Source organism: Pelodiscus sinensis, chromosome 1, assembly GCF_049634645.1.
Source record: "Pelodiscus sinensis isolate JC-2024 chromosome 1, ASM4963464v1, whole genome shotgun sequence".
In the NCBI taxonomy this organism is placed as follows: domain Eukaryota; kingdom Metazoa; phylum Chordata; order Testudines; family Trionychidae; genus Pelodiscus; species Pelodiscus sinensis.
In genome coordinates, this window is record NC_134711.1 from 268,812,864 (window position 1) to 269,389,188 (window position 576,325).

The following is a 576,325-nucleotide window of genomic DNA, read 5'->3' on the forward strand; positions in this document are numbered from 1 at the left end:
TCTTAAAGCCCTGTCAGCAGTGGTGGATTCCACATTGACAAAGAAGCATTCAATGAAATAGCAATTTTCATAGGCTAAGGCTTTATTGCAGAGCTTACAGCTGCACAGATGCTATACCGCTGTTAATGCAGACGTGCTAAGCTGATGGAAGAGAGCTCTCCTCTCCACAATTATTCCAGCCCCTGTGAGTGGCAGTAGCTTTGTCAGCAGGAGACGGTACCATTGACATAGAGCTGTCCACACCAGCGCTTATGTAGGTGTAATTTATGTCACTTGGCATGTGTGTGACTTATTCACTCCCTTGAGCAAAAGAACTTAGATTGACTCCAGCTATAATGTGTACATAGCCATAGTAACAGCAATTTTTAGAGTAATAAATTCATAATGTCAACAGAATTAATAAATAGTGAAGACAAAGATAAGTATGCACAACTCCCCTTGTCTTCAGTGAGAGTTGTATTAAATTAAATGAGTTCTATTTGGATGCCAAGGAATACCACTATAGTTCCTTCGTTTCACCCTGTTACTTTACGCTACTTTGCCACTGACACACATTTTTTTGGTCAACTGACAAGAGTACCACTTAAATCATAATTCTGTCATTTATGAACTGGACCAAATGTCTGGTTCTTGAGATTGCTTGTCAATGGAGTGGTGTCGGCCTCAAAGTCCTTTTGGTTAACTTTAGGCCTGACTCTGCTCACAAGGAAGTCAGTGGGAGTTGTGTCATTTACTTCAATGGGAGCATACTCAGAAGTTACTCATATTTACCTCGATGAGCCTTGGACTTTGCTGTACCTCCCCCCCACTTCCTATTCAATCTCATCAACCTATCATGGTTCTTGAACAACTGGAAGAGACTGATTTTTAACATGTTCCCAATGAATGGTTTGTTGGCACACCTGAAAATATTACCATTTATTTCTTTCCTAATAGATTATGGTGTTTTAATTGTGGAAATGTAATAAACAAATCTGGATTTTAGAAAAAGAAATGTCAGCAAAATGTGTGGGATAGAAGAGGGCTAACAATTATAATCCAGGTCCTTCAAATGCAATTGTTTCCTTTCAAAGTAGCACAGCTGTTCAGCAATCAAGAACTATCTGTATTCCATATGCTAATGCCAGATGTCTATGCTACTTATGTGTAAGTCAGCAATGTGAAAGTTTTCAGAATAGTCAGACCATATCTGGGGGAGGACAGTGTCCAGGGAACTGAAGTGGGAAGTGGTTCCAGCACTGCTCTGGACCAAACTGGTAATAAATCCTTTCTTTAGAGATTAGGAAAAGACTTGCATTTTGTGAAGAACTAACTCCTCTCATAACCAAGAAAGCCACAAAGACCAAAACCCTGTTCTAAAACAACCTTTTTAGTTTAAGCTGCCATTGTCCTCTGCTTAACCCTTCTGCTCTAGCACTTGGTGAAGATTCAAGTTGTAAGTGTTGAATCAAACCTGGTTGCTAAAGTAGGAGCATAGAAATATATAGATGGCCTCCCAAACAGAAGTTTGAAAAAGGCTCTTCTATCCCCCCCAGCACACAATTTGCTTCCTTTCATCCCCACATTTCATACTGTTTCTTCTCACTCGGGGTAGATCTACACTACAGAGTTTTGTCGGAAAAACAGCCATTTTTCTAACAAATCCTGAGTTACAGCCACACTACAATCACGTTCTTCCAAAAGTAAATCGAAAAAACGGAGGGGTTTTTCCAGCATTGGTAATCCTCTTTCTACGAGAAAGAAGCCTTTTTCCGAAAGAGCTCTTTCGCAAAAAGGCGTGTGGACAGGAAAGAGGGAGTTTTTTCAAAAGAAGAGAAAAGAGGAAAAAGCACAGGTGCCCTGGTGGCCACTCTGCCAATAGTAATCACAGCTTAAATGTGAGATAGCATCCATTCAGTGTGGATGCTATCTTTCGAAAAAGCAGATCACTTTTTCGATGAGCTTTTGTGTGTGGACGCTCTCTTTCTGAAGAAGTTTTTTCAGAAGATCTCTTCCGAAAAACGGTTCTTCCGAAAGAAGCCTGCAGGCTAGACATAGCCTCACTCCTCCCCATTATCAATCCCATCCACACGAAATGCTCACCAAATGCATCTCCCTCTTGAGAACCTTCTTCTGCCCTGTAGGCCCACATCTGCCTTGTACCACTGCCAACTTAGCATTGGCACTATTAATTTCCACCCATGAGCATCCACAGGAAGTTAAGGTGTCTGGAAGGTGTTTCTCTCTTGACTGCCTTTGAGAAGCAGAAAAGTTCTCCCTTTCCAGTCTCCTAGTAGGGACTCTCTGCCCCTTCTCCACAGACTGCATGAGAAAGGAAGACAGTTGATTGGGTCTGCTTCTGTAGAAGGTCACCAGCAGAGTCTCTGTCTCCTGGAGCATGGAAGCCACACCAAGGTTAGGAGGAGCAGAGGAGCTAGCTGGAGGTTTTTAACTCCACATCTCTCCATGGGGAAGGAGTTGCTCTCGGAGCTGCAGTGAGAGTGTTATGTTCTAAGTTCCTTTCCTTTGATCTGTGCTACTTTCAGCAGTGGTTAAAACTGTCGACAAAGGGCAACACAATCAGAAGCATTAGATCAAAGATACTCTCATTGTCCTGCGCACTCAGCTGGGGAGTGGAATGGCTTACTAGCATGCTGGAATAACACACCAGGCATGGGCAGGATTTCTATCCCCGTATAAAAGGTAATCAGTTTTTTCATGTCCCCAAGAGTTGATTTTCTGGAAAGCTCAAACAGCTGAAGTCACAATTCATCGTAAGAAATGGGAAGATTTCCAGTATGGCACTGCTGCCAGTGAAAGAGCTCAGAGACATGGCAGTTGGCCTTGTGAAAGGAAATTTTGTGCAAGAGGCAAAAGGACTTTTGGAAACAAGAGGAGAGAGTGGAAAATAGGTTGTGGGACTCCTGGAAAAAACTCAGAAACTTTTTATTGAATGGAATTCTGAGGGATCCATCACCCATCATATCTCCTCACAACAGACACACAGATGTGCAGTAGGAAAGCAACTGCTCTGTGAAGTCATCTTGCTCGCTGAATCTTTTTCACTTTTACACATCTGGTTCAGATAGTACTACCAATGTGAAAAATCACAAGGTTCTTCTAATAAGGCAATGGAATATGAATGAAGTAAAAGTGAGGGAAAGAAAGTTGAGCACTGAATCATGGGTTACCTATAGCTAGACCTAGCCTTATACTTCTACAAGCAAAACCATAGATACTCCTGCCTTCACCAGACTGGAAAAATCATAAACCAAGAGCATTGTGTGATCATATTTTCTGGGTTATACATCATTGCTGGTTAAGGAATACAAATCTTTCTCTAGTGCTAATATGAGTCTATTGGGATATAATGATATCCCTTTTATTCCTTGTAAAGCTAAAGATGATTGTTGGAGGACACACTTAGGGTGTGTCTAGACTACCTAGTTTTGTCGACAAAAGTGGACTTTTGTCGACAAAACTATACCAGCGTCTTCACTACCGCTGAGTTCTGTCGACATAACGTCGACAGAACTCAGCAGTTTTGTCGATGCTGGTATACCTCATTTTACGAGGCATAACACCTTCTGTCGACAGAACTCTGTCGACAGAAGGTGTTATTGCCTGTAACATTGCGTCCAGACTACGGAGTTCTGTCGACAAAGCAGCTTGCTTTGTCGACAGAACTCAATGTGTCTGGACGCTCTTTGTCGATGGAAGTTTTGTCAACAGTATCTGTCGACAAAACTTCCGTCGACAAAACGCGGTAGTCTAGATGTACCCTTAGTTTGTAGAGTACTGTGGTAGATGAATCTCAGAAGAGAAAGATGGATTCTATTTCTGAGAACCATGGGCAGTTCTAAACTTGGGTTTGAAAATGTTTTATAATATTGCTAGGCTCAACTTCTAGAGATATGCCGGTGCCTAATTCCCTACTAAGGTATTTGGAATAAGGTGGTGAGGCACTTTGGAAAATCCCACAAGCACTTTAAGCAACTAAACATCTTTAACAATCTGGCCTTAAGAATGAAAATCACTATTGAAAATGTGATCTAGGAACATAAGTTATTTAGGCACTTTCAAAGGTTTTATCCTAAGTAAATTTTATTTTTACATATTGGTTTTCTTTCTGCCATGATCCTATATTTAACATTTAGGAAGCAATAATGAAATCATTTCTTAATTCAGTGTACTCTTTCAAATACAACATGCTTTAATTATGGGCCAACCTGATAATTACAATAACTCACTGTCATTACCTGCACACACCAATGCTTCTTGCTATAACAGAAATGTACATCTAATTTAAGATATTCCCTATAAAGTGTCTGGTCTGAGTGGGCACTTGATCTAAACTCCTGAAGTTTATTTTGAAGATTTGTGTCTGGATTAGAATGAATCACACATGACAGATTTAATCATTTAATATACCATTGGAAAGCACTCAGATATTATGGTGATAAACATACTAGAGGAATCTTTATAAAATAATTCAGCTTTCAGCCCAAACCTACCAGTGATATTAAATAAATACTTTTGTTCCCTGTACTTATTAAAATTCTGTTTTAAAGTATTTAAAAATCAAATGAACAAGAAAGTTGAGGAGGGCAGTTAGGGAAAACTTATCAGTGATCCAAAAGAGTTGTAAGATATGTTGAGACAGCAAAACTCATCTCTCCCAGCTCTTCTCAGGAAGAGCATAAAAACCACCTCCCATTCTGCAGTTCATCAAATAGCAGCTAATCATTTCTAGTGCACCATTTCTTTGTTCCAAGGCTTTTTGGCAGTTTTATAAGAGAGCTAAATAAATTCCTGGTGTAACCCACTATAGTCAGGGAACTTGTACTAGGAATAAATCTGCCTATATATTTTCTAAAGTATTATTAATTAAGAACAACAAATTACTGTATTTTAAAATTATTTGCATTCAAACAAATAAGTGTTTCATCATGTTTTGGTTTTCTAAACCCTTAAATATCTACTTCACAATACCTATTATACAGATCATAGGAATATAAATCACAGTCCTCAGACCACATATGAAGAAAATTTACTGTCAATTAGAGAATAAAAAGGTTCAAGGGTTAGGGACTTGGGCAATGTTCTCTTTTCAACAGTGAGATTTTCATAATGAGAAATATATCTCACCGTATTCAAAAGAAACTTCTGTCTCACCGTAGACAGGATAGCCATGCTTGCTTTTGCTTCCTCCTGAACCTACTTGTATGTAAGGCAAGTAGTTTACCTGCTGCACTAATCTCTAGTAGCTACGTCCAGACTTTACCAGGCAATTCTAACTTATCTTTGTCAAATAATAAGCACTTTGGTTATGGCATTACTTTCCCTGCAGGTGTCAAAAGATGCAAAATTCTAATTTATGAAGCAGGATGACAGAATCCCATTTGTACCATACTTCTTGATGCCAAAAGGCAATCTTATTACAAATATCATAAGCTTCTCACAGCGTTTGCTGTATTATTTTCTGGGTGGTCTGAAAAGTTGATTCAGAGAATAATGCCATAACAGCAACTTGCAGTTCCTAAGGCCAAATATCCAGATGTGTCAATAATCAGTGCAAATTGGAAACAGATGTAGGTCCTTGCTGAACAATAAAATGTAATGAAAATACTTCCTTTGCTCTTTTGTGCTTTCACACACACACATGCACAAGAATTTATGTCTTCCATATTTTTAATTGATCAATTTTTGTGGCACCCCGATCTTCCACAATCTTGGAAGGCAAGGGGGGGAGGGGATGGCCATTCTACAGTGAACCAGGAAAGACTAATACATCTATAGAAATTGTTTAACATCTGGTGAGGTTGGTTCTACCTGATTATTGTCCTTTATCAAATAATTTCCATAAATAGGACAAGGTGAACATTGTGAAAGTCTATTTTCACCTTGTCCTGTTAATGGAAGACTACTCGTTACCAGTCTCAAAGGGAAGAACCGCAGGTAGCAAACTCAGATGATAAGCACCGTTGATATTCTGAGGGTTATAGCCCTCAGTCCAGTTTAGGAACAGGAGAACTGCGGAAGTTCACCCCCCCAGAAAACATAAAGATACTACACTCAGGGAACCAGAGGTTCAGCTAGCTGGAACTGCAACATTAAGTTCTTCACCCACCCATAAAGACGAGCTGTTATTCTACAATCTCACCTTGCTCCCTGACCAGGAGTGCCGACAGCCTCTGTGGGCCTTTGGGCAAAGTGGGGGAATGGCTCTGCAGGGGTGGAAGAAGACAGCACTCTGCACCACTCAGAGCATCCACCAACCCTCCCCACCAGCCCTCAGTGCCACACGAAGCTCGGCAATCCCTCACCACTAGCCCTCAGAGCCACACAGAGTACACGGTGTGGTGCTCCAAAAGCGATGTAAGGGGCCTAGGACTCCGGTTGCCACCACTGGCACAGGTGCAGTAGTGGCAGCCAGAAGACCCAGTCCCCTTTTAATTGGTGGACCCAGGGGCAAATGAACTCTCTGCCCTCCCCCACCCATCAGTGGACCTGTCCCTGACCCTGTTCTCTACCCCACCAATTCACCCACTACCTCATTCCCCACTGACTAAATTGCGCCCTGCGCTCAGCCCTTCCTACGCTGTCCTCTCTGATGTCACCTCAGAATTTCCCTATGCCCCTCTCAGTCCCAATGCCACTCCCCTTCCCCCACACCCTCCCGCTCAGAAACACCCACATGTGCATACAAGCCAAGCACTCAACCCCGCTCCCCCCCGTCAGAAAATCCATCTGACAGCTGCCACTTGCTGCTAAGCCTAAAGAGGCAGGGTCAACAGTAGCAGTGAAGAGATGTGATTATTTCAAATTGGCCACACAAAAACCTGCATTTTCTCATTTTTCTGCTTTCTGCTGCTGTAACCGACAGTTCATGTACTTCAGGAAGCATGTGAAAAAGCCCCTATATTTTGCCTCACAGGGGCCAGCCTCTATTAGCTTTTCAAAAGCCCATATTCTTTCTCTGTGTCTCCTCTCTCTCTTTCGGATGTCTGAAGTCCCTCATTTGCAGCCAGGTATTTTACATCTTCCAGGACCTGAAACAACTACAGCCAACCTAGAGCTTCCTTGTTGTAGCAAGTGGTGTGATACCATGCACAACATCAGCCATACTACTTAGTGTCTATGAAGTGGCTGGCAGCTGTAGCATCACTGGTGAAGATTAGGCCCAAAAGGGTTTAAAGTAAAAGGATCATATTGGAACAAGGACCAGACAGGAAGTAGCTGTGTGGAGCAGGAAAAAAGGAAGGTCACAGAAGCTGGGAAAAGGTTCCATGTGGAGGAAAGACCAATTATCACATAACAAGACTGAATGAGCAGGGGATACTTGCCTGCCTACTGTCCTGACCCACAGGCTCACAAGGGAAGGCTGAGATACAAAGTGAGGGAGCTTTGAAGTTACAGGTATTTATTGTTTTGTATGATCCAGATTTTATATGATTCTCTGGTGCTTTACAGGATTAAATATAAAAGAGCTTAATGGTGTCACACTGGGTGAAGTGTGTGAGTTCTGATTGCTTTACAACTGCTGCATGCCCTGAGAATGTGAAGCTGTAAACCAGAAGCTTCACATTTCTTGTATGGATTTCTAGGACTGAAGGATTAACGCTGCACCCAGGACTAGGTGGCTAGACAGTAAGTTCCAGTACTTGGAGGAAGATGCCAGATAGAATGTCTGAGCCCTAAGAGTAAGTGTAGGGACCTTCAACATTGGGGCAATGGCTTCCAATCAGGCTCCAAGGAACTCAGAGCTCAGAAGCCTGGATTTCTATTGGGAGGCTGGTAAGAATTGCTCACTAGGATCTGTGATAGAATGGTGGCTTGATTTGATACACTATGAAACTTTTAAAATACTTTTGCAAGGATCACACTTTTGCTCTTAATTAAAACCAGGAGCTGCTAGTTTGTCTTATGTAATGATAGCATGAATTACAAACAAGAAAGATCAGCTGCTGGCCTTGTGTGCAGTCAGGTTTGTCTGCTACTGATCAGAAGATATCTGAGCAATTCAGCATGCTGCACTTACATGCCATAAACTAGGCTGGAGCAACTGCTCCCAACTAAGGGCCAGAGAAGGTTCCCCCACTGGCATTCCAAGTGCAGAAGATGGGAGCCTGCAAAGAGCTCAAAATAAAAACAAAACAAAACTTTGCCTCTACTCTGTATAGGCACTAGTTACAAAAACCTTCCCCCAAAATCACAATACACAAATTTTGGGAGATCGCTGCCACCATCAAGTGATTTTGATCCCTAAAGAACAGGGGTGAACACTTGAACACACTCCCCTGGGGTACCTCACGCTCTTTTGCCCCCAAAAGAGCTTGAAAAAAGAAAAGAGAAAAACAAGATGCAGTCTCTGATAGTTGACCTCTCATTCTGAGGCATGCAGATACACACAGAGGGTATGTCTACATTGCAGTCCTCCTTCAAGAAAGGAATGCAAATGCAGACAAATGAAATTGCAAATGAAGAGTGGATTTGAATTTCCCACGCTTCGTTTGCATAATCGCAGCCCACTGCTTTTCCGAAATACCATATTTTGAGAAAAAAAACATGGTCCACATGGGGTTATTTTGAAAAGAAACCCTTCCTTCAAAATAACCCTTAAAACTCATTTTTTAAGGAGTAAGGGTTATTTCGAAGGAAGGGTTTATTTTCGAAATTACCCCTTTTTTTCCCTCAAAATACAGTATTTCGGAAAAAGCGAATGGCCGCGATTATGCAAATGAAGGGTGGGAAATTCAAATTCGCGCTTCATTTGCAATTTCTTTTGTCTGCATTTGCATTCCTGTCTCGAAGGAGGAATGCAATGTAGACATACCCAGACAGACCTTTCAGGACACAAGAATCAAATCATCACCTTAAAAAAAGTGATTTTTTTATTACAAAATGAAAGATAAACTTAACAAAGCATATTTGGTTCCTGGACGTTGCAGAACAACTGAGGAAAACAAATTAAAACATGGAGAAAAGTCTCTGGGCACAGTTTTCGATGGTAAATGGGGAGGGGAAACATAGCAGTTCAAACCAAAATAAACCACAAAATAAAGAAAAATTATCCTGAACATGACTAAATTCACTTTTCCCCTTCCTTACTTCCAATTTTCTCTTTTTTGTTCAGTCCACTCCCACGTCCCAAATTCCTTGGAGACATGGTAGTCTTACCTGGGTTTAAATCATTCTGTGTCTCTCAACTCCTGTTTTTTCTCTCTCACACAAAGAAAGCAGGCAAGAAATCTATACTCCAAAACCAAAAATGTTGGTTTCTGGAGGAGGGGTAGCCCCCTCCCATTGCTGCTTAACTACCCAGCACCTGGTGACTAACGGGTTAAACTCAGGTAGCTAGCAAAGGTGTTGGCCAGGATTTGCCTCATAGAAGCTCTAGTGGGTGGCCAGGAATGGGCTTCTCAGGGTGTGTCACACTTGCTTGTGGTTGTTCTTAGCCAGTCTTTGGAATTCTCTATTTTCAGACTACATAAAGGATAATGCCACTCTAGAGACATATGTTCAAGAAGGCTACAACCTAGCCTCTGAAATGTTGCGTGCAGCTTTCCCCAGCCCGGTTCAGGTAGGTATCTGAGTATCAGATTAGAAAGTGATGTGAAATATCACAAAGCCCAATACTTGCACATGACAAACAGCAAATGCAGGGCATTAGCCCACAACATCAAAATATTGTTACAATAACTTCCATATGTTGTAATAACAAACAATAAAGGGAAGCTGATTTCACATGATATAGACAAATGCTTAGTATGTCTGGGTATGTCTACACTACCCCCCTAGTTCGAACTAGGGGGGGTAATGTAGTCATACGGAGTTGCAAATGAAGCCCGGGATTTGAATTCAAATCCCGGGCTTCATTTGCAACTCCGTATGACTACATTACCCCCCCTAGTTCGAACTAGGGGGGTAGTGTAGACATACCCTCTAACTGTATTCTCTTATTTAGATTGTCTGCTGAGTACATTTAAAATGGAGACAGACTTCAATTGAAGGACCAAGCCCAACCTTTTTTCTCTCCCAGACTTTGAGAAAGTTACAGAACAGATCCAGGGGAAAATTGTATCTTGGGCCCCAATCAGAGCACCGTATCAGAACATAATACATTGGCTTAGTGAATGTGGTCATGTCTCCTTCCCGTAGTTGACTCTAGCAGTAATAATAGCTTGTAACTTACTCACAGTTAAAGGAGTTCTCCCGTGGTTTGACTGGACGTTTTTTGGTGTGGAAGCCCCCAAGTTCTGTTCATGCTGATGGCCATGATACCTGAGTGTACCACAATTGTAATAGGGTGTTTATACCCACACAGCTTGTGAAAGGGTAACATGGCCTGGGAGATCAATTAACCAGTCTGGGTGTGTCTGGAGGATGAGGCTGTCCTACTTAGAAACAAAGCCCAGCTGGGAGAAGAAGACAGTTTGCATGCATAGAGAGCTGAGTAAGTTCAGTGTGGGAAGAGACCCAGAGGTGAGAAGGTGGAAAATGCCATCTTTCTAGGAAACAGTCCGAAAAGAATACTAAGGAGGAGAAGGAGGAAATAAAGGGCCAGTCTGGCTGCTTCAGGAATTAGTGAAAAGCCTGACTCAGACAGGGTCCCTGAGGAGCTGAAGTCTGCCAGAAATCTTGAGTAAGAGGAGGAGTTTGGCAGCCCCTAGCTCAAACCAGGGAGGAAAAGAAGCAAGAGCACTAACCACAGAGGCATGCCTGCTGAGCCCATTGCTTTGTATACATTTTTCTTGTGCATAGTCCAAGAAGAGATGAACTCCATCAAGTGGCCTGGTTGGATGGCCTGAGGATTCCTGGGTCCAGAGTAGGCCAAAGGACATTATGGGGGAAACTGAGGCACACCTACCACATCTGACCACAAAGGGACATTTAGGGACTGCAACTTTGCCATGTAATCATTCATTACAAAAACATCCTTGATTTAGGGAAAGTTCAAATCTGGATATCAGTCTTGGATCCAACTTCAGTGACTTATGCCATCTCTAAATTAAATTTAATGTGAGCTGTAGAAATGTTTTTCAGTGGTAGAAAAAATGAAACAACTTGTTTAGCAACAGGGTTGTTTTTGTTCTTAAAGGAGAGCCATGAAAATATTTTTAAACAAATTTTAAATAAATGAAGATTAGATGCTCCTCTTAAGTAAGCACATACTCAATAGAAGTTTGAAGAACAGTCTACAGCAGTAATAGAGATGTAGCTGTGTTAGTCTAGTCTAGCTGAAACAAAAAACAGGACTATATAGCACTTTAAAGACTAACAAGATGGTTTATTAGGTGATGAGCTTTCGTGGGCCAGACCCACTTCCTCAGATGAAATTGTGGAAGAAAATAGGCATGACCATATATACCAAAGGGCTACAATCAAAAAAAGTGAACACATATAAAAAGGATACATCAAATTTCAGAAATTTTATTTGTCCTTTTTATATGTGTTCACTTTTTTTTATTGTAGCCCTTTGGTATATATGGTCATGCCTATTTTCTTCCACGAATTGATCTGAGGAAGTGGGTCTGGCCCACGAAAGCTCATCACCTAATAAACCATCTTGTTAGTCTTTAAAGTGCTACATAGTCCTGTTTTTTGTTTCAGTCTACAGCAGTGTTTCCCAATTGGTGCGCCACAGAACCCCAGGGTTCCGTGAAGGGAAAGTAAAGGTTCTGCGAGAACATGGCACTCCCCCGGCCCCTCTTAAAGAGGCAGTTGATTTTGCGATTTTTTTTTTTTTTGGCTTGACAAATTTTACCCTGGCAACCCTAGGGGTTCCTTGAAATTCTTTTAAGCTGAAAAGGGTTCCGAGGCCAAATAAAATTGGGAAACACTGGTCTACAGTAATCATTATATCAGATGGTCTGTTGATGTATTTAAGTTACATTTAGCTGTAGCAGGACGATCACCTACTTTATCCTGCAATGTAGTGAGGATATAAACATCTGCCCTTCACAAGTATACTTAACAACTGAATGCTAATGACCCATTAGCTGCCTGGCAGAGAATGTTGACAGATTTGTGTTATCAACTCTTCTCTACTCTGATGACAGCAAAAGGGCTAGCTAGGGTTTTTCACAACAGGTATCATGCAATATTGAGAAAGCATTGTGGTCTTCTTGAGTGCACTGAATTAAGTGCAAAGGAAGTTACAGCTGCCATAAGCAGGAAACATGACCAGGAGATAAAACTCTGACAATTCTGATCTGCTTCTTAGAAAACCTTTCTGCCTGAAAACCTTTTTCAGGTATTATGAAAATTTCCCTTCCCAAATCAGGACAAAAATAAAAAATCTTCATCAACTGAAAATATAAAAAAAAAGTTGGGGGTCAATTAAAATATTTTCATTTAATAATTTTAAAACGTCCTTTCAACTATACCTTTTTTAAAAATTAGATGCTTTAATTACCTGATTTTTCCAAACAAAACTTGCTTTAAACCAGAAAGCCACAATATTTCAGGTGAACAATTTTAAGTTTTTTTCAAGAAATTTTTGAGTTGAGAAATTTGAGGAGCCCAACCCTTTCCCACAAAAAGTTTTAGTTTTACAGAATCATCATTTTCAGTGAGAAATCAGTCAATTAAACTCCTGACCAGCTCTAATCCAAAGCCCACTGTAGTCACTTTCCCCTGATTCCAGTTGACTTTGGATCTGACCCACAGGGAAGATATACCTAAACACAAAAAAAATGAGTCCAGTGATCTAAATTCCATGTTCAAAAATACATATGCAATTCCCTTTGATTTCAAAGGCACATACAAATAAAGGCAAAGTTTGGTCCTTAGACTGTTTTCACCAAGAAGTGGACTAATAGTTCCTGCAATTAAATTAGGGAAACAGCTAATATACCACTTTTAATTTATTTCCATATCTGCACTAAGTATTGTCTATGTTATGATATAAAAAGAAAGAGCAGCTATATGCAGGTAATCTTTTATGACTGATACACAAAACAGAACTCCATAAGGAATTACACACATATTCACAATCAATTTCTGTACAAAAAATCATAACTACACAGAAACTGTTTCAAGCAAAGATATGTTGGCATACATTCCAACCAATTGAACCAGTACAAATATTACATTGATTTTAACCTGTTCTGAAATTATAGGCCTTTTTCTGTGTTAAGAGGGCTCAATCCTTAGCTGTGTCAAGTTTACTCTAAACCATCCTTTTCACCTTCCCAATCTTGCACTGTCTCGGAGATGAAACAGCATCTGGAAAAACTGAGAGCAACCTTGGGACTGCTCTTAGGGTATGTCTACACTACAAACTTAATTCGAACTAACACGTTAGTTCGAATTAACTTTGATAGGCGCTACACTAGCGCTCTGCTAGTTTGAACTTAATTCGAACTAGCGGATCACTTAATTGAACTAGGTAAACCTCATTCTACGAGGACTAACGCCTAGTTCGAATTAGCTAGTTCAAATTAAGGGCTGTGTAGCCATTTAATTCGAACTAGTGGGAGGCTAACCCTTCCCAGCTTGCCCTGGTGGCCACTCTGGCCAACACCAGGGAAACTTGTCTGCCCCCCTCCCGGCCCCAGAGCCCTTAAAGGGGCACGGGCTGGCTACACAGTTTGTGCCAGTTGCAAGGCTGCCAGCACCCAGCCAGGAGACCCTGCACCTGGCACACCATGAGCCAGCCACCCGATGCCGCCCAGCCCTCCCCCTCTTCCCGGGACCAGCCTGGCGGCTCCCAGGAGCCTGCCCGGGGCCGCAAGAGGCGGGCACCTGCTTGGTCTAGTGCAGAGATCGTGGACCTCATTGAGGTTTGGGGGGAAGCCTTCAATGTCCACGAACTCCGCATTAGCCACAGGAACGCGGCTGTCTACAGCTGCATGGCTGACAGCCTGGCCACCAGAGGCCACCAGCAGACGCGGGAGCAGGTCCGCTGCAAAATAAAGGACCTGCGGCAGTCCTACTCCCGGGCCTGCCTGCCAGGGGCCGACCCGGAGGCCTGCTCCCACTTTCACGCCCTGGACCACATCCTGGGGGCTCACACCATCCATGACCCCTGGGGGTTATCGACCCTGGGGCAGAGGGACCGGTCCTGGACACCGAGGAGGAGGAGCCGGAGGATGCCGCAAGCCAGGAGCCTGCCGGGAGCCTGCCCAGGACCCAGGACCCCCGAGGAACCCCACAGACAACATCTCTTGTGTCGTCCGAGGCCAGGGAGGCCTCCACCTGTGAGTACCATCATGTTCCCCTTATGTGTACGGGGGGGGGTGAGGAGAGGGAGCCCAGGGGCCGTGCGCCTGGGCCTTGCCCACCATGGAGCAGCACCTGGGTGTCATGCAGGGGCCCTGGCATTGCAGAGGGGGGCTGGGTTTCACCCACCTGGGCCCCAGGGAGAATTGACCACTGCTCTTGTTTCACCACAGCCGCAGTACCTGGGACTGCAGGGCACACCACCCCACCTGCAACAGCCTCCCGTGCCCGGGCCAGCAGGCGTGCCAGAATCCAGGAGGACTACCAGCAGAGGCACCTCTGGTTCATGGAGCAGCTGCTCTGCAACCAGGAGCACAGGGTCCAGGAGGACCTTCGGCTGTGCCAGTGGAGTGTGGATTTGCTGGAGGAGGAGGGCGGTGGCCTCAGAGGCCACCTCCAGACCCTGGTGGACCGGTTCCTGCCTCCTCCTGCTCCAGCTCCTGTGGCTGCCCCAGCTCTCACTCCTCCTCCCACCCCTGCTGCCCCTGCTGCCCCTGCTCCCTCTCCCGCTTCCTCCGCACCCTCCGTCCCTCCTGCCCCAACCTCCACACCCACTCCACTCCGAGGCCCCCGCACCCTCAGTGTTGCGAGACAGGAGAGCCAGCCGGACCCCTAAGCCTGAGCTTTCCCTTCCCTTCCTCCCCTTCCAGCTCCTTCCTCCCAGGTTTCCCCCTCCCCTCTCCCACCTTCACTCCTCACTCCCCCCACCCCAGTTATGTAAAATAAAGAAAGGGTGTTTTTGCCAAAACAGGTGTCTTTATTTGACATTAGGAAGGAAGGTTAGGGAGGGGAAAGGGAAAGGGGGGAGGGTGGAAGAAGGCCTCAGTGGGGCATGCAGGGAGAGTTCAGTCCTCCTCCTCCACCTGGAAGCTCTCCCGCAGGGCTTCCCGGATCCGGACGGCCCCCCGCTGGGCTTCCCAGATGACGGCGGTGCGGGGCTGAGTGTACTGGCCAGCCATGAGGTCAGCCTCAGCCATCCAGGCTGGCAGGAAAGCCTCTCCCTTCCTCTCACACAAATTGTGCAGCACACAACATGCTGCCACCACGGGAGGGATGTTGTTCTCAGTGAGTTCGAGGCGGGTGAGGAGGCACCTAAATCGGGCTTTCAGTCACCCAAAGGCCCCCTCAATGATGATGCGGGCCCTGGTCAGCCTCGCATTGAAGGCCTGGCTCGAGGGGTTGAGGTGCCCATGTAGGGCTTCATGAGCCAGGGCTGTAGGGGATAGGCTGCATCCCCCACCAGGCAGACGGGCATGTCCACAGTCCCCGACCCTGATGTGGTGGTCGGGGAAGAAGGTCCCAGCCTGCAGCCTCTGGCACATGGAGGAGTTCCAGTACACCCTGGCGTAGTGTGCCTTGCCGGACCAGGCCACATTAATGTCCGTGAACTGTCCCCGGTGGTCACACACGGCCTGCACGAGCACGGAGAAGTACCCCTTGCGGTTCACGTACTGGGAGGCCTGGTGTTCCGGGACACAGATGGGGATGTGCATCCCGTCAATGGCCCCGCCCCCCGCAGTTGGGGAGGCCGAGGGCGCCGAACCCCCGGATAACGGCGTCCGGGTAGGCGAGGCGGACCACCCTGCGGAGCAGCACCTGGTTGATGGCCTTGACCACCTGCGGAGAGACACAGCACAGTGCGAATCAGTGGGGCGCCCGGGTGGCTGGGAGTGCTCGTGCCCTGGCAGTGCCCTGTGCCCCACTCCCGGGAGAAACCCCCCGGGCGGCATGTAGTATGGCCAGGAGAGACCGGCCCCTCCGGTGCGGGGCACTTTTGCCTCTTCCCCCTCCATCCCTCCGTTTTCCCTGGGGCGGCCCATCCCCTCCTTGCAGCTCCCCTCGCCCCCGGCCCAGTGGCCAGCGAGTGCCGTACCTGCATGAGCACCACTCCGACGGTGGATCTCCCCACGCCGAACTGGTTCCCAACGTATCGGTAGCTGTCTGGCTTGGAGAGCTTCCAGAGGGCGATGGCCACCCGCTTCTGGAGGGGGATGGCGGGCCTCATGCGAGTGTCCCTTCTGCACAGAGCAGGGGCGAGCCACTCGCAGAGCTCCAGGAAGGTGTCCCTCTTCATCCTGAAGTTCTGGGTGCACTGTTGGTCTCCCCAGCGCTCCAGGATGATGCAGTCCCACCAGTTGCTGCTGGTGTCCAGACGCCAGATGTGGCGGGGCAAGCTGGCGCCCGGGCGCCGCCACAGCTGTGCCATGGCTCCTAGGGTGGCCAGGCAGAGAGGCAGGGGGCTGATGTGCACCAGGTGGAACCAGGCAGCCTCCAGCCTTTGCTGGCAGGCTTGCAGCAGCAAGTCCATAAACTGCACCCGAAGGGAAGCACCGATGGGCGCAGAGAAAAATGCTTTGCTGTCCCTCAGCGAGGTTGGCAAGCAAGCGGAAAAGCTGAGAACCATCTGTCCAGGGGGGTCCCTTTAAACACGAGCCTCAGATAGCCTCAGACAGCAGCCACAGAAAGCAACTACTGACCTGATGCCCTGCCAGAACCGGTTTCAGCCGCCCTTAAATGCCCCCCTGCGTCCAATCAGTGTGGATGCGCTAGTTCAAATTAGCAAAACGCTAATTCAAACTAGTTTTTAGTTCTAGATGCGCTAGTTTGAATTAGCTTAGTTCGAATTAATTAATTCGAACTAAGTTAGTTCGAATTAGCACTTTAGTGTAGACATACCCCCAGATACTCCAGCTGCAGTCTGACCTGCATTAGCTGGAGATTCCATAGAGTGACATGTGCTTTACCCTGCCCTTGATATACCCCGTAGGCAAAGGTAGTAAGGGAAGCTCCCCTCAGGAGGAAGGGCCAGATCAGAGCCGTAGGTGGGGCCGTGCCCTCCCTGCAGGCAGACTGTTCAACTTCCCAGCAGCTGGTAGGACTTGAACTAATTCCCCTGCTGAAGGGGGACATGTCCTATGGGCTGTTCTGCTCCCCCCAAGCTTCGCTGGCAGCTGGTCAGGCCCGGCTAACACAGCTTGGCTGTGTCTACACTGGCCACTTATTCCGGAAAATCAGCCGCTTTTCCAGAATAATTTGCCAGCAGTCTACACTGGCCCCTTCAATTTCCGGAAAAACACTGACGATCTACTGTAAAATCATCAGTGCTTTTCCGGAAATACTATGCTGCTCCCGTTTGGGCAAAAGTCTTTTTCCGGAAAACTGTTCCGGAAAAGGGCCAGTGTAGACAGCACAGTAGTGTTTTCCGCAAAAAAGCCCCGATCGCGAAAATGACAATTGTGGCTTTTTTGCGGAAAAGTGCTTCTAGATTGGCCACGACGCTTTTCCAGAAAAAGTGCTTTTTCCGGAAAAGCGTCCTGCCAATCTAGATGTGCTTTTCCAAAAATGCTTTTAATGGAAAACTTTTCCGTTAAATGCATTTCCGGAAAATCATGCCAGTGTAGACGTAGCCCTTGTGTGTGCAGGCAGCTCGGGGCTGGGGAATTCACCGTGACATCCTGTGAAGTGCATGGCCTCAGTTAGTGGCCCAGCCCTGTGCACAGCGCAGGGCCCAGGACAACCACCTTGCTCGCCTTGCCCTAAGGCTGGGCCTGCCCTGCCCCTTCTGTCTGAGGCCCTGCCTCTTCGGGAAGCAGAGCCAGATCCCCACAAATAGCTTGCCTAGGAGTCCAGCAAGTCTGTTGGCCCCTCTGCTTCAGGGAACTAGCCATTCTAAAGGCTACTGTGGCTTAGACTCAAGTCCCATGTATGGAGCAGCACAAAGCTGTGTTCCTTCAAGAGCAGTCCAGGAAGTAGCCTGTGACTCAGTCACATTCTGCTTCCCAATTTTCTCCCAGCTGTTATGAGACAGACCCAGCAGGAGCCCTGTATTCCTGATGCAGTTTGTGTCCACTGCCTTTACCCTACCCCCATGTGTGGGAGCAGCAGCAGTTGCTCTGCCCAGGCAGCTTCCTGCTCTACTCTGCAATGCAGGGTGAGTACCTTAGAGCCCTTTGCTCTCCTGTGGAGGAATATTAAATGGAGCCTATTTTGGTTCTAAATAAGCATTCAACATCTGATGACATTTTTTTAGCTGTTTAATATTATAGGCCCTAGGAAGACAAGCACAGTGCACAGAATTGCACTGAACTTTTAAAATAAGCTCACTGACACCTGTGATATTCTGTCATGGGGCTATTGCCTGCAGCCACAGCTTCGGTCACTACCTTTACATATATGGATTATTCTGAAGTTATGTAGGCACAGGTTCCTCATTACAGGTCCTGAAGTCATATTGCAAATGTAAGGCTATAAAAAGTTCTCATTTACAAGGTTACAGAAAGTACCTGTATGTTACACATGTGTGCAAGGATTCAAAGACACTGAAAGGGCATTGTGCAGGCAGCTTTGCAAGGGTATCAGGCAGCATTGTTTTGTACAACATATGCATATTATCCAAGGTATACAGCCTACAGATTCCTGACTAGGCTTACACATCAAGTACAGTTCAGCTGTGCCGGCTCCCGTACAGGCTGCCTCCACTCCCCAGTGATAATAGTCAGGGACAGTGATAATGCTCCTGATGGAGACAGTTCCTAGCCCCTACATGAGGGCACAAGGGAAGGTGAGATGCTTGTGCTCCCACCCCTCTAATACCCTCACAGGGTTGGACATAATCTGGCATAATCAAGACTTCGCTTAACAGGCCTTTGAGGTGGGAGGCTGAGTCATGCCATCCATGAAATCCTCATTTTTCACAGTTATGAAAATGTGTCCCCATGCCAGTATGTCCATTGTCTATTCACTGTTTTGGCATGGCAGTGTAGGGGGTGGATGCCAATCACATAACAGTCTGCAAGATGCTGACAAACAGTAGGTGAGGGTGGTTAGCCGTCTCATGGAAAGGGGGAGATGTTTTCTAGCAGTGTGGTTGGGAGTCCTTTTAAGAATTGTGTCCTTTTGAATCTTGACTTACATGTCAGAGTTACATAGGAGAACAATACACAATGACCATATTTTAGTATGTCCAGCAACACTGTTCCCGCTTCAGATAGAATGAGATGGGTTGCTGAAAGAAAGAAAGAAAGAAAGAAAGAAAGAAAGAAAGAAAGAAAGAAAGAAAGAAAGAAAGAAAGAAAGAAAGAAAGAAAGAAAGAAAGAAAGAAAGAAAGAAAGAAAGAAAGAAAGAAAGAAAGTTCAAAGCTTTCTTTCTTTCCTTCTAAGAGAATGATTCATGCATCTGGAATGATATAAAATGTATATTTATGCCAGAATCTCATTATTCAGCCACTGTTTTTGCATGCCAGTTTAATGCAAATGCCAGTTAACCACAGAACTAGGAAGATGCAAAGAGGGTTGTCCCTCGTCTGTTTGCTCTCATGCTAAAGAGTAAAATCCCAACTCCAGTGAAGTCAGTGTAAATCTTGAAACTGATTTCAGTGGAGCTAGGATTCCACCCATATCCTCTTGCAACTGCACTCAGAACATATTGACAGAGCCTGTTAAAAATTAAATTCATTTTTATACAGACAATATGTTGATATATATCTCAGATAGTGCTAATCTCTTCCTAAATTCAAGACAGAAAACCATATAGACCAAAACTGAGTTATTACACCCCCACCCCCTCCTACCCGCCGAAGAAACTACTGTCAAATATATCTTTCCCTCTTTTACTTATGATAACTAGACAGAGATGCAGTCAGAGAAGAAGGCACACTCTAACAGTTGGAGGAAGTTACCCTTATCCTACTTTCACTATACGTCACTTATTAGGAGTTCTTTTCCTGCAACCCCAATAACTAGAAACTCATTTTTAGTTTAAATAAAAGCTGCCATTCTCATCTCTTCACATGGCTCCAGAAGATGAGGCTTGAGAACAAAACACCAAATCTCACCATATTTGCAATAAAATCATGAGCTCTGGCAATAGTGAGTTATCTACAGAGAAGGGGAACTCATCTCCGAACTTGCTACTGTACAAACAGGCCTTACTGTAAGAGATTCCAGATTCTCTTCTCACTTGCAGTGTATTTAAAGCACTGAAACTCCAGCCTATACTGGAACAGGATACCATACTCCAAGAGGCTCTGGGAGACAGACCCATAGTCTCCTATAGACAGCCACCAAACCTCAAGATGATTCTTACCAACAACCACAGGACATACCACACTAATACCAACCCTGGTACCTTCCCTTGCAACAAACCCCGTTGCCAGCTTTGTCCACATATTCATTCTGCCGATACCATTATTGGACCTAACCAAGTGAGTTATAAGATCAAGAACACATATTCCTGCGCATCCAGAAATATAATCTATGCTATCATGTGCCGAAAGTGTCCGTCTGCTATGTACATTGGACAAACATCTCAGACACTTCGCCAAAGGATTAATGCCCACAAAACAGATATCAGACAAGATCACAAAGAGAAAACAGTTTCTTGCCATTTTAACCAGAAAGGACACTCTCTCAATGACTTAACCACCTGCATTCTGCTACAAAGACCTTTTACATCTGCACTTGAAAGGGAATCCTCTGAACTGTCATTCATGTTAAAATTCGACACTCTCCAAAAAGGAATGAACAAACACTCAGGCTATCTTACCAATTACCAAGATAGCTTCCCCAATTATCACCTCTAATACCATTAACTCACAAACATCCCACTCTCCCCACCTCTAATATCATCAATTCACAGACACTTACCTTCCTTCCCCCCCCCCCCCCCCCCCGCATCCCTCTCCTGTGCTGCAATGTGATTTGTCCTTTTCATATGTGTTCATTTTTTTTAATTGTATCCTTTGGTATATATGGTTGTGACTATTTTTTTCCACTATTTGATCTGAGGAAGTGGGTCTGGCCCACGAAAGCTCATCATCTAATAAACCATCTTGTTAGTCTTTAAAGTGCTACATTGTCCTGCATTTTGCTGAAACTCCACTGGCATTACTGAAATTACTCCTGGATTAAACAATGTGTGATTAGAATAAAGCTCTGAATTTTGGACACATCACTTCAGATTTATGGAAAGAATGAAGCCCATTGTCATTCTTGTTTATGTAGATAGAAATGTGGCAGAGACAGACATCTCTCTCCAGGTTGTCAACCAGGTACCTAAAAGCCCAGGTCAATAGAAGTTAAGTGCCTATGAACCTTTGTGTATCTTGGCCCTAAACCTTGCAGCTTTCCTGTACATTCTCTCCTGGCTAGATTAGGTGACTACCCACTCAGCTTCCTGACTTCTGTGAATCCCTGTATTAAGTGCCTAGCTTTCCTTATACAATGCATGGGGAATTTTGAGCACCTAAATCAGGGCTGGGGATTGCAGTGGGGGGCAGGGTCCCTAGAGTTAGGCATCGCAATACTCAGCATTGAAACTCCACAGGTTTTGGGGGGCTTTTTTGTGTGAAATTAGCCCTTACTCCCCATGTAACTCTCTTGACTTCAATGAGGCTGAAAGATATGCACAAAATTTGACTGTTTTAATTTAAGTCTTGTATCATATTATTCTGATTACCGCACACAAGAAAACCCAGTATTGGTTACAGCCAGGTTGAAACAGGCCTGTAGATTGTTTCCCCTACACTATGTGGAATCTGTCTGTAAATGAGAGCCTGAGCATTGGTTGTAGTTGTATGTTCTGAACTGAAGCGTAAACTAATTTTTTCAAAAATATGTTTTTCCTTATGTATACAGTGAGCATAAGGGCATCGGCCCTGCACCATCTTTGAAATGTATAGATCCAAGCCTGGATCTGCTTCCCATGATAGGGCTTTGTAATAATATTCAAAAGGTCTGAATGCCAGTTCTGAGCGAACTGGGAAAATTTCCCTCAAGGACAATTCGAGTCTCTTTGTGATTGTGCCTGCTGGGCACAAAGACAGCGTTGATCTGAAATTGAGGATTACAAGCAGACATAATTGAGGCTAGTGTTTGGGTGGCTCAGATGCTTTATGGGCAGTTATGGGCAGTTACAATATCAGTATCCCTGTAATCTCAATCAGTCATACCTCTGTTATCACAGCCAGGAAGTGGGGGGTGAAGGGGTACCCAGGTTTACCTTATCCTCCCTGTGATGAACTGCATGTTGTCAGCAGGCAATCTTGCTCATATAAATCAGTGGTTCTCAAAGGTATTTGGTTAACCCCCCTCCCTTTCATAGGGTATGTCTACACTACCACCCTAGTTCGAACTAAGGTGGTAATGTAGGCAACCGGAGTTGCAAATGAAGCCCGGGATTTGAATTTCCCGGGCTTCATTTGCATGTTGCCGGGCGCTGCCATTTTTAAATGTCCGCTAGTTCGGACTCCGTGCCCCGCAGCTACACGCGGCACGAACTAGGTAGTTCGGACTAGGCTTCCTATTCCGAACTACCGTTACTCCTCGTTCCACTATGGTGGTAGTGTAGTAGACATACCCTAACAGAATTATTAGGACATAAGCTTTCATGGGTAAAACTTCATCAGATAAATTGGAGTGGAAGTTATATAGGCAGTGATCTATTTATTGTGTTAAGGAGTCTAATCAAGTCAGAGTGGAAGTGGCTCATTCACAGCATTTGTTGTGGAGATATGAGTATCAAGAGAATAGAAACTGAATAAGAATCATACTCTATCTGCATCTCTATTATTCCTCTTCTAGAGTCCCCTGGTTCGAACTAGAATTCGAACTAGGGTGGTAGTGTAGACATACCCTTAGTGTCTGTAGTCATTTGCACCTCCCACAAGTACATATAACGCTATCCAGTTCTGAAGGCAGAGTGGAAAGTAATGGCTTCTCTCTGGGCACCCAGCTCTACAGGCACGGACGTAAGGGTGGCAGTGTGAAAAACAATATCACATTTCAGAGCAGATTTGGCACCCCATTGGCACCCTTTCTTCTGTGATGCTGCTGCTGCCACACCATGGCTGACACCAGGGGTCCTGCTGCTTCTGAGTGAGGGATTCATGATTGGGAAGGTGCACCTCAGCCTGGGTGGTGGGGTTCCAGATGTCAGTTTCAGGGCTACAGGTCTCCAGTGATCTCCTTTAACAACACTTCCCAGGGTGTGCACAGCCTTCTGCATGGGCCTCAACTACTCAGAGCTGAGATCCAGAGCTCTTCAAGAAAAAAAAAAGCTCACAGATTAGGCCTCCCTTGTTAGATTCTCGCACCTCTCTTGGAAGGCCCACCCCAATAGTTTGAAAACCGCTGATATAAATAAATAAAGTATGTGCAATATGTACCAGTAATCTGAAAAACTAGTTCGAGCACCTAATTATTCAAGTAATGACAGCACTTAACCCCTTGGGAAAAGCTATCAAAGCACAAATAGACTGTAGCTCCTCCAGAACTTGTTGTACTACCAACGGGCATACAAATGAGCACCTAAAATATATCTATTAAGTGGTTGGGGTAATATATTTAATTGCGGGCGTTGACAGGGAGAAATAATGTGCTAATATAAAATCACACCTAGAAGAGAATGAAGATAGTCAGACCTTCACTGTTACAACTACCAAGAGTATAAATACACAGAAAAGAGAGGAGAGTTTTGCTGACACTGGAAAGTGCAGTTCAGTCTCTAAGGGTATGTCTACACTACAACGTTAATTCGAACTAACTTAGTACGAATTAGTTAATTCGAACTAAGCTAATTCGAACTAACGGATCCAGACTAAAAAACTAGTTCGAATTAGCATTTTGCTAATTCGAACTAGCATGTCCACATTAAGTGGACCCTGAACCGGGGTTAAGGATGGACGGAAGCAGTGCCGGCAGGGCATCAGAGGAGGACTTAGAGCGTGGAGATGGTGTCTCAGGCTAGCCGAAGGCTGTGCTTAAAGGGTCCCGACCCCCACCCCGGACAGACAGTTCTCAGGGTTCCCCGCTTGCAAAGCAGTCCTGTCTTGGAGTGCCCGGACTACCCACACTGGGCACATCACAGCACTCAGCCATCAGCCCGGCTGCACTTGCTGCAGGCTGCCATCTGGGGAGAGGGGAAAATTGGGGGGCTGCAGGAGAGCTTCCACCCCCAGAAGCCCACAGAGTCAGCCCAGTCCTCCCCATCGGGGGCTCGTACCCCATTCCTCCCTCACCTCCTTCCACTTACCCTTCCCTAGCCCCTCTTCTTGATGTACAAAATAAAGATAACGTGTCTTCCAAAATGGAATCTGTCTTTATTGAACAAAACTGGGGGAGACTGGGAAAAGGAGGTGGGAGAGGGGAAGAGAGAGGGTGGGAGAGGGGAGGGCAACTACAATGATGAGGGGTTGGGAACAGGTCCCATATGAAGAGAGGCTAAAGAGACTGGGACTGTTCAGCTTAGAAAAGAGGAGACGGAGGGGGGACAGGATAGAGGTCTCTAAAAGCAGGAGTTGGGTGGAGAGGATGCATACAGAAAAGTTCTTCATTAGTTCCCATAAAGAAGGACTAGAGGACACCAAAGGAAAGGAATGGGTAGCAGGCTTCAAAGTAGTAACAGAAAGTTGTTCTTCACAAAGCAAAGAGTCAACTTGTAGAACTCCTTGCTGCAGGAGGCTGTGAAGGCTAGAACTAGAACAGAGTTTAAAGGGAAGTGAGATCAAGTCATGGAGGTTGGGTTCATGGAGTGGTATTAGCCAAGGGGTAGAAGTGGTGTCCCTGCCCAAGGTTTGTAGAAGGCTGGAGAGGGATGGCACGAGACAAATGGCTTGGTCACTGTCTTCGGTCCATCCCCTCCAGGGTCCCTAGGGTTGGCCACTGTCGGCAGACAGGCTACTGGGCTAGATGGACCTTTGGTCTGACCCAGGATGGCCATTGTAAGCTCAGGGCTCAGGGTCGGGGGTCTCAGTGGACCACCTTGATTCTCTTGCACACCTGCTCCTGGGTGGCCAGGCTGGCAGCTCTCCTGCCCTAGCCGGCCACTTTCCTGTGCCTAGTGCGGAGATCGTGGACGAGGTCCACGATGTCTGCACTAGCCCAGGCAGGTGGCCGCCTCTTGCGGTCGCGGGCAAGCTCCCAGGAGCCGCCAGCCTAGTCCCGGGAAGAGGGGGAGGGCTGGGGGGCATCGGGTGGGTGGCTCGATCCGTGCCAGGTGCAGGGTCTGCTGGCTGGGTGCTGGCAGGCTTGCACCTGGCACGGGCACTGTAGCCAGCCCGTGCCCCTTTAAGGGGTCCGGGACCGGGAAGGGGGCGGACGATTTTCCCTGGTGTTGGCCAGAGTGGCCACCAGGGAAACCTGGGGAGGGCTAGCCTCCCACTAGTTCGAATTAAGGGTCTACTCAGCCCTTAATTCGAACTAGTAAGTTCGAACTAGGCTTAATCCTCGTGGAATGAGGTTTTCCTAGTTCGAACTAAGCGCTCCGTTAGTTCGAATTAAATTCGAACTAACTAAGCGCTAGTGTAGCGCCTATGAAAGTTAGTTCGCACTAACGTCCGTTAGTTCAAACTAACTTTGTAGTGTAGACATACCCCTCGGGCTTGTCGCCATAGCGCAGCAATGCATGCTACCAGAATGTGGTTTTTAAAGCTCACTAAATCTGGGGCATTAAGTGGTCTGGGTGGGCCCTGCTGCTGTGCCCATTAGTGCTCATTGCTGCAACACATTGACAAGCCCTCTGATGGAAAGAGAAACATGTTAGTATTTGGACATAAGCTTTTGGGGGTCTGGTTCAAAGTCCATCAAAGTAAGTGAGATTCTTTCTACTGAATGTAATGGGCTTTGACTCAAGCCGTAGAAATATAGGACTTACCCTTTTGTTTAAATCAATGGTGAGTGAAGGATGCATCTATGCAAATGACAGTGGATGAAGTCTTTGAATCAGTCTTCAAAGGCAGCATTCTGTTTAATTAGAATTATTTTGGAATCAAACTCTTTATTTTGAGATTTTTGTTGTTGGCTGTTCTCTCAAGGAAGGAAAACAAAGCCTTGACATTTGTTGACAAAGGTCTTCTCCTTTGGCATTCAGTCAAATTATTTCCATTGACTTCAGTGGGCTTTGAATCTGCCCCCAACCTCAAAGCAGGTGTTGCCAAAGCAGAAATAAAGGAGACACTGAAGGAAAAGAGAAGAAGGGGGGCAGAATCCAAAAGAAGAGTGAGACAAAAGAAAGAGATACAGCTACCCTACTCATGCCCATCACAGAATGGCCTGCCATCATTTCATTAGCCATACATTTGACTAGAACAAGAAGGAAATAACCAAAGCAGTGAGAACTGCTGTTCAGATAATTAATACTCCTTAAAAGAAACTAATTAACACAGTTAAGAGGCAATAGGAAACCAAAAGGTAAATTAATTCTGAGCATTTCAAAAGCACTAACCAGCACTGCTCAGTCGTTTAAAATAGGAAGTGAAGCAGCACAGAGAACTATCTATCAAAACTGCAGAGGGAGTTTAAGCAGGAAAAATGTAATTGATGAAATTGGCAAAGGACTAAGGGATAGCACTTTCACTTCTGGAAACTGCTGTGTATTTTACTCAACACTATTCCAAAAGCCAGCATGTTCAATAGCAAATGGCCCTCTAACAGAGTGCTTGGACACTGGTTTGGTTCAGAGTCAGAAGGAAAATTGCTGTTCTCATGAGTCAGGCTGTTTTCTACACAATGCATTTTCCATAGTAGTCTTCTGTCCAATTACTGATCCCATCCATCTCCACTTACTCGCAATAGCTAATAAGACCACAACCCTCAATAGAATAGTGGCAGACCAACACATGAAATATAATACAAATAAATCTCATCAGTTACAATAATGAGAGGAGGAACACTCTTTTTTGGACAAGATATGTACTATGAATGTGATGAATGTGTACATTTTGTGGGAGTGACAGTAGAAAAGACAGGTCCATTTATCAGTCAGGTCTGTCTTCACGGTGCTGTTTTCCAAATGAATCACCCTGTTTACTTGATTGCATTTCTAATGTAAAGTTTAAACATGCAGAAAAATGTACTTTTCCCCAGTCTTATCAGGCACACCATCAGCACACCACCCCCATCCTCTTCAACTGAAAATATTCCCCGCCATGCCAACTACGAACAGGCCCCAGGCCTATTTCTTAAGACACATTAAGAATTACCTCATACCATACATTACAAATGTGTCCAATAACAAAATGACATTTAAGAAAAATGCAAAAACTATTTTTGCTCTCAGTGATGTTAACTACTTGTACCAATATCATCTTACTCTGGAAAAAACAGTAGTAGATAATTTCCACTTTACTCTTTTGAATTCCTGATTAAGATTGCAAAACATGTGCTTTATGTTCCCTTAAGCAGGTTCACAAGTGAAAGCTGACTGGTCAAGAGGGTTGAGAACAGTGTATGCCACTGTCAGCAACACCCAGATTTCATATACTTACAGTAAATGTCAGCTCATTACATGGCAAGGCTCAAGTTTCAATTTTCATTCACTAAAGCTGGCACAGGCTTCTGGCTTTGCTCCCTCAGAGGGGAAGCAAGAATGAAGACAATGGAAATCTCCTTGAATGTAACTTCCCTTTTGGCAAGATAAAATAGTTATGTACAATAACAGTAGCTGGGGTTGTTCACACGTATTCCACTCTTGGTGTGCATGTGCCCCATGCACCTGAGATCAGATTATTTTGGTCAGCAGTGCCTATCGGTGGAGTCACACCTGTACTTTGAGAGCCCTTGCCCACACTCCCATCCAACTTACCCTCTAACTTCAGGGTAAGTTGTCCAAATATATTCTATTGCTAGTGACTCTTAGAAGAGTCTCTTTAAGTAAGGCCTGCAGAACCGCTCTGCCACATCCTGATGCCTCAACTAGGAAATAATGTCATGTAACTATAATGGCTGCTCTGCAAGCTGCACAGATGGGTAGGCTTCTTAGGGAAGCCACAAAACTTGCTTAAGATCTACTGGTGTGAGCCCAGCTCACAATGAAGAACTTAATCTGCTTAGTTTATAAAGCAAGAAGACACGCACTTATAGGCTGTGTCTAGACTGGCAAGTTTTTCCGCAAAATCATCTGCTTTTGTGGAAAAACTTGCCAGCTGTCTACACTGGCCGCTTGAATTTCCACAAAAGCACTGACTTCCTACTGTAAGAAATCAGTGCTTTTTGTGGAAATACTATGCTGCTCCCGTTCGGGCAAAAGTCCCTTTTGCACAAAACTTTTGCACAAAAGGGCCAGTGTAGACAGCTGAGATTTGTTTTCCGCAAAAAAGCTCTGATCGCGAAAATGGTGATCGGGGCTTTTTTTGCGGAAAAGCACGTCTAGATTGGCCACGGACGCTTTTCTGCAAAAAGTGCTTTTGCGGAAAAGCGTCCTGCCAATCTAGATGTGCTTTTCCGAAAATGCTTTTAACAGAAAACTTTTCCGTTAAAAGCATTTCCGGAAAATCATGACAGTGTAGACGTAGCCATATAGTCTCTGAGTAGATACTGCCTGACCTATCCTCCTACCTGCAAAAGCAACAATCAGTCTCAGAAATACTGAAAGATTTGATCCAATCCAGATGAAATGATGGAACTTTGAGTACAGCCAGGGCACGCAATTGGGGCCCTCTTGGTGGGAGTGAGATTAAGGAGAAAAGACAAATGAATCATGAAAGACAAAAGTAAACCTGAGATTACCTTAGATAAAATGAAAGGTGGATCTTAGGATGAACTTCTCCTTATGGCATACAGTGTTGGACTGTTATTCCCCTATTTTTCAGGCTGATGAGATTGAAAGCCATTTTCAGGGAGAAATGATAACATGAGTAAACAGTGTGATGGCAACAAACAACACGTTTGTGCTATATTTTGGGGAAATGGAGAGTTTAGTGAGGAGGGGATGTTAAATGGAAAAAAAGGGAACAGGAGCTGGGTGAGGAATATATGGTGGGGAGAACAAAGTAACAGGGGCAGGTATAGAGTGAATCTGAGTTGGAGAGACTGTGAGAGAGAGGGTTAAAGCAAATAGCCAATCAGCACAGTGCAGAGAAAGTCTCCCATCAAAATTATAGAAAGTTATTAGTGGTTCCCTTTTCCTATTTAATAACATAGGCTTTCCCCCTACGTTCAGTCTGTTCAGAAGCAGCAGGTTTCACAAGAACCAGGATCCAAACATTCACGAAAGACCCTCACTCCTGAAGGGGTTTCTTTAGTGAATGGATACAGACTGTCATGTTCTTTTTCACCAACAACTGGCTTTGATTGTTTATAGTTTTCTTTGGGATTTTTCATTGGGTGTCTTGAGTTGTGACAAGGGTAGAATCTTGCATTAACTCAGCATCTAACTAGGAAAGGATGACTATTCCCTCATGCTTGAATGGGTCATCATTGAGACACATTGTCTCCTGGTGACTAACTTCTACTACATGCCCATAAAACATGTTTCTATATAAATACATAATTCCTTAAATAATACCTATATATAAACCTTACAATGATTATGAGCCTTGCCAAGTTATGAGCATTCTGTAGATACATTACATATGTTCTTTGTGAATCATAGAATCATAGACGATTGGGGTAGGAAAAGACCTGGGGGGGTCATATAGTCCAACCCACTGCTCAGAGCAGGATCCACAAATATGGATAAATATCCTGTAAGCCATCTAAGCCTGTATTTCCTCATTTTTTCATTTATGAATGTTACTCTGAGCATGTCTTTAATTTACACATGTTTGATGTGGTCTTTCCTGCTTACATCACACATTCACCACAACATTCACATTTCTGTGGCATAGATTATTTTCTTGTGTTTCTTCTTCATTGCACAACCACCACCAGCCATTAAAACTGGATAGACCATAGTTTTATCGACTTTCCTTTTTTTATCTTTCTGGTATCTTCCTGTCATATATATTCAGCACTTACCACTCTCTGTTTGAGCTAAGCATTTATTATCCTATCTAAGTTCATCCTTAACTTCACCATTATTTCTGGATTCTGGAACCCAGCCACTTGAAACTTTAAATGTTTAGTATTGTCTGGCCATCTAGTTTCAACGATAGTTCTTCAGTGTTCATGTTATTAAAATCTCATACCATATAATCTTTTTTTCCTCTGCTTCTTTTGAGCCCACATCTTTCTGACATATCTCTCCAAGCCTATATATTGCTTGATATATGTTTGTCGCAATATTATGTGAATGAAAATACATTTTACAATTATTATTTGTAAATAAAGCTCTATTGATAGGAAACATTCTTCCTTCTAACTTTATTTGAAAGGAAAAACAAGATGTTCATAGGCATGTTCTGGGACAAATACATCAGATGTGAGCAGGGCCTGTTGTAGTTCAAGATTATGGAGAGATGTAAAGGTCTTTCCATTACAAAGCCTAGATGTTCAAGCGAATATTCATTTAGTTCATTTCCCCACCTGCTGAACTCTTCACTCATGCAGTCATCAGAAGTAACATGTGGCTATTTCCATCAAAAGAAATGTTCTGTGAAGATAATAAAAAATATCAACATATTGTCAGCAGTTCCTTGCCTGTGGTGCTAGTATCTTACACTGAATTTTTTTTCTAAAATCAATGGAATTTGTTGTGGAGTAAAGTACAGTGAAACCTTTGTTATCAGAACTCTGTTAACCAAAAAACTTTGTTAATCAGCATTGCCCGCAGACACAATACTGTCACATCTTCAGGAGCACAGGCCTGGCTTGGTTTACCATAATTGACTTAATTTTTTATTTAAAAAGTGATAATCATCTTTAACTTAAAATAGAAATATGAGACCAACTGCCTCACACTACAGAACTATCATTATTAAAAACTTGAGTTTTACTATTATTATCCATTGGTTTTTCCCAGGTTGATGGGACCATCAGATACCTGGAATTTTTAGATAACCAGAACACCCTAATCCCCAAGCATGCGGGATAACACATGTTTTATTGTGCTATTCAATAAAAGTTAAGGTATCACAGTCTAGCCCTTAGATATGGAGCTGTTGAGCAATTAAAAAATTAATTGTTATTAATCTCATGATTCATCACACTGTTAAACAATAATAGAATGCCATTTATGTAAATATTTGAATGTTTTTTACATTTTTAAATATATTTATTTCAATTATAACACAGAATACAAAATACTTTATTTTTGGTTACAAATATTTGCACTGTAAAAAACAAAAGAAATAGTATTTTTTAAATTCACCACATACAAGTACGGTAGTGCAATCTCTTTATCATGAGAGATGAATGTACAAATGTAGATTTATATAAAAAAACCTGCATTCAAAAATTAAACAATGTAAGACTTTAGAGTCAACAATCCACTCAGTCCTAATTCTTGTTCAGCCAGTCGGTCACGTTTGTTTATATTTGCAAGGGATAATAGCATCTGCTTCTTGTTACAATGTCACCTGAAAATGAGAACAGTCATTGCAAGATATTTATATATCAGATGTGCTAAACATTGGTATGCCCGTTCATACTTCAGTCACCATTCCAAAGGATATGCTTTCTTGCTGATGACATTCATTCAAAAGATGTGTTAACGAAATTTGTGACTGAACTCCTTGGGGGCGGCAATTGTATTTCTCCTACTCTCTTTTACTTGCATTCTGCCATCCATTTCATGTTATAGTAGCCTGGGATGATGATTCAAACATGCTGTTTGTTTTAAGAACATTTTCATTGAAGATCTGACAAAAAACAAAGAGGATACCAACATGAGATTTCTAAAAATAGCTACAACACTGATAAGAACATAAGAATATAAGAATGGCCATACTGGGTCAGACCAAAGGTCCATCTAGCCCCGGCAGTGGCCAGTGCCAGATGCTCCAGAAGTGATACCATCCCGTCTGACAAATAGAGGCTAGGGAAACCTTTCCTACCCATCCTGATTTATAGCCAATGATGGACCTATCCTCCATGAATTTATATAGCTCTTCTGTAAACCCTGTTAATGTCCTAGCCTTCACAACATCCTGTTACAAGGAGTTCCACAAGTTGGCTATGTGTTGCATGAAGAAATACTTCCTTTTTTAATTTCAACCTGCACCTATTAATTACATTTTGTGACCCCTAGTTTTTATATTATGGGAACAAGTAAATAACTTTTCTTTATTCACATTCTCCATACTAGTAATGATTTTATACGCCATTCCAAACCCCTAATAATTTTTGTTTACCTTTTCCAAACTTTTCCAATGCTGAGACATCTTTTTTGAGATGCAATTACCATATCTGTATGCTGTGTTCAAGATGTGGATGTATCGTGGATTTATTCAAAGGCAATAAGATATTCTCTGTCTTAGGGTGTGTCTAGACTACCTAGTTTTGTCGACAAAAGTCCACTTTTGTCGACAAAACAATACCAGCGTCTACACTACCGTGGAGTTCTGTCGACATAATGTCGACAGAACTCCGCGGTTTTGTCAACGCTGGTATACCTCATTTTACGAGGCAAAACACCTTCTGTCGACAGACTTCTGTCGACAGAAGGTGTTATTGCCTGTAACGTTGCTTCCAGACTACGGAGTTCTGTCGACAAAGCGGCTTGCTTTGTCGACAGAACTCCATGTGTCTGGACGCAAATTGTCGACGGAAGTTTTGTCGACAGTATCTGTCGACAAAACTTCCGTCGACAAAACGCGGTAGTCTAGACGTACCCTTATTCTCTATCTCTTTTTTAATGATTCCTAACATTCTGTTGGCTCTTTTGACTGCTACTGCACATTGAATGAATGTTTTCAGAGAACTCCAACGTCTCCCTCTTGAGTGGCAATAGCTAAGTTAGTCCCCATCATTTTTTCATACTCTGTACAACTCAGGTTTAAGCATATGAAGTACCTTCCAAAATCTGAGAGGAACGAAGCATAGAGCCTGTTTTCAGAAATATTAAAAGAGTAACAGTCTGATGTGGCATTTATAGAACCTGAACCACCCAGAAAAAAAAACAATTGCCTGATGGTGGCATCTAACTCAAATGATGAAAAAACATGTAATGGTCCACACTGCTTTGGATCATTATTGAGCAAAACCCATCCGCAGCATGGGAGCATGCCCTTAGCAATGACGGTTGAAGCATGAAGGGACATATGAATCTTAAGCCTATCTGGCATGTAAATATCTTTCAGTGCCAGTTACAACAATGTCAAGCAAACACCTGCTCTCAGTTTCAGGTAGTATTGTAAACACTGAGTGGACTCATAGGCTCTGAAGTTTTACATTACAGTACTTTGGTTTTTTGAGTGCAGTTACGTAATAAAATAAAATCTACATTTGTAAATTGTACTTTCACAATAGAGATTGCACTACACTACTTACATGAGGTGAACTGAAAAATACTGTTTTTTTATTATCTTGACAGTGTCGCTATTTGTAAAAAGAAATAATAATAGTACACTTTTTATTCTGTATTGTGATTGAGATCAATATATTTGAAAATTTAGAAAAATATCCAATAATATTTAATAAATTTCAATCGGTATTATATTGTTTAGCAGCATGATTAAAACTGTGATTAAATGTGATTCTTTTTTTAATCACAGTTTAATTTTGTGAATTAAGTATGTGAGTTAATTGACAGCCTTACTTAGGGCTATGTCTAGACTGCAGAACTTTTCTGGGATACCACAGGTATCCCGGAAAAACTCTGCCGCATCCAAGGAAATGTCCGCTGTTTTGGAATGCATTCTTTCGGTATCACTGTATTCCTCTCAATGAGGAGTTTCTACCGAAATTTGGCCCTATGTAGACAGGCCAAATTTTGGAAAAGCTTCTTTCGGGGGGAAAAGCGGAAAAGGATATGCAAATTGCGGTTCGCAATTTGCGTATCTTTTTCCGACTTTTCTCCACAGTGTAGACATAGCCTTAGATTATCAAAATATCTGATTTGTGTCTCGTGATGTTACATCTATTTAATTATTTTATCATACAGTTTTAATGGAACTTAACATCAATAGGACTACTCGTTTAAGAAAAGCTAGGCACATGTGCAAGCATTTGAGACCAAAGCTGATTAGTTCCTCTTTCCTTCTGGTCAGTTTAACTTTTTTGTTCTCAGGAACTAGCCCATTGATGTTGTGGATTTGGTTTAACAGAACCTCAATGACATAATTAAAATAAATACAGGAAAATGTTTTCATACTTTTTTGAAAAACATGAATGAAAACACTTCTTTTAAGTTCCATACATACTCCTCCACTATTAAAAAAATAAACTAAAACCTATATTTGGGAACAAAACAAAGTTGACAGACCTATTAACTTTGTTTTCTTGTGAGTATCTGGCATTTCTGCTGCCTCTGACTCTTAACTGATGCCAGCATCGCAACAAGCAGTGTTTACCCAAAGCTGCAATTTCTAAAATTTCTCTGGTTTGAATTTTAAAAGTTTTAAAGTGTGTGAAAACCAGCTTGAAGTAGAGGACTTTCTTGTTTATTGTTGGCACAGTATTTTGTAAATAGGCTTTACCTCTGGTTTTGGCTTGGACAGTCCTTCTTTTAAGCTCTGTTCTGGCTGTCCTGGTTTTAAAGACAAAAGTGGAAATGTATCCCACTTGCTCTTGCCAACTACTCAATTCCCAGTTTTGCCAAAACACTGAGGTGCAGAGGAACATTTGGGGGTGCAAACGGTGATACCAGCTCTATACTAGGGGAATGAATAGTTAGGACAAGTAGTGACACCAACTGTAGCCTGACACAGGGGGCAAGCAGTGCTCGGGCAAGCAGAGATGCCAGTCCCGCACAAGACGAGACAACTGGCTTGGGCCTGTATTGACAGGCTTAGATGAGTGACTCAGGCCAGCCCCGTGGGGGGAGGGTATTGGGTTAGCACCATGTTGTGTCCCATTTTCACTTTAGGAAATATTGCTCACCCTATTTTTAAGCATTGTACTATAGATGGAACCACACAGCTATTGGGATACTAGATAAGGTTGTAGTCAGTGCATCAGTTATATCTTTCACTCTCAGTAAGTAGCATGAGTATATTATAGAACATTTTGTACTTTTGAAAAGCTACAACATCTAATATACTTCTTCAAATAAAGATCATGTGTAATATTTACACACCTTTTTTTGTATATGGCATTAATTTGTTCTTTTATTCCTATGTGAGGGTTATGGTTTTTGATAGATTGGAAGAAACGCAAAGAATTATAGAGCAACAAAGATCATTGTAGGAGTCAAAGGCTGCCCTGCCATCCAAACAGTGGTCCATTCAAATCAAGGCTGACATACATTAGTAGTATAATTTGTGGAAGCTTGCACTGCCAATGCTGGTTCTGTGGATAAATACAAACAGGGTTTCTTTCTGCAGTGATGCCTTTTTAGCATTCTCAAAAACAGAAAAAGAAAGAAAGAAAGAAAGAAAGAAAGAAAGAAAGAAAGAAAGAAAGAAAGAAAGAAAGAAAGAAAGAAAGAAAGAAAGAAAGAAAGAAAGAAAGAAAGAAAGAAAGAAAGAAAGAAAGAAAGAAAGAAAGACACTGGCCTTTTATATGTGGGTGTAAGTTCCATTGAAGTCTGTGGAAGTTATGCTGGGTGTCTGTGAGACTCCATAGCTTTCTACAATATTTTATATAGGGAAAGAAAAAGTGCATGCTCACTCTTCCTATTCTTGCACTAAACACTTTCCTTTTCATAATATAGTATCCTCTGTTATTAACTTGTTTATGTTGCATGTACTTATAAAGGCCCACAAGCTTTGTTATTCTTGCTGTCATTTAAAAAAAAATCTTCTAGTATATTTTTTATGTTACAGTTTCATGATTCATTCCAGCTTGGCTTCAGTGCAACATTTTTCCACCCACATAGGAAAGCATGCCAAGCCTCTGAGGTTTTGCAATATTCTTTTGTAGTATTGCTTTTATCGAGCAATCAAGTAAATATTAATATAGTTTTTTTCTAAAGGAAAAGCAATCTCCATTGCCAACTGCACAACTTGCTCTGTGATAATAGACAGTATCAACACATAGCTTCTTTAAAGAATTTAACCAAGACATTCCCAAGCCTCTGTAGCTTTAATCTGCTTGTGGCTATGGATATAAGACCCAAGACACATGTAGTTTTTTGTCAAGTGGTCTGTTCACATTGATCACAGTCCAAATATTTCTTTATTCATGTGACATTTCCCATAGATATTAAGTCTCTCAGGGTGAGTAAGACATGGTCCTATACTTATAAGTTTTATCATCATACTTAGGTCAGTTAGTGATGTGATTTTTTTGTTGGCATATCTATGGAGACAAAAGCCCTAGTACAGATGGAGTTATAGCTATATAAAAGTATTTGTACCAGAAAATTCCCAAAACCAGCATGAGCTATAATGATATAAGGTATAGAAATATTACTGTGGCCAATTTAAACTAAACCAGCTAAATTTTCAAATATAAATCTATTCAGAGAATCAGGATGTAGCCCAAGTGCATTAAAAGCCTTTAAAATGGTGTTCTTGGGCAGGGAGGCTGTGAAACTTCCTATTTCATAGCTTGGTTAACACTTAGCTAAAATAAGAGATAGGATTTCAGATCCATAATGTTATTCATGATGAATCACACTTACTTACTCTCCTGACTTGGTCCTTTCTGGGACAACACATGGGAGTGCCATGCAAAATACAGGGCTCACACAGTTTAGGTCATACAGCAGTTAAGCATTTAAGTCATAGTTTGAAATAGTGTGCTATAATCCTGTTATATTTTTGCAACTATGTTCTATTGGTTGTCTCCCAATAGCCATGAGCCTTTTTTTTGCCAGTGACTTGCTGTTTCCCACATTGAGGAGGTAACAAACTAGGCAAGGTCTAGGTTCCTAACTACCTGAACAGAACACTTGTTAACACGCAAGTAAGAATGTCCTTTCCTCTACCACCTAACACAATCAATAGCCACCTCTTCTTTTTTCTTGTGAACCAAGCTGCTCTTCAGAATACCTTCTTTACCTCCCTCATTACATTTGCTTACCCTCTAGAACTGAAAAAATGACTCCATCCTTCCTTGTTTACCTTATACCTCTCATTCTCTGCTGCTTAGAGAATCTCAGCTTCTATGACTATAACGTCCATATGCATGTTCAGTGGTCACTGTGCTTCTTTGGTGATAAGCAGAGGACTTCATTTATCAGGTCTGACATCTTTCAAAAGCTATCAATTTAAAAATTATAAAAGTTTATTTTGTTAAATTAACTTGTGCATGTTTTTCAACATCTTCCATTAACAGCTGCCCCACTCCATCACATATATGGGTGCGTCTACACTGCACCGTTATTTCGAGATAACTAGCATTATTTCAGAATCACAATGTGAGCATCTACACAGCAATTCCATAATTTTGAAATACATTTGAAATAATGGACGGCTTATTCTGACTTCTGTAAACCTCATTCCATGAGGAATAACTCCTATTCTGAAATAGCTATTTCAAAATAAAGCATGTGTAGATGCTCCACGGCTGATATTTCAAAATAGCCCCTCACCAGGGCCATTCTAAGTTATTCCTCCGCAGTGCCTCCTGGGATTCTAAATTGAGATAGCATGTCTACATTAGGGAAGTGAGGCAGGATTCCCTGCAGTGTAGACATGCTATTGCGAAATAAGCTATTTCAGAATAACTATTCCAGAATATCTTATTTCAAAATAGTTGTGCAGTGTAGACGTACCCTTAATGGCACAGAGTATGTGACAACTATGGAAGGGCTACCAGCTCTCAGAAGTTGCTATCTAGCAATGTCTGGCCTTCTGAATCACACATCAACTCATAAGAATTTGTTCTGATGATGTAATACTTGCAATTTACAGTGATATCATTATTAGCGTTTGTGGGAGGAGTTCTGTTTAGAGATCTTTCCAGGTCTCCTGCTCATGCCATTGAATTAATCTCTTTTAGTAAACAATTATTTCTAATTCTCTTTCAGATTCTCTCTAAACTTTTACCCCAAACAGTCAAATACGCCAAAATATAGTCTCTCTTAGCTCCAGAAGGTAACTTATTTATAATCGCTAGATTCTAACTCAATATAAAATTAACTCCCCAGAAATTGCACAAAAATATATTTTGTCTTTCTAAGCATTCCTTTGTCCATCTGAAAAATTTTAGCGTTTTTTAAGGCAGTTGCTTAAAAACTAGGAATTGCTTATGATTACTGAAAACTAGCTAATTGTACCAGATTACTAAATTTACTAAAAAAGATTTGCAGTGTTTACAGCACTTTTAGATCTTTGGTTGCAAACATCCTATGTAGGTGTCAAGTATTATTATTATCATCCATTTTACTTGAGTGAAGGCCTTTCACGGAATAACTTGAACAATGACTGAAAAATCCTGAAATGTAAATTTGCTCCTCTCTCTTTCCTCCTCCTTACTCCAGACAAATGAGGACTAAGGCTGTCTCATCACTTTCTATTCTTTCACCCGAATAATGCCCACTCTTGAAAAGTCCACATTTATCAACTGCTGTTACACTTTAGCATATGAAATAAGTCATGATTTTTCATTTTCAGTTTAGAGGGGACACTATGGTATTTCTGCAATCACTGTTAGCAAATATTTATTTTCTAATGCCATTGACTACATATCTGACAGTGTACGATAAAATAAGCATACATGAATGACTAGAAACAATCGAGACAGGATAGTGTAATCAGTCATCCTGAGCATGCAGGAAGACATCATTCTGCATGATATACTCTGACTTGTATATGACGGTTACAGAATGGACAGCTTTGCCAAATGTCAAGTTCTTGCATAAAACAGGTTGGGCTGCTTCTCAGTTCAAAAACTATCTCGGCTGGATGAGTTTCAGCATAGTCCACTGTTAATCTGACTCTCACGGTGTCTACCTGAATATTACCACTTAAGATATTAGTCCCTTATATAACCTATAGGTCCATAGCATTTCAATGGACACCTTCTAATGGCTCCACTGGTCATGGGATCAGGCCCTATAGGTATAGTAGCAGCAACAAGGGCTCTCATGAGGATCCATCTGTTGAGGAATATAGGGTGAAAATTATTCTCTATAGTTATACATTAAAAAGCTATTCCAGAGTATGACCTATTACCTTGAAAAAATAAACCACAGTTATTACACATATAGGATTCTGTGAGAAGCATTCCCAAACTGTGAATCAGTTAAAATGGGTTGGCACATATTTGTCAAAAGATTAATCAAGTCATGACATGCTTTTGTTCGGTTTTACAGTAGATTCTCTGCAACAGCACACATATAAAACATTTTGAATTACACACTACCAGGTTACACATTACTGGGCCTGGATTAGTTTCTTGGGCTGCAACACTAGAGTAGGAACAAATGCTCTAAGGATTTTTTTTTTGAATGGCAAGCTGAATCAGACTGATAACTGTAGATAACTACAATGGTCAATAAATCATTTGGAAAATAGTCACAATATGTTGACAATATGTTGCCACTTTGACTATGATGACTTTGAACTTTTACAAAGCTGGTTTACTGCCCTTCTTTAATACTTCAGTTTACTTCTGCGTTTAAAGATCAGATGGGTTGTGGTTCACCCACTGACTTTATCTTACTCCAGTACATCCCCTCTCCTTCCACTCCCCGCTCCCCCCACTGCTAACAAATGCTTAGGTCCATGGATTTTCTCATTTTCCAGTACCTCATTCATTCTCAACATGTAGGGTATCTGGTTGGGCCTGTTGCTAGTGGACCAGTAAAGGCTGCAAGCACCATAAAAAGGAACCAAATTAACAATTTATGAGAGAAATACAGTGCTTTATTCTTAAGCAAAATATCTGCAGATCAGGACTCAAGGAATGGCCTTCATAGGCTCTAAAAGTTCACCTCTCTTTGACCAGCCTGTAAGTCAAGCTGAACTGATTTTTATGAGGAATTTTGTGGGGAAATTTGGAGGTCACCCTAAGTCTAAGAGGGATTCAGGAAAGTTTAAGGTCCAGATCATAGGGATTGCTTTCTTTGGATACTTTGGATAATGAAATCATTTTCCTATTGCACAAGGTTTTGACTCAAAATATATCATCAGAAATCTGTAGAAGTATAAAGTCATGAGATAACAGTGTTGTGATGATGCACTGTCATGGGATAAAATCAATGGTTAAATTTTCATTGAGGCAGGTGAAAAAAGAAAGACATATAAAAGAGTCAATAACAAAGTTGATGAATAAAACTAAATTGCATTTCTTTGGGAGGCAGCTTGCACACTACCCACACACACATCATCCAGATCTTCAGTGATGTCCTGTATGGTATCCCATTTTGATGCAAGAGATATGCTTACTCATCAATAATAGATGTCTGATCAGTATTAATGACTGGACCTTCAGTAAATAGGAGCACAACAAGACAGAGGATAAGGACATCTCTAAAAACTATAGTTCTTCTTAGATACACATTCCCACTTCAAATATCCCTGACACACTCTACAGCTTGTGAATTGCCATTCATGAACTATTAGAAATCCTTACCAATAAAACAGATAAAGTGCAGTTGATCTGAGATGAGAAATTCCAGGCTCTGGAAACAAAGTTGAGATTCAAAACTATACAGTTGCAGGACTAAATGACTAATTGAAATTGTCTAACATGTGGCTAAGGCAAAAGGAAAGATAATCAGTTGCTAGAAAGGCCTTAGATACCATGATGATAAGGACCATATAAGTACTTCGAGTGATAGAAAACTGGGCTCTCATCTGTTGTTTAAAAATAATTAAAATAGGGATTGTGGGCTGGATGTACAATTGAACACCTCAAAACCAACACTGTTGGGAAAGACTTTTATTGATGAGCACATCACAGCCTCAGACTTATACCTGGTAAATCTCTGGTAACATAATTCTGAGGAAAGAAACTTTGTTTTGGATGTGGATTTGATCCACTTAACAAATAAAATCAAACAGAACAATTAATGAAAAGCGAGGAGTCAGAAACAGAACACAAATGCAGACTGCAAGTAAAGCACACAAAATCAGGATAATTAACCATTGGTGGATTCACCGTCACTTGAAGTCTCAATATTAGGACTGGGTGTCTAAATATATTCTTAGATCATCCAGAATGTACAGACTTGAAGCAGGAATCACTGGGTGAAATTCTTTGGTTTGTGCTATGCAGAAGGTTAGATGAAATAGCCATAATTGGCCTGTCTGACCTTAAAAACTACAAATACATGAAAACACTTAAGAAGGCTGAAGCCCAAGTTTTCAAAAACATTCACTAATTTCAATGGCATCAGCTGCAACTGATCTCTGCGGAAGCAGTAGGTGCCTGAAAATCAAGTGTCAAATTGGGTGCCCAAAAATGGAGGCATCCAGAATTAGCGGACACTTTTGAAAAAGTTGACCTTGACTGCAAGGTTTTGTCATCATGTTTGGCAAATGCCCTGGTAAATCTTTGTATCTGACATCAACATTTTTCCATGGAAGTATCTCCAATCTTAGTAACGCCAGTGCTCTGCACTGGCCTGTCAGAGATTTTTGCATATGCTTGAGAAATCATCAGTGTTGGTTGCGCTGAGAGTTGATATCCAGGAGGTTTAGCAACAACTCCTGGCATGCACAACTCCACAACAGTAAGTGTATCAATGGTAGATTCACAAATTTTCTCACACTCTCCAGATTATCTCCAGTAGAAGACTCTGATGGCGGAAAGGTCCCAGAGATTAATGCTTCAATACTTCATGTTGTCAAGGTGCAATCACATTAAAACCAGGAAGTTAAATAACTCAGCCTTGCACCATGGGTGGATAGCTGCGTAACAGGATGTGGGCAGTGATGCCTATGAGCAGAGTCATCATGCAGAAGAAGGGAGAGTTCATGTGGGTCACTGGGGAGCTGAGCTGGAGAACAGAAGTATTGTTGCTACTGCTCTTTGTTTGCTGCAAACACAGGCATTTACTAATCATTATTGTTTAGTCAACTCAGTATAGATAAGCAAGCCACCCTGACGCTTTGTAACTGTGAGATGTGAAAATGTTTCCTGACCAGCCTGATAACAGCACATAGTTTGTCTGGAGACCTATATCTCAGGTGAATGCATTTAACTTGATTATAGCCTTAGAGTACAACCAAGAAAACAGGTACTTTATCGCCTCTCCAGTTAACTTAAGTGCAAAATACGGTACAAAATGATACATTCATGTGATTCTCCTTTGTTAATCATTTTTATTAATATTATGTCTGATGACACATGGCTCTATTGTTTGTAAGTTTTTCATGTCACAGTTGATCTCCTGAATGGAGCAACTCCTTCCACAGGCAGAGGGTGGCCTCCTCAGGACCAACAGAAAAATCAACTATTTATTTTCTGCACAATGAAGTTCCTTCCTTGTTCTCTGAAGAGCCATCTCAGCACAATGGGTCAAGTTCAGAATGAATGTAAGCAGGTGCCCCCACCATTGCCGTCTATCGAGTTACGCCTGGGCTTAATTTCTCCCATTGTATATCCATTTCCAGTAAGAGTAAACAAATTATACCAGTTATCTGTCAGGACAAAAGAGCGACACTAAAGTTAAACAACAAGCCTTCTTTCTTTTGTGCAGCTGTTGTTCAGGCTATTCATATTGTGGAGCACCCAGAGTACTGAGGAAATTAAAGAAAATTATTGATTGCTTGAGTAGACTGAGAATAAACATGGAAAACTAAATTCAGTGGTAAAACAAAATAGTCTCATTACCAGAGTAGATTAAAATTGCTCAGAACAAATAGGCAAAAGAATAGTGTGTATCTATGACAGAAGAAAGAAAAAGGAACCTCAGCACAGAGTTTAAAGGTAGAGGTGAGTTACTCACCATGTTTCATGCTTTGAAGTGAGTGAGACAAGCCAGTGTGTCATGCATCATTTCCCCTCAATCTGCCGGAAACAAGGCATCCCAAGCCATCACTAGAAGCCAAGCACTTGGAATATAAAGGCAGTGCTTTCTCAAACGTGACTGGACATGGGTTTCACTTACTCAAGCATCCTGGGAACCAAAGATCACAAGTTAAGCATGTTTCAACCGTGGAAATACTCATGTTCTCAAAGGTTAAAGACATGGTGAAAAAAATGAACTGTGGGCTAAAATGGTTGCCATGGGTTTGATGCAATGAGCAGCCACGTTTGTAAGACTGCAAACTCCTTTGGACAGGGAACGTCTCTTACTATGGGCACATCTAGACTGCCCATGGCATTCAAAAGAAGATATGCAAATTTGTGACAAATTTGCATAGCTTCTTCCGATCCCGTTTTTGGAAGTTTTTTCTAAAAAAAAAGTAGTCTAGATGCAGTTCTTTAAAAAAAACCAACCCTTTTCAAAAGAACCCTGTACACCTCATTTTTTTAGGAAGAAGGGTTCTTTGAAAAAGGGGGGGGTTTGAAAGAACTGTATCTAGACTGCTTTTTTTTTTTCAAAAAAACTCTTCCAAAAATGGGATCAGAAGAAGATATGCAATTTTGCAATGAATTTGCATATTTCCTTTCTAAAGCTGCGGGCAATCTAGATGTGCCCATTATGTGTTTTGTGCAGTGCCTAACACTATATCACACCAGACTTGTTTGGGGCTTATAGATTCTACTGTAACAAAAGTCTAGAGTAGACACAACTCTTGAAATACATGCAATATGCACATTTGAAGAGCACGGACAGCTGAGTAGATTCAAAGGAAGGTACTTACAGGCTCTGGCAAAGCTTGTAATCCCTTTTGACAATGTCTGCAAGCTCCACACAGTCTAAAACTTCCCCTGGTTTTTTTTTTTTTTTTTTACTTCCTCGTAAAAAATTAGTAAGAAATGTAAAATCTGGAAATACAACATGAAGATTGCATAGCTAAGAACTTGGGTAAAGTCAAGAAATGCAATGTTCGGGACTATCCAAATAAACTGTTACATTGAATGGATGTGCTATGTTTTCTACCTATTCCTCTGGTAAAATGTGTAACTTAAGATAACTGATTATATTATAAAACACACAGTGTAATGCAGACAGGAGCAATGAAGGCAGCGTTGGTGACAGCTCAGCTTTTTATCATGTGAGTTTCGATGCATGGTCTCAACTTCTTTTTGTTTATATATGTTATGTATTGCATATATGTGCATATAAACCAATTCAATCCTTGTTCATTACTGGAAAGTTACTTTACCACGTATAAGACGTTGTTTTCTAAAGGCTGTTTGGGAAATGTCGCTTAGATATTTGTTGGACTTGACCTTCTGCAGGTTTCCCAGTACTGTATATTTATTTGGTCATTAAAATGAATGGAAAACAAATTTGATTCCATTCTGATACCAAAGTCCCACACTTTAAATACAATGCCCTATATGCACAGGGATGAACTTATTTGTTTAGATGTAATTAACTAAAAAGATGTGTATCCTAGACTCTAGGCACTCTAGTACACCATTAACTGCGCATTACAATCTCAGCAGAGCTAAAATGTTCATTTCAACAGGAACCCACCAATCCAGCCACTCAGAAAAACTCTCTGCGCTGCAGCCATTAAAGGAAGTATACCCTTCCCTCAGTCCTCTCCAAATATCCATCAGTCAGATAGATGTAGCATGCCTGGAAGGTCAACAATTTCAGGCTATGTCAGACCAACCAGGAAGAGAAAGTTACAAAGGCCTGTAGCCCTCACAGGGGATATCTACAGTACAATTACACAGCAGTGGCTGGGTCGTGTGAGCTGACTCAGGGTATGTCTACACTACAGAGTTTTGCTGGAAAATTGGCTGTTTTTTCGACAAAACTTGCAGAATGGCCGCACTGCAATCATGTTCTTTCAAATCTAAATTGAAAGAACAGAGGGGTTTTTCCAATGCTGGTAATCCTCATTCTATGAGGAAGAATACCTTTTCCGAAAGAGCTCTTTCACAAAAAGGCATGTGTGGATGGGGAAGAGGGTTGTTTTTTGTTTTGTTTTTTGAAAGAACAGGCCTCCAAGAAATAGTCCAGGTGCCCTGGTGGCCACTCCATACAAAGTAATCAGGACTCTACAGTTCTTGTCTCCTGGTCCCTCTTAAAGTTGCAGGCACCCTGGACAAGCCTTGTGGCAGGAAGCCGGCCATGAAGCCCCAGGGGTCCCAGTATCCACCCAGGGGACCAAGAGGTCTGGCCCAGAGATCCTGTCCTTCCTTGAGCTGTGGGGCGAGGAGAACACCTTGCAGGATCTCCAGGCCAAGCACCGCAATGTGGACATTTATGACCGGATGGCCAAGTCACTGGTGGAGCACAGACACCCACACGGGACCACACCGCAGGTCCAGAGTAAAGTCAAAGAGCTCCACTGGGATATGTGCGTGCCAGAGAGCACAACCTGCACTCAGGGGCAGCACACCACACCTTCCCCTATTACCAGGAGCTTCACCAAATCCTGGGGGGGGGATAGAGAAACGTCTTACCCACCCATCCTCACGGACTCTGGCCTGGAGCCCCCTGTCATCACCCAGCCAGAGGTCTCCACGGAGGAGGAGAAGGAGCAGGAGGTCCAGGGCCAGCTGCAGGCGGAAGAGGAGGAGCAGGAACAGGAGGTGTGAGCCAGGACATCTCCCAGGCCTCCTCGGAAGCCTGGGAGGGATCTTCAAGTGAGTGCTCTCACTTTGTCACACACTTAGGGCAGGGGAGGCAGGTGCACAAGGGGACAGGGAGTGAGTGTCACTCAGGCTGCTTGGGCTGGACGTCATGCTACAGTCCGTGCACGTGCAACCATGTGCAGCAGTTGTGTGTGGCATGCAGATGCAGCAGGCAGCCCCTGAGCACATGCCCCCACCCTGGAGGAAGGTCTTCCCTTTCCCCTCCACAATGTTGTGGAGGACAGATCCAGGCGGGTCAGGAGGCCCCTGAAACGTGCCTTGGGGTGGCCCATAGTGCACTCCACCTGAATCCTGGTTCAGGTGGGCATTAAATTGGTCCCTGCTGGGATCCAGGTAGCCAGTGTACGGCTTCATCAGCCACGGTGTAAGTGGGTAGGCCACACCCCCCACAATGCACAGTGGCATCTGCAAGTCCCCAATGGCAAGTTCATGGCAGGGGAAAAATGTGCCCGGCTCCAGCTTGCGGTACAGGCTGGAGTTTCTAAAGACTCGGGCTTCTGTAAAGTGTCCCTGGTGGTCACCAAGGGCCTGCAGCACAATCGAAAAGTAGCCCTTCTGATTGATATACTGGGCCACTCAATGGTTTGGTGCACAGATCTGGTTGCAGGTCCCATCCATTGCTCCCCCACAGTTCAGGAACCCCAGGGCAGCAAATCTGACCATGATTGGGTCCAGGTCTCCCAGACAGACAACCCTCCGCAGCAGGATAGAGCTGATGGCCCTCGCAAACTACAGAAGGAGACAAACAAACAGGGAATGAGAGAGGAAGTGCCTGAGCCCTTGGGAGGTACCCGCCCTGCTCCCCTCCCCTGCACCCCCTCAAGCATCCCAGGAGCCACCCCTATGAGGCCACCACCCCCAGCAGCAGGACTGTGTGAGGGTGGGACAGCACAACCCCCCAGGGACAGGGCTTCACCCCACCCCCACTCCACCCCCACAGCCCCTAACTCCGCCTTTCCCAAAGGTCCCCCTTACCCAGGACTCCCTCCCACTGAATGACTGCAGTCCCAGAGTGCCTTACCTCCACGAGGAGGGCCCAGATGGTGGACTTCCCCAATCTGAACTGGTTGCTCACTGACCGGTAGCTGTCAGGGGTGGTGAGCTTCCAGAAGGTGATTATGACCTGTTTCTCCAGGGGGGTGGTGGGCCACAGGTGGTTATTGCATCTCCGGAGGGCAGGGGCGAGCCAGGCATTCAGCTCCAAAAAGGTGGCCTTGTGCATGTGGAAGTTTTGGTCATTCCACCACTCCATAACCAGCCAGTCCCATCAGTCAGAACTGGCGTCAAGCCTCCAAACATGCCTCTCCACAGTGGGGTGCAGTTGATAGAGTGTAGCTCCCACACCCAGGGAGAGGGTCCCCAGAATGAGCTTGGGATCCAACTCGTGTAGGTCCAGGAAAGCAGCCGGCACAAAGTGCTGCAAAAACTGCAGTATGGCCATGTGGGGCCATCCGGCTCCGAGGCTCAAAGAACAAAGCAGTGGCATCCAAAAAAAACCAAGGCAGCCACAGCAGTCACTGTGAGAGCTTTGCTGTCCCTCGGAGAGGTAGCAAGCATGCAGAAGTAGCAGAGAAATGGTTGTCCATGGGGGTCCCTTTAAGCGCATGTCTCTGCACGGCTCTGGCACCAGCACTCAGAAACAACTGGTGACCTAAAGCCCTGGATGAAGTGGTTCCAGGAGGCCTTTTATGCCAGAGTGTGTTCAATCAATTTGGACGTTCTCTTTTGAAAAACCAGATCGCTTTTTCCATGTGCTTTTGTGTGTGGACGCTCTCTTTTACCAGAAGTTTTTTTCAGAAGAGATACAAAAAAAGCTTCTTCCGAAAGAAGCCTACAGTCTAGACGCAGCCACAGGCTTGCCAGAGCTCAGCCATACAGGGTTGTATAACTGTAGTGAATATATTTGGGCTCAAGCTGTGGCCCAAGCGCTGGGACCCGTCCATGTCACATGGTTCCAGAGCTTGGCTGCCAGCCTGAGCCTGAATATTTACGCTGCAATTAAACAGCCCCTTAGTCTAATCCCCACTAGCCCAAGTCAACTGCCATGGGCAAGCGGTGTGTTTTTACCCACAGGGAAAGCCCTATCCTCTCTCCTTCATCACTTATATCTCCTCCGTGTTGTAGTGCTGTTGCCAGTTCCAGCTGCATTCCCACAATTTGAAAATAGGGACTATCTCTTGAAATGGCAGAAACTTTCAAAACAAAAAAGACTTTTTATAAGGGCAACTACTTTGACATTGTTTTTGAAAAATAAATCTTTGGCCGATTGTGCATGGAATGTAGGGCTGAAGAACCTGTTCGGAAATCCCAACCTGCCTGAATACAGCAAGCTGGGGCATGCGCAACAGTGAATGTGCTGAGGAAGGCTTGAAGCCCACAGATTCATGAAAGCCTACTTCTGCATTAGCTGGCTCTTAAAGAGACTTAAAGAGTTGGGAGAGAAGCTTTCATTTGAAAAGAGCTCAGCTGAGCCATTGAAGCGGGGATTATCATAATAGACAATCAAGATAAAAACGCGTTCAGATCATATGGATTACATTTTAGGATTCTATACACTTTATAAAATATCATCTCCAGTGTTATGTTTACAACATAGACACAGAGAATTTAGAAACAAAACCTAAAATAATAAAGATGGGAAGATTTCTACATAATGCTATTGTATGTCTTACAATTCAGAACAATGGCACATAAGAACCCAGAAACCAGGAGAGACAAAGCAGGCTGCTCCCTTAATCAGAGAGGCACAACTCATCCCACTTTACTCCAAAATTTCTGTCTGAAATCCTAGCTTACATGCATCCCTCAAGGCCTCTAGCCTGCAAGCAGCATACAGAAAATATCCCAAAATTTAAAGTGTTAGTTTATAATTTAAACATAGTTTTCAATATTCTATATACAGGATGCTTCTCAATAATTCATTGGTATTTTCTTGCCTGCTCAAAAAGAGATCTAACAAGCTTTTATGTGTAGAAAATGTCTCAACATCTTCTTTTGTGGCAGGCAGTGAACTTTGAGAGAGAAAATATGGAAGAAATGCAAGGTCCCGGTTTACAGCTGTGTTACAATAGTTTTACATGGGTGAAGTTGTACCAAAATCAATGAAGTTACACTAGTGTACAACAAGAATAACACAGTGATGAAGCAGGTCCAAAATAGCTTATAATTATTTTTGGGGAAAACTGCCTTCTACTACTCCAGAGCATGTGTGAAATTTGTGTTATGTAAATCAGCATTAGCAGCCAAAAATTTACTAGACTGGTTGCAAACATTTCCACACAGCTCCAGGTATCATATGTTATAAAATAGCCAAAAATTGAGAAAGCACTTTAGGCAGTGGCATGTAAACTTGGCCTCATTTTTTTTACTTTTAGAATGTGCAGTACTCACTGCTACAACTGTTTTCCCAGGCCCAGTGGGGTACCACAGACAAGTTTCACCCTGTTGAAATTCATCATCATCATGGTACAACGAGCTGGCTGTGTCTTGGTAAGGCTTAGTACACAATCAGAACGCCCACACATAGAAAGGATGAAAGACGGGAAATTCTTCTATTTTATTTTCCTGCAAAGCACAAGCAAGTACGTCCAGATCTTTCTATTTTGTTCCCATGCACAAATAATAGCAATTATTTTTGCAGGATTTGAGTTGCACATTGCCATCATAGGCATTTTTAATTCTAAAGAATGAGGTGGATACTTTTAAATCAGGGCTGGGGAAAATGTTTTGGGTTCGGGGCCACTGACCCACAGGAAAATCAGTTGGGAGCCGCACACAAGGGAGAAGAAAATAAAAACACCTCAGTGACAAGGCGTCCAACTGAGAAGGAGAAAGATGCTTCCCACATTCTGCACACATCCCAGAAACTATGGGAGCTCGGGCTAGTAGATTTTGTGTGTTCCAACCTAGTGGGGGTGTGGGTGAGGGCTAGAGCACCAGTGCAGGCTCCCCAGGGCTGAGGGGAGCTCCAAGCCTCAGGGGCCGGATCCAGCAAGCCGGGAACCCCGCATCTTGTATCCGGGACTTAGGTTACCCACCCCTGTTCTAAATAAATACCTTTCCCTCTGTTTCTCTATAGTCTCCTTTTGTATTATTGCCTCCACATTTTCTTTTCTTTCCTTCTGGGTTGTCCAACCAATAGCCCACAATATCTTCTAGATCAATGGCTTCAGAATGTTTTGATCAACCTGAAACAAAAATATTTCACATTTTTTTCAGTTTTCTAAGAAATGAAAGAAACCACCTGAAACAAGGGCTTTTTTTTTTTCAGATCAGCCACTGAATCAAAAGAGTGGTTATTCACACAGCTTTAATTACCACTGTGGGTTAAATTAAGCTCTGTTAGTGGGATCTCATTTACACAATGCAACTGTTCGGTTACACTGGTACTCCAAAGCAGTTAAGACACAATGTTTAGGACCAGTCCTATAGCCTTTTATCACATCGAGTTCACCCTTTGAAGCCAATGGACCTACACAATTGAGTAATGGCTTCGGGAGAAGGCTCTTCAACTATACAGTATGAGTTAGATTTAAAATATTTTTTTTTCATTTTTGTAATCCTCTAATATAATTTTCCAAGTGAAATTATCTACTGAGTGGCTTCTTTCTGCAGATTCCATTGTAGGTATTCTTTTACTTATTACTCTTTTACTTTGATCTGCATGCCAATCAAGATAAACTCAATAAAGGTAGAATTTCTAATGGGAAAAAAAAAACCTTATGTGAATCTACAACAACCAGTTTTTCTAGTTTTCATGGGGTGTGTATTTATTTTTGCTTGTGCAATAGCCAAATTATAAGATTGAAGTGTGGAGAATATGCAGCATTTATTTTGATGCTGTGAAGAATGAGAGAGACAGCTATATTCATTTTAAGAATATTATATGTACAAAATATACCTGCTTGATACTATTCTGATTACACTGAGGTAATCAAAGGATGCTGTAAGGAAGAACAAGCAGGAAACAGAACCACTACAGAGACAAGGTATTTCCTAAAAGAACACCAAGGGATGTTAAGTAAACAATGGGGGTGGGGAGTTCTTAATTGGGAAATGCTTACCTACTTGGCTCCAGCCAAGTTATCAGATATGTTTTCTCAAAGCCAAAGCAGAGAATCAAAAAGAACACTACTCTTAAATCCCCTGCTTAGAGAGAAAGAAGATGAGGACTGTGCAGCAGCTGCTGGAGGTGAAGCTCTGGCAGAAAGATGCGGGACAATGCAGCAGAATGATCTTTTTCCCAACACAAGTGTAGGGGGACTGAGCTGAATGGAACTTACTAAAAAATTGGCAAGTAAAGGATAAGGTTCACCAGTAAAGAGATGGGCAGACACCTCCAACTTCCCCAGTCCTGGAGTTGGCATCAGCTGATGGTAGGGAGGTGGGATGGGCAGGCTCCTGTGGCTCAATGGATATGGTATCAGCCTCTGGAGCCTGAGGGTATGTCTAGACTACGCCTCTCTGTCAACAGAGAGATGTAAATTTGGCATGTTGAAATTGCTAATGAAGCAGGGATTTAAATATCCTGTGCTTCATTAGCATAAACATGGCCACCGCTTTTTTCATGACTGAGCTTTTTAAAAAAAAACCCAGCAGTCTAGATGTGGAGCTGTCGAAAATAAATCGTTTTTCGAAAAATCCTGTAAACCTCATTTTTTGAGGAATACAGGATCTTTCGAAAAAGGGTTTATTTTTGACAGATCCGCGTCTAGACTGCCAGGTTTTGGCATTTTTTTATAAAAAGCTCCATTTCGGAAAAAAGTGGTGGCCATGTTTATGCCAATGAAGTGTGGGATATTTAAATCCCTGCTTCATTACAATTTTGACGTGCCTAATCTACATCTCTCTGTCGACAGAGAGGTGTAGTCTAGACACAGCCTGAGATTGTGAATTTGAGGAAACTACCAACCAGCAATTCATTTCCACCAGAGTCAGAAGGAAGTGCTAGATATCTCTGGGGCATGTAACCAGATACCCACATGAAGCTGTCGTTTTGAAACTGATATGGGAAATGAGGGTACACACTTTAAATGACCACTTTCATGGGAAGATAGAATGACTGATCTGAATAGCACAGAGAAAATGGAAGCAAAAGTAAATGACAGGAAAATGGAAGAGATTGCGCGCCAATATATGTGTGAGAAGGATGTTAGGTAAATAATGCAAGACCAGCTGTGTAGATATTTTGTTGTTTCAAACCTTTTCTCTGCTGGCTATGTACCTTTGGGTGGATAAATTATATATTTGTTTCAGTAAAGGTCTTTTGAGTGTCCAGCTTCTGGTACAGACAAAAGTTTTCTTGCAGGTACCAGCTCCAGGATTGGTCTTGTTTACACGGTTGGGAAAAAGGCGGGCTGAGACACAAGCATGCTTGGACTGCAGTCAGAGTTCTATTCTTGAGAGGGATGAAGGAAGCCAAGTCCTGCCAAGCCTGGGTACGCTTAAGAGGATCTGTCTAAAAATGTCTAAAAGATGTCTAAAATGCAGCGTGCTCTGTAAACATGACAGATACTATAATTTGTTAACTACATCCACTTTCTGAGTGAGACCTGCTGATGAACACTAATTAAAGTAAAATAAAACACTATATCAACACTAATTAAAGTAAGATAAAAGATCTATTTTGCCAGTGATCTAACAGCAATACATTTATTAAAACACATGGCAGAGCAGCAAGGAGTTGGAGTGGGCTAAAGTAAACCCAAGGCAAACCAAAATTGAGATAGTTATAGGGCTCTCAAATTGCTTCATTGTGTGAACCACATTTTGCTATAGAGGGTGCCTTATCGAGGGCTCGACCCACCATTTGTGATGCCAGTGACCTCATCTGCTCCTATTCAAAATCTCTGTGAAAATTTCAGCAATGGCTCATGTTAGGGAAGTTTTACTCTGTTTTTAGCATTTTAGCAGCAAGCAAAGAGGAACCAGCATCATGTGACAAGCCATCGTCACAAGTTCATTCAGCTTACTGCAAACCACCCGTAAGTCTGTTGACCACTGTCTAGGAACCACATATTAAGAGGTTATTTAGTTACTATTCTGTGTGTGAAGGTAGAAGAATAAAGTGGCTGTATGAGTGCTGTTCAGCACTGCATTGCAGAATGAGAAACACGGATGGTGAAACACACTTTTTCCATCCCAACTTTTAATGCTTTTATGACTTTGCTTTTATAACTTATTTTTGTGCATTTAGTTTTGTCTTTCCCTTTCATGTGTGTATTTTGGTTTCTGTCCCATTGCCTCCATCCTAAATATTATTTTTATTTTGTGCTGTCTCCTCTTCCCAGTGTTTCTTTGCTCCTCTATCACTTTCCCCTCTCCCCGCTGGAGATTTTGGACCAATTCCTCAATGGTGTTCTATCATCTTTTTTCGCCTGAGATCTTGCCCCCTTACATTCTTTCCATTCCCTCTTTGGCTCCCTTTGTCACCCCTCAATAAAAGTTCCTCTTCGTCTCCTTCCCTACAGTGCCCTCCTTCTGGAGTTGGGTGAAATTTTTCATCAAAACTTTTCTGCAAAAAATGCAGATTTTTGCAACACTAAAACATTTTGAAACTTCATGTCGGTTTCACCCAACTGTCTGTGTTGAAAAAAATTAAAATAAATCATTTGACACTAAACATTTTGATTTCTGTACTTGAATTCTGTTTTATTTAGAAATATCTTTTGCTCTTTTTAAATGTAAAAACCCCACACCAAATCAAAATCAAACATTATCTTTCTGATTAACAAAATGTTTTGTTTGACCTGAACTTTTTTTTTTGAATTCCAGTTCACCTAAAAATTCAAAGAAATTTATTTCAGAACAACCAGCCGCTCCAACACTATTTGTTATAACTGCAGTTGCTCCCTCCTGAAAACACAGCCACAAAAACATAATAAAACAGAAGAGCCAAATGTAAAGCACCCCCACTCCTTTAAGGCTAGGTAGATCTGGGTAGCTGTATATCTTCTCAGAAAATCGCCAGAATAAACTTTCATTTTACATTTTGAAAAATGCCTGTTTAATGAAAAAAGCTAAAAAAATAAAATACAAAATTATCCCTGATATTTAAAGTGTCTCAGAAATAGTACCCACAAGCTCAGGTTCTTAGACCCCCCAAAACAGCCCTGACTGGCTGTACCATGTGAGTACAATGAGCATATAATTAAAAAATTATTAAACTTCAGTGAGTTACAAGGGTTTGCTTGAACAGTCTTGCTGATGACACAAACCACAGAAAAGAATCACAAAGCCAATCAAAAGAGCCATGTGATTGGCACCATGGGATTTGCCAGAGATGCCAAGCAGAGGGTGAGTCTAGACTCTAGAGCTGCAGGTCAGAGCTAAATAAACATTTTCAGTATCAGTAAGAACATGACAAAGGCAGTAATACTAACAAGAACGTATCTGTAAAAGGGCCATAAGGGAACACGGGAAGGAATGTACAATGAGACATGATTGGCAGTTGTCACAGTGAAGACAGCATATTAAGTACCTCAGCTGAGGGATGAGATTGCCTGAATGCCTGGTAACAATGCAAAGAAGCTTCTTTGGGTGTCAGAAACTTTTCAAGAACAGACGATCCTTGTTAAAATATTACACAATCTCACAATGCAGTGCTTGGGCTGTCTGTCGTATTCCAAGTGCCTGTCACATCAATTAAAGCTCTCACGTTTATTTGGAGCCATTGACTTTTAAAAAAAATTGGACCAGATTAAGCCTTAATGAACTGGAGTTTTTTTTCTTCTGGATCCTCACCTCTATTTTACCATATTCTTTAACCCCCTTTCAGGCTTGTGTGCCTCTTTCACAATAAGAATGTTCTCCTGCCTGGTGACTATTATCAATGAAACATCAATAATTTATCGTTTATGTAAGACACACAGTTACAATGCATACATTTGTCCTGCAATGTGTATACCTTAAGAGTGGATGCAGTAATCCCCATGGGTCAGGTAAAACATTCACTAGTACTGAAGATATAAAAAAAAAAATCTGTGTTGATCTTTATGCAGATATGATCAAATATTTTTTTTTCCATTTCACCCACATTAGCCTTCCGAAAAGGGCTTCATGACTCCAGAACAATAGCTAGGATCCTTTTTTGAGTTGGCAGTCTCTAGAATGTCACAATGAAGGGTGAGAAGAAAATCAATTTAGTTAAAGAGGAAAAGGCCTCTTGTCAGCTTGATGGACAAGATGAGTGGTTTATCTGAGCCTGATTCAGCCCATACTGTAATCTCAGAAGTACTTCATGCCACAACATAAAATCCATGTGCATTCAAGATCCAGTCCTGCTCCCACTGATTTAAATGGGAACAGAAGGAGCTCTTAAAAAGGAAGCAGAACTATGGTGCTCTTAAGGCTATATGAATGTATATGAGGAGGTGCTGTGCACATAACACACTAAAGAACTCCAAAAAGAGGAACTCTATTTATCCAATCTTTTTTATTCAACTCCCTATGTTAACTGAATAGGCTGTCTGCTCAGGGTGCTGGGGCTCCAGTTGTCGACCTCAGGCATCAGGACTGAGACTGACAGCTTTGCGCAGTGGGCTTGGGCTGACATCTCCATGTGGAAAGGCTATGGCTGTCAGCCCTGGGTGGGAGCCTTCCACCCAGTACTGATTGTGCGACCTCTGCCATCTGGGGCTGATGCTTTTTGCCCGGTCTCTGGATTATCCAAATTTTTGATTATCCTATTTTACCCTGGTCCCAGTTACAGCAGACACTGTAGTAGGAAAAAGAGGCTGTCATTAGGCCACAGCACGTGTTCTGCCATTCCCAAGAAGCAGAAATTCCTTATCAAATCCATGTCCCCCCCCACCTCAAAGGCTCGAATGAGCACGGTAGATGCACACTTCAAATATAGGACAAGGGAGATATCTGGGAAAGCATTAAAGAAATCCCTGCATATGTATGGAAGGACATATTAAATGCTACCCAACAAAGGGACTTCACCCTAAAGCAGATGGAGTTTAATTGTGTGTAGTGCAGTGTATAGCATCACTCTAAGAACAAAACAGCAAACATAAACAAATAATCATAGAAAGCAAACAGTACATAGTCTACCGTTCAATAGCTGCAACCGGCAGCCTTGCATACAAGCACCACATCTCTGTGGGCTCGGCTGAACTATCTGCATTGTTTATTGCTGAAGGCAGCAACATTTTTGCCACTGTTTCTGTCTCTGCACTCACAGATTTATGCTCTGCTTTATGCCCTCACCCAGTGTCGTGTGTTAGAATTCCACTAGGTATGGCAGTCCCTTGTCACTTTGCGCACTGCTGTTTGGGTGATCTCCGCCTGACTCCAGGCGTGACACGTTATTGTGGTGAGCGAATCCCTGAACAGCATGCTAAGTGAGTTCAGCACTCATTTGCTGAGGAACTTCTGGGTATCTCTTCTGTCATGCATGGCTGTGGGTCTTACCAAAGGCAGCATCAAGTAGCCCTTGGAGAGTAAATTCAGAACACAGAAGTACATTACAGAGGAAACCTACTGTGTCTTGGTGTCTTGGTGACTTTATAGCCTCTCAGTAAGAACCTCTTGATGCCTCTGACTTCTAAGGCCAGGTCTACACTGGCAAGCACAGTAAACCAGCTCCCAGTGCTGTAACTCCTGAGGCCTCCACACTGTACTACTTCAGCAGTTGCTGAGCTCTAGATAAATCACCTCTGAGTGAGGTGTACAGCTTGCTGTGCTCTGGATACAGCACTGGGGTGCCAATGTGGATGCTGGGTGTACTACTACATTGTGACTGGCCTCTAATACCTGTCCCACAATGCCTGTTCTTGCCTCTCTGGTCATTGGTTTGAACTCTACTGCCCTTCAAGTGACCAACCCTCAGACCCGCCCTTCACATTCCTTTGGAATTTTGAAAGTCCTCTTCCTTTTTGCTCGGTGAGGCGTGGTGTGCTCTCAGCGCACCTTTCCAGGTGACTGTGTCTATTCGATGCACCAGTTGATCCTCTACTTGGCGGAATGCCAAAGTGCAGGACCTCATAAGTATTTGGGGAGAGCAGGCTGCCCAGTCCAAGCTGAGCTCAGGCATAGCAATTATGGTATTTACAGGCAGATGTTAAGATGCATGATTGAAAGGGGTCATGACTGGGATGCACATGCAGGGTCAAAGTGAAGGAGCTGTGAAATACCTACCACAAGTGACGAGGAGTCCTGGGGCACCTTATAGACTAACTGAAGTGTAGGAGCATAAGCTTTCGTGGGCAAAGACCCACTTTCGTCAGATGCATGTAGTGGAAATTTCCAGAGGCAGGTATAAATATACAGGCCAGGATCAGGCTGGAGATGATGAGGTGGATCCAATCAGGGAGGATGAGGCCCACTTCTAGCAGCTGATCTGGAGGTGTGAATTCCAAGAGAGCAGAAGCTGCTTTTGTAGTTAGCAAGCCATTCACAGTCTTTGTTTAATCCAGAGTTGATTAAAGATGAACTGTAGCTCAGCCGTTTCTGTGAATGGCTTGCTAACTACAAAAGCAGCTTCTCCTCTCTTGGAATTCACACCTCCAGATCAGCTGCTACAAGTGGGCCTCATCCTCCCTGATTGGATCCACCTCGTCATCTCCAGCCTGATCCTGGCCTGCATATTTATACCTGCCTCTGGAAATTTCCACTACATGCATCTGACGAAAGTGGGTCTTTGCCCACGAAAGCTTATGCTCCTACACTTCTGTTAGTCTATAAGGTGCCACAGGACTCCTCGTCGCTTTTGCAGATTCAGACTAACACAGCTACCCCTCTGATACCTACCACAAGGTGCAGGAGGCAAACTACCACTCCGGTGCTGCGTCCACAACCTGCTGGTTCTACAAAGAGGTGGATGACATACCTGGGAGTGACCCCACCTCCATTCTGAGGACCCCTGTGGATATTTTGGGGCCTCAGTGGCCACATCAAAGTAAACCAAGCCATGGGGAGGAAATCGTGGACGAGTGTGCTGAGTGGGAGGGAGACCCTGAGCCAAAGGATGACTCAGCATCCACAGATGCTTGCAGTCAGGAGCTATTTTCTACCCCAGAGGAGGCTAGCCAGTCGCAGCAGCTGGAGGGAAACACAAACAGCAGAGGATGAGCCTGGTAAGTGGCTTTGATTTCTGGAATCACTGAAGTGAGTTGTTGGGGGTGGAAGGGTTGCAGAAAATAGACTTGGGCTTGGATGGTGCTAGTACTGACACAGGTCTGCTCAGATGCCGAACAGGGTGTTGATGGACTCCTCACTTCATGGTAATCGGCCTCATAGATCTCATTGAAAGTGCCATGCAGATGCTGGGCTATTTGCCTCCACAGGCTCCATGGTAGAGCTGCTTTATTCATTGTCCCATTAAGAGTAACATTCCCTCGCCACTGTACCCTAACGGAGAGACCACTGCTGCACATGGACAAGCCGCGTAAGGGCCCGAATGGAAGCCGCAGTCCCACAGAACATCCTTCCTTGCTTCTCTTCTCACCTTCAGCAGTGAAATGTCTGCCAGGATGAACACAGCCTGTGGAAAATGTGTGGACACTATTGATTTTAGGGTCTCCCTGCAAGATTGGCTCTCCCTAAGACACAGGTGCCCAGACCACTGCAAGGCCCTGTACTAATGAATTCTCCAACCCCAGGGGTTAACTCACCATTTTGGGTGTCTTGTGTCTTATGTGCACTCTCTCTGAGGCAGCCTGACAATGATAGGTATGTGGAACATGTTTGTGTTTAAAATGGGTTGTGTCTGTGCTCTGGCCAGTGTTAACTATGGTCCCTCTGCAAAAATGCTGATGGATGCACAGGGGTTGCTGGGTTGCAAAGAATGCACCATGGGGCATTGGGACAGGACGCAGGATGCCTGCAAGCCCACCTCCGCTTTCACACAACCTTAAGCAGCAGAGGAGGAAGAGGTGCTCTGTAGGATAGCTGCTCAGAGTACACTGCTCCAAATGTCACTGCACGTGCCACAACCATGGTCATGCTACTGTACTGGCAGCTGATAATGTGGATGCACAATAGCAGTTTTTCTGCTGCCCTCTGTGAGCAGCGTTGTGACTGTCAGTGCTTCACATCTGCCAGTGTAGGCAAAGTCTAAGAAAGTCAGGCAACTAATCTTTTTCATTGTACTGTAATAAGCTATTGTGGTGGCCTGTGTCCAGCTGATTTGAGAGGTAACAATGAACATAAAACCAGTGACTTTCTCTATAACAATTGACACACCACTTTTTTTCTAAGTCTCCGTCCACCAAGTAGAGATTCCACAAAAGTCACCCTTCAGAATCAGTGGTGAGAAATCCCTCTGAAATCTTCAAAGATGTGTTGCACTAGAGGTAATGGCCCTAACGCTATACTGATAACACTACTGTAAATATAGTGCTTTCAATCATTATGTTGATTGCTTAGTATATTTTTATAAGGTCAGATACTTTGAAAAAAAATCATTCTATAATAATGAATGATAAAATCAGCAAAGTTGTTCCCATCAAAGAATTTCTTTCATTTTCAGGAAGGCATAGCTAGAACAAATATTTTGAACAAAGTTGTGAAAATGAAAGGGCTCTCCATAATTCCCAGATCCAAAGTGCTAAGTAGCATGTAATTTTACTACTACTGGCCCATTTCAAGAGAAATTCTAAAGTTGTGGCACTTGCTGAAATTAATTGTAAGAACGTAACCCCATTGAAAGGACATATCTATTGAACAAGTATCTATAAAAGTATAATAAAGCCCTTTGCACTGTGGCTATGAGTAAGGAATAAATCTGCTAAAATAACAATCTACCTATCTATAAAAAGGGTAAAGTACAATGGAAATTCTGACCTGAGGAGCAGGTAAAATTCTCTTACGGAAACTAAATGTGGTTTGAGCAGCTGAAAAAAAATACTAGAAAAGCGTAGATGCTTCTTAACAGTGCAGTAGAGATCTGTCTACAGAAGAAATTGATCGGTCTACAGAAGTCACAAATGTTAACATTTTTTCGACTGCATAAAGTAACAATTGTAAACATTTGTAAGTGAATAAAATGAAATTCTAAAATATAATAAATACTATAATAGCCACACACACACACATTATAATTGGCTAATTATTCTCCCACTTTTAAAAAACACCCACAAAACACAGGGACTCATACAAGAAATATGAACAAGTGAATGAAAATTATGCTTCACTGACAGGCTATTTGCTCTGGCATTTGTCATATGATTCTCCTGTACAAAGGTAAGGTTTGGCATATAGTATAATTATTCCCCCACCTACTTTCATCACAAGGTCTTCTGAAACTGAAGTTTCTTTCTTCGATAGTGCTAATAGCTCCAAAATGACAATTGCAGGTCACAAAACTCCTATGTTGTATAAATATCTTTTAGGAGCATTTGATCTTTCCCCTATTCTCTCCTCAACTCCCATTAGCAGCTTTTATTGCAGCTCATCTAAAACAAGTTAATGAAATCTCATGTTTCTGTTTACTCTAGGTCTGTATTGGTAAACAGAGCTAAAGAGGAAACAAAAGTCTAGGCAGCATTGTAAAGATTATAGCCAAACAGACAGTACATTCTTGTTTGAACTCTAATCAGTGCCTGGAATTACACTTCAACATCTGCTGCTTAGTACATTAAAGGCACTTCTCAGGGGCTCTCTGAAATGCACAGTATCTGCTTTCATGTGGCAGTGAAAACCTTGGAAAGTCTGCAGACTTGAACTTGGAAAAGCGAGTGGAAAGAACTATCATTTTTAATTTAGACATCATGGGCCCCATTCTCATCTCATTTACACTAATACAACACAATTGCCACAGAGCTACTCAAGATTTACATTGATATCAGAAAAGAACTAGGCCCCATGTGTAATTATTGCCTAACAGATCTGATATAATCTTTAGGAGCCTCTTATATAGATATGGAGGGTCTTCTCCTAGCTCCGTGGTCACCAACCAGTAGATCGCGATCTACCGGTAGATCTCAGGGGCTCTAAGAGTAGCTCTTGAGCCCTCTCTGAACTGTGCACCTGTGCAGTACATTTACATTAGATTTCCTTATGTAATGTAGGCAGGGCTTCAAGGAAGGGGCGGGGCAGTAGATCTTCGCCTGTTCTGAGACTTAAAAAGTGATCTTGGGTGTAAAAAGGTTGGAGACCACTATCCTAGCTGAACTGGTGCCATTGTGCTGCACGTGGTGGAAGCAGGCTATAGGGAAGTAGTAAGGAGTACAGATGTACTCTGACAGGTGGAACCAAACCTGGGGTCTTTGGAGCTTTGTGAATGAGTCTCTTCCGCTTGAACTAAAAGCCAGTTAACTCTCAGCTAAGACCATAGAGCACGCTCATTCTTCCGCTCTGTTAAATGGTCTAAGTGCCACTATATGGGACAGTGCACCACACCAAGCAAGTGTGTGGGTAACACGTAATCCTTGAATGTTATGAGGCCCACTTTCCCTTATATTGCTGGTCAGAGGAACTGGGGAAGAAATGGGAGAATAGGACACAAGGATCTTCCCCTTCACAGGTCCTCCACTTCTTCATCCATTTAGCTTCTCTAGAGATTGGGAAGTGCAAGTGTAACCCACACACCTAGGCTGTGTCTAGACTGGCCACTTTTTCCGGAAAAGCAATCGCTTTTCTGGAAAACTTGCCAGCTGTCTATACTGGCCGCTTGAATTTCCGCAAAAGCACTGACAATCTCATGTAAGATTGTCAGTGTTTTTGCAGAAATACTATGCTGCTCCCGTTTGTGCAAAAGTCTTTTTCCAAAAAACTTTTGCGCAAAAGGGCCAGTGTAGAAAGCAGAGATTTGTTTTACGCAAAAAAGCCCCGATTGCAAAAATGGCAATCGGGGCTTTTTTGCGGAAAAGCACGTCTAGATTGGCCACGGACGCTTTTCCGCAAAAAGTGCTTTTTTCCATGCCATGCCATGCCAATCTAGATGCTGTTTTCTGAAAATGCTTTTAACGGAAAACTTTTCCGTTAAAAGCATTTCCGGAAAATCATGTCAGTCTAGACGTAGCCCTAGTGTGGTTACTGAGCAATGCAAGTGGTACCTAGACCACAGCAACAGCTAAGATCAAGAGACCTCTACAGCATGGGCTGGAAGCCAGCTGGCTTCTAGCTCAGAGGGTAGAGATGCCTATACAGGAAGTCCCCGGGTTACATCATAAGTGCTAGTATAACCACCACTAGGTGGATTTGAACCTGGGCCCACTGAAGCAGAGTACAGGAAGTCTCATAGACTCCAAGGTCAGAAGGGACCATTATGATCATCTAGTCTGACCCCCTGCACAGTGCAGGCCACAAAATCTCACCCACCCCTCCTAGAATAATCCTCTCACCTATATCTCAGATATTGAAGCCTTCAAACACTTTGAAGACCCCAAGATGCAGAGATCCTCTAGCTGTGATCTGTACCCCATGCTACAGAGGAAGGCGAAAAACCTCCAGGGCCTCTGCCAATCTACCCTGGAGGAAAATTCCTTCCCAACCCCAAATATGGCGATCAGCTAAACCCTGAGCATGTGGGCAAGACTCACCAGCCAGACACCCAGAAAGTTCTCTATAGTCCCCGGATTACGTACAAAATTGGGACTGTAGGTTTGTTCTTAAGTTGAATTTGTATGTAAGTCGGAACTGGTATGCTAAGTTGAATTTGGATGTAAGTCGGCCTCGGCGCGGGGAGTTTTTTAAAGTGGTTGTTAAACCACCCATTATGCTGATATAATAGTTGTAAAGTCAACTCACCACCACTTGGTATCCTAAAGGGGGAAAGAAGTCCTCCTCTCCCTGAACAAGATATGCTGACTGGCCTCTGAGGAGATGATTTTGGCCTATGGGAACTATTATCTATATTTTCAATATATTCATATTAAACAAATTACTCACAGGACATGTTTGAAAACATTTGAATCAGCTAAAATAGAAAAAGGAAGTATTTCCAACAGAATTATACTATTTTGATATTTATTGCAATCAAAAGAATTAATATCGCAGCTCCTACAAGACTGCAATTGCTATTCTAAAACTAACACTTTAATCATATAAACCCTAGGGAGTCATTTTGCTCTGGCTATCAATTGTTTACCAGACTAGCACTCCTTTCTTATTGATTAATCATCACTTATGTAACTAAGGAATGGGTAACTAGGTTTATATTTCAATCACATCTCACTTTGTCTCACTAATCACATCCAATACAATTAATTTAGGCTGTCAATATCCATCTTCTCTTCTACCTCTATGCCTCTTATAATATTCAGTGGAAAAAAACATTAGCCTTAGCAAACTTCAAATTCTTCACAAGACACATTGAACTGATCTCATATTTAAGATATGTGTGAATTCAACTGGAAATTGAATAAACCCAACATTTGCAGCTATCTAGCCAGATTTAAGAAATCTGGACAATTTATCAGAGAGAAAAAAACATTTTTATTGAACCAGAATTCCAGATTGATTAGTTTATTCATATGCTGACTAGATCAGCAAGGTGTGTTGGATGAAATTATAATGTGGACATATTCCAGGGCTGGGCAAGAGGCTGTCAGAGGGCTGGATCCGGCCTGCCTAGCACTTTGATCCGGACCACAGCAGCCCCCAGCTCTGCCACTAATGCATTGTTTCTTGGGAGCCACCAGGGAGGTGCAAGATCTTTCAATTGCTGCTATTTAAAGAGCTTGCACCTGCTAGGTGGTTACTACCAGGTTACCTGGAAGCCACCGGGAAGGCGTAAGCCCTTTAAATAGAAGCAATTGAAAGGGTTCGTGCCTCCCCCGCTCCACTGCTAATGTGTTGCCTGGGAGCTGCCCAGGGGGAGCAAGCCCCTTACATTGTTGCTATTTAAATGGCTTGCAGCTCCCAGAACTGGAGCCAGGAGCCTATTCAAAAGGGCTCCTGGTCCATGGCAATCCTGCCGCTCCCCCGCACTCAGGACAATCAAGACCTGGGGATGGGGAAGCTTGCAAAGTTTCCTCACCGCACCAGGGGGACATGGCACCAGAGGGAGCTGCCATCTGTTCAAAACAGCTGGCGGTTCTCTCCAGGCTCTGCGTGCCCCTCGCAGGGTGGGGGCAAAGGGGCTAAGACTTCACATGCCACCCCACCCCCGGGTCAATCAGGGTCAGTGAACTGCAAAGTCTCCTGGCCCTGCCCCTTCCACTCGAGGCTCTGCCCCTTCCAGGGCAGCCCGCTGCCACTTCAGAAATCCACAAAGTGGCCCCCCTTCAAAACTTATTGCCCACCCTCGACATACACAGGAATATGCACTAAGAATGGATATCTAGATAGATAGATTGTCTTTACTGAACAGAGGAAGGCACTGAAGGAAAAATATTTGTATTTGATCAGTGCACTAATATTTCCATTCCCATGGTTCTAGTATTAGTCAAATAACATTCTAAAGATTTTTTTTAAGTTCAAATAATGTATGAACATTAATTTTGTTTGAAAGTTAGTTTCTTTAAAAGCCTTAAAATATTTAACAATACCCACCCAAAGCATTTTCAGTTCCAAACCACCACAATTTATGAAATTATAACCCCATCTATAAAATATGCACATAAACATAATCATCCCTGGTTTATGCTTGAAAATCTGGCCTTTGACCGCAACCTTTGGCTCCTAGTCTGATTAAACAGTAGGCTGAAATGTGTTCACAGAAACTATGTGTCATATCATTTTGAGCAATGGACAAATTCATGGAAATCTTGATCTGCTTACAAATAGACAAAAAGGGCTAAATTCTGCAGATAGCCTGAATTAGCAAGTGGCTAGGAGAAACGGAATGAGATCACTGTAATTTCTCCTCTAGTGTTAGAAGAGCATTCACAAGTAATAGGCTCTCTCATGGACATTGATCTGCCCTTTCCTGCTATTCCTACTCCCTAAATGCTGGTTAGTGTACATCTGGGTAGCAAATTGGCTAATTTTTAGTTATTGCAAGAAGCACTAATGAATTTATTTTAAGGGGAGTTAAGCATGTAACCTGTTTAGGAGCATTTAAAAATCCTACTAGGCACCTATTTGCATCTTTAGGTGACTAAATGCCTTTGAAAATCTGGCCCTTCAATGATTTAAGCACATTAATTGTCCCATTGAAGTCACTGGGAATGCTCATTTGCTTAAGTTATTTTTTATTCACATTTTTAAGTGTTTTCCTGAGTTTAAGCCAGTGTTTCCTGTAAGCTGGGCTCTTGTATGGCCACTGAAGAGAGATTCCAATGCCACCTAGCTGATTAGTAAGGTGCCCATGGTTAGGTTTTTGCTTCTACTGGTGGTGCACTTGCACATGTCCCCGTGCACATAAAAATATTCTGCACAGGGATGGAAAAATCCACATATGGATGGAAAATATTAGTGGGAATATTGGTTGAGGCCTAAAAAAGTAGCTCTTTGCTTTGTGTCTCAAACCAGAGTACAGAAGCTTGTAAAATCTTCATTAGACTGAGTAGAGAGAGGAAAGAGAAATGGATATTTAAGAAATTAAAAAAATGTTGCTCAGCAACTGACTTTGTAGAAAAAAAGCAAAGAAACTCCAAGAATTTCTAGGTGTAGCTCTCAGATCCACACCGGTATGCCCTGAGTAATAAAAAAAAATACGCCCGTTTGCTCATATGTTCCATTTACTGCCTTGCGTGGCTTGCTCCTGCATTTCTGACTCAGGCAAAGCTCTTATTGAGACTTGGTGAGTAAAGGTCTACAAAAGCAGGCTTCATTTGCTGAAACTTCAGTGTATTCCCTGAAACTCCCACCAGATCAGTGCATTGATAAGTACTGAATACATTAGCCCAAGACAATACAAAGCTGTGTTTGAACAGGTGACATTTCCTTTTCAGCACAGACCTGTTCAGAAGTTGAGCATTAATCATTACAAAGTAGGCATAACAGAACTATCTGCTAAATCTATCAACTTTCTACTTCTTATTAAAAGTAACCTTCTCCAACCTGTAGAAAACTAATCTGTCAAAAAAAATCAAATACAACAATTGATTAACTACTCACATTCATTTTAACTGCAACACCAGAATTGAATTCATCAAGAATTGCTGCACGTAAGCAATATTTTTGAGCCAAAGTAACAAACAATATTTGGTTTTGAATGCAGTATTGTTGTTGCCATGTAAGTCCCTGGATATTAGAAAGACAAGGAAGAGCTCCGTTTAAGCCCAAAAGCTTGTCTCGCTCACCAACAGAAGTTGGTCCAGTGAAAGATATTACTTCACCCACCTTGTCTCTCTAATAATTGGTTTCATAGACTAAGCCCTAATTCTGCAGAGTTACACACATGAGTAACTTTATACATATGACTTCTCCCTTTGAAGGGATTGGGACTACTCATCCATGTATGTTCATAGCTCTTTGCAGGAGCCAGGCCTAGGACCATTAAGTTTCTGAGGCCCTGTGAGAAATCAGATGTGCAGATGTCAAATGGTGATAACCCAGACAATCAGAGTTATAGTGGATGGGTTTTATATTCAATCAGGTTAGAAAGGGCACAACAGTAAATGAAGTTTTTTTTTTCATTTTCTGTGTGGGGAAAGACAGACCAAGGCACAGCACCTCTATCAGACCAGATTCTAATACCTTTACTCAAGCCGAGCAAAATCTCACTCTACCACAAGGCCAATTGGCCTTATAACCAGGTACTATACGATGTAAGCCAGATCAGAATCTGGCCCATCACCGGCATCACATCCCACACTGTAATAACTCTGATACAATAATTTTAGCATTGACATAGCAAGTTACCATTTCATTATAATAGAATAATAAGAAGTAGGGCTGTTGATTAATCACAATGAACTCATGCAATTAACTAAAAATAATTAATCACAATTAATCACACTGTTAAACAGGAGAATACCAATTGAAATGTATTAACTATTTTTGGATGTTTTTATCTATTTTCAAATATATTGATTTCTATTGCAACACAGAATACAAAGTATACAGTGCTCACTTTATATTATTATTTTTGATTCCACATATTTGCACTGTAAAAATATACGCAAAAGAAACCAATTCACCTCATACAATTACTGTAGTGTGATCTTTTTATTGTGAAAGTATAATTTACTAATGTAATTTTTTTTTGTTATATAACTGCAGTCAAAACCAAAACAATTTAAAACTTTAGCATCTACAAGTCCACTCAGTCCTACTTCTTGTTCAGCTAATCACCAAGACAAAAGTTTTTTTTATAGCTATGGAGATAATGCTGCCTGCTTCTTATTTACAATGCCACCTGAAAGAGAAAACAGGTATTCATAATAGCATTTTTGTAGTTGGCATAGCAAGGTATTTACATGCTAGATATGCCTCATGCTTTGGTCACTGTAGTAAGATGAGGCCTAAAACATAAGCCAGTATAGCACAGGCATGGTTAGAGGCCTGAGGCCTGAGGCCTAGCTAACAATGAACAAACCTTAGCTAATATAAAGCAAAGCTAAGCTGTGTGCAAGAGGCAGGCCCCTGCTCTCAGAACTTGGCACAAACAGGGCTGAGAGTACAAAACACTAATAGGTAATAGGCCCAGGTGTGGAACAGTAATTGGTGCAAGTCATAAGTTGGAGGCACATGGTACCACCAGGTCATTTTAAAAGACCTTTGTACCCACTCCCCATAGATACCGGACCAGGTTCAGGAAAGGGTCTAAAATGACAGCATGATGGATAGAGATAATCTAATCAAACCATGAGTTTCAGGGCAATGGGTGGTATCTAAGAAGCGTAAGAGGGTGCCAACCTGACAGTGATGTGTAATTTGTTTGTACCTGTATATAAAGTGGTGTCTTGGGGGGGACAGTCTTTGTTCAGCTGGGGGGAAGTAGGAGTTTCCCACTGGTTGAGCTGAGGCCATTGTTGTAAGTACATGTTGTAGTGATTCGGTAGTCTACTGACAATTATTACTGTACTTAGCTTAACAATAAACCTGTCCAGGCACCTTCAATCCTTATCTGATTTGTGGTCTTGGGGGGCTCTCTTTGGGTCTGCGGTGGTCATTGGGCCCACATCATCGAGCGCAAGTGCAAGCAGCCTTATCATCATCAACAGAGCCAGAGACCTGACACAATGGGCTCGTCTACATTGGCCCCTTTTCCGGAAGGGGCATGTTAATTTCAGAGGTCGTAATAGGGAAATCCGCGGGGGATTTAAATATCCCCCGCGGCATTTAAATAAAAATGTCCGCCGCTTTTTTCCGGCTTTTAGAAAAGCCGGAAAAGAGCGTCTACACTGGCCCCGATCCTCCGGAAAAAAAGCCCTTTTCTGGAGGATCTTATTCCTACTTCAAAGTAGGGCTTTTTTTCCGGAGGATCGGGGCCAGTGTAGACGCTCTTTTCCGGCTTTTCTAAAAGCCGGAAAAAAGTGGAGGACATTTTTATTTAAATGCCGCGGGGGATATTTAAATCCCCCGCGGATTTCCCTATTACGACCTCTGAAATTAACATGCCCCTTCCGGAAAAGGGACCAATGTAGACGTAGCCAGCGGCTGTAAATCCTCCTAACTATAGCCACTATTCCAGAGGACATGCTTCCAGGCTGATGATGCTCATTAAAAAATAATGTGTTAATTTGTGACTGAACTCCTTGAGGAAGAATTGTGTGTCTCCTGTTCTGTTTTGCCTGCATTTTGCCATATATTTCATGAGATAGCAGTCTTGAATGATAACCCAGCACATATTGGTTTTAAGAACACTTTCACAACAGAGTTAACAAACCATAAAGAAGGTATCAATGTGAGATTTCTAAAAATAGCTACTGCACTTGACCCAAGGTTTAAGAATTTGAAGTGCCTTCCAAAATCTGAGCAGGGTGAGGTGTGGAGTATGTTTTCAGAAGTCTTAAAAGAGCAACACTCTGATGTGGAAACTATACAATCTGAATAATCAAAAATCAGTTCTCTGCTGGTGGCTTCTGACTCAGATGTTGAAATGCTCTGCTTTGGATTGTTATTTGGCAGAACTTGTCATCAGCATGGACTGCTTTGGATCCATGAAGGGACATAGGAATCTTTAGCTCATCTGGTAACTTGTGATGTGACTGCAACAGTGTCATGTAAATGCCTGTTCTCACTTTCTGGTGACACTGTGGACAAGAATCAGACAGCATTATCTCCTGCAAATCTCCTGTGCAAATTTATTTATCTGAGTGATAGGTTAAACAAGAAGTAGGACTGAGTAGACTTGTCAACTCTAAAGTTTTATGTTGTTTTATTTTTTGAATGCATCCTTTTTATATAATTCTACGTTTGCAACTTCCCCTATCATCATGATAAACTGAATCAAGCCCTACAGCACTTGTCTCGGGTGAATTGAAAAACACTATTTCTTTTGTTTTTAACAGTGCAAGTATTTGTAACCAAAAATAAACATAAAGTGAGCACAGGACACTTTGTATTTTGTGTTGCGATTAAAATCTGTATGTTTGAAAATGTATGTACAAAATGTTTTAATAAATTATATTCTATTATTAAGAGCAATTAATCACACAATTAACTTTTTAAATTGCTTGATAGCCCTAATAATAACATATTGATTGTATATAGCAAATTTCATTCACAGCTCTGAAGGAGCTGATCCCAGACAGGCTTAAGAGAAGGCACGTGGGCCTTACAGATAGGGAGATGGGGTGAAGTAGGCCTGAAATTCCTTCAGGAAGGGGCAGCAAGAGCAGTTGTGAGGCTCTCACTCTCTGCCCAAGGGAGAGGCTGTACAGAGCTCTGCAAGCAGAGGGGCTGGAAGGAGCAGCCTTGGAACAAAAGCAAAGCCCAGGGAGTGTCACTGTGACCACTGTTCTGCACAAGGGGAGGGGAGAGCTGGGAAAGACCCAGGTGTCACATGAAACTTTCATTAAGCTCACAGTGGGTGAACATTGTGTGATTGCTTCCACTGAGCTTTTGAACTTTAGAAGGGAAATCCAGGAGTAAGCCCAGAGCCTGCCAGTCTGAGATGAAGAGCCTGGAGTCACATGGAGGCAGCAGAGCCTGAACCTCTCAAATTACAGTACTGGACTTTATTCTGTGAAGTGAGATGCCCGTGGCGATAAGTTACCTGTGTGACAGGGTGGGGTTAGCCTAAAGAATAAGCTGAAGAAGTGTTCTTGAGGAGAGGAAACAAATGCAAGGTGCCTGCAAAGTCACCCCAACGCCAGGATGGGGTTTTTCAGGAAGGCAACTGTATGGCAGTCCTATCTCCTCAGATCTTACAGCCATCTCTCTGAATGGCCAAGTCTTGCACACACAAAGCCCCTGTGCCACGATCAAACAATTAACCAAGGTGCCAAACAATGAACAAAAGGTAGTATGTGAACAACACTGATAGTGCCCGCCACTCAATGAGAGCTCCTTGGGGCAAGGAGCTCTTATTTAATACTGGGCCAAATTCTGTGAGTTTCAGAGTTCCCTCATCTCCAGTTTCTTTTTCAGATCGGGGGAGGGGAAGGAGGTTAAAGAAACCATAATAATAATTTGCCACTCAGAGGTTCAGACATTATGGTGATATGAACTAGTACAAAGCTTTAAAATATCTTAAAGCTCGCTGGATAGGACCCTAGGTGAGAACCGTGCTGAGAACCTTGAAATGACTATGTTGATGGGCAACTACTCTTATTCCTCAAGAACTCTCACACATACAGTGAAACCAGAATCAATCTTGCCCACACTCCTTTTTTGGATAAACATATTCATTCCTGACATTGCTGTCAGAATAATCTCACTGCTCAGGATACCACTCTGCAAGGGACAGAAAGCTTCTGGTTGAAGCTCAATCCAGAAAAGAAAAAAAGTGATGCATGCTAGTAGGAGAGGAAAATACTATGAGGTGCTACCACAGTGAAGGCAGACCTGATCCCAGGATTGCAAGGAACCTGGAAAAAATGGAGAAAAGATTTAAATAAATCATGTCTCTTGTATGAAAGGGTGTTTATACCTTTCCCTCTCCTATTTTTAATCTCTTCTAGTATGACCTATTTTTCATGGAGGGAATGTCACATAAACCCAGCCAAAAGCGGTCTTTAAAACATGTAATTACATATGAAGTAGCCCCACTCTAATATAAACAAGCCACATGAGGTGTTTGTTAATAAGCTATTGGGAAGTAATTCCACAGCCATTTAAAATCAACAAAAAGAATTGTATTGATTTTAATGGAAATTATATCAATCACTTTGGTACATTTTTTGAGTGGTGAAGGCAGAAATCATGTACCAATACTAACAAACACATTGTGGCTAAACACTGTATTGGACAGTATTTTCATGGCATGAGGTAAATTGGAGAGTTAATTATGCACAATCTGGACCTTGCTTTCATTAAATGCCCAATTGTACACTCCTTTCTTAGGCAAAGTTCCCACCGGATGCAATGGGAGTTTTCTCTGAGGAAAGGTGTAAGAGTCTCACTCAGTGATGCTTTGCCCATTCTGAGTCATGAAACACAATTCCAGTTTAGTTTAAAAGTTTCCCTACCTGCCTGTCTTCTTATTAGGCTTTAATATTTCTAAGTTTATCACAGTTTTCATTCAGTAGGAGTTATGGCAACTGCATATTACCACAATGCTGTTCGTGCATCTATTAAGGGTCTGTCACTCTGTCCAGCATTTCCATTACAAACAACATAGACACATTCGGAGGTGCCACTTTCACTGTAAATTAGTGCCGAGTTAAAGCTTAGTCGATAACATTTTATCCTGAGAGATGGGTGGTTGTTGTTATTTTCATTTATTTCCCAAAGAAATCCACAAGAAGTTGATTTAGTACTGATGGCCCTGGAGGTTATTTATTCACAGAATAATTACAGCAGAAGTGGTAACAATGCAAACCTCCCCACCCTGACCACAGCCTGCAGATATCCTCATTGCTACCCTGCTAAGGCCATATCTCTCAGAGTCCTTTTGCCCTCAAGAACACTATTCCAAAATGCAAATCAGCATTTATTCTTCTTATAGCCCCTCCAGCTACCTCAAACCATCCAAATCTCTCTCCTGGTCCTCATGCTTTATTTCATGTCTCTCTTTACACTTGGCCTAGGACAGTCATCCAATTAATTTACAAACCCCCGACCTTCCGGATTTTAGTAGCTCCCTAAACCTACTTACTAAAGAAAGCATTTCAGCAACAATGAATGGTGACAATTGTAGCATGGTTTATACTAGAGATGTAATCGAGTAGTTGACTATTCGACTACCCAATAAGATTATGTTTATCAGGTAGTCAAATGAAGTTCTTGACTACTCGCTCCCCCGCCCCTTTGTGCCTCTGAAGCAGCAAGGCGGCGAGGAGGGGAAAACAGGAGCCAGTGCTGGGGAGGAGGGGAGAGCTGTCTTAAATGGCAGTGGGGGGGGGGAGAGGGCTGGGGAGGCTGCTCCAGCAGCAGCCCCTGTATGCGGAAGTCCCAGTGGGGAGCTGCCCCCCCCCCCCCCACACACAAACTGAGGCTACTGCCGCTAAGCAGTCCCTGTTCCAGTGGCCCCAGCTGGCCGTGGGGAGGGGCTGCTCCGGCAACAGCCTCTGACAGCAGCCAACTCTAGCCACTGTGAACAGGGGCTAGTGCCGGAGCAGCCTCTGTTCGCAGTGGCCAGGCCTGGCAGCTTTACTGACAGCCCCTGTCCACAGCCAGCTCTGGCCACCGCGAACAGAGGCTGGTCTGGCAGCAGCCCCTGTTCACGGTGGCCAGTCCTAGGGCCTCTTTTGTTGTGAGGTCTGACCTATCTCAGGTCTTCGTTGTGCATATGTAACCCACACAGCTTCTGGGTGTGATTTACTGTCCTGTTTAGTGGCACTGAGACCAAGTACAGAGAGAAAGAGTTTGCTCTACAGCCTTAACTGAGAACCAGCTGGCTTTTAGCTCATGCGGTAGACACTCATATACTAAGGTCCAGAGGTGTCAGGTTAGATTCTGCCAGTAGATGTACAGGGTTTGTCCAGTATTTCAACCTAGATACCCCCAAAGCTTGGGACATGCTTCCTCAGCTAGGCTCCAGAGGTCCCGAGTTTGATTCCACGTGTCCATGTTACACTTAGAGCACATGTACTGGAGCAGACTCTGAAGACAAGATAGGCATTCTTCAGCTGATTTTGTGAATCTTGTTAGGGCGCCAAACTGGTAGGTGTGGAGTGATGTAGAGTTTAGGGAAAAGACTTTTTCCGAAAAAACTCTGCGGTGTAGATATCCCACAGAGACCTACTTTATTTTTAAAACAGTCTGCAGCACTTATAATTTTTATCTCTGAACATTTCAGGGGCATTTTAAACACACCAACGTTATGCCTGCTTGTCAGATATGCGGTCTGTAAGCTTTAATGACACCAAAAGATTTTACTGCCTTGCCTACTAAAAGGTCTTTCTAGTATAATTCACCTTCAGAGACATTATGGTATGTTATGCTAAGATTCTGTGTTTTAAAAACTTCCTAATTATACTACTTGAGACTCAATCCTGAATATACTGAACTCAGTGAGAGCTTTGATACTGATTTAAATGCAAGCACGATCAAGCCAATTATCTGTAACAATTGTAAATATTTTTAATGCGAAAGATAACATTTTGTCATTGTCATGGAAGCTATAGTTTTGTATCTCGTCTGTAGGACAAAATAATTTGGATTGACCCTGAATGATTTCCTTGAAGAAAATGAACGCAAACTTGAAGATATTCACAGCGACATTGCAGATCATCTCTGCGATTTATACACAAACATCATTAAGTATTTTCCAACCATAAATAACAGCAATAACTAGATTCGAAATCCATTAAGTTTAACAGAAAAGCCAGTCAGTTTTTCTACACAAGATTATGAAAACCTAATTGAAATCGCTTCAGACAGCCAATTAATACAAAAAATTAAAGAAGTTTCTCCGATTACATTTTGGGGTGACTTATGTCAAAGTCAAGAATATTCATCTTTATTAAGACGCGCAATTCATCAGTTGTTACCCTTCGCCATCACATACTTGTGTGAAACTGGGTTTTCGAACTATGCAGCAACAAAAACAAAATACAGAAATCGACTGAATGCTGCGCCAGATATGCGAATCCAACTTTCTAGTATTAAACCAAATATTAAAAGAAAAGAAAAGAAGAAAAACCACTCTTCTCATTGAAAACTGTCAATATAATTCATATTATTTTTAGCACGCATTTAATATGATTTTTGTTTTAAAATATGTTGAATTAAAATGAATGGTGATCTCATGACCATATTTAGCATCTTATTACTACTAATTTAGTAGTAATTGTGGTGTACTGGAAGCCTGCTCCCCAGTCTATATGTTTGGGTGGGGGGGGTTTCCTCGACAAACTTTTTCCCTGGCTGTTGGGGTTCCTTGAAATTTTTACAAGTTTAAAAGGGTTCCATCGTCAAACAAAATTGGGAAACACTGCTCTAGCTTAACAAAGAGAAGGTTAAGGGGTGACTTGATCACAGTTTGTAAGGACCTACATGGGAAAGAAATAGTTGAAAACAGACTTTCCAGTCCATCAGACGAATATAGTACAATCCAATGCCTAGAAGTTGAATCTAGACAAATCCAGACTACAAATAAGTTGTACCTTTTTAACAGGGTAGTTGTGAGGGTAATTAACCAATGGAACAATTTTCCATGGGTTTTGGTGGATTCTCCATCACTGACAATATTTAAAGCAAGCCTGGATGTTTTTCCTAAACAATATGCTCTAGTTCAAACAGGAATTATTCTGAGGAAGTTCTATGCATCAGATAAAATGACCACAGTGATTCCATCTAGGTGAAGAATCTATTAACCTCACGATTGATTGTAACACAATGAAATTGATCTATATTAAGTCATTGTTGGAGCCGAACACACATGGCCTCTAGGTGGAAACTATTATAAAATGGTATCCAGTTGAGAAGCGAAAGCATGGAGTCCGCATGAAATAAAATATCACACAGTGGGAGGTTTACACTAGTAAATAATGATACATATCTAAGTGAGGGACCCTATGATGGGTTTACATTTTTCTACCACTTAGTAGTGGAAGGGATTTTTTTTTAAAAAAGAGCAAGTGAAATGTACAGTTGATTTCCACACACTCCACATAGCCTCTTTTCTCCCAGTAGGAACTAATTTAGAGCAAGTCATTTAGAGAGTGCAGCTAATTTCCCTCCTCTGATGACCAATGCTTTGGGAGGGAGGACTGCCCCCTTTCCCATCCACCTATTCAGGGGAGGGTACACAGTCCTGCTTTCCTTCCCCCCTTCTGCTACAGTGTGTGGAGTGCTACCACAGGTGCACATGGGTGGGAGAGTTTATTTCTCTTTACTCTCTGGTTTGGTTATATTAGACTAGACCGCAATCTGATCCAGATTGCTATGTGTTATGATGTCAAGTGAGGAATGAACAACAGGAGTAAATGAAATCCGAAGAAGTACAGCTTCTCTTCTTGTGCACAAGAAAATATTGTGAAGCGGCAGAATACTTATGCTACAAAAAGTTTTTTGAAAATGTTCATGTGTCAGTAGCTCTTTAAGGAACTTGATACTAGTCACTGATCTTGTGATGATTACTTTAAAACAAAAATCTTTGACAGATAATCCCTTTAGTTTAAAATACAAGTTCAACAAGTTCTATACTTCTCTAATCCATTTCCTTATTTATCTGCATTTATGAGAACACTATAAACTTCTAAACTTGTAATTCAAATGTCATGGACATCCCATAGAAATCAAAACTGTTAATGTGCAACCAGGGACAATGTTACTGTGGTTGCCTTTGTTTCAGATTCCAGCTTTTTTTAAAATCAATTGTAATAGTGCAAAATAGCATATTTAGGTCTCTGGGATTTAAAATCCCATATCCCTGGTACTATAGCAATTCACCTCAGCTGAGGACCTTATGCAGAAGCTGGTAATTTCTCCAAGAAGCTAAAATTTTAGAACTCAAATTTCAGATTTGTGTGCTTTTAGTTGCAGTTTCCCCACATTTTCCATGTGATGTTTCATTCAGGGTCTTCCCCGATTTACAAAACATAATATTTATATATGACAAAAGGTAGAGAGGCTACAGCGGTGGCATGAAATATAAACCACAAAATTTAAAAAAAGTCTCAGAGGGGGAGCTGTGTTAACTCTGTAACTTTGCAAAAACAACAAGCAGTCCTGTGGCACCTTACTCTAACAAATATATCATGAGTTTTTGTGGGTAAAAGCACTTTTCTGATGAAATGGCTTTTTACTCACAAAACCTCATGACATATTATATTTGTCAGTCTCTAAGGGTACATCTACACTGCACGCTTATTTCTAAATAGGGTATTTCCGAATAGAAACTCCGAAATAGCTTATTTCAAAATAATGTGTTTACACTACAAATGCCCATTGAAATGGGCGCTGAGCTATTTTGAAATAGAGCATCCATGCTTATTGGACACTAAATCGCATTTAAGGCCACCCGGAAGCACTTCAGGCAGGGCATCAGGACAGCAGTCACTTCCTGGAGCTGCTGCCTGAATCTATCTAAAGCTTGTGCTTAAAGTGATCCGACTGTACAGCTGTGTCCTAGGCTCCTCTCCTTTGCCTACCTCCTGGAGGCATAGCAAAGCCTTCTCACTGCCTGCACTGGTTGTCCTTGTGGGCACCACAGCACTCCCAGCCATCGAGCTGGATCTGCCTCCAATCAGTCAATGACTTGTAGACCCCATGCCATATCTCCTGTTGCAGTTTCTGCAGGCTGCCGTCATAGCTCTGCAGGAACAGGATCCCCAGCTCATTGCACAGCACCTCTTCTCCTTTCTCCACACACAACCTCTCCTGCATTCCATGCACCACCACTTCTGGCAACTGGACAACAGTTTCGACTGGTGGGACTGAATTGTCACGGACCAGTGGGACGACCAGTGGTAGCTCCAGAATTTCTGCATGCGGAAGGACATGGAGCTCTGTGAGTGGCTTGCCCCTGCCCTCAAGTGATGGGACACCCTCATGTGACCCACCATCCCCCTCCAGAAGTCACTATTTGGAAGCTCACCATGCCAGATAACTGCCAATCCATCGGGAAACAGTTTGGCATGGGGAAATTGACCATTGGGACCATGGTCATGCTGGTATGGTGCTCTCATGCTGTTGTCTCAGGAGGGTGGTGAACTGCTGGATTCCCTAGGTAAAGGGGGGGGAGAGTGGTGGAGGCTCCCTCCCTGGAAGGGTTTTCAGTCCTACCTTCCCAAAGCCCTGCCAAGGGATGGGGTAAGTAAGGGGTTGGTCCTGATGTGTCCATCGTGGAGGGGGGGGCTCAGGGACCTCCCGAGTGCCCTGGCAACCCTATGATTCCTTGTTTGTCTCCTTCTATTGCTGGTGAGGACCATCAACACCAATCTGTCATTGGGATGTGGAATGTAGTGAGCCATCCAGCCAATATCTTTGTTTAGACGTCTGTTGTAGGCATGAAACTTGTAAATGAAATTAAGTTCTGTAGCTTCCCTGTCGAGCTGGCTTTTGAAATTGGTTTGAAATAATACAGTGACTTTGAGATCCATTAATGAGTGCCAGGACAAGTTAAAGTACTCTCATGAGTAGTCCTGTTGACAACAATGAACTACACAAATGTGAGCAGTTACAAACCTGCTTCAGTGGCTGCAATATTAGGACTATTTACCATTGCCCTGGCTCCTTAGCTCGATGTTCCCCTCAAACACTGCTCTGCCATCTAATGTGTTCTCATTGACTTCTCATTCCAAAGTATTACAGCAATGTAGCGAATGGTTGCCATCTTGGCACCCTAAAGGAGGCTGTATTGGACATAAGGCCTTATCCTAAAATGTGCTGAGCAACCACAACTCCCAGTGAAGTTAATGGGAATTGTGGGAGCTCACCATGTCACAGAATCAAGCCTATTCTTTGTATAGTGCTTTGGAATGAAAACGAACAATGTAAATCCCAGATCATCCTGCTCTATTCATGGGGTAGGAGAGTAACATTTGAAATGAAGAACCGATCAAGAGTCAGCAAAGCTGCTGAACTTCATGATTCTTCCTCAAAAATGTGAGAGTGTGCGGCTGAGGGTGTGTGTCAGGGTTGGCAGAGAGGAAATACCTGGTTGACAGACCAACTGTACAAATGTTTACATCCCATGGTTTGGATTTTCATTAGTAATTTCATATCAGTTATAGCTTTTTAAAAATCCATCACATTGCTTGGTTGCATGCATTTGTGAGCCGAGGACACATTTGAGTAGTAAAAAATTACTTGCCTGAAAAATTTGTTTCAAGTTTTGTTTCATTTCTGTAAAGTACAGGAGACATAATCTTTGTACATGTATTCTAGGTGCCTCTCAACATCTATGTATAGTTCTGCTACTTTTCTCACCAAACTACCAGTTTGTGGATGGCACCTAGCATTTTGGGAAGTAATGTTATTTTTTGTTATTGTGTTTTTAGTTATAGCAGGGAATTAAGAATAATAATTGTATTTGTCGTTGCTCTTACCTGTATATGAACTGTTCAATGTACATTTTTCCCTTGATGTTTTATAAGCCTTCATGCTAAAAAAAAAAATACTAGGAAGAAACTTCAAGGAAAACATACCCTTGATGTACATGTATGGCTTTCAAAGGTGTGTGTGTGTGTGTGTGTGTGTGTGTGTGTGTGTGTGTGTGTGTGTGTGTAACCCTCCAGTCGATTCATACAATCTAAAATTTATTTTAGTTCTTTTAGAAGCAAAGTGCAGATCTCAAAATCACATGACAAGCAAAATATGTGTTAATCAGAAAAATTACAACCTATTCATAGTTACTGTTTGATTATTCCCACTCTGAACTCAAATATCCCATTGTCAATTGAACTAGTTATAGTAATTTCTATTTATTTTTACAACTAGCTATTACAAGTGCAAACTATTCTTATCTCCAAGTGATTGATAGGCACATTAAGGAGTTGTTCAACAGGTTGCTAGGTTTAAAGAAATGCTTAAATCATGATTAGTTATTTCTTATCAGCTAAGAGTGGGAATCAGCTCAGATAAGTCCATAGTGACTAAAATTAAATTTTCAACTTCCAAGTGCTCTCACTGCTTTCTGTTTGCTATTGTTAAGCAGTGGTTCTACAGCTTCCTTTCAGTTTTATTTAAGGAGCTTTTTGGACTTTGTTGGCAAACTAGATTCTCATATTAATGTGCTTAGGAGGTCTGGGAACTTGTTACATGATAACTTTTAAATGAGTCTTTATTTTCACAAAACTGAATATTCCCACACTTCAGCATGCACTTTGCTCTACAAAAGTAGTAGCAATGTGTTTTGTGATTGCATGTGTCCACACAAAGTGTTCACATCAGTGCTATGGATTATAGAAATGCTGTGATGGATCTGCAAAGCATGGGATGATATCTCTTTGCAGTCCTCTCCCCACTAAACTTCCCTTTTCCTGTGGCGGGTCAGGGGAAAGATGCTGAACGAGGCAGTGGCTGAACTTTACTGGGGGAGTAGGAGCCATATGGCAGCAGGGTGCTGGAGAGAAGCCCTGGGAATTGTGGTCAGAGCCACCTGTGGAACAGACTGAGAGTACTGGGTGCAGGGCTACATGAGACCTAAGGGTGAGCATCAGTGGCAAGGCCGGGAACCAGTGCAAAGCAGTACCAGTGAGAGACTCTAACTGAGTCTGGCCTGGAGATGTGCAAACACGTGTTTGCTGGGGTAGTGACTGGACTCAAGAGTGCACCCCAGAGATTAGGCCTGAAGATCCCTGACTCTCAACTGTATTGCTCAAAGGGCTCAAACAAAAAACACTGTTTGTCACATTGAACCATAAGGTGTAAGCCTCTCTACCTGGTGTACTTGCACCCAGAGAGCCCTAGTGAAACACATTTTCACTTAGTAATGTGTCTGAGAGGTTATCGGGACCCACCAAGCATAGCACGTATTTGTCTGCCTGGGGAAGCTTGTGTCTAAGACGTGATACTCCTGTCTTACCACTGGCATGGTACAGGTTTACTGTACTGGGTAACCACTACAATTACAGTACCATTCAGAGTGACGTTTACATTTGCAAAACCCAGGTATATGGCTGTAAAACGTCATGCATGCAAAAAGAGAGGCCAGCTGCTTCAAATGTAAATCAATATTGTTTAGTAATCTAGTGAAACCTGTACAACAGGCAAGCAACTTCCTGTATTCACACTCCCAAAATGTACTACAAACCTGCTATATGTCCATCTATATTCTCTGTTATGCAACCAGGGTTTTTTTCAGTCACTTAAGAGGCTGCTCAAGAAAAGTAGTTGTATTTGTAAGTGCACATGTCTGTTCCTAAGCTTTATTTCTAAACATTCTCAAACTCTTGGCTGACATCCATTTTCCAAAAGCAGAATATTTCCCTCTCTTTTTTTAAAAACCACATTTTTGGAAAACATAATCCTATCTATACATCTTAAATGATGGGGTCTGAATTAGCTGTTACCACTCAAGAAAGGGATATTGGCGTCATCGTGGATAAATACTTCTCTGAAAACATCCACTCAGTGTGCAACAGCAGTCATAAAAGCTAACAGAATGTTGGCAATCGATAGGAAAGGCATAGATAATAAGACATAAAATATCATATTGCCTCTTTATAAATCTGTGGCACTCCCACATCTTGAATATTGGCATTGGAAAATGTACAGCAAAAGGCAAGAAAAATATGTAGAGATATGGAACAGCTTCTGTAACAGGAGAGATTAATAAATCTGGAACTTTTCATCTTGGAAAAGAGAATTAAAGTGGGATATTATAGCGGTCTATAAAATCATAACTGGTGTGAAGAAAGTGAATAAGGTAAAGTTATTTATTCCTTCTCTTAACACAAGAACTAGGGGTCATCAAATGAAATTAATAGGCAGCAGGTTTAAAACAAAAAAAAGAAGTATTTCCTCACACAACACAGTCAACCTGTGGAACTCTCTGCCAGAGGATATTGTGAAGTCCAAGACTACAAGAGGGTTAAGTTCATGGAGGATAGGTCCATCAGTGGCTATTAGCCAGTACGGATGGGGATGCTAGTATCGCCATTCTTAGGTTCTTATATTCCTATTTTTTTTATCACCTCTAGAAGGGACGGAGAGAGAGAGAGAGAGAGAGAGAAAGCTTTGCTCTAGAAATTCTGCTAAAAAGATCTTTTTTTTTCTTTGCAATTCTGTACCTCTAATAACACAGGGTCACTTTTAGCATTATAAGGTGTCAATTGATTTTTTAAACCATAAAGTAAGCAAAATATTATAACAGTGTTTAGCATACTTACACTTTGAGTCAGATGTGCTGTACAAATCTGTCACAATCAAAGTACTAAAATTGTTCAGTTGTATGTTTAATGGTTGCACATTTCCAAATGAATTAATTTAATGATCCTGGATAATCTGTCGATGTATGGGAGTGGTTGTGTTTACAGATTTCTGTGATATTTTGAATGCAAATAAGTATTAATTAATTAAATCTCAAGCCATTTGGGGGCTGGGGAAGGAATAGTTAGACTATAACCCTCTATCTCCTAAGGAGTGCTAAAGCTAAGAGGCTAGAATTAATAAACACCACTTTTCTAGTGGTTTCTGCAAAACCTTAAATTCAGATTTTTTCATGGCCTAAATCTGCAAACACACATGCAAGCAACTTCATGCACAGAAATACTCCTTTTGAAGGGGACTAGTCTGTTGTGTGAAATTACTGATGCTTGTGTTTGCACGGTTGTGCCTTAAATGGTCTGTAGACAATCACAAGGTGTGTCTACCATCAGTCAATCACAGGTACAAGCAACTTTGGGACCTTATAAGTGACAATGGTATGTGGGAATCATCCCTTCCAAAAGACAATTCCTATCTACTATGTGATCATAGAGACACAGTCCAAAGGAATAACTCATATAAAAGATGCTATGCAAAACAAGGCTCTGGTCCTGAAAACATTTATGCACCTGCTTAACTTTATGTTCATTAGCCACTGCCTCTGCTCACATTTATTAAGTGAAGCAGTCATATAAATGTTTGCAGGATCAGGGTCTGAAAAAGAATTGTCTCCCTGTGATCACATGTGGTGATTGCTCACATCAACAATAATCCTGAGGTTGGTGTTCTATGTCCACCACCACAAACATGCATCTTCCCTTCTGTATTGTGAAAGAAAGAACAATCGTGAGTAGATTGGATGTAACAGGCTGTCCTCTGCTTTAACTGTGCCCACCTTTGAGGTATGCCACCTTAAAACAAAGAAGCTTTGCAGTGAAATCAGAGAAGGAAATTCTGCCCTGAGGAGATAAATAAATGGGTGGCAGCATATAATTAATAAAAGAAACCTTCTAGAAACCACTTGTAGACAGAAACAGTACTTGCAAGAGACGGTTGAGACAAAATCCATCCAATTGTTATGGCATGAACATCTGAAAGCCCACTAAATAAATGCAGTTTAAATGATATCTCACCCATTCAAGTCAGATTAGAACTGATAAAGCCATGGAAATAGACAATCTGAGAACTATTATAGGGGATACTTATATGAGACCCCCCCTGGTCCACTTGACAGTGCTAATTATGAGACCTCATGATTTAGGTTGGGATGATGAGAATCTGGTTGTTTAATGGTGTAATAGGGTATCAGTGGTGTAAAAGCAGTGCCTTTAGTTCTCACAGGTGTCAGCCTGCCTGTGAGAGGAACTGTGATATACACAGTGATCAAAGGAATCAGAGAACCAGTCAGAATACAAGCTGTAAGAAATCCTAGTGCAAGGAACTAAGGGAGAGAAATGTACTGGAGAAAAGGCAAAAATAAAAAAGGGAAACAGGAATATGCTATAAAGCAAACACAGTATGAATGAACTGACCTGTAAACTCCTCTCACGTCCCCAGCAAACCACTGGCCAGGTTGGTGAAATTTCAGAATTGGACCCTCGTGGTCTTACTAGAACTTATTTGTTCAAATGAGAGTTCTGTCCCTCTCCAGGCTCCCCGGCTGGTAAAGGTCTGGGATGGAAGGTGCAATCAAGAATTAAGAAACAATCTTAAAGAACTGCCAGAATCCAGACTAAAGGGTAACAGCAAGCTGACAGGTACTCGGAAGTACACAGTCCCACACACAGGGTTCAGTGTGTTGACTTTTTTATTGTCAAAAAATGCAACCCTCGGGGTGACTTATCTGAGGATTCTCTGAACCTAACTGGGCAATGGTTCCTGAGGAAATAAAAGCAACAGTACAGCTGTGGATGAGATGGGTATCTCAGAAACAAGCACCTCAGGTAGTTAGTCTACAGAGGATTTTTTGTCCCCACACTGTAATTAAAACTAGGCACATTGTCTGTGCAGTGAATCCTCTCTCTCATGACAATGGGAGGCGGCCTGATGGCACATCCCACCACAAACATGGACTCTTCATAGCATCTCCTGTCTCAACTGCACCACTGCCTGCAGAAGCAGAATGCATGTTAGTTCTGTCAGCAAAAACCAGAGCACCAAATGCAACGTCACTGACAGCAGGGCTGACTGAACATCACCTCCTCCTTGCTACCATACTCCCTCACTGCCACCACAGGAAGGGCTGCCCTGAGGATTTACGGGGCCCTACACAGTACTATTAAACTGGTGCCTCTGTGCCCAATGACAGCCCAGGGTGGGGGAATGATGATTTTTTTTTAGGGATGTAATTTTATAATCTTCAGCAATGCACTAATGAAATATTTTAAGGCCAATTTTAAACTAAGGTCCTGTCGATTAACACAGTATCTGACAGTATAGACCTGGAGTTGACAAATGCCTGTTAAATGGCTTCATTACCACTTGAATGGCTCTTTCACAGGTACAACTGGTAATCTAGCAGGCTTTTGAGTTAACTACTAGACCCTCTCCAGAGGAAGCAGAGCCACAGAACAGAGACAGGAAGAGGCGGGTGGGTGCACAGGAAGACCCAGTTTTGCCCCACATTTTCAGGTGCCCTGTGCAGCTCTATACTCTGCCTGTGGGTAAGGATGGCTCTGACCATAGGGCTCAGGCCTGCTCTGATGCCTCCTTGGCATGTGCTGTTGCTCCGGTCCCTTCAGGAGGCTAGTAAGGAAGGGGGATTTGAGGAAACAAATGAGAAGAGCAGCTCCCAGCATCCCTTGAGGCTTGTATCTCTTAGAATTCCTAACAACTACAGCTGAGTATGTTAATCAACAGAATGGTAACATCAGGACCATGTTCAGGTATTAGAAATTCTCTCCACTCCCTCCCTGATTTTTTTAAATTCTACCTGTCTGCTGTTTTTATGGATACCCAAGGTTATGAATAATAAAATATTAACATCTAATCTGTGCTACCACTTATGAAAACTATAATCAAACCCAGAACTTCACGTGAATACTAGCCTGTTAACTAAAGACTCAAATCCTCTTATAACAAATACTCACATTGTGACAGGTAAAACTCAGGTCATACATCTCCTTTGAAGTTTTAATGGCCATTCCAATTTTATGATAAAGCCACTCAGCTTATGTTTGTAGTAATTTTGCAAAGCCTGAAGCGGCTCTAGTCATCTTTAGTATACAGCTCCCAAGGACAAGGCCCTCATAAAACTGCAAGCTTCAAAGAGATTATACCTCTTCTTTTATTTTTCTTTCTTTCTATTTTTTTTCTGATTAAAAGAAAACTCTTCCGTGTTCCACATGGGCCCCTGAGGAGCCTTTCCAATTTATCCCCCATTAAAACCTATCTCCTCAAGCCTCGTGTATGAGCCTTCATGCATCTTGGACAGTTCCTTTTTCCTTTTTGTGGCAATTCTCTGGGGATAAATGCTGCTCTTTTACTCTGTGGTAAATGAAGAGCAGTTCCATATAAATCAGTGGAGTTGCTGGGCATCTACAAAGAGATACCTACAAAGGAGGCCTTTTCACATTAGGCCATTTAACTCCAGATTGTCAGACAATTTATCAAGCGCCTCTCTCACCTGCACTTTTTGTGTCTGTGCATTTTTTGAGGTGGCACAGGAATGCAAATTTAGTTAATGCTGCTCCGTTTCACTTAAATGTGAGACTAGAAATCCAGTATGGCACCTTCACCATGCCTCAGCCAGCCGGTCTCTTGCATTCTTTTTTCAACTTTTTTATTTTATTTTTTCCACAGTTTATTTTATATGTGATTTTATTATTCAAAAGGCAATGGGGATGGGTAACATTTTCCAAAGTGCCTGAGGTGCCTGTGATCCATTTTCAGAAGCTGAAAGTTAAGGACCAAAATGCCTGTGAAGATCTGGGCCCTAAGACAAATTAACCTCCTATGAGATTTAGGTGCCCAAGTCACTTTTGAATATGGGATCTTTGTAAATTTTACCCATTCAGGCATTATATCACCCCAGTAAAGTACAGAAAAACCCAGATAAGAGACATATCTCCACTTATTAGCCTGTGGTGAGACACCAGCCTATCCATATGCTTAGTACAAGATGCACCTCTCAAATCTGGGATTCTCTGGTCCAGCAACATCTGTGGTCTAGTATGACTATGGATGTTCCAGGATCAGAGAGTCCCAATGCCGCAAGTTGGTACATGGCTCAAGTGAGCTGTGAGGAGGAGAGCCAGGAGTCGGCACGAGGCTCAGCTGGGCTTCGGAACAGCTAGGAAGCCAGGGAGGAGGAACCGATAGGGAGGGACTGGCAGTAAGGGGCCTGAAATAGATGAGGGATTTTTCCAGACTGGGACTAGTCAGGTTGTGAGAGTGCCAGACCAGGGAGGTTCAAGCTGTACTTCTAAGCACAATGGGTATAATTCTGTGCTACCACCACTAGAAAGCCATCTTCAGTAAGTGAATGATTTTTGTTGGTCTCCTGAGTGGGCACTCGAAAGGGGTCTAAAGGAAATGAACAGATTTGTGCCCCTTTTTCCTTCTTTATTACATTAGATAGATGCCTGCACACAGCTCAACACTTCAGGGACGACAAATTTTAGCCAAGGTACAAGCGCGATTTCACACTCAAACTGAGCATACAACACTTTGGTCTAAAAGAGCTCAATATAGTCAACCAGATGGTGATCTGGATCTCTTCCCCAGAAGCATGAAAGACTGAGATGAATCTGCCAGAATTTGAACTTTTGGTTTTTCAAACCAACTATTTGTATCACTAAGCCAGTCCTACCAAGAAGCTGATTGAATAACCTAGGGCTGTATACTTAGCTGCTGGTAGATCTCTTTCATACCTTGACTTTACTGAAAGGTCAGCCTTTTTCCAGGAAATGTTAATGCTGTTTTTAAAATATTTACTCTCAATGCCAAAAATAAAGCACCTGGAAAAAAGGCACACTTGTCTCTCTCATCCAATACATTTCCTGAGCAGACATCAGATTTTTCTTATTGAAGTTATCAAGACAAGCAGGAAAGAGGCTGGGAAATTTCTACAACCCTACAGGGTAGTGGAACTTAACTAATAAAACCAAGTTTCTGTTCAGCTTCAGAGATATCACAAACAGTTCAGAAGCTGATGTGTGTGGCCAGGAGAACCTAAGCTCCTCTTACAACATTTGCTCTAGTCTCAGTCTTCACTAGGGCTCTATGGGGTTCACAGATCTCGCTGTGTTCTGATGATAGTGATTGAAAACATTTGCACATTGTAAATGATTTGCAGACTGGTAAATGTATCATATACATCTTTGATTCAGATCAGCAAACTTCATTTAACACCCTGAACTCTGATTCTTTCCCATTCCGCATGCAGATGAATTACACTCACCGGAAGCAACATGGGGCTCTCTCTAAGGGACTGCCTCTAAATATCAATATCAGAACAAAATGAACAAGTTAGGGAAAGATTACCAATTAAAATATGTAACCTAAGCAATATAAATATGCAAAGCATGTTATAATGCAGACAAAAGATTAGCATTTGCACTCACTGTAACTAATTTATTTGCAGATGGTACATGTTAGAATTAGCCAAAAGAGGCAAGACTGTCTTTTTTATACTTTTGCATCTTCAAGTCTGCTGAAAAGTTCCTTTACACAAGAAATTAGCTGAAATGTCCTAAGGCATGGTATGTACTCTGAAAATGCTCACATTTCATTTGATTGCTGCTGTTAATGTTTCAGAAATGAAGTAAGTTTTCCCCTGGGGATATTCAGCATGGTTTACCCATTTGTCTAAGCTTCTTCAAAGGAGGAACAATTCTTAGTTATCTCTTGATAACAGCAAAAGGGAAAAAAGCAAATACAATGTTATGGAAACAATTATTCAAGGAAAAAACACAGTAATTTTAATAAAACCACGCAGTTATTTTAAAAGGAAACTGCTACTATTTCACTATGTAGCTATGAGCTGGTGATGTAAAGAACAAAAAGCTTTCCCCAAATTAACTTCAACTGAAGTGTCATTTCCCCCCATTACTGCTGCCACTTTTCACCCGCTTTCTGTGAATTTATTTATTGATACAGAGTCTCTATTACAGAGGGGTCGGTAAGGTTGATTTGCATTGGATTAAGATTCCACAGGTGATCAGAGGTCAGCCAGGGATAAGAATCTGATTTCTGGAATCTTTCAAAGTAGGACTCTTATAAGACAGGTGGTTCTTGTGAGATTTTTGCTCTGTTGGACCAAAAACATCCTTCTGCACTTGAACAAAACTGGAAAATAGTTCCCTTCAGAATCTGACCCCAGGAGTCTAGCTGGATTTAAAGATTCAAATCCTACCTCTCACAATACTACTCTTCTACAGCGTTTGCATTCAGGTTCTAATCTATTTCTAAGGTCCAATTTGAAAGTACCAGTTCTTTAAAATAAAAGTTTGCTGTTGTCACTGTCAATCAGAACTATAGAAGGCCAAAGAACTCTGAAGACTTAAATATTGAGTGCATCATTCCACTCTCTGAAAGACAACAGGCATGAAAGATCCAATTCAGCATGAACTATAGGTGCAATGCTGTATGGCAGGGACAGGGAACCTTTTTGGGGTCAGGGACCATTGACCTACAAAAAAATCAGTTGGGAGCTGTAAACAAGTGAGAAACAAAATAAAACCCCTCATCAGTGTGTGCGCCCCAATACTGGAGAGCCTTGGGACCAGATGCAGGCAAGGTGGGGGCTGCATCCAGGCCCCGGGTCTTAGGTTTCCCCAGACTCCTCACTTGTTATCAGCACAGAACCCATTCATTTCAAATTTAGGATGTTCCGCATATTATAGGATGAAGTCCAAAGGCTGGCTGGTGTGCCATGGAAATCCACAGAAATAGATTTTTGGTGGTTTCCTTTAATCCTGTGAGATGCACAAGCTGGACATTGATTTTTGTTATTGCATTAGACTTTACAACAATGAATGGCCCACTCAGCAATTGCTCTGTTCTGTACATTTCCTTTGAAACATCTGGCCCAACCATGGTCAGCAGACAGGATAGTAGGATGGGCCATTAGTCTGACCCAGTAAGGCTGTTCTTAACTGATGACAGACCACAGTGACAAGGAAAGATAAACAAGTATAAAGCAACAGCAACAACAACAACAAGCTCCAAACCCTAGACTATAATTGTAATGAAGCTGGGAAGGAAAGCAGCCACTGAGAGAACCAGTTAGAGAGAGGGAACTCAGAATTCTTGTGTCTCAGGCAGGAAAAGTGGCACAATGTCATTCTCTCGGCCTCTGAGAAAGAGGCACACAACACTGCCTGAGAAATTCCTGCAGCCAAAGCTGTTAAATGGATGCAACAGTCAAAAAAGAAGGCAGATGAGAAAATGGGCAGCTCAGAATAAAAAGGGTGGTTGAAAACCCCATGACTCCACGATGAACAGCTGAACATTTTTGAATTGTTGCCTCAGAAGTATGAGAATTCTTCTTGGCATCACATGCCTTTGATCAGTCCCATGAGAAAAAGAAGGCTCCATTCTATTCAGCTATCTGGGACCCATGTTCAAAAAATTAAGTTGGATACAACCTGTAACTATGTGCATCGTGAAAGCGTGTCGCATGTACCACTACAAGCATTGTACACAGAGGAAAAAGGAAGATTGTTCCAATTTATGCAGTATGGCACAGAGAGAAGCAGTGAGTATATGAGCATAGAGCCCGTGCTGTGATTCTGTGTACTAAAGATAAATGAACAGAGAGGAAAACATTTCTTTCCAAGTTCATATTTAGTTCCTGTGACACCATGTCATCCTTCAACCAGACCAGTATGGCCAGAGTCACACACACAAGAACAAATAAATAGAAATGTATTCAAAATCAAGCAAAAAAGGGCAGGTTACATTTTCCTGTCTAGTTTCCTCTGCCACTGCCAGCATGCCCATTCCCCCCACCTGCGCTACCTCCCGCACATAAACTATTCCTATTAGACTTCCCCAACCATATTCCAATTCCATTTTAAATGTTAGTACAAATCACTGTTTAAAGGCTAAAAAAACAACAAATGGGCTGGTAACACTTTATAGACTAACAAAACATGTAGATGTGCATCATGAGCTTTCGTGGGCACAGCCCACTTCTTCAGATGACTGGAGTTATGGCAATGTAATTGCCAAAGCAATATGTAATAATTTATTATATGTATATTTGACCATTGAAAAATATTTTAATTATTAAAATGAATTAGAAGGATAGAGATATATTTTCTGTTTCAAGTATTTTAACAACATTGTCATCAAGGTCATTTATAGATGACATAAAAATCCTGCACACACTTACATCATCTGGAGATATGCGATGGATTCTGGTAAGTAATTACTGAAATATAATGTGGCACACACTGAGTGACCTGGAATACTGCATCCTGTCCTAGCCAATCCAGCTAAAAAAGGCTATTGCAGAAATTGACCGGGTTCAGAGAAGGGTGACAAGTATAAATAGGGGAGTGGAAAAACTCTTGTAGTAAGAGATTGCAATGACTGGGACTGCTTACTTTAGCAAGAAAACAAATTAGAGGTGGCATACTAAGTGTACAGAATAATTAAGGGTAGAAAGCAGATACATTGGAACTTCAGTCACCTTCTCTCATAATATAAAAACTAAAGATTCTTTAATGAAACTGAACAGTTGCAAATTCAAAACTGATAAGAGGAGGCACTTTTTCCAAACAAGCCAACATCTAGCCACCAGAACTCATTGTGTCACAGTCATAGAACCAAATAGCTTAACAGAATTCAAAAGCACATTGAACATTTATATGGCTGACAAGCACATCCAGACTTACACTAGTATATACATAAGAATCCCCTCCTGGTACAGGAGCATGTTGGCTTAGATTCGCAGTTTGCCCCAAGACTCTTCTATAGTTTTACTTACTGAGCCCCAATCCCACATCCCCAGCAGTAAGAATACTGCATGGCATCAAACACCTGGCAGACGTGGTTAGTGGAGAAATACAAAGTGTGCTCTGCTGTTTATTGAAAGTTAGCAGACTTATCTGGCATTGCCCACGTCCTTCAGGGCAGGGGGCTAGCAGTGTACAGGGTGCAGAAGTTAGGGCAGGGCCTTGGGGATGTGGGGAGGGAGAGTGCAGGAACCTGGGGATGGAGAGGTGTGGAGGGGCTCTAGGCAGGGGATTCTATACAGCATAGTCCTTTTCTTTCCTCTCAACCACCCAGGCCATCGGAGCCTTTTTCTCCCCCTGTACTCTTAGGCCACCAGGGGCCTTCCCCCTGCCCTCCAGTGCTGCGGCCAAGGCCATGAGGGGAGAAAAGGGTTTGGGGCAAGGGGGCTACTTACCCAGTGTGTTGGCAGGCAAGATGGTGGAGTCCCCGCCCTGCTGACCACTCCCTTGATGGAACAGCTGCCACCAGTGGTCACTCTGTAGTATAGCTCTCTCCGGTGGGATTCACCGTCCCCAGTGGTCACTCTCATATCAAGTCCATCCAAACAGCAGCCCCTACTTTGCATGTTATGGAAAATTGTCCTTTCCCTTGGGTTCTCCTGGCACAACCAAACTCTGACAGAGAGTGTGTGTGTGTGTGTGTGTGTGTATAAATAAAAGAGAGATAACTGTTGGGGTACTTCTGCTGGGTTACAGGGAACAACAAAATTATTCAAACATTATATATTTGAAGTGGCAGGTGAGGCTAGTATAATTCAACACACCAATGATACACCTAATTCATTTGGGTATTCAAAAATGAGTGCTGAGTGGTACAGAGATCCTCCTGCCTAGCTGAGGAGAAAACAAGAGAATGAAACTGTACCAGCTTGGACCGGGGGTGGGGGGGAAAGAGAAGAGAGGAAGAGGACAACAAATCATGTGGTCACATGGGAAGTCAGAGCACACATCTCAACATCACAAGGAACAGCCTTTAACCTTATTATGCAGAGCTATAATTTGTGTGAGTGAACATTTTCAGTTGCCTCTACTTCAAAGCTACTGATGATAGTTTCATTATACAAGTCTTTTCTGCATTTCGGAAACAAATCATCCACTCTCTTATTTGTGCGAAAGATCATTCTTACAACTTAAAAAAATTGAGTCAGCAAAATATCATTTGGAGGAGTGCCTTAAAATCATGTGCTCTAGACACAAACATTTCAGTAAAGGAAGATTCACTGTTTAGTTCTGGTGTGCATTATGTTATGGTGAATGGCTACCTCATATTTACATAATGGAAGATACACATTTTGAAACCACATTGTCTCATTCTCACTGTGAACCCCTGACAGTTGGTCACTGTAGTTATACAGATTTTGTATGTATATAATAAATATTACAGGCAAGTCATTTCTGCACTTCTTAATTGCACTGGTAATTTTCTATAGAAGTGGTGTGCAACCCATGGGTCGCAACCTTCAAGGGGGTCGTGGATGTCTTCCGTGGGGGGTCACCACGCCACACGGCTGCCAATGGCCGGGCCCAGCCCCCAAATCTAAGCACCATGTGGCCACCAACAGCTGGCCCAGTCCCTGGCCGCCCGGATCTAAGTACCACGTGGCCGTCAACGGCCGGGTCCAGCCGTGGGGGTCACGGTTGAAAAAAGTTGCGCGCCACTGTTCGATAGTATGGCAGGGTTTTGTTCTCAAAGAGCTTTATTTGTAGCATGAACAAGCCTGGGATTATATGATGTGGGATGCAGGAGTATAGATGTCTGCATAAGAGAACAGAATGAAGAAGGGGGGGGGGGGGGGGGGGGGACTAGGATATAAAGTAAGACAAAGACTATGTCTATACTACAGTTTATGGCAGCATAACTTATGTCACTCACAGGAGTGAGTAAATAACCCCTCTGAACATAAAATGCACCAAAAATCCTGCTTATGGCTGCTCGTGTAGTTGAGCCAATGGGATAGCTCTCTTCTGACATCATAGAGCAGCTACATTAGGGAGCATCTACACTACAGGGCTAATGCCGAAATACGCTACACAACTCGAGCTACATCAATTGCATAGCTTAAATTGAAATAGCGCCAAAAGCCAAAATAAACTAGCTACACAGCAGGAAATCCAAGAAAGAGCACTCTTCCTCCAACTTTCCTGTAACCCTCATTTTAAGAGGAGTAAGGGAAGTTGGAGGAAGAAATCCTCCTGCTCGACATTATCTGTAGCTGTGCTTTCAGTGACTGGAGGAAGGAGTTAGGCATCAGGCTACAGCTTCTCTTCCTTCCATAACCTTGGAAAAGATTCCCCAGCTGTAGTCTCAGTTCACTCATCTGGAACGCACGCAACACTATTCTATCCCCCAAAGGTGCTGAGAGGATTGAAATCATAGCATTAAGGTGCTGTAAGTGTAAAATTCGACAGGGCAGCTCCTCTACTGTAGTTTGTATTTCTTCCAGGAACTACTTCTGCTGTTTCTCAAGGCTGCAGGCGCAAAAGAAAAGGGGCATAAACCAGTAAGTAGAGTGAATGCATTTGTTTACACATCTTACAAAAATTACTAAACTTCTCTCTAATAGAAAAGTTCCTGAAAATGGAAAGAAGATAGTGGACAACAGAAAATCCATCTTCCACTAAGGTGACAGAGCCGCAGAACATAGATATAATTAATAGCACCATAAAGCTAGCTCTTATCACTTCATATTTGCTATTTTAATTGTAGTGCTGCCCAGGCACTGCTAGGTACTTTCCAAGCAGAATAGGATAGTCCCTGCAATGAAGAACATTCAATGTTGACTAACAATTCTATTATTTGGAGAAAAAAATGCAAACTCACTAGGAAGGAGCTAAACAGAGAACTCACATATTCATTCGAGGCACTTGGTTTTATTTTTCAAAAAAATTGTCTTTATATATAAACCATTTCATTCTCTCTCAAAACATTCTACAACTATACAGCTGTTTGCTCCATCATTTGCATAGGAAATACCACAAATACAAAAATAAGAGGGAGAAGGTTGAGGAAAGAAGCAAAACAGTAACCAATTTATGCGTTTCCATGTATAAACATTTGAAGCCTTACAAAAATTATTTACATCATTTGTCAACTATTTACATTTAAGAGCAATGTTTCTAACTAACAAAAACTATAATTTATCAAGTGTATGTAAAATTGTCTTTAAAAAGTCATCCATATACCACAAAATAAATAAAAAGACAGAACAACAGTTTTAACAAAGCTATTTTTTCCTTTGAGACCCTTTTTGGTTGTTTATTCCACCTACTGGTTGACAGAATGAGAAATCACAGCTTGTGAGATGGATAGGTGTTATCATTTCCTTTATGTTTTATACATTTTGGCCAAGTCCTAGTGTAACCTCATTTTTGGACCTTCATTTCCTATTTCAAGACAGAACACTTGACTAAATTCACTGTTGGCATAAAAAGTCAGAATTCCACTGACTTCAGTTGCATCTATTTATGTCAAGAGTGACTTATCTTATGTCAATGTTAACAGTGGATTAACTAAAAACTGCACTGTAATTTTAAATAAAATTACTGTATCCTTTACCTTCTGGTAAATTACATGCAAACATCCACATGAAACTAGATCATGCTGGTGCTAAACCAGCTTAACATGTCAGTCTATGAAAATTGCATCCTAAATCCTTCTTTTTAAAGTGATACTAACTTTAGCTTATAGTAAGAGGTTTAACATTCTGCATAATGTAACTATCCTCATTATTTAAGCTTCCAACATTTGCAGTTCATTCTAAATGTTTTGCCCTTTTAAAGCATCTTGAATATTCAGTGCACAACATTTATATTAAGATACAAAATGTCTGAATGGTTAGTTCATTTTTTTTCTGAAAACGAAACTAAGTTGGTAATGTTTGGAGAGGTATTTAAATAAATGTAATTGTAAATGTGCCATATCAAAATGTACAATGTCTGAATGTTTTTAGAGCACTCAGAAAAAACGTTTGTAATAAACCTTAAAAAGCTGATTTTCATATTTACAAAATCGTTGTCATGGCAAACATGCAACATACTGAACAAATATTTTGTTCTATGGCTGCTTATGAATTCTTCTTTATATTTTATCTCCTTAGAAAGACTTAACATTAAAAAACCCCCACAGAAGTACTAAATATGCCCAGTAAAAACCTGACAGACTACAATTCATGGCTTGTCCTCTGTGTTAGTTTGTCTATGTCCTCCCATTAATTCATTTACTAAACATTGCCACAATAATGACAGTGCTTTGGTCAAAACACCGTAAGAAAATAATCTATAACAATGCAATGTGTTGAGACATAATACTTGAGATGAAACCTGCTGACTAAAGCCATATACATGATCAGAGCAAACAGAAAATGACTGAACACTCTGGTACTGTGATTCAGTGTTTTCCCCGTTTCCTCATAAATATACAAAATATACATTTCCAGTTTCTTTGGAGATTTTTTTTTTAGATGGATTGTCCATAGTCAAAAATTAAAACTAATTCTAACTGCACATTGAGAGTCACTAGGAAATTGCATAGATACAAACAGCTTCCACATCAAGCCCAGAATTTAGTTCTGATGTCTTTTCATGTGCAGGGCCAGGTGGTCAGAGCGAGAGAAGCTACGATTGCACACAGCGCACTGGAAAGGTTTGGCGCCTGTGTGCTTCCTGTAGTGGCGTGTCAACTCATCAGAGCGAGCAAATCTCCAGTCGCAGCCATCCCATGTACATTTGTATGGCTTCTCACCTGAAAAATTGGGAACACAGAAACAAACTGTTAACTGTTTTTCTCCTGTGGAGTTGCAGCTAAGTGTTGCTACTAATTGCCATTTCTTTTTCACATTAAAGGGGCAGGGGAAATACAGTTCCTGAGGATCCCCAGCTCTATTTAAAACTTGAAGATTAATCTTTGCTAGAAGTTCACACAAAATTGGGCTTTAAAATGATGGTTAACAGAGACCACCACCAACATAAGCTGATTAGATACTTTTTGTAATTGGGTAAAAAAAATTACACACACACACACACACACACACACACACAGAAATCACCACACCCAACTGAAAGATACACTCTCTCACAAGATAGGGAAGAGAGAATCATTCCAGAATCTACTCCATCTTAAAAATATACAAGTTATAAAAATTTTCAAATGCTATAAGTTACAGAAACATATTTCAGATATAGTTTAAATGGGGAGAAAGGTTACTATAACATTATTTACAATATAGAGATTTAAGAGCTTCTGATGTTAAGTAAAACTAGAATTGGTTATGTGATATGTAGCAAATCCAATGGAATAATATTTTCTATAATTAAAAAAGAAAAAGGACAACTAATAACTCTGCAATAAAAATGTTGTGGCCTTCAGGCTTAGGACAGCTATATACAGGGCATGGGGGGGGGGGGAACCCCACACATTTAAAAAAGATGCAGGCCCAAGTTTTCAAAATTGGATGTCTAGAATTAGGTGCTTACATAGCCATATTTTTCAGAGTTGCCAACCCCCTGCTATTTCTATTAACTTACATGGACATGACCAGTGCATAGCACCTCTGGGAAAAATAAGACCACATTTATAGAAGTGCCGAATATAGATTGAATTGCCCAGCTTAAGGCAGCTAGATTGGAACATGTTGGCCAAAATACCTCAAGTATTTGCATTAATCCATTTCAGAATTGAACATTTTAAGCAGACCTATAATTTGTAGTGATGTTTGCTGAAATATTGGGGAAAATACCAAGTCAGAGTCAAGGTAATTTCTCTCTCCGCAACTGCAAACCAGTTTAAAAAAAAAAACAAAAAAAACAACTCATCTGCTGTGAAGCTGTCATGTATTGGATGTCACCCTAAAAAGAGACTAACATTTTTTATATAAATAGAGAGCTAGGATTACCTATTTATAAGATCATATTCTGAACTAATCTAGTCAACTGAAAGTATCTAGATTAGAGTTCTCGATTTAAAAAATAATAATAATAAAAAAAAGGACCCCCCTTTGAAAGAGAGAACTGGTCTAATCCAGAACTCTCTTGTCCAGAAATATTCGTCATCCAGAATGATTTTAGTTAGCCGGATTTCCACTTTTCACGGGTGTGGCCAAGTTTCCTGCAGTTCCATAAAGTTTGTTCACAGCCACCCCTAAATGTCCTCTAGCAGTACAGTAAGCAGTGGAAGTGTTGGTAATGTTGCCAGACAATACTGACCTCCCATAGTCCAGATTCTCTCATTTGGAACTGGTCAGGCCCCAAAGGTGCCACACTAGAGAGGTTCAACCTGTAAAGCACTCAGCATTGCCTTAATTGCTCCACTGAAGTGAATAGTAAATATTTCATTGACAAGTGCGAACAGAGTTAGGCCAGTGTCAAGTGCTTTGAAAAATCCCACCCAGAGTACCTTGTGAACCACACCACGTTCCTTCTAGTTTGGATCACATGGACATTCTCCCCTCCCACTCACATCCAATTAACAATCCTCAAACCCAACTAGAGCTACAGGCAGACCCCGGGTTACGTACAAGATAGGGACTGTAGGTTTGTTCTTAAGTTGAATCTGTATGTAAGTCGGAACTGGCGTCCAGATTCAGCCGCTGCTGAAACTGATCAGTTTCAACAGCAGCTGAATCTGGACACCAGTTCCAACTTACATACAGATTCAACTTAAGAACCCCAGGCGTACCCAAGTCAGCTGCTGCTGAAACTGATCAGCAGCTGATTCCAGGAATCCCGGGGCAGAGCAACTCTGCCTAGGGCTTCCTGTAGTCAGCCGCTGGTCAGTTTCAGCAGTGGCTGACTTGGGGACGTCTGGGGCAGAGCAGCTGGGGTGCTGCTGGGTTGGTCCAGTAGCACCAAGGAGCAGTGCTGCGGGACCAACCGCCAGCGCCCCACCTGCTCTACCACAGGCCCCAGACTTTGCTCCACGTCTCCCTGGTCTGCTGGGGGGGGCACTAACTCCGCCCCCCCCCAGCAGACCAGGGAGACGCGGAGCAAAGCGGTGGAGGACCCGGGGCCAGACCCGCAGAGAACCCAGGGCTGGACCCGCAGCGCTTCCAGATCAGCTGGAAGCGCCGCGGGTCCGGCCCGGGTCCTCCGCCGCTTTGCTCAGCGTCTCGCTGGTCTGCTGGCTCCCCCAGCAGACCAGGGAGATGGGGAGCAGCTTTTCTCGCCCCGGAGGAGGCAGGCGGCGGGACCAGGCGTCCCGCTGCTCCAGTCCTCCAGGGCGAGAAAATCCCTGTTCGTAACTGCGGATCCAACATAAGTTGGATCCATGTAACTCGGGGACTGCCTGTACTTGGAAAATATTTTAATGTAGGTTTTGAATGTGGAAACAAGGAAGAAAGCCAGCACCATGTCACCAGATAGCTCATTTTGCACCAACAGCCTAGAGAACACTAAGAACCTTAAGGTTCTGTTCGATAGAAGAGCTAGAGCCCTTCACTGATGCCAACAGAAGATGGCTTATTCTGCAACTGGTTATAGCTCAGTACTTGTTCTGCATGACCAATGAGCAGGGTAAGGCAACATTTGTGATTGCATGCATGTTCCACACAAGACACACTGTAGATTAAAACAAGGATATTGCATAAGCCTGACATATGAAGCACTACTGTTACCACAGAAGACAGATGAGATAATGCATTAGATAATGGCAGAAGTTCAGCACAGAAACTTTCACAGTATAATAATTATCCTTTCTATGTCTAAACTGGATCCAGGGTTATTAATGCAGTCTTTAGAGCATTACATTACAGAGAACATGGAGTAAGATGAAGACGACACTTGTAGGTCTGCTTTGTGTAAAATAAACAAGCATACCTAAGCAGAGACATGCTCGTAATGTCATGTTCTTAAGCAATTTTTTTTTCCTGATAAAAATTTACTTGAAGTCATAATTTTTTCATTTTGCTTAGGATTAAATGTTTAGAATGCTAAATAGCAGCCTAGATAATGTGTCTATCTGGTAGATGCACATATTCCTTTCCTATAGTATTTTATTAAAAGCTTCTTTCTTGTACTCAGCACCTCCCAATCTTGCTGCATAGACAGGAGCAGAGAGAGGAGTGGGAGATTCCAATGATGGATCCTTCCTTATAGGGTGATTTTTTTTTTGTTTTTTTTTTTTTTAAAGAGTTAGTTTTATTGCAATGGTGGAAGGTGGTGAATTTGGGGGAAAAAAGGGGGGGTTAATACTAGCTGGAATGGAGAGGGCGCGGATATCTACATAGATTGGGGGAGGGGGGGTGAAGGAGGGACAAATTTCTCCAGTCATTTCCAGTTCAGTTTTAAGAGCTAGGTTACTTGCCACTTAGTGGTAAAAGAAGTTCAGAATGACCCAACCAATTGGAAGAAATGTAAGGTGTAGCTCTGGACACTGCTAACTGTTGAGTGCCCAGACCAGCTGGCCAGAAAAAACAGAAGAGAAACTTTTGAATTAAAGAAAAATTCCTGTTTCTTTCCCCTCAAATCAAATTTGACCTTTTGGGGCAGCTCTGTAGTTGGCTAGAAAATAGGGTGAAAATAAGCACCACCCCCCACTCCTACTTCTCCCTCCAACTGAAATTTCAGTAATATTTGTATTCAAAATTTCAGTCATGTCAATGAACTCTGGTTCCTAACTAGTAAAGTGGGCCTTTAATTAAAAAAAAAATACAGTTAAAGTGGCCACCATTCACAATGCTGCTGCTTTTCTTGCAGAGATATGGAGGAGTAATTGGGGTTTCATGCATGCCTGCACAAAGAACACATCGCAAAACTGCCTAGTGTAAGCAGTGTCTACTATGCATATACCACCAGAACACAAGCCACATGATCTGCTGATGGGATAACAGTAGCATACAGCATGCTGACTTGTAGTGGAGCAGTTACCCATATTTTGGACAGCACTAACATGCAGCCTTGTCAGGCGTAAGTTACTAAATGTCGTTGTGAAATCCTGTTTCCGCTAACAGACTTTGGTGGGTTAAGGATTTCATCCCATATTTCGAGGGGAACATCAGCTAGTCTTCGTGCCTACCCTCACTGCAGCTGGTTATGCCATCTTATGTCACAAGACTGTGGAAAGATTCAGAATAATGGCAGGTTATGGCGATGGCAGCCTAGACAGCCATGTGGTAGCAGACTAACAATTATTATATGCTACTGTTCCTCCCCATGCCATCAGAGAGCCGCCTGGCCTATTTCACAACTCAAGCCAAAAGAATTTCATTGAGGGCAATGCATAGACAGGATTAAGAACCTTACACAAGATGTTTTGAATGCTACTACTTTTATGTACAAGAAATTAAAGCCGTAATACTGTTGCTCACCTTTACTGTGCCTAGCAGTGTGGGAACCAAGAACTGGGGGAGGGGGATGTATTTTAGCACCAGTATAAAGGCTGAGCTTATGCTGGAGAAATCTGAGAGGAGAAATACTCAAGAAAACAAAACAAAACAATCTAGACCCCCCCCCCCATGTTTGTGATGCTAGTTTCTGTGGGAAAGTTCTTGAAGTAAATCAGTTTGAAACATTTTTCTTTTGAGCGTGTGATGAGGCAAACGAAGATGTAGATTGAACACTTGTTTGGGGGGAGAGCAAAAGAACATCTAGTCCTGGTTCTGTTTCATCGTTCCCAACCTATACACATATCGGTGCCATATTTAGTGAGAAGACGACTTTGATCTCCGTTCCAATGGCAAGAAAAAAAAAAGAAAAAAAGTTACTTTAAAGTCATTCTAGTTCTTTGCTATACTGAATGTAGTAAGCAGAGGAATCTGCTTAAAAAAAAAATTCACCAAGGGACACTGAACACTTTATCCACTATTTTCATTGGCGACATAGTAATGTTACATTTGTTTACCTTAACAATTGCGTGAAATACAGTAGCTATAAAGTTTTAGAAATATTTGGTTTCCTCCAGCAATTTAGAACTTCTACAGGACATTAAACCAAAAATGCTGTTAGTCACCAAAATACTAATGTACTGCAATTCAGTTACTGGAACACGATCACTGAAGCAAACAAGTATTTCACTGTAAAAGAAAAAAAAAAAAAAAGCAGCTAACTCCTCCACTTCAGGGGAGCTTCCACGGGATCTGTTAAAATGTCAACACTGTTCAAGTAAAACACCATGGAGGAAGCTGGTACGGACTTCTAGCCAAATAGCACACTCCAGGTCTTTCTTCTGAAGCCAGAAATACTATACACAGCTCTTCTGGGAAACACAACTGCTTTCTTTTATATTATATTTCAACAGGATAGAGGTTTCATACATTTAATTGGATTTTTGCATAATCTCGTTCCAGTATCACCGATTTTAAATATTTTGTTAGGCTTCCACATCAGAGTGTTATTTTAAATTCTTGAACTGTTATATATATATATATATATATTTAAGAGAATGGATACATATTAGTACAGCATGTGAAACAAGCTTGTTCTTTACTGTATGGCTGTTTAATACTGTTGAACATTAAACTAGTTTGGAATGGCTTTAGGAGAAAGCACTTAGCAAATGATAAGAAAAAAATGTATCTTAAAAAAAACACCTCTTGTAACTCACTTGTGTCTAAAGCAAATATTAATAAATAGTCTAAAGAAATTTCCTGGTGACAACACAAGAATCATAGAAGACAAGAGTTGGAAGAGTCTCAAGAGGTCATCTAGTCCAAGTCCCTGCTCAAAGCTGTGCCAACCTCAACTAAATCATATCCTTCCACTGCTAGAGCCAATTTGCTTCAGTTACCAGAAAAAATTATAGGCCTCAACAGGACAGAAAGGTTAGAACTAATCCTTTTAAGTGTACCTGGAACAGCTTTCTGTAGATTATGTCTGGACTAGAAGTAGTTGCTTGTGAGCCGGGATACACACAAATGCACCTGTGAAATATGGCACAGGTTTCTAGCGCTGACAATTTACCAGTAGAAAACATATACACGATATAATGCTGCTTGGATAGGTGTTAATAATTAAGGATTGTATCACAAATACAGTATGTTAGAGCTATGACAAAAAGCATTATTCTTGCTGACGGGGGAAGGAGATCCAATTACTGTTTAATTAACCAGTATTTTGATCCCCTTCTACAACAAATGTGTAGAGGCAAAAAACCATTAGTATGAGGTAACTGAAGAAGGTGGATATGCACATCAAAAAGTTAATCGCCAAATCCTAGTTTTCATTCTCTTTGTGACTACAGACATGCAGAAGACATTATCTCCTCATCAGCCAATAAACATTCAGATTATCCAATGCTCTAAGTCTTGTCTCATGCAGCTCCAGGATTACTGAGGAATCCTGACTTGCTTGTGAAGTTGTTCATTTTCTCCCTGGTATAACATTCTGTTATAGCAGAGGTGGTCTCTCCTCAAGACTATATACAAACAAAAGGCAAGGAATGCTGATATTTTAAAAAGTGGGTTTATAATAAATCTGTGTCATATGGGAGAGAAGGGTTTCCTCATGCATGGTATGGCTGCCAGACTTGCTTTGGAGTTTTCACACCTACAGATCTGGCACTTGCAGGGTAAGAGGTTTCCCTTTGTGGAATGTAGTAAGTTTATACTATAGCCTTTAAGACAGACTTTTATACTTATACACACACACACACACACACACACACACACGCAATAAGTTAAAGCCTCCTTTAAATCAAAGGCAAAGCACTGTTCATTTTATGTCCTTAAATCAGAGTTGCTGGAGATCACTGAATATAAATAATGCAGTCTGTCAGATCAGGAATACTGCTACCAAGATACTCAGACTGCACTAGAACATTACTTACATGTTTCTAGTCTTTTACTATTGGGAGGTTCAAGTCAGCTAGTAACCATCTAATATTGTTCCCAGAATCTAGTTCTGTGGAATATGTAGGAGATTCACTTGTCCAATCATGCTTAGACATTAAGAATATGGAAGGTCTAATCAAATAATGGAATGTTTTAATCACTGGCAATTGCTGTGAATCTTGAACTGTATTCATGTGTGTTGATCAGTCTCAAAATGAACTCTATTTAAAGCCAGTCTCTTAGGTCAACAGTTGCCTTATCAGGAATCAAGTATCCTGGAAATGAAGTTTAATCCTCCCAGGGAGCAATTGACAGAAACAGTTTAAGCTTTCATGCTTAAAAAGAGAATTTTTAGGTTTTTAATCAAGAAGATAAATTGTTGGATTTTTTTAAAAAAAGTGTCTTGAAATGTAACATGTTTGTTCTTCACCTGACGCTTCCCGGAATTATTTTTTAATTCTACTGTGCCTGCACGGTAGGAGATTGCTATGACTGAATAGCCCAGAATATTGTAATAAGTGTCAGGTTTATATTGGTAAGACTCTCACAACAAAGTGCAACATGATAAGACATTTCTCTAAAGGCATAGAAAGAAGTCAATTAATCCAAGTGACCCACAATGATTCATGAAGCAACTTGTTTTACAAAATCTTTCCCCAAAATTCCAGAATTCACAGGATAGTTATGCTTTTCCATTTCTCCCATAATCAGTTAATTGTTTATGCAAGACTCAAATAAGATACCAATTACTCTCAACTGCCACTAAACTGCTCATTTGAGCACATTATTTTTGCCTTAACATCCGCCGATCACTGTCAACATATTTTAAATTTTGTTCCATTTTCATTAATTCTAGCCTATCAATGACAACTACTTATATAAAATAAAACTCAACTGTGACTACACAGGAAAAAGCCAAAGATGAATAAAAATGAAATTCACTGCTATTTCAAAAAGGTAGGTGCCAAAAGCTCTCCAAGATAAGGATTACCATACCTCACACAAGTAATTAAAAATGCAAGAATCAGTCACCTAAGGGGTACAAATGGCTGCAGAATTAGCCTCTTCTGCCCTCTGGTTCCAGTGTAGGCACACTTTCAAGATGTTACAAATGAAACCAGCATATTGGTAGGACAGTGTAAGGCACCAAAACATGTGGGGTCATTTTCCAACACATCACAGACTTCTTGTGTGATGTTGGGCTTGGTCACTTTTTTGCTTTGTACAGATGGAAAAAGGAGGCACAATAGCACTTTCTACCTTACAGGGCTGCTATGAAACAATGTACTTCCTGCAAGCTGTTTCTTCACTATAGTAGTAAAGGACCATACAAGTGTTACCCAGTCGTCCTATCCCTCCAGCATTCTCTTTCATCTTTTTTTCCAAGATCAGGCAGAACAAGCTGAATGCCTTGTATAATGCTCACTGATTTCTGAGGCTCAACCATCCAAGCCCCTGACATGACAGTCAGAGGGGTAGCTATGCTACTGTGTAACTTTAAAAATAACTTTTAAAAAGGAAACAATGAATAGTCCTGTGGCACCCTACAGACTTACACAAGTCTACGTATAGTATCATGAAGCTTTTGTAGGCAAAACCCACTTCAGAGGAGATGATCATGGTTTTGACTGACTGATGCTCACTGTCCAATTCTGGATCTAATGACATGTAACCATATATTAAGTTTAACATCTTGAAGCACTGCATAAGTTAACAGTTGTCCCAAGCCTATAAACAAAGTTTCAAATAATGAGGGATATTGAAGTATTCTGACTTGATCTCATTTAAGGAAATGCCATTGCTCTTGAGGTATCCAGGCTGTCACTTCCCATCACCACAAACAAGTAAGATCTATAGATAGTTTCTAACATTAACTCCAAAACTATTTCATCTCTCTATTAATGGCAATCCCATCATGTGATCAGAGAACAAGCCTGTACAAAGACTGTGTACAGAAAACCAATATGCAGCTGAAAAACATCCTCAATGCGTGTACCCTGTTGTGTACAAAATAATGATAGAGTTTCCTCTAAATAGAGGAGAATACATCTCTGAAATGTGCAGCTGCTCACAGAAATGAAGCAGCGAAGTCTACAGTTGTAGAATGTTACAGGTGGGAGAACTCAAGACTTCAGTATTTTTTTTTTTTTTTAAAAAGAAGCTCAAATGTATCAATACAAGTGGGTTGGGGGAGGAGGGGTTGTAGAACCCAGTAGAGATATCCATGTGGGAACGGTTAATGTATATTCAAGCAACAAGAAAGAAAGTTAAATAATGATGGGGTACGTTTATAAATGCACCCTAGCTGCTGCTTAGACATTTGACAGGTTTTTCAAAATTGGGCACATACCTTAAGGCACTAGCATGAACTGCTAATTTTACTATAGTATAGCTTAGAATAGTCGTACTTAAAAAGCCACATGCATTATATGATGATTGCACAATACGTGTTATGAAACTAAAGTTGTCCTATGACTAATAGGTCAATGTATTTTAGAAGAAAATCTCTGTAAGAGGTGGAAGTCAGTCATCTATAGTGAAAGATGCTCTTAAATGTACCCTATAGCAGATTAAAATGAGTAGGTGCTAAGATTGGATTAGCATTTGATCCTGATGCTAGTAAAATAATGTACAGTAGTGCTTTTAAGATGTTACCTAAGAAAACTTGTCACCTGATTCAAAAGTGTTCAAAGGATACAAAAATAAACCCTGGTCCTTTGTAAGAGCACGTCTGCCTGTGTTAAATTTTGAGGATACTGTCTTATCACCAATCAAAATTCCCTCCATAACTTGAAGACATAGTTACTTATTTCAGGAACTACAATACTCTATTCATCATGAGAATTAAACGAAAAAATTAAAAACAAACAAACAAAACAGATCCCTGGAATAACTCCACTAAAATTAAGGGAGCTTTACCTTGTTAAGACAGGGCTGGATTTGACCCAACTCTATTTTTCAGAAAAATATTAGGGGAACTTTCAACTCTCAGCCTCTTCTTATGACCTCATTTAAATGTGACTCATGAACCTGCCAACTGGCTCATATTTGAATGAGGAAACAGACAAAATGTGAGCCATAGTCTTTCAGAAATAAGATTTCCCTTAAGTTTGTTCTGAAAGAACGTCTATTAAACTCATTGAAAGCCATTCACAGAAGGGAGAGACTGCTAAATAAATACTGTGAAAAGGCTGAGATTTTCCAATACAAAGGAAAGGCATAAGGTTTGTTTTGACTTTTAAATGGCAGACAAACTTTGCTGCAGGCACTTTTGATTTTAAAATAACAGATTGCTGAAGAGGGTGGGGGTTGTTTGGGAAGAGAGAGATTGCAGCCAATTTAAAAGGTATTGTCAAGAAACTAAGAATAAAGAGAAACCAACTTCAGCAGTGGTCCATGATTACCAAAGAACGGGTTTAGCCAGATAGACAGGTCTACTGCACCCCTAAGGGATTTGAAAGAATCACACACACAAAAAAAGCCTTTATTAAACTGGATTATGTGAGACTCACCTATTAATATAAACTTTGAAGCCAACTATTCCATAAAAGTACAGGTACTTTTAAGCTTCTCTCTTTTTAATCTTAGTAGCGCTGCATAAATCCAATTGGTTTAAGGAAGCGCACAAAGTGTGGAATTCATACAGACTCCTACGCACAGCCAAATTTAGCCCGAACAGGTCTGATACTTCCCTTTTCAAGTCAAATGCAAAACTCCCATTGTCTTCTTGGAGAATTGGGCCCCTAGTATTTCTCTATGGACTTCGAGGTTGTGCCCACTTTTATTAAGGCAGAATTTAGCCCTCAATCTTTCAGTTCATTAATTTATACAGAATTGGAAATATCACTGGTGTACTTGTGTGCAAACTTTCAAGTGTCTGAACACAAGGATGGTTTAATTTAAAAACCTCGGCTTCTCAAATGGATATTTAAAGGTGTCAGATTTATTTAGACTCTACAATAAATTTGTTAACAGGAAATGGACTAACGTTTCTATTTTAACCCTTTGGACAATTTATCCCTTCATTCATCTCCTTAAAATACTCTTTGTATTAAAGGCTTGCTTAAATTCACTAGATTTTATCTGAAGCAGCATTCTTGTTTTTACGAATACATCAGCTTCCCTGACCTTTGTACACTTAGCCACACGGCTGAGGTCAAATGTCTACAAGTAAAAAAGTGGAAAGCAATATTAACCTTTAACCATCCTTAACAATAAGTAGTAGCAACCAGAACTTTGGGAAATATTTCCCTATATACAAGAATGTTAGTTTTAGAATTCGGGAGGGGGGAGGGGACAATACTATTAAAGATATGAAAACATACATACTTCTGAAAATAAGACTGATTTTCATTTTTATCTTGGGAAAAATTCCATTTTTAAGTTCAGCTTTATTTTCTGGTCTGTTCATAAAGTCACCGTGTACAGGAAGTTATGTATTTTAAAATCTAATGGTTGGTTGAAATGTAATAGGCTAGTGGCACGCACTCATACTAGACAGTGTTATACTCTATTTGTCGAGCTTACATCCACATTGAAAGAAGAAATTATTTTCTCATTAAGCTAGCTGGTAATTAGTGATTAAATGCATTACAAAATATTAGTATCAATATTCTTTGCAAAGTTGCTTTTAATTTTTACTGGGTTTGTAAGATAACTGCATTTCCATAGTAACATTTTGCCTGGAGATAGTCTGTTCCTTTACAGTAGTAATTCAACAATTCACTCATAGTAATGTTGAACACAAGGCCTTTTTTCATAGAGATGATGAAATACATTTTGTTAGATCATAGCTCATGTTAAGTTTTGTTTTGACTTTTGCTTTAAAAAAAAAAGTTGAAACCATGTTATTCACAGCACAACTTTAAATGTGACAACTCTTTACAGTAAGCATTTTGCTTTAATTAGAATCAAAGTTCTTTGGATTTAAGGATCACACCCCCGTAAGTATGTATTTCATATTGGAGAGACACATTCAGCAACTAGATAGGCTTTAGCCTAGGTTTCTTTAAACCCCACACCCTACTTTTCATTGAAAAAAGGTTTCAGCTAAACTACTAAAACAATTTTGTAAGTAAGACTCCTACACAGGAATTACCCCCAAACAGTTTTTTTTAAAATATATAATAAAGAAAGAGTTCCCTTGCAATGTCAGACACCTTACAAAAAAAAAAAAAAAAATTAAGTATAAAGTGGAGCTTTGGTTTGGATAGAATGGTACTGCTCTTTCTAATGTGTTTGTAACTTGCATGTGTCATGTGGGGAAGAGGACCCAAAGTGTATGTATACACTTGCTCCCTAGTTTGAGCTAGGGATGCAAATGTAGCTGACCGAAATTGCTAATGAAACAGGGATTTAAATATCCCGCACTTCATTAGCATAATCTCGCCCACACGTTATTCTGCTCGCCCGCTGATTTGAACCAGGAAGTGCGCTCCGGAACGCGTTAGTTAGAATGAAATGGTTCGAACTAATGCATTCCGGAGCGCACTTCCTGGTTCGAATCTAGCTGGCGAGCAGAATAACGTGCAGGCGAGATTATGCTAATGAAGCACGGGATATTTAAATCCCCACTTCACTAGCAATTTCGGTCAGCTACATTTGCATCCCTAGCTCAAGCTAGGGAGCAAGTGTAGACGTACCCTTAGTTAATACTAGAGTCAGTGAACCAAAATAGACCTATGCAGGTTGCTTCAGAGAGGATTTGGTCTATGGAATGACTACATAGGTTGCACACCAACAGTTTAATTTTCTTACCTCTCCAGTAACTCAAGAAATAAAAGAAAGAATAGTGTTTCAAAGAAGCAAATCAATTGGTTTTTAAACAAGCAAATTTAATGCTGCAGAAAAAGCAGTGGAGATGAATTGTAGAGCTATATCGAAATCTGAGGGGGGTGGGAATCTTAAAAAAAAAAAATAGAACTGTGTCAGCACCAGTATTTAAAGTGCTAAAGCCAAAAGAAAGGAGACCTTGAATGTTTAATGAAGTAAACTGATAGATAATATATTTATCGCAATACAGTCAAGATGTGGGGGACGGGAGAGAAATCAAATATCAATTTTTCCTTTAAAAAGTGTTGGAGAAAAAACAAAAAAAGAGTTTCTAATGGATTGTTTTGCTTGTTTTCAATTCTTAAAACCTATGAAGAATTCAAAGTACCTCAACAAAATATCTTTCAGAATAAATATGCAACTTCAGCTTTTAAGTTTATTTATTTAACTAAACTATCAAAACAAATCTACCCATTATGAGGGATATGAAATGTTGACTGGCTTACCAGTTTCGATTAATGGCGTGCCTCGGACAAGAGGCTGCGTCAGCCCCTTGAAGCCCACTGCAGACAGAGGCTGGCCTGCGGCCTCCACACCCATCCCCCCTCAGTTAACCGTTTAATTGGTTAACCAGTAAAACCAAGTTTAAACAGGATATTACATCCCTACTCATTAACCAAAAACAACAAAAAAACCCCACACACCTCATTAAACAAGGAATGAATAAGGAAGGAGTACATACCAGTGTGAGTTCTCAGATGAGCTTTTAAGTGGGACGACTTTGTATAAACTTTTGTGCAGCCTAAAAAAGAAGGGGAGGGAGAGGGAAAGAGAGAGAAAGCACATCAGCAGGGAAGTGCAAATCACTTATCCAGTCACACTTTCTGAAAATATGAATCATTTGAAATTTCATGTGATTTAGTTCAGAAAGTTCTCATGAAGCCATTACTTTACATAAGTCAAGAGAAAACAAAAACAAAAAACCTTAAGATTCTGGGATCCTTAATTACTTATGATCAGGGCTCGACAAATCCGCTTATCTACTCGCCCGTGGCAAGTAGATTTCAGCCGGTCGCCCCATTCACCGGCAGTGCATACATGTGCAGTGCAGGTCTGGCGCGTGCGCGGTGCTGGGCTGGTGAGTGGGTTTTCACCACAGTCGTCGAGCCCTGCTTATGATGTTATACCAAAGGATAGCTGCTACAATTTACATTCAATTGAGAGTAAACATTTAAAATTACACCTGCTGCATGAAGAAGCCATACTTGTTAATGATATGTGAATGTCACTGGTGAACTTCATTTTTAAAGTGTTCCTAAAAGGACTCAGGTCTGACCTTTTCAGGCTCTTAATATAACTTATTTACCATAGTTCTCTCCCCCCTACCATCCCCCCATTTGTTGTACTGCAACTTTTACTACACTCAAAAGATTATACAGTACTCCAAAATATTTAACAAAGAACACTGGTTTCTGTTCAGCAGTGTTGACATTATATTTTGGATTATATATTTCATTATAACATTTGTGCTAGATTAATATTTTTAGGATAGCATACAAAAGGGATAGACTTAAGGAGGGATACATACTTCGATTTCTGGGGGAAAGTTGTCATTTAAAACAAACGAAACAAATAAACACCACACAAAAATTCCAGTTGAGAAGTGGAACAGAAAACTGTAAACTTTCAAGGCTGTTCAGTGTACAGTAGCTAAGGATACACCCAACGTCCATGGACCTCCATAAACATCTATTGAGCATCTCACTCACTGCATGTTGAAGAAATTTGCTACAAAGCATGAGCTAGATCTCAAAATTGTTCAACAGTCACCTTTCCAACACCACTCTTCCTCCCTCCTCCCCCCGGAGTTAAGTTCTGTGATGCAGGAATCCACATATATGCATTTAAGACAGTAAGCACTGACGTATTATCTTCCAGAAAAGTTTGTGACAATTTTCACTTTTTAAAGAAACATGGCACAGGACAATCAGACTTTGGGGAAGAAGAATAAAACCAACAAAGTTCATTGGATTCTTTTTGTAGCTGGACCACCTTCAAAAGACAAGCCCCACTTCCACTCACATTGTGATCACTGTTTGATTTATTGCAAGATTTAAGAAAAACACTTGGGCGATTTAAGATAAACTGCTTACCAGGATAATCACAGTAGTGGATCCGTCTCTTCTCCAGGTCTGGGTTACTCCTTCTGTTGTATCTGACTGTCTGGATGTTCTGTGAATGTATTGGCATGGCCACTGGTAAATTAGGATTTTGGATTGCCATCTTGGAAGCGATAGTCGCAGCATAGGATGGAGGAGGGGTTAAATTCTGTAGCATTTCTGCTTGTCTATCTGGACTTCCGGGTTCTGAACTTGGGGGTGAAGGAGGGAAGTAAGTGGCCTGTGGCTGAAGAAACTGATTTGGCATTGTGTAGGTGCATTGGGGGATTCCCTGGAATTGTTTCATTGTAGTCTGTGGAATAGCAGAGGAGTGAGTGTTAAGGCCTGCCATAGCTGATGGCATGGAAACATTGTTAAGAGAGTCCATTACTGCCGCCTGGGTAGTAGAATTGGGCATATCTAAATCCGGTGAGCTCAAGAGCTGATATAACTGGCCCTGCTGGGGTGTGACAGAAAGATGAATATCTGGAGTAGGAAGCTCTTGCTTGATGAAAATGTTGTTCACATCAGGAGTTTGGTGAGAGCTGAAGATACTGGTAAACTCTGGGAGAGCCTGGGTGGAGGCAGTAGCTTCACTCTGCTGATTGAAGATGGTAACTGGTTCTGTCTTGATGTGGGTTACACATGGTCTCTGGGATTTGTAGAGGCCAGTTCTCAGGTGAGTAATGTCAGGAAGGAAGACATTCATGTTGATACTATAAGGCAACCCTTCACTGTCAGTGAAGAACTGGTCTACAACTGAGGCACTGTCTCTTCTGTATTTTTTATGTTCAGGGATGACAGGAACCGGTGGAAGCTGATGTGTCAGATATTTCTCCATTTCACATCTTGTCTAAACAGAAAAAGAAAACAAAAAAATTCATGATTCGTTACCAATCCAGAGAAAGATGGGGCGCCAAATACTCCTTTACTGGAATAGCTAAGTAAATCTCATCTCTTCAAATAGTTAAAATAATGAAACAAAGCATATCCATTATAAAAGCAGGGTTATTTTACTCAGACACCTCACCAAGAACAAGAGTCAGGCTGACCAACAGTTTATGTAGAACAAGAGTAAAATATTTTTAAAGTATATCATTTAAAATACTTCATCAGAATATTTGCAATAAGATAATGTTACATATCAAAATCTGTATATGTAATTCATTTCTACAGTTATTTCTCGAATATTTCACCATTCTTTTTATAATTAGTTCACACACTTTTCTTTGAAATGTTAATTGCAAAAGCCATGCTTTCATCTGACTACTTCAAAGCTATATTTCAAATAATATATATTCATACTTTTGGAATTTTAGAATCTACATTAAGAGCTACAAAGTCTATAATCTGTCAAAAATGTGTTAACTATGTTCCTACTCATGTCACAATTCTCAAAGATCTTTAGTTCCTACCATGGAAATCAGTCCCTTAGTGCAGTAGTGGTAGGAATCTGTGGGTGGCGAAAGTCTGATGCATTACTGGTACAGTCATCAGTAAAGCATTTATCATGTACTCTCCAATGGGCAAATGTTACATTCCCTCTTACCCTGTAAGAAGTCCAGTCATGCCAAATCCCGTTAACCCCCCCCAAAAGAAAGCATCTGACAAATAGAAAGAAAAGTCTGCTAAAAAAATGTAATTCAAGAGCTTCTGAAAGACGACCAAACACACACAAGACACACCACACACACAACGCCTGCTTTGATCTAGAACTGTCCTTAGCGTGCTAAGCTACTTTTTCCAGCTCTTGTTTACAAGCCAAGGCCAGTTTGCTTTGAAGACAGAAACATGTAGTCTTTGAAGAGAGATACGCTGAGCCACAAGCACTGCAATACAGCCCACTAATATTCACTGCCTTGCTTATCAATTCTCGGCAGCAGAATTCTTCCTCAACCTTGGTAACCCTGCGGCTTAGGGATTGGGCGACTCGGGCTGAGATCCCGGGCCAGCGCCCCCGCCTAAATACACCTTGGAAGGTGCCTGTGCAGAGGTTTGTCACACGGCTCTGGAGCTCCCAGGCCTGCCTGTTCCGTTTATATAATGCCACTTGTGCCACGCGAGGCTGCTCACTAGAATAAACCGCAAACGAAACTATTCAGTGAAAGAGCCCAGCGCTGGAAATAGCCTCAAACTAAGCCCGCTCCTGCGCTAAAACCAGGCTGCGGTTGGCGCTGGCTGATTTTAGCTCGTCCAGCTGTTTGCATGTGGCTCTGTTGCCAAACAGTTTTCTGGGACACTCAGAAAGTCCCGAGAAGTCTCTGCAGCCCCCCCCCCCCCTCCCAGTCTAACATGACCGTGCGTGGGCGAGAGACAGGCGGCTGCGCTAATTCTGCTGCTGGGCAAGTGCAAGGGCAGCAGCTGTAGCTTTCAACACCCTCCCGGGCCCGGCCGGCTCTTCCCCTGCCCGCTCGGTAGCGCTTTGCAAGTTCGAGTCGCCGGCGCCCCGATAAGGTCACTCTCCGGCCCCATTTCCAGCAGCTCCCCGGAGCCGCGGAAGGGCGGCAGCGGATTCCCCACCCAAGAGGGAGAAGGAGAGAGGTTCGCTCCCTTGGAGGCGCGACGCAGCCGGGGAACCCAGCTTCTGGCAGCGTGGAGCTCCCCTCTCCGTCCTATCCCCCTCTCGGGTGGGGCTTCCGTCCTGCGATGGCTCCCGATGGCCGGGAGCCGCCCTGATCCCCCGACCCTGCCTCACCCAGGGCTGGCTCTCGCTCCCCTGCGGGCTAAGCCCGGCTCCAGCGCCCAAGGGCGCCGCCAGTAGGGGACCCGCCCAAGCGGCTTCCCCCTCTCTTACCTGCACCATCTCCTCCGCCGGGATCCTGGCTCCGCCGCCGCCCGCCTGCTGCTGCTGCTGCTTCAGCTCCTCCCGCGGGAACATCGGCGCCTCCCGGGCGCCCAGCACTGGCTTGAGCTGCGCGAACACCGGCTCGTCGGGCTGCTGCACGGGACCCAGGCGGGCGCTCATGGGCAGCACCCGTGTGGCCATGCCCGAGCGGGATCGCTCCGGAGCGGGCACGCAACCTGCCCCCACTGCACGGGACTGTGGCCTGGGGGGGGAGGAAGGGTGAAGAAAATCGCTGCCCTGGTTCTCTTAGCCCGCAACCCCCTGGCACCGTCCTGCACGCAGCCTCCCGCCGCTCCACCTGGCCCGGGGTAGCACTACTAGTGACACATGCCCGCCTCTATTTCAGCCGACCCCACCCTGGCCGGCTACAAGGGGGCTGGCCCTGCGGGGCTGGGCCGCCAATGGAAGCGCGCTCCTTGCCCTCGCCCCGCCTCCCTGGGGCTGGGAGCGTGTCTGCCGCGCCTAGCCGCCAGAGCGTGCCAAGGGGCTGGGCCCCTGGAAACAAGGCGCTTTGCACGTTTTAAGTGGTGCGCCCAGGACCCGAGCCCGAAGGGAGGGTCGCGGCCCTTCCTTTCCCTGCCAGGTTAGGGGCGGACAGCTCTGCATTCCGCGTGAAGCAGGTACCCGAAGCACGCTGCAAACTGTTGATCAGTTTCAACCCCAGAGCAAACCGCGCCTGGGGCTGGGGTAACAAGTGCTCTTGGATGATTTTGTGCAGGTCTGAATATTCAGCGAGATCGAGGAAGATTGGGCAGCAGCGTGAAAGTGGCTTTGAACAAGTGCTGGTAAGCACTAAATGAGGCCCACTTCAGACTTAATTATTATTTACAGTCCCTTAGGGAAGCATGGCTCCAGTACACATTTTAAAATACCCATCCTTAGTATCTTTTCATCTTCAAAGAGCTTAAGAAACATTCTCAAGCGCGCGGGGGGGGGGGGGGTTGGTTTGGTTTAGTTTTTTTTGGGGGGGTGGGGGATTTTTGTTGTCCTGAAAGCACCTCCTACTCCAGACTTCGTGTTAAATTGCAAGCACAGCCAGCATTACCATACACATCTCTGCAACAGTCTGGGAAAATGATATAAAAACAGAGCAAAAGAGAAGGAAGGAGGAAAGAAAAAAGAGTGAGTGAGTCTCTCTCTCAAACAAAGTATACGTGTAGACCAGTGCTTTTCAACCTGTGGTCCATAGAGCCTCTTAAGATTTCTAAAAGGGTCCATACCACCTCCTTCGGAATGTTTTTAGGGGACCGCCAATGAAAAAAGGTTGAAATCCAGTGGATGTTGCACAATAGGGTGAGAAAAGACTGTCTTGATACCTGCAATAGAAGTTATAAGTTAAATGTATCATACCGCATATGAGAATATAAAAAGTGAGATACTATAAATAAATCCTAATTCCTCCTTTTCTTTTCCCAAGCCAGTTCTATATTCCACAGTTGATGTAGTGATACTCACTAATCCTTGGGAAATGTTAATGGCATCCATCCCACTCCTGGATTTACTGACAGACAAAATTTCAAAATTAGTCTCTGGTCAACCTTGCACTTTCCTTCCTTTTATTTCAGGCACTTTCTCCCCAGCAAGAGAGGTGTTACTAAGTCTGAATGTAGGAAGTTAATTACAGAACCAAGAAAGAATTTAGCATAACATTTCTTTACACAAATTGTCTCTTTAGGAACAGTCAGCCACTTGATGTTTGTTATTACAAAAGGAGAGAAGGTTACTCCCCTCAGTCTGTAGCATTCAGAATAATGTGAACTAATTTCAATCCCAACCCTATAAATATAGCTAAGGATCACACACAATCTAATTTCAGCATCCTTCTCTAAAGTATCTTGTATTAAATTTAATTCTCCAGTGTAATTTTAAAATAATTCATGTAATGGAAGGCTTTTCAAGTCTTTATATATAAGAATGTATAGCGTATTTTGCCATGGTTGTTTTCAACTATAATGCCCTTCATGTGCCCCTTATTAACCATTCTGTTTGTATGGGTTTTAAAACTGTTTATAAATGTCAATTTATTTTGATGTTGAACCATAAGATGTGCTCTCACAGGCGCTTTGAACACTTTTCAATTTCTTTTTAAATTACAAATTAAATCTAAATTAGTCAGCAGCAGCTTTAAACAAAACTGATAACCTCCCAAACACTGGCTAATACTTCACCCTCTATCTGGGTACGTCTACACTACAGAGTTTTGTCAGAAAAATGGCCATTTTTCTGACAAAACTTGCGGAACATCCACACTGCAATTGTGTTCTTCCAAAAGTAAATTGAAAGAACAGAGAGCTTTTTCTGACGTTGGTACTCCTCTTTCTGTGAGGAAGAAGCCTTTTTCCGAAAGAGCTCTTTCAGAAAAAGCTGTGTGTGGACGGGGAGGGTTTTCTTTTGGAAGAAGAGGCCTCCAGGAAATAACATAGGTGCCCTGGTGGACATTCTGTCCAAAGAATCACAACTCTGAAAATATCTCTGGAGATATTTAAGAACAGGTTAGATAGACATCTGTCAGGGATGGTGTAGACGGAGCTTGGTCCTGCCTTGAGGGCGGGGGGCTGGACTCGATGACCTCTCGTGGTCCCTTCCAGTCCTATGATTCAATGATTTTATGAACTCTATAGTTCCTGTCTCCAGGCACCCTGGACAAGCCTTGGGGCAGGAAGCTGGCCTTGGAGCAGCACCTTGACCACATAACTCCAAATGCTGTGGCAGGGAGAGCTATGTCCAAGCCACAAGCCTCCTGCAAGCACCCTGGCCCTCGCAGGGAACAGCTCCAGGGGTCCCAGGACCCATCCACGGGGACCAAGAGGCGCACACCCTCTTGGCCTGGACTGCAGGTCCTCTCCCTCCTCGAGCTGTAGGGTGAGGAGGACACCTTGCAGGATCTCAGAGCCAAGTGCTGCAATGCCAACATATATGAGTGGATGGCTGAGTCCTTGGCGGAGCATAGACACCAACCCTGGCCTTGAAACAGGTTCACAGTAAGGATAAGGAGCTCTGCCAAGCATATGTTTGGGTCAGAGAGTGCAGCTCGCGCTCAGAGACAGGACCCCACACTTGCCCCTATTACCAGGAGCTCTACCAGATCCCGGGGGAGGGGGGGGAAACGTCTTCCCCACCCATTTTCATGGACTCCGGCCTGGAGATCCCCGTCATTGCCTGGCCAGAGGTCTTGGCATAGGAGGACCAGGGCCAGTTGGAGGCGGAGGAGGAGACTGAGACTGTCACCCTGTCCCTCAAGCCAGTGCTCGTGAGCCAGGATGTCTCCCAGGCCTCCTCTGATGCCTGGGAGGGATCTTCAGGTGAATGGTCTCACTTTGTCACACATGCAAGGCGGGGAAGGCAGGCACACAGGGAGTGAGGGGGTATCGCTCGGGCTGCTCAGGATGGACACGTGCTGCGGAACCACGTGCAGCATTAGTGTGTGACACGTGGATGCAGCTGGCAGTCCCTGAGCATAGATGGGATCCTGCTGCCAGGCACAGGGGAGGCCACACATGTCCTGCCATGGGGCGGGGAGGCCTGCCACGGCTGGAAGCAGGCTAGCCAGAAGGGTGCAGGCATGACCCCACATAGACTGAGTGCTGCATGTGCGAGGCAACACCTGCTCCCACGGACAGCACTGCAAGCTGCAGGTGTGTGTGTGACCCCAGAGAGGGCCAGGCTGCTCCCATCTCCTCTGCCACCCATGAGGTGATCCCACTGTGGCCAGACACTCCCCTTGCAATCACGCAGCAGAAGTAGAGAAATGGCTGTCCGGGGGGGTCCCTTTAAGCTCCTGTCTCTGCAAGGCTCTGGCACCAGCACTCGGAAGCAACTGGTGACCTAAAGCCCTGCCTGAACTGGTTCCGGATGGCCTTATATGTGAGAGAGCATCCAATCAGTCTGGACATTCTCTTTTGCAAAAGCACATTGATTTTTCCATGTGCTTTTGTGTGTGGACACTCTTTTGGAAGAAGTTTTTTCAGAAGATTTCATCCAAAAAAAAGTCTTCCGAAAGAAGATCTCGTTCAAAAAAAAAAGTCTTCCGAAAAAGCATAGCCTCTATGCTTCTAGAAATTGGCCCAGTACTTCAGTTCTTACTGAAGCACAAGTAAAGTACTTTTTAAAAAGTAACATTTTCTTTTTGGCATGGCACTCACCACTGACAATTAAATAGGCTAGTCATTTTTATGTTTGTTTTTTAATCTGTCTTGCCCACAGATGCAAGGTTTAGATGCAGACAATGAGGGGGCTGTTTAATTTCAAACAAGCAACTGATTTCATTTATATAAAAATAAATTAAACCCTCCATTGTTATACAATGGTTATATAGAGATATAGATATAGATATAGATAGAAAAACAGATAGCTATAGATACACACACACACGCACGCACGCGTTTTAATTCATGAAATATAAGTTAACAAAAGGCAGTGCCCCTTTAAGAAAAGTTGAATGAAATCAAAGTATTTATTGTTAATCAACTGAATATCATGAATACAAACCTTTAATAATTACTAAGATATTTTCATCGCTTTCATTAGGCATATAGAAGTTAGAAATTAGTTTATGCTTAAGGACAAATTGGCAGTGGAAATCAGTAGAAGTTCTTTTAAATGAACATAATTTCAAATAACGTAATTACTGCCATTATTATAAGTAATGGTTTCTCTGAAACACAGAGTATTTCACTGACTGTTAACTAGTTTTAATATACTCTACAACAGAACATACATAGAAAATAACTGTTTATCCCCATGGTAACTATTCAGATATGAATATGTGAGGAAGACCTTCAATGTGTTTAGTTACTGATAAGAAAGGCACAATGCTCTACACTTGAAAAACCATTTGTATATTTAATTTTAAAAAGGGTTAAAACTAGGGATGTAAAAGGTTAAGTGGTAAGCATAAGCCTTAGTGGGTGAGGCTTATTAGTTCCAGTTAACCAGTAGGGGCTGGAGCAGCTTCACACCCACCCTAGGGGGCTGCTTCAGCCCCAGAGCCCACCACAGGAAAGGTGCAGCGCTATGGGACGAACCCGGCAGCACCCCAGCTGCTCTGCCCCAGCTTCCCCAATTCAGCTGCTGGTCAGTTTTAGCAGCCGCTGAATCGGGGAAGCCGTGAGCAGATCAGCTCCAATTGTCGGGCAGCCAGAGCACTTTCGGGTTCCTGATGGTGCCGGAGCATTGCATGCCGGACCAATGGAGTTTTACTGTATCTGGCCTGGCCCCTGAGCTGCAGGTTACACGCTATGGCTCCCTGGGAGCGGTGCCACCAAGGGCTGAAAAGCCTCCTCCACTAGGAGAGGGGCTAGCAGCCCCTGCCAGCCCCACTCCCAGGGAGGTTTCACTGCCACCTCTGCAGTATAAAGCTAAGCTTTTAGCAGTTACACGGTTGCATTTTAAACTACCTTTTACATCCCTAGTTAAAACTTTTGTGGCTATTCAAATATTTCAGGTTCTGAGCAGGCATTGAGCCAGACACTATGACTGTATGTAGAGTCAATTACTTTGCATTTTCTTGTTCTTTGCATTCTGCTTTGCTTAGTACTGCTGTGTCCATTAGGGAAGGCAGAAAAAAATAAGAGCAAATGCCAAGGTCGTCCAGGCAGTCAGAACCATGGCAGTAATGTATTTGTGGGACCAAGCAACACTGCTCTGTTGGAGAATGCCTAGGGTGCAAGGGAGATTAGGATGGTAGAATGGGGAAAGAGAAATGTACAGGCTAATCTTCCACCCTAATTTATAGAGCATCACAGATGTAATCTGAGAATAGGCTACACGTTTCACTATCCTTGCTAGAGGAAAGGTGCCAGAATGTGTGGGAGCTGCATGTGCATTGGGGAGTGTGAAGGAATGAATGAAATCTGAGGACCTCAACAAAACTGATCCAGACTGTCAGCCAAACTCAAGTGTCTGAATTTCAAGGGCTGTTAGCTCTTTCAGGGATCTGCTCTGTAGTAATTTATACACAGTAAAATTATCATATAATATAGTTGCAAAAGTGGAAAATGTATTTTTCCCTTATGCAAAATAAGTACTCACTTGGATTTCTGGCCACTCATTTGAATCTATATTCACTGTTGTGACGGGGCGCCGGTGTTCTGGGGGGCCTCAGAACCCTCCACGACCTGGTACGCCTAATGGGAGGCAGGCCCGACCCATTGCCTTGCCTGCTTGGCAGTAGCAGCGCAGCTGGGAGGAGGCGGGGCTAAGCAAGGGCATGGCATCCTGCCCGACATAGAAGGTGGGGCCATCCACGCCAATGGTGCCCCACACTATATAAGGGGCGGGGCCGGAGACAGCGGGAGGAACGAAAGCTGCTCCGGAACACAGGAAAGGGGGTGAGCAGATGGGTGACCGGGGCAGGTTTGGGGAGCACCGAGAACCTGCCCATAGCCCCAGTGCGGCTATAAGAAGGTAGCAGGAGGGGTAGGAAGTGGCCCAGGGCAGGGCTTTGCTGAAGCCCGTGGGCTGGTGAGTTGCAGGAAGGATCCCCCGCCAGCCAGGCAGGGACCCAGATGACCCTGTCTTAGGACCTTGGGATGGGATCCGTGAGTGAGGGTGGGCCCCGGTCCCTCTACCCCGCAGGGGAATGACAGGTGAAACCCTACCCCGCACCAGCCGGTATGGAGGCAGGGATATAGGAAGTCGCACTCTGCGGGTAGAGTGAGACGTATGGCCACATGAGGGTCCAGACTGAGGACCCTGGGGGTTAGTCCTGCTGGGGCAAGGGCGAAGGGTAGTCACAATGCCCAATTGGTAAGGGGACCCCGACAGGGCTATTGGTTGCCCGACGCTGGAGGTGCCTCACCGATAGGGCTAGAATAAACCACGAGAGGGGACCCCGGGAGCCTGGCCCGGCCACATCCAAGGCCATGCCAAGGGACCACCCCCTTACAACTGTGCACCAAGGAAAATAATGTACAGGTGCAGAAGGGTGAGGAAACATAGGAGATGACCTGACAAACAGTTTATGATGTCATAAAGACAAATGTTTTAGGAATACACAGATATGCAAGCAACATGGCCCTTTCTCAGAGGTTCCTAATGGAACAAATACCTAGAAAGACCTACTGGAAACAGCCACATAAGGGGAAATCTTTACATAAAGGTGATCTGTCCATCAACTTTTTAGAATGAGTGGATCATGCAGCAGAACAATCTACCATAACAAAGCCAAAAGAAAAGAATTACTAAAGAGTTAACACAAAAGAACCCTCCGTTATTTTAAGACCGTGTATGAAACCCCAATAGGCTAGATGAGAACAAAAAAAGGGCTCAACTCAAGACTTCTGAATCTGACTCATCCCCTTCCTAGCTTGTGAAACAAGATCATGAACAACTGGAGCCACTCCCTACAGAAACAGCCAATCTTCCCTTCCTCCTTCATACATGCAATAGTCCTACCAACAATGAAGAAATCCACCCTGGGTATTTCAGGATACTTCAAGTCGTAGTCACCTCCCATTCCTGAGCAAGTGCATAAAGAAGTGAGGAAAAGGCTCATCTGATTGCTAGATGATCTCTTCCTGTAATAGACAGAGAAGAGAGACATCTATGCTCTCATCCTCCTGGACCTCACTCTGGCATTCAACATTGTTGAATATGATAATTTTCTGTCTCTCCTGAGAGAGGTGGCAGGAGTCCAGATAACATGCTAAAATATTTCAGTTCTTTCTGGAGGGATACACCCAGTGACTGAGGGGGGAAGGCACCTCTACTACTAGACTCCACAGTTGTGGAGTTCTACAAGGACCAGTTCTCTCTCCAGTCCTTTTCAACATTTAAGTCCAGCCACTAGATGAACTGGTCAGTTGACAGGGACTTAGGTGCCATAAATATGCAGGTGACACACATAGCACTACCTCTCAACTACATAAGACCACACCAACATTGTCATTAGGGGGCAATGATTGGAAGAGATCAGCTCTTGGACGAAGAACAGTTGGCTGAAGCTGAACCCAGGCAAGACAGAGGTGATGGTGGTGGGAAGAGGAAAGCCTTTTGAAGAGCTTGCTGCCACAGTACAGTGTCTGTTGGTTGAAGATACACCCTGCAATTTGTCAGTTCAGTCCATAATCTAGGAGTAGTAGATTCCTGCCCTCACTGAATCTGAGCTCTCATATATCAGCATCAACAAGAAATGCTTCCAAGCCAAGTGGAGGGTGTAGAAGATTCCAACTTATCCTGGTGGATGAAGACATATTCTCAATTATTCCTGCCTTCATCACCTCTCAGCTGTGCAATATAGTTGGGCATGAACCTTTCAGCACTTAGGCAACACCAACTAGTTCAGAATACTGCAGCACATCTCCTCAGCAACACAGGCTGCTTCCAACAGATCAAGCTGGCTTCTCATAGCATTTCAAAACAAGTTCACAATCTTAGTCCTTATTGTCAAAGTGTTCCATGGCTTGGGCCCAGGATACCTAAAAGACCATCTAAAGTCCCAGGACTGTGGTTTGCAGCTCTGCTCCTTTGCCATAATGGAACTTTCAACAATCAGAGTAAAGTGTGTCCAGGCAGGAGACTGAAATGTCTCTGTGGGTGGCCCAAGACTATGGAACAAATTCTTCCAAATCTTACCACTTTCCACTTGAAGTGTAAAGTGAGTTTTTTGAACTACCTTCTCTTACATAAAAACATAGAAAAAGGTATATTTATATTAGAGCTCCCCCAAAAGCATACCTTATCAAAACAAGACATTCCATACAGATGCTTCTCCTTCTGGGGAGAAGGTGAGAGAATAAAGAACATGTAGTTGCAGATATGTAGTTGCATTGCTTAATGCTCCACTGGAAGATGCTCAGATAGTATGGTGATAACTTTTGCAGTGCTTTTTTTGTGACGGTACTGCCCAGTACGCAGTACTGGCATCTCCAGTAAGAGCCTACCTGGAAAGAATGGAACATACTGGCACCTCTGTATGCAAATGTCTGACAGTTGGCTGGGCAGTGTTTCTTAAAGGGGCTGTGTCTCTTAAAAGGGCAGTGCCACCCCAGTTTGTTTTTTTTTTTTGCTTAAAAACGTTTCCCCTGGAGTTCCGGCACCTTTTTTTTTTTTTTTTTTAACAAGAAAAAGCACTGGCTGAGGAGCACTGCATAAAGCCCAATATGGATTGGAATATCGAGAGCTCTTATTTTCATTCCTCCTGTCCTGTATTACAAAAGAGAGCCAGCAGTAATCTGAGAGGTGTACTTTTTATCATTCCAAATTTCCTTCACAAATAAAAGGTAGAAGACACTATTGTGTAGTGTGAAATTTACATACCCTACAGTCTTTTTACTTTTTTTCCTCCTTTTAGCAAATCTATGACCCGTAATTCCCACTCTACAGTTGTAGTATGCAAATTAAAGCAAGATTTTTTTAATAAGGAATGTATTCATTCTTCCACATCTGTTTCCTCCTGATTAAACACTTATTGTGGAAAATACACACAAAATCAGTCTTTGAGTTTCCTAATGTCCCTCAACTATCTTCTGGGATCTTGTTCCTAAAGGGCATGCTTTCTTCAGGAATCCAGTGCCATACAACAAGGAAAGATTATCCCCTTCTCTGTGATCATTTGTGCCATCGAAATTGAATTCTCACATCATAGTATAGACATGTAGGACTGGAAGGGACCATATGAGGATCAAGGCCAATCCTCTGCCTGAGGCAGGAGCAAGTAGCACATTCCCATTGGGGCTTGTCTAATCTGTTCTTGAAAATCTTCAGCAATGGGGATTCCAGAACTTGCCTTGGAAGCCTATTCCAGAGTTCAGCTATCCTTATACAGGCAATCCCTGGGTTACATGGATCCGACTTACATCAGATCCCTACTTACAAACGGGATGAGGCAGCCCCGCATTAGCTGCTTCCCCCCAGCAAACCAGGGAGACGCGAAGCTAGCACCTCCCCCCCCCCCAGCAGACCAGGGAGACACGGAGCGGCTTTTCTCAGCAGACACCTCAGCTTGAGAATAAAGGACTGAGGGAAGTGAGGTGTGGGAGAATAAAACTCAGCTCTGGAGAAATGTTTGGCTAGAGTTTCCCCTACAATATGTACCAGTTCCGACGTACATACAAATTCAACTTAAGAACAAACCTACAGTCCCTATGTTGTATGTAACCCGGGGACTGCCTATAGTAAGAAAATTTTTCCTAGTAACAAACCTAAATCTCTGTGCAGATTAAGCACATAGATGAAAACCAGTGGGTTTAGTGACACCAACATCACAGAAATGAGGATGGCAGGCTTAGAGTATAAAAGAGACTACATTATAGTAACTACAATGAGCAAAGGGAAGCAAGCCTTCCACTGTATGATGAAAACAACTAGTTCCTCTATACTATTAGACCAAAGGAGAACAGTTCTTTGTTGGTGAACACAACAAAGACAGGAACAAAGCAGGTGTTGAATGAATAGTGCTTCTCCTTCATATGAATACAAATAGGGGAAAACCTTTTGACTGTGTTTGAAATCCATTAAGATAAGTATGAGTGTTCAGAAACAATTGTTCATTCATGTTTTCCTTTTAACCCTATTAATTAGTTCTACACGGAATAGCCACATGTAGAAAAAATAAAATCAGAACAGCAGTAAAGACTTGTGAGACCTTCTTCAGAAATAAGCTCTGAGTGTACCTTTTTAGCAACAGGTAAAGATCACACTATGCCTGAGTCAAGTAAAAACACAGAAAGTACAGTCTGCACCATACATAATCCATTTATAAACATGTCTCTGCAAAGCCTGTGCATGTATTTTGCCTGATTTCATAAGTTTAACTTGATCACGTGTATACACATTCTAGTTTCTGTGACTCAAAGGTTGTGCTGACATAGTGAAATAATAAAATCAACCACACACTATTTGAATATTCAGATTAAAGATGGGCAAACCAGTTTATATAGAATAAGATATCTCACTCAACACTCAAATCAAACCTTTATTCAGGTCTCAGGAAGTGAAAGCAATGGTCAATTAGTTTGGAAGCTCTCTGGTATGATCAACCTCTGATAATGGACTAGGTTTCACACCCCAAGGAAACCTAGGGAGGGAAAGCCACTCCAGATTAAGATAGTGTTCTCCTGCCTAACTTCTGATTCCAATCCAGATATGGTACCACAATCAGACTGTATCCAGACTTATGAGTGAAGCTAACCAGCCATCTGGGATAGTCCCATGGTTTTTGCAGTCAGAAATTCATAGTTAATCCATAAGACAGATGTTAGAGCTACCAAACATTATCAGTCTCAAGCAATCTAACATCACTGTTACAAAGCACCTGGTCACCCCAAATAAAGCCTCCAGGTTGATGTAACCTGTACATAAATACCATTGGCCGTATTCAATCTTCACTTTGGAACTTACACAGAAGGTCAAAATACAAAGATCTAACTTTCAGATAGGAGATGTTCTGAATTTGCAGTCATGCACTGTAAACCAGAAAGACAGTTTTATGATCACCGTTTGCCTCATGTTTAACTAGATGCCAAGCAAGGTGACAATTGCACCAACACTGGCCCTGGAGAGTCATTGATTCAAATGTCAGTTATGTATGGAATATCAAAAGGGAAAGTAGTAGTCAACTTTTTACAGTAAGCAATTAAATAATTTTCAAAAGGAAACCATTGATTACTATTGTCAGTGATGGCTCAATTTCCTAGGGTAGGTGTGGCTTTTAAATCATTATATACACATGAGAGTAAACATTCATACATCTTGCAAGCATGCAACATTAATACTGACCATTTGAAAAAGTCTTAATTCATACTTTACAAAAAGTGAAAAGTTTAGTATATTTAGAGCAAGGACAGACTGCTTAATTTAGTCAAATATATTATTCTAGAAGGTGCATATGCACATAACTGAAAGCTTTCCTACTGTATTCTGCTTTCATTTTCATTTCAGTTTGTCAGAATGATGTTAAATATTATATAAAATCTTGCTTTTTCCTGGTTTCCTTTTTGTCTCAAAATCTATCAGCAGGTGCAAAAGGGTTTTCTTCACTGTTGTAAAATTGAGCACTATAACTATGCATTAACATTAAAGCACAAGTCTACAAATAACAAGCAGAGCAACCACACTGCCACACCCACAATTTCAAAATAAGGGTCTGCTTATTTCAGAATAACAACTCCTGCTTTCCACAAGGGGCTCATCTAGACTACACCAAAGTTCCAAAAGAGATCTTCTTCCGATCTCACTTTCAAAAGTGGAGCTTTCTAAAGTGAAAATAATCGGGACGTGTTTTTTTCGACAAGCCCCCTCCCCCTTTTTCAAAAAGCCACATAAACCTCATTTTTTCCCATGGAATTTGCATATCCTCTTTCAGAACTTCGGCATAGTCTATACATAGCCTTCAAGTAACACTTATTTTGAAATAACTACTCCCCAGAGTCATTCAGAGTAATTATTTTGCAGTGTTTCCTGGGACATAAAGGTAGTGTGTTCACATTACGGGAGCCTGCCTCAGACTAATATTGAGGTTTCCCTGTAGTGTAGACATGCTATTTCGAAATAGTTATTTCAGTAGTTATTTTGAAAAGAATTATTTCAAAATAATTTCCTAGCGTAGACATGCCCGAAAACAGCTATAGCTTTGTGACATGAAAAAGTAAATTAAAAATGCCCAAAAATGCTTACTCTCACATTGTCTTTATTGAGTCTGGGAATGTCATGTCTTTAGAATGCTTCTGGCTGCAGTCTTGCCAACTTGTCCTTTTATCAAATCTAACTATCTAGCATTATAAATGTATAATAACTCTAGTGCCTGAGTGGTTTAACAGTTATGCAATGCATTTGCTGTCACTAGAACACAGATCTTGCTCAGACAGAAGGGTAGTATTTATATATACCACTACTGTTATTTGCCTACTGCACAAGATGTGTATCAGAATTGCCCTCTTAATCTTAAACATCATGTTTATTTCAAAAGGCTCTTGAGCATTAGAAAGATGCAGTGATTTGATTGTCCGTAACAGTAAAAAAAGCCATGCTTGCCTTTTACATGTAGGCCATGTAATTATTCATCAAATCAAACTACTGCATATAATGAAACAAAAATTTAAAAATCAAGTTTTATGGGCTTTTTTCCATATAAATTAGGGTTCTTGTAAAAATGTCCTAGCTTTCACATTGTAGTTCTTGTAGTCAGATTATTTTTACATTTACTACAAATTATGTAGTAAAAAACATCACTTCAGTATAAATACTGTTCCTAGGTTCCACGTGGATTTTATTTTTATGACATTTTATAAAAGAACTGAAAAGCAATGTTGATAACGTTTATGATCTAGCTGGTCTTCTGTGAATATGTGTGATATTAATAGTAGGAAGCACCTCAGTTATGTTAAATATGGTTTAGGTATTTGCTCTTGAAATATAGTATCTGAAATCACATTATGTGTGTGCTGTAATATATAGCTAGGCTTGCTCAAATGTTTCCATTTATTTATACCTTTAAGAAAGGCTCGCTTTTCCAGCCTTAGTCTCTGCAGAAAACTTAAATAATTTTAAGTTTGAATAAAAAAAATCAGCTGTTTTAGAGAATAAGGAGTATGGCAAACAGCCACCATTTTTCGCATGACAAAAATATTCTTGCAGTTATTTATTTAAACATCTCAAGTCCAAGCAGCTATATTTAGAAAGTTCAGATCTGGTAGGTAATCATCCTCATTGAAAGGAAGTATATTTGAATTTTCCAGTGCAAATAGGGTTTGATTTGATTAAATGTATGGAAAATTGCACTTCCCACACATACAGCACATTTTGAATGGGGATTACTTGCTAAATTCATCAAGTGCACAGCTCAATAGTTGAGCCAAGTGACACCTAAACACATAAGGAACAACTGTGGTGCACAGAATAGTTTACTGAAGATTCAAATTGGTTGAAGCAAGACAGTATAACTATCTATGTCTCCATTCCAGTCTTTTTATTGAATAAGGTTTCTGCCCTCTCGCTCGCTCGCTACTGGTATTTATTTTAGTACTTTTGTAGGGTAACCAAACATGTTTTCTTTTCAGTTAGCAGCAAACTTTTCCTCTGAGTTATTCAGGTATGAGATTTAATGACTTTCGCTACCTACTGCCACAAGATACTACATATTTACATCTAAAATTATAGAAAAATGTATATACTGGTTGCACATGAGAAACAGCATAAACTGCAATCATAATTCATACACTGGCAGGGACAGAGTAAAAATTGCCTTTTAATCTTTATAAGTGCTTAACATAGCTCTCCTAACGTAACTTTTTAAATTGTATCTAATATTAGCTGAGAAACAATTATTTGAACAAAAGACAATTTTATCCCAGATGTAACTGCATTATCTTCAGCTAAGTTACACAAGGGGTGAATTTTACCAACTGTGTGCTTCGCAGTAGAAGCATTTAGCAACAAACCACTCTTGCTCCAATTCCAGTGCCTGCTCGGCACGGGTGAAGCTATTTAAAGTATGAAGCAGTGGTTGAGTGGAAACTCAATAAGTTTAAATTAGATACTAGTAAAAGAACAAAAAAAGCTCTGTGTTCTTCAAGTCAAGGGCAATGTGGTGCTGTTAAACCAGCTCCACGTCAGTGTTTCCTTCAAAATATTGCTGTGACACTGAGAGGCACTATGAAGAAAGGTTTATATCTGTCTAGCTGATTGTAATAACAGAGAAGTGGAGTTACTGATGAAATGTTACCTGAATTTGTCAAAAGAATTGACTCTTTATTTTAGATTGTGTAATTTGGGAAATTTACGCGCACAAAAATTATAAGTTTTGCTAAGCATAAATGCATCTTACACTTTAAATACTATCTCAAAAGACTGCTATGGGAGACTACAGTGGACCAAATTTTGCTCTCACATAAAAATGAGGAATCCTGTGGCACTTTAGAGATTAACAGATTTATTAGGGCATAAACTTTTGTCAGTAAAACCCACTTCATCAAATGAATTGTAGTGGAAGTAACAGACAGGGGTATGTATAAAGAAATTACCTGAGTTAATAAGCCCAATCCAGTCATAGTGGAAGAGGCTTATTCACAGCATTTGATGTGTTGATGTGAATATCTAGAGAGGGGAAATTGCCTTTGTAGTGTGCCAATTGAGATCCTTATACAATCCTAAATTGAGAGTGTTGAAATTGCAAATGAATTCCAGTTCAGCTGTCTCCCTTTGTAATCAGGTTTTGAAATTCTTTTGTAGAAGAATGGCTATCAGATTTAGACCATTTTGAGAACAAAATTTGGCCCATTATTTTCAAGTAGTGCACTGTGTATTACACTACTCTCTTCCCAGAGTTCAGAGCAGAGTCACAAGAATGACTAGGGGCATAGATAAGCTCTCACATGGAAAGCCTGAAAAGAGCTGAATAAAAGGGAACATGATAGTAGTATACACACTGGTGAATAGTTGAAAGAAAATGAATCAAGAAATTATTTGCTGAAAGAGCCACTACTCCTACTCTGTTAAGCATGTAAATCACTCTCCGCTGTATTCTATGAGAGTTATGGCCAGCCCGCCACGAATTACTCAGCAGGGCAACATTAGTAAACTGCCCGTCCCAGAATTTTCCCTGAAATATGCATCTTTTACTGTCCTGCCCAACTGGCAGCTTCTGGACAACACAAAGTCATAGATAATCCATCTATAGTACATACAAAATGGCTGTCTAGGAAGGAGTATGGCAGAAAGGTATCTAGGGGTCAGAGTGGACCATAAGTTCTATATGAGTCAATAGCGTGACACAATTACAAAAAAAACAAGAAAGATTCTAACAGGAGTGTTGTGAGCATGACAAGAGAAGCAATTCTTCTGCTCTGCTCTGTGCTGAGTAGGCCTCAGTTGGAGGAGTATTGTGTCCAGCTCTGGGCACCACATTTCAAGAAAGATGTGGAGAAATTGGAGAAGCTCTAGAGAAGAGCAACAAAAATGATTAAAGGTCTAGAAAACATGACCTATGAGGAAAGGCCGAATTAACTGGGTTTGTTTAGTTTAGAAAAGAGAAGATTGAGAGGAGACATGATAGCCGTTTTCAAGTATCTAAAAGGGTGTCACAAGGAGGAGGGAGAAAAAATGTTCTCCTGGACCTCTGATGATAGGACAAGAAGCAATGGGCTTAAACTGAAGCAAGGGAGGTTTAGGTTAGACATTAGGAAAAACTTCCTATCAGCATGGTTAAACACTGGAATGAATTGCCTAGGGAGGTTGTGGAATCTCCATCACTGGTGATATTTAAGAGCACATTAGATAGACGTCTATCAAGGATGATCTAGATGGTGTTTAGTCCTGCTGTGAGGGCAGGGGACTGGACTTGATGACCTCTCAAGGTCCCTTCTAGTTCTAGTGTTCTATGATTCTATTTTCTAGATCATGATCAACAGAAGGAGACAGTCAATGAAAATTAAAGATGTCAATTTTTTTCATATTATACAAAATTATGCTGTGGAACTCTTGCTATAGTGTGTCATTGAGACCAAGAACAATTGATCATTAATATGGATATTAAGAATATCCAGAGTTCTAATAGTAAAAATATTTTAAAAAAGGTTTTCAAAGTGTTCTAGAATTTCATGCTTCAGGCCCTAAACTAATCTCTATTAGAAGTTGGAAGATTTTCATGAGAGAAATATCCTTCCATATTTGCCTGCTGTAAGGTCTTTTGCATTGTCTTATGAAGTGTCTGTGGTTGGCCAATGACAGAGACAGGATATTGAACTAGATGACCACAAAGTATTATATTTTCAGATAATTAACATTAAAAAAGAAATTGATCAAGCTTTATGCAACATGAAATCGCCACTTAAATATTGATTATCACCATTGTATGTATGCTACATGTCAAACAATATTGTTTTGTGTTAGAAAATTACATAACACTTACTAATTTTATTATTTTTAAATTTCAATACCCTGTCCATTTAATATTTCATATCTACAAAAAAGTCCTTTATATAAAAAATCCTGAACTTTATTGGTAATAGTACACTTGAAATCATAAGAGCTTTATACTTTTGCTGCTGTATAATTTCTCAATATTAATGAATTAAAACCATTTTTGTTTTAAGGCCATTTCATTGTCTCAGAATTGTCACCATGTGTAAAACTATTTAACAAAGGTTGTCACTACTGAAGGTTTGAAGTGGTATGTTAGGAGAAAAACTGTTATATTTTAGAGCACTGGATATTTTCTTTTCATTGACAACTGATCTAATCAGTTGATTGAGGTTTTCCCTTTAGGGAAGTTTCAGTCAGTCTCCATTGTGGGGCTGGACTCCCTGGCCATGCATTTAGATTAACCTGCAGAGAATTTACTGAGGTAACAAAGCAAGGTAAGCTCCCTCCTGCTGCTGGTAAACTGTTATTGTTCTTCATCTCCTGCTGACTGGAATGAATGCTATTCTACAAAGCTAATTAGTGCAATAATGAAAGAAGCAACACAATATGACATAGAATGCATTAATTCAATAAGGATTAAATTACCTGTGTGTCATTTCCTTTAATACTTGCTGCTACTTACAGTAGTTCTGTCCCATTGTATTAGATTTCGCATACAAATAACAAATTAATAAAATAAATATTAATAAACAATGAGAAGTCCTGTGGCACTTTATAGACTAACTGATTTATTGGAGCATAAACTTTCATGGGCAAAGACCCACTTTGTCAGAGACATGATGAAGATGCATGACAAGCATCTGACGAAGTGAGTCTTTGCCCACGAAAGCTTATGCTCCAATAAATCTGTTAGTCTATAAGGTGCCACAGGACTTCTTGTTGTTCTTGCAGATTCAGACTAACACGGCTACCCCTCTGATACTTGTCACCATAAATATTAATGTACCTGAGTATCTTCCAAGTGCCTTAAGAGACAAGAACTAGCTGCAGATCTCCAGATTTACTAGGAGATGAGTCAGCTGTCTCAACAGTAATTGGATCAGAAGTGACAGATTTATAGAGTTGGCTCCATAGATTATTGGAACTTTCCTTTGTCTACAAGGACCACAGTACCAAAAGGTCCTCTGCTATTCCCACAAGGCACCATAGCAGTATGTTGGCCTTCATGCACATGTGAGGCTCAACTCACTTCCTGCAAGTTAGTTCAGTGGGAGTTGTTGCCATTAGAAAGGAAATATTGATCACACTAAAATTTGACCCAAGAATTGATCCATGAATCAGAGCTGATCACTATCCATCCCATGACACACTAGAGGTTTTGTTACTTAAGACTGTATGACTTTGTGTGTGGCACTGGCGGCACTCTACCCTGGCAAGCCCCTTTAAAAGATGGTTCCAGAGATAGCTACATCTGCAGAATTTCCTGACAGACTAGCTCTATCAGAGCCTATTAGGACACTCTGAAGCCAGTGCAGAGACACAGGGCCCCAGTATGGATGGCCCTATGTCTTTTGGGAACACACACAGTGAACCACTGTATCTTCCAGGAAAATTTGGTAAGAGATGCTTTACATTTTCATTCCCTCAGGGGTATCTCTCAATACACAAGCATTAAGGGGATAATTCTAACTAGATACTTAAAATGCAAAGTTACAAATCTCTACAGGAGTCAAACATATTGCCGCATTTTGTCCAACATCTCACAGAGTAACAAATCCTTCTAGCAAAATGAATAAGGAAACAAAATATAAAAAGGTAACTTGTGTGCTGCAGTGTACATCTCTGAGATAAAAATGGAGTATTAGGACTAGTAATTACAGCGGCTGTGCTGAATAATAATCTAAGAGTTTCTTTGAAATGTGGTCACAAATTCCATCCAAAAGACTTTTCCTGCAATTAAGTTACATTTACTGACTCAAAACTCCTTAAAAGCAGCATTAACTCAAAGACTTCAATTATTCATGGTCAAACAAAGTTGATTCTATTGCTTCAGTCAAAGCAGTATTCTTTTTTACAGTGGTTATTTCTGTAGTATCTTCAAAAAGAACACAATCTATGCAAACATGTAGAGGTTCTAAGTAAATTGCTATTTCCATAATAAATCCTAGTTTCCTGTATTTCATACTTCAACCATATAAAAATGCAGTGATGAAACTTGAGTGTTTTTTCCACTGTTCTCCTTCCTTACAAAAAGCAAGCTGGTAAAATTAACAGTTTCAGTAACATTTAGATCTAATTCTGCAACTTTTTTGTGTGTGAATTTTGTGAGCAAAAATGGCTTAATTTAAAAAGGAACCTGTAGGCATTTAATGCTATATGATAATCTCCATGGGGAGGGGGAAACTTTTGGGGTGAAGAATGCCTAGGGAACTCTGCAAAATGAACCTTGTGGAGTTTCCTTCTCATGCTTCCAGCAGATGATTTAAGGGTGCTCTGGTACAGACAAATGATGTGGACTTCCATATTGATGGACTGTAAGGATCCACTAGGAACTTTGCCCCATTCTCATCACAAGCAACCTCTACAGTTCCCTGTTGCTCCTGCCCTGCTATAAATCTACACTACCATCCATAAGTTAGGGATGTGAAAGGTTAACTAGTTATCTGATTAAGTGGTTCCAGTTAACTGGAAACTAGTGGGGGCTAGAACAGCTCCCCATCTACTGCTGTGGGCAGAAAGGCTGCTTCAGCCCCACAGGGGGCTCTCTGTGGACAGGGGCTGCTCTAGCATCTGGAGCAAGCCTCAATTTGTGGGGATCCCAGGCCTGCCATGCTCAGGTGCTGTTCCAGCAGGGGCTGGAAACCCCCTCTTGACCCCTTCTTTCTCCCCCATCCTGTGTGAGCAGGGCCTCCAAGAGAAGAGGCCAAGCAAAGGTGGGGCCACAGGGAAAAGTGGTTGTTGAAACCACAGTCAAGGGACCAGGGTATTCAAAAAATTAATGTAGCCTTTCGGTGCTAACTGACCCCTATTTTTTCAGTGGGTGCTTGAACCCTAAAGCACTTATGGAATCAGAACCTATGCTACCATCTATCTCTGGCATGACTTTCCTTCAGTTAGCACCTTTTACTTTTATTGATTGTTTTCCAGCTTCAATACCTCCTGTGCAATCACCTTATTAAGCTGTGGAAGTATGCATTTTAAAGGTCAAGCATTTCCAATAAATCCTCAATTTAAGAAGGGGATAATGTTGCCTAAAGGCAAGAAGCAAAACGTACTCTTCCTAAGGTGCCTGTTACATTTTCAAAGGTCACAATGGGGTTACAGTTCTTTTATACTATAAAGTTCCAGCTCCCATTATATTGACGTGTACATTAACAGGGGAACATTCTTCCCTCAACAGACCCCTTCTTATAAGAATGATACCCAAAAAGTGTACGAGGATGTCGTTTACTGCTTCCCCCGGTTTCTAAAACTCTGCTGACTAGTGGTTGATTTTTAGACATGGAAATGAAACAAATAGTTCCCGAAAGGGCAGAAAAGAACTAGCATAAAAGGTTAGTATCTGTTTCCAAGCTCCATCTGGTACCATCCTCATTGCTACTACAAAGGTGCAGCAGCTGAGGAAAGCATACCAGAAGCAAATGAAAAATATCCATTTTGCTGAGTTTGGACAGGCTTAGCAGTGAAATGGGGTTTTCGGCTATATGCAAAATAGAAGTAGCCATGCTGATCCCAAGATATCAGCGAGCCAAGGTGGGTAAAAATGTATTTTATTGGAATAACTCCTGCTAGTTGGTGCAATAAAAGATATTACTTCACCTTGTTGCTTCTTTTTTGCTGGCATTAGAGATGTATTAAAAGGTTACGGATGCTACAAAAAACCCTGAAAATGGAAGATAGCAACTTTATTTCAAATCATGTTACTTAGCTTTATTCATTTTCTCCAAAGTTTATCAGTGTTTGTTACTGAATGCATTGTGACTCTCAAGTGAGAGCTTTCAAATGCACATCTTGAAACAACATGGCTGCTTTGAACTAAAGATGCCTGTGAAGTACAACTATTATATTCAATAAACAAACCTGAAGTGTTAGACATCTTATAAAAAGCAGATTCCTATTTTCAGATTTGTTCTTGGCCCAGATCTTGTCCTTTCCTGATGGCTGATTTCACCTTAGCTAATTAGTCTTTGGCAAAAGGTAGAAAAGTGAGAGAGCACTTGCACCATAAAGAGATATTGTAGCATGCTCTAAACTTCATCTCTTTCCTCCCTTCATATTTCCAACAGAATTGCCAAACCTACAAACTGATATCTCTGAAAATTTAATCACTTAAGACATCAGCTAGCAAACATAAAATGGGATAATGCAGATTTTTTTCCTTGACTTTCTTTGTGAAAAAGAAGAATTGAAAATGGGTAGGGGGTACCTGGTTATAGAATATTCAGATGCATACCAGATCCCTATAGGTTTCATTGGTTTGAATAGTTTCATAACAAGATCACCTGCAGTGGGGAAATGCAGAGACTGTTTCATGACAAAGAATCTTGGGAAAAATTGTCTGACAATTATGTTTGTGAGAAATAATGTCACTGAAAATAACATACAGGTAATACCAGTGAATCTTGTCATTATTTAAAAGGCAAAAGGGTTCATTAATTTTTTCTGTAGGGCATTTTGTATTTGAATTGTTGTATTCAAGTGACATTTAGCTTTCACATAATAAGCTAGGATGGTCTCCTCCTAGATAATTAGCTTAAGTCTTCATGTGGGTTAATTAGACATGAGAATTGCAAATTGAATTTCTAGAAGGGTCTCTCCAAACTGAAAAATGTAGAAGTAAGTCACATGAGCCAGGAAGACCGAAGCTGTGATGTTGATGCTTCTGAACTTCAAGACTCAAAGAGCTGGTTAGAAATTTTGCAGTGATACATTTTTCCATAGGAAAATGCTGATTTTTCTAAATCAAAATGTGTCATGGTAATGTGTCTATTCTGTTGAAATTTCAAAAAAAACCAGCCAAATTTTCTGGTAGCTCACCTATTCACCTGGCATGGAGCTGAGATTATAGAGTGTCTGGATTCAGGCTCCCAGAGAACATATTTCATTTTGGAAACACTGAAGTGTTCCCAGAGAAGGAACATTTTGGTGTTTCAGAAATAAAATATTTCAGACATCCAATTCAGTGAAACTATCAAGATCAAGATTTAAAAAGTAGAGTGGAGGTAACTTGTGTAATAGTCCAACCAAATGTACTGCTAAAACCATAGGACTGGTTATGTTTTATCATATAAAAGATGTTAAAATACTATTTTTGTACATCATGCATTTCTTGTGTGTACTGGCTCTGGCTAGACAAACATGCTAAAATGTTAAAAAAATACTTTGAAATATTATGGAAATTGCAGAACCCAACTGAGAAATTTCCAAATAAAATCACTCGTATCCTTAGTGATATAATTTTTAGAATTCCAGGTAAAAATAAGACAAAGTACCTCAGATAATTTGGAAACATCCATTATAAAACCCTGTACCATACTCAATGTGAATATTAAATAAATTAATCCTTATCACAACTCAGCCCCCAATCAGTGGCATACAAGTAGCATAAGAAGATGCAAGAATATTGGTATGAGAAACCACTATTTGGTTTTTATCTCTCATTCATAGTAGTAAATTTCTAATCCTGGCACATTACTTAAACCTTTCATAAACATAACACAGGACTGTCTGATCTTCAAAATATATATCACATATGCAGTATTTTCTCCTGTATGTGCCCAGTGTAATAAAGATTAAATAAAACTCCTTTATTTTTATATCTACTCATATTTATGAAGTAAAATTAAAGTTTATTATCTTGCTAGGAATTGTCTTAATTAATTTTAACTAGGGCTGTCAAACGATTAAAAAATTTCATCACGTGCACCTCCCCTTTGAAACTAATTGGGCAGCGCTGCATGGAGCCCAGGATCAGCTAGTCCTCAGCTGACCCCAGGCTCCATGCAGCACTGCCCCTTTGAAGCGCTGGGGAAGCATTTCCAAGGGGCAGCACAAGGTGGAGCCTGAGGTCTGCTGGAGACAGCAGCCCCAGCGCCTCAAAAGGGCAGCACATTAGGAGCCAGGGGCGGCACTTTAAAGGGGCTGTGCAACGTGGAGCTGGGGATCAGCTGGGCACTCCAGCTGATCCTTGGTAGGGAAGTTAAAGACCAGTCAACTATCTGATAAGCAAATGCTTATTGGATAGTCAATTGACTATTGGATAGTCAATCGACTCATGGCATTTGAGCTGACCCTGGGCTCCATGCATGCCCCTTTAAAACGCTGCCTCTGGAGTTTCAAAGGGTCAGCTGCCATGGAATCCAGGGTCAGCTGGGGACTGCCCAGCTGATCTTGGGCTTTGCATGGCAGCGGAACCTGGGGTCAGCTGGGGGCTCCCAGTGGCAGAAGAACCTAGGGTCAGCTGGGGACTCCCAGTGGCAGAAGAACCTAGGGTCAGCTGGGGACTCCCAGGCTGACCCCGGGTTCTGGAGAAATTCTTCCTAGAGCCTGGGATCAGCTGGAGAGTCCCCATGTAACCTGGGGCTCCACTGCCCCTTTGAAACACGTGGAAGCGGTGTTTCTAAGGGTCAGCCGCTGCAAAGCTGACCATAGGCTCAGCTGTGAGGAGGCTGTTCCTTTGAAATGCTGCCTCTGTGCATTTCAAATGGGCAATGGACCCCGGGGTCAGCTGGGGAGTCCCCAACTGATCCCAGGCTTTGTGTTGCACTACCCCTCTGAAGCGCCGCAGCAGCACTTCAAAGGGGCAGTGCAACATTAATGGCTGTGATTAATGTTAAACATTTAACGCGTTAATCCTGGACTGCACTAATTGCAGGCATTAATGCATGTCAATTGACCGCCCTAATTTTAACTAAGGACATAATTTCAGATGTGCAATGAGCAATCTCAATCTCATTGAACACAGTGTTCTAAAGAGACAGTGACAAAGCAGTAATGAACTTGACCATGATTCCATTACTAATTAGAAGGAATTGAGACCCAAAGGAAGCAAAAATAAGGGGAATTGGCTTTTTTTCAAATGGGTGCATGGAAAATGCAGGAAGAACTGAAAGGGTAGGTGAACAAAAGGAGTCAGCATCCTGATGCAAATCAACGCTTTGGAAAAACAAGTAGTTACTGTTTCATGCCCAATGTCTAAATATATAAGGCGTAGTAAAGCTTCATCTTAAAATTTAATTTGAGACTATTTTAATGCACATAAAATAAAGGATGCATTATGCTTCATGTGAAATATTTTTGTCATGTATAAAATAATATTCACAATCAGAAGTTCCTAATTTACATAATAAAATATGACCATGTCTACACTGGAGAAATCTGCTGTAGTGTAACTGTGTAGTGCAATCCCCTACTGTGTTGATGGAAAGTGGGGCTTACTTTGGGTCTAATTTAATTTGTAAATCTTTGGAATAAACACTATCTTGGTGCAGAAGATTAAAGAGTCCAGTATTTTCTCATTTTCATCAATCTTCATGCTGTGACAAATGTTAGCAGCAATTTTATATTTATTTCCAGATCATTGATAAAAATGTTGAACAGCATCAGGCCTAGTACTGATCCTTCCAAAACCCCACTAGAAACTCTGCCCCCCAAATTTGATGGTCCCCCATTGACGACTGGTGTTTGAGATTTGTGAGATATTTTTACTGAGTTTTTATGTGAAACAAAGGGCATGAGCAGAGTCTAGGTCAAGGGTGGGCAATAATTTGTAATGGGGGGGCCCCCTCCAAGATTTTGGCAAGTGGTCAAGGGCCTCATTTCTACTGAGGGAGTATGGGGTCCGGTAGAGTGGTTGGATGCAGGAGGGAGCTTGGGGTAGGAGATGGCTGCAGCAGGGGATGTGTAGTGTGAAAGGGAGTTTGGGTGAAGGAGAGGGTTGTGATCTGGGGCAGAGGCTTGGGGTACAGAGTCCAGGAGGAAGTATGGGTGCAGGAGGTGATTCTAGCCTGAAGGAGGGGCTCTAGAAGGGGGATGCAGTGTCTGGGAGGGAGTTGTGACCTGGGTGAAGGAAGTGCAGAGAGTTTGGATGATGACCTGGAACAGGAGAATGGGGTGGAGGATCAAAGAGAGAGTGCGCATTCTAGAGAGGATTCTGGCCTGGGGGAGGGGTGTACTGGGTGTGCGTGTGCATGGTCTGGGAGGGAGATGTGACCTGGAGGAAAGGGTTTCAGAGAGTTTGGGTGGTGGCCTGGGGCAGATAGTGGCGGGGGAGAGAAGATGGTGTGCAGAGGCAGCTCTGGCTGGGAGGCGCATTACCCATGCAGCTCCCAGTCAGAAGCCTTGCAGGAACTTGAAGACTGCAGTCTTAAGCTGCTCCAAGTGGCTTTGCTCTGAGCAGGGTGAAGGAGTGGAGGGAGGGGGAAGGAAGAGATTTCAGTGGCTGCCCCTGCCACCAGCAAAATCTCTCAGCTGTTATTGGTTGGAAACTGGCCAATGGGATCAGAGAGATTTTGCTGAAGGGTGGGACAGAGCTCAAAGCCTCCCTCCTGGTTCCCAGAATAGGGCAGCCACATTTAAAGCAGTTGCCACTGTGCTGTGGTTAAGGATCCCAGTAAGGCAGCCGCAAGCCGGATCTGGTGGCTTGGTGGGCCAGATCTGGCCCACTGGCAGCCTCTTGCCCATCCTGGTCTAGCTTAACAGACCCAAACAATCAGGGCTAATAAGAAAGATTCTTGCCATCTGATGCTTTTTCTTAGGATGTTTCTTAAATATGTAAGCGTCTAGAAGCCAGAATAGTTAGAAGAATGTGGCATGAAACACTGTAGCCAAGAAAAACGATACTAAAAGCTGAAATTTCCATTAATGAGCACTCTGAATAAAATGTCCTTTATTAGACAAAATTATAAACACGAAGAGCATATTTATATTTAGTATTTTGAATTAAAACATATTGATGATAAAATCATCACATGAAGTACAGCCATATTTTTTCATTATATGTTTAATAGTTATGTTAAAATTCATAAACACAATATGTGTCTAAAATTAAATAAACCACTTGTTTATTTGTGTGGTGTTAAGAACATGATTATGAATACAATTTTTTTCTTCACATAATAAACTTCAAAACTGATTACTTATATTGAAAATCCCTGGAAAAATGTCATGGTGCTTTTCTTTGCTTCAGCTTCCTGTACCACTCAGGTACCTCTCTATTTGTCTGTGAAACAAAGAACGTTTTGGTTATGAGACGACATGAAATGCAGGAGAAATGTGCAATCCATATAACACAGTCTTCTTTTCCCTTCATTCACAGTGCAACTGATTGCTCGGCTTAAACTAAAACTAATTAAAATGTGAAAGGTTTGTATTACACAAAAATACTCTCAAGTTCTCTAAGATAATAAACAAAATACTATATCATTAACCAGATTACTAAATTAAGATTCAAAATGTTTATCAAAATTAAAATGATCTATAAATTGCATAACTAAAGGAATATCACTGTAAATTATGTTACATATATTTCTGTGGGCACCTAGGACAAAGAGGTGTGCTACAATATGCCAACATCCTAAGCATAAAACAAAAACATGCAAGAACAGAGGTTCTTCAATTTACTTGTAGCACAGACCATAACTTAATTATGGGATACTACCTCTGGATCACTTTCCCTTACATTCACAGTTTTGTAGACTACTTGTCACACATTCATGACTGCATAAAATTCCTGTAGCAATTACAGCAGGGGTGGGTAACCTCTGGCAAACTGGTCAGAGGTGGTTCATCAGCACTGGCTGCTAGGAGGCTGCCAGACTGTTTGTTTACCTGAGCATCTGCAGGCAAGGAGCCCTGCAGCTCCTTGTAGCTACTGTTCTTCCGTTCTACCTATTAGGAGCTGCGGGAAGCAGCAGTGTGGCTGCTCTGCTTCTCACAGCTCCCATTGGCTGGGAATGGTGAACAATAGCCACTGGGAGCTGCAGGACTACATGCCTGAAGATGCTCAGGTAAGCAAACTGTTGGGCAGCACACCAATAGCTAACCCAGAAGAAATGTGTGCAGCCCATAGGCTGGAGGTTCTCCACCGATTTAATTACAGCAACCTTTTAAATGGAAAAATAACGGTAAGTGAGGGAAAGAAGTCTTAATGGAATTGGCAGGGATTTCCCCTAAAATCAGTACAGACCTTTTACAGGATAGAAATATCCTGCTTACTGCCTCCCAATTCCCCAGGCTCCAAGGCAGTACATTTTGAACAAGTGATAAGTCACCTCCCATACTTGGAACCCCTCAATTCCCCCCCCTCCAATCCTGGACCTCTCATGGACTCCAAAGCCCTCATCCCTGCCTCCACCCTGGAGCCTGCATCCCAAGCCAGAGCCCTCACCCCTCCCACATCCCAGCCCCATGAGCCAGCCTAGTGAAAATGAGCAAGTGAGTGAGGGTAGGGAGAGAGAATGATAGAGGGAGGGGAGATGGAGTGAGCAGAAGGTGATGCTTCAGAGAAAGGACATGAGTGGGGCCTTGGAGGAGAAGGGTTAGGGCAAAGGTGTTCATTTTTGTATGGCAGAAGGCTCTCTAATCTAAATTCCAGTGTCAAGAGCAGGTGGGAGCTGTAATTTCAGGGAAAGACCAGCTTTGACTCTGTAAGCCCCAAGCTCAGTGGAGGGAAAAATGCTCAGTACACATAGAATCTTCAGAAATTTTAGCTACAAAACTAAGAAATCTCTATTGAGCTTGTGCAAACAGATGTTTCAAAGTCTTCCATCTTGGCCAAATTTGAGTGGATATTCACGGAGAGAACAAGGCATAACCCTGATACAAACCCCACCTCTTCCCTTTCCAAATTTGAAATCCCCACTCTAAAGTTTGAGGGCACTATAGCTTCTCAAAAAAAGGTTGCCAGAATTTTTTCAAATGACAAATTATTTCCTTAGCCTCATTCTCAGAAACTTCTTAACCATTTAGCATTCAATTTTCCAAAAACCAGCCTGAAGCAGACCACCAGCATAGAATGTGTCAGCACCTAAAGGTATGAATTTAAAGTTATAAAGCAACCAAAAACAAGGTCATATAATGGGAAGTGTCAAACTACCTCAGTATTAGGCAGAGTGGCTAGCCTATATATATAGTATGTAAATATCAATTCTGATATATATGTTTGAATGTTATTGGATATATTAGAATTCTGTTTTGTTATCCATTTTAATACAACTTTACTAACTGGTTTTTTTTTTTTTGAGATTTGTTTTCTGTGCCCTTCAATATCAAGAAGTGTCTAGAAGGCTAGATTCATTAGTAGTGTGTGACCAGTATAGGGATTTAGCTTCCTGTAGCCTTCTACTACTACAGCAGACAGACAAAAGCTTTCAACTGGCATGCTGCACTGTCTTGAACTAACACAGGATGAATAAAAATCCTGTGAGATCATCTCGTCAAAGAAGCAGACTTCTAGAAGTAATTTTTTTTTAACACACACACCCAGATACGGACACTTTGTTTTATTAAATGCGAGAAACAGTGCTCTAAACAAAATGTGTAGGCCACTTATTTTAATTACTGTACTTACAAATAATGTTGGTTTGGGTATAAATACATTTTCTTCTTCGTGTTCTGCAGGAAGCTTCACAGAAGGGTTTGATTTGTTTTTTGTAATTAAGCTTCTTACATCACTATGAGATGGAGACGAATCTTCCCCATAGCGTTTACCATGCAGAGTAATAAGAATCTGTTTCATTACTGCCAGTTCCTGTAAAACATAAGAAATAAATGAGAGCAATTCTATATTTTCAATAAAACTAAAAATAGCAAAATCCACTAAAATGAGTTGTTAATGCTTTTATATTTACAAAATCAAAATATCTAAACAGACATATAGGCAGATCAGTAACTTTATAACAAGCCCAAATATTTACTTCCATTTATTAGTCTGATTACTTTCTAGAAACTACTTTTCTAAAGAGAGTAATAAAATAAAAAGGCATGGAAGACTTATACAAATAAAACTTCATAATGTCTACATGCTGTAAAAGAAAAAGGATTTAAAATGCATTAAAGATCCCACTATCCTTTTTTCCCCATTTAGGCAGTCATTTATTTTCAACGTTTATTTTAAAGATTTGTTTGTAAAATGAGAGAGCTTACAGAATCCAGTTTGAGTGACTTTGATAAATAGTGTCCTGAGGGCTAGGGTATGTCTCTCATAAATGCAGATCTAAATTTATGTCTTTACCCCAATAAAAATCAATCAATTGATAAGACAGGCATAGGAGAAACTGCAGCAAAAAGGAAGAAAAGCACCAGACCTATGGAATGAAAAAGTAAATACTGAAATGGAAAGAAAGATGAAATGTGGGAAGAGAAAGGGATATGGTGGCCAGAAGGGAGCTCATAGCCTACAAAATGCTAATAATTTGCTTAACAAACAATTTGATAGACTTAGAAAACCTCAATAGATATGTTCAAGACCATTAATAAAATGGCAAAACAAAATCATATTTCCTTGCTGACTTGAATATGCCATGCTCCTCTAATGTCACTGCATCTCCCTGTTGTCATTATTTTCTTCATTTTTAATAGATGGTATTACAAAATATGTTGCATAATCCTTCCTCCCCACTTCCCGCCCGCACTCCTCATACTGGTATTTCAAACTCTGTCTTGTAACTATTTGTGAATTACTACAGCTGACCAAAACAGCTGAGTGCAATTTTCATTTAAAGAGAAGTTCAAAACGTTAAGGTTTTGATTGTCTTCAATAATATTTCAGCATAATTAATGCAATCTTGTCTCTAACCAAAACAGTTTAACTGTTTACACTTTAGTGCCAAACACAACAAATGGAACATATAGTTATTGTATGTTACATATTATCTATTTCTTAATATTAACCAAAATACATGTGATTCATACTCTCTATTTACTTTACAGTATTCAATAGAATCACAGTATTCAAACGTCTTGTCATCTAACTCCTGACACAGTTGCTTTTAATAGCTCCACAACAATACACACTTTATAAATAGTTTTGAAAAAAAATGGAAATAGGCATGCTTTGTTGAAGACTATTTAGTTAATAAACTGACACCAGAATAATTTGATTATATGATGGAAACACAACATAAGATACACCAAAGAGCTTCATCAAGTGTACAAATTGTTCTTAGGTCTCAGTCATTTCATATTTGCGTAATTTAGCCATGTGTAGTGGCATGTTAAAACAGCTCAACTGCTGAGCAGCTGTTTAAAAGGACTGCATAGTTGATGCCAACATGTTACTGAAAGTTGTAAACTCTGCAAAGATGCTGCCAAAATGATACATAGACAGAATTTCTTGATGAAAATAACTCAGGCAAGTATATTAAATATACATGCTCTGTGACTGGAAATTAAGTCACATGTAAGACGTGGTGTTATATCTTTATTGAGCTAAATTTTGCATCAGACTATATGGACCAAACAAAGCTGTAATTATGAACTATGCATTCAAAAAACAAGGCAAAGACTAAGAATTCTCATATTGATTTGATGAAGAGGCTAGTTACAGATGCATAAACCAGGCCCAACCCTGAAGTTACAATACCAAATTAAGCAGCCTGTAGGGAACTTAGGCTGGGACCTTCACAGGTGGAGGGATAGAGTGGAAGAAGTGGTGGAGTTCTTGAGGAAGGAGGTGGCACCACAGCCCAGTTGCCTGGCAAAGCCTTCCCTGGCCTATTATACCCACAGCCCATGAAATTGTTCCTGTGGTGGGGAGCCCAGTGTCTCTGCAACAAAGCACCAGTGCTCAAAGTACACTATTGCTGCTTCAGCTCCCCATTGCCCTGAGGAAACAGTGTAGCATAAAACTCTAAATTTACTGATTCCTCCGTGGAGATACTAGGCTCTTCCAGCATTGCAGCATTGGCTCTTGGACACACTGACAAGAAAACGCTGGGTGAGTTGAGCATCTCTCAGTCAAACCACTAATGCTTAAAGGACTCCACCCAACATTTCTACAGATAGCAATTCAATGGAAGCCAAGATAGTGATTGCATGGGGAGAACGTCAGGTGCTTATGCCTCAAAGCAGATTCAAGGAACTACTCCCCACCCTATGCTGCCTGCACAGCTCCAATCCCACTCTCCAAAAACTCTACATTTAAACCTCTTCTTACCCAAATCTCTCACATGCACTATCACCCACATTAAATTACCTTATCTCTACTCTGCCTCCTCACACATCCCTCCCTGTTAATCCCTCTACTCTGTACCAGGTAGCAGCACTGAGGGAGAAAGAGCAGGTATATGGTAGGAGGGGACATAGGGAGGCAGAACTGTATTAGGGCTGTAAGCAGTAAAGAAGTGGAGTTTGTTCTAGGGGGGCATTGAGAGGTAGAGGTGAATGGAACTTTAAAAGCTGAATATATTAGGGAAACAAAGGGAATTAAATTTTGCAGGATCTAAGGGTTGAATGACTGATTATTTCCTTACATTTCATGCTTTACACTAGTGGATGATGCATATGCAGTCTAGCACCCTTAATTAAAAAATAATCAAGGTATTTTTGTGTGGAACACACATAAAAACATAGTTTTAAAAATTGTGTACCTAAATTAGGAAGAAGTTACTCTGTGCAGTAGCAATGGTTCTTTGAGATCTTTGCATCCTGAGGGTACTCCACTTAGGTGTCAAAGCGTTCCTGTCCCAGAGATTGGAGATTTTAGGTAGCAGTGCTTGGTCGGGGTAGTATGCATAGTCTCGGGGTGCCGTTGGTACCTCTTGAAGTGTATGCTTGACTTGACCCTTTCGGTTCCTTCTCTAATGCAGAGCCTGACAGTAAGAATTCCAAAGTAAAAGGGAGGAGAGCGGGCAGTGGAGTGCCCACGGGGGAGGACACATCTCCAAGAACCATCATTACTGCACAAAGTGAGTAATTTTTTCTTTGAGTAGCGTCCCTGTATGTGATTAACTTTAGGGGTCTATAGAGTAGTGTTCCACTGTAGATGGTAGGAGCTGCAGTTTCATGAGCAGTAGTTGAGAGCATGACACAGCACCTTGGGTGATGGCATAGTGTTTAGCAAACGTGCTCAGATGCTTTTCCCTTTAAACAGTTACAATGAACACATTTCTGGGAAATCCAAGTCTCTTCCAGGCAGCAGACACTAGATGCATTGATGTCAGAGATCAGCATCACCTTGCAGTAAGAGTTGCATCTCTTAAAATTGGGTGAGCCTGGCATTGTGTTTATTAATTTTTCCTGAACTGGGAAAGGAGATGAAAAAAGTATAGAAAATGTTTAAAGAAAACTCTATTCCTACTGCTAAGCTGAAGCAAAAATAACAGGCTAAATAAAGTGCAATTAAATCAGCTAAGATATATAACCACTATGTAAATTATATTCTTTTCAAGAGATTTTGAGAAAGCAGAACTGTCACTGAACTCCCTATGCAGCTAAGGACAATTGAGAAGAAACTGCAAAAGGTCAGACTGTGCTTGCATCACCAGAAGTGCCATTGGCACCTCTTGACAGTTACTGTACATTGCATGCCCTGACCAAGCACTGCTACCTAAAAACTTCCCTGTCCAGCACAGGGTCATACCAACATTGAAAGTGGAACACCCCCAGAGATACTGTGCAAAGAATAAAAGCATGTTTTTCTTTTTATATCATTAAGTTACTAGCATTATGGATGCCTACATCTTTAAAAACCTCAACTGAAATAATTCATTGTTACTGAAAATTTTATTCCAGAATATAATTAGGGCTTGATGCTGCAGCTGCTATATGTCAGTAACTGCAATTATCTTCAACAGGTACTTTGTGTAAATATCATTTGTAAGTTGGCAGAAGGAACTAAAATATCATTTGTAAGTTGGCAGAAGTGAAAAGGTGTGTGTGAATTAAAAAAGGCAAAATACAAATAATACTATTTGAATGCTCAAATTTCAGGAGACTATAGTTATCATAATCTCTGATCAAGACAAGTGAAAATAAGATGCAACATATTGAATTAAAAAACCCCACAATGTTTATAATGGATAACTGACAGAGTACTTTAAAGTATGGAGAATGTTCAGTCCAGACAATTGATTACAGAGGACAAAATCTGTTTTTTCCCAACTAAATAAATTATCTTTAATTATGGTGGTTCATTTATGGATGTCTGAGTACAATTATGGAAGAGAAAAGAACAGCTGCAAAAATGGAAGGGTGGCACTTCATTTTTAAAATGTAAAATATGACTTCATTTAATAGATTTGTTTATTTGTATTTATGAACACCATAAAAGGATGATTATCAATGAGCTCTGTGTGTCCTCGACTTAATGGTTATATGCACATATCAAATCTGCTTCTTACATTTCTCAAATTAAGCAGCCATGGACATTCAAGGTTAGTAAGATGTTGAAGTCTGATATTCCTACAACTGAGCAAAATTAAAAAGGTTTTCCAGATGTAGAAATACAATTAAAGTGGTAAAAAGGAATGTTGTCCTATCAATTAATAACCACTAAAAAGTCTGAAAATTTGTTCACTTTAAACTAGGACTGTCAAGTGAGAAGGTAGTTACTCAAGTGCAGTAACTGATGTTCTTCAAATGATTGTCGTTGTGGGTGCTCCACTGTAGGGGTACGTTTAGCCTACAGGCTTTTGTCGACAGAGGCTTTGTCGACTGATACTGTTGACAAAGCCTCTGTCGACAAACAGCGTCTAAGACTACATCCAGTTCTGTCGACAAAGCAAGCCGCTTTGTTGACATGAAAGTGTATACGCAAAGGACAGTGTAGATGCAATAACGCCCTCTGTCAACAGAACTCTGTCGACAAAAGGCGTTATTTCTCGTAGAATGTCATGCATTTATACCGCCATCGACAAAACTGCTGAGTTCTGTCGACGTTATGTCAACAGAACTCAGCGGTAGTATAGACGCAGGTATAGTTTTGTTGACAAAAGTCTACTTTTGTCGACAAAACCCTGTAGTTTAGACATACCCTAGGTGTTTAGGTGCAGAAGATTTACAGCAGCAGTGCTATCAGTGGTGGCGCATGCACAGTGCCATCTCATGGCATTACAAGTATTCAACCAGCACATGCCATCAACCATCCCTCAGTTCCTTATGTACAGCCATAGGCTTAGTGCTGCCATCTGGGGTACTGCTGCTGTAAATCTCCGTCTATAAATGCATGACATCAAAACATCTACAGTGGAACACCCTTAGGGACACTCCTTGAAGAATAAAAAGTTAATTGTGATTAATTGTGCAGTTAACCAATAACAGAATATCATTTATTTAAATATTTAAATGTCTTCTATATTGTCCAATATATTGATTTCAATTACATCATCAAATACCAAGTATACAGGGTTCACTTTATTTTCATTACAATATTTAAAAATATGATTAAATGATAAGATAAGTGGTTAAAAGATATGAATAAATGGTTAGTTTTCAGAATGGAGAAAGATAATTAGTGGTGTCCAACAGGAGTCTGTTTTGGGGCCAATCCTATTTAACATATCTTACATGATCTGGAGAATGGGATAAACAGTGAGGTGGCAAAATTTATAGATGATACTAAACTGCTCAAGATATTTAAGACTAAAGCATACTGTGAAGAGTTTTAAAAGGATCTCACAAAACTAGGAGACAAGGAAACAAAATGGCAAATGAAATTCATTGTTGATAAATGCAAAGTAATGCATGCTAGAAAAGAATCCCAACTATCAGTATAAAATAATCAGGACTAAATTAGCTACTAACATTCGACACAGAGAGAGAGAGAGAGAGAGAGAGAGAGAGAGAGATCTAGGCGTTATTGTGGATAGCTCCCTGAATCTGATAGCTTTCTTTGATAGGATTACAAGTCTTGTGGATAAGGGAGAAGCGGAGGACGTGGTATATGTAGACTTTAGTAAGGCATTTCATACCGTCTCGCATGATAGTCTTATCAAGAACCAAGGCAAATACAACTTAGATGAGGCTACTATAAGGTGGGTACATAACTGGCTGGATAACTGTTCTCGGAGAGTAGTTATTGACCGTTCACAATCCTGATGGAAAAGCATAACAAGTGGGGTTCTGTAAGGGTCTGTTTTGGGACTGGTTCTGTTCAATGTCTTCATCAATTATTTAGATATCGGCATAGAAAGTACGCTTATTAAGTCTGCAGATGATATGAAGCTGGGAGGGGTTGCAGCAACTGCTTTGGAGGATAGGGTCATAATTCAAAATGATCTGGACAAACTGGAGAAATGGTTTGAGGTAAACAGGATGAAGTTTAATAAGGACAAATGCAAAGTACTCCACTTAGGAAGGAGCAATCCGTTTCACAGAATGGGAAGCAACTGTCTAGGGAGGAGTACTGCAGAAAAGGATGTAGGGGTCATAGTGGACCACAAGCTAAATATGAGTCAACAGTGTAACGCTGTTGCAAAAAAAGCAAACATGATTCTGGGATGCATCAACAGGTGTGTTGTGTGCAAGATACGAGAAGTGTCCTTTTGCCTCATACAGGTATTGTAGTGTAATCTCTGTCTCATGAAAGTGCAACTTACAAAATCAACTTCTTTTATTACATAACACAAAAACAAAGCAATGTAAAATTTTAGCACTTATGAGTCCACTTCAGTCCTATTTCTTGTTCAGCCAATCACTAAGAAAGCGAGTTTGCTTACATTTACAGGAGATAATGCTGCCCATTTCTTATTCACAACATCACCTGAAAGTGAAAACAGATACTCAGATGGCATTGTTGTAGCCAGCATTGTAAGGTATTTATATGCTAAATGTTTGCATACCCCTTCATTCTTTGGCAATCATTCTTGAGGACATGTTTCCATGCTGATGACACTTGTTAAAAAAAATGTGTTAAATAAATTTGTCACTAAACTCTGTGCGGGAGAATTGTATGCCTTCTCTTCTGTTCTATTTCTTCTGTCTTTTACAGTGCAAATAAGAACATAAGAATGGATCATACTGGGTCAGACCAAAAATCCATCTAGAACAGTATCCTGCACGTTGAATGGATGTTTTCATAGAATCATATCATAGAATCTTAGAACACTAGAACTGGAAGGGACCTCAAGAGGTCGAGTCCAGTCTATTGGCAGGACCCAGTACCGTCTAGACAATCCCTGATAGATGTCTATCTAACCTGCTCTTAAATATCTCTAGAGATGGAGATTCCACAATCTCCCTAGGCAACTTATTTCAGTGTTTCACCACCCTGACAGTTAGGAAGGTTTTCCTAATGTCCAACCTATACCTCCCTTGCTGCAGTTTAAGCCAATTGCTTCTTTTCCTATCCTCAGAGGCCAAGGAGAACAATTTTTCTCCCTCCTCGTGACACCCTTTTATATACCTGAAAACCACTATCATGTCCCCTCTCAGTCTTCTCCTTTCCAAACTAAACTAGCCCAATTCTTTCAGTCTTCCTTCAAAGGTTATGTTCCCTAGACTTTTAATCATTCTTGTCGCTCTTCTCTGGACCTTTTCCAGTTTTTACACATCTTTCTTGAAATGTGGTGCCCAGAACTAGACACAATACTTCAACTGAGACCTAATCAGTACAGAATAGAGCAGAAGAATGACTTAAGGATGGCCATACTGGGTCAGACCAAGGTCCATCTAACCCAGTATTCTGTCTTCCAAATATGGCCCATGTCAGATGTCTCAAAGAGAGTGAACAGAACAGGTGATCTCTCTCCTGTCTCCATTTCCAGCCTCTGACAAACAGAGGGTAGGGACACCATTCCTACCCATCCTGGCTAATAGCCATAGATGGACCTATCCTCCATGAATTTATCTAGTTCTTTTTTGAACCCTGTTGAAGACCTGGTCTTCACATCATCTGTGGAGGAGTTCAACAGGTTGCCTGTGCACTGTGTGAAGAAATACTTCCTTTTGTTTGTTTTAAACCTGCTGTCTATTAATTTCATTTAGTGACCCCTAGAATATAGATGTTGTGGGAAAAGTAAATAAGAGGGAGGTTACTCACCTAATCCAGTAACTGGTGTTCTTTAAGATGGGTGTTCCTGTAGGCACTCCACTGTAGGTGTTTCAGCGCCCTTTGCTCTTCTAAATGAAACTTTTTGGCAGCAGTACTCCCCCGGGTGCTGGCGCACACACGTGGCATCACTCATGCCACCATGAGCATGTTGACGCATGTGCACCATCAACCATTGCCTCAGTTCCTTCTCCACCGCAGAGAGATGTTATATCTCCAAAGCAGAAGGGAGGAGGACAGGTTGTGGAGGTCCCACAGGGATACCCACCTCGAAGAACACCAGTTGCTGCACTAGATAACTTCTCTTTTCTTCTTTGAGGACAGTCCCTGTGGGCGCTCCACTGTAGGTGACTGTGGAGGAGTACCCTTGGACTCTAGAAAGAAGTGGCTTCGGGTCTCATCGGCAGACCACTGAGAAGACCGCTGTCCCAAAGGAGGTACTCTGTGAATGTTAAGTATCTAATGCATAATGCTTTGTGAAGGTATGTGTGGCGGCCCATGTTGTCCTGCATATGTTTCTGTATAACCTTGCATGGGGTACTACTTAAGTCGCTGCAGACATGTGACCTAGCTACTGCAGGCATCATCTGGCTGAGATTGGAGCTGTGTATGAGAGATCGTGCTCAAGTGGCAAGTGCATGAACTCTTGGAAGGGGCAGTCATTCTTATGATTGTATGGAATGTAGCGTGGCCTCTATGAACTTGAGTTTTTGCAAAGGGGATAGATTGGACTTCCATGTGTTTATTTGCAGCCCCAGGTCTGCAAAGAGTCTGATTGTGGCTTCTGTGGACTGCCTGGCCTGACATTCTGTTTGAGCTACTAGCAGGCAATCGTCCATGTATGGGTAGATACTTGATGCTTGATTTTCTCAGGTGTGCCACTTCCATGGCCAGAATTTTGGAGACAACTCCTGATGAGACACTGAGAGGTTGAACGGTAGCACTCGATATGGGTAGTGCTGATTGTGTAGTGCAAATCTGAGAAATTTCTTGTGAGACAGTCTTAGAGAGATATGAAAATATGCATCCTGAAGGTTGAGTGACACCATCCAGCTTCCTCTTCCTAATGTAGGAATTATCTTTGTCAGCATCACCATTGTGAAGTGTTGCCTTTTTAAGTACTCATTCAGCCTGCGTAAATCCAATATGGGCCTCTATTCTCCCGACTTCTTGGGAGTGAGGAAGTATCTGGAGTAGAACCCCTTTCTTCCTGTGACATTCTGGATGATTTCTATTGTTCCCATTTGTAGCAGTTTTCTTCTTGTAACAGAGGCTTGTGAGAAGGGTCTCTGAAGAGGGATGAGGAAGGAAGTTGGGTTGGCAGAAATTTGATGAATGCTAGGCCTTTGCTTAGGACCTCTAGGGCCCACTTGTCTGTCGTTATTGTGACTCAGGTTTTGTAGAAGGGTTCTACACTGAATCTGTAAGTGCTGGCATGAGGAAATGATGTCAAACCCCCAACCAGAGGTTCAAAACGTCTGCTTTCCATTGGCGGACTGGGGCTTTGTTTGTTGGTCCTGTGGCTGTCTCTGCTTCTGTTGTCTCTGGTGGTGCCTCAGGTCATAGGGCCTCTAGCATGGATAAGATCTGCTCTGCCCCAGGGTGTATACATTCTATTAACTTTTTTCTTTTGTTGGGGGACGTCGGCACGTAATATTTTCTATCTGCCCTCCTGGATTTGGGTGGAATAGAAGCAGGAGTTTGCCATAGGATCTTATCAGGGTCAAGGGACTCCCTTAGCTATCTTGCTCAAGGGAGAGGCCTGAAGTATGTCTGTCAATTTCTGTTGTACATCTGGGACCTTAAGTAAAGAGATGTTCAAGTGAGACTACAACCCTAAAGTACAGGTCCTGAAATGATGTAAGTCGTCACCCATGGTAAGTGGGGGTGAAAAAATATGAGATGGGGCATCATCTCTTCATCTTGGGTCTCATCTAGGTCGTCAATATCCTCCTGCATCAGCTTGGAAGTAGATGGAGGAGGGAGCTGAGGAGACACTTGTGGTTGTCATCAGAGAGGGTGGTATTTGTGCTTTGACTGTGGCCCACGGGTCCCATCCTTGCCATGGTTGTAGGAGCAGGATGGGAGGAGCCAAAGAAAAGATGGCCACATTTGTGTATGGACAACCTGGTGCTGAGCCTGTACCGTCAGCTTAAGTGAGGAATGGCATGGAGAGAATGGAATATCTCACTCATCCTCACTGTCGCTGGAGAAGTGGGTACCAAGCTCGCAGGAGCAGCTAATCTGTTAGGCCCCAGTGATGATGGTGTTGTGTTGGTACCAAAGAGTGGTGTTCCCAGTATTGACGTTACTGCTAGGTCTTGTTGTGTTGTGAGCGGGCTTGGTGGCAAGAACACTGTCACTCACAGAGCAGCAGGCTGGGTGCGCTGTGGTACCAGATCCTTGCACACCTTAGATGTGGACAATGCTGGGGGGGCTCTCAGTATGGAGTGTCAGTACTAACTCGGTGGGAGTAACCAAAGTCCGATCTGGTCGCCCTTTTGCTACAGGCTGGGATTGTGCCACGGGTGCCGGTTTTGTCAGTACTGGGGCCTTTGGTACCAGCAGCGCAGAAGTGGTCTTCTTGTGTTTTGTCATGGAGACCACAGGGAGTGTGTCCTTAGTGCTGCCCCTTGGGGCTTGTCCTTGCTGGATTTCCCCAGTACCTGCGTGTCCCCAGAGGCTGTAGCCCTGTGTGCAGAAGGCTTGTGCTGCAGGGATGTTTTCTTTGTTGTCCTGTCAACAGGAGGCAAAGAATGCACCTAAGCTTTGCTGTCTTTTTAGAGGATTTGTGTCTTGGTGCTGTGCCCTGATTTGACACCACCGTTGGAGATGTACGGAGTGGTGAAGTTGCTGAAGGAGGCTCTGACGCTGGTCTTTCTGTCTTCTCCATTGAAAGGAGCTTAAGCTGGAGCTCTCTTGCCGTAAGGGGTCTGGCAGAGTTTTCTGCTGTGATGGCATGATTTCATTGAGTATTTCTTGCCCAGGCATCTGATGCACTGGGCATGTCCATGTGATATCGGAATAGACAGTCTGAAGGTCAGGCATCTCTTGAAGCCTGGTGACCCTGGCATATCTACCTACATTCTATAACTATAGCAAATAACTAGTATAAGTTTTTTTTAAACTAACAATTGATGGGGTGAAAACCATGACTAACTTTCTAAAAGAGTAGTCTCCAAACTTTTAAAGGATAAGATCACTTTTTGAATTGAAGTGCAATCCAGGATCTACCTCCAACCCAAATACCTTTGCCCCACCTTCTTCATGCCCTCATGCCCCTTCTCCAAGGCCCTGCTCCTGCTCACTCCATCATCTCTTCCTCCCCCATTCTCCCTCCCTTTCATCAGGCAGGGGCAAAGGGTTGGGGCACAGGCATTGGTCTTGGGCTAAAGGATATGCAGTGAAAAAAGGATTTTCAGCTGAGCCTGGGGCAGGGAGTAGGGTAAAGAATGGGGTTCAGGGTAAGGCTTTGTAAGGGAGTTTGGGTCTAGGAGGGCTGAGGGCTAGGACAGGGGTTTGGAGTGCAGGAGAAGGTACATGATGGACAGGGATTCAGGCTCCAGCTGGACACTGCTTACCACAGGTGGCTCCTGTGTGGTGGTGCAGTGAGGCTAAAAGCAGGCTCACCCCTGCCCTGGCCCCGCACCACTCCCCAGAGCAGCCAGTGAACTCCCTCCATCCCAAACCTTGTTGTGCACTCCACACCCATTCTGTGGAGACAGAATACAGGGTGGGAGAGGGAAACAGCTCCAAGGCAAAGGGCAGGAGGTACACAGCAGAGAGGGGAGGGGCAGCTGAAGTGCTGCACTTGACAGCGTCATGTCCAAACCGGTCAAGATCACCTGTCAGAGGCTCCAAGATCTACCAGTAGATCCCAGTCTACTGGTTGGTGACCACTGTTCTAAAACTACTTAACACTATAATAATAACTAACAACTAACAATATCTATGAACTATAGCTAAGCTATCCCAGAGCACTCCTCGATTCCGACTGAACCAGGAGCGGTTAAGAAGGAACTGAGGTGACTGTTGAGGGCACGCACTGGCACACTTAATGCAGTGTGATTGGTGCTGTGCATGTGCACTGGCTCTCAGGAGGAGTACTGCTGCCAAAAAGTTCCGATTAGAAGTGCAGAGGTGTTGAAACACCTATGGTGCCGTGCCGACAGGGACACTCCTTGAAGAAGAACTTTTACTTATTCACCTTTTCCACACCAGTCATGATGAGAGGACCACATCTGTACATAGTATTCAAGATGTGGGTGTACCATGGTTTTATAGAGGCAATAAAATATTCTCGGTCTTATTCTCTGTCCCCTTTTTAATGATTCCTAACATTTTGTTTTCTTTTTTGACTGCTGCACATTGAGTGGATGTTTTTAGAGAACTATCCACAATGACTCCAAGATCTCGCTCTTGAGTAGTTATATGGTCAGTAGCACTGATGGGTTTTCTGGTGCGAAAGGGACTCCTAGATTGGTAGACTGGATCCACGACGTCAATGATTCTTTTATGTATCTGGCATGGTTAATGAGATGCTTATGGGTTGTCTGAATGGGTTGAACACGATTGACAGCCCTGTTTGCAGGCAGTGCATGTGGAGATGTGGGTGTTTCATCATGAAAGCGAATGCCGCCATATGCCCCAAGAGCTGTAAGCACTCGAGGGCAATGGTTTATGGGCTGCTGTATATTGTGGCTAATTAAATGTGTATGTTGTGGAGCCTGTCTGACAGAAGTGGTGCTCAAGCTATTATGGAGACTAGATACACCCCAATGAACTGGAACTTTTGTTTTGGCTTTATGGTTAGTTTTGTAGGGTTTATTTAAAGGCTCAGGTTGTGGAAGCAATGGATCATTGCTTGTGTGAAGCAGATGGCTTCTTGCTGCATGTGTGCCTTGAGAAAACGGTTGTCTAGGAAAGGAAATATAATTATGCCTTGTTTTCTCATGTGTGTTATTATAATTGAAGTATTCTGGAGAAAACATAAGGTGCTGTAGATAGGCCAAAGGGCAGCACTTGGTATTGGGAGTGGTCTTCTACTGTGACCTGAGAAAATGCCTGTAGGAGGGGTTTATTGTCACATGAAAATATGTGTCTTGGAGGTCAAAGGCTGAAAACTAGTCCCCCGTTGCAATGCTGGTGTAACAGCTGTGAGTTACCATCCAAAATCTTCCTTTCTTTACAAATTTGTTCAGTCTGCAGTGATCAAGGATGGAATGCCAGCCCCTAGTTTGGTTTCGGGTTAAAAAATAGAGGGCATAAGCCCTTTTCCTGCTGTGCTGTGTGGGAATAGCTTCCACTGCTCCCAACAAGAGATGTTCTACCTCCCAATGCAAGTGTAACTTGTAAGGGGGGTCCCTGAAAATGGACAGGGTAGGGGTTGGGTGGAGAATATGTAGTATGGAAGGGGATAGTATATTCAGAGAGGATAACCTCTCATGACCATCTGTTGATAGATGTGTCTGCCTACTTGTTGTACAAGGAGCATAGGTGATTTCCAAAAAGAGTAGGATGGTAGTATCCAGCCTTGAAACTGATGGGAGGTCTTCAAATATGACCAAGATTTTGTATTTACTTATTGGGTCTGGGCCACCAATGTGGAAGGTTGGCATCAGCGCTGTTAGTTTTACAGATGTCAATGCAACCCAACACAATATGACTAAACAGTAATCAAAACTGAAAAAAAACTGAATATAATTAAATATAATATAATTATTTGTAATACTGTACTGCCAAAAGTCTTATGCTTAAATTCCTGAAATCCTCTCTTTTTTAAAAATTTAACCTGTTTCTGAAAAAAAGTACATTTCAAATCAGTGAGTTTAACTGCCTGTATTTTGTGGTAAAAAAGCATTTTAATGATACATAAAAAGAATTCATATTGTATTTATATGAAGTGACATTATTACAAACCTTACTGCCCTTTTAGGATCTTAAAAACAGTAATTGCTAGGTAGCAAGAAATATTCAGTATGCAATTATTTAATATATAACACAGCAAATGAAAAGATAGTTCTTGAAGAATTTGTATGAAAAGTGTTATTCAGAACAGTACATCAAGAAATGAAAATACACATTTGTTAAATCCTTCATCTGCCTAAATTCAGTAGCATTTTGTATTCAAGTTTAATTAAAGCCTGACATCACTGAAGAGATAACAAAATGACAAATACTGCTGCTTAAGAGCATATTTTTCCTCTGTAAAATATGAACTGGAAACTTCTTTACAATCATTTAGCAATGTAAATGTCACTTGTTTCTCTAAGCTTTAAGATGAGAATAGCTCCAGGGCTTACTTATAATGCAGAAATGTCCCCTTATTCTACTGAGAAAAACATGAAGAACATTAATAGGAACTAAAATCTCAGAACACAAACGTAGCATAAGAAATATGATAATTACTCTGTGGCTTAACATTTAAAAAGAGCACTGTACACCAGCAATTTTTTTTTAAAGACTGAACAAGTTACAGCATATAGAGGAGGAATTCACTTTGGAAACACAAATAAGTTTGAAATTACCATGTGTGATATTTTAAATTAAAAAAAAAAAGGAAAAAAGGATTGGAACAGAGCTGGATATAATTTATTTGAGGCTCCCGTTCCCAATCCTTTCTTCCCAGGTTCCTTCAGATACCTATCCAGCTCCCTTCTCCTGAAATTTCTCTTTCCTGAAATTCAATGTTGTCCTGCCCCTGCTAACGTGTGCCCCTACTAGCACCAAAGGTTTTCTGAGCCCTCCTGTCACAACTTATATGTCCTCTTCTTCAGATGGAACCTGCTACCAGTGGCATATTAGCCACTGGGCCGTGGCCAATTGGGGAACCCTGGAAAAATGGATGTCCTCATAACCTAACTTGCTTCAACCACTCATCTAGCACTCCTGCTGGGGAGCAGGGTCGGGATATGGGGTTTTGTCCCACTCTGTTCACCTTTCCAGCCCTCCTGCTGAGGATCAGGGGAAGCCCCCACATCTAAACCTCATTTCCCTGGCAGGAATATGGGGGTAAGGGTGGAGACTGCGGGCAAGGAATGGAGAGAGGCCCCTACTTGCTTTGGCCTAGCACCCCACAAAACCCTAATCTACCTCTGGTTGCTGCAACAGTCAGTGGCTCCACCTGCTCTGTTGCACCAATGTAAAAATGAGAGGAAATGAGACCATGTATGATTAGGGGATCCAACAACAAGGGACAGTGCAGAAAAAAGGGATACTTTGAGATAAAAGGAAAACATGTAGAAATGAGAGTAACAGGTCAATAGGACTAAATTATGGGGGCACAGAAAGTTGGTGAGACCCCAGATCTCAAAGGGACAAAGAAGAGTAAAAGCCCTTAGCACTTTCTTCCATCCAGTGGACCACCACATGGCTCAGGATATAGTGGAAGCACCATGAGGAGTAAACAGGGTTGCTGCTCTCCTCAAAAATGCTGGTATAGGCTCCAGAGACCTATTAGCTTTTTGTAAGTCAACTGCAGGCATTAGAAGACATTGAGGAAAGTGGTTACTTAGGAGAGTGGCTCTCTGGGCTGTATGGCTCCACAAGCAAATACATTTCTGGATGCTAATGAACCACAAACTCTAATAATCCAAACAGCTGTAGTAGAAATAACCTACATTAACCAAAATCTACATTCAATCCTCTGGCAGCCTCTAAACTACCAGCTTCTAATGGGCTGATGCCCTGCCCTCTTGCAATCACATGAACCTCCTCCCTGTAGCAACTACACCAATCTCTTAATAGTTAAAGTACTACTAAGAATGTGTGTATCTTTAACTAAAATACAGGAAGTGTTTTGTCCATTGTGGAAGAGTTACACTGCCTACTTCTGTATGTATTATTGTTGCAGCTGTGTTTGTCCCAGGATAGTACCTACTTTTTGTTCTCATTCCTCTTCCTCTTCCACTGGCTCCGTTCTCTCTATTCATATCCTGTTTCCTACACAATGCCACCATGGTTCGTGGTCCTCCCTTCCCTGATCAAACATGAGCTAACATTTTTTTCTACTGACTCTGATACCAGCTCTAGATCCTGAGGGAAGCACCCTTTTCTTCTCTTCCCTCAGGAAATAGTATTAGTAGTAATAGCTTCCACAAAAGGCAGCTTGGAAGGCAACTTCTCGGTTTCCAGCCAGCACCATATGACCTACTGTCTTTCTGGGTCCATCAGAAAGTGCCCCAAAGATCTCAGTTTGAGAACAACCATTATAAAGTGGTGTGTGCATGTGTGGCAGATACAATCGTAGAATACCTGGAAGGGACCTCAAGAGGTCATCAAGTCCATCAAGTCCCCTGACCTCCTGGCAGGACCAAGATCATCCCTTGATAGATGTCTATCTATCCTGCTCTTAAATATCTCTAGTGCTGGAGATTCTACAATTTCCCTAGGCAATTTATTCCAGTGTTTAAACACCTTGACCATTAGGAAATTTTTCCTAATGTCCAACCTAAACTTAAAATTTAATTTGCTCAACAATTTGTGAGTTAATGAAACATGAACAGTAAAAACAATATTTAAGGAAAAAACCTTTTATATTAATTATATATACACATGACAGATACCAGTCTCAAATCTAACTTGATATATCTAGGTCCACATTGAGTGTCTTAGAGAATGCAGTATATTATGTGCACAGGAATGAATGTTCAAAGGTCTATAACTCTGTATTTCCAATCTGAATTGAGACAATACATATGAATTTACCCTCAAAGCATGCCTGAAAGTTGCATTAAAAATAATTCCTTGTTAGAGTCAAGAAAATGTAAATATAAGTACCACAACTTACTATCTGGTTCAGTTGTGGTTCCGCTCAGCTGTAATCCAAAAACTGACCATCTAATTTTTGTGTTTATTAAGATTACATTTATCACACAAAATTCTTTTATATCGGCCTGCTGCACCCTGATTGGCTGCAGTAGAGGCTGCCACTCTATTCTCCTTGGAGGACTTCTCTTCTGCTCCTGTTGCTCTGCAGGGTACAGAAAGGCCTCCGGCAGTGATGTCAGGGCCTTGTCCACCCCATCACAAGAGTTGGCAGTTTTTCAAAGGGACATTATTAGGGGCCCAAAAGAAAGCTATTCAGCTGCGAAGGAAAGATAGAAAGTATGACAAAAGATCACCATGGCATAACTAGGAGATCTTGCATGATCTAAAAATAAAAAAGGAGTCATATAGAAATGGAAACTAGGACAAATTACAAAGGATGAATATAGGCAAACAATACATGTATGCAGGGGCAATATTAGAAAGACAAAGGTACAGAATGAGCTCAAACTAGCTACAGACATGAAGAGAAACAAGAAGACTTTCTATAAATATATTAGAAGCAAGATGAAGACCAAGGACAGGGTAGGTCCATTGCTCAGTGAGGAGGGAGAAATAGTAACAGTAAACTTGGAAATGGCAGAGGTGTTTATAATAACTTCTTTGTTTTGGTCTTCACCAAGAAGTCTGATGATGAATGAATGCTTAACATAGTGAATGCTAGTGGGAAGGGGGTAGAGGTTTAGAAGATAAAATAAAAAAGAACAAATTAAAAATTACTTAGAGAAGTTAGATGTCTGCAAGAGTATGTCTACACTGCCAGCCTAGTTCGAACTTTAAATATCCCGGGCTTTATTTGCATGTTCTCGGGCGCCGCCATTTTTAAATGCCCCGGAGTTTGAACTCCCTTCCCGCAGCTACACATGGACTAGGTAGTTTGAATTAAAGCTCCTAATTCAAACTACCGTTACTCCTCATTGCAGGAGGAGAAATGGTCTGAGGTAATAGAATGAAGTTTAATTAGGACAAATGCAAAGTACTCCACTTAGGAACAATCAGTTTCATATATACAGAACGGGAAGAGACTGTCTAGGAAGGAGTACAGCAGAAAGGGATGTAGGGGTTATAGTGGACCAGCTGTTAAATATGAGCCCACAATGTGATGCTGTTGCAAAAAAAGCAAACAAGATTCTGGGATGCATTAACAGGAGTGTTATGAGCAAGATATGATAAGTCATTCTTCTTCCCTACTGTGCACTGATCAGGCCTCAATTGGAGTATTGTGTCCAGCTCTGGGCACCAAATTTAAAGAAAGATGAAACTGTTACTCACCCTGTGCAGTAACATCTGTTCTTTGAGATGTGTGTCCCCGTGGGTGTTCCACTACAGGTGTCGGGCTCGTCCCGGCACCGCAATCCAGACAGTTTTAGCCAGTAGTAGCCCCCAGTGGACTGCACATGAGCAGAAGCCGTCTCTCACCGTTTGCGCTCTTTCTGCGCATCGCAGTCTAACGCCAGTTCCTCCTAGCCGGAACGTATGAAAAATACAAAGGTAAGAGTTCCGAAGCAGGGAGGAGGTCGGGTAGTGGAGCACCCACGAGGACACGCGTCTTGAAGAACAGATGTTACTGCACAGGGCGAGTAACAATTTCTTCTTCTTTGAGCAGTGTCCCCATGGGTGCTCCACTACAGGTGAGTGTGAAGCAGTAGCCCAAAAACAGTACAGTGCTTCGGAATTAAGCATGCACAGAGGATAGGACTGCCTGAGCCACTGCTGCATCTGCCGAAACAATACGTTCCCGCACGTAGTGTCTAGCGAACGTCGATGCGGACGACCAGGTTGCTGCACGGCAAATGTCCCGGATGGAAACATCTCTTAAGAAAGTCGTGGAGGTGGCCATGGCTCTGGTAGAGTGCGCTCTAGGCTTAGAGGGCAATGGTTTGTTACAGAGTGTATAACAGCGGGTGATGCAATTTACAATATGCGATGAGATGAGAGTTGTTGACCTTCGGAACGAGTTGCGAGGGACAAAAATAGGCATCTTGATTTGCGGAATTGATGCGTCCTGTCTATATAGAAAGCCAAAGCTCTCCTAGCGTCCAAAGTGTGCAGGCGCACATGCTCCTGGGTGGAATGCGGCCTTAGGATAAAACATATGGAGAATTATTGGCTCATTGACATGAAACGATGAATTGACCTTTGGAAGAAATGATGGGTGACATCGTAGTGTTACCCTTTGGTGAGTGAACAGCGTGTATGGAGGGTCAGCCGACAAGGCTGCCACCTCGCTGACTCTTCAAGCAGAGGTGATGGCTAAAAGGAATGCAACTTTCATAGAGTCTGTAGGTCACAGGTTGCCAAGGGCTCAAACGGTGGACGGGTAAGTGTATCAAGGACCAGTGTTAGGTCCCATGGCTCCAGAATAGCCTTGTGCGGTGGATAAAGATTGATCATACCTTTCATAAATCTTTTAGAGATGGGGTGGGCGAACGCTGAAACACCGTCTAAATGTGGGTGAAAAGCTGAGATTGCAGCCAGGTGTACTTTTGGTGAAGCGACTGCCAACTTCTGTGAATGTAGATGTAGGATGTAGTCCAATATGTGTTGGACAGATACACACAAGGGGTCCATGCCACGTGAATGGCACCAGGTTTGGAAGCGGCACCATTTATAATGATAAGACCTTTGTGTCGTTTGACGTCTGCTTTGTATCAGGATGTTCCTAACTGCTTGTGAGCAGTCTAACTCTGAGCCCTGCAGCCACTGAGGAGCCACGCTGTGAGGTGGAGATGGTCAATGCTCGGGTGGAGTTGAGTGCCGCGTTGCTGGGAAAGTAAATTGTGTATGCGTGGAAGTTATTTGGGTTGAGACAACGACATCCTCATGAGTTGTGGTAACCAGGCAACCAGGTCTGACGAGGCCAAAATGGTGCTATGAGTATTACCATTGTGGCATCTGCCAATATCTTCCATATTACCCTCGGTATGAGGGTAAAAGGTGGGAAGGCGTATAATAGTCGATATGTTCCCCAATCGAGAACATATCAATTTGGGATTTCGAATCAAATCCCATTCCAGTCCTTGAACAATATAGGCGGCAATTCTTGTTGCGTTGGGTGGCAAACAGGTCTAAGTCTGGGTATCCCCAAGACTGAAAGACGTCGCGCACTACATTGTCGAGGAGCTCCCATTCGTGCTGCTAATGGAAGGTCCTGCTCAGAGTGTCCGCAATGATATTTCTCTTGCCGGGGAGGTAAGCAGCCATAAGTGTAATGCCATTCCGAATTGCCCAATTCCATAGTCGTATGGCCTCCGCACACAGGGACCTGGATCTGGCACTGCCCTGTCGATTTATGTAGTAGACCATGCACATGTTGTCTGTTAGGATCTGCATGGTCATACCACGGAGGTGTTGGGCAAAATGGCAACAGGCATTGTAAACTGCTTGGAGCTCGAGAAAGTTTATATGAAGCAGGGATTCGTGTGGTGATCAAAGGCCCTGTACTTGGTGATGTTGCATATGCGCTCCCCAGCCAATAAGGGAAGCATCCGTAGTAACCTGGAAGGATGGGGCCCGATCATGTAAAGGGACGCCCGCTAAAGTGTTGCTCAGATTGAGCCAGCATGCAAGGGAGTCTCTCACCCGGATGGGGATAGGAATAAGACTGCGTGTATCGCCGGTGACTGGATTGTAGACTTGAAGAAGCCAATGTTGTAGGCATCTTATGCGAAGGTGGCCATGTGGAATGACATAGGTTGCCACTGCCATGTGACCTAGCAGCTGGAGGCAGGTAAGTATTGAAACTGCGGGAGCGGAGAGTAAGACATTTGCAAGATCCAGAATGGTTTGAGCCCTGTCAACGGGTAGGTAGGCGGTGGTGGAATCCAGCCTCCCTCCTATGAAATCGATAGTCCGGGAAGGCAGAGAGAGGATTTTGGCAGGCTGATAATGAGGCCGAGGGCCTCAAACGTATTTCTGACCATAGCTATCGCCCTCGTGCCTTGACTGCTGAGTAAGCTTTTATGAGGCAGTCGTCGAGGTACGGAAAAATCATGATCCCCGAACGTCTGAGGTGAGTGGCTACGACCGCTAGGGTTTTTGAAAACACCCTTGGGGTCACGGAAAGTCTGAAAGGTAGCACGGTGTACTGGTAATGGTCTTTGCCAAGTGTGAATCAGAGAAATCTCCTGTGTGCCGGGTGGATGGTAATGTGAAAGTAGGTGTCCTGAAGATCGAGAGATGCGAACCAATCCCCTTTGGTAAGAGTTGGAATGACAGAGGCTAGGGTAACCATCTTGAATCTTTTTCTTCTCAGGTAATGGTTGAGTTCTCGAAGATTGAGGATCGGTCTCCACCCGCTGGACTTCTTCTCAGTGATGAAGTACCGGGAATAGAAACCTTTGCCTCTGAACTGACGTGGGACCGCTTTCACTGCTCTGATGGTAAATAGCCGCATGACCTCCTGTTGCAACAGGAGATCGTGAAAGGGGTCCCTGAAAAGGGACGGGGAAGGGAGTTTGAAGGAGGAAGAGTGGTGAAGGAAATAGAGTCCGGATGTTATGATCTCTCTGACCCATCGATCTGTGGTGATAACGAACCAACAATGGTGAAAGGGTCTCAACCGGTGATGGAACAGTCAAGTTATTTAGGAGATAGCCTCTGGAAGGGGAATGGTGCACAGCCCCTCGATGGGGACATCAAACCTGCTGACGAGGTTGATGCTGAGTTTGTGTCTTGGCAGGCTGCTGACGCCGCCTTTGTGGCCACTGCCTCTGCTTCTGTTGGTCGTACGGCCTGATCCATTGAGCCGTGTAGAATCAGGGTCTCTGCCTATTGTAGGGCCAAGCTCTTTTACGCCTGAAGGGCGGCGTATACATCCCAAGTGTTCTTAATGTTGTTTGGGAGTCTTTACCTGAGTGGAAGACCTGGTCAGTATTCTGAGCGAATAGAGAAGAACGGTCGAAGGGTAGGTCTTCCACTTTTAGTTGTAAGTCCTTGGGCACAGAGGCGAGGTGCAACCAAGAAGCGCGTTGCATTACAACCGCTGTAGCTGTCGTACAGGATGCCGAGTTGGCAATGTCGAGAGAGATTTGAAGAGCTGTACAGGCCACCGCATAGCCCTCCTGCACAACTGCCTTGAGTATCTCCTTCTTAGAATCTGGGAGGTGCTGCATTAGCAGAACCAGCTTTGCGTAATTATCGAAATCGTGGTTGGCCAATTGAGCAGAGTAGTTTGCCATCCTAAGAGTTGCTGTCGCTGACTAATAAACCTCTCTCCTGAACAAATCCAAATGTTTTGTGTCCTTTTTGGATGGTGTGTTCTTAGATTGCGACGTCTTCAACTTTTGTTGAGCTGCGTCAACGACAACAGAATTGGGAGGAGGATGGGTAAAAAGAAACTCAGCATTTTTGGCATCCACGGAATACTTTTTGTTCACACGCTTATGTGTTGGTGTTACGGAGGCAGGCGTCTAACAGATGTCGTTAGAAATCTCTAGAATAGCCTCGTCAAAAGGAAGGGCCAACTTGCCCTATTGGATTGTTGTAAATTCCGTAAGAGGGCATGCTGTTTTTGAGGTGCATCAGGAGTGCACAGGTTTTGTGAGCGGGAAACCCTTTTAAACAGCTCCTGGAATTGCCTGTAATCATCTATGGGTGAAGATTCGTGATCGAAGACCGCATCATCTGGTGACGAGGATGAGATGTCCGCTGGAGAACCAATGGGTTGTGTATCCCCAGAGGGAGAAGGAGGGATGTTGGCTTGTCCAGAGGCTCTATCATCGCCCGTGGGTGTTGGAGGCGGTTGTGTCATAAGTACGATTGACGGCAACTCCGAGAAGGCAAGTGCAAACGGTCGTGGTAATGCGCATGATCTGACCGACGGTGATGGCTATGGTGAGAATATGCAGGTGAGTAACTGCCTTGCTGATATTGATGCACATGAGCAGGTGACACCAGAGAATGTGACCTCACGGAATATCACAATGGAGATCTGGAATAGTAGTGCCGATGATGACATCAAGGTGACGGAGAGTGTCTTGGAGATCTCCAATACTGCGGTGAGCGTGAGCATTCATAATGATGCCGTCGGTCATAACGAGGTAGAGGTGAGGGTCCCGGTGAGAACACAGTCCTAGTGGGACTGGGGGAAGGTAAACGTAAGTGGCGCCTCTTCTTCTGAGCCTTTGTAAGTACTCCAGTCACTGAAGAGGGAGCAGTGACCACTGGGCTACAAGGCACTGATATGATGGAGGCGGAATCAGATGGTGTCACAGGTGCTGAGGCCAATGAAGGCAGTGCCGTGCCCTGGGATGAGGGACTAGATGACTGGGTCTCTGGTGCAGGTTGGGTAGCCGGTGCCTTGGTCAGTGTTTGTGCCGACTGCAACTGAGAGGACTCTGTGCTGCGCGGGAATGCGCAGCACGGTGAGGGTGGCAGTGTATCCTCTCTCGGCACTGTCTTTGGCTTCGTCTTAGGCTTATGCCTCGATGTCGGCTGTCTCGGTGCTGGCCTCGGTGCCGGTGTATCCGGTCCTGTAGTCATCTCCATTCCTGGTGCCGGTGTATGTCTCCAAACAGAGGTCGGTGTGGACAGCACCTGCGTCGACTCGCGCCTCGGCACCGGCTTAGAGGCGGCCCCAGATGGCTGGGCATGGCGCTGTGAAGCACACTCCAGTGCCGATACGGACGATGCTGATCGTCGCGGTGCCGTCCGAGCACCCGGTGCCGTTGCCGCGGACTCGGACCACGGTGCTGTACGGGACGGTGCTGAAGAGAGCACAGGACTAGGTTCCGATGTGCTACAGCCCTTGGGCAATTTGCCACGGGCAGGCAGGAATGCCAAAGAGCCTGGTGCGTCCCCGACACTTACACTCCAGACGGAGAGGAGGTTCTGTCTTCACAGGTCTTCCGCGACTGTGGAGCCTCTGGACGCTGGGCCGTGGACAAGGGCTGAAGTGCCGTGTTAAAAAGGAGCATCTTCAGACACATCTCCCTGTCGCGTCTGGCCCTGGTGGTCAATTTAGAACAATGACAACATTTCTGTGGGACATGCCCCTCTCCAAAGCAGCGAATGCAGCGGGAGTGGCCGTCTGAGGTCGGCATCGCGTCGCCACAGGAGGCACATCTTTTGAACCCTGCAGTCATGTTGAAGTAAGTGCCTTAGCAGGAGAAGGAGGAAAAAGACCCCAGCAGGCCAAACGAAGGGCCTGAGGGATCGAACAAGAACAACTTTTTTTTTTCAAATGAACTAACTAAATAATGAACTGTGATAACTAACTATACTATAAGGTGTGGAGCCTAACTGGGAAGGAACGAGTAGCTTACATCTAAATTCTCCTCAGGTTGACGAGGAGCGCGTTCCAATTCTGTCTGCAGCCGTAGATGATTAGGAGGAACTGGCATTAGACTGCGATGCGCAGAAAGAGCGCGAATGGTGAGAGACGGCTTCTGCACATGCGCAGTCCACCAGGGGCTACTGCTGGCTAAAACTCTCCGGATTGTGGCACCGGGACGAGCCTGACACCTGTAGTGGAGCACCCACAGGGACACTACTGGAAGAAGAAGCGGAGAAATTGGAGAAGGTCCAGAGGAGAGCAACAAAAAAGATTAAAGGTCTAGAGAACGTGACCCATGAAAGAAGACTGAAAGAACTGGACTTGTTTAGTTTGGAAAGGAGAAGACCTAGAGGGGACATAATAGCAGTTTTCAGGTATGTAAATTGGTGTCAGAAGGAGGGAGAAAAATTGTTTTCCTTGGCTTCTGATGATAGGACAAGAAGTAATGGGCTTAAACTGCAGCAAGGGAGTTTGGGTTGGACATTAGGAAAAACTTCCTAACTGTCACGGTGGTTAAACACTGGAATAAACTGCCTAAGGAGGTTGTGGAATCTCCATCTCTAGAGATATTTAAGAGTAGATGGTACTGGGCCCTGCTGTGAGGGCAGGGGACTGGACTCGATGACTTCTCGTGGTCCCTTCCCAGTTCTAGTGTTCTATGATTTTACCCTTTGGGTGCCTATTACTGCTTCCATAAAACACACATTTTAAAAGTTTCTATTATAGTAACAATATTTTAGATTACAAAATGAATAATTTCTCCTCTAAATCATTGTGTAATAGCATATATTAAGGATACTATATTAATGTATACATTTTCTGTTTGCATATTTATCACAACTTTACGATCTTTACTAAGAAAAGTTATGCAAGCTAAAAGAATGCATCCAATAAATTTATTAAGTATGACCTACTAGCATTTCTGAGAACTAGTATAGAGTAGACTTCATATAAAATAACGTTTTGTACTTTAAAACATCGGTCATCAAAAAACCAAAAAGCACATTATCAACAATTAAATTGACCACACTCTTGTAAGGCAGGTAAGTAATAATATAACTATTTTACAGGTGAGGAAACTCAGAGACAGTAAAGGAAAGAATATCACCCAGCATCACATAGTGAGTAACATAGCAGAGTTAAGAGTAAAAACCAGAACTGCTTTTTTTAAATGCACGGCTGACACATTGCCTATATATTTTTTTTAAAAATGCAGAATACGAAGTATAACTTTCGCAAGTTTTAATTGAAGAAAATAATCATGGAAAAGTTATGCTAAAACAGGAAAATTACCTCACGATGATTTAGAAGTCTTTCCAAATCTGCTGCCATTTGATTCTTGACATGCAGCAAAGATGTCTTTTCTTTATTTAAAAGGCTGGTAGAAAGAGGATAGGAAATACAATTATAGCAACAGATAATCTCTTCTAATCTTGTCTAGTTGAAACATGCATTTTTAAAGCTAAATACTGGCAACAATGAATGTGCTCAAGAAACTATATAAAATAAATCTTTATTAAAATTGTAAGTTGTTAATGCATCTGAAAAGATAAGCATGTATGAATGCTCACTTTAATCAAATCAGAGAATTGAAGATCACTAATTCATATATGTACAATGTCATAGTAAAACAAAAATGACTTGATTTACAGTGTGATTCTTCTCTTCAGAAGTGGCATCACAGAATTCTATTTTCATTGTGTCAGAATGTTCTCTATTTTACAAGCAAAAATATATATATTTACTCCTAGCCCTTGAAGCTGAGGACCTCTCTCATTCTTGTGCATCATCACCAATAAAGATCAGGCAAACTATATTATCACCATCAAAGATTTAGCAAACTATATTAAACGCTCACTGACTGCTGTGCAACTTTTTCCCCTCCACTGGATTTACGTAGGTGTAATTATGTAACTGGATTTTTCTAAATAATTCTGTTGATGCATAAGAACAAGTTGAGTTCAACTTGCATTCATGGTCTCTGTCAAGTAGAACAAAAAATTATTTGTGCTACACTATATAGCACCCTCAGTCTCATGTTTATTTAGAACAGTGTTTCTCAACCTTTTTAATCAAGTACACCCCTCCTTTTTTTTGAAAGAGTAAGTAGCACCCCCAGTACCTACAGTATCAGATGCACAAAATTTATTCTACTGTTGTAACACGTTTGTTTAAACAACTTAATCGTAGCAGGGCAGGCAATGATATTTTTGGGTGTAAAAAGTACAAAAATAATAAAACGCTATAAAATTTAAAACAAAAATTCAGTTTTTTTCAAATTTCAGTTGACTTCTCTCAAGTACCCCAAAGTGTACTTGTACCACTGGTTGAGAAACATTGATCTAGAACACAAACAGAACTGTGGAACAATGTGATGTATTAAAGACATGGTGTCATGCTTAACTTTAATTGTCCTTTCTTTTGTTAGCTTACATCATATGAACTTTTTAAAACATTGTCTTCAATTTTTGCTTCTAGGCAGCTACTTCTGTAGTTTCATTAAATGTATTTCCAAATTCAGCATTACAATTAGACTTCAAAAATAAATGTCAGATTGACACTCGTAAGACTTGTATACGTTCTTGCCCAGTTTTGTTTCTATAGTCCCAAGAATGCAGAAAAATGTCAGCATAACATAACCAAACCAAGTAATCTTCACTAGTTAAACTTGAAATCAACTCCAAAAATGATGAGTCATACAGCAGTAAAAACAGGTTATGAAACTCAGATGCTGTCTAAGAAGGAAACACATTATACTAAATGAAATGTTCAAATATTATGCAAGCATGCCAAATCTTTAAAGTTCGGTGTATACATTTTATAGAAATGATCAATCAGCTGCATCATAATTTTTTTTTAAAATGACCATATACCTTTCACTTTTTCCTTTTCAGAAGAGCAAAACTGGTCTTGGCATTGTGTATTTCCTGGGAATTAACAACCTTTTCTAGTAAAAAGAACTTGATTGTGCTCTAGACACACAAGTTTCTTCCAGGCTGTCATTTCGTTCCCAGGAAATGTCTTGCAACTTGATTCATATTAAATTATGTTTTCAAAATCTCACTACATTTCCAACTATTGTAATTATATCTTTTTATTTCAGACAGCAGTCAGTGAGCGTTTCATATAGTTTGCTAAATCTTTGATGGTGATAATATAGTTTGCCTGATCTTTATTGGCGATGATGCATCTAGAAAGAATGGCTCAGAATGGCCCACCCCCAGCCAATCTACCCCTTTCACCTGGCTGGTGATTCAGTCTCTTTTCTGTATGCTTTTAAGAGACGCAATCCCATTCCAGGCATGTCCCATTTTTCTGGCACAATCAAATCCTTACCTTGCTTTCAGTTATGATAAGAGGAAGATGTATACCAAATTAGATGATTCTAGCTCTTACCATTTAGGAGGAGTTCTTGAACAGACAGACTCACTCAGATATATAGTAGACTAGAAGATTTACTCGATGTTGCTTGGGTCCTTCAGGGCAGGAGACTGCGGATGTGGGGAGCGCAAGAGTCAGGGTTGGGGTGTGAGGAGGGGTTTAGGGCAGGGAGTGGAGAAGTTAGAGAAGAGTATTGGAGGGGCTCAAAGCTGGGGTTGGAGGTTAAGGAAGGTCTCGAGGCTTGGAAGAGGGGGAGCTCAAAGGAGGAGATGGAGAGCTCAGAGAGAAGGTGAGTGTGGCCACTGACTTCTCCCTGGAAACTGCAGGGGCTATGCACCTCACCCATTGGCTTCTCCGAGGGCGGCACTAGAGAGGACCACACACCCTGTCCACTGGCTTCTCCTCGGGGCAGGAACTGCAAGTACACTGGTTGCTAGGTTCTCCCCAAGGCTGGCTCCAGGGCCAGCTCCAGAGCCAGCTCAGGGGTTGAATGTGGAGGGGGCTGAACAGGCCTTCCACAGGTGCTCCTGAGGACCAGCCTAGAAGCGCAGAAGGGCACACCAGCCTCCTGTTGGATTCCTCAGGGCTAGCCCTGGGAAGCAGGAACTTTGCAGAGGCTGGCAGTTGCTCCCTGGGCAGCAGCTGCTTGCTGGGATGCTTGTAGCCCCCCTGTGGTCATTCTTCTTCCTGTGCTTGCTGTCCCTCTGTGATCATGTGTGAACGTAACTGTGTGCGCTCTCACACCCTTCCCTTTCATAATGAAAGTCACATTTCATGCAAATTCCATTATCCTGGCATAACCATTGATAAAAGGAAGTTTCATACCAAATGTGGTGGTCCTAGGAGGAGTTCTTGAACAGACTCATAACTGGACAGACACACATTTCTAAAACATACAGATAGATAATCTTTGGACCTCAAACCTCCAATGGCATTCACACATTTTATAACACTGTAGCATATCATAAAGCCCCAACTTCAATCTCCAATGGGTTAAAGCTGAGGAAAACATTAACAACTGCTACTAGAAGTTTAGTACTTTTTACCTTCAAAGAGCTTTACAAAACATTTGATGTTCACATCAACTCTGATATAGAAACAGATCAGCCAGCACAAATTGTGGCTAGTAGGCTCTACCAACACTCCTCTGATGACCTCATCAATTTCTGTAGAATTCGGGACTTTAAGAAGCAATCATTTTTAGCCTTGGAAAGATAGTCTATATATAAATTAATAAAATGCTGTTTTCATAAACTGACAAATAGGCAAGAACAATGGATTAGCACCTCAGAGCCAGCTGAGCTTCATTCAGCACAAAACACAAAGAAGAAGTTACTCACCTTCGTGCAGTGGGTGCTCCACTGATGGTGTTGGGCTCGTGCCACAGCTTGGAGACTTGAATAGCTGTGATCAGTCAGGCCGCACATGTGTGATCAGTGGCTCGCGCCATTCGCACCCTTTGATCACTGCGTGCGGCCCAGCTCCCGCCAGTTATCTGCAATGAGAAAGAGCAAGGCTCCGGAATGGGAAGGAGGGCGGAATGTGGCGCACCCACAGGAACATATCTTGAAGAACCATCCTTACTGCACGAAGGTGAGTAACTTCTTTTGTGTTTTGTGCTGCATGAAGCTCATCTGGCTTTGAACAACTACTTCTTCTTCAAGTGGTCCCATGGGTGCTCCACTGATGGTGACCATGACCTTCCAGAGTCAAGGTTATCAATGACTAAAAGTACTGCTGAAGCCACCGTGGAATCTGCGGCCCACCGTTGAACTATTGCATAGTGGTTCATAAAAGTCACATTGGACAACTATGTGGCTGTTCGACAAATGTCTGATAATGAGACGCCGCGGGCAAAAGCAGTCAACGTTGCTAGTACCCTGTTGGAATGTGCCCGTAGTAAGGTATGAAGGGGCTTGCTGCGGATTGCGTAACAGGTGGTGATGCATGAAGCTATGATATCAGAAACATGTTGCGAGGACAAAGGATTGCCTTTGAAGCGGTCCGTTGTGGATACTAGTAGGCAGTCCGTTTTGCGCCAGCTCTACGTTCTGGCAATGTTTGCTCAGATCATGTAAAGGCAGTTCTATTGCACTGTGGAAGAGATAGAATATAATCGAGGATCTTATGTATCGGTGATGTGTATGGATCAATGTGATTGTTTGCACACCAACTCATGAATCTATTCCATTTTGCCAGGTAAGTCTTCCTTGTAGATTCTCTTCCACAGTGCAATAGAATTGCCTTTATGCAATGGCGCTCCTCTACATCGAGCCAGCTAGAAGCCACGCTGTTAGATGCAGGGTCTTTGGTCTCGGATGTAGCAGAGAGCTGTGGTTCTGAGAGAGGAGATCTGGAAGAAGGGACAGAGGGCGCAGTGGTTGCAGGGACATTCTGTTGAGAAATGGGTACCATGGCTGTCTTGCCCAGGCCAGGGCCAGAACAATTACTCGGGCTGAATCTGCTCTAATTTTCTGTAATATCTCAGTATAAGTACCATGGGTGGAAATGCATAAAGTGGACGTCTGTCCCAGTGGATTAGCAGTGCGTCTCCGAGGGACCTCTTGCCTATACCCCCTCTCAAACAGTATAGGTGACATTTCCTGTTGTTGTAGGTGGCGAAAAGATCTATCTTGGGGGACCCCCAAGCGTGGAAGATGTGCTATAGGACATCAGAATGGATTTCCCATTCATGGTCATGTGGAAAATGTCTGCTGAGTGCGTCCGCCATGACATTGCTCATGCCAGGTAAATAAGAAGCTATCACAGTGATGTGATTTCATACACACCAATTCCATTAGCAGACTGCTTGTGCACAGAGCGATCAGGCATGTACTCTTCCTTGTCAATTGACATAATAGATGGTGGCTATACTGTCCATAAGAACCCTGATGGTCGTACCGGCAATGTGAGCACGGAAATACTTTCTAGCGAGGAATATGGCTTTGAGTTCTAGGAGACTGATGTGCAGGGCGGCCTCCCTTGACGACCATTTCCCTTGCACGAACATGCCATTGAGTGTTTTCCCCAACCAATAAGGGAGATGTCCATTGTTAATTGGCTTGATGGTTGCTGGTGGTGAAAAGGTACCCCTGCCAACAGATTTTGGGGATTCAACCACCAAGCTAGAGATCTGCGAGCGAGAGCAGTCGGACTTCTCTCTCTGAGTGCTGTGCTTTGTGAGGATATACATTGACACCAGCCAATGTTGCAGACAGTGGAAATGGAGTCTTTCATGAGGAACCACAAAGGTGTTGGCAGCCATATGTCCCATGAGATGAAGGCAAATATGAACTGTAACTGTGGGGACCTGCGTAACGACTGTAGCTAGTTCTTGTATGGCTTGAAAGCGCTCGTGAGGTAAGTATGCACGAGCCATAATGGAGTCTAGCCACTCTCCTATAAAATTTATAATCTGCTCGTTGATGATGAGTCTGAGTGACTGGAAGGTTTGTCTGGCTAGCATGCTCATATGCAATGTCTCTTGCCTCGACTAACCCTTTATAAGACAGTTGTCGAGGTACAGAAATATAATCATGCCTCTGTGCCGCAAATGAGCTACTACAACTGCCAGAGTCTTCAAAAAAACACTCTGGGGGCAGCTGAGACACCAAATGGTGGCACGCAATATTGAAAATGTTCGTCGCCGATGGTGAAGCGGAGGAAGCACTTGTGGGCTGGATGGCTGGCTATATGAAAATACGCGACTTGCAGGTCGAGGACTGCAAACCAATTGTCCTTGCCCAATGAAGGTATTATAGTGGAAAGGGTCACCATTTTGAACCTTTGTCAACAGAGGTTCTGGTTTAACTTCCTGAGGTCAAGGATAGGCCTCCACCCTCCGGTTTTTTTCTCCATGAGGAAAATAACACAAATAGCCCCCTCTTCCTCTGAACTTGGGTGGAATTATCTCTATAGCGCCTATGAACGGTAGATGCTGGTCCTCTTGCCTCAACAGGGCCTCATGAGATGGGTCCCTGAAGAGGGACGGGGTTGGTGGATTTGTAGGTGGTACGGTTGTGAAGGAGATGGTGAGCCTGGATACCACAAGTTGTAACACCCAGTGATCTGATGTTATAGCCACCCTTTGAGCTTGAAAAGGTCATAGCAGTGGTGAAAGAGGTAGGATATGTCTACACTAGCTCGTTACTTCTAGCTAGGTAGGCAAATCAGGGAACTGGGGTTGCAAATGAAGCCCAGGATTTAAATATCCAAGGCTTTATTTGCATGTTCCAGTCTGGCCGCCATTTTTAAATCCCCGTTAGTCCGAACGAACTGCCTGTAGCTACACGCGGAAGTTTAAAGTTACTCCGAACTAAGTCCTTAGTTCGGATTAACTGTTACTCCTCATTCCATATTGTTGATATGAGCACTGGTGGTAACAGTAACGTGGACAGTAAGAGGATCCGTGACAGTCATGTAATATCAGTCGGAAGGATGAGGTGATGAGTATCTGGACGACCTACCACTTGCGTATCGCCTAGTGTAACCGGTATGGGGGGATCAGGCTGCGGAGTCAGAATAGCGTGGCGACCATCTGTGCAGTGGGGAGTAGGATCGTCACCTATAGTAGCGGTCATCATGTGGACGGGACTTGTGTGGTGAATAAGGACTCCTCCGATAGTAATGATGTTTTGGACTGCAGTGGCGGTAAACGCGCTGTAGTGGCGAATGGTATAGCGGGGGCAAAGGGGAAGGCCCCAGTGAAAACATAGGAGATGGAAAAATGGGACTCTCTTGCCTTCATGACTTGTCTGCAGCTTTCATTGGCGCCCGTGCCAAGGAACCTGCCAATGCCAGGGTCATCTGTGCCGGAAGGTCCTGATGCGGTGCCAGTGTCGGTGCTAGGGCTTTTACTGGTGCCAGCATCATCTGTGCCAGATGGACTTCATCCAATGCTGGTCTGCGATGAGGCGGCGCTTGCTGGTCCGGTGCCACATACGGAGCCGGCATCGGCACCATGTACGGTGGGTGCTGGTGGCGCCTGTAAAACGTGGGTGCTGCTGCCCCATGCTGATGACCGTTTCGGTGCCGAGAGTGCCTGTGCGGGAGCCACCATTTTCTTAGGTTTTTTGCCAGAAGGCGGCACCGAGGCTCGTGGGGTAAGGCCTGAGGTTCCTGGCTTATCCCCTCTACTGATCCTGCTAGTCGGATCAGGCAGCAATGAATGAGCAGGGAACAACCTCCTTTCCTTGTGAGAAGTAGACTCGGGGGAGAAGACCCTGCGCTTCTGGAGCATTTCTGGTTGGCGTCCTGCCGATGGTGTATCTGGCTGCAGTGCCTTATCAAAAAGTAGCATTTTGAGGCACATCTCCCTATCATGGTGAGCGCAGACCGTGAGTTTGGAACAGTGGGCTCATTTTTGGGGAATATGTGTCTCCCCCAGACAGCGTATTCATGCTGAATGGCCGTCTGAGGCTGGCGTTGGCTTTCGGCAAAGCACACACTTCTTAAAGCCTGGGGATCCAGGAATCGTGCCTATCTAGGCTGAATTTCTTTGTCTTCTCACTCTTATTGAGATTGTTGTTATTGTGCCTCTTTTCTCTCTGCGGCTAAGAGCCGTGAATCACAAAACGTGGCAAGCTGCAGATAGTTCAAACAACTTTATTTATTTTATTTTTTTTAAGAATAAGTCAAAGAACCTTTATTACAAGGGAGTAACCTATTTACAATTAACTATTTATAGAGCAGATAAGAAAACTCTGAAGAGACACTGAGGAGAGAGGAGCTCCATCTGCTACCGAGGACAGTTGAGAGGAACTGGAAGGAGTTGGGCTGTGCATGACAATCAAAGGGCGCGAGCCACTGATTACGCATGTGCAGCCCGACTGATCACAGCTATTCAAAGTCTCTGAGCTGGGGCACTGGGACGAGCCTGACACCATCAGTGGAGCACCCACGGGGACCACCTGAAGTAGTGAATTGTTTCTAAGTAATTTTGTGCCACCTGGCTGTGGAGCTTGCTAATAGCTACTCTGGCTCATGACATAACTTGGAGGTATTTCAGGGTTACTTTAATTAGCATCCCACTTCAGACTTTAAGTGCAATTTTGCTGTCTGAGGATTGCCGCAGCGCATCTGTGTTCTGTCTCATCCCGTTTGGCTGGCCAAGCTCCCAGCACAGTTCTTATGCTAAGAGCTGTTAGAGGGCAGCATTTGAAATCCTCAGCTAGTCATATAGGTAAGCTTTAGGTCTGCTTTGTACAGTTAGAGCTGGGCAAAGTAGACTTAAAGGAGGTGGCGGGAATCAACGATCTAGCTCAGAAACTTAAAGAAAAATATAATTTCCTTCCTAGTCATTCTAGTGGGTTATTAAGCCTGAAATCTAGTTATTATAATTTAAATGTGAATAGTTATTTCACTGGTAATCAAAGCAGCTTTCTGAGACATGTAAAAAATTAAGCCAAAATGTGATAAATATTATTTCCATTTTACAAATAAAGTCATACAGGATCAAAAACCAGTTTTTCAAAGCTTCCTGCCCCAAACCTCTCAAAACTACATCAAAATGGCTAGGTGTGAGCATCATTTCTACTTGTTGAGGTAGAAGAGTACTGTTGTGTTATCTGAAAGCACTTCCTCTGTGTAGCTCTTATGCTGAACCATAAAAAATTGTCACAGGCACAAGTTATTAGATAGCCAAAAGCTGTATAAGCATTAGAGACTCTCATGTTTTAATGACCACAAATTGTCAGCTCTCAGAAACAATCTCAAGTAAGATTGGAAGCATCTGTAATAGCTACTGATGACAGAGATGCAGACTGAAAAACTACATAGCCCTTTTATATCATTCACTTGAGAGACTTTTAGTCTTTCAAAATAAGAGCAAAAATGAATTCATTCTGTACAGGCAGTAACACCCAGTTTTTAATGGTTTCACCCACATTTGTGCATAAAATGTTATCTATGAGAAAGACGCCATGAGATTTGACATCAGTATGACGAAAAAACTCATTAATTTTCCAGGTTTCTGTTTCAAGAAGGGCTTGGGAAAATGGCAAAAAAAACTTTTCTCCGGAAGGAAAATTTTGACATCTGTTGAATCAAAGATACCCCTAAAAAAGATATTCTCTCAGTGGGATATCAGGGAAGTTTTCTCCCCAGTTCACTTGCATATCTGGAGTGTGAAACAAATGGTTCCTCTTCAAGCTGTTACATTTGTGAATTCCACTCAACTGTAGATTCTTTCCAAAGATTCCTTCAAATTAAATAACCATTCATTTGTAGATACATAGTCATTCCCTGTTACCTAAGGTGGTATGCTGTCACTATAACCAAGTACCAGCTCTGCACTGAGTGCTGTAGACAAAGTCTTGTATTGACAGCGAACCACAGTGTGTGAATGTATGCATCCAGTTACTACTTACTAAATAGTTAAAATTTTAATGTTGCTTTAGAAGTGTATTCTGTCACTTGCTCTTTATTTACATCTCAGATTGCAGTTCTCCCAGCTCAATAGACAGTTTCATCACATTATCTCTCCTTGGCTCCAAACTATTTCCTTGCCTCCATAGAATACCTGGTTTATTTCTCTCTGCTCACATGATGTTAGTCTGCTTCCCCCCCAGCTTACTTCCCTCTCTCATCTCAATCCACCTCCAAATTCCTCTTTAAATCCAATTCTTTCCCTATTTTCCTTTCTCCAACTCTGAAAAACTGAGGGAAAGTCTGATTACGAGAAATGCAACATGTAAAACTGGTTTAGAGAATGACACAGTAGCAAAGCCTCAAATATTATGACAGGTAATATTATTTTTCAAGGCTGGGATGCAGATAAATATAAAATGATATACACCACAATTTTTTGTATTTACCTGACATCTTTTTCAAGTTGTACAATATGTTCTTTCTGTAAATGTATCTGAGAATCTCGCTGCTGTACAGATTCAACGAGGTATTTATATGGTTGTTGTACTTGACTCAACAAAGAATTGGCTCTGTGAAGCTGTTTAAAGAAAAAAGTGTTATTCATTTTAAAATTATAAAGTAGTACAGCACACTGATACTCCTTGAATCGTTAAGAGAAAGGGAAGATGATGGGAGCGGAGGAGATGGAGTTGATATTTGAATTAAGGTACCTCAACTCTAGCTACACAATTAACGTAGCTGGAGTTATCTTAATTTGAACTGCTGTGTAAGTAGAGATGTGGCCTAATTGGGTTTTGGATCAACTTGAATCCAGCTTCTGACCTCTATTCTCCACTGAAACTGTTGTCATCAGAATTTTTATTGGCCTCCTATTGTTCAAGTCTCAGAGTCTTTTCTCCACTTCATCTTCTTCAATATATTGACCATCTTTGACACCACTGAGATACTCCTCTTCTTACCCCAGCTTTCGTGACCCCATTTTGCCTCTGTGTTCAGTCTCTTTTGGTGGAATATTCAAGCACTCTGTCTTTTGCTATTTCCTTTCCTCGCTAAGCCCTATCTTTGGATGATCTTATTTACAAACATGGCTTCAACTATAATGATTATATTGATGACTCCTCCTCCCTCCCTTTTTTTAAATGCAATTGTTCTACTTTTGTCATCTTCTAAGATTAGGGATGTAAGTGACTAGTCAACTATCTGATAAGCATAAGCTTGTTGGACAGTTGATTAATGATGTGACTAGCCGTTATTCCCCCCACACACACTTCTATCAGAGAGAGGCATCAAGGAGGGAGGGAGCAGGAGCCAGTATGGTCTCCATGGGAGGCAGGGGAGGTAGAGGCACAGCGGGAAATGGCATGAGCAGGGACTAATGCAGTCTCTGCTCGTACCGCTTCTGCCGCGATTCTGCTTTTGAAATGTACAAGAGCCTCTGTGGGGCTTCTGCTTTTGAAATGTACAAGATGGGTGTAAACCCTTTGTTTTCCTTCCCCCATTCCCACTGAAAAGTACCAGATTCAAGATGGATTCCAGCAGTAGGTGGAATAATCACATGTGTCTGTAGGACCAACCACAATTTGGGCTTACAGGAAAAACAAAGCCAGGCCACTAAGGCCTTAAGTACCACTAATGGCTCTCACTATAAATTATAGATTAATAAGCAGGTTTACACTTCGTATTTCTAACTTAACATACAAGAATGATCATGATTTCTTTGATAGGATAATGAGTCTTGTGGATAAGGGAGAAGCGGTGGATGTGGTATACCTAGACTTTAGCAAGTCATTTGATACAGTCTCGCATGATATTCTTATCAATAATAAGTTGGCAAATACAACTTAGATGGGGCTACTATCAGGTGGGTGCATAACTGGCTGGATAACTGTACTCAGAGAGTAGTTATTAATGGTTCACAATCTTGCTGGAAAGGTATAACAAGTGGGGTTCTGCAGAGGTCTGTTTTGGGACCGGCTCTCTTCAATATCTTCATCAACGATTTAGATATTGGCAAGAAAGTACGCTTATTAAGTTTGCAGATGATACCAAGCTGGGAGGGGTTGCGACTAATCTGGAGGATAGGGTCATAATTCAAAATGATCTGGAAAAATTGGAGAAATGGTCTGAGGTAAACAGGATGAAGTTTAATAAAGACCATTGCAAAGTGCTCCACTTAGGAAGGAACAATCAGTTTCACACATACAGAATGGGAAGCGACTGTCTAGAAAGGAGTACGGCAGAAAGGGATCTAGAGGTTATAGTGGATCACAAACTGAATATGAGTCAGCAGTGTGATGCTGTTGCAAAAAAAGCAAACATGATTCTGGGATGCATTAACAGGTGTGTTGTGAACAAGACATGAGAAGTCATTCTTCTGCTCTACTCTGCACTAGTTAGGCACCACATTTCAAGAAAGATATGGAGAAATTGGAGCGGGTCCAGAGAAGAGCAACAAGAATGATTAAAGGTCTAGAGAACATGACCTATGAAGAAAGGCTGAAAAAATTGGGTTTGTTTAGCTTAGGAAAGAGAAGATTGAGGGGGGACATGATAGCAATTTTCAGGTATCTAAAAGGGTGTCATAAGGAGGAGTGAGAAAACTTGTTCATCTCGTCCTCTGAGGATAGAACAAGAAGCAATGGGCTTACACTGCAGCAAGGGAGGTTTAGGTTGGACATTAGGAAAAAGTTCCTAACTGTCATGGTAGTCAAACACTGGAATAAATTGCCCAGGGAGGTTGTAGAATCTCCATCTCTGGAGATATTTAAGAGTAGGTTAGATAAATGTCTATCAGAGATGGTCTAGACAGTATTTGGTCCTGCCATGAGGGCAGGGGACTGGACTCGATGACCTCTTGAGGTCCCTTTCAGTCCTAGTATTCTATGATTCTATGCACACACATGAAATATAAACATTCAGGGGACTCTCAGGTTTTTGAATGATAGGTTAATTTACCTATTTTGCATAAAGCACATTTGAGATATGCATATTTATACTAAAAATGTATTTCCATAAAAATATGGGAGCATAGTGTTGTACTCATCCTTGGAGTAGATATGCTGTCCCGGTATAAAAAGTGACTTGCACTAATGCTGCTCACCACAGTTTGAAACAGAGGTAAAGAGAAATCAATGTTACCAATCTATGCATTCACAAATAATAGGTCATGCTCCCAAAAGTTTTGAATGGCTTAAAATAAATGAGATTTGAAATTGAGTTGAAACTGAGATTTTATTTTCCTTCTGGCATTGAAGCATTTAGGTTTCATATTATCAAGCTTTTCTCCACAATCATGAAGGATAAAACCTTAGTTTTTTAAAAATATGAAAGCTGAGATTCTCAGGAAATAACAAGATTCCAGCAGCTATAGCTGTATGAAAAAATATTATTTTTCACAAGACTCAAGATAAGATTGTGATAGTTGGCAACACTGCAGTATAAATATTTATTTATGTATTTATTTATTTAACCTGACATCTATAGGAAGAACACACAGCCACCCATCTGAAAAGACAGTTAACTGGTAGGAGACTGGATTGGCTTACCAGGGAAATCCTTGGTGAATTTAAGCACAAAAAGAAAGCTTACAAGAAGTGGAAACTTGGACACATGACTAGGGAGGGGTATAAATCATGTCCTTAGCTTTAATCAGAATCTCTCTCTGCTTTCATTCATTGATGAATTTGGACTAATAAAAGTTAAGTTTCTGGAGCACTTGCAGGAAGCTTGAAAGGTAGAGGTATGGCACTTCTCCACACGTTCTCCCAATTCAAACACTGGCAGGCGGTGTCAAATTATTACACATGTACCTTAAACATAATTAAAACAGCTTTTAAATTGTGTTAAAAGAATCATGATTGACAGGCCACAAAGCTTGTCACCTAAAAATGTCAAAGCTGTTCCAAATTCAAGGGACACTGGTAAGAGTATAATATAGTTCTGTTATCCAAATTAAGTGATACAATAATCTTAAAATCAAACTATTAAACCTCACAACTAAAGCATAATCTGCCTGAGACTTCAATAAGGGGATAATGGCACCTGTGACAATTTAAGACTAATGAAGCTCTTTCATTCTTAAAATGAGAGTCTGAAGGAAAACGTAACTCCTAAAAATATCCTAGGCATTACTAAATTTGAGTCTGTGGGTTTTACTCTGTTTTTATTATTCATTCTCAATGTCAAAGTAATATAACTTTCGCTAATAAAGTGATTAAAATAACGTACTGTAACAGATATAGGTGCTTATAATAATTAAATTAACAAACATTTTTAAAAAACAGAATACAGAATTTTCCTTAATGCATTTAACATAATATTATCATATGTCACCCAGATATAACCCGAATTTGTGTGTTCAAAAACAGGCCTAAATAAATGCAAAGTAGGAAGCTTTTACAGATATGCAATATCATAAAATGTGGTTTAAATAAAGTGAGATTTAAAAAGCACACCTGTGTAAGTAGTAATGAGGTATTGGTTGAAAAATTAACCATCATAGAAAATGCCAAACTAGTTCGTTTGTTCGTCATCTGCTCAAAAATTAGAGCTTTGTCTAGTCTACATTCTTGTTTAGTCTGTACAGTAATCTCTCATTTTGATCTGTTTTACAATACATTATGCATTGCTTTGAATAGGTTTAGCATAAATGTGTTTCTGTTAATTAAAAGCTCATTTTGAGACAGCAAGCAAATACATTATAAACTTTGTTTAGAAAATAACTTTTATATAAAGGACTGCTCTGCAATATTTATAGTGCCATTATATATTTGTTTCTTTTGTGAAAGTAATTTACCTCTTGTGAAATCTGTGTGACTTGTTCTTTCTGATTTTCCAGATCTTTTACAAGCAATGAGTTTTGCTTTTCTAGCTGCAGTAACCTTCTTGCCAAGTGAACGCTGTGCCAAAATAAATAAATAAAATGAATGATAAATAAATAAAATTCAAGTGAAATGTTTTCCAAAACATGCAAAATGCATTCTAACACCTATATTTTAATTTTTCATTAATGCAAAAATGTAAACAGGTAGAAATGAACAGTAAAATGTTATAAATAATAGTCAAAATTTGAAGAACAAGTAAATAGAGGTCTGAAAATCTGCAAATATGCTCAGACCATTTTTGTGGATCGCAGGCTGGATCTGGATGCACAGGTGGCAGGAGGTCTTTAGGGAGAAGTAGGGGCACTTGAGGGTTTGGCACAGCCTCGAATCATGGTGACATGTGGAACTGTTTAGCAGAGCCTTGCAAATCTGCAGACTATTTTTATGGATAGAAGATCAGAGGCAGATACAAATTTTGGTATCTGTGCAGGGATTCGCAAATCAATGCTAAAATTTTAATTGCACTCAAGTAACATTTCCACAATAACATAACCACGGTACTATGTTCACTAAGGCAATTTACCTCTATCATTTTACAATATTATATTAATTCAATGTAATTAACTATACTGGAAGGCTCTTACCTTCTCATAAACAAATATATACTACATTATTACACAAAATAATTTTAAGTGATATAATTATGTATAACACTGGAATAGATTTCAGAATGTTAAATAATGTTTACTTATCCTACAATGTATGTGGTACTTTGAGATGTGTTGTTGTCATGTATTGGATTTTTAGCATATATAGCCCTCCCATGTGCCACTCCTTGCCCCCCCTCCATAGCTCAGAGTATAAGGAGCAGGGTAACTGCAACCACCATCCAGTTCTTCTCTAAAACAGAATCCAGACTGTTAAGATCTATATAGTAGCACAGAAGTAGGGCAAAAAGCAGAACACATGTGACCAATACCTCTCAAAGAATTACAATTATGTATATGGTTCTTCCTCTTCAATGACTGTCCATGTGCATAGAGCTCTGTACAGATACAAAAATTAGAATATGCATCTGCAAAAATGATCCGCTGATATCCACAGCCACAGATATCCACGGCTATAAAGCAGATATATGCAGATTTGCAGGACTCTACACATATACTCTGGTGATTTATACTCAACTCCAGGTAACTGCTCTGTAAATATATAAAAATGGAACATCTTATAGGGCAGTAGAAGGTAAATGAACTCTAGTGGAAAGGGCCCTAATCTGCCAAGATTAGGTCTAAGTAGACCATCACATAACATGTCTTAATACAGTCTGAGATCCATGTTGAGAGTCTGAGTAGAAATAGGCTTACCTTTCATGAGTATCTACAGAGTTTCTAAAAGCTTTGTTCTATCCAGACAGTAAGAAAGAGAACACACAGCCTCTAAGGGATGGAGTATAGCATAATTCAGTCTGATGTGGGGGTTAGAGAAGAGAACAGGATGGATGAATCATTTGGTTAGAACAAAAATCAGAAACCACTCTGGGTAAAAACCTGGGCTGAGGTCTTAAAGTTACTTTGTTCTTATAGGGTATGTCTACACTACATGGCTTCGTCGACGGAGCCATGTAGATTACCTTTGTAAACACAGGAAAATGAAGCAGCGATTTAAATAATCGCCGCTTCATTTAAATTTAAATGGCTACCGCGCTGCATCGATCAGTTATTTGTCAGCACTGCGCTGTAGTCTGGACACTCCGTGATCGACATCAAAGGCATTTGTCGACCTCCCCGGTATGCCTCGTGGCATGAGGTTTACTGGGGAGGTCAACAAATGCCTTTGATGTCGACCGCGGAGCGTCCAGACTGCAGCACTGTGCTGCCAAATAGCTGATCGATGCAGCGTGGAAGCTATTTAAATTTAAATGAAGCGGCGATTATTTAAATCGCTGCTCCATTTTCCTGTGTCTACAAAGGTAATCTACATGGCTCCGTCGACGAAGCCATGTAGTGTAGACATACCCATAGAATGCAGCTTAGGGTGATTCTACCATAAAGACCTGAAATCTCACCTACTGTTCTAGTTGGCATAACACCTAGGAAAACAGTCTTCATGAACAGATAATACAAGGAATATACGGAGATCTCATTAAGCCTGCTAAAACAATGCTGAGGTTTCAGAAGGTGTAGTATTCTGAATAGTGGGAAAACATGAATGAGATCTTTGAGAACACTAAACATTGTTATACAAGAAAAACCAGTGTAGTCTTCCACCAGAAGCTGGAGAGCACTGTTCCCAGAAATAATGGTACTAGCACAGATTCCTCATGACATTGCTCCCTAGACATTGCTAATTACCATACTTCTCTTTTCTCTGCTAACACGAACAAAACATCTGTAACCACTATCTTGCCATCCCATCCTTATCTTCCAGTACTATCTCGTAAGAATGTGTTTTATGTGATTGAGAATTCTGGGCGCTCCTGGCACCACCCTTTCTCTTTTTAAAGCAAATAAATCAAATGTCACAAATGTTAAAATACTTTTGACTAAAGGCATAAAATAATATCTATTAAAACAGGGTTTTCAAAAAATGTATCATCCTGCAAATTTAGATTCTACAAAATAGTCTGAAAAGCTAATTCCAAAATAAGAGCATCATTTTGTTTGTGCTCCAGTCATTTCTCCCATTGAAAGTAATGTACCATACCAAAAACAGAAAACAAGAAAGTCCTAAATGTTGTTTTCAAAACAAACATAAAAATATAAAGGAATGCTTTTATTTCAATCAAATTTAAATTAAGCCGCAGTGAGCTCTTTTACTTTGTGCTATAGTTATACAAAGTCCTATGCAAGTCCTGTACCGCACTGTAATGCACTCTATTTTTGTTCCAAAAATGTATCCTATATTCACAAAAAAAAAAAAAAAAAAAAAAAAACAGTGACTGTGTGAATTTCCTATAGTTACAGCAGTTTTTTCCCAAATCTGAGACACGCCTTGAGAAAGGAACACACAGAATTAGTTAGAGGCATATGGAAGATGAATGCATTAAAAATGAATAGAACAGAATGGAATCACTTTAAAATTTAACAAAGGCTAAACACTTGCTTAGCTTAATCTTCCTTAAATGGGGGTTCAGATTTTGAAAATTTGTAAAGCACTGAACTACTGTATAAGCACATTTTTTTATTTTTAAGAATTATTTTTCAAAATACATCAAGAAGAAAGATTTTTATTTTTAACAACGTTGTAGATCAAGTCTCCTGTTGTTTCTTTGCACAAAACAGACTAACCAAGTGCTATTAAACAGATGATGGGCCACAAAGGAAATGCAATTAATAACTTATTAAAAAACTATTGTTACAAGATTACTAGACTGTAAATCCGCAATCAGATGACTAGTAGTATTTATGGCATGCTCTTTTCCTTCCCAAATGCAAGGTGAAAAAAGGATAGAATGGAAAAGACAAAAAGAAAAAAAAATACAGAACTTACTACTCCGAGGAATGACACCTGGGAAAGCACAGATCTACTCTACTTAATTTTCAGAGACCAAGAATTTAAAGTAATTTTTAGGGCTGTCAAGTGATTTAAAAAAATTAATCGTGATTCATCACACGATTAAAAAAATAATTGCACAATTAATCATGCTGTTAAACAATAATAAGACTCTAGCTAACCCCAGACTCTGTGTTGCACGGCCCCTTTGAAACACCATTGCAGCATTTCAAAGGGGCAGCACCGCAGAAGCTTGGGATCAGCTGCGCGGTGCTGCCCCCCTGAAAAGCAGCCATGGCATTTCAAAGGGTTCAAAGGGACAGCGCAATGTGGAGTCCCCAGCTGACCCCAGGCTCCGTGCAGCGCTGCCTCAGCGTTTCAAAGGGGCAGGACTGCGGGAGCCCAGGATTAGTGATGCGTAGCTGCCACTTTCAAACGCCACTATGGCATTTCAAAAGGGCAGTGCAACATGAAGCCTGGGGTCAGCTGGCGTCTCCAACTGACACCGGGTTTCATGCAGCACTGCCACCCCAGTGTTTCAAAGGGGGAGAGCGGCGGGAGCCTGGGATCAGCTGCCCCTTTGAAACACAGCAGCAGCATTTCAAAGGGGCAGCACCACGGGAGCCCAGGATCAACTGTGCAGAGCTGCCACTCTGAAACACCTCTGTAGCATTTCAAAGGAGCAGTGCAACATGGAGCCTGGGGTCAGTGCAGCGCTGCCACAGCAGCATTTCAGAGGGGCAGTGCCGTGGGAAGCCAGGTTATAAGCTGGAGTCCCCAGTTGACCCTGGCTTCATGTAGCACTGCCTCTTTGAAATGCCACCGCAGCGTTTCAAAGGGACAACACCATAGGAGCCTGGGATCAGCTGGAGTCCCCAGCTGATCTGGACTCTGCTGCCTGTTTGAAACACAGCAGCAGTATTTCAAAGGGGCAGCACTGCATGGAGCCCAGGATCAGCTGGGAGTACCCAACTAACCCCAGCTCTGTAGAGTGCTGCCCCTTTGAAATGCCGCCGCTGCTGATCCTGGGCTCCGCATTACACTGCCCCTTTGAAACTCAGTGGAGGAGTTTCAAAGGGGCAGCACTGCACTGTTGATCCTGGGCTCCATCGGCGCTGACCCTTTGAAATGCCGAGGTGGTGTTTCAAATGGGCAGTGCCTCACAGCTGATCACAGGCTCTGCTTGTGCTGCTCCTCTGAAATGAAGCGGCGGTGTTTCAAAGGGGCAGCACTACGCAGAGCCCAGGCTAAGTTGGGGACTCCAGCTCATCCCAGGCTCCCACTATGCTGACCCTTTGAAATGTCCTGGCAGCATTTTAAAGGGGCAGTGCCTCAGAAGCACCTGCAATTAATGCATGTTAAAAAATGATTGCATTAATTGTGCTCTGCATTAATTGCAGGCGTTAACATGTGTTAACTGACAGCCCTAATAATTTTGTTTTTTCTAAAAGTACCACACTACAGGTATTGACAGTCTTCCTTCATGCCATAAAAGTTTAACATGGCCTGCTATGTTCTAGAGCAGCAAGAGTGAGAGAGTTGCCAATACTCCAGAGAATGGAAGACAGCTGAAGTCATCTCCAAACGGATCTATGCCTACCCATCTATTTTTGGGGGAGAAGCAATCCTGCTCTTAGTCAACATGGAGCACTACTGCGATGTTGCACTGATGAAGCCCTGGGGGTGATGAATATTCCAACGTAACAAACAAGCACCTATTTTAAAGCCTCTCAACTTTTGGACCTCTCATTAGTCCTGACCCAAACCTGGATGACACTTATGGAGCCTCTTGATGACAAACTCTCCATTGTGCTCAACATCCAGGAAATGTCAAAAGAACACACATTCCCATCGAGCCGCCCGGTTTATCAACAGGAAAGGGTACTTTTCCATTGTGCTGCAGGACCTGGTTGACCACCGTGGACTATTTACGGACCTGTGTGTGGGGTGGTCGGGCCGGGCACATGATGCTCGGATCTTCCGCAATTCACACCTGTACGAAAGGCTGCAGACAGGAACCTTCTTCCCCCAGCGAACCTCTGCTATTGGGGATGTAGAGATGCCGGTCTGCATTGTGGCCGATGAGGCATACCCCCTCATGCCCTGGCTTATGAAACCATACACAGGGCATCTGACCCCGAGCAGGGAAGTGTTTAACGCGCACCTGACGCGCACGTTTACATGTGGAATGCGCATTTGGCCAACTGAAGGGAAGGTTTAGGTGCCTGCTAACTCGCCTTGACATGGGGGAACACAATATCCCAGAGGTGGTGGCAGCATGTTGCATCCTCCACAACCTGGTGGAGAGCAAAGGGGAGGCCTTCCTCCCAGGTTGGGGGCCAATGGCTGAAGTGGAGGGCAGGCGGTTTGCGCAGCCTCGGACAGCTGCCGTTCGCCAAGCCCATCAGGTGGGGGTTCGCATCCGGGAGGCTCTGCGTGAGCGCTTCTCAGCTGGAGCCCTATGACTCCCCAAGGTATCCCCAATGGGGTCTGTGGGCCTTCCCCCCCATCACAAAACCTTCCCTCCAACAATCCATCCCTGCATCAGCCTCTGAAAAGTTAAGGCGCACACACCATGTTAAACTTCAAAAATATGCTTATAAAGGAGTAACGTAAGAAATTATATCTGTAATACAAAACAGAATTGTTCAACAATAAAGTTCTTTTTTTAACTAATAACATGTGTTTATAACTGAGGTAGTAGGGGGGATTTCAACCTGGAGGGAGTGAGGGAGGGAGGGAGGATGGATTTCCAACATGGAGTGAGGGAGGGAGGGAGGAAGGGAGGGCAGACACCTTAAGGGTAATGGCGGCCTTGCCTGGGCCGCAAGGCTTTGCCACCCCTGGTCCGTGGACTCAGCCGTCCTCGGGCTCGAGTGGGGGCTGATAATAACTCTTCCCTAGCAGTGGGGGGGAGGGGCAGGGCTGGAGGGGTGGCAGGGGCGGAGGGAGAAGAAGGGGGGTCAGAGGGGGCTGGGGGGGAGGACGGTGGGTCAGAGGGGGCTGGGGGAGGAGGACGGGGGGGTCAGAGGGGGCTGGAGCTGGATGGCCAGGAAGAGTCCCCAGGGGGAGAGGACCTGGCACAGCCAGGGACTCCCGGACGGTGGCACACATACTCCTCCACTCTGGGAGGAAGTCCTGCAGCAGGCAAGTATGCCACTGAGCCTCCTCCCTCGCTCTTTCTGCTATGGTCTTGTGCATGTTGGCCATGGTCCTTTCCATCTTCTCCATGGCCTCCACAGGACGCTTTAGGAGGTCATTGTAGGTCCTCCAATGCCTGCGGGTGCTGTGGGACCGGGTGGGTGGTGGCACAGGGGTTGAGCGGCGGACAGCAGCAGCAGGTCCGGCTGTGGAGAAGAAGAGGGAGAACCGATCAGTGTTAGCAATTCACACACAAGTCCATACAACAATGGATGGGAATGTTGTTACTGGTAGGCCACGTCTGGCCTTGCCAGCCACCTCGGCTGCAAAGGGGACCAGTTGTGGCTAGGAAAATGTCCACCTCCACCCCCTAGATCCTCCCGCCCTCCACTGTGGCTGTCCAGGCCAGATAAGTGTGCAGCCACAGTAGGACAGGGGCCTGCTGCACCTTGGGTCTCCCATGCCCCCCACCCACATACCCACCACCTGCCCGCCTGCTTGTACATGCACAGAGAGATGCAAGCTGTCCAGGAGGGAGGACCAAGATGTGAGCACTGCTCTGCATCCTCTCTGCTCCCACCTCCCCTGTTCTGTGTCTGGACTCACCTGATGTTCCTTTTTCAGCGTCGGACGGTGCCTGAGAGGCTTCCTCTGAATCTGGGACAGGCTGCAGACTCAGGGTAAGGGTGTCCTCTGTCTGCTCCTGTGCCGCCTCCTCCTCCTCCTCCTCCTCCTCAACATCTTCCATGGGGACCTCCTGCCGGCTATGCTGCACCGGTATGTGCAAGCCTGTCTGCACAAGCACTGATGCAGACATTGGTTCCTGGCCTCCCAGGATGCGGTCCAGTTCTTGGTAGTAGGTGCAGTGCACTGGGGCTGCACCAGAAGCCGAGCTCTGCTCTCGGGCCTTCATGTACCCCTGGCGCAGTTCTTTGACTTTTGCCCGGACTTGCTGGAGTGTCCTGGGATGGTGCCCTTTATCGGCCAGCCCGAGCCATGCGGCCATAGATATTAGCATTCCTGCGCCGGGTGTGCAGGGCCTGAACTGCTTCCTCCTCCCCCCACAGTTCTAACAATGTCAGGACCTCTGTCCCTGACCACGCTGGGGCTCTCTTTTTTTCAGTAGAGGGCACCCGAGATGGCTCCCTCGAAGGTCCTTGGGGGCCTCGTGGTGCTGGAGCTGCACACATGGCCACATGCAGGTTACGCTGGGAGAGCTCTGGGCTGACAGGATCTCTCTGTGGCCAGCTTCCTGCCACAATGCCTGCCAGGGATGTCTGTGTCTTTAAAACATGGCTACAGACAGGACCAAGAAGAGGTTTTTCCTAAAGAAGGACTCTCCAGCAGCAGGCTTCCCTGGAGGTCTCCTTCTGTCGACAAAAGGAACCTCTGCGTCCAGACTACCCTTTTTGTCGACAGAACTCTGTCGACAAAGACGTTATGCCTCGTAAAATGAGGTTTACCAGCGTCGACAAAACTGCTGAGTTCTGTCGACGTTATGTCCACTTTTGTCGACAAAACTAGGTAGTCTAGACACACCCTTTGATTTAGCAGGTCTAGTAAAGACTCGGTAAATCAAATACTGAAGGCACCTCTATCGATGGTGGAACTCCTATTCCTCATGAGGAACAAGGGAAGTCAATGGGAGCGTTTCTCCTGTTGACCTCCCGCTGTGAGGATGGTACCGAAGCTTGGCTTAAAGTACCTCGACTCCAGCTACATTTCTTGTAACAGTTATCAGTGGTATGACCCTTGCCTAGATAGCAAAGGCAGTTGCCCTGTGGGTCGCTAACTGGCATAGGCCTGTGACAGCACATGATTTAAACCCAGAGGACTGGGGGCATGCCCTGTTCCTGGGCTCAGTCCCTTAGGGGACTATCTACAAACTCTAATGCAGGGGTTGCCAACCCGTTACAGATGAAGAGCCATAGTGATGGATATAGCGCAAAGAGCTGATGGGGAGGAAAGGGGAAAAGGCCTGGCCGCTGATCCGTTCAGAGCTCCGGGCCGCGGGTGTCGCAATTTTTTTCTTTGAAGAGCTGCATGCAGCTCGCGTTGGCCACCCCTGCTCTAATGGCTAACGATTACAACTTATTTGCACTGAAAAGGAGAGATGACACAAAGAATGCTGCAATTACAGCTAGCGCACAGTTCCAAGGATTGTCACTGGCAGCAGGAAGGAACCAGAGAGAGGGAGGAGTACAATGGTATCCTATATAGCAAGGATAATAATTTTTGCCAAAGGGCCAGTTAAAAAATTGTTGAAGTAGCCCCAGGCCACCCGTGAGGCCTAACCAGGAAGGGGTGGGGCTACCACACCCCCAGACCATGATTGGTTTGGGGGATGGGAGATCCCCTTTTCTCCCCCTTCCCACTAGGCACCATGCCCTGGAGGAGGCTTGGCACACTCCCCCACTCCCAGGCCAATCAGGGCCTGGCGTTGGGGGAGCATGGGAAGCCGCCTACCCCTGTGAGGAACACATGGCACTTTGAAGTACTGCGGGCTCCTGACAGGGCTGGGGCAGGGCAAAGGAAGCTACACACAGTTTCCCTGCCCCCAGACCCTGATTGGCCTGGGAAGCGCATGAAGCCTCCTCTGCTCCATTCCATCCTCTCTCCCCTGCAAGCAGTGCGCGGCGCTTCAAAGCACCACGTACTCCTGGCAGGGTGGGAGGAGGCTTCGGTGCACCCTGACTGGTCTGGGGGCGGGGAAGCAGCAGGGCCTCTGCAGGCCAGATCCACCGCAGAGGCTCTTTTGCCCAACCCTACTTTATAGCATACCATATGTACACCACCCAAGGATTTGCTAGAGGCCAGTCCCCTATGAATACTGCTGAGGGAAAATTTTTCGGCACCTAGGCATGTGGCAAGCACACATACCTAAGTTGAACAGACATGAGCAATCACTCAAAGAAGAACCACTGTTTTCAAGATTATTTCTACAGACTGAAGTCTCAGAGGAGTAGCCATGTTAGTCTGTAACTTTAAAAACAATGAGTAAAACAAAACAATGGCACCTTACAGACTAACAAGGTAAAAGGTAAAAGCTTTTGTGTGTAAAACATCTTCTGATGAAATGGGTTTTGCTCACAAAAGCTCATGATCCTATATCTTTGTTAGTCTTTAAGGTGCCACAGGACTACTCATTTCCACATACTGGATAGTTATGTAAATCAACTAACAATATTATTTGGTATCATTCAAATTGGCTGGTTTCCAAAATTTGTGATATACCGAATCTATTTTAATTTAGGTTAGACACAAACCAGAGACTCAGTTCTCACCTTTGCTTTAACCGCCTTTTGGCTGTTGTAGGAACGTTTGCACCATACCCATAGGAAAAGAGTATCCTTTCTGCTTCATCTTCATTTTCCACTGTAAACAAAATGAAACAAAAAGTTGTGTCCTATACTTTAAAAATATTGATCATCAAAAGAACATAGTTACAGAGGAAAAATGTTACTTACTACTTCTGAAACTACTGTTTTTCGAGATATGGGTACAGATGAGTATTACACTAAGATGTGCATGTGCCCAAGAGCCAGAGAGCACAAGCATGCCCCACTGGATACTTCCTGGCAATGTTCTTCATTTTAAAGATGAATAACTTACATAGACTATTTAAGAGCAGCACTCCCCTGCCTCTCCCGAGTTCCTTTTCACTGGAATCCTAAATGGAGATTCTGATACAAAGGGAACAGAGGATGGAATACATGTCTGCAACTACATCTCAAAAGAACAACAGTAACAGAACAGATAAGTAACTATTTTTTCTTCACGTGGTAACAGACCTGTATTCCACTTAGGTGACTCACTAAGGGTATGTCTAGACTACATAACAGTGTGGACGCAAAGGACAGTTTAGATGCAATAATGCTTTCTATCGACAGAACTCTGTCGATAAAAGACGTTATTCCTCATAGAATGAGGTTTACATACGTTGACATAACTCAAAGGCAGTGTGGATGCAGGTATAGTTTTGTCGACAAAAGTCCACTTTTGTCGACAAAACCCTGTAGTCTAGACACACCCTACGAGTAAAAGAAAAAGGTGTGGCTCAGAGAACTTAAAACAGTGACTGCAGAACTGCTTTTCCAAAGTTTGCATTTGATCTAGACACAATATTACTTTGCGTCATTCCAAAGTGGTGGTAGTGATATCATTCATGAAAGACTAATAGTGGTCCTCCAAATGACCAATATGAACACTTCACCAGAAAGGTGACCAAAACTGCCAGTGCCCTCATCGAATGAGCCGTCTGTCTCTGGGGAGCTGTGGCCTGAGCTCCTGTATACACCATCATAAAACTGCAAGTAACCCATTTGGAAATCTGTGCAAAAACAGCCTGTCCTTTATTTAATCCACACAGCAGACAAAACGTCAATGTGATGCATGAAATGATTCAGTCCTTGACAGACAGAATATCAAGGATCACCTTACATTCAATGAATGAAGGAGTTGCTCATCTGCATTTGAGTGACTACTTAGGAAAAATAAAGGTAAGTCTATTGTTTGGTTAAGGTGAAACTATTAAACTGTTAGAGAGTATTTGCTTATATGGATGATCAATCGTTAGGGTCTTCAGTTTACACACTCTCCTTGTGGATACTATGACCATAATAAAGGATGTTTTTTTATATGGTGGCAGCAAGGGCGACAGAGAATGAGTTGCTAGGGACTCAAAACAAGGTCCCACAAAGTAACTGCTAGTTTTACAGATGTGAAAATTATGCATGATGCCTTTAAGAAATCTAACTACCATGAAGTCAGCGAAATCCGACTTTCTTTCCCCTCCTCAATGAGCTGAGAAAGAGAAGGGAAGGTTACTCACTCCAGTAACTGGAGTTCTTTGAGATATTTCCCCGTGAGTGCTCCACTTAGGTATGTCAGGGCCACTATGCGCACAGCCTGGAGATCTTTGGTAGTAGTCCCAGGCCGCTGGCGCATGCTGTGCTATTGAACAATTGTTCTGATTGACAGTTAGGCACATGCCGGCAGTCATTCCCTTTGTTCCTTCTCTATGCTGGACTCTGTTAGCCTGGAGCAGAGGGAAGGAGGGTGGGTGTGGAGTACCCACAGGGACACATCTCGAAGAACTTCAGTTACTGCACAAGGTGACTAACCTTCCCTTCTTCTTTGAGGATACCAGTGGGTGCTCCGCTTAGGTGACTATGGAGAAGTACTCCTGCTTGGTGGTGGGTGCTCCGTGTTGCAGGAATGGATGTTGGACAGTATGGAACATACAAATCTAGGCTGTGTCTAGACTACATTCTATTTTCGAAAGAGGATATGCAAATTAGAAAATAATTCCCATGGAATTTGCATATCTTCTTCTGCTCTCACTTTCAAAAGAGGATCTTTCAAAAGTGAAAGTAGTCTGGATGCGTTTTTTTCAGGGAAAAAAACCCTTTTTCGAAAAAAACTGTTCTTCCTTAAAAATGAGATTTACAGTTTTTTTTGAAAAAGGGATTTTTCCCCAAAAAAACACATCCAGACTACTTTCACTTTCAAAAGATCCTCTTTAGAAAATGAGATTAGAAGAAGAAACAAAAAAAATCTTTTTCCTCTTTTGAAAAAACAAAACAAAACGCAGTTTAGACGTACCCCTAGTGTCTGAGTCCTGAAAGGACTGAGTGGTGTAATGTTTTGCAAAGGTATTAGCCGAAGCCTATGTGGCAGCGCTGCAAATGACATCTATGGGAAGACCTCTGAGGAAAGCAGTTGTGGTAGCTAGCTCTCGTGGAATGCGCCCGTATGACTGTTGGCAGCTGTCTATGTTAGTGGGTGTAAGCCAGTTGTATGCACGTAGAGATCCATTTGGATATTTGTTGTTTGGAAACTGGTTGCCCTCTGGACCTATCTGCGCATGACAAAGAGTCTGGGAGTACATCTGAAGTCTGTTATGTGTTTGAGGTAAAAAGGCTAATGCCCTGTGTACATCCAGCATGTGCAGAGCTGCCTGGTTGCTGTCCTCGTGTGGTTTTGGGAAAAACACAGATAGGTATATCAGTTCATTACTGTGGAACGAGGTAGGAATTTTGGGAAGGAATTGCAGGTGGGTTCTAAGGACGACCTTGTCCTTGTGGAACACCATATATGGTGGGTCCACCATGAGTACCGCTGTGTCTCCCACTCTCCTGGCCAATGTTATTGCTACGAGAAAGGCCACTTTCATTGATAGGTGAAGTAGCGAGGAAGTTGCCAGTGGTTCAAAAGGCTGTCTCATAATTGAGTCTAGCACGAGGTTCAAATCCCATAATGGCTCTGGGTCCCTACGTGGTGGGCATAGGTTCCGTATTCCTTTCCAAAATCTTTTAATGCATGGATGAGAGGAAACAGAATATCATCCTTGGACTGGTGAGTGTATTGCTGATATACCTCTCAAATTTACGTTGATGGTACTCATTGACAGTCCTATGTCCTGCCTGGAACGTTCTTATATGTAGTCTACCATTTGTGACAATGAAGGTGGATGCTGCCATGTGCCCGAAGATTTGCAGGCATGTACGTGCCGTAGCGTGTGGTCTGCACTGTACCATCGTGACCAAGTCGCATAGATGCGACCATCTGTGGGTAGACAGGGAGGCTATACTCCGGGTGCAATCCAACTGCACTCTTATAAATGCCAATCTCTGGGTAGGAGTCAGGGTATACTTGTCCAAGTTCAGTAGGAGCCCGAGCGTGTCAAATAACGCTCTTGTCATCTCCAATGACTGTCCTGTGAGCCTGTAGGTGGGTGCCATGATCAAGCAATCATCGAGGAAGGGACATATGTTTATCTGCTTTCTTCGCAGATGTGCTGCCACCATGGAGAGGACTTTGGAAAAAACTCTCGGTGCTGTGGACAGACCCAACAGGAACACCCTGCACTGATAGTGCCAGTCCTTGATGGTGAACCTGAGGAATCGTCTATGTGCCGGGTGAATTGATATATGAAAACATGCGTCCTTGAGGTCGAGGGTAAATAGCCATGCTCCTTTCTCTAGGGAAGGTATGATCTTTGCCAATGTAACCATCTTGAATAGTTGATACTCGATGAACTAGTTGAGTCCATGAAGATCTAGGATGGGCCTCCACCCGCGATTTCTTGACAGTTAGGAAGTATCGGGAACAGTATCCCATCCCGTGTATTGGGTAGGTACCTCCTCTATAGCACCTAGCTGCAAGAGGCACTGCGCCTCCACCAGGAGCACTCTTTCGTGAGAGGGATTCCTAAAGAGGGCAGAGACGGGGAATAGGTTGGTGGAACTGCTGTGAATGATCTGTAGTATCTGATTTGTATTATTTCTAGGACCCATTGGTCCGAGGTGATGGTTTCCCATGATGGGTAAAAGTTGGCAAGTCTGTTTCCGAATATCTGTTCCCCTAGGTCTGCCTGCCGTGGAGGATTGGGAGCTGTCGTGCCCTTGACCAATGCCTCAAATTTGCTGGCGCGATGTGTAGTGATGTGAGGTGAGAATATTCTCTAGAGAATATTCTCCGAGAACGAGAATATTCTGAGAATATTCCCCAAAAGATTATTTTCCAAGAATTGTTGAGAATTTTCTAATTTTTCATTTCCTCTTGAAATAATATATTGTATTCATCTTTTAGAATACCCTGAATGTTGAAGAGCTTTCTTGATCATTCAAGATAGTTTGAGAACATTATAGAACATTCCGTAATGTTATGGAACATTCTAAAACACTCATGAGTCAGGAATTCTGACTGTCATGGAACTTTCTGGAAGCATCACAAAAAGCATATAAAGAGGCAATAACACATTTATTCTCTTTTGTGAAAGGTGTAATTGTGTTTTCATCAGTATGAAAAGAAGAACTAAGCCTAAAAGCGATGTGTGGGATTATTTCCTTCATAAAACAGGAAGGGTATGTCTACTCTACAGCACTAATTCGAACTAATTTAGTTCGAATTAGTGAATTCGAACTAAGCTAATTCGAATTAGCGCATCTAGACTTAAAAACTAGTTGGAATTAGCGTTTTGCTAATTCGAACTAGCATGTCCACACTGAGTGGACCCTGAACCGAGGTTAAGAATGGCCGGAAGCAGTGCCGGCAGGGCATCAGAATAAGACTTAGAGCGTGGAGCTGCTGTCTCAGGCTAGCCGAGGGCTGTGCTTAAAGGGTCCCGACCCCCACCCCGGACAGACAGTTCTCAGGGGTTCCCCGCTTGCAAAGCAGTCCTGGCTTGGAGTGCCCTGAGTGCCCACACTTGGCACATCACAGTACTCAGCCATCAGCCCAGCTGCACTTGCCGTAGCTGCCATCCGGGGGGGGGGGTTAATCGGGGGGCTGCAGGACAGCTTCCACCCCGAGGAGCCCGCAGAGCCACCCCAGTCCTCCCCATCGGGGGCTCATACCCCATTCCTCCCTCACCTCCTTCCACTTACCCCTTCCTAGCCCCCCTTCCTGATGTACAAAATAAAGGACACGTGTGTTCAAAAATAGAAACTCTCTTTATTGAGCAAAACTGGGGGAGACTGGGAAAAGGAGGTGGGAGAGGGGAAGAGAAAGGGTGGAAGAGGGGAGGGCATGTTGAAGACTTAAGGTAAAACGAAGAAAACGTCTAGGAGTCGGCCAAATTGATATATGAAAGTACGTATCCTGTAAGTGGAGAGACGAAAACCAGTCACCAAACTCCCTTTTTGCCATGTTAATTTGCCCTGAGCCCAGGTCAGAAGAAAGGTGTTCACCCTTGTCAGCCATCAGCATTTGAGCCTGAGCTCTCTATCCTTACTTGCCCGCTCTTTAAGCATAGCACAGTGTGGGCAGTCTTTTTGAGAGTGCAAGTTGCCAAGGCACTTGACAAAGTTTTCATGTCCACCTGAGTTTAGCATTGCCTCATTGCAGAGCATGCAGAGTTTGAAACCGGGAGATCCTATGCCACGGTTATGACTGGACGAGCTGTCTGTGATCCGAGGTTTTTTTTGTTTTCTTTTTTTTTTAAACTATAAGTAACACTAAGCCAACACTACACAAACAGTAAGAACCTAATAGTAAGCTAACTAGAACAGTAAAATTCCTATAACGAGATGAAGGGAAACGAAAGCACTGAAGAGTTCTGTCTGAAGCCGTGGACAGTAGAAAGGAACTGGGGGGGAGAAGGGAGGGGCACACATGGGCAATGGAACCGGGGAAGGCCCGTGCACACTGCGGCCTCCAATGTAGTGCTAGAGAAAAATCTGTCAAGAGGTGCTGGAATGCTTAGCACCTAATGTAGAGCACCCCGAGGGACGCCTCTCGAAGAAGAACTCCTTAATCCTAGGGCACTATTACTAATGATAACTATGTACAAAATATCAACAAAAACTACCTGAGAGAACTATGAAAATGAAAAGTAAGGTGCCACATGGCGCACACTGAATCAAGCCGTGGGCAGTGGGAAGGAACTGAGGGGGTCATGACAGTAGTATTCTTAAATAGTACTAAGAGGGGTTACAAGGATCAGAGGGAGCATGCAGTGATCCTATAGGCATTCCTAGGCAATGTTCTCTGCCTTCAGTGCACTTGTCATACACAGACCTGAGTTGAACACAAATCTCTATCCACTCAAAGAACAAGTGATTAAACCTTTAAGCAATTCTATTTATAATTTCACATACACAGAAGAAAAATTTCAAACCAGATCTTCAGATACTATGAACTAGCATAACTAAGTTGACTTAAATGGAGTATCCAGAAAAGGGTCTCGTGCTATATGCTTTAAACTGTAACGGTAGCGCTTATGAAACAGAGGAAATGAAAAAAGACAATGTATTTGAGGGTTGAAGTCAATACTTTGGCCACAAATGCACTCTCCCTTCACATATCAGAGGGGTAGGTTAGTCTGAATCTGCAAAAGCAGCGAGGAGTCCTGTGGCACCTTTTAGACTAATAGAAGTGTTGGAGCATAAGCTTTCATGGGTAAAGACAAGCATCTTCCTTCACAGACTACTAGGCCAACATGCCTTAACTTTTTCTGAAAAGTGCTGTTTCTGTGCAAATATGATTCTTCATCTCTCCCCTGAAACTTTCAACAGCTATGCTAATTAAGACTGTGCTGTTTATGCTTTTGATGTAACTTGTCAAAGATTACATATTTTGAAAATGATTATTTTGGGATAAATGTTTTGGCTAAGAACTTTTTCAACTTTTTCAACTTCAAAAATAAAACAAATATGCCTTATTAAATTATAAAATTCTGAGAAGATGAATTATTCCGTCCATCCTCTCATTAGTGTATGATTATTCTCTGAAATGTATATTTACTAATGCATTGTTCAATACAGTTTCAGAAGCCCCAAAAGCAATTTCTTTTATATTGTATAGTTCATTAATTTAGATCCTTTCATGTAAAAAATGAAAGTTAACCACTCCTCTTTCACCATCTCATTTGTGATATAATATGGCAAACAAGTAATTTTTAGCTCCAAGAGTGTGTGTTTCTTCTTTCTCTGGCAGAATACCATTGCTGCAACATGCAATAGCATAATTATATGCTCTAAATGGAACTACGTGCACAGAATGTACAGGACAAAATATTGGCAAGAGCATCTCAGTTCTGAATGCAGAATAAAAACGATCTAATCTATTATCTCCAAGCTCTGCTATTACTGACAAACTAAGAACACATAATGCTTTCTCTTAAACATGTGATGATATAAATTATACTTATTCCAACACTTTTATTAATAACTAAATTATAACTGAAACAATTCCAATATTACTTTGAATTTCAACTTAAAAAAGCAGAGTACAAAAGACTAAAAAAAACCCCTATTTAGAGTTAGATAACTCAGCAATCTGAACAAATATTTCTAAAGATTTAAAACCAAATGAAAATTGCTTTAAAAACCTCAAGTTTTTATAATCCAAAGGAACAGGGTTCACAGATTTATAAAAATTAAAATCAGATTAAGATAGGGCATACTTCATAACATCCTGAAAATGCAAATTTTTCTAGAGCATGTGACCATTTCAGTAGCATTGTATTAAATACAAAACATGGGACTGAAAGAACTGATAGAACACAAAATATTAGAGTTCAATGTTACATTGAAAGAGGGGAATAACTATATCTACAGTTATGTACTATGAAATTCCACAGCTGCTAACATTGTGTAAGCTGTAAGATTTATCAAAGCCACATTCTTGATCACCCTCATCATCATCAATAATCATGGGCTCAATGCCTGTTGGTGTCCAATACCTCCCTTATTATTTCCTTCCATCTTTTCCTGTCCAGTGTGGGGTCTGCCTCTCCTAGTTAGACCATCCGTTATGCCGAATACCAAGGACTTAACTTTTCGCTTGTCGTTCATTCTACAGATATGCCCGAATAGCTGTCACTTCCATTGTGTAACCTTCTGCAGTAGGTTCACTTTCGGCTGTATCTTCCTATATAATTCTTCATTAGTGACCTTCTGCATTCATCCTATTCTCAGACTCTTTCTATAACAACTCCTCTCGAACGCCAATATCCTTCTCTTCGAATCTTTCGTTATCACCCATGTCTCACATCCGTACAACATGCTGCTAAATACACACATTTTCAAGATGTTCAGCTCTGTTCCTAAGCTAATTGCTTTACTTTTCCAGATCTTATCCATCACCTTCAAACTCACTCTTGCTTTCGCTATTCTAGTCCCTGTTTCCTTCCTACAAACAAGATGAAAGAGCAGTATTTGATACAATGCCAACAAAAGGGGTAACTTGGGGAGAATGCCACAACTTACAGAAACCTTCAGAGCTGTCTAAATTATGCTAGAGACCTCTCCAGCCACCAGGAGATCACGGGACCAGGAGAGTGCAAAGATGGCTTAAAGTCACCTTAGTCCCTCTCCTCTCACTGGACTGCTGGGCCTCTTAGGACATGTCTACACAGCAAAGAAAAATTCACTATGCCAGCAGATTCTGACTTACAGGGATGTTTTCATTTAAGTATAGGCTCCTAGGCACAGGATGGAACTCAAGCTCTGTGATCTTTCCACGCCAAGTCCTAGCGGCTCAAGCCTGATCATGGGCATCTGCATAGCAATGAAACAGCCCAGCAGCCTGAGCCCTATAAGCCTGAGTAAGCTACCAGTCGAGGCTGTCTAGTTATTGTTCAGACACATTCTTAGAGCAGCAGCACAGAATCTCCCCTTATTTGTTCAGATACGTACGCAGAGGCTATGTAAATACAGGGCCTAACAGGCAAAGAATTGAAGTCTGACCTTGATGCACGCAATGAGCCAAGAGTAATGCCCACTGAGTTAAAACATGATTGTTTTACTGTTATTTTACCCTCTTTCTTTATTTCTCATATTTCTATATTCCCCTGTTGTAATCAGTTGTATTACACGTAGTTTACTGGGGTAGGAACAGTCTTTTAAAATTTGTACAATGCTTAACATAAAATGGTCCCACCATAAGAATGATTTTCACAACTCTGATATCTCAAAAATCTACCCTTCACAAATCATGCAAACAATCTAAAACCAAAAATATCTCGGGTCAGATTTACCTCAAAAATGAAGATGACCCAAAGATTCCAAGTTATTTCATGATTACTTTTTATGTGGAAGGTATGCAGTTATAATGACAAATAAATTCCTAAAACAGACAGATCCCTGACTAGACCATTACAGACTACTGTAATATTAGTAAGTGAAGCATAATGAAGAGTTAGTAAAATGACTATAATAGTAACATTACAATTGTCTTCCACATGCACATGCTCTACCTAGAAAAAATGCTAACAGACTATTTGATATAAGCCATTTCACTTAAATAAATAAATGGTTTCTTACAAAAACAAAGATACCATAGAAGAGTAAAAAGGTCTCATCAATCAAGAGCAAACTCCTTACCCTTACTCCCTAAAAAAAATCAGCACTTCAAGGTAAAGCAATTCAGAGTAGCCCCAGAAATTCAAAGGATGAAATGCTGGCCCCATTGAAGTTAATGGTCAACTCCCATTTTAGTGGGGCAAGGATTTTGTCCTAAATCTTTTGTTTCATTTTGTTCTGGGAAGCAGATTACAAGATTTCTCTTGTGAACAAGTGAATGATCTAAATCCATGGTCACCAACAGGTCGATCGCAATTGACTGGTCGATCGTGAGGCCTCGACCAGTCGATCGTGAGGCGTCCTGTCCATCCCTCCCCCATTTCCTTCCCACCCCCGAGAAGCCCCACTACCTACCTCAAGTGAAAATGGAGGTAGTGTCGGCTTTCTCGGGGATGGACAGAAGTCCCGCAGCTTAGCACCACTTCTGGCGATTCCGGAAGTGCACTAGCTGCTCTCCCGGGTGTACTGCGGGAGGTAGCACTGGCTCCCTGCACCGCACAGGAGAGGTGAGTCAGCCCCGGGGGAGGCGTGTGCGGGGTCGGCCCCAGGGCAGGCACACGCTGGTTTCTCTCGGGGGAGGGGGGGGGCGGGGGAATCCTGGGAGGAGGCAGATGCAGGGGACTCTCTGCCTCCACTGGCACCCCACGCCCCAGCCCCCACTCCGCAGCCACAGAACTCAGTCTCCACTCCCGTCCCCAGCTACAAAACGCTGTCCCCAATCCTGTCCCCACTTCCCGGACTCTGTCCCCACTTCCCTGTCCCCAGCCACAGAACTCTGTCCCCACTCCTCTGTTCCCAGCTACAGAGCTCTGTCCTTATTCCCGTCCCCACTCCCCTAACTCTGTCTCCACTGGCACCCTATCCCCTGCTGCAGAACCCTGTCCTCTGCCCTCCCAGCACCCTCTTCCCTCTCCCCTGCCCCCAGCCGCAGAACTCTGTCCCCACAAAATGTATAGCTATAAATGCTTCATTTTAGATTTAAATAGCATGAATAAAAAACAGACCATTTATTTCATAACTATAAACACGTGATTTTAATTTTATATATCGCATAATTTAAAAATAAACTGTGTATCAAAGTGTGTAAGTAAGGGCTGGGGATAGCAAGTGATGGACAGGAGGAGAATAGAGAGGGCGGGGCTTCAAGGAAGGGGCGGGGCAGTAGATCTTTGCCTGTTCTGAGATTTAAAAAGTGATCTTGGGTGTAAAAAGGTTGGAGACTACTGATCTAAATATAAATGTACAGCTGCTTGTAGTTTTATACAATATCCATCTCTTATAAGCTGAAAGTATTTAAGGCCAATACAAGGTATCTTTATAGCCTCACATTCTTTTGGGCACCTTTATACATAAAATGTAACATTTTTGTCATTATCTCATTTTAATGACAGGCAGTCCCTAAATGAAGACTAAAACAGAACCTATGTTCTGGACTTTTCTGTGTCAAAGGAAGGCAGGTAAATGATGGCAGATGGTCTTCTTTGAGATGCTCATGTCCATTCCACATTAGGTGTCTATGCTCACCACATGCATCGGTGATGAAAGTTTTCTTCTCAGTAGAATCCACCGATGACTCAGCTCTGGCACCCTCTGAAATGGCATCCATATGACGCGGTATAAGGGACACCAGGTGCTCCTCTCACCCTCAGTTCTTCCTTTCCAGAATCTCTGACAGTGGGGAAGTAGGACGGATAATGGAATGCACATGAGCAACTTATGTCAAAGAATACTAGTTACAGAACATGACTTTTCTTCTTCAGAGTGCTTGCTCATGTCCATTTCATATTAGGTGAATCTATGCAGTACCCATGGAGGCGGGTAGAAGTTCACAGTTGCGTAGACTGTAACACAACTCTGCCAAACCCAGCGTAATTTCTGGCCTGCTGAGTGACAGAATAACGAGATGGGAACATGTGGACAGAGGATGCTGCTCTACAGATGTCCTAGACTAGGATGTGAGCCAGGAAGACTGCTGAACATACCCACACTCTAATTTAATGGGCTTGGACGATCGGCAGCAGAATCTTTCATAGCTCATCATAGATATTTATGTAAGATGGAACCCAATTAGAAATCGCTGCAGGAGTAGTTGCCGGGACCTGGCTCGAGCCAGGACTGAGCCAGCATGCCCACATGCTGGCTCCCCAGTCCCATAATAATGCTGAGCTGCAGCAGGGGTTGCTGTCAGGACCCGGCACAAACCTGCTAAAAAATTTAATTGCAACGCCCTGGGAGGAGAGGGGAATTGCATGTAGCAGACAGTGTTTATTGGTGCTTATTGGTCAATCATTTAATTGGCTACAGTATTACATAGCCTACTCCAGATGTCCAGGCTATGCAAATGCCTCTCTTCTGCCAGCTTGGAACAAAACATAGGCAAGAATATATCCCGGTTCACATGGAAGGAAGAATGCTGGGTGGGGCCACAGCAGGGCCTTGTCCTTATAAAAGCAGGTATAAGATTGTGCCAAGGTCAAGGCCTTGATCTCTGAGACCTGTTTTGCTGATGTCACTGCCATTAGGAAAAATTCCAAAACAATTAGGGTAGGGAGCAAGAACCTAGCAGTTCAAAGGATGGGATGGTGATCCTGGAGAGGACTAGGTTAGAGTCCCACTGAGGAACAGGGGGACATATTGAAAATAAAGCCACTCGAGATCCCTCGAGCATCAGACCCTGGATCAACTGGTGGAAAGTGGAGATGGTCGCAAGGAGCACTCTGAGCACTATACCCGTTTCTTGAGCTGCATCAAGTACTCTAAGATAAACTGCACTGAATAATGTGGGGGACAGGTACCACACTCTGAGGCCCAGCAGAAAAACCTAATCTTTTTGGCCAGATATGTCAGTGAGTATTGCGGGGGAGGGGAAATGGTTACAATCTTTGCCAAGTGATCCCCAGCTTTGGAATAGGTAATGCCAGCCATTGCTGGAGGGGTCCCATGTGAAGCCTGGAATGGCAGACCATGTAAGTGCACACCACATATTCTTGCTATTCTCAGGGACAACTTGGATAGCTTCGCAATGTGTTCTGTCAGGGCATAAAAACTATCTAGTTGCAAGATCGCTGTTGCATGAATTAAGTCAAGCTCTGCTCTGATTAATTCTATTGTTTGAACTGGGACTAACATGGACTTTTTGTTATTGATTAGTAGCCCCAATGAGCGGCACATATCTTGAAGGATCTCAACATCACACTGAAACTGTGCTTTAGAGTTGCCTTTGATCAGCCAGTCATCTAGGTACAGGTAAATCTGGATACCTTGATGCCTGAGGTAAAGCATGACTACGACTACCACCATGTACTTGGTAAACACCTCGGTGCAGTGGCCAACCTAAATGGGAGGACAGAAAATTGGTAGTGGTTGGAACCCACCGTAAAACAAAAAAAGCATTTGGGAAGACTGCTATTTGGAAGTATACATCTTTCAGGTCGAGGACAGCATATCAGCTTTCTGGATCCAAAGAGGGGATAATAGATGCCAGGGAGACCATGCAATACTTTAGTTTCAGTAGATAACTTATGGGGATCTTGTAAGTCTAGGATGGGACTTTTATGGAGGTAACATGGCTTAAAGCCTGGGGCTCAGGACATACTTTGCCCCAAAACTCTTTAACTACTGCTAAAGGCTACCTAACTCTGTTATTACCTATTTAAGTTAACTCTACAAGAAATAAAGTTTCTATAAACAAAGCCTAAGCAATGCTAGTAAGAGCAGCAAATGTTCAGTGCACTGTCACTAGAGGTAAGAAGGAACTGAGGGTGGGGGGAGCAGTGTTCTTTAAACTGTGTGATGTGGGCGCCACTCCAGAGGGTGCCAGAGCCACTCCCCTATGGATACTGCTGAGGGAAAAACTTCCAGCACCAGTGCATGTGGTAAGCACACATATCTAATGTGGAATGGACATGAGGAAGAACTCAAAGAAGAATCCTTGAATATGCCCTTCAACCACCGGTCCTGATCTTTCAATCAGTGCATTTCAAGGTTCCACATGGACATAATTGTGTAATTAAAACACAGTAAAGATCAAGGTCTTAGTTCCTCTACACAGTGGCTGTGTCTAGACTGGCCAGTTTTTCTGGAAAATCAGCCACTTTTCCGGAAAAGCTTGCCAGCTGTCTACAGTGGCTGCTTGAATTTCCGCAAAAGCACTGACTTCCTACTGTAAGAAATCAGTGCTTTTTGCGGAAATACTATGCTGCTCCCGTTCAGGCAAAAGTCCCTTTTGTGCAAAACTTTTGAGCAAAAGGGCCAGCGTAGACAGCTGAGATTTGTTTTGCGCAAAAAAGCCCCGATCGCGAAAATGGCGATCAGGGCTTTTTTGCGCAAAAGCGCATCTAGATTGGCATCTAAATTGGCTACGGACGCTTTTCCGCAAAAAGTGCTTTTGCAGAAAAGTGTCTGTGCCAATCTAGACACTCTGTTCCGTTAAAAGCATTTCCGGAAAATCATGCCAGTCTAGACGTAGCCTAACTGAAAGGGGCCAGTTTACTGGATCCTGTCTGGATATGAACCAAGATAGTTGAAATCTCATGAAAATATATGTCTTCAGAAAGACTTCATCAGGTAAGATGGGAGATATTGTTATTTTTGCGACTTTGGGCAAAAATCTTTCAAAAATAGTGTATACAATTTCCATGCTGGCAAAACTGAATTCCAGTTATGTTTTTACTTGAACAAAAATTAGGACTTCTCATCAGAACCTAATACTTATCTGGATCCAGCTTTCCTGGACAATATCTAATTAACATTAATGATTCATTGAATTAAAACCAAAATATATTTGTAGAACCAAGTACAGTAAAACTCCAGTTGCCCAGCATCCATTGTTCCGGCAGTCCTGATAGTCCGGCACCACCTGAAACCCGGAAGTGCTCCAGGCAGCCAGACAATTGGAGCTGCTCTGCCCCGGGCTTTCTGGTCAGTTTCAGCAGCGGCTGACTTGGGGACGCCTGGGGCAGAGCAGCTGGGGTGCTGCTGGGTTGGTCCTGCAGCACCGCCCCTCCATACCCCATACCTCATCCCAGACCCGTCATAGCCCCCCCTTCCGATAGTATGGCATAGTCTGGGTCCTAAAGGTGCTGGATTAGCAGAAGTTTACTGTATTAGGCTTTATCGTGTTAGTTGCTATATACATATGTAATAAAACACAGTGCCATGTCTTACAAACCTAACAATACAAGAGTACAATAAGAAAGAGGTAGAGAGAGTAACATGGTAACAATGGGAAGACTGGTATAATAAGAAGTGCTTAATGTTTAGCATAATTACACACGTCTTGGTACAAATATTTAAGATTCAGTACATCTTTTAATATAAAATACAATAATATTTTCAATATACACTATGCAATTTGTACCAAAATTATTTATTGCATTTTGAATCGATACCTAAAAAGACTTGTGCTATATATTATATAAACCATCAGAAACAACGCATCTTTTACAGGAACATTAGTACCTCCAGAAAAAATAGTATAATTGGGCGAAAACTTACTTTCTGCAGTTTGCATTATTATCTCATCAAGTTCTTTTTCCAGTTTTTCATACGTGTCTAGCCTTGCCTGATGTTCAGAATTCTGTGCCTGAAGTTCAGTAATGCGTTTCTCACTAGATGCTTGAAGGCTGTAAAATTCCTTGGTGAGAACCTGTGAGAATGAACAACAGAATACAAAAATCAGGAAGTCAGAATTATAAACTACTTGTTTGAAAGGTGAAAACACATATGTAAAAGATTCAGTAGACTAATCTTTAAAGATAAACAGATTTTCAATGTTTGTTTCAGTTTGTGTCCAACTTAATGGGTTAAAAAAAGGGGAGAGGGGAGATCCCTCTTAATGGCAGCTATTCCCTAAATAGATCTGTCCAAAGTATTCTGTTCTTTTGAGTCATGTGACAAGTGATTTCATGAGCCTTTACTTGAGGACACAACCAAACCTGGAGAGATACTGAATAAAGAAAATTGAGACTCAAAGGAAGCTTCCTCAGTTGAAAAGAGGAGCTTACTCCCATTGGCTGTAACTGATGTTCTTCGAGATGAGTGTCCCTGGGGTGTTGGTGCATCCTACTGCCACAGAGTGAATTCTTCTAGCAATGCATTGGGGCCGCACATGCACAGCGCCATCCAGCACTACCACACATGCACGGCCACCCTCCCTTTAGTCCCTTCTCTATCCAGAACTCTGCCTGGTGAAAAAGATTTTTTTTTTGTCCAAAGTAGAGGGCAGAAAGGGAGGGTAGTGGAGTAACTCCAGGGACCCTCATCTTGAAGAACATCAGTTACAGCCAAGGTGAGTAACCTCCTCTGAGAGAGAGAGACACGTCTCTGGGGCTGCTCCACATGCTCCACAGCAGATGACTGCAAAGCAATTTCTTATCATAGAATACTAGGACTGGAAGTGACCTCGAGAGGTCATTGAGTCTAGTCCCCTGCCCTCATGGCAGGACCAAATACTGTTTAGACCATCCCTGATAGACATTTATCTAACCTACTCTTAAATATCTCCAGAGATGGAGATTCTACAACCTCCCTGAACAATTTATTCCGGTGTTTGACTACCCTGACAGTTAGGAACTTTTTCCTAATGTCCAACCTAAATGTCCAATTTGTCCTAGGGAGGTAGAGACTTTGGATCAGGAAGGTAAGCTGTCTTTAGCACAGTCTTTGCTACTCTTGTAGGGCGAAGAGGGATGGTGGAAAGTGCATAGTGCCTGGCAAAGGTTTGTTCTGATGTCCATGTAGCAGCAACACATATGTCGCTGATGGAAACCTTCCCCAGATAAACAACAGAAGTGGCAATCGCTCTCATGGTGTGTGCATGGATTGAGGTAGGTGGAGGTAAATGATTCAGACTGTAGCACTCAGTCAGAGATCCAATGGGATAGTCTTTGAGATGATATCTGATGCCCCTTGTTATGATCCACAATGGAGACGAAGAGTTGTGGGGATGACCTAAAGGGTTTCTACACTGATGGTGGCACTACTTTCAGAGCTTGGCATCTGGAGAGTGAAGACTGCTGGCTGGAAGCCAGTTCTGAGAGCAGAATTGCCACCAGCAGCAGCATTAAAGGATGACATAGTACAGTACTTCTTTACTGCTGCACAGCTGCCTACAAAGTGGTTAGCAGACACCACTCTATAGTCACTCATCTCTGAAGGCCGTAGAGTAGAAATAAGAATGGCATGGTAGGGTATTGCTACCCTTAATTATGCACTGGTGCTGCTGGGGCTCTGCCATCAGAGTTGGGTGCCTGGCCAACAGCTGTCACTCTCTGGTCGCCCAGCTCTAAAAGCAGCTCAAAAGTAAGAGCAGCAATATCGCACCTCCTCCCTTAAAATAACTTTGTGACCTTCCTGTAATTCCCTTTTAGGTCAGGACCCCCAATTTGAAAAATGCTGGTCCTTCCCATTAAATCTGTAAAGTATAGAGTAAAAGCACATAAAAGACGAGATTTAGGGGGAAGGGGAGGGGAACGAGATTTCCTGGTTTGTGATGCATTTTTCATGGCCATGGATTTGGTAGGGCTCTATGCATAGACAAGTCTTGAGATTGGTAGTATTTCTCCTTAAGCTTCAGGACTGTGCTTTGCTTTAAGAATAATGTATTATTATAAATAAGAAAAATATTTTCTTTATTTCATATTTATACCCTTTATACATAGAGAATTTGAAATAAGTACAGCCGCTCCCCGACTTACGGCCACTTCCACTTACGACCATCCACACTTACGACCAAAGCGGTCATAAATGCGGATCCGAGTTACGAACTGCGCGGTCGCCATGTAACTCTATGGGATCAGAGTTACGAACAATTCGAGTTACGGACCAAGTGTTAGTCCATAACTCGTTCATAACTCGAAGAGTGGCTGTATAGAACATACTATAGTGTCTATTTCTATTTTCAAAATTTGATTTAAAATCATATTTCTTTGAAGATATGCAAGAACAGAGTCAGCAGTGCTCAATGAAAAATGCATTTACATATATATTTTAAAGATTTATGCATCTGTCCATCTGTGAGTCCGTTTGTTCAAGAACTCCTCCTAAATGGTAAGAGCTAGGACAACCACATTTGGTATGCAGCTTCCTCAACTCCTAACTTAAATGTAAGATCCGGGTTTGGTTGTAGCAGGAAGAAAGGGACTGTTTTCCACAACATGGAAAGGGAGGGGCTGGGCTTTTTGGGGGGAAGTGATACTGAGAGAGGCCACTGGGGGTAAGTAGCCACCCTGCACCAAACCCTTTCCCTTCCTCCCGGTTCTTGGCTGCAGCACCAGAGTGGGGAGAGGGGGTGGGGAAAGAAGGCTCCTAGCAACAAAGGTGGGTAAGGCTGCGGGGAGGGAAGGCTCCTGGAACTGAGGGGGTGGGACTGTAGGGAAAGAGAAAAGGCCCCCGGTGGCCTCGGGGGTGGGAGGGAGAGAAAAGGTGGCCAAGGGGTTGCTGCTGGGGGAGGAAGGAGAGAAAAAAAGGCCTGTGCTGGATGAGACTCTCCGCCCTAAGCCCTTCCTCACCTCCTCAACCCTCACACCTTCGGCCCTCAGTGTCCTGTGTTGCTCCCCCATCCCAAGGCCCCACCCTGACTCCTGTACCTCCCCTCGTACCAGCTCCCTGTCCTAAAGGACCTGAGCAACACTGGGTAAGTCTTTTAGCAAATATATAAATATTTACCAATCAAAGCCTGCAATGCTAAAGTAGCGTGTAACAGAGATCATTATTACTATATAATTAAATAAAATGACAAGTAGTTTATATATAATATTTATATTAGCATGATATAGTCTATTAGAAAAGATTTGGTTATATTTTATAGAAATAATGTTCTATTTAATTTCAAGAAACCTTTAGTCCTGGGGAAGATTAATTCTGTTGACAAATATTTACAGAGGGCATTTTAACACAGCATATACGGAGATTAGATAGAAAAAGTTAAAGATATTAGTGCATGTACAAATATGTACTGAAAAGAGAATTAACTCACCCTGTGCAGTAACATCTGTTCTTCGAGATGTGTGTCCCCGTGGGTGCTCCACTCGAGGTGCTGGGCTTGTCCCGGCGCCACAAACTGGAGGAATTTTCATTAGCAGTAGTCCCCTACCGGACTGCGCATGCGCGACTGCCCCTTCGCGCCTTTGATCTGAGCGCCGTCCGGTCTTGTCAGTTTCCTCCCAACCAGAAGCATCTGAAAGATATAAATAGAAGCTCCGAAGCAGGGCGGAGGGTGGGACATGGAGCACCCACGGGAACACACATCTCGAAGAACAGACGTTACTGCACAGGGTGAGTAACTCTCTTTTCTTCATCGAGTAGTGTCCCCGAGGGTGCTCCACTCGAGGTGAGTACACAGCAGTGGTCCAACGTTACATGAGTGCTTCGGACCTATCGTCCTCATGCTGTAGACAAGACAGCCTGAGCTACCCTTGAATCAGAGGTAAGTATGTTCGCGAGGGAATAGTGTCTAGCGAATGTGAGGGTAGATGACCAGGTTGCCGCACGGCATATGTCCTGCAACGGTACTCCGTGAAGATAGGCAATGGATGTTGCTATGCCCCGGGTGGAATGAGCATGAAGACCGTTTGGAAGAGATTTGTTGCACAAGGCATAACATTGTGTGATGCAAGCGACGACCAAGCGGGAAATACGCTGCGCAGAAAGTTGCTTGCCCTTGGAGCGCTCGGCTATAGAAAGGAAAAGCCGCTGGGACTTCCTAAAGACTTGAGTTCTGTCAAGGTAAAAGGCCAGTGATCGCCTGACATCTAGAGTGTGTAGACAGACATCTTCCAATGAGGAGTGAGGCTTCGGGTGGAAAGTCGGCAGGGTTATGGGCTTATTTATGTGGAAAGCAGAGTTGACTTTTGGCAGAAATGCTGGTTGGACACACAGTACTGCCGCATGACTGAAGAATTGCGTGTACGGCGGATCGGCAGAAAGAGCTGCTAATTCACTTACTCGACGCGCTGACGTAATGGCAAGTAGGAACACCGTTTTCATCGTGAGCATTCGTAGATCACACGTTGCGAGCAGCTCAAAAGGCGAGTGAGTCAGAGTGTCCAATACTAAAGGCAAGTCCCAAGGTTCCGGTGGGATCCTGTGGGCCGGATACAGATTGCCTAATCCCTTCAGAAACCTTTTGGTGATAGGGTGGGTGAACACTGAATGGCCGTCAATCAGAAGACGAAAGGCTGAAATTGCCGCCAGATGAACTCTTAGGGAAGAAATAGCCATTCCAGTCGTCTTTAGATGCATCACATAATCTAGGATCTGTTGTATAGGCAGAGAATGAGGGTCAAGATCTCTTACCGAGCACCACGAATGGAAACGACGCCACTTACGGAGATAGGATTTGCGCGTCGTATGCCGCCTGCTGTTAATCAACACGCGCCTCACTTCTTGAGAACAGGAGAGTTCGGAAGATTGGAGCCAGCTAGGAGCCATGCCGTGAGGTGCATGCGGTCTATGGCTGGGTGAAGAATTGTGCCATGTTGCTGAGATAGCTAATTGAACAGTTCCGGTAGTCGTTGTGGTTTGGCAACTGACATTTTTGATAGCTGTGTTAGCCAGGTCTGTCTGGGCCAGAAAGGTGCTATCAGAATTACTGTTGCACCGCCTAGTGCTATCTTCTCCAGAACTCTCGGAATGAGCGGAAGGGGAGGAAAGGCGTATAGTAATTGGTGACAATCCCAGTCCAGGAGGAAGGCATCCCCCAGAGAGTCTGTGCTGATGCCTGCTCGTGAACAATACTGAGGACATTTCCTGTTGTGTCGAGTGGCGAACAAGTCCACCTTGGGGAAACCCCATTGCAAGAAAATGTCGCGGAGCACCTTGGGAGGCAATTCCCACTCGTGCTGTGAGAGGAAATGCCTGCTCAGGGTATCGGCGATTACATTGTCCTTGCCAGGAAGGTATGCTGCAGTTATGGTGATACCTTGATGAATCGCCCAATTCCACAGGCGCACAGCCTCCACACAGGGAGCGGGAACATGACCCCCCCCCCCCCGCTTGTTGATGTAATACACCGTGCATATGTTGTCGGTGAGAATCTGTATGGAGTGTCCTCGGATGATGGGCAGAAAGTACTTGCAGGCCTTGAAGACTGCTCTTAGCTTGAGAAAATTTATATGCTGTAGCGATTCCTGGGGCGTCCAGAGACCCTGCGCATGGTGCTCCTGAAGGTGAGCGCCCCAGCCGAGCAGAGAGGCATCTGTAGTGATTTGTAGAGATGGTTTGCGGGCATGAAAGGGGACCCCTGTTAGCATGTTGTTGGGGCTGTCCCACCATGCCAGGGAAGTCCGCACCTGACTGGGCAGAGAAACCACACTGTTTGTACTGCGCACCCGGGGCGTGTATGCGGTGAACAGCCAATGCTGAAGACTGCGCATATGGAGTCTGGCATGCGGAACCACATGTGTGGTGGCTGCCATTTGCCCCAATAGCTGTAGACAGGTAAGTATTTGGGATTTGGGAGAAATTGACACGGACTTCACCAGGTCCTGTATGAGTTGAAACCTCTTTACTGGCAAGTATGCCCTCGCGGTGAGGGAGTTGAGTCTTGCCCCGATAAACTCCAGGTCACGAGTAGGTGTCAGGAAGGATTTCTCAAGGTTGATTATGAGTCTGAGGGCTGTGAAGAGAGTGGTAGTTGCAGACACTGCCCTCGTGGCCTCGACGAGTGTGGAAGCCTTTAGCAGGCAATCGTCCAGGTACGGAAAAATTGTAACATCATGGCGCCGCAGGCAGGCCGTCACTACTGCAAGGGTCTTGGAGAACACCCGTGGGGCCATCGACAGTCCGAAAGGCAGCACGCGATACTGATAGTGGTCGGACCCCACTGTGAACCGAAGGAATCTTCTGTGCTCCGGGTGTATCGTTATATGGAAGTAAGCGTCCTGAAGATCGAGGGACGCGAACCAATCCCCTTTTTTGAGAGCTGGGATGATCGAAGATAACGTGACCATCTTGAATTTTTGCCTTTTCAGATGACGGTTGAGCTGACGTAAGTCCAGGATAGGCCTCCAACCCCCTGATTTCTTCTGGGTGAGGAAGTAGCGAGAGTAGAATCCTCTTCCCAGAAAGCATATTGGCACCCTTTCCACTGCGCCTAATGTGAGAAGGCGCGACACCTCTTGATGGAGAAGAATCTCGTGAGAGGGGTCCCTGAAAAGGGACGGGGAAGGGGGGAAGGAGAGGAGAGGGAGGGGGAAGAGAGGTGTAGTTGGCTACCTCCAGTATAGCATCATCGAAGGGAAAGGCGAGCTTTGACTTCTGGGAAGGTTGTAAATTCTTCAGCAGCCGATGCTGTTTCTGTTGCACATCCGCGGTCTGGATGTCCTGGGATTGCGCAACCCTCTTGAAGAGTTCCTGGAACTGCTTGTGGTCCTCCGTAGGAGACAAGTCCACAGGGATGACTGCGTCATCTGGCGAGGAAGAGGAACGCTGTGCTGGGGAATAAGGGGTCTGTTGTCCGTGAAGAGGAGTGTGGTCCTGCTTATCCTCCTGATAGTGTGGATCCAAATCCCCAGCCGAGGATGGTGGGGCAGCATAAAGGGTAGACTCGTCCGGACCATGTGGAGATTCAGGTCAAGAAGATTGCAGTGACTGCGACCGCGAATACCTTCTGCGGTGCGATGAATGAGAAGAGCACTCGTGATAACTTCGGTCATCCCGCCGACTGTGGCCGGGAGAACGATTGTATCTTCTCACTGTGTCATACTGACGAGGGCACTCTGTACGTCTTGGGGACCTTGGTGAAAGGAATCTCCTATAGTAGCGTGAAATAGTGATCTCGATAGTATCGACGTGGTGGTGAACGACGAGGTGACCTATAGTAGAGTTCCCTGGGGGCCGTGTAACGGTGAACATGATGACGGCAATCAACATGCGACAAGGAAGGTGAATCAGGTCCAGGAGAGAAGGTGACACGGTCCGGTGTCAGTGACGGTATCCAGACCCTTGCAGATTTTTCTGCGCTTTAGTTGGCCCCAAGGAATTGAAGGCAGGCTGAGGAGGTGCTTGTGGCTAAACAGTAGGCAGCAAAGAAGCCTGTGTCACTTGATCTTCAGCAGAGTGAAGGCTTGGTGCCGCAGGATCAGCTGGGGATGACGTGAGAGCTGAGGGCTGGGCTGGCAGAGACTCCTGCTGCAGTGCCGCGTCTGGTGCCAATGTGCCCGGAACCAAGGAGCACAGAATGGCACTCACAGAAGGAGCTGCAGGTGCCGACACAGCTGGTTCCAGCCGCGCATGTGCAGGAACTCCCAGTGCCGGGGCTTCTCTTGCCAGCTCCGGGAAAGCCGTTGAAGCCGTTACCGGCACTGACTCCGCCCGCAAACCCTTTGTGGGTGCTGAAGTGGAGCTCTTGTGGCGGGCTGCCGCTGGGGCAGAGGAGCTACGGCCCTTGCCCGACTTGTCCGCGGGGAGTCTCGGTGCACAGCCAGAGCTCCCCGGTTTGTCCGAACTGCCGCCCGGCGTCCTATGGGTCCTGCTGGAGATCTCTTGCCCAACGTGATCTTTGGGTGCAGAGTGGGGCTCGGAGACTTCTGGAGCTCGTAGAGCCTTATTAAATAAAAGGACCCTCAGTCTCAGCTCCCAATCTCTTCTGGCGCGAGCTGTCAGCTTCGCGCAATGGCTGCACTTCGCTGGGACGTGAGCGTCCCCGAGACACCTTACACACCGGGAGTGCCCATCAGAGACAGGGATAGCCTCCTGGCACTGAAGGCACTTCTTGAAGCCAGGTGATCCTGGCATCCTGACTCCCTTTGTGATTTATTTCTTTGTCAATTTCAGTCGGGAAGGCACTGACTGACCGCTAAAGGAAAACAGGTTTTTTTGTTTTGTTTTGTTTTGTTTTTTAACAGGGGACTACAACTACTAACACTATAACTGGTAACTATCTATGACTAAACAAGAAAACTAACTAAGAGATTTCCCTTTTCCCTCAGAGAGGGGAAGGGAGCTTAATCTAACTCCGTCTGCAGATGGAGAGAAACTGACAAGACCGGACCGCGCTCAGATCAAAGGCGCGAAGGGGCAGTCGCGCATGCGCAGTCCGGTAGGGGGCTATTGCTAATGAAAATTCCTCCAGTTTGCGACGCCGGGACGAGCCCAGCACCTCGAGTGGAGCACCCTCGGGGACACTACTAGATGAAGAACAGTGTAGTATGCTGTAGAGTATTTTATCAGTAGAAGTTTGGAATTATTACTCATTTATTTTACCTTAGCACCTATGATTGTCATTTTGTTCACAAGTAGTAAAATTAGAAAAGAGATATGAAGGTCAATCCCAACCAGCTACAATAAAACTTTTATATTATATCAATACATTAAAAATTCTGTATATGCAATTTTAAAAAAATGAAGCTATTTTAGAAATGTGCTAGAGATAAATCAGTTTTTTTTAAACTGTATTAGAACTACTTTTAATATTCCACCACCAGAAAATATAGGGTTTTTTAATAACCTGACAGATGTGAAATTTAGGAAAGGAAAAACTTACCTAAGTACCTAAGCTTTGTAAAAAGCTTCTAAAAATAGTCTAAAATATTTGTTTTCCCCATATTGAAACTGGAAGGCATGATTTGAGATCTACCAGATGCAAGTGTTATATCCCATCTGAGGGCCGAAAACTCCCTCTCCAACCCTGATTGGTTACACAGTTTTGAAACACACAGTTTTAATTAGAGAAGAGAAGCAGAATTTTACTACACAGGTTAATTTTTTCAGAAAAAGTATGTTATTTTTAAAAATAAATAATAATGGGAGGGGCCTCAATCTCTCTTCAGACAGAATAGTTCTGATCTTTTCCTCTGCCAACCTCATACAGAAAGTAGGACTGTAGGAAATTAGTGTGAATAAACTTTGCAATAAACTACTTCTTCATCAGTATTTGATGGCAATGCCAATTCCTTGTGTTTTTATAACATCTGAAATATATATTCTACTGTAATTTCTGTAATTTTTTAAAATAAAGATTCCTTTTGTAACACACCTCCACTTTCCTCTGATATTTCTCACATTCTAAATGACATTGAGAGAGATTCTTTGCTGTTTCTTCTTGCATGAGTTGAATACGTTCACTCTCAAAGGATTTTAATTTACTTTGATGGAGAAGTTCAGCCACCTTGCTTTCTGTGCTGAGTTGCAGCTGTCGATACCTGGAAAAAAAAAAAAAAAAAAGTGCTTGTGTGGTATAGATACAGAAAAAGAAACACATATATGCCACCTTTTTAGTATAAAACTTTTGTCCTAAATTTCAGCGAAGAGGAAAAATTTTGTTAAAAGAATGAAGAGTTTAACAACCACTATTAAGATTAAAATATACACTCCCTCTATTTGGAAGTAACTGTTCTTCAAGTTGTTATTTATGTGGATCTCACTCTAGGTGTACAAAAGCCTCATGTCTAAGATCAGAATCTTTCAGTACAGGTGGGACTTCCCTGGTCTAGCACCCTGGGGACCTGAGTGGTCCCAACTACAGAGTTTTCTAGACCAGAGGAGGTCAAAGGTCCCCTTCCAGCTATTGGCCCTACTTCCTGCTTAAGGCTCACTGCTCCCAGTCCTCTTGTGGCCACGTTCCCCACTATGCCAGCCTGGCTGGGACTATGCTGCCAGCCCCCACTGGCCCCACTGCCTCCAGCCAGGCAGTGCTGTGCTCCCTGCTGTGCTGACCCCACTGCTACGGCCCTGTGGTCCAGGGTAGAGGTTGACCTTCTCCCCAATAAAATCCCATGTGCTTCTTATAAGCATAATATTTTGCTTTAGAGTCTGATAGGACCAACTCCTTAAATTTCATCATGGAGTCCCATGAATTAAAATTATATCTAATGATAGCTTGCTCGTTAGCAATCCAAAATGCAGTCACCTGGTGGAGTAGACCTTCCAGCCAAAAAGGTTCAGCCTCTTTGAGCCTTTTGATTTTGTATTAAAATAATAATAGTATTCACACCCCTTAGAGTGGATGAAATACTCTCCTGTACACCCACAAGGTTTACCACAAAGTATTTGTAGTGTCTTGAATGGTTTCAATGAGTTGCACCGTTTAAATGAGTTGCAATGTGATCCTGGATAGCCCTTCAGGGGGTTAAAATGTATACCATTGGGTCCTGAGACTCAATCATCTCGTTGGTACGAAGCCCCCTATTACAGGCCACGCTGCCTAACAGCTTGTGGTGTGTTCTGCTATCAGTGTGAAGCAGCAGTGGGGACATGGGCCCAGATGATGCTTCGTCAGGCAAGAATGACAATGAAGCCATAGGTGACACTGGACACTCCTATCCCTTAGGCGCTCTGGATGCGTCGTGCTTGGTGCTATACTGCCACATATTTTATCAGTATAATGTTGACCAGCAAATTATGGATTTGCCAATGAGATCTCATAAAGAATATTTTAAACAAAAATTATTAACATAATTTGAAGGTTGTGGATTCTGCCACACTCAGCAAACCAGCAGCCTAACCGTTATCAAGATCTTTGTAGGCATCATAGTAGACAAGCATTTTAAGCAAGTATTTGAAGGATGGTAAAGAGTTAATTCTATGGCTGTTTATGCAGAGCTCCTATCAATAGTTAGTGGATGCAGGAGAGAAAACACAAAGGTGCTTGTTTGAAAAAGTTGGGGACAGTGGGCTAATTGGAGACAGATCATGCAGAGATGGGTAGTACGGGCCAACGCTAGGGAAATGATCTTTATAGTAGCATTGTGAATGGATATGGTGTGGCAAGATTATATTTGTCAAGGTTAGAAAGAAGGATGTTCGAGTAATCAAGACACAAGATGATGAGAACCAGGATAAAAGTTTTATCCACATATATGAAAAAGAATAGCTGTATCTTAGATCTTGTCTATATGAATATTTAGTTTTGACAAGCCACGATTTTAATCTACAGAGCTTTTTCCTGCCGTGAACTAAATATGTTTGGACCCTACTGACATGCACTAAAACGTTCCATATACAAAATGCGTACTATAACAGTAGTTCTTTGAGAAGTGATACAGATGTGTATTTTGATTAGATGCGTGCATGCACTGGAATCAGAGATTTCTGCTTAGCAGTACCCACAGGGCAGTGTTTGTACCTCAGAGCTATAGTGTCTCTCCTGGCTATATGAAGTAGCATCACACCAACACCTTCAGGTTTCTCTTCATCAAATGCCAATCAGAAGAAACTCTGATGCAGAGGGAGACGGAAGGTGGGTCATGAAATAAACCCATCACATCTTAAAGAACTACAGTTACAGTAAATAAGCTTGCTTTCTTCATGTAAATGCAGCTGTGTATTCCATGTAAGTGATTCACAAGCATTACACCTTCCCAGGAGGCAACAATCAGTCCACTTACACCTGCACTGAACCCTTCTGAAGCTTGCATCCACCTAGAAGGTATGGTAATGGCATAACGGTTAGTAAACATATATATGGATGACCGCTTAGCAGCCCTGCAAATGTCCAGATGAAAAGTGTGAATTGGCATTTTGTTCCATGTAGGCCTTCAAGGGCTGACTGGACAGAAGAAAGGCTTTGAGCCGGGCCTAGCCGGCAGCCTTATAAAAAGGCAGCCAGAGCGAATAAAATGAGCAGCAAACAGGGCAGCAGCCAACAGGAGAGTTTGCTTGGGATTTTGCCTTGGGGGAAGCCCTGCAGTGTTTGGTGGTCTTTTTCTTGCATTTTTCTCTTCTGCCCTTCAAGGGGGCAATAAAAACAACATCTGAGGAAACTCTAAAGAAAGGCAAATAGGGACAGTGAAAGGTCAGCTATTGTGACCTGCACAGCATGTTCTATGTTTGACAGATGGTCTGGTGCATTGCGCAAACATGTTTACATGACCAGCTGAATGCAATCCTAGGGTGGTGCCTAACAAGCCTTCCAAGCCAGATTGTGGACTCTGCCCAAGACACTCGGGGCAGAAGTGTGGAGGACAGCATGATGGTGGAGGGACACGAGGAGGAGGAGAAGGAGAATGGCCAGACAGCAATCAGTAAAAGCCAACAATATTTTATCATGCCTCCCAGATAAACACCAATCCTGGGGACGGCACTTCTGGGGAATTCATAAATTTTTTTCTTTCCGCAAGTGGGTTAAGGTAATTGGGTGTGATGTGAAGTGTGCTCTGTGCCTATACAGTGTGGGAGGCTTGGAACAACTTGTTAACGTGTCCGGAGATGGAGTGGGAATCCATTCTGCACATCTCCATGAAGCTCCTAGGAGAGATGTGGGCAAAGAGGCAGGAGAGGGTGGTGGAGAGGGACAAGAGAATTGTAGAGTGAGAGGACAGGAAACCCTGCAGGGAAATGTAAGCAAGGCACCAAGAAAAAATCTTGGCAGTGATGAAGCACCTAGTAGTATACATGGAGAAGAACCCTTCCCAGGACCCCCTCCACCATGTGAAAAATCACTTTCCCCCCTCCCTCAGTTCCATAATCTCTATCTGCAGGGGCCCCAGGACACAAGGCAGCGGGAGGACTAGAAGGCAGCCTCACACTCAACCTCCAGGGTCTCAGGAGGAAAAAGACTGTCCTTCTCATGTTTGAGCATTCTCTCACCCCTCCCCCCACCTTTCAGGTTCCCACCATGGACTTCTTTTTTCCTCCACTGAAAATGCATGATCTCTGAACAATAGTTCTTTACTCTTGTACTGCAGGGGTAGGATGAGGGATTACAGGCAAACACAGTAGGGTGTCCCTCATTGAGTCTCAAAACTAGCCATCTATAAAACTTTCTTTCAAAGCTCTCGGATTGGTGCTGCCCTCTCCTTATCATTCTGGTGTCTGGCTGCTCAAAATCCCTGGTTAGGAGCTTTGCCTCAGCCCCCAATCCTGCCCTTATTCTTGAAAGTTTCTCCCTTGCTCTTGAAAAGATAATGGAGCACACAACAGGCTGCCACCACAAAGGGAATATTGCATTTACTATGGTCCAACCTAGTCAGGAGACTCCTAAACCTTCCTTTTAAATTTCCAAAACCACATTCCACTACAATTCTGTACTTGCCAGTAGCTGAACCACTCCTTATTGGGGCAAAGGCTGCCATGTATGGCTTCTTGAGCCACAGGAGCAAAGGTAGGCTGAGTTGCCAAGGATCACGATTGGCATTTTCATCTCTTCAATTCTGATTTTCTGGTCAGGGAAAAAAAGTTCCACTGTGTATCTTTTGAGTTCCCAAAAATGCATGCATCATGCACTTTTCCTGACCATCCTATGTTGATGTCTGTGAAATGGGTCGTCATCCATCCACGGCTGCAGCACAACTGAGAAATACCCACTGAGGCTTATGTACTCCGTGGTAAGGTGGCTGGGGGCCAAGATGGAGATGTGCATTTTGTCTATTGCCTCACTAGTTAGGAAACCGCATCAAGGCAAAGCCATCCACTACGGTATCCACGTTTTCCAGTGTCACAATCCTCCGTATCAGAATGGTATTGATCTCCTTGGCTGCTTGTATAACAACAGCCCCCACTGTACATTTCTCCACTCCAAATTGATTCCCAACTGACTGGTAGCTGTCTGGCATTGCAAGCTTCCACGGGGCCATTGTCAAAGGAGGTCTCATTCTGGCATTCTTGCACTTCAGGGCATAGCAAAGCCATGCACAAAGTTCCATGAAAGTGGCCTTAAGTATTCAGAAGTTTTTACAGCACTGCTGATCATTCTATATATGCATCACAATGTAGTCTTACCACTCCGTGCTTGTCTCAGCACCAGAACCAGTGTTCCACTGTGTCAATAGGATTGAATGTTGGCTACAGTTCCATTTCACTCAATGCAAGGGCTTGCCTGTACAGCGTGTGTGACAGACTCCAAGACGGAGGAGATTCCTCCTCCTCAGCCTGGAGTGCTGTGCTAATGCTCTCTAAATACTGCGCCAATAGGCACATCAAGGTAGACATCACCATCACAATGGTTTGATGTGGATCCATGTTTGTGCTGCTATAGTGTCTGCATGGGCAACCAGGACCAAAAAAGGGGGAGGGAGTAGACAAGTGCATTATGGGGTGCTGATGACATGAACCCATAACCACCTGCTGCACAGTTTTGGTTCCAGTGTGCCCTGACAGCACAACCCAGAATGTAAAGTGGCACAGGCACTGGAATGGCTACCCCGGTGCGTTGCTCTTAAAGTCAATGGTAGTCTCCCTTAATGAAAATGTGCTATTTCAAACTACATTGAATTCTTCTCCACAGTGGGGACATGTACCTTCGATTTCGCAAAAATCGGATGGTAAGAAATCAACCATAATAGATTCAACCTCATATCACAGTTCAGATGTGGTCTAAAACTGTGTTATTGTCCTGAAAATGAACTGAACAGTAAATAAACAACAGTCATGACTGCACAGCTTCTAATATTTAAGCCACGATCCAATGAACATTTTGCTATGTCCAACATAATTGGGTTTTTTTCCCTAGTAAACTTTGAAAGAAGGTCTGACAGAATATCAAATATCAGAATCTGAACCATAGTACTTGTTACAGGGCAAAACTGTTTTATGTCCAAATCATATTCCCCCACATTTGAAAGTCTTAAAACTCAAACAAAAACAAAAACCAGACAAACAAATCTACCTTGAGAATCAAAAAGAAAAAAAGCAACACAAAGCTGAGAAAAAAAATCTTTTTCTAGAAAGTTCAGATGTGTTCCTGTTTGTTTCTTTCCCTCACATTTAATAATTTATTTCTGTGTCTGAATAATACCACATGGAAAAACACACAATAAACTTTTAAATATCATACAGCAATTTCTTTTAAGGCACTGAATATTATCATTTTGGATTCTGAAGTTATCTTAACTGGTCCATAATTTACTAAGTTGCCTTTATTTTCCTTTGTTATGGACAGATACTATACCTGTTTTTTTCTCATTTTTCTGTGATCTCTTGTCCTCCACAAGTTCTCAAAGATAACTGCTAAGGGCTCAGAGATCATTTTTGCTGCTTCCTTAAGTAATTCTATGATGTCTCTTCTGACTTCACACTTCCCTCTTGCCTTTGACCTATTGATTGTGTGCAAAGTTTAAAGCTGATATTAACATATGTTAATCCCCAAAACCCTATGTGGGGGTCCAGTCCCGCCCCCTTCCCTGTGCTGCCTTGATACACTCCTTAACGGCCAACAGGCCGCAGTACACACAAAGTTTGTTCCGCTGGGTATGCGGGGTGGGGGGTCTGGGCCCACCCTCACACCCAGACCCAGCCCAGGGCCCTAAAGACAGTGTCGCCAGGACCTGTCTCACCGGGGGGGGGGGTCTACCCCCGAAACCCGCCGGTGTGCCGGCTCCACGCCCTGCCCTGGGCTGCTTCCACCCCGCCTATCACTCCCTACTCTTCTCCCCTTTCCCTACCTGCTCCCTCGCCCTCCTTACCCCGCCTCCCCGGCTCCTGGCCATTTATTCCTCTCGCCTCCCCTACCTCCGCCTCCGTGCCCCTCACGTCATTTCCGGCTGCCATTTCTCCGCGGCCCTGCGTCTGACGTTGCCTAGCAATGTTTGCTGACCCGCTGCTCAACTGGCGTGTGGCCGCGCTACACCGCCGGCACGCGCGCAGCCCTCGTCGTGCAGCCCCCACCAACGAGAGGGCAATCGCCGGGTCAGTGGGGGGTGGGCCCGTCTCGGGGGGGTAGGCGGGCCCCACCCCGTCACACCCTACAACAGTCTGCAACTACTTACAGGTTGTGCTAAAATATTCTGCAAAATTACATGGGAGTAAATAAGTAGTTTTAAGAGGACTATGGATGCATTCTTTAACTTCATAGTTAATATCAGAATGCCCTATATTCAGTGTTATATTTATTTCTAAATAACTCAATCAGGCTAATTTTATTCATAGTAAAAAAGCCATGCCACACATTTGGGTACAAGATTGTAACTACACTATTACAAAGAACAACATTTCTAGATAAATAAAAATATATGTGAGAATTAGAACCTTGGATTTTCAGCTCCAAAAAATCCAAGTTTCTATCACTTCAGCTACGGGGAAACTTTTGCTTATAGTTGTGAAGTGGAGAGGGATAATATATTATCTTTAAACTACAACCAGACGTCAGAGGGTGAACTACTCACTATATTAATCATTACCAAAATAGTTAAATACAAGACTTGTTATTGTTGTTTAGTTACACCCAGTTTTCTTGAAACATACCCTTTACTATATTTTCAAAAAAATATTTTATTATTTGGAATGTCTGAAGTGGTAGTAATTAGATATTCCAACTTAGAGGTGCATAGAACAATATTAGACATAATTCCTATCCCAAATCAGAATAATTTCTTAGTGGTCCAAGATACAAAAATTATATGACCAATTTTCTTCAAACTTTGAAAAAAAATCCCCATGTTCAGAATAAACCTGGCAAATTTCAGGCTACTCCAGCGATACCAGCAAGAGTTACAGCCACACTGAATACACAGTTTATAATGGCACCTAGCTGCAACATTAACTGTGGAAAGACTAGGACCAAAATCGGTTTCTTCTTATCAGATATAATGTTGTTTAAAATAGGAGAAAGATGCTCCTTCTGTGTCTCTCCTCCCCAGCCACTGATAGCAGCATGTTCCAACAGGACTAACCATCTAAACTTATAAACAGATTCCTTTTAAAAATTGTTAAAATATTTTTAAATAAGAACAAAATCAATATTTTATGTGTTTTTAAAAGAATAAATCCTTGTCACACCTTAAGATTTTTTTCAAAATATTATCCTTCTACATCCATTATAATACATTTAACAAATTACTAAAAATAAATTTCCTCAATTTCTTTCTTTTGAATATTCCTGAATTCCCTCTGTTTACAAATTTTGTATGGTCACTAACTCAGATAGAATAGTCTGAGCTATAGGTTATTCTATTACATGGACAAAGATTTTATTATTTTCTTTAAATTGTAATTATTTTTATGACAATTTCAGATACCATTTTTAAGACAGTTGTTTTTGCAGTTACTTTTAATGTGTTTTAGAAACTACAAAAATGTCACTTTGTAAGTATGATAATATCTTTAGGATAAAGGTGTGTAAAATGTGCAATTGCAAAAGCACAGACTCAATAATGTAACCTTCGTGCACTGTACTGTACTTTCCATTATTACTGCAAACAGTACACTGTGGCATAGAAATATAGTACTGCATTTTTAACCATTCATAGAGTTGTCTTCTGAAAACATTCATTTTGCCCCCTTTTATTTAAGTTTCCATTCACAGCAGGTGTAGGGAACCCTTTTTTGGGGAAAAAAAGGGAACAGAAAAATCAGTCAGGGGCCGCACAATGTGAGACGCAAAATAAACAAAAACAAATCCTCCTTGATTTGGCCCCCAACTGAATAGAAAGACACTTCCCCATATTTGCCTTGCACACCAGAACCTAGAGGGGCTCAGGCTACTACTATTCTGTGTGATCTAGCCCTTTGGGATGGATGGCTGGGGGCCGAGAGGGCCAGTGAGGGCTCCCCAATGCTGGGAAGAGCCCTGAACCCTCAAGGGCCAGAGCCAAACCAGCCATGAGCTGCATCTGGCCCCTGGGCCTTCGATTCCCCACCTCTGATTTACAGTGTACATCTTTCATTCTTTCTAAAAAAGATGGTCAATCTCTTATGTCTGAGTAATCCTCATCATGTGGAATGAATATGAAACCTCTTGGTACTCATGTCAACATTAAAATAGGCCAAATATGCTGCTTTGGCACAGTGTAATCAAAACATTGCCACAAAGTTAGGACTATAAAGCAGCCAACTCCCTGCTCTTCCACTCCTTGGCATACTATCACTTACACACACTCAAGGATTTAAAGATACAAAAAAAAAAAAAGAAAAAATCTTCCAACTACATTTATTTAAAAAATTTAGAAATATAACAGATGCATGTGAAAATTACAAAGACAGAAACTCTGATCCACCTAATCTTTCATTAGACTTTACAAATTTACTGAACTGGAATATTCTTCTTGACAGCTTATATAATCATCATCAACACCTCAAATAACGTTACCTCCAGACTTGCTAACAGAATCTGAAATTCACTTTTTTTGCTTTGACCTAAATTAACTTTTGTTTGAGTGATTTCCTAAACCATTTAACTTCCCAGCTGTAGCAGCAACTGTCATTCTTGGCTTCGAAGCAGATTCTTGTACGAATATGAGTAATCTTTTTTTGCTTGGGTAAAACCGCAGGGTATGTTCAACAACTGTACTATGGATCTATAGGCATCTAAAACATGCATTGAAAGTAATTCAGTGCATTGCTCATAACATGATCAAATAAGGCATCTAATATGATTAAGAAACAAACAGTACATTGCAGCATTTGGTTGTCTTGTTAAGGCACATAATAATGCCACATCAATTATGTGGCGATAAAAGAAGTTATTTAAATCAAATATATTTCAGAAAGAATGCTGTAACTGGGGCTTAGATTATATTAAGTCTATAAAAATAAATGTATGTAAAATCTACTGTTACTGAAAACATTTTGGTTTACATTTGATGCTTTAAAAAATTACATGAAAAATAAATAACACTTAGCAATTCACACCAAACATTTTCTACAAGCTCATTAAATTTCCAAGTACAGTTTGTAAGATTCTAATAGCTCCTACAGTTCCTTGTCTACTCAGTCTTTAGCTATGTGTATGCATACTGCTTTAAACAAGTATGGGACTAGAGGACGTGTTCAAGACAATGTGAAAGAACAGAATGGTGTTCCAAAAGCAATGTAAGCATTTTGAAACCTCTCTGCTCAAGTCAATCAGGAAAGGTCTTAAATACTGAAGAGAGAAAATTTATATAAGTCTATTTTTATCATATGGGAACAATGAAATAGTAAATCATGTGGCCATTTTTGCTTTCAAATTGAAATAGGAAATTTACATATTTATAAGGGTTTTGCTTTTTAAAAAAATACTTGATAGCATCTTACCTGAAACAGCACACTATCTCAAGGATTATTCAATAAACTAGACATTTCTAAAAATGTTATGACTTTAAAGAAAAAAGTGGAGGAAGCACAAAAAGCCCTCAAAGCAAGGTATCTACAGAACAATTCAACAACAATTACTATGATTAAGATTGGATGGATACATTAATGCAACCTATAGTATATCAAACTAGCAACATTATTCTTATGGCTGAGTCAAATGAAACATACGAGTTATATGAGAAAAAAAACCTGCAGTTTTTTCTTAGCTCAGAAGCATTCAGTTTCTTTACCAGAAGTGTACATTTAAATTTTATTTTAAATAATCAAATGTTATTTCGCAGGGAAGGCTGCCATTTTTGATATTTTGGAAGAAAGCCTCTTTAAAATGGAGTTTCCACCTTTTCAAAAGTCACATAATAAAAATATGCAGTAAACTATACTGTAACAATATTTTAGCAGTCTACCAGGTTGTGACACTAGAACTGCACACAAATGAACATTGCTGCATTTACCTCACTGACAATACATTCAAATGCCTAAACTCTGTTCAAAGTGCAATTCGGTGTAGTAACATTTCAATAAATGTACGTAAGAACAACATGATTTATGTCACTCTAAAGACATTTATTTGAATGTGCAAAAATCTATCTTCTGGAGTTGTGGGAAGAAATCAAGGCAACTAATGCAAAGAAGATACTATAATTTCATCCATGAATGTATCAAAATTTCAAAAAAAGGAATGAATATGAAAGGTTGAACAACTATGACTCCATAACTTTACACAGTTAAGTTAACAAGCTCTAGGAGTAAAAAGAGAATGCAAGCAGATGTCCAGCAAGTGTGGAGACTATCCAGTTTATTGCACCCAATGTAGTATGCACAATTACCTACCCTATGAGCAGGTGGCATGTGTACGCATTTGGTGTAAGGAGATCTTGGGGGAAGAGGGAGACTATACTAGAAGGATGGTCTCCACATAAAATTAAAGCAGATGGCTGGGAATTAAAATTAAAAAGGTTCTAGAGCAGTTATTAAACTAAAGGCTAGGGGAAAGCTGAAAGGTGCTAAGGAGCACATGCTCCTCCTCATCCTAGTGTTGCTGCCCTGCTGGTGTGCATGCTGAGGGCACAAGGATATGTGTGGGGGGGGGGGGATGCGGAGGCAGGGGGGCAGGGATTTCACTGAGGGGGATGGGGCAATGCAGGAGATCAGACTGTGGGTGGGTAACATGCGGCTGAGGGGAGTGAGGCTGGAGCAGAGGGAAGATGGGGGATGTGGGAGAAAGGATACAATTTTACTTTGCAGAAGCTGCACTTTCCTTTACTTCCCACTTCTTTGTCTCCCTCCCCAACTGCCTCCCTCCCAAACCAGGCTGCAGTCTCACCCCTCTCCTGCCGCCAAACTCCCTTACAGACCCTGCTCTCCTTACCTGCCCTGTGCCCCACCTCCCGCTCAGATCCTGCGCATCCCTATCCCACTCGCTGGCAGCCTTGTTCCACATATTGAACCCCTCATTTTTGTCCCTACCCGAAAGCCTAAGGAGGTCCTCAAAATCCACTAATTCTGGAACCCCAGAGAAGTAAATCTCTGAAACTCAGGCCTACCTGTCCCTTCTGCTCACCCCATGAGGCTGGGCATCTCACTTCTGTGGTCCCCAAATTATTTTTTGTGGGCCAGTGGCCCCGACCCAGAAAAAGTTCCCTACCTCTGCCATAAATAAAGAAAACACTGAAACCTTTTGTGTTAGACATAAATTAATATTTTACTTAGTTTATCAAACTTCATTTTAAATAAACATGAGAAAGTTAAAATACTTAATCTGTTTAATAATTTAAATCTGTGGTCACCAACCCGTCGATCGCGATCGACTGGTCGATTGCGAGGCCTCGACCAGTCGATCGCGAGGCATTCGGGAAACCCCACCCTCCACTTTCCCCCCACCCCCGAGAAGCCCCACTACCTACCTCTAGTGTAGTGCCGGCTTCCCGCAGGGTGGACGGAAGTCCTCTCTGAAGCCCGCGTCACTTCCGGGGGTTCCGCAAGTGCACGGGCTGCTCCCCCTCCCACAGCTCTGTTTCATGCTGGGGGAGGGGGCGTTGGCCCTAGAGGAGGAGCACCGCGGGAGGGGTGGGGGTTGCCCCCGAGGCAGGCTCCCGCGGGGGTTAGTCCCAGGGCAGGCACGCTTGGGGTTTCCCTGCGCCGCGGGGGGCCCAGAGGAAGCATGTGCTAGCTTCCCGGGGGGGAGAGGAGGGAGAGAGAATCCTGGGAGGAGGCAGATGCAGGTGACTCTGCTGCCACTGGCACCCTGTCCCCGCTCCCCAGACTCCACTCCCCTGTCCCCAGCTACAGAACTCTCTCTCTACTCCCGTCCCCACTCCCCTGTCCTCATTTCCGTCCCTACTCTCCAAACTCTGTCCCCACTGGCACCCTGTCCCCTGATGCAGAACCCTGTCCTCTGCCCTCCCAGCACCCTGTTCCCTCTCCTCTGCCCCCAGCTGTAGAATTCTGTCCCCACAAAATGTATAATTATAAGTGCTTCATTTTAGATTTAAATAGCATGAATAAAAAACAGACCATTAATTTCATAACTATAAACACGTGATTTTAATTTTATATATTGCATAATTTAAAAATAAAGTGTTTATCAGAGTGTGTAAGTAAGGGCTGAGGATAACAAGTGATGGACAGGAGGAGAATAAAGAGGGTGGGGCTTCAAGAAAGGGGCGGGGCGGTAGATCTTCGCCTGTTCTGAGATTTAAAAAGTGATCTTGGGTGTAAAAAGGTTGGAGACCACTGATTTAAATTAAACCATTCTCTCTAGCTGCAGCTGGTTCAGAAAATACGGTCACCATACCCAGCCTGGCCCTGCCCACTCCTCACATTGGCATGCATATCCGTAAATGGAAGTGAATTAGATAAATCAACACATGCCACTTCTGAAAGGTTGCCAACCCCTATTTTAAATAAGAGGAAACTGCATACCAAATTTGGTGGCCCTAATTCTAAGCGTTTGGGAGGACTTCTTCAACAAACAGAGAGATGGACTAACTCTCTCAAATGTATAGTAGATAGGGAACCAAAACACATTCCAGAAATTGTCATATACATAATCCCATACGAAGTTTCAGAGTCTGAAAATGGAAAAGCCTATTGGCCTTCCTAGTCATGCACTTTGCTAATGCAAGACTAGTTCCTATTTTATATTTACTCATGTTTTGTCCATCCTAAATTCAAGATGCACAAAAAACTGTAATACCTTGGAAGACTATTCCACTCCTCTTAGGTGGAATTCTCTGATTTTCAGCTTACATTTTCTTTATAATAATTCCATTCCATACAGCTACTTACACATTCTTTTATCATACTATGTAACTCACTGAATTATTGTAGACATCAGTTCATCACAAAAACAGTAATCTAAATATATTCATTTTAGCGTCACACAATACTTCACCCTCTTCCTTTCTTCTCTCCTGCTTTATCCCCCTCACTCACCATCCCTTTTCATTTAGGCTTATATCCTCCTAACTAACCACACATCCATGCTCTCAAAACATCATGGAACTAACACAACTGCACAATGCAAAACAAAAATTAGCCAGGATGGGTATGAATGGTGTCCCTAATCTCTGTTTGTCAGAGGGTGGGAATGGGTGACAGGGGTGGCAAGACAATTATTTAATGACCGAAGAAAGATGTAAAACATTATAAATCTTCAACTGCTAAAACCATAAACTGTCAACAACACATTAAAGTAAATATCCTTAAATTAAACCAACTTATTAAGCAGCATTTTACTTACTTTGCCTAACTTTAAATTTTAGTCACTATGAATAGAAATAAGTGTGTGTGTTAGTGAAATCAACGTTTACTGACATTTATGAATAAAAATCTTAAATCCTTCCAAGCCTATTTGCATATTAACAGGTACAATTTAGCTGTGCATCAGGTAGCATTGCTTTATACAAAAGAGCTACAAACGCAAAAAACAAACAAAAAAATTAAACCTACTAACAGAACAGACTTTTCCACAAAAGACACACACAGTTTACCACTATCACAAGAACCGTACAATCACAAACTACTTACCTCTACCCACCTAGCTAATCCAGGCTTGCTTACTCATCTATTCCCATGATAAACACAACACTGTCCCTCAATCTCTGCTTTTCAACAATCACATTACCATACTACCCTCTCCAACACCGTTAGTGATACATATTTGGTGTCATAGCTGGTGTGTTTGGAGAGAACTCAGGCATCAGAGATAATTATCTATTATTTGTATTATGGTAGCACCTACATCACTAGATAAAGACGGGGCTCCATTATGCTAGGTATTGTACATATATTTTAAAAGTACAAAAGTAAGCAAACATTATCATCCTCCTATATACAAGGTGAGTAAACTGAAGCACACAGAGGTTAATTATGAAAAATAGCTTTAAAATTACTTCCAAATCAATTTCTAATTAACTCTTTGTTTTCTGCATTCTGAAAATCCTGGAGCATAATTAAGAAAGTTTCTAAAACTGTAGGTGATATTCATTTATCTGTGTGTGCGACGTTTAAAACTGTTTTAGGAGCTAAACTAAAATATGTTGAAAATGACTCACTATGATACCAGAATATATACTATAGGAAATAGGAACTTATTTACAAGTGCACTCACACTTCATCATTGAGATTTACTGTATTTGCCTTCCAGTAAATGTCACATTTTAAAACTGACATGGAAAATATGTTTAATTAAAGTTTTTATGAGTAGATTTAATATTTGGCATCACTAAATATTTACATCTTCATAAGTCTATCTTTTAAAGAAGTTTTAAGAACAAATTTTGCTAAATATCACCTTTTTTATGAGTAGAAAAACACTATAATTGGTGACTTTTTAAATTTGGGGGATAAACTCTATCTTACAGTTTGCTTAAACATGATTATAACAGGTAGCCAGCCGTTTGAGACTAAGTGTAAAATCAGAATATGCATGTACATATTTTGGCAAGACATCTTTGCAATAACTTCTATTCCACTGGATCATGTTTATTCATCAGACTGCTAATTTAACCCGCAATATTTTTGGACCTCCCTACTGTGCTTAATTATCCTTCTTGCGATTAGCAAGAAATAATCAAATGCTTGAGAGAAAAGATTCATATTCTTCAGGAAGTAGTTGTGTAGTTCCTAAGAAACGGAAGCTTCAAAACCATATTTTATCTATGTATGTAACATACTTGGGAATATTTTATCCAAGAATTAAAAAATGCCTATTATATGGGGACTTCTATTATTGTACATACTGTATTTTCTATTATTTTATTTAAATTAGATATAGCTAGATATCTAATTGGAGATAGTTTTTGGAGAATACTAAAATGTATTTCTGGGCACTAAAACTATTAATGAATTCCAAACAAATGTATTGACTAGTTTAGGCTGAAAAAAAAAAATTACCCCGAAAACAAGCAAAAAAAAAAAAAAAAAAAAAAAAAAAAGGAGTTGAAACAAAACAATTTCAGAAATGTTGTTTTGAACCAGCATTTAAAATATTGTTTTCAGTCTGACTAACAACTTTGTTCTTTTGTCAAGGAAAACAATAAAAAAAATTATAGTTTTAGTTTAAAACAAAAAACTTTTTGGTTTTGTACTTTCAGTTTGTTACAGCCTCTGAACTGAAAAATGAATTATTCAGCGAACTCTGATGCAGTACAAAATTCTCAGACCAGAATGTAAACTATAGAAATGGTTGCAGGATATTTTACACAAGCTGGAAATTAGAACTTATGACCATATGGTTGGGGGCATGGAATGTCATCACAAAGGGCTTTCAGTTAATTATCCTTGCCAAAAGACCATCCAATAAAGGCTCCTTGATGGAGTGGAAATAGAAAACAATGTGACACTTTTTGCTACTGTGTTTCAACTCTTACTGAGATAGGTCCTTCTCAAAGTGCAGCAGAGAAAGGGTACCTGATGACAGCACTTCGCTAAGTGGAATGCATTACCAAGGACATCTGTTCTGGACAAGTGATTGCTGGATAGTGTTTTACTTATTATTTTCCTGGTTTAATTAAAAGGGAAGGTTATTCACCTTGTGCAATACATGAGGTTGTTCAAGATGTGTGTCCCTGTGAGTACTCTCCATCAGGTGCTGGTGCATCCCGGTGCAGTTGATTTTAGATTTACAATGGCAGCATCCAGACCAGTTGTTCCTGCACACTAGGAATCTCATAGTGCTGTTGGGGCTGCATGTAGCATGCGCATGATTTGAGCCCTCTATAGTTGCTTCTCTACCAGAGTTCTTGCTGCAAACTCCGAAGCTGATAGGCGAAGGGTGGGCCATAGAGCACCCACAAGGGGATACATCTCAAAAAATCTCAGTTAGTGAACAAGGTAAACAACCTTTTCTTTTTCAAGTGCTGTTCCTGTGGGTGCTCTGCTTTAGGTGACTGTAAAGCAGTGCCCACCCATCAGAAGTTGGGGAGACTTTGGATTCATTTGAGTCACTGATAAAAGTACTGAGGCTCACAATGGCATCAGCCATGGAGTCATGAATGACAACAGAGTACTTGCCAAATGTGTCGCTAGAGACTGAAATGGCCACCTTATGTATTTCTAGTATGAGAACCTTATTTAGGAACACTACGTGAAGTTGTAAATGTAGTAGTACAGTCGTTGCCAACTTTTTCCAACATGCGGATCCCTTTTCAACCTATTAAAATGTCATGGACTACCTGGAGGAGGAAAAAAAAAAAAAAAGAAAAGGAAAAGAAAAATGTATGGAAATAAAAAACATTTCACCGCCCCCCGCCCCCCCCCCCCCCCACGGACTGCAGATCACAGGTTGGGAGCCATTGATCTAGTAAAATGTGCTCCAATATGTTCAAGGTGTTTCTGTTATTTGAATAAGACAGCACATTTGAATGCACGTGGAGATCCAGTTAGAGAATTTCTGATAGTAACTGATAGTAGAGTACTCAAGTGTTTGGAGGAGTTCTGGAAGGGTTTGATCCTTTCAAGATAAAATGGTAGCACACAGCATGCGTAGAATAGTTCTGCTGGATGCCCATGAGGCTCAGGGTAAATGTAGAGAGATCAATTGGTTGGTTGGTTGGTTCATATGAAATATGGAAGTAATATGGAAGGCATTTTGGGTATGGATGCACTGTGATCTTGTCTTTGAAGAATACTACATATACAGTATCAGCCATGAGCACTCCTTTCTTGCTCACCCTTCTGGCAGAAAGACCACTTTCATGGCTAAATGGCTAGTGATAGTAGTGCTATATCAGAGGGGTAGCCGTGTTAGTCTGAATCTGCAAAAGCGGCGAGGAGTCCCGTGGCACCTTATAGACTAACAGAAGTGTTGGGAGCATAAGCTTTCGTGGGCAAAGACCCACTTCATCAGATGCATGTAGTGGAAATTTCCAGAGGCAGGTATAAATATGCAGACCAGAATCAGGCTAGAGATGACGATGTGGATCCAATCAGGGAGGATGAGGCCCACTTCTAGTAGCTGATCTGGAGGTGTGAATACCAAGAGAGGAGAAGCTGCTTTTGTAATTAGCTAGCCATTCACAGTCTTTGTTTAATCCTGAGTTGATTGTATCCAACTTGAAGATGAACTGTAGCTCAGCAGTTTCTCTTTGAAGTCTGGTCCTGAAGTTTTTTTTGCTGCAGGATGGCTACCTTTAGTAGTGCTGTAGAAACCATTAAGTATCTTCCTTGACACTAGGCAGAGAACCTCTTCCATTTCTATTGAATTCCAAGCAGGTTAGTTTGCCATGGTGGAATCATTTAGGAACCACACTTGTAAGTGGAGTATCTCCGGGTTTGGATCAAGAGTGCAACTGCTGTGCTCCGAAAGCAGCTCTAGACAAAACAGGAGGACTCTTGAGATGCATATTGCTATTTACATCAGCTAAAAGTACCATGCTTGTCCAGGCCATGTCAGAAATATGAAAATAAACTTAGCCCTGTCTGTTTGTATCTTGGGTACCAGACGTAATGCCAGTGGAATTGGGGGAATGAGATGAGCCTCCTGTTTGAAAAGGAAGGCATCTCCCAATGACTGTGGTGCCAGTTATGCCTGTGAACAGAAAATTATGCATTTGTGATTTGTTGGAGATGCGAGCAAGTCGATTATGGGAATTCCGTAGCATCTGAAAATGGACCTCAGACCTTTGTCATTTGTAGTCTTGGAAGAAGTATCTGTCGAATGTGTATGTTGTCACATTCTGATGGCCAGATAGGCAGCATGCCAAACTTGGGAATCTCATTGTTCCTGTTCCACAGTTCCTGTTCTCTAGGCAATCCCAGAAACTGTAGTGTTAGCCCAGCAATACAAGAGGTCGGTCCTGATGCTCATGCTGGGGGGGTCTGCACCCAGTAACTGATGAAATCCATCTCTACTCCCTCTGCTGGTGCCTAGAGTCTGGTAATAAGAGAGGGCTCCACGGTGACTGCCTCTGTAAATCTGAGGCATGCTGATTTTTAATAGGTGACCAATACTGGGATGCCCCCTAAAATGGGGAGCAGTGCTGCTGGGGTGAGAGAGGACGAAAGGTCCCAAGGCAAGCTTACTCCTAGGTCTGTGTACTGCTGGGACTGGTGTGGGCACCAGGAGCAACATGATCTTCTGTACAGCCTAGAAAGCTTCGAGTGTCAAAGGCACCTGAAACTGACAAAACCCCTCTTCTGTATCTGGGCTTCTAGCAACGATCTGGGGCCCAACTTCCCAAACAGGGAAGATGAGCCATCAATGCAGATCTTAGCTCGAGCCCAGCCTTTCCCCTTCTAGAGAGCAGATCAACCCCTACCGTCCTTATTGGTTTTCTTGACCAGAATCATAGATGGGGATCTATGAGGGCTCACTGACAGCACTGGTGGGACACTGCACATTTCTATCACGATGATGGATGCTGAGTCACATCGCTGCTCCAGTGCCAGAGGGAGTGCTGACACCATCTGGAGAGCTGTAAAGTCTAACTTCTCACTCCTCCTTAGTCCTCAGGACCTTAAAGGATCTACAAATGTGATACTTATCACTTATGTGCCCTTCACCGAGGCATCGAACACAGCTCCTATATGGGTCGCTGACAGGCAAAGTTACTAATACTAACCATTTAAACAATGCTAGAAAAATGAACGTTTCATGCACCATCACTGGTGGCAAAAAGGAACTGATGGTAGGGGCAACATGTAGTGCCCCTTATACTGAATGAAGTGGGTGCCACTCCTGAGAGCTTCTCCTCTATGGAGACTACTGAGGGAAAAACTTCCAGCACCAGTACATGTGGTGAGCACCCATGTGGAATGGATAGGAGCAAGTACTCAAAGAAGAATTCTTCAGGCAATTTATCTACTGGCTTTTGGCGAGCTTTGCCAAAATGAGAACCCTTCACATCAGGACAGCACAGGAGTGGGCAAATATGGCTTGTGGACTGAATCTGGCATGCCAAATCCAACCTATCACCATCTTGTGGTGTAGTGGAAGCGTACCTGTCAAATTCCTACACACTATTTATAGCAGCAGGCTGTGGGGGCCACGTGAGTGTCTGCACATTGCACACTCTTGGGGGAAGGGGCTTTGTGTATGATCCCCATTTCCAGGGCTCGCCGAACCGTGGAGAGCCCCATTCGGCAGCCGCGCTGTCCGGCGATCTGCGCATGCGCAGATTGTTCTGCACATGCGCAGATCTCCCGAACCCGGCTCTTCCGGGTTACAATCTACTTGCCACAGGCGAGTAGATTGTATAATTTGTCGAGCCCTGCCCATTTCCAATATAATCTTAAAGCTGCCATTGGCCAGAAACCAGCCAATGCGAGCTATCTGGGCCATTCCTGTAGCACAGGCAGTGCACAGAGGCCTCCCATCAAAATGTGTGGCAGGCAGGGAGCCTACCTGACAGTCCTACTGGGCTGCTAGCCAACATTAACCTACGGTAAGTGCCTCCTGGCCAGAGTTTGTACATGGAACCCAGCTCTCTCCTGCACTCCAACACCGTGCCCTAGGTCGCAAACCAAACCCTCTGCACCCCTCCTGCACCCCTGCCCCAAGTCACAACCCCCTCCTAGACCCTACACCGCTTGGTGTAGCCAAATCTCCTGCTTCAGATCACAACCCCCTCCTTTACCCAATATCCCTTCCAGACCCCACACAACCTCCTGGACCCAACCTCCTTCCCAGACCCTGCACCTTCTCCATTAGTACCATTGACGAGCGTGGCCCTTGATCACTTACAAATTTTTGAAGTGGCCCCCTGCAATGGATAGGCGTTGTGCTGGCCAGCACTTGGTGACTAAAGGATTAAACTCAGGTAATTGGGGGGAGGGGGAGTGTTGGCAGGAAGGCCAATGGGGAAGATTGTTGAAATTTAAATAGAATAGATATATCTGCTTGCTGTTCTCTTTGTGTGAGTTTAAGCCAGGAACTGGGGGGGAGGGAGAAGGGGGAGGAAAATGAATTAATCCAGACAGGACTACCATGCCTACAAGGAATACTGGGCATGGAAATGGACTGGACCTTGAAGTGTATCGTAAGTAAATAAGGAAAATGTATATTTAGTGGCGATCAGGTTATTTTCTTTGTTCTGTTGTTTGATTAAGTTTCTCTGAGCTAAATCCATGTGTCTCCCCCAAAATTCACTCTATCTAAGCTGTAGCCCAGAGATATCTTTTTCCTCTTTGTTTTAATATATTCTTTTCTCAGTTGCTCTGTAACACTAGCAACCATGTATACATTATCAAGGATACCCTTTTGTTTTCTAAAATCACTTTTTTTAAGGTGACAATTTGATTCGTGTATCCTGGAACGTAGCAGGTCTGTGTATGTATGCTTAAACTGAGAGGTAAGCTAGCAGAGACTGCAGTTTGTTTTTCTTAAGTTCTCTTGTGGTGAAAGAGCTTGGGAGGTACCCCTCTGGAAGAAGTTCAAGTGCTTCTTCCTGGGTTCCAGAAGAAGAGATCTTTGTTTTACGTCAGATGGTAGCAGCTACTTCCCAAGGGCAAGAAATGTGTGACCTTGGGAAGTTTTTGTAAGCAGAATTCTACAGAGGCGAGGTATTTAAGGTCTCTTGCGGGCCCCCACCTTCTGCACTCGGAATGCCAGAGTAGGCAACAGCTTTGACACTTCCTCCATCAAAAATAACTGTCCACCCCTGGCACAAGTACTATTCATACTGAAGAACTGCAATTGTTCCACTGTAACATTTCCCAACTATAGACAAGCAGACAGAGGGACCTGATATTGGGGGAGTCCTCTAATTCTATAAAACTGCAAGGGGTTCACTTATTTCAGTCAGCAATTACCTCAAGATTTTAGAGTCTCCAAAGTCAACATTTTTCTTCTATTTCAGTATGCCCAATTGTCATTTTAAAACTCATCTACCCATTAGGGATGTCAGCATATAGCCTTTAAATGAAATCTAGGCCTAGGGGCCAGATGTGGTCCTTGACTTGCCTGGATCTGGCCCCGGGGTTCAGGGTTCCACCCCACCAGCATTGGAGAGCCTGCGCTGGCACTCCAGACCCTGCTGCCTCTCACCGAACTGATTTTATTGTGGGTCACCAGCTCCTCACTCAAAAAAGGTTCCCCCCTCCATGCGATAAGCCTACACTTACCGGTTAATTCAAATGACTACACAATCCCTATCCTTCACTGCCTCTGTATCAGAGACAGCAAGGAGTGACAGAGATGGGAGCCGGTGCCTGGGGGAAGCCAGCTTCTAAGCTGGCTCCCTGTGTGTGCAGGGTTCCGCAGAGCCATCTGCCCCTCCGCCCCCTTTGCTGCCTCCCACTGCTCGCCGTGGACAGAGGCTGGTCCGTGGGATGCTGTAAGAAGCTTCTGTCTGCAGGGAACTTGGGCTCCCCGTAAACAAGGGCTGCTGCCTCCCTGCGCGGCTGCCTCTGTATTGGAGGCAGCAGTGCAGGGTGGTAGGCAGGAGCCAATTTGCACGGGGAATTTATTTTTAAACAGGCTCCCCTCATAGACCTGACACCCTGCGCTACAGAGGAAGCAGCACAGAGTGGAAGGGGCTCCCCGGGAGTGGGGCTGGGAGCCAGGTGCATACTGGCTGTAGGCCCTGCCACTGGGGAGTATTTTAATAACCATGTAACCACTAAAAATAGTTACACAATTATTAACAAACACAATATCTAACATCCCTACTACCCATACTAATTACAGTCCTTACATATATATAGTAGTCTGAAGAAGAGGTAGTTTGAGACGGAGCTATCTGTTTCTGAGCCATCAATCAAGATACTATAAGGTCCTTTTTCCTTCCTAAAGAGAAATATTAATTTTGTGACAAGTCCATTTTCTGTCAGTTCAAGGACAAAGTGTGGAATAGTGACTTTTTTTCAAAAGTAGAGTATTTTTAGGACAATCCATTATTTAATTATTAGGTATTTTGTTTTAAGCAAATTATTAAATAAAAAGATGCATTTGCAACCTCACTTTAATGACTTAAATAATGGTAATTAGTCTCTTAAAAATATTCATTTTTGTATTTTATTTTCCGCAAGTTACCCTTAATTTTTTGACTGTAGCAGTGAAGCCCTCCTACGAAGAGGAGGATGCAGAAGTGTAATGATTTGTAAGCAAAAAGGCAGCATGTGAAAAAATAAGTTCCAGCAGACTGGCTAGAACACTTGAAACTCAAGGAAAAACAAGTTACAGTTCAAGCAAAAAAACCTGACTGGACTCTAGTAACAGGTTTCTTTTTGTTATTGTTGTTGTTAAGGGCTGATTGCTCCTACAATCAATGGAGAAGGAAGGAAGGAAAAAAAGATATCTGGATGAGATTGGAAGCCTGACATATTTTAAAGTGAACTGTCAAAATTCTGTTAACATAAGCAACATTGGACTGTTGTAAGTAAACAGCCTTTACTACAGTTATCTAAAATTTCACTTTTTCTTCTTAGCTGCTGCTTATTTCAAGTTTTATTGAGACTGTTGGCTCTTGCTGTGATCCACCAGCAGCAAAGCATAAATTATGTCACTGAAACCAATCACATTACCTCAGTGGACCAGGAAGCCAGCATTCAAGGGGCCAAGAAACTTCGTGGGGAATTATTACCCACATTCTACAATGTCATTTGGGACATATGGAAGTGAGAAAACAGGTAGAGGCAGCCAAGAAGGAATAAAAGGGTTACCACAAAGGTAAGTATAAAGTTAAATTATTATACGCCATACAAACTATAGCTAAACTATTTATCGGAAACATAAAAATACTTCCTATTTTGAACTAGTGAAACACAGTACAGGTTCTAGAGAATCAGAGAGCTCAGTGTCTGATGATAGAGGATTTTCATAAGATGTGAGGCTACCCTGACAGCATGAGTTGCACAACTCCACCATAAGAGAAATTGTTTCGTCTGCCACTTATTTTAAATACTGCCCCGACTAGGTAAGAGGTATAACTTAGATTTTTTTTTAAAAGATAGGTTAGAGAAAATGTTTCACTGTATATTCTTTGTAAGACAAGACACAACAAGGGAAGATCAGAGGAATATCAAGACAATCTAGGTTGGCATTCAAACATTCTGGAAGTCCGCTGGTTGCTGGTGGGTAAAAACTCATCTTGTTAAACTAATCTTGTCCATTGAGAGAAATTATGAAAACTCAGAAAAGAGAAATGAAAAGAAACTCTTAAGTCTGAGTCCAATTCCTTGCTACCACGAGCAATAATGTCATATTATCATATTTATAAAATTATCAAGATCCATTTTAAAAACCTGACCCAAAAGGGAGTTGTGCAGGGCCTGGGAGTCACAAGGTTATTTTAGGGGTTGTGGTATTGCCACTCCCTTTGTTTGCCCTATTGACTGGAAGGCAGATCCTGAGCCTCACTTCTCTAATGGTCAGAAACATAATTCCAATTTCCCGCCTAAATTTATTCATGGCCAGTTTACCCCCTTTGTTTTGGTTGCCAACATTATCCTTTAGCTTAAATAGCTTTTCTCCTTCCCTGGTGTTTTATTACCCTGGGCTATTTATAGACAGCAATCATATCCCCCTCTCAGCCTTCATTTTGCTAAGCAACACAATCTAAGTTCTTTTAGTCTCTTGTAAAATAGCTCTCCACTCCTCTGCCCATCTTTATTGCCTTTCTCTGCACCTTGTTCAGTTTCAATTCATCCTTCTTGAACATAATTGATTAGAATCATACAGATAGTATTCCCTTTATGTTAAGAAAAAAGATCAAAATTTAGTTATATAAATATATTATTATCTTTAGTTCCATTTGTGTGTATGCATTTTAAAAGATACTCACTGTTCTAAGAGCTGTTCATATTTTCCTAAAGCATCTTTTTCAGCCACAATGGCTCTTTCTTTTTCAGCCACAGCATTATCTCTTGCTTCTCTTAAATTTCTGAATTAAAAACATAAAATTATTCTGTCAGCAATCTGATACATACAAACAAGAATTTTTATAATTAATTGATATTGATTTATACATCGATCTTTTTTATCATTATAGACCAGGGGTGTCCAAACTTTTTTCAACAAGGGCCAGATTTGATGAAGTGAACATGCGTGAGGGCCGACCATTTTGCCTGACATTCTTTGAACCATTAAAATTAAATGCAAATTAACTATTTTATGCAAAGTTTATTGCAAACGGCATACTTTTCATTTTGTCACATGGATGACAAATCTAAATGGGTGTTAAATCACTCTGCCTTTCATATCTGAAGGCCAGATGAAAAAAAAAAATCCAGGAAACTGAAATATATGTCAGGAACATTGTAAAGTACATTACATATTATTGGTAATAAAGGTTGTCTGTCAACATTTAAGTTCAAAAAATATGAACAGGAACATAACACCAAGTATACATGTTGTGTCCAAATATATTTACAACTGATTTAGACCAACTGACATTAACTGAGATTTTACAATGTATTCATCTCAATACATATGGATTCGTTGGGGGCCATAAAAGATAGATATTGCCAAATTACCTGTGGGGCCGTATTAAACCGGAACACGGGCCGCAATTGGCCCGCGGGCCGGACTTTGGACATGCCTGTTATAGACAGTCTCACAAAAATCACATGTCAAAGCTAACTTTCTTTGTAAGTAGATTCTGATACTCAGTAGTTGCCTATTTTGTTTTTTAACACAAGTCTTAATTTATAATAATTTTCCCATTTCCTTACCAATTTTTTACTTATTGGTCTCAAATAGCTTTCATCAGTACCACTGATTATATATCCCTGTTTCTCAATTAATTTACTACCTCTTTGAAAAACAAAAGTTGAATGAATCTTTTCTGCAATTATATTATACCATATAATCTTTTTTGATGGTCAATTTAAAATAACATTTCAGATGCTTTAGAAATTTTACAAAACTAGTTTTCTGAGTTACATATTTTTATAATTAAAACAAACCCAATGCACCTGTCTTTGGGAACAATAGAACACAAAATATGTCTTATATGCTACAAGGCTTGTACAGAAAACAAACATTTTATTTTGTAAGAAAATCCAACTCTAAAATCTAAATTGAATATAGCAGTTCTCCACTCCCAACGAGAGTGTCTCTGGGATTATATCACCTTTATTTTATTACGTTCTGCTAAAAAAAGAAGTTACTCACCCTGTGCAGTAACAATGGTTCTTTGAGATGTGTCTTCCTGTGGCTGCTCCGCTCAGGTATCGGTGTGTCCTTGTGCCGCTGACCAGAGATTTTTGCCTAGCAGTGCCCCTCGCGCCGCATCTACACACGCTGTGTCTCGCGCTGTTGGGCTATGTCTGCATTGCACTTTCTTGCGCAAGAACATATGCAAATGAGGCGCGGCGATGAATCAACACTGCTCCTTCTTGTGCAAAACCCCCCTCTTGTGCAAGAGCCGTTCTGCCACTTATATTCAGGCAGAACGGCTCTTGCACAAGAGTGCGTTTTTGCGCAAGAAGGAGCAGTGTAGACTGCTCCTTTTTGCGCAAAAGCCCCTTGCACAAAAATGGTGGCTCATTAAGTATGGAAATGAGGCGTGGCGATATTCATCGTGTGCCTCATTTGCATATGTCCTTGTGCAAGAAAACGCAATGTAGACGTAGCCCTGTTGTTCATTGGGTGCACACGCGGCACGACCCTCCCTTTGCTCATTTTCTATCTGAAATCCATTAAAGGATTCCAAGCAGAGGGGAAGAAGGGAGGGTAGTGGAACACCCACAGGGACACACATCTCGAAGAACCATCATTACTGCACAGGTAACTTCTTCTCCGTCAAGTGGTGTCCCTGTGGGTGCTCCACTCAGGTGACTTAATAGCAGTACCTGCCAGATGGTTGTGGATATTGGAGTAATTTATGTTGAGGAGGAAGGACTGCATCTGCCAGAGATGTGGAGGGTATGGGTCCTCTCTGTAGGGCATAATGTTATGTGAAAGTATGATGGGAGGACCACGTAGCAGCTTTACAAATGTCTGCCAATGGTACATTATGTAGGAAAGCCATTGTTGTGGCCAGTGTACGTGTGAAGTGAGCCTTGATAATCTGTGGTGGCTGCTTCCCACTAAGTTCATAAGCTGTGTATATGCAGCTAGCAATCCATTTGGATATATGATGTGCCCAGACGGCTGTCCTTACGTGGTCCAGACCAAGAGATGAAAAGTCTGTCCAACTTTCTGGTCCTTTTGGTTCTAAGTAGAACGCAATGGTTCATCTTGCATCCAGTGTGTGCAAGATGGACTCTCTCGAGGAGGTATGAGGTTTAGGAAAATATGAAGGTAAATATATAGGTTCATTTAGGCGGAAGTCAGAGACGACCTTGGGAGAAACTTGAGGTGGGGCCTGAGTATGACTTAATCTTTAGTAAACGCAGTGAAAGGTGGTTCAGCCATGAAGTCTGCAATTTTGCCTACAAGCCTTGCAGATGTTATTGCCACTTTAAAGATGTTATTGCCACCTTCATGGACAAGTATTGTGGTGATGCGATGGCTAGTGGGTCAAAAGGTGACCTGGTGAACATGTCGAGAACAAGGTTTAAGTCCCAAGATGGCACCCGGGGTGGGGGGGGGGGCTTTTCTGCAAGCCTGTGAGGAATCGCTTCATCATCCAATATGCAAAGAGAGAGAAGTCATTAACTGGTTCGTGGAAAGCTGTGATCACGGACAGCTGGACACGAATAGAGCAGACAGAGGCCCCTGCATTGGTGAGGTCCATAGTACGGTCAGCATAGGGGCAGTGATGGGGGTGTAAAAGGTGATTGGTGCACCACTATTGAAAATGTGTCCATTTGTTTTGATAGATGCATCTCGTGGAAGGTCGTTGACTGTTCAATAGGATGTATTTGATTCTGTCTGAGCAGTTAAGTTCTTCATTTTGGAACCATGGAGAAACCATGCTGTGAGTTTTAGAGTTTTGATATTTGGGTGGCATGTTCCGCTATGTGTTGCATTGGGAGGTGTGGCACCATGGGGAGAGGGATCGGTTGATCTATTGAAAGATAATTTAGATAGGGGAACCAGGGTTGTCTCAGCCAGGCAGGAGCTATCAGAATTACTGTGGCCTGGTCAGAGCGTATCTTGCTGATCACCCTGGAGAGGAGTGGGATTGGTGGGAAGGTGTAGAGTAGTGGAGCTGTCCAGCAAATGGTGAAGGCATCCCACTCTGATCTCTTGCCCTGTGCTGTTCGGGAGCAGAATCTGTGGTATTTGCAGTTGACCACTCTTGCAAAGAGATCTGTAACTGGGAATCCCTACTTGCAAAAAACGGAGAGGAAAACATTGGCGGTGATCTCCCACTCATGTTGTTCTGAGAAGTATCTGCTCAATTTGTCGGCACTGACATTCGGCTGTCCTGGTATGTAAGTGACAGTTGGAGTTATGTGATTCTTGATACACCAGTTCCAAAATCTGACTGCTTCTGCACATAGTGAGCGTGTTTGGGCACCCCATCGATTTATGTAGAACATAGAGGGTGTGTTGTCCGTGAGGACATGAATGGTTTTGCCCTTTATCGGGGGAGGAAGTGAGCACATGCTTTGCGAATGGCCCTGAGCTCCTGGATGTTGATATGAAAGTGTCTCTCTCGCTGAGACCATCTGCCTAAACTGCAGGGTGGCAGAGGAGTATACTTTCTGGTTGAAGGTATCTATCCGTTTATGTTCTTTGTCCCAAGGCGTGGATTTAAATGGAGAGTGTTTGGATTTGTGGTTAACCGAATTTGGGTGAGGATGAGAGAAAAGGAAGTCCATGCCTTTTGCTGGGACGAAATATTTTCTATCTGCCCTACGGTTGGTCGGGGGAGATAGAGGCTGGAGTTTGCCAAAGCATATCTGATGGTTCCAAGATAGCTTCATTAATGGGTAAAGCTATCTTCAAGGGTGCCATCAGTTGCAGTATCATAAGTAATTTGTATTGTTTGTCTTGCACCTCTTGGAGTGTCATGTCCTGCGACTGAGCCACTCGTTTAAATAATTCCTGGAACTGTTTTAAGGTCATTTGCCAGTGGAGAAGGCGATACCTGGAAAACTGCCTTGTCTGATTTAGTGGCTCTGGGAGCATGTGAGGAGCTCAGAGTGAGGTAAATTGTTATCATTTGCTTTATCAGCTTTTGTTATCACTTAGAATCATAGAATAATAGAACTGGAAGGGACCTCAAGAGGTCATCGAGTCCAGCCCCCTGCCCTCAAGGCAGGACCAAGCTCCGTCTACACCATCCCTGACAGATGTCTATCCAACCTGTTCTTAAATATCTCCAGAGGGAGATTCCACCACCTCCCTTGGCAATTTATTCCAATATACTTAAGTCAGGTGAGACAGAGACGAATGCATGGATGTAGCCAGGGAGCATGTAGATGTGTGTTGTGACATTGCAGGTGATGTATCTCTTGAGCAGCAGGTATGGGAGGAGTGCAGTCAATACCCATATCGTGGTTCCCAGGGAAGCCACTGAGGCTGAAAGTGTTTTGGAGGATACAGCCATTGCTGATTAAGCCACAGGAAGTGCCGTGGTTGTTGAAGAGAATGATCTCGAAATGAGTGGCATGAAGCCACTGATCCCCACGGGGATGAATGGCACGATGAGAACCTACTACATTGACCACTACCCTGGTCAGTTTGTGGTGAAAGCGGTGTAGGAGAGTGGAGAGCCCTTTCTGCCATTTGCCTGTGCAGGCTAGCATGAGATGAAACTGGAGAGTGTGGTGAACAGACTCCCTATATTAGCAGTGTACCTGGCTGTAGGGATTTTTTGTAAGTGGCGTATTGTTCGAGACGCTTTCTTGTCCTTTGGAGCTGGAGCGCATTTGGGTTCCGACTGCCTAGGGGCAGCTTGTTCAGGTGGTGCAGAGGTGCCTGTAGGAACTGTCAATGATGGCATGTGAGGCCTTGTCGGCACTGCTGAATTAGCGCCACAGGCGGGCGCCAAGAGCTTAGACTCTGACTCGGCTCTCCTGGATGACGTGGTCTTGCATTTCTCCGCAGTTCCGGAGACTGATGGCAGCAGGGAATGGGAGAGGCTCAGGACAGCGCAGACAGTGATCGTGCTAGGGAAGCCCACGAAACCTGAGAGCCTCTACAGGGCAGTGAGCCAGCCCTGTCAACAGGCTTCTGTTGCCCCCATATCTCCTAGGACTTATCCCCCGATGGCTGGAGGGATTTCTCCCAGAGAAGGTTTCTGAGCTGCATTTCGCAGTCTTTACTGGCTCTCGCTTTCATTTAGGAAATGTGGGTACTTACATGTTGCATGAGTTTCTCCAAGGCATTTCATGCAAAATGCATGTCCGTCTGAAACAGGGATTGAGTCCCAGCATAAATAGCATTTCTTAAAGGCAGGAGAGCCCGGCATGTAGAGAAGAGAAAAAACAAAAAAAACACCTGCCACGGCTTTTTAACCAACTGAAGGAAACATTGAAAGCTGTTATTAACTGACCCAAACTATGAACTATTTATAAACTAACTATGCTATTTGTTTCCTGTCAGAAAAGGAGAGCACTGCTATGACTCCATCTTGAGCCAAGAACAGTAAAAAGGAACAGAGGGAGGTTCACGCCATGCGCGCACCCAACAAAACGACAACAGCACAAGACATGGAACGTGCAGGGGCAGTGCGAAGGGCACTGCTAGGCCAAAATCTCCGGTGAGTGGGGTGAGGAACACTGTCACCTGAGTGGAGCACCCACAGGGACACCACTCGACAGAGAACCAACAGATGTTTGTCACAGGCTAACTGATTTCAAGCTGATTTTGACTTTGAAGTGGCAGTGTTAAGCCCTCCAACTCTTTACAAAAGTTATCAGCACAGAGGCAGATCCCAAAACTCCCCAAAAAACATTAGGACAATCTGGCTGAAGGCTTAAGGACACCAGGTGTTTCTGCTGTCTTAACTCTCCATTCTCTGTCATCCAAGGAGTGATAGGCATGGTAAGCTGTGGACTGAGTTAGATGAGCCTCCCAGAGTATCTGTCTCAGGATAGATAGCTGAACAGATCACACACCTTTTGAACCCTCTGTTGTTTTTGGGACTAAACACAGCCTTGGCAGTAACCCAAGGTAAGTGGCCTCCAATATTTGAACTGTACTAAACAAGGGTGACCGTATGTTCCTATGCCAAATATGGAACATCTGGTAAAATTGCTCGGATTTGAGCAATTTCAATAGCCATCACAACTATGCAGTACAAATGTTCAAAATAATATTAGTTTGACTGAGCACTCATTAAAAGGAAATACTCCATTATAACAACATTAATAATAGGTAAAAATTAACAAGATATGCTTACAATTAAGTGGTTAGGGGTCTGAACTGATTCCCTGCTTCAACACCAACTCTGGCTGCGCTGCCAGCTCAGCTCAGCAGTCACCTCCGAGCAGGGACAGTGAGTGAGGCCAGGAGGCAGGGTGTGGAGGGAGTGGGTCTCTAGGGAGGTGTAGGTGGTAGGGAAGAGTGGTGCGGTGCTGTGAGAGGTCAGGAAAGATCTATGTTGAGGGACTAGGGAATGGAGGTTCTGAGCAGTTGTGTTGGGGCTGTGGCAAGGGTGGTGTGCAGGGTGCTCTGCTTCTGGTGGAGCTATAGGGAGCACTGGTCATAGGGAGTTGGGAGGGGATTGTAGAGTCAGAAGGCTGTGGGGGACCCTGTCCTTAAGGGAGAGAAGCATGCTGGCAGCACAGGTACAGGCAGCCCACTGTGTGACAAGTGCCAGTTTGTAAAAAATGTCCTTGCGCTGGCCTGGGCAGAGCAGAGCCGCACCTGCCATGCCATGCCACGCCATGCCCCTTTGCCTTTAGATGGCCCCTTGTGCTGGGGACTGACCTTCGTGGCCATTCTTCATTGCCCCCTTGGGGACACACAAAAATGTTTTGCTCCATATCCAGTGTGTACCTGTTGGGAATTCAGCAGGTGGAGGAGGAGGAGGCACTGAAAATCAGGGCTTCTCCTTACCCATTGGGAAACCCTACTTTAGGGTACGCATGGGGAAGTGTGACACAAACTCCTCACTCACCTGCATACATACTTACTCCTTAATCACACACAGGTCTGCCTCTCCTACAACCTGGCTTCATGCATTTCTGCCTATGTACCCTCCCTGATAGTATCACATGCTGGTCACTGCCTGCCTGCATTCACTTGTCAGCCACACACAGAAGCTTGCTGCAGCTGTGCTTACTGCAGACTGACCAGACCAGCAGGGGGAGTGGAAAATATGGGACAATTTGTCCATTAAAAAAAAAGGTTGGATGCCTTCAGGAGGGCTTAAAATAAGGGAGTGTCCTGTTAAAAACAGTTCAGATGGTCATTCTAAGTACAAGTATAGTAACATTAAGACGACGACAGGTTTACTAGTTAATAGACATAAGGAAAAAAAATCCATTTAGCGCTGTATGATGCTGCTGAAGGAACCGAAGTTGTAGAGAGATAGTACTCCTTTGTGTAAACTTGACTGATGTTGTCATGTTAGCATCAGTGTATTTCTGCATGTTCCTGCTGCCTCAACAAATGCAGGATATTTTAAAAATATAGTTCCTCCAGTCAATGCCAAAAGCTGTATATTTCCTGTAAGTGGGAATGCACAGCAGCCACCAAAGGATTTTTTCTAACTTGGGCAAAATATTTGTTTTCCTAATCTTGCTGTTGGAAACAAATAATAATGAACAAAACAAAATTTCAACATAAGGGCAATGCCAAATGACTTAAGGTTGGCAATGTTATAAGTTACTGAAAATGGTCCTAATAATGGAAAGAGTCTACTTTAATTGTAAATGTCACTACCTGCACTGCCTCGAACAACTTCTGAGTTTGTATGCAGTTAGAACGGGAGATGGTTGGCACTAAACAGTCTGTGTGAAGAGACATGGTTAAAACTATTTTGCTCAAACCATTACCTAGGTTGGCACAGGGCTACCTTCTAACAACTGATTTAGTATAAAGTTTCTGCAGTGTAAGTGGTACCCTCCACCTAAAGAACCAATTCTAGTGTGAGACCTTTAAGAGATAACCAATTCATAATGGTTAGGTAGAGGATCAGAAATGACAATTTAAAACAAAAATAAAACATTTTTTACTATGTATTTGTTTGGACTGATAAAGACAACAACAGTGTAGTATCTGTAAAAATATGGTGGTCACTCTTGTAATTATGTCATATCATAGTGACAGAAACTGATTACAAAGACTTTGAATTTGTTATGGATACAATCTTAGCTTGTACCTGCAAATACAGGTTGAAGCTCTCTACTCTGGCACCTTGGGACCTGACCAGATCTGAACAAGAGAATTTTCCAGACCACAGGAGGTCAATATTGTCTAGGAGCACTAACAACACTTCCACTGCTTACTTGGCTGTTAGAGGACATTTAGATGTAAATTAGAGCTAAATAACAGCACAGAACACTGTGAGCGAGGACTGGTGGCTGTAAACAAACTTTATGGGACAATGGGGAATTTGACCAGCACACCCATGAAAAGTGGAAATCTGGCCAACTAAAATCATTCTGAATGATGAATGTTTCCGGACGAAAGAGTTCTGGACTAGAGAGGTTCAACCTGTACTACTCCTCTTGATCTTAGATTATGGTATCACAAGACTGGATAGGTTTGTGCAATAATTACTATGACCTTTTGCCATTAGCAGGTCACTCTGGCAGAAACAGTACCAAAAATCCTTCTGTCATAGCTTCTTTAAAAGCCTAAGGATTTAGAACAGGGGTGGCCAACCAGTTAGATACAAAAGAGCCAAGAGAACTGTGGATAGTAGCGCAAAGAGCCACACATCCCTCACCCAGAGCCAGCCCCCCACCCCCGCACCCTCCCACAATCTAATACCCTCTCCCTCCTGCAGAGCCAGGCACCCCCAAGGCCCCTCCCATTCTAACCCAATGCCTAGGTCTCATCGGAGCTGCCACAGCCATGCACTTGTACCTCCACGAACTGGGGTGCTTGCACAAAGTGGGCATGTGGCTCCGAATGAGCCATAACCCCGAAAGCTGCATTTCTGTGAGCAAAGAGCCACAGGCTGGCCACCCCTGATTTAGTAGGTACAAAACATTACACACAAGTAGTTCCACTTAATTCAAATGGGACTACCAATATGCAAAGTATGTCAAGAAGGTAAGTCAGCCTTTGCAAGACAGGGGTCACAATAGGTTCTGCTTAAAACATAATAGTATAATGAACTGGAGATCTATACTTTTTAAAAGCATTAGCTTCAAACCATATCAAACATCCTTTCTTTTATACTTAAAAAAAACAGTCCATGACCCATTTCCCACCTTCTTCATTCTGTATTTTTAGTGATCAGGGGGTACACCATGAGCAGCCCATAACGATATGCAGTGTTATCAGATAAACTACTGTATAAAAACTTTACTTATGTATACTGAAGTGCTTCAAAAAGCCAATCACTCTGCAGAGTACTACTACTACTGGATTGCTATGTACCTGTATACTATTTTATACTTTATCCATTTTATTGTATTCTAAATCTTTGAAAATTGGTACTCCATTGAAAAAATATAACCCCAGTTAACCTCAGTATTTGTTTAACCAGCAACCCTTTTTATTCCAAAATGCTGGATAACAGTGTTTTTACTGTATGAAATTTTAAGCAGCTATTTTAACAGAAAGCAAAAAATAAAACTGCACTTTTATTGTAAAAATGAAATTTCATATGAAAAACCACTTTCTTGTAACATTTAAGTTTGTTTAATAATGGCTTAACATTAAGACTAATTTTTTTCATTCTGACCACCCTCATAAAAGTGACAACATGATTCACAAATAACACGAACTGACATATGATCATCTATACATTAGGTTATGCCCAAAGGACTTTTTAAAAATAATTTTACCCTACCTGTTTTCACGTTCATACATCTCCTTTGAGGTGCTTCGAAGCCGTTCAATTTCTTGATTTGTTTTCAATCTAATTTGTTCCAATTCATCACACAATTTGTTTTCATATTCTGTTTTATAATGGTCTCTAAAAATTAAATAATAATAATATTTTACATGAATTTAAATATTTGTACCCTCTGAATCGCATTGCTATTTGTTTTGCCACAAGTCTCCAAGAACCTATTACTCTGCATGAATACAGCTGTGGGTTTCTTTCTTTGAAATGTGTGATCGATTGAGCTTAACCAAAAGTAGCATCTGGTCTTTTCTTGACAGAAGTACTGGTCTCAGTTATTATTGATTCACTTAAAACTAAATATTATTAACACACGTACTTTAGTAGCTCATTGGTTAAAACAGTTAGGAACCATAGGGATCTGCTATAACAACTGGACCTACAGATTTATCCGCTGCTGAACCTAACTGTAGAAAAATGGATAAAGGTTTATGAAGTGTCACAAGAAAAAGTTGCTAACCTTTCTGTAAGGAAAGCTTCAAAGGGGTAGCCGAGTTAGTCTGTAACAGGAAAAACTTTAAAAAACAACAAATAGTCTGGTAGCACTTTAAAGACTAATAAAACATGTACATAGTATCATGAGCTTTTGTGGGGGCAGCCCACTTCTTCAGATGACCAGTGTTCATCTCAAAGAACAGCAGTTACTGAACTGGTTAGTAATTGTAATGAGGTGGAGTGGGGAAGATGCCCCTCCCAGAGCCTTATTGGGCAAAGCCTGGCTTCAGCACATCATCTGACCGGAAACCAGGAGGTGGAGCTAAAGCTATAGAAGACCAGCCTCGGAAGCCAGTCAGCCCCCAGCCGCCAGAGGAACTAGATGCCTGCCCTACACTCCCAGGCTGGGAGGTGGAGGTGGACCCAAAGGAAACTGAGAATCCCCAACTGACCACAGACTTCATGATGCACTGTTGCTTTGAAACGCCATGGGGAGCCTAGCGTCAGACTCCACACAGTGTTTCAAAGTAGCAGTGCTGCATGGAGTGCCCAGCTGACCCCCAGGCTCCATGCGGCACTGCCGCTTTGAAACGCTGTGTGCTTGAGAGTCCAATCCTCAGCTGGGCTCAGGCTGCACGAGGCGTTTCAAAGAGGCAGACCCCCGGGTTCAATGAGGTGCTGCCACTTTGAAACGTGTGCAGCCTGGGCCAGCCTAAGTATGCATATTTAGGGTCAAAATTGGCTGAGGAGCAGCAAATGGCCCCCCAAAACACACATATTTAAAGGACCTGTCCAATAATGTAGAGAAGCTAAGATGATAAATCAGAAAGTACAATAAAGCTGCCCAAACACACAGCCTCCTTCGATAGAGCTTGGATATAAACAATAAAAAGTATCTTTTACATAAAACTTCTCCATACATCTCAGAGCACTCCTACAAAGGAGTACATTTCAGTGGGAAAATCATAGGTTGCATACAATTAACACCACAATTAAAGCCTCAAAAAAATCGGAGGGGTTACTTTGGTTGATTGCTTGCATATATACTTATAATGGATAATTCCACTAGTACACAAAAATATAGTTACCGTTACTGAACAAAGACAAAATCTGTCAAAATACTCTAAATATTTAAAGTCGCTATTTTCCAATGCTAAAGACAGCAGAGCTCTGGATTCTGAAAGGGGGGAGGAAGATAGATGATGGATAGAAGAGGGCATAATGCCAGCTCCATGGCATTCTCTGAAATTCTGCAAGGTTGGTAATCTGATAAGCTTTGATGTCAAAAAGGAGAAGTCTCAGTCTCTTCTCTCTAGGTAGTGGTAGATATCAGCACAAATTGCTATTGCATAAATCATCAGTAGCTCAAGATCCATGCTTATTGCCATTTCTGCGATGGGGATTTTGTAGACATAATTGTGTGGATTTTACAGGACCCACACTGCCAGTTCAAAAAAGGAAACAAGAGCATAAATTTTTATTCCCTGAATTTGCAGGTTTAGGAGGTCCATAATCACCCTCGAAGCTGTCACACCCAAGGGAGCATTTCAAGGTACCTGCACCCTTTCTGGAATGCCCAACTCTGTCCCAGCTTCTTTCTGAGGTGTCAAAAGGCATCCTTTGGCCCTAAATTAAGTTTATGTACATTTTCAAAACTGTTTCTGCTTCACAACTACTTATTTAAGTCACGGTATCTGTTCCTTTGTTTATATTCTTTGAGTTTTGTGCCTATAAAAACAACTAGGCATTACTGCTTCCAAGCAAAGAGAGAAAGAAAGAACTGAATGTGCAATTATATAGTCTACCAGTTCACCTCATCTGAGCTCTAAAATTTGTTCATTTCAATCAACTTATATTAAGTATTATAAATTTTTATATATATCTGTATTGTGTTTAAAAATGTTTTATAAGCCACCTCATATATTTTAAATAAAGAGGCGGGGTAAAAATATTTAAATAAATAAATAAACTGCCCAACTCTTATGATTCTTGGTTACTCTTCTTGGCTCAAAACTCAAAAAACCCATTAGCTTTTAAATCCAAATTTTGGCAGTAAATAGGACAAGTTACACTTTGTAATAAAAAAATTTTCATACTAAAATTAAAATAGTTTCATACCCAGAAAGAGAGGACAAATGCATACTCATAAATCTGCTTATCATTACTCCGAGTACATTCACCTACAAAAAACAGCAGACCTGTCTAATCTTTCTATTAACATTTTATAGACATGCCTGGTCTATCAAATGTCTGATCAGAGATTTCTATCAATTTCACATATATTACTAGAAATGATAAATCTTCGATATTGTCATGAGGCTTGTTCTGTCATACGGTAACCCTATATTAAATAGATATCTGATGACTATATTACTGCATGGTATGTTTAAAGAAAAGTTCACCTATTGCAATGATTGTTTGACTTTAATATTTACCAGTCACCACTTTACAAACCTGGTAGAACTTTCTAAAAAAAAAAAACCCCAAAAATGCATTTTTCATACTGAATTTATTTGGGCAGAATAGTACCAATTTACATGCTCAACTTATTTTTTAATTAGACATTTCCAGAGTCTCACACAGGTTGCTAGCAAGAAATCCAGTGAGAGGGATTACTTCTATGGGCTTGTCTTAATTTGTCAATGCATTTTTTCTAATCTATTACATGGAAACTAAAGATGCTAAATTAAATTCTGATCTCAGCACACAGACTTGTTCAAATACCTCAGAAATGGACCATACATATTTATTATAATGGAATTAATTTAATAAATTATTTCAGAGGAAAAATAATGTAATTTGTCTGCTTTATAAAGATGGAAGACTACAAGAACTTGCCTGGATGTGACATATTTTTCATACATTTCCTCTCTAGCTTTTTTGGCATCCTCCAACTGAACCTGAAGTCTTTCAAGGCGATCCTCTTCATGGGCACAACGAACACTGAGCTCCATGTTCTGACGATTAAGATAATCTTTATCTTTTTGTAATAAATTAACAGATTGCTGTAAAGTTGTCATCTATAAATAAAAAGAAGACTGACATAAGACATTTTGTCTTGAATTTCAAAAGGGTTTTTTTTTATTAAATCATATATACACACATATTTTCTTTATAAAAAGTGATCATTACTTTTCTCCTCAAACTTTCCCCAATTTAAAACATTCATTTTACACTTAAGCTTAATATGGACTTTCAAACTTCAACTGCAGTTCTAGACTGATAAGAGAACTCTAAAAATGGAACTGGCACTTCACATTTATGGTGACTTCATTTGCTGCTCAGATTTACTTTAATTTATAAGCCAACAACCAAAACTGGATTCTGAAGTTCCACATGAGATCTGAAAAAATCAAGCTCAATTCTTTTTCTTCCTTGCATCATAAACAGTTACAGATACTTCACACCAAATTGTGCCCTCATTCCATCTATGCAATCAAAATGCCTTCAATGAAATTGTACAGATGAAAATGAAATACAGTAAAACAATTTTATTTGGATGATGCACAAGAAGGAATTTAGGTCTCTCTGAAGCTGGTTCTGCAATGCAAACAGGAATAAAAAGTAGAAAAAATTATTGTAATCACTTATCAGATGCATTTCTGAACATCACAAAAATAGTTCTTCTCAGTAAGATGAAATTTTGATATAGTAATTTTTCAGAGTTGAACTGTACTTAAATAGGTGGACCCTTCCCAATGAGCCTAGGTACTTGATTCTCCAGATACCTATTTTTAAGCTCTCATTTAAAAGCTTTGCCATCTTAATACAAAGTATGTGTAAGCTCAATAGACTATAAGGTAGTATCTCCTATTATGTATTAGTAAAAAATATGTAACACAATAGGGTCTTGATCCATTTTGATGCTTCTAGGTGAAAACAGCAACAAATACCTCATGCCTAATAGGATGGCCAGTATCAAGTTTTTGGCCTTTATTGTTCGATAACTTAATATTTGAGATGGAAAACAAACAATTTACCTTACAGTAGCTGATTCTTCAAAAGGTGTTTTTTCATGTGTATTTCAATTTTGATGTACGTGCACCCTACATACGCAAGATCAGATTCTTTTAGCCAGTAGTGTCTATTGGGGATCATATTCACACCTAAGTGCCCTCACATATTACCTGAGGGCATGAAGTGCAAATTTAGCCCAACCATTCCTCAATCAGTACAGAATCCCGAAGGAAAACAACTCTAGAGTAGCCAGGAAGGATACGAGCTTGTGGAATGCGTCTGGACAACACATTTTTAAGACTCTCGGTTCTTGTATGGTACGTAAATATTATTCCTTCTTCAAATAATTGTCAACCCACATTATACTTTTGGTTACTAACACACAGTTGTCTGTTTTTGCTCGAAGTTCACTAGCAAAAGTCCTAAACTAAAATACACATCCTGGAAACCTTTTTTAAAGAACAGTGACATGTAAACATGGGGTACCAAGCGTCACACAACAGTGTCACCAAATTTTCTGGCATAGGAACATATTTCAAACAGGCAGCAGCACCAGTATGAGCTCTACTGGAATAAACTCCAATGTGATTAGGTAGCTGCCAAATTCATAACATGTCATCATACAGGTAGAGATCCAATCTGATAGTTTCTAAGGATAAAGGTTGCACATTAACTATAAATAAAGGCCACAAAAAGTCGATATATGTTCTGAATGATTGCGTGCTAAACAAAGAGATTGGGCCCATATAATATCATCAAGTATGTGAAGTATAGCTTGCCCCAGCTTACAATATCCAGTGAAAAGATATAGCAGTAGAGGAAAAGTACCACTCCTCTGAGCTCATTCTGAAGTTGGTTGGTTGGTTGGTTATTACCAGCCTTACTTTTACCAAGAAAGGTGACTATGCAGTTGGGACCTCTACCAAGTCAGGTGACATCATGAATGGTTTAGGTGCAAAGACAGTCAGTGCCAAGATAGCTGGTACCACAAAAGTAATCAGCACTGAATGGAAGATGCTGTGGCTATTAGAATGTCAGCAAATGTGTATTTGTGTAAACATGTACACGCTGAATTTTTTAGTGGTTATACATTTACATGAGGGGGGCAGGTGGGAGCCAGTGTTTGTGGGGAGTCTAATTTTAAGCCAGCTCCCTGCAAGTACTGGCTCCTGCCTCCCCTCTGATACAGAGGCAGCAGCATGGGGGGCAAATGGCTCTGTGGGAGCCTATACATACAGAGAGCCAGCTTAAAAGCCGGCTTCCCACAGATGAAGAAAATTGTTGACCCAACATAATTATATCTTGATTACAATGCAAGCAGGTGCAGAAGAGCTGTGGGCTTCATCTGGGGTGTAGCTCTGGGGTGGCCAGGGATGAGGAGTTTGAGGTGCAAGAGGGGGTTCTCCAGGCTGAGGGGTGAGGCAGAGAGGTTTAGAATGTGGGAGAGGGATCTGGACTGGGGCATGAGAGTAAGGTCCAGGGTGGTGCAGGCTCCACTTCGGAGTGCACACTCTGCAACAGAGCTGTAGATAAGGTGTTTGGGATTCAGGAAGGGGCTCCAGCTTTGAGGGAAGACTCAGAGCTGGGGCAGGGAGTTGCTGCTTGGGATTTGGGCACAGGTTTACCTCCTGCAGCTCCCGGTCAGTGGTACAGCGGGGGTGCTTTCTGCCTGTCCTGGGACTGTGGACCATGCTGTACCTCTGATGCAGCAAGTCCAATTGGTACATGGAGGCATGCAAGCAGCTGTGGTCACCCTGCTTAGCAGTTGGACCTGCTGCTGGCTGCTTCCAGAGAGCAGCACAATCTGTGGTGCCCAGACAGGGAAGAAGCCTGCCTTACCACCTCTACTTGTCACCTGGTGCAAGGCAACCCGTTGTCTGACATTTCATGACCCAGTACTGGTTTATGACTTGTAGTTTGAAAACCATTGAGCCAGAATATTGCTACAGGACATGTTCATCTCCAAGGCCAAGAGTACCAGGAGTGTCTACTGTTAACAGACATCTACGAAACACGAGGAACGTGTCAAACTCAGTAACATAGCTTCTATCATCATGCTAGTACCCCTTCTACAAGGAGGTGCAATTTCTGGGCTAATTGAAACTTAATAAATTACATCTTTATCTATTTGCCAAGAGAAGAAAAAACAACTATTAACAATACTAGCAATGATAAGAGACGGTTACTCAGCTTGTACAGTAACGGAGGTTCTTCGAGATGGTTTTCCATGTGGATACTCCACCTTAGGTGTTTGGGAACCGCTGTGCACCTAGTCAGAGATTTTTAGTAACAGTGTCCTCCAGTAGACTGCACATGCAGAGCAGAGGGCACGCGCAGAGCAGCAACTAAGCATACACAGCCAACTGCCCCTTCTCTGCCACAGAAGAAATAAAAACAGATGTCCTGGAGGTTGAGTCCCCTCTGTTTAAAGCAGGGATTATAGCAGATAGGGTGACCATCTTGAACTGCTAGGGTCACATATGGCAGTTGAGCCTCCTGAGATAGAGAATTTGTCTCCATCCCTTTGACTTCCTTGTTGTGAGGAAGTAATGGGAATAAAAGCTTTTACCCCGTAGCAATGAGGTGTGGGTTCTACAGCATCCAGGTGGAGCAAATGGTTGATTTCTTGGAATAGAATAGTCTGGTGAAATGGGTTCCTGAAGAGAGATGGGGAAGGTTAGTGGGAGAAGGGGGCAGAAGAGAAGGGGATACAGTATCCACCCTTCCGAATGTCAGATACCGACTTGTCTGTCATGATGGAAGACCAATGATGGTAGAAGGGTAATAGATGCTGACAAAATAATTGGTGGGCCTGAGGTTGCCTTAAGCGAAGAGGCGTTATCAGACTCTCGACGTGACCTTCAAAACATTTGTCTTGAAGTTGAGGGCTGGGAGGTAGAGGGCTGGTTAGAGGTTTGCCATTGCCTCCTCTTATTATCGAAATGCCTCTGAGCTTGAGTAAAAGGCGAAGGCTTGTGACGCCGTGTAAAATATCTTCTCTGTTTGCGTTTTAATGCAGGAACATGAATACCAAAATTCTTTAATGTGACCTGTGGGTCCTTGAGGGAGTGTAGCAACATGTCGGTGGTGTCTGCGAACAGTTTGGAGCCCGGAAAGGATGGTCTTTGACTATGGCCTGTACCTCACAGGGAAAACAGGAGAGGTGAAGACATGATGACCTCCTCATCACGACAGCCATCACAATGGACCAGGATGTGGTGTTGGAGGCATCTAACACAGCATGCAATGCTGTGCAAGAAATCAGGGTGCCCTTGTTTATACTAGTTCTGAACTGTTCCTTTTTGTTATCAGGAAAACTGTCAATAAAGTGTGATAGTTGATCGAAAATATGAAGTGTTTATTTTGTGAATTTTGCGGTGTAACTAGATATGTGGAGCTGTAAAGATTTGGAGGAGTACGCTTTCCTGTCCATGAAGTCGAGATGCTTCTATTCCTTGTCGTAGGGTGTGTTTCTGGCTGCACTCTGTTTCCCCCTCTGGTTAACTTCATCTACAACTAAAGAATTAGTGGATGGATAGGAAAACAGGAAATCGGCACCCTATGGTGTGACACAGTATTTACGGTCAGATCTTTTACACACCGGAACTGTTGCTGGCATCTGCCAGATAATATTGGCATGGTCCATAAGCTCTGGGTCCACTGGTAGGGCCAACTTGGCAGAGAAGGAGGCATGTTGGTTAGTTTATGTTGAGTTTTTGGGAGACTCACTAAGGAGACCTCAGTGGAGGCTGATTTGGCCTTTGCCTTAATCACCACCAAGACGGGTTCAGATGGGTGCCAATGGTGCCGATTTAGACTTAGGCTTCTCTGGAGCCTTGGTGCCCATCTTCCTGAGGCCCTTGGACTCTCAGGAGCTGCTGATGCCTGACGGTCCCAGTACCTCCCTGTCCGGTGCCCTGGTCAAGATTGGTGCGGGGGTATTTTGGGTGCTTGCCGCTGTTTTTTCTAAAGGGAACCACTTTTACTTGAGGAGTGAGATTTCTTCCTGGGTTGCTCTGAGGAAGAATCTCTGGTGCTGGTGCCCACCAGAGCTGCCTATGCAGACATGGCTGGGGGACGGGCTACCAAGGCAGGGTAGAGTCCTCCGGATCTGAAGCTGGCCTCACCATGTTTTCAAGGGAGAGGATTTTAAGCTGGAGCTCCCTTGCCTTGCACGTGCGGGCCGTTAGCTGCTTGCAGTGTTGGCACTGGGGGGTGGTTTGTGCCTGCCCCAGGCACCAGAAACACTGCAAGTGCCCGTCAGAGACAGGAATTGAAAGCCTGCAGGACAGGCAGCATTTGAATCCTGGGGAACCGGGCACCCCAGGAAGGAAAAAAAATTTGTAAGGGAAATGGCCTAAACAGCAATAAATATTTTAAAAAAAACAATTAGCAGTAACTAAAAAAACCTACTAACTAACTATGAACACTATTACTACACTATACTAACAGTATTAACAAGAACAAATTTGAAATTTTGACAAAATGCTGGAGAACAACTGAGGTGCCGATCGACACCACAGGTGGCAGAGAAGGAACAGTTGGCTGTGCAAGCATAGTAGCAGCAACATGTGTGCCATCTGCTCCACATGCACAGCCTACCGGAGGACACTGCTACCAAAATCTCCAAATAGGTGCACAGCAGCACCCTAAGGTGCAGCACCCACAGGGACACTCCTCAAACAACTATTATACTAAATAATATATATAAAGCCAAGAAAAATTTCACTGATTAAATGGGCATTGCATTGAGGTTCTCTCTCACTGTCGCTGGCAACAGGCAAGAATTGACCAGTGTTTGGGCCCACTCCATTCTTTATGTCCTCAGGTGGGAGAGCATAAAAATACTTAAGTATGCAAGAACAGTCCCAATGGACACTGCTTTTAAAAATAAACCTACTTCACGCACCAGGAATAGAATTAATGCAGACAATCACTAAAAGAACTGCAAGTTTACCTCTTTTGATAAGTCATTTCTTTCTTTGGCTAGTGCCTTCTGCGAAACTTCTAATATTTCATATTTTCTTCTGAGCTCCAACAATTCATGTTCAAATGTATCTCGTTCACTATTAAAATAAAACCAGAGTATTATAAGATGTATTCAGTGAAATGAAAATAAATTCTCAAACCTCATGTATCTATTTAATTTCATTCATTCTCTATGTTCAAACATTGGTGTCTTTCTTTTTATTCGGTGTAGTCACTATTGGTGCAAGTCCTTCCATTCTTAGATCAGTACATTAGATCAGCGATCCATGACATATTGGTTTCCAATGAATTTTCAGGTAGAATTCAAATAGTTGGTTTTAATTTCTAAGCCATAAAGGATTCAAGACCTGTCTGAGAGATCAACTCTCTCAATTACATTGTCCACGTTTAAGATCAGCAGAGCTGCCTGAGCTGGAGCTTACTCAAAGTAAACAAGGCAAGATGGGTTGATTGCAAGTTGTTTTTTTCTGTATGGAATCCACAGTTTTAGAACTTAAGGCCCTACCAATCTGCCAGATGCCACATTTGTTAACTTTCTGGATACACTATGAAGCTCATTGGTGAGCTAGGGGAAAATACACATTTTTTTCCTTATTATGCAACTGTAATTTACAGGATAGACACTCACCACATAAAATGAACAAACACCAGTACTTATATTTTAGAAATAGTGGGGAAAAATAACTTCCTGAAATAACTCTAAGGATGCTTTCACAATGAACCTTTTAAGTCTGTACTAAGACCAGAACCCACAAGGAAACTATTTCCAAACCTGTGGGTCCTCAGACCTACCGTTTTGCTTTGCTCTGTGGGACCAGAATCACGGCCAATGGAGTAACAGAGGGTGGTGCCTGGGAGCGGCATGGGAGCTCAGAGCCAGATAAGTGCCCCCCATCCGCCTCATGCCCAGATTTTGCACTCCCACACTGTTCTGTTCGCTCCCTCCTCCCCACCCAACCCACCATTCAACCCATTCCAGCACCCATTTTGTTATCATAGATGGATGGCTGGTGGTCCTGGAAAGGTCTGTGTTGAGCATGGTGGACTGTGGGCCAAAAAGTTTGAGAACCACTGCTCTAGCAGCATGAAGGAGAGTACAAAGTCCTTTATTACTTAACTCTGAAGTAATTAAGGACAAAGCTGAATTTTATTAAACTAATAAAATATTCACGTTTAGCTCAAATGCACATAAAACAAGACCAATCTGCTATTTAAAAATAACTATATGGATTAAAAGAAATCTATCACATCCGTTGATGAACAGGAAAGACTTATGGGTCAATTTTTTTTTAACTTGGATACCTATACTTAGGTTCCTAAAAGAAACAAACAAACAAAAAATCATATGTAGGTACCTGAGCAGAAGCAGATTGATTTCCATAGGAGGCCCAAGGCAACCCCAGGTCCTAAACAGACCATTTCTGTTTCTATTTAAAAGGCCTAATTTTCCAAGATATTGAGCACTTGCAGCTCTTTTCTTCACTGGAAACTCGGGCTGCTTAGCCCTCTTGAAAAATCAGGCCACTTCAACTTTAGGCATCTACCTTCAGGCAACTAGCTTAGAAAATATTGTTCATACTGTTTCTTGCAGAATTAGATATAGCCATAAATTGAAAAATTTACTTATCAAGTAGAAAAATAATTTACCCACAATATGTTTGTGAGCAGGCATGAGTCAAAAAACAAAATAGAGGTCACATTAAGAGCCATCACCTTGATTAACAACAATATTGACATAATTTTCTATTAGCATCATTGAGCATATGTACGCTGAAAATATACTAACCATTTTACTTTATCATAGTTCTCCTGCCTGTAGTCACCTTGCTGAATCATCTGTTTGGTATCTGCTAGTTCCAGCGTCAAACGTTGACATCTGACTTCTACCTCTGACCGACTTCTTCTCTCATCTTCATAGCTCTATAAGTAAAAACTAATTTTAAGATGATTGAAGCTCCATTGAAATTTACTTGGAATTCATAATGTAATGTGTGAGTAAAACCAAAAGACTTTTGTTGCACCATGTGTAGTCCGCCTTTGTGTGTCTGAGGGTACGTCTAGACTACAAGCCTCTTTCGAAAGAGATCGTCTAGACAGCAACCACTTTTACCAAAGAGAGCCGCTTTTTCGAAAGAGCACCCAGGAAATTCGAAAAAGCTCTCCCCCCCCCCAAAAAAAAAAAACAAAACACATTCTTCCTCGTAAAATGAGGTTTACCATGATCAAAAAAACCACCGCATACTTTTGATTTAATTTCGAAAGAAGGCGGCAGCAGTCTAGATGCAGGTGACTTTTTTTCAAAAAAAGGTTACTTTTTTTTAAAAAACCCTGTAGTCTAGACATAGCCTGTATGACAAGGCTTCCACCTCTTCTCTTGGCAGATTATTTCACAATCTAACAGATCTCTCATTGTCAAGAAATATTAAGCTTATATATTTCAGCCTACTTTTTCCTACTCTTCTTGTAATTAACTGATTAATATGCCTACTTTCTCATTCATTTTCTTCCGTCAGGTTTCATAGATTCATAGCATTTAAAGTCACAGTGTCCAGTAGACCACTTAGTGCAGCGGTTGCCAACCGCTGGGCTACAGACTGGTACCAGGCCGCAAACCCCTGCCTGCTGGGCCATGGCATATTGCCAGGCCACGCCCTCAGCTGGGCTCCACTGGGGAGTATAGCAGTGTTCCCTTTAATGTGCGTGCCCGTGTGATGTGCACCAAGAATTTGAGGCCCGCCCAAATTTGAGGCCCAAATTTGAGGCCCGCTTCTCAGGGGTGGGGCCAAGTGGGAGGCAAGGAGCTGACACTGGGGTGTTCAGGTAAGGAGCTGGCACTGGTAGTTGTGCTAGTATTGGAAGTTACGGGAGCAGGTTTGGCACTGGGGGGCTATAAGGATGAGGCTAATATTGGGAACTGGGGGTTGGTACTGAGGGCGACATGGGGGGGTTGGGTGCAGTGGTGCTCTGGAAACAGGAGGCTGGCAGTGGAGGGTCTAGTGGTGAGGGGCTCTAAGGGTGGGGGTCTGGTAAAGCTAAAGCTGGCTGTTCATGGCAGCTCTGGGGGCCAGAGCTTTTGGCGCACTGGTAACATTTTATTTGCTTATTCATTATTTGCATTATTTGTTACCGAGCCACCAAAAGTTTGTGAATGGGTTTGCCAGTCCGCTGTATGAAAAAGATTGGGAACCACTAACCTAGTGTATCATAGGCCATTAAATTTCACTCCAAAAACTTGGTCTGGCTAAAGTAGAAATACTTTTCATGAAGTTGTAAGAGCCTTTATTTACCTTAATCTTTTTGTCAATATTCATCTTGCATTTTTCCTGATCTTGTTTTTTTCTTAGCCTTATAAAACACTATCTATGGCAACAGGCTGATCCCTAGCTAGGGTATGTCTACACTACCACCCTAGTTCGAATTAGGGTGGTTAATGTAGGCAACCGAAGTTGCAAATGAAGCCCGGGATTTGAATTTCCCGGGCTTCATTTGCATCTTGCCGGGCGCCGCCATTTTTAAATCCCCGCGAGTTCGGACTCTGTGCCCGCGGCTACATGAGGCACGGAGTAGGTAGTTCAGATTAGGCTTCCTAGTCTGAATTACCGTTACTCCTTGTGGAACGAGGTGTACCGGTAGTTCGGAATAGGAAGCCTAATCCAAACTACCTACTCCGTGCCGCGTATAGCCGCGGGCACGGAGTCCGAACTCGCGGGGATTTAAAAATGGCGGCACCCAGCAAGATGCAAATGAAGCCCGGGAAATTCAAATCCCGGGCTTCATTTGCAACTTCGGTTGCCTACATTAACCACCCTAGTTCGAACTAGGGTGGTAGTGTAGATATAGCCTAGGTGGCTGAGGAAGCTCAATATAAATAGACACTAAATCAGGGGCGTGGACCTTTTTAGGGTGCCCCCCCCAAATAAAACAGCAATCCTCACTGACGTGGCCCCTACTGAGAAAAAGACAGATAGTCCCTATATGAACCTCCTACACCAGCGCCTAGGCAAGCCTAGCCAAGTAGACTGTGCTGGTGTTCCAGCAGCCCTGCTACCTCATCGGGGGCTTGAGCGCACACAGTCTCCCCAATGCTGGGGGGGAAGGGGGAAGGGATGAGAAGGGGGCCCTGAGCCTTGGGGGCTGGATCCAGGCAAGCTGGCAGCCACATCCAACGACCTGGCCTAAGGTCCCCTACCCCCACCCTAAACGTTTCCAGGAATCAAATACTGTTCATCAGGCCTTCCTTCATTAAGCCACCTACTGCATTATATCTCAATTCATAACACGTTTTTGTGGAACTTGCTTCATTCAAAGGAAAGCATACATACAGAATAAATACATGCTACAGGTTATCTAACCTGACTCAGACAGCTACCAAACTTAAGAACATTCCATATTTATTGCTATCCATATCAGTGTTGGTCATGGGGAAATCCTTTTTCTTGTGACATTCTACTGTTAGGTTAAATACTATCAGGACAAAAGATCCAATCTCACAAGCCAGCTGCCGTACAATTTTAATATGGTGATGTGGGTACAGGCAGTAAAAAACAACATTCCTGATTCAATATATATAGGGTACTTGCTTTCCAATTATTATCTAAGAAGGAAAAACAATAGATTTTAAAACCCTGGGATAGCCAGCAAATAGTTGGATAAATGGTGTCACCATGTGGTGAGGGGGGGAAACAAGTTCATAAAAGATAAAAATTACAGATTACATCTGTTTTAATATCATTTTAGTTATTGTGACATATCCCATTTTTAGTAGTATTTATCGGAAGCTGAATTACCTTTCAGAATTTTAACTGTATTTAAAAAAAGGGATAATTTATTCCTAAATAGCAGAATGGATTAACATATTGGGGAAGAGCTTTCAAATTATGATTCCAGCACAAAACAAATTATGTTTGGTCATCACCACCTATTATCCAGATTACATTAATCTCCATCATAAAATCATCGCTCTTAATTCAGATCCAAGAAGAGGTGCAAATTCCAAATTCATGGGTGGTGTATATTCAACCCAGATTTAGGGCACGTCTAGACTACGCACAGCTTCCAAAATAAGATATGTAAATTTGGCTCAAATTTGCATATCTTCTTCCATTTTTTCCCCCGCAGAAGAGGCTTTTCTGATATTTGGCAGGGCCAAATATCGAAAAACCCCTCTTTTGAAAGCCCTTTTATTCCTCCTAAAAGGAGGTTTACAGGGAGCTTTCGAAAGACAGGGGGTTTCTGATATCTAGCTCCATGTAGAAAAAGCCTCTTCCGGGAAAAAAAACCCCCACAGAAGATATGCAAATTCGAGCCAAATCTGCATATCTTCTTTCGAAAGCCACAGGTAGTCTAGACATGCCCTCAAGGTGGTCAGAAAACAGATACAAATTACAATTACTTATCCGATATTTAATGCACATAAAATAAGTGTAAAGATATAAAAATGAAAAAAAAAAAGTAACGAAGATGCAATATAAAGCAGACCTTTTAACTTCATCATTCTTATCCATTTAGGGCAACATTTAATTCAAAGTTGAATTTGCCGCCATAAGTAGTGCCTGTTCAAATTACACCTTGGACTGAAACAGTGATTCATACAGATCAAAACTAAGGTTAAATGTATAAATTTAAACTGCTAAATTTCCTCCATAATTTAAATAAAACTTCAATTACGAATTTATAATGTGCCTAGTTAAACTAGGAGAGAAATATTTTGCAGCCAGCAGAGCATTAAGACACTTTTTCATTTGCATAGGTAAGGCATCTAAAAGCTAGAGAAAGTTAAACTATGGAAGCATTACTAAATGATCATGAAAGTTAAACATTCACTGATCAAATAAAATTAACTCAAACAAGAGTGAGATAAAGGTGCTCAGTATTCACAAGATAAGGTCCTTAATTGTACTTCAGTATAAAAGCTTTAGTCTCTTCTTGTCTCAGGAGTGTTTTAAACACTTACATTTAAAGTAACTACATTCATAATTATTTTAATGTGAATATATTAAGGAACATTCATTGCTATGTACTCAGGTAGAAAAGCAGGCAGTTTCATATTTTCAAGGGGAGTGAAGGGCAAATAAGGAGAGGATAGAGAAATGCTGTGCTATTTTGAATAAATTTGTTTTTGAAATTACAGATTGTACCTCCCTTAACTGGGACTCCTAGTCCAGTGCCGGACCACAGAGCCCAGGAACAGAGAAGTCTGGCGGCAGGGCAGAAATACCGTAGGGGGCACTGGCAACTCAGTTAGGAGTCCAGTTTGTGGAGGGGTGGGGGGAAGAGATGGGCGGCATGGCAGGGAGTTTTGGCCCCAGCGGAGCTTCCTGCCACAGTGTTGGGCTGCTGAGGTGTTTTTTCCACCACAGGGATGTTAAATGTTATTTTATTAGGGTTACTTTTCCAAGCAGTACAGTTATATTTACCTCTTAGACCAGACCCTGTGCTCCACTTAGGACTAAATCAAGAATAGCCTCTCCCCTTCTGGGTTCCAGAATCAGCTGCTCCAAGAAGCAGTCATTTAAGGTATTGAGAAATTTTATCTCTGTATCCCATCCTGAAATGACGTATACAGTCAATAAAAATAGGGATAGTTGAAATCCCCCACTATTATTGAGTTTTTTACTTTGATAGCCTCTCTAATCTCCCTTAGCATTTCATAGTCACAATCGCTATCCTGGTCAGGTGGTTAATAATATATCCCAACAGCTATATTCTTATTATTAGAGCATGGAACATTATTCTATGGAAACTTATTTAAGATTTTTACTTCATTTAACTCTACATTTTCTTTCACATATAGTGCCACTTCCCCACCAGTACGACCTAGTCTGTCCTTCCGATATATTTTGTATCCTGGTATGATTGTGTCCCATTGATTGTCCTAATTCCACGAAGTTTCTGTGACGCCTATTATATTTATATCCTCCTTTAATACAAGGCACTCTAGTTCACCCATCTTATTATTAAGACTTCTAGCATTTGTGTATAAGCACTTTAAAATTTGTTACTATTTAATTGTCTGCCATTTCCTGATGTGTAAGACTCTTTTTCACTGGATTGTTTCTCATCTGATCTTACCCATATTTTATCATTTTCCATCCTCTCCTCCTTACTAGAACATAGAGAATCTCTATTAATAGACACTCCCCTAAGAGATGTCTCTATTCTATCCATGTGCTCCTCTGCACCCATCAGCTTTCCCCCAGCCCTCAGTTTAAAATCTGCTCAACAACCTTTATAATGTTAAATGCCAATAATCTGGTTCCATTTTGGTTTAGGTGGAGCCCATCCTTCCTGTACAGGCCATGAAAAGAAGGACTTCCCTTGGTCCAACAAATCCCCTCATTTGGGACCAGTCAGGTCCCGAGGGTGCAGACCAGTGAGGTCCAACCTGTACTCTAAACAAGATAGAAAAAACACTGGTTCTTTATCTCTGAAATGTTAAATCACTAATTACAAGTTAGCCAAGCACAAAAAAAATGTTTAATGTCCATTTATAAAATAAAGTAAGTCACTGTTATAACATCACACAGATACAGGATGAGCCAGCTCACAAAAAAGTTTCAAGGGAAAAAAGTAAAATGAGTCAGCCTAAGCCACTATTATCAAGGAGTTGGAAAAGAAAACGTGTTGTCACAACTTTAAATACAATGACGTAATTATCTTAATTCCAGTACTGTGCAGAACAGTGTAAAATCTTAGATGTAGTCTTTAAAAAGAAAGTTATAATACTGAGTGGAGTCAATGTTTTAATATAATTTGGAAAAAAAATATTTGTTTTTTTGTGTGGCTTTTCCCCTTCTTTACTATAAGGACAACAGGATGTATAGTACTTTAATGTATTCCTTCAATGTATTCACAGTCTTATTTGTGGTATCACAATTAATTGCAAGGGGGTCTAGTTTGATTATATAAATATTATTTCAGATGAGGAACAAATAGAAAAAGTAAATGATCATCAAAGCACTACAATCCCATGTATAAGACTTCAGTAATAAATAAAAATAGGGAAAGAATAAAAACAAGGAAACTAAAAAATTCAATAAAAACAAGTAAATGTGACAGCATAGCAAAGCTGTTTCCAAACAGAATCTGTCAGTTTTCTATTAGGTTTTTGTTGTCATTTAAAGACATTTATTAAATGTGCACTCCATGAAGAGTCATACAGAATTTTATTAGTACAAACATTAAGCAAATTAATATTGTAAGAAAACAATTGCTTTACGGGAATTAAAAAAAATAATGAATGCTCCCTATAAAATTTCTAGCCTGCTACCAGATCTGTAAAGTAATTTAGAATAGAAATGTACCCACTGAACAGAACAGAGGTATTTAACTACTCATTTCACAGCTGGGATACTAAGGTATACAAACCTCCATGACACATTTCAACTGGGACTTGTAATAACTTAGATCTTCTGATAGGCTGTCTTTTTTTATCTGTAGTTCATTTACTTCTTTTCTTAAGGGATGGACTACTTCATAAAATCGAATCTAGATGAGAAAGCAAACAACCCGGTCATGCCTCAAAAACACAGATACTAAACCGCTTTGAAATTAGAAAAAGCAGCAAATAAATTCTAGCCATTAACTTTAAAATCTCATAACATATACTTTATTTATTACACAATTTTTCCATGTACTACTCTGTATTCAAAAATCTTTCAGGCTCAAATTTTTGTTCCTTGTTTTTAATTCATTTCACACTAATTAGATGCTACAGATTAAAGTACCTTCTTTAGTACTTCTCTCAGTAGCATCTCGTACTCCATTTTGTTCAACTATTAAACAATATAAAACAGTTTGTGTGGCTCATGATTATCAGATATTCCCTTTGTACCTCTAAAATTCTCTCTCCATATGTAAAATCAACATTATCTCTCCCCCCTCCCCACAACTTCTGAATAGAAATGTTTTTATGCCTTATGCGAGGTGAAGCCAATGAGGATCAAAATCATAATCCCTGTCAGTCACATGCAATCACTAATAAGTCTTAAAAGCACTAAGTTACACATGCACAGAAGGGGCATGAATTATCCTCCCTTTCCTTCTGTGGCAAGTGAGAAAGGAAGAAGTGGGAGACCAGTAGCTAGGAGTGGGACACTACACCCCCTATTTTTACGAACATTAGGGATGTTAAATAACAGTTAGTAAGTTAAACATAGTAGATGATGGAACTCAATTAGTTGACAAGGGGGTTCACTGTGGCTCTGCTTTTTAAATGTAGTAAGAGCCACAACACTCTTACTACATTTAAAAAACAGAGGTGCAGCATCTGGGAACCAGTGTGACCTGGCACTACTCAGTCCTGGCTCTTGCCAGGACCCCCACTACACCTTTGCCTTCCCCGCCCTCTGCTTTTAAGTCAGCTCTCGCTCCCCCCACTTGCTGCCTCTGAAACAGCCTTGATATAGAGGCAGCAAGGGGGGGAGGAAGCAACTAGTCTACCTGATAAGCCTAAGCTTATTGGTGGTTGACTAGTCGCTTACATCCCTAATGGAAATATGTTTTTGAATATGAACATGCATAACTTGAATATGCTTTATACCAACTGAGGCATGTATGTATCATTGGAGTTTGTATATTCTACTTGTTCAAATTCCTTCTCCTCATCAGGCAGGAGCTTGAACCAACTGTCTTCCACATCCTGAGTACCCTAACCACTGGGCAGAACATCTAAGTTTCTAGTTGTCCCCAGCACAGCAATTTAGGTGCATCTGTACACTTCCCAAAATTTATTTTGCATGGTAAGGGCAGGGGAAAGTCAATATAAAACATAACTTTGAATGTCCAGGTTAGTCTATATTGGAAAGACTGCAAGATGTTCTTAAACGTCAGGTAGTCTCTGAAAAAACTAATACAGTATTGATGTTGCACATTCATTGTGTTTCAGTTCCTTCTACATTCAATTTGCTCATTTTACAAGTGAAACGATGGTTGATCTAACTGCAGTCCTAGAAACTCAAGCCAGGATGCCACAGTAATGATATTTTTTCCTGCTCATAAATAAATATGTAATATGACAAGTTCTATCCTTAGTTAATTCAAGTTCTATACAAACCCACTGAAGACTATGGGATTTCACAGGTGTGAGGAAACAATTTTGTTGATTGTGCATGAAGCACACAGATGACGAGAATAGCAATTTTTATATTTTAGCCACTAAAGTAAACATATAAACTCAGAGTACACAAATTTTTGAGCACACTCGTAATTTACCATAGATGCTTTTTCAGAAGAAAATATAATTAAAGAATGTATGAGGGATTTTTCTCATTTTTCGACATGTGCGCCTGGAAATAAGATCTGTTGGTACCTCTGTCCTTTCTGTACTTAATCCACAACATCTATTACCTTTATAAAATTTTAAAAACTTCCATGAAGTGTCATGAATAAATTGGACTTACCCGTAGGACCTGTAATAAGGAAAGCACATAATTCTAAAGTTCCTGAATTCTTTTAGAATTGCAAATTACATTTTAAATGTTGGTTAAATGCTCTGTGCTTCAGCAAAATATCACTGTAGCACCACCTTGTGGAAAAAAGTTAACACTAATGAAAACAAAACATTCAACTTAACTGGTTAAAGCAGTGATTTTCAAACTTTTTAATTTGGCAACCCCTTTTTCACAGCAAGCCTCTCAGTGTGACCTCCCACATACTTTAAAAACTGGGAGATGGGAGCTATGAGAATTTAATTTGATGGGGGTTGGAGTTGAAAGCTCATGACCCTCCATGTAAACACCTTGCAAACCCATCACAACCCACAGTTTGAGAACCCCTGAGCTAATGTCTATCAATTTTAACCTATAAAATACTACAATTAAAATTTGTGATATCCTTTCATTCAAAACTTAATTCAAAATCTAGACAGAATAAACTTGATTAAAAGGTTCTAAGCCTGATATAGAAAATTTAACCAACTAAGGATTATACCATATTAGAACAGCCATACTGGATCAGCAATGATCCAGTTAGCCCAGTATCCTGAATTCTGATAATGGGCAATGTCAGGTGTTTCCAAAGGAATAAATAGAACAGGCAATCATCAGTGATCCATCCCCTGCCATCTTTTCCCAGCTTTTGGCAAACAAAGGCAAGGAACACCAGGGTGGATTTAATTTAAATAAAACTGATTAAACCATAATTTAAATAATGATTTAAAATCAACAGCAAGGAAGACTCCAGTTAATCATGGTTTTCTACATAAAAGTGCAGTCTTGTTTGTTGTTATAACCTTAGCACATATTCTTCACAACTCAGAGATAGATGTTGGTTTCATTTTTAAACTGATTTATTCTGAAAAATTTTCAGATTAGTTTTACAGCTATATCAGAAAATGAATAACTGGTTATTTCCATTTACCAAATGTAACTGAAGCAGATATTTATGAGTTCACTTCTCAATGACTTATCTCCAATTAAGATATGGAGGCTTTTCTTGCCATACTGTATTAGAAGGAGAACATATATAAATATTTAAATTGCTTTATTTAACTAAAACAATGACATTATGTATAATGGATTTTTTTAATAGAAAACACATATTTTAACAAAACAGGCACATGATTTTTTGAATGTTGTTAAACATTTAATTTTTTTTTAAATCAGGGTTGTTTTTGTTAAAATTGTTTAACTAAAACGGATCAATATTAAAAAAAATAAAACTGACCGTCAGCTAGGTCAACATGAGAAACTTAAAATATTGGCTTCTGCAGCTAACAGAGCATGTCTAGACTGCACTCTAAAATCGAAATAAGATAAGCAATTTGTGCTATGCAAATGGCATATCTTATTATGATTTTATTTTGAAATAGGCTATTTCAAAATTTGGTGTATATACAGAGCACCAAATTTTTAAATAAAGCACTATTTCGAGACATGCCTTATTTCTCATGGAACGAGGTTTACAGGGATGCTGAAATAGCGTGTCCATTATTTTGAAAATTATTTCAAAATAGCGGATGCATTCCTTGCACACGGGGTAGCTATTTCGGGATACCTGTAGTATCCCGAAATAGCCTTGCAGTCTAGACTAAGGATGTTAACTACCGATTAATTTACTAGTCAAGTAGCCGATGGAATTTCCATCGACTAGTCGATGGAGTTCTGCATTCCTCCTTGGAAACGTACAAGAGCCCCTAGTGGGGTTCTTGTACATTTCCAAGGAGGAATGGAGAACTCCACGTGCAGCCTGGGATCTGCGGGAAGTCCCGCTGACTCTGGGTTGCACGTGGGCGTGCCAGCTTTGAAATGTACAAGAGTCCCCAGCTGGGGCTCTTGTGCATTTCAAAGTGGAAGTGCCCTTAAGGAGCCTGGGGAAGTGCCCTTAAGGACCCTAGGCTCCACGCTGTGCTGCCGCTTTGAAATGCCACGCAGAGCCCGGGGTCAGCTGGGGAGTCCCAGCTGACCCCAGATTCCACGTGGCACTGACCCTTTGAAATGCCGCCTCACCGTTTCAAAGCAGCACTGCAGAGAGCTGACCCTGGGCTCTGTGCAGTGCTGCCTCTTTGAAATGCCCCCTTGACATTTCAAAGCTGCAGCGTCCCAGGGAGCTAACCCCGGGCTCTGTGTGGCACTGCCCCTTAAAGGAGCCGTGCCACACAGAGCCCACTACTGTTAGCTCCTTGAAGCACTGCTTTGAAACGCAGAGGATTTTTTTGGATTTTTTTTTAAATCATTGATTTTTATCCACTCTGAAACACTGAGAGCATGATGTTCCAACCCAGCCCATCTTAGTTAATAGTCACTGATGATCCTTCAGAAATGTATCCTTTTTTGAACCCTATTATAATTTTCACAACATTCTCTGGCAAAGAGCTCCACAGTTCTCATGGATCCAAGGAAAAATGCTTCATCTCTGTACTGCTTTGATTCTAACATGGCAGAATAATTGAACTGGAAGATGTACTGCTGTTCCAGGAAGTCTACACATTTCAAACTTATTTTCTCACCCTGTTCCTTTCCCTACTCCTTAACCTTTCTATTGTCTATCATGCCAGGAACACAAATCTCATCCACTTCACAGTCTCAGAACATAATAGCAATACAGAACTCAAATACTCACAGAAACATATTCAGGGATAGAAAGCTCATCTTCAGGAAGAGATTTCAGTTTCTCATAATAATCTTCTGTCAATTCCAAGTCACGCAGGCTGCGACGGATATCTCCAGCCCGCTCTCTTAACTGATGGTTTGTTTCTTCTAGTTGTTTTTGCCTCATTAAAATCGTTTCCATTTCCTGTTTCATTAGCTCTTGATGTTTCCTACATAAATGTAACAGAAAATTATAATAAATTAGACTAAAGCATTTCTGTTTCCAAACTAATCAATTCTCAAAATACCTGACGTAGGTAAATAATTATTATCCTAAATTTAGAAATAAAAACAAAGAGTTCACTTACAAAGGAAAACATATCTTTCTTAGCTAGGATTAAGACTGCATAGAAGTATATCACCTTTCTAACAAAAATAATAATAAAAAAAAGATACCTCCAGTTAAAACAACGGTAACACCCAAATAACTTCAATTCATACTTTATCATCCAAATACATTCACTCATAGAGAAAACCTCCACAACATATTGCTTCTCACTTCCCATATATAGCCATCATAATGTATTTATCAAGTTTCTTAAAAACCACACACTAAAAAGAAACCAACGGACTTTTTACCCCAAAAATATTACTACCGAAAGTCTAGTAGGTTGATCACAAGTGAAGGATTATATGACATTCAAAAACTGGTTGAATCCCTTAATCGGTCTCTTCCGAACATATGAACATTAAGAGTTTGTTTGTATGGGTGAGTCTAGACTGGCAAGCGACCGCTTTTGCGCAAAAACTTGCCAGCTGTCTACACTGGCCGCTTGAATTTGCGCAAGAGCACTGACTTTGTAATGTACAAAATCAAGGTTTCTTGCGCAAATACTTTCACACTCCCACTCGGGAAACAGCCCTCTTACGAAAGAATACTTGCGCAAGAGGGCCAGTGTAGACAGGTGTGACGTAGTGGGGGTAACTCGCTAGGGCTGTGGCGACCTCTGCTGTCTGTAGCAAGACCCAGCAGGGAAAGGGGGAGTCATTATGCAAAGGTGGCTCCAAACTGGTCTGACCAGCCACCCTCCATGGGGAGAAACAAAGGAAGGTGGAATGCCACCCTGGCTGGGGGCAGGGCTGGAGGAGAGGTGGTGAGTTCCTGTCTGGAAAGCAGGGGAGAAGGAGCTGGGGAGAGGGCTGGGACTCCCCCTTCTCCAGGGGGGCACTGAGGCCTTTTAGCCCCAGTTCCTGTAACCAGATTACATCTGTGCTGTGCTATATCCTGGAGAAGCAATAAACTACCCCCATTCTACTGGCTGCGGGAGTCTGTTCGTGCCATTTGGGGGTGCAGGAGACGGGGGACCCCAACGCGCCGTCACAACAGGGAAGAACTGTTTTGCTAAAATGGCAATCAGGGCTTTCTTGCGCAAAATCGCGTCTAGACTGGTCACAGATACTTTTGCGCAAAAGTATCTGTGCCAATCTAGACACGCTTTTGCGGAAATACTTTTAACGGAAAAACTTTTCCGTTAAAAGTATTTCCGCAAAATCATGCCAATCTTGACGCAGCCTATATATTTCTGTAGGTCCACAATTGTTGTAAAGAATATTTCTTTTGTATTTTAGTTGAACACCATTAAAATACACTTTTAATCTAAACTGTTCTTTCAGGAAGACTTTTTTTTTCCCCCGTTTTGTTTTTTTAAAGAAGGACCCAAAAAGTTTCAGTTGGGTTGGTGTACCGAGTTTCAGGGTCAGTCCTGTTCATAAACCTGTTCATGAGGTTCACCAAAGCAGGGCTTGTTCACAACAGGAATATGTTCTGAATAAAGCTAAGTATAAGTTATTGATAGGCAAGATATAAGATTAACAGACAGAGGAGGATAGAAGAAAAAGGGTTTTCCACCATGGATTAGCATCTAAATCACTCAACTGTTTTTGTTCTCCACACCTATTAACTTACAAGTACACACCACTTTTTCATCTGTACAATTGCCAGTGCACTCGACAAAAGTTAAATACGCGTAAGATGGCACAACTAAACAAACAATTGAAAGACATTTTTCCAAGTGCCACTGTGCTTTTAAATCTGAGACCTTGATTAAAGTTCCCAGTTCTGCCACAAATCTTCTACAGGAGACTTGCAGAAAGTCACAACTTCTCTATGCTTGAGTTTGTCTACCTTTCACTGTGATTCAACTCTTCACTAAATAAAATACCATACATCACTATCTTTCTTAAGACCAGTCAAGAGAAGAAGTGAGAACAGAAAGCATTTTGTCAACAGCACATTACTAAATCTTGCTTTAGGTTCCAAATAATTTTAAATGTTCAAGACTCAAGTCAAACACCAGAAGCACTTCTGCATAAGAAGGACTCTTTCAGGGCCAAAGGACAGCTTTCTAAATGTTATTCCCTCCCATCTCCCAAGTCATTCAGGATATAAAATTGTTTAAAAAATAATACATTTGCAACTATTTTGTAAGTGGGAAAAATATTCCTCCTGCTTTAAGCCTTTTGTTCTAAAAACACCAGTCTTACTTATATTAAAGTTTCAAGTAAAATTGAAACAGTCAGGGCTAGCAGTGAAATTTTCAGACCGTTACAATTAGCAGTTATAAGTGACAGCTTATACAACCTATTTGTTTCAGCTTATACAACCTATAGTAAAGTGTTCTCCCAGTAACCTACATGATGTCATACGTATTAATGCTGAAACCAGTTTGTGTATTCTCATACCTGGAATCTTCTTGCTGTAATGCCAACTGGTTGTCTAGCCGTAATGATAACAGCTGCTTCTGGTGGATTGTATCATTAAGCTTCTCTTCTAGCTCTTCAATCTAAAAGCAATTAAAGATAAAAAACAAAGATGACTCATCATGCTAAATTCTCCTGAAAAATTTTCTGACAAAAGCCATAGCCTATGCCATCTTTCACTAAAACTGGGGTGGCTCCCTGCTCCCATAGGCCCAATCCAGGCAAGCCAGGGCCAAATCTGGGCCTCAGGCTCTGCTGGTCAGGGGTTAAGCAGCTCTGTGTTCTACACAGGAACACTCCATGCAGAACTTCCTTCCTCACTCTCAACTAATAGAAAACCTGGAAAGGCAGAAGTGCTTAACAACTTCTTTGTTTCAGTTTTCACCAAGGCATGTGGTGACTGGATGCCTGACTTAGTGAATGCTAGAAGGAATGACATAGGAAAAGAAAAAGTTTAAATTATTTAGAAAAGTTAGATGTCTTCAAATGATCTAGGCTTGATAAAATGCATCCTAGAATACTCCTCGCTGCTTTTGCAGATTCAGACTAACACGGCTACCCCTCTGATACTAGAATACTCAAGGAGCTGAAAGAGGAGGTATTTGGGCCATAAGCTATCTTCTCTGAAAAGTCATGGAAGATAGGAGAGATTCCAGAAGACTGGAAAAGGGCAAATATAGTGCCCATCTACAAAAAGAGAAATTAGAACACTTCAGGAAACTACAGACCAGTCAGCTTAACTTCTGTGTCAGGAAAAATAATGGCGCAAACAGTTAAGGAATTCATCTGAAAATATCTGGATAATAATAAAGTGATAGATAACAGCCAGTATGGATCTGTCAAGAACAAATCATGTCAAACCAATCTGATAACTTTCTTTGATGGGACAACTCCTCTTATTATCTCATCATGATTGGATTGGGGGAAGCGGTAGATGTTGTGCACTAAATGTTAGTAAAGCATTTGATGCAGTTTTGCATGACCTTCTTACCAATAAACTAGGGAAATACAACCTAGCTGTGGCATAAGGTGGATGCATAACTGGCAGGATAACAGTTCTCAGAGAGTAATCATTAATGATTCAGTCATGCTAGAAGGACATAAGTGGGGTTTCGCAGGGGTCAGTTTTTGGACTGATTCTGTTAAATATCTTCCTCCACGATTTCAATAATAGCATAGACATTATGCTTATAAAGTCTGCAGATGATACCATACTGGAAGGGTTTTCAAGTGCTTTGGAGGATAGGGTCATAATTCATAATGTAAATCATAATTCAAAATGATCTGGACAAACTGAAGAAATGGTCTAAGGTAAATAGGACAAAGTTTAATAAGGACAAATGCAAAGTACTCCACTTAGGAAGGAACAATCAGTTTCATGTATACAAAATGGGAAGCAACTGTTTAGGAAGAAGTACCACAGAAAGGAATCTAGGGTCGTAGTGGATCACAAGCTAAATATGAGTCAACAGCATCACTGTTCCAAAAAAGGCAAACATGATTCTGGGATGCATTAACAGTAGTGTTGTGAGAAAGACATGCGCTGATTAGGCCTCAATTGGAGTATTGTGTTCAATTCTGGGCACCACATTTCAAGAAAGAAGTGGAGAAACTGAGAGTGTCCAGAAAAGAGCAACAAAAACGCTTAAAGGTCTAAAAAACTTGACTTATGAGGGAAGACTGAAAGAATTGGGATTGTTAGGTTTGAAAAGAAAAGACAGAGAGGGGACATGATGGCAGTGTTCAAGTACCTAAAAGAGTGTTACCAATAGTGATGTCAACAAGTACACAACTACACAATTAACGAATAAGACCAGCTTTACGGTTAATCTTGTTGACTACATACATTCCCTTCCCACATCCCTGCTAACAAAGGGGGCGGGGCAGAGAATGGGAGCCGATGCCTGTGAGGAGCTGGCTTAAAAGCTGATTCCCTACGAGCACCAGATCTGCCTGTCCCACCCTCCACCCCTGTGCTGCTGCCTCTGATAGAGAGGCAGCAGCGTGGAGTGTGTGTGTGGGGGGGGGGGGGAGCCAGGCAGAAGCGGATATGCACTGGGAGCCGTCTTTCAAGCAGGCTCCCCATGAGTGCCTTTTCTGCAGACCTGCCTACTCCTCTCATCTTGTTGGTTCATACAGAGGGGCAAGTGCTGTGGGTACTTGTCTTGAAAGACGGTTTCCCTCAGCACCAGCTCTGGGGTGCCGCCTCCCTCCTCTACACCGCTGTTTCTATTAGGGGAGGCTCACCACAGAAAGAGACTGCTCCATGACAGCAGCCCCTGCTCATGGGGGGGGGGGGGGGGGGTCTGGGAGGGGCTGTCTGAGCTCCCCACAGAAAGGAGCTGCTGCCGGGGAGCAGGTCTGCATAGAAAGCCAATTTTTAAACTGGCTCCCCTCGCAGACCTGTCCTTGCCTGCGACCCCACATTGCTGCCTCTGATAGAGAGGCGGCGGCAGCAGCACGGGGTAGCAGGGGGCTCCCCAGAAGTGGGGCTGGGAGCACACTAGCTGCTAATCCTACCTCCAGGGACCAGTGTTCCCTCTAAGCTGTGTGGCAGCACAGCTTCACAGGTGATTAATCAGCCCCACCCAGTTAGTAAGCTCTTTGCACAGAGTCCTGAGCCTCTGCCTAGTCAGGGCTGATTAATCATCTGTGAAGCTGTGCTGCCACACAGCTTAGAGAGAACATTGCAGGGCACTATCAAAATAGTTGTGTAACCATTAAAATTTCATGAGTTTACACAACTATTCAATTACATACTAGCTAATATCCCTAGTTACAAGGAGGGCAAAAAATTGTTCTTGTATTAGCTGGGAATTACGGACAATGGAAGCTACTGAGATGGTGCCCGCAGATGAAAACAGTGCACAGAAGTAGTAAGGGTTTTCCTGAGCACAGAGACATCCATCTCCACCCCAGCCTGATTAATGCAGAGGCTTTAGTGGCTCCAACCCAGAGCCCTAAGCTAAGTTGGCTCCAGCAAAAAGGTCTGGACTTTTGGCAGCATCAAGATCTTTTGGCAAGACACTCCTTAGTCCGCGACCCAGGAAACCACCCCTAAGGCCTGTGCGTTAATGTGGCCCTGCTCCCTCCAGGAGCTCTGTGAATCAACAGTTTGTGGTGTTCCAGGAGAAAGGGGGAAGAAAAGGGCCTCCCTCCCAAAGCACCAAGAATTGGCTGTTTACAGCCCTCCTGGAGGGAGCCTTGGATAGCTGAAGTTACATCTCAATGAGAAATGTGTCTTGTGAGTCCATGGAATGAGTATCACTGCCTTAGATATTTCTACAGGGCAGCACATTGCAAAAGAAAGCTCATGTTTTCATGTCTGTACTGTATCTACCTGGACTTCAATTAGAACTGAAATTGATTTGTAAATTAATGTTATTCAAGAATCATGAATGAAGTACTTTTCTATACTTAAGTAGTTGTTCTGGAATAGGGAGCACATATACACAATCAGATACTTCCTTACCTTGGTCAGATATTCCACTTTCAAGTTGTCAATCATTAAGTTCTTCTGAGATAGCTCTATTTTCAGCAACTGCAGATTATGAAGCAATTCCTTCCGCTCAATCAGCTGCCTAGTAATTTTGGTACCTTCTCTTTCTTCAGAGGAGGAAATGTCATCTGTTGGTACCGTAGTCTCTAAACTAATTTCATCAGACTCCATGGAGCTAGAGATATTTGCTTTTTTGGTTTCCTTGGAGCCCTTCCGTGACATTTTTCTTTCTATTCAAAGAGGGTTTTTTGGCTATGATTTGATCTGAGTACCCTGTGTAGTAAAATGCCAAAGTAAAAAAAATTAAGAGGAAAGATATTATAATATTATTAAAAACTGTTAACTAACACTCTATATTTCTTGCTCAATGTTTGGCCTGTACTTTCCCCTGTAAGGGTATGTCTATACAGAAACATTTCAAGATAACTAGCATTTTTTCAAAATAACTTAGTCCGTGTCTACACAGCAGGCAGTTATTTCGAAATAAAGTTGAAATACTGTCAAGCTGGAGGACTTCTTACTCCGACTCCTGTCACCCTCATTGTACGAGGAGTAAGGGAAGTCAGAGGAAGAGTGCTCTATTTCAAAATAAGTGCTGTGTAGATGCTCCCAATTTCAAAATAAGCTACGCAATTCACATAGCTCAATTTGTGTAGTTTATTTCGAGTTAAGCCCTGCTATGTAGATGCACCCTAAGAGATGTTTGTAAGATACTAAAAAATAAAATGTGTCCCAGAACTCTGTTTTCGAGGCTTCCTACTTTCCATACTAGCAATGGCTTTCTCTGAAGGACATCCTAGGCTCATCATTATCAGTGGGTCACTGTGCAGTTTCTACTGACATCAATGTTGAGCTACACATGACGTCATCATGGAGGGATTTTATCCTGCTGAGTCTCAACACGATGCCTTCTCTGCTACTCTCCATTAATCATGTACTTTGCACTATCTATGCAATGCAGCAATGGTTCCCAACTGCCGGGCCATCACCCGCTGCCAGGCCGCGGTGGCTTTGGGAGCCAGAGCTGGGATAGCCACAGTGAGAGTGGGGTGTTGGGAGAGGTATGTCCTGCCCTTCCTCTCAGCCAACCAGTGCTGGGCAGGGGCAGGGTCTCCTCCCAGCCATGGAAGAGTAGCTCGCTGTGCAGCACGGTCCTCCCACAGCGCAGGGAAGTGCTCTGTGGCCGAAGGAGACCCCACCTCTGCCCAGCACTGATTAGCTGAGAGGCAGGGTAGGTCACGACACACCTCTCCCAATGGCAGCAGTGGGAAGGGAGGTGCTGGGTGGTGTACCCCAGCCCTGGACCCTAGAGCTGTCACGATGAAGGCAGCAGCACAGGGCTAGGGTGAGGGAGGCGGAGCAGGCACTAGGGATCCAAGGGTGGGGCTAGTGGTGGAAGGCTCTGTAGGCTGAGCTATTGGAGGGGGCGCTCTGGGGACAGGGCTAATATTGGGGACTGGCACTGGGGGAGATTCGGGGGTGTGTGCAGTGGGGCTCTGGAAACAGGAGGCTGATACTGGGGGGCTCTGAGGGCAGGAGGCTGGCCCTTAGGGGGGTTTGGTGCAGGAGATTTTGGGGCCAGTGGCTACTGCTGGGGCATAGTGGACAGGCGGGGGCCTCTAGAGGTTAGGGCTGGCACTGGAGACTCTGGGTGGACCAGCAATGGTTTATTTGCTTATTTGCATATTCATCATTTGCATAATGCACATGCAAATATTCAAATAAAATGCTACCAGTCAGCCAAAAGTTTGTGAATGGGTTTGCCGGTCCTTGGCATCAAAAAGGTTGGGAACCACTGCAGTACAGGTTGTATCTCTGAAAACCAGCATTCTCCATTCCGGCAACATCCGTGGTCCAGGAAGTCCATGGATGCTCCTGGACCAGAGAACCCAGGTGCGTTAGGGCAGAAGGGACAGCTGGGAGTGGGGAAAACAGGGTTGGCACTCAGCTGGAGGCAGTGTAGGTCCAGGGCCAGACCCCCCATAAGTCGCAGAAGTTCTGGGCCAGGGATTGAATCCCCTAGCAGCCTTGCCGGAATCTCCTGACAATCCCCAGAAGCGTGGGGAATCCCACAGCAGCCCCCCAGAATGTGAGGCTGGGTCCAGAGTCCCATGGCAACCCCTAGGAGTGCAGGACAGGGCTGGAGTCCAATGGCAGCCTGCACCAGCGTGGGGCCAGGGCCAGAGTCCCCCAGCAGCCTTTGTAAGCATGGGGCTGAAACCATGTGACAGCGCCTATAACATGGGTCCGGAGTCCTCTGGCAGCCCCCAGAAGCACGGGGGCTGAGTCAGCCCTGCAGCAGCACCCTGGAGTGGGGGGCTGGGACCAGAGCCCTGCGGCAGCCCCTGGGAGAGCGAGGGGTGGGGCCAGAGCCCCATGGCAGCTCACAGCAAGTGGAGCTAGAGTACCACAACAGAAGTCGGAGCCTGTGCTGCTCAAGGAACTGGCAGCAGCTGGGCAAGCAGGCCAGCCAGTATGGGGGGTGTAGGATGAGGCAGGGTGCTTGCTGAGGCAGCCTGCAGGCAGAACAAGCTTGCAGGCTGGTGGCAGACCTCCTCTGGTCCAGCAAACTCTCTTGCTCGGGACCAGTCAGGTCCTGACAGTGCCAGACCAGGGAGGTCCAACCTGTACTACAAAAAGACACGATAGGTCTCTACGAGGTCTCTCTCATTCAGTCTCCCTCTTTACCAGAGCCAGGCCTGCCAGCCAGCTCATGCCCAAACGAGGGACACACTTATCAGTCACGCTGCAAACGTGAGTGACACAGCAAGGATTCCTTAAACTTCCCGTCCCACACAGGGTCTCACATCAAGTCCTGGAGCACAGTCTCTCCCTCCCCGCCGGGCAGTGAGCAAGCTGCCAGCAAGCCCCCCACATCCGCCAGCGCTGTGTTCTCTCGCCCCGCCTCTCTCCAGGAGAAGGCCGCGTGACTTACGCTTGGCCCCGTGTCCTTGCTGGGAAAGGGACGCCGCAGACCCGCGCTTTGACCCCTACAGCCCCTTCTTCCTTGCGGCCAGAGAGCCGAGCCTGGGGCGGGGCAAACGGGGCTGCCCCATGAGAGCCCCGCGGCGCAGGCAGGTACATTGCGGAGCCGCCCTCTCACCAGCCCTACTCCGTGCACTGCCCCGCGAGGCGGGAGAGGCCGCCAGCCCGGCCTCACCTCCTGCAATTCCCGGCCAACGGGCGCCCGCGCGCCGTCCGCTTCGGCAAACGCTCCACACCGGAGAGGGCGGAGCTGTTAGATGCCGTCACCAAGGCAACGGCGCTGGTGCTAAAACAAAAAGACCGAAAGGGTCGCGTCAAGCCTCCCGCTCTAGCCGCACTGCATGCTGGGACCCGCGAGGCCAGCCCCGCCCCTTAGGCAGAGCCCAAACAGCACGACTGGCATCGGAAGTGTGTCCGGCTCTGGCCGCAGTGCATGCCGGTTGTTGTAGTCTCCGGTTCCGCCTGCCATTCCGGTTCCGGTACGGTCGTGTGTGGCTGGCTAGGAGCCGCTCGCTTGGTGCCGGCAAGATGTTGACCTCGCGCACATTCCTGAAGCGTACGCGGGCGGGAGCGGTGATGAAGGTTGTGCGCGAGCACTACCTGCGCGAGGACATCGCGTGCGGGGCGGCCGCCTGTGAGCAGTGCGAGCAGCAGCCCGGGGAGCCGCGCTTGGAGGCCCAGCCCGGCGGCGCCGCCAGCACCCTCTGTCCCGCCCCCCACTACTTGCTGCCGGACACCAACGTCCTGCTGCACCAGGTACTGGTCCATTTAGGAGTCAGCAGGGGTGAAAGGAAGTGCGGTGCGCCCCGGTGCGCGGCTCTGGCAAGAGCTGGATGCGCTGCAGCAAAAAGCCCGCAGGGAGCTGCGTGAAGAGCTGGCAGGGACCTGGCCTGCACTAGGACAGTACCTGTAAGAAATGTTAAGCTACTTTCACCGCTGGGAGTCCCCGCCAACCACCCTTACCTGCAGTGTAGCTATAGCCGGCTGGGGCTCAGGATAAGGGTGACAGGTTACCTCACTTAATCTGCTCTCCGACCAGACCTCCAGAATGTCGAGATCTGCTTAAACCTCATGAGACGTAATACTCAGAAATGCTGTTTATTGGTTTGGCAGTGTTGGCTTTGCAGTGCACCCTAGCTGTGGTTTCAAGCATTTACTCACAGCTTGAGCTTCGCTTGTAATCACATGCTTTAAGCCCGAGCTCCTGAAAGCAACAACACCAAATGATTGTGCGACATGAAATACAATCAACAGAGTGTCACTGCCATCTGTCCTCCCGCTTTGAATTGCCTGTCTTTTGGGCTCATGCTGAATTTGGTTTTCTTGATGATACTGACCAGAGGGGGAGGGGAGAGGTGGGGCTGGCGGTGGCTGCTGGGAGCTGATGTGAATCTCCTTTCTCTATTCAAATTCATGGCTGAGGACTTTTGAAAATCCCACCCAAGGTCTCCAGGAAGGGTCTTGGGATAGCTTATTTATGGAAATTCTGTCCCCATTCCATTCCCCAGAAATGGTGGGAGAGGTCTGGGCATGTCATCATTAATTTTATATTCTGGCGATCATGTGTCAGGGTCTGATAAACATTTCATTCTCTTATCCGTTAAAAATAAAAAATAACTTGGGACTCTTTTGTTTCACAGATTGATATACTTGAAGACCCAGTTATTACAAATGTAATTGTGCTTCAGACAGTCTTGCAAGAAGTGAGGAAACGGAGTGCACCAGTGTACAAACGAATTAGAGATGTGATCACCAATCCTGAAAAACATTTCTATTCCTTCACTAATGAACATCATAGGTAAGGTATAGTTTGGGGTACAGTAAACTTCAGAATGTATTACATAAGTAACTTGGATACAACTGAAGTGTCTAGGGGCAGTGATGATGAAAATAAGGTAACTATCCTAGTAAGTTCAAGTGTGTTGCAGTTTCATCAACAGATATGAAGAGATGCACTTTCAGGGTGGCCAGTTATGAGACATGTTTCAGATTCTTAAGGAGGAATGCCGTCAAACACTTGAAAATAAAATTACCTCAAAATATTCACATGCACTGGCAAATTATTTTGCATTTAGAAAAGTAATAACTTTTTTAAATTTAGGAACTAATGAAGCTAAGGGTTTTCAATCATACATTTGTTGCCAATAATTTCATGAATTGGTCTCTTTGCAATTGTATTGGTCCCTTAGCCCCTTGGATCACTGTGAAAAGCTTCCTATGTTATAGCTCTTACTTTACTGGCAATGTGATGTAACCATCTATCTTAAACCACTTTCGCTTGCTGCTCTGACTCGCTTCTGCACCCTTGTCCCAAACCTAAATTTTTCAGCACTGTTGCAAAAGACACATGATTTAAAATGTTTGTGTTTATTATGCAACTTGGATATCTTTTCATCTTCTGTGGATGCTTAATACAGCCAGATGCAGCCATCTGCACAAGGCTCAGGCAGAGGGCTGCTGGCTGAGGCTTCTTTTCCCTGCTTCTGCATCAGTGGATGCTCCCAGGGTGGTTGGGACTCGAACCACCACCCTGAACCAACTCTATCCACTCAGGCAGTGGCCTGGCAGCCAACACCAGTTGCCCCAGAGATGGAGCTAGCTCCCACATTAGGAAGGCAGGATCTGGGATCCTCTGAACGTAGGGAGGTGGGGTGGATTCTGGAGTGACTTAGGGAATAGGTCATGTATCTGGGAAAGGCAGGATGGTGGGTTGAAACCCCACCCATCCTGGGAGCAGCCAGGCAGTGGAGTCAAGGCAGGCTCTGCACCTGAAAGCAGCTGTCATGTACAGCAATGGCTCCATGGTTCCAGGATGCGGCATAGCATATGACTGATGTTAACGCAGGGCTAAGAACAGGCAGTGTTATTCTTCTCCGGGAGAAGAGGTTCCGGGCCCTTCTTTCCCCATCCCGCCCTCCTAATCCCTTTTAGTATATTTTTCATAAGACGGCAAACCACTGTAACACGCACACTAATGCACCTGGATAATTGTGCATTGTTAAATCATTGGAAAATGTCAACTTGTGAAAGACTACTTTTGATGGTTTGCTAAATGTGGGGAAGTATGCAAGATTGTAACTCTTGTGGTGTTGTCACTATGTTCTGTTAAGTAGTTATCATTTTTCACTCTTGTGGTGATTGCATTTCACTAATGTGCAAAGTGATCCTCACAAGAATGTTGTCATTTTTGTAAAGCATCTTGATATCGGTCTGGATAAAAGACAGTACATAAACATGAATTGCATTAGGCACAGTCATCTAGGTACTGATCCAAAGCTCATTGAAATCAAAGGAAAAAAGTTTCTTTGACATCAGTAGGCTTTGGATCAGGCCCCTAGCTTTTCTGAAGGTTTATCTGCACTGCAAAATGAAGTTGACTTCAATTACTGTGGTGGCTGCGTGTCAACTTAGTGGTGGTTCATGTACACATGAACCTTCTGTTTGTGCTGTGCATTCTCACCAGGAGCACATCTACTGACTGAAGTGGAGCGTTGTGGGATGCCAGTACTGGAGCCCAGCAGCCCTGGGCTGACAGTTTCAACTGTAAGCATGGGGCTCAGAGCATCCCTCAGACTCTGTGCTGACATCCAGAGCTGTCAGTCAAGCATTGGGCTCACAGCTGTCACCCCGCTACTCCCCTCCCTCCCCCATACCTCTGGCTGTGGGGCTAATGGAGTTGAGCCCCACAGGGCTCAATTTCACAGAAGGGAGACTGCCAGCAATACATTGGACATTTTTCTCAGGTTCATGGCTTCTGATATTTCACTTTTCAGTTTTGTCTGTCAGCCAGCAGGGGGGCACTGTGAGCACCCAGGTTGATAGCCCAAGTTATCAGTGCCATGTCATATTCTTCGCTGGAGTCCCTGAGCTTTAGGGCTGGGCTGATAACCAGAGCCAAAAAATGAAATAATAGCAGCTGTAAAATTGACAAGAATTTCTGTTTCATTGCTGGTAGTTTCCTTGGTATGAAATTGAGCCCTTAAGACTCATAGCTGGATCTGTCGGAGGCAGGGGAGCTCCCATTGGGTGTCCACAGCTGCCAGAGCTGACTGGCAGAAGCCCAGCTGCTGCCTCCTGGTGAGGGATTGGAGGTGGGGGAGCACAATCCCTGGTAGTGGCCTGGCTCCTGCTCTCCTTCCCTTACTACCCTACAGTCTCTCACCAGGAGCAACAGTGCAGATCTGGGTGCTCAGTGCTTTAACAGGATGTTGACAGCCAACAGTTAATGTAAATAATGCAGCATCTACAAACAGAACCATGTTGCCCTAACTGTATTGGAATAAGCACTACAGCTCTCATGAAGACAGAGTTAATTTGTTGGTGTAGCAAACTTGTATATATAGAACAAGCACTTTGTTGGAAGCATCATTCTAGTGTAGTCATTGACCTAATTAGGTCAATATAAACTGCTTTATATCTACCTAGCTCTGTAGTGAAGACCAAACTTGAATTTTGCTAAGCAGCTTGGCTCAATGTAGTGGTAAGTTCCATACATTACATATAAAATCGTAATTGTAAGACAAATAAAAGAACCTCAGCCAATGGGAGCTGCAAGTGGCCACAGCTGTGGATACAAGGTAAAAAACCTGTCTAGCGGCTTGCCAATGACTTACCCTGACAAGCTGTGTGCAGGTTGTCCACCAAATGAACTAGATTCATTGTGTCCCTTTGGAGTGCCTCACAGTCCTCCCTAATACTCAATAATAAATTCTGTGTTGGAAATAAATAAAAAATAGCAAGAAATCTCCACCCTCTCCTCATTTTAGATTGCTGCTGGGCATATTTAAATATCAGTAGCATCACGCTCTTAACCTTGCTTTAGGATTTTCTGTTGATTTCAGAGAAACGTATATAGAACAAGAACAAGGAGAAACATCTAATGACCGTAATGACAGAGCTATCAGAGTAGCAGTAAAATGGTATGATGAACACTTGAAGAAAATGAACAATGAGGAGACCATGCAAGTTATTTTACTAACAAATGACAGAAGTAATAAAGAGAAAGCTGTGAAAGAGGGGTTAACAGCTTACACATGTAAGTTATATTAATATGAAGTGTTTGACTTATTGCTGACATGTAAAAAAAAATCTCCTTAATGTCTTCATACTTATAAATGCATAATTTTGCACCTATGTTTTTATAGGTGAAGAGTATATAAAGAGCTTGATCGCTAATCCTGATCTTGTAGATCGGCTTGCTTGTGTATCTGATGAAGGGGTATGTTTTCTTTACTTATTTATTTTTGATCCAGCTCTTCAAAAGAAATATAAATGGTTTGCAGTATGGCAGTGTACGTGTATGTGCCATTCTTAATTTCACAGGTTCTTGATAACATTGTTCTGCTTCTTCTGAAGAAATAAAAGGGGAAATGTTGCTCTGTGTGCGCTGTTTAATGCAATTATTAGAAAGCAACTAAAAATTACTTGCAGAAGTCAGTTATGTTAGTTAGTTCCTCATTCAGTATCAAATGAAAACAATATCAATTGAACAAAAATGTAAATCCAGTCCAGAATAATTGAAATAAACAAAAATCATCTAAGACTGGATTATGGACCACTTAACTTTTTGTTTACTACTATTATTTTAGAGCTCACATTCATATTTTCATGAACATTTTCTGTCAAATTTTAAATTAATATACAATTTATTTGGATAGACAGTTTAGGTATTTCAAATACGTAATCTCATAATTTAATATGGGACAAAATACTAATATTTTCTGAGGGGGTTATATTTGATTTGGTTTCCTCAATAATTCTCTTCAAGTTGTGTTTTTAGTAAATGCTTTTAATTGCTCTAATTTGATTGCAGTTTTGGGGAAGTGACGGGTTACAAAGAACCTTGTCTGAGAAATTAGTTTTCCTCCTATAATCTTGATGTTCTAATAACATCTGAACAAACATAAAAGCATTTGACATCCACATAGTATGAGGCTTGGTATACAGCTGCACTCAAAAAGAACTCCTGGTATGTGATCCTTCCAGGGTCCTTGAACTACCGTAAAACCTTTTGAAACCGTAATCCACTTCCTGTGAACAGTAACCTACACATTTTATGTGCTCCTTATTGCTCTGACTTTTGCGCTGGAGTTTAGTAAGCTGAATTTTGTGTCAGTGAGCATAGTTTTAGGATAGTTATGAATGCAGTGAACTAACTACCTTTTTTTTTCTTTTTTACAGAAAGAAATAGAAAGTGGAAGAATAATTTTTTCAGAGCATCTTCCCCTTAGCAAATTACAGCAAGGCATAAAATCTGGAATCTACTTTCAAGGAACCTTCAGAGCTAACAGAGATAATTATCTTGAAGCTACAGTATGGGTTCATGGAGATGATGAAGATAACAAAGAAGTGAGTTTTGCATTTGATTTCATATTTTGAAAGGCATCCAGTGTGTTTTAATAAATAACTAATGGGTTTCTAAGGATTAATGTAGATGAGCCACATGACTTCTTGATGTTCTGATATGGTGCTATATTCTTCCATTACTCAATGAATGCCATTTCTCTCTAATTTTTTGTGTGTTCTATACATTAGTTTTCTATTTGTGGTGTTGGTGATATCATCCCAGTGTCTTTAACTCAGATCTTCTCCTCACCAAGATCTTGGTTTTTTTGTTGCACTGTCCTTTTTTCTCGTTTTCTCTGCCACTAGTCTGACTCTTTGCTAAAGGGAAGTAAGAACATTCCCTATTGACCTATATACAAATTAACTTCTTTAAGACCAAGGGGGTTCTTTCAGTCAGTCCTCTTAGACTCTTCAGTCTATCTTGCCACCCCCAAGATCAGTTGCTATACTGGATCAGAGACCACCTCTGTAGCCAATCCTGTAATAAACTATCTAAAGGTTTATTAAACTTTTTTAGGGGAAAAGAGGGTTGCTCTATAGAGTAAAGTAAGCAAACATACACTGAGGCTTTTTCTACACTCCTGCATTAAAGTGCAGCAATGTGGTCATGGTACCGGCGCTGGGGGAAAGTTTTCCCAGCACTGTAGGTAAACCACCTCCACAAAAGGAGTGGAGTGCTAGGAGTTTGTTTACACTGGCACGTCAGAGCAGTGTAACTTGAGGTGCTCCGGGGGATTTTTTTCACATCCATGAACAAGAAAGTTACAGCACAGTAAAGTGACAGTGTGGACAAGCCCTGAGTTACCATCTGTGATTCCTAAAGATGACAGATGTACTTTGCCCATCTTAGTTTAATGTCTCTGGCCCTGTCAGAGTTCAAACAGCAAAGAGAGATGAGACATATAGGGATGTTTTTTGTTTGTTTGGGTTTTTTTGGACCCTGTTTTAGTTTTGGCTTTCTGCTATATCCACATTGAAATTGAACGACAAAACTTTTGTCATTCTGAAGGTGTTAATGCCTCCTCCCACCTCCTTCTGAAAGACAAAACTTTTTCCATGACACATGCCAGTGTGAACAGTGGTTCAGTTAAGGGGGGGAATATTTTGGCCACAGTAGAGCCAACAAACAGAAAGAGCAGCTGTGCTGCCCAACTTTTAGCCACGGGGCTGTGCAGACGGGGCAGTGTCGCTAAAAGCTGAATAGTAGTGTAAACAAAAGTTTCAAGTCCATAAAAAGAGCTCTCTTGCATGTAGCATTTCCAAGGTCTGATGAAAAGGCATTTTCTGTATTGTGATATCCCTCAATAATTCATTTAATTTTGACAGAACACCTTAGTGGATGGAGGAGGAATGATTCCCCTGCCTGTGTTCACAAGTTCAGAGCAAACATTTTCAAGAAGATAAAACAAAATTTACCTATTTCCTTATAGCATAAGATATGGGCTTTGCAAGTGAGATGTATGCATATGGCAACTTACAAGCATTTCCTAGAGTGTAAACACTAAATACATTCTTATATCTATTATGAATAACAATACTGGTTTGATTTGCAGCTTTGAGTGTGTTAATTCTTAGCTGATGCCTACTGACTAGGCCAGAGCTGGCATTTGCTTTACCAATATCACAAGGGAAATGTATCACAATTGAAATGTATGAAAGATAACTGTCTTTCATAATGTTTCTTACACATTTTAGCTAAATTTTAGAAAAACAAATACTGGGTAAGTATTTTTAGTACTGAAAGAGACCTGGAGTGGAAAATATAGATATTATTACCTCATATATTAGCCTGTGTAAACTTTTTGGGACCAGGACTGCTGTGTGTACTGTGCCTAACACAATAGGGCCTCTAGGGGACTACTGTAAAATTTTGTAATTTTTTTAATGTTTTCTAAAACATTGTTTTCTTAAACAGATAATTATACAAGGACTACAAAATTTAAACCGAGCAGTTCATGAAGATCTAGTAGCTGTGGAACTGTTGGCAAAAGACCAGTGGGGTGGACCATCCTCTGTTGTTTTGCAAGATGAGGGTCAAAATGAAGATGATGATAACGAAGAGGAGAAAGAAAATATTGTATGAACTGTCAGGTTTCTGATTCAGTACTTTTTGTGCTACTATGGTGGTGGTCTTTCTTTTCTTTGCCTTCAGCCTGGAGCAAGAACTATTTCAGCTCTTGACAGATGAGTTCAATACATTTTATAAATTTTGGAAAAAATTTTTATTGTCTTGACAAAAAGAGTAAACATTTGTTTAAAAAAAAATTGTAACCATGATTAGCATTTTTTACATCCAATTCTAGTGTTGAGAGATGTGAAATCAGAAATCCCAGTGTTGCCAGTTCGTAGATGAATACACTTATCTCACTCTGTTCTCCTTTATTTGTAGAAGAGTTCCCTTCAAAACTAGGATATTTTCCCCAGTATACCTGCTGCTCTTTTTTATTTTATTTTTGAGGATCTGCTAATTTATTAAGAACTTGCTACACTTCTTGTGCTAGAAATAGAAAGGTACACTTATAATTGTTAACTATCAGCACCTATCAATAAAATACCTTACAAAATACTTGTTATTAAAACAAAAGCCTCACAACAACTAGGAAATTCTCACTTCAGGTTAAACTTCACAAGTTTTCAAATAGTTGTATTTCTTTTAAATACATATAAAAGATGCTTACACTATTTTAACACTGCCTTTAGTAATTTCTGGGAAAAATAAAAAAATTTCACCATCCTTCTATTTTTTATTACAAATAACAATTTGTTCATTAAGATTAAGGTATCCATGTTTTTGCGGTCACCGATAAGAAATTATCTGTTACAATGTACCAAAGCTTGTGGTGGAGTAATTGACAACTTTTAACTCAAAATTAGATGTTTTTCTAAAAGATCTTCTCTAGGAGTTATTTTGGGGGCAGTTCTGTGGCCTATGTTATACAGGATGTCAGACTAGATTGGGGAGGAGAACCTCAGTCCCGGGGGTCAGATGCGGCCCTCGGCTTGCTTGGATCTGCCCCCCGAGGCTCAAGGAACCCCCTAGCACCGGAGAGCTTGCACTGTTGTTCAAGCCCTCCTGCTGGAGCATGCAAAATCTACTAGGCTGCCCCCATCCCCAGCTCTGGTGTATGAGGGAAGTGTGGGGAGTGTCTTTTTCCTTCTCAGTCACTCACTTGTGTGCAGCCCCTGACTGTTCTTTTCTGAGGGTCAGTGGCCCCCATCCCAAAAAAAGTACCCCGCTCCTTGATCAGATGGTCATTTTCATTCCTTTTGGTTTTGCAATCTATGGACCTTTTTGCAGCTTTTCCCCTCCCTCACTGTGTTCTCCATATGTAATAATTTATATTTGGGTGAGGGAGGTTAAAACTAGTTTTATCTATGTCAAAGCTGCTGATGTCCCACCTTGCAGACATGAAAAGTGATGTAAAGGATATTTGAGGAGAGGCATGGTTCTATTTACGATGTCATAATATAGTTTATGACTGTTACAGTGATAGATAAAATGTGTGTCCTTAAAGCATGAGTTAGATTATGTATTATTTTATCAGTATTAAAATAATGAATTCAAATACATTATGTGTTTAAACCCTAGCTAAAGTCTTCGGTAAACAAGAGTATGTTGAGACCATCAGGAAGAATAGTAGGCATTATAAAAAGAAATTGGAGACCATTTTGTGGCATGCTTTCCAAATCACAGATAAAAGAGGTAAGCTGATATTTTGTTGTACATTTTTTTTAAAAATGGAGGGAGAAAAGAACAAGTTATTTTTTTTCTCTTTCAACAGGCCAGGCGGCATTTGTTTACGCCAGCTGATCGCAGAATCCCTCGAATTCGAATAGAAACAAGACAAGCATCCACATTGGAGGGACAAAGAATTATTGTTGCTATAGATGGTTGGCCTAGAAATTCCAGGTACCCCAATGTAAGTTTAAAATAAGAAATTCATTATTGTATATCTGATGTTATAGGATAACAATTTTAATCTTATGATTAGTAGTGGTATTAAGTTAACTGACTTAAAACTTTCTTGTGTTGAGGAAGTTCCCAACATAATTTTGTGACTGAATAATATTTAAGGCCACAGTTCTCAAACTTACGCATCCTGACTTTTTTTTACCGAAGGTGCTGAGCATCTGCAGCTGCTTCTTACTCTCATCTCTTGTGTTTAGGCTTTGAAGTTGTGGTCCTAAAGTTCAGAAATATCTCCATTTTAGAACTGATTCTGGTGATTGTTTTTTTAATATAAAGGAATACCATGTTTTTCTTCTGTACAGTATTTTGTACACTGACCGTATTCAAAAATAATAAACTGGTCTTGAAGTTAACCGGTGTGAAGTACATTATGAGATTTCAAAGTTAGAAGTAAAAGCTTAGTTTTTCTAACAAGCTGACAAACCACATCTGTTGCAAAACAATATTAGTGTAATTGTGGAGAGAATACCATCTCTTTCATAAGGAGGCCTTGGAGCTCCAAAGGAAGAAGTGTGGAGTCGATAAAATCTCATAACTAAAAAACTTTTGGCTAGAAAAGGAGAGAATAGATTTTAAGGGATTATGTACCACATGAAAACATTGGGGAGGGGGGACCTCCAAGATGACATAGTAGCTAAGGGGGGAGAGTATTATACAGTTTAACTCAATAGAGTTTGTTGTCTTAAGTATTTGATTGTCAAACAGCTCTGTGTCAAAATGTTGCTTAAATCTCTCATTTTTAGGGTCACTTTGTAAAGAATTTAGGAGCTGCTGGAGATAAAGAGACTGAGACAGAAGTTCTGCTTCTTGAACATGATGTTCCCCATCAGCCTTTCTCCCAGGCTGTTCTTAACTTCCTGCCAAAAATGCCATGGAGCATTACAGAAAAGGTAAATTAAAAAAACATATAATAAGGTGGCTGCCACCTGAGTACCTTTTTATAGCCACAAGTGGCCCTGAAGCACTCTACCCTCTGTCTTCAGGATGTCCTAAAAGCTCCACACAGCTTTTCTGTCTGTTTAGTAATACCCCTCGTTAGGGACGGGTTTTATTGACCTATGGTTCAAAATAAACATGCGTGTGTGCGCGCACACAAAAAACTACCTTCTGCCTGAAGCTGAGCACAGCTCCGTTTCCCTGAGGTATTACCTTAGAATGCCCCTAGGTTCTTCCATGCTTTACCAAGTCCTTCTTAGCCCCTCCCGGGATTGACTGTTCTTGATCTCAAGGCCTTCACTGTAGGAGACTCTGCAGTCTTTGTACTGCTTCTGTGTCTATAAGGCCCAGGTGCTTTCCCTTAAGCCCATTTCAGCCCAGGTAGCTAGTTGCAGGCTGCACCATTCCTCTTAAATGGGCTAGTCACTCTGTGACAACTGAGCTTGATGACTACCACAACTTCCCCCTTCAAAACTAGACACGAAGTTTCTCTGTTTTGTTGCAAAGGGATCTCAGGAATTAAAAAAAGGGGATAGAGAGAAAAACTTTTCCAAACCCACTGTCTTTTGAGATGAGAATTTATTTTTACCTCCCTCCTCCCTTCATTCCATGCACAGGAGTTAGGCTGTATTAGGTTTTTCAACCACTCTCCTAAATCCTCACAGCATATTTAATACAAAACCAACTAGTTAACTTCCTGTTTAATGAGTTCCAAGTACTGTACATTTCCTCCAATAATTTAATTTAAATATGGAAAATGACTGTTACAGGATGCATACCCTTGCATATTCTCTATGAAGTAGGTACATAGGATTCTCATTTTACATTCATTACACATGTTCATTTGCAACTTTTTTAAATTGGGAAACTGAGACAGAGAGATTATGACGTCTCCTAAATCACAGCATTTCCCATGAATTCTGAGTCAGCATGGGCTGTGCAGTAGATCAGGAGCCAAGAAATCACTCAGAAGGACTGAATGTCAGAACCGTTATTTTTTGACTCCTGATCTTTGCTAAGCCTGTGCTGACTTAGTTCACAAGAAGCTTATGCCTTTTTTCTTTTTTTCAAGTAAATAGCAAAAACTTTTAAGATTTCTCCCATAGTTCTTCTGACTATCACTGTAGTACCTGTACACGTTGACCTAATGATATAAAAGATGTTTTCTGAACCAGAATGTCAGTGTGACTTGTGCTCCTAATTCACTTAAATGCTTTTGAGTATCTCACCCCAAAGTACATTTCTCTGACATTTTGTAGATTGGTTTCTCCAATGTTTGAAAAAAGGTTGTTTACATTTTCAGGACATGAAATTTAGAGAAGACCTAAGGTATCTGTGTGTATGTAGTGTGGATCCTCCAGGCTGTACTGATATCGATGATGCACTACATTGCAGAGAACTGGAAAATGGAAATCTAGAGGTATTTTGTTTCCTCATTTTCCTTTTCAGGGTCATTTATTTGTACTCCCCCTACCTTTTCCTCAAACTATGTAAAGGCAGGAAGAATTGAAATGGGATTACTTTAATGTGCACCCCTATAAAATGTTTTTGTTTTCATCAGCTGCAGTAATGGAGCCAGTGATGTCAGTGAAATGTGGATTTAGAAAAATATATTTATTGAGACAAAGTTTCACTTTTCCCATAAAGTCACAAAAAAGATTGGGAATTTTTATTTGAAATGTGTCTGCAATCTGTAATGTCACTGTCAGCATTTAGAGAAAATGCTGTACAGGTTGGACCTTCCTGGCCTGTACCCTTGGGACCTGAGCTGTCCTGAACCAGGGAGTTTGCCAAACCGGGGGAAGTCAGTGCTCCCCTGCTGGCTGCCCAGCTCGTGGACTCCTCTCCTTGGGGTTACCTACCCCACCGCTGGCTCCACTAACTGGCCCAGCAGTAACTCCCTGCCCTGCTGCCCACCAGCTGCAGACAGGTTCCCAGCTAGGATCTCCTGGTCACAACCAGCCCCGCTGCTGTTACTCTCCTGGGACGGCCCAGATGCTGCCGCTGGCCCTGCTGCTGCCAGGGATTCCCAGGCCAGGGCTGCCCAGCTACCCCGCTCTGCTGGCACTGGGGGTTTCTTCAGGTTCGCGACTGCCTGGCTGCCATTGGCCCTGCTGCCAGCTGGGGATTCCCTGGCCGCGGCTATGGGTTCCCCTGTTCGTGCTGCCACCAGGTGTTTTCTCGGGTTCCTGGCCAGGGCCATCCACAGATGCTAGCTCTGCTGCAGCTGCGGGGTTCTCCAGCTGGGGCAGGAGACTCCCAGCTACCACCTGGTCCTGCTCATGCCAGGTTCCCCGGCTGGCGTGGGGGCTCCCGTGTTCACCCAGCTAGTTCGTACTTCTGTCTCCGGGGCTCTTTGGTCCAGTGACATCCATGGCCCTGCCAGACCGTGGATGTTGCCGGACCAGAGAGTCCCAGATTTGGGAGTTTCATCCCATATTATATTGCTTCAGCGAGTCTCTTTGGTCTATCCCAGAAAATTAGGTCAGTTTAACTGGTCAGGGATGTGAAAAATCGTCTGTATGTATGATGTTTTTGATGGCCTATGCTCCCATAGGAGTTAAGGGCAAAGAAGAAGTATAGTGCTGCTAAGCCAACCTAGGTTCCCATGAAAACAGCATTAGGTTGACAGAAGACTTCTTGGATCAACCTAGCAATCACCTCATGGAAGTGTATTACTTAAGCTGACAAGAGATATTACCTTAAAACTGTACAACACATCTGTGCCATTGTGGCATTTTAAGTAAAGACAAATCCTTTACACATCTAAGGTGTAAAACATGTTCATTATTATCCCCAGTTCTCACTCATTTTCCAAATAATTCTGTTCTTGACTTGAAATTTTCCAAGTATGCTGTCTGCCTAAATACCTTATGTCTACTGCTTCTCTTTCTTTTCTTTCTTTGACCTATTTGTGTTTTGCTCTTCTTTGAGGTCTAAAAGATTAAATAAATAATTAATGGAAATTTGACACACTTAGCATGGAATTAAGTCTCACTGAGGTGTAGTGCTAGGTGTGAAAAACATTGGTTTTCAGTGAGTAAAGATATGGCCGTTTTACTTCCAGTTTTTAGTAGTAGGTCGTGATCCTGCATTCAGAACCCCACAGGTGGACTTCTATGATGTGATTTGTGCTCTGATCAGCTTTTGTAGGGTGAGGGTCATACGCAGAAGTACATGTATTTGCATTATGTGTTTAGCTTTCCATTTTATCTGAAACCATTCATTTATTTCCAGGTACCATGGGTTGTGCTATTCACTAGTGAACACTGGTGTCTATTTTTTTTTTAAGTGTAATGTTGAGAAACCAAGCCTGTATTTCAAAAATTTGAAATGTTAAGTTTTACCACAGTGTTGTGCATACATAGTATTTGCCGTTCCCATTTTCTTCCAATATGTTACATTCAAACCACTAGTCCAGTCTAGGATTCTAAGGTATTTTTACAAAGGTTGAGAAAGATGGTGTTTGTTTGGGGTTTAAGTTGCTTGTAAAACTCCTTTCTGCACCTCACAACTAATTATATCATGTGTCTGGTACACATTCACTTGTGACATGAATAGCAGATAACACCAAATTGTGGGGCTAGCAAACACCGAGGAAGACCAAATCAAATTGCAGTGTAGCTTGGAGAAGGAATAGAGCAGTTGGGACTGCAAGCAGCAAGGTGAGTTATATCTCAATAAATGTGAAGCCTCTCACAGAGACAATTGGTACACACCCTTATTTTGTATCTACTGTAAACATCACTTTAAAGTGAAATTAGTATTACTTGTTCATATAACCAACCGCAGCAGTTGCTGCAGGGAAATGGGATTGTCAGGAGAGATGGTATTTTATATTGTGGATCTCTGCTTAAGATAGTTCAAGAACCGCTGCTTTGGTCCATAAAATGCATAACTATGATGTACTGAAAATCATGTTTTATTTCTTTTATAGGTTGGTGTACATATTGCAGACGTCAGCCATTTTATTCGACCGGGAAATGCTTTGGATCAAGAGTCAGCAAAAAGAGGGACAACTGTGTATCTATGTGAAAAAGTAAATGTTCTTTTCATAGAGCTTTCTTGTTTAGGTGGGATATTGTTGCTTTTGTTGCTAACATTTTATTTGGAGGAGATGGAAACATCTCATTATCTGCAAGCTGAAAACAATTGAGGCCTTTAGTTTGCACTTACTTTGGATAACACACATTGTATCAGGAGTGCTTCAGCAGAACCCTTGATTCTAAAGGTCCTCTCTGAATCACAGTAAGAAATACAGCAATTTAGTTGTGTGTTGCACGTGCTATATGTCCCAGGCAGGAGGATTAAGAGAGCGATTTTGGCTCTGGAGAAGTATATTTCTCATAGGCTACCATTTATTTTCAATAGTACCTACTGTAGAAAGAACTGTAACAAAAACAAACACATGTTAGCCCACTCAGAAACAATAAGCTTTTTCTGAACCTGTGTGGTTTTCCTTTTCTTTCATGAACTCGAAAAACTGTTTTTCATGATGAGATTAATGACACCTGGAAGTCATTCAATAAAAGCTTAGAACTAATATTTTTTTATCTTAAATATTTTAATGTCCTATTTTAATGGTTTGAGAGTGAAAAAAATTCTAATTTTAGATAAAACTATGTATTGCTAAATAGTTTGTGGGTTTTTTTTTTTTTACTCTCTTGTCTTACAGAGAATTGATATGGTTCCAGAGTTACTTAGCTCCAATTTATGCTCCTTGAGATCTAACGTGGACAGGTATTTGCACCTAATCCATATTTAGAGCTTGTCTAAGTAAATCCAGATATTTTTTCCCATGTTTTTAACTTCTGTTGATTCTTTTTTTTTCAGGTTTGCATTTTCATGTATATGGGAAATGAACAAAAATGCTGAAATTTTACAAACCAGATTTACAAAGAGTGTTATTAATTCCAAGGTTAGTTTTGTGTAATAAGCATTATTTTAATACTTATAAAAATAATCTGGATAACCTATACAGGAAACTGAATGTCCTGAAGACACACAAACTCATTATATAAAAGATTTTTTTTTTAATGTTATAACTACAAAATTACTTTTTTAAAAAAGTCAACATAAATGTTTTGCCTTGATCAACATGTTAAGGCATATAAACAAGGGGTTACATTTATCTTTTTTTCATACTTTTTCAACTGATATTATAGCACACAGATATAAATATTATTGGCCTGATTTTCTGATGTGTAAAGCACCCATAATTCCTTTTACAAACAATGGGAGCTGCAGGTGGCCAGCACATCTTGAAAATGTAGGCTAAATAGGACTGAGGCAAAAAATACAGTGGGAAAATCAAATTTTGTACATCTGTATGTGTACTTTTATTGTGTTCGTCTCACAGAACACTTGAGGATTGTGAGGTGAGTTCAGTGTTTAATAGTCGTCTCAGAGGATTATGATTTCCTTGTTTTGTGCTGGTTTTTAGCATAATTTGACAATGCACTGGTTATTTATATTAGGGATGTGAATGTTTAAATAATGGGGGCAGGAGCAGCCCTGCCAGCCAGAGCAGTCTCTGTCCATAGTGGGCCCAGGTGCCCCATAGACAAGGACTGCTCTGTCTGCGGCCTCTCACCCCCCCCCCCAGCCCATCTGCCCTCCTTTTAATTGGTTAACCAGTTAAACAATTAAATGAGATTTTTCATCCATGGCTTGTATTTCAACAAAAGGAAGAACAGTTTGTTGTTCAGTACTCAACAATGTGACAATACCACATACAAATATTTGTTTTTTAAGGCATCACTTACATATGCTGAAGCACAGCTGAGAATTGACTCTGCAAGCATGAAAGATGATGTTACTACTAGTTTGCGTGGACTAAATAAACTAGCAAAAATTCTGAAGAAGAGAAGAATTGATAATGGGTAAATAGTTCCAACGATCGTATCTGTTTAGTTGTCTTAAATTTGTCCAACAATACTATGCCACTCCGTGTCAGTCTGCACCAGCCAATATAATATTTCAAAGATAAGTGTTAGCCATTTATAAATTAATATAGACTATACATAAGGCAGTTATTTAAGTTTGGCAACTATGTAAACTTTTAATTTTCTTTCGTTTGTAAGTTTACAATAGCGTACTTGTAATAAAGTTTGTATAGCAAGCCAATTACATATTAAAGAACGGATGGGGAACCTCAGGATCAGGGACTAGATACAGCCCCCAGCTTGCCTGGATACAGCCCCCGAGGCTCTTTCCACCCCCCCTTCAGTATTGGAGATACCGTGCTGGTGCTCCAGCCCTCCTCCCCACTCCGCCAAGTTAGAGCAAACAAAATATGCTAGTCTGGGCCCTGGTGTGTGAGAGGAGTATGAGGAACATCTTTCTCCTTCTCAGGGGCCGCATTTTTTTTTCTCACTGTGTGCGACCCTCAAATGATCCCCCTCCCCCCCCCGTAGGTAGTGATCACTGACCCATAAAAAGATCTCCATCCCTATTTTAAAGCCTGTCCACTTTGCAAAACTTACTGTTTAAATTTCTGTTTCTGAGTTACAGGAATTCCAAAAAATATATGTAGTTGGAGGGGGAGGGAGATGAGAACTACCTATAGAACTGAGGTTCTAACTAAAACAGAAACAACCTGAGCTTTAGCAGAACTGCAAAGTATCATTTGAAATACTTTAATATACAAGAAACATATTAAAAAGGGGGGAGGGTTATTTCCAGCTTTCATGCATCTTTAGGAATGTTAACTTTTTTCGTCAGTCCTACAGAAGAAAGTAGAAATTTGGATATACACAGGGTATGTGATTACTTAAAGCTGAAGGTGTAATTCCCAATTTGAGGAGACATGTACTAGATTGCCATAGTAGGAGGGGCAGCTGCCCCTAGTATGTACTAGCATCTCTGGAAGGCACATGCTCAGGGCTGCTAATCCCCGTCACTGCTGTAACTACATCCTGTCTTTAACACCCTAATGTGAGTATGTCTCCTTGAATATTTTGGTTTAGGAATTCAGAGGTTGATCCTGAGAGATGCCAAGCACCCATAACTCTAGATCAATGGTTCCCAAACTTTTCGGTATCACGCCCCCTTTTTGATTATTGAGAAACCCTCAAGCCCTCCTCCCAAAAAAATAGCAACAAAACTTGGGGTGGGATTGACTGGGGGCGGGGGGTGTGTCTGGGTCGCCTCGCGCCCTCCAGTTTGGGAACCCATACTCTAGATTATATACATGAGTTGCACTTGCTTGACCTATATCACATTCAGGCGATGTAATTGTTCAGACTACTTAAATTGGGCCTTCTAATACTTGACTGTTTTGTTCTGTTTGTTATCTTACAGAGCGTTAACACTTTCCTCACCTGAAGTTCGTTTCCATATAGACAGTGAAACTCACGATCCTATTGATTTGCAGACCAAAGAGCTTAAGTATGCATTATGGGTTTTTGGTGGGAGGAGGAGTTTTGTTTATTGAATTGTGTATTTTGAGAGTCCACTTAATAGTTTGGTCAGTAAATTCTAGATGGAGGTATGATTTCTATAAATTTTCTAAAGTCTTTGAAGTATGTAAATCAGGGAGAGTCCCTAATAATAACTTATTTGGTATGAGCTTAGACCAAAGTTTTCAAATCTTGAGTGTCTAACGTTATTGTGAATGGCAGGCTTAGCACTCCCTCTCAATTCTTACAGCAGGGTAATGAGAGGGTAAAGTCCAGCTTCCATCCTGCTTGCCATACATACAGGAAGTGAATGGAGAGTCCCTTCTCCACAGTCCTGGAGTACATTGAGATGAGACCAAGGGTTCCCTACCAGCTCCCTCCCAGTGATGAGGAAAAAACCTGCCTGTGGGAAATGCTGGACCCAGTGTTTGGGAGCCAGAAGAAGACAGACCATGGGGTAGGGTGCCCCCGAGACAGAAATCTGAGCAGACACAGAGCATGTATATACATGCACAATGAACCCAAGAGATTGTGTGTTAATGTAGGACATAGTGCTACTGAGGCACTTTCAGGAAGAGGAAAACTAAGCTCAGTCTGTGTAACCAGCTCCTTTGTTTTCTTTAAGCCCAGCTCAATGTTTGGGTCGTCGTCATCTTTTTTTTTAACTCCAGTAGATCCTCTCAATTTTATTTTGCATATGTGCACATATGAACAATGGAGCTCTTGTACTTATAGTTGGCTTTAATATTAGAGTAATAACACTAGCCTATTTAAGACAATGTAAAAATCTAGCACTTTCTCTTCTGAATAAGTGCTGAATAAACCAGTGTCTTGCTGATCTGACTTACAAACTTTTTAGTGCGATTTTTCTTCCCCTGTCATTCCTTTGTCCTCTATTAAATGGTAAGATTCATTTGGTATAACCTTTGGTTCTTTCTCTACATCCTTTTTGGACCCATGTTAATATATAGAATTGTCTTTAAATATTTTAAAATATGTACTTTATCTTTGTATAAATGTTCTAAATGGCTAGCTTAGACTCTTGTCAGGGGTGGTAAAAAGACTTCCTTATTAAGAGTTTAAGCAAATCAAAAAATGGAATACTCTAACAGTGCAAAATGTTTCACATTGGCAGAGAAACTAATTCCATGGTTGAAGAGTTTATGTTGCTTGCCAATATCTCAGTAGCCAAAAAAATCCACGAAGAATTCTCAGAATATGCCTTGCTCCGGAAACACCCAGCTCCTCCTCCATCAAATTATGACATCCTTGTGAAGGCAGCAAAATCCAAGGCAAGCTTTAATATTTAAGATTAAAATAAAGTAATTCCAAATAAAGGGCTGTTCTTTGCTGGTCTGCTATGCAGACCTTTCTCTCTCTTTCTCTCTAATGGGCCTCTTAAATTCCAGAGGTACATTTCTGCTCATTATTTTGTGTATTGTGTTCTGTTTTTGTTTGTAAAGGCCAACTTAGCCCTGCAGCCTTTATTCTATGTGTCAAGAAACACCACCGACCCCATTTATCAAATACAGGCAGTCCCCGGGTTACGTACAAGATAGGGACTGTAGGTTTGTTCTTAAGTTGAATTTGTATGTAAGTCAGAACTGGTACATATTGTAGGGGAAACTCTAGCCAGACATTTTTTTTAGTTTTGGATAGCATAGGGAAAGGTTAACTCCCCTCTAATGTTTGTTTTGCTGTCTGTTCCCCTGTTCAGAAGATTTCACATCTATTTCTGTCCCTGTGACAAACTCAGGACTAAAGGAGTAACTCATCAAATACCAAACAGCTCTGCACCATGCTTTGAGCTAATAGCTTTATTTCCACACACCACCCAGGGTTCTAGGAGGAGGGTCCTTTTTTTGCTAACACAATGAGGCCAGCACTTTGTTTGTTTTGGTGGAGTCTTTGTTTGCCCAGGGAGCCCAGCATGTATAGGGGGAGGAGGGGCGGAGAGGCTGCTTTTGTCTGCTGTTTGGCAGCCTGTTGCTCAGGGGAGGGGGCAGCCTGTTGCTGGCAGGGGGGGAGGGGGGAGGCGTGCAGGATGCGAGGCCGCGGGGGGGGGGGGGGGGGCAGCGTGCGTGGGGAGGCACTTTTCCTCTGCCCGGCAGCTCTGCGGGATCCCTGTCCCTGTGGCCAGCTGGAGCCGGCGGAAGAGGAGGAGAAGGTGGATTCTAGGACCCAGGTGAGCGAGCCCCGGGGACGCTGCTGCGCTCCGGGAGCCCAGCATGTATAGAGGGGAGGAGAGGCAGAGAGGCTGCTTTTGTCTGCTCGGCAGCCTGTTGCTCAGGGGAGGGGGCAGCCTGTTGCTGGCAGGGGGGGGGGCAGCGGGCGTGGGGAGGCACTTTTCCTCTGCCCGGCAGCTCTGCGGGACTCCAGTCGGAGCCGGCCCGAGGAGGAGGAGGATCCTAGGACCCAGGTGAGCGAGCCCCGGGAATGCTGCTGCGCATGTGCGGGAGTTGCCTCACCCCGTTCGTATCTAGGGATCCGACGTAAGTCGGATCCACGTAAGTCGGGGACTGCCTGTACCTCTTTTTAAATGAAGAAAATTATACAACCGTAAGTCTTTTATGTGTCATGGAAGGTTTAAAATAAACTAAGGAAAAAGTGAACACCAAGACGAATAACATTAAAATTGCACATTCTTGTATCGTGCTTAGATCAAAGGGGTGAGTTTTAGATTGGAATTAACAGCGGGTCTGAATTAAGAATTTATTTTGCCTTTCATTAAAGGGAAGTTGAAGTTCAATTTTTTTCTGTCTAAGGGTACATGTATGTTCCCCTTTTTGAGTTGAACTTTTTTTAAAAAAAGTACTACATTCTTAGAGACTATGCACAATTTCTTTTAGATTTGTTTCCTTTTCCATTATTATTCTAGTGCAGTGGTCCCCAACCTTCAGAGGCTCCCGGGCGCCCGGGAGGTGGGGCCACTCACGCGCTGGGTGCCCGGGAGGTGGGGGCCACTCACGCGCTGGGCACCCGGGGGCGGGGCCGCTCATCCGGGGGCACGCCAGGGGACTGGGATGCCCTTGCACCCGGCGCCGGCGTGTGCCCTAGGGCCGGGGCTGGGGCCGCCTGAGTGCCTTGTGCCATGGGCCCGGGGCCAGTGCTGCCGCCCAAGCCACGTGCCTGAGGCCGGCACCGGCACTGCTCGAGCACCGCGCGCCCGAGCGCCTGCATGTGCCCCGAGGCTGGGGCTGCCCGAGCGCTGCGCACCCAGCGCCGGTGCGTGTCGCGCACCTGGGGCCGGCACCTCCCGTGCACCGGGGGCAGGGCTGGCCCAGGTTGTCAGCGGGCGCCCACGAATGCCCCAGCGGGCGCCATGGCGCCCGCGGGCACCGCGTTGGGGACCACGGTTCTAGTGCATGGATGGAGAGCCTCTGGGCCATGTGTTACACACAGTTTATCATGTTTAGCTGCTGGTGGGCCACCAGATGGTTTGTTTACTTGAGTCTTCACAGGCACAGCCACTCACAGCTCTCAGTGACCACGTTTTACCATTCTCAGCCAATGGGAGTTGTGGGAAGTGGTAACCCAGCCCATACCGCTTCCTTCAGCATCCATTGGCCAGGAATGGAGAACTGTGCCAGTGAGAGCTGCGGGGTGCCCATCCTGCAGACATTCAGGTAAACTGTCTGGTGGTGCACTAAAGGTTCCCGTCTAGGGATATTAAATTTTAGATTAACTGGCTAATTGAACAGTCGATGCAGTTTGCATTGACTATTCGATTACTCGATAAGGGCGCCTCCGCCTTTGAAGTGCAACAACAGATCCATGGCTGTTGCTGCACTTCAAAGGTGAAAACGCAGGGAGCATGGGGCCTGTGCTGCCAGTTTGAAATGCCACATGCAGCCTGGGGCCAGCTGGGAGTCCAGTCCCCAGCTTGCCCCAGGCAGCATATGGTGTTTCAAAATGGCAGACTGGGCTGCACACAGCATATCAAAGTGGCAATGCTACATTGAGCTCGGGTCTGTCCCCAGGCTCCCCATGATGCTGCTGCTTTAAAGCACCCTCTCCCTTTTCCCTTCCCCTTGCTGCCTCTTTCTGATAGAGGCAACAAGGTTGGGAAGGCGGGAGGCAACTAGTGTGTCGACTCTCCGATAGGCATTTGCTTATCAGATAGTCGACTAGTCATTCACATCCCTATCCCCATCTCTGATCTAGCCATGTGTTGTAACTTGAAGAAAAGTTAACTTTAAAACTGAGCAGACTTTTCTATCTCCTTTCTGCATCTTACCTTCAATCCATTGCTGAATTAAGATGTGAAAAATAGAAGAGCAGCCCAAAGAAATAATAAAAATTACTAATTTTAACAAAGTCCTTTCCTCCACGCCCCCTTTGCTCCCTAACTAGTAAGATCTGATATTTTGTTGCATTTTTAGAACATGGATTTTGCTGCTGGCCCATCAAAGTCCACATGCAGAGCTGTATTCTTCTTTAAGGTTCTGATATTGTATCACATTGTCAGTACCTGTAAGGTGATTTATTAGATGTGACAAGTTCTCAAACTGGAGGGATAGAGATGTGGAATGTGTTCTGGGTAGGGATGTTAGATATCAAGCAATTGAATAGCTGTGTAATCACATGAATATTTATCAGTTACACAATTATTCTGTACTGTCTGGGGACCAGGGCTGCCAGCCAGTACACTCCGGCCCCACTCCTGGAGAGCTTCCAGTCTCCCTGCACTGCTGCCTCTGTATTGAGCAGCCCTTGTCTGCTGTGAGCCTGGGCAGAACCCCCTTGGGACAGAGGCTGCTGACGGGACCAGCCTCTGTCTGCGGTGGGACCAGGCTCACCACAGAGGCTTCCATGGGAGGTAGAGCAGCCTCTGTCTGTGGGGAGCTCGGATCCCCCCACAGACAGATGCTGCTTCACTGCAGCCTTCCCTGCCCTTACCCCTCTCCCCCAGCAGCCTCTGGGAGGGGCAGCAGCATGGGGAGGGGAGGCAGCTCTGCGGAGCCAGTGCTGGCGGGAGCCAGCTTCTAAGCCAAGTCCCCCCCAGCACAGGCTCCTTTTCCGGGCCCCCGCCCCCGCCTTGTTGCCTCTGACATAGAGGCAACAAGGGAGGAGGGAATGCATGTAGTCCACAAGATTAATGGATATGCCTAGACTTATCGATTAATTGTATAGTCAAGTACATGTTGACATCCCTGGTTCTGGGTGTGTGAGAGAAGCTTTAGAAAAAAAATCTTACTATGCAGATTCAGAGCTGGGTGGCAGCTGCTGGTTGGGCATCCCACTCCGAAAGTAGCACTACCACCTGCAGCAGCAGAGACCTTAAGATGGTAATACCATACTGTGTCACTCTTCTCTACCTCTGCTGGAGGTGGCATGCTCTCTGCTCTGTCTTGAGAGCTGGGTGGCTGGAGTAGCGGCTGCTGGCTGGGCACTTGTGGAGGGATGTGAGCTGCTACTACTGACACAAAGAAAGGGGACATGATCAAATACATTTGGGAACCACTGTAATACAATATATGGGAAGTATGTACCTGATTGGCTTGGAAATGCTGATATGGTGCAGGTAAATTCCTACATACAGCTTTGAAAATGTTTGTTTAAGGATTTGACAATAATATAATGCTGCCCTTTTTATTACAGAATTTGGAAATAAAGACAGATTCAGCAAAGGCTCTAGCTGACAGTTTAGACAAAGCTGAATCTCCTGAATTCCCATATCTAAATACACTGCTGCGAATCTTGACAACTCGCTGCATGATGCAAGCTGTCTACTTTTGCTCTGGAATGGATACTGATTTTCATCACTATGGTTTAGCATCACCTATTTATACACATTTTACTTCACCCATTAGAAGGTAATTTACTTTATGAAACTTTCAAAGGAAGGATGCAAGAGCACTGTATAATTATAACTACTTTCCTTTACATGCTGCATCTTGTTTTCAGTTTTAAAATAGTATGCCTCATAATTAATCTAATGTCATGGTAGTTATTTTTATTTGAAAAATATGACCTGTGCAACATTCCTGTCATTTTGGTTTGACTTCTGTGCTCCTAGATTGCTATAACCCTTTCCTGTGATGTCCAGCTCAATGTTTTCAGTGAGGGTTGCCAGATGGTTTCAACAAAAATACCGAACACATCAGAATCTACATTACAACTTATTTAGAAAATACTGAACATTGATATTTTCTCAATTTGTTTCCCAAACAGAAAACTCAAATACTGGACAGTCCGATTCAAAACCGGATACCTGGCAACCCTATTTTCAGTTGTACTTTCCATAAAATAGATCTGTTTCTGTATGTAAAGTGGAAAGCAATATATCCTTAACGTATGATTCTGTTGTATAAATGCTCATTTTTTTAATCTATTTAGGATGAGACATGCCAGACAGAACCTACAACAGAATCTAGCTAATCATTATCACATAGGAGCATTGCTGCAGAAATTTGTTGTAAAATAATATTTATGGGGATTCATTTAAACATATAAAACAAAAAGCCTGTATTTAACATTAACTTAGTAAATGACATCACCTCCGTACATTACACAGGGAAGAAAGTAACTTGGTATTGGCTTACCTGAAAATGTGATGCTGAAACCAAGTGTGCATGTAAAAGGAGATTCCAGTTTACATTATTTAAAATAGTTTATTTTTACGTTTTCCCTGATATATAGGTGGTTCTAAGTTGTATGGAAACTACTTATGCTCATCATTACTCTCTGGAAGTATAGTTAAGGCAAATGTGTTGCATATAGATGATTGAAATCCCTATTGCATTCATATGGATAACTAACTAAAGTGTGGAGCTGCTAGCACTCCAGAGATAATAGTCAAACTGATTATCTTCTTGAGTTAACCAAAAGTTATTGTCCTGCACTTGTTTCATACATAATCAAGTTCAGTTATACCCTGAAAAATCAGTAAAAATTGCATTGTCAGAATTGCTGAATCAATCATTTTATATTGAAGTCACTCCTTTTGATAAGGGGGAAATAAAACCCCTATGGTTTAACTGTCAGTGCAGAAATGCCTACTTAAATCTGAAAATCCTAACTGTTTCTGGTTTTTCACAACACGGGGAAAAAAAAGCCTATAGCAGATGAAACATAGTAAAGAATTCTGTTGATTGATGTAGAAAATAGGAAGTAATACAAATACAGTTCACTTTCGCATCACTATGCTGGCTCTGCAGGAGACCTTTTTTTTTTTTTTTTTGTCATTAAAGTAAGCCAATATTATCTTGAAATCACACCGGGAGCTGTTCTTGTTCAGAAAGTTATGTCTTTTTTTTATATATAGTTGCTTATTAACCATTACCATGCACACCCATATAACCAGTTTAATAAAATCGTTAGATTGGGATAAGCTTTTTTTTAAAAAAAAAAATGCTTGAGTAATTGAATGCACACAAATAAAATGAGATTCAGAAATTTCCAAGAAATGAGTAGTCCTGGGGCACCTCAGAGATTAACAAAAATATATATATAGTATCATTTTGTGGGCAAAATCTTCTTCTTCAGGTGTGCTTCCAAGAAATAAGTACATTCTGGTATGTTGACTCACACTTCTGTCACTGATTTTTATCTCATCCGTGCAGATATGCTGATATAATAGTACATCGACTATTGGCTGTGGCTATAGGGGCAGACAGTACTTACCCAGAACTTACAGATAAACATAAACTTGCAGATCTGTGTAAAAATCTCAACTACCGACATAAAATGGCTCAGTATGCACAAAGAGCTTCAGTTGCATTCCATACCCAGGTAAGTAGATTTGAGATGAGGTTGTGCATTTTGAACTGTAGAAAAGAGTGAACATTTGTAATAAGATCCACATAAGTTGGAAGCATGTAAGGATTGGGTAAGGACTTTTGAGTTATAGTCTCTTTGGAAAAGATTAGATTTCAGCATTAAAATGCTTGTGCCAAAGAACATCTATTTGGCCTTTGATAATAGAGACGGTATTTGCAGGATTCCCTGGTACAACTTTGGTTTTAGAAATACCGTATATATTACTGCAATGTGTTTTTTAAAAAAAGCTTAAAATAATAAAAGATATTAAAATACCTTGACATTGATCCTAAGATTGTCTGAACCTCACTGCTGCAGCTAAAATAGCAAAAAGTTGTGAATTATAGCCAGATTAGTACACTAATTACGTCAGTATGAACATGCTTTACTTGTGATTTCTTGACAGTTGTCTATATAACAAGCCTTTATATTATCAGCTTTTAGCAAATCTTTTCATTCCCTAAACCTTATTTTATATCCATGATTCATCTTACAGTTGTTCTTCAAAAACAAAGGAGTAATGAATGAGGAGGCATATATTTTATTTGTTAGAAAGAATGCAATTGTGGTTCTAATTCCCAAATATGGTCTGGAAGGAACTGTCTTCTTTGAAGAAAAAGATAAACCAAAGCCAAACCTCAATTATAATGACGAGGTACAGTATTTAAGGGGGATTTTTTTTTCTTTCTTTGCTTTTTCATTTGATAATGGGATAGAATGACTAAAATCAGTATTCTATTATTTAGATGCAGGGAATGGCATAAGATATTATATACTTATTATAGATTAGATGAGTTTATAAGCACAACAGCAATTCATCTTTATGGTCCTTGTGTGAAAGTTTTAATTGCAGAAGGTTCTGAGGGAGAACTGCATTCATTAAGTCTTAATGAAATCCAGGTAGACCATATAACTCTATTGAACTAATGTTTTTAACATAGTTGATACTTTGGATAGTCAGCACTCTCTTAATTGGAATATTGTATCTAAGCATTAGGAGTTGTGAATGGTTCCTGGAAAATATATTTTGGTTGGATTATCCTGGTCCGGCACCCTCAAGACCTGACTGGTCCTGAACAAGAGATTTTGCAGGATGAGGGGAAGTCTGCTCCGACCCTTCTGCTGATGGGCTCTGGGCTCTCCTGGAATCCATTAGCACAGTGGTTCCCAACCTTTTGTTATACCGGGGATAGCAAACTCATCCACAAACTTTGGTGGACCAGTAACATTTTATTGCATATTCATTATGCAAATAATGAACATGCAAATAAAATGTTACCGGTCTGCCAAAAGCCCTGGACTCCAGAGCTCCCCAGTGCCAGCCTTAATACCTAGAGCCCCCCACCCCTCCACTGTCCCCAGGGCCAGCCACTGACCCCAGAGTCCCCTGCCCCCAACCCCTCCCCACATGCCAGCCTCCTGCCCTCAGAGCCCCCCAGTGCTAGCCCCCATCCCAAATGCCTCAGGGTCAGCCTCCTACCCCTTAGAGCCTCACCACCAGACTCCCCAGTGCCAGTGTCCTGTCTCTAGAGCCCCTCTGCAAACAAGCTCCCCAAAGCCCTCCCCACTGCCATCACCCAGTCCCCAATATTAGCCCCCTCCCCAGAGTTCCCCAGTGCCAGCCTTGCTCCCATACTCCCACTACTAGTCCCTTTCCCCCCAGTGCCAGTGCCCCATCCCGGATGCCCTAGTCCCCCCCGTGTCAGCTCTAAGGAGGTGTGGGGGGGCTCACTAGTACTAGCCCTGCTTTGCCCCCGGAGTCCCTCAGTGCCGTGCCTGCCCTGCCCCCTCATTTAGACCTGTGCTGCCTCCCAGCCGCCAGCTAAGCATGGCTACTCTAAGGATGCCTGGTTCCACGTGGCCCCTCCTGCCGCGCAGCACAGCGCTCTTGTGTGTCCAGGAAGAGACCCCACACTTGATTGGCGCTAGTTGACTGAGAGGTGGGGCAGGACACACCTCTCCCAAGAGCAGCGATAGAAGCCTTGTCCAGTAGCCTCCAGAGCTACCGCAGCCTGGTGGTTGGGAACCACCGCTGAACTCCCTATCTGGCTCCACTACCTGCTGATCTGGCTCCCCTCCTGCCCTCGGGCTGCCAGAGCCTGTACTCTGCAGCCAGCATGAGGCTCCCAGCTCCTTGCCTTCCACTAGGCTTCCCAGGCTGTCTGGTCTAGGGGCTCATTGGTCCAGAAACATTCTGTTGGACCACGGCTATTGCTGGACCAGAGAAGTTCAATCTGTAGTTGGTGTCAATAATAAGAGACATTGGGGATGAATTGTAAGCCTCAAGTATTCAGGTATAAAGTTTCCATGTTTGGAAAAAAACCTGTTAAATGCTGCTACATTTCAGGTACCCTCACTTACTGTGGAGAACAGAACATTTTATACATTTGACAAGGTTAAAGTGAACATCATGTTAGATGCTTCCAACATCCAACATCAGAAAATTCGTATGGCGCTGGTGGAACCCAAGGTAAGGCACAGATTTTACAATGCAAAGCAATATATCATGCAATTGTCTTAACATTATTGTATATTAAACTTCATATTTAACTTAAAAATGTATTTTGCTGTATTAGGAGAGTGCAGTAACACAAATCGCACCTGCTTTTAACAAAAAAAAATCTGACTTTTACAGTGATTTGTTTTGTTTTGTTTTTTAAAGTGGCTTCTACATACTGCAGGACCCATATTTTTGTAAAATGTAGAAATTTAAGAAGAAAGGGTTCTAATTTTCACTTGCACAAAGCACCTCTTCCATCAGTGGAAATTACACTGGTAGATGAGAAGAAATTGATTTTGTGAAAAAGATGCAGTTAACATACCTGCTCACTTAAACGAGTGGTCCTGTAGCATCTTAGAGACTAATACAAATGTTTATGTAGTATCATGAGCTTTCAAGGACCTTGCTCCACTCATCTGAAGAAGTGGGTTGTGCCCTTGAAAGCTCATGATACTGTATAAAAAATTTTTTTAAAGTCTCTAAAGTGCTACAAGACCACTTCTCTCTCATTATATTTTTGACAAGAAAGCAAAAACTAAATGTTTGCTTTAACCTTTTTCTGATATTTTCCCCTTTGTTATAGATACTAGGAACTGATGTTCCAAATCAGACTACAGAGCAGAGCACTAACAGTGAACCCGAGAAAAAGAAGAAGAAGCTGAAAAAATAGCTGCATTCAAGCAGCTAATAAAGAATTCAAGTGTTACATATTTTGTTTGTTTGAAGAGAAAGTTTGTAAATTCTGAAATTTCATAAACTTTTAATTTCACTTTTTAAAAAGACATTTTAATATTTTTAAAACTGCATTTTTATTTCATCTCTTGTGCACCCAAGTGTTTGTAATAGGTTTTAAAAATTATTTCAATGTTTTCATCTTATAGGTGAAAATAAATACGTAAAATGAAGGAACATTCCCACCAGCGGTTCATTATTGTACCAGAAATGGGAAATTAAAGGACAAACTTGTAGCTATTTGATAAAGTAAAGTACTGTACTGAAGTCTTAATTTGTTTTCTTAATCATCTGGTCCTCCGAATGTTATTTCTGATCGCACTGAAGAGTTTGCAGGACAAGTTCTACCCTACACTATTATGGTTACACCAATGCCACATTACAGTTCAAATTGAAATGCTTCAACTATTGAGTAAATTCTCATCCATGAACATTCTTTGCATGGCTGGGCCTAAAAAAGGTAGTAGAAAATATTTGCAGAGAGAGGTTGGCCTAAGCTTCATCCCTCAAAGGTGCCCATTTTTCATCAAGATTCAGAGTGGTGAATCCTCTCCTGGAGTTAAGCATTTAAGTCCCAGCAGCCTTGTGAAAAACCCACCCATTCTAGCTAATAGCTCACCTAGGCTATCTGTGCTCTGCCTGGTTTAGTCTCAAGGATTTGAGTCTCCCAGATGCTAGGCAGTACCCTAACCAGGGGACCATAAGTCATTGCTCTCTTCAACTCTATGCTTGTTTAGTTATTTGTATAGGGAAGCAAGACTGAAGGGAAAAACAACTGAGGAGAGTTGGAAGTATTTCAAAGGGATGTTGTTAAGGGCCCAAAAGCAAACAATTCCGCTATGTAGGAAAAATAGAAAATATGGCAAAAGACCAGCTTGGTTTAACAAGGAGATCTTGCATGATCTCAAAATAAAAAAGTAGTCCTATAAAAAATGGAAACTAGGACAAATAACAAAGGATGAATATAGGCAAGCAACACGGGAATGCAGGAGCAAGATTAGAAAGGCAAAGGCCCAAAATGAGATCAAACTAGTTACAGGCATAAAGGGAAACAAGAAGACCTTTTATAAAAACATTAAAAGCAAGAGGAAGACCAAGGACAGGGTAGGCCCACTGCTCAGTGAGGAGGGAGAAGCAGTAACAGGAAACTTGGAAATGGCGGAGATACTCAATGACTTCTTTGTTTCGGTCTTCACCGAGAAATCTGGAGGTGTGCCTAACGTAGTGAATACAAGCAGAGAGAGGGTAAGTTTAGAAGATAGGATACACAAAGAACAAGTTAAAAATCACTTAGGAAAGTTAGATGTCAGCAAGTCACCAGGTCCTGATGAAATGCATCCCAGGATACTCAAGGAGCTGATAGAGGAGGTATCTGAGCCTTTAGCTATGATCTTTGAAAAATCATGGCAGACAGGGGAGATTCCAGAAGACTGGAAAAGGGCAAATATTGTGCCCATCTATAAAAAGGGGAATAAGAACAACCCAGGAAACTACAGACCGGTCAGTTTAACGTCTGTCCCAGGGAAGATAATGGAGCAGGTAATTAAGGAAATCATATGCAAACACTTGGAAGGTAATAAAGTGATAGGGAATAGCCAGCATGGGTTTGTGAAGAACAAGTCATGCCAAACTAATCTGATAGCTTTCTTTGATAGGATAACAAGCCTTGTGGATAAGGGAGAAGCAGTGGATGTCATATACCTAGACTTTAGTAAGGCATTTGATACGGTCTCGCATGATATTCTTATTGATAAACTAGGCAAATATAACTTAGATTGGGCCACGATAAGGTGGGTGCATAATTGGCTGGATAACCGTAGTCAGAGAGTTGTTGTTAACGGTTCTAAATCCTGCTGGAAAGGGATAACAAGTGGAGTTCCTCAAGGGTCTGCTTTGGGACCCGTACTGTTCAATATCTTCATCAATGATGTAGATATTGGGATAGAGTACGCTTATTAAGTTTGCAGATACCACCAAACTGGGTGGGGTTGCAACTTCTTTGGAGGATAGGAACAAAATTCAAAATGACCTTAGCAAGTTAGAGAAATGGTCAGAGGTAAACAGGATGAAGTTTAATAAAGAGAAATGCAAAGTGCTCCACTTAGGAAGGAACAATCAGTTCCATACATACAAGATGGGAAGCAACTGTCTAGGAAGGAGCATGGCAGAAAGAAATCTAGGGGTCATAGTGGACCACAATATGAGTCAACAGTGTGATGCTGTTGCAAAAAAAAGCAAATATGATTCTAGGTTGTATCAACAGGTGTGTTGTAAGCAAAACTCGTGAAGTCATTCTGCCGCTCTACTCTGCACTAGTTAGGCCTCAGCTGGAGTACTGTGTCCAGTTCTGGGCGCCACATTTCAAGAAAGATGTGGAGAAATTGGAAAGGGTACAGAGAAGAGCGACAAGAATGATTAAAGGTCTAGAGAACATGACCTATGAAGCCAGGCTTCATGAACTGGGCTTGCTTAGTTTGGAAGAAAGAAGATTAAGGAGGGACATGATAGCGGTTTTAAAATATCTAAAAGGGTGTCACAAGGAGGAAGGAGAAAATTTGTTCCTCTTGGTTTCTGAGGACAGGACAAGGAGTAACGGGCTTAAAGTGCAGCAGGGGAGGCTTAGATTGGACATTAGGAAAAAATTCCTAACTGTCAGGGTGGTCAAATATTGGAATAAATTGCCAAGGGAGGTGGTGGAATCTCCCTCTCTGGAGATATTTAAGAACAGGTTAGATAGACATCTGTCAGGGATGGTGTAGACGGAGCTTGGTCCTGCCTTAAGGGTGGGAGGCTCGACTCGATGACCTTTTGAGGTCCCTTCCAGTCCTATGATTCTATGAATTCAGTGTAGCCAACCCTAGTTTGAACTGAGCTGTAGGGAACTAAGCTTCCTGCAGACCCTGTTGGCTGAGGCTATGTCTACACTACAGAGGGGTTTTTTTTCTTCTCTTCAGAAAAAGTCGTTTTTCTGAAAAATTTCAGTTACGCCCACACTGCAATCGCATTCTTTTTTCTGGCCTATTAACATACATTTCTCAAACTTTTCTCCCTGTTAATAATAAACTATGACTATTTCTCTATGCCTTAAAGAAAAGTTAGTTTCTTTCCCTTGCATAAAACTATTACCTTTTAGCACCAGTAGTTGCACCTCTAAAATCCATGATTCTCTGGTCTGGCATAACCACAGATGTTCCAGGATCAGAGTCCCAGCACTGCAGGAGGTTGAGGGTATAGACTAATTAACTAATCAAATAGTTGATAGAATGTCCATCAACTATTTGATTAGTCAATAAGGGTGCTTCCACTTTGAAATGTAGCAAGAGCCTACCCAGCTGTTGCTATGTTTCAAAAGGGGAAGTACCATGTGGTGTTCTGCCTTTGAAATGTACAAAAACACCAGCAGGGGGCTTTTATGCATTTCAAAGATTGAAATGTCATGTGCAGCCTAGGGTCCACGGGGGACTCAGCAGGCCCCAGGCGGCACTTCCCCGTAGAGATGCAGGGAACTGGCTTTTAAGTTGGCTCCCCCCAGTACCACCTCCTCTCTTCCCTCTCCCCTTCCCCCTGTGTCTCTTTCTGATAGAGGTAGCGGGGAGGGAGGAAAGAGATTAGTCGACAAGCTTTGCTTATCTGGGGGAAGCCAGGAGCTGGCATGTGGCTCTGCCGGGTGCAAGAGGGACTTGGGGGGCAAGGAGCTGGTACACAGCTCAGCTGGGCTGGGAAGGGGCTAGGAAGCATGGTGAGGAAAGGGGGATTGCAGCAGAGGGGTGGACCAGCAGCAGGGGGCCCAAAATGACCTCCCCGGTCCAGGAAAATCCCTCATCTGAGACCAGTCAGGTCCCCAGTGTGCTGGACCAGGGAGATACAACATGTACTGAAAAGAGAACACAAAGGCTACATTTACACTGCAGGCTTCTTGTGAAAGAACTGTTTTGCAGAAGAGTTTTTGTGCAAAAGGTCTTCCACAAGAGTGTGTCCATGCTGCCATGTGCTTTCGTGGAAGAGATGTGCTTTTTTGCACAAGAGCATCCATGGCAGTGTGGACGCTATCTTGGGCAAGAAAGCTCTGATGGCCATTTTAGCCAAAGGGGTTTCTTGCATAAGAAATTCATGTTGCCTGTCTACACTGCCACCTTCTGGAAGAGCTCTTGTGCAAGAGGGCTTATTCCTTGTGCGAAGAGGAATAACTTCTGGAAGAAGCCCTATTTTCTGATGCTGTACTGTAAATTTATTTGCGCAAGAATGCACGTGCAGTGTAGATGCTCTTCAAGTTTTTGTGCAAGAACAACTGCAGTGTAGACATAGCCAAACATTTAACTCAACTTGTAGTCTGCTGTACTAGGTAACTTATGAGTGACATTATACTCTTCAACACCATAACCCATGCTGCTCACTGTAGGTTGAAGCATCAAAATTGGGACTGTCAATCACATTAACTCATGCAATTAAAATAATCATGATTAATTGCAATTTTAATTGCACTATTAATAGAATGTATTATTTTGGATGTGTTTCTACATTTTTCAAATACATTAATTTCCTTTACAACACAAGACAGTGTAGAGTGCTCACTATATTTTTATTACAAATATTTATACTGTAAAAATGATAAAGTATTTTTCAGTTCACCATCTACAAAGTACTGTAGTACAATCTCTAACTTGTGAAAATGCAACTTACAGATCTAAATTTTTTTGGCTGTCGTCACTGCACTAAAAAGACCCAAAACAATGTAAAATTTTGGGGCAAGGTGGGCAAGATTTGGCTTGTGGACACCTTACTTCTTGTGAGCGCCCTGCCCCAATCCTCAGCTCCTATTGGCCAGAAAAACAGCCAATAGGAGCTGAGAGAGTGGCCTTGGGGAGAGGAACAGTGCAAGCCTCACCCCCTCCTAGAGCTGAGAGCCACATAGAGGGAACATCCTGCAACTCTAAGTGATCTGGGGCTGCAGCAGGCAGGGAGCCCCACCTGCCTTGGTGCTGCAGGCCAGGAAACACTTAGGTAAGCACCTCCCCACCAAAGCCTGCCTCTGGCATCCCTGCCCCTCCATCCGAACTCCCTCCCCCAGGTCACCATTCAAATCTTCTGCACCCCTTTCCCAGCTCACAACTCCCTCCCAGATCCCATACCCCCTTCTATTCTCCTCCCCCAGGCCAGAATCTTCTCTTGCACCCATACTCTTTTCCTTTCCGACCCAGGTCACAAACCCCCTCCTTCACCCAAACTCCCTCTGACCTCAAAGTCTCTTGCACTCATCCCTTACCCCATGTGCCCTACCTCCATCAGAGATCCCCCCCCCCAACCAAAAATTATTGCCCATCTGTTTTAGAGTCCACACGTCCAGTCAGTCCTACTTGTTCAGCTAGTCAAGACAACAAAACACATTTGTTTACATTTACAAAAGATAATGTTGCCCACTGATGTACGTCATCTAAAAGTGACAAGCATTTTCATGGAACCGTTGTAGCCAGCATTGCGAGGTATTTGCATGACCTGAGATATATTAAACATTGTTTGCCCTTCCCCCTTCATACCTTGGTTACCATTTCAGAGGACAGGTTTCCATGCTGATTATGCTCATTAAACAAGGAATGCATTAATTAAATGTGACTGAACTGTTGGGGGAGAATTGTATGCCTCCATCTCAGTTTTACCTGCATTCTCCCATAGAATTCATGTGATAGTCTCACGTAAGCACAAAGCACATGTTTGATTTTAGAACACTCACCTTACAGATTTGACAAAACTAAAAAAAAGGTTCCCCTGTGAGATTTCTAAAGACAGCTACAGCACTCAACCCAAGGTTTAACTGAAGTACCTTCCAAAACCTAAGGGATGAGGATTGGATTTGCTTTCAGATGTCTTAAAAATAGCAGCACTGATACAGAAGCTACAGAACCCAAATCACCAAAATAGAAAATCAACCTTGTGGGTGTGGCATCTGACTCAGATTATGAAAATGAACATACATCTGACTGCACTACTGAGGATCATTCTTGAGCAGAGCCCATCATCAGCATGGACACGTCCTCTGGAATGGTGGTTGAAGCATAAAGGAACATTGAATCTTTTGCACATCTGGCACTTAAATATCTTGTGACAATGGCTATGGTAGTGCCATGCGAATGCCTGTTCTCACTTTCTAGTGACACTGTAAGCAAGAAAGAGTAGCACTATCTCCTGAAAATGTAAGTAAACTTATTTGTCTGAGCAATTGGCTGAAGGACTTAATGCATTTGTAGGTTCTGAATTTTAGTTTTATTTAATTCAGTTTTTTGTACATAATTCTACATTTAACTCCAACTTTGACAGATTGCACTATAGTATTTGTATGAAGTGAATTGAAAGAAATATTTCTTGATTTTTACAATGTAAATGTTTGTAATAAAAACATAAAATACTATACATTTTGTATTGTCTTGTAACAAATTAATATATTTGAAAATATAGAAAATGTCCACACATCTTTAAATAAACAATATTCTCTTGTTTAATGGGGTGATTAAACACGATTAATGTTTTTTAATTGCTTGGCAGCCCTAATCAAAAGCAGTATCTTCAACACCAGATTTACATCACAATAAACTCAGCTTTAGTCTACTTGGGTTCCTGCCACACTTGAAAGAAAAGAAACATCTTAATGTCCTTAGTCTAGCATGATACTAAAAACAAAACTATCTGAAATAATCTACGGTGTGAGGGAGAAACAATCAATCGGTCTTTATTTTGTTAAATCACTTAAATATACAATAATTTGCAATATAAAACCCTTGTTAAAACAATTTAAATTGTATTCTTTAAATGTAAACAATTACCATTTTGTGCAATAAGTGCGAACTGATGAATTAAGTAAAACTTGATAAATATGATGATCAAAAGGGCACTGAAGTTCATTAGTACAGTAGGTTTTCTAAATAATTAAAAATATTTATTTTAAAGTCAAAATAAATAGTTGGTTGCTTCTTGGCATAATCTATTTGAAAAAAGAGAAGATGTTAGACAATACACACAAAAACTTGAATACAATTCACTATTTTCACATTTATCCAATTGTGCTTTTCACTTTTTGCTTTGCTCTAAAAAAAAGCTTATTTTACAGACAGCAATTAAACAATGTGATTACTTTGTGACAAATTTGAAAACTGATAATTGAACTTGCAGCTCTGAAGAATCCAACTAAGTTTAATTTTAAAATGATAAACCACAGTTAATCTCACATTTCTACCAGACAGGAGAGTCCAGAAGTTCCACTGATATTACAGGGATCATTTTGATTACAAGGACAGGGCAAATGCTTTGGAAAAAAAATTGTCTCCAAAATAACTGTACTGGTCCACTGTGCTTCTAGATCAATCAGAACACAAAATCCAACCTTTCATTCTCATAAAATTCTGATTACCATATTCTTTCATTTCTATTGCCACTTTACATTGGCTTTACATTAGCATCCATTGTAGGTTGGTAACCATAACAAAAATAAAATTGCAAACATTCTTTGTACCCTCTGGAAGTCCCTGCTTTCAAATGGCATCCAGCATTAAATAATCTGTGAGAAAGTGACTACTAAAATCATGCCAACAGAAGCAAAAGCAGAAAAGGGGAAGCAGGATGGCAAATAATTTTTTACAATTTTTGATCTCATGACATGCCAGAAAACAGACTGTTTTGCACAGTGTTAGAAAGCAGCATGTTCAGTTTCTATTGGTATAAAATAATTTTTATAGAGCCCTAGTGGCTTGTGAGATCAGACCAGTCCAGAACATTAATGCATCAATCCCTGTATTACTCAAAGTGGACCTAAAACACAATATACAATGTGTTAAACTTTGTTGAAGTTGACAGTTATGACTCTTATTTCAAGGGTTTATAAATCACAGTTAAATAGTGAAATGTGGCTTGTCCTTCTTGGCATAGACACTAAGGCAGATACTGACCTTTATTTATGCCAAGACCCTAAATCAGTGGTCCCCAACGCGGTGCCCGCGGGCGCCATGGCGCCCGCCGAGGCATTCGTGTGCGCCCACCGACAACCTGGGCCAGCCCCGGCCCACGGGAGGCGCCGGCCCCAGGCGCGCGACACACAGCGGCGCTGGGTGCGCCGCGCTCAGGCAGCCCCAGCCCCGGGGCACATGCGGGCGCTCGGGCGCGCGATGCTCGAGCGGCGCTGGTGCCGGCCCCAGGCGCGTGGCTCGGGTGGCAGCGCCAGCCCCGGGCCCACAGCACAAGGCGCTCGGGCAGCCCCAGCCCCGCCCCTAGGGCACACGCCAGCGCCGGGTGCAAGGGCATCCCAGTCCCCCGGGCGCCCAGCGCGTGAGTGGCCCCTACCTCCCGGGAGCCCAGCACGTGAGTGGCCCCTACCTCCCGGGCGTCCGGGAGCCTCTAAAGGTTGGGGAACACTGCCCTAAATGGACAAGACAAAGTTTAAAAATGTAAAATACAAAAACAAAAAAGCACCTCTGAAAAGTATGTTAATTTGCCGATCACACATTTTAACTCACAGATTAGTTTTACAATATTTAAGTTTGAAGAAACAGAACGAATAATATTTTATTAGTGATACCAAAATCTCCCCGTAATTTTCAATGTACACTTTTTCCAGAGTGGTCATAGTTGAGGTAAAAAGAGAACAAATATACAGATGTTTGTGATACAATAACATTTCATAAGCGGTTTTGAATTTCAAGTATCAATTCAGATGCCTTATTTTCAAGTGCCTTCTCACATTTTATCTTCAAAAGTGTTCAAAATGTAATTGACACAGTTCCCTCCAAACTATAATGCGACTGATTCCATTTGCAAAAGTAACAGGTACCAAAGGCTGCTTGTCAGTCTTGATCTAAATACTTTAAGAGAAGCATTTCTGCAGGTGATTGCAAGGAACAGGCAGATTCTGCATCCAGTATCTTGGGACTGTTTATCCTTACTGTAAAAGGAAAAGAAAAAAAAAAAACTTTAACTGGAAGAATTTGATAATGGGATAAACATGCATTATACAACTTCTAAGATTAGATTAACCATAAAGGTCCAGTATCAAGTTTCAATATCTTAAAACACAGAAAGAACAATACATAAAGTCCAACGGTTCTTGTAAACTTGGCTAGTCAAATCTGACATGTTGTCCTTGCCAGTTTGCACCACTAACAATGAAAACTAACAACTGCAAGCTTAATAGATATTCCACAGAAAATGTATTTCCAATGTTGAAAAATTATTCTGGAAGCTTTGATAGAAAAAATATTGAGAAATATTCTCTCATTGAGCCTCTTCACATTTTCTAATTATGGTTTGAATCTATACAGCAACAGCCACTGTTTGTTTTCCTGAATCATCAAGTCTCGATTTTTTCCCCCCGAGACAGTAGGACTATAGCAGCATTTTGTATAACATCTTTCATGCAAACTTTCACAGGAGTACAGGATCTTTCGAAAAAGGGTTTTATTTTTGATTGATCCCATCTAAACAGCGATTTTCTTTCGAAAAGCCCCTTTTCGAAAAAAGCCGCAGCCACCATAGTGCAAATGAACCATGGGAAATTTAAATCCCGGCTTCATTTGCAATTTCAAAGTGTCTAATTTACATCCCTTTTTCGAGAAAAGGGATGTAGTTTAAACATACCCCAGGAGGATAAAACATGTAAAAGTTTTAAGGCTCCTTTATGTTGCCAGAGTAATGTAAAGGAGTCCTATGCAGGACTGTAAGTTAATCCTCAACTAGGAATATCCATGTGCTCTCTCACTTTCTTCCTGTGCCAAAGGAGCACAATAGGGTTAGATTACAGCTCAGGATTTTTTTTTTACTTGCCCATTAAAAAAGTTCACTCAGTTCTACTTGTTCAGACAATCACTCCAACAAGCAAGACTGTTTACACTTACGGGTGATAATGCTGCCCACTTCTTATTTACATGATTCTATGATGATGATGCGCGTTAAATAAATAATGTGTTAATTACAATTCTCCCTAATAAATTCAGTAAAAAATGTATGTCTCCTCCACTGTTTTACCTGCATTCTCCAGTATATTTCATGGTATAGCAGTCTTGGATGAGCACACAGCTCATATTGTTCATTTTAGGTATACCTGCACAGCAGGCTTGACAAAACAAAAAGAGGGTCCCAATTTGAGATTTCTAAAGATAGCTACAGCACTCGTCCCTCTCACATTTTGGATGCACTTTAGATTCTTAAAACTTGGGTTGAGATGTGGAACGTGCTTCCAAAAGTTTAATACGCAGAATTTTGCTGAAATTTAAAATATTTTGTGTGGACTATTTGATGTTTTGGTGTAGAATTTTCCTAGGAAAAGGCTTTGCCAACATCAGAACGTGAATTTTAAAATGAGGATTTTCAGTATCTTTTCCTTTATTTTATGCATCAAGTTTTTAATCTAATAATACTTGACAGAAAGGTCAAGTAAATTTGCTTTCTATAAATTCCTGGAAACAATCTGTCAAATCCATGAACTAGCAGGGAGTGGTATAAAGGATGGCTAGAAGGAAACAGACAAATATATAATTCCATACATTTCCTACCTTAGTTTTGAAAAGCTGAGATTTGTTCTGAGCCTCATAAGAATGTACATTATTGTCTCTGCAACTGTTCTCAGCTCCAACTGTATCCATAATACTGCTTCCACATGTCTGTGTATGATAGCCACTGTCCACCTAGGAACAAAAGCCAGGAATTAAAATCCTATTTACTTAATTCCAGATAAAGCTTCCCTATTTCTTGTGTATTACTTAATTTAGATCTAGAAGGCACATTCTTCATAAATTAAGTTTATAAAAACAGAATGATAATCCTTTCATACAAATTGTACATACACGTGATAAAAATATGAACCACTGAAATATAGCCACATTTAAAATGGATATCTGGTAACTGTTTATCAATGCATGCTTAGTTGCTTCTCTATTCATTATCCAACTGAAACTTCAGGGAAAGTCCAATAGGCAATCTGGAAATACTTGTATGTTCAAGTACACACCTGTTGGATATTTAGTGGTCACAACTCAGAACTTTCAAATATTAAGGTATCAGCATTTTCAGCAGGACAGTCCTTACTAATATCATCACAGCGGAATTACCAACTTTACTACCTTCAGAAACCAGGACTTTTTTGAGGACCTCCTATCCAAAATGACTCGGCTACATGTGTGTGGCTTGCATATTTTATGAGTGAATATAACTGCAGGCTTAAATAAAATTGAAAATCTATTTATGACTTAAGAAACAAAAGAATGCTGCATTCTATAGTAATTTCATCAACTGCAAATTCATTCAGAACAAAAGAAGGCAGTAAATTGGTCGACCAGAATCAATACTAGTTTGGGATTAATCCAAATTTACTATTGTGGTAGCATAAGAAATATTTCCTTGAAACTAATTATTTAAATAAAACAAAAACCCTTACCTGAATACTACTGCTGTCACAAGGAATTACACTGCTTTCTGCAAGAGGCGATATGCACATGTGAGAGCTTTCAATACTGAAAGTAATTCCAGTCATGAAGCTGGTCATTGGCATACTGCTATTACCAACACATTCCTTAACCCAGGCGTTCTCATCTGACACCTCAACTGTATCAACCATATCAACAGTATTATTTTCCTTTAAACCTTCTATATCCTGCAATGATGCTAGTCCTTGTTCACAAGCTTCAGAGTGATCTGGTGAAATAGATACAGTTGCCACAACAACATGTGTGCCATGTGCAAAAGAATCACCATCCTGCTGCCGTAAATTTACTCCAGTGTCCATCTGTGGTAACAGAACTTCAGCAGGTGGGGCATTCTCTTTGTCTTCTGCCTCGTTGTTGTGATTTTCAAGGGTAAATGGTATCCTAATGAGTGACGTTTGATACTGTGCAGTCCCTCTGCAAGCGCCAAGTCTCATAGGAGAGCAATTTTTAATTGGAGAACAACCATCGATGTAAGGACTTCTAGTACTTGAGGGTGTCATTCTGTTTGACACTGGTGCAGAAGGAACATCAGGAGAGCGAAACGTCAACTTTCTTTGTTCTGTGCATAGTAAAAACAGAATAATTAATTCATATAAAATGGAGGAAAAGCTAACAGTCTAGGACAAGAAATCACTAGAACAGTTACAGCCACACTAGGTTGTGACTGAATATCATCTCCTGGTACTAAAGCCATCAATCAGACAAACACACACATTGTGTTTCATACTTTGAAATCCTTTAATTCTGCTTACTCAAAGATTTGCTCTCTCTGAATGGCTCTGCTACAGCAGAGGCCACGTTTTCAAATGGCAGTACCAAACTGTCAAAATGAACAGCCCTCATCCCAAAATCTTGCAGTCCAATAACAAACTTCACAATAGGCAAGTACAGTAAAACTCCAATGGTCCGGCACTCCTGATTGTCCGGCACCATCAGGAACCCGGAAGTGCTCCGGGCAGCCAGACCATTGGAGCTGCTCTGTCCCCAGCTTCCCCAATTCAGCTGCTGCTAAAACTGACCAGCGGCTGAATCGGGGAAGCCAGGGGCAGAGCAGCTGGAGTGCTGATGGGTAGGTCCTGTAGCGCTGCCCCTTGGGGCTGTGGGACCAACCCGGCAGCACCCCAGCTGTCCCCATTCAGCAGCTGCTGAAACTGACCAGCGGCTGACTCCAGGAAGCTCTGGGCAGAGCAGCTCTGCCCTGGGCTTCCTGGAGTCAGCCGCTGATCAGTATCAGCAGCGGTTGACATGGGGACACCTGGGGCAGAGAAGCTGGGGCGCTGTGGGGTTAGTACAGTAGCGCCGAGGACCAACCAGGCAGCACTCCAGCTGCTCTGCTGCAGGCATCCCCGATTCAGCCGCTGCTGAAACTGACCAGAAGCGGCTGAATCAGGGACGCCTGGGGCAGAGTCGGACTATCGGAAGGGGGGGCTATGAGGGGTCTGGGGTGGCATCCTTCCCACCCCAGACATCTCATAGCCCCCCCCTTCTGATAATCCAGCACCCCCTGGGTCCTAAAGGTGCCGGATTATCGGAAGTTTACTGTACTGTAGATTCTGCAGAACACATTGAAGTCCGATAATTTCATTCTCAAAAAACTTTGTAGAACTACACAATCAAAGTAAAGTAGAAAGTAGCTATTCTTTATACAGGTTGAACCTCTCTTGCCTGGCACCCTTGGGAGCTGACCAGTGCTGAACCAGAGAATTTGCCAAACTACGGGAGGTCAACATTGTCTAACATAGGAGCAATAATTTTTTATGGGGAGGGGGACACTCCACGATTTGGGAAAGTGGTCAAGGGCTGCACTCTTTCATAATATTAATGTAGGAGGTGTGGGGTCTGGGATGGAAGCTGGGTGCAGAAGGGAGCTTGAGGTAAGGAACTGGGATGCAGGAGAGTGTGTGGGGTCTGAGAGGGAGTTTGGGTGAAGGAGGCGGTTGTGACCTGAGGCACTGCACTGGGGTGCAGAGGTTTGGGTTGTGACCTAAAGCAGTAGATTGGGTACAGTGTCTCGGAGGGGATATGGGTTCAGGAAAGGAACAGAGGGTTTGGCTTACATAGGGTAGGGGAGTAGGAGTGGGGGGAGAGAGGACTGGGGGGGAGGGAGGAGCTGGGGTGCCAGAGGCAGGCACTGGCTGGGAAACTTACCTGGGTGATTACCAGCCAGCAGCCCAGCAAGGTTCTCAAGCAGCCTCCCTACCTGCCCCGCCCCTGCTCACGCTGCAGGAGCCATGTGCATTGATGAATAATAACCTGGGGGGGAGGAAGAATGGTGTTTTCCCTCCCACTCGCCAGAAATTGATCAATGGGATTATGCTGGGGGCAGAAGCAGTGCATGAAGCACCACTCCCTGCGCCCCTTGGCATCTCATGCTGCCCCCACCCCCAGTAGCTCCCACTGGCTGGTTTCTACCAGTAGCAACTACCTGTTTGCAGGACAGGCAGCATGTGAAGTGCCCCTCCTCTCTCACCCCCCCAGGCTCACAGCATTCAGTTCAGAGCAATAAACATGGCCCCTGCAGCTGCCCTGAGCATGTACAGGGGTGAAAAAAGTCTCCCAGGAAAGGTCTCTCTCTGGCATTCCAGCCCTGCCCTTCCCCAACCCTCTGCCCCCTTACCCCATATAACTCAAACTTTCTACACCCCTGCTCCAGCCCCCATACATGTTCCCAGAGAATGCATCCCCTCCTAGACCTTGCATCCCAATCCACTATCCCTGGTCACAGCCCAAATACCTGCACCCCCTCCTGCACTTCTGACCCAGGTCACCCCTCCCAGTCCGTCACTCCAGCTCATGATCCCCTATTTCACCCAAATTCCCTCTTGGATCCCACACCTGAATCCCTTACCGCAAGCTCCCTTCTGCACCCAACATCCATCCTAGACTCCCTTTAATATAATAAAAGAGTGCAGCCCTTGGCCACATACCAAATTCTTGGAGTGGCCATCATCAAAAATGATTGCCCACTCCCATGTTAATGGCTTATGGTAAGAAGAAGAAAAGAAAAAAAAAAAAAGAAAGATTCTTCTAAAATTTGTTTGAGTGTTGCAGCTATCTTAATGATTTTTTAAAAGCCTGTGTTACTAATTAATACATGGTAAACTGTACAGTATTGCATTAAGGCGAGATCTTTGTTATCTGGTAGAGTTCTGGCTCTTATGAGTCAGAGGTAGCAAGTACTAGGTGTGATGCTCACTGTTTTGTAGGATGACACCTTACTTGCAATATCTTTGAAACATACATCTGTCTGTTAGAAAGAATGATGATGCATATACTCCAAGGTCTCAGAGGCATAGCCATGGTAGTCTGTAGTTAAAAAAAACTTAAACAACAATAATCCTGTAACATCTTAGACTAACAAAAAATAGATAAATAGTATCATGAGGTTTTCATGGGCACAACCCACTTCTTCAGCCAAGGGTAGTGTCAATTTTCTGTTTATTCGATTTCACATTAAATAATCATAAGCATTGCTCCTTGTTAGTTATCCCTTGTTTTAATATATTTTCCTCACACACCTATGGAATATTTATATTCTTTATATCTACAGTTTGTGTTTGTACTGGTGGGTGCACATCCATACACTACCACAATATTGGTGTTGCACATAAGAAATGTCAACCCGCCCAAGGATGGAAAATCTTAGAGGGAACACTGTTGCCAACACTTTCTCTGGTTACTGGTCTCCGAGAAGATATTTAGGGTACATCTACACAGCAGAACTAAAGTCAAATTAAGCTATGCACCTTCAGTTATGTCAACTGCATAGCTTAAGTCGAAATAGCTTAATTTGGCTTTTGGTGCTGTCCAGACTTCCCTTACTCTTCGTGAAATGAGAGTTACAGGAGTCGGAGTAAGAAGTCCTCCAACTCAACATTATTAAGAAATAATGACTTGCTGTGTAGACACACATTTTGTTATCTTGATATAATGTCAGTTATTCCGAAATAACGCTGCTGTGCAGACAGACCCTTAGGAGTAAATTAGACCAGAAGAGCATACAACACAGAACCAGGCCTTGTGGCTGTAAACAAACTGTATGGAACCACAAGAAAATGAACCACACCCACAATAAGCAGACATCCAGCTACCTAAAATCATGCCGGACCACAGATGTTGGTCCAGAGAGGTTCAACCAGTACATAGCTTTGCCAAAGTAACTCAGCAGGTTCTGACTGAATCAGCTATGCAAACAGATTAAGCTTTTACAGAACACAGACTACCCAAAGCTGCCAAACTGCAATGAATTACAAAAAGTCTGATATGGATAAGCATGCACTAGGTTTCTAAACTAATTAATTAATCAAATTAGTTGAAACACAGTTTTAGCATCTTAAATTTGAGCCTAAGATTAAGTTGAAATTAGTTTTCACACTAGGTAATTCTGGTCAGGTAAACATTTCAAAAATTTACATTGATGACACTTTACTGCTAAATGTGCCATATTAAATGAGACTACCCACTAACTGCCTGTAAATTGATCATTTTTTCATCAAAAGACACAAAAGCTGCATGAAAGGAGACTGTATGTACCATCAAAACCATACCTGACAATGGTGTTTTTCTTATCTGAAAAGCAATTGGAGAAAAAGTGGGGGAAGCAATATTTGCAGGGGACCTCTCTGGAAACGTGGGACTGGTAATGCTTCCCAGACTGTATGCCCTTGTACCTCCCTGAATGGGACTGGAGGAAAACTGACCCTTTAACAACAAAGAGTAAGAGTTAGCTTTTACATAATGTAAATTTATGGACTGATGAACATGCTTGAATGTTCCATTTGAAATTCTTCAACTTTTATAATGCTTCATAAGAAATCCAATGCTTCCAAAAAAAGATAGTAATTAAGACTATGTTATCAATCATAACATAGTATAATAGAAGTCACACTACTGAATAAAGAATTTTCCTAATGAACAGCCAAAACACTGTTTATTATTTTTATTATGGTTATACCTACAATATTTCATTTCCCAATTGGTAGAGACCTCAAAGCAGAATGTCATGTTGTTTCCAATGCAGTGACAGCTGAGTAGCACGCACACTGCCATTGTTGGCTATTTTAAAGGAAACCACACAATCTGAAGAACATAACTTTGATGTCAGCCAAAACAGATAAGCTACACTCTTATCTCAAACCAAATCCGAAGTAGGAAATCTTTGCTGTCATAGATATAACCAGTATATTATATTGGCAAAGCACTAATTGTACCAGGGCTTGGTGCAAAACTGTGTTTTTGCCAAAATAGCTTATTCTAGCCTCCCTACCAAAATTATGGTCTACTGGTAAAAGCAGAGTTTTGGAGGTATTTCCGCACCTACTCTCAGCATTTTTGCCAATGCAACTATCGAAGACCTGCTGGGGCTCTTGTACATTTCAAAAGCAGAATCACAGCAGAAGAGGCATGAGCGGAGCCTGCTTCAGTCCCTGCTCATGCTGTTTCCCGCTGCGCCTCTACACCCCCTATGGAGATGATGCTAGGGGGAAGTGGCTTTTAAGCTAGCTCCACCCAGCACTGGCTCCTGCTCTTGCTTCTTCCCTTGCTGCCTCTGATAGAGGCAGCAAGAAGGGGGAAGCGACTAGTCGACTATTGCTTACATCCCTGGTCTGCACTGAAAATTCCCCGGATGCTTTAAAAGCCAAGTTGTTTGAAACAGTAGAATGCTAAAGCACACTAGGGAACACTACAATGAAATTACTCATTACAATATGCACAACGAGAAAGCCCCAAATTCCCCTTCTATATTTTATACTGTCCATATACAACTCCACTATTGCTACAAATAATCCCCTTGAGAACAGAAGCCTTAAAGTTTACCTAAAAAAAACCCTGCTTTTCTTTTTAAAATCATGTTTTGCATACTTTCCCTTCAAATACTATGACTTTTTCTCGTAGTGTAGATTCTTGGTCTTAACACCATTCCTTACTTACTTCAGTGGTACAGACTATTCAAAAGTGGCACTTGAGCTAGTGACAACAGATCAGATACACTCAGAAGTGGTTCTGCTGCTTTAAGGATTTTGTGTGTGCCAGCCAAATCAATACAAACACAAAAAAAGTGAAAAGGCTTCTTACTGAACTAGATGTTTCTAGAGGGCTCCTGCACCGGGCTGGAGAGATATCTATTGAACATAGCACTCCAAGTGATGGTTGTGGATTACTACAAGGGCTTTGTGGAGAAAGAGATAAACACTCAGATACACTTCCATTCTCATCTAAAAACAGCTTTCTTCTCAGTGATGAGGAGCTTAGGCTTTCCTGAGACTGGTCTGCAAATTCTTCTGTTCTAAAATATTCACCTAAAGAAAAAATAAAAAAAAATGTTTGCAAGTTATTTAGCCAATCTTGTCTTATTTCTCCAATCTAAAGAAAAATATAGGGGAAAAAAAAGGACAAGAACCTTACCAGGCGGCCCACAGGTTGGATGGCTTGGTGGGCCAGATACAGCTGGTATCTTACTGCCCCTTATCTAGACCATCCCTGAGAGGTAGCTGCCCAAACTGCTCTGAAAAAACTCCAATAAGGGTATTTCCACATCCTTCCTAGGCAAGCTATTTAAATGCTTAGCTACCCAGACAGGAAGTCTTTCCAATGTACAACCTAAACCTTCCTGGCTGCAATGTAAGCCCATTGTTTCTTGTCCTATCTTCAGAGGCTGACAAGAACAATCTGTCTCCCTCGCCCCTCTAAGAACCTTTTATGTACCTGAAAACTTACATCCTTTTTCAGTCTTCGAGAGTAAAACACCCAATCTATTTTTCCCCAATCTCTCCTGAAAGGTCATGTTTCCTAGACCTTTAAATAATTTTTGCTGCTACTCTCTGGCCTTTTCCCAATTCGTCCACATCTTTCCTGAAATGGTGCACTCACAAATGGACACAATACTCCAGTGCAGAGTAAACCAGAACAATTACTTGTCATTTCTTGCTTACAACTTTCTGCTAATACATCCCAAAATGATGTTGCTTTTTTGGCAATAGCGTTACACTGTTGACTCACATTTAGCTTCTGATCCACTATGACCCCTACATCCCTTTCTGCTGGACTCCTTCCTAGACAGTCATTTCCCATTTGTATATGTGCAATTGCTTGTTTCTTTCTAAGTGGAGTATTTTGCATTTGTCCTTACTGAATATTACCCTATTTACCTCAGATTAGAGATGTAATAGTGTAGTCTTTTAAATGATTAACTGCAAATGAACCAGACTGTCTGCTCACCAGCAACTAAATTACTGTTCATGTACCACAGAAGATGTAGCTCCCAGGACCCAGCACAAGCCGGGTCTGAGCCAGTCTGCCTACCCACCAGCTCCTAAAATACTTAGTGCACAGCTGCAAGGAGGGTAGTTGCCAGATTCTACACAAGCTGGGACTAAGTGCTTGCAGTGCAAACCCTTATTGATTATTCACGTAGTCAACAACATTTTTGTCAACTGCACGATTAACAAATTACACATTTCTTAACATCACTACCTCAGACCATTTCTCCAGATCATTTTGAATTTTAATCCTGTTCTCCAAAGCACATGCAACTCCTTTCAGCTTGTTGTTGTCCACAAACTAGGGATCCAGGACCGATCCCTAGGAGACCTCTTCTCAATATGCCCTTCCATCTTGACTATGAACCACTGATAAATCCTCTCTGAGAATAGTTTTCCAATCAGTTATGCATCCACTTTATAGTAGCTCCTTCTACATTGTATTTCCCGACTTTGTTTATCAGAAGGTCAGGTGAGAGAGTATCAAAAGTCTTACTAGAACACCTACCACTTCTCGCCTATCTTCAAGGTTTATTACTCGGTCTAAGAAAATTAAGTTGATTTGACATTTGTTCTTGACAAATCCATCCTATTGCATATCACCTCGTTTCCAAAGTGACTGCTTATTTGCTCCATTATCTTTCTGGGTACTGAAGTTAAGCTAGCTGGTCTGTAATTCCCAGATTGCTTTCATTCCCTTTGTTTGCCTTTTCCAAGTCCTCTCAAATATCTCTTGTCTTCCATGCTCTGAACCACTCCAGTATCATCGTCCTCTCTCTCTACATCCCTACTTTTCTCAAAGGGAAGTAAAGAGTTAACCAGTTACCCAGTAAGCATGCAACTTACTGGCATGCTTACCAGGATAACCAGTTAACTTAGCGGCACAGCGGGCCTGGCCCAGAGCAGACCTCCCCTCCAGTAGGATCACAATTAACCTATTAAACATTTTTAACCAGAACTTTACATCTCTAGAGAAAACATGAATGATTATTATGTGGCAGAATGCAAATTCTCATCACCTCACTCAAGAAAAGCTGCACAGGCAAGAAATACCCAGCCAGGAGGCTGGAAACTCTTCTGAATGGAAAACTGTCTAACAAAACTGTCATTAAAGATGCAATCAATATTTTCCTTATTACCAATTTGTAATGCAATGCAGAGGTAGAGAAGGATAAAACTTAAGAGCCACTTTGTGGAGTTTTATCTGAGATAGAAAATGGTTTATCAGGTTCTCAAGAGAAAGAGATATAGGTCAGAGTTCAAAGAGAACTGTAGTTAAGAGATGGGAAGGAGTCATAAAACAGTAGTAGTGATAGAGTAATTTTATTTCCAGTAAGTTGAAAATTCTAAATACTCAATTTTGATTTCCACTTGGTTTCCAGTGTACTGTACCTCTGTGACATGACTGCATTTTGATACAATCATACAAAATATTGCTGCAACGACTTTTATATGTTTGCATCAAATCTTGTATAGTGTGCGCCAAGTGAGATGGGCTCTAGAAAACTAACTCACTAACTCTGTTTATAATAGTTATATGCATGTATCATTTTTGTATTTGAAGTTGATGAGTATTAACAGGGCTTGACAAATCAGTGAATCTACTTGCCCATGGCAAGTAGATTTCAGCCAGTTGCCCTGCTCACCAGCGGCGCGCGCATGCGCAATGCGGATCTTGTGCATGCACAGTGCGGGGCTGGCGAGTAGATTTCACCTCCGTTTGTCAGGCCCTGAGTATTAGCTATGTACGTATATTTCAAAATGTTTGCTTCCAGGAGATAAAAACAGGCTTCGCCCACCTACGGTGAAAGGGTGGCTAGTCAAGGGAATAGCAGTACTTCGCTGACAATGTTGCCAATCCACAACTGAGGAACTTTGCTGCGAACATTCAGACCAGCATATAAGCAACAATTTCTAAAGACTAAGTCATGCATGGACAGGTGACTTGCTCATGTGACAAACTCCATTTCATGAGTTACTTTCACATAAAGCAAACAATGGAATTCCCTTCATGTGGCAAGGGTATAAAGAGGGCCCTGGAGAGTTCCTCCATTATGACTTCATTCCAGCTCACCACTTTAGAAGCAGCTTTGCTATGAACTGAACCTAAAAGGACTGATACTCATCATCAGGGCTCGACAAACTGCAGCGAGAGCTACTAGTCAGACCAGCACTGCGCATGCGCGCAGCGCCGGTGAATGGGGCGCATGGAGTGACTGGCTGAAAAAACAGCAGTTTGTCGAGCCCAGCTCATCATAACAAAGGATGTATTCCAGAGACTAAAATTAACAGTTTAATCCATCTCTGCTACAAGTCTGCATCAGGAACTTCACAGTTGGTATATGTAATTTTTCCTTAAATAATTTTATTCTTAACCTTTTCTTTCTTTCTTTCATTAATAAACCTTTAGATTTTAGAGTCTAAAGGATTGGCACCGCATGCTTTTTTGGGTAAAATCTGAGGTATAAATTGACCTGGGAATGTGGCTGATCCTTTGGGATCGTAAGAACCTGTTCAGATTTGATGAGTTGAGCGGTTATGAAAATCAATGTAAGGTGTGGTACTTCTTGTAGCACAGGAGAATCTGGGAGTGTATAGGGAGTTGCTTGCATGCTTCTTGATGGCCAGTGTGACAAGCAGAAGTGTTCTTTGTAAGTGGCTTGGTGTCCTTTAGTGGAGGGCCCCCCGGTCTTGAGCTGTAACTAGCCCTATTTCTAAGCAATTCACCCTGATTTGACCTCTCACAGTGCCACCAGAAAACTGTTCAACCTTCATCCCCAATTAGGTTGCAAAACAGATTGCAGTACAGACATTCATATGTAAAGTACAACACATGACATACCTAATATTTTTTCTAAGTTAAAATCCACAGGCAAAGACAATATTGTCTGACAAGCAGCTGCAATGAATAAAAAACAATGCAATTAGACTACAGAAACTTCATCAAGTCGTGCAAGTAAAAGATTTAACTTTAAATCGTATTCAACACATAGCTAATTAAATTAGTGAAACATGAATTTGTTGTCATGAGGAAAACTTATTAGCACTGGGTTCCTGAACTGGCAATAATATAAAGGAGTAAATCAGGCTCAGAAATTCATGAAAAGGGTTGTTACACACAAGCTCTTTAAATGGTACTGTAAATACTTTGCTAACTTTAAGCACTAAGTTGTTCCGCTGAATAAGACTACTTGTGTTTAAAGTTAGGTGTGTGCTCAAGCACCCTTGTAGTACTAAGGCCAAACAAACTTGCTTTTAAAACGGGTTCAGTTAGCTTACATAAAAGATCTACATAAAAGATTCTTATTTCTTTGAGTGCACATTCGTTGTGTCATAGATACTATTTTATACCAACCATTGTTTTTTCCATGTTGCACGGTTAGCTGTCTTCCAATTGGGGAAATGCTATTTAAATCTATACCTGCAAAAAAACAAACCATGTAGACAAATTCAGTTAAAACTTAAAATTAAATTTTTCCCCATTCTGAAATATAACAATAAAGTGAAAATATTTAGATTGAATGTTTTGAGGAACATCTCAAAAATATTTAGTTATAATAAATATTGTAATACAGGCAGTCCCCGGGTTATGTACAAGATAGGGACTGTAGGTTTGTTCTTAAGTTGAATCTGTATGTAAGTCGGAACTGGTGTCCAGATTCAGCCGCTGCTGAAACTGATCAGTTTCAACAGTGGCTGAATCTGGACGCCAGTTCTGACTTACATACAGATTCAACTTAAGAACCCCAGGCATCCCCAAGTCAGCTGCTGCTGAAACTGATCAGCGGCTGATTCCAGGAAGCCCGGGGCAGGGGCTTCCTGTAGTCAGCCACTGGTCATTTTCAGCAGCTGCTGACTTGGGGACACCTGGGGCAGAGCAGCTGGGGTGCTGCTGGGTTGGTCCCGTGGCGCCCAGAGCGGCGCTACGGGACAAACCGGCAGCGCCCCAGCTGCTGTACCACAGGCGTCCGGAGAAAAGCCGCGGAGCACGGGGGCAGCGGGACAGCCCAGATGCGCCGAGGCTATCCTGCTGCCCTCAGGCTCCGTGGCTTTGCTCTGCTTTGCTCTGCTTTGCTCCCCGTCCCCCTGGTCTGCAGACCAGGGGGACGGGGAGCAAAGCGGCGGAGCACGCGGCCAACTCACATCCCAGACGCGTCTGGGCTGTCCGATGCCCGCGTGTTCCGCCGCATTGCTTCCTCTCCCTGGTCTGCTGGAAACCAGGGAGAGGAAGGGCCCCGTTCGTAACTGCGGATCCGACATAAGTCGGATCCGCGTAACTCGGGGACTGCCTGTATTTAGTTTACATAAAACAAAAAGATTATAAAATACCAGAGTATAAAATGAGTACATAATTTTTGCCACTAATTTTGGGATTTTTTTTTTAAATGAGAGAAAAGTGTCAGAGAGGCCAGAGAAAAGTTACATCTAGTTTTTCTAATCAGTTCACATTGTAACAAGTTTTCCATCAAAAAAAGAAATTCAACTGAAATCTAAAAAAATTTGCCAAATTTTTGTGAACTTTTTTTTGGGGGGTGAGGGTGGCACAAGTAGAAAACTTATGAGACTGTCGAAAGGTCACTTATGATATTTAGGGAGCAAAAAACTACAGTATTTCTTAGTAAATCTAAACGAAAAGATTTTGATCTTTATTAAAATGCTCAATTCCAGAAAATGTGATGGGCTCGATTAACTATCTATTCGATATTACTAGTCAATATAGTTATGCTTATTTTGGGAAAGAGAAAAAGACGCAAAAAAAGTAATTATTACAGTGAAATTTAAGTAACAACAATATAATTGAGACAAAGTATTACCAGATCAGATTTAGGATCAAGTGCACAGGAACAGTAAAAATCATAAAGCCTAAGGTATCAGGCAAAATCCTGGCCCCACTTAAGCGAGTTTGATTGCCTAGTTATGCTGTTTATAACATTTTAAAAAGTTAAGAATATACATATTAATCATGAAAATAGCTGATTTCTAAATTTATACTAAAAGAGATTTTTAGAGACCCACACAACTTACATTTAGTGGAATGAAACTGGGAAACTTGCTTCCCCCCTTCCTGATTAGTCCAAGGAGAGGGAACGATGAGACTTTTAGTGAAAAACTAGAGAAAAACATAACAATTGGATACTTCAAACATTAAGATTATCTGCTTAATTTTTTATATATGGGGCTCGCCATATGACAGCGAGCCCTACTCGCAAAGCCGCACTGTCTGGCGATCTGCACATGCGCAGATCGTTCTGCGCATGCACAGATCGCCCGAACCCGACTCTTCCGGGTTACAATCTACTCGCCACGGGCGAGTAGATTGTATTATTTGTCGTGTGTGTGTGTGTGTGTGTGTGTGTGTGTGTGTGTGTGTGTGTGTCCGTTGATAGCTTTCTAAATGCAGCCCAAAACACAATTCAAATTTAAAATAGCATAGTGGAAAGATTTTGAGAAACCATCAACTAGTACAGAAAGATCATTATTTTGAAGAGTCCCATCTTCTTCTAATTCCACTAGTGCACAGCCACATACCATGTCAGCGTTGACAAAATTTAACCTTTCTTCTCAGAGCTGTATGACACACTCAATGCTGGGGGCTAAAACAGGTCTCATTGCTCCAGCAGAAGTTAAGAGTGACTAGAGTTTAAGAGGTTCCATGTACTCTGCAGAAAGCCATAGCCAAGTTCTGAGTAGGATGTAAAATCCCATTGAATTGGTTAAATGCGACATTTAACTGGTTAACAGATTGAAGGATGAGCACCTCGGGCACGGTGGGGCACTTCAGCACTGCCTGTGATGTCCCCAGGCCTGCTCCAGACAACTGAAACAGCCCCTGTCCACAGTGATTCCCTCCATAAGACTGACCAGTCCCCTATCCACAGCAGGTGGGGAGCTGCTCCAGCCCTACCAGTTAACCTTTCACATCCCTAGTTCGGAGGCAATAAAGAGCAACAGAATGGAAACTAGTTTAATTTATGTTAAAATTATGAGTTTTATATTAATAAAATATGAATGGATAATTCAGTAGCGTCATTCGTCTATAACGGAGTTTTAGTCTCTTCACAAATTCAGTAAACCAGAGTTTTGGATCAACAATTCATGTGCTTAATAGAAGCATAAAGACAAAGTTGAAGATGAATAGATGGTGACTATTTTGACTTTTGACACCTTGGAAAACACAAAGGTTCATAGAAATAAGCATATTTATGGTACATTTCTGCTAAAAATGAACAGCACTTGGTCCTCAAATCATCACTGTAAGGTTTAGATTTTGAAAATATTCAAATATAAAAAAAACTGTCATATCCTGGATAAACAAAGGAGAAATTCCCCACCCCACCCAATCTAAGACAGACACAAAACAAATCCAAAAGAAACACTGAAGTAACTGATCTTCAAGATGTGCTGCCCATATATTCCATTTACAGTGCATATGTACTCAAGATGGGAGTCTCTTGGCCAGCAATATTCACTGTGACATGTACCACAAGTGTCCCCACTGCCCAAGCCAAGGACAAAGAGCAAAACACTACAACAGTGATTTTTTTCCTTTACAACCATGGAACTTGATAAATATAAGACTCCAAAGAAGAAGGCAAGGATGATAGGTTGTGAACCAGGTGGATGACATCTCAAATAATTCCAGATTCAGCACAGATAAGTACCTTTTATTTTCCCTTTGAATAACTTCCCATATACATACACAACTTGAAGATGACACTAAACTGCTCAAGAGATAGTTAGGACCAAAGCAGACTGTGAAGAGCTTCAAAAAAAGATCTCACCAAATTAAGGGACTGGACAACAAAACGACAAATGAATTTTAATTTTGATAAATGTAAAGTAATGCACACTGGAAAAAATACCATGAATTAGCAAATATAATCCGCGGGTTATCCATGTTTTTACCAACCATGCCTTGCCCCCCGCAGTATACATGGCCACATCCTGTGTAAGTTGATTTTTACTCATATTAAAAGACGACAAGACCAACATAAAAATCAGCCTTTTATGAAGGCAACAGAAGTCTCTGCGAGTTACGTACGTCCGCGGGTAATCGAATATATATATATATATATATATATATATATATATATTTTTACACACGATAGAAACACACAAGTAATACACGAGTGCTTGTTATATATGGACACGGGTTATATTTGCTAATTTACGGTAATCCCAACTATACATATGATATGATGGGGACTAATTTAGCTACAACTACTCAATAGAGAGATCTTGGAGTCATTGTGAATAGTTCTCTGAAAACATCCACTTAATGTGCAGCAGCCGTAAAAAAAGCAAACAGAATGTTAGGAATCATTTAAAAAGGGATAGAAAATAAGACAGAGAATATCTTCTTGCCTCTATCTAAAATCATGGGATGCCCACAGCTTCAATACTGTGTACAGATTACCAATGTTAAATATCGAATATTCTATTAGTCAAGTAGTCGATGGAATTTCCATCGACTATTTAACTAGTGAATAGGCACTTCTGCATTCCTCCTTTGAAATGTATTCTGCATTCCTCCTTTGAAATGTACTCCACTGGCTCCAGGCTACACACAGGTGCCAGCTTTGAAATGTATAATAGTCCCCAGCGGGGGCTATTGTGCATTTCAAAGCAGAAGCACCCGCATGGAGCCTGGGGTCAGTGGAGGACTCAGAGTCCCCCGCTGACCCTGAGCTCCATGCTGCGCTGCTGCTTTGAAATGCCACGTGGAGCCCGGGTCAGCCGGGCTCCGCGTGGCATTTCTCCATCTGACCCCAGGCTCTGTGCGCTCAATGAACTGAATGTACCTGAATGAACTGAAACAGTTGATGATAGGAGAGAGAAAGTTCTGGATCCCTGAAAACAATTTTATGTTCCTCAGCTAACTCAGGCCAGATGAAGACTGAGACAAATGTTCAGCAATAAACATAAAGAAAAGGCTCTTTACAGAAGTGTTACCTCTTGTTAGGTAATTCTGAAGGTCTCCAATGAAAACAAATGGAATGGTTTGTACATATATCCACGCAGAGTAACTAAAGATTGAACCTCTCTAGTTCAGCACTCATGACTTGACTGGTACAGAACCAGAGACTTTGCTGAACCATGGGAGCTCACTATTGTATAGCAGCCTTACCAATCACTTCCATTGCTTACTGGGTTCTTAGACATTTAAGGGTAAATTAGAGCTAAATAACAGCACAGAACACTGAAGCCAGGACAACTGGCTTTATGGGACTGCAGGAAATTTGGTCACACCCATGGTAAGTGGGCATCCAGCTAACTAAGGTAATGCTGGACCAGAGTGCCCCAATCTAGAGAGGTTCAACCTGACTGCTATGGCCATGAATCTTAAGCCACATCTAGTGAATCAAATTCAGCTTTCAGATGGACCTTCAGTCACCAGAAAGAAAATTCTTCCATCATATCTGAAGGAAGCTTGTCTGAAAACATCCAATTCCTTTCTTAATTCAAGAAATCATATCTGGCAGTACCTGGTAATTTCAATTCCAAATCACAACCTAGCTAATAAAATTAACCTATTACTAACTAAATCTAGATATCTTAGTTTACTTTCTTTTGGTGTTGTGCATTTTGAGTTCTTGACATCTCATTTCTTAGTGTAACCATTAGAATGTGTTCTGGATGTGAATATAAAAACTGAGCACCCATAGAAGGGACATAGCATTTCCCACCGACTTTCTGGGATATAAAGGACTGCTGTTGCAGGAGTCTTATTCTTGTTGGGTCTGTTACTGCCTCAATAATTGGGAGGGCTACTTTCTCTCAAATTGTGACATTACTGGATTTTTAATATGAACATGAAGCACACTGTTGCACTGAATGCTTGCCCCAAATTGTGTGTAAAAGGGGCCAACTGAGGTGTCTGTCAAAAGCTGATGCTTTGCTGATTTTTATATCATTCATATGCTTGTATGATTTTTAAATCTGAAGTTATGCGTATTGGCATTTCAAGTATTTGCTTCTAAGACTGTGGTCACCAACCAGTAGATTGTGAGCTACCGGTAGATCTCAGAGGCTCTAAGAGTAGCTCTTGAGCCCTCTCTGAACAGTACATTTACATTAGATTTCCTCATTTGAGGAGCAGCTACTCACTGAGCAACAACACAGGTGAGTAGCTGCGAGTAATGGTGGGAGCTGGGAGGGCTGAAACACCCCAGTCAGCTGACTGAGGCTTTCACAGCTGGAGCTAGGTGCAGCCTCCATGGGCTGAGTGCAGGGCAGCGAGCTGGACGGAAGAGAAGCAGCTGCCCGGCAGAGCTGGCCATGGCGCTCAGCCTGGTTGCACCAAGCTCCATGTGGGCTGGCACAGAGGAGAAGCTGCCTGTCCAGCTGGCTGTGGCGTTCAGCCCAGAGGAGGCTGAACCGCGCTCCAGCTGATTGGGCGGCTTCCCTCTGCGCCTGCCCACGTGGAGCTTGGTGGCACCCTGGCTGAGCACCATGGCCAGCTGGCCGGGCAGCCGCTTTTCTTCGCTCCAGCCCGGCTGCCCTGCGGTCAGTCCGGAGGGAGCGCAGGTCAGAGGCTTCCCTCTATGGCTGGTGTAGGGAACTCCCTGCCCCAAACTTGTCCCCCACCCTCCTGGCCCCCTGTTCCCTCTCCCTTGCGCCCCCCGGCCCTGCTGCAAAAACCTGCCCCCCCTGCAGAAACCAGTTCCTTCTGGCACCCTGTCTCCTACTACAGAAACCTGTCCCCCTGCTCCCCTCTGCAGAAACTTGTCCCCCCCAGCACCCTGTCCCCTGCTGCAGAAACCTGTCCTGGCACCCTGCCCCCTCTCCCCTGCCCCAGAACCCACTAGTACTCCTCCCAAGTACTGTGTCCCCTGCTCCCAAATGACTTTTCTATGGGTCAGTGACCCCTGACTCAAGGCAGGTTCCCTGCCATTCTCATAAATAAAGAGAATGCAGAAACTTTGTGTGTTTAACATAGTATTCTATCTAAAAATGAAGCCTGTCCAACAAACCCCCAATTGGGGCCAAGCCCCCATCTGGCCACAACCACTCCTGCACTTCCCCTTCCCCAGACCCTAGATCTGAGCCCATCAAACACTGGAACCTCATGCCCTCAGCCCCTCACATACCCCAACCCAAATTCCTTCACCCTCACATCCGCAAGCCTGTGGCTTCCTTAGTATCCCAACACTGCCTAGCCTGGAACCCCCTCCCCGAGCCAGTCTCCCCTTCTCCACCTCCTCCTGCATCCAGATTTCCTCCCAGAGCTTGCACCTCTCACCCCTTCCCACACCCAAATCCCTCATTCCCACCCCAGAGCCTACACATCCTGTCTCAACACAGCAAGGGTCCAGCTAGACTGCAGGAGTTTTTCAGGATTCTGGAGATATCCCAGAAAAACTCTTCTGCATCCAGGGTTGCATTTGTTCTTCTGCTTTTTTAGTGGAAGAGCAAACAGGCTCTTTTGGTCACCCCTATATTCCTCTTTCCACAAGGAATAAGGTGGCTTCCAAAAGAAGGGTTTTTTTCCCTGACATTTGGTCCAGTGTAGACAGGCCAAATGTTGGAAAAACCTCTTCCTACAGAAGAATAAAAAAAATAAAATAAGCAGCAGTATAAGGACAGCAAGTGATGGAGAGGAGGAGAATAGAGAGGGCGGGGCTTCAAGGAAGGGGCGGGGCTTGGTCTGTCATTTAAAAAGTGATCTTGGGTGTAAAAAGGTTGGAGACCACTGTTCTAAGAGATATCAACAGGCCTCACCCACCTACTGTGGAAGGGTGTCAAGGGTGTCTAGTCAAGTGATCAGACTAGTTGATTGACAATGGGCCTTAAGTATTGCCAATTCACGTTTCACATCCGAGGAATTTTGCTGTAAACCTGCACTCAAGCATGGATACTATGGCTGCTTGCCTAACAATGGCATGGACAGAGGACTTGCTTGTGTGGAAAAACTCTTTTTGGGAGATACTTTCACACAGTGATGGAAATCCCTCCACATAGGCAAGATTATGAAAAGGGCCCTAGAGTTTCTTTCATTTTGTATTCATTCCAGCTCATCACTTCAGAAGCAGCTTTGCTATGAACTGGGCCTGGAAGGACTGATGACTCATCCTAACAAAAAGATGTATTCCAGAGACTTTTAAGAGAGCAGTTTATGCCATCAGTGCTACAAGCCTGTGCCAGGAACCTCATAGCCGGTGTATGTAATTTTGCTTCTTTTAACAATTTTACTCTCAACCTTTTCTTTCTTTCATTAATAAACCCTTAGATTCTAAAGGAGTGGCACAGCATGCTCTTTTGGGTAATATCTAAGGCAGGGGCCAATTCAAATATTTCTGAAGTGGCCTCAGGCCACACCAGAAGGGGTGGGGATGGGGACACTCCAGGTTCCCCACTCCCACACCATGATTGATCTGGGGGACGAGGAGTGCCTTTACCCACCTGCCCCCCCTTTCCTTTAGGTGCCAATGCCCCTGGCTGGGAGGAGACTTCCCACGCTCCCAGGCCAATCAGGGCCTGGGGGCGGGGGAGTGTGTCAATTTTCCTTGCTCTGTCTCCACCCTGCACGGTGCTTAAAGACACCACACACACTAGGCAAGGCGAGGCTTTGCATGCTCCTCCCCCTCCTCGCCCCAGGCCAACTGGGGAGAATGTTAAAACTTCTCCCATCCTGCTTTTAAGCACTGCACGCTCTCGCAGGGCAGGGACAGAGCAGAGTAAACTTGTGCACTCCCCCCCCCCCCAGGTTCTGATTGGCCTGGGGGCAGTAGAGCACGCAAAGCCTCCTCCAGCCCTGTCAGGAGTGCCTGGCAGGGCGGAGGAAATTTTCCACACTCCCCCCCAGGGAGGGACTTTGTGTGCAGAACGAGAGTCTGGTCTGGGGCAAAGTGTAGGGATGCAGCAGAAGTTGTGGGGTGCTGGCTCTGGGAGAAGAATCAGGGCTAGGACAGGAGTTGGGATGCAGGAGGAGGCTTGAGGAGCTGACTCTCAGTGGGGGCTTCGGATACAGGAGGAGGTTTGGAGTACAGGAGGCAGTTTGAGATGGAGGCTCCCACCAGGCAGCACAGCAAGGCTAAGAAAGGCTTCCTGCCTGCTCCAGTCTCAGGTCTCTCCTGGAAGGGACCATCACACCCCTGTGGGAGGGAGGCACATGGCAGGAACGACACACTAAGACTCCTTACCCTTAACCCCCCCCCCCGTGCTATGCTGGCTGCTTACAGGAGCACCATGAAGCTAGGGCAAGCAGGGATTCAAGAACCTGCCTTACTGGCAGTGCTACTGCATCACTGGAGATCATGATCAACTGGAAGAGTCCCCAGCATCAACCAGTCGATTGTGACCAACTGGTTGGTGATCACTGATCTACACTAACTATTCCACTATTCCTACAATCAGCACTCGTTCATCAGTGGAAAAAGTACTAGTCTATGTAACTCCCCACTAATTTGTAGTACTCTCCTCCATATCTCTAAGGTGAGAGTCTGGTAGAAATTCCCTTAGGTTACATTTTTGGACCCATGGCATTTGTGGCACGGAGTTGCCCCATAGCCAGCGACAGTTACTGAACACATGTCTGTTTTTCTTTTTAAAAAAGCTATTCAGATTAGAAGTAACAGAGCCAGCCAACTCTCCAATAAGACACACCTCTCAGTGAAAAAGCAAAGAATGACAGGCACCATGATAACTGCAAAGAGAACTTAGAAACATGGAGATCCAACTCCTGGGTATTTTCAAAACAGTCATTTATCCAGGACATCTTTGGAGAGCTTACTGGTGATATTTTTGTCAAGTGCTCTGAAAGACTGAAGCCATATTTCAGGTCAAAGTTATTGAAGGTCACCTCAAAGTCCCCAAGTCTGTTTCTTTGGTCTGAAATTGCAGGATGGAGGAAAGCAACTAAAAGCTGCAAATAAGAATTCTGAAACTAAAATGGGTAAGCAGTAAATTGCATGATCTTATACGAACCATTACAACACCACATGCTGTTGGTGAAGACCTGTGCCATCTTTTATAAAGTTGCTTTGTAAAGTTATTGAACAATGTTGAAAAATTACTTTTAATTCACTGTTAATTTTACCAGTATGCACAATATATAATAGCAATAGCAATTTTAATTACCTCTTCAATGGCTTTTTGTCTTTTGTCTTCCATCTCTTTATCTATTCTAAACAATACAAATGAAAAACAAATTATCAATGCCATTACATTTGATGGTTCAAGTAAAGAAAAAGTACCATTTTTATAAAAGATTACGATAAGCTGCCCTTTAAAATAAATCACAATGTACTCCATGTATAATATAGTAGGCTACGTCTACACTGGCCCCTTTTCCGGAAGGGGCATGGTAATTTTTGAGATTGTAATAGGGAAATCCGCAGGGGATTTAAATATCCCCCGCGGCATTTAAATAAAAATGTCCGCCGCTTTTTTCCGGCTTTTAGAAAAGCGCCCTTTTCTTCGAAGTAGGAATAAGATCCTCCGGAAAAGGGCACTTTTTCCGGAGGATCGGGGCCAGTGTAGACGCTCTTTTCCGGCTTTTCTAAAAGCCGGAAAAAAGCGGCGGACATTTTTATTTAAATGCTGCGGGGGATATTTAAATATCCCCCGCGGATTTCCCTATTACAACCTGTGAAATTAACATGCCCCTTTCGGAAAAGGGGCCAGTGTAGACGAGCCCGTACAGTATTATTATATTCTTAATATGTCATATGCAATTCCTTTGTATTCAGAATTAGTAAGTGTGCATTGTACTCAAACAATTAGCCACTTTAAAGAGGGAGATCCCACAACAGCAATTTTGTAATAACATTTCACACAGTAAATGATTTATTTCCTAATCTTCTGTATCTCTCTATTTCAATAAATTTTGTGTCTCTCATAAAACAGCATCTTTCCAACTAATCTCTGCAATGAGTCTGATTTTGAATGCTTCTATAACCAACTTTTAAAATTACTATAAAATAGACTTAAAGAGAAACTTTAGGATCAAGTAGGATACAAAATTGGACATGTGGAAGAAAACTCTAACACAAAAAAATAAAACCACAACGGAAAACAAACGAAGGGACTTGTATAGGTTCATTTGATATTTTCTTCTCGCTCAATGAAAAGTTCCCTTTTCAAGTGACTTGCCAACCCATATTATCCCACCCAACTCAATCATATCAAATATCTAAATTAAGATTTTATACAGCCTCTAACACGGTTATATTAAATGGTATTTCCCATTGATCAAATAATATTTCTCACGAATATGCAAACATTTGTGCAAAGCTGTACAAGTGGTAGTTTCCTTTTTGGCTCATTGCAACTGATAAAGTTTCATTATATCAGTCATTAGGAGGCATGAAAATATTTACGTAGAAGTTATATGTGAATAACTTCTTCATACCACAATTTATATATTTAGAAAGGACCATATTGTATTTCGATAAGTGACAGATGTATTTAAGCGGGGAGGAGTCCTGTGGCACCTTATAGACTAACTGAAGTGTAGGAGCATAAGCTTTCGTGGGTAAAGACCTACTTCGTCAGTTAGTCTATAAGATGCCACAGGACTCCTCGCCGCTTTTGCAGATTCAGACTAACACGGCTACCCCTCTGATACTTGACAATGTATTTAATTAGTTTAACCAATTAACATTTTAAATGGGATTTTACATACCTACTTACTATAGGCATTTTCTTCTGATGTACTTTCTGTATAGATTCTGCTTGCCATATAAACTATAATTCTTTCTATAGAGTCCAAAATCTGGCTCCTGCTAACCAGACTTATCTGATGATTCTGAAATAGTCTCAGTTTTTAATAGCTCCCAACTGTATCACTGAGATAGCTGGGAATTGATTTGCAAGAATATCTGATTCTAAGCATGAAAAAAATGTGAATACTACTTCTTCTTTAGAGAGAAGCCTATTGGCCATAAATTCTCAGGACAATTTTTTTTTTGGTAATCTGACAGTATGACCACCAACTCTTGCTGGTGGCTGCTCTGACAACTTTTCCTAAAATATATAATTAACTTTTAGGAAAAACAAATAAATATGCATATAGACCTGTCTAAATATTGTCATTTATGTAGGGCTTTTTTGGGTACTCAATAATAAAAATAACATAGTTGTCTCTATTCTTTACTGGACTTCAATAGAATTGACACACAAATAAGATGCTCTGCACATCATTGCATTTTGTTGTTTCTTTTACTTTTCCGTTGTTGTTTTTTTTAAAGACTTCTAATTAGTAACTATACTTCTGTGAAAAATGGTATTTTAAGTCGCTATCACTTTTCACAGCAGCACACTTACTAACTAGCTAAAAGGCAATGAGAAGCGATACTAACACTAGGGATGTTAAAGGTTAACTGGAAGTGGTGCGTACCAGTTAACTGACGGGCTGGAGCAGTTCCCCGCCTCCCGCTCCAGGCAGGGAGCTGCTCCAGTCCCATGGGCCCCACCAGAGCAACCACTGTCTTTGGGGACCTGGCCACCCCTTCCTCCCCAGCCTGCCAGCCCAGCTCCTGGAAAGCTGGCTACAGAAACTGTAGTGAAGCCTCCCCGGGGCAAAGCCTCCTCCCCAGGAGTGGGGCTGACAAGACCCCTTGTTGGCCTTGCTTCCAGTGAACCAGCTATAGAACCTGCAGCAAACGCTCCCCAACAACTGTCCTTGCAGGCTCCACTCTCACAGAGCCAGTTTTGCTGTCACAACCAAGACTCCTCCCTGGGTGGGGAGGGGGTCACCAGGAGTTGCTGGCTCCACCCCTGGGGACTTCACTGCAGACTCTGCAGTATAAAGCTTATTTATACTGCAGAGCCCACAGCATATGTAACCACTATGTCTTTTTAGCAGTTACATTTTTAAATGCATTTTTACATGTCTGATTAACATACATACAAACATCACTTTTCACAGCAGACCTACTCAGCCCTGGGGGAATGAGGGACAAATTAAACTGTGGAAGGGGTGGTTTGAGAGGTAATAGGGCCTGAAGTGATGGGGGATCAGGCCAGGCTTGATTCAGCCGGGGCCTCACCCCCAACCCAGTTGGGGCCTTGCACCTGCTGCCACACCCCAACCAGCATCCAGTCAGATGCAATCAAGGCTGCTTCGACCTGGAACAGCTGGCCAACCAATGGGTTACCCAATTAACCTTTTACATCACTACTATTAGCCTTATAAAATGAAGACGAGAATAAGCTCCTGACTGCTATACGGGTATGTCTATGCCACATGCTTCTTTTGACACAGATTATATACCTGCATAGTCCCCTTAGAAGAGGTACAAATTGCAGTGTAGCTGATGAGGCACAGCATAGGCAAGTTTTAGGGGGGTCGACAAATTATGGAAAACCCTACTCGCCAGACAAAAAAGGGACTCACCGCCCACCCCTACAAAAAGTGTTTTTTAATGGCATAAATTCCTAGTAAGAATAAGAACAGTAATTACTAATAAGCTATTAATAAATATCTTATAAACCTCTACCTTTTCTCTCTGCTGCCATGTCTCTTCCCCTCATTCCATTAACTCCCCTGGTGCCTGCTGCCCCCCAACCTCACCCTCTGTTGTCCTGACTCCTGCCCTTCTTACTGCCCTCAGCCTTCCTGAGACCTGCCCTCCTCCACCAGCCCTTCTCTCCCCCGTTCCCACTCCTCCAGTATCTCCACTCTGATCACGTGAGCTACCCCTCCTCATCCCCTCTCCTAACACCTCCCTCGTATCTCTCCTCTGGTGCTGGTCCTTCCCCTGCAGGTGTCTGCCCTTCTGCTTCACCCCCAGAATCCCTTGGCACCTGCACCCTCCTGGTGCCTCCCCCTTCCCTAACTGCCCCTGCCCCCTTTGCCCTCTTTTTCCCTGATGCCCACCCCTCACCATGCTCTGTCCCCATTCCTCTCATGCCCCTGTGCCCTCACAGATGACTTGCTCCATCCCCGCCTTCCTCATGCCCATCCCTTCTCCCAAGCCTTCTCCCAGTACCTCCCCCTCCAGCCCCCAGTGCCCTTACCCTCTCCTCTTCCAGCATCACCCTGTCCCCCCTCCCACTGACACCTCCCCTCCTGCCCTTTTCCTCATTGTCTGCACTTGGCCCCCTGGCATTTGTCTCTGCTGCACCCCTGTCCTTTGGTGCCTTCCCCTTTCTTCTTCTTCTCCTGACTTCCTCTTCTTCCCTCCCCTCCCCTCAGCACAAGCCCCTTCCCCATATTGTTCCCCTCCCCTCCTCCTCTCTACTCCCCACAGCCCAACCCAGCCCCTTCCCCTCCCCCAGGATCAGCTCTAGGTTTTTTGCTGCCCCAAGCAAAACATTTTTTGCTCCCTCCCCTTTTTTGTTGTCTTTCACATAGGTTTGCATTTTGCAATGGTTTTTTGTTTGTTTGTTTTCGTTTTTGTCCCCGCATTTTAGCTCTATAAATAGCAAATAGCATTTTCATTTGTTTTTCTCTATAAAGGGAAAGATGCTTCAAGTGAACTTCCACTTTCACTCGCTGCTTGGTCACAGCAGCCTTTTCCCTGTCCTGACCAGCCCCTCCCTATGGACAAGCACCCTTCACTCCCGACCCACAGGGGGAGCAGGGTGCAGGGACAGCACAGAGCCAGGGGGGTGCAAGCAACAGTGGGAGACTACGGGGGTAGCAAGGGGAACGGGAAGGGCAGAGGGATCGGCGTCTAGGGGCAGTGCAGGGAATGGGGGGGCCAGAGATCAGGGGGAGCAGGGTGCAAGGGCGGCGCAGAGCCAAAAAGTCACAGGGAAGACGGGGAGCAGGGGGTACAGCGTACAGGGGAGCAGGGGTGGCATGGGGAATGGGAGATGCAGAGACAAAGGGGGGCTGGAGCTGTGGCAGGACTGGAGCCAGTGGGACGGGGCCTGGCTGCACTGCAGCCAGCTCCCAGGAACATGCGGCTAGAGCCGAGCTGCCACAGCCCTTTAAAAATCAGCAGGGCCATGTCACGGCAGCGTCCTGGCATCCCGCCCCACCTCCTCGCGCCAGAGCTGCACACAGGCAGCCCAGTGGCAAGAATCACCGCACTTTTCACTTCCCAGCGGCGCTCTGCTCCTCCACTGGCCGGCGGATCGGATGGGGCCGTGCCACCTGTAGTGCGGGCTTCCACCAGCCTGTCACAACGGCCCATTGGGCTAGTCTGCCCCTGCACTCGCCAGCTGGTAAAATCTACTCACCACGGGCACGTATATTTGTCGAGTCCTGAGAATAAAGACACACCTGAAAGGAGTGGGTATGCATTTGAGTGCATCCTCTACGTGCTCTCTATTTACCCATGAGTTGCCTCCCCTGCTACACTGCTATTTTCAACAATATAGGAAAAAACTCTTCTAAGGAGGAATGGCTCTGGTGAGAGTGGCAGTAGAGAAAGGATGCACCAAGTTCTCCAGTGCTGGTGTATTTCCCTCTGCAGAAAAAGGCTTTGGAGGAGTCTCTCTTTGCCAGAAAAAGGCTTCTATAAGCAGCAAGCTGCTGAAGTCCTTCTCTGCTGCCTCCCTCAGCGAGAGCCTTTTATTGACCTGTGTAACTCCACGCCACAGTAGAGATGCAGCCCACTTTCCACCCAAGGGTGTAGCTATATGCACACCATATGCCAATACTTGTAGTATGTAATATTGATGTAGCCTAGAGTGAAACAAGAAAGGTAAACTACTCTTTTGTTTCTGGCTTTACTTGGTCCCTGAAATCTTCAGAGAGCATCAGACATTGCAAAAAGCCTCTGATGAGAAAGTGGAGTGAGGGGACAAGTTGCTTTTAAGGCAAACACAGCACTGGACCAGAACTAGGAATTGAATTTAAGCTAAACTGTATGAAAATCTGAAATAAAATTTGAAATGTTCTCCCAGTGGTGTACCTGAGCCTCCAGATGCTCAGGAAGCAATAAAAACTGGGAGGAATTTTGAGGAAGAGAGAGAGTGGAATTGGAAAAGGGAAAGTTGAGAACAGTTTCCCTCCTGCTAGTGACTGACAGGTTTGGTTTGACCCCTAAGGGGCCAATTGGCTAAAATACCATTGTAACAGATCTATGGACATTTGAACATAGAAGAATGAAAAAGCAGCTTCACTTACTTTTCATATCTGTATACTGAGGTATAATAGCTAACAAATACAATATTCAAGATAAAAGTAGAGGCAGAGAGTACGGCTAAGTCTTATACAGACAGCAGTTTAATACAAGATACTATTCATTATCTACTATTTATATGAAAATGAATAAAACAACTATGCATGTAAAAATGGTTTTCTGCTATATTCAAATATAAATTAGTTACTGCATGAAACAGAAAGTAACTTACCTGGCATGACTTAAATACATTGCCTGACGCCGAATATCTTCAGAGTCAATTTCCACAGGATTTATTAGAGCAAGTTGATCAATAGACCACTTAAATTTACCTGGAGTCTGAGAAAGGAAAGAAATGAACATCACAGTGAAGTAAACAATGCTCACTATTCTAAAGAGACAGAATCATAAACACTGAGCACAAATATTTAAATAGATCATTGGAGCCATACCTTTATATACATGAGCTAAAACAACAGTAATTACACCAGTCATCTGCATAAGCTATTGGTGTAGCTGCATAAGCTACTTAGATTTTAATACTGCATAAATGAGTAACTGAATCAGAACCATTGACTATCATCATTTTTTTTAATGGACATTAAAATAGACTGCATTCAACTGCAACATGAAACAAAGTGTAGAATATTTAGTACTAGCAGAAATACCTGACATCGCACAGGGAAAATACAGTAAAAAGTGTGAGGACTGAACTACGTAAATTACAGGCAGTCCCCGGGTTACGTACAAGATAGGGACTGTAGGTTTGTTCTTAAGTTGAATCTGTATGTAAGTCGGAACTGGCGTCCAGATTCAGCCGCTGCTGAAACTGATCAGTTTCAACAGCAGCTGAATCTGGATGCCAGTTCTGACTTGCATACAGATTCAACTTAAGAACCCCAGGCGTCCCCAAGTCAGCTGCTGCTGAAACTGATCAGCAGCTGATTCCAGGAAGCCGGGGGCAGAGCAACTCTGCCTCGGGCTTACTGTAGTCAGCCGCTGGTCAGTTTCAGCAGCGGCTGACTTGGGGACGCCTGGGGCAGAGCAGCTGGGGTGCTGCTGGGTTGCTCCAGTAGTGCCACCCCTCGGCGCTACTGGAGCAACCCAGCAGCACCCCAGCTGCTCTGCCCCAGGCGTCCTGATTCAGCCGCTGCTGAAACTGACCAGCAGCGGCTGAATCAGGACGCCTGGGGCAGAGCAGCTGGAGTGCTGCCGGGTTGGTCCAGTAGCGCCAAGGAGCTGCGGGTGGCCTCCGAGGCTTTGCTCCCCGTCTCCCTGGTCTGACTAGCAGACCAAGGAGACGGGGAGCAGCTTTTCTCGCCCTGGAGAATGCGGGCGGCGGGACCGCAGCTCATCTGGGCGTCCCGCCGCTCCCGTCCTCCGGGGCAAGAAAAGCCCCGTTTGTAACTGCGGCTCCAACAGAAGTCGGATCCGTGTAACTCGGGGACTGCCTGTATATTAACATAGCATATTTTATTGGAAATACTTTAAGAAATTAACATAGCTAGTGATGTGCTTACAAAACAACAAATCCCATAGGGTCTCTTTTCTCAGTCCCCACAAATCAGAAAGGCCCATCTTCCCTTAAAGACTCTATGCAAACCAATGCCTGCAACCTCCTTGCCAAAAGCCCTGAGAAATGGAGGGGATGTCTCCTGGGCTCTGCAGCAGCAAATCACTGCTCCCCAAGTAACCACTCTCCATGTGCCTTCAGTGCACACTCCATGGGGCCACCTGAATGGACTTCCTAGTGGCAGCTGGACCAGTTGTATTGATCAGACAAAGCAAAACACCTTCAGACCAAGTGCAATGAGTGATACCTAGATGATCAGAACATGCAGAACCTGAACGTACCTGTTCTAATGAGAATAGGCTGTTCTGAGTGTATCGGATCCTCCTCAGGCTGCACAGTGCTCAAAACCTTGTCCTCCTACCCACCTCCTCTTTGTACTGTGAGCTGAATCCTGCAAAGTGCATAATGCCTGTGGCACTTACTAATAATGCACACAGCCCTGCCAGGAGAATGCACGCAGCCCAAAGAAGGGAGAGTGGTGGGATGGCATGTTTGGGTGGGGGGAGGGGGAGGAGGGGCAGGAGAAGAGAGGCAACTTTAATTCCCAGAAGGGGTTTAGTTGGAGCCCGGCTGCATGAAGATGTTCAGAGGCTGTGATAGCTGGAGGCTTCCCCCAGACACAATTAGCAAGGCTAGACCCGAGCCAGCATCAGCCACATTTGGGTCTGTCCTGGAAACCTGCTGGTGCCCTAGTATAGGGGAGGTTGCTGATTCTCTGCCCCACTGCAGCCTCTCCCCCATAGGCTTTCCCTTGATGGTGCTGCACGTGCCCACATGCTTTATCCTCTAGGATCTCATAGTTGCAATTTGTGTGACATGCTTAACAGAAGAGTCCAGCAAATGCCTATGATCAGGCACGGCTAAAAGTTAATTATCAGTGGGCCCAAATGGGGCTCTGGGGGAATCAATTTTGAGATACAAACAATCCAGTGATTGAAGTTAGGAAATGAGGAGTATCCGTGGAAAAATTGGTGTTTCTAGCTCTTACCATTTCAGAGATCTTTCAGGACAAACAAACATACAAACTTTCAGAAATATTTATAAGATTTATATAGTGCTTTACAAATATTAAAACCTCACAAAACCTGCCTGTCCCAGATAAGTATTATCCCACTTTCAATGATCGGGAAATTGAAGAAGAGAATGTATGTGATGTCACTTATCTAAGATCACAGAGTTAATGTCAGTGCCAGAATTAAAACTGAGGGGCGAGCAAAAGGGCCTCCGCGGGCCATATTCAGCCCACCAAGCAAGTTGACCCAGCCCACAGAGCTCCTGCTGCTCCTCTTCCCGGAGGCCAACCAGGGTGTAGGGACAGGGGAGCGTGCGGCACTTAGAATCAACCCTGGCAGTTGACTCTAAGCTCTACGGGCTGGAGGGCAGGGAGCGAGAGACTTCATGCTCCCCTGCCCCCAGGTTAATCAGGGCCTGGGGAGTGCACAAAGTCTCCTCCGACTGCCAAGGGCATGGGCGCCTAGAGGGAACCACCAGCTGTTCTGAACAGCTGGTAGTTCTCAGGGGAAGGAGGGAGAAAAGACTTCACACACTTCCCAACTCACAGAGCAATCACCAGGATTGCAGGGAAGTGTCATGGCCCCACCTCTTCCAGGGCAGCCCAGGGCCACTTCAAAAAAATCTCTGAAGTGGCCACTGGTCAAATATTATTGCCCACCCCGGCCTACTTTCTAGTCCTATGCTCAGTCCACTAGATCAAGTTGCCCCCAATACACAAGTCTTCAACTATCTATAGTTACATCACCTCTGCTTAGAAGCAGATTTTAAAAGTAGAATAAAGCATAGACAATATTGTTATGGAAGACCTCAAATTGTTACAGAAATCAAATTAAGGATTCAAAGGCACGTCCCTTCCAGAACTTCAGTATGATGTTTAACAGATACATATCTGCTAGCAGAATGGAACTTTCAGATACATGAAAAACAGAGATCCAGTTCCCTAGTATTAAAAAAAGCTCATGATACATCCACATCCATAAAATTGTTGGAAACAACCCCAAGAACCTGGTCAAATTCCAATATGGGAAATCACTTTCCATCTACCTAATTTTGTTGTTGTTGTTTCAGAGGAATCAAATTTTCTTCATTGTACGTCAAACTAATACTGCTCCTACCAAGTGCTGATTTTAATCCAGCATCCTGGAATTTATGGACAAATAAATACGTACATTATATACAAACAACAGTAGAATCCTCTTTATCTGATCCAATCGGGACCAGGGTCACATCAAATAATCAAAAATCCAGATAAACGAGAGAATGGGAAAATATAACGCTATTGCACCAGTATACCAGCCACAATAGAGATACCTGCATTTTGAACCTGACCAAGTTGTCTGGTCAATAAGGAGAACCAGATAATGGAGGGTCAGATGAACAAGATTCTACTGCATATAAGATATAAATAATTTATACAGGACTTTAAGACCTTTGCATCATAAAAGAGCTAAATAATAATGCAGCCACAGCATCTGTTTAGGCTAGAGATGTTAGCTATCAGGTAACTGAATAGCCATGTTACTCTATGAAATCTTTGCAGCTACACAACTATTTGATGATCCCCAGGGGTGGGGCCAGCATCCAGTGCACTCCTGGCCCCACTTCCAAGGAGCCCCCTGCCATACTATTGTCTCTGATAAAGAGGCTGCAGCATGGAGTGGCAGGGGGAGCCAGTCTGCAACAGGAGCCAGTTTAAAAACCAGCTTCCCTTGCAGACTGGCTGCCTGCCACCCCACAATGCTGTCTCTGATACAGAGGCAGCAGTGCAGGGTGGCAGCTGCCCCTGTCCAGGAAAGGTGAGGGGGTACAAGCTCCCCACGGACAGAGGCTGCTCTAGGAGATGCAGAGCAGCTGCTGTCCACAGGAGTTCAAACTCCCAACAGACAGAAGCTGCTTTGCGGCAGCCTCCCCTGCTCTCGTTGCTGCAGGGGTTTGTTTGTTTGTTTTAAAGCTGGCTCCCCCACTGCTGCCTCTGTATCAAAGGCAGCAAGGCGGGAGGGGGAGAGAATGATGAGAGTAGTCAACAAGATTAACAGGTAAGCATAAGCTTATCGGTTAATCATCTAGTCAACATCTAGCAAGTGGCCTTCATTTCTCCCATTCTCAAGCATTTGCTTAGCATCATATAATATCTTGCATTTAATATGTACATTAATACAATCTTATCATTAAGATTTAAAAAAAAATCACGGTACTAAGTGACACCTGAGTTTTAGCAGTAGGTTTCCTTTAACATTAAGAAAGTTGTAAGTAACTATGCTATTTAGTTTTGATTAAACTCTAGTTCAAATGATCTTGCACATTTAAGAAATGATAAATTAGTATTTGGAAGTTTTTATGACACTATAATAGATATTAAATCTTACTGATGAAGATTTTGTTGATTTAAAGATGGAAGGACTGGAAACAATTTGCTCCTGTAGACTATAGTAATCACTTGGACTTTCAAAAGGATTTAATACAGTAGCCTGTCCTGGAGTCTTTGGTGTTATTTGCATTTTAGTTTCTTTTGCATCTCCCATAGCCCAAAGGTGCACCTAGAAGAAAACAAGGTTTCAGTTATAATTTAGGAAGCTACATTTTTCATTTTTGTCACATTTTGTTTAAGGAAAAGTTGAGAAATGATATTTTTAGATCTGTCAAGCAATTTAAAAAATAAGAAATTAATCGTGATTAATCATGCAGTTAATTGTGCTGTTAATCACAGAATACCATTTATTTAAATATCTTTGGAGGTTTTCTACATTTTCAAATATAGTGAGTTCAATTAAAACACAAAAGTCTACAGTGCTCCCTTTATTGTATTACAAATACCTGCACTGTAAAAAGTGAAATAGTATTTTTCGATGCACCACACAAATGCAAGAGTGCAATCTTATTATGATGAACAGTGAGCTTCCAAATCCAGAATTTTGTTTTAAAAAAGAAGACTGCATTCAAAAATAAAACAATGTAAAAGAGTCTAGAAGTTCTTAGTCCTGCTTCCTGTTCAGCCAATTGCTCAAACAAGTTTGTTTACATTTGAAGAGGATAGTGTTGTCCACTTCTTGTTTATAACTTCACCAGAAAGTGAAAACAGGCATTTGTGTGGCACTGTTGTAGCCAGCATCACAAGATATTTATGTGCTAGATATACTAATGATTCAGATGTCCATTCTTACTTCAACCACTGTTCCAAAGGATAAGTGTCCATGATGAAGATGGGCTCTGCTAAAGAACAATCCAAAGCAGTGTGAACCAACACATGTTCATTTTCATCATCAGAGTCAGATGCCACCAACAGAAGACTGATTTTCTGTTTTGGTGATATGGGTTCTGTAGTTTCTGCATCTGAGAGTTTCCCCTCAAGACACCTGAAAGCAAGCTACACACCTCAGTCTCCTGCTTGCTGTGTGGAGGGGGCAAGGAAGGAAGGAGGAGGGGGCGCTAATGTCAGGATGTCTCCTCCCTCTCCCCAAACCTCTACTCTGTACCCTATCCCCACAAAGCAGATTACAAACAGCTACAGATACTTGAGTGTGAACTTCCTACTCTACTGTTCTTAAAAGGGCAATATGCTTGAAGTGGGGTCAGTGTACTTAAAGGGACAATACACATTTCTGTCTAACACACAGGCACACTGTGCATCTCTGTCTCTCTCACACTCGGGGGCTACGTCTACACTGGCCCCTTTTCCGAAAGGGGCATGCTAATTTCACAGGTCGTAATAGGGAAATCCGCGGGGGATTTAAATATCCCCCGCGGCATTTAAATAAAAATGTCCGCCGCTTTTTTCCGGCTTTTAGAAAAGCCGGAAAAGAGCGTCTACACTGACCCCGATCCTCCGGAAAAAAGCCCTTTTCCGGAGGATCTCTTATTCCTACTTTGAAGTAAGGAATAAGAGATCCTCCGGAAAAGGGCTTTTTTCCGGAGGATCGGGGCCAGTGTAGACGCTCTTTTCCGGCTTTTCTAAAAGCCGGAAAAAAGCGGCGGACATTTTTATTTAAATGCCGTGGGGGATATTTAAATCCCCCGCGGATTTCCCTATTACGACCTGTGAAATTAGCATGCCCCTTTCGGAAAAGGGGCCAGTGTAGATGTAGCCAAAGTGTGTGTGCACATGTCTCTCTCTCTCTCTCACACACACGCACACACACACACACGAAACAGTCCTCCTGGGCACTTTGGAAAGTTGGCAACTGTACAGCCCTGGAGGAGAGTAAAATAGCTTTGATTCATCTTCATGTTCATAGAAGCGTATACAGCCACTGCCATGCATCTTTTGTGTTTCTTACCTCAGCCCCTGCACCCTTTTAGAATGTGAGGCTACCTTAACAATTAATAATCCTTGAGGGCTCAGCAAAATGCTTGTTAATCATTTAGTAGGAAGTCATTCTTGTAGGAAATATTCCATTCCTTACTCCATCACCTCAATCATGTTTCACAATAATCATTCCTATGTACAGTATTCAATTGTTTAAAATGTATATGGAATATGTCTATATTGTCTTTTATCCCTGAAAAAAAGTTTCCCTAGAACCTAACTCTCCCTATTGACATTAATTTTATGGGGAAATTGGATTTGCTTCACATAATTTCGCTTACAGCAGCAGGGAATACAACTACAACATTACGCAAGAAGTTACTGCATCTTTAGAAGTCACACATTGGAACCTTCTTTGCATTTTGTCAAATCTGCAAGTGAAAATATTCTTTAAATGTCCAATATACGCTGGGTTCTCATCCAAGACTACTATAATATGTATGGCAAAATGATGGTAAAATAGAGCAGGAGACATACCGTATTTTCCGGCGTATAAGACGACCCCCTAATTTTTTAGTTAAAAGATAGGGTTTCGTCTTATACCCCAGCGCCCCTCCGCCTCCTTTGCTCCTGGTGTCCCTGGTCTGCTGGAGACGGTCCCCAGCAGACCAGGGACACCGGGAGCAAAGCCTCTGAGGATGCCTGGCAGCGGGACAGCCCAGGCGCGCCTGGGCTGCCCCGCCGCCGGAGCCCCTCCGCGGCTTTGCAAAGCCTCGGGGGAAGCCGCCGCCGGAGCCCCTCCGCGGCTTTGCAAAGCCTCGGGGGAAGCCGGCGGGGGGGGGGGGTATCCCAGGCGCGCCTGGGCTGCCCCGCCGCCGGAGCCCCTCCGAGGCTTTGCAAAGCCTTGGGGGAAGCCGGCGGCGGGGCAGCCCAGGCGTGCCTGGGATGCCCTGCCGCCTGTATAACCGGCATATAAGACGACCCCAGATTTTTGGGGGATTTTTTTAACATCAAAAGTCATCTTGTACGCCGGTATATACGGTACAATTATCCTGAAAGGAGTTCAGTCACACATGTAATTTGTTTAATAGCCACCATCAGCATGGAAGCATGGCCTCTGGAATGGCAGCCAAAGCATGAAGGGGTATGCCAATATTTAGCACAGTGGTTTTCAAACTACAGGTCGGGACCAGTACTGTGTTGTGGAATGTTGAGCACTGGGTTTCTTTGCTACAGAGTGATCAAGTGACCAGCAGTGATGCTAAGGCAGGCTCCTTGCCTCTCCTAACTGCAGACTGCACTGTACCGCAGCAGGCCCAGCTCCTATGTGGAGGGGAAAGAAAGCACACAGGCCTCTGTATACTGCTCCGAGTATTAGCTCCACACTCCCCTCAGCTGGGAGCCATCTTTTAATGGGGCACAGCATGGTCTGCAGTGCCAGGAGAGGCAGGAAGCCTGTGTTAGCACTCCGCCTGAACCACTGACCAGGAGCTATTCAAGGTAAGCCCCTTTTGCACCAGCCCTGACCCCCTCAAAAGCTGGAACCCCTTCCTACACTTCAAAGCTCTCATCCTTAGCCCCACAGCCCACACTCCCATCCCAGTGGTGTTACACCAGTTCTGAAGCAGCAGTCACTATGAAGGCTACTGCTATAGCAAACTAGCCACACTCAACTGGACAAATAGCCTCTAGTAGCTAGTGTGTTGGACACCACGGCTTTAGTGAAATTATGCTGGGTCATGGGCATCAAACATTTTCTGCAACCAGGTCATGAGAAAAAAAAGTTTAAAAACTACTGGTTTAGCATATTTACCTTGCAATGCCAGCTACAAAAGCAGCATGTGAACTCCAATAAGAAGTGGAAAGCATTAAGTTGTGTCTTAGGAATGAGTGGATTTGTAGGCTCTAAAATTTTAAATTGTTTCATTTTTAGCACAATTATGTAAAAAAGAAGTCTGCATTTGTGAATTACGCTTTCAGGAGAAAGATATTGCACTGCAGTACTTACATGAGGTGAACTGGAAAATACTATTTCTTTTATTTATCATTTTCACAAGGCAAATATTGTAATAAAATAATATAAACAATGAATGCCATACACTTTGTATTCTGCATACCCAAAATCAATATATTTGAAATTGTAGAAGACATGCAAAATGCTTGATACATTCCAATTTGTATTCTATTCTTTAAGTATGTGATTATGATAATTAATCAGAACAAAGCCAAGAGAAAGGGCAGAGACAGAAAGGAAAGACCAACTGGCAATAATGCAGCTCTTATTTTACTGAAGTATTTCTGAAAGCATTAAAAACTTGCAGGTAGCATTCAAAAAGTTGCTTCACACAGAGAAGATAATCTTAAAATTATCTTGTAATGTAAGTGAAATACTTTATGATTAAGTAAAAGAGAGAGACAAGACACTTGAAAGAAGGTATGGTATTTCAGAAAAAGGAAAATCAGAAAAGTGGACAGAGGAGGAAGTAACAGGAAAGTAGAGCAAGTCAGACAGCAGGAATTGAGAAGCAGAAGTTTGAGATAGCCAGGCAGGTACTCATCTGTTACAGAAAACTTATTAAAACCTTTGAATGATTTAACAACTATGTATAAGTTAGAGAATAATGTTTCTTTACCCTAAGAAAGAGGAAAATTTGACTTTCCTACCAGGGATTTACTCCGGTTCTGTAGGCATGTGATTTCCTGGAAGGACCTTTCCTGGCCAGTATATCCGAAGCCCCCATTGACGGTCACCCCTTGTTTACTTACGTTTATTTACCGGCATTTTGAGGCTAGAACTGGGGCAAAATAAATGCCCTGGAGTTTATGACCATAAAGGACCATTCGATCATCAAGCCCGAGGTCTCTCGTCTCACAACAACCCTCTGCTCCCCTCCCTCCGCCCCGCGGATAGCCCGGGCTCTAGCGGGAAACTCACAGCCTTATCCGCTCCGCCACCGGCTCCCTGGGAAAGCACCAGCGTGGCGGAGCCCGCCAGGCGAGCCGCGAGCGCCAGCAGAGGCACCGCGCGCCCCGCAAGCTCGGGGCCCGAGTTAACGACAGGCTCGGTGCTCGCGGGATTCGGCCTGTCACAGCCGCGGGTCCCTGTGCAGCCGCCGTTGGGCCGGGCAGCGCCGGGCACCCCTCGCCGCTTTCATGCCTCACTCCGGCGTCTGCATGGCTAAACTCCTGCTTCCTCTCGCGTCCGCGCTCAGCCTGTGCTGGGGGGGGAGGACGACAAGCGAGGAAGCGCTTTAACTGCCACGCCCCCTTTCACCGCGGCTGCCCAATCGTCGCGCGCCGGCGCTCAAGCCCAGCCAACCGCGGCTCGCCTTCACTCTCGAACCGACCAATCAGCACCGGTCCGCTTCACAAATTCGAACGGGTACCTCCTCCCCCCTTACATCTCTCCAGTTGTAAGGGAGACTGAGCTATTCAAAACATCACGGCGGGCGGAGTCAGTCAAGCGGGGCGGGGCTTCAGGGTGACAGAGCAGGCCAATCAAGGGCGAGCAGCCGCGCGCGCGGAGAGGTTTCGCTGCTGGCGTGCCCGTGTGTGAATGAGAATGAGAAGGAGCCAGTTTCCTTCCGGGTTAGAGGTCTCGCGCCTAGTCTCCTGTCGCTATGGCGAGCAGCGCAGCCAATTTGAACGCGGTGAGAGAAACGATGGACGGTGAGTCCGGGGGGGCTGCGGTCGCTTCAGGTGCCCGGTTGCACACGGGCCTAATACAGGGCGCCCCGCTTCCTATCGCGCGCTCTGTGGCGGCGGCGCCCGGAGTGTAGGGATGTTGCCGGAGCCTGCAATTGAGGCCCTGCCCGGGGTCGCGGCGCGGGGGCATTGCCCGGGCCGGGGAGGAAGCGCGGCAGTGGCTCCTGCGGGCTGCTCCGAGAACGCCACGTTCGGGGAAAAAACAGCGCGAAAGTGACTTTTCCTCGGGCGAGCCGGGTGCTCCGGAGAGCGCGGCATTTCTCCCCGGGAGGGCTCCCCGGGTTTGACTCCCTCTCTTAAATGAAGTGACGCTCTCGGCTACGTGTGTGCAACTTGGGCGAGTGGGTACAACCACTAGTCTATTATGGGATGGGCAATAATTCTAGAAGCGGGGGCCACGTCTCAGATTTTTGAAATGGCCCTTGGCTGCCGCGGGCGGAAGGGGTGGGGCCATGACAATCCAATACGTGTGGGATCTGACGATTTTTTTTTTCAAAGTCACTTCTCAATGTAGAACTGGGCGTTAATGTTGCACGAAAGCGAACATTTGTGATAAATTACTTTCCCCTTTCCAGTTGTAAGATGTAGCAAAATAATTGAATATTCTTTCCTTTATTTATTGTCTTCCTGTTTGTAATGTCCACAAATTAAACATGGAAGTACATTTCCTTAATCAAATAGATCTCTAAACTTTTTTTTTTTGAGGGATGGGGAACAGGATGTAAATATTGACATGAAAACAGAAAACTGTAAAGTACCAAGATTTTTTATTATTGTTATGATGAAAATATCTGTTTGGCGGTGTAGTATGCATAGGCTCAGTGCTATGGACGAGGGATGTTAGATACGTGTAATAGAACAGGCGACTAACCACATGAACTCTTAGTGATTAAGTCGACTATTCTGTCGTCCCCAGGGCAGGGCCAGACTTCCAGGACTGCTGCCTCTGTATTTAAACTGGCTTCTTTCGCGAAGCCGGTCTGCGAGGAGAGCCAGTTTAAAAAACAGCTCTCCACACAGAATGGCTGCCTGTTATCTCATGCAGCTGTCTCTGATACAGAGACAGCAATGAGGGGTGGCAGCAGCCCTTGTCCACGGTGGGTCCGAGCTCCCAATGGACAGGCTGCTGAAACTATGGAACACTACTTTCCCATTTTAAAAAAAATCCATTAGAACAAAATAATCAGAAATTGTGTATGCCCAGGAAATACGTACTAAAAGCTGATTTTAAAAGTTAAATGTAGTGTTCTGACTTCAAAATATACTGCAGTATTTTCCAGTTTTTCATCACAGATTGCAGCCACATAAGTTAGTCAAGGAGAACGTGTCAATAGAACTCAAAATTCAAAAGGTGTCAACAGTTGGCAGGTTTCATTGACTTTGGGGTCTTCTGGGTCCTTTGCACCTCTGAAAATTAGGCCACCTTCCAGGTTCCTATTTATGGATATAGACTCCTAAAAATGAGTGCCTAAAGTTGAACATAATGGCCTTTTTATATGTGTGGGTGATCCTATTTATTAAAGCTTTTTTTTATTTAAAAAGCCTTATTTTTTTCAATATGCAATAAATTTGTACCACAGAAAAACACTTTATGTATTTATGAGCTATATATCATGTCAAGGTTAGTACATTAAGTATCAGGCCAGCCATTTGCTGACTTTGCAGAAAGTTGGAAGCAGTGAAATAGCATTTCTATGTCCCTTTTTGGAAATCTTTGTTTCTTTGTGATTATAGAAACATGAGTAATATTTTTTTAATATAAATAAATTAGTGTTGTCAGGGAGTCTTGCTGAAAACTAAACCTTGAATTGCTCTATAATAATTAGAGCTTTGAAACGGAGTACAGTTTGGACCTCCCCGTTCCTGCACCTTTGGGACCTAATCAGTCCCAAATGAGAGAATTTGCCGGAGCAGAGGAAGTCCCCTGCTACCAGCTCCCCAGATCCCATTCCATCCGTACTGCTGGCCCTAGCCACACTGCTGCAGCCCAGTTTGTCCCGGCCCCACTACTGAGGCTGCTGTTTCTCCAGCCCCACTATTGTGGATGCCATATCTCTAGCCCCTGCCCACTACCTCGACTGCCACATCCCCAGCTCTGCTACTTGGGCTGCAGCAGCGTTGCCAGCTTTGTCCACATATTCACTCTGCTGACACCATTATTGGGCCTAACCAAGTGAGTTATAAAATCAAGAATACATATTCCTGCGCCTCCAGAAATATAATCTATGCTATCATGTGCCGAAAGTGTCCGTCTGCTATGTACATTGGACAAACGTCTCAGACACTTCGCCAAAGAATCAATGCCCACAAAACAGACATTAGACAGGATCACAAAGAAAAAACAGTTGCTTGCCATTTCAACCAGAAAGGACACTGTCTCAATGACCTAATCACCTGCATCCTACTTCAGAAGACTTTCAAATCTGCACTTGAAAGGGAATCCTCTGAACTGGCATTCATGATAAAATTCGACACTCTCCGCAGGGGGCTGAACAAAGACCCCAGCTATCTTACCCATTACAAAGATAGCTTCCCCAATTATCACCTCTAATACCATTAACTCACAGGCATTCACCTTCCTTCCCTCCCTCCCCCTCCGCCCCCTCCCCCCGCATACCCCTTCTGTTCTGAAATGTGATTTGTCCTTTTCATATGTGTTCATTTTTTTTAATTGTATCCTTTGGTATATATGGTTGAGACTATTTATTTTCTTCCATTATTTGATCTGAGGAAGTGGGTCTGGCCCACGAAAGCTCATCATCTAATAAACCATCTTGTTAGTCTTTAAAGTGCTACATAGTCCTGTATTTTGTTTCAGCTACACCAGACTAACACGGCTACATTTCTATCAGTGTAATACAAAATGATATTGTTATAATCATTCATTTGTTCCTGTTTTCTTTCCTACCTTCCACTTAATGAGCAAAGATTTGAATTATTATTACAATTTTAGAATGTTTTAAAATTACAGACTACAAACTAAATATTACTGTAGTCTGTGGACATGTTAACTATTTTAACAGGAATAATAAACAAATAACATACTGATTCAGTGAATGGAGAATCACAGAGTAGAGAATGTAAATGTGTATCTGAGTTTGAAGACTGAGACTGCTGACTCACATAGGGAAGGTGATTATAAATGTTACAGTTGGGATTCAAACGAGGGGATGGAGGGAAATGTGCAGTGTTTCCATTGTCACCATCCACAGAGTTTCAGCTTTTGAAAATCCCACTCTTAAAAAATAAATGATTTTAATAATCTTATTTAAACTTTTATCTAACAAAGCAATTTTAATTTTTTTAAAATTGTCGCAGTTCTGCTTGAAATTTCAAGAATATTAAACACTGGTTTGGATATGGAAACCCTGTCTATATGTGTACGGTTGTGTGAGCAAGGTATAAACCCAGAGGCCTTATCTTCAGTAATTAAAGAACTACGCAAGGCTACAGAAGCACTAAAGGTAAGGCAGTTTATGAAAAACATGCAGCTGTCTTTTTTAAATTAATGCAAATCGAATTTCAGATTACTGCATTTTCAACTTGTCATATGGAATTTTACATTTCCCTTGCATTTCAAATAAAATAAAATAATCTTAGGAAATAAATCCTGTTGCCTTCTTTCTTTATTGCTAATTGCATTTGGTCCAAAGCATGGAATCTGCAGATAGCAAACCAGTAGTGTAGACAAAGCCTTTTTGTTGTTGTTTACAACTTGACAAGTTGGTGTAACCACATGACTGTGCATGGGTCTGTAGTGAAACATGCCCTAATCTGAACACCACCTGCATGAGTCAGTGCAAAAAGTCCAGACTACAGGTCCTTGACAGAATTATATACTTGGCATCCTTGTGTCATATTTTGTCAAGTGATGGATAAATTAATAAAAGAAGGATAGTGAGAGTGAGAAATTGTTAAAATGAAAATATTCAATAAAAGAGCCATTTAAGCAGCGTATTAAGATTAAATATCACGTGATTTATTTTCTACAAATTATTTAAACATTATTAACAAAATAAAAGTAGTTGCAAGAAATAACCATAAGTGTTATTCCTGATTTTTAGCTCCACAGTATCTATTCTCAGTTTATTATAATGAATTATACTTATCTTTCTAGGCTGCTGAAAATATGACAAGTTGACTTCATGGGAGAGGATCTTTTTGATGAGAGAAATGTCAAGCTAACAGAGGTTTGAAGACTGGCTGCTATTCAGAAATATAGAATCAAGTTCCTGTATATTCAGGTTTCAAAAAAAAATCTGTAATCTTTTTTTTATAAAAGGATGAAATATAAAAGTGTAAGGCTTTATAGAAAAGTGAAAAGGCATATGACTTATCTAATATTATTCATTGTTTGTTTTGTCCTTGTTTTACAGACTGTAGTTTTTAGCATTATTATGTATTCCTTATAAACCTGAGCTTTACTTTTATAAACAGTCTGTCAAATATTGCTTGTTGACTGACTAAATCTACAAGTTTAGTGAAATTTAGTCACTTAATCTATATGATAGAGAGAACGTATTCAGAGACTTATTATAAACTCTTAATTTTAAATGGCTAATGCATAATGGACTGAGAAGTTTATTTTCCATTGGTCTGAAACTTGGCATTCAACTTCAGACACCATTTTGTATGTATAGGCTATAATTTAAATACTTTCTGATTTTTGTTTTTAATCCGAGAGCAGAGAAAAATAATGTGAGCATGTTTCCTTCTTTAATTTAAAAAAAAAATGCTTCATATTTCAAATGGAAACTTATGATTTTGGTAGTTTGTGTTTTTTTATAACTAAATATTTATTTAAAAAAAAAAGATTGTCTGCAAGCAGTTATCATACATTTAAATTAGTGTATAGTTGAATTCCATAATCTCTTACGCATTGTATGGAACATCTTATTGACTTCATTAGTGCTTTAGTTAGATTTATATCCTGGCCATTACAGATCACAAAAATGCTCATGGAATATTTATTATCTTTATCCTAGTCAAAGGATAGAACGGAGATGTCAAACTGATTAAGGAAGGGCCACATTCCGTTTGTATTTATGGTCAGTGAATATAGGACTGTTTACTCCCCTCAATTAGACTATATAGTAACTACATTTTTGGTTATCATTTTAGCATTCATTATCACGCAGAAAGAAAATATACTCACACACAGGAGAACTACAATTTCTCCCCTTTATTTCTCTTTCTATCCTTTTTTCTTCATTTTTCCCTTCAATAATTCCCACTCTTTCCCCCCATTTTATCTATTGAAATAATTAGTGCTGATGAGATTTCATTATGGGGTTTAAATTCATCCCAACCCACATTAATAGAGAACAGATATCACACTTCTGATTTATTGTTTCAGGTTCTCTGCAGACTTGAGAGGATGATGCTGTATTGACTTACATTTGGAAGACTGTTTTTGCAATCTGAAAACAGAAAACAATATTAGGTTCTGTATAATCTCAGTAGGACACGAGTCACAGAAATGCATCAAGGAGGCCAAATGTTTGACAACCCTGTTATAGACAAAATCAATGCATATTTAACATATGAATGGTGATCTGCATAGTTTTACATTAATTTTGTTTCCTGTTAATATGATGTTTTTGGCTTTTTACTTGTATAAAATAAGACGTTTCTGTATTAAATCTGGGAAAGTTAACTATAGTAGTGCATGCTAATTATAATGGTGCATATCGGTGAAAATTGTAAATGTGAACTTGTTTAAATTTTCTAAAGTATTTTGAGTTGTCAAAGTAAAATCATACTTTCAGAATTGTTTTTTCATATTTTTACAGTGTAATGTTATGTTTTGTAGCGTTTTTGGTGATGAATGGCAAAAAGAAAGTAAAAAAAAATGCATAGCTAATCATTGGGGAGCCACAGAAAAATTACAGTTAAATCGTTTGTGTAACTGAGTGATGTCACATCAGTTTGCAACAGGATAGCAAAAACAACAGAAGTATGAAGGTCATGCAGATAATGTTCTTGCCCATCTCCATCTCTTTGCATTTTGCTATCTAGTTACCTAAGCATATATTCCAGGGAGAGGCTGTCATTCCTGAGGGCACTTTGATTTTTGTTCTGTCTGCAAAAAGAGTGGGATAGTGGTACTGCCTCACTTCCTCTTGCAAAAGCTCTAGGGAAGTGGCATCCATTGCCAAGATCAGTGCGTGGTTTCATTCCCTTTGAACACTTGCATCAAAGGCTACCTTTAGAGCTGTAGGGCTATGCGATGGCAATTATAATTGAACAGAACAGATTTGCTAGGGAGATAGACCATCTGTGGGTGTCAACAGAACTTTAGTTTTTTGTGAGTTTGGCATTATAGTCCCTAAGAGACCATGCGCAGATTTCAATATTTTGTTTGAAGATATTATTATGCAATTAATTTATAACATTGCTTATACACGAAGAAATGATACAAAACTGAAAGTGTTGTTAGGAGTAAAGATCTTGCAATCTCTGAAATAAGTGCATAATTTCACTTCTGTAAATTACCCATCTGAACAATCTACTGACCTTAATGGGGCTAAGTTATAAATGTGTGTAAATATTTGCAGGAACATATTCTGACATAACACTAAATAATATTCTGCTAATTAAAGATCTTGCTGAAATTATGTCAATTCATGTTTTTTTTCTAAACTCTTGAGAGCATGATTTGATTTCATAATAAGATAAATCTTTGCTGGAGAGGGAAAACATGCTTTGATTTAAGGCTGGTTTGTTTTGGTACTTTTACATTTCTAATACTGAACTTATAATGTGACAGAGCAAGAATTGATTTAATTATTATTAGGAAATGGGGGCAAACATATGTCATAAAGTGTACATTGTTTTTCTCATATGTGGCATGTAAATCATGTTAGACTTTCTCAAACAAGTGATGTGAATCCTGAAAGCTCAGCTTTTTAGTTAAATATTGTTAATAGGGTAATTTGTTGTTCACAGTTTAATCTTCTCTCACTTGTTTGGGTATGGAATTTGAAGGACAAACATTAAAGAAGATAAAAGTGTATTTCCAGAAGGATGGATGGTGAACAGATAAATTATTGGTAAGGAAAGGGAATTTGAGGGCTGGGAAAGTTAAGGAAGCTGGCTTGAAACTGGAGGACAAATGCATGTAGCTTGATTAGACTAGACTAATGACAGTATAAATACCAAGTGCAGGTTTATAGCAATGACTTTGGATGAAACAAAATAAACAGTTTACAAGTACAAGTATGTAGGATACCTCCATTCATGGCCATCAAGATTTGTATAACTCTGTGTGACACTTTAAGCAAAGCTAATTTTCATTTGGTCAGCTTCGTCATACAGTTAATGTAGCCTTCTCCAAGCAGAGATAGGGATAGGACATGGAGCTGCACAACAATTGACAACTATGAGGTGGGGCCTTGTGGAGCAGTTGGGAACGCACTTCTAGATATCCAACACTTGAGGTTGTGGTGCCGAAGAGTATCTCGGGGTGCTGAACTAACTGGCTATTTCTGTCATTGAATGAGTGGGAGAGATGGATGGGTTCAGTCTGAGAGACTAGAGTAAGCAAGGGATCTCTTAAGAGGTAATGGGAATGGAGTTTCTGGGGCCTGGCATCTGTGGTAACCTGAAGGTCTCTAACATGAAGAAATTACATACAGACTGGAAGTATTTGATCCTATAGAATGTGTTCATTTTAAATCATATAAAACTCCACATCAACTATAATCTGAATAGCTTCAGCTGAGTAGGGATGGAGTGGTTCAGTATGAAAACAACGCCAGGAGAGAGGGCATCCCCAGCCTTTTCATTGCAGCAGCTTCGGGTCACGTGAGAAGCACCTCTCCATGGCTGCTACAACAGAGCCAGGGGAGGGGTGCATGTGCCCCAGCAAGAAGACAGACAGACTCAGGGCCCTTTCCACTGCAGGGCAAAAGTTGAATTAAGATACAGCAATTGCGTAGCTGAAGTAAAAATTGATTAAATCAGCTTTTGGTGCTGTCTGCAAGTTAGGAAGTCAAAGGAAGAACACTCTTCCTTCTGTTTCCCTTGCTCCTTGTGAAATGAGGGTTACAGGAGTTGGAATAAGAAGTCCTCCATTTCAAAATAACAGCTTGCTGGGTAGATGCACACTGTTTTATTTTGAAATGTCAATTTTTCCAAAATAACACTGCTGTATGGGGTGTGTCTACAAAGCAAAGTTATTTTGGAATAAAGGCCGTTATTCCGAAATAACTATGTGAGAGTCTACACAGCAAAACTGCTATTTCGAAATAACGGAGGGTGTCACTGGTCGCCTGGGGAGAAGCTCTCCCTCAGGGCCTTCTGGATGTGCACGGCGCCCTGATAGACCTGCTGCCCCCCCCCCCAGGCAGGAAGGTCTCCCCCTTTAATTTGCATAGGTTGTCCAGAATACAGCACACAGCCACCACATGTGAGATGTTGTGCTCCTCAATGTCCAGGCAAGTAAGGAGGCATCCAAACCGTGCCTTCACGTGGCTGAAGACACCCTTGACCACCATGTGGGCCCTGCTGAGCCTGGCATTAAGTGCCTCTTGGGAGGGTTTGAGGTGGCTGGTATATGGTTTAATGAGCCATGGTTGCAGGGGATAGGTCACATCCCCCTCCAGGCAAACGTGCATGTTCATGTTCCCAACCCTGATGTGATCGGGAAAGAAAGTTCTGTCGTGCAGCTTCTGGAACACTCTTGAGTTCCTAAAGATGTGTGTGTTGTGCGCCTTCCCCGACCATCCGGCATATGTCTGTGAACTGTCCCTGACAGTCATGACCTGCAGGACCACTGAAAAGTGATTTATGTGGCTTGATGCCTGTGGTCTGGGGCACAAATAGGTATATATGTCCTGTCGCTTGCCCTCCACCCCCAAAGTTGGGGAAGCCTAGGGTGCCAAATCCATTGGTGATGGTGTCCACATATGCAAAGCGGATAACTGTGCAGCAGGATGGTGTTGATCACCCTGACCACCTGCAGGAGACAAACTGACAATCACAGAGGGAGTGGGAGGCATGGCACGGCACCTGTGAGTTTCCTCCCTTCTCTCTCCTAGTATCCCTCTTCCCCACTCACCGGGGCAACCCCCTGCAATCATGCCCACCCCTGGCAGGGCTTAGTGAGGGCAGGACTGAACAAACCCTCCTGGGGAGAGGTCTTGCACCACTCCCACCCCTCCCTTTCCCTAGGGAAGCCCATTCCATCCTTCCACCCTGGGACATAGCCTGAGAATTTCATACCTGCATGACCAGGGCCCTGATGGTCAATCTCCCCACACTGAACTGGTTCCCTACAGATCATTAGCTCTCCGTCATTGAGAGATTCCAGAGGGTGATGGTGACATGTTTCTGGAGGTGAATGGTGGACTGCATGTGCATGTCTGGTCACCTCAGAGCTGAACTGAGCCACTCACAGAGCTACAGGAAGGTGTCCTTTTTCATTCTGAAGTTCTGGACCCATTGTTGGCTCTCCAGTGCTCCAAAACTATGTGGTCCCACCAGTCTGCGTTGGTGTCCGGAGCCATAGACAGCAGGGCACGGTGGCCAGACCAGGGTAGGTGACATCCAGCTGCTGGAGCCATGCCCTCCACATACCTGAGGAGAGTGCCACAAGGTCTGGGGGTTGGGTTCCTGCAAAGCCTGAGAGGTTCAGGGGTGGCCCTAGATTAGCTGCCAGTAACTGGTGCCCTAGGAAAAACATGCAATCGGTGTGCCACCGCTCCCCCCAATCCCAAGGGTAGATATAGGCTGAGGTTTTTGGTAAACTGGGAAACATTTTGCCCCTATTGTCCATTTAATGTTTTTTAAGTATATTTATTTAAACAAGCATAGTTATTCAGTTTGTCCATCCAACCAATGTTTATGAGATCAGATTAAAATGGAGACACGAAATTTTCAGAATAGATTTGTACATGACAGTTAGACAATATTTCAGTACGATTTCAAATAAAAATGCATTACAAATGTTAATTATAATTTTTATTATTACAAATCCAAAATAGTCCATTACGCTAGCCTGCCTTAACTGCCATTACCACCACATCGCTGGGGAGAGGGGGGCTGGGATGGAGGTCTGGGGATGGGGGGGCTGAGTATAGAGTTATGGGGCTGGGGAGCTGAGGATGGAGTTCTGGGGCTGGAGACGGGGGCTGGGGACAGGGGAGAGGAAACAGGGTGCCAGTTGGGGGAAGAGAGTCCCCTGCATCCACCTCCTCCCAGGATTCCCCCCCCCCCCCCGAGGGAAGCCGGCACGCACCTCTCCTGGGGCCGACCCCCCATTCCCGCGGTGCAGGGGAAGCCAGCATATGCCTCCCCTGGGGTCAACATCCGCACCTCCCGTGCCTTCTCCCCTGGGGCCGACCCGTTCCTCCTGTGGCACAGGGAACCCCCGCACGCCTCCTCCCCCAGGGCCAACCCCACGCCCCCGCAGCATGGGGAAACCCCCGCACCCCGCCTCTCCCAGGGCGGACCTCCCCTCCCGCAGCGCAGGGGAAGCTGGTGCATGCCTCCCCCGGGGCCACCTCCCCACGCTCCTCTTCCAGGGCTGACTCACCCCTCCTGCAGCGCAGGGAAGCCTTCCTCCAGGGCCAACGCCAGGAAGGGGAAGTGGCAGGGAATTGAATTTGGCGCCCCATTTAACTTGGCACCCTAGGTGGCTGTCGAGCTTGCCTATAGGCACGGGCCGCCCCTGGGGAGGTTCCATGCAGAAATTGCATGACTTGCAGCAAAAGCTGAAGCGTGCCCGGAGGCAGCTCCAGCTCCATACCAGAGAGTGCTGTGGTGCCCTGAAGCAGAACAACCAGAGCAAGAAGAGAAAATGCTTTGCTGTCCCTCCAAAAGGTAGACAAACAGGGAAACCTGAGAGGATGCTGTACAGGGGGGTCCATTTAAACAAGAGCCTCAAATAGCCTCAAGCAGCAGCCACACAAAGTAACAACTGACCTGATGCCTTGCCTGAACTGGTTTTGGGTGGCTTTATATGCAATTCAGCATCCAATCAGTGTGGACACTCTATTTCAAAATAGCTAGTGCTATTACGAAACACATTATGTATGTAGATGCGCTATTTCAAAATAAGCTATTCCAGAAAATCTCTTCCAGAATAGCTTATTCCAAAATAACTGTGCTGTGTAGACGTAGCCTAGATGTACCTAAAGAGAGACATCAACAGAAAAACTCTCCGAAATATATAGTAGATAGCTATCCTTTTCTTCACCCTTGCCTTCTGCTGGCCCAATGGGGTTATAGCTGTTCTAGTCTCTATCTCTGGCCCCTTGCTGCCTCCTGAAGCCATTCTACAGTATAACTGTCCCTCCTACCAGACGTCCCCCCCCCTTTTCATTTTTGAGAAACAATCAAATTCCAGGCACATCTTATTGTCCAAACACAACCAAACCCTTACCTTGCTTTAAATTATGATAAGAGGAAGCTGAATACCAAATTTGATGGTCCTAGCTCTTACCGCTTAGGAGGCATACCGCTTAAATGGACTCCCAGACAGACGCAAACATATATAATAGATTAATTTTTTTTTAGTTTATACAACATTTGATAGAAAAAAAACACTGATGTTTGTTTCAGACACCCTAATGGATGTCCATGACATTTTGAACTTGTATGTTATGAGAAGACAAGTTGATTTCTAATGATCAGGTTGCAAACATATACCTATGTCACTTAGAGTCTGGCTACTTTAAAATTGAATTTGAGAACTGTGACACTCAGTTCCACTACTGTACTGTCACTAGCTTCTCACAAAAAATGGTGGTATACCCAAAACAGCAGCACTGCAGGCTTTTTGCGCAAGAATGGACGTTCTTGTGCAAAAACTTGCGGAACGTCTACACTGCATGCACATTCTTGCACAAGTAAATTTACAGTAAAGCATCAGAACAGAGGTCTTCTTGCACAAGAGTTATTCTCTCCATGAGGAATAAGCCCTCTTGCGCAAGGGCTCTTGCGCAAGAAGGCAGTGTGGATGGGCAACAGGGATTTCTCATGCAAGAAACCTCTATGGCTAAAATGACCATCAGAGCTTTCTTGTGCAAGAGAGCATCCACACTGCAATGGATGCTCTTGCACAAAAGCACATCTCTTGTGCAAAAGTACATGGCAGTGTGGATGCGATCTTGCGCAAGAACTCTTGCACAACAGTTCTTGCGCAAGAAGCCTGCAGTGTAGACATAGCCCAGCTGTAATTGGCATGCAGTCAATAGTGGAGAGGGCAGGTACTATCCAGCACTTTGCTGCCAGATTACTTATTCCTTAGGCTGCATAGGGCAGCAGAGACATGCAATAGAAATGCAATTTGAATGGGATACTATAATTCCAGGTGTATGGTCTTGTATTCTATATTTCCTACAATGTGCTTAGAAAACCTTATTGATCTAAGCACCTTTGGAATCTGCTATTTAATTGAAAATGATATGCATTATTAAAGGCAAGGATGATCAAAGGATTATATTGAACAATGTGGCAAACATAAATGGTCTTGTGGAACAATACGTAGTAAGTGGATTTCTTGGGAAATATCTAAGGAGAGGTAGATGAATGCAAATTCCCCCTTCCTTCAGTTATATACAAAATCCAGCTTTTTTGAAGCTATGGGCTGAAGAGAGTACCTTTGTCTGCTGATCACCTATTACATGAGACAGATCAAAGGCCTAAACTGAATAAAGAAAAAACTGGACTGTTCAGGATTGGTTGTTCTGAGCTAATGCTATTATGTACTTAAAACTACCTTTTAGAATTTGAAGGACTGACCCCTACCAGAGTCCTTAAGGCACTTGGAAGGTTATCTTTGGTATGTTTATGAGGATGCTTATAGGTTCTTTTAAATATATCTTCTCTGTAATACATTCACTGTAAGCATAAATGTGCTTGCTTATGTGCTGTGTTAACTTATAACTTCTAGTAATTATATTGCTTTCTCTTCTCCATTGACAAAGAAAGTATAGTGGCTGGCCTGTTCAGGGCAGTCTGGCTTTTGAGGAATGTCACAGTGTTTGGCAGGGTATAGGATGTAAAACTTAGGTTTAATTGGTTAAGAAATTAAACGTAGCATTTAACTGATTAAAGGGGACACACATCCCAACCACAGGCAGGGGCTGTTCCAGCTGAAGGGAAAGTAAAAGGGCTCTGCTGGCCTCATGCAGGGGTGCCGGCTCCCAGCCTATGTGGTCTGGGAGCCAGCAGCCCCACGCAGGAGTTTGGTGAAGTTGGAGCAGCCCTCTGCCCATGGCAGGCCATGGGCAAGGGGCTGCTCCCAGGTACTGGTTAGCTATTCACATCCCTAGCAAGGAACTGTAGACTGGAAAAAAACCCAGTCAGGAGAAGAGATATGAAGTTCTCTGCCTAAGAGAAGAGACAGCTGGGGAACTGAAAGTAGGTGGTCTTGGTGGACCATTAAGGGAGAAGTACAGGTGAGAAGCAGTTTTAGTCACGCATACATTTTCAGCCACTTCCATCCATGGGAGCTGCAATTGTATCGTTGTCTTCCTCCATTTCTACTATACTAAGATTTTCACATCTACAACTAAAATTACAACTTTGTATGAGTGACAGTCATGAAGGTAAGTTAGATGTTCAAACTCTCTACTGTATTTTTCATTTTACATATATAAATGCTTTTCTTCATTTAAGCAGAGTTGAACAATGATATTAATTATACTTCACACATTAGAGTTATTTAGGCTAAGACTAGGGAAGAATCATCCTTGGATTACTTAGGCTATGTCTAGACTACAATGTTTTATGAGAAAAAGGTACGCAAATTGCACTCCGCAATTTGCGTACCTTTTTCCGATAGTTTTGTCGGAAGAGGCTTTTCTGAAATTTGGCCCATCTACACTGGGCCAAATTTCAGAAAAACCTCCTGTTTCGGAAGAGCCCTTCTCCCTCATAGAATGAGGAAGACAGGGCTTCCAAAAGAGTGCGTCTGCTCTTCCGCAAAAAAAAGCAGCAGAGCAGACGCATTCCCTGGACGCAGAGGAGTTGTTTACGGGAAAAACCCTGTAGTCTAGACATAGCCTTACAGATTAACTAGCTGTAGAAGCCATTCAACTGAAGTCGTTCTACATACTCAGAACATTATTTCCTGTATGTCCTTGCTTCTCTCCTGCCTGGGGAAATACAAGCAAACCTTGTAGAATACACCTTGTAGCCCCATAGACATTTGTTCTTACTTCTCGTTGTTCAGTGTATTTATACTGATTCCATTGTCAGGATACCAAGGTAAACCAACGTCATTTTTTTAAGCCAAAATATCACTATTTCAATTTAAAAAATAAATAGGTTTTTATGTATACATTGCTAATTTTGTACTTCTTACGTTAGTCTTAGCTTACTAAAGTCAATGTTTTGTGTCCCTATTGATAGCAGAATTTCAGATTTAAGGTAAAGATTTTTTTTTTGCTGAGAAGTTTCAGTTAAAGTCCTCATCTATTAAAAAAAAAAGAAGTCGATGGCCTCTTTAACATTACAGCACAAACCCAATAATACAAACTCAATATAATTAACTCTCACAAGTCAAGAAAGAAGCATTTCAAGCAGATTAAACTTCTCTATCTTGCTCCTAGATTACTTTTATGCTTTTGAAATTCAAATTTTAATTCCTGATATATAAATTGTCTAAGATTAGGTTCATATTTTTGAAATGTTGGTCAATGTGTGTAATAAAATTCAGAAAAAAAATTTTGAATGTTTTGAAAGTAGGCTTGTCAGTTAATTGCAGTTAACTCATGAGATTAACACAAAAAAGTTAATTGCAATTTTAAAAAATCACGATTAGTCACAGTTTTAATCACACTGTTTATATAATACCAACTGAAACGTACTGAATATTTTGTCTGATTTTCTACATTTTCAAAGTTATTGATTGAAGTCACAACACAGAATACAAAGTGCACAATGCTCACTTTATTTTGTTTTGATTACAAATATTTGCACAGTAAAAATGATAAAGAAATAGTATTTTTCAATTCACTTCATACAACTACTCTAGTAAAATGTTTCTTTATCATGAAAGTGCAACTTACAAATTTAATTTTTTTGTTGCTATATAACAGCAAGGAGTTTAACCATAAACTTAAATAACAATTTTTAACAAGGGTCATTTAACACAGAAGCATGAAGGGGGATATGAATGTTTAACATATCTAGCACACTTGCAATGTCATCTACTTAACAGCCATGCAAACGCCTTCCCACTTGTAGGTGACATTATAAATTAGAAGTGGACAGCATTATCTCCCATAAATATAAACAAACTTATTTTTCATAGTGAGTGGACTAATACCGTATTTTCCGGCGTATAAGGCGACTGGGCGTATAAGACGACCCCCTAATTTTTTAGTTAAAAGATAGGGTTTCGTCTTATACCCCAGCGCTCCTCCGCCTCCTTTGCTCCCGGTGTCCCTGGTCTGCTGGAGACGGTCCCCAGCAGACCAGAGGCACCGAGAGCAAAGCCGCAGCAGTGGCGGGGTCCCGCGCCTCTGAGGCTTTGCAAAGCCGCGGAGGGGCTCTGGCGGCGGGGCAGCTCAGGCACGCCTGGGATGCCCCGCCGCCGGCTTCCCCCGAGGCTTTGCAAAGCCGCGGAGGGGCTCCGCTCAGGCGCACCCTATACCCGGCATATAAGACGACCCCCGATTTTGGGGGGATGTTTTTTAACATCAAAAGTCGTCTTATACGCCGGAAAATACGGTAGGTTCTAAAATTTTACTTTGCTTTGTTTTTTAGTACAGTTATGTAACAAGAAAAAAAATCTACATTTGTAAGTTGCACTTTCACTACAGACATATTACACTACAGTACCTGTATGAGGTTTATTGTTTTTACAGTACAAACACTTTTATAAAAAATTATATAAAAGGAGCACTGTATACTTTGTAGTTTGTATTGTAACTAAAACCAGTGTATTTTAAAATGTAGAAAAACATGCAATTGTGTACCAACAAATTTCAGTTGGTGTTCTATTATTTAACAGGATTGTTAAAACTGCAATTAATCATGATTATTTTTTTTAATTGTTTAACAGCTCTATTTGAAAGTCTAAACAACATTTTACTGTTAGTACCAACTCAGTTTTGTTTGTCATGAATAGGAATAGAGAATATACTAAGCAAATTTGCAGATGATACAAAGCTCGGGAGGAGAGAACTGAAAGTCAGAGGAATTTTAATAGGTTGTAGAACTGGGATATAGACAACAAAATGAAATTTAGAAAAGACAAATGTAAGGTGTTGCACAAATACAAAATGGCTTCGTAGAGGGACCTCTGAGAAGGATTTGGGAGTCATAGGGTGCGTCTAGACTATGACGTCTTTGTCGACCGCTCAGTATGCCTCGTTTCACTTGTCGACCGCGCTGTGTCTAGACTGCCATGCTGTTCTGGATCAGCTGATTGTAGGCACAGTGCGGTGGCCATTTTTATTTTGATGAAGCGGGGATTATTTAAATCCCCACTTCATTGACTATGTCGAGTAAGCTACTTTACATAGCTCCGTTGATGGAGCCATGTAGTCTAGACGCACCCATAGTAGATCACAAACTCAACATTGTGATTCTGTGCATGAGAATACAAGTACTTTCCCCTCACTCTTTTAGCATCCAGGAAACGGGATGAAAAGCAAGCCACGTCCCGAAGCTCATGGCTGCTGCCTCCCCTACCTTGCCGAAATTCCACCCTTGCCCAACCCTCTCTCCTGAGTGACGTATCTGGGAGCTGGGGTAGTAGAGTAGGCTGAGGCTGTGTTGCTCCACTTCCTACACTGTCAGTGAGTGAAGGGGCCAGTTCCTACTGCAGGCATCAGGCCTCCTGCCAGTCCCCTGGGCCATGTTGCTGAAAGAAGATTGCTTGGGGAAAGGTTGCACCTCCTGCACTTGTCAGCTGTGGGGTTAACTGGAGCAACCTGGCCTCAGCCCACTCCATTCTCCTAGCTCCTAGCCATGTCGCCTAGAGGAGGGGACTGTGTGTAGGGGGTGAACAATGCCCCGCACTCACTGGTGGCAGGAAATGGTGTAACATGACTGTGGGCATGAAGTGGGGTTGTCCACCTTCCACTGTTGCCAGTGAGTGTGGGTGTGGATGTGTGGGGGGGTGACCCTTACTGCTGGCACCAGGCCCTCCCACTAGTCCCTTGAGTCCTGTGGGTCCTCTCTAAGTTCAGGGCCCAGGGCAGAGCTCCAGCGGCTGGCCCTTTGCCCCTCCTTCATGACACATCACCCCTGGTGGAAGCTTTTTCACTGGAGCTTTTCAAAAGAAGATGGGATAGTCATGTATGTTGGATAGTTTACATATCAAATCCTGCATCTTGGTACAGCAAGATGACCTTTGCAGTCACTTCTAATCTTATAATTCTATGAACCTTTGCAGCAAGGTTCAGTCATATTAAGTGTTGCACATCCTTGACACCCACTGAGGGATTGGTTTTGCTCCTTTGCTAAGACCAACCACATCCCAATGCAATAAATGGAGTATTATAATTTCCTATTTATTTTTGTTGTAGATGTTAGTGTAAGTCAGGATGACTCAACATGCAGCCCGTGGGCCACATGCAGCCCGCAGCCCATTCATTTGCGGCCTGCGGTGCAGTTTGTGTTTGTGCAGAGCTCAGCACATGGCCACGGGTGGGATCCTTTGAACATGGCCTCCACTGGGAACATGCTCCACAATGGTGAGGCGTCTCCTAGGTGGAGTGAGCACTGAAAGACGCAAGTGAATGGGCTGGCTGAAACAGACGAGTACAGGGTGTTGGTGTTTCTAGCCCCCAGGGAGGAGATGCTGGGAGTGCCGGGGCATTGTGGGAAGTGCATTTTATACATGTATATGCAACCACACTTGCAGCCCTCAGCATGTGCTATGAGTACCATTGTGGCCCCCGGGGCTTCCAAAGTTAAGTAGCTTTGGTGTAAGTTATGAAGATTTAGGTGTACCAAGTTTTATGTTCATGTTTAAATTATACAGAATGAATTGTCCTGTTAACTTAAATGTTAAGCCTCTGCAGGATTGGTGGCTTCCGTGCTTCTATGCTTTTCCCTTTGCCAATAATTTTATTCTAAATATAAATAAAAGAACACAAACAATGGAGTCCCATCAAACACACACAAACGTACATAGCATGGTTGTTTTTAAAATTCAGAATGCAGAATGAATTCCAGTTTTCAGAAAACATTTTATAATATCTTCTCATATTTAAAAACGCACAGCAGAGCAAGGAATGATATAAAGGTCCTCATGCCCTTTTTTGTAGTCTTTTTGTAAATCACAAGTGACTCTTGTAAAGATAAGCAGCATCCTGTCCTTGTTGCTGAAGTATGGGTAAATGTGCTACTCTGTGATGCTGAAGTTTCAGATACATACATTGAGTATCTTGTTTAGTGTAACATATCTCATCTGTCCAAAGTGTTTCACCATTATAGTGGTAATAATTCACACTGATAGAGAACTTTCATTTTGTTACAAGAGGAAATAATCCATGATGAAATATATGCCTGTTCAGGTACTGGGATAAAAGTGTTCGCTGACAGGACATCTGAAGGATAGTTATAGGCTTTTCTGGTCAAGAGACTGTAAATCCATTTCTTGCCATAAAGAAAGCTCTTGCTGCATAAAATTATCAAGCATTACATTTTTTCTATAGCTCTTTTTCACTAAATAAGGATTCTGTAAGCTTTTGGAAGACCATTAAAAGAGGGATTAGTCAGGGAGGAACCTAAATTCAGTTCTGGGTATATCAAATCAGCCGATCTAGGTAACCGTATCCAAGAGTTTTTAAAGAGTTGTCTGAAGAGCTCAATGGGCCATTGCATTGATTTTCAATAAATCATTGAGGCTAGGGACACCGTTCCTTACCCATATTGGCTAATACCCATTTATGGACTTAACCTCCATGAATTTATCTAGTTCTCTTTTAAATCCTGTTATAGTCCTAGCCTTCACAACCTCCTCAGGCAAGGAGTTCCACAGATTGACTATGTGCTGTGTGAAGAAGAACTTCCTTTTATTTGTTTTAAACCTGCTGCCCATTAGTTTCATTTGGTGGCATCTAGTTCTCATATTATGGGAACAAGTAAAGAACTTTTCCTTATTCACTTTCTCCACACCACTCATGATTTTATATATCTCTATCATACCCCCCCTCAGTCTCCTCTTTTCCAGGCTGAAAACTCCCAGTCTCTTTAATCTTTCCTCATATGGGACCCGTTCCAAACCCCTAATCATTTTAGTTGCCCTTCTCTGAACCTTTTCTAATGCCAGTATATCTTTTTTGAGATGAGGAGACCACATCTGTGCACAGTATTCAAGAAGTGGGTGTACCATGGATTTATATAAGGGCAATAAGATATTCTCCATCTTATTCTCTATCCCTTTTTAAATGATTCCTAACATCCTTTTTGCTTTTTTGACTGCCGCTGCACACTACATGGACGTCTTCATCTAGGAACAAAAAATGTAGGGCATACTTACACAATGGGGGACTCTATTCTGACTCTGAAAAAGATTAGGGAACATGGTGAATAGTCAACTGAACATGAGCTCCTGATATGATGCTATGGCCAAAATGGCTAATGTGATCATTGGATATATGTATAAGGGAATATTGAGTAAAACTTGATACGTTATTTTTATTTCTGAATTTGGCACTGGTGTGACCACTGGTGGAAGTCTGTTTCCAGTTCTGGTGCTTGCAGTTCAAGAAAGATCTTGAAAAATTAGAGGTTCAGGGAAGAGCCACCAGAATGAAAAACATGCCTATTACGGAGAGCGATACTAGCTAGGTAGTTCCTCCTCACTCCTTTAGAGACTCCGGCACAAATCAGGCAGTGCCGGGAAAAGCAGAGCCAGTTCTGCATTCCATAGATTACAGGGGTTTCATTTGGAGCATGGACCATGTGGAGGCTCTTTTAGTTCCATTCCAGGAACATGCCCAATAAGCCTATAGCAGCCGTTGTGGTCAGGATGCATAGGAGTTAAGAATTCTGGGGCCATTCTCCCCCAGAGGTATCGGGTCTGCTCAGCATGGAGAAGGGAAGGAGGTGTCTCTGCCTCATAGCATAGAGGCTCTGCCTACCACTAGCAGATAACCCCCCCAGGATTTCATCCTGGCTCCCTCCACTACCACCCCTGATCAAGGTAAGGTAGGCAGAGGAGATGTGCTGCTGCTATGGTAGCTGTGTTGGGTCAGGAGAAGGTTTTCCAGTGCTTTTTTTGTGATGGTACTGCCCAGACGGCACCTCCAGTCAGAGCTTACCTGGAAAGAACAGAGCGTACTGGCAGCTCAGTAATGAAAATGGCTGGCAGTCGTCTGGGTCACATCTCTTAAAGCTGCACCCTGTCCCCTGCTTGGGGAATGGGATGCCATAGAAGTGCTGCAGCTGCTTTAGGAGCACATGGCTTCTTATGTCTTACTATGTCCCTGTCCTTGTCCCACTTCAGGAGAGGGAAGGGGAAGGGCTCATGAAGCATCAGCTAAGTGTACAACTAGCTGTCCTATGGGTGCATGCACCAGTAGTCACTCTGGGGAAGTTAGACAGAATGCCTAGTTCCTTCCCCTCCCCTAGAGTAAGGCAATGAAGGTCAATGCATAGGTGGTAAAGTTGTCTTCAAGTAGGTATGGAGGGACCTAGCCCTGCCCTACTGGAGTCATTGAGAGAGGTTTCCTTAGAGCAGGGGCGGGGAACCTCTGGTACAGTCGTTCATCAGGATTAGTTGTTGGCGGGCCACCAGACAATTTGTTTACCTGAGAGTCCTCAAGTGTGGAACCCTGCAGTTTCCAGTGACCACGGTTCACTGTTCCCAGCCAATGGGAGTTTCAGGAAGTGGCACAGGCTACTGCTTCCCACAGTTCCCACTGACTGAGAATGATGAACCCTGGACATTGAGTGCTGCAGGACTCTATGTCTGCATACGTTCATGTAAACAAACCATCTGGTGGCTTATTAGCAGCTAACACTCACAAACTGCATGCAACCTGCAGTCTGGAAGTTCCCCACCCCTGCTTCTATATTCTTCATGAAAATGAGCAGATACACCCCCCCCCCCCCATTCTGAGAGGTGGGTGAGAGTTAATTCAGGCAGCTTTGCCCAAGAATTATTGGCATGGGATTGAATCATAGAATCCTAGGGCTGGAAGGGGCCTCAGGAGGTCATTGACTCTAGCCCCCTTCCCAAAGCAGGACGAACCCCAACTAAATCATCCCAGCCAGGGCTTTGTCAAGCCGGGACTTAAAAACCTCTAGGGATAGAGATTCCACCACCTCCCTAGGTAACCTATTCCAGTGCTTCACCGCACTCCTAATGAAATAGTTTTTCTTAATATCCAACCTAGACCTCCCCCACTGTAACTTGAGACCATTGCTCCTTATTCTGCCATCCATCACTACTGAGAATAGCCTCTCTCCATCCCCTTCGGAACCTCCCTCAGGAAGTTGAAAGCTGCTATCAAATCCCCCCCTCACTCTTCTTTTCTGCAGACTAAATAAGCCAAAGTCCCTCAGCCTGTCTTCGTAGGTCATGTGCTCCAGCCCCCTAATCATTTTATTTGCCCTCTGCTGGACCCTCTCCAATACATCTGCATCCTTTCTATAGTGGGGGGCCCAGAACTGGATGCAATACTCCAGATGTGGCCTCATCAGTACCAAATAAAGGGGAATAATAACTTCTCTAGATCTGCTGGAAATGCTCTGCCTAATGTACCCTAATATGCCATTAGCCTTCTTGGCTACAAGGGCGCACTGTTGACTTATATCCAGCTTCTCATCCACTGTAATCCCCAGGTCCTTTTCTTCTAAACTGCTACTTAGCCAGTTGGTCCCCAGCCAGTTACAATGCTTTGGATTCTTCTATCCCAAGTGTAGGACTCTGCACTTGTCCTTGTTGAACCTCATCAGATTTCTTTTGGCCCAATCCTCCAATTTGTCTGTGTCACTCTGGACCCTATCCCTGCCCGCCAGGGTATCTACCTCTCTCCCTAGCTTAGTGTCATCTGCAAACTTGCTGAGGGTGCAATCTATTCCCTCATCCAAGTCATTAATAAAGATGTTGAACACAACCAGCCCTAGAACTGATCATTGGGGCACGCCTCATGAAAACAACTGCCAACCAGACATCGAGCTGTTGATCACTACCTGTGGGGCCTGACAATCTAGCCAATTTTCTATCCACCTTACAGTCCATTTATCCAATCCATACTTCCTTAACTTGCTGGCAAGAATACTGTGGGAGACCATATCAAAAAATTTGCTAAAGATAAGGTATATCACATCCACTAACTTCCCCATGTCCACAGAGCCTCATCATAGAAGCTAATCAGGTCAGTCAGGCATGACTTGCCCATGGTGAATCCATGTTGACTATTCTTGATCACTTTCCCCTCTTCCACATGCTTCAAAATGGAGTCCTTGAGAATCCCTTCCATGATTTTTCTGGGGACAGAGGTAAGACTGACTGGTCTGTAGTTCCCTGGATTGTCCTTCTTCCCAATTTTAAAGATGGGCACTAGATTTGCCTTTTTCCAATCATCCCTTACAGCTGCCAAAGGCACCCCCAATAGGTTGGTGCCCCAGGTGGCTGCCCAGCTAGCCCATGCTTTAATCTGGCCCTGCCTAGTGCAGTAGTCTGGGAGATGAGCTTGTCTGTGAAGACAGAGGTAAAAAAAGCATCGAGTACTTCAGCTTTTCCCACATCATCTGTCACTAGGTTACCTCCCTCATCCAGAAAAGGCCCCACACCCTCTCTGATCACCCTCATCTTGCTAACATGTCTATAGAAATCTTTCTTGTTAACCTTCACATCCCTTGCTAGCTACAATTCCAATTGTGCTTTCGCATTCTCAAGCAATATATTTATACTCCTCCCTAGTCATTTGTCCAAGTTTCCAATTCTTATAAAGGAAAGGATGTCCTTAGTCTTCTCAGGAGTAGAGATCAGGCCTGAAACTGAAGTGAAGAAGAGAAGACCAGGATCCAGGACCTTGGGTAGGACAGTTCACTTTGCAGTTGGTAGTAAGTCAGAGAAGTCCATTCCTTCCTGATGGGATCTTGAAGCTTGTACATGAGGTCTCTGGGACTTTTTGCCCCTGGTTTATACTACAGAATTATCAGTTATTATGTTTATTTCTCAAAAGATACTGTTGGTTTTAGGATTCCCACTCCTAGCTGTTGGCTCTTTAGCACATGACTGGTGAGCATTAATGTGAACTGCAAACCTGTAGCTCACATTCACACAGAGAAGTTACAGCACAGCATTTTGGTATGCAATGCTTTTCACACTCCTTGGCTGTGTCTATACTGCACCCCTTTTCCGGAAAAGGGATGCAGATTAGACCAGTCGGAATTGCAAATCCGCGGGGGATTTAAATATCCCCCGCGGCATTTGCATTTACATGGCTGCTGCTTTTTTCCGGCTTGGGGATAAGCCGGAGAAAAGCGCCAGTCTAGACGCGATTCTCCGGAAAATAAGCCTTTTCCTTGAAAGTAGGAATAAGAAATCCTCCGGAAAAGGGCTTATTTTCCGGAGAATCGCGTCTAGACTGGCGCTTTTCTCCGGCTTATCCCCAAGCCGGAAAAAAGCGGCAGCCATGTAAATGCAAATGCCGCGGGGGATATTTAAATCCCCCGTGGATTTGCAATTCCGACTGGTCTAATCTGCATCCCTTTTCCGGAAAAGGGGTGCAGTGTAGACACAGCCCTTTAGTTTGGACTGTGGGGCAGTGTAGACATACCATAAGTTTAACACTAAAGACAATGAGTAAACATGACGGATAGCTGAGATGTAAGGCATAAAAGGACAGAAATATGATTATGAATTGTGGAATAAGCAGTGGTCACAGCCAGGGGCAGATATAGGGCAGGGTGAGCAAGGCGGCCGCCCCGGTCCCGCGCTTCAAGAAGCCCCGCGCATGCTCTGTGGCAAAGGGGAGCCCCGTGAAATTGGGCTGCCCTGGGCCCCACAAAATGATCATCTGCCCCTGGTCACAGCACACAAGCTGCTTGATGGGTTTTAAGGAAAGATTTAAAGGAGGATACAGTACGGTTTGAACATCTCTATTCTGTCACTCTCTGGTCCGGCAACATCCATGGTCTAGCAATCTGGATATCCAATTATCATGGGTTTGGCCAAGTTTCTTGCAGTCCCATAAAGTTTGTTTATAGCCACCAGTCCTGGCTCTTCATGTTCTGTGCTATTATTTAGCTCTAATTTACCCCCAATTGTCTTCCAAGAGCCCAGTAAGCAGTTGAAGTGTCGGTGATGCTGCTAGACAGTATTGACCTTCCATGGTCCAGCAAGTTCTCTGGTTTGGCACCAGATGGGTCTCAAAGGTGTCAAACTAGAGAGGTTCAACATGTAGTGGTCTTGCATTTTTTGACTAAGTATCCAGATACATATCTAGCAAGAATATCCAGATAAATCTTCAATAGATAATAGAGAGAAAAGAAAGACATCTAGCTAATTCTTGTTCATTTGTTAAAATAATTTGAAGTCAAATAAAGGTAATTTTCAAATCAAGTGCTTTTTCAGTTCAAATAGAACATTTTGTCTGGCTTTATTGCTGGCTTGGCACTGAGTGGAGGCAGTGACTATTTAGAAATAGCTCAATAAGATAGATACATAGCCATTTCTGCATGCCACAATAATAATTGTATGCATGTGCTGGGCATACAAATATCCATTGCACATACATACAATATGGCTCATATAGTTAGTCTGATACCTCGGAATATATAGTGCAGTACTGAAATAACTCCATAATGAAATCTGCCAATCTGTTTCCATCAGTGGTTGGTTGCCTCTTTGCCCTAGGTAGATGATTTTTTTTATTACTTTGGTATTTTTAGTCATGCTGAGCCAAGTTCAGCACTGACTTACATTTGATTCAGTAATGAAATAGCACAGGGCATAAATCAGCACTGCGTGTGTGAGTGTGTCCCACTGTGTGCTATTTTGGTTATGCAGTTTCAGCGTCCCCAAAAAATTGCTGTGGTCCATCAGATTCATAGAATGTCCTTTGGAAAGCTGCAGATGGTGTTAGCCTTTTCTCTTGGCTTCTATTATTCCTATATCTTGATGCAAAATCAATTAAATTCATCCATTTTTTCTCCTATTGTCTGACAGTGAGGTCTAAAGTCTGCATATCTACATCAGCTGTTATTGTAAATGAATGCTTTTAGGGCTACTCTTTACAGCAATTCCTAGATTTCTTGAATATCTCTTTTCCTGCTGCACAAATGGTATTTGGAATTTCTATAGCATCATGTGTCTGAGGATTTCCTTTACAAATGCTTATTAAACAAACTTCCAAATAACATAATGAGGTGGGTAAATAATCTTATGTATGATCATATGAGGGACACAAACAAGTGATTTTGGCTCACCAGGTTCGTTGGCTTTTATGATTGGTACTGGGAGTGCCAAAATATATGCACTGGAGCTAGTAACAAAATAAGGTATTTTCCCCATGGAAAGTTTTGAATTTTTGTCAAAATATAAAAAAATATACTGTGGATATAAACTGAAATATTTTCATTAAAAATGACATTGCCAGGCCTCATAGGAGTTGTAGTTGGGGTGCCTTGTTTTCCTGCAAGTGATATCTCTGTAGGTGCTCTACTGTGGAGCTACGTCTACATTGCGCTCTCTTGCGCAAAAACATATGCAAATGAGGCACAGCGATGAATATCTCCGTGCCTTATTTGCATACTTAATGAGCTGCCATTTTTGCTCAAGGGGCTTTTGTACAAGAAGAAGCAGTCTACACTGATCCTTCTTGCACAAAACCCCCCTCTTGTGCAAGAGCCTTCTGCCTGAGGTGTCTAACCCATCTTATCCCATGAGGCATCTAGTCTTGGGGTACATCTACACTGGCCCCTTTTCCGAAAGGGGCATGCTAATTTTACAGGTCGTAATAGGGAAATTCGCGGGGGATTTAAATATCCCCCGCGGCATTTAAATAAAAATGTCCGCCGCTTTTTTCCGGCTTTTAGAAAAGCCGGAAAAGAGCGTCTACTCTGGCCCCGATCCTCCGGAAAAAAGCCCTTTTGCGGAGGATCTCTTATTCCTACTTCAAAGTTGGCCCTCCAACAAAAGAAGGGTCTCTCTAGCCAGCTCGTGGCCATGAAGGGTCAGTACGGGAGACAAATCAGGCACTTGGGGCACTCCACGGCCACATGCAGCATCAGTGACAGAACCAAAATCACACTCTGATCAAACTGAGGCATCAACTACTTCGGAACCAATGAGAACCAGTGCCAAGGAGCATGACAAGACTCTGGCCCTGCCGGCATCTTCCAAGACCTTGACACTTACTAAAGTCAGGTCAAAATCAACAAAGCCAGTGTGGCACATACTAAGCCTGGAGTTAGTACCTTCACTATCAGTGCCAATGCCACCCCCATCAGCACTGCATCCCCTGACATCTCAGGAACTAGTGCACAGCTGTCACCATCCTACAGTGTGCACGCAGGAACACCTCATATGGAACTGAGTTCTGGAATTCATATGCTTCCCCTTTCAGGCACTGTTCAGGCACTGTTCCCCATTCTCATTTCGTGGCTCTCTTCTTCCACCATGGTTGCCAGTACTCTCGTGCTACAGTGACTATAAAGGGGATTGTAGAAGTATATTCTCATCTCAGCACACTTCTTCAACCAGAGCTTACTCACCCTATGGTAGACACCAGCTATGCTATCTGCACCATACCCTTTGGGACCTGGACTGGTCCTATCATCCACATCATCCATTCCACTAGTCTCCATACTGCCATTGGGCACCACATGGCACCGAGGTACCGCACCATCAACACCGGCCCACAGGTCATTACCTCCTTCATTCCCTCATACCTGTCCTTCCCATATGATGGATATAGACACAGAAGAGGGACAGATCATTGATGATGCAGACACAGACCACCCCGTTGTGTCACCAACTGACAAATCATCCTCGGCACCAGATGAGGCTGTTATTCCTGAGGACCTGTCACCAACTGATGACCTGAAGCAATTTCAGGATTTGTTTAAAAGGGTTGCCACTAGTCAGGATGTAGTGCTATCAGAAGTGTCAGAAAAACAAATTGTTGAAAAACCTTCATCTGTCCAGTAAGTCAAGGATCGCTCAGACACCAGCCACAGCTCTGCCAACCAACAAAAGAGCGAACAAGAAATATTTTGTCCCCTCTGAGGGCATGGACTTTTTATTCCTCCAGCCTCAACCAAATTCCCTAGTGGTGGACGCTGCACAACACAGATCTAAGACACCACAATACATATCTACTATGCAAAGTAGGAATCACAAGTGCTGAGAACTATTTGGCAGGAAAATGTGCTCCTCAACACTGCAGTTGCAGATAGCCAACTATATAGCACTTTTAGCAAATCATGACATTGACAACTATTCTAAATTGATAGAATTAATGCAGCACCTTCCTGATAATAAAAGACTTATGCTAAAATCTATAGTCCATAAAGGCTACACTACATTGCGCACAGTGCTTCAAATGGTGCTTGACTCCGCTGACATGGTTGCAAGAGCAACCATAACATCAACTGTAATGAGCTACACATTGTGGCTACAAGCATCAGGGGTTCCCAAAGAGCTCCAGACCAAAGTGGAGGACCTACCATTTGACAAAGATAAGCTCTTTGCAGCTAAGACTGACAAGGTCCTTCACTTGAGCAAGGACTAGAGGACCACCTTATGCACATTGGGGATGTATACTAAAGGCACAGAGATTTCACCTTTGGCAGGCAATAACAACAAAGACCATTTGATAACAATCGTTCCAAACCAAGAAACCAGTGCCGACAAGCCAATAACACTTGCTCATCTAGCCACCAAGCCTCTGAGCAGCAGGTTTGAGGCCTTGATTGAGGTCTTGCACAACTTCTCCTCTCCACTGTAAGGCAGAAATGTAATATGCAAATAATTAAATGTAAATGCAAAATGTTTGATGTAAACCCAATGTGTGTCACCCTCTACAGCAGGGGTCTCCAAACTTTTCAGCCCGAGGGCCGCATTAACTATCAAACAGCAGTTCGGGGGCCGACTACACACTTGAGGTCCAAATAAAAAACAATCAAAACATGGATGTTGTTTTTAATTATTTATTTAATATTATTTTATTCAGTTATTATTTAATAACACATTGATACACTACACATGAACACCTGTATTAGTGTGAATGGTGAAATTGTTTCCTGGATGCCAAAATAGCAGACATTTCTGGCTTTAGATTTGTTGTCCCTAACATCAACAGTGACCTGAGATTATCATCGGACAAGTTTGTTCTCAAATTGTTCTTCACATATTTCATTCTTGAAAATGTTTGTTCACACAGGTATGTTGTTCCAAAGATTGAAAGGTACCTTGATGCAAAAGTTTTGACATTAGCAAAGTCTTCCTTGGGCAAAAACTGGTAAAAACCCACCAGTCCTATTTTGAACTTGTCCCTAAGGAGGTCATTTGCTTGCAACTCAATGACTTCCAGCTGCAGTTCATCTGGGCAACTGGCCACATCTGCTTCAAATGGGTTTTGAAACAATCTCACTTCTTCTGCCTTTGAATCCAAGTCAGAAAACCGCTGCTGAAACTGCAGCTGGAGGTCTTTGATGATCTCGCATGCAAATGACGTGGGGAACTCTGCTGTTGCTTCAGCCATGAAGACCTTGCACTGCTGAAAGTGCGTCAAGTTGTTGGCCTGTACTTGTTCCAAAAACAAGACAAGTTTGGATCTGAAGGCCTTTAGGTGGGTGTATAGATCAGAAACTAGATTTTGCTCTCCTTGTAGTTTTAGGTTCAGAAAATTTAAATGACTAGTTATGTCTGCAGCAAAAGCCAATTTCCATACCCACTCTTCATCAGACAGTAATGGCTGTGGCTTGCCTTTACTTTCCAGGAAGTCACGTATTTCCTTTCTTAACTTAAATACTCTGCTCAGAACTTTCTCACAACTTAGCCATCTTACTGCTGTGTAATATGGTAAATCTTGCGATTCTGTGTCTGTATCTTTCAACATGTCTCTGAACTGTCTATGGTTGAGCCCATGTGACCTTATTAAATTCACCATCTTCACCACAGGATTCAGTACACTGCTAATGTCCACATATTTAGCACACAAAGCTTGCTGGTGAATAATACAGTGCAGGAACATTGGTTGTATAATGTTTTTCTCATTACACATCTGCTTCACTTGTCCAACCAAGCCTTTCTTTATGCCACTCATGTTCTTTCCTCCATCAACAGTCAGGCAACTGAGGTTAGTCCAGTCCAAGTTATAATCAGCAAATGTTTTTTTCAACTCATTGAATATATCCTCTCCGGTAACAGTGCCATACATGCTATGTAGGGAAGCTAGCTCTTGTGTTATGTTCATGTCTTCATCCACACCTCTAATGAACACAAGCAGTTGAGAGGTGGAGCAGCTGTCCAGCGATTCATCCATTGCAATTGAAAAATGGCGAAACTTGCTTGTATTTTTCGCTATTTGAGTCACAATGTTTTCACCCATGTCTGCAACACGGCGGGCAATGGTATTCGCACCCAAAGCTACAAAACTAATTTTGTCGCAATAATAGCTGCAAATGACCCGAAACAATTTTTAAAAATTCTTATGATTTCTTAAGTTAAACTTACCTGAATATAGTGTGCAAATATATCCACTTATGGTAGAGAGATTGTTGCTTTTAATGTTTCCTCTTCAGAATATTCGCCTGCGAATCCGTTTCTCCCAGAAGGGGGGGGGGGGCTTTTCCCCCTGCTCTCCCCTTCCTCTGTACGCTGTCCTCCCCTCCTGCTTGCCACCGCTCACTCCTTCCCCCCCCTGGGCGGAAGGGGTCACCTTTTTAAAGTTCCCGCCGGGGTTCACGTTCCCCCGCACGTTGCCGGGCGGGCGTTACCACCACCGCCCATCCTGCCCCCTGATTGGCCGGCTGCCCTGTCAGTCTGGGCGGGGGAACGCCGCCCGTGCTAACCCCCGCCCCCTGCGCCATTTGCCGCCGCGCGGCCGCTTGTCAGCGGAGCGGCCCGCTTCTCCTGCCCCGGCGCGGCGTGAGTACACGCCGCACACCCCTGACAGGGCCCCCCCCCCGTGGCAAGAAGGGCCCATTCGGCGGCGCCCCAGGGACGGGCGGGGGTCGCCTCGTCACACCGGCACGCGGAAGAAGGCGGGGCCAGACAAAAAGGTCTCCACGGGCCGGATGAGAGGGCCTCGCGGGCCGCATCCGGCCCGCGGGCCGTAGTTTGGAGACCCCTGCTCTATAGTATAGGACTGATGTTATTGATAGACATATATAGACCAATCCACTCATTTGTAAAGTTTGTAACCTTGAAAATATGTAAAGTTTTACAATGTCCCAAAATGGAGTCTGAAACTCCATTTTGAGTTTAGAACTTTCCTGGTAGCATCCATTTGAGTAGTGCATGCTGTCACGTCCACAGATAGCAGTTAGACCAGCAACTCACCTGCCTGTTAGAATTAGAATAACTTATGAATATTCATTAGCATCTTCCATCAACCAATCAATTTGAACCATGCTATGATAGCATTTCTATCAACCAATCATTTTAAAAGTAGAACAGTCTTGAATATTCATGAGCCCTGAGTATAAAAGCTTCTGCTACGCAGCAGTTACCTGTTGCGTCGGGGCGTCGGGTTTAGGGATAGGTCTTAGGTGAAGAGAGAGAGAGAAAGCAAGGTTCTAGATACTCTTGTCCTAGGTCTAGTATGAGTGAGGTCCTGTAAAGGTTATTTTTCGGAGAAGCTGACGAAAGGTTATGCTTCCTCCAATTCAGTAAATTTAAGTCTTAGAGTTAGGCTGACGGAAGGTCAGACCTTCTCTACGTTAGGTAGCTTAGGTAGTATAATATCTAGATAGGTTAGTTTTTGTCGAGTCTGTACGTCAGGTCGCATCGGTCAACGCATGTCGGCCGTCATCGAGTTTATACATCGGGCATGTTGGGTTTAGATAAGGTTTTTCCTTTTAGAGTAAGATTAGGGTAGTTAAGGTACAGAGTCTAGCAGCACCTTCCTGATAATCTACCGTCATCGCTCTCTACTCACACTTCGAGGGATCACCTTGGTTGTTCCTCCCTGATGGCTTCCAATTAGCCCGAAGGTTGTAGGTCGCCAGCGCCCATCAATCGTCTCCGTCGCCGTAGACTCTGTAGTAGGTATAGGGGCCTGGATGGACTTCCCTTCCTGGTCCATTTAGTGTAAAAAGGGGACTGCCCCCTGATCTGTTCATTCGAGGTATTGTTTTGTTAAATTGTTCGTCTTTAATAATATAGTCTTGTGGTTGTCAGTTACAATCCACGTCTTCAGTTTTTATTTACGCGTCCTATAAATCTAAGATTGTCACTCCCAGTGATCAGATATGGATTTGAGAGTCACTACTTTATATACCATCCCTTGCGGATGAGCCGAGTTATTAGATAACTCTCGGGGAAGTTGTCCTTAAGACATCCTTCCTAATTCTGTCAAAGAGATACCGTAACACCACAGGTGCCTTTCTAATATGCTATATTCCATCATCACCTGCACCCTTTTTAAAACCAATAGGTAGTAATTACCACGGACTGCTGGATCCTAGAAATTATCAAATGTGGATACTCCATTCCCCACCTTTCAGTTCCATCAACTTCCTCACCCTCCCCATCCCTTTTCAGGGACTCCTCTCACAAGATGTTTCTCCAAAAGGTATACCACCTTCTATGTATAGGAGCTATGTATAGAGTTCATAGGAGTGTGTCTCAATTCCACCACAAGATGCGCATATCTGCCAAATCAATGATTCAAAGCAATAAAAAGTTTGGTTTCAACCATGGAATTGAGCCCCACGATACCTATACTCACCTGTCTCTGGCTCATGGGCCACATGGCTGCTACAATGTACGTAGTCCAACATGCACATCTACATTTCAGGTGCCTCCAACATTGGCTTGCCTCAGTCTACTCCCCATCCAAGCACTGGGTGAACAGGCGAGTCTCGGTTCCTCCTAATGATCTCTTGTCATTACAGTGGTGTACCAATCCAAGGAACCTCTTTGCTGGTGTGCCATTTTGTCAGGCACAACCATCCAACCACATTACCATGGATGCTTCCTTCCTAGGATGGGGAGCCCATTTTCAGCATCACTTCGCTCAAGGCAGATGGTTATCCATGGGTCCTTGCTCCACATCAACTTCCTGGAGCGCCAAACTGTACACAACGCCTTCAAGCATTTCTGTCAATACATTCAGGATTCCACAGTGCGCATCCTTACAGACAATGTCACAACGATGATTTACTTCTGTCCCTGCATGGGGGGGGGAGAGTCCTGGAAAAGGGGGACTCTTGGGAAAGGGGGGTTGGGAGAGGTGGGGGTGGAGTGGGGGTGGGGTATAAGCCCCATACGCAGAGGGCTGTGCCGTCCCACCCTCACACTACCCTGTTGTTGTGGGAGGTGAGCTCATGGGGGGGCTCCTGGGGTATTTGGGGAAGAGGAGCTGGGAGGGGTGTGGGTACCTCCCAAGGTCTGAGGCACTTCCTCTCTCATTCTGTTTTGTGTGTTTGTTTTGTGTGTTTTCTTCTGCAGGTTGTGAGGGCCATCAATTCCATCTTGTTGTGGAGGGTCATCTGCCTGGGAGACCTGGACCTGATCGTGGCCAGATTTGCTGCCCTGGGATTCCCGGACTTCACTGGAGCGATAGATGGGACCCACATCCTGATCCGTGCACCTCAACGTCGAGTGGCCCAATACAGAAATCGCAAGGGCTACTTTTCAATGGACAGTTCACGAACATCTTTTTTGGGTGTTTAGGCGGGGCACATGAGGCCCAGATTTTTTGAAACTCCAGCCTCTAAGGGAAGCTGGAGGCAAGCACATTCTTCTCCCACCGGGACTTTGCATTTGGGACATGCAGATGCCACTGTGCATTGTGGGGGACGTGGCCTGTCCCCTGATGCTGTGGATAATGAAGCCTTATACCGGCCTCCTGGACCCCGGCAGGGACCAATTTAATACACACCTGAACCAGGCCAGGATCCAGGTGGAGTGCACCTTTGGCCACCTCAAAGTGCGGTTCAGGTGCCTCTTGACCTGCCTGGACATGAGAGAGCACAACATCCCTGAGGCGGTCACGGCGTGTTGTGTTCTCCACAAAATAGTGGAGAGGAAGGGGGAGGCCTTCCTCCCGGGGTGGGGGACAGATGATGGCTGCGAGGGGAGACCCTTTGAGCAGCTGCAGACAGCTGCAATCCACCAGGCCCATCAGGCCATAGTGCACATCTGGGAGGCCCTGAGGGAGAGTTTCTCTCTAGGACCCCAGTAACTCTCCCCAGGGCCTCCCCATTAGTGGCCTCAGGCATGATGCACTCTCCTTTTCCCACCACAACCCCTCCCTTTGCCCCTTTCCTGACCTGTCAATAAAGACACCAGTTTGTTTTTAAAGAAAACAAATTTTTTATTTGTGTTTTAGAAAAACAAGTCTAAGGGAGAGTAGGCTCTTAACCGGGAGGGCACGCATGCTATTGCAACGTTCCATGAGCTGGTCCAAGGTGCAATTCCACTTTGCGTCCTCCTGGATCTTCTGTGCCAAGGTCTGCTGCATACTGCTCAGGATGCTGACATGCTGCCGCATCAGGTCGTCATGGACCCTGGTGCGCTTTTGGGTTCCTCAGGCTCTGGTGGCTGACTCAGTTGGTACGGCTCACCCCTTAGTCCTCACTGGTCCAGTAGTGGATAACACAAAGAGAGAGAGGTGGTCAGTTATCCAAGCAGACAATCACAAGAATGATTAAAGGTCTAGAGAACATGACCTATGAAGCCAGGCTTCATGAACTGGGCTTGTTTAGTTTGGAAAAAAGAAGATTAAGGGGGACATGATAGCGGTTTTCAAATATCTAAAAGGGTGTCACAAGGAGGAAGGAGAAAATTTGTTCCTCTTGGTTTCTGAGGACAGGACAAGGAGTAATGGGCTTAAAGTGCAGCAGGGGAGGTTTAGATTGGACATTAGGAAAAAATTCCTAACTGTCAGGGTGGTCAAATATTGGAATAAATTGCCAAGGGAGGTGGTGGAATCTCCCTCTCTGAAGATATTTAAGAACAGGTTGGATAGACATCTGTCAGGGATGGTGTAGACGGAGCTTGGTCCTGCCTTGAGGGCGGGGGGCTGGACTCGATGACCTCTTGAGGTCCCTTCCAGTCCTATGATTCTATGATTCTATGAATGTCCTTGAAGCCGTGCCCTCCTCTATGAGCAACAGCCACTAGTCCTTGGACAAGAGAAGGGGGATGTCCTGTAAGCAAGGCCATGTGTGGCTTGGACAGCAGGGTCTGCCTCACAGGGTCCCCAAGGTGCCCAGGGAACCATGCTGCCTGCTTCCCATCCCTTCTCCCCATCTCCCGGACAAGCAGGCAAGTGACGTGTCTGCCAACAGTGGGATGCCCCCCTTGATGCAGAAGAGCCAAGAGCAGCCTGGCTTTTCCTTGGGCCCACACTCACCTGCACCTGGCAGTGCTGCCCGCAGGAGCGGGTGCAGCCTCAAATGTGCAAGTATGCCCATGTATTGTGTGTGGCACTCCTCCGTGTGTCTGGGGTCGTGTCTGCTTTCAGCCGTGGCAGGTGGTGGGAGGGCATCCTGCACCCCCAGGGCCAGATGTCTATGTGTGTGGCCTCCCCTGAGCCTGGGAGCAGGAGCCAAGCCTTGCTCAGGGGCTGCCTGCTGAGTCTGCATGGTGCACACTAACACTGCACGTGGTTCCACATGCAGAGACTGCAGCACGATGTCCAGCCCGAGCAGTCCGAGTGACATTCACACCTCAACCCCATGCACCTGCCTCCCCTGCCCTGTGTGAGTGACAAACTGAGAACACTCACCTGAAGATCCCTCCCCAGCATCAGACAAGGCCTGAAAGATGTCTACGCTCATGGAAACTGTCTCTAAGGGGAGCGTGACAGTGGCCATGTCATCCACCGCCTTCATCTTCTCCTGCTGGCCCTGGTCCTCCTCCTCATCCTCTGTGACCTCCGACCAGGTGATGTCGGGCATGTCGAGGCTGGGGACCATGACAATGGGTGGGGAAAAGGCTTCCCCACCCCCCAGGATTTGGTGCAGCTCTTGGTAGTAGGAATAGGTGTGGGGTCCTACCCCAGAGTGCGAGTTGCGCTCTCTGGCCCTCATGTATCCTTGGCAGAGCTCTGTGACCTTACTCAGGACCTGTTCCAAGGTCTGGGATGGATGTCCGTGCTCCACCAGGGACTCGGCCATGCGTCCAAAAATGTCGGCATTCTGCCACTTGGAGTGGAGATCCTGCAGTGTCTCCTCCTCGCCCCACAGCTGGAGGAAGGACAGGCTCTCCACTCTGGACCAGGAGGGTACCTGCATCTTGGTCCCCCTGGATGGGTCCTGGGAGCCCTGGGGCTGCTCTTTGTGAGGGCCAGGGGAGTTGTGGGGGGGCTTGTGGCTTGGCCATTGCTGATTTTATGGGTAGCAGGGAGAGCCACGCATTCAAGTGGTGCTCCCAGGGCTGGCTTCCTGCCACAAGGCTTGTCCGGGGTGCCTGCAGCTTTAAGAGAGGCCAGAAGACAGGAACTATAGAGTTGTGATTACTTTGGATGAAGTGGCCACCAGGGCACCTGTGCCTTTTTCCAGAAGGCCTCTTCTCTGTCCACACATGCCTTTTTCCAAAAGAGCTCTTTTGGAATAAGGCTTCTTCCTCATAGAAAGAGAATTACTAATGCCAGAAAAACTCCTCTGTTCTTTTGATTTTCTTTAGAAAGAACGCGATTGCAGTGTGGACATAACGGAAGGTTTTTTTTGGAGAAACGGCCATTTTTCCGACAAAACTCTGTAGTATAGACATACCCAAAGTAAAAGATTAGGAAAGACATATATTTGGAAAATTTACTGAATGCTCCACTAGATGGCAGGCAAACATTTACAAACATTGTCTGGGATTATTCAAGCACACTACCATTTCTTTGTATGGATTTTAATAAATTGTATTTTATGATCATTTGTAATTTTGGTAAAGGATCTTTGCAATTTATTCTTTTGATATTTTAAAAACAGTTTTAAACTAGAAAAGTCTGCATTAGCCATCTGTGTGCTTAAAAGGTGTGTATGGGTGATTGCAGAATAAGGATACTCAAAACAGAGAATTAAGTTAGCCATTTGAAACCTTAGATTCTTATATGTGACTTAACACTGGGAGTTACTAGACTAATTGTGGCACAATAGTGAAATAGCCAAAATATTTAAAGGAAGTTTTCAGTGTGAAAACTGACTCTGTGTTAAAATTTTTATCCTTGAATGCAGATATTTAATTTAGCAAAAGAATGTATTGCAAACAGAACTGGAGAAAGTTCTTTGATTCTTTCTGCTCTATGAATTGTAAAAACTTCAGAAGTAAGCTTTTCTCATTTATAAACTTTTTGGTAGATCTTACATGACTGGGTGCCACTAGATGGCTCTATTGCAAGTTTCTTGTTAGTTTATTGTACAGCCTATGCAGGAGGTAGGCTTTCAAAGGTATGCTTATTATTGTCCATCTAGCAATGTTTATTTTCTTATCAGTAAATCTGTTCCATACTTAACTCTCTCTCAAACTGAATTATTTTTCTTAGGCACAGCTGCTGTGCACAGTTTATACTCAGTAAACAAACAAAACATTGCATAACCAACGAGGAGTCCTATGGCACCTTAAAGACTAATAGATTTATTTGGGCATAAAATTTTGTGGGTAAAAACCCACTTCAACAAGCTTATGTCCAAATAAATGTTAGTCTTTAGGGTGCTCCAAGATTCCTTGTTGTTCTTGTAAATTCAAACTAACTCTAAAACATTGCATTGTGTCAGAAATTTTAAGTGCGGAAGCAGCTTAAAAGAACTGGTTAGGATTCTAGGTGTTTTCTGGAGTTCAGTTCACAATTAATTGGGGAAAAGATGAGTCTTTAGGACTGGAAGAAGTAAAATCAACACAGAACTCTTCGTCCAGAGTCTCTGGAATCCATTTGAGAAGGGATAATGTTGCTAGCTGATTACTTGGGCTGATCAGAAAAGTAGAGATATTTATAATAGTTGAATATTATGTATGCCAGCTGGAGAGAAAAAAGATCCAAAGTTCAGTTGTTACTTTAATGCTTTGCTTCCCAGTTTCTGATGATTTTACAAGCTAATATTGACTATGACACAATGAGGGGGAGTATCAAGAGAGCAATGAGGAGAAGAACGACTGAGACAATATCAATAAGATTATGTGGTTGCATAGTGGTATAACTATTAAAACGCTCCATGTTGGAAACTAATGGAAAACTCTTGTATATGGACATATATTGCTTTTTTTGTCAAGTATACTTTGTCTTTAGTATGAATTAGATATACTTTGTGGTGCACATTTCCTATAACATTGTTTTCCTGTATTGATGCAGCTCAGAAGCTGCCCCAAAGTATGTGAACCCAGGTTTGGAAAATCTGAGCACAGAACTTCATGGAACTCTATTTCTCTAACTTGAAGGTGGAGATCAGACCACAGGCCAACCCTGCCCACATTTGAACCAGGGTCTATAGAGTCTGTGACATTCCACTTAATAACCAGGGAGCCCCAATCTACACTTTCTTTAACTTCTTAGTGGTCTTAGGGGATATGTCTAGACTACATGACTCCATCGATGGAGCCAGGTAGATGAGCTTTGTAGACATAGGGAAATGAAGCGGCGATTATTTAAATCACTGCTTCATTTCCCTTTTTCAAGTACACTAATCTACATGGCTCCATTGACGTTGCAGCTGTGGGTCACCTCATTAAGAACACATTACAGCAATCCAATCCTGAGATGACAAAGGCAAAATTAGCTATGGCAAAGTCCACATTGAAAGGTACATGGGGAGAGGGGATACTTTTGGCCACAGCTGCAACCCAAATATCAGGAACTAATGTCACACCCAAGCTCCACACTTCTTACAAATAGCAGAGAGATAGTCACATTAGTCCATAACTTTAAGAAAAAAAGAGTAGTCTTGTAGCACCTTGGAGACTAACATATATAAATATGAGCTTTTGTGGGCAAAACCCACTTCCTCAGATGAAAGTGGAGAAAAAAGGGGGAATCTCACAATAAATAACAGAAAAAGAAGGGAGGGGGGAGATAAAAATACCTGTCAATTGTAGGACTGGTGCTAATGAGGCTAATTTAATGGTCTGGAAGTGTCCAATACTTAGCTTTTGATGTCATTTGGATGGTGCATACAATGTCCCATCCAGTTCGTGTCTTTGTTCAGGCTGAGAGAGAACATTTCTAATTTGCATATGAAGGCCTGTTTCCCGGTTTCTCTCTGTATTTAGTTTATGAAATTCCTTTATAGAAGAATGGGTACTTTTAAATCCATTAATGAGTGCCGTTGTAGGACACAAAGGGGTTTGAGGAACAGCTAGCCAAAAACTTAAAAAATAATAGCAAAATGTTTTTTAAATACATCAGAAGCAGGAAGCTGGCTAAACAACCAGTGGGGCCCTTGGATGATAGAGATGCTAAAGGAGCACTCAAAGATGATATGGTAATTGCAGAGAAACTAAATACAGGCAGTCCCCGACTTACGTGGATCCGACTTATGTCGGATCCGCACTTACGAACGGGGCGAGAAAAGCTTCTCCCGGTCTCCCTGGTCTGCTGGGGGGGTCCAGCGGCTTTGCTGGACCCGCCCCCCCCAGCAGACCAGGGGGAAAGGAGCAAAGCCGCCCAGGCGGCGGGGGTCCCGCCGCCTGGGCGGCTTTGCTCCCAGGCAAACGAGCAAAGCCACCCAGGTGGCGGCTTTGCTCTGGTGTCCCTGGTCTGCTGGGAGGGGGGCGGGGGTCCAGCGGCTTTGCTGGACCCCCCCAGCAGACCAGGGGGACAAGAGCAAAGCCGCGGAGCACCCCGCAGGGGGACAGCTCAAGCGCACCTGGGCTGTCCCGCTGCGGGCGTGCCCCGCGGCTTTGCTCTCCATCTCCCTGGTCTGACCAGCACACCAGGGAGATGGGGAGCAAAGCCTCGGAGCACGCCAGCAGTGGGACAGCCGCGGCGCGCCTGGACTGTCCCACTGCCCGCGTGCTCTGCGGCTTTGCTCCGGGTCTCCCAGGTCAGCAGACCAGGGAGACGGAGCAAAGCCGTGGAGGACTTGGGCGGTCCCGCCACCCCCGTCTCCCTGGTCTGCTGGGGGAGGGGTGCAGCTAGTGCCCCCCCCCAGCAGACTAGGCTTTTCTTGCCTACCCCTGGGGTAGAGCAGCTGGGGGCTGCCGGGTTGGTCCCGCAGCGCCGCTCCGGACCAACCGGGCAGCACCCCAGCTGCTCTGCCCCAGGCGTCCTGATCAGCCGCTGCTGGTCAGTTTCAGCAGCGGCTGAATCAGGACGCCTGGGACAGAGCAGCTGGGGTGCTGCTGGGGGGGGGGGGGGCGTCTGCCCCAGGCGTCCCCAAGTCAGCTGCTGCTGAAACTGACCAGCAGCTGACTACAGGAAGCCCGAGGCAGAGTTGCTCTGCCCCAGGCTTCCTGGAATCAGCCGCTGATCAGTTTCAGCAGCAGCTGACTTGGGGACGCCTGGGTTTCTTAAGTTGAATCTGTATGTAAGTCAGAACTGGCATCCAGATTCAGCCGTGGTTGAAACTGATCAGTTTCAGCAGCGGCTGACGCCAGTTCTGACTTACATACAGATTCAACTTAAGAACAAACCTACAGTCCCTATCTTGTATGTAACCCGGGGACTGCCTGTACATCCTTTGCTTCAGTCTTCATAGCTGAGGATGTTAGGAAGATTCCCAAACTGAGCCATTCTTTTTAGGTGACAAATCTGAGGAATTGTCCCAGAATTAGATGTCATTAGAAGAGATTTTGGAACAAATTGATAAACTTAACAGAAATAAGTCACAGGGACCAGATGGCATTCACTCAAGAGTTCTGAAAGAACTCAAATGGGAAATTGAGGGACTATTAACTGTGGTTTGTAACCTATCCTTTAAATCAGCTTCTGTATCTCATGAGTTGAAGATAGCTAACATGACGCCAATATTTATAAAGGGCACTAGAAGTCATCTTGACAATTACAGACCGGTAAGTCTAACGTCAGTACTGGGCAAATTACTTGAAACTATAGTAAAGAATAAAATTGTCAGGCACATAGATGAACATAATTTGTTGGGGAAACATCAACATGGTTTCTGTAAAGGGAAATCATGCCTTACTAATGTACTAGAGTTCTTTGGAGGGGGGTCAACAAACACGTGGACAAGAGCGATCCAGTGGCTATAGTTACTTAGATTTCCTGAAAGCCTTTGACACAGTTCCTCACCAAAGGCTCTCAAGTTGTCATGGGTTAAGAGGGAAGATCTTCTCATGGATTGATAACTGGTTAAAAGATAGGAAACAAGGGTAGGAATAAATGGTAAGTTTTCAGAATGAAGTGTGGTATCCCCCTATTTATAAATGATTTGGAGAAAGGGGTAAAAAGTGATGTGGCAAAATTAGCAGATGATACCAAACTGCTCAAGATAGTTAAGACCAAAGCAGACAGTGAAGAGCTTCAAAAAGATCTCACCAAACTAAGTGATTGAGCAACAAAATGGCAAATGAAATTTAATGTTGATAAATGTAAAGTAATGCACATTAGAAAAAAGAATCCCAACTATACATATAATATGATAATTTAGCTATAACTACTCAATAGAGAGATCTTGGAGTCATTGTGGATAGTTCTCTGAAAACATCCACTCACTGTGCAATCAAAAAAGCAAACAGAATGTTAGGAATCATTAAAGAAGGGATAGAGAATAAGACAGAGACTATCTTATTGCTTCTATATAAAACCATGGTATGCCCACATCTTGAATACTGTGTACAGATGTGGTCGCCTCACCTCAAGAAAGATATATTGGCATTAGCAAAGGTCCAGAAAAGGGCAACAAAAATGATTAGGGGTTTGGAATGGGTCCCATAAAAATAGAGATTAAAAAGACTTGGACTTTTCATCTTAGACAAGAGGGGTGCATCTAGACTGGCAAGATTTTGCGCAAAAGCAAGTGCTTTTGCGCAAAAACTTGCCAGCTGTCTACACTGGCCACTTGAATTTGCACAAGAGCACTTACTTTGTAATGTACAAAATCAGTGCTTCTTGCACAAATACTTTCACGCTCCCGCTCGGGAAAAAGCCTTCTTGTGCAAGAATACTTGCGCAAGAGGGCCAGTGTAGACAGGGAAGAACTGTTTTGCGCAAAAAAGCCCCAATGGCTAAAATGGCGATCGGGGCTTTCTTACATAAAATCGCATCTAGACTGGCCACGGATGCTTTTGCGGAAAAGCACTTTTCGCGCAAAAGCATCTGTGCCAATCTAAACGTGCTTTTGTGGAAATACTTTTAATGGTAAAACTTTTCCGTTAAAAGTATTTCCGCAAAATCATGCCAGTCTAGACGCAGCCGAGGAGACTAAGGAGGGATATGATGGAGGTCCAAAAAATCATGCCTGATGTGGAAAAAGTGAATAAGGAAAAGTTATTTACTTGTTCCCATAATAAAGGAACTAGGGGTCACCAAACAAAATTAATAAGTAGCAGGTTTAAAACAAACAAAAGGAAATTTTTCTTCATGCAGTGAACAGTCAATCTGTGGAAGTCCTTGCCAGAGGATGTTGTGTTAAAAAAAAGAGCTAGATAAATTAATGGAGGTTAGGTCCATCAATGGCTATTACCAGGGATGGGTAGGAATGGTGTCCTTAGCCTCTATTTGTCTGGAAATAGATGACAGGAGAGGTGTCACATGATGATTATCTGTGGTGTTCACTCCCTCTGGGGCATCTGGCATTAGCCACTGTTGGCAGACAGGATACTGGGCTGGATGGACCTTTGGTCTGACCCAGCATGGCTGTTCTTATGTTGTTCTTAGGTTTAAATGTGCTCCTACAAGTTTTTGTGTATTACTATTTCTGATAGCTGATGTGTCCATTTTACCTTTGTGGTAAAGATTGTCCAGTGTGGCCAATATACATGGTAGAGGGGCATTGCTGGCACTTGAGGGCATATATCATATTAAAGGATGTGCAGTTGTATGAGCCTCTGATGTTGTGGCTTACATTAGTAGGTCCTGTGATGGTGTTGCGTGCATAGATCTGTGGACAGAGTTGGCAATGGGATTTATTGCAGGGGTAGATTCTTGGGTGAGTGTGTCTGAAGTGTGATGTGTGGTTGCTGGAAAGAATTTGCTTCATTCCTCATGGTACTGATATAAACGTTGCCAACTCTTCTGGTGCTTTGCTGAACTGAGACATCCAAAGAAGGCATTTCCGATACTGTGGTGTTAGGGTGCATCTACACAGCACTGTAACTAGAAATAAGATACACAATTTGAGCTACGTATATCTTATTTTGATGCTATTTCAAAATAGTTTATTTTGTCATTTGGCGCTGTCTACACAGTGCCAAATTTTGAAACAACGCGCTATTCTGAAATGTCACTTACTCCTCGTAGAATGAGGTTTACAGGGATGTCGGAATAGCGAGCTGAAATAACGGGCTTGCTGTGGAGATGCGGAATAGCTATTTCTGGATACGCCAGCATCCTGAAATAGCATTGCAGTGTAGACATGGCCTTAGAGGCCATATGTGTAGCCTCTAAGATTCTTGATGTGTTTTGGCTATGGCCATTTCCCCCCTTCCCCTTTTGCCAGAGATAGTTGTTGTAATCATACACTTGGAGTAGATTTGCATGCCATTATCACTACAGTTTTTAGTCATTCATGAGCTGTTGCTGGACTGAGGATAATGTTTTCTCAGGCCATAGCTGAAATGCTAATCCATGTAGTACTTCTGTCACCTCCAAGGTAGATTATTGTAATTCCTTTCTGGTGTCTATCTGACTGTAAAACTTCACAAGTTCTGTTTTACATAAAATGCTGCAGCTGACATGCTTATTCATCTTAAACCAAATTAGCATATTGCTCTGGTCTTTTGATCCATGCTATGGCTGCCAGTTAGAGTAGTGCTTCCTTCCTATAAGACCTGGCATGAATTGATGCATTATGATGGATTCCATCCACAGGTATTAGCACAAGCTTAAGATTTAGACTATAAGGGTATGTCTACACTACAAAGTTAGTTCGAACTAACGGACGTTAGTTCGAACTAACTTTCCTATGCGCTACACTAGCGCTTCGCTAGTTCGAATTTGAATCGAACTAGCGGAGCGCTTAGTTCGAACTAGGTAAACCTCATTTTACGAGGACTAACGCCTAGTTCGAACTAGCTAGTTCGAACTAAGGGCTGTGTAGCCCTTTAGTTCGAACTAGTGGGAGGCTAGCCCTCCCCAGGTTTCCCTGGTGGCCACTCTGGCCAACACCAGGGAAACTCTATGCCCCCCTCCCGGCCCCGGACCCCTTAAAGGGGCACGGGCTGGCTACGGTGCCCGTGCCAGGTGCAAGCCTGCCAGCACCCAGCTAGCAGACCCTGCACCTGGCACGGCACAGAGCCACCCACCCGATGCCCCCCAGCCCACCCCCTCTTGCCGGGACCAGGCTGGCGGCTCCCGGGAGCTTGCCCTGGACCGCAAGAGGCGGGCACCTTCCTGGGCTAGTGCGGACATCGTGGACCTCGTCCACGATCTCCGCACTAGGCACAGGAAAGTGGCCGTCTAGGGCAGGAGAGCTGCCAGCCTGGCCACCCAGGACCAGGTGTGCATGAAAATCAAGGGGGTCCACTGAGACCCCCGACCCTGAGCCCTGAGCTTACAATGGCCGTACTGGGTCAGACCAAAGGTCCATCTAGCCCAGTAGCCTGTCTGCCAACAGCGGCCAACCCTAGGGACCCTGGAGGGGATGGACCGAAGACAATGACCAAGCCATTTGTCTCGTGCCATCCCTCTCCAGCCTTCCACAAACTTTGGGCAGGGACACCACTCCTACCCTCTGGCTAATAGGACTCCATGGACCCAACCTCCATCACTTTGTCTCACTTCCCTTTAAACTCTGTTCTAGTTCTAGCCTTCACAGCCTCCTGCAGCAAGGAGTTCCACAGGTTAACTATTTGCTTTGTCAAGAACAACAACTTTCTCTTACTAGTTTCAAGCCTGCTACCCATTCCTTTCCTTTGGTGTCCTCTAGTCCTTCTTTATGGGAACTCAGGAAGAACTTTTATGAATGCACCCTCTCCACCCAACCCCTGCTTTTAGAGACCTCTATCCTGTCCCCCCTCCGTCTCCTCTTTTCTAAGCTGAACAGTCCCAGTCTCTGTAGCCTTTCTTCATCTGGGACCTGTTCCCAACCCCTGATCATGTTAGTTGCCCTCCCCTCTCCCAGCCTTTCTCTTCCCCTCTCCCACCTCCTTTTCCCAGTCTCCCCCAGTTTTTTTTCAATAAAGACAGAGTCAATGTTGGAAGAAACGTTATCTTTATTTTGTACATCAATAAGAAGGGGGGCTAAGGAAGGGTAAGTGGAAGGAGGTGAGGGAGGAATGGGGTACGAGCCCCCGATGGGGAGGACTGGGCTGGCTCTGCGGGCTTCTGGGGGTGGAAGCTCTCCTGCAGCCCCCCAATTACTCCCTCTCCCCAGATGGCAGCCTGCGGCAAGTGCAGCCGGGCTGATGGCCGAGTGGTGTGATGTGCCCAGTGTGGGCACTCAGGGCACTCCAAGCCAGAACTTCGTTGCAAGCGGGGCACCCCTTAGAACTGTGTGTCCGGGGTGGGGGTCGGGACCCTTTAAGCGCAGCCCTCGGCTAGCCTGAGACAGCATCTCCATGCTCTAAGTCCTCCTTTTATGCCCTGCCGGCACTGCTTCCGGCCATCCTTAAGCCCTGTTCAGAGTCCACTCAATGTGGACTTGCTAGTTCGAACTAGCAAAACGCTAGTTCGAACTAGTTTTTAGTTCTAGATGCGTTAGTTCGAACTAGCTTAGTTCGAATTAACTAAATCGAACTAAGTTAGTTCGAACTAGCGCTGTAGTGTAGACGTACCCTAAAATACTACCATGGCCCTTCTTATGTCTAAGTCACCTTTATCTTAGTTTCAAGCTGGTATGTTAACACTGTAATAATTGTTAATTGATTAATACAGTATTCAATTTTAGGGATAGAAATACTCTATGAGGTCATTCTAATATTAAAGTAATATTACATTTATTAATGAGATATATAGTATTGTATCCACACAATGCAGAATGTCATATTAAATTGCATTCTTTTAAAAGAGGTTTTTATTGGATGAACAGGGCCTTCCGTTTTTAATATTACTTTGACGTTTCTTCATGTGGCTGCTGGTTTAAATACATTGAAACATTAGATTATAGATAGATCATAAGTATCAGTCTGGTCTGTGATCCTTCCCATGTGATTTACTTGAATAAACTAAGGGGGAAAGAACACTATCAAACAATTCCTGCACAGTTCCCCCTTTCTGTGGACTGAAGTAGCTGGTTATTGTGCTCCCTGATTTCATTTCTGGGTGAATGTTTCTAGTGAGACTGGCTAATGATACCCTCCCCTATTGCAGTTGTACATTTAAAGGGAAAAATATGGCCAGTACTTCTCCTTGGAAAATCACTTACACATTTCTGTTATCTGAAGGCAGCTTATTAAAAGTGATATGACAAGCAGGACAGCTCAGACAAGCAGTGATGGGTTATTTCACATATTCACGAACACAGAAAGATATGTAGTTTCTCCCATGTTACCATCTTCTCCTAATGTGCACATTCCTGTTCCCCTTCAAGTAAATGGAAAACGCCTCATTGACTTCCATGATGCAGGATGGGGTCCCGCTCTTCTCATCCTTATGTTTGATTCTATAAACATGTGCTGACGTAAGTAAGCTTACTCATGTGTGTAACCCCATGAGTGTAGTGTGACTTACTCAGGGGCATGGCTATTCACAGGCACAGAACTTTATATTGTAAGTGGTTGAGTGTGGAACCCCTGACTTTATCTGACGTATGAAGTGCCATGCCTATATGGGGGGGGGGGGGGGAGCTTTACAGGTGATGGAATAATAAAAGATCACCAGCTGAAATTCTGACCAAAAGTTGTTCCCATTTGGTAACTGGTGATTTCAGTCTTGTTGCCAGTGGCAAAATGCTGATATAAAAAAATAATCATGGCACAAAGCAATAGGTATGTTATAGACAAGAGAAACTGCAACACAGAGGGATTAAATAAGTTAAATTTCAAATGAGGGTCAAATCCTACTTGCCTTACATGAATACTTATGTGCATAAGGAGAGCTGGATTTGGACTCTAACTGAGGGTATGTCTACACTACAAAGTTAGTTCGAACTAACGGATGTTAGTTCGAACTAACTTTCATAGGCGCTACACTAGCGCTTCGTTAGTTCAAACTTAATTCGAACTAATGGAGCACTTAGTTCGAACTAGGTAATTCTCATTCCATGAGGATTAAGCCTAGTTCGAACTAGCTTGTTCGAATTAAGGGGTGTGTAGCCCCTTAATTCGAACTAGTGGGAGGCTAGCCCTCCCCAGGTTTCCCTGGTGGCCACTCTGGCCAACACCAGGGAAACTCGTATGTCCCCCTCCCGGCCCCGGACCCCTTAAAGGGGCACGGGCTGGCTACGATGCCCGTGCCAGGTGCAAGCCTGCCAGCACCCAGCCAGCAGACCCTGCACCTGGCATGGATCGAGCCACCCACCTGATGCCCCCCAGCCCTCCCCCTCTTCCCGGGACCAGGCTGGCGGCTCCCGGGAGCTTGCCCGGGACCGCAAGAGGTGGGCACCTGCCTGGGCTAGTGCTGACATCGTGGACATTGTCCACGATCTCCGCACTAGGCACAGGAAAGTGGCCAGCTTGGGCAGGAGAGCTGCCAGCCTGGCAACCCAGGAGCAGGTGTGCAAGAGAATCAAGGGGGTCCACTGAGACCCCCAACCCTGAGCCCTGAGCTTACAATGGCCGTCCTGGGTCAGACCAAAGGTCCATCTAGCCCAGTAGCCTGTCTGCCGACAGCGGCCAACCCTAGGGACCCTGGAGGGGATGGACCGAAGACAGTGACCAAGCCATTTGTCTCGTGCCATCCCTCTCCAGCCTTCCACAAACCTTGGCCAGGGACACCACTCCTACCCCCTGGCTAATACCACTCCATGGACCCAACCTCCATGACTTGATCTCACTTCCCTTTAAACTCTGTTCCAGTTCTATCCTTCACAGCCTCCTGCAGCAAGGAGTTCCACAGGTTGACTCTTTGCTTTGTGAAGAACAACTTTCTGTTGCTAGTTTGAAGCCTGCTACCCATTCCTTTCCTTTGGTGTCCTCTAGTCCTTCTTTATGGGAACTAATGAAGAACTTTTCTGTATGCACCCTCTCCACCCAACTCCTGCTTTTAGAGACCTCTATCCTGTCCCCCCTCCATCTCCTCTTTTCTAAGCTGAAAAGTCCCAGTCTCTGTAGTCTCTCTTCATATGGGACCTGTATCCAACCCCTGATCATTTTAGTTGCCCTCCCCTCTCCCAACCTCTCTCTTCCCCTCTCCCACCTCCTTTTCCCAGTCTCCCCCAGTTTTGTTCAATAAAGACAAATTCCATTTTGGAAGACACTTTATCTTTATTTTGTACATCAAGAAGAGGGGCTAGGGAAGGGTAAGTGGAAGGAGGTGAGGGAGGAATGGGGTACGAGCCCCCGATGGGGAGGACTGGGCTTTCTCTGTGGGCTTCTGGGGGTGGAAGCTCTCCTGCAGCCCCCCAATTGCCCCTTCTCCCCAGATGGCAGCCTGCAGCAAGTGCAGCCGGGCTGATGGCCGAGTGCTGTGATGTGCCCAGTGTGGGCACTCAGGGCACTCCAAGACAGGACTGCTTTGCAAGCGGGGCACCCCTGAGAACTGTCTGTCTGGGGTGGGGGTCCGGACCCTTTAAGCACAGCCCTCAGCTAGCCTGAGACAGCAGCTCCACGCTCTATGTCCTCCTCTGATGCCCTGCCGGCACTTCTTCCGGCCATCCTTAACCCCAGTTCAGGGTCCACTTAATGTGGACATGCTAGTTCGAATTAGCAAAACGCTAATTCGAACTAGTTTTTTAGTCTGGATCCGTTAGTTCGAATTAGCTTAGTTCAGATTAACTAATTTGAACTAAGTTAGTTCGAATTAACGTTATAGTGTAGACGTACCCTAATAGTCTTGCTCTAAGCTTTGTGTTCCTTTAATATAAGTGTGACAGGTTGGATCACGGGGTCCTCATGGGATTGCTATACAGTCTGGCTGTGTCTAGATTGCATCCCTTTTCCGTAAAAGGGATGCAAATTAGACATATCACAATTGCAAATGAAGCGGGTATTTAAATCCCCCCCGCTTCATTAGCATAAAAATGGCTGCCGCTTTTTTCCGGCTCAGAGCTTTGCCAGAAAATAGCGCCAGTCTAGACGCGGATCTTTCGGAAAATAAAGCCTTTTCCGAAAGATCCCTTATCCCTCTTAAAATGATCCCTTATCCCCACCAACATACAAAATTGAAATTACTGCTCCCGCAGATCATCACAGACACCGAAGTTAGCTCTGGGAGGACTCAGTTATAAGACTGCTGATAGCACTCAGGAAACCAGCCCCCAAATGGGACCAAGCTCCCAAATACATCAATCTTGCACTGTGTAAATGTTTTACACAGAGAAAGCTCATAAAGATGTTCATCTCCTTTATCAATGAAAGAGAGATATGCACAGTGGTTGCTCCACTCCCAAGTAACTATTATTACACTGGGCTTGATAGTAAACAAAATTGTTTTTATTAAGTATAAATGTAGGATTTAAGTGACTGCAAGTGAAAACAGACAGACCAAAGTAAATTACTAAGTTAAAATAAAAGACATCAGCTAGTTCTCATCCACTAAGAAAAATGTTATGTGCAAATTCTTACCTAAACAGTTGTTCTTATCACAAGTAAAATGCTTCAAGTCAGAGTTGATCCTTACTCTGGCCTGGATCTACAGCTTTTCAGAGTTCTTTAGAGTTCTTTTGTTTTCAGGTTTTTTCATGTGTATGCTCTTAGGATGGGAGAGGCAATTTCAAAGGCAAGTTGAAGACCAATACCTGATTGCATTTCATTCCTTAAATAGACTTTCCCCCAAGTGGGAGCCCTTTGTTCAGTCCCCTACCTCCATGGAAAAGTACTATATTTAAGATAGAGTCTAGATGCATGATCACATGTCTTTCTAGGATCAATCACAGTTTAGGTTTACAGGAAAAAAAATAAAACCATTAATGGGTTGTTGGTTTGAGTACTGAGCCATTAAGTTCCTAAAGTATCACTAATGGCCCTTGTTAGCACATTTAGAATTAAAACCAGATTTGCACTTCATATTCCTAACTTCACATACAATAATGATACATGCACAAAAATAGGATATGCCATTTCAGTGGATTGTAACTTTAAAAATGATGTTACATGCTCTGTTTTGCATAAAATATCTTTGAGTTATGCATACTCATGTACATAAGCCAATTTTCATAAAGCATGGGGAGGCCCGTAACAATAAGAACAAAGGACCATATTGATTTGACCAAGGGCTATGTCTACACTGCATCCCATCCAAAATGGGCCAAATTTTGGAAAAGCCTCTTCCAAAAAAACTATCGGAAAATGATGTGCAAATTGCGGAGTGAAATGTGTGTACCTTTTTCCAATAGATCATTATAGCGTAGACATAGCCTCAGGGAAGTGCTTCTTGCAAGCACGCACCTCCCCTATCCTTGCTATTTCTATTGGCCATGATTCTCAGCAGAGCCACCCTGAGCTGTTTCTTCCCCCTTGCCAGGCAGAGCCCATAGGCTCAACCCAGACTGCAGCTTCCTTTAATTGGGCCTGTGAGGCTTGGAGCTTGCTACACCCCCAGGCCCTGCAGCAGCTGGAGTGACAGTGCCGGCTCATGCCACTGTGGGAAGAGCTGAGCCCTGAGCCTCATGGGCCAGATCAATGCAAGCCATGGGCCAGGTTTGGTCCACAGAGTGTATGGCCCCACCCTCATTTTAGACCAATGCTCCATCTAGCTCAATATCCTCTTTTCTGACTGTGGTCACTGCCAGATGTTTCAGAAGGAATGAACAGAATAGGGCAATTTATCAAGGTATCCATTCCCTGTTGTGTTTAGTTCCAGCTTCTGTCTGCCAGATGTTTAGGGACACCCAAAGCATGGTGTGGCATCACTGACCATCTTAGCTAATAGCTAGCTGTTGATGGGCTTATTGTCCTTCAACTTATCTCATTCTTTTTTTAAACCAATTATACTTTTGGCTTTCACAACATTCCCTCACACAGGTTTACTGTGCTTTGTATGAAGAAGTACCTCCTTATGTTTATTTTAAAGCTGCTGCCTATTAATTTCACTGGTTGACCCTTGGTTCTTATGTTATGTGAAAGATCAAATAACATTTCCTTGTTTCACTTTCTCCACACCATTCATGATTTTAAAGATCTCATTTTATAGACCTTCCAGAAAATTGGAAGGGACCTTGAGAAGCCACACCCCAAGGCCCTGCAGCAGCTGTTCTTAAAAATCTCCAGTGATGGAAATTCCACAACCTCCCTAGGTATTTTGTTACATGGCTTAAACACCCAGACAATTAGGAAGTGGTTCCTAATGTCCAGCCTTGTTGCAGTTTAATCCCATTGCTTTTTGACCTATCATCAGAGGTTTTTGTTCCTTCTCCTTGTAACAACCTTTTAGATACTTGAAAGCTGTTATCATGTTCCCTCTTGGTCTTCTCTTTTCTAGATTAAACAAACCTAATTCTTTCAATCTTCCCTCATAGGTCATATTTTCTAGATCTGTAATAATTTTTGTTATTCTTCTGTGGACTTTTTCAGTTTCTTCACATCTTTCCTAAAATGTGATGCCCAGAACTGACACAATATTTCAGTTGAGACCTAATCAGTTCAGAGTAGACCAGAAGAATGTCTTGGTGTTAGTACTCTTCCTTTCTAAATGTTAATAATGGTCCTTATCTGCTTCCTTTAACTATCCAGTCTTTTGCTTGTTACATACCAGCTTGGTTTTCCCTTTGATATTATATACCCACTGCCTCTTTTTGTCCCCCCTCCTCCCATTTTTTCCTTTCCCTCTCCCCTTTTCTCCTATTTAATTTTGGTTCTGGACATCCAATACTCTGCTCATTGAAGAAGTGGGCTGTGCACACAAAAGCTCATGATACCATCTACATGTTTTGTTAGTCTTTAAAGTGCTACCAGACCATTTGTTGTTTTTTAAGTTTATCCTGTACAGAGTAACTCAGATTTCCCTCTGAAGCTTCTAATTTTTTGCTTACAATACTGTACTCCTATTAATGCATCACAGAATGATGTTTACATTTTTTTGCAACAGGGTCACACTGTTGACTCATATTTAGCTTGTAGTCCACTATGACCCCTAGATCTCTTTCTGCAGTACTCCTTCCTAGGTAGTCATTTTCCATTTTGTTTGTATGTAAGGCATACAAAGAAAGTTGGAAAAAGATACCTAATTTGCATATCTTTTTCTGCTTTTCTTCTGAAAGAGGCTTTTCCAACATTTGGCCTGTCCACATGGGGTCAAGTGTCAGAAGAAACCTCTCCTTTGGAACATCCCTTCTTCCTTGTAAAACGAGGTTTATAGGGATGTCGAAAAAACACATCTGCTTTTCCAAAAAAAATTTCAGAAAAGCAGACACATTCCTTGGACGTGGCAGAGCTTTTCCGGGATTCCTCCAGTATCCCAGAAAAGCTTTGTAGTTTAGACACCAGCAGTACCCTAGCTGATTGTTCTCCTTGGTCATCTCTTTTTCTAAGGTGAACAGGCATACTCTTTTTAATCTCTCCTCAGATGGAAGCTGATCCACATTACTAATCAATTTTGTTGCCTTTTTCTGTGCTTTTTCCAATTCTAATATTTTTGAGGTCAGGTGATGACCTCATGCAGTATTCAGGGTGTGGGAGTACCGTGGAGTACTATAATGGCTTTATCATCTTCTTCCGGATTATTACTTATACCCTTCCTAATGGTTCCTAAAATCCGATTAACTTTTTTTGACTGCTGGTATACATTGAGGTGATGATTTTAGACAGCAAGCCACAATAATGCCAAATTTCTTTCTGGAGTGATAACAGCTAATCTAATAATCATTTTGTATGTATAGTTTGGATTATGTTTTCCAATATGCATTACTTTGCACTTAACAATTTTCATCTGCTATTTTGTTGCCCAGTCACTTAATTTTGTGAGATTCTTTTGTAGCTCTTTGCTGTCAGCTTTAGACTTAATTATCGAGTAAAATCAAAGTTTACCACCTCACTCTTTACACCTTTGTGCAGATAATTCATGAATATGTTGAACAGAACTGGTCCCACTACAGATTCTTGGAGGACTTCCATTCTTTACGTCACTCCATTGTGAAAATTGACCACTGTTTTTATCTTTTAACCAGTTATTGATCCATTAGAAGACCTTCCCTCTTATCCTATGACTGCTCACTGCACTTAAGAGACTTTACTGAAGGAACTTATCAATGGCTTTCAGGAAGTCTAATAGACTATATCCACTGTATCACTCTGTCCCTATGTTTGTTGACCCCCATCAAAGAAGTCTAATAGATTGGTGAGCCATGCTTTCCCTTTACAAAAGCCTTTTTGACTCTTTCCCAACATGTCATGTTGATTTCTGTGTCCAATAATTCTGTTTTTTACCGTAGTTTCAAGCAATTTAGCTGGTAGGCTTATTGGCCTGTGACTGCCACGATTATCTCTAGAGTCTTTCTAAAAAAAGCAGTGTGACATTAAGTATCCACCAGTCATCTGGTATAGAGGCTGATTTAAATGATAGGTTACATATCACAGTTAGTAATTTTGCAATTTCATATTTGAATTGCTTCATAACTCCTGGGTGAATACCACCCTGTCTGGTGACTTATTATTGTTTATTTTATCAATTTGTTCAAAAATCTCAGTCTGGGACATTTCCTCTGATGTGTCTTTTAAAAAGTGTGGGAATCTCCCTCACATCCTCTTCAGTGAAGAGTGATGCAAATAATTCATTTAGCTTTCTCCCCAAACGGCTTTGTCTTCTTTGAGTGCTCCGTTAGCACCTTGATAGTCTATTGGTTCCACTGATTGTTTGGCAGGCTTCCCACTTCTGATGTACTAAAAAAAATTGCTGTTAGTTTTTTGTGTCATTTGCTATTTGCTCTTCAAATACTTTTTTTTGGCTTGCCTAATTATACTTTTACACTTGACTTGCCAGAGTTTATGTTCCTTTCTATTTTCCTAAGTAGGATTTGATTTCCAATTATTAAAACATATCATTTTGTCTGTAAACACCTCTTGTACTTTGTTGTTTAACCCCAGTGTCATTTTTATGGTCCTATTTCCTTTTTTAAAATCAGGGGTGTATATATATATATACAGTTTGAGTGCTTATTTTGATGTTTTTAAAAAGTTTTCACACAGTTTGCAGGCAGTTCATTCTTGTGACTGTTCCTTTTAATTTCCATTTAACTAGCCTTCTCATTTTTGAAGTAAAATGTGTTTGTGATAAGTTTTGATTGTATTTTCACCCATACAAGGATGTTACATTTATTTACATTATGGGTTACAATTACCAAGTAGTTCAGCTATATTCACCCCTTAGACCAGCTCCTCTGTGCATTTAGGATTAAATCAAGAATTACTTCTCTCCTTGCGGGTTCCAGGTGTAGGTGCTCCAAGAAGCAGTCATTCATGGTACCTAGAAATTTTAAAGCTCTGAATTCAGTCCTGAAATGACACGTTCTCAGCCAATAAGGGAATAGTTGAAATCACCCATTATTTTCTATGTTTTCTATGTTTATAGCCTCTCTAATCCTCCTGAGCTTTTCACAATCACCTTCACCTCTCTGGAAAGGTGACAGTTAGTATATTCCAGCTGCTATACTCATAGTATTCAAGAATGGAGTTTCTATCCATAGAGATTATGAGTTGCTGTTTGAGTCATTTAAGACTTTTACTATATTTCACTCTACGCTTCATTTTACAGACATGCCATTCCCACATCAATGTGATCAGCTTTGTCATTCTTGATATTACTGTGTCCCATTGATTGTCACCACTTCACCAAAATTCTGTGATGCTTCTAACATCAATATCTTGGTTTAATACCAGGCATTCAAGTGCACCCTTCTTAGTACAGGTTGTAGCTCCGTGGTCTGGCACCCTTGAGACCTGACTGATCCTGGATGAGGAATTTTTCTGGAATGGGGAGAGGTAGCTCAGTGGTTTGAGCATTGGCCTCTGGGGTGTGAATTCAATCCTTGTGGGGGCCAGTCAGGGATCTGGGGTAGCTCTGTGAGGGTTGGTACTTGGTCCTGCTATGAAGGCAGGGATGGGACTCAACGACCTCTCAAGGTCCCTTCCAGTTCTATGAGATAGGTATATCTCCATATATTATTTCACATTACTTTGGGTGTGGGGAGTCAGGGCAGGGGGCTGGAAGTATGTGTGAGCTCAAAGCAGAGAGTATGGAAGATTCAGAGCAGGGGGCTGTGGGTGGAGGAGTGAGTGCAGAGGCAAGGGTGCCATTTTGGGGGACAAGGGTCACTGTTGGTTTTCCTTCTTCCTGTGACTAGAGAACAAGAGGAAAGTGCATAGCCTGCTGCATTCCTCTTGCTCCTGGCTGCCCAGTAGAGGGGCAGAGGAGGGACACAGCAGGGTCTGCACTTTCCTCTCTCTCCCTAGTCACAGGAAGTAGGAAGCAGGAAGCAGGAAAAGCAACAGTAACCAAGTATATGTGGCTGCAAACCCTTCTACCCCATCCCCGGAAATGGCGGTAGGGGGGCTCAGGGCTGGGATAGTCCGTGAAAGGAGGGGCACAACCCCAGTCAGCCCTTCTAACCCACCTGGCTACCTCCTGCTGAGTACAGGAAACTGGTAGCCAGGCTGGAAGCACCTCACCCCTCTCACTGCAGCTGAGTGCCCCAGTTGGCTGGCCAGCTTCTTGCTAGAGCGCCACATGAGGGCACACTGGCTTACTTTCACCTCTGTCCATAGAACTGGAACACGGTTACACAATCTCCCTTCCCCTCCCTCTCTGGCTTAAGGTGGAGGTAGCACTTCTATTGCTCACCCAACAGCAAGCCACTGTCCTAGACCAGAAAGCAATGACACAGAAGCAGCAGCGATAGATGCAGGCCTTGATGCTACAGTTGTTACAGGTCCAGCAGTGGTAGAATGAGCTGCAAATAGGCACTCAGTGGAAACAGTGGGAGGTCCCAGACCGTGACTCAGCAACTGCGACATCAAATGTTGGCTAATAACCACACAGCAACAGCATCGAGACACTTTGCTGTAAGCACCCCACTGGGAAAGGCTCACCCCCACAGCTAAAGCTAGGGTGAGTTGGCCTGCCAGTTGGCCCAGGTGTGTTGCCATGACAGTTTTTACATGGAAGGGTGGTCTGTTTCTGTTATGGAGATGGACACGGCTACCTTCTGAGACTTTTCATCAAGATTGACATTTGTCACTCAGAGGAATTCCTTCCCATTCACAGACTCAGAAGCCTGGCAAGCCTCAATAGGTTTCTCACTTTTCAAATATCTCTATAGGTGGCAATCACGGGGAGTACTCAATTGAGTGAAGGAGAGTTATAAAGAACAGGACAACTTGACACATAAGGTGGAGAGGTTTGTTCTATAGTTAATGGATATCCTCAAGGTGATGCAAACATTTGCAAAACAGAAACTACAACGAGATCAAGTGACACAGGACCAGAATGTAAGTGCTGTAGCCTATAGGGGGAGCAATGGCAGGGTGTGCTCAGGGAAGGGTGAAGAATGGTGTGGGAAGATGGAAGGTGGGGGCTTGGTGGATGGGGTGGAATAGGAGAGGAGGTGGAGTGGGGGCAGGAAGATGAAGGAGAATGGGCCTCGAGGGGAACAGGTTGGAGTAGGGGTGGGGGTGGGGATGAGGGCAGAGATGGGGATAGAGCACTCCCGATCACATTAGAAAGTTGCCATCTATATGGGGAAAATCAATTTTTGGGGAGGGCAAAGCTGACCTTATGGGTGGGTGAAGGCCCAGGGCCCCATGATCAAGGGGGTGTTGTGATTCCCACACCTCCCAACACACAGCTAGTCCAAAGCCCCTTTAATCCCTGAGCACTGGGCCCTGATTGTTATCAGTTCCCCCACCATGAAGCACAACCCTTGTCAGTGCCACTCCACACCTACCCTAGACTTGTAGTTTGTAGCAGGCAATTCCTCCTGTGCTGTCCAAACTACACCTAGGGAGAAGCATGGATCCCTGGTGCCCCCAGTTCTGGCACCATTGGCTAGGGATGCCCCAACCAGGGAATCCTACTGTGCATTAGTCTCCGGGTGCTAGTCTAGATCAGGGCTTCCTCTTCTCCTTCAGACCACAGCTGGTAACTGCCCCCAACTTCAAGACGAATTCATATGGTTACAGTGAAACACAAGCATGTAGATATACATATCATCCAATTATGTAAAACAATATGCACAGCAGTTATAATGGATTGGTCCACTGTTTATTCTCAATATTTTCCCCCCTTAGGCTCCCTTTCTACTGGTGTGCCATCTCAAGTTCATTTGAATTAGAAAGCATTCTGTAGTTTTGAATGTTAATGGATGTCATTACACTATGGCTCTATGAAAAAGAAGATTATTACTATCAAACAGAAATACTACAAGTTATGAAGAAGGCACACTACTGATCAAAAATAAAGATGCTTTTACTTTTAACATAAAACCACATCAAACTTGCAGCATAAATAAAGAAACTAATTTATAAAGGACAGTATGCTAATTTTGTTAAAGGCTTGAAAAATAAAATAAGGGATTTTTATAAATATTAATTATGATAATGTATATTATGCTAACATCCAGAAGGCCCAGGAAGGATCCAGGCCTATTCTGCTGAGTCTTATGCAAACAGTGATGAAGAGGAAAGCTCTTCTGGAACAGCAATATTTCTTAAAAATTGACGTACTGTAGTCATGAATAAAATCAAATTGTCTGTCTAGCCACTAATCCAACCTCAACTGTGATCTATCGAAGGCTTGTTAAAGAAATTGCACTTCAGTACAGGCTGTTTGTTTTGGAATTTAAGAAGAAAACCATTTTTATGGCAATTATATTGTAGTAAGTGAAATGGCAGCAATATTTTGTTTATATAAGTTACAGTGAAAAAAAAAATGGATTCCTATCAAAAGTGTTAGCAAAATATCTAGATTCCTGCCACAAGTATTAGCAAGTTGTACATTATGCTCTCAAACAAGTTTTATAGTGTAGAAACTCTTATCTATTCGAAGAAAATTTGCCAAAATTCTTATTAATGGACTGCTCCTAACTTTTCAGCAAGCATACACATCTGGATGCGAGCTTTCTTGCTACATTATTGAATAGGACTTTTCTATTAAAACTTTCCTATTTGGCATTTCAAATCTAGTGTAACTACATTGTATCCAGATTCCTGGGTATCATGTGATCCTTCCTCAGAAGAATGGCCTTACTCAGGAATATAATCTTGTTGATGCCCACAGAAGACTTCAGCTATGTCTACACAGCTTCCCTCTTCCATAAAAGTCTATGCAAATGAAGCGTGGATTAGCATATTGCTGCACCTCATTTTTTCAGGAAGAACGGCTCTTGTGCAAGAGAGGGGTTTTGTGCAAAAAGGTGCTGTGTAGACAGTGCCTATTTGCGCAAAAACCTCTTGCGCAAAAACGGCTCCTAATTCATTATGCAAATGAAGTGCAGCAATATTCTAATCTGTGCTTCATTTGCATAGGCTTTTGTGGAAGAGGGAAGCTGTGTAGAGGGAAGCTTTGGGTGAGTTTTTCTTAATTTAGTGCTAGTTGAGGAATCAAGCTCTTAAATCTTACATATGTGAAGACTAATGTGTGAGGAAGATTGGCACAGGGTTGTGTTTTCTGGAGAGTTCTCCAAAATCTGACTTCAGAAAAAACAAATAAGTTTCAGAGTGATACCCACTAAGAGAAAAGTTAATGTAAGCATGAGAGAAACAAACCTTGAAGACATAGCATTCATGTTTGGCATTCAAAAGTAATTCATTAAAGTTGTAATATATTAAAACATTGTGTTCTGATTATTTGTTGGTAGCAGTCCATGCATCCAATGGTACGGTTAGTCAATATAGTAAATAAAAGGGTTACATAACTATGGTTTCCCATCTCTTGTTTCTCTGATCTTTGAAGTGTGTCACTCTTTCATTTTACCATTCAACAGCCTGACATGCAAAAGCTTTGTTCAGACAGTTTAATTTAATCACTGCCACTGGTTCAACAAGATGATAAAATCCCCTGTGCTGTACAACATCCAACATCCCGCTCACTGTTATCTGATACTGTTTGAAGCTCTTCTCATGAATGCTTGCTGATAACACAAGAACTCCAAACATGTCATAAACAATATATTAATACCCTTGATTGAATTCCATTAGAATAAGAACTAGATGAAGTTCAGGCCATCCAGGCAGGCCAATGTAATAAAATGTAATTTGGCTTAATCTTCCCAAAGAATGTCTTGTGTTTGAAGCTGACAGTCTCCTATCACATGCAAAAGTAATTGCTTGTTGACTACACTGAGGACTCTTTTGAATCCTGGCCTTTGTACTTCATGCACCTTCCAGGTGTCCTTTGTAGCAGACAATCTACGCTTTTGTTTCAGTGGAAAGATGTCAGAACTACAAATAATAAAATAGACAGTGGGTATTTTAATGAATGCTGCTGATCCAGACTGGAATTTGTAGAAACCTGAGATTAGGAGCTCAGATGTTTAAGGTAACAAAGAAATGTAATGAATTAATTAGGTAAAATGTTAATTCAAATGATCACATGTTTTAAATTGTGCCAGACTAAAAGATAGAAAGGTATTTCAATTAATGCATTCCTAAAATTTTCCAAAAGCTACCCAACCAAATCCATCTCTGGAGTAACTGCTGGTTTTATAGGAGCAATACTAATGATGGATTTGAATCTCAGTGAATTTTTCAGCGTACATGAAAGATAGTGGATGTAAAGGTGACCACAGAGGAAATTTGTGGCCTGAGGGTTACAGATTTCATTATTTGTTAAGTAGTGACCATGTACTTTCTTCAGTGTATGACATAAAATGAAGATTGTCCATTTCTCAGATTATCTAACTTCTCAGCTGTGAACTCTCACCCTGTCTGCTCTTGACTTCAGTGGGATTTCTGGGGGATTCAGTGGGATTTCAGTGGGATCAGGCCTAGACGTTACGTTATACAATATCATTAACAACCTTTCTCTGTGATAACCCAACAATGTGAGCAACTCACCTTTAGCTCTCAGAAGATTGTTGGCTCTCCTTTCCCCATCAGTCTTTAGCTTGCTTTCTAATCAGGACACTAAGGCCATGTCTACACTAGGGAAATATTCTGAAATCACTAAATTTGACTTAATTACTCCCAATTTAATAAATGCAAGCTAATGTGTCCACACTACGGAGAAGCCTTGAAATTAGTCTGAGGAAAGCTCTGTTATTATAGATGCACTACCTCGGACTTAGAGCCCCAGGTGTTGTACTTAAAGAATTGTACAGGATCTTTTCAGGGGCATAAGGCAAAATGTCACACTTAGTGGTAATATATATATATAAATACTGTATCATATGCATATGATATACTATACTCACGCACTCATACACACACACAAATACTTTCCTTCTGTTCTTGTTCAGTTACTAACTTTTTGCTGCCCTTAATTTCACTGACCAGGTGAGTTAGATGGGAGAGGGGAAGGAGCCAGGCTTCTGTGGATCTGGATCGATGCTCTGATGTTGACAAGACAAGACCCAGGGTCACATGCGAGACACCCCACATCCAGAGGAGTTTTCCTCTTATGATTATCTCTGCACTTTGGCTGTGTCAGTTAGTTCTTAATTAGATCTGTGGTGCCTTCTTCTAGGAGTTATCCCCTTCAAAAGAGGGTGCTTTCTTCTGACTTCCCAAGGCCACTCATATGTCTGGTCCTTTCACAATGAGCCCACTTGACAATGTCTTATTATCCTTGGGTTTGGCTCCTATTCTTCCCCTTTCCAATTGTGGCAGCTGTTAATCCTCAGAGGTGCTTGCCTTCCATGCCTCATCTATTCACACTTCATTCATCAAAAACAGAACCACTTTCAAGTCAATGGGGAGAGATCTATTAGTACAGGTTGAATCTCTGAAATCCAGGACTCTGGCAGGACCATGGCTGTTGCTGGATCAGAGAGCCCCAGCACCCATGAGTGTGAACCCCATCCCTGGGGAGCTGCAGTGGGGTGGGTAGCAGCAGGATCAGCAAGCCCCATTCCTGGGCAGAGTGCAGCAGAAAGAAGCAGGGCAGCTGGCAAGCCCCCTCCCCAGTGATCCCCAGTAGAGCACAGCAGAAGCAGGGCAGCCAGCATGTCCCATTCCCAAGGATTCCCACCTGGGTCAGGTAGAAGTGGGGCGACAGTGGCTGGGGAGCTCCGTCCCTGGGAAGGTCCAGCAGGCCCAGAGATCAAGTCCAAGCCCTGGAGGCTGGAGTAAAGCCAGTTGCAGGGAGGAGGAGCATCCTGGGAAGCTGGTGACAAAGACCTCCCTTGATCCAGAAAATTCCCTCATTTGGAATGAGTCAGGTACCCAGGGTGCCGGACCAGGGAGTCCCAAAGACATTTTTATTTTCTTTACCTTAATTATTCCTAAGGACTATAACATTATAAAAAAGGTACATTTTCTATATTATAAAGAGACTTAATACAAAGTTTCTACATTATGAAAAGATTTAATACAAAATTAAAAAGACTTAAGAGACATCATAAAATGACTAATACAAAGATTCATCTATACAGGAAGCACTGGGGAGTAATTAGTTTGAATTACCCTGGGGAGTAATTATTTCAAAATAGCAGCACCAGAGCATCCACACTACTGTTATTTTTAAATAACTATTTCAGAATTAGTGTTACTCCTGATGAAAAGCAGTAGTACAGATTTTGAATTCTGTGACCTGTTATTTCAAAATAAGGGTATGTCTACACTACCCCCCTAGTTCGAACTAGGGGGGTAATGTATGCATACCGAACTTGCTAATGAAGCCCGAGATTTGAATTTCCCGGGCTTCATTAGCATAAAGCCGGCGCCGCCATTTTTAAAAGACGGCTAGTGCGAACCCGCGGCACGGACTAGATAGTTCGGATTAGACTTCTAATCCGAACTATCTGTACGCCTCATGGAACGAGGTGTACAGATAGTTCGGATTAGGAAGCCTAATCCGAACTATCTAGTCCGTGCCGCGGGTTCGCACTAGCCGTCTTTTAAAAATGGCGGCGCCAGCTTTATGCTAATGAAGCCTGGGAAATTCAAATCCCGGGCTTCATTAGCAAGTTCGGTATGCATACATTACCCCCCTAGTTCGAACTAGGGGGGTAGTGTAGACATACCCTAATGGACTTAGTAGTGTAGACACGCTGCTTATAAATTTGACTGGGGGGGGGGGTTATTTCTCAATAAAGTCCTAATGTAGACCAGGGTTAACAGCTAGTGATATTTATCATAGAATCATAGAATACTAGAACTGGAAAGCACCTCAGGTTGTCATCATGATGTGGACACCTAGGCTTTGCCTATACTGTTGGCTTTTGCCGTCAGAGAGTATGCAAATGAAGCACTCATTAGCATTTTGTTGTGCTTCATTTGCATAATCTATTCGAGCTATTTTTGTGTAAGGGTTTTTTGTGCAAAAACAAGCAGTGTGGATGTTTCCTTTTTACGCAAACCCCCCAGGAAGGCATAAGGATCTTGTGCAAAAAGGAAACATCCACACTGCTTGTTTTTGCACAATAACCCCTTGAACAAAAATGGCTCAAATAGATTATGCAAATGAAGTGAGACAAAATGCTAATCAGCGCTTCATTTGAATACTCTCTGGCAGCAAAAGCTGGCAGTGTAGACATAGCCCAAGAAAAGGACTGGCACCACCAACTAGTTTTGTTCAAACAGCAATCTACATAAGCAAACTAAACTATTTTCATATCCCACTCTCATAACTGACGAGATGCAAAATTGGCTTCTGCAGAAAGATAGTCTGAAGGTTGTGCATTTCTCAGCATGTGTAAGGTTCTCCTGGTATTACTGTGACATCTCTCTCACTCTTTTGTTGTTTTTCCTACTTGAATGCATTTATAAAATGTAGTCCTCTGAATAAGTGAAAACAGTCTTAGTCCTTCTAATTTGGGGCAGTTTAAAGTAAATAAAGTTAGCATTGCACACACTTAGGGTCTATTATAACAGAATTGTATGGTGTATTTTTATAGTTTCTTTGGGGCCAGATCCTGCAAACATGTGTGCTTAACTTTGTGTGAGAATAGCCCTATGGAAATTAGCTGAGCTTCACTGAAATCAAGTGGCCTTCTCTAATACTTAACACTAAGCATTAAGTGTTTGCAGAATTGGGAGCTTCAAATTTTATTGGCAATGCAAACACTGCATTTCAACCCTTCATTACATGCACAGCATCTATCAACAGCTATTAAAACACATTTTAACAAAGAATTCTAGAGATTGATTTTTTTTTTAAAAAAAAGACCAAAAAAAGAAAATCAATCAGAATTGTTTTATAAATGTGCCTACTCTGCACCAAGTTCTTGTTTTCTTTTTTTAACAAAATTTATCAATCCATTAAGGAGGAGACAAGTAAACAAAAATGAATTGTTATTTGTGTTATTTTATTAGTGTCACATGAGATTACAGCATATTATTGACTTCTTCAAGAGTATTTTACCCAAGGAGGTTCAGTTTAACATGCATAAATCAGGATCAATATTGGATGTGCATTAATTTTCATAAAAATGCTCCAAGGCAATTTTCTTTATAAATCCCATGATCATATTTATAGTTCTATAGAAAATCATCCTTATGACCAAATGATGGTCTAGCTAAGATTTGATAATTAAAAAAATTGATTATCATTTGCACCGTTGCTTACCTTCTCAGGTGTATTATTTACAGACCAAATTTAATGTATTTGCTCACCCTATTTTGTGTGAAGTTAGATCGCCTGCATACATTTTGCTGACTCTGCTGCCTTTGCTAGCTTTATCAATTCTTTCTCCTCACCTTTTTTCATTAGAGATCACACATAGTAAGAGCTGTAATCTGACACCTCCAAGCTCTAGTGGATACTTAAAAGACTCATTGAGATACTTTGAAATATAGACAATTGAATAGCATTAGCAACAACAGCATATAGCCATTAGACTATTAGTATCATTTGCCGAGGCACTAAAATTAAATATTGGGACTCAGGCAATTCCCAGATTATATTTGTTAGTATAATATCTGTGCCAAGGATATTTTTTCAGTCAGTGCAATGCAGATATCTCAATATCCCTATTGTTATAGATGTACATATATATTTGGATCAGGAGGCAATAAAAGATCTCTGACATTTACATAGTTCTGTGGTGCCAGTACCATGTAGGCCAGCACCATGGGCTGATCCAAAGCCAATTCAAGTTTACAGGAGTACTACAATCATGCCTTTTGTTATCCAGAAATTCCTATTTCTTCAATAATATTTAACAATACCAACAGTATGTCAAAACTGTATCATCTAAGAGGACCCATGTTGGGAGGAAGCTGGGCAGCAGTATAAAGTCAAGGGGAGGAATCTCTTTGCATCCATTAGCTGGATCCCACAAGGTCCTTATAGATTTCAGTGATCTGCAGGGTCAGCCTCCTGTATAAAGGTCAAGCTTTTGTCCAGAATTGTTCATATTCCTATGTCCTTGTCTCAATAAACTTGTGTTCTAGTGATTTGGTTAATTCTTTGCACTTATGCCATTTTCTGCATTTCTTTTCCTTTCTTGCTTCAGTAAGGCTGTGTCTAGACTACATCCCTTTTTTGATAAAGGGATGTAAATTAGGCATGTCGATATTGCAAATGAAGCTGGGATTTGAATTTCCCATGCTTCATTTGCATAATGGTGGCTGCTGCTTTTTTTCAAAATTGGGCTTGTTCGAAACCCCCCCCCCGGCAGTTTAGACGGGGCATTTTTCACAGAAATACCCCATTTCAAAAAATCCTCCGAGTACAGGATCTTTCAAAAAGGGGCATTTCTGTCGAAAATGCTCTGTCTAAACTGCCATTTTTTTCGAAAAAGCCCTGTTAAAAAAAAAAAAGCGGCGGCCGCCATTATGCAAATGAAACACGGGAAAGTCAAATCCCGGCTTCATTTGCAATATCAACATGCCTAATTTACATCCCTTTATCAAAAAAGGGATGTAGTCTAGACGTAGCCTAAGTTCCCTGTACTGTTGCTTTCCTCCAGTGCCTCAGATACCTATGGGCTATAGGTTTATTTGACCTACAGACTGCTCTCCACTGAAAACCATAATAAATGTCTTTGGCTTCCTTATTTCATCCACATTTCTCTTGCAACTTCTTGTTTGCCAGCTCCCTGCTCTCCAATCTGGGTCCTCCCTTGAAAACAGGAATTGTGTTACACTTACATAAGACTCTAAGGCAAACCTGAGATTCTTAGATATGTACATGCCTCCAACATGTCAGCAAACATTGCCAGCAGCAGCAGCAGCAGCAGCAGCAGCAGCAGCAGCAGCAGCAGCAGCAGCAGCTAAGTCAGCAGACACCTTCTGACAATACAGGTGACCCACGACTTAAGATTGCTTGACTTACAACCCCCTGCATTTACAACTGCCCTGCTCTGGCCCAGCCTCTCATGGCCACCTGCACAATAAGCCACAGGGTCAGCCTGTCGCCCGCAGCCCCGGCTGGCTCTGGGTGCAGCTTGTGCTGTGTCGCTGGCTCTGGGACATGTGGAGCCACCTCTAGCCACCGGCCCCCAGCTGGCTCTGGGATCAGCTTGCACCATGCCGCCCCCACCCAGCACAGCCTCCAGCTGGTTCTGGGAGCAGCACATTCTGCGCCATGCTGCCTCCACCCGGTATAGCCCCAGGCCAGCTCTGGGAGCAGCTTGCACTGCACCGCCTCCACCCGGGACAGCCCCCAGCTGGCTTCTAGGCCCGGTGCACTGGGGACTCCTAGGAGGCAAAATGGGCCAGGAACTGAACCCCCCATTTATATTATTGTGCCTATGGGAAATAAGGATGATGGCTCAATTTACGACGGTTCTCCAGGAACCAATTAGGTTATAAGTGCCAGGATTGCCTGTAGGTGTCTGAATTACCAACCTAAAACATGACCTTGTTAAAATAGGGGGACATCGGGCCTCAAACCCCTAAACCTTGTGCCCTGCTTTGTTTTCATGGAAGCAGGTTTGACTCATTGGTTGAGAGTTCCACCAGAATCAATCATTCCAGTTCACATGGCCCCATTCTGGAGTGTAGGATCAGATGTTACTACAGAGAAATCCATTACCCATGGACACATGATCAACATTTTCCCTACCCTCTACCGACACCTCTTCCCCATCCCTATTCATGATCACCTTCTCATGAGAGTCTTTAACAAGTAGAATTGGCATCATTGCTTCAAACAAGAGTGATAGAAGGAGTTCCCACAGAAATACAGGGGAAAGAGGATTTATTCTTTTTCTTTTCTCTTTCTGAAGAAGAAAGAGGTCCTAGACCTGAGGATATGTAACAAGTATGTACATATATTCATAAATGATCTGGAATAGGGGCTGGCAAAATTTACAAATGATGCAAAACTATTTAAGATAGTAGCTCCAAAGCAGACTGCGAAGAGTTACAAAGGAATCTCACAAAACTGGGTGACCGAGTAATAAAATGGTAGATGAAATTCAATGTTGATACATGTAAATTAACACACACTGGAAAACATAATTCCAACTACACATATAAAATAATGAGATCTAAATTTGCTCTTACTACTCAAGGAAGAGATCTTGGAGTCACTGCAGATAGGTCTCTGAAAATATCCACAAAATGTACAGCATCAGTCAAAAAAGCCAACAGAATGTTGGGAATCAGTAGGGAAGGGATAGATAATAAGAGAGAAAATATCATATTGCCGCTATATAAATCCATGGTATGCCCACTGTGGCAGGTTCGGCCACAGGGACACTCTTGTGACTGCCACATAATATATTGAAATACCATTGAGCCTACTTTCCTACCTGTGAAAGGTTTTTTTACTTCTTACTTGGGGGCCCCTGACTGATTTTTTTGTGAGTTATTGGCCTTTGACCCAAAAAAGGTTCCCCACTCCTGCTTTAAAGGGATCAATATGTAACAGTTTGCTACCCTAAATGGAGTTACCCAAACAATTCTGTTGAAACGAGGCACTGGGTTAGTTTTGATTAAAGAGTAAAACAAGTTTGTTTAACTACAAGGAAATACGTTTTAAGTGAACACAAGCATAAAACATTAAAGCCAGAAATGCAAGAGAAATAAAGTTAAGACATGAGTACTAACACTTAACAAATTGGATGTGGTTCAAGGTAAAGTTCCTTACCACACGTTTCAAGTAAAATTGCTGGCCAAACTTGCAGGCCAAAGTCCAATGGCTGTTTCTTTTGTCTTCTCAGAAGAAAAGGAGACAGATGGGTAGGGAGAGATAACTTGTGGGTATTTTTGCCCCTCACTTTTACAGTTAGGTCACCCTTTGAAATGCATTTTCATGAGGGTTACCCCTAGTTAAAGTTTATAAAAAGTTACTTGTATCGAAGCAAAGGCTTCACTCAGTTTACGCAGCTAAACAGACAGCTTTATTGATCAGTAAAGCTAAGTAAGCCAAATGTGGTCCCTGCAGAGCTGGGCCCAGTAAGGCTGGCTAATACAATCAATCCTAGTATTTTTATACCCTTGTATATAAGTCTGACGTCAGGGCATCCAATTACAGAAATCCTCAATTAAACTAGGAAAAACAAACCCTTATCAACAAGATGGCGAACAGGTATGAGGGAGTACCTCTCCTATCTGAACCAGCCCAATTAACACATTCCAATAGCCCATCCTGTAGGCGTCTTCTCACGTGGTGGCAGAAAGTTCACTCTAGTCTACGTGCGAGAGGTAAAAGCTGAAATGGTTTCTGTTATACAAGATGGCTTCTAGCTAAATATGAAATGGTTTCTACAGTTTCTACACTTGATATCTGACGGTGAAAGAGGTTGCACATTGTTTTTTCTCACCAGTTTGGTGAAATGCAGTTTTTCTGATCTCCTGCCTGCTCTCTCTTGCTGTAGGTCTTTGCCCATGAAAGCTTATGCTCCAATAAATCTGTTGGTCTATAAGGTGTCACAGGACTTCTCGTTGTTTATACAGATTCAAACTAACATGCCTACCCCTCTGATACTTATGACCCTTAAATTCCTTTCAGCAATACTCCTTCGTAGACAATCATTTCCCATTCTATATGTGTGAAACTGTTTGTTCCTTCCTAAGTGGAGCATGTTTCTTCTTAGCCAGAGATTCTCAAACTTTTTGGCCCACAGCCCACCCCCTCAATGCAAAACATTCAGTGGACCAACAGCCAACCACCCAGGATGACAAAATGCCCTTGCTTATCTCTAAATACCTTAAATATTAAATTATTCATATTAGGCTACTGAAGCTATAACACATGAGGCAGTATATAACCAGTAAGACAGGAAATATTATTAATCAAAATCAAAATAATTAAACTGTGGCACCAGAGCCTGGTGTACACTAAGATGTTATTTCTAAATAACTCCCCTTATTTTGAAATAATAAGCAGAGCATCCACATTGCCAAGCCCGTTTTATTGAAATAACGGGCTAGTTATTTCAAAATAATAACTGCTGCTTCTCATGAGGAATAATGCTTAATTCAGAATTGTTTTTTTGAAATAGTGTTAGTGTGGACACCCAGTTGCTGTTATTTTGAAATAATTGGCCTCCAGAAGCCTCTCACAGCTGCCCTTGTGGCTGTTCTGGACAAACCCCTGACAACTTCATTGCTCCCCTTCTCCTGCAGACTTTAAAGATGCAGACAGGTGAGCCCTGTTGGCTCGTGCCACACAACACCAATTGGAGGAGCCATTAGCCACCCCAGCACCCCATCCCTCTGCACCCCACTCAGCTGCCAGCACACATGCAGCACTCTGATGCCCCTGGCCAGGGGTGAAAGAAGGCACTAGCCTATATTGGTGTGGAGATCATGGATCTCATTGAGGTCTGGGATGAGGAGAACTACATCCAGGATCTCTTCACCAAAGGGAGCAATGCAGAGATCCAGCCTTGTGGACAAAGGGCGCATCAGGACCCTGCACCAAGTCTGGATGAAAATGAAAGAACTCTGGCAGTCCTACACCAAGGCCAAGGAGTACAGTTTCTGCTCTCGGGTGGCACCGCACACCTTCCAGTACTTTAATGCCATCCTGGGAGAGGGGGCTGGTCACCTCCCCGCCATCATCAACCTGGAGCCAGTGCCCTCCTCCCAGGATGTTTCCCAGGGCTTGGACGATCCAGGGGAAGGCACTTCAGGTGAGTTCTGTAACTTTCCCTATACACATAAGGGGGCATTTAGTGGACTATGAGGGGCTGCATGCTCCCTGCTCAGACTTCTTGGCCTGTGGGTGGCGCAACAGCATGTACATGTGGGTGCACGTGGAGTGCCAGTCTGGAGCACTCAGCCCATGATGCTGTCACAGAGGAACCCCTCAGTCCTTCTCACAAAGTTCCTGAACAGGCCTGCCTTACTCCAGCCTCTGTGGTGGGTCACCTTCCCATGACAAGCCACCACTAAGGAAGCTGGGGTCATGGAAACACACATAGCAGTGCAACACACAGCACAGGCTCATGCCCACCCTAAGGCAGCAGCCACTCCAGGTCAAGCACAGAGATGCGGAGGAGTCTGACTCCCTACATAGGAACCTGCCAGGAGGAGGAAGACCCCAGTATCACTCTCTCTGGAAAGTGGGCACTGCTGCTCACACATACGCCCACCAACACCCCCCACTCCGCATAGTCAATCTGTGGAACTCCTTGCCTGAGGAGGCTGTGAAGGATAGGACTATAACAGGGTTTAAAAGAGATCTAGATACATTCATGGAGGTTAAGACCATAAATAGCTATTAGCCAATATGGGTAAGGAATGGTGTCCCTGACCTCTGTTTGTCAGAGGGTGGAGATAGATAGCAGGAGAGAGATCACTTGATCATTACCCAGTTGATTCACTCCCTCTGGGACACCTGGCATTGGCCACTGTTGGAACAGGCTACTGGGCTGGATGGACCTTTGGTCTGACCCAGTATGGCCGTTCTTATGTTCTTATGTTCTCCAGTGGCCAGGGATAGAGGTTCTCTCTCTGTGGGATCGATCATGCCACTATTAGACCTGGGATATGTGGGACATGGAAAGAAGCCAAGACACCCACCCCCTCTTGCCCACAGGTTTCTTGCCTGGCTGGCACCTTCCCATGCCTTCTTGTCCTCAGGATGTGGGGGTAGCAAGGCTCACCTGGGACATCTGTGTCCCTGCAGGAAAGTGTCCACTGTCTAGAAAACAGATGGTCCTGCTCAAGCACATTGCCATCATCTGAACCAAGACCTTCGGTGTCAACACAGAGATTAGGACTAGGCTTCATGCATAGTGTCTCCTGGGATGACTGCCTCTGTCATTTTTCTTCACAACTGAGCCAGCTATGAGCATGGTGCAGCCACCACCTCCCACGCCATCTGCATGAATGTGTGGGATCTGCAGGTGGAAAAGAACCTGTGAGGACTTGCTGTGGGAGCAGATGGCCAGCCCCCAGTCCCTCATTTGGAGCTTTGATGAGGCGCGCAGGAGCGGGACACTGAATGCAAGGAGCACTGGGCTGACTGGGAGTAGACGAAGGCTACATGGGAGCAGCTGTTATGCCAGCACGAGGCCACATGCTCTTTAATAACATCAGTCATAGAGTGCATGGCCACGTTTATGTAGCAGGCCACCAGCTACCTCCCCACCCCCAACTCTTCACCCCCCCAACTCCCTGCCCAACTGCCTGCATCCACCTCCCCAACTCCCTACTCCTATCCCTATCCCTATCCCTACCCCCACTTTCTATCTTCTCCTCCTAGCCCCCCCCTCGGGGGTGCTGGTGCCCCCAAACAGGTGGCAGTGGGACCTTGTGGGCAGCTGAAGTTTCCAAATGTACCTGAGGCAGGCCCTAGTCTCATCTCTGAGCTCCTCTTCCCCATCTTCCCCCCTCCCTGTGACGGGGCGAATGGGCCTCGCACTGAAGGGCTGGGAGTAGTCCAGTCCACTCCCAGCAGAGCAAGCATATAAAGGCAGAGGGAGCCCAGCAGGAGAGGAGGCAGCTGGAGGGTAGAAGGGCCCCGGCCACAACCCCAGTGTTCCTGCAACAGCTGAGGCCTGAGCAAGGGCCCGCATCAGCCTCCGGGAGTGCAGCCAGCAGCCAACCCCGCCTAAGGGACTGGGCCACCTACGCCGCCAGCCCTGGCCCCGGTAAGGACCCCGCCGAGGTGGACAGAGCATAGGGGTGCCCGGGTGGTAGGAAGCTGCCCAGGGCAAGGGATTGTAACCATAGCTCAGTATGTATAGGCCGGATTCCCCACCGAGCAGGCAGGAGCCATAGTCCCTGCCTAAAGAGCCCTGGGCTGGGACCCGGTGGAGAGGGAGGCCTGGGTCCCCCTATCACCCCTTCCCGCAGCCTGGGCAATCACCCTCGGCTGGGAGAGGCCTTTCTCAAATACCATATATGCCCTGATAGAGGGGCCTGGACTTTGTACTGGGACTTCTGGTACCGTATATGCCCTGATAGAGGGGCCTAGATTTTAGGTTGAGAATGGTAATACTGTATTTCCCCAGATAGAGGGGTATGGACTTTTATATTAGGACTTCTGGGGTTGTATTTGTCCTGATAGAGTGGGCAACGGGACCGTAAAGGGGGGGCACACCCCACCCCAGGGGTGTACCCCGTGACACTCCCCTATTGTATATCCCACAAATAAAAAATTACCATTGTTTTTCAAACAAAAAAGGCTTATTTACATTGTCTGCAGTGGAGAAGAGAAGGTGGGAAGGAAGGGTAAGGGAAGGGAGAGGTCAGGGAGGAAAGGCACATAGGGGCAATGCAGAGGCCTCTTGTGAGAAGATCTGGGGGAAACTCTCACAGGTGGCCTTGGCTGAAACTCTCCTTCCTAGATGAGCACAGCACCCTGATGTACTCTCCTGATGACACTGGTGTCCGGCTACTCATAAGCCCTGGCCAGCTGCTCAGCCTTTGCCTCCATCCTGGCAGGAAAGTTCTCACATATGTTGTGCAGCACACAGTAGGCCACCACCACATAGGGGATGGTTTGATTGTTGAGGTCCAGATGGGAGAGGTGACTCTGGAACCTCCCTTTTAGGTGGCCAAAGGCCTGCTGAATCTAGCATTGAAATGCTCCTTGGTAGGGTTCCAGCTGCCCATCTAGGTCTTCATCAGCCAGCAGAGTAAGGGGTAGGCTGCGTCTCCCAGAATGAACATGGGCATGTCAACGTCCCCGACCCTGATGGTGTGGTTGGGAAAAAATAGTGTGCATCCTCTGGAACAGGCTTGAGTTCCAGAATATGTGGGTGACGTGCACCTTCTCTGACCACTCAACATAAATGTTTGTGAATTGTCCCTTGTGGTCCTTCCTATTTATATAGTGGTGAGGCATGGTGGTTGGGGGTTAGAGTGAGGATGTGGGTGCCGTATATGGTACCCCCTCATAGTTGGGGAAGCCCATGGTGGCAAAGCCAGGGATGATGGGGTCAACATTGCCCTGGGTGATGACCCCCCACAGCAGAATGGTGATAGCTTTCACCACCTGTATGAGCATGGCCCCAACCATGGATTTCCACATGCCAAAGTGATCCCCACAGAGCGCTAGCTTTCTGGCACAATGAGCTTCCAGAGGGTGATAGTGATGCACTACTGCAAGGGGATGATGGATCTCATTTGGGTGTCTTGTCACATGAGGGCAGAGTGAGTGATTCACAGAGCTTGAAGAAGGTGGTCTTTCACATGCAGAAGTTCTGGAGCCACTGCTGGTTGTCCCATTGCTGCAGGACGATGTGGTCCCATCAGTCAGAACTGGTCTCCTTCTGCTAGAAGTGGTGTTCCACAGTGTGCAGGGGATGGAGAATCATTTGGTGCATCAGGAGCACCAGTGTCTAGGTGAAGAGGTTCTCTGGCCCAGACTGTTGATTGTGGTCCTGAATCAGCGCCTGGGCAGTGTGGATCAACTGTGCCATGTAGTGTAGCCATGAGGCCCGTGAGCCTGGCACTGCTTTGCAGTAGCCCCAGCTCCATGTTGTAAGTGCTGAGGTGTCCTCAAGGGCAACCAGAGCATGTGACATGAATTTGGTGTCCTGCAAGGGGGTAGGCAGCGGAGAAGTGTCATGTGAGACACGGTTGTAGAGAGGAGCCCCTTTAAGCATTTGTTTCAGCTAGCAGCAAGCAGCTACAAGATGTGCCTACATTTCTGGTGCCCTTTCCAGAGTGCTTCTGGGGGCTTTAAATGTGATGCAGGCTCCAATTAGTGTGGATGCGCTATTTTGAAATAATTCGGTGCTATTTCTATGCTGCCTTGTAGTGTGGATGCGCTTTTTCGAAATAGTTATTTTGGGAGTTATTTCATTTCAAAATAATTTCCTAGTGAAGACATACCTTTAGAGGCTAACAAATTTATTAGGGCATAAGCATTCTTGTGTAAAACCTACTTCATCCGATGAATTAGAGCGGAGTTTATAGAGGCAGGGGTATATACAAGGATAACACATGGCAAGTGAGATTAGACTCAGACTTTCTATGTTTCATTTTCCTGCCAATGGGAATAATATTGTCCATCTTCAGAGGAGTTGTGAGGAATAATTGGTTAATATGTACAATATGCTTTGAAAAGGAAAAGTTGTTTATTATTAATTATTATTATTATTATTATTATTTCTGTAAGATATTATTTTTGTGTAGTATAAAGCTAAAAAACAACTTTTCACTGTAACTCTTCAGAAAGTAGTGTGTAACCCTGATTTATTGGAAATGCAAGTTTTTCACATGCACCCAAAACTGTTTGGTAAAGTCCTCTAGGGCCTGTTCTACCAACAGGGGCCCCCAGAACTGGTGTAAAACTGCATTCAAACAGCCCTACACATCCCCTGGCTTTACTAGGGATCACCAGGAGAATCTTCAGCAGAATTTAGTGTAGTTACTCCCATATTCAGTTTGGGTATGTCTACACTTGCACCCTAGTTCGAACTAGGGATGCAAATGTAGGCATTCAAAATAGTCAATGAAGCTGGGATTTTAATATCCCGTGCTTCATTAGCATAATCTCGGCCACGTGCTATTCTGAACACCAGCTGATTTGAAAGTGAAAGTGCTCTCCGGGCTGCGTTAGTTCGAATCAAACCCCTTGGTTCGAACTAAGGTTACTCCTCAAAGAGCTTGGTTAGAACTAACATTACTTCTAACGCGGCCTGGAGAGCACTTTCACTTTCGAATCAGCTGGCGTTCAGAATAGCGCGCGGCTGAGATTATGCTAATGAAGCGTGGGATATTTAAATCCCGGCTTCATTGACTAATTCGAATGCTTACATTTTCATCCCTAGTTCGAACTAGGGTGCAAGTGTAGACATAACCTTTGATACCAAGGGCAGATCAACTTCTTTGTTCTATCCAAAAAGTAGAGCCACTAATTTGTCTCTTTTTTGGGCAAGTCTTTAGCTGGAGCATGTATTACTACTGGTTCTGTATTCATTCACTTAAACCATGTGCTCAATTGCTGCAGAACATTACCGAACATTAAGAGAAAGGAAGTAAAGCTATTCTTCAACCTTCTTAATAAATTATATTCCCACCTAGCCTTAATGATGAGCATGAGTAGGAGTATGTGTTAAGCAGTTCTAATGCAGGGAAGGAATTACACATCAGTGCTGGTAAAACAAGTTAGAGCTACCTCGTTGTGGGCAGGGTGGGGCATATTATGTGAACCCTTCATAGTCACTAGAAACTCATCTAGAAAAAGAGTTAAGGCAGTTCCAGCCTGATTCTTTTTAATGTCACAGTTCATTTGCAGACCCATAACTGGAATCAGGAATTAAAAAGCCTTGTATAAAAGTCAGTAACATTAAACCTTTAAGACTCATGTTTCATGTGTCATAAAAAGTCTATGAAAGGATTTTATATTCTGTACAGTGTTTTAGCACTTTCAATCATTTTTTCTACATAACTTTTGTGAACACTTTTATAGCCTCTAAATGAAAAACTAAACTATGTGTCATTCAAAAAAAGGTTTTATGGATCACAGAATTTAATACAAGTTCTGTACCATAACAAGGAACTGATAAACCTATATTAAAATTAATTTAAAATGTTGAAGAATATTTTAGGCGAATGTGTGTTACACATTATGGTAAACATCACTATTGTAGGAGTGAAGATGTTTGCCTTATGTACATATTCAAAGATGGTGAAATACTGTTCATTAAAGGAAATTGATAGCAAGAAATATAATGGTTAAAACATTTTCCTTGTATCACGTATCTTAAATTCCCAAGATTCCATATTTGCTGTAAGATGAGTTAAATCAACTTTAAAATCATTATCAGGCATGATAATAAACACAGTATGTGATTGGGTCTGACAAATATAAAATTTGGTATAAGGTCTAATCTTTCTCAGGAGGAAAGCCTATTATTCCCCTGTGTCATTAATATTTATGAATTATGCTTTTTTATGAAATGGCAAAATTACAATGATATTTTTCACGTGCCAGCTCTATATTATACATCTGTTTTACACTAATGGGGAGACTCATCTTCTTTTAGCATATTTTAGTCATGTGCAGGTGCCAAGGGGAGAATCAATGCCACAGCAAAGATGGATAAAAATAATAGTGTGCACTTTTCATCTGCTGAAAAATTCCGTGAAAAATTCTATGGAGGCCTCTCCGTTCTTACCGGTGGGTGGACAAGGGCAACTATTATATTTATCTGACATCAACAAACATTGCATTTTCTGAGACCCATGCCAGTAATATCACAACATTGCAACAATGTAAGCACAATGTGAGCATTAGCTAATGCTTCTATAAAAAAAAGTCAAGTTTGTGAATTAAGATAATTTAACTCCACAGAACTGGGACTGGTCTGAGTTTTTCAGTAATCCATTCTCCTATCTTTTTTATACTACAGAACCTGTAGATTATATTCTTCCAGAAGAAAAAATGAATATATAGTTTTTTGTGCAAAGTAGTAAATCATGGGCAAGATAGATTCATAAATAATCTGGAAAAAGGGCTAAATGGCAAAGTGGAAAATTTTTCATTTGATAGAAAACTCTCAAGACAGATGAGTCCAAAGCAAACTAAGGAGTTACAAAGGGATCTCACAAAACTGGGTGATTGGGCAACAAAACGGCAGATGAAATTCAATGTTGATAACAATTGAAAAACATAATCACAACTATATGTGTAAAACAATAGGGTCTAAACTATTTGTTACTACTCAAAAAAAAAAAAAAAAACTAGCATCATTGTGGATAGTTTTCTGAAAACATCAATGTGCAGCAATAGTGAAAAAAGCCAACACAGCATTGGGAATCATTAGGAAAGAGATAGATGGTAAAAGAGAAAAAAACACATTGCCTCTTTATAAATCCATGGTATGCCCACATCTTTAATACTGTGTGCAGAGCTGTTTGCCCCATCTTAAAAAAGATACATTGGAATTGGAAATGGTATAGAAAAAGGGGACAATTATTAGGGATATGGCACCGCTTCCATATGAGAATAATTTAATAAGACTGTGTCTTTCAGCTTGGAAAAGAGATGACTAAAGGGGGATATGATAGAGGCTATAAAATCATGACGTGTGAAGAAAGTAAATAAGGAAGTGTTATTTACTCCTCATAACTCAAAAGCTAGGGGTCACCACATGAAATTAATAGTCAGCGGGATTTAAACAAACAGCCTGTAGAGCTCTTTGCCTGAGGATGTTGTGAAGGCTAAGATTACAGCAGGTTTCAAAAAAGAACTAGATAAATTCATGGATGTTAGGTCTACCAGGGGCTATTAACCAGGATGTACAGGGATGGTGCCCCTAGCCTCTGCCAGAAGTTGGGAATGGGTTTCAGGGTTGGCTCACTTGATGATTACCTGTTCTGTTCATTTCCTCTGGAGCACCTAATATTGACCACTGCTGGAAGTGTGGAAGGGGGTTAGCTGGACATTGATCTGATCTAATATGGATGTTCTTACATTCTTATAGCAACTATTAGTGGTATCTGTGTGGTGATCATTGCTGTGTCCTGGCTCAGTGTTGCTCTGTGCTCCTGCCAAATGTTTGACTACCCTGCCCTGTGTTTGTTACCTTTTCTATGTGTTAGTTAATTAGCGTACTCAGTGTAGGCAGTAACTGAAGATAACTTGGTACAGAAGGTTTTGTAATTTGCTTTTTATGTAGGCCAACAATTCTCTATTCCTATGAATGTAAGAAGAAAGCGTCAAGGAAATTGCTCCTCAGAGGTCGGTACTTGAGGCATGGTGTCTCACAGGGCTACTTTTTAAGGGTATGTCTACACAGCAGTGTTATTTCAGAATAACTGATGTTATTCCAAAATAACATAGTCTGTGTCTATACTACAAGTAGTTATTTTGACATAATGTCAAAATAATATCGAGCTGGAAGACTTCTTATTCCAACTCCTGTATCCCTCATTTTATGAGGAGTAAGGAAAGTAGGAGGAAGAGTGCTCTTTCTCAGACTTCCTGCTGTGTAGACAGTGCCAAAAGCCAAAATAAGTTATTTAAACTTAAGCTACACAATTGATGTAGCTCAGATTAAGTAGCTTATTTTGGCTTTAGCCCTGCTGTGTAGATGTGCCTTAAGACACAAACCTTGCATCACCCAATCTCAGTTTAGTGTAGTCTTATCCTCCCAAATAGCACAGAGAGAATATAGATATACACTCCGTCTATGTCTACACTGGCATGATTTTCTGGAAATGCTTTTAATGGAAAACGTTTCCGTTAAAAGCATTTTCGGAAAATCGCATCTAGATTGGCAGGATGCTTTTCTGCAAAAGCACTTTTTGCGGAAAAGTGTCCATGGCCAATCTAGACGTGGTTTTGCGCAAAAAAGCCCCGATCGCCATTTTAGCCATCGGGGCTTTTTTGCACAAAACAGTACTGTGCTGTCTACACTGGCCCTCTTACACAAATGATTTGTGTAAGAGGGCTTTTGCCTGAACGGGAGCAGCACAGTATTTCCGCAAGAACACTGATGATATTACATGAGATCGTCAGTGTTCTTGCGGAAATTCAAGCGGCCAGTGTAGACAGCTGGCAAGTGTTTCCGCAAAATCATCTGATTTTGCGGAAAAACTTGCCAGTCTAGACACAGCCTCCAAGTCTTATGAGACAGAGAGGTGCAATGTGAACTCTTTGTTCCTCACGAAGGAGCAAACAGTGCTGAGTGCAAGCATCAAGAGGAATTATGTGCTGCATGCTCATAAATATTTATCCAAGTACTGCAAAGCACGAACAAATGAGTGGTGTGGGGAGAACCAGATACTGAAGGATATGTGACGGCCTCAGTAGATACTGGACTTGGATTAACAAACACACCTAATTGCCATCCCCCAAAGAGAGAGAAGGCTGCAGTGGGAGGAGATTAACTGTGTGTGGACTAGCAGGCCTGTGTGTAAGCTACAACGACTTATTGAAAATGGTCACAGAGGACAGTGAAATATGCCATGTTGTGCTGGTGGCAGAACCACAGCAATCCCTTTATCCTCTCAACTATACAACTCCTTGTAGTGATTTGTCAGCAACTTACCCTATAATGCAGACCATACTAAAATGGTCATAGTGACATTATGTCCCCTTTTCTTCTTCTCCCTGAAGATCAATGCATCTTATCTTTCACCATTCTTTCAAGGTATGTCCCTTTGAGTCTGCCACTCACATATCATGTTGTCTGCTCACTGCCCATGGATTGTTATGGCCACACTGATAGGCACAAATCTGTGTAGAGTGTAAAATAGTCAGAAGCTGATTTATTTAATGCATTGCTTGTATCTGACCTTCTTCTATATGTATACAATTTTTGGGGAAAGGACAAATCATGGGAGCTTAAAACATTGCCAGCTGGCCACACCTTGTGTTACCAAGGTCATGAATCCTTTTGGCTTACTGCATGAAAAAGTGCAGAAGCTGACCAGTACAGCAAAGTGCCCTTGGAATCACATAGTAGCTCAATAAGTTTGATATATGTTTTGATTTTTGCTTATATTTTTGTCTCATGCACACTAATATTACTGTCAGTTGTAATTTGCAATGGAGGTACATTGTGACCTCAACCAGTTTGGATCCTATTATGGTTGCAGTTTAAAAGATAGATAGTCTATGTCCACATAGCAGGGTCTTAGTAGCTACATGCCACAGTGAAACACAGGCTGTATGGTAAAGGGGTATGTAGTGCATGTTCTCTACAACCCATTGTGTGGAGTTTGCAGTGTAGACTTACCCATAGTAAAATATAGTTTCTGCCCCCAAACAGCTTACAATCATAGGTCCCAATGAAGCACAGCAATTATATAAATAACCTTTTTGGGATTTAAGAACGTGCTTAAGAGTTTTGCAGAATTGGGATCTAAAAAACCACATTTTGGGGGCATTTTAAAATTTTGTTTAATCCCCAACAGTAACAGTTGTCTCAGTTTGCAACATATCTAGCTAGTATTAGCTAGCATTGTTTCACACACATCGGCTGTGTCTACACTGGGCCACTTATTCCAGAAAAGCAGCCGCTTTTCCAGAATAAGCTGTGAGCTGTCTACACTGGCCACTTGAATTTCCGGAAAAGCACTGACGAAAGAAATCAGCTGCTTTTCCGGAAAAACTATGCTGCTCCCGCTCGGGCAAAAGTCCCTTTTCCAGAAAACTGTTCCAGAAAAGGGCCAGTGTAGACAGCCCCGTAGTCTTTTCCGCAAAAAAGCCCCGATCGCGAAAATGACGATCGGGGCTTTTTTCCGGAAAAGCACGTCTACATTGGCCACGGACGCTTTTCCGGAAAAAGGGCTTTTCCGGAAAAGCATCCTGCCAATGTAGATGCTCTTTTTCCGGAAATACTTATAACGGAAAACTGTTCCGTTTTAAGCATTTCCGGAAAAAGGTGCCAGTGTAGACGTAGCCGTCATGTTAGAGGCGAACATTAAGAAAGGATTTGAATAAGGATAGGGCTTTATGGAATTTTTGGGAACTTTGTGCAATCTACAGAGCAATGTAGCCTAGGCGGGTTGTTTTCTCTCTCAAAATGTGTATTGTTAATGCTTTTCTTGTCTCAGAAGTTAACCTTGTAATATTTAGTGACACAGCTCTGCCTAACCTTAGCAATACTTTTAAAATTACTTGTACACATGCCAGTTTTCCTACATGTTTTGACAAATGACACATTTCCTTTGGTGCTTCCTTGTGGGTAACAGTGTGTGAGGATGTAGTGCTAGCAAAATTTATTACAGTTATTTTGTAGTTGATATTAAAGAACATGATGTATTATATCAGGTGTCTGACCTTTAAAGATCTTAGGACCCAATTCATTACAACATAAAATTTACATATTATTCAACATTCCAGAAGACCTTTTATGAAGAAATCATGGGACCTACGCACATGAGATTTAAGATAGACAAGCATACTTGCACACAAAGAGACTGAAAAGAGCATGAAATAAAAAATATAGTAGGTTGGGAAGGGGTCACTTTTTAACCCATGAAATGATTATTCAAAGGAATGCTGGCAGCATTATTTTGTGTGGATCATGAGGAAAATTAGATAGAACACAGTGGGGACAACATGGTATGGGTCAGAACAGGGTTCTTGCATTCTATTTCAACCTTGACTTGGCATTGCTATCTTAATAGAGCAGTCTCCCAGTTTACCCATAGGTAAAACAGATAATATGATAAATAAAAATTAATGTTAAAAGAACATTAAATCACTCACTCAAAGGTTAGGAAATGCCAGAATTAAAGTTACCTGTGAACTTTATGTAAAATGTTGTGTTTGGTGCCAAAGATAAAATGTATCAAATGAATGTATTAACATTAACAAGATGGTTTATTAGATGATGAGCTTTCGTGGGCCAGACCCAGCTCATCATCTAATAAACCATCTTGTTAGTCTTTAAAGTGCTACATAGTCCTGTATTTTGTTTCAGCTACACCAGACTAACACGGCTACATTTCTATCACTGTATTAACATTATTACTTGATGGTCTGGAATCAGCCGCTTTAAAGAAACTGACATCAGAAGGCTGGAGGTAGTAGAGGGGAGAATTCTTTGTCTAAGCAGGGTCTTTGTGAGCTCTCCCCTGACATCTAGTGATGAGCCGGGGGAAAAGACTTCAGGAACTAAACTTCTTTGCATAGTTAGGTCCACTTCACTTAGGTACACAGCATGGTGGGGCTGCGCTGTCATTGCATGTCACTTTGTCACAGAATGCAGGGGTAATGAAGTGTTGCTATCCTTGTCACATGAATAAAGGGAAGCAGAATGGTGCTTGGCATGCCATGATTGAGGGCAGTCACCCTTAACTGAACTGGACACACTAAACAAGAGGTAGGGGTGCCAAGGGCCAGTTGAAGGAACAGAGTGGGAACAGTGTTTGTTTGTGGCCTCTGCCAAAGGGCCTTAGACACCACTGTTTCTGCTTCTACACCACTGTTAAAGAACAGAGCTGAAATAGACTCAGTTAGGAGTCTCTTGCTGTGGATCAGTGGAGCTGAAATCACTGGTAATCAGGTTTAAGTATTAAGCCTAAAACCTGCATATGGGACAGTGTTTCTGGAGAAAGACTGCACAGCCTCCACTGGCAGTGAGGCCCCCCTACTACCAGCTGAAGTCACAGGGAGCTGTGTTAAATGGTGAAACCTTGAGACATCCTAGAAGTTGCAGTTCAGAGGTCAGTGGTGGAGTGAAGGATGGCAGAGCAGCTGGCAGTGGAATAACTGGCGACAGCATGAGTGACGGCAGCACAGCCAGTGGCAGAGCTGCTGGTGACAGCAATGTGTCTAGATGGTGGACAGGCCTATGCCACACTGGGTGATGCATCAGCAGCTGAGGAATTTCTTGATGCCCTCTAGATACCTCAGAACTTGGGGTCATCACTGACCAAGGACAACAACAGTGAATGGGGTGCGGTGCAGGAGGAAGGGAGTGGCATGTCACAGGGATATTTGTTTGTTGGACTTTAACACCACAGAGGGAGAGACTGAGGAAAAGGACATAGCCCTTTGGTGTGGGTGCTTTGCTCTTGATCATGTTTTTTGAATCAGGCTTGTGGTGTTTTCCATATTAATGCTAGGTTCCTTTTTCTTTTTATTAAAAGCTTTCAGATTCTGTGCTTGCAAGAGGCACCCAAGGGTGATTTTTAGTTTTCTGCCATTACATGGTGGGGATTCAAGTTGACTCTGTGTTGTATGGTAAAAAAAAAACAACTAGCTATTGAACTCAGCCCTTGTTGCTACCAGCTCCTCCCATCAGAAGAACTACAGTCAAAAGATGGTAGGCACAAAAAGGAATAATTAAAGGTGAAATGAAGTTAAAAGGAGACTAGAACGTGAAATCATGGTATGGGATGGCCTACCATCAAAAAGATTACCCCCATGTGATGGGGGGGTCGGCCCGGGCCGCCGCCCCTCCCGCTTGCACCTAGACTGCGCTCAATGCACCGCCTGGTTCCGAACATCCTGGCGGAGTGGGGGGTCCGGGCCCACCCTCTCTCCAGACCCCGACCCAGGGCCCTGACACTGAGAGTGTGCCTCTCAGCGGTAGCAGGGGGGGCTAGTACCCCAAACACACCTGCTCTCGGGTTCCACAGCCCGCCCTGGGTCCTGCTCCACTCCGCCGGCCCTTAGCCGTGCTGGTCACCCGCTGGCCTCCGCAGACTCCCTGCCTCCTCCGTTTCCCCCTTGTCCGGGTTCCGCGGTCTCCTCCCCTCTCTCCTCGCCTCCTGACCCCGCTGGCTCCGGCCCCCTTACCCCGGCCGCTCCTGCTCCTCTTATCCTCCCCCTCTCTTCCGCCTTCCCTGGCGTCGCGCTTATGACGTCATCACCGGCGCGCCCAGGCGCCATGTGATGACGCGTCCCTCCGCCCTCGCTCGGGCCTGCCGCGCCTGTTGCCTGCCCCCCGGCTGCTCCGTTCGGCTCACACGAGTGGCGGGGTTGTTCCACCCCGTCACACCCCACTACTGCAGAAGACAAAAGATGATAGGATGGCAAAAGAACCCGGAAACAAATACAACAAAGGTCAGTGGCTACGTCTATGTTGCAGCCTTCTTCCGCAAAAGCTTATGCAAATAAAGCACAGAGTAGAATATCGCTGAGCTTCATTTGCATAATTAATTAGCAGCCATTTTTGCGCAAGAGACTTTTGCACAAAAAGGAGCTATATAGACTTCTCCTTTTTGCGCAAAACCCCACTCTTGAGCAAGAGCCGTTCTTCCTGAAAAAATGAGCCATCTACACAGCTCCTTTTTGTGCAAAATCCTCTTGTGCAAAAACGGCTGCTAATTACTTCTGCAAATGAAGCATGGCGATATTCTACTCGGCACTCATTTGCATAAGCTTTTGCAGAAGAAGGCTGCAGTATAGACATAGCCTTAGAGGCTAGCTGGATCCCTCACAGCCCACAGCAGCCTAGATTCCTAGAACTGTAGTTTCTGGATCATCTTGCTCATCTCTCAGCAGCAGCATGCCCTGTGTGGACAACATTTTTGGTGAATTTAGCTACCAAAAATCAAAGTCTCTACTGAGAATAGGCTGTACAAGCTGAAATATTTTAAAGGGCTCTAACATGGCCAAATTGGGGTAGATTTTCCTGGAGTTGGTAAAAGGAACCAACTTTGTATCCCTAATACAAAGAGATCCTGTCCCTGCCAGATTTCATGTCTTTGCTCTGCAGTTTGGTCGTACTAGATCTTTTTGGAGAACAGAGCAACAGAATTTTTTTAACATAGTCAGAACAGTGAATTGTTCCTAGCTTCATTCTCAGAAACAGCTAAACTTTTTTAGCTGAAATTTTCCCCAGAGAATTCAGCCCAAGCAGATACTAGATTTAGAAAATTTCACTTCAAATGATTAAAGTTTAGCAAAGTTATAATCAACTGAAAATAGGATCTTATGATTGGAAGTGTTGAGCCACTTTAATAATACATGATGCTACCAAGCCCATATATAATAATACTTACTTTACCCGGGTATTGAGCTTCACTAATTAACATCTGGTAAATTATTTCAGATTCTTCAGTGAAAGACTGGGCAAGCACAAAGTGTTAATTATTATTTTGTTATTTTTATACTTACACTTTGATTATTACTATTCTTAAAGTTGGAACTTCCTTCTTCAGCAAAATAACTCCAATCAAGAAACAAAGACATATACAACTCTAGCCAACCTTTGCAAACAAAACTCTCACCATTCATTCTTTCAGCTTCAGTATTTTTAAGAGCTGAGGAATAAAAAGAACTCTTGAAATAAACAGAAAATATGCTTTATCAGATTTTCTTGAAATAATATAACAAATAATATTTCACAATACAAATCTGAAAGAAATCTTAGCGGAACTTGTAAATACTACAGAAAATCAATTGATAATACAGTAGATTTTTGGTGACTGGGAAAACAAGTTATCAAAGAGAACCCACTCAGATTTTGATGCATTAGTCATTGTATCAGGACAAAGCATGTGCAAACATTTAGCAAATAAAATGCCCATATTTGTTCTCCTATTGAAGGCTCTTCTGATCCCAAGAAGTTTGCTTTAAAGTCCTATGCATAGTTTGCAATTCTGTAACCTTCAGACAAGAATCCAAGTGCTGTTTTGGTAGCAAAGCAAAGGATTACTTCAGCCATTTTTTAATTTTTGTGTGTGTAAATATAGGCTCTAATTCTGATTTCACTTGGTATTGAACTGATACCAACTAACTTCAATGGAACTACTGATTTACATCAGTGAGAATGGAGAAAAGGCCCGTATGTCATTTTTTATGATGATAGAAAAAAAGGATAAAGTGTCAGATTTTGATAACTTTAGAAAAACAAAGCAATGAAATAATGATGGAGTACAGGTTCAACCCCTCCTCAATCTACTCCTAGTTACATCACAAACTGCTGCCTCCAGCAGTCAGATTAGGACAGAGTCCTAGAAATTCCTGAACCTTTGTAAAGAAACTATTTCCTATTATTCTACTGCCATACTCACCCACACACCTGTTTATACTGCTGATGGATACCTCTGCCCACAGCTGTTCCCTCTCTGTCTTATTTCCACTAGTGAGACAAGTCACATGTGGCACTGAGCCAAAGTCCACAGCTATGAAACTGCTTAACTCACTGACCCTAAAGGGGAAAACAATGAGGTGACTGTTATTGCATACAGTAAACATACTGAAAAAAGAATAAATTGTTTACTCTAATTTTTTACAGTTGCCTGGCTTTTGTTACTTATAGTAAGAATTTGTAACAAAAAACCCCCTAATGATAGAAGTGCACTTTTAAAATTGCACTTTTACAGAAGAAATCATTCTAGCCCCTAGACACCACCTTGCCATACACTGCATTGTAAACCCAAGTCTATGGGACTCAAGCTTGTGGAATTGGCATTTCCTAGACAATGTTTCAGTATCCCGGCTGCATAGTAAGCCTGGATTTATAACTGTTGGGTTTCATCCATGTGCTGAGAAGCTCATTTTGCACTATGACTTAACCTGCATCCACAGTGCAAAATGAGACGCCTTGGATCCAAGTCACAAGTGGGACTAGGGTGATGAATGACCCTTCCAGCAGGGTCCCAGGACCCAGTTCCTGAAAGCTTGCTGACCCAAGTCAGGCTGATTTGTGGGTGGACAGAAGGGGGTCTTGGTCTCAAATCAGAGTTAGAACCTGGGCTTAGTGTACAAGATATAACCTTGCCTTAGAGAAAAGTGTCTAACCAACGCAACAGAGAAAAATAAAACGAGACAGAACAGAGCAGTCATTGATTACTTTAGTCATAGCAAAAGTAGAGGGTTGTATTGCATTAGCTTCCATCCCAGGCTGAGAATGGCAAGAGAGTTCCCATGCACTTATGTTGCGAGAGAAGGAATTCACGGCCCCCATTTCCCTCACTGGAAGTTCCATCTCAGAGGCTGCAAAAGAGAATAAAAATCTAACAACAAATGAAAGGAAAATAGAGCAAAATTAAAACTTAACACAAATCTGCGAAGGTGCATGCACAAAGTGGGTGATGCTCATAATGGAAATACTCTTGAGGGTTACTAATAATGGAGTTTACCACATACCTCAGCTGTGGGGAGCCATGGTTATTTGATTGCTTGGGTTCATGGAGGCTGGGAACATTGCAAATATGACAGGGTATGTCCATATGCACTGCTCTTCTACAAAGCAGTGCTGTTTCTGATGAAGCCATTTAAGTTTGCTGACTGAGGGAAGGAAGGAGCAGGAATTGTACATGGAAAATTAAGCAGAATAGACTTACATGGTGGGTAAATTGGATCAATTGTCCATGTAAAGTCACTGCCCCTCAGGAAATTAGAATCTTTTTGACTTGTGCACCTAGTTCATATTTGGTGGGGAGGAATTCCAGGTGGTCAAGAAAATAAGGATATCACTTTACCCTCTATCAGCACTTTAACATTCCCAAATAGTTGTATCATTATTTGGTCCCTGATGTTCAACAAAAGAGTGTACATGGACTGCCTAGAAAATAGTCACAGGTGAGATTATTTGATGAAAAAACCCTGTTCTTTAGATTGACACTATACAATAGAATGCAATAATGCCTGGATTATGCAGTTTGAAAAAAAAAAAACCACAGGATTTCTAACTGAAGTCATACATTGGTTTTGTGTTGCATCCTGTACATTTGCACATTCTCTTTCTAATTGGAGCACAATTCTTTTGACTGGATACTAGGGTACGTCTACACTACAGCGCTAGTTCGAACTAACTTAGTTCGAATTAGTTAATTCGAACTAAGCTAGTTCGAACTAACGCATCTAGAACTAAAAACTAGTTCGAACTAGCGTTTTGCTAGTTCGAACTAGTAAGTCCACATTGAGTGGACTCTGAACAGGGCTTAAGGATGGCCGGAAGCAGTGCCGGCAGGGCATAAAAGGAGGACTTAGAGCATGGAGATACTGTCTCAGGCTAGCCGAGGGCTGCGCTTAAAGGGTCCCGACCCCCACCCCGGACACACAGTTCTAAGGGGTGCCCCGCTTGCAAAGAAGTTCTGGCTTGGAGTGCCCTGAGTGCCCACACTGGGCACATCACACCACTCGGCCATCAGCCCGGCTGCACTTGCCGCAGGCTGCCATCTGGGGAGAGGGAGTAATTGGGGGGCTGCAGGAGAGCTTCCACCCCCAGAAGCCCGCAGAGCCAGCCCAGTCCTCCCCATCGGGGGCTCGTACCCCATTCCTCCCTCACCTCCTTCCACTTGCCCTTCCCTAGCCCCCCTTCTTCTTGATGTACAAAATAAAGATAACGTTTCTTCCAACATTGACTCTGTCTTTATTGAAAAAAACTGGGGGAGACTGGGAAAAGGAGGTGGGAGAGGGGAAGAGAAAGGCTGGGAGAGGGGAGGGCAACTAACATGATCAGGGGTTGGGAACAGGTCCCAGATGAAGAGAGGCTACAGAGACTGGGACTGTTCAGCTTAGAAAAGAGGAGACGGAGGGGGGACAGGATAGAGGTCTCTAAAAGAAGGGGTTGGGTGGAGAGGGTGCATTCAGAAAAGTTCTTCCTGAGATCCCATAAAGAAGGACTAGAGGACACCAAAGGAAAGGACTGGGTAGCAGGCTTGAAACTAGTAAGAGAAAGTTGTTCTTCTTGACAAAGCAAATAGTTAACCTGTGGAACTCCTTGCTGCAGGAGGCTGTGAAGGCTACAACTAGAACAGACTTTAAAGGGAAGTGAGATCAAGTGATGGAGGTTGGGTCCATGGAGTCCTATTAGCCAGAGGGTAGGAGTGGTGTCCCTGCCCAAAGTTTGTGGAAGGCTGGAGAGGGATGGCACGAGACAAATGGCTTGGTCATTGTCTTCGGTCCATCCCCTCCAGGGTCCCTAGGGTTGGCCGCTGTGGGCAGACAGGCTACTGGGCTAGATGGACCTTTGGTCTGACCCAGGACGGCCATTGTAAGCTCAGGGCTCAGTGTCGGGGGTCTCAGTGGACCCCCTTGATTTTCATGCACACCTGCTCCTGGGTGGCCAGGCTGGCAGCTCTCCTGCCCTAGACGGCCACTTTCCTGTGCCTAGTGCGGAGATCGTGGACAAGGTCCACGATGTCCGCACTAGCCCAGGAAGGTGCCCGCCTCTTGCGGTCCAGGGCAAGCTCCCGGGAGCCGCCAGCCTGGTCCCGGCAAGAGGGGGTGGGCTGGGGGGCATCGGGTGGGTGGCTCTGTGCCGTGCCAGGTGCAGGGTCTGCTAGCTGGGTGCTGGCAGGCTTGCACCTGGCACGGGCACCGTAGCCAGCCCGTGCCCCTTTAAGGGGTCCGGGGCCGGGAGGGGGGCATAGAGTTTCCCTGGTGTTGGCCAGAGTGGCCACCAGGGAAACCTGGGGAGGGCTAGCCTCCCACTAGTTCGAACTAAAGGGCTACACAGCCCTTAGTTCGAACTAGCTAGTTCGAACTAGGCGTTAGTCCTCGTAAAATGAGGTGTTCCTAGTTCGAACTAAGCGCTCCGCTAGTTCGATTCAAATTCGAACTAGCGGAGCGCTAGTGTAGCGCATAGGAAAGTTAGTTCGAACTAACGTCCGTTAGTTCGAACTAACTTTCTAGTGTAGACATACCCCTAGGGATTAATGTACTTATTATTTTCACATTCACTAGAAGGTCTGCAAATCTCTATTGCAATTTGTAGCTTTTTCAGACTTTCACTGCCAGGCATTTTAGACTTGATAAAAATAAAGCAAAAGCACAATAGGCAATAGCTATTTTAGATTCATGTTCCTGAGAGAAAGTGATAACCAGTTCAGAGGAATAATGGCTCTGTATGTGGAAATGCAGCGTGCCCTCAATAGAGGGTGCTGTCTTCTCACTCTATCACAAGTTGAAATAGAAGGTCACTCAGCCTATTGATAAATCACACTGCCGTGATTCCTAACTGACAGCTCAAACTAACATCAAGCTGGATGAGAGAGAACAAAAGGCCATCAAGCAGCCATTTTCTTGACACTTTTATTCAATCACCAGCAGATTGCTTACGACAGCAATAGCAGCTGTTTTGTCTTCATCTTTCCACATTTGATAAAAGGTGTCAACTCAAATTTTTGTAAATAATTCACTTACCCCTACTGCACACACCAGCACTGTTCAGCATATGTATTCTAAGTGAGCAGATCACTGAGGCAGGTCAGGGCTCAATGATATCAGCTGAAGGTCATCTGTGATCTAAAAGGAAGCACTGATAAAGCTGCAATCCCTCAAGGTCAAAGATAAGAACTACACAGAGATATGTGTAATGTGGACAAAAGGTTAAACAATGGAGAGAAAAGTGTGGTATTGTTTCAGTTAACACACTAATGATTTTTCTATTGTTCTTTAGGAAACACTATTACTGACTCATTCCGCTGGTTAACCCTTCCTATGTGTATGGTATATTTTTAAAAAAATGTTAGACTTAAACAACCAGAATATTACTTTTCAAAGTTCGTAATGTTAAGTAATAGCTTATAGATCCTCAATATGCTGTTTCTAAAATTTTTGAACTATGAAAGGGAATGGAACATTTCTTCATTGCATTCACTGGGAAAAATAGCAGCACATTGTATCAAACACTAGTGGATAAAAAGACTAATATAAAATCCAGTTAATCTTTAATTCCTCCTTGAAATGCATTTAGGTCCTAGACCAGAGGAGAATTAGAGAATGTGTCTAACAACTGCAGTTGTAGCAGCTTCGCTTACTTTAAGGGTTTAGAGAAACTAATAGAGAGATCTTTGAATTATTACAATCTGACAGTATCTGATGTTGGCAGTAGCTAAAGCAGAGAGATTAAAAGTGATACATCTTTCAGTGCTGTTTTTGCACAGTTATATTACTCACAAAATAAATCTAAACAACAAATAGTCACTGTTTATCACTGTTTGGTTTATACTTTCTAATAGCCAAAGTATATGTGCATTTGAGATTCTGTCTGTGCTCAAATAGTAAGGAATTTATTACATGCAGTTGATGTACATGAAGATCAGAGAGCAGTGCCTTGCATTTTCCCCTTTTTATGCTGCCTCTGAGATATGGTGGCAACAACGTCCCTCAATCCAGTTGCACTTTGCTAAAGAAATAACCAGAGCTGGATAAAAGAAAAATCTCTTTTATTCCTTACAAAAACAAACAGGAATTAGAATAATGTTTTCATAAATTGCATTCCCTATCAAGCTATTCGCATATAAATTAATTAGAGAACATTTTAACTAGGATTATGTACACAATTGTAGTAAACAATGTGCTTTATGAATTTACCCTCCCTTTCTGTCGGCAGAATATGGAGAATTAGCTTGTGATTTCTTCAAATGTATTAATTTGAATTTGCTGATTTTTATTTAACTGTATGAATGGATTGCAAAAGGTTTTCTGTGAGAATTTGCTACTTGATAATCTCAATTCAACTTTGCACATTCACATTGATTGGCGACATAAATCTTATGGCACTGAGCTTCCCTTTCTAGAATCAGGCCAATCAGACTTGAGGAAGTCACCGAGGCTTTGAATCTCTCACGGAGTGAGCAGGATCAAGGACTTTTAGGGCATGTCTACACTGCGGAACAAAGTTGAAAGAAGATACGCAACTTCAGCTACATTAATTGCATAGCTGAAGTCGAAGTAGCTTCACTCGGCTTTTGGTGCTGTCTACACTCTTCATTCAACTTTCTTTGCTCCTTAAGAAAGCAGGGTTATTGGCATTGACAGGAACGCCCTTCTCAGTTTGAATTAGCTGTCTTAACTTGACGGCTAATTTGAACCCAGGAAGATCTACAGTGACAGCTTTGATCTTCCTATGCAGTGTAGATGTAACAGAAAATTAACCCTTTTCCATTCTGGGCCACCTAAATCTTGCTCAAGGTATCCTTCTTCAGAAAAAAATAGACCATTGTAAAATGCATTAGCTAAATATAATGTTCTCTCATCACATTTGCCCCATGTTAGTATGTGTGAATGCATGATCATAGCTGCTAAAGGTGCTGTCAGGTATTTTAATTGCCTTTGTGGCAGTTAAATTTTTGGGGAACATGGTGATGGATAGTTTCACTGTGCATGTGTATGCTTTGTCCTACCTATGCAATATATGTTTGAATGACTTATTTACTTTTCTCCATGCCAGTGTTCTGGCAGAGAGTTTTGGGAACAATATGCCCCTGCTCTGTCAAGTAATGTTTCATCGCATCAATTATATATCACCTTTGGTATGAATATTCAAGCATGCAAGCATAACATTCACTTTCCTCAAGCACTTATATGAATGAAACCAAACTACTTGCATTCATCTACTTTCCATGAACATACAGAAAGGATGTGGACATAGTAGCTGCAAATTCATGTTTAAACTGCATGAATACATGGAATTCTTTTTTAATTTTGGTCACATTTTCCTCTACTCTCAACTATATTATGAAGCTGCAGTAGCTACTCAATAATTAAAATTCAGTTAGCTTCCCACTCTTGCTCAATTTTCTTTACCTACCAATTAGCTTTCCTTTGGGGAAGCTATTCTCCTTGAAATTTCACATACCATATCTCATTTCATAGTAGAAATTCTCAGGAAATCATTAAAAAAAATCATGAAGAATTTTAGTTGTAAGGCCAAATGCCCAGCTGGTATAAACTAATATAGTTACACTGATTTCAAGTTTAGGGTCTGGCTAATAATATGTAAAAATTTTCCTTTTGCTGAAAATTGTCCTCAATTTGGTTTTTGGCTTATTATATCTTGTAGGCTTGGCTGACAAATTCCATTATTGTTTTGTTTTGCTGTCCTGAGAAGTGAATTTTAGGGCTTATCCTCATGGGAAGGTTAATGCAAATCAAGCTATCGTGTGAATTTACTACTCAATGGCTATTCAGGATTAAACTCCCCCTTTGCACTCTCTTAGAAGTATGTCTAGATAGCGGAAGTTATTTGAGGATACTGGAGGTATCCCGAAATATCTGTTCTGTGTCTTTTACATGCACCTGTTATTTCAAAATAGATTTCAAAATAACGGGCTTGCTATTCTGGCATCCCTGTAACCTTCATTCCTGAAATAGCTCCACTGTCTAGACATACCCCTATTGAACATTAAAAGTAATGTTGTTGCTTTTGCTTAGTACACTTTAAAGCAGGGATGGGGAACTTCTGGCCCATGGGCCGCATGTAGTTCATTAGGGTTTACTGCCAGGGGACCACCAGATGCTTTGTTTAATCTGAGTATCTGCAGGCACAGCAGCTCGCAATTCCCTGTGGCTGTGGTTTGCAGTTCCCAGCCAGTGGAAGCTGCGGCCTGGCCTGTACTCTTTCCTTCAGATCCCATGAACGAGGAATGGTGAATTGTGGGGCTCGGTGCCATGGATGCTCAGTTAAACAAAACATCTGTCAGCCTGCCAGCAGCTAACCCTGATGAACTCTGAGTGGTGCCATATACAGTAATTTCTCATTTAACATGTGCCCGCTTAACACATTTTTGCAATAGCACGATTTTTTTTTTAGGGAACATTTTTTTAGGGAACGAGCATCCCCAGAATAACATGATTTCCCCAGCCGGCTCATTGCTGGTGGCTGCGCAGGGCTTCCCCTGCCTCCCTGCAAAGCGGAGGAGGGTTCGCCGCTCGTCGCGCCATTCCCCGGCAACCCCCCCTCACCGGATGCGGTGCGGGTTCCAGCAGACCCATCACAGGGGCATACTCCCAACCCAATCCCCCTCCCCTCTCCTCCTCTTCTCTTCCCCAGAGCCAAACACCTCCCCTCCCTGCTGTAACCCAGTCCCCTTTCTCCCCCAACCTTATGTCCCAGTCCCAACAGACACCACCGCTTGAAACACAACCCCCACCTTTTCCATTATTTTCAATGGGAAAATTGACCCCGCATAACACGTTTTCACTTAACACGATCATTTTCTGAAACAAATCTATAGTGTTAAACGAGGAATTACTGTATCTGGATCTGCAAAAACAATGAGGAGTTCTTGACCAGAGAGACTAACAAATGTATTAGGGCAGTGGTTCTCAAACTTTTTGGCCCACAGCCCATCCTGTTCATTGCAAACATTTCTGTGGATCACCAGGCAACTACCCACAATGATAAAATGGGTATAGTAGGCCTGGGAGTGTGGGGTCTGACCGGGAGGGAGGATGAAGGAGTGGGCTGGGGCTGGCGGGTCTGGGAGGGAGGTAGGGGGCATAAGGAGAATGGGGAGACGATTACCTGGCTCTGTACTTCCTGCTGCTTCAGACATGTCCCCTGGTGCTCCTGTTGGCTGTGATTCTGGCCAACGGGAGCTGCGAGAAAAGCCTACATGTGAGTGGTTTCCTACACTACTGTCCCTTTAGCCAAAGGCTTCCTTTCCCCTGTAAGCCAGATCTGGCCCAGGGGGCTTGGCCCATCTCTCCCAGCAGCAGGAAGCCAGCACTGGTGCTCCAACCTCACAGGGCATGTGTGTGTGTGTGTGTGTATGGGTGGGGGGGGGGGGTGGCACAGGGCTGGAGTGCCAACCCTGGCTCCCTGCTGTAGAGGGGGGAGGTGAGCCCTGAGCCTGCAGCCCACCTACAAGATGGTTGCAGACCACTAGTGGTCCATGGATCACAGTTTGAGAACCACTATATTGGGGTGTGATGGGGAGAGTGTACCCCTCAATGAAGGAGGGGGAGCTAGGACTCTGTGGGTGGAGGAAGTCCCACCCCTTTTCCCAGACTGGGCATGCTCGAAGTGCTGGAGCCCAGTTGGGATGGACTGCCAGAGGGGAAGGAGTCCAGGCTGGAACTCCTGAGTTGCCCCTGCAGCTGCCGCCACAGCCAAAGCCGCCCCAGGAGCAGCAACCTCGACAGCAGCCGCTTCAGCCGCAGCCCCAGAAACAGTCCCAACCAGGGAGGCCATTCGCGAGGGTTGGACACAATCTTCACAGGAAAAGTGGCGGATGGCAATCTTGGCATCTCTTCCCCATTCTTGGTCTCCTCTGTGGTCAGGACATTGTATGACTCAGGGGCTGGTCAGGAGTCTTGCAGTGGGCTAGAGACATCTGCCTTCTTCATTGGCTCTGATCCAACTGAACTGAAGGGCCCACCTCCTCTCCCTCTTGTATGTTTTCAGCATGAGGGGTGGGCTGGAGCGGCTCCACCCACCAATGAGCATGTTGTGGTCCCTCCCTGTGAGGCTCAGAGGAAGGCCACTCTGCCTCACTACAAAATGCATATATTATGTATCTTTATAATACCATTACTAACCACAACAAAACACTAAGGCTGAATCTAGACTGGCAAGTTTTTCCGCAAAAGCAGCTGCTTTTGTGGAAAAACTTGCCAGCTTGTCTACACTGGTCACTTTGAATTTGCACAAGAACACTGACGATCTAACATAAGATTGTCAGTGTTCTTCCGCAAATACAATGACTCTCTCATTCAGGAAAAAGTCCTCTTGTGCAAATGCTTTTGCTCAAGAGGGCCAGTGTAGATAGCTGAGAACCATTTTGCGCAAAAAAGCCCCGATGGCGAAAATGGCGATCGGGGCTTTCTTGCGCAAAACCGTGTCTAGATTGGCACGGATGCTTTTCCGCAAAAAGTGCTTTTGTGCAAAAGCGTCCATGCCAATCTAGACGCTCTTTTCCACAAATGCTTTTAACAGAAAAACTTTTCCGTTAAAAGCATTTGCGGAAAATCATGCCAGTCTAGATGTAGCCTAACGGTTTATTGGGAAATAGCCCCAGTTCCAGTAATCGGTACTTGCCACCAATATAACTGTACCACTCTAAACCCCAAGTGAATTAAAGGAAAATGGTGACTTTCACAAGTGGAATTTACCCTAGTTTCAAGCAGGTATAAGCATCACCAGTGTAAACTGCAATTTTGCTGGTGTGTACTTGGCTCACCATTGATCGCTAGAGTGGAATTTCTTTGCATTCAATTCATAACTTCTGTTTGAACTATAACATATATTAGAAAGTTTTCCAGTCTTCATCTGAAGAGTTCAAGTGAGAGAATTTTCCATGTTTCTAGGCAAATTGTCTCAATAGTTAATTACTCTCCTTGTGAAAAATGTGTGCCTTATTTCACACATGAATGTCAGGTGTCAGCTTCCAAATATTAAATACTGAGTCACCCAATACCAAAAATAGCTTCTCCATATAGGTATTTGTAGACTATGATCAAGTCACCTCTAAACCTTCCATTAGGTAACCTAAATAGATTGAGTTTTTTTAGTCTCTCACTACAAGGCTTTTTTTCCAGACCTTGAATCATTCTTGTTTCTCTTTTCTGAACCCTTTCCAATTAGTCAATATCCTTTTTGAAGTGTGATCACCAGCAATGGAGGTAGTATTCCAGTAATGTATAGAATGTTATTATTGCCTTCCTACTCCTACTTTATATTCCCCTGAAAATACATCCTGGGATGGCTTTCACCCTCTGAGCTATTGAGCACACTGAGAGCTGGAGTCCTAATTGGAATTTGTCATAACCCTTAAATCTTTTCAGGGTCATTGCTTTCCAGGATAAAGTTTCCCATCTCATAAGTCTCAAGGAGTAGCTGTGTATATCTGTATCTGCAAAACCAATAAGGAGTCCTGTGGCACCTTAGGGTATGTCTACAGCACATGCTTATATCAAAATAAGATATTCTGAAATAATAACTCTTGAAATAACTATTTCAAAATAGCATATCCACAAGGCAGCATCAAAATAGTGCAGAATTATGTTGAAATAATGCATCCACACTAATTGAAGCCTGAATTGCATTTAAAGCCTCCTGGAAGCACTCCGGGCAGGGTGTCAGGACAGCAGTCACTTCCTGTAGCTGCTGCCTGCGGCTATCTGAGGCTCGTGCTCAAATGGGTTCCCCTGTATAGTCATGTCTCAAATTCTTCACCTTTGCCTACTTCCTCAAGGGACAACAAACTCTGTACCTGCTGCAGAGCAGTCACCAGCTCTTAGACGTCCTGCTGCACCTTCTGCAGGCTGCCCTCGTGTCACTGCAAAATGAGAACTAGGACCAGCAGCTCACTCTGGGGCACCTCCTAACCCCACTCCACATGCTTCTCATACAGCACAGCCCCTCCCCTGCACACCATGCGCCACTGCTTCTGGCATCCACCGCCTCCCTCCATGTGTGTCTAGGGAAAGTAATGGAACACACTTGATGGTCCTTTCCCGGCTTTGTCCAGACCCTGGGAGACATCCCGAGAGGGGCATACCAGCTACAAGGAGATGATGATCTAGTGTAGATATGCCCTGAGGTACCACAGGACTTCTTGTTGTTTTCCCATCTTATATTATAGGAAGGAGTACTGCTGAAAGGGATTTAGGGGTCATAGTAGACAACAAGTTAAACATGAGTCAACAGTGTAACATTGTTGCCAGAAAAAGCAAACATGATTTTGGGATGCATTAACAGGAATATTGTGAGCAAGACATAAGAAGTCATTCTTCCACTCTACTCTGCACTGATTAGGCCTCAGTTGGAATATTGTGTCCAATTCTGAGTACCACATTTCAAGAGAGATGTGAAAAAATTGGAGAAGGTTCAGAGAAGAGCAACAAAAATGATTATATGTCTAGAAAACATGAGCTATGAGGGAAGACTGAAAGAATTGGGCTTGTTTAGTTTAGAAAAGAGAAGACCGAGAGGGGACACAATAGCAGTTTTCAAGTATCTAAAAGGGCATTACAAGGAGAAGGGAGAAAATTTGTTCTCCTTGGCCTCTGATGATAGGACAAGAAGCAATGGTCTTAAATTGTAGCAAGGGAGGTTTAGGTTGGACATTAGGAAAAACTTCCTAACTGTCAGGGTGGTTAAACACTGGAATAAATTGCCTAGGGAGGTTGTGGAATCTCCATCTGTGGAGATATTTAAGAGCAGGTTAGACAGATACCTGTCAGGGATTATCTAGACAGTGCTTGCTCCTGCCATGAGGGCAGAGGACTGGACTCGATGATATCTCAAGGTCCCTTCCAGTTCTATGATTCTATGAAATGTGACCTACATTCTTTCCCCTTAGATGTATGTCCTTATATTTGGATTAAAATACATATTCAAAGGAGCCCACCTTACCAAGTTACTCAGATTGGACTGTATAATAGATCTGATTCTGTCATTATTTACTACTCCACCAATTTTTGTGTCACCTGCACATTTTTCCTGCAATGATTTTATATTTTCTTCCAGACGATTGATAAAGCTATTGGATAACACTGGGCACAGAACGGAATCCTGTTGGAGTCCTCTAGAAACATCCCCATTAGACAACAATCCCCCATTTACCATTATTTTTTGAGATCTATCAGTTTACCAGTTTTTAATCCATTTAATACAATGATGTGTATCATGCTCATTATTTTATCAGAATGTCATGTAGGACTAAGTCAGAAACCTTATGGATGTCTTAGTATATTGTGTCAACATACCTTTTGCAGCCAAACCTGTAATCTTATTAAATAATATAAGCAAGGCTCTTTTTTTTCAATATGTGTTTTTTGTATGCACATATGTTGATTGGCATCAATTCTGCTACCATTTTTCCTTTAATTCTTTACTGATTATGTCTTATATTAGCCTGTCTATAATTTTACCTTGTTCTGATGCCATGTTAACTGCTTTTAGTTTCCCATGTTATTCCCTTTACTTTTTAAAAATATTGGCAGACATAGTCTTTTCTCCAGTTTCTTCCCAGTGTCCCACTAATTGTATGACTTCAATCCCTGGCAAAAAAATGGAGCAGCTGATATAGGCCTCAATAAACAACATACTTGCAGAGGATAATGTAATTAATGTGAACTAGTTAGATATCCTTTTATGAAATCACAATTTGATTGATAAAGATAATATTGTTGATGTCACATACATAGAATTTTTGAAGCATTTGATTTGGTATTGGACAACATTTTGATCAAAAAACTAGACCAATATAAAATTAAGATAGCATACTTTTATTTGCTAATGGATAGGTCTCAAAATGTCACTGCAGATGGAAAACTGTGATGTATTATGTCTAGGAACAGACAATGTACTCTGTACTAAAAGATAGGGGACTCTGTACTGGAAAGCAGTGACTGAAAAAGATGTGAGAGTTGTGGTGGATAACCAGCTGAATATGAGTTCTCAGTGTGACAGTGAGGTCAAAGAACTAATGTGATTCTGGGATGCGTAAACAAGGGAATTTCAAGTAGGAACAGATTAGTAATTTTACCTCTGTATTTGGCACTGGTGAGACTTCTGTGGGAATTGTGTGTTCAATTCAAGCAGGATAGTGATAAATTGAAGTGGCTTCAGGGAAGAGGCACAACAACGATTAAAAGATTAGACAACATGCCTTATAGTGATAGACTCACAGAGTTCCATCTATTTATCTTAACAAAGAAAATGTTAAAGGGTGACTTGATTTCAGCTTATAAGTATCTACATGAGGAATAAATTATCTATCAATCTATCTGATCTATCTTTTATAATGCATCTGTCTGTCTGTAAGTCCGATCATCTATCTGTCTGCGAATCCATTAGTTGAACTCCTCCTAAATGGTAAGAGATAGGACTGCCAAATTTGACATACTGCTTTCTCCTGTCCTAACTTACAGCAACATCAGAGTTTGGTGGTGCTAGGAAAATGGGGACGCACCTGGAATGGGATAGTTTTCCATAATATGGAAAATGTGTGTGTGTGGGGGGGGGGGGGGGGTTGGGCCTAGATGGGACAACAGCGATACTGCAGAGTGATCACTGGGGGCAGCTGCACCAACGGGACAATGGTACAGATGAGCTGCAGGGTGTGGGGGCTGCTGGAGCCTGGGCTGGGCCCTGGAGCATCTGCAGGCGAGGGGGGAGCAGCTACAGGCTGGGGCTGGCCCAACTTCTAGAACAGATGCAGGCTGGGGAGGTTGCAGCCATAGGCTGGGGCTGGCCCCAGGAGTCCAGCCCCCTAACCTGAGGAGCTGCAGGTAGGGGAGGGGGACAGATACAGGCTGGGTCTGCCACCCAGAGCCTGCCCTCCACCAGCTGTAGGCTGGGATGGCCCCTGGATCCCACCTCCCCACACACTAGCTGCAGGGGGGTGGGAGCTGCAGGCTGGGGCTGGCCCTTAGAGTCCAGCACCCCAGGACCAGCTGGAGGCTTGGGAAGGAAGCAGCTGGAGCCTGGGGCAAACCCCTTGGGATGGCTGGGAGCCTACACCCCAAACCATAGCAGTGCCACCCTCGCTACTGTGGTTGGCTTAGGTAAACTCTCCCCCAACCTCCCAGCCCTCTGCCCTGAGCCCCTTCCCCATACCAGTCCCTGAACTCTGAACTCCTAATCCCCTGCCCTCACTCCTGCATCCACATCCCCACCTTGAACCCTCTCACACCCAACCCTCTTCCCTGAGCCCTTTACCTCCTGCCCTGATTCCTGTACCCTCACCCTATTCTCTGAGCCCCCCCTACACCCAACTCCCTCCACAATACAATCATTTAAATACAGTATGTATATTTTCTTTTTAATTAAAAACACCCCAAACCATTAATACAGTTGAGGACTCAAGTTACTCCAGGTAAATCTCCTAATATTTAATAATTGACTGTTCAGTCTAACAAACAAACTTACAACATGATCCAATGGCTGGAAGTTGAATCTAGATGAATTCAGACTGGAATTAAGGCATACATTTTTAGTGGTGAGAACAACTTACCATCAGAACAACTTACCAATTCTCCATCACTGACAATTTTTAAATCAAGATTGGATTTAAAAATATATACTCTGAGAATTATTTTGGGGGAGGTCTATGCCTTGTGTCATACTAGACTAGATGATCATGATAGTGCAGCATTGGACAATCAAGATTAGTGAGTGGGCTGCATGAGAGGCCCTCCTCCAGCTCAGTGGGCTGTTGCAGTCCAGGGCCCACTGGGGTTCCACCGGAGGCCTTCAGTCCCGCTGTCTCCTGCCTCTCCCCCCCATGCCTCTTGCACACTGGGGCAGTGGACCTCTGCACTTCCTCCTCCCTCCCAGCACTTTCAAAAAATGAGGTTTACAGGATCTTTCGAAAAAGGGTTTATTTTCGACAGATCCATGTCTAGACTGCCATTTCCCCCCCGAAAAAGCTCCATGTTGAAAAGAAGCGGTGACCGTGTTTATGCTAATGAAGCATGGGATATTTAAATCCCTGCTTCATTAACAATTTCAACGTGCCTAGTCTACATCTCTACGTCAACAGAGAGGTATAGTCTAGACATAGCTTTAGTGTTAGCTGTAATGAGGAGTAGATCTCGATACAGTAGTTCAATGATGCCTTTTCAATTGATGTTCGGGCAACCAGGGTGTCTGATGTGGTCACATTCAACCCCTCCCCCCTCTAACCCAACCAGTCCAGAGCTAATTCAACGGTATAAGCTTTTACAGGAGAAACTTCCCCAGGCTGTTTGACTTATGTAGCAGACAATGGAACAGGCTCAGGAAAAGATGGACAAGAGGTGGCAGATGCCACCCGCTTGGCAGGTGGGCCATCAGGTGATGTATATGAAATGGAACACTAAGCCCCTTCAAGCAAAGTGGGAGGGGCCATTTACCATTTGTAATAAGGGGAGTGATACAGTGTTCCAAACTGATAGAGGTCCCCACAGAAAGTGTGTCCATCAAGGACAGCTTAAGCATGTAGGAGGAACCATCCCAGTTCCTTGCTTGTTCCTATGATAAACCAGTGCCTATCACGCTTAAGGTTACAGAACATCAGGAGAGCTGGTACCAGCTGAAGAGCAACAGAAACATCATGGTTCTAGTGTCCTGACAAAGTCAGTGTTCAGTGTTCAGTGACTGTCTTGTCATGGGTGTCTCTATGCTAGTGTAACCACCACCAGGCAAGTGCATGGGCTACACTAGCATTGTTGTTTATTGTGTTTGGGGAATACTCCCCCTACTCTCCCCATCTCCCCACAAATTAGCAGTCACACATCCACCTCTGTCCAAAAAGCCTTTGGTCCCCAATGAATCAGGTTTATTGTTAGTTCCTCTGATTATCAATTTGTTACCTGGTTGTTATTAATATACATTTATTAGTTACATTTTCTTTTTGTTTTTTTGTTAATTCCTCTCATTGTCCTCTGATTACTATCTTGATATTGACAGGTTTTTTGTTTATTGTAAACTGGAGACCTGAATGGGAAATCCAGAAATTGTCATGGCTACTGAAATATTGGTGTGGACGGGTGGAGGCACGACAGGGGGGGCCCAGGGCAGGGGGAGGGAAGTGGGTGTGAGGTGCAGGACTCCGGGCTGAGGGCTCAGTGCAGGGGGCTGGAAGGCTGTGGCTGGGAAGTTTACTGGGGCTGCCCATGGGGGGGATGGTGGCATTGCTCTGGTCCTCCTAGGGTGCTGAAGCTGTGGGACTAGCCCTGGCCTTCAGTTGCCCCCTTTGGCCTTCTGCTTGTTTGGGGGGAGGGAAGGAATCTGTTTTCACAGGTATACAGAGCAATATTTAAAATTATTTATATTATATATTGATCTGCTTCTGTCTGAAAGTATGGATGGAGAGTGGTGACAGGAGATGGAGGCAACAAGCACAGTGGGGCATTGATTGGAGGGTAGCACATTGAGTAGCACGGAGCTGGGCTATTGATCTTGGAATAAGGAATGCTGATGGAAACAGGAGAAGCTTGTGCACAGAAAACTTGTGATTTTTATAGCTTGGGTTCAAGTCCTCAAACCCAAACACAAGAGGCAAAATACTTGCTAGGCAGTTTACAATGAGGCTAGAAATCAGGAATTCTGATCACAAATCTTTTACTGTTGTATTAAAAACAGTCACATACACATCAGCCAAATGTGCTGTAATTGTATCCTCCTTGGTAGATTGTTCCACAGGACATAGAGGGTAACAGTTTCAAGCTTGCTGGCCAACTTGGTCTATGTTTGACGGTGTGTTCTTGAACATCAGTTCCTGTTTATTCCTGATCATTGTTTGTGGCTATTTCCTACCATCGGTCCATGTTGTCCCAGAGAACCAGAGCAGAAATACCAAAGGTCCTTTTGATCTATTGGGTCGGTTGTAATGCAAGCAAGTAGAGTCCAGCTTTTCAGGGAGTCATGAGAGGTTCTTGTGGCCCAAAGACTGACTCGGGCATTAGACAGTACCCAATGAAATGTTTGGGGTAAGAGTTTGGTTTTTCCAGGAAAAATGGATGTGCCTGGAATGGTATTTTTTTACATAACATGGAAAGGGAAGGGGCTGCTAGGAGTTATACTGCAGAGTGACTACTCAGAGGTAATCAGATCAGTCCCTTCCTGCCCACCCCAGGAGGACATCAAGCTGCTGCCCCCTGCCCTTGACCCCAGCACTGGACAAGGGAGGGGCAGGCAGGCAGCACAGCCCGCATTTCTGAGACACACTAGGAAGCTGCCTCCAGTGGTGGCCAGTGTAACTCAGGCACTCCAGGGAGCTGCTACCAGCCCAGTGGAGCCCTAGGTGTCCCAGACATCCACTACTATTGAACCAGCACTGCCCTCAATACTGCAGGTGTCTTCAATAGCCTCCCCAAACCTTCCAGCCCTCTGCCCTGATTCTTGCATCCTCACTCCATGCCCTGATCCACCCACCCCTGAATCATGCCCCCACCACTGCACCAGCTGCAGACCTGGGGGGGATATCTACAGGCTGGGCTGACTTCTGGAGCCCCCTGAGCCAACCCACACCCACACCCAACCCCCTGCCATGACCCTCCCAGTCCCTACCCTGACTCCTACACTCCCATACCCTGCCCTCAGCCCCCCATACCTCCCAGTCTCCTGTCCTGACTCCTGAGCCCCCTAACCTGAGCCCCACATACCTCCAAGCCCCCTGACTCTATACCCCCATCTCTTGCCCTGAGCCTCCCAACTCCTCCCAACCTTCTTCCCTGACTGTTGCATCCTCCATACCATGCCCTGGACCTACGTCATCCCCCCCCCCCCAAACAGTTAAGGACCTAAGCAATGCCGGATACATCTGCTATCAATAACAAATATGATGATAGCCTGTAAAAATGCAGATATACTTCTTTATTTAGAGACTTATATTTAGTTATGTATGCTTAGCAGTAAATTGAAATGTGTGTATGTGCTATTGTGCATTTGTGTGTGTATATATATATTATTCAAATAGTTATTTTTTATTATATGTCTTTGTTTACTTTGTGTTATTGTAGGTGGGTGGAATCCAGTTCTGTTTGTTCCTATTTAAATAAAATATATGTTAGGTTAGCTTAAGGACCCTGGAGTAATTGTTGGAATTATTTTATATTCATTCCTAGAGATGCATGTGGATGTTAAGTTGACATTTGTTGAAGTGTTCCATCTATTGAAGTATTCCTGTGCTGAACTTGCTCTGTGGCTTGATGGAGCACTTCATTTCTGGGGGGCTGTCAATTTGGCACTTTGGCAGATAAGATTATAGATAGTTCCGTTGTAGCAGTACAGGCCTGGGAACTAGGAGATCTAGCTTCTCATTCCAAGTCTACCACAGACTTCCTAGGCTATTCATTTTATATCTTTATTTCTGAATTGTGTGTGATACAGATAATAATACTTACCTATTTTACTGGAGTGTTGTGTAGCTTAATTAATTAAACTCTGCAAAGTACTTTGAGAGCTTCATATGGAAGGTCCTTCACAGTTCAAAGATTTATTATTTAAATCTTGACCAGATTCATTTATTTGCTCCATCCATTTTACAATGTTTTGACCAGGCAGAACAGCCATATACCTAGTTTGATTGGCTTGAGGTGGGGTTTATGACTGATTTGCATCACCAGAGTTCTGCAGAGCAGCAAAAGCATGTAATGGAATATTGTTTTTAAGTGCTTTGTTAAACTAGTGCAAATGGGTTGTTTTTTTTGTTTTTTGTTTTTTGTCATGATCAATGTTCGTAAGTCACTCCAACATGGCAGGCTATTTAGAAAAAGAGAAATTAATGAAAAAACAAAAAGCTGCTCAGGTGACTGTCATTATGGCTACAACAGGGAATTTTAGACAAAAAATTTCTATTACTGGTTCAGCAGCAAAGGAGTTAGCACCAGTGTGGACTCATAATGCAGATGATGATCTGGAAGCTTCTTGTGTTCCTGTGATTATGTTAGTTAAATCTAACTGGCATACTGATAGAAACATCAGAAGCATTTGGAGCCTGGTCTATGTTAGAGCTTACATTGATGCTAAAATTAATGCAGGTGAACTTGAGTGCTGTGGGATCTTTTTCTACAATTTCCCAACATAGACAAGTTTGCAAGACTCAGTGAACAAACCAGTATGTGTCTGCTACAATATCTGTATCATAACACTTGTGCATCAGTATGCTTATTGTTCCTGAAATAGTAAATGTTTTCCAATATACACACATGCACACACAAACAATATGTAAAATATATTGTGCAAAAGAAAATTGTACAAAGCCACTAACCACTCTCTGGCACTCCAAATAACGTTCATTCATTTATTTTAAATGACCCCCCAAAAAGATTAGTTTAGCAGTTTTTACTCTTTTGTGGGGAACTTGGAATAGAGTCAGAGTTGCAACATAATCTTGATATTGATCTTTTAGGAGTATATTAATTTGTCTGTCTTTTATTTGCCAGACTTTATTAATCTAGTCTTCTTTCTTCAGAGGATTAGTTCTCTTCCAAAACTGTACAATTACATTTTTTTGCAGTGAAGATATTAAAAAAGAACAAATCTCTGAAATCAATGTCACAAGAAATGTTTTGTAAATATCTATTGAATCTAATCAATTTTATATATATCAAGTTTTTCTCTCAGCATGTAATCTTACTAAAATCTTTATTATATTATAATTTCTCATTGAGTGTTAATATAGTCATTCTGCCCTTATATGTTCCAGTGAGAATTAGTCTGTCCCCACATGTTATTTTAATCTCTGTGTGTCTAATTTTGCAATATGAACATTTTGTTGTGTATTGCCAAATTTTTGTTCTAATTTTCTCTGGCTGGATTTCCCTGGCAGATATCTTTGCCAATAAAGGAGGCATTTAATTTTTAATTCAAGAAATATCCCATAATGGTTTATATAATGCTGACATCAGTCTTCTTACATTTTTCCTTCCAGAAGAGTCAAGTAGAATACAGATAGATATCCAGGGCATTACTGTCATCAGGAGTACCTTAGCTGCCACTATCTCTCATAGCTGTGATTTATATGAAGTTCTCTTAAAAAAAATTAGGAGACATCTCTATAGTTTTCAAGAATCTCAGAGGCTAGCTGTGGTTGGCTATAATGAAATTCATGAATAACTCATGATTTTAGCCAAAAATAGGGACAACCCTTTGATCCTAGCAATTGGTTTGTATCACTTTACCTTTTTAAGGATATATGTTTGCAAGGAAAAAGTCTACTTATTGAAAATTGGAAACAGAGAGTAACTCTTTTATTTCCTGGTCCTGTACATGAAGGGAAATGGCCTGCAGCCACAGGTTCTGAGGTTCCCAAAGATTTTCTTTGCACACTAAGGGACACAATGCTGGAAATTGCCAGAACTTTTGAGAGGTTTTCACAGGGGAAATGTGAATGACTTTGACCAATGAATCAGTCGTTGTATTGTTGTAGATTGTCACAGTGGAAGGAATAGAAATACGTAGCAACCAGACATGACTTTCATGTATGGGAATGGGCACTAATTCCTGCAAGCCCACATATTAGTAATAAGATGAACAAAAGCTAATGCTTAGAAAATGAGGATGGTTGGTAATTCCATAAAATACTACTTTATTTTTTGAGAGTTCCTAATAAATAAAATGAAATGAAGCATTCTATGTTGGTCAGGTTCAGCACCATGGTTAGAAACTCTGTTATGCACCATGGTATTGATGTAACTGTTACATAACATAGCATTGCATAGCCTTGCTATATTTGGTTGAGAATGAATATCAATAAGGACAATGAACAGCTATAAGAATACTAGGTGCCTTCTTTCAAGTAATGATTTAGCAGTTATCTAACACAACTTACTTTCAGAACCAAGAAATGGACACAAAAGGGAAAATATGATGTTGCTTGATTCATGTGGTCCTTTGTCTACCTATTATGATAAAATGAAGTATAATAATGTACTTACATACAATATGTGAGATATGCAGTAAAATGCCATCTCCTGTTTCAAAACGTGCCTCAGAATGTAATGCTTTTGGTGAGCAGCGTATCAGCGGCTGATTTGGAAAAAATGGTGGGATTTTTGGGGCAGAGTTAATTATGTCAATCGGTACAAATGCTTCTTTTCACCCCTTTGAGGAAAATACCCACAGTGTGTGTTTTCACTGCTAGAAGTTGTTTTATGCAATGTTTTATTAAAGAATGGGGATAGATCAGACCTGGGCAAAACACAGCCTGCCAAGACACTGGATGTAGCCCCACGTGCCATGCAGAAATGCGACTGCAGGGCTCTGTTTCTCTTTTGAAACTGGAGCATGTGTGTGTGTGGGTGGGGGGAGTTTTAGGAGCCACCCCACTCCCAGCACATTCCCATTGGCCGGTTTCTGCCAGAAACTGGCCAATGGGATCTGCTTGTTAGAATAACAGGCAGCTAAGAAGAATCATGCCCCCTCTCCTGGGCTTAGTTATTCATGAAGCACATGGCCAGGCAAGCAGGCTGGCTGGCTGGGAAACATTTTAAGTCTGCAGGCAGGCAGGCTAATTTGGTAGCTGACAAGTAAGTCTCTTGGCTACAGCCTGCTTCTGGCACCCCAGCCTTCTCTTGCCCCAACTCTCTGCCCCCCACTCAACATACCCAAGCCCTCTGTCCCTCTCTTACACCCATACTCCTTTCCAGATCTGGCACCCCAGTCTCCTATCCCAGATCACAATCCCTTCCAACCTAGATCACATCCCAAACCCTGCACTCCAGTCCCCTGCCCTAGGTCATAACCTCCTGCTTCATCCCAACTCCCTCCCAGACTCCAGTCTCCCTCCTGCACCCCAGTACCTAATCCCAAGATCCCTTCTTCCCCAGCCCCCATTCCAGACCCTGCATCTCCATTAATATCATGGAAGAGTGTGGCCCTCAACCACTTTCCAAAATCTTGGAGTGGCCCCCCATCAAAAATTATTGCCCACCCCTGGGCAATATAGTTACATAAATAAGGCATGCACTTGTGCGTGCACTTGCCATAATTGTGTATATAGTCCATATGCATGTGCAAGTAGTTAGGGCACATTGATCAGAACAGGCAAGAGAATGGAACCTGAACATACTGGTGCTTTTTAAAGTGGAAGGCTGCGATCCTGTTAATGTTTAACTTCACTGGGAGCTGGAGGGATAATTCTTCCAGCCCACCTAAATACCAGGAATTTGTTTGGGTTCAGTGCCATATTGAATGGTACTATGCCAAATCACCATTATTCAGGGTTATTGCTCTCCAGCACAGCCTTTAGGATTCAGCCTACCTCTGTATCTTTTTGGGCCCTAAACTTTTTGTAGTCCCTAGGCACTGTGCCTAATAGATAATCTAGCCCTGACAGGAAGTCAGACTAGATGATCATGATGGTTCCTTCTGAACTTAAAGTCTGTGAGTCTGCAAAACCTGAATACCTTTTCTTAATTCCCACAAACTTTCTTCCAATGTGATCTGAAAAAAAATGGTGTGAAAAAACATTGGTATAAGTATTGGTGGGTAAAGGCCTTTAACTGCATTTAATTGAGAGAGAAAAATATTTTAAAAAAAAAAAGCTTTAAAAAAAATATTTTACTGGTAGTCATTGAAATAGAACATCTACAGAGAATTTCAGCAGGAAATATAGAAAAAGCCTTTCAGAACTTCTGTGGAGATTCAACCCCCACAATTCAACCTGAAAGCCAACCACTTCTTGTCAAAATTTGTCTTGTCTGGAAACCTTGCCATAGTGTAATTTTGGTGAAATTTCTGTCACTGGTCCTGGTCATAAATATTTATTCACATCCCAATGGAAATCATTGCTCATCTGAAAGGGAGTTAACAATCCTTAATAGCCTCTTCTGATATGATTGATGTTTTTGTCACTTCCTTCAGTAAATAGGTTCTATTAGCATACCAAATATGCTATCTGTCCTTTTACTTCTGCAGGCACTTTACTGACCACTCACTTAAGATTTAAATATCCCACCTAGGGTTTTACTGTCAATTCAGGTCAGTTGTACAAACTCATTGGAGAAAGACTTAACTATTTAGCTAACTAGCATTTCTGCACAGTAACAATATGTATTTTACTCAGTATTTGAATGGTTTCTGTACAACCATCAGTACAGCACAATTTGTTCAAATAATATAGTCTGTACTGGATGGGTTGATAATATTAGTAGATATATGGGACTAAACAACATGTAATTGGATATATATAAGGAAGATATGGTGCAATGTCTCTTGCAGTTGCAACAGGAATTGCAATAGCTTTTAAATGGGAATTTTTGTGTCGTACACACGTTGAATTTGTATGTAATTGACACATTACAAGTTAATTTTGAAAATACAACCTTCAGTCTTGTAGTTATCAGCACAACTATTGTATTAACAGCTGCTGCTGGGTCTTGAATCCAAAATGGGGGGGCAAATTTGGCTACGACAAATCAGGAAAGAGATCTTGGAGTTATCGTGGACAGTTCTCTGAAAACTTCCACACACTGTGCAGCGGCGGTCAAAAAGGCAAATGGGATGCTAGGAATTATTGAGTACTGTGTACAGATGTGGTCTCTTCACCTCAAAAAATATATTTTGGCCTTGGAAAGGGTTCAGAAAAGGGCAACTAAAATGATTAGGGGTTTGGAACGGGTCCCATATGAGGAGAGGTTAAAGCGACTGGGACTTTTCAGTTTAGAAAAGAGGAGACTGAGGGGGAATATGATAGAGGTATATAAAATCATGAGTGGTGTGGAGAGGGCCGATAAAGAAAAGTTATTTATTAGTTCCCTAAATAGAAGAACTAGAGGACACCAAATGAAATTAATGGGTAGCAGGTTTAAAACAAATAAAAGAAAGTTCTTCTTCACACAGCGTGTAGTCAACCTGTGGAACTCCTTGCCAGAGGAGGCTGTGAAGGCTAGGACTATAATAGAGTTTAAAGAGAAGCTAGATAATTTCATGGAGGTTAGGTCCATAAAAGGCTATTAGCCAGGGGATAAAATGGTGTCCTTGGCCTCTGTCAGAGGCTGGAGAGGGATGGCAGGAGACAAATCGCTTGATGATTGTCTTCGGACCACCCTCTCTGGGTCACCTGGTGCTGGCCACTGTCGGTAGACAGGATACTGGGCTAGATGGACCTTTGGTCTGACCCAGTACGGCTGTTCTTATGTTCTTATGTAAAATGAATATGTCATTGTTTATGAAGTATTTCTAATCCCCTGACAAAGTCCAATGGCAATTGCTTATCTAGAAAAGAGGTGGAATATATACATTTTGTATGTCACAGTGTTTGCATCATGACAATGACAATTTTGTCCTAATAAACAGTGTGTGTTGCCAAATGAGTAAGAATGGCCATATTGGGTCAGACCAAAGGCCTATCTAGCCAGTATCCTGCTTTCTGACAGTGGCCAATGCAAAGTGCCCAGGAAGAAATGTGTAGTGACAATAGACACCAGTTATCTGCAGATGGAATTGGACCTGGCACTTCTGGAGCTTAGTGCATGAGCCTCGATAGCATGAGCTAAAAATCCAGTTGGCTGGTAGCCCAGGCTACAGAGTAGATTCTTTATTTGCACTGTAAATAGTATCAGTTTCACTAGATGGGACAGTACACTGCTCCCAGAAGGTATGTAGGTTACAAATGGACAGAACAGATAACCATTAAGAGCATGCCTACACAGCAGCATTATTTTAAAATAACTCATGTTATTTCAAAATAACTGTGTAAGCATCTACACAGCAAACCCGTTATTTCAAAATAATTTCAAAACACTGAGCATCTTATTCCAAAATCTGCATCCCTCATTTCACGAGGAATAACACTTATTTTGAAATAGCTATTTCAAAATAGGGTGTGTGTAGCTAGGGCAGCTGGAGTTATTTCAGAATAAGTGGCCTCTGGGGCTTCCCAGGGGTGCCCTGCTGGCCACTCTGTCCACACTCATCAGAACTCTATAGTTTTCCTTCCTTAACAACCCTTAAAGCTGCAGCCACAAGGGGAAAGGGCTTGTGGCACAAGGCAGGCCCTGACCATGTCCTTGCTGCCATGAATGTCTCCCGTGCTCCGTCCGAGCCCTCCGCGGCTGCAGCTCTCCACGGTAGGTGGCCAGCTTCCAGGATCTTGCCCAGAGATGAAAGAAGTGCACGCCTTCCTGGTCTGGTGTGGAGATCCTGTACCTCACTGATATCTGGGGAGAGAAGGCAAACCTCCAGGATGTCCGCACCAGGTACAGGAATGTAGATGTCTATGGCTCGATGACTGATAGTCTGGGCCACAAGGAGCTCAGGCAGTACTATGCCTAGGCCAGGGAGTGCAGCTCCCATTCTGGGGCAGCACCGCAGACCTGTCCTTATTATTATCAACTCCACCATGTCCTGGGAGTGGGGTCAGTCCCTTTCCCCCCTTGTGGGCTGGAGATGCCTATCATTGGTGTGGAAGAAGAGGAGGACCTGGATGAGGCCAGCACCATCTTGATGCCTACCAGCCAGGAGGCCATTCTCACCCTGGAGCTAGTACCCTCCTCCCAGAATGTCTCCCAGGCTTTGTCCGAAGCTGAGGAAGGCCCATCAAGTGAGTGCCATTACTTTCCTTAGACACACATGGGTGGAGGCAGTGGGTGGTGAGGAGCTGCTGCGTGCTCCTCACTCGGCCGTGTCAGCCTGGGGATAATGCAGCAGCCTGTGCATATGGGTGCACGTGGAACACCAGTCCAAGGCACACAGCCCCAGGAGGCTGCAACAGAGGACCCTTGTGCTCTTGCTCACAGGGTGTCTGGAGAGGACTGTCTTACTCCCGACACCCATCCATCTTCCTGATCTCATGTGACCTGCAGGCGAAGGCAACCCCCAGAAGACCTGCAGCGGGAGCACATTGCCTGCCTACGTGCCCTGCAGCTGTGTCTGGACCAGCAGGACTGTAGACTGAAAGCATACCTTGAACTGCGCTGAAATATCTGGCAGGAGCTGTTGCAGCAGGCCCGGGCCATGTACGTGACTTATACTGCCACTGTCCACCACCTGCTAGCTGCTCCTGCTGTCACTCCTGCTCCTGCTGCCATTCCTGCTCCCGCTCCAGCTCCAAGGCCCCCACCTTCTCCCTCTAGCCTACCCCCATGGCTGTCAAGGGCCCCACACAAGAGGTGGTGGGAGCACCTGAGGCAAGTGCCAGTCTCAGCCCCATCCTTGACCCTCTCCCCCCTTCTCCTCCCCCTTCCACATCCTTCCTGCCTCTCAGGTTCTTTCCCCAGTCCCTCCCCAGTTACATTTACTCCAATTAAACAAAACTAGTTTATTCTTTCAAAACCAAAAATGTAGAGTATTGTTTATTGTGCCTGCAGAGAAAGGGGGAAGGGGAAAGGAGGCAAGAGGAGGAGAGGAAAGAAACACTGGGTCACTGCAGAGGCCCCTTGTGGGGAGGCCCCGGAGAGAGTCTCACAGCTCGCTCTGGCTAAAACTCTTCTTCGGGGCCCCCTGGATGTACATAGCCCCCTGATGGGCCTGTTGGATGGCAGCCATACATGGCTAGTCAAAGGTCCTGGTGAGACACTCAGCCTCTGCCCCCCATCCTGGCGGGAACGTCTCACCCTTATGTTCACAAAGGTAGTGGAGGACACAGCATGCTGCCACCACTTGGGGGACGCTCTGGTCTCCAAGGTTCTTAGGAGCCCCAGCCATGGATCTGACATCCATTATGGTAGGTGCCACACAAACACAGAAAAACAGGATGGTCTCCGCCCTATAGAACATACAAGATGAGACAAAAGAGGAATACATAGAAACTAATGGGGGAGTACAAGCAAACAATGAGGCAAAGGTTGTCAGCATGATAGCCTATGGTCTCAATACCTCAGGAGCCTATCTGATGTTGGGGATCTGTAGACATCATGCCAAAGGATATTTTTAGGAGCATTTTGAAGGAGGAATTATGAGTTAATTTTGTGGATGCTTATAGGGAGCGCCTCCCAAGCTTGAGGGGCAGTATGGAAGAAAACACAAAGGTGCTTATTTGAAAATGTAAGAAGTAGATGGGGGAGGCTGACATTATGGGCCAGTTGGAGGTGGGAGCTGATTTTTTTTATACTGAATAAGAGATAGTAGGTCAGATAGGTCATGAAGGGCCTTGCAAATGATGAGCTAATATGCAACGCAGTGCCATGAGATCACTTTAAGATGTACTATTTTTAGATGTGGTATCTGCAAGAATGAGCACCTACTAAAAGGCTCTCTACATCCTCTCTCCTAGCTCCTCCCTTTTTGGGTGAAATCCTTACCTTTTTAAAGTAAATGGGAATTTTGCCATTGACCTTAATAGGACTGGGATTTCACCCTTTGGCTCCTACCACTGTTATCTTCTTGCATGACATTCCCTGGTTTTGGAACAGCTTCTTACTTCCAAGGTACCAAATGCTCTTCCACATGCTGTTATTTTGGGGATAGATCAGATAAATAAAATATATGATGTAGCCTTGAGCAAGAGAACACTCAAAGGATATCTGAAGTTCAGAACATTATAAACTACTATCCAGTCTAGACAACTGTGTTTATTTAAATGAGACCTGAAGTAGGTTAAAAGCTGATTTTAAATTACAGGAATATAAAGCGGGTAAGTCTATTATATATTTTAGTAGGAGAAAAGTACATCTCTGTGGACTGATGACTTGCACATCAAGTTTCAGTCTAGTATGGTTTTATATGTCTCAGGTAAAAACAGGAAACACCAAGCTGCTTGTCAATGTATCAGTGCTACTGAAGCCTTATTTTGTTTTTCTTTACTGAAGTAGTAGAAATAGAAAGCCATATTTAGGCTAAAATATAATCTTATCAGTTTTACGTAAAATATTGATAAGGGATAAACATTTAGAATCCTTGGTGCAATTCACTGGACTTCACAAAACCCTTAATATATGGATTAGGAGAAGTTAACATAAACAATTACATGTCAGCTTTGTAGTATCATAAATGTATTTAGTCAGCACAGAATTTTTCCAGCAGTATTCATTACAGATTGAAATTGACTAACTAGTTGTTAAATATTAAATAGAACTAATAAAAGTATGGTTCAAGAGATTTTAAAAACAATGATCAAAGTGAGCTATTTATTACCTGATTTGTGTTTCTACTGAAACCATGCTTCTATGATGTTATAGCTACTTGAATTTAGTTTGCTGTGAGCTCTTAATTTTTTAGGTTAACATGAATGAAAAATATAATTCAATATTAAAAAAAGTTAATGCAATACTAGGGTTGAGGATTTAAGGGCATAAAATTCAGGAAATTCCTTGTAGGAGTTCACAGAGCAAATATAACTTTTCAATCTTAGGCCTGATCCAAAGTGGACCCCTTTCCAGTGACTTCAGTGGGCTTTGGGGTCAGGCAACGTGTGAACATGGTGTACTTTGTACTACTTAATATGCTAAGATTAATGATGTAGTCTAGTAGTTTTCAAGGAGCTTTGGATAGAGAGAGAAAACATACGGAGCCTCTTACTCTTGTGTGCTCATGTAGGCAGGATTCCTTCATGGCACAAAAGAATATGCTTGGATATAGATCTAGTTGGCTAAATATGGACCTGAAGATTCTGACATTCTCAGGTAAGCACCTGTATAAATGACCTGATTTTTATAATCCTGAGGACCCACTAATCCTATTGATGTCAGTGTGTTGCACGTAAATTGTGTACTGCTGCTGAAATGCCCTCATAATGCAAGAACAAGGGCAAATTCAATGAAGACAAATGGCAACAATTTAAAATAGATGAAAGAAAATGCTCTTTTTACACAATGCATAATTAACACGTGAAACTCCTTTCTATAAGTCATTCAGTAGGTCAAAAGTTATGTATTATTTTAAATAAACAACAATCTCTTTCACTCAATTTCATTTCCAGCTCCGTCTATCCTATTCACTGAAGGAGGTAAGGGGAGGTCTGTGGAAAAATAATATGTGATCTTGTAATTCAAAACTGTATCATAATTCATACACCCGGGGGGACCGAATTAAAGTTGCCTTGGCATTTTCTACCTTGTGAGTGCTTTTCTTTACAATTTTTATATTCTTTCAATGTTAATTTTTAATGTTATTTCTTAAAATTTTTAAAATATATTAAAATATTGTCTCTTGGAAACATATGGACTCCCAACATGGGTCAACACTAGGGTTGGGTCTTTCAATCCACGGCACACACTTATCTTTTACTTGAGCTAACAGCAGTGGCAGATTAAGAGTTAGTGTGGCTCTGTGCTCATCTTCATTTTGGGGGCCCTCTTGGGGACCGAGCCAAGAAAAAGAGCATTCACTCTTCCTGCCCTTACATTTTTCATTCTTTTTTCTTCATCCTCCTCCTATATTATAAGTAATGAGAAGTAAATAAAGTGAGGTAACTTGATTGTTTTTGCAGTCTAATCTTTTTTTTCACAGACCACTTGAAAATTGACAAGGGTCTCGGTAGACCACTTAATGATCATTCCAAATATTGTTTGTACCATTAGTTAACTATTGTAAATTGTTTTGAATAAGAGCGCTTTATTAAAAAAAAAAAAAACCTTTCCTCAGTCCACCTGACTGGAGTTCCTGGAGCACTGTTTGAGAACTTCTAGTCTAGATGAAAGCTTGTATTTGCATTAAGGTAAAGTGAAAAATAAGTAAAAATAAAATCTATAGAAGATGCATGAACGGAAAAATAAAAGTTAACTTCCTCTGGAGATATTTATTCATTTTGAAAAAAAATTATCCAGATAGCTTTCTTTCTAGACGTTTTCTTTTCAAAATCATCAATTAAGCCATCACAAGTAATATTTTGTAAAGAGGCATTTTCAATTGTCAATATTGAAGAACTTGTCATGTGTTCCTGACTCTTCTTATTTCACAAATATTTTTTAACTTGTTTCAATATAGGAAAAGAACATTCACCAGAAGTATGTGTGACAGGTATTGTTAAAAATATTTTCAGAATGGTTTCTACATTTGGAAAGGTTGTCTGCAAACCATCATGTACAAGTTTATACAAATCAACTGGTGATTTGAAGCACAGACCTCATCATTTTTTAAATGAAATGTTTCACTTCCTCTTCCAAAAGATTTGTGTCTATATCCTCTTGGTAGAATTCTCTTAATTTCTTACTGTAGTGGATTTTGGCATCTTCATCCATACTTCTGTCAAAAACATGCAAAATAAATCAACAGTTTTCTTTAGAGATTTACCTCTACTCTGCAAGTGCACTATTATTGTGTCACAAATAACATTGATGGTCTCAACAATGATCTTCTCTTTCCCTTTTAAATTGATTTCATTGCTCTAGTTTCATCAAAAAATAACGTCCTCGTTTTTTACGCTTCTCATCAGATATATCAGAGGATTCTATTTTTTCTGTTAATGTTAGTGCCTCTGTTTCCATGGACCTAATCATTTCAAACTTATGTGGCAAAACTTGTAACTGAGTCTAATAAATGTGCAGCATTCAATAAATTTGTATAAAATTTTTGCAGTAACTTGCTGATGGCATTAATTCTTTGAAGTAAACAGTTTCACAAAATAGTAAAAACAACAACAGCATACTTTTCTGCTAAGGATTTTGCTTCAGTTTTTGCACAGGGTTTTTCAGAATTTGATGTGGCTATGTCTAAAAAGTTCTCTTTACAACACCATAGCTCATTTTCAAAGCCAAAACAACATTTGCACAAGCGTACCACCGGGTGTCACAAATTCTTTTGGCTGTCAAATGTTTTCCATTTGCCTGATCCAAGCATGATTGTAGCATACTCCACCGATGTGTGGAAACAAAAACAAACAAACAAACAAGCAAACAAAGCATACGTGGTTTGAATGAAGTAAAAAAAATGTGTAGTTCTCCCACAAGATTCTGTTGCAGCATTGCAGGTTAAACTTAAGGAATGGCTGCAACATAGTATGAATAAAGCATAGGGATTTGCACTGTTAAGCCTTGCACGTAGACCTGAATATTTTCCTGCTATATTTATGGTGTTATCAAAGCTCTGCCCATGACAATTTTTGATGTCCAAACCTAAATTTGCAATGGTTTCCAAAACCATTGTCTCTAGACATTCAGAAGTGTGGGATTTTAGTGGGACAAAACAAAGAAATCACTTTACAACTTCACCATTGCTGGTCACATATATTAAAATTAATGTTAATTGGTCTACATGACTTAACAGCCGGTGTTGATTTGACTATTATGGAATAGTTCTTGGAATCCTTTACTTCATCAGCAAATTGATTTCTGAATTGCTCTGCCATTATAGTAATAAATTCATTGTAGGTTTGGTGCATTAAAAAGTTGTCCTTCCCTGAGCCACAATACTGATAATTTTTCAAATTGTCAAATTGACTAAGATGTTCAAGGCAGGTTAAAAAATTAACTTTGACTTATCATGTCCTGTTAGAGGTAGTCCCAAAGAAGATAGCAGTTTAATGGTGGCAACAACATATCTCAATACTTTCCTCCAATAAGAACACTCCTTCTCAAACTGAGCCAATAATACAGAATCAGTTCTCCCAGATAATTTACATCTTTGAACAAACTTACACATAGCATTAATATGAGCTTTGGAAATTTCACATTCAGTATTATGTCTTGCAACATTTCTCCAATTAGAATGCCTGTTGACAAATGTTTGTTTTCCTTTCCTATGGTTAGAGAATAATTTGCAAACATGACAATAGACTGCCTTGATGTTTAAAAAAAATCAACTAATTTCTCATTCTGTGATACCATTTTTTTCATCTTCAGAAAATGGAACTCATGAAGACCTCTAAATTGCTTTCATACTCCAGCCTCATACTTTTTTCTCAAATTTTCCATTGCAAATCTGACCCTGGCTAGCAGAGTAAGGGTATGTCTACACTACCCTCCTAGTTCGAACTAGGAGGGTAATGTAGGCATACCGCACTTGCAAATGAAGCCCGGGATTTGAATTTCCCGGGCTTCATTTGCATAAGCGGGGAGCCGCCATTTTTAAATCCCCGCTGGTTCGAACCCCGTGTTCGAACCTCAGCTACACGGGGCTCGAACTAGGTAGTTCGGACTAGGTTCCTATTCCGAACTACCGGTACACCTAGTGGAACGAGGTGTACCGGTAGTTCGGAATAGGAATCCTAGTCCGAACTACCTAGTTCGAGCCCCGTGTAGCCGCACTACACGGGATTCGAACCAGCGGGGATTTAAAAATGGTGGCTCCCCGCTTATGCAAATGAAGCCCTGGAAATTCAAATCCCGGGCTTCATTTGCAAGTGCGGTATGCCTACATTACCCCGCTAGTTCGAACTAGCGGGGTAGTGTAGACATACCCTAACTGACACAACAAGAAGGCTGTTATTCTCTATGGAGACCTGCCAGCAAAAATAGTTCACCAGGGCTGTGTCCAGACTCAGGGGTTTTTTCGAAAAAAGTAGCCTTTTTTCAAAAAAACTTCACCTGCGTCTAGACTGCAGCCGCGTTCTTTCGAAATTAAATCGAAAGAATACGGCTTTTCTTTCGACGGTGGTAAACGTAATTCCACGAGGAAGAACGTCTTCTTTCGAAAGTGCTCTTTCGAAAGAAGGCATTCTTGAAAGCAAACAGGCTTTTTAGAAAGAGAGCATCCAGACTCACTGGGTGCTTTCTTTCGAAAAAGCGGCTTGCTTTTTCGAAATTCCGCGTGCAGTCTAGACGCTTTCTTTCGAAAGAGACTCTTTCGAAAGTATCTTTCAAAAGAGCCTCTTTTGAAAGAGGCTTGCAGTCTAGACATAGCCCAGTAGGTTTCACAGCTATTTGCTAGACAAGATTTAGAAGGTTAAGAGTCAGTCCAATTCTGTGTTTTTTTAGGGGGGTGTCCTTTTGTGATCAGAGACCCATCTTCCCCTGCCTTCCATCCCCAGTCTCTCAGACTTCCAGTCTCCCTTCTGTTCTGTTTCTGTACTCCAACTCCTACCTCGTTCCCTCTTTGGATTCTATCTCTTTGGCTCCTATCCATCCACCAACTCATGCCAGTATCCCCTCACTGGTCCTACTCCACCCTCCACTTTTGCTGCTGTCTTTTCCATTCCCTTTGCACTAGTCTGTGTTCATACCATGGACTCCTATCCTACCCATCCATGGCTCCTGACCTTTTCACTGATCTTGTCCTTATTCCCCACCAATCTTCTGCTCCCCATGGCTCCTGCCCTATCCTCCCCAACTCCTGCTCTCAACACCCCTAGGTTTCTATTCTCCCCTCAGTGAACTCTTGCCCCTATTCCTCTGCCCTGCATCTGTTTCCTCCCACCCTCTGCATCTGAGTCAAGTGGCTTCCTCCTTCCTTCTCCACTATGTCTTGGCTCCAGCAAGGGGAGCATTGAAAGCACATAAAAGCCAGTTTCCTCAGTCTCAATTCTCATGCGACACTGGCAGTAGCAATTGTAACCTCTGCAACCCAGGGCTGAAAAATGCTCCTTCACACTGCTAGGTCAGCCCATGCACAACCTGGTCAGCTCATAGGAGTCTCCAAGGGTTGGAGGATGTTTAGTGCAGACAGATTCTTCAGAGAATTATCTGTCAAATTCTAATGAGTCTCTATTGAGGATGTGCAAATAGATTTTTCCAGGACTTATAACCTGAACAAATTTGGACACTTGTTTAATGGAAATGGCAAAAGCCACATTCCTGACACTAAGGGTTAATGACTACTTCCCTGCTCCATTATTCAAATCCCTGATTCAACATAGCATGGAGGCACAAGAGATTCTCAATGAAACAGTGGAAAGTATTTTTCCAGCATGGGAAAAACAACATTTTCTCCTTTTTTTTCCTGAGAAGTGAATGCATTTTTTAGCTGACACTTTCCAAAAAATTCAGCCTGAGGCAAACAGCAGACATGGAACATTTCAGCCAGAAAAGTTTAAATTTAGCAAAGTTATGAGCAACTGAAAACTGGGTCTGATAATGGAAAGTATCAGGCAATCTTAATTATAGGTTCATTATACCACCCATAATAATAAAATGTAGTAATTTACTATCCAACCATGCACTGAAATAAAATTGTATTTTTAGCCTTTAACATTACTGAAAAATAAAATAAATAAAAATGAAAATCAGTTTTCTGAATAACAGCTTATTCTGGAAAAAACCAACAAATGGTCTGGTAGCACTTTATAGACTAACAAAACATGTAGATGGTATCATGAGCTTTTGCGGACACAGCCCACATCTTCAGATGACCGGAGTTATAAGTTTAGGATGTGCAGACCCAAAATAAATAGGAGAGGGGATGGGGAGAGAAAAAAAAAGGAGGGGGGTGGGAGACAGGGAGCTAGAGGGAATCAGTAAGTATCTGAAGATTGGGTAGTTAAAACAAAGCAGATAAGAATCCAAGTCAATTTATAGTATCCTTCCTGACATTGAGTCTACACAAAGAGCTATTTGCACCTTCATTGGCTGTTAACTTGCTAGTGTCCCAACCAATCTTCATCACGATTGAGTCCATTAGTATGTGAATTGAATTTGCGGATGAACTCTAATTCCAATGTTTCTCTGTGTATCTGGCTAGTAGATCTGGTTTTATAGCTCACAAATTAACTGTACTTTCATGAGTTATTCTTTCTCTGAGGATGTAGAAAAAAATATGACACAATGGATTCCCTCTCCCCTGTAGATCTGGGGTAAACCTCCTTAGTCAAATCTGGTTACACCCTGTGGGAAGTAAAAAACAAACCAACAACATCATTTACATTTATTACCCTTGCACAGTGAGACACCAAAGCCTTAGAGCAATGATTCTCCAAATCACTGCATTCTAAGCTTGAGTGATTGATTTAAAAGCTTGCAAGAGAATTATAACAATTCATTGTGTAAGCTCCTGATTTAACATGTAAGTCAAGAGACAGTTTTTCAATGACAAAAAACTTTACACTCGTCAGGTGATAAACTTTTTGCTTAGATTTAGAATGGCAGCCTTTTATGTGGTACAGTGTTTCCTATGGAATTTTGAAACACATGCATAATGCATTTTATCCTGAGGTCATTTCAGATGCATTGGAACCTACACTAGAACTTCCAAATCTTAAAGTCTGTCTGCCTACTATGGAAGGTATGCAAATAGGTTTCTGGTCACTAATTTCCATAAGTATTTTCTAGGATAATTTTAAGCACCTGATTTTTTGGAAAATATGTACAGATGGGCAAAATTTGAAAAGAGATTAATTCCTTCAGCAGTTTTGTTCAGATGTGAGAATTCAATTCAGCTCATTGAACTGAAAAATTGTGAGCTGAAGAAATACAAGGAAATTGTTCCAGATGTTAGGTGCTACAGAGAAGACTTTAACAGTTAGGCTATGTCTACACTACAGATTTTTTTTTTGAAAAAATGGCCATTTTTCTGAAAAAACTTCACTTACGTCCATACTGCAAGCATGTTCTTAAAAAAAAAATCAAAAGAAGAGAGGGGGTTTTCCAACATTAGTAAACCACTTTCTACAAGGAAGAAGTCTTTTTCCAAAAGAGCTCTTTCGGAAAAAGGTGTGTGTGGATGAAGAAGAGGGAGTTCTTTCAAAAAAAGAGGAAAGAGGAAAAAGCGTAGGTGCCCTGCTGGCCACACAGTCCACAGTAATCACAGCTTAAATGCAAGATAGCGTCCATTCAGCGTGGACGCTATGGTTACTGCTACACTGTAGACTTTTTCCAGAAATGCTAATGCAAATGAAGCGTAGCGTGGAACATCGCCATGCTTCCCTTGCATAATTAATTAGCAGCTGCTTTTGCACAAGAGGCTTTTGTGCAAAAAGGAGCTATATAGACGGTTCCTTTTTGCTCAAAACCCTCCTCTTGCACAAGAGCCATTCTTCCTCATTTTTTCAGGAAGAATGGCTCTTGCGCAAGAGGGGTTTTTTTCACAAAAAGGAGCCGTCTACACAGCTCCTTTTTGCACAAAAGCTTATTGCACAAAAGTGGCCGCTAATTAATTATAGAAATGAAGCATGGCAATATTCCACGCCACGCTTCATTTGCATAAGCTTTTCCAGAAGAAGGTTACAGTGTAGCTATAGGCTATCTTTCAAAAAAGCAGATAACTTTTTCAATGTGCTTTGGCAGTGTGGACACTCTTTTGGAAGAAGTTTTTTAGGAAGATCTCTTCCAGAAAAGCTTCTTCCAGAAGAAGCCTGCAGTTGTTTTGACATAATGTCAAAATAATGTCGAGCTGGAGGATTTCTTACGCCGACTCCTGTAACCCTCATTTTATGAGGAGTAAGTTACATATTCAAAAGTATGAATACAATCAATCCTATTAAGGCAGTGTGGTTTTAACAAACATTTAACATTATGGGGACTTTTCAATGTAACAGGAAATATTTAAACCACATTTGCTCAGCTAACAGGAACTGTCTAAACCACATGCTTAACAGGAACTGGTCAAGCTACAACTAAAAGGGCAACAATGAAGGGGTAGGGCCTGCGTATTATTTCAGAATAACAAGCAGAACATCTACACTACCAAGCCTGTTATTTCGAAATAATGGGCTGATTATTTCAAAATAATAACTCCTGCTTTCCAGGAGGAATAATGCTAATTTTGAAATAGCTGTTTTGAAGTAGCGGTAGCTTCACTGCTGCTGTTTCAAAATAACTACTCCCCAGAGTAATTCAAACTAATTACTCACCAGAGTTTCCTGGGTCTCTAAGTCGAGGTAGCATGTCCACATCATCCACATTAACAGAGCCCGCCTCGAACTAATTTGGAGGCTTCCCCGTAGTGTGGACACACTATTTTGAAATTATTATTTTGGGAGTTATTTCAAAATAAGTTAATTTAAAATAATTTCCTAGTATAGACATGCCCATAGGCCTAATGCTCACATCCTTGGGACACCTCCAGCAACCCCCAAAATCTCATGATCAGTTTGTGAGGGCTGGCAGTATGGCCCTGACTATTCAGCAGGACACCACTTCCTCTTCAGTTTTCAGATGGGGAAACTGGCCGTCTAATCCCTTTAACTTCCACTGCCATCAATATTCTCTATGTCTCAGCCTTCCTTCTGCCCCACGTTGCCTTGCACCTCTTAAATCTGCCTCCTGCTTTTTCATGCCCCTTGTCCATTTTTAACAGTGTCTTTGCTGTTCTTCACAGTCCCTGTGTCCTGTCCAGCACTCTGAACCATGACACTAGACCTCTATTGGGACGTTCTGGTCCTGGAACATCAGACCACAGATTCTGCCAGACCAGAAAGTCCTGGTTTAGAGAGGTTCAACCTGTAGGACCAATGTGGTCTTCCTTTCAGTACAAGCCAGTAAAATAACTGTATCTGTATGTCATATCCTAGAACCTGCTATCAGGGTAAATCCACACAAGAGCTCTTCATCTCTATTAAGATTTTTACAACCTGACTCCATGTTGCAAAACCCCAGACTTACTTTCATCTGTGGAGAAGAGATTGGAATGATATGGACTGGAGACCCTAAAACATGTCTCTTTTATATAATGAATTGTAACATGCTTAAGAGTCAATGCAGACTTTTTACATCCTATAAGAGCTTACTTTATACTCTTAGTAAAGCTAACATTTCTTTAAAATAAGGAAACACTTAGACAAGACTTGATTAATTAAGCTATTATTTCCACAGTAAATTAGTAATATGCCATTAATGTTACAACTTACAAAACAGATACGCTAAAAAGTTTGGAAATGACCAAGTACATGTAATTAAAGGGTCAGATTATTGTCTCTTCAGTGGTGCAAAAACAACATAAATCTGATTTAACAGGGCAGTTAAATCAGGTTTAATGTTGCCCTCCATCAGTGGAACAGTGCAAAGCAGGCAGAATGCACCAGTGAAACCAACTATTCTAATACACTTTCCTAAAAAATAAATAGTAAATGTGCATTTACCTATATGACACTTCCATAACCTCAACTGTTTTCTTTCTTCTTAATATGTAATATTGGTATTTAACAGAGCAAATATAATATATTATATTTTGTATCACATACTTTACTATAGTTATCCCTGCAGTATGCTAATAGGGAAGCTATCAGTATTACAATAGTTGAACTGGTCATGAGGTTAAATTGTGTTGGCCTCAGGTATTGACGGTAACGACAGAGGAAGAAGGTTTTTAAAAAGCTTTAAATCTGTCTCAACTGAAACTTGAAAAGACAGAGGTTGACTACAAGCTAGGAATGGCATGGATTTGGGGAATAGCATTAATGTAGTGTTTAATGTTATATAAAATAAAACTGAAAAAAATGAGGCTATAATTTTGTATTATATTTCTGGTTCCTTTATGGTGTTTGTGACCAGAATCCCTAGATGGTATGCAAACTTTACAAATCTGATATGTGTATTATTTATTCTATATGTCATTCATTTGATATGTGGTTCAATTTTCAGAGATTAAAATGATATACCCCTAATTCTTGGAAGTTCTTTGATCATATTTTTTCCTTTACTCCTTTAAGCATTACTAAATAATTGTATATGCATCCAGGGCCTGACAAGCACATTCCCTGTTTGATGGGCTAATTAAGGAGAAAAGCTCATCTTTTCACAGTTAAGGTTGTAACTAACTTTCTGTTATAAGGCCAGTTTTGATCTTCACTGTAACTACACCAAAATTAATCTTAACGGAGCAAAAAATTATGGTGTGTGGTATATTAAAGGAGTTTTTTTAAGGTTTAGTGGTAGCTGCACATTAAAACCTCATTTCTGATTAATGTAAAAGTTTTCCTTTCATATTTCGAAAACAATTCTTATGTAATTCAAACAATTGAAATTTCAAATTTGGTTTATTTTATTGACCTCCCCAGGAGTACTGCCTGGCACCATTTTGGGAATGAGCAGTTTTACTTGATATTTGTGTATAAAGTGTTTGGAGTAACTTGGTATGGTTAACATGGTCTTAAGAGAATGCAGGGGAGTTTGTAAATCATAAATGTGTGGAATTTTGTCATTTTCGTGGCAGAACTGTAATAACCTTTGATAAGATTCTCTGTAATAGCTGAAAGTTTTTTTGTTGCGATTATAGGATAACACCGTATGAACTATGTAGAAGTGTTAATACTGCATGAACTTCGGTAGGGTTCTTGGGACCCATATGGACTCTGCTGTGGTGGGTGAGAAATATACAAATATAGATATACTAGAAGATTTGCCCAGCATTGCTTGGGTCCATAACTCAAATAAGTTTTGTTTTGTTTCATTTAAATCATTGTTTTGGGGTGGGGCTGGGGTTGAGGGGTTTGGTATGTAGGCTGCCCTGTGTAGAAAGGGCAATCCCAACCCTCTCACAGAAGCAGCTTGGGGCCAGGGGAGAGGTGCATCCATGGCCACTGTAGCTGCAGCTAGCATAGCCAGGGGTGGGGTGCATGTCTCCCAGCGGGGGCATAGACAAACAGACACACAACTCTCTGAAATATATAATATAGATAGTTGTCCCTTTCTCCATCCCTGCCCTCTGTGGGCCGAATAGCGTTATAGATGTTCCAGTCCCCATCTCTGGCCCCTTGCTGCCCCCCTGTGGTCATTCTGCAGAATAACTCCCTTCTATCAGACCCCTCACTTTCCCATTTTATGAAAAACATCCTATTATCCTGGCACAACCAAACCATTATCTTGTTTTGGGGTGGGGCTGGGGTTGAGCAGTTCAGTATGTAGGCTGCCCTGTGTAGAGAGGGCAACCCCTTAAGTTATGATAAGAAGAAACTGCATATCAAATTTGGTGGTTGTAGCTCTTACTGTTTAAGAGGTGTTCTTGAACAAATGGACTCACAGATGGGTGGATGGACAGACAGACAGATGCATATTTCTAAAATAAATAGGAAGATTGAATTATGACCCATCAAACATGCAAGAACTATACTGGGTGAAGGCAAAAGTTCATCTAGCCCACTATCCTGTCTTCTTACAGTGGTCAATGCCAGGTGCCCCAGAGGGAATGACCAGACTAGGTAATCATAAAGTGATCCATCCCCGGTCACCCATCTGTATTTCAAGTGTGTGTGGAGGTTGGAGGGGGGAGACACAGCCGTCTGCCTCTTTCCTTGTATGAGAAAAATCCCTTCCAGACCCCAAACCTAGTGGTCGGTTGAGAAAAAGTACTCCTTTGGTGATATAAGCTGCAGCTACACTACACTTCCATATTGGCAAATGGAGGAACTCTTAAACACATAGACAGACTGATACACAGACAGACACACCAACAGATAAACACTTTGAAATATATAGTGGATTCTTAGTAATGTCTTATAATTTACTTTTAATGTTCATTATCTATACATTTAAGTCTGACTGTATTTGATAGTAAAATGTAGGTGATTAAAAATTCCTTGTCCTCAGAATTCTTGATTTGTTTCCTGTGTCTGAAATGTGAGTCTATTAAGAGGTGATTAGGGAGGATCTCCTTGAATTCTCCTTCACATTAGGAGTCTTCCTTTCTTGGTTCAGTAAACTTGATGTGGGAGTTGCCTGTGATATTTTCTACATTTCACCTTCTGAGGTTATGGGTGCTATTCATATGCCAGCCCTTCTTATAATATGAATAAGTATGAGCTTTATGAATTTTTCTTCAGTTGTAGAATTTCATTTACATGACTAATTAGAAATGGGAAGAGTAAAACTCCTACTTAAAGCGACACTATCTCCTTTTTTTCATTGGTTAATACTGGAATACCTTTGTTTTGAAAGGAAGGGAGTTGGTTCTTTGGTTTTTATGTTGGAGTGTAATGTGTGAGAACTTGTTTGAGGAAAGTGAGATACTTCTGGTTTCCATCAGTCATTGTTTGCTGGCTTACAAAGATGAGCTGCTATTTGTATTATTGTGCTGTGTGATGGGTATTTATAACAATTGTTAAGGGCAGCTAGATGCTGAGGTATCTTTAATTTATAAATCAAAACAATAAAACTCAAATCCTAATGTAATTTAGCTCCTCACTCAGGTGCCTTTAGCTCACTCATCTTTAAGCTGCCCAGCTGCTCTGCAGAATAGTGATAGAAATGTAGCCATGTTAGTCTGGGGTAGCTGAAGCAAAATGCAGGACAATGTAGCACTTTAAAGACTAACAAGATGGTTTATTAGATGATGCGCTTTCGTGGGCCAGACCCACTTCCTCAGATCAAATAGTGGAAGAAAATAGTCACAACCATATATACCAAAGGATACAATAAAAAAAAATGAACACATATGAAAAGGACAAATCACATTTCAGAACAGGAGGGGGATGCGGGGGGGGGAGGGGAGGAAGGAAGGTAAGTGTCTGTGAATTGATGATATTAGAGGTGGGGAGAGTGGGATGTTTGTGAGTTAATGGTATTAGAGGTGATAATTGCTTCCACTATTTGATCTGAGGAAGTGGGTCTGGCCCACGAAAGCTCATCATCTAATAAACCATCTTGTTAGTCTTTAAAGTGCTACATTGTCCTGCATTTTGCTTCAGCTGCTCTGCAGTACTGCTGAGCACTTCATCTGGAAGGGAAAAGAACAGCTTCTCTTTGAAATATTGCTAAGGCAGATCACATGAGCAGGGCTTCAGAAGGAAACTGCTGCTTCCCTTCTCAGTCCAGCTTAGTGGCCCTGACTACAGAAACTGATCTGAGAGCTACATTAAGGCTTCTATTTTAACTTCTCAGCCTAAGATGCCACATTTAACAGGGGCCTAAGAGGAAGAAAGAGAGCAACAAGAAGGAGGAATGGGCAGTTTTAAACTGCTTCTTTCCTACACCCAGTCCCTGGAGGCCAGCTGCCCTTTTTATCCTCTTTCAGCAACTACTTTCTGGTTACAAAACTGAACTAGTAATATATATTATTTATTTTTCATATTCCCAGGTTTGCTGTAAAAGAAAATGGGATCTGAAAGTGGCCATTGACCTTTTGGAACATAAGTTGAAACAAGGAAGCATCTGTTGGAGAAGGAAAGAAGGAGTGAAGGTCTCTGAAGTCCAGGGAATCATTTCACAGTAAATATAGTCATAACTATAAAGACAAGAGTCATATTTTCAAAAGCACTTAAGTGATTTACCTGAAAGCACCATTTTCAAAAGTAACTTAGGCAATGTACAGTACATTTTTATGGATAGTCTCAGAAGAGACCTTAAGAATCAAATTCCTGTAGGAGTTTTGACTTAGTGTCCTTGGTTATAATGTTTATTTGCCCCATTTTTGTTCAGCATGCAATGCACTATGTGTATCAGCAGCATACACTAGAACACAGCATTTGATTTGGAAAATGTAGAATTCTAGTGGATGAAAGGGGCAATAATATTTTTTCTTGTCCAGCTGCTATCCTTCAAGAATGCTAACTTCACTTTAAAAAGAAAATTGACACAAAATCCAATAACTACATAAAGTGTTGTCATAGATATTATCGTGATATTCTATTATATCTAGTGAAGTCAGATAATGCTATCGCATATAAGTGAAGTATAAAGAAAGAAGTTGTACTCCTTTAACTATGTTAGTAGAGTTATAATGATGCAATCCTCATAGTGTGGACAAAGTGAAATTGATATAAACATCAGTATAGTTTATACTGTAAATGTACGGGAACCTAAACTGACATTAGGCATCTTTACATCCATATAAATGGTTATTTAGGTAAAAGAGTATTTAGTTATTTACTATTTAGGTAAAAAAATCCCACACTTCATACAATTCTATATTTTATATAGTTAAAACTCGTTTCTACTTTGTTATTATTTAAGCTCACGAGAATAAGAAAACAGCAGTAAGGTCCATTGGGATACATGAGTATGTCCACTCATACGTGTTAATTAACTGTAAATGGCTACTGGTATGGAACACCTATCTTCAAATGATTTCAAATTTTATTCTAGAAAAAATCAAGGTTGTAATATTGGGCTGTTGGTAGGGCTTAGAAGAGGGCTTTTAAATTGTTTTTGTGTAAAAGAAGTCGTTTCAGGTAAAAGACATCTTGTGTATTTGACTGCAAATCTTCTGAACAATCTAAAATGGTTTATTTATCTTATGTGTTTTTGAATTACACTTGTTCCTCTGTGAGGTTAAAAAAATGCATATTACTAGCTATCAGCTTGCCTCCCTGTGGGGTATTGTCTTCTAAAGGACCTTATTCTTGTAATGCAAAAACCTAGAGGCATTCAAGCAGCTCAAAGGAGTGAATGGAGGCTTTCCTGCTTTGATTCATACACATATGTATTACCAAAAATACATTCTGTGACCTGCAGAAATATTTGCAGAAATAGTTGTGCAAACACGAGTATATGTGTTTGTACATTTTAAATGTGCCGCGTGCCTCTAATTCTCTTGGGGTGTGTCTAGACTACAGGGTTTTGTTGACAAAAGTGGACTTTTATCGACAAAACTATACCTGCGTCTACACTTCCACTGAATTCTGTCGACATAACTGTTGAGTTTTGTCGATGGTTGTAAACCTCATTCTACAAAGAATAATGCCTTTTGTCGACAGAATTCTGTCGACAGAAGGCGTTATTGCATCTACATTGTCCTTTGCATCTACACTGTCATGTCGACAAAGCAGCTTGATTTGTTGACAGAACTGGATGTAGTCTAGACGCTCTTTGTTGACAGAAGCTTTGTTCACAGTATCTGTCGACAAAACTTCTGTCGATAAAAGCCTGTAGTCTAGACATACCCTTGGGCTACGTCTACACTGGCATCCTTTTCTGGAAATGCTTAAAACGGAACAGTTTTCCATTATAAGTATTTCCGGAAAAAGAGCATTTACATTGGCAGGATGCTTTTCCAGAAAAGCACTTTTTCCAGAAAAGCATTTGTGCCAATGTAGACGCGCTTTTCTGCAAAAAAGCCCCGATCGTCATTTTCGCAATCAGGGCTTTTTTGCGGAAAAGAAATCTGTGCTATCTACACTGACCCTTTTCCGGAACAGTTTTCCAGAAAAGGACTTTTGCCCGAATGGGAGCAGCATAGTTTTCATAGTTTTTCCGGAAAAGCACTGATGATTTTACAGTAGATCGTCAGTGCTTTTCCGGAAATTCAAGGGGCCAGTGTAGACAGCTGGCAAGTTATTCCGGAAAAGCGGCTGATTTTCCAGAATAAGTGGCCAGTGTAGACATAGCCTTGGTGTCCACACATACTCTTTTCCTCATTTTTATGCATATAGGTAATTCAGAACATTTTAAAATTTTGAACAATAAATTTTTGCATAGAAAAGTCTCGGTTTGCTCTTTGTGATATTTTGGGGCAAAATTGCGAATGTCCATTTTCTTATGAAATGTTATGTTCTCAGAATTTCAGAAAGAAAAAGGGAGATGTTTTTCTTTTGTAAATCAGAGAGAATGTGGTAGAAAAACTAAACTTCTGTCCAGTTTTCTATACTACTAAAGTGCTAACATGCTACAGTAACTAACTTCCAAAACAGTCTGTTGTTGCGCTGTTGCTGGAAGGAGAGGAAAGCACCAATGGCTTGGTATCTTCTCTCTACTCTTCCACCCTACCTTCCTGCCAGTAGGTACTTAAGAATGTAAGTGTGCACAAGATCCACTATGGTCTCCCTGTCCATCTAACTTGTTCTCCTTCTTCCTTTTAACCATCAGTGATGTTTCTCACCTGTTCTTCTCCTGGTCTAATGACTGCTTTCTCTGCCATGGCTAAACATTTCATGCCTCTGCCTCACGCCCTTTCATCCACTGCTTCTTTAATGTCTTCATCTAGCACCTTCCTCTCACAATGTAAGGGTATGTCTACACTACATGGCTCTGTTGACGGAGCCATGTAGATTAGCTTTGTAGACATAGCAAAATGAAGTATTTAAATAATCACCACTTCATTTACATCAAAATGGCTGCCACGCTGTGCTGATCAGCTGTTTGTCGGCTCAGCGCAGTAGTCTGGACGTTTGGCGGTCGACATCAAAAGCTTTTGTCCACAGCCCCGGCAAACCTCATCACACAAGGCATGTAGTGTAGACACCCTAAATGTGCTATGGTATCCCCATTCCAAATTAAAATAAATGAAATAAAAATCGAATGTCTCATCAGCTACCACCTTACTCTCTGCATAGCCTTTCTAGCTATCCAATTCTTGTTCTCCCAGACCTCCTTGCTGCTTTTGAAATTGTCGATCCTACTGTCCTCATACATTTTCCCGCTCTGGGCTCTCTTGATGCTGTTCTTTCCTTGTTCTTCTCAACCCCACCATCTTGGAATGATCTGTGACTTGGTTCTCTTTCTTTCCCCACACATTCAAGCCGTAGCCAAATCCTGTCACCCCATCAAATAGTTCCTAATTTCTGTATCCTTTTCCCCTGCAGCTAAAACTCTCACTTAAGCCTTCATGTTAATTGCTTTGACTTACTCCTCTCTGATCTCCTTGGTTCCTACATTGGCCTATCCAGTCTTTGCAGACTGCTGCCCATCAGATTATGTTCCTTGCTCACCAAACTGGCTTTGTCACCTCCCTCTCCAAATTTCTCTCTTGCTTCACCATTCTTTGTAGCATTAAGTTGACATTTTGGTTCCTTACCTTCAATGCTCTGCATACATCTGTTCCTTCCTAATTAACTGCTCTTTTTAACATTGCCTCATGACTCCTCTGCTTCTCTAATCCTATTAGCCTTTATTGTTTCCTTTTCTAAGTTGTGCTATCCCTACTTTTAGTCAGTCTCCTATGAGTGTAACACATTCCTTGAGCTGATCTGTTGCTGAACCATCAACTCCTAATGAATGGCCAAGAAACCAGATGATTTTGGTACAATTGTGTGCTCTTAGGGGGAAGAGTAATTAAAATATATTGCACACACACAGAATTTAATCAGCAGATATATAAATAATTGTGTTAGTATGTATTATTAGCACATGGCCAGTAAAGATCTTGGCTGCTTCTGGTGCTGCATTTGTTCTTCTGCATTTAGGGCCAGATCCACCACAGAGCATACAATGCCAAGCACCACAAATGCTTAACACCTAACTCTTTGGCATTCAGAGTCAAGTTCCCAAGCTTCTCATACAGGCATCCAAGAAAAGGATCCTTAGAAGCTGGCAAGCTGACAGGGAAGCTGACTAAGCCAGGAGTCAAACGTAGAGGAAAGGGATGAATTTTAAGGACTTAGGTGCCTAACTCTGGAGATCTGGGGCTTAGGCACCTGACTGTTGGTCCAGAAGGTGGTTCCTAGCTCTGCTCAGGTGCCAGCCAGGTCAGCCATTTTTTTTCAAAAAATGAAAAAGTCCCAGCCCTGCAATTATACATGTGGTTGGGGCCCATGCATGAGATGTGAGAGACCCAAATTTTAATTGCTTCTCTTCCTGATTTGGAGCATGAAGTTGAACACTGCTTTCTCATGTGAATGCCGTAACCACTGAGCTGTTGGGTAACCAGGGGTAGATGTCTCTTAGCATCTCCTGTTAGAGCTTGTGATGGATGGGAGGGATACTACCCTTTTCAAGATATCCCAGCATTCAGTTAATTAAATTGCCTTTAAAGAGTTAAACCCAAAGTGGGAATCAAGGAAGTGTTGGCAGGGAGTCAGCAGAGCCAACAGGAAGAAATTAAAAGATCTGAATTGAAAAACATGTTCTTCCTGCTTCAGTCTTTTGTGTGAGTTCAGAGCAGAAGCTGGAGGAGAGAGGGACTGTGCTAGGAATAAGCTTTGGATTTTTCAGTGCTATCCATGCCTAAGGACAGACTAGACCTTGGAACAATGTATGTGAATAGAACAGGGAATGTTTAATTAGATTTGAACAGGTAATTTTCTTTATTCTGGGGTTTGGTTAAACTCCTCTGTGCTGAGCTCATGTACACTGTGGCTGTGCCTATATTTTCAAGTAGGAATAAGGGATCCTCCGGAAAAGGGCTTATTTTCCGAAAAATCGCGTCTAAACTGGCGCTTTTCTCCCGCAAAAACCCCGAGCCGGAAAAAAGCGGCAGCCATGTAAATGCAAATGCCGTGGGGGATATTTAAATCCCCCGCGGATTTGCAATTCCGAAGTGTCTAATCTGCATCCCTTTTCCGGAAAAGGGGTGCAGTGTAGACACAGCCTGTAAATTTAAACTGAACCCCAGGGAAGCAATTCTCTGTGCTTTAATGTGTTTTTTTATTTGCTCTGTAACACCTAACAACCAATTATACTTTACCAAATATAGCTCTTTATTTTGTTAGCAAATTCACTTTTTTAACACTATTATCTGATTCCTGTGTCATAGAAGGCAAGAGGCTCTGTATGCATGTGCCTGAGGACTGTCAGCTATTAAGAAAGCAATTGTTTTCAAGCCATCTCCTAAAGAAGGATTAAAGATCTTGGTGTTACCCCAGAGGAAAAAAATCCTAAGTGCATCTTCCTGGGCTCTCAAGGGGTTTTTGCCTGGGTGTGGTGGCAGTGTACCACGCAAGGTCAGGGAATCTATGACCTTAGGGAATTTTTTTAAATAGAAGACTTTAGTGGCAGGGTATTTTAAGGTCTCTTGTTGGCCCCCACCTTCAACACTCAAGGTGCCAAAGTGGGGCACAGCCTTGATAGAGCTGTTCTATTTTGTTTAACTAACTGAATAGTTATTGAAGCAGGGATGTGAATTTGACTCTACCCATTCAGAGATAAGTGCCCGAACCATTAGAATATCAACTTGACCACTCTCTAGTCCTTACTGCAGTTAATATTTGATTATTTAGATAAAGTGGAACAGCCTCAACAGGAGAGATTGAGAGAGACAATCCAGGATTCTCAGGCTGTTGGGCTACTTAACTGGGTTCAAGTCCCTGGTCTGAATAGGGCAGATGAGAAATTTCAACTTGTGTCTCACACATCTCAGGTGAGGGACTTCAGCCCTGAATGTGTATGTGTGCTTTCATCCGCCTCTCTCCCCAGCCTGCCAGACTCTGAGAACGCATACCAGATTGTGCCCCACAGTGGAAGAAAAGCAGGGGAATCCTAGTTTAAAAATGCGGTCAGAGGTCAGCTATGAATCAAGACCCCAAACAGCTCTTTAGTTGTGGGCTGGCCTCAGGACTTCAGAGGCTTTGTGCATGTCTGCTACAGGTTGGACCTCCTGGGTCCCCAGGACCTGAGTTGTCCTGAAGAAGAGAGTCTGCTGAATCGAAGGAGGTCAATTTCATCCCCTCTGCTCTCCCAGAGTCCATCAGCAGACCTAGCTGGGCTCCCCTCCTGGCCCCTTGGCCCTATCACCAGGCTCCCTGACCCCCTTGTTACAGGGCTCAGTACCTAAGCATACAGAGTAGAAACCTGCATTCTATTTTTGCCAGCATACAGATGTGGGAGAAATATTGTGCACAATTTTAGTAAGATTTTTGTTAATGCAGTCATTATATAAGATATGCTACATTTTCACAGAACCTCCATACACTTCAAAAAAAGGGCAAATTTCATATATTTTAAATTTAAATGGAATATTGTACCTAATGACTATTTTTTTCAGCCCATGGTGATAATTTATAGACTACTTAAAACTTCTAAAATAGGGCTTGACAGAGCATTAATGACAGCAGGAACCAATATTATATACTGGTTAGCCACCGATTATCTTTAGATGAAAAGGAAAGGAAGAGATTTATCAGCCATCACACATTAGCAATTAAACAGAGCTAGTACAAATTTGGAAAATTTTGTAAGCTCTGTGGAAGGGAAACACAGAAGGGTAAATATAGAACAAAAATTTAAAGGTAATTTGTGGATATTTTATTTATTTAGAGGGGAAAGACCATAAATAAATGTAACAGGCATGAAAACAATGATAAAACAATCATTTGTTTGTGCTGATATTTTGTTTGCTTTTAGCTGTTTTTTTCCCTTCAGATTTATGTGCCTGTGTCTTTGCACTTCAGCGACAGGTAGATTCATTATGATCATTAGTTTCCTGTGGAGGTGTTATATCAGGTACATTTTCATCAGTACGGCTGCTAGCACCATCAACTGTAATGTGAAGATTAAAATGAACGGGAGATTTTCCCCCTTATATAGCTAATTTGAGTCTTCATTTCACTAAAGATTAAAAGTCAAATCCTAAGAGATGCTGAGAGCCCACAATTCCCACTTAGTCTTTAGATTCTCCACACTTCTCAGTATTTGACCCAATGCGTACTAGTGCCATTAAATTTCTATTTGATATTAACATACTGTATTAATAATCTCCATTTATCGGCAAAGTTTACTTCATTTTTTGCTAATTTACGTGTTTAATCCTTTCACTTGATTATGGAGTCAGGCACACTATTTTCTAGTATATTTCCTCTTTGTTTGCTATACCTTTATTTTACATTTTAACAAATAGTTATTGATTCAGTATTATCACTGACATTTCTTCTGCTTTCATTTGTTTCCATACCACTGGCGGGTTCCTCAATTTCATTATTATCAAACAGCTCTTCAGTGATAGACTGCTGTTCCTCATCTTCATGTTGATAATTTTATTTTCACATGCATCATCCTGATTTTCAACATCTCCAGTGCAGTCTTCAGAAGACGAGTCATTTGCAAAAGACAGATTTTCATTACTGGAGTCATCTTCAGAGTCAGAATGTGTAGGTCTATTTTCGGGGATATTGTTTGCTCCTGTGTGCCTTTCATTATCTCCTGGAAGGGATGTGCCTGATGTACTTGCTTGATCATTATACAAATAATTAAAATCAAATGTACTTATTTTGTAGATTAAGCATGAACATTTTTATTATGATTGTCTCTGAAGCTTGAAAAACTTTTTAGCATAGATGTTGAGTTTAATGTTGCTAGCTATTTAAATTAAAACATTTAATGTCAGAAATATTTTTGTTTGATATTAAAACAGTGTGTTAGTAGCTTTGCTTCATGAAAATATATACAGACATAATATCATTTTGTAAAAGGTGAACCAAGATTGCTTGTGGGTTCAATTGATGGCAGCCCCTGTACAGTGACAACAGTATGCACATAAGACACAAGTTAATAATAAGAGCCCAGAAACTTGATTCTAAGGAATTTCAGTGAGTTCATCCTAAAGGACCTTATATTATGTGTTTTACCCAGATTACACTGGAAACATGATGAAGGCTTAGAGGAACAGGCACATATATTATAAGTTACATAAGATAAAGCGTTATTTGGCTAGGCCATACTCTTGCAAAAGCAGAATTATTCCTTGTTCTTCGAGCCCAGACTTCCTCCAACTGAATTCAAAGAAAATTTTCTTTTCTGGTGACTGACCAGCAGCTAAACCTGATGAACTGCATGAACCTGCGGGCTAGAGGTTCCCATCCCTTGCTTATTGCAGTGGCAATTTATATATATGCTAAAACCTGCCATGTTAAGAGTCTATCTAGATATATTTTACGAGAACATGTATCACAGGCAACTTTTCTTACCATAATCATTTCTAGCATGCACACAATTTTACCACAGATTCAACAAAGACAGAAATTAATTGATTAAGAAGAATCAGTTACAAGTAAAGATAACTTTCATATCAGCAATGGTCTCTATTGTATTTTTTGTGACAGTTTTTTCTGAATGTTTCTGAGTTTTGGATAGGCAATTTACTCTAGATCGTTGAAATTGAATCGATATTCCCTGTGTCATACTGTGTTTCCATCAATGCCAACTTTCCTAATATCACAATGTTTGTTTCCCCTCTTACCTGTTAATCACACTTGCTTCGCCTCTTAGAATTTCATCCAGAATACCTTCATTTTGCACTAAAGCTATCCTCATTGAAGAATCAATCCTAACATCAGGAAGAGAGGGATTTTTCATGTTAAAGAAAGTTTTCTTGAAAAGGCCATGCCTGTTTAATACATTTTATATAAATTAGGTGGGGGCAATGGTCCCTTATAAAGTTTCAATTAATTAAAGGAGGATTAATTGGTTGCTGAGTTTTCCTTGCTGTAATTGCCATGTTGCTGTTATGTCTCAGGGATGTTTCATTTTGCCATTTTGGTTAGTCTTCAGCATGTTCACTAGATGCCTTCTCTGCATTTTTATTAACCCTCTTGGCTATCTAAAAGAGCTCTGTAGTTTGAGTTAAAAAGATTGTCTTGTGGGTTTTTGATTTTTACTTCTGATAATGTTCCATTTAGAACTCCTAAAATACAATCCATATTTGGATGCATGTAGCTTTCTGTTTAAAGGAATAGCCTAACTCCAGTAGGGCGATGCTCTTAACAGTATAAGTTCACAGAAAATCAGGAACTTGTAACAAATATTGCTAATATTATCACCAAAGGTGAAAGTAAGCTGGTGCACCCTTGTGTGGTGCCCCAGTAAGAGAGTGGCCTGCTGGGGATGGGGTTCTGGATACTGCTGGCCACCATTTAATAGGTAAAATTCCCTTGTTGGTGCTTGGCATGGGCAGCTTGCCCCTTTTCTTCTGCTCCACCTCCCCTTTTACCTTCCTCCACCACAAGCACCCAAACCGCTTCCCATGACCTCCAGACTTCAGTGCTGGACTGCTGAGGGAAGGGAGGTGAAGCCCCAGTACTGGTGGGTCCAAGCCAGCACCCAACGTCCCTGGATGACACAGCCACAGCATACCCAGGGTCCAGCCCCAGAGCTCAGGTGACCAGATAGCAAAATCACTGTACTCCATTCAGCCTTAGGGATCAGGTGGCTAGGCAGCATGGTGGCCATGCCCCAGCCATCCCAGAGCCATCCCACATCCCTGCTTTTAGCCTCCTCACCCCTTCCCTGCGTCCTACCCTTGCCCTGAGCCTCCTGCCCCCCCCACATGCCTGCCTTGAGTCCCCTCTCCTTTGCCTTGAGCCTTGCCCTCCCATACCTCTGTCCTAAGCCTCCCATCCCCTGCCCTCAGCTTCCTCCCCTACACCCCAGCATCTTGCTCTAAGCCCCCACAGTCCATTCCACACTTACATTTCTTACAGGTACTGTCATATTGCAACCCTCTCCCCCAACTCCCTGCCCTGATCTCTTTCCCAAAGGGGGTTTGCAATATGACAGTAGCTGTAAGAAATTTAAGTTACTTTCATCCCTGATTATCACCCTACAAGCTCACAACTACATCATGCCTCAAAGCAGTGTGGCTGCAGAAGCTTAGAAATCAGTAAATTTAGCTCTGGGTATGATTCTTTCAGCCTTTGTATACACATATAACCTTTCTGCTGTTGTTTTACAGCTATGATACTGGGCTCACACCTGCTTTATAAGGTGAGTTGTTGTGACGTGACTGATTTGTTTCTTTTGAAGTGCTCCGAAGAGGTGCTAACTATTATTTTTTAGGGCTTGTTTCCTTTCAGTATGGGTATTATTTGTCGTTCTTTTCTTCATAAAAATACTACATCCTTTCCCAAGAAAAGGCATACATAGATAAAGGAGTTAAATGGCAACATTCTAGTCATATAGGATTGTTTGTTTTCTGTAAAAGAGAAGTCTGTGTTGCTGAGAAATGATAAAAATGCAAAACTTTGCATTTTAAGGTATATCATCATTAGCCAGGAAATGGAGCCAGGAAAGAGCTAATATGCCAGGAAGTTTCCAATTTGTGCACACTATAGTTCAAATGACTCTTTAGAAGCATAATTGGTCATTTCCATGCTCAATTTTGGTGTATAATTGTGACAACTGCTTATGTGTTTTCACATTCCTGTATATACATGCCTGTTTTATTGAAAGCCATGTCATTACTTTTTTCCATCTCCATTTTGACATCTGCAAAGCGATTATAATGTGTATCTTCCTGGGATGCATTGAAGATGCAAAGACTATATCATGAAAATGTTACCGTTACAGAACTGAAAGCTTAGAACAGAACTTAGCATTGATGCTAACTGACAATTATCAACTGGACTTCTGCTTTTAAGGTTTTTAGCATGGGGCCATGCCCACTTCTTTGGGGTTGGATGATGGATACTGTGAAGGTTACAATAATGGATGAGGTGCAAGGTGGGAACAATGTAAAGAAGTTTTCATATGACAGTTGATTGTGAGCCAATATCAGCTAAAGGTCTCAGCCCAAATAAGCAGGTATTTAAACCCCCAAAACACTGTCAGAATTGGTACTAATCCAAACCTAGTTTCAGCTGGAGTGAGCAAATGGGAAGATTGAACTCATCTTTCCAGAATGAGCCTGCGGCATGGCAGCCCAATGGGAAGATAGTTGCTCTGTCATAATCCTACTTTGCCTGTTCCATAGGTGTTAGAAGTAGGAGTGTGAACGCAGCTTCCCCACACCTGGAGGCTAGCCCTGCTTCTGGCTCCCCAGTTCTGGATCCCAGCCTTTGGAAGGGGATCTGCTACAACAGGCTTTGCTGGCCCTCTGCTGGCCCTCAGAGCTGCTTGCCCTGGCTCTGGAGATCTTAGTCGTCAATGGCCCTGCCACAGGCTCTGCAGTCTGCTGGCCCCACCAACCCTGGGCTCCTGCTGCCATCCCAGGTTTCTGCATCTGCCACCAGCTGTGGGCCCAACATGGCCAGTGAGGGTTTCCAACTCTCCTGAACTGGATGGCCCAGATGCCATTTGCAGCAATGGAGTCTGGTCCATCTGGTTCGAGAGTTCACAACCCACTCTCAGCACCCCCCCCCCCCTGAAAAATAGATCCAGAGCCGCTGGCCTGTTCTTCAATTGTAGGACTTAATTCTGCTGTGCTTTCCATTTTACAACCTTCATGAGTACTAAGGGCACTTAAAGAAAAAGAAAAGAGACTTGCAAGAAGGAGCAAGGGTGTGCTGGGAGAGGAAGAGGAAGTGTGACAATGGAAATTACAGAGAAGGAGTGACTAAGGGATGTCTACCCTGCAAGTTAAAATCAGCGGCACTGTCTTAGTCTGCGTTAACTGACTTGGGCTCATAGGGCTTGTGCTGCAGGGCTAAAAACAGCAGTGTCTTGGAACCTGCCCTTCAGCCTGAGCCCCATTTACACTGCTCTTTTTAGCCCCTAAGTCTACTCCCCCAACTCCACAGGTCACAGTCTATTGAACTGGGCTCTGAGATTGATTGCTGTGAGTTTTTCTTTGCAGTGCAGACATATCCAAAGGATACAGGTTTTTGGCACCCCCGCTAGGGAGCAGGTTCCAAAAGCCCTGCTGCACTCTGTCTTAGTAGACAAGGCCTATGAGGAAGCCTTGTTGAACTCTCTGTTGGCCTGAAATTTGGTTTCCAGACAGGGTGCAAGGAAGAAAGGCAATGCCATCTGGAAATGGCAGCTGGACACATTTAGGAGTTACATGTAGGGATATTGGCAGAGAGAAGTGAGAATAAAGGTTTTCCTTGACCACAAGCTAAGGAAACGCTGAGGAATCTTAGAAACTGTTCTGTTGGGTTTTTCACTTGTTGGCTTATATGTTTGTGTTAAACTACATGTTAAACTTCAGAGAGAGGTGCCAGTTAGAGACTTTAACAAATGAATGTCAGTTTGTGTTAACTCACAGCAAACCCTACCTGGAGGGTGATTTTGGGCTCATCTTTGGTGAATTTTCTTTTTCTGTCATTCCATCCTTGACCCAGCAAAAGGGAGGTAAATTAATGGCTGGTATAACATTGGGGATGCTTGGCTGGAGGAGGCAATAGAAGTGCATGGTATTCTGAGCTGATATCTTGGTGCCTCAGTTAATTCATTACTAAGGCATCAACTCAGAATACAATGCTAATCCATTACCCTGATAATTCATGCTTCACTTGGGAAAGGAGCTGCTTTTTGTGTGATTGGTAAAATGATTGATCTTAGCTTATGTTTAAAAACTTCATACGTTTTTGGAAAATGAAAAAATAAAATACTTTCCTGATGGTATGTAGTAAAACATTGCTGCTACTTGCCACCATGCTGACTTTCAGTAACTGAAAATTAAAGGTTCACATAAATCACTTTTGCTCCCCATTGATTAAGAGACCTAGTTTCACCATAATTTAGAGTCAACTTTTTATCCATGTATGGTTTCATGATTTGCAAGTTGTTTCTGGCAGTTGTTGTTGTCAAATAAGTGATATTTCTTCTTCTCCAGCTCACCGTTTTGGCCCTTATCCCCCATAATTAACTTCCGCACCAGATTTACAATTATCTAGGTATATATTTCTGGGGACTAACAACTCCTTATATTAATGGTACTATAATTAACCATTTCCTTAGAATCCTGGATTCACTTACACATTATTTTTTATACAAATTTAAGCTGAAAATGCCTTTCCTAACAGACAGATTTGTTAAAAGAGACAATGTGGGTAAGGCAATATCTTTTATTGCATCAACTTTTTATCTCAACCATCTTAGTTCTCTGATATCCTGGGATCAATACAGCTATGATAACATGACACAAATGTATTAAAAAACTATATGTAAATGTAACTGATAAAGTTGGTTATATTGTTTTTCATACACGCACATGCTCTTTCAGAAGCATAATGTTTAGATATCAAATGCTGAAACAAATTTCAATGCATGTTGAATGTTATAAGAATTTGTTTCATAATGTAAAGAACCTGAAAAATAGCAAAATCAATATTGAATCACTATTCATTATTAGACAAAAATAAAAAAACTAACACAAAAATCCTGAAATTTTAACTAAAACATTTTAGAAGCTATAGGTCATTTTATTCTTATATATAAATATAAATATATTTCTTAGCCCAAAGGAATCAGAGTACATTTATCACAAATAAAATTGTACCTGCTGATTCATAAGAGATATTTCAATTATCTTTTTCCTGGATAAAGATTTCACTTTTATCATTATGAAACCCAAATCTTCATTTTCATTATGAAATTATGATCTGACCAATTGTGAAATAAATCTGGAAATTCCTCTATAGGTGGCGCTCTTGCACACAACTTGTTTCAGAAAAATCTACCTCAGTAGAAGCTGCCACCAAGTTCAATGGCAGCTGCTTAACAGTATATGTTATATACCATAATTCTACTTAACGATCCTGCTCGGATAAAGAGTTCTGATCCCGTTCCTCAGTGATTGATATGCTTGTTTAATCTAAATCACCACCATGTGGTATGTTATGACTTTTATTAGCAATCCTGCAAATTTAACAAGTAGGATGGCTCACCAAGATACAAAGTTAAATCAAGAGACTGATATTTCAATCTGCTTTCCACCCCCAGAGATGGTATCATTTCTTTTTTGTAATCCAAGGATAAGATGTACAAAGTGTCAAAGACAAAGTGTGAATTAAAATTGAAACTCACTCTCTTGGGTAGGAGCAAAAGATACAAGTTGGAATAGCAAGGCAACCCAAATATAAGGAATTACAATGAACAACCAGCACTAAAACTTGATATCTACTGTATAGGAACATTGCAATACAGTTTAACCATTATTACTATCCATTATTAATCAAATAAGACAACAAACAAATCTTTGCAGGAGAAAAATGGCTGTGTGATAGAAGGAATAATGTTCACTGTAACATACACAAAGAATCACTTGCCAGAAACATACACCATGGCTTTCATTGGTTTGGTTGGGCAGAAAGACACCCTTTTGTTTCATTGGATAGAGTTGTTGCCTATGGTCACAAGATGTCCAGTTCAAATCTCAACTTTGATAACATTCAGGTTCTGCGCACAGCACTGGAGATAGGCGCACTAATTGGTTACAGTGCTGTTTCAATTTTGGCCACCACAGCAACAACAAAAAGCAATTTTATATTTCTAGAGCTTTGCAGGGGAAGTTAGATATAGTGGCGCAATTTATGATTAGTGCAATCCGTATTCCACAGTAAATATACCTAAAAGTCATTCTTCCAAAACATGATTTAAATACCAAATCTTAAAAATATTAAATTAAATACTTTTTGCTTTTCTTTACAGCCAGTTGAAATGCCATAATGCCATAAAACTTCAAAAGGACTAATTTAAAATAAGACAGTATACTGAAGTTATACAATTAACAGCTTTCAGTTTGACATGTTTCATATTCAACGATGGTTCTTTACATTTTTTTCAAGCTTTTTATATAACAAGTTAAAAATAAACCCTCATGGTGATTTAGTAGCATGAACTAAGATTAAATCTTCAAAGACAATTGTGAATGTGATGCAGCGATTGTACATGTGGTTCTTTGGAAACATTTTATAATATCAGAGTTAAATGTCAGTGCTGTGTGTTTACCTCTGACTGGCCCATATTCAGCTGCACTGTAGGAACAATGCTTCATTTTATCACTTTAAAGACATTTTCCTTTAGTGTTAAATGCTTTTAAACAAAAGAAAGAACAAAGAGACCCTTTTCTGTACAATGTGACAGCCCACTAACATGAAATGTAAACTACATCCAAACATTTTTCCCTTCATTTTTTTTTAACAAAATCACAAACCAGCAGCTGATACAGTATCAAGAAGGAATTGTTTGTCTGAATGACTGACTGAATAAACTGATCCCGGATGAACATCACTAATAAAACTTTACATAATAAAAAAAAAAAAAGACAAACACTTATCTCTTGATCCTTGAACATACAATACAAAAGGTACACACGTGTACTTCATTATCTACATAGTTCCCTTGTCTTTATTGTTTCAATACTATGGCTGGACTACTTTTAATCTGGTAACACTCTGACTACAATTCAGTATCCTTTTTGACACAGAGGTCAAACGTTACCACATTTTCTGAAAGTCAGTATTTAGGAGGCAGAGTTTACGTTCTTTGTTGCAGGGATGCTAACATACAGAGTCACTGTACAAATATTAAAATGCACAGAGCAATGTCTTTCATTTTCCCCTTTTGGACAAATCTTCCACACTTCTCTTGGCATCCTGAATATCACTCATTGTTCCCATTAATTGCTTTTTCAAAAGCTCCTTCAATGCAGTTTCTTGTTTTGTACTAGATTATTATGCTTCTTCTTCAATGTGTCCAGCAAATAATGAAATCCAAATCTGGATTTTCTATTGGCAAATTTGTTCAAAATTTAGATTGACTCCTTAGTAATGTCTTCTGAATATCTTTCTAATCTTTCTGAATAGAAGATTCTCATCTTATATACCTACTGATTTTACACTAGTATAACTCCATTGACTTAATGCTGATTTACACTACTGTAAATGGGAAGAAAGCCATGTGTACTGATTCTTGTGTCCAAACCACACTCACAGATTTGCCAGCTTCTAGCTTCTTTTTTCTCTGTATCATATTGTACTCCACTATCCCTTGCAACCAAGATGCCTTTCCTATAATCTTCCAGTCAGGTGCACATACTTTTCAAAATACAGTGAAGAAGCCTTAATGCAGTGATGGGCACCCTAAGATAGTGAGTTGGCTGCATGAGTGACCCTCCTTCATCTCAGTGAGCTGCAGGATTGTCATAGTAGGGTAGTTTTCCTATCTGCGCTTGCATACCTAACATTTGCAGGATGTGCTGATTGAACTATAGCAGTGTTTTGGTTAGCTGCAGAGGGAACAGACAGCTGTCACAGTCAATGTTGTGGCAATGTTGTGGCAGGCATTTCACTTCATGTGCCCATGGTTTAGGTGTGTGTCACTTCAATAATACTGGCAGAAAAAAAATACATGAAAGGAAATGCAGAATCTGGTAATCCTGTGCGTAGACAATTGTAAACAAAATGTCTTGTGGGTCGTATGCAGAACCTCAAAGGGACACATGTGGTCCTCAAGCTTCAGGCTGCCCACCAATGCCTTGATGCCTACAAAGTTCGAACATACTTTCTCATCACCTTTCTTGTGTAATAGAATGAGCACTTCCTATTTCCAGTTTGGATGACACAGCAAAATTCCTTTGCTTCTCAAATTAATACCATGAAAGAAAATGTGAATAATCGTTTGACAGGAACAATGACTGAAAAACAATGAATTAAAACATAGGGAACAGTATTTGTCAAGATCCTGATCATTCAAGGTGCTGAGTGCCTTTGTTTCCCATTGGCTGCAGTGACACTCCGCACTGGAAGGATCAGATGTTCAACACCTGTAATTACAATGACAAGGAAGTCAGAGTGTTGAAGAAATGGCGTACAGCTAGTTCGGATTAGGAATCCTAATCCGAACTAGTTAGTCCGTGCCGCATGTAGCTGTGCGGCACGGAGTCCGAACTAGCCGGCATTTAAAAATGGCGCTGGCCGGCTTCATGCAAATGAAGCCCGGGAAATTCAAATCCCAGGCTTCATTTGCAACTCCATATGACTACATTACCCCCCCTAGTTTGAACTAGGGGGGTAGTGTAGACATACCCCTCCTCATTTTTGTGTAATTCCCCTTTTTGAAATTAAAATTTCTAAGTGCTGTACTGCTGAGGTGTTCTTCCTACCACAGGAATATTAAATGTTATTATATTATGGTCACTATTCCCAAACAGTCCTGTAATAGTTACCTCCTTGACCTGATCCTGCGCCCCACTCAGGACTAAATCGAGAATTGCCTCTCCTCCTTTGGGTTCTTGTACCAGCTGCTCTAAGAAGCAGTCATTTAAACCATTGAGAAATTTTAGCTCTGCATCTCTTCCTGAAGTAACATGTACTTTAAGGCTTTTTTCCTGTTTTTAAAAGTCATCAATAGGTTAGGAGCCAGCTACATCAATGACTGACCCTCCATCCAGGACTGCTGCACTCCTTTGGGACAATATATCTCATAAAAGCCATAGAGAAGTAGCTTATTGGCTTGATAACATCACCCACTTGCTTTGCACTCTTTCACTGGTTCCTCTGTTTCTATTACATGGATCGTAGGTACCCCCATCTGCTCTTCATCAGAAAAGGACCATTGGCCAGATGTCAGAGAATGAGAGAGCCCCAGAGAGCATGTTGAGGAGCATGTATGCTTCTTAGTATTGATAACTTTCTAATTGCATATCAGAACACTCTTGTCCTGCCCTTTTCTGGGTCAACACTAATGACCTGCCCCTTCTGAGGCCCTGATGCCACTTGTTCCACCCCCCTTCCTATGTCACCCATTCTCTCCCCATGCTTACTCACTTTCACCAGGCTGGGGCAGAGGATTTCAGTGTATGGGGGGGTAAGAGCTCTGGCTGGGAGTGTGGGTTCCAAATAGGGGCTGTAGATGAGAGATTTGGGGTTCGAGAGAGAGTTCCAAGCTGGAGAAGGGGGCTGGGCTGCGTTTGGGAAGCAGTGAGGAATCTGGCAAGGGGTGCAGGCTCTAGAGTGTGTCCAGGGCTGAGGGGCTGAGGGTATAAGAGAGGGCTCAAGTCTTTGGCCTAGAATTGAGGTGTGTGTGGGATGTGAGGTGCAGGCTCCAGGAGGGAGTTTGAGTGCAGGAAGAGACTCCAGGCTGGGGCCAGGGTTTGGGGTGTAGGAGGGAGGTTGGGATGGGAGGTATCAGCTGTGCTTAGTGCAGCTACTGGAAGTGGCTGTCAGGACCCTGCAGTCCCTCAGTACTTGGTGAGTGGTCAGGGAGGCATTGGAGTTCATGCAATCTACTCATGACAGTAGGCACTGCTCCCATAGTTCCCTCTCATTGATTGCCAGCATGGGTTTGTGAAGAACAAGTCATGCCAAACTAATCTGATAGCTTTCTTTGATAAGATAACGAGCCTTGTGGATAAGGGAGGCGGTGGATGTCATATACCTAGACTTTAGTAAGGCATTTGATACGGTCTCGCATGATATTCTTATTGATAAACTAGGCAAATATAACTTAGATAGGGCCACGATAGGGTGGGTGCATAATTGGCTGGATAACCATAGTCAGAGAGTTGTAGTTAATGGTTCTAAATCCTGCTGGAAAGGGATAACAAGTGGAGTTCCTCAAGGGTCTGTTTTGGGACCCGTACTGTTCAATATCTTCATCAATGATGTAGATATTGGGATAGAGAGTACGCTTATTAAGTTTGCAGATGATACCAAACTGGGTGGGGTTGCAACTTCTTTGGAGGATAGGGACATAATTCAAAATGACCTTAGCAAGTTAGAGAAATGGTCAGAGGTAAACAGGATGAGGTTTAATAAAGAGAAATGCAAAGTGCTCCACTTAGGAAGGAACAATCAGTTCCATACATACAAGATGGGAAGCGACTGTCTAGGAAGGAGCATGGCGGAAAGGGATCTAGGGGTCATAGTGGACCACAAGTTGAATATGAGCCAACAGTGTGATGCTGTTGCAAAAAAAGCAAATATGATTCTAGGTTGTATCAAGAGGTGTGTTGTAAGCAAAACTCGTGAAGTCATTCTGCCGCTCTACTCTGCACTAGTTAGGCCTCAGCTGGAGTACTGTGTCCAGTTCTGGGCGCCACATTTCAAGAAAGATGTGGAGAAATTGGAAAGGGTACAGAGAAGAGCGACAAGAATGATTAAAGGTTTAGAGAACATGACCTATGAAGCCAGGCTTCATGAACTGGGCTTGTTTAGTTTGGAAAAAAGAAGATTAAGGGGGGACATGATAGCGGTTTTCAAATATCTAAAAGGGTGTCACAAGGAGGAAGGCGAAAATTTGTTCCTCTTGGTTTCTGAGGACAGGACAAGGAGTAATGGGCTTAAAGTGCAGCAGGGGAGGTTTAGATTGGACATTAGGAAAAAATTCCTAACTGTCAGGGTGGTCAAATATTGGAATAAATTGCCAAGGGAGGTGGTGGAATCTCCCTCTCTGGAGATATTTAAGAACAGGTTAGATAGACATCTGTCAGGGATGGTGTAGACGGAGCTTGATCCTGCCTTGAGGGCGGAGGGCTGGACTCGATGACCTCTCGAGGTCCCTTCCAGTCCTATTATTCTATGATTCTATGATTGTAGTTCCTGGCCATTGAGAGCTGCTGAGCTGGCACTTGTGGCAGGGACGGTGTTTGGAGGCCCTGGGTGCCCATGCATCACAGGGAACTATCTGCCAATTCCAGGAGTAGCACATAGCCAGGCAGGTAGGGATCCTCCCTTAGCCCCAGGCCTTCACTGCAATGCCAACAAGAGCCACCAGGATCCCTTTTTGACCAGGCATTCCAGTCAAAGACCAGATGCCTGGGAATCCTAGCTGCTGGGACTTCCTTTGGTTCTCCATTTAGCCATTGGCAGGGTAAGGAGGGATCAGCCAACTGGCTCTAGGTGCCCCTCCCTTCTGTTTTAATTGTTGGATCTACACATTTATCTTCACTGTGAGCTCAGTTGTGAAAACTGAGTGAAAGTTCGTCAGATGTCACAATAATCTGATCACAATAAATGTTGATGGGAAAGACTAAATTAATCCAAACAAAATGACCTATTGATATGTCATGGACTGTACAAAGATAAAGCCTCATAAAAAAGAAAAGGGTGGGACTGGGTATCCCTGGACCACAGTTGGTATGTCAGAAATCAGGCCTACTGAACAAAATAATGAAGGGATGGGCTATTACACCCATCACTTCCTTTTGGAGTCCTTAAAAATTTATGGGGAAAACTGCATCTACTGGCTGGGAGATAAAGGAGTGCGCTTTACCATCATGGTTACCGCCCTCCCAACACAACTCTTTGGGCCCTGAGATCCACCATGATGCCTTTGGGCCTTTATTATCCTGATCCAGAAAGGTGTGCTGCTCAAACCAGCAAGAGAGAGGTACCCAGATGACTTCATCACTTCCATCCTCTCTGTCTCAATCCTGAACATCATCTGGCATGTGAGACTTTGGTTCTTGCAGTCATTTCCCTCCCTATGTGTCCTTTTTCTTCCCTATTTATTTTCATCTCTTTCCTATCTCCTCTTTCATCTCCTTTTGCCCTCTGTCTAGTAAGAGTATAGCTTAGGTGACCAACACTGTTTATTTTGCAACCCTGTGGTAAGTGCTATGATGAGAAAGAACTAAAAAAAAAATTACCTAAACGGCCGAATACTGCTATACGCTGCCTGTTCTTGGAGTGGTTAATATGGTTGTGATGTGCCTAGATTTCTTTAGCAGTGATATTGTATCATGAGAGTAAATACCAGAAACAGAAGCTGCATTTTCTCTTTACTGTTCTTTTTTCTCCCATATGCGTGGTTTGTTGTCTAGGAATAGGATCAAACTTAACAACAGCAGCAATAATGACAGCTGCAACCCATCTCAGATAAACATTTCTCATTTCTCCATAAAAGGACAGTTTATTATAGTCTTTAATATCATCTAAAAGACTGTCAAATGGGGTTTTTTCCTTCTTAAGACTCTCCAGGGAGGGAAAGGGAATAAGGGATATTGTTAGAATGAAAGCCTTACATAATACTTTTACATTTCAAACGCTTAACTCTTTTCCCTTCTTCTCCTATAGCTCTAATAAAAAGTTGAAAGGGATTTCTAAGAGTGTTTGCCTTGATACGAAGCAGGCTGAGGTCACTGTGTACAAAACACTAAAACTTGTTTAACACTATTTAATGTTGGACAGCAACAGAGTCATATTAACATGTTTCACTCTTTGAGCCCATTTATTCCATCAAAATTAATATAACACAGACACAGCCAATGCCTTTTTCTCTCCAGTTAGCTGCAATTAGTTTGGAGTGGTTGCTATTTAGCTATGCCAGGAGCAAGTAAACTCACAGGCAATGCTGGAAGAGGCAGCTAACCTGCAAAACCCATAATGAAATCATTCACTGGTTCTACTATGTTTCTCACTCCTTTGCATTTCTTCACTGGTTCCTCTATTCCAGTGTTTCTCAACCAGTGGTATGAATACCCTTAGGAGTAATCGAGAGAATCTGAGGGGTACATCAACACAACTGAAATTTGGAGAAAACTGAATTTTTCTTTTAAGTTTTACAGTGCTTTATTATTTTTGTACTTTTTACACCAACAAATTTAATCGCCCACCAGGCTACAATTAAGTTGTTTAAATAAATGTGTTGCATTGGTAGAAAAAATGTTGTGTGTCTAAAAACTGAAGATACTAGGGGTACTTATAATTTTTTTTAAAGGGGTACTTTGTTTTTTTTTTAAAAAAAGGTTGAGAAACACTGCTCTATTCTATTGGATCAAGCACATACTTGTCCTCATTTTTAAGGTCCATAATAGCTTATCCCCACCCTATCTGTCATTTTTCATTTACTATAGACAAATAAATCCCTGCTTCACCAACAATGCCACTTGGACTGGCCATTTCTCAATTTTTTGGCCAAACACAAGTCATGCTTTCCAACAGTCACTTAAAATCACAATGCCTACAAAACTGTTGAAAATGACATCCATTGAGCTGTGAGCATCATGACTTCTGCTTATTATACTGCTCCCATTTGTAATTGACACCTTTGTAGGAGAGGGAGTAGTAGCTTAGCAGTAGCTGGTCTCTTCCCCGTACTGTATCGCTATTGTAAAGATAGCAAACACATGTGAATGATGGAATACTTTAGTGCCCTTACTCTCTTGCATATGTATAGTGCAAGAGTGACAGTTTGTTTCATGTGCCTTTTTCTGTCAGTCTTTGTCATTCAGTTGTAACCACAGTTTTAATCAGATGTTTCCTATAATCATTGATTTCCATCCAGAATGAATTTGGTTGATAGAGGTGTAAACGTACCCACTGTGCCAGTGCTCCTGTCAGTCTTCAACTTCCCTTTGGGGTTCTTGCACAAGGGGGTGGTGGACAACAGATGAGTTAAACTGTGATGCAATTGCTTAACTTTTGAGTGGCCAGCCCAGTGAAAGAAAAGAAAGTGATAGTCTGTGTCCCTGTATTCAGCCCTTGCACAATATTGTAATATTGTCTGGGCAAAGTATGTCTGGTGAGGTATCATTAGAAAACTTGTAATTTGCTGGTCAATATTCTTCTGATAAAGTGTGTGAAAGCCCTGTATGTGAAGTTATAAAATTCCACTGCATGGTTTTATTTAACACATGTTCTAAACCAAAACCCTGCCCAAACAGAAATTGGCAAACAGATCTGTCTCAAATAAAATAATGTATGCTCTACTTAATTTGCATTGAAGCAGTAAACAGAACCATCAAGCACAAAGGGCATTTCAGCATGTAGAAAAACCAGCAGTAGATCTTTTTCCCTGTAGTCTTTTTGTCTCCTGAGGCTTAGCAAGATTTTTTTTCTATGAGAGGATGGGTACTTATAAACGTGCAAATTGTTCTTATCAAACCCTTGTAATTTGAACAATCCAATTCACTATTTTTTCTCCCCCCCTTCTTGTCATTGTCATTCTCCCCCTTCTTGTCCCTCCCGCCCCACACCTTCCCTTATGTATTCTTGGATCTGGATTTTCAATACTCCAGTCATCTGAAGAAGTGGGTTGTACCCACGAAAGCTCACGATACCATCTACATGTTTTGTTAGTTTTTACGGTTCTGCTAGGTTATTAGTTGTTTTTTAAGTTTTATAAGAATGAGGATAGACACCCCAAGTCATATAGTTCTCTGCTTTTCTCTCTTTCTCTTTCAGCCCACAAAAGCTCATGATACCACCTACATGTTTTGTTAGTCTATAAAGTGCTACCAGACCATTTGTTGTTTTTTTCTGTAACAGACTAACTTGGCTTCCCCCTGAAGCAACCTTTACACAGAAGAGGAGGTCCTGTCCTAGATGTTTGGCCAGCAAGACTATTGAGTGCATGTTGTGAGGGAAACTTAGTTTTGAATATAGCCTTGTTTGTTAAGTCAGGCATTGCGTCAGGGTTTCTCTTGTAACCATTTCTGACTTTCATATCTCATTACTTTATTTCAACTTAAAATCTCTCTCTTTGTCATTCATAAATGTGCTTTATTCTTTTAAATTTTTAAATGTTTTATCTAAACCAATATGTTTGAACTGATTTGTTTGGGAAACTCCCCTTGGGATAACAGGATTTGTTCTTATCATTTCTATTAATAAAACAAAGTTTATATGAACTTGTTCAGGAGAAGGCTGGACCAGTACATAATGTTTCTGGGGCAAGTCTGGGGTTGGGAATTGTGCTGGGATCACCCAGCATTGTAATTCAGCCCAGAGAAAGCCTTAAATGACTGGCAGTTTTTAAGTGCACAGATAACACTGGGAGTGACTTACATGCTAGGATCTATTTGTGAGCAGTGCAGAAGTAGAGGCAAAAACAGCGAGGCAGTGTAAGGATACCCCAGGTCAGAAGGCAGGGATGACACACTTACTCACTAGTCTAGATTGTATGCTGGATATGTCAGAAGCAGATATGCAAAATAAAAGGTAGGAAATGGTGGCTGATTTGAAAGATATAGGGAAAAAACAGGTCTATTACTGCTCTTTCACATGTTTTATCACTATATAAACAGGGGCTGAGCATGGTGAAGATGATCACACTACAACATCTCTGAAGTATTCTCAGACTTCTGTAGTAATGTAACAGACACTGAATTATAGGAAAACTTATTGTGATGACAAAGATCGTAAAAAATGGAAAATGAGACAATTAAAGACCTCATGACAAATTTTATAACAAGTATAGAAAATAACACAAAGCTAATCCATAGTATTATCTTTTCAAGGTTCTTCTCAGATGTTGTAAATAGAGTTTATAGTACTAGTTATTGTTTTGCTACTTCGCTATCAATCACCCTGAATCATTACTAAACTGTTTCTTATCTGCTGACAGGTAAAACAAAACTTTAGTGCCGATATTGCTGAAATTTTATTAGTGACCATCAAGAACCCTGTAATAATCCACATAATCAAAGAAGAGAAAAAAACCAAACTTTAAAAAATATTGTGCTAAGACTCTCAAATTGGTTGCCATTCACTTTCTTTGGTAGTATATTTGTTTTTAACCTATATGGAGTTGGAGCTGCTGGAAAGGGAAAATACTTGATCTTTTGAGTTGCCAGTAGTATTTTATGATGAATTGCACAGTCTCACTGTGGTTATGTTTGGGTATTAATTTTCAGGTTATGTCTGGAATGGTTAGAATATAAGGATGGGGTGTTCTTTTTCGGTGTGTATGTATGTCTATAAATCTAAATAAATAAATATGTTTTGCTTCTGTCTTTTGGCCTTCCCAGCATGTTCCATTTCTGGGCAGAATCCTGACTCCACTGAAGACAATGACCGGATTTCACTGTGTCTTATAGATTATAAGGGTATGTCTACACTAGCTCATTAGTTCAAGCTAGGTAGGGTAATTAGGGCAAGCGGAGTTGCAAATGAAGCCCGGGATTTAAATATCCCGGGCTTCATTTGCATGTTCCTGGGCGCCGCCCTTTTTAAATCCCCCTTAGTCCGAACTCCGTGCCCACGGTGGTGGAATGAGGAGTAATGGTAGTTCGAATTAAAGATCCTAATTCTAACTATCTACTCTGTGCCACATGTAGCTGCGGGCACGGAGTTTGGACTAAGGGGGATTTAAAAATGGCGGCGCCCGGGAACATGCAAATGAAGCCAGGGATATTTATATCCCTGGCTTCATTTGCAACTCCACTTGCCCTAATTATCCTACCTAGCTCAAACTAACGAGCTAGTGTAGATGTACCCTAAGTTCTTGGGGATGAAGACAATATATTTTATCTTCATGAGAGCTAGTGTTATCATTACTCTTGACAAATTATTATTAAAAATGGAATTACTATATTAATTTTCAAAATCATGAATGTCTGCAAACAGTTTGTTTGAACTGCCCATGGGTTTTAACATTATAAGAAATATAACTGAGTTCGCATACATTCAGTACAGACATCAGCCTTTTTATATAGTTATTAACTCAACAACAGTCCTGAATTTATGAATGAAAGTGGGGGACAAAGCACTATTTATAGTTAGCTATTCTTGAAGAACTCTGTTGTAATTGTGCTGCCCAATTTTCCATAATGCTTTTGCAAACAAGATGTTGCCTCTCATCATAGACTGTGTCTGCAAGCATAAATTTTAAACATATTGAAATTTCATTTTACTTCATATTTTCTATGGCTAAAGAAGCCTAAAAATCAATCATATATTTGAGATTTAGTTGTGTCAAACATAGGTCGACTATGTAAGAGCCGGGTTGGTATTAAAGATAAGCCACAATGTCAAGGCAAATGTTTTAAGCAAGCAGTTTTTAAAATACTGATTTTAATATGATACATGACCCTGATGCATTTTATTTGGTCTTGCACATCTTGCTAGCATTATCTTTTCCATACTAGGCCTGTAGGGAAGTTAGTGTCATTGGCTTTAGCAGTAGATGTGCAAAGTTTCTTCATCAAGCAATTTTTCAGCATACAGTAGTTCCTTGTAAATCTAAACTATTCTGTTATAGGATCCAGATAATTGTGCAGTGTGCTAATATATTGAACAGAAAATTAAAATTATTTTGTTGCCTCTGTATGGTGACTCAGCGTTTAGAATGTTTCAGCAGTTTGTTTCTCATTCATTAAAGATATGCATACATAGCTTGGCCTGGACTCAATTATTTTCCTTTATTTATTGTTCTGTAAGAATATTGGTATTCCTGAAAGTGTGAATATTTAGTAATTTCATTGGCAATATTAAATTGAAAGATGGTAAAAAAAGTATACACAGAGGAATAGTGCAAAGGAATTTATAAAGTTTAATAACATGGACAATAAATAAAGTGAGAATCAAACCTGGAAAGTATCTTCAATAGGCCTACATAAAAGAGTTAAATTTAAAACTCATTGCGAATGTAGTTAAAGTCTATTAGGGTATGTCTACACTACAAAGTTAGTGAACTAACTTTCATAGGTGCTACACTAGCGCTCCGTTAGTTCAAATTTAATTCGAACTAAAGGAGTGCTTAGTTCGAACTAGGTAATCCTCATTCCAGGAGGATTAAGCCTCGTTCGAACTTACTAGTTTGAATTAAGGGCTGTGTAGCCCCTTAATTCGATCTAGTGGGAGGCTAGCCCTCCCCAGGTTTCCCTGGTGGCCACTCTGGCCAACACCAGGGAAACTCGTCTACCCCCCTCCCGGTCCCGGACCCCTTAAAGGTGCCCGTGCCAAGTGCAAGCCTGCCAGCACCCAGCCAGCAGACCCTGCACCTGGCATGGCTCGAGCCAGCCAACCGATGCCCCTCAGCCCTCTCCCTCTTCCCGGGACCAGGCTGGCGGCTCCTGGGAGCTTGCCCGGGACCGCAAGAGGCGGGCACCCGCCTGGGCTAGTGCGGACCTTGTCCACGATCTCCGCACTAGGCACAAGAACGTGGCTGGCCAGGGCAGGATAGCTGCCAGCCTGGCCACCCAGGAGCAGGAGTACATGAAAATCAAGGTGGTCCACTGAGACCACCGACCCTGAGCCCTGAGCTTAGAATGGCCGTCCTGGGTCAGACCAAAGGTCCATCTAGCCCAGTAGCCTATCTGCCGACAGCGGCCAACCCTAGGGACCCTGGAGGGGATGGACCGAAGACAGTGACCAAGCCATTTGTCTTGTGCCATCCCTCTCCAGCCTTCCACAAACCTTGCGCTGGGACACCACTCCTACCCCCTGGCTAATACCACTCCATGGACCCAACCTCCATGACTTGATCTCATTTCCCTTTAAACTCTGTTCTAGCTCTAGCCTTCACAGCCTCCTGCAGCAAGGAGTTCCACAGGTTGACTCTGTGCTTTGTGAAGAAAGACTAGTTTGAAGCCTGTTACCCATTCCTTTCCTTTGGTGTCCTCTAGTCCTTCTTTATGGGAACTAATGAAGAACTTTTCTGTATGCACCCTCTCCACCCCACTCATGCTTTTAGAGACCTCTATCCTGTCCCCCCTCCGTCTCCTCTTTTCTAAGCTGAGAAGTCCCAGTCTCTTTAGCCTCTCTTCATATGGGACCTGTTCCCAACACCTGATCATTTTAGTTGCCCTCCCCTCTCTCAGCCTCTCTCTTCCCCTCTCCCACCTCCTTTTCCCAGTCTCCCCCAGTTTTGTTCAATAAAGACAGATTCGATTTTTGAACACAATTGTCCTTTATTTTGTACATCAAGAAAAGGGGCTAGGGAAGTAGGTGAGGCAGGAATGGGGTACACGCCCCCGATGGGGAGGACTGGGCTGGCTCTGCGGGGTTTTGGGGTGGAACCTCTCCTGCAGCCCCCCGATTATTCCCTCTCCCCAGATGGCAGCCTGCGGCAAGTGCAGCCGCTCTGATGGCCGAGTGCTGTGATGTGCCCAGTTTGGGTACTCGGGGCACTCCAAGCCAGGACTGCTTTGCAAGCAGGGCACCCCTGAGAACTGTCTGTCCGGGATGGGGGTCGGGTCCCTTTAAGCACAGCCCTCGGCTAGCCTGAGACAGCATCTCCACGCTCTAAGTCCTCCTCTGATGCCCTGCCGGCACTGCTTCCGGCCATCCTTAAGCCCGGTTCAGGGTCCACTTAATGTGGACATGCTAGTTCGAATTAGCAAAACGCTAATTCGAACTAGTTTTTTAGTCTAGATCCGTTAGTTCGAATTAGCTTAGTTCTAATTAACTAATTCGAACTAAGTTAGTTCGAGTTAACGTTGTAGTGTAGACGTACCGTCAGGTCTTTGCCATTTGCCTCAAGAGAACCAGAATTTCATTGGGAAAGTAATGCTCAAAGAGGCCTGGTGCCATGAGACAACAAACTAGATATAGCATTTTGCCATTTGACATGGCAGAGAGAAAACACAAGTACATTATGGAGCTACATGCAGAAACATCAAGTTATGAAGTGACATCCACTCTGCAAATGGCTCTACAAAAAGGACCATGCCTAAAATATTTTGTTCAGTTCTGGGCAGCACATGGCAACATCAGGAAGTGCTGAAATGCTGTTCATCTTGAACTATGTTGTTAATCTGTGGTATAAAAGGGTAAATGATATTCTTAAGGACCAATTCTGTGATCATTTACATGCACATCTCCCACAATGGGAATTGTACACCTGTGTGAGGGCAACATTCATCCCTTTGATCTTAAAAAAAAAAGAATGTTGGGGCAGTTTGTGTCATAAGAAGTCACCCGATTGAGCAGCATAACTAATAAAACAGGCCTTTGCACATCAACTCAAAGAATCTCTTTGATCCTGGAACTCTAGATGATGGGTGCACAGAACAACTAAAGAGCTTTGTTTATATAGACAAAGTAATTTTGGAAACTGAAAATAAAATGTGATTGGCACATTGGATATGTTGAAATAATGATTGGTTTTATAAGTGGTTAAAAGTTAAAGTGCATTTTGTTAGTACCATGAACAGATTTAAGTATATTTTGAGCTGTTGAGAAACTTAGAAGTATATCAGCTGTGTCTAGGAAGAATTAATTTAGATACTCTGAGCCTCACTTCTGGAATGATGAGTTGCCCACCAACAGAAATGAAAATGAATATACTGCAGGCGGATCCATAGTGGTACCTCAGAATGCCATTTGTCATCGGATTAATCCCGTGGTCACCAACCAGTAGATCGCGATCTACCGGTAGATCTCAGGGGCTCCAAGAGTAGCTCTTGAGCCCTCTCTGAACTGCGCACCTGCACAGTGCATTTACATTAGATTTCCTCATGTAATGTAGGCGGGGCTTCAAGGAAGGGGCGGGGCAGTAGATCTTCACCTGTTCTGAGACTTAAAAAGTGATCTTGGGTGTAAAAAGGTTGGAGACCACTGGATTAATCTAATCCTTCTCAACTGTCCCCTCCCTTGCTGTGACTCATTTTCTTAAAATGGCTTAATCCTCACACCCCAGTTTACTATTTTATATAAAGATACTGTTGTTCCTCCTAGTAGGATCTAGATAGAGAAAAACTTGGGTTTTAAAAAAATATTTTCTAAAATAAAGAAATTGGTGAATATGCACATGTTGACTAGTTCATTAGAACTATGGGCGTGGTACAAATATCTGTTTGTCTCCATCTCTTAGATCACTTCTTCACCTTTACATCATGGATTAACATATGGTCTTCAATTCATTTTCTGTAGCTTGTTAACATTTCATTGCCTTTTGATTTTAACAATGAGTTTGACTTAGCTTCCCTTTTTCTTACCATGTTCTATGGCACTGGTAACACACTAGTATTTGTCCTTGTTTGTTCCTATATCACCATACCTATGTCTTATACATTTACTCCTACCACTTTTTTTTAAATCATTTTTGCCCTTCAGGGCATATCTGAATGATATGAGACCAACATTTTCATCTTCTCCATAAACCTTATAGCTGCTGCAAGGGAAGTGAATCTTACCATTTTACTGCTTTAGCTTCCTGGCTGTTGGAAGAAGACATTGCTGTGACATTTCCCCTCCCCCAGCCTCTGTTATTTGGATTGTTTGTTGTTCTCTTTTGTGTCTGTTTCACTGTCGCTCATAGCTTTCCCAAGCATCAGCAGCAGCACCAGGATAGTATTGGTATTCTGCAGAGTTGCACTGTTCTCCACAGGTTGGAAATAAGAGAAATGAAACTCAGTCTTAATTTCAATTTATACCATCCATGTCCCTCATATGCAAAGCTAAATGCAACTTCAAAAACAGTGGAGGGCTATCAAAAGACTAGTCTAGAACCTCAGGAAAAAGGGGCTGCCCAAATTTAAATTTGCTAAGTTTTATCCTTAAATATGAGGGAAGGATTTTGCTATTTTTTGTTTACACTGAAAGCTGAAATTCTGAAGTCATGAGTAACTTCAAGCATAGTTTCTCTAGGAAAGTCTTCCTAGTGAGCACGAGCCAGTGGATTTTATAAGCCCTGTGTCTAAACTTTGCTCTATCTTTCCTTATTTGGATGCAACAGCCTGTGGTACCATTTAGTAAAATTGTCTTAAAAGTTCAAAGAAGCACTCATGGCTTATGGATGTAAAAAGCTTTACTATTTCTAGAAGGAAAAAAAATACATGGAAAAAATACCAGAAAAAATGCAGAGGATAAGGATTTCTGGTTATTTTTCCTTCTTCCTGGATTCAAGGGTCAGGAACTGCATGTGGCATAGTCAACATGAAATGGCATTTGAAGGAAAGTGAATGAAGCAGTGGATCAAAGACCTCAAAAGGGCCTGACCTGGAACTAGAAATTGAAATTGGTGCAAGAGCGTTGAGTTTCTTCCTTAATTCAGATCTGGAACTGGGGCCTGATTTAACTCCCACCAAAGTCAGCAGAAAATCAGAATAAACTGATCTTATAGATAGTCTGATTGTAAAGCAAGATTAATATGAAAAGGCAAGAAGTCTGCAATAAAACCTACTAACTTAAATCACCCACATTTGTGTACAAGTATTCGTATTTAGCAACAGTCCCAAGGCTGAGATTAAAGCTGTTTGGTAGGTTATTTCAAGGCCTTTTTATTGCTAAATCTTATTATGTCTCTAAAATGTAGAAATTAATCACCTGTCATCAAAGCTGCAGTGGATTATTGACTTCTAAATGTCTCTACAAATTGATTCATGGCAGAATGAAACTGGTGACTGAACTAGCACTGATTTCTTTTTTGCATGTGATAAAATAGGTTCTAATTAAAAGTGTTTCAACAAATTCTGGTGATTAGGTAATTATCACAAAATATTTTGCTATCCAAATATGGTGTGCAGGAAGAGTCTTGTTCAGATATAGAGCTGTGCAGCACAGATCTCTTAGGTAATGTTACTGGGGGAATCTGGGTGGCTAGACTGATAATTTATTGAATTCTGACCTTAGATAGCTGGTAATATGCTCTTCTGCACTAAATGAAATTTGGGTGATGGTGAAAGCCTACTGCTCTTTGCACCTACTCCCAGGTTTCTCAACTCAAGAACTGGTTGGGCCGTGATATTTGCATCCAAGAATTTAGATATTTCATTGGATATTCAATATCCTTAGCTTTTTTTAAATTGTATGAAAAGGGCATCTGTTTTTTGAAGAAAAATATACTGTAATTTTCACTAAAATCGAGATCTTATTTCTTAGCTATTATACACTGATTAAGTAGTTGGAGGAATTGGCAAAGAAGAGTTTTCTTTCTCCAAAACACAAAGCCCTTAATATATTTTCTACATGAATCAATATAGATAATTTGGGGTTTCTTTACAAGTAATTAGAGTTGAACTCCTAAATTATCAGTAGATTGTTAGACATAAGTCATTGGAAAGGTAAATTTCTAGAGATTTGATACTCATTCTGGGATTTGACCTATAGCTTTGGGTCACAACATAATAATTATCTGTGTTCAGGTAATACTGAGGAAAAGTAACATAGTTTTCTTGATATTGTTAAAATCTTTTTTTCATAAGACTAGATAAAATGTCACTTACACTGAGTTTATTGAACAGATTGCTCCACTAGTGACATTTTCTTCAGTAGCAACCAGATTATTTTCTTTTGGAATTGTAATTACTATGATTTTAACCATTATGACAATTTCAATTGCTTCCGAACAATACAAAAGTTTCACAGGGGTAGCCGTGTTAATCTGTAATTGAAAAAACTTTAAAAAGAATGAATAGTCCAGCAGCACTTTAGTGACTAACAAAAAATGTAGATGGCATCATAAACTTTTGTGGGCACAACCCACTTCAGATGAATGGAGCTTAGGGGGTCCAGATTCCAAATAAATAGCAGAGAAAGAGAGGGGATGGGGAGGGAAAGGAAAGGAAAAAAAATGGGAAAAGACAATTATAGTGTCCATGCTAAATGAAGCCGATAGAGTGGGCTCTGTGTACTCTTAAGTACCTGGTGTTTGGCTTTTATGTCATTAGGATGTGGAATGTAGCGAATAATTCAGTTAAGATCTTTGTTTAAATCTCTATGGGTATGTCTACACTACCCTCCTAGTTCGAACTAGGAGGGTAATGTAGGCATACCGCACTTGCAAATGAAGCCCGGGATTTGAATTTCCCGGGCTTCATTTGCATAAGCGGGGAGCCGCCATTTTTAAAACCCCGCTGGTTCGAACCCCGTGCAGCACGGCTACACGGGGCTCGAACTAGGTAGTTCGAACTAGGCTTCCTATTCCGAACTACCGGTGTACCTAGTTCGAACTACCTAGTTCGAGCCCCGTGTAGCCGCGCTGCACGGGGTTCGAACCAGCGGGGTTTTAAAAATGGCGGCTCCCCGCTTATGCAAATGAAGCCCGGGAAATTCAAATCCCGGGCTTCATTTGCAAGTGCGGTATGCCTACATTACCCTCCTAGTTCGAACTAGCGGGGTAGTGTAGACATACCCTATTATAGGTATCAAACTTGCAAATTAAATTAAGTTCTGCAGATTTCCTTTCAAGCTGTATTTTGAAATTGGCTTGTAATTATCTGGAAACTTTGAGGTCCATTAATGAGTGCCCAGGCAAGTTAAAATGTTCCCCAACAGGTTTCTGTGTTTCAGAGGGATAGCCGAGTTAGTCTGTATAGGATAAACTTAAAAAAACAACAAAGAGTCTGGTAGCACTTCTAACAAAACATGTAGATGGTATCATTAGCTTTCATGGGCACAGCCCACTTTTTTAGATGACTGGAGTTTTGGATGACCAGAACCAAAGTGTGTTACCTTTTCAAATATCTGATGTGAGTCCATTAATCCTTCATTGTAGAGAACGTCCATTTTGGCTAATATACATATCAGAGGGGTATTTTTGGTAATTATGGCATACATCACATTGGTGAATGTGCAGTTATATGAACCTCTGATGTTGTGGTTTATGTGGTTAGGTCCTGTGATGATGTTGCTTGTATAGATATGTGGACATGTTGGCACTGGAGCTGATTGCAGGGGTGGGTTCCTGGATGAATATGATGGAGGTGTGCTGCATGATCGCTGGAAAGAATTTGTTTGAAGTTAGGAGGTTGTCTGTAGGCAAGGATTGGCCTGGCTCCCAAGGCCTGTGAGAGTGAAGGGTCATTTTTCAGGATAGGTTGTAGATGGTTGATAATGCTCTGGAGGGGTGTAAGTTGAGGGCTGTAGGTCATGACAAGTGGAGTTCTTTTGTTTTCTTTGTAGGGCCTGTCTTGAATAAGCTTTCAATCTGGCTATCAATTTGTTTTTTTCACTTCTCCAGGTGGGTATTTTAGCTTTAAGAATGCTTGATATAGATTCTGTAGGTGTTTGTCTCTATCTGTGGGATTGGTGCAAAGCTGGGTGTATTTTAGGGCCTGGCTGGGCCCTGGCTGGGCCCTCCCAACTAATTGGGAAATGTGTCTAAGCTACAACGGGATTTGCTCCAATCCAAACTAAAATACTCTCTTCTCTTTTTCAAAGGAGGGAGACGTTTTTCTTTTACTTGTACATTTACCTAAAATGCTGCTGAAGAAATGTGTCACCATAAAACTAAAGGCAAAAATTAGGAAGTTAACAAATGGGATATAATTACAGCTTTTAGACTGAGGAAACATGAGTGACGTGCAAGCTCCAGTTATTTACAAATAATTAAATAAAAATCACTAAGCCTTTCTTTTGTTTCTGTCTAACGAAAGGCTCCATCCTGAACACAATAATCAGCTTTGTTAAATGACTGAGCAGTGGCTTATAAAGTTCATACTCACCAAAGTCTATACTACACAAATATATTGTTAAATTGGATTATGCACTAAGAATCTACATTAGTAACTTTTTGTAATTTGTTCCCTATGAATGCTGTCTGCAAGGCATGTGAAACAATCTCCCTTCATATTTTCCTTTTGGATCATTCCCTCATGGAATATTGGCTTTGATTACTGACACTTAACATAATGACTAAATTTGATTTTTAAAAAATTGTATGATTTGTACGGATCTTGAAGAGGCCATCTGGAGGCTCTTTGCTTTCTTCACTCAATCCCAGGTCCTCTGGATTGCTCTGTAAGTGGTAGGTTACCAAGAAGACCCTTCTTGACTCTGAGTTTTCCTCCAAACTAAACTAATCAGAATAGATGGGATATGTTGATTTAGCAGGAAATTGTCATAGGTTTGGCAGGATGAGAACACATACAACAATCTCCTCAGATCTGCTTTCTCCAACTCTCATGAAACACCTGGGCATGATCTTTCTGGAGTTTGAGGAAAGGAAGTAATATGGGCTGGGAGAAGAGTATAATAGAGGTGGTCCTCCCCATACTATGTCTACTTTTCACCACAGGGGCTGTGTGTTTGGGAAAGGGGAGCAGACGGGTACATCTGAAAGTCAGTTGTATATTGTGGAATGCAGTTATGGTGGAAACTAGCTTGATATTAGAATGATATTAAGGGAAGTTTTGAAACTCATATGAGAAAGAGAACAGTAGAAATTGCTTTCTCTGTATTTCTGTAACACAAGTGATTACTATTTGAACATATGGTGGGATACAGAATTGACTAAATTAGTTGCAAAGATCATTTTAGACTAATTGATGCAAATTTAACAACCCTCATGTAAATGTTGGTTAAATATAGACTTTTTGTGATCAAACTTTCTTAAATGATTGGCTGCAATTTAGTTTCTGGATTTCTGTGGTATAGAATCAAGGTCCAGATTGCTAGCTATGGTTGAAGAGTGCACAGTATAAATTGGTGGTGGGGGTTGCTTTTGGTCCCAGTGAGCTGAAAAAACATCCAGGAATCACAGTAGGACTGGGAGCATCCAAAATTTTCCTCCTGTCCTGGCATTGGGGAGAGTTGTTGGGATGGGAACCTTTGTGTCTCAAAAGAATCAACCTTTCACAGACACTTACCCATCTTGATTCAGGTATTCCACATCTACATAATCTGCTGCAAGTGCAGGCAGGTGTAGTTCATGAGTGATTCTCTTAAATGTGAATGAATTATACTGATATAAAATATGTATAAGTGAGGTCATAATTAGGCTCATTAAATTAACTAATTACTACTCTAATACTTTCCTGACACCTGGTATTTAGGTACAAGTGGACAGGACAATGGTTGAGATACATTTCACTGTTTATATCAGTTCAGTAGATCAAAAGAAGCTTTTCCTGAGTAAGGAGTACATATTTGAGCCCCTTGAGCCAAATTCTGCCCTGGTTGCTGCAGTGATGATCTATTGTTACTCCACTGATTTGCAAATGATTTCTTATCAAGACAGTGGCATTTTTCAAATATCAGAATCACTGAGAGCAGAATGTGAATCTCTATATTTAAAACCACTTTACATTGTCTCATATTTTCTCCTTTCCCTCCTGTATCCATTCAAGTTTACTCTAGTTACATGCACACAGTAGGCACATCCCCCGATCCATATGCAGAGCTGAATTTTTTGATAGTGGCATATGGATATCTAACAGGTTACATGCACACAGTAGGCACATCCCCTGATCCATATGCAGAGCTGAATTTTTTGATAGTGGCATATGGATATCTAACAGGTTGAATAGACACTTGTACAAATCAGAATTTGCCTTTGGGTCTCTTTCCTATTGTAGCTCCTGTGAATTTGGCTGTGATACTTGCTGTCCTAAATTATTTTACTCATCTTTGATCCAGAGCCTTTACTATCTTTAGGAACACTTTTAGAACAGCAGCAAGCTGAAAACAAAACCCTGTACAAAAACCCTTCCTCTTACTCCTCAAAATCCCCATTGTGCCCTTCTCTCTCTCTCATCACAGTGGTGTCTTTCATGCTGCCCTTTAGGCATGAAATTAACTTCCTCTTCTCATGTGCCAAACTACCTTTCTAACTTAGCTCCCCCGGAAAACATTTTTCGCAAAGCTTTTCATCGTTCATCTTTGCAAACTGTCTTGCTCCAAGTTTAAGTCATTAACCAGGTGAAATATATTTTCAGTTTCCATATTGGATTGTGAGATCCTTGGCACAAGGGAAGTTCTCCAAGCTCCCTCTAGAAGCCATAGACCCAATTTAAAAGGCCAAATATGACGGGTTTGCATTGCTGAACTGACATAAAGAAATTGAAATATACAGGTGAATCTGGTCCAATGCCATCACACATATTGCAACGGCATCCAGCACAGTTGTGGTACTTCATAGATGACTTAGGTAATGGGTACCTTGGAAATACCCAAGACAAGTTTAATGCAGGAATTAAAAAAAGGCGAGAGCAGGAAGGTAGAGTGTTGCTGCAACTCTAAAATCTCACTGTGACCTTCTTTTGCCCACAGGAGTTGCCATCTGTAACTTCTGGGCTGCTCAATGGTTAACATTAATTTATATGACTAGTGACATGAAAGATGGAAAATCTGTAAAAATACAGTGTTTGGCTGCTTAAATTAAGTTTATGAGTTTTTCTTAAGCCAGCCAAACAACTTAAATATTTCATGGCTTTCACAGGCTACAGTTCTAATATTTATAACTCTTGTGTGCAGATTTCAAAAATTATAATTACAGCTCCCAGGACCCCAGATATAGCAGATGTTCAATATTTTGTACTTTGTTGGCAGAACTGCTTTTCATGCTATTTTTTTTATCTCAGTGCCCCATGCATTGTATCTGTTGCAACAAGCTGTTTATAAGAGAGTTTATTGTTGTTTTACTGTAAAAGACTCTGTAGGCAGATTTAGGATTTTGTGTAAAGGGAGGACAAATGGGGACTTGGCCCTACTGAATAATAAATAGTACCATGCAGCAGATACTTTCACAAGATGCCTTATTAAGTAGGATAGGCAAGGTCCACCGTTTCATCTGGCGTCCACTTGGAATCATTGGACCCACCGTAACCCTTTCACTTTAGGGCTTCCTTGTTCCCCTGCCATGACGAATCATTTAATTTCCCATTTACTCTTATTGTTCGCCTGTATCATTCTTTTGCTCCATCTAAGAGTAGATTTATCCGAGTCAGATGCCCATACTGACATTTTAAAATCAGATTGCTGCTACAAGATCATGGAATTGACTGTCTGTACCATGAGATCATTTTCTGATGGGCCATTTGTATACAGGAAAGGAGAAATGGGATGTAAGTGAGGCTTGTCCTGATTTTTGCCATGCCTCTCTTGTATTAAATTCTTTCTACTGGGCTGCCTATTTAGGGCCAGTTTCTGCAGTTATTTAGGATTGTGAAAATCAGGTAACATCACTGTCTTCAGTGTGGTTATGCAGGATTTATGCTCAGCGTGACTGTGATCCGACTCTGGCATCTAAAATAATTGTAATTTAATCCACAGAGATTCAAAAACAGATATCAAATTAGTAGATTACTACAATAGCCTATAATATTGCTGAAAATGCAAATAAATTATAGCATTAGAGTCATTAAATCAAGTATTTTTAATTATGCAATCATTCATTTAGGTTCCAATTAGAAATGTATGGAAGACATTAAAAATTCATACTGTTTTAGGGATATTATGTTATAAAATATTTAAATTGGGTACCTACTATTTGATTTCCAGTATTACCTTAAAAGATATCCATGGGAATATAAACATTAGATTGAAACATAATGAAACTTGAAACATCTTTTAATGATATGTGGATGTCTTCTATTATTCATGTCCATAGTACAGCCGCAGGAAAACAAATATACTGTTTTTTTAAAGTCTTCTCTAGAGTGAAGTATTGTTTGTGCAATATTATATACAAAAGGCATATAGCCACTTTCTATTTGAAAATAGGGGTGATACCAAAATAGCATGTGTACTGTAGCTAGAACCTGAACAAAGATAGATCTTACATGTTAAACCCTTGAAGCTTAACAAGATCATCCTGAGGAGAGAATGAAGAATATATAAAATGATGTCTTTAAACTGGCAATTTCAACTCTGATAAAACTACCATGAAGGACAATCAACAATAGAGGATTTCAACCCTAATAAAATTAATATAGAGGGCAGTGGGCTTTTTTTTTGGTGTGTTTTTTCAAATGAGAAATGTTGCTAGTAAGATAGTATTGGAATTATATGCTTTAGGGGATGCCTGTTCATACTGGTTGGCATACATTGTGATGTGTGATTATGTTCAGAACACTAGGGGTGCATCTAAACTACATGGCTCCATCGACGGAGCCATGTAGATTTGTTTGTTTGGCAAAGGGAAATGAAGCCGCGATTTAAATAATCGCGGCTTCATTTAAATTTACATGGGTGCTGCGCTGAGCCGACAAACAGCTAGCTGTTTGTCGGCTCAGCATGCTAGTCTGAATGCTCTCCTGTCGACATGAAAGCCATTTATCGACCTCCCCAGTAAACCTCATCCTACGAGGCATAACAGGGAGGTCGATAAAGGGCTTTCAGGTCGGCTCGGGAGCATCCAGACTAGCGCGCTGAGCCGACAAACAGCTGATCAGCTGTTTGTCGGCTCAGCACCACAGCCATGTAAATTTAAATGAAGCCGTGATTATTTAAATTGCGGCTTCATTTCCCTTTGCCGATCAGCCTAATCTACATGGCTCCATCAATGGAGCCTTGTAGTTTAGACACACCCTAGCTGACGTGCATACATAGCTGTGGAACTTAGTTTTTAACTGCACTTTCTAACTTGTCTTACACTGAGTTATCATGTGAAGTGAAAATAAGAAGTTTGAATTTTAAGAATATACTTGGCAATGTCTACATGGTATTATGGAATTATAACATAGCACCTGCGATCAAAGTTGATAAAGTTGCAAAGAGGCCTGCTGACAGCGGGAGAAGGAGGGGACAGTTGCCTCAGAGCTTGATGTTTGAAGCAGCAGCAGCTGGAGCCTTGAACCCTTTAAGGCTGGGATGCACGCTTCAGCTGTGCTAAGAGCTATGAGCAGGGGGCACACCGCACACCAGAGGGCCGGCTGCCCATTGGCCCCGTCCTTTCCAAAAATGCAAAGCTGGGCCTTTCCCCATCTTGCTGAGGGGCCCGCAGATGCTGTTGTCTCCGCTGTTTATACACACACTAATCTTGCAGTTTTGCATTCAGTGTAGTGTTTCAGGAAAGGAAACAAAAGTGCAACTCCTTTTCTGAGCTGTGAGCATCAAGTCCTGCTTCACAGGCTATTTTAAGAAAGGATTTTTAAAAAGTCATTTTTTCGGCAGATAGGCTAGTGCAGGGGATTTACTCCAAAGCCTGTACATTTTTGATAGAGCTATGAATGGTGAGATGAAAATGATAATTAATGAAGCATCCTGGACTGTGGGATGAGAAGTGACCATTGTCTCCTGGCTTTGCAACTTTCTTTGGCTTGATTCAATTCTGAAGATTGTGTGTTACCTTTCAGGGCTCGTGCAACTGTGGCTGAACTTTACGAAGCAGGCCTGTTTCGTGTTTTTCTGTAGAGAATACATATCTGACAGTGCCCATCATTTTCTCATAAAGGCAATGATTATTCATTAGTATTATTAGCCCCTTATGCCTTTGTTCACAAGGTCCCTGCTTTGAACACCCTTTATGTGCAGCTACTGGGATCTGAATATAATTTTCAGTTGGACATCACTTCAGTCATTTAATTGTATGGCAGAAATTCAGTAGGCTTATTCTGAGTCCAGGAGCAAATTTGTTCTGGATGTTGAAGTCAAAATGGTTAAGCCATCTTTATGAACAAGAGGAGTGATATTTTCCCATGATCAAATTTCAATGCCCCTATCCTGTCAGTGATTGAAGAAACCTTGAAGTTTGGCAGGGAGACAGTCCCAATGTCACAGATCTAACTTTTGACAACCTCCTCAGGGCTGTAAGGATTTTTGAAAATGTACTTTTTTCCTGCATACTAAATTTTGAAACTGGGTCTCTTACCATATGCTAATGTTCTCTTGGTACTTCAAAAGCATGTGTTACTTAAGATATGTCTACACTAGCCCCCTAGTTCCAACTAGGGAGGCTAAGGTAGGCATTCAAAGTTGCAAATCAAGCCTGGGATTTAAATATCCGCGCTTGATTTGCATTGTCCCTGCCAGTCGACATTTTTTGAAATTTTCAAGTCTGGACTAACTGCCTGCGTCTACACGCAGCAGGGACCCGGTATTTCGAATTAAAGCCTCTAAATCGAACTACCTGTTAAACCTCCTTGCAGGAGGAATAACAGGTAGTTCGATTTAGGGCTTTAGTCCTGTGGAAAAAAAATTATGTGATTATGTAATTAAAGACTGTATCATAAAAAATACACATAAAGGGGTACAGTTACATTTGTTCTGGTGACAATCCATTTCCTGACTTCTGAGCAGATCCTCTGAAATTTTAATGTTTGTGGATGCACTGAACAATTACTCTCTAAATACTTGGTCAAGAATCAGCAGATCTGTCTTAAGGGAGTTAATCATAGAATCATAGAATCATAGGGTTGGAAGAGACTTCAGGAGGTCATAAAGTCCAACCCCCTTCTCAAAGCAGGATCAACCTCAATGAAATCATGCTAGCCTGGGGTTTGTCAAGCTAGGGCTTAAAATCTCTAAAAATAAAATTCTACCACATCCCTAAGTAAGCCATTTCAGTGATTCACTACCCTCCTAGTGAAGTAGTTTTCCCTAATATCCAACCTAGACCTCCCACATTACAACTTGAGAACCTGGCTCTTTATTCTGCCATTTGTCACTACTGAAAACAGCCTCTCTCAATCCTCTTTGGAACCTCCCTTCAGGTATTTAAAGGCTGCTATCAAAACCCTCCTCACTCTTCTCTTTAGCCTCTCCTCGTAAGTCATGTGCTCCAGCCCCCTAATCATTTTTGTTGCCCTCTGCTGGACCCTCTCCAATGTGTCCACATCCTTGCTGTAATGGGGGCCCCAGAATTGGACACAATATTCCAGATGTGGCCTCTTCAGTGCAAAATAAAGGGGAATAATCACTTCTCTAGATCAGCTGGCAATGCTCCTCCAAATGCACCCCAAGATGCCATTAGCCTTCTTGGCTACAAGGGCACAATGTTGACTCATATGAAGCTTCTCATCCACTGTAATCCCCAGGTCCTTTTCTGCTGAACTACTGATTAGCCACTCAGTTTGCAGCCTGTAGGAATGCTTGGGATTCTTCCATCCCAAGTGCAGGACTCGACACTTGTCTTTGTTGAACCTCATCAGATTTCTTTTTGCTCAGTCCTCCAATTTGTCAATGTCACTCTGGACCCTATTCCTACCCTCCAAAATATTTACCTTTCCCCCTTTTAGTTAAGTCCTTTTTGTCTCAAGGACAGTTCCTCTTCTTCAGGGCAACTTTGATTCTTGTGTATTTTTCCCTCTCCCTTGCTCTGAATTTCTCATTATTTTGCAGCTTTTTCTTAATTATGTGATTGATTCTTCTTCTTATGTCAGAGAAGAATGAAATGAAATTGTTTAAAAATAAACATGAAAAAAAAAGCCCATGAAAAAAATGTGTAGGGTGAAATGGGAAATGATTATGGGAACTTTCCATTCTTATGGAAGTCACAGTTATAAACTAAAGTTCAAGCCGATTAAAGCGCTCATGGTGGTCACGTGTCCATAGCTGTGTTCCTCATACTCAGTGGGTATGTCTAGACTACATGGCTCAGTCGATGGAGCCTTGTAAACTAGTTTACCTGACATAGTCAATGAAGTGGGGATTTAAATAATCCCTGCTTCATTAAAATAAAAATTACCACCTCGCTGTGCCGACAATCAGCTGATCTGGCACAGCACGGCAGTCTAGACGTGGATAGGTCGACAAGGAAGCCTTTGTCGACTGCTCCCTTATATCTTGTGAAACGAGGATCAGCTGATTGTCAACACAGCGTGGCGGCCATTTTTATTTTAATGAAGCGGGGATTATTTAAATCCCCGCTTCTTGGACTATGTCGGGTAAACTAGTTTACATGGCTCCGTCGATGGAGCCATGTAGTCTAGACATACCCTGTATGACTGAATTACAGTGAGAGATGAAGGATTATAGGGAACAAGAGATGTGGATGAATCCTTTAACTGTTCATTTCCAGGCAATTTCTTGTAATATTTGAATTACTCTCTCCACCAAAGTAGAACTCTTGTTGATCATTAGCAGGACTTTTCCTTAAAACATTTTAATAGTTTTAAAATATTTTGTTTGGGAATATATAATTCCTGTGCTTCTGAAAGAGATGGCAATCAGTGAATCTGATTGCACCAAGAAGCAAGATTAACATCTCTTACAGGGAAAATAAGAGGAATTTTGTATACAATGACTTCTGCAGAAAAATAATATGGAATCTCATGAAAGTAGGAAACTCAAATATATCTACATCCTAGGGACCAGAATAAGGGCTAACAGAGTTTTTTTGGGGGCTGAATAATGTATTCCTGAGCAGTAAGGACCTAGGGACATTTGAAATTGTTCTTGGTTACTCAAAAATCATTGATGAAAAAATTAAGAAAAACAGAAATAGAAGTTTCCTGGACCATGGTACATACCACAGTTGGTAGGCAAAGAGAAGCAGATGAGGTGTTATAAGGCAGTGAGAGAGCCTAATATTATTCTATTTTTAATTAGGCAGATGGGCTAGATGAATAGGAGGAGCCTCACAACAATTGGCTGATGAATAGCAGAAGAAAAGGAACCTGCTAGTTCTGGAAAACAATGGGCTTAAAAGGATGGTAAGGATGGCTTGGGAAGGATGAAGGTGACTGATTAGTGTTTCCAAACCCCAGGAAGGGAATGTTTATGAGAGACTCTCTATAGTGTTGTAGAGGGTGTGGGGGTGGAAAGAGAGGAACAGAGATTGGTCGATCTTGACAGAACCTTATTGGTGGGGACAAAGGAGTAATGAACACAGTGGCACCTCTCTTAGATCTTATTGTACTTCCTTAATTGAAATTATATTACCCTATTGTTCCTGAATTGCACAGGAGCTCATCTTCAAAGCCTATTGGACAGTTTGCCCAAAACCTGCTAAGAGTTTGGGATTACTATAAGCCTAAAAAAGTCTAGCATAATGTGCTAAGGAGTTGAGGAAGCATTCTCCAACAAGATCTACAACTATGAACTTGAAGAGGTGAACAAGTTCATATACCTGGAGTCCACTTTCACAGTCAATTTCACATTTAAATCCAAATTCAACAATTACCACAACAGACTGAACAGGAGGGCATGTCAAAACAATACACTGACAGAACACACAAAGATTTGTATGTATCATGCGAGTGTTATCAACACATTTTTGTATGGGAGTGAAACATGGACCTTATACTCTCATCAGGAAAAGAGGCTCAATAACTTTCACTTGCATTGTCTTCGTCCAACTTTGAAATCTCCTGGAGGGCCTGAATCACCAAACAGGCCAGCATACCCAGCATGCCAACACGCCACAGAGACACCTTCATTGGCTTGGGCCTGTGTGCTGAATAAATGACGAGAATATTTTGAAAGACATTCTCTACGGCGAATTGGCCTCTGAAAAAAGACCTAAAGGATACCCAAAATTGTGTGTCAAGGATGTGTGCAAACAAGACCACAGAAAAAGGATGTGGACAATCAAGACGCAGACTTTGCAAATGGAGCTTAACAAAGGTCTCTGAAGTTACAAGAAGAAGTAGTCCATCTTAATTTAGGAGAAAAGAGCCTACTATCCCTACTCTTCTTCCTGAGTTGTTCGCCTTGCAGAATACATTGAAGACTTATCTATATATTCAGACTATTTCCCATTTCTGTTGTGATCTGATGAGTTTTCTTTTTGGGGTCCTTTTGAGAGAAAACATGTCAGTTAATTTTCAATTAGTATTATTTTAATTATTTTATAATTGGTGCACATTGGTGCATTTTTATAACTGGTGTACAGGTGCAATTAGAAATAAAGTATAAAATCCATTATTTTTCTGGATGCTGATGTTTGTTCGTTGAAAATCATATTCCATTCTTATTAACTTTGCTATGGAAACTAGCTGATTTTGGGGAAACAAAAACCAATAAAAAACAAAGAACAAAAATCCTTAGGCTATTCTATGGCTGGTGTAGCTCTGTGGCTCCCTTATTCTGAGTTCTTTGGATGGTGATTTGTCCTTGAGGAGCGACTTAAGGTGGCCTCGAGCTGCTTTCCATTGCACCAACTGCAATCAATCCTAGATGACTGCTGTAGTAGTTGGGGGTGTCAATGCTCTGAATGGACACTCTTTTCCTTGACGGTGTCACTTACAGCAGGGGTGAGGAGGACAAGTGGATTCTTGCCACTCTAGGATTCCCCTGTCCAGTAGGAATCTTCTGCTGGTATCTCAGGACATTTTAAAGTCTGCTTTATGCTGCCAAAGTATTTGATCCACTCCCTTACTTTTGGGACCCCAGCAAAAATAGAGTAGAATCTCTGGGTATGTCTAGACTACATGCCTATGCTGACAGAGGCATGTAAAATAGGCAACCTGACATAGTCAATGAAGCAGGGATTTAAATATCCCCGGCTTCATTAAAATAAAAATGGCCACCGTGCTGTGCCGGCTGAATTGATCATCATCACAGTGCTCGAGTCAAGACGCGGATCGGTCAACAGGGAACGCCTTTGTCGACTGCTTCTGTAAACCTCGTTTCACGAGGCATAGATTACAGATGATTTTCTTACTACAGCTGATTTATCTTCAAGGTACTATAAAGTTCCATCGGGCGTGAATTTTTTTTATTTTTTTTTGGCAGGGGAATTTGGAGTGGAGGGGACCTTTAATACCTTTGTCTGTCCTTGTTTATATAAACCAATGTATTCTGAAAGTTCATGCTGACACACAAAACCAATACCTAGCATGGATGAAATCTGAATTGAACTACTCACCCTAGTAGTAGTAATGATAATATCAGTGGTGCTACAAGAAGAATTTCTCTAAATGGATGTATAAATCTCATAAATTGGAAAACAGTTGCTCTGATTTGTACAGTATGTAATGGTAGATATTCTCTGAATGAAGAGATTGCTTTGAGGCTGGATAGATATTGGATCACTGACATTTCACCTTGTGACTTTTGCTTCTAATAGGGAATCACTGATGAAAATGCATTTGGTAATTTGGGCTTATCTTCCTTTTGACAGAAACTTTTGTCACCCCAAAACAATTATATATATGTGCATGCACAGCTGACATAAAGTTAAACACAAAGATGGCTTCTAGAGCATCCTAAATTGGAAAGAAGTCTACAATAATAATAACATTTTATCACTGAGGCTATGTCTAGAATGCAAGCCTCTTTCGAAAGAGGCTCTTTCGAAAGATACTTTCAAAAGAGCCTCTTTCGAAAGAGCGCGTCTAGACTGCACGCGAAATTTCGAAAAAGCAAGCTGCTTTTTCGAAAGAAAGCACCCACTGAGTCTGGATGCTCTCTTTCTAAAAAGCCTGTTTGCTGTCAAGAACGCCTTCTTTCGAAAGAGCACTTTCGAAAGAAGGTGTTCTTCCTCGTGGAATTAGGTTTACCACTGTCGAAAGAAAAGCCGCATTCTTTCGATTTAATTTCGAAAGAACGCGGCTGCAGTCTAGACGCAGGTAAAGTTTTTTCGAAAAAAAGCTACTTTTTTCGAGAAAACCCCTGAGTCTGGACACAGCCTGAGAGTCAGTCATTGGCAAAAATAACTCTGTACTGGAACTGGGGAAAATATGAAAGACTAGAAGGCTCGGGGGAATTTGCAGTGGACTAATTCATTGATTCAGTCCAACTCAAGCCAGTTGCAAACAAAAGTCACCATCTGATGTCTAATGCTAGTAGTCAGTTCTTAGTGGGCAAGTTTCAATTCACAACAGCAAACATCACCAGAGAGCTAAACCCAGCTTGCCTTGTTCATCTGGATATGTGAGTCATCCTATTTAAGTCAAGGAACTTTGCAAATAAGGCAAATAGGATAGGGTTAAGAATTAAGTCTTGTCAGCAGTCTCAGAAAAATAAGCCAGGGTCTAAATGGAAATAGTTAAAAAAAAAACCCCTACCCTTTCACTCCTAGAAGTTAGTTTCTGAAAAAAACCTTCAGTGTACACATAGCCTACATGATTCGTAAAACAATGTACTTTGACTCTGACAACCAACTTTATAATATAGTCCAGGCACAAAGTTTAGCTGATAGGACCTGAAAAAATGAGGTTTACAGTGTTCTTTCAAAAAAGGGTTTTTTCCCGAAAGAACTGCGTCTAGACTGCTTTTTTTCAAAATAACCTTTTTCGAAAAAGCAATTGGATGTGATTATGCAAATGAAGCGCGAGATTTGTAAATCTGTGCTTCATTTGCATTTTCAATTTCCTTCATTCACATTCCTCTTTCAGAAGAGGAATGTAGTCTAGATGCTTTCTTTCTTTCTTTCTTTCTTTCTTTCTTTCTTTCTTTCTTTCTTTCTTTCTTTCTTTCTTTCTTTCTTTCTTTCTTTCTTTCTTTCTTTCTTTCTTTCTTTCTTTCTTTCTTTCTTTCTTTCTTTCTTATCCTTAGTTAGTTTTCAAATAGCTGTGCACAAACACTACTTACCAGATTTCATCAATTTTAACATATATAGTACCTATCAGCTAAACTTTGTGCCTGGACTATATTATAAAGTTGTTTTTCAGAGACAAAGTACATTGTTTTAGGAATGGGCCCTAATCATGTAGGCTATGTCTACACTGCAGGGGTTTTTCAGAAAAAGATACACAAATTTCGAACCACAATTTGCGTATCTTTTTCCGCTTGCTTTTTGGAAGAGGCTTTTCCGACATTTGGCGTGTCTACATGGGGCCAAATGTGGGAATAATCTCCTCTTTCAGAAGATCCGTATTCCTCATAAAATGAGGAATACAGAGAGGGTGAAAAAACACGCCTGCTTTTTTGGAAACTGTTCCGAAATAGCCGACGCATTCCCTGGACATGGCAGAGTTTTTCCGGGTATCCCAGAAAAACTCTTCATTCTAGACATAGCCATAGTGTGAAGCACTCTAATCCTGTCCGAAGCAAAGGAAATACCATCCATGTTTGAATGGATGGGGAAAGTAAAGAAACTTTCAAAGCTACTGTAAAGGAACTATTACAGTTTTATAAAAAAAATTCTAGTAAACTTGATATCCATACACCTTTTTTCAGTATGCTTGTTCTTCAAGTGGTGGAACATAACTGAAGAAATGCATGTGCATGTTCATCACTGTATGTGAAGAACTCTTTTAATCATACTTTGTTCACTGGCTTGGGGAAAATTTCCATAATCTTTGTTGCTAAATTGATATTTGATAAATTGATAATCACTGTTATGTTGATTAAAACTTGATTAGAATACTCTCCAATGCAAGAGAAAAAAAGCCTGCTATATTTTAGTGACATATTGCCTATAAGCTTTAAGATCAGAGCTTTTGTTACATGCGCATGAGTTTCACTTTATGAAAAACATGCAATTACAACTATTGTATACTCTAGTTGTTGCTAATTTCATTTCAGGCATAGAATTAAAAAAGCACTTGCGTAGATGCCCAAGGTGTTCAAGTGTACACTGTACTTTTTTATAAAGATCTGTCTTGATTCTGACAGATTGGAATCCCTGAATTATGATTTAAGAAAATGTAACAAGTTCATCAGTAACTGGCTATTCCTGTTACTTACGTTAGCAATTTATTTAAATATTTACATGTATGTTATTACAGTCAATTTTATTTTTGTGGTAAATGTAGACTGCTCACTCTCTGGACTAGTAGGGAGAAATGGGAGCTGAAGTCATTGCAGAGGCAAATACATTCAAGCCTAAGGTTTGCCTACACTAGATAGCAGGGCTATTTCGGGATACCGGAGGTATTCCAAAATAGCTACCTCGCTTCTTTTAAATGTGCCTGTTATTTTGAAATAGGCTTAAGGGATATCTCAAAATAGCATGTTATTTTGAAATCTGGTACCGTGTAGAGGTGACAAATTTTGAAATAATCTATTTTGAAATACAATTTAATTGCGCAAATTGCTTATCTTATTTTGAGTGTAGGGTGCAGTGTAGACACACCCTTATAAGATACAAAAGTGTGTTAGAATATATAATTGACATGTGTAAGGAGTTTAGTGGTGTAGATTTTGATACATGTTAGCTGGTCATGATAAAGCCTGAGAGGAGACTATGTTTCAATTCAACCTCCTTCATACATATTAAGGTAGCCATTTTTTCGTCTGTAGTAGACTTAGAACATGTTAGTTAAATCAATTTAAATCCTCAATTACACAAAGCCTTCAGGCACTGCCTCCTACTGTTCTTGCATCATGATAGAGAAAGAATTGCCTTTGAACCATTCCTGCGCACCAGGCAGCGGGCGCGTGACGCATGAGCGGCTCTGCCCCCAGGCGCACAGCGCATGTGGGGCCCCGCCTCCCGGTGTGCTGCGCACCTTACAGCTGCAATCAGGTGCGCGGCGCCTGATGGCAGCTCTCAGGGGCACTGCGCAACTGGGCGCGTGGCGCTCCTAACAGCTGCCAATAAGCGCCCCGCATAGGTTGGCACCCTGGGCAGCTGCCTGGCTAGCCCCCCCCTTAATCCGGCCCTGCCTTTGAGCAAACCCCATCCAGTCCTCTTTAGCTGGCAGGTTGCAAGAAGATGAAAAGTGGAGAAAAATGTGAGTATCCTTTGGTCTTTAATAGGAACTTGGAGGAAGTCTGTGGGGGCAGAGAGTAGGACTAAATTGAAAATAAGTTAGCAAACTAGACATCAAAGTTCCACTTGACCTATACAATCAATAACAATGAGAAGAGAATTGTTACATTATAGAATATGCCCTTATGTACAATATTTTGTATGAGAGATACTGTATCAGTCACTTTGTAAAAGACCTAGATCAACTTAAAAAAATAAAACCCAATAGAATGATTACAGCCACTGCCTAGAATGACAAGTATTATCAACAAAAATTAATCAGGCGCATCTTTTAGTGAACTCAATTAATAATGTGCAACAACAGGGTCTCTTTTCTTAAGATGAAAATTAATTAGTGGAGGGAAGGTCACTTGGAGATGCTGACATCACTCATCAGAATGCTCTGGCAGCTCTAATTATTTGTCTTCCAGGCTTGGGTGATCAGAAATTATTGCAATACCTGAGCAACATTTTGAAAAAGCTTTGTGCATGGCTCTTTTAATTAGACCTGGTATTTGATTAATGCAGTGGAAGCATTTAGATCAGCCTCTTATCATTGAGTGACTTAGAAGTTTTAGAGAATTGTACTATGCAAGATGGGGTCACTAAGATTTTTAATGCAAACTCTTAAAAACCAGTTTTAAGAAGCTAATAAATTGTGTATGTCCTCTGTTTCCTTTCTTCTATCATTGCCAAGCATGAAACATTGCAGTTTCAGCAGGAAAGATGTATGAAATAAATTAAATAGTATACTGTATGAATTTTTAGTGTTTGTGTATACATATAGCAATATAAAACCACTACATTTGGACAAAATAAGTTTATCTGATATTGTAATATTGCAGATATGAGCTCTATATGGTAATCAATAATGAGTAGAAGCTAATCCTGTGATGTTTTTGTACTAATAATTTGCCATTATTCCCTAAGACATATGTAAAATAAAGATAATGTAATATGTTTACTGATTTCAAAGAAAATTATCCATGTTTACTTTCTATTTTCCATGTATGTTTTCTTTCTTTTTGTATATATGTGTATACATTTGTGTTAATGTAATGTGTATATAAATACAAACAATGATTTCTAGTTAGAGTAAGGTGAATCATTTATAACAGTTTAGGGGTAAATTATAAAGTCTTTGAGGCTAGAATGTTTCTTCTTTCCTGGTGTTTGTACAGCAACCACAAACTGGGCCCCCAGTGGGCACTATCTTAACATAAATAAACATAAACAAACAATTTAAAAGTTACAAAGGCCACTTAAGTACCTAACTTCCAGTGGCTTTGTGCCTTTGAAAAATCTACCCTTTAAGTCTAGACATTTAAACATTTTTCTTCATTAATTGTCTGTGCATGTGATTTTTCTCAGATATACTTGTTTCTTGAAAACATTCTCTGAATATGTTTAATAAAAAACTTAAAAAATAACAAATAGTCTGGTAGCACTATAAAGACTAACAAAATATGTAGATGGTATCAGAATTGGGCTGTGCCCATGAAAGCTCATGATACCATCTACGTATTTTGTTAATCTTTAAAGTGCTACCAGACTATTTCTTGTTTTTTAAGTTTTTCCTGTTACAGACTAACTGTTAAAAATAAATAAATGGAGATTGCCTAACTCCTAGAATTGGAAGGGACATTGAAAGTCCAGCCTTCATAGCAGGACTACATACCATCCCTGACAAATTTTTGCCCCAAATCCCTAAATGGTCTCTGCAAGGAGTGAGCTCACAACCCTGGGTTTAGCAAGCTAATACTCAAACCACTGAGCTATCCCTGCCCATCTGAAGTGTATGTCTAATGAATAATTTTTCATTTCTGTGTAATTTGTTGCAAATACTCAGCATTTGCATTGTTTATTTTACAACTATATATTCTTTACATTACTTAAATTTTGATTGGGCACAGAAACAATATGCTAAACTTTAATAATGAATCGAAGTTTTCATTTTAATGGTTTGCTAGGAAGACAAACCAGTTCCATGTTTTCACTGTTATTAAAGTTAAGCCATCACTTAAGTAGGCACAGCTCCGTGGAAACGAATGGAATTTTTCTTGGATTTGACCCATTGTGTGCACTGTTTCTATGACTGACTTTCTCCTAACATGGTTTTATGATGACAGTTCAAAATTGTAAAACTTATTCACTCTAGATGTATTTGGTTATTTACAGCTTCATTGGTCAGCTAGGAAATATACAGCACTGAGCTCATACCATTGCCTTCAATAGAATTACACTCTTTTATAACAGGGCTGAGTTTAGAAATAACAGTTAAAAATGAATATAGTCAAGAAACATCAATAAATTGTAATTCCTTGTAAAATTCTATGCCACAAGTTGAGTGGGTTCTCCTATTGCTTAAGGTTTGTAGTAAGTTATGAACGTTGTTTGTGTCAGGTGTGGTTTGTTACCACCACCAAGACGTAAGAGAATTGGAAATTATTTTCTGAGCAGAAGGAACTGTAATATGAGACAGAAATATCCCTGTAGGGAAAATCCCAGGATCAGCCAAGCGTGGGAGAAAAAAAATAAATGGAGGTTTATGTTGTGGTGGTTTATGTCAACTACCAGTAAAGGCAAACTGCAGGAGGCAGGGTAAATCTGAATTATATACTGACTATATTTTCTCATTATACTATGGTATAGACTAAAATTGGCAACAGTTATTCTATTTTTATACAGCAAGTACACTACTTCACTACATCTTCCTACAGAAGAATATTTTTAAAGGAAGCTTTTTCTTTAGGGTTTGAAATATGGCATCCATCTTTGAAATAGCATGCAGCTTTTATTTTGGCATTTACTTTCCACAAAGGGATAAAAGTTAGTTCTGGTGCTGTATTAAGTTTGTTGTGAATATCAGTTAATACAGTTGATGGGCTGGAAGGTCTCATTAAATACTCTTAAAGCAAAGAAATTCCATATTAAATACAATATGGTGAATCACAAAGAAAGCCTTTTCCTTATCACAGGGGAAGGTAGTTAAAATGTTGAAGTGGCGGCTAAGCCAATCATTTTCAAGGCAATCCTTTGGGGCCCAAAGAGTAGACAGAGAATATAAACTCTAAAAACATACTCTAAAATTCTAAAAACTTTAGAAACTCTAAAAACATACTCACTGGGCTCGAGTTCTACCTTTTACCAGTTTTACATCAGTGTAACTCTAACAGCAGTGCATGAGTGCCAAATCAAACATAATCAAAATACATTTTTTGTTGTACTAGATCAGTGGTGGGTCCTATGTGGTAAAGTATTCTGAGCCGTGAGGCCTCTGGGTCTCCACCAAAAAATAAAAAATGTATTGTCCCCTACGTCTGAAACATGACCCACTTGCAAACCTGCCTCCACTTTATAGTGTACTGAACATGGAAGCCTCCCCCAGCCTTGTGGAGCTCCCCAAAAGTCTTGTTACATAACCTAGGGCAGAACCCAGGTAATTCCAACTGAGAAAATTAACCAGCTTATGTATATTATATGCGTATAATCACTTTTAATGTTTTTTTCAGTTCTTTTCTCTGAATCTTTTTTCACTTTTGTTATGAAACATGTATAGAGACTAAAGCTATTTCTTTGGGTTCTAAATGCTCCTGGCAGTTAATTCTTAAGCAACTTTAGCAGCTTCCATTTACTTATAGGATAAAATTTGACTTTTCAAAATTGTGAGCAAGCCATAGACATTTGACAATGCAAAATCAAATCCAAAGCAAAAGTGAACAAAGCTAAAGGCATTGCTTGTGCAATAGGGTTCACTGTATATAATTCAGATGAAAGCATTCTTGAAATCACTCACATTTTTCACACAACCCTTCTCTTTAATGTTCAAATTATGAAAAGTAAAATTGCTGACTTTTGATATGAATAAATAATATATCAAGTAACATTGTTTCAGTTGAATAAAGTTTTGTACCTTGAAAGGATGCAAGTTCAGACAAATGCCCATACCTTTTGTGGAACCTGCTTGAAAATAAGCATCTGAGAATCAGGATATCTCTTAAGATTATTTTTACTGGTTATTTAAAGAATATTCCTTTTTTTTAACAAGATGCCTACTGTAATTTGTTAATGTTAATTAACAATATTTGAAGCAAATCATGATAAATAGATACTCACCTAAACATTATGCATCTAGTTGTCTGAGTAATCTGATGAGTATCGGATCAAATTAGCACAACCTTTCCCGGTGTTGAGACATAGGTTTTTATTAGAAAAAGTATACATCATATCTGCTTGTTTTTTTTATCAAAACTAAATAAAAAATTACCTATAAAAAACATTGCCTTTTGAATCTCAGTTTGTCTCTGTCTCTTTCAAATGGAAAGCTTTAATTTTTTTCTACTCATATACTAGTTAAAAAAGATAATGTTTGGTTAAAAAAACTCACAAGGATATTTTGTTGTATGTAAATTCTTTGTTAAGATGCCCTCAGATTTCACAATAATATTAAAACTTGAAATTGCTGTTTGTGTCTCAACACAAGAATTCTGTTTGGAATATAATCATGTCATGCAGCTAAACTTTACGTATTTTAATTTGAGGACCGTGCCAAATATTACAGAGCACTGAAACAAAGGAAACTACACATGTATATTAAAAGTGAATCAGTATTGTGCCCAATAAGCGAAGAAACTCCCACAGCTCTTTGTCTCCCTATAAGGGGCTCAGCTGTGCTGCTTCTAACCCTAACTACATCACTTCAAATTACCAGTAAATTAACAGAGTAACACTTTCAACCTCAGAGCAGATTTGATCCAAACAGTCTTTAAATGCCATTTCTGTTCCTATTAACCTAAGGATCGGCATAGCAGATATTTTCGTGAGGCTGCCCAGCAATACAGGGCATTAATGGCTAAGTTGTGACAGCACTTTTCATGATGATTTATGATTCAGTGTTTAACTTGATTACTCCACTGCTGACTCTGAATACTATTTCAATTAGTGCACAGAAGGTCACATCACAAATATTCCTCTATAATCTATTCCTATTAACACTAATACACAGAGTAACCAAATCTTTTCACCCTTGTTGATTCAAATCATCCATAGCACTAACTGCAGGCTTGTTTACCAGTTTACTGCTCTGGACACATCCGAAATGTTAATTTTCAGTCCTTTGAGTATCATTAATAGCTGTACCATGACATGCTGAATAAAGCATCCCTCTGCTTGAGTGTGCACATTAATAATTAGCAAAGGCTCAGAATTATGAAATGGAAAGTACACTTTCAAGAACTCCACTTTAAATCATTATTTTGTGGCTTATTATTAGGGGGAAAATAACAGGAGAAAATATTTACCAAACATAACAGGAGATGTAAATTAGTACAATTAAGGAAAACACTGTATAAGACCAATACACAAGAAGAGAACATTTCCTTAAGAATAGGCTTTTGGAATCAAATTCTGCCTCATTTATCTCCTTTGTTATTGTTATATATGAAGGAATTCACTCACAGCTAGATCACCACCTTGTGGCTAGATGTGACATAGCCCTTCTATCCTGTGGCACTCTGGTGCTGGGGTGGTCTCTGTAAATATAACTTGGTTCTCTGAGCAAGTCATGATTTAGCCCTTCTACTGGAACACAAAGTACAACAAAATAACAGTTCATTATCCTTATATTTGGTATCAGGCCCCATCTCTGGCCTTGTAGTTCTTTCACCCCCTTTCTGTCTCATGCCACCATTACCAGTGGATATTAAGGGATTTCTGCTCCCTCACTTCAGCATACACATCACACAAGACCTGTTCAGTCTAACTTCTTACTGTTGCTTCTCTGAGTTCCATCCTATTGTGGCCATTCTCAGCCTTCTCCCCTCAACACTTATTTCAGGCCAGGTCACTCAGTGCTCTGTGCTGGAATTTCCTTACAAATTTCAAAACGAAACCTATAGACCTGCCACTCTCTACCACACAGAGAGTTGAGGCTCACCTGGTGGCCCAACAAGGAAGGTGGCGTCTTGGACTATGTGCCCTGTTCTTGAGGCACATGATAAGAGGGAAGCCCCCTGCCACAGCTGCTCTAGCAGTTCCCAGCACTGTATGCTTCTGCTGCTTCAACAGTGGCATGGACTCAGCTCTTTGTGTTTAGTTTTGGCAGGCTGTCAACAGGTTCCTGGGAAATACAAGCAAGAGAAGGGAAATGGGAATTTGTAGCCATTTGTAACTCAGCCAAACCTCAGTGGAATTTCACTGGACAAGTGAAGGGCCCAGGGATTTTCTCTTTCCAAATTTCAAAGGCTTTCAGTCGGCAATGGAGTTGTTAGAGTTTCTCAAAAGAATGAAAGTATTAAACCTTCATATACAGATACCCCATAACGTGATGGTTTATAACCTGTGGCCTACAGGCTGCATGCGGCCCACTGGGGTTCCATTTGCAACCCGCAGACCTCATGTCTGTCCTCTTCCCCATATGCCTCTCACACACCTGAGCACTGGAGCTCTGCACTTCTTACTCTTCCCCCTCACTCCCAGCACTTTTGGAGCATCACAAATGGCCTGATTCATGCTCTGTCCCTGTTCCTCTTCCTCCCGCCCAGAGCTGTTTGCAGTTTTTCAAGCTTTGGGAAGGAGGGGAAGGAGCATGGACAGAGCGCGAATCGGAGCATTCATGGGTCTCCAAAAGTGCTGGGAGAATTGGGAGGGGTAGGAAGTGAGGTGCTCCAGTGTTCCAGTATATGAGAGGCTTGGGGGAAGGGGGCAGAGAGGGGGTGAGCAGGCTGCAGGTGGAAACCCAGTGGGTCATGGGCTGCTGGTTGCTCACCACTGGAATCACGCAGCCCGCTCAGACAAAGGAAGGCCACTCGTGTAGCCCACTCACTAGTCTGGGTTGCCCATCACCGATTTAAAATATCATAAACTTCAGACATTCACTTTCAATTCTACCATCACACTCCACTCTGCCTCACCCCCTCTCCATATAGAGTCCTTATCCTGCCTCCCAGCAACAAACTTAACTTATGCTCCTAGTACCATGCAGTATAACCAGCACTTGGGAAGCACCACTTTGAAAGTTTCCTTGCATCTCAGGCAACATGTGACTGTCAGTTTTCTTCCTTCCAAGCCCCTGTTTTCTGAGGTCAAACTCAGTTGCCAGTTTTGTGATATAACCGTAGATCTCAGAGGTACATCTGTTGGGCCTTATGTTCCTTTGTCTACATATTTGCATTTTGCACATCAAACAGGCAGTGCAGCTAAACAGCAGAAATCAGTTGTGCTTTGTATGACTACTTTCATGGGCCTTTCCACCAGCGGTCTTATAGCCTAAAAATACCAAGAACTGCCTTCATTCTTTCTTAATCCAAAGTGGAGAGATCCTACGCTCTCACACAAACCCTGGTACAGCAAAATATAGCCTGGAAATGTGGATGTGAGTTATATCATTCCCATACAATTGGAATTCAGTTGCACAATATGGCAGTCTTATAGTTTTGATGGCACCTGATGAGGATGACCACACTCTGGGAGTAGAAAATTGGCAGGATTATGGAGGTGGAGTTAGCACTAGTGCTGGAACATTTAGGGTACATTCCCCAAATATTCATCACAAAACAAAATTATATTGTTATTTAATTTTAAAAGGACAATATATTGTCGGCCTTGTGTGTGAATAATGTTTTTCTCTAGGAATGTAAATAGACTTTATACTAAGTGGTTTGATGTTAAAAATTTGATTTTGAACTTGTGGGGTTCTCCTATTCTCATGATAATATTGATTCTGTAGTAAGCAATGTTCATAATAAAGCAATAATAATTTTAGATTGAATTGAATCATTTCATTACTGTCTGTTCTGTTCTGTAGGTGAATTCCCAGATCTTTCAAACACTGCTTACACAGTTAACGCAAATAAGTCTGTTGTTAATTTTAGCACAGATGTTACTCTTCAGGACATACAGTCAATCTAAAGATAGCTACCTGTATCATAGTTACAGAAGTTCTCTGGCTTTATAGTTATTTATACAATAAAAGCAATTTTTTCACTACACTTGCCTTCACAGATCCAGTAACCATCCCAAACACAATAAGATGTCAGTTATCTATAGTCACCACAGAATATGCTTCAACGAGAAAGTCCAAGTATTCACCTTGCCACACTTAAAATTTCTTTCACTAAACAAGGATGCTCCAATGGAGAAGTAGATTGTAACATGGAATAGGTCTTCCAAATACATAAAGAGAATCTTCTTCAATAGCAGGGGGAGGGGACAACAACCTCTGACCACACAGCCCTAGTTGTCACCTACCACTCCACAATGAAACCCATGATATCATTGAACAATTACAACTCATACTTGTTGAGGACTACATCCTAAAAGAAATCTTTCCCAAACTGGCTTTAAACAGCTCCTCAGCATCACCAAGGTCATCATCAGAAAGAAGCTCCCCACAGACCAGGACCCTAACTCAAAGCAGCACCAGACCCTGTTGCAACAGAGGCAAAACCTGTAGATGCACCCCGATTGCTCAGGTGATTAGTATCTCCCACAATACACCTTTCAAGGTCTATTGGTCCTCATCCAATGCACCAAATGCCCTGAGTTGAGGGGACTGGACTCAAGGATCTCTTGAGGTCCCTTCCAGTTCTAATAGTCAATGATTTTATGATATCTATAAGGAGGTCCAGTTAGGGTTGCACAGGCAATGTTAATTCTGTCATTTCCTAAGTTCCGAGTACTTTACTTTGCAACCTTAATGTTCCTTTACCTAAGTTTTTGCATGTTGTTTCTCAATTTGCTGGAAATGCCTTGAAAAAGTCCTTCTTCTGAGATTTAGCACTTCTGTCAATCATTGCTGGCACTAAAAAGTATAAAGGCATACATACTAATTTTGAAAAAAAAACCTTAAATTTTCTCAGACCTCAAAAATTCAAGATGATTTAAGTTTTGTGAGATGAATTGTATCTTTTTTATTTTATCCAGATAGGGTTGTTCATTCCAATCAAATAAACAAACAACAAAAGCCCCAGTAGAACTTAAAGATCTTCTTTGCTGACAATTTGATAATATCCTGGGGATATACAGAGTCTTTGTTACAAGAAAAGATCCTCTATCAGCGGCTGTTTACTTGTATATTGTTTGTCATAGGATCCCTTTATTAGCTTAGAGATAATGTGACAGTTGTACTCTATCTGTAACACAGAGCTCATTAGTAAGCTTGACAGAGAGTTGCCAGCAGATACTTGAGATGATATTTTACCAATCTTCATGACTTATTTGGGAGGCTTATTGTGCTGTGCTCTACACCCAGGCTTGCTGGTATAGGGTGAATAGCCAGGCATGCTTTTAAGAATGGAGATTTCCAGAAGTCAGGGCCGGACTAAGGGGTGGGCTAGCAGGGCAGCTGCCCAGGGCGCCAACCTATGGGGGGCGCCCGGCTCCCAACGGGCTGCAGCGGCCACCCAGGTCGGGGGCCGTGTTAACCCCTGCAGCACCTGCCAGCAGTGCCCTTCCCCCCATGGCTACAGGGCCCTTCACGGCCAGGCTGCGTGCCATCGGCGGTGGCTGGGACGACTGGGCAGCGCATGTGCGGTGCATCTGCCCATGCGCCCTGGGGGTGGGCCCGCACATGCGTCCTGCGCCCGGAGGTGGGGCTGTGCATCCCAGGGGCAGGCCCGTGCATGTATCTTGTGCCCGGAGGCGGAGCCATGCGTCCCGGGGGTGGGCCCACACATGCGCCGTGTGCCTGGAGATGGGGCCGTGTGCCCCAGGGGCGATGCCGCGCGCCTGGGGCCCAGGGTGCCAAAATGGCTCAGGCCGGATCTGCCAGAAGTTCTATGCACTCAAATAATTTGTTCTTTCTCAAGGATATAACTACCTAAAAGGGCGTAAAAGGAGGAGGGAGAAAAATTGTTCTCCTTGATCACTGAAGATAAGACAAGAAGCAATGGGCTTAAGTTGCAGCAAGGGAGGTTTAGGTTGGACATTAGGAAAAACTTCCCAACTGTCAGGAAGGTTAGGCACTGGAATAAACTGCCTAGGAAGATTGTGGAATCTTCATTACTGAAAATATTTAAGAGCGGGTTAGATAGATATCTATCAGGTCCTGCTGTGAGGGCAGAGGAGTGGATTTGATGACCTCTTGAGGTCCCTTCCACTTCTAGTGTTCTGTGATTCTATGGCCACAGGAATTCTGTGGCATATAACTGACAATTTCTAAGACAAGAGTAGGCAACTTGTACAATGTTTAATGTAAATTCATTAGCATTTCCATACTCCTTACATTATATAATTGCGGAATTCAATCATGAAAAATATGGCAGGGATGGCAGGGATGTGGTGAAAAGTATGAATTTCCTTGCAGTTCTGGTTTTCTGCCAGAACTATTTTTTTTTAACAACGAAAATGTTTGCAGCAAAACTGGTTCTCCAAGAAAACCGATAACACTAGAAAATGGCCCTTTTTGTGAAGGAAGGGCAAGCTGGGTCAAATCTCTGTGAACTTGCACTGAACTTACACCAGATTTCTTTTGAAGATCCAAAACCCTATGCGGGGTTTTGGGGGTTTTTTGGCTGTAATTTGCTTGTCTACACTGTTAATTGCTTCTTTCCAGACTGACTTAGAAAGTACCAGGAATATTACAGGATAGCATTACCTTGTGAAACTTCCAGCTTTTTTTTTCAGACCCAAGAAATTCCCGTAGGTTCGGTGGGCGTTAAGACTTTTGGGGGCTTATCTAATCTGAACCCAGACAACAAATCTGAGTTTTTTCTATAATTTTTTCTCTCATTTAAATCAATTGCAAAACTCCCATTGAGTTCAAGTAGCCAGATTCATATCCTGCTTTGGTGTGCACAGTGCTGAGCCATAAAAGAAAGCAGATACAGCTCCTGCTCCAAGGAACTCACAGTCTAAATAATACTTTGATTAACACTGGGTCAGATCTTGAGGTGTTTGTTCACGCAAAATCATCACTAGCTTCACTTAGTTTTGAATGAATCAAAGAGTCCCAGATTGGCATAGTGAATTAAGTCTGAAAGCTACTATAATATCAGCTATTTGTCAAGTTATCATATCAGTTATCTTTTTTCCCCTTATCTTTTCATACAACTGTTGCTATTGCACTGTTTTTATTTAATTCTCTGTATGGTCCCATTTTCTGGCCAAATACAGACATTTTGGGCTATGTTGTTTCTTAGGGTATGTCTACACTACCCCGCTAGTTCGAACTAGCGGGGTAAGGTATGCATACCGAACTTGCTAATGAAGCCCGGGATTTGAATTTCCCGGGCTTCATTAGCATAAAGCCGGCTCCGCCATTTTTAAAAGCCAGCTAGTGCGAACCCCGTGCTGCGCGGCTACACGCGGCATGGGCTAGATAGTTCAAACTACGTAGTTATTCCGAACTATCTGTACGCCTCATTGAACGAGGTGTACAGATAGATCGGAATGGCTACGTAGTTCGAGCTATCTAGCCCGTGCCGCGTGTAGCCGCGCGGCACGGGGTTCGCACTAGCCGGCTTTTAAAAATGGCGGAGCCGGCTTTATGCTAATGAAGCCCGGGAAATTCAAATCCCGGGCTTCATTAGCAAGTTCGGTATGCATACGTTACCCTGCTAGTTCGAACTAGCGGGGTAGTGTAGACATACCCTTACAGATTCTGTCTCTAGCGAAGGACAAGTTATCTCTATCTTCCATGGCATATTATCTCAGCCCCCGGTTTTTTATATTGGTAGAATATGATGTGTGGTGGGCAAATATTGGCCGGTGGGCCAGATACAGTCCACCAGGGTTAGTCCCTGGTGGGCTCCCACCACTATATTTATCTGCACCTTTGCAGGTACCTGCGACTGCAGCTCTTGTTAGCTGTGGATTGCTCTTCTCAGCCAATGGGAACTGTGGGAAGCTGTGTCCCAGTCTGCACCTTTTTCCACCACTTCCATTGGCTGGGAACAGTGATACACAGCCAACGGGAGCTGCAATCGCCAGTATCTGTGGAGGTGCAGGTAAATAGAGCTGCAGCAGCCTGCCAGGGGCTAACCCTAGTGAACCGTGACAGTTTTATTGCCCACCCCTGATCTGATGCAAACATGCTGAATCTGTTCATGTCTCTTTAAAGTGCAATGCAATGAAGGAAATAACCTGCTATTAAAATGAACGCAGACCTCTGTTAACCCTAACATCTGATTAGGTTTCTCCTTTCTAAGTGTTTTTTCCCCTTGATGCCCTGATAGAGACCCTTACAAAATACTGAACAACAATTTGAACTTTAAGAAATGTCAGTAATTGCTGTGCATGCACATAAACTTGTTATTTTAAACAAAAAGCCTCCTTACATTTCTTTTCTCAAATAGGCAAAGATATTAGTTCACATTAAGGTCCAATGGCCTGCAAAATTAAAACTATTGGAGCAGAAAAAATCCCTGATCAGATATTTTTAAATCTGAATGATAAGATCAACAATAGACTACAAACACTATTTCAGAGCTTTGGAACAAACCATTTTGTGTCTCAGATTTCTCAACCTTAAATAATATTCTAAGGCTCAGTATTGAAGTAAATAACAAGCAACATTATTGAAAACAATTTATTTGATGACATAAATGTGTCCTTGAAACTTACTAAAACTAACAAGGACCCATTTTCAGATTTGCATAAAAGTGGGTTCTCTCTATACCTTTGTTATCATTGTCATTGTTTTGACAAAGCATATCTTGTGCACACAGTCCCCTACCTCTAACTCATAAATCTATGTTTCTTATTAAGCTCACAGATGGTGATGATACTCATAGGAAAAAGCAAGCAAAAGTAGCCATGTTTGTCTTCGCAGAACTGAACACATAATAAAATGCAAATGTTTGCGTAATGGGAAAGAACAAAATCTGTAAGTACAGGCAATTTATTTTCAAGCTTATAAAATTTTTTAATAAAACCTTTGAAAAATGAATGTCCTTCTTACAACATCTTTAATTACTTTGCTTTATTCATGTCCTCCTAAGATTGCAATCTTTATTCAACTACAGTATTTTGTAATTTGGTCAGTTTCTCAAGTAGCATCTTGGTTGTCATTGTCCTCCTGATGTACTTTGCTATCCATGTATTACCTTGCAGCTCTTGTCAGATATGTCTCTATTCATTACTTGACTTTCATGGGCTTTTTTGCTACGAACCAATAAAATCAAGACCATTTAAAAAAAGGTAGCACAGGAAGTAGAGTGTGAGCTGCTATCATCAGCTAGATGGAGTATGGCTGTGAGAAATGTAAAAGGCCACAGAAGATGGGAATTCTTCCCAAGGGAAAATTCTTTGTTTTTATAGTATCGATTTTTATTACAGATCAATTAAATTTTGAATAAAAATATTCAGGTCATGCCATTGTGTATAACAATCTTGCATAAGACTAGCAAACAGAGATTAATTGGAGATGACAGCAGATGGATATATAGATAGCGTTAGTTCTCAGATATCAAGAATGTACCACATTGCATTATGTAATAGTTAAAAAAACTGTACAGGCTTAAAAATTCTTAGAATTAGACTGAAAAAATTCATTCTCACTGCAGCAAATGAAAAGACTTTGCTAAAAAGTTAGTAAAGTGCAACTTTATCTAGTTATAATATGGGTATGCTACCAAAAACAAGGGCTCTGTTTTTCTAGGTCTATTATTTTTGTCCGTGGCTGATTGTAAATTCAGTAGGCAAGCAGACCTTTCTGAAATTAGAGAGTGTACAGACTTCCAGTATTCAAATAGTATTCATCCTCCCATTCAGCTGTACCAATGGGACATAACTGTGTTTTTTGTTGCTGCTGTTTTCAGGTGGAAATTATATGAACAAAAGTTTATCTTCATATTTGTAAGTGTCTGGTCCTGTTTATTAGATTGGCAGCAAGAAAAAGCTGCAGTTGGGTTCTATTAGAAAGACCTTTCTCAGGTAATTCAGCTTTTCCAAAGCTACATGAGGAGTGTTCGCAGCAAGTAGCGGTTTGGGTTTTAACAGTTCTTCAGTGAAAGCTAGCTGATTGACAGAATAGTACAGTAGCATTAGTCATGTTTCTGGAGCAGACTAAGGCTATGTCTACTATGGCACTTTTGTCAGTACTACTTTTGTCAGTCACGTTCTGAAAAAACTACTCCCCTGATGGGGATTGGAGAGCGTGGGACAAGAAAAAGGGAATGAGAAGAAAGAGAGGAAGAGGGATGGGATGGGGAAAAGGCAGTGGGAGAAAAGAGATGGGATAGGAGAGAGGGATGAGAAGGAGAAAGGGTGCTGATAGGAAGGGGGAATTGATATGGCTGAGGGAATGGAGCAGAGGACAGCGGGGAGAAGAAGGGGAGTGGGGTGGTAGATGCTCTGTGCATTTGCATTGCTTGAGAGGTGGCAGCTCTCAGGTCCCTGCAGCAGCAGCTCCTCCCCCTGGTAAGCTGTCTCTCATAGTACTGGCATCCCAGGTACTGCCCCAGGCAGGGAGAGAGAGACAGTGAGCCAGGGAAACTGACTTCTGCACTCATGCTGCCCCCCTCAAATACAGCAGTCAAACAACGCTTATGGAGGGGATGCCCCTGCCTCCAGGGGCCCCACCATGGCAGTGTTTAAAGCCACAGCTCACCTCAGCCCTGTCCCAGCACCCTAGTGCCTAGGGCTGCCTGAGAGATCCTGGACACTGCTCTCTTGCTCTGCTCCAGGTGGCACTGGGGCTGCAGCTCAGCAGCTGGAACAGGACTAGGCAGCTTATGGCTGCAGATTGCAGTAGCTGCATTGCTGAGCGCAGGGGAGAGATTTCAGTGAGCTGATCTTGGGGGCTCCAGCAGCCACTGCACTACCTCATCCCATGCCCGCCCCACATAGTGCACTGCTGCACAGAGTCCGGCATCCTCCAGGACAGAGCCTGGGAATCCCTACCCCAGGAGGACACCCTCTCTTCAGCCTGGAATCCTCCTTCCCTATTGGATGTTCAAAAGTTTCAGAGGAGTAGCCGTGTTAGTCTCAAGGTGCTGCAGGACTATTCATTGTTTTTTAAGTTTTTTTCTTTTATAGACTAACAAAAATGTGAATGGTATCATGACCTTTTGTGGGCACAACCATGAAGTGGGTTGTGCTCATGAAAGCTCATGATACCATCTACATTTTGTGTTAGTTTCCGAGGTGCTGCAGGACTATGCCTTCCCCATTGGATACATCTTCTGCAGACTGAATCTTCTGGACAAATCCAGGATCCCCCCCATGTCCTGGGTATACACGCAGAGCCCTCCACTCACCTGGACCTCCTGGGACACCTCTTTGTTGTGGTTTAAACTGATTGGAAGAAGCCAAGCATGTCTGCACCCCTCCCCATGTATATCCTCTCATCCGAACATGGCATCCATATCTCTCCACCCTCAGGTGCAAAAGACACCTTCTCCTAACAGCATGGAGGTGAGACGCTCCATTTCCTGGGGCTGGCATGTGTCTTTCAAACAGATGGGAAGGTGAATCCTGGGACTGCTCTGCATGAATTGTTTCTCTGAGTAACTGAACAAAATTAAGGGGGGTGGGGAGGGACTCAAAGCTATCATGAAAAACCTTCCTGGAAGTGAAATTTCTGTGGTAGGCTGTGGAACAGTCTCCTGAGAGAATAGCTGGACATGCCATGATTTGGGATTTTTAGAAAAGGAAACTGCACAAAACATGTTGTAAGGCAAGGAAATACACCAAGACAGGATGATCAGAGAGGGCTTCTTCTCCTCTAACTTCAATAAATCCCTCCCCCTCCTATTTTGGTATTAAAGACCTGGCACCTGGATTCTATTGCACTTGGCATTAGTGGCTTCACATACAACTCCTATTGGGCCAATAGTATAGATCCTGCATTACAGCTGTTTGCAGGTGCCCTTGTGTTTACCTGAGCCCTTACGCTAAGGGACTGAGTGCATCCCACCACACTGTGGGCATGCATTCTGACACTACTATCCTGCTGTGTGCATGCATGTGTACTTGTACCGTGGATTTTTGGCATTCACCCCCTGCTGTATATAGCTCATTGTCCTGGTGTTGTTAGTGCCCTAGAGTAATGACAGAATTATGCTAGAAATATGAATCCTGAAAATATGAATCTTGGTGTGACAGCCACTCTAGGCAGTTAATGTGAATTCTCCATTTGTGTATGCAGTGTCGTAGGCTTGTGGATTCCAGAGAGACAAGATGGGTGAGGTAATATCTTTTATTGGGCCAACTTCTGTTGGTGAGAGAGACAAGCTTCTGAGCTTTTGCAGAGCTCTTCTTTAGTTCGATTAGCTTGAATGCATGTCTCTCCTGCCAACAGAAGCTGGTCCAATAAAAGAGATTATGTCATCCACCTTGTCTCTAAAGCAGTGGCTCTCAAACTTTTTGGTCCATGGCTCACTTGCAAGACAGTTGCAGACCAATAGTGGTCTGTGGATCACACTTCGAGAGCCACTCCTCTAAAGTGAATCCCGTCCTTATGGCCCCATTGAGAGCCTCACGATTTACTGACAGCATGAATCTTGGGCACTAGAGGAGGAGTGCAAATCTTAACGCTAGTAGCCTCCTGTTTAGCTCTGACCTCACTCTGAACCTGGGAGTATTAATTTTGGCATGTACACCCTGATGCCAGTCATGGGCAGCAGATATTGCAGGCCAGGGGAGGCTGAGCTTCCCCAAACAGTCCTGTGTAGCTTTGCTCTTGCTCCACTCCCAGACCCTTCCTGCTGGTTCTCTTACCCCACTCTTACCCCATGGCTGAGGCACAGGCAGAGGGGGCTGGCCTGGCCTGGGAGTCCAGGTGGCTGGGCTATGCTGCCCACCTGCCTGGTACTCTGGTGCTGGGAACCATATCGTCTGCCTTTCCCCAGTACTTTGGAGATGGAGCAGCAGGGGGCCATACTGCCTGCCTGACTAGCACTCCTGGGCTACGTCTAGACTGGAATGATTTTCCGCAAATGCTTTTAACGGAAAAGTTTTCCTTTAAAAGCATTTTCGGAAAAGAGCATCTAGATTGGCACGGACGCTTTTCCGCAAAAGCACTTTTTGCGGAAAAGCGTCCGTGCCAATCTAGATGCGCTTTTGCGCAAAACAAATCTCAGCTGTCTACACTGGCCCTTTTGTGCAAAACTTTCGGACTTGTGCCCGAATGGGAGCAGCATAGTATCTCCGCAAAAAGCACTGATTTCTTACAGTAGGAAGTCAGTGCTTTTGTGGAAATTCAAGTGGCCAGTGTAGACAGCTGGTAAGTTTTTCCGGAAAAGCGGCTCATTTTCCGGAAAAACTGGCCAGTCTAGACACAGCCCTGGATTGGGGCCATGCCCTCTGGCTGTCCAGAATTCTGGAGCTGGGGTTGTGCTGCCTGCATGGTGCTCTGGGGCTGTGGTGAGGGGCTGGTGGCACAGTGGAGAGCAGGAGAATAGAGATTAGGAGGGTAGAGCCTTCTGCAGAAGGGGAAGGACTGGGGACTAGCCTTCCAGAGCTGGCAGTTCATGTGCCATCCATGATGCTAGTTCCAAGAAAGTTAGGAAATAATGTGAACATTGAGCCAAGGCACCATGGTCAGGGAGTGCTGTGGTCAAGAAATCAGGAGGGGAGTGGAGCTGGTGTGCGAAGCCATGGAATTAAGCTTGGGGCAATGAGGTCCAGGAAGAAAGGGGGGAATTCCTCTACCTCTTTGGCCCTGCCCTCCCTTTTAAATAGGTTTCAGCACCATTGGCTCCCCACAGTGATCCTGGCTCTCTGGGCAACTGCTGTGGCCCTTACCAGGGAGCAGTGTCTCAGAGGAGAGGAGGAACAGGGCCTGGGGGCCCAAGGTTATGGATTGCTACAGAGGTTCTTTGTGCTCAGAACTTCAGTAAATCTTAATCTGCCTCTGGTAATGCTATATTAATGAGTCTGCTGACTAAGAGAAAAAAAAGCTGTTAGGGATGTATTCATCTCAATGGAATGTTAACTCTGAAATCTATTGCCAATGGGATTTTAGCAGAAACACACTGCTACTCCAGGATCATGCTTACATGAGAAAGGACATGAGAGAATGCTGCCAACAGAAAGCAGAGAATGAAAAGTTCTTTGTTACTCCAAGATTGGAGGATCTCACAAATGGAAATTTTAAAATCCTTTTCCCCCTTCTATTATGTCAAATGTAAATACAGAAGTAAGAAGTATTGTGAAGCTAGATAAAGGACAATAGATTGTTAGAGAACATCTAGCTACATCTTAAACATGTTAATGTATTTCCATTTTTTCTGTTACTACTAAATCTGACATGTGGAAGTGTGCAAGTGTGTATTTCTTCAGCCAGGTTTAAATCCATTATTATTACATCATTATTCAGTGTTGAGGTAGTGCTGGAAAAGTGCTAGATGCTGCACATACAGATAAAGAAGTGATTCTTACTTTTCAGAATTAACAGCCCAGCATTGTGACAGATTCCAAGCAAATGTGGATTAGCTTTAAGAGTAAAATTTTACAAGATGCTATATGTGAAATGCATCACTAAAAATCCAAATATATTACAATTCTTTCATTAGATCCTCCTCCTAGCAAGACCAAGTGCAAAAGAAGGGAGAGGATATAAGGAGCTACTTTACCTTATCCTTTGTCCCCTTATCGAAGAGCCTCCTTGTCTCACTTTGATGTTAGACACCAAAAAGGGGATGGTGAGAAGTCATTTATCCCACACACGTTCTGCCTGCCAGCTGAGTAGGGCAGATATGGAAAAAGAGCAAGTGGCATTATCCTAAGGGGTTGGAGAAGTACGATTATTTCTTGAAGTTCTTTTTGAGCAGGTTCTCTATGTAGTGTCCGCAATTAGGATTTTCTAGGGATTCAAGTTTGATTCAAGCTATTCACAAACAGGGAGGAACTAATAGGGGAAGTAGAGGTGGGTGACAACCTGGGAAGCAGTGATCATGAGATGGTAGATTTCAGGATCCTGACCAAAGGAAGAAAAGAGAGTAGTAAAATACATACCTTGGACTTCAGAAAAGCAGACTTTGACTCCCTCAGAGACCTGATGGGCAGAATCCCATGGGATGCTAACATGAAGGGGAAAGGAGCCCAGGACAGCTGGCAGTATTTTAAAGAAGCCTTATTGAAGGCACAGAAAGAAACGATTCCAATATGTAGCAAGAGAAGCAAATATGGTAGGAGACTGGTAGGAGACCGGGGAAATCATTGGTGAACTTAAGCACAAAAAGGGAGCTTACAAAAGGTGGAAACTTGGACAGATGATTAGGGAGGCAAAAATGCAATTGGAATTGCGACTCGCAAGGGATGTGAAGGATAACAAGAAAGGCATGTTAGCAAGAAGAAGGTGATCAGAGAGGGTGTGGGGCCCCTACTGGATGAGGGTGGTAACCGAGTGACAGATGATGTGGGGAAAGCTGAAGTGCTTAATGCTTTCTTTGCCTCTGCCTTCACGGACAAGGTCAGCTCCCGGACTAATGCTCTAAGTGATGCAATATGGGATGAAGGTGGACAGTCCTTGATGGGGAAAGAACAGGTTAGGAACTATTTAAAAAAGCTAAATGTACATAAATCAATGGGTCCAGACTTAATACATCCAAGGGTACTGAGGGAGTTGGCAAATGTCATTGAGGATCCTTTGGCCATTATCTTTGAAAAGTCGTGGCAATCGGGAGAGATCTTGGCAGGGGTGGCCCGAGATGAGATGCTGGCAACTGGTGCCCCAGGCAGAATGTGCGATCAGTGCCCCCACCTCTGAGACGAGCTGCCGGCAACTGGAGCCCTAGGTGGAATGTGTGATCGGTACCCCCGCATCTAAAGCCCTCAACGGTGGTGCATCATCATTGGGCGCCCCATTTAATGCAGTGCCTTAGGCGACTGCCAAGTGTGACTATATGCACGGGCTGCCCCTAGATTCCGGATGACAGGAAAAAGGCAAATGTAGTGCCTATCTTTAAGAAAGGGAAGAAGGATGATCCAGGGAACTATAGGACGGGCAGTCTTACCTCAGTGCCTGGAAAAATCATGGAGGGGATCCTAAAGGAATCTATTTTGAAGCACTTGGAAGAGGGGAAGGTGATTAGGAATAGTCAGCATGGATTCATGAAGGGCAAGTCAATCTGATTAGCTTCTATAATGAGATCCTTTCTGCTAAGGATCTGGCTCTGTGGATATGTGAAAGTCAGTGGATGTGATATACCTTGACTCTAGCAAGGCTTTTGATACAGCATTCTTGCCAGCAAGTTAAGGGAATGTGGATTGGATAAATGGATGGTAAGATGGATAGAAAGCTGGCTGGAAGGGCCCACTGGGTAGTGATCAATGGCTCGATGTCAGGATGGCAGTTGGTTTCTAGCGGAGTGCCCCAAGGTTCAGTTCTGGCACTGGTTTTGTTCAACATCTTTATTAATGACCTGGATGAGGGGATGGATTGCACCCTCAGAAAGTTTGAGGATGACACTAAGCTTGGGGGAGAGGTAGATTTGCTGGAGGGAAGGGATAGAGTCGAGTGACTTAAACAAATTGGAGGATTGGGCCACAAGAAATCTGATGAGGTTCAACAAGGACAAGTGTAGATTCCTGCACTTGGGACGGAAGTATCCCAAGCATTGTTACAGGCTGGGGACCAACTGGCTAAGTAGGAGTTCTACAGAAGAAGACATAGGGATTACAGTGGATGAGAAACTGGATATAAGTCAACAGTGTGACATTGTAGCCAAGAAGGCTAATGGCATATTAGGGTACTTTTGGAGGAGCATTGCCAGTAGATCCAGAGATGTGATTATTCCTCTTTATTCAGTTCTGGGGAGGCCACATCTGGAGTATTGTGTCCAGTTCTGGGCCCCCAGTTACAGGAAGGATGTGGATACATTGGACAGGGTCCAGCGGAGGGCGACCAAAATGATTAGGGGGCTGGAGCATTTAACCTACAAGGAGAGGCTGAGGGAGTTGGGTCTATTTAGTCTGCAGAAGCGAAGAGTGAGGGGGGATTTGATAGCAGCCTTCAACTTCCTCAAGGGATGTTCCAAACAGACTGGATTAAGGCTGTTCACAATAGTAATGGATGGCAGAACAAGGAACAATGGTCTCAAGTTGCGGTGGGAGAGGTCCAGGTTGGATATTAGGAAAAACTATTTCACTAGGAGGGTGGTGAAGCACTGGAATGGGTTACCTAGAGAAGTAGTGGAGTCTCCATCCCTAGAGGTGTTTAAGTCTTGGCTTGACAAAGCCCTGGCTGGGTTGATTTAATTGGGATTGGTCCTGCCTTGGACAGGAGGCTGGACTTGATGGCCTTCTGAGATCTCTTCCAGCTCTATGGTTCTATGATTCTGTGGTTTCCTTCACAGTAATTGCCAGGATCACTCTTGCATTTTTAAGCGCGATCTCAATGAATGCTTCATTGACAGCTAATGTGTGTCTATGTAAATACAGTTTGCTCCTGCTTTGGCTTAGAGTTGCTAGATATTCAGTGGATGGAGTGCTGTTTTGCTCCTTGTAATCAACTTAATTTGTGACCCAGCCCAAGCTATGTTTGCATTAAATGCATGGATAATGAAATATGGTTACTAATGCTTGTAATTATTGTGGGAATACAGAAAAGCAGGACTGTGCTTAATACTGTTCCAAAAGACAAAGCTCAGATTTAGCAGAAAGGATCTTGCTAAATAGGGCCTTGACCGTCACAGCCCTCCGAGAACAGAAAGATGGAGGAAAACATTCTGGTGAAGAAGTCACACTTCCTCCCTAATTGCACTGCCTAGACCAGTGTGATCTGGTTTCCCCCCACTGTTTAAAGAATAAAGCTAAATAGGCTATTTTAGGAGCCTCTTTCTTATTTTAATTGTAGTGGAAGGTCTCCTTGCGAAGAGTTAGAAGCACCTGAGATGGGCCAATGTTTTTCTGTCCAGCCTAAGAACTGGTTGATGGACTTTATAGCCTGAGACAAAAAGGACACTGCCCAATCTACTTGGGCTGGATCCTTTAATCATGTTTTATGTTTATGAATCTTATTTGAAGTTTCAGGGGGTGGCCGAGTTAGTCTCTTGCAAAAACAAAAACAACAACAACAACAACAAATGGTCTGGTAGCACTTTATAGACTAACAAAACATGTAGATGGTATCATGAGCTTTCATGGGCTCAGCCCGTGATACCATCTACATGTTTTGTTAGTCTATGAAGTGCTACCAGACTACTTGTTGTTTTTTTCCTATTTGAAATGTTTTCCCTAACTAATGCGAAGTTGCTTCCTTCCTTATATTAAAAGTGTATTTTTTACACTCAAGACACATCTACATTGCTGGGAAGATCAATGCTGTAGCGGTTGATCTTCCAGCATTTGATTCAGCAGGTTTAGTGAGGAAACACTAAATCAAAAGCTGAGGGCATCCCCATCGATGCCAGTACTCCTTGCTGTCATGAGGAGAAAGGGAAGTCAATTGGAGCATTTCTCCCATCAACCTCCCACAGCGAGGATGGCATCCTAAATTGGCTTAAGGTATTTCGACTCCAGCTACATTATTTACATAGCAGGGATTGTATACCATAAGCCGACCTTCCTCCATAGTGTAGACTTGCCCTCTTACTCTGCTCATGAGTGGGGAAGTGTTGCCTCGTAGAGGCACCCAGGTAGCAGTGATTATTTTAAATAATTCATAATTGACAGAGATCTGCTTTGCCCCATGCTATAAAATATTTTTATATATAACATTATTTGGTCAACAAAGCACATCAGCTCCATTATTTTCAGCAGGAGTGTCCGTGATGAACCCTGTTCTGATGGGGAGAATTTGTATTTGGGCTGACAACACATATCTGATTACTCGATTTAAAGAAACAAGTTCTGAACTTTCAGTATGGAAAACCTTCTGTTTGAAAAACAGGATTTGTAATGGAAATGGCAACAGTCTGACCAAGAGTTAGAGAGCTGGCAATAATAAATGTTTCCTTTTGTGTTCTTGGATTCTCTGGATGGCTGAGGATGGATTCTGTAGGCTACGTGAGCAATTACGTCTTTGGATGGTTAGATATAACACTAATATTACAAACTAATTCATCATAAGTGGAAGCGAGACTTTCTGCTGTTTAAATTTAGGAATACAGATTTGTGCAAAAATGCCAATCAGCACAAGCACTTTTTGGTTTAAGGAGCATAAAACCACATTTGTAATGAACTATGATTTTCATTTCTGTGTGAAACACAGCTACAGCAGAAATCATGATAAATAAATACAATGTCAAGTTAGAAAAAATGTTGTAGTTTCATGTTGTTGGTTAGCAAATTGAATTTTTACATAAAATTTACACTAAATGGAACCTCATTATATAGTGATGAGGTCCGGTATGATCCAAATCATTAAAATCACTGTACTGCTTAATGATTCACTAAGTGGTACTGCAGTGCCATAAATTTAGCACTAGTTTCATGATTCAAAACACCAGACTGAGACACCAGCAAATCGTATGTGGATCATTAAATTTACAATGAATGTCAGAGATGAAATAAGAGGGAAAAAACACTTTCAGAGATAGGGATAATATGTGCTCTAAGGTGACATCCATCAAGATAAATGATCTTATACCACTTGTACTTGGATAATAATGGGGGGTTGTTTTTTGTTCATTTCATAATTTTTAGAGGGGTTGGAAGACTAAGCCCCTGAGAATTAAAATAAGTTGCCATTTTCTGACTGCCTTGTGATTGTGATCTATTTTATTTGTATTTATATAATATACATGTGATATTATATCATGAGTGGGCAATAAAATGGCAGTGGTTCACCTGGGCTGCCACTGCTATAGTTACACAAGCCTCTGTAGGTACCAGTGACTGCAGCGCTCGTTGGCCACAGATCACCATTCTGGGACAATGGGAACTGCAGGAACCAGCACAGACTAAGACATGGCTTCCTGCAGCTCCCATTGGCCAAGAATGGTGATCCACCGCAGATGGAAGCTGGAATCACATGAATCTGTGGAGGTGCAGGTAAATATAGCAGTGGCAGCCCATGACAGGCTAACTCTGGCAGACCGGTCTGACACACAGGCTGGTATTTGCCCACTCCTGTATTACATACTTATGTTAAATCATTAGTCTAGATTTTTCTTGAAGATGTATCAGACTAAATAAGGTGTATTTCCATACAAATCAATGAAGGTGCTCCTGAATTACAGCGCTAAATGTTATAGCTCAGTGTTTCTTAATTTTTTTAAGACTGAGGAACACCAAACAAACAACAACAAAAAAGGGGTAAGGTGGAGTGGGGGGAGACCAGGGAAAATTTATTCACCAAAAAGTTTTGGGGGAAGTTATTGAAAGAAAAAAAAAAGTCACCTGCCACTTTAAGCACAGCACATTGGTATGTCATGGAACACAGTTTAAGAAACACTGTTATAGCTCTTTTTTTTCAAACTAATGTTACTCCTCAACAAAAAAATGAGGAGTAATGTTAGTTCGAACCAATGGGTTTGGTTAGAACTAATGTGTCCCGGCGTGCACTTTGTGGTTTGAATCAGCTGTGATTCGAACTAGTGCACCGGCGAGATCATGCTAATATAGCACGGGATATTTAAATAGTGTAGACATACCCATACACAAGTGTAGACAAATTATCTCTGTGGGAATGGAGAAGGTTGAAGTAAGATACACAAGTCAAAGTACATTAACTCGGCTTTTGGCACTGTCCACACTGCAGGATGTTGAAGAAAGAACACTCTTCTTTCAACTTCCCTTATTCCACGTGGAAGCAGGACTACCAGCATCGATAGGAAGGGCCCTCTCAGTTCGAAGTAATCTGTCTTCACTAGACCCACTAATTTGAACCCCAGAAGATCAACAGCGGCAGCTTCGACCCTTATCCCATAGCGTAGACATACCCTGTATGATTATTAAGGAATGTGAGGGGTTTTTTTAAAATCATGTTTAAATATGAAAAAAACAGATAAGGAACCGTAGGTGAATATAACTCTAGCAAAACCATCTTAGGTTCTTCCAGCAATATGGAACTTAGGTGCTAGACTCTCCCTACCTTGAACTGCTCTCTAGAACTCATGAGCTTCATGTGCTCTTTGACTGCCATTTTCTCTCTTTCCCCTTCAAAGTGTAGAGTTTCTGCACACTTTCTGGCTTCTCAGTTCCTAGTTCCTTGTACAATCTCAGTCATACACAAGGTTATTATATATCTCAGCTCAGGTTTTAAATCATGGAAACAATGACCAGTGTTTGCACAGCAGTAATCTTGTAGTGGTCAGTGTCAGATATCCAGCTCTCAGAGCTGAGTAGCAATGAAGAGGAACTCAGTGTGAGGAACTATCAACTGCAAATGCCCTGGAGAAGCTGTAACACATCAGTTAGAGATAAGACACAAGAGGAATATTTCCCCACCAAATTTAGAGTCAAGAGACAAAGATTTGTTATGGGAGCACTAGAATAGTAACTTCTATGTGTCCCTAGGTTCAAAAATTATTGAGGAGAAGTTGATATATTGATTTTTTTTACCCAACCATGCCAAGTAAAATGATAATAATTATTAAATCCTTTTTTTCCATACCAGTGTGCTAAAGGAGAAAAAAGTGAGCGAGGAAAGTAAAATGAATTAATTTACTTCCAGGAATAGGAAATGCAACCAAATTTGGATTTGTGAAAATATCAAACTTTCAGTGGGGGAAAAACATAAATGATTCAAAGCCCTACTGATCACACAAAGGATCTAGATGATTTGACAGGTATGAATTTATCTCACTTGTGAAGGAATAACCTTTGTAACTCACTTGAGACTCAAACATTCCAAACACATTTCCTTTGGAACACTTCAAAAGAGACAGTTTATTTCTGTCTCTACCAAACAGCCTTTTTGGTTACCTTCAGTTTACTGAGTTTGCGGCTTTGTAAGATAGAAATTAACATAATAAAAGCCTGCCAATGAGTTTTAGTCATGTAAGAATGAAACTAGAATAACACTTTGATTATTCTATAGTCTAAACAACCTCTTTTTATATCTGAAGAAAGGCAGCTTCATTGATATTCACTTCTAAATTTTGTTTCAGTTGTACACAGAAATTCCACTCAGAAAATGTAGCGGTAACTTTTCAAAGTGATGTGTGAATATATTTAGTGAGTGACTTCCATCTGAGACAAACTTAGCACAGCCAAGAAAGAGGATTCCTTTTGGCTCCTGTAAGGTGCTCTAAGCATAAAGAGGTGAGGTTATGAATGAGAGTTGAAGACATACCGTGTACTGAGCAGGTGGTGCTCAGAGCTATGTAGGATCAAGTTCTGGGGGATTACAGAGATTCTAATAAGACTCTTGCCTACTGGTAAAGTGATCTCAGACAGTAGAAGGGAATGAAGTTTTCTAATTGGTCACATCTATTCTAGTTGCTGCCTACCAGTTGCAGATATAATAGCTGTGTGAGGATTCAAATTTTTAGAATGGGCTGTACTCTATCATGTGGCAAGGCCCATTTAGGATTTTGAAAGGTCTGATAACCACAAGAACCCATGAAAACATTGGTAGAGAGGAAGAAGTCCTGGGAATAAATGGTGTTTTGGAGGAAATCCCATCGTTGTTTCTTGGAGGGTCTGTGACCTGGGGCCTAGTAGAGAAGATAGGGAACATCTCCCCTCTCATCCAGATAAACTGGAATGATTTTAAGGAAGGGGAACAGCATTTATTCTACCTCCTCTCTCCTGAATTGACAGACCGCAGCAGCAGCATGTACTTGAGTGACTAACAAAGGGTATGTCACTAGGCAGGCTAATGTAGGCATTCGAACTTGCAAATGAAGCCTGGGATTTAAATATCCCGGGCTTTATTTGCATGTTCCCATCCAGTTGCCATTTTTAAATGCCACTAGTCCGGACTAACTGCCCACAGCTACACGCGGCAGTTAAATGGTAATTGGAACTAAGTCCTTAGTTTGAATTACCTGTTACATCTCATTCCAGGAGGAGTAACAGGTAATTCAAACTAAGGACTCAGTTTGAATTACCGTTTAACTGTTGTGTGTAGCCGCGGGCAGTTAGTCCGGACTAGTGGCATTTAATAATGGCGACCGGACAGGAACATGCAAATAAAGCCCAGGATATTTAAATCCCGGGCTTCATTTGCAAGTTCGAATGCGAATGCCTACATTAGCCTCCCTAGTTTGAACTAGGGAGCTAGTGTAGACATACCCAAAGAGAGTTAAATTCTATAGAAGAATTAATAATCCAGACCCCCAGGTACTGGTATGGTCTGAATAACTGACTGACAGAAAATGTGTGATGCTGAGGACAATGCATCTTTAGGACCATGAAAGGCCACATGATCAAGAGCAAGGCTCCATTTGGTACCATCTGTGGGATGCAAGCTCAACTTCCATCAAGGAAAGATAGTTGAACAGCAAGGCATAAATGTCTTTGTAGAATTACAGAAATGTACAGATAAGTCATCAAATCCACATCCTTGTGCTCAGGCAGCCTTGAGTAAACTTAGACATCCCTGACAGATGTTTGTGCAATCTGTTCTTAAAATCTCCTGCAACAGGGATTCTATAACCTCCCTTGGAAATCTATACCAGATCTTAACTACCCTTAGAGTTAGCAATTTTTTCCTAATATCTAACCTCAATCACCCTTGCTGCAGATTTAGCCCATTACTTTCTGTTCTGTTTTCAGAAGACATGGAGAACAAACATATTCCTCTTTATAATAGCCTTTATATTTGGAGACTGTTAACAGTTTTTAAAAAAATTTTCTTCATGCATCTTGTTTTCTAAACCTTTTATCATTTTTGTTGCTTTCCTTGGACTCTCTCAAATTTGTCCATATCTATTTAAAAGTGTGGTACCCAGAATAAGACACAACACTTAAGATTCACTAGAGACAAACAGAATGAAATAATTATTTCTCACATCTTACACTCCTGTTAATTTTCCCCAGAATTATGTTAGTTTTTTTTCAACACATTGTTGACTCCATCAGTTTGTGATTCACTAAACTCCCCAGATTCTTTTAAGCAGTGATATCAATTAACTACATATGCCCCAATTTGTAAGTTATACGTTCCTTCCTAAGTATCATACTTCACTCTTGTTGTTACTGAATTTCAACTTGCTGGTTTCAAATCAGTTGAATTTTCCAATTCTTTAAGAGACTTTTGAATTCTAATACTGTCCTCCAAGTGCTTTGAAACTCTGAGTTTGGTGTCACCCACAGATTTTTATAAGCATTTTCTCGTCTGTTATCCACATGATTAATGAAAATGCTGAATAGTACTGGCCTCAGGACTGATCCACTAGACACAACTTCCCCACTTGGCAGCAAACTTTGATAATTGCTCTTGAGCATGGTCTTGCAACTAGCTATGCACCTACTTTGTAGTAATTTCATCTAGATCACATTTCCCTAAGTTTATTTATGAGAATGTCATCTGGGACAATATAAAAAAACCTCACTAAAATCAAGATATATCACATCTACTGCTTCTCCCTTGGCCACTAGACTAGGAACCCTGTCAAAGAAGGAAATTCAGTTGGTTTGGTATGGTTTTCTCTTGACAAATCCATGCTGGCTATTCCTTTAAAACCTATTATCGTCTGATTTTTTTTAAAATGATTTTTTAATTGGATCCAGTATCTTTGCAGGTATCAAAGTTAGTCTGACCAGTCTATTATTTATCAGGTCCTCTTTCTTCCCCCTTTTAAAAACCATTTGCCCTTTTTCCAAGACTTATCACTCATCATCCATGGTAACTTGAAGATAATTGCTGAGGGTTCCAGGATTGCTTGAATTACTTCCTTAAGAGCTCTAGGATGAATTTCAACAAGTCCTTCCAAATTGAATATATATAATTTATCTAAATGTTCTTAGCCTGTTCTTTCCATGTTTTGACTTTCATTCTTTCTCATTAATATTAATTTATGGCATCTCTGATCACCATAACTCTTTTTTAGTGAAGTTTGAAGCAAAATAGGCATTAAATACCTCTTTATGGCATCAACTATTAGCTCTCCTTGCCCGCTAAGTAGAGAACCTACTCTTTCTTTTGTTATTTTCTTGCTGTTAATATATTTTAAAAACCTCACATTATCTTTTTTGTCTCTTGCTATATGCAGTGCATTTTCATCTCATCTTTTCTGATTTTGTCCCTTCTTTCCCCAACTGTGAAATCTGTACTAGGAATGTCAAAGTGTAGTTGATTAACCAATTAACCTATAAGCAAAAACATAGACGCTGTGTCTAGACTGCATCCCTTTTCCGTAAAAGGGATGCAAATTAGACACATCGCAATTGCAAACGAAGCGTGGATTAAATCCCCCCCGCTTCATTTGCATAAACATGGCTGCCGCTTTTTTCCGACTCGGGGCTTTGCCGGAAAAAAGCGCCAGTCTAGACGGGGATCTTTCGGAAAATAAAGCCTTTTCTGAAAGATCCCTTATTCCCTTTTTTAAGAGGACAGACAAGTTTCCTCATAAAAAATATTTAAAACAGGTAAATCATCTACAAACATATATTTAGCATTAATCTACTGCTATGGTTCAGGGCCACACTTCTTGTATGTACAGTGCACTATAAAGTTGACAGTGGTAACATATGATACAATAATTAGTATAAAAGATCTTATTTCTCAGTCTCCTATTGTATTCCATATGAAGATGTCATTTCAACGTTATTTGTCTAGAAGAGAATCATTGTAGAACATTATTTCTCTAGTTTACCTATCTCTGAAGCCTAGTGATCTTTTATATGAAGGATTCTATTTACAAAATGATTGCATTTTATATACAGTATGCTATGTATATATAGCATTATATATTGATTGACAGGACAAGAGGATGTAATATCAATAGACTTTATGGTAAATATTAATGTTTAATTTTGGCTTCACTGAAGTTTTAAACCTCTCTTATGTAAGAACAATACTTGTGAATTACAGTAATTGTGATATTACAGAATCACAATTTGGATCATATCCAAGTTTAAAAATAACATAGATTAAGTCTCAGGGGATATTTGACTTTAATGGGCTGTGTATTGATTTTGGATTTTCGATGAAAACTATCCAATTATCTAGGTAGAGTACGTAATTTAAAATCACAAGATCAGATAAAAATAAACATTAAAAAGGTGGATCTCTTTAAAAACTTTTCAACCTCAAAACCCCCCCTCCATTCAATCATCTTCAATTCATCTGAAATGTTCCTCACCCATCCCATGAACACTCTGCTTTAAAAGGCATGGACAAATATTTCAAACTTCTAACTTTCTGAAGATAATCAAATCCAGGCTCTGATATACCAAGGGAGGAAGCAAGTTCCAAGCAAAGTAACTCTCTGGGTATGTCTGCACTTAAACTTTTAGTCATGTTTTAATTAAAATAATTGTAAGTTTTAACATGGACAGGACATAATTGTTTGCATCTCATCCTGTTTAATCCAAGGCTAAAGTCTAATAATAGGGAAGCACTAATGAAGAGGATTTGAATATATTTTTAAGCTTTTGATATTCCAAAGCCCAGGAAATAGGCCATCAGCCTGTCTCAGGCCCACTAGGTCTTCAAAGGTAGGCGGATGATGTAACAGTGTATCAGAATTAGCTCTATTCAGAAAGATGGAAAAAAGGGTGTCGTTAGGCTCAAAGCTTCTGGTTCAGGATTGCTTTAAATATCTGAATTTACCATAATTTGTGGTGATGCTCTTACAGCTTCAATAGTGGCTTTTTAATAGCAGAGGTTGTTACAGAAAGTAGTTCAAAAAATTAGGCCTATTTGTTCTCGGATTAAACAATATATACTCTTATCAAAATATAATTTTGTGGCTAGAGATATATAGCATGTGTGTATATGTAAAAATATTTGCCATCAGATGATCTTATGAACACTTCCACTATGTATACAATTCTTCCCTTTAAGAGTAGGGAATTTATTAAATATTCAGCTGATTATAAAAATTACAGTAAGTTATGGAGCAAAAGGAAGCTCAAATAATGGGAATTCAAATAATTAAGTTTCTAGAAGAAAATGAACATTTGCAGTTTTTTTAATGGCTGGAAGATAGGTATTTTATTGAAAAAAAATATAGAGAAAAGATTGTTTGGGTATTTTTTCAGATTTCAGGATTTGTCGTTCTGTCTGCTGGAAAATATTTTGGAATCCTTCCAGTGGAATGCTCTAGCCAAGCAATGAATATAGGCAAGCAACACGGGAATGCAGGGGCAAGATTAGAAAGGCAAAGGCAAATGACCTTAGCAAGTTAGAGAAATGGTCAGAGGTAAACAGGATGAGGTTTAATAAAGAGAAATGCAAAGTGCTCCACTTAGGAAGGAACAATCAGTTCCATACCTACAAGATGGGAAGCGACTGTCTAGGAAGGAGCATGGCGGAAAGGGATCTAGGGGTCATAGTGGACCACAAGTTGAATATGAGTCAACAGTGTGATGCTGTTGCAAAAAAAGCAAATATGGTTCTAGGTTGTATCAACAGGTGTGTTGTAAGCAAAACTCGTGAAGTCATTCTGCCGCTCTATTCTGCACTAGTTAGGCCTCAGCTGGAGTATTGTGTCCAGTTCTGGGCGCCACATTTCAAGAAAGATGTGGAGAAATTGGAAAGGGTACAGAGAAGAGCGACAAGAATGATTAAAAGTTTAGAGAACATGACCTATGAAGCCAGGCTTCATGAACTGGGCTTGTTTAGTTTGAAAAAAAGAAGATTAAGGGGGGACATGATAGCGTTTTTCAAATATCTAAAAGGGTGTCACAAGGAGGAAGGAGAAAATTTGTTCCTCTTGGTTTCTGAGGACAGGACAAGGAGTAATGGGCTTAAAGTGCAGCAGGGGAGGCTTAGATTGGACATGAGGAAAAAATTCATAACTGTCAGGGTGGTCAAATATTGGAATAAATTGCCAAGGGAGGTGGTGGAATCTCCCTCTCTGGAGATATTTAAGAACAGGTTAGATAGACATCAGTCAGGGATGGTGTAGACGGAGCTTGGTCCTGCCTTGAGGGCGGGGGGCTGGACTCGATGACCTCTTGAGGTCCCTTCCAGTCCTATGATTCTATGATTCTATGATAAGCACCTAGCTGAAACACTCTTCTTTTTAAAAACACTCTGCATTTAAAATGTTTGTGAGTTACTTCCTAATACTGCTGGATGCCGCAGGCCTCAGTTAATCTCCAGAACTATAGCAATGGGAGCTTTCCCTTGCATTGAAAATGTACCTCACTCCAGGTCTTGGGAAACCATCTTTGAATAGAAAAAGGTAGTTTATTCTTAACAACTTTTCAGTCTTTCCACCCAATATCTCCTAATGGTTTACATCAGAGGTCTCAAAGTTCTGGGCCATGGGCCTGTCCTGGCCAGAGTTATTGCAGGAGATACAGGAGAAGCCATCAGTAAGTTTCCAAACAGTAAGGATTTTCAATCATTTAGAACTATAGAAGAATGCACAGAAGTGATCAACAAATGGTAGGTGCCATATCAATTTGAATCCCCTAAACCTAATATATGGTCTTTCCTACCCTGTCAGATTCCAATTTTACCGTAGTGCTGATTCCCCCTGAAAGACTGACAAGTTCTCCTGCAATTCACACAATTGAAAGAATCCTATATCATCTCATCTGGAAAAAATAAAACCAAAAATCAAAAAACATAGACTATGTTCAGACATGCAAATGAGTGAGCATAGAAATGCAGAGAGAACACAGGAAAGCAGGATTGGGTATATTTTGTGAGAATTCCCACATCCAAGGTAGGTTAACCAGGGTGTTCATGTATGGGTGTTAACTCTATCAAAATATGTGTATACAGATTCAAGATCTAAGGTTGCAAGATGCTAAATGCCCTTAATATGCACTGAAGTGAAGAGGATTTTAGGGTTCTCACTAGGTAGAAGACTTAGATACCAGATTTAGCAATTAAAAGATTAGGTAGCTCAGTAAGCCCTGCTTTCCTTATTATATTTAAACATTTTTAAAATATAAAAGACATATTTTCTTATTAACCGTTTCAAGTAGCACAGATAATATTATCTGATACTACTTGCGGCGATAGTGTAAGATTCCCACAAAGATTTAGTTATTTCTATACTTGGAATATTCTGAAACAAGGACCATGTTACTGTCATGGCAAATTAGGTCAACATGGCGAAACACAGAGTCATGGGACAATGAAACATAAAAGGCTACATTATTAACTGATGTCTTTTTCGTTTTATTTTTCTTCAGTGACATTTAACAAATTGAATATTAAATGCTGAGAGACACAGAAAATGCTTTGTTAGATTATTAAAAGGGGGGGAGGGAGAGAGGGCACTCCTCAGCCAGCATACAATGTAATAATGAAAAGCTGACTCTAGTGAAAATTTCTGAAGGTGATATTTGAAGTTTTTTCCCCAGGAATATTAGAGAGATTTTTGTCTCTCTTGTAAAGTGTGCATGATTTATTTAGTTTCTAGTATATGTATTTTTACATAGTTACTTCAGGAATCTTTAATACTGTCTGAGCCAAGCCCCATGAGGACTTTTTAGAATGTCAAGACTGTAAAGTAGAACACAGTGGTTCTAAAGTCCATATTCCTCAGGAGGTACCTTTCTGCCAATGCTATATTTAAATGCCTTAAACTAGCCACAGCATTTTCCCCCAATCTTAACTTCATTTAAAGTAAGAGATTTTAGAAAGTTGCTTAAAGAAGTGAACATCAGCTGAATATTTTATCTTCCTAATGGCTTACCAGTTCTCTGACCACCAAACTTCATAGCTAACATCAATTAATGTGGTTCAGCCTTCCTTCTCAGTGGGAAAACCGAAGGGATAGTATAAATTCCTGTGTACAAAAACAGAACTGAGAGGAGGCAATGGGGTTTGAATCTGATAACTTCACACACACATGGGCATCTGCTCAAGAAATTAGTATCTGCTCAGGAGCCAACATTACCTGGGCAAGGCTATTATATTTCAGAAAAGATCATTAGCATATGCAAACACACACTTATCAGTTCACAACAGGACACACTCCCCAACCACTTACACTGTAAGGCACCACAAGTGCCGATTTGTTGACACCCATGGTACATTGAGGTTATTCAGGGGATTCATATAAGGTATAAAATGCATAAATAGAACGTGATTTGCATTGTTATTTATGCCAAACATATAACAACTTCTCTGTCAATGGACTTAATCCTTTATATGAATCCTTTTATAATTTATGAAGAGTATCTTGGGCCTAGAAAAGTGTTGACCAGCCTTTTTACACTGAAGGGCTACTTCAACCTAAGCACAACCTTATGTGGGCCAAACAGATTCCACATATTTTAAAACTGAAAGTCACCTGTATTGATTTAACTTCTTGCTTTGTATGTATTTTTATAGATAGGATGTTTCTATGTATGGTATTGTCTATTTACACACTTGTCCAAACTAAAATGATGCAAACATGATGATAAAATGCTAATGAATTGGCCACTACTATATTGTGTAAAAGCAGACTGCAGGCCTTCTGCCATGCTCTGATGGCTTGTGCTTAGCTCATGGGCCATACGCTGGGCACCCCTACAATATTAGCAACCTGGAATAATTTTTTTTGTTGCTGCCTATTTTTGGGCGTGCATTCTATTTGCTTTTAGAACTCTTAAATAAATAAAACATATTATCAATCAGTATTATTTGGCCAATAGTTTGCATTTAAGGGTACAAAGTGCTTTACAAAGATGGGTAATAATAGTGCTATTAAGAATTATTATCCTCCATTTTGCAGATCAAGAATCTGAAGCACAAAAAAGTGATAGGATTTGTCTAAACTTGCTAAGCAAGTAAAGGGCAACAGAGGACATAGTTCTCTTGATTCCTCATCTGGTGCCCCATGCACAAAAACATGCTTTTTAAATTGTTATCCCACTGTGGGATTAATGTTATGCTAAGCAAGGCATTAACTTGGGGTATGTCTACACTACAGCGTTACTTTGAAATATCTTATTTTGAAATAGTTAATTTGAAATAAGTTATTTCGAAATAACGTGTCTACACAAAAAATGCATTTCGAAATAGCGTTTTGCTATTTCAAAATAGCACATCCACACTGAGTGGACTCTGAATCACATTTAAAGCTGGCCGGAACCAGTTCTGGCAGGGCACCAGGTCAGAACTTTCTGTGTGGGGCTGCTGCCTGAGGCTAACTGAGGTCTGTGCTTAAAGACCCTCTCCCTTCCCCCCCAGACAACCAGTTCTCAGGTTTCCCCGCTTGCTTGTCTACCTCAATAAGCAGGGCTTGACAAATCCACTTATTTACTCATCCATGGCAAGTAGATTTCAGCCCTGTTCACCTGCAGTGTGGGTCTGGCGCATGCGTGGTGCGGGGCTGGCGAGTGGGTTTTTGCTGCCGTCGTTGAGGGACAGCAAAGCATTTTTGTCTCAGCGTGCTCTGGTTGCCCTCACTCGGGACACCACAGCACTCTGCAACATGGAGCCAGAGCTGTCCCTGGGCACTCTGTTGCTTCTCTTGGATGCATTGCTGCGAGCCTGGCTGCACTTGCTGGAGGCTTCCATCTGAGAGGTCCATTGGGAGGCTGTCAATATCCAGGGCGCCCTGTGGGAGAGCTTCCACTGTGAGGAGCACTAACAGTCTCCCTAGTGCACCCCACTGGGGGCTTGCGCCTCATTCCTCCCTCATGTCCTTCCACTTACTCCTCCTTAACCCCCCTTCTTGGTGTAAAATAAAATACACATATTTTCATAAACACAAACTCTTTATTTAACAAAACTGGGGGGGAGGGATAAAATTGGTGAGACTGGGGAAAGGAGGCGGGAGAAGGGAGGGAGAGGGTGGGAAAGGGGGGGAGGAAACCTGGGAGGAGGGAGCTGAAAAGGGGGAAGCAAGGGGAAGAAGGAGGAGGGGAAGCTCAGGGCTCACGGTTGGGGGTCTTGCCGGGCCAACTGTCTCCCAGCACTGCAGGTGCGGGGGCCTTGGCACCCCTGGGGGGATGGGGAGGGGATGGCAGGTGTGGAGGAGGTGGAGGGAGAAGTGGGAGGAGGGGAAGGAGTGGGAGGAGGAGCGGTAGCTGGGGAGGCAGGAGCCACTGGAGTGGCAGGAGGCAGCATGCTCTGCACCAGGGTCTGCAGGGGCTGGCAGATAGCACAGCTCTGGGCAAGCTGCTCCCGCCAGAGCTCCAGGTCTTCTTGCACCCAGTGCTGGAGGGTGTGGTGCAAGGCTCGTAGTGTCCCCAGGTGCCGCTGTTGGTACCCCTCCACTGCACAGGTGGGCCTGCAGAGCCCTCGGATGTGGAAGCATGTCCCAGGTGGGGTGGTGAGCCCTGCACGCACAGCTGGTGTGACTGTGGAGAAACATGAGAAGTGATCAGTTCTCCCTGGGGACACAGTGGGTGAAGCCCAGCCACCCTCTGCAAGGTGAGGATGACCGTTCCCTGCACCATCAGAGTCGATGTGCTTGCACAGAGGCCATGTTCAGAATGTCCTGCTATCCCCAGGAGTGGGAGCTGCCTTGAGACCACACCCATGCCCCTGTGGTGCATATACGGTATGTGGGTATGTCTACACTACCCCGCTAGTTCGAACTAGCAGGGTAATGTAGGCATACCGTACTTGCAAATGAAGCCCGGGATTTGAATTTCCCGGGCTTCATTTGCATAAGCGGGGAGCCGCCATTTTTAAAACCCCGCTGGTTCGAACCCCGTGCAGTGCGGCTACACGGGGCTTGAACTAGGTAGTTCGAACTAGGCTTCCTAGTTCGAACTACCGTTACTCCTCGTGGAATGAGGAGTAACGGTAGTTCGAACTAGGCTTCCTAGTTCGAACTACCTAGTTCGTGCCCCGTGTAGCCGTGCTGCACGGGGTTCGAACCAGCGGGGTTTTAAAAATGGCGGCTCCCCTCTTATGCAAATGAAGCCCGGGAAATTCAAATCCCGGGCTTCATTTGCAAGTGCGGTATGCCTACATTACCCTCCTAGTTCGAACTAGGAAGGTAGTGTAGACATACCCTGTGTGTGGGGGGGGGGGGACGGGAGAGATGTCACCTGCCTCTGTGTAGAATGGCCTTGTAGAGGGAGAGCATCCTGCTGTGTTCCACCCCGGAGTCAGGAGAATGTCATGTCTCTTCACACATGCGAGTGGCTAATAGGGTAAGGCCCGTGTGGCAGCCAGCTGGTTGGGAGCTTCCCCCTATGGCCCTGGCATAGGCCTGCTGCAGCTCTTTGATTTTCATGTGCAGCTGCTCCTGGGTGCTCATGTGGCCTTTGGTGGCCAGGCTGTCAGCCATCCTCCTGCAGACAGCTGCTTTCCTGCATCTAGTGCAAAGATCATGGACACTGGAGGCCTCTCACCAAATCTCAATCAGGTCCATGATCTCCGCATTAGACCAGGAAGGCGCCTGCCTTTTGTGGACCCTGGCAGGCTCCTGGGAGCTGGGGGACTGGTCCTGGGGAGCAGTGGAGGTTTGGCAGCCAGTGGCTTGCTGGCTCATGGTGTGGGGCCACTAGGTTGGGGGCAGCGACTGCTGGCTCTGTGCTGGCAGGACTGGAAATGGCACAAGCACTGTGGTCAGACTCTAGCCCTTTATGGGCTCCGGGGAGGAGGGAGGGAAAGGAGTTTTCCTGGTTGTGCCCAGAGTGGCCACCAGGGCACCCTGGGAAGGGCTGGAGGCCGCCTATTTCAAAATAAGCATCTACACAGCACTTATTTCGATTTAGCTATTTCGAATTTGGCATTTTTCCTCGTGGAATGGGGTTTACCAAATTTGAAATAAGCGCTCCGCTATTCTGAATTAATTTCAAAATAGCGGTTTGACTGGGTAGACTTTAGGGCTGTGTCTACACTGGCATGAATTTCTGGAAATGCTTAAAACAGAATAGTTTTCATTATAAGTATTTCTGGAAAAAGAGCGTCTACATTGGCAGATGCTTTTCCGGAAAAGCCCTTTTTCCGGAAAAGCATCCGTGGCCAATGTAGATGCGCTTTTCTGGAAAAGAGCCCCGATTGTCATTTCCACGATTGGGGCTTTTTTCCAGAAAAGACTACTGGGCTGTCTACACTGGCCCTTTTCCGGAACAGTGTTCTGGAATAAGGACTTATGCCCGAGTGGGAGGAGAATAGTTTTTCCGGAATAGCGGCTGATTTTGTACAGTACAGCGTCATTGCTTTTCCGGAAATTCAAGGGCCAGTGTAGACAGCTCGCAGCTTATTCCGGAAAAGCGGCTGATTTTCTGGAATAAGTGGCCCAGTGTAGACACAGCCTCAGAGACTAAATGTGTGAAGAACATTGCAGGCACGGACATTTACTGCTCTCTTCATTCAGAGAAAGAGCTTGGAATTTAAATATGGGTGGAGTTTGATTTGGACTGAGATTGACCTGAGAAGGTGGTGTTTAGATTTGCATTATGTTCATTCTGGTAATGTTAAAATCTTTCAAACTCACTTCACAAGATTTCAACATAAGTGGATTAGAGGAAGAGAGATTTTGTTCAGAATTGAACCAGAACAAGGGTATGTCAATAACATGTTTGGATCTTACTGTGATCAAAACTATAATGATTGGTTGAGCTCTAGGGATTAAAATTGGTCATTTTAACATTTGAGGGGTTCAGATATTAGGTTTTGGCTCATCTCTAGTTTTACGAGGTTAACAACAGAACAAAACAAAGAAGTTCACCAAAATTAGCCTTTTACCTGAATAAAACTTCTTAAATATAGAAATGGAAGCTGTATAAAGTAATCACACTTTTAAATTAATTTTTTAAAAAGTGAAAAAGTTTGAGTCAGTTGTACGAATTGCATCACTAATTTAGTAGCTCCTAACACATATGCTTTCAATGCAGTCTGTGAGGCATGTAGTTATGCAATTACCATTATGCTCAGGGAAATTGCATGGCTAAAATCCTGTGCAGTGCTTTACAAACGTAAGCATAAATAACAAGATGATTTTATCTGATCTGTTGCTTTCAGAAAATTTACCAATTTGTATTGTCAGAATTCAGAGCAGTTAGGGACATACTAAGTATTCTCCCAGGTCATCTCATCTTACTTGCATTAACCTACAATTATAGATGATTTCAGCAGAATATATAGCTGCAATATAAATATTTTCAACGCTGAGGGTAATTAACCTTTGGAACTGACTACTAAAATGTGGTAAATCTGCCATCTCTTGGCTGTGGTATTCACTAGGGAGTTATTTTGAAATAACCCCCCTTATTTCAAAATAATAAGCTGAGTGTCCACTCTACCAATCCTGTTACTTTGAAATAATGGGCTGGTTATTTTGAAATCTGTACTCCTACTTTCTTCAGGGAAAAAGGCTTATTTTGAAATAGCATTAATGTGAACGCTGTGCTGCTGCTTCGAAATAATTACTCCCTAGAGTAATTTCAAGTAATTACTCCCCAATGCTTTCTGGGTCTTTAAGGGTACGTCTACACTGTAGTGCTATTTTGGGATACTTCTGGTGTTTGAAATAGCTATTCTGCATCTTTTGAACAAGCCTCCTATTTCAAAATATCTTTCGAAATAACAGGTGCACCATTCTGACATCACTGTAAACCTCATTTAGGAATAGCCATTTATTTTGAAATTGGGTGCTGTGTAGACAGCACCAAATTACAAAATAAGTTATTTCAAAATACACTCGAAATAAGCTGAGCAATTTGAGTAGCTCAAATTGCGTAGCTTATTTTGAGTTAAGGGTGCAATGCAGTCGAGGTAGCACAACCATAATAATGGAGCTTGGACTAATTTAGAGGCTCCCCCATAGTGGGGACATGTTTATTTTGATTTTGTTATTTCAGGCGTTATTATTTCGTATTATTAGTTCACCAGTTTTGGTGAACTTCTTAGTTTTGTTCAAAATAATTTCCTAGTGCAGATATGTGCTTGGTGTCTTTATATCAAAACTGGATATCTTTCTCAAAGATATGTTCTCCTTCAACCACAAGTTTTTAGGCTACATGCATGAATCAGCGAATGAAAGCTGTGGCCTATTATGTGGGAGATGAGACTAGATTATCCCTTATGTCCTCAGTCTGTGAACCTATAAGAAGGCAAGAAGAAAAAGAATTAGAAAGGTTTACAAAACACCAATCCTGTTCCTGTCAAAACCACTCAAAGGGAAACCAGACTAAGAATACTGATGTTACATTGCTACACTTAGGCTATGTCTACACTTCAGGCTTCTTGCGCAAGAACTGTTTTGCGCAAGAGTTCTTGTGCGAAAGGTCTTCCACAAGACCGTGTCCACACTGCCGTGTGTTTTTGCGCAAGGGATGTGCTTTTGAGCAAGAGCGTCAATGGCAGTGTGGACGCTCTCTTGCACAAGAAAGCTCTGATGGCCATTTTAGCCATAGGGGTTTCTTGCACAAGAAAATCATGTTGCTTGTCTACACTACCTTCTTGTTGAAGAGCTCTTGTTTTTCAATGCTGTACTGTAAATTTACCTGCGCAAGAACGCAGGTGAAGTGTAGACAACTGGCAAGTTTTTGCGCAAGAACAGCTATTCTTGCGCAAAAAGCCTGCAGTGTAGACATAGCCTTCATGATTGATGCATTAAAAATATTGAGGTAGATTTAAGCCTAAATTCTGAAAAGCCAGTCTGTGAATATATGTGTGTGTGCATATAACTACCCTCAGACAAAAACCCCCATGAATGCATTTTCAAAGTACTATCATCTGCCCATTCATGAGATAGATCTAACACTTGCAATCAGAGATGATTGCATTTTCTCATGCAAACCTCTTTTGTCAAACTGGGTTTTGCAAGTGTAAGCTCTATCACTTACATATGCAATTGCTTATGCATGCTCAGGTGAAAGCCCCTTTGAAAACTGGGTCTATTAAATAAACATGAGCATGAGCAGGGCTGATATAGTTAGCAGCTCTAGCAGTTGAAAGCATTCCTTTAAAATAAATTGGATATTTTACTGTAAGTAAATGGGTAGCCTTAATGAATGGGATGATTAACAGTACTGAGTTGGGCTAGGTTGGGAGCAAGTGATGTTTTGATAAAATTGGAAATGCTGAAGCTGGCATTTTAGCTATGCTTATAAAAAGTAAAATGCAAAAGTCCATCCTCGAAATGACAAAGGCATGAATCAACTTTTCCATGATCTCTATAGACAGCAAACAAGGATATCAATATGGTGCTGTACCTAGGATAGTGTAAAAGAAGCTTGGAACATCACAAGAAGATGGCTGTCAAATTACATTTCTCAGTACATTGCATCAAGTTCAGAGAGAATACCTTGGTCCTCTGCCCCCCAAAATCTCCCACCAAAACAAAAACACAACTCAGAGATGTCACAGTCATGAATGGTTTTTGTCCCATCTAGCAAACTGCCCATGTAATTTATTTTACAGTTAAATTTATCTGACTTTTTTTATAAGCAAACAGTCAGATAAGTGTTCATTTGAAATCGGCAGAAATCATGTATACCTGATGTTTTCATTGGAAACCTCTCACCATTCTAATTATTCAAAGACTCATCTTTTAAGACTTTTGCATCCAAACTTGAATCAATTAACCATTAAACTATAGAAATCCCAAAGCTAATGTTTTCAAGGACCAAGTAGTGTTCTAAAACACAAGTGCCAGCTCCTCCCTCCCCTGCACCCCCCATCTGTGACTTTGGCAGTATTTTCCAAAAGTAAGTAGCACCAGAGGAATGAATGTGAAATGAAGAGACATTAAGGGACAATCTGTATAGCATTTGTTAGTTTTGACAGCCCAAGGTAAGAAACTTCAGATGCAGACAGACATAATTCTTAGATGTCTTTTAGCTGTGGAGGCAGGGAGAGTATTTTATAGTTAGACCTTAATCTGCCTCAGCTATAAAGGTTGAGTACTTTGGGAGTTTTCAAGAAGTTCTAATCATTGCCTTACCCAGGTGTGATGGACGCTGAAAACCATTTGCTAGGTTGAAGTTGTTACTCCTTTTCAGTTAAAACTAGCCTTGCATGTGCTCATTAGACTGTCACGTATTCATTAATTTCAATGTTTACTTTTATATCACAAGGAATATGCAGTACTTTGTGAGCTCAGTGGTCATTTCCTTTATTGTCTGGTGTTCCCTGTTGCTAGCTTAAAAAGAAAATCACATGAGGCGGGACACATGGTTGCAGATGGGCTGATTATAAGTGAAAAATGGCATGGACATTTGTCTATTTCCAGCTAAATTCCTTTTAAGGGCATTCGTGGATTTCAAAGCCTAGACATTTGTTATTCAAGTAGAGTATGTCTACACTGCAGTGCTAATTCGAACTAACTTATTTCGAATTAGTTAATTCGAAATAAGCTAATTTGAAATAACACATCTAGACCCAAAAACTAATTCAAATTAGCGTTTTGCTAATTCGAAATAGCGTGTCCACACTGAGTGGATGCTGGGTTGCATTTAAGGGCAGCTGAAAC

General features: G+C 42.4%; 5 protein-coding genes and 3 long non-coding RNA genes across 19 annotated transcripts; 3 read left to right on the forward strand and 5 right to left on the reverse strand.

The window, feature by feature from the left end:
- Positions 1-46,599: 46,599 nt before the first annotated feature.
- On the reverse strand, positions 46,600-91,457 carry LOC142826471 (uncharacterized). Its single transcript, XR_012900618.1, has 3 exons — positions 90,140-91,457; positions 49,636-49,766; positions 46,600-49,143 (listed from the first exon to the last, which is right to left on the reverse strand). It is a non-coding gene; the product is annotated as an uncharacterized LOC142826471 (long non-coding RNA).
- Positions 91,458-92,595: 1,138 nt separating this feature from the next.
- On the reverse strand, positions 92,596-112,591 carry KLF5 (KLF transcription factor 5). Of its 2 annotated transcripts, none has more exons than XM_075918904.1 (4): positions 112,229-112,591; positions 109,429-110,287; positions 108,018-108,077; positions 92,596-94,485 (listed from the first exon to the last, which is right to left on the reverse strand). In XM_075918904.1, exons 1-4 carry the CDS (start codon positions 112,418-112,420, stop codon positions 94,307-94,309), a joined length of 1,290 nt encoding a protein of 429 aa, XP_075775019.1. In that variant the 5' UTR covers positions 112,421-112,591; the 3' UTR covers positions 92,596-94,306. The 2 variants fall into 2 exon arrangements, with proteins under 2 accessions (XP_075775019.1, XP_075775020.1); XM_075918905.1 differs by lacking the exon at positions 112,229-112,591 and adding an exon at positions 110,850-111,003.
- Positions 112,592-112,758: 167 nt separating this feature from the next.
- LOC142826470 (uncharacterized) lies at positions 112,759-162,285 on the forward strand. Its single transcript, XR_012900617.1, has 3 exons — positions 112,759-113,064; positions 143,887-143,985; positions 162,148-162,285. It is a non-coding gene; the product is annotated as an uncharacterized LOC142826470 (long non-coding RNA).
- On the reverse strand, positions 112,980-119,170 carry LOC112546810 (uncharacterized). Of its 3 annotated transcripts, XR_012900615.1 has the most exons (4): positions 119,079-119,170; positions 118,310-118,404; positions 113,500-113,595; positions 112,980-113,345 (listed from the first exon to the last, which is right to left on the reverse strand). It is a non-coding gene; the product is annotated as an uncharacterized LOC112546810 (long non-coding RNA). The 3 variants fall into 3 exon arrangements; XR_012900614.1 differs by having other exon boundaries at positions 112,980-113,595; XR_012900616.1 differs by having other exon boundaries at positions 112,980-113,595; positions 118,310-118,459; positions 119,079-119,154.
- PIBF1 (progesterone immunomodulatory binding factor 1) lies at positions 137,933-282,152 on the reverse strand. 7 transcript variants are annotated; one of them, XM_075918899.1, is made up of 19 exons: positions 282,058-282,140; positions 281,270-281,380; positions 278,083-278,382; positions 274,593-274,693; positions 271,882-272,080; positions 267,190-267,309; positions 260,609-260,742; positions 258,791-258,899; positions 252,715-252,896; positions 249,385-249,510; positions 239,356-239,454; positions 215,160-215,325; positions 205,679-205,829; positions 190,658-190,748; positions 180,713-180,815; positions 176,364-176,494; positions 166,462-166,546; positions 140,649-140,828; positions 137,933-138,299 (listed from the first exon to the last, which is right to left on the reverse strand). In XM_075918899.1, the coding sequence occupies exons 3-19, from the start codon at positions 278,329-278,331 to the stop codon at positions 138,243-138,245; spliced, it is 2,283 nt and encodes a 760-aa protein (XP_075775014.1). In that variant the 5' UTR covers positions 278,332-278,382; positions 281,270-281,380; positions 282,058-282,140; the 3' UTR covers positions 137,933-138,242. The 7 variants fall into 7 exon arrangements, 6 of the variants coding, with proteins under 6 accessions (XP_075775014.1, XP_075775015.1, XP_075775017.1 ...); XM_075918900.1 differs by having other exon boundaries at positions 282,109-282,139; XM_075918902.1 differs by lacking the exon at positions 281,270-281,380 and having other exon boundaries at positions 282,058-282,152.
- On the forward strand, positions 281,559-311,005 carry DIS3 (DIS3 exosome endoribonuclease and 3''-5'' exoribonuclease). Its single transcript, XM_006129055.4, has 21 exons — positions 281,559-281,850; positions 282,735-282,892; positions 285,936-286,129; positions 286,239-286,312; positions 287,275-287,442; positions 289,355-289,516; positions 291,029-291,142; positions 291,222-291,359; positions 292,153-292,299; positions 293,649-293,765; positions 296,283-296,384; positions 297,021-297,085; positions 297,179-297,263; positions 298,100-298,227; positions 299,648-299,734; positions 300,881-301,037; positions 305,347-305,561; positions 307,311-307,479; positions 308,003-308,161; positions 309,854-309,976; positions 310,590-311,005. Exons 1-21 carry the CDS (start codon positions 281,623-281,625, stop codon positions 310,674-310,676), a joined length of 2,877 nt encoding a protein of 958 aa, XP_006129117.2. The 5' UTR covers positions 281,559-281,622; the 3' UTR covers positions 310,677-311,005.
- Positions 311,006-316,973: 5,968 nt separating this feature from the next.
- Positions 316,974-358,668, reverse strand: BORA (BORA aurora kinase A activator). Of its 3 annotated transcripts, XR_012900619.1 has the most exons (13): positions 358,241-358,668; positions 353,429-353,599; positions 348,708-348,814; positions 342,537-342,582; positions 334,482-334,566; positions 332,812-332,877; positions 332,299-332,355; positions 328,273-328,496; positions 326,745-326,898; positions 322,149-322,756; positions 321,268-321,399; positions 319,097-319,661; positions 316,974-319,063 (listed from the first exon to the last, which is right to left on the reverse strand). XR_012900619.1 is itself a non-coding variant. In XM_006129052.4 (12 exons), the coding sequence occupies exons 2-12, from the start codon at positions 353,582-353,584 to the stop codon at positions 319,659-319,661; spliced, it is 1,638 nt and encodes a 545-aa protein (XP_006129114.2). In that variant the 5' UTR covers positions 353,585-353,599; positions 358,241-358,668; the 3' UTR covers positions 316,974-319,658. The 3 variants fall into 3 exon arrangements, 2 of the variants coding, with proteins under 2 accessions (XP_006129114.2, XP_006129115.2); XM_006129052.4 differs by having other exon boundaries at positions 316,974-319,661; XM_006129053.4 differs by lacking the exon at positions 358,241-358,668 and adding an exon at positions 358,072-358,197 and having other exon boundaries at positions 316,974-319,661.
- A 125-nt stretch (positions 358,669-358,793) lies between these two features.
- Positions 358,794-365,627, forward strand: MZT1 (mitotic spindle organizing protein 1). The gene is made up of 3 exons (XM_075918906.1): positions 358,794-358,974; positions 362,329-362,474; positions 363,128-365,627. The coding sequence occupies exons 1-3, from the start codon at positions 358,926-358,928 to the stop codon at positions 363,149-363,151; spliced, it is 219 nt and encodes a 72-aa protein (XP_075775021.1). The 5' UTR covers positions 358,794-358,925; the 3' UTR covers positions 363,152-365,627.
- Positions 365,628-576,325: the final 210,698 nt, after the last annotated feature.

Coding starts and splice junctions, on each gene's coding strand:
- DIS3 (XM_006129055.4), top strand. CDS start 281,623: ATGTTGACCTCGCGCACATTCCTGAAGCGTACGCGGGCGGGAGCGGTG. Junction 297,264..298,099: donor AGAGTGTTATTAATTCCAAG/GTTAGTTTTGTG, acceptor TTGTTTTTTAAG/GCATCACTTACATATGCTGA. Junction 299,735..300,880: donor TTGCAGACCAAAGAGCTTAA/GTATGCATTATG, acceptor TCACATTGGCAG/AGAAACTAATTCCATGGTTG.
- BORA (XM_006129052.4), bottom strand. CDS start 353,584: ATGGGAGATGCAAAAGAAACTAAAATGCAAATAACACCAAAGACTCCA. Junction 326,899..328,272: donor CTCTAGAAACATCTAGTTCA/GTAAGAAGCCTT, acceptor TTGTTGTTAAAG/GGTCAGTTTTCCTCCAGTCC. Junction 321,400..322,148: donor GTGACAGCAGTAGTATTCAG/GTAAGGGTTTTT, acceptor TTTTGTTCCTAG/GTGGACAGTGGCTATCATAC.
- MZT1 (XM_075918906.1), top strand. CDS start 358,926: ATGGCGAGCAGCGCAGCCAATTTGAACGCGGTGAGAGAAACGATGGAC. Junction 358,975..362,328: donor GGTGAGAGAAACGATGGACG/GTGAGTCCGGGG, acceptor AAATTGTCGCAG/TTCTGCTTGAAATTTCAAGA. Junction 362,475..363,127: donor AGGCTACAGAAGCACTAAAG/GTAAGGCAGTTT, acceptor TTATCTTTCTAG/GCTGCTGAAAATATGACAAG.
- KLF5 (XM_075918904.1), bottom strand. CDS start 112,420: ATGGCCACACGGGTGCTGCCCATGAGCGCCCGCCTGGGTCCCGTGCAG. Junction 108,078..109,428: donor CCACTACTGTGATTATCCTG/GTAAGCAGTTTA, acceptor CTTCTTTTTTAG/GCTGCACAAAAGTTTATACA. Junction 94,486..108,017: donor TCATCTGAGAACTCACACTG/GTATGTACTCCT, acceptor CCAATTTTTCAG/GTGAGAAGCCATACAAATGT.
- PIBF1 (XM_075918902.1), bottom strand. CDS start 278,331: ATGTCACGGAAGGGCTCCAAGGAAACCAAAAAAGCAAATATCTCTAGC. Junction 239,455..249,384: donor ATGTATGAACGTGAAAACAG/GTAGGGTAAAAT, acceptor TTTTTAATTCAG/AAATTTAAGAGAAGCAAGAG. Junction 140,829..166,461: donor GACTTCTAAATCATCGTGAG/GTAATTTTCCTG, acceptor TATGTTTTACAG/GAACTGGCAGTAATGAAACA.